The 558,142-nt window shown below is 29.5% G+C and overlaps 8 protein-coding genes, 2 long non-coding RNA genes and 1 pseudogene across 22 annotated transcripts; 8 read left to right on the top strand and 3 right to left on the bottom strand.

The window, feature by feature from the left end:
- Nucleotides 1–32,135: 32,135 nt before the first annotated feature.
- LOC129907526 (uncharacterized) lies at nucleotides 32,136–34,511 on the bottom strand. Its single transcript, XM_055983801.1, has 4 exons — nucleotides 33,097–34,511; nucleotides 32,760–32,989; nucleotides 32,494–32,652; nucleotides 32,136–32,270 (listed from the first exon to the last, which is right to left on the bottom strand). The coding sequence occupies exons 2-4, from the start codon at nucleotides 32,857–32,859 to the stop codon at nucleotides 32,140–32,142; spliced, it is 390 nt and encodes a 129-aa protein (XP_055839776.1). The 5' UTR covers nucleotides 32,860–32,989; nucleotides 33,097–34,511; the 3' UTR covers nucleotides 32,136–32,139.
- Nucleotides 34,512–53,443: 18,932 nt separating this feature from the next.
- LOC129907525 (probable serine/threonine-protein kinase DDB_G0267686) lies at nucleotides 53,444–175,010 on the top strand. The gene is made up of 6 exons (XM_055983800.1): nucleotides 53,444–54,920; nucleotides 63,863–65,874; nucleotides 149,573–149,757; nucleotides 160,236–160,458; nucleotides 160,758–160,850; nucleotides 174,129–175,010. The coding sequence occupies exons 1-6, from the start codon at nucleotides 54,201–54,203 to the stop codon at nucleotides 174,931–174,933; spliced, it is 4,038 nt and encodes a 1,345-aa protein (XP_055839775.1). The 5' UTR covers nucleotides 53,444–54,200; the 3' UTR covers nucleotides 174,934–175,010.
- A 5,948-nt stretch (nucleotides 175,011–180,958) lies between these two features.
- On the bottom strand, nucleotides 180,959–319,594 carry LOC129907382 (PDZ and LIM domain protein Zasp). 13 transcript variants are annotated; one of them, XM_055983543.1, is made up of 17 exons: nucleotides 319,410–319,592; nucleotides 310,166–310,415; nucleotides 274,161–274,278; nucleotides 218,367–218,518; nucleotides 218,127–218,295; nucleotides 217,668–217,801; nucleotides 213,122–213,216; nucleotides 211,697–212,096; nucleotides 211,235–211,429; nucleotides 208,087–208,198; nucleotides 202,610–203,284; nucleotides 202,286–202,468; nucleotides 201,821–202,058; nucleotides 184,285–188,686; nucleotides 182,266–182,449; nucleotides 181,874–182,113; nucleotides 180,959–181,481 (listed from the first exon to the last, which is right to left on the bottom strand). In XM_055983543.1, the coding sequence occupies exons 3-17, from the start codon at nucleotides 274,263–274,265 to the stop codon at nucleotides 181,404–181,406; spliced, it is 7,362 nt and encodes a 2,453-aa protein (XP_055839518.1). In that variant the 5' UTR covers nucleotides 274,266–274,278; nucleotides 310,166–310,415; nucleotides 319,410–319,592; the 3' UTR covers nucleotides 180,959–181,403. The 13 variants fall into 13 exon arrangements, with proteins under 13 accessions (XP_055839518.1, XP_055839529.1, XP_055839527.1 ...); XM_055983554.1 differs by lacking the exon at nucleotides 319,410–319,592 and adding an exon at nucleotides 197,820–197,897 and having other exon boundaries at nucleotides 184,285–184,423; XM_055983552.1 differs by lacking the exon at nucleotides 319,410–319,592 and adding an exon at nucleotides 197,820–197,897 and having other exon boundaries at nucleotides 184,285–184,606.
- Nucleotides 262,178–263,140, top strand: LOC129907384 (uncharacterized). Its single transcript, XR_008771012.1, has 3 exons — nucleotides 262,178–262,327; nucleotides 262,399–262,673; nucleotides 262,731–263,140. It is a non-coding gene; the product is annotated as an uncharacterized LOC129907384 (long non-coding RNA).
- Nucleotides 319,595–361,774: 42,180 nt separating the features above from the next.
- LOC129912598 (probable serine/threonine-protein kinase DDB_G0282963) lies at nucleotides 361,775–468,314 on the top strand. Its single transcript, XM_055990909.1, has 6 exons — nucleotides 361,775–364,176; nucleotides 372,022–373,267; nucleotides 415,184–416,356; nucleotides 462,335–463,041; nucleotides 467,285–467,442; nucleotides 467,521–468,314. The coding sequence occupies exons 2-6, from the start codon at nucleotides 372,479–372,481 to the stop codon at nucleotides 468,252–468,254; spliced, it is 3,561 nt and encodes a 1,186-aa protein (XP_055846884.1). The 5' UTR covers nucleotides 361,775–364,176; nucleotides 372,022–372,478; the 3' UTR covers nucleotides 468,255–468,314.
- A 16,046-nt stretch (nucleotides 468,315–484,360) lies between these two features.
- On the top strand, nucleotides 484,361–494,111 carry LOC129907161 (beta-galactoside alpha-2,6-sialyltransferase 1). Its single transcript, XM_055983248.1, has 6 exons — nucleotides 484,361–484,808; nucleotides 489,153–489,680; nucleotides 489,796–489,893; nucleotides 489,955–490,231; nucleotides 493,603–493,700; nucleotides 493,783–494,111. The coding sequence occupies exons 1-6, from the start codon at nucleotides 484,526–484,528 to the stop codon at nucleotides 493,945–493,947; spliced, it is 1,449 nt and encodes a 482-aa protein (XP_055839223.1). The 5' UTR covers nucleotides 484,361–484,525; the 3' UTR covers nucleotides 493,948–494,111.
- Nucleotides 494,112–497,534: 3,423 nt separating this feature from the next.
- On the top strand, nucleotides 497,535–500,965 carry LOC129912608 (stromelysin-2-like). Its single transcript, XM_055990914.1, has 5 exons — nucleotides 497,535–497,557; nucleotides 499,822–499,942; nucleotides 500,021–500,406; nucleotides 500,466–500,791; nucleotides 500,901–500,965. The coding sequence occupies exons 2-5, from the start codon at nucleotides 499,844–499,846 to the stop codon at nucleotides 500,963–500,965; spliced, it is 876 nt and encodes a 291-aa protein (XP_055846889.1). The 5' UTR covers nucleotides 497,535–497,557; nucleotides 499,822–499,843.
- A 122-nt stretch (nucleotides 500,966–501,087) lies between these two features.
- Nucleotides 501,088–503,542, top strand: LOC129906968 (uncharacterized). The gene is made up of 3 exons (XR_008770906.1): nucleotides 501,088–501,177; nucleotides 501,250–501,390; nucleotides 503,425–503,542. It is a non-coding gene; the product is annotated as an uncharacterized LOC129906968 (long non-coding RNA).
- A 4,006-nt stretch (nucleotides 503,543–507,548) lies between these two features.
- On the bottom strand, nucleotides 507,549–512,455 carry LOC129912614 (hatching enzyme-like). Its single transcript, XM_055990924.1, has 5 exons — nucleotides 512,312–512,455; nucleotides 511,713–512,104; nucleotides 511,308–511,654; nucleotides 510,134–510,226; nucleotides 507,549–507,586 (listed from the first exon to the last, which is right to left on the bottom strand). Exons 1-5 carry the CDS (start codon nucleotides 512,408–512,410, stop codon nucleotides 507,549–507,551), a joined length of 969 nt encoding a protein of 322 aa, XP_055846899.1. The 5' UTR covers nucleotides 512,411–512,455.
- A 4,774-nt stretch (nucleotides 512,456–517,229) lies between these two features.
- Nucleotides 517,230–522,008, top strand: LOC129912625 (matrilysin-like). Its single transcript, XM_055990934.1, has 6 exons — nucleotides 517,230–517,456; nucleotides 517,692–518,080; nucleotides 518,148–518,500; nucleotides 518,620–518,787; nucleotides 519,194–519,256; nucleotides 521,899–522,008. The coding sequence occupies exons 1-6, from the start codon at nucleotides 517,358–517,360 to the stop codon at nucleotides 522,006–522,008; spliced, it is 1,182 nt and encodes a 393-aa protein (XP_055846909.1). The 5' UTR covers nucleotides 517,230–517,357.
- Nucleotides 522,009–529,136: 7,128 nt separating this feature from the next.
- LOC129912628 (serine protease easter-like) lies at nucleotides 529,137–533,919 on the top strand (annotated as a pseudogene).
- Nucleotides 533,920–558,142: the final 24,223 nt, after the last annotated feature.

Below are 558,142 nucleotides of genomic sequence, written 5' to 3' on the forward strand. Positions count from 1 at the left end.
GGAACCATGAAGGTTTGCCCGGTGTTGTTGGCATCCGCTTGGCCATCCCTCCCATATGTTCGAAAACATATCCTTCGCTATCTTCCTTGGCCCATGTTGTGGAAGATAGCCCCTATATTGCTTACCAGCTAAAAAAAATATATCTTATGTCATGTTCTCGTTCTAGTCCATTCCTTTTAGGTGGTCTGACAAAGACCCTTCACACACCAAATGCTTCGAATTTTAGCAAATCATCCTGCTGTTAAAATCATTAAAATATAACCACCAAATTCTGGTAGCAATGAAAGATTTTCATTTGTTTGAAAGTTCAAAAATTTTTAATATTTGATGTTTCATCAGTATATTCATAAAAATCATAAAAATTCAATTTAAAGAAAAAAAAATTATCAAAATTTAATATAGTTATAGAAGCAAAAAATCTGCACTTAATAATAAGTATATATATATATGTAATTTTAGGTTGGATCTGGGGAATTCTTTGTCGTCCCAGACAAATATATATATATGTATATATATGTAAATCTTTGGTTTACTCACGTTTTTACACGTCCCTCGAAGTCCTGCCGGCAGCACGTATCAGGAACGTCGTTTTCAAATCACTGAATTTATTTTTTTTTTTGTTCTTACCGATACTAATACTTGTATTTCAAATGCAGATAAGCTTTTCACTCTTTTTCTTTTCTATATTTTTAAAATTACTTTTAAAATTACTTTACTAAAAAAATCTAATTTTACTTTAATTTTTGAACCTTTCTTTGATATTCTTTTTTTTTTTTTTTTTTTGTATTCAAATTTATATATATATCTTTAATTCACTTCTTTCTATTTTTTTTTGTTCTCTTTAGTTCTTTCTTTAGTCACTTATTTCTTTCTTTCTTCGTTTTATTTGTTTAAACTTTCGCAGCTTCTAGCTCCTTTTAGATCCTAATGTCCCCGTCTAGATTTAATAATCTATAAGATCCCTCGTTTGACATGGATTCCTGTACTGAATGGCTTCCTTTTCCTTTTGTCAGACAACCTTCATACAGGACATCTATGGTCTTGATAAAAAAGGGGGCAGAGGCACCTTTGTGTCCACCTTGAATTTCGTAGCCCCAGGACTACAAATGAGTACCTATACACGAATGTAAAAAAAATGTTCAAGATAAAGTCACCACAATCTATGCCTGGTGAAGCTACATACCTCTGCTTATTTTTTTTTTTTATCTTAAAAAGAAATCCTTTACTGCTTAATGGGGCTTTGCAGCTTTATTAACGAAATCTCACTTAATTCACTTTTCTTGTAATTTTAAGTTTATTTGTCTCTTAGAATTTTTTTTATTTTATTATTTGTTGTAATTTTTCACTTTTTCAGTCTTAACTTTGATTTTATTTTAAAAATAAAAAAAATCTAAATTGGTTTAAAACTTCGTGAAACTTTCTTCAACTGCTAATCAAAAATTCTGCGACAAGATTCACACTGATCTGACTGAGATTTCTTGGTCATATGACTACCCTTTGTCTAAACCCTTAAACAAAGACCCCCAATATACTTCTAAAATTCTTTGTTTTATGAGATACATAAGCTTTAACCGTAGGGTAGCTGGACATAGTTACTGGTATTAACATTCGTACTCTTCACTCTTTTGTACTTACAAGCCTAATATGGGTAACGTATTACCCTTATACATATAACAAGTATTCACTACTATTGTACTGTTTGTACTATATTTGGTTGCCTTATGACTAATATCACAGATTATAAGTATATTCCTATCTTATAAACTAGTATCACAGTATAAATATTGCATCTTATAATCCTAAAACATTCTAAAATACTATTTATTGCTTTTACTACTTCTTTCCCTGTTTTCAAAGTGTAACCGACACTAGAATTCGTATTTCCGGCTACGATCTTAACTTCCTATAAATAATTCTACTACATCCTTTGGTACTTTCCTTTCTTTTTGAATTCGCCGCAAAAAGAAATGGCCGACTTAAATTACATAATTTCTATCTGTACTCTTTTCTCTCCTTTAAGAAAGAGACAGATAGAGTGTTATTAAGAAATGTCAAACTATTTTATGTAAATTATGAAAACAAAACTAAACGTGGTGGCGAATGGATGGCATAATTGGTAAGTTTTATTTTTGGTATTTATTTCTTTTTTATTTTCTTTTTTAATGACCTTTTTTTTTTTCTTTTAGATTTACTATATTATATAAGAGAATGATAATGAATACATAAATGGAATAACGAAAGACTTAGTGCCCCAGATAGATGGAGATAAAAACAACAAAGGCAAATTTGCAAATTTGATTCGCCACTACCTGTTGTAGTGCGAACTATCCAGCACTGCTTTTCCACTATCTGGGGGATATATCTTGTATGCATTATGGGATGTACAAGATACACTCCAAAAAAATATTGTGGATGATATGCACCCACAAGTGGAAGATGGAATATGGATCCAAAAATATGAATCGAGGTTGAGGGGGTGGTGTATGATCACCTCCTCCCTCCCACTATGTATGAATGGTAGATAGATTGTAGTTTAGATTTTATTTTAAGATGATTTTATTAATTTTATTATTATTATTTATTATTATATTTTTATTAAAGTAGTGGTAGTTTGTTGATTGCATGTTAGGTTTAAAGTTAGGTTTAAGAATGAAATGCTTTTTTTTTTTTTTTTTCTCAACATACAACTGGCTCACGTTACAAGTTACTATTTCTTTCAATTTAAATGAATATCTTTGGTTTTTCTCTCCGGATTACCTTTAAAAACACTGCTGAATTTATAATTTTCCTTATCCGTTTGATTTCTTACGTCGGATAAAGGGATTAATACATCGGATAAAGTAAAAAGTTCTAATTGTTTTAATTTATTTTAACTTTCGTTATTGAAATTTACTGTAGTTGAAATTTGTAACAATAACCTTAAAGGGATAGACTTTTGCCAATTGAAATAAAAATTCTAAAAGTCCACAATATCCTGTTAACTACCAATCTCTTGGTAACCTATCCGTTCCTTGCTTTTTAGTTTAATTTATTTATTTTAGTTCAGTTTTTTCCCACAAAAATAAAATTATGTTCGCCAGATGTTCCCCTCTCTCAAATTAACAAATATCCCATGGATCAACAAATTAATTATCCACACATGATCCGCGGAAGTTCGCTGCTTCCACATTTAAGTTTGGCTCTCATCAATCCCGATTTGCATGGCAGAGGGCCTCATTGTCATAATAAAACAACTTTACTTCAGATGATTGTTTTTTTGAACTTAATATCATCGAATGAACATAATATACCAACTACGACGAGGATGACGACGACGATGAAGAGTGGTGATTAATGCACCCAAGTGACATTATCCTACTCTGTATGTGCCTGCGACTCATTGCAAATTCTCATTGCAATTCTACATCATCAGGAGGAACTTTGTAGAACGACAGAACCTCTGCCTGTACTCTGCGATGGGAGGTATAAATTGACGAATACTCAAGTTGGCGTTAAATTAGCATCTGCAAAAGTAAATGCAGTTCCACTCGAAGAATCATCACCAAACAATCTCATTATCTCTGCAGCTTCAGCATCAGCAGCATCCTTAAGACGAAATGTGTGGCATAGAAACAGAAAGATACGTGCACCGAGTTTCCTTATATAAAGTTGGCGCGGATAAACGCGTTGTGGTGCCCCACAAAAACGGAATCTTAGTGTATTCTAACTAATCGCTCCTTAAAGCTTACCGTAAAATGAGTGTAGAGATGGTAAGGAGACCTTGAAACTGTATATTTGATAAAGAACACAGTAATGCACCGCAACTTGGAAACTCTTTGATATTTTTTTTACTTTTTTTTACTTTTACAGATGTTTGACTACGAATGAGTTTTAATGAAGTCTCGGTTGATGGATTCTTTAGAAGAATTCCTCGCCTTTATTATCAACTTTTATACAGGCATCCAGACACCATACCAAACCGAATTAGAATCGGGAAGTTTTTTCAACGAAAAACCGCTTAAATTTGTTTTTTTTTTTTATTTGGTTTGTCTCTGTGTGTGAATAATGTTTGGGTGCTTTGCCTAACGAGTTGGAAAAAATATGTTCGTCGGGTATGAGACTAAGGTGTCATGTGGGTAATTTCGGGTTAATTTTCTTCCAGTAGAGTGAAATTATATATTTTGGAGAATGAGGAAGTGTATTGCTTACAAAGATTTTGATTGAAGGTCATATAAGCATTAAATATATGAGTAAATAAGAATGAAGAATTCTGTGGTAAGTAATAATTCAAAACAAATTAGCAAAAAATGCATGAATGAGTTACGTAAATGTGCTTATATACCTTGAAGTTAATTAAGTAATTCTATACTGAATAGAATTCTTATAGAAAAAAAACTTAATAGAAATTGTTGTGTATAAAAATAACTTTGGTGTTTTTATATAAAATTGTTATATCATTTGTTTTTATAACGAATTTTAACTTAGTAGGGGAACGTGGCCTAAAATGGCCCCCCTAAGGAAACGTCCCATATCTCGAAAAACATTAGCATTCAAACTTAAATGCTATATACTTTTCAAAGTTTAATATATTACTCTCACATTTTTTTCATTTGCGAGTTGAAAAAGTTCCAAAAAGTATTTAATTTTTTTAATTTTCAAGACGTCTACAAATTTCACTGATCAAATTTACCCGGGTAAAATGGCACACTGTCCAAACATACGTGATTTTAAATACAAAATTGAGTCAAAGGGCTCCTTTTCCTTTTTCTTGGAACAAGTGGTGTTTAATCCCCCAAGATTTTTCTACGAGTCATTCAAAACCCAGTTCATGTTGGTTGATCGCCTCGTTTTTGTAGTTTTTGCAACTTTGAATGTTTTGGATGCTTTTTTCCAGGTTTTTGACGGAACCAAGGGCTTTTCTCAGTCCAGGACTTCCTCTCTGTAGTCTGTACATCGTTCATAAATAGCAACTATTTTCTCTTAAAAAAAAATGAAAATGTGAAAAAAAATTTAAAATAACATGTGAAATAGGTATGCCATTTTACCCGAGCACTAAGTAGGCCATTTTGCCCATTTTGAGTTTTTTCAATTTAATTTTTACACCAAAAAATTTAAAATCGTTTCAAACCAATTTATTTCAGTAAATTAATAAGAAATACTTCATGCGTACATTTTGAGTGTACATTTTGAGGTGGGTAGAGACAGTTTGACATGTCAAATTTCAAATAATGGCTTGAAGTTGCTGAAATTTCGTATATGTTGGTTTTGCCAGATAAACTAAAGAATCGCGTTCATAAAACTTTCTAAAAATATTTTCGATTCTACGATTTCTAGCAAGGGGGCCATTTTACCTTGGGGTGCCATTTTAGGCCACTTTCCCTTACTTTTTATTATTTTTATAAAATAAATTTACAAATCGAAGGCTTTCTGCATAAGATTGTATTTCTATCACAATTTAAATAAAATTAAAGTGAGTTAATTAGAGTTTACAGTTTCAAAGTAAGATTTGTATGTTTTTAATTACAAAAATAAAAAAAAGATAAAATATTTTCATAAAGGAAAAAGTGCAATAACTGTTTTTTATTTTTTTTTTTTTGTTATTTCGTATGTTTTTAAGTTTTTGAAGTCACTCTTAAGACTTTCATTCAAACAATGAGAAAATTCAACAAGCAGTTGTCCTGTATTTTTGTTTTTTTTTTTTAAAGCCGTATAATTAAGTTAGTGTTTTTAAATCAAATCACTTTTTAAAGATCTCTTTTATTAATTCTCATGTTTTCCGTGGATTTGCTCTGAGCTCTATAAACTGTTCGGGTTCATTTTGCACATAAATCAGGGTTGAAAAATCGTCTTGAAGCATTGTATCGAAAGTGAAATAAAAAGTGTATCGAATTGTACTTTTTGAATCTTTCAAATTTTATTAAAGAACAATTCGAAAAATTTATTTTAAATAAACGAAAAACTTAAAGATAAACCAAAAACTAAATAAATTTTTTTTTTCAAAAAAATCGGAAAAACTTTTAAGGTAATTTTTGATTTTGTTCTTTGTTACTGTGATCCTATTTACAGTTTACAACTGCAAAACACTGATGTTTCATTACAACTCAAAACTTTGGTCTTTCGTGCAGAATTATTGCAGGTGTATTGAACTTCAAAATATAGGCTTTAATCTTATCGTCAATGGCTATGAAAATTGAGGTGAATTTTCGACCAAAAAATAAAAAAAAATTAAAAACCTAACCTGTGCTAATTTTTTCTTAATAAATCTCACATGTTAACAAAAAAGTAATGTCCTGAAAAGAAAATTTTATTTCTTTGAAGAAAATTAAATAAAGACTTTAAATTCACCCTTGACCGTTTAATGTTCTATTCAAATCAAACGTGTATTTGACTAATATCGCAGTTTTAACAATATCTTAGAAGAATTGAAAAGAAAAAATTAATCCAGAATACCTTTTACATTGATATTATTTGTGTACTTTAGCCAAGCCAAGTGTATCGAAAAAAGTACAATCGTATCGACTTTTGCAACCCAGACATATAAAATCTATTAAATTTTAAGGAAGTGGGGAAGGGGATAAAATCCTCTCAGAGAACGCTTTTAGGACAAAATTTTCTACTAATTTTTTGGATTCAAAAAGAAAGAACAGCACCATTTGAAAAAAAATTAAGAAATGAAAAATATGTGTAATGTTGTTTTCCTAACACTTTTTTAGAATTTTTTAAACAAATATTTATTGATTAAATTGCTAAACACTTTTTATTTTCATTCACAATGCAGAAGTTTTTTTTTTGTAAAAAAACGACACAGTTTGAGAGAAGGATAAAGTTGGAATTGGGTAAAAAAGTTGAAAAAAGAAAAAAAAATTTAGTTTTAGGCACTACCCAGACGGAGCTATTATAATGAGATTTTTTAATTATTATAAATAATTTTTCGACGTCAGAAGTACCCAAACAAATTTTTTTTTGTATCTGTTAATATTCAAGTTTATCGAAAAAGTAATGTGTCAGTGAAATTTTGACTTCGGATTCGGAATCAACACACTAAAATTCTTTAATTCTTTTTAAAAGTATTATTTGTATGAAGATCTATTTTCGTTGTTGACCAATGTACCTAATTGCTTCAAAATAACATATCAATATCAACTATATTTGTACTCTTTTTAAAAGTTTTTTAAAGTAAAGAGATTTGGATATTCCAAATCGAAAAGGCCAAACGGGTTTTTATCTATGAAATTTCATTCTTTTTGTCTCTAAATTATTCTTGGAATACAATTTTGTAAAATACTTATTTATTTTGATTAATTTAATACAGAAGTTGGCCTTATTTGCTACATGTTTAAGTTATCTAAAAGATGAGATTAAACTCGATTATTTTCATTTATTTCGAAGGTTGTCATATCCGAGATGGCTGAAAACTCCGAATTATGGATTTTGCCTTATAATTTTTGATTTATTTGCACCTAATAATTTTACCATGTCATTATTGTTATTGTTATGTTTTTTATTGGATATTAAGAAAATATCGACCAGTATAAAAATGATTTGGCCAACCACTACGCCACTGATACATATATTTACATTAGGGTGCTTCTTAAAAATCAATTTTCGAAATTTTAATGGGACACCCTTTCATTTTGTTCTTCCTGCCTTAAATATAAATTGGGTAAAATTTGGTCCAGTTTAAACACGTTCTAGGGGTCGCTACCACAATTCAAAGTTTTGAAAAATACACCAAATTTTTTTTTTTTTTTCTCAGAAAATTTTAAAATTTGTAATCAGAATTAAGTACTTTATATTTAATCTTTAACTGCTTTGAAAGAAATTTTGATAAAAATACAGCGGAATAAAAATGAAGTTTAATTTTGAATATTTTTGAATTTGACATTTTTTTTGTGTTATTGGGCAGGTTCAGAAACGTTAGGGACTAAATATTTAGGTAATTTCTCGTCCTCTGATTGGTCAACTGTCAAAAAAAATCTTTAAAATTTAGGTAATTTTATTGGAAAGCTGACTAGAAAGTTAGGCAAGAAAATTTTCCCTAAAAATTTAGGAAAGTTTTTTTTTGTCAACATGACAGCTGATTGTTTTTAAATGCAGAATTATTTTAGCAAAATTAAATCAATTTGTTTGAAAAACGAGTAAAAAGTGCATTATCGGTTATAATTAATATTATTTATTTATTAAAGTTAAGTGAAATTTGGTGTATCTGTAAAATTCTCAAATAATTTTTGAAATTTGACAATAATGAAAAATCCAAACTAATTTAGGCAATTTACTCAAATTTCCGTTCAGATAATGACGTTGCCTAAATATCTAGTCCCTAATATTTCCTGAACCTGCCCATTCTGTAGAATAGCTAACTGATTGATCTTTCTTAATTGAAAAATTCAATGATTTTATCTGATTGTTTATGAGCCTAATATTTTTATTCGACAGACAGTTAACTGACTATTTATTAGAAGATTGAAAAATCGGGTCTTAAGCGTACTTTGTATTGTTTGTTGAAATTGACATTTTTTTTCCTTAAATCTTTAGTGAATGGTAGCGACCCCTAAATTTTAATATTAAAATAGGAAAAAAATACCATATACTATGCTTATATGGTAGAACATAATGTAGGGGTGTCCCATTAAAAAATCGAAAAAAAGATTTTTTCGACCATATAAGAAGCACCCTAATGTACATTAGCGTGGACCAAAAAAAAATCATTTTTTCATTATTTTAATTTGCTCTACCGATAACATGTTTTCTCGACACAAAATAATGCTACCATAATTTTTTCAGAATTTTTCGATTAATTTATTAAAAAAAAATAAGCTCTTTTAGTTTTTAATTTTTTTAAAGCTTAAATAATTTTTTAATCGAAAAGCTGTTTGAGTAAAAAGTATTGAGTTTCAATAGGTCTACTTGCTTCAATTTTTCTTTTTTCAAAAAAAAATATTTTTGACTGATTCCCAGATGTTAGAAGTCGAAATTACTGATAAATGCTGGCAAAAAAGCCTTAAAACTATGTTTTACTGTTTTTTATAACGGTTAAAATTATTTTTATCGTATTCCTCATCAAATTTACTATAAAAACCGTGCTTTTATATTGCTCAATTCTTCTTAAATTGATAAAAGAAAAAAAAAATTTTAAAAAGATCGTACCAAAACACGTGAAGGAAAAATGGGGGAGGGTACTATATCTTGGGCGCCGAGATTTGATAACGGTAGTTTGTAGAGGAGTTAAATACGATCATTTTTTACTATGGGAGCGGTGGTCTATCTGGCTCCGTTTAGGCGGGAATGGCAATTTTCTAAAAAATGACTTTAAATTATAAAAAAAATATTTAAAAAAAAGGCAACACTTACAATTATGAATGATACCTTTTTCAAAAGCTAGAACTGTACACTTTATTCTAATTTTGAAGTGTAGTTATTTCAATCAATTGTTTTTGAAATAATCGATTTAAAAGTAAAAAATTGGGAAAAAAAGTTTAAAAAACACATTAAATACTATTTTTGTCAAGATTGTGGATTACAATACAAAAAAATGGCTGATAAAATAAAGTGTCAGAATTGATTCCTTATCAAATACTGAAGTCCATATGTTTTAATGCTTTCTAGTTTTAGAGAAAATTGAAAAAATAAAAAAATTCTTTTTTATCAGATTATAATTTTTATGGCTGTTTTCGATATTTTTGCCACCATCAAAAAACATATCCGATATTCAATATTATGAGGCGCTGCATCAACAACAACATCATTAAAAAATATGGATAGTTTACAAAATAAAATTTCGTGGAACCAGAAGTAAGATCTCGAGTTGGTCTGATAAAAAAGAATTTTTTTATTTTTTCAATAATTTTAACCGTTATAAAAAACAGTAAAACATAGTTTTAAGGCTTTTTTGCCAGCATTTATCATTAATTTCGACTTCTAACCCCTGGGAATCAGTCAAAAATATTTTTTTTTGAAAAAAGAAAAATTGAAGCAAGTAGACCTATTGAAACTCAATACTTTTTATCCAAACAGCTTTTCGATTAAAAAATTATTTAAGCTTTAAAAAAATTAAAAACTAAAAAAGCTTATTTTTTTTAATAAAGGGGTGCGCGCAACCCTTTAACATCATCGAAAAATTCTGAAAAAATTAGAGTAGTATTATTTTGTGTCGAGAAAACAAGTTATCGGTAGAGCAAATCAAAATAATGAAAAATAATTTTTTTGGTCCACCCTAATGTACATTCACTACTTTTTAAATTGTATGTACTTTACGTAAAATGTTTTCATTTAGGTAAATTTTCATTAACAATAAAACAAATGTTAGTGTAGGTTCTATGATTTTTACTATGAAAATACTGAAAATATTTACTATGTCTATTTTCAAATGAATAACTTGACACCTGTTTCAATATTGTTTCAGTTTATTTCCGCCATAAACAATAAAGCTGCAATGCTTATGATCTGGTCAATTATTATAATTGAGAAGGTATTTTTATGCATAAAATGTATCGATAATAATATTCTTTCATTAATTTATTGACTACAAGAGAAGTTGGTTGTTCATAATAATCCTTTTCACAATTCGACTTTACAATGGAGCTGTTCTCAGTAAGTAGATTAAGGATTTTTCAATTGATTTCTTTTTATTTATTGTTTTTTTTTTTTGTCTTCGAAAGAAAATTACTTTATCCTGGTCACTTATATTGACTTTACTCTTGATGTTCGCTGAATGTAAACCCCAATATTATCGCTATGGATCTGTATTTGGACGAAGATATGGATATGGAATGTATGGATACGGACGAAGGATGAATGGATTTTACTATGGATAAATACAAAAAAAAAATAAAAAACATACAAAAATAAGAGAAATATTCAGCATAAAAAACGAGTCAACGATGTAAGAGAATTTTTATTGATTTATACTTTTCTGTATTCTCGAGGGAATTATTTCCCTTTTTTACTTCAACCAATTAAAATATTTCAAGAAAAATACAAAAATTAAGAAAAAAACATAACCTTCCTGCAAAGGAACTAAGGTGCCCTTAAATTTCGTATTTCATAAGAAAAGTTACATATGTGATTAAGGAGCTTCTTATCATCATCCATCTTATATAAGAAATGTTATATCCTTCCAAAAACAAGGTCATTTCTATGTTATCCCACTTCTGAACTTCCACACGCGCCTATTCGCTAAGCACTTCTTCATATGAAATCAAATTAATCCCAATAGGATACCTTCTAGTCTACTACAATAAATCCTCTCTAATTAATAAGTATATCAACTCCTAAATGGCAGGATCTCCTCCAAAACTCTCGAAACCTAATTTCTTTGTAAATCCCTTAAATAACATATCACTTGAAAAACTTAAAGCAACCAACTCGCAGCGTCTCTGAGAATTCCTGTTTGTATTTTGTTTTCTTTTTTTATTTCTTATTTTGTTTTTTGTTTGGGAGAAACAACTCACCACTTAAAATAATGTAGGTATAGTATACACTATATGGACTGAAAGTCCCTGACACTCCCGCACAAGGATATACTAAAATCCTTAGACAATATTAAGGCGGTGGGTCACATGTTGTTTTCGGCATCAACAGTAATTGAAACTAATGACTCCCACTTTAGTGTGTATATTTGTACCATGGTGTGGGTGAGAATTTGAGTGTGTGTTATAAAAATCGTAAACAAATCTTGTTCAAGCGTAGAAAAGGTCTAAACGTATACCTTTTTCTAGCTGCGAGAGTTGGGCTAAGTGGGTGTAGTGAAAATTGTACTTTTGAGCTATTTTTAGAAAGAGTTCGTTTGAAAAGAGCCTCTAAGGCATACAAGAACAAGGTGACGAAGATGAACCTTCAAAAATATTGATGTTTTTTTTTTCGTTTTTGAAGTTCAAGGAATTCGATGCAGATCTGTACAACTATTAGTGGAATAAAGTAATAAATAACACTGTTAAATTGAAATTTGTTATCGAATTTAGAAAAAAAAAGTTGGTATGTAGCGTTATTTGGCGACTCTCCAGAGGGATTTTTGGAATTAATTTTTTTGGACCGAAAAAAAACGGTACTTGTCATATACCGATTTTGGTAAAGTTGAAATTTCTCAAAAACAGCTCCAATGATTTTGTAAAAAAAAAAAACAAATATAAGTTTTAAGACAAGGAATGAAAAAAACTTTTTTTGAAAATCATTATTAACGGCACCTACCAAAGAACCGTTCTTTTTAATCCGATTTTCTCCGAAACTACTGATTCGATTTCAACGAAACTTTTTGTAAAAAAAGCATTTATATACATAATTTAAATATAAACCAACTAATAAAATTTTGAAAAATTCGTTTTTGAATTTTGAAAAATTCGTTTTTGAATTTTTAAAAAAATTTTGAATTTTTTTTTTAAGAAAATCAAATTTTCGAAAACCGGACATTGAATTTTTTTGAAATTTTGGTTTGATTAGTAATTTCTACAAAATAGCATACCAATTTTATTTTAAAACTTTTTTTCCAAAAAATTATTTATAAACGGCTTAAATGCATCTTAATAAAACAAAGGAAATTGCATACCTACTTGTTTTGGAGGGCAATTTAATTTTAGATTTTGTTTTATTTCTTTGAAAAAACAATTTTTAAATTTGTTTTTTTTTTTTAATTTTTTTTTTATACATATACCTACCTACAATATATATATGGGCGAAAATACTTTTTGATGCCTAATTAGGGCAGTGAATTTTGAAAAAAAAAAAAAAATATTTAGATTTGTATCAATATATTTTTATATGTTTTAGTTGACATAGAACGGCTATACTTAAATCTATTATAAAATAACATTTGCACCGATGTTTTGAATGATATTTTTTACATTTATGACAGTTTAAACACAAAGTGATCAAAACCAACCAACTGCGTTACTTTACTGCAAATTTCAGTTTTATTTGTAAAATCATATAATTATTCATGATATTTCCTATTTGAAACTATAGAAACAACGTAAGTCTTTATTTCATTGTGTTACTAAAAATCAGTTTTAAAACTTTAAATACCACGTTACCAAGATAAACCACAATGTTACCATGATTTGTAAACAATTCAATCCAAATTTGAGTTACAAACTTGCAAATGTAAATAATCTTAATTTTGTAAATTCAATTATGTAGTTTTCTACTAATTTGTACTTTTTCTTCAAGAAAAATGAAATTCAACCAAAGGAACAACTTTTTAAGAACTAAATAGTCAGAGCCGGTTTTAGGGGGGGGGGGCAGCCTGGGCCGTCGCCCAGGGGCGCAAGAATTGAGGGGCGCCGCAGGCGCCCCGAACTTTTACAAAAGTTATATAAATAACGAAGTCTTTCCAATCGATGTTTTATTTTTTTTTACATTCACAAAGGCGCCCCAATTTTTTTCTATTTTACATTTTCAACGGCGCTCGTATTGTTTGTCCTAAACTTTTTGAAGAATGAAGGCGCCCCCCAATTTTGGGTTAATTTGGCTTCCGGAAGGCCAATGGTGTCGAAAATCTTCGTTCATCTTTGAAGAACAAGGCGCCCCAATTTCTTTTGAAAGGCTAAAGCAATCCTTATATTCCTCCTACCAATTTAATTTTTGCAAAGGTGCCCCTATAATAATGAATAAGGAAAGAGAAGGGATACGGACAGAATCCCGAAATTAAAAATCCAGAAAGCCCAAAATCCAGAAACCCCTAAATTCCGAAAACCCAAAACCACAAAATCCCGAAAACCCACAATCCCAAAATTCGAAAACCCAAAATCCAGAAATGCCAAAAACTGACAGCTTCTCCATTTCTCATAAAAACTACGTTTGTGTGTGAGAATAAAAAAATAGGTCTGTTCGTTGTTCCCTCCTCCAGGGCACTCTAAGTCTTTTCAATTAACTGTGAAAAAAATCAAAGTTTCTCGGGTTTTCATTTTACATCGAACACCTCAGAGCTTTAGTTTCATCAGCGAACATCGAACACAGAGGAAATTACTCTGGTTGAAAAAGGAGCTAAAAAAACGCTTGACAACGAATTCGGAGCGACCCAGAGTGCCCTAGAGCTCACAACGAACAAACCTAATACTTATAAAGGTATGTCGTTTTCGATTGGCCGTCCGGAAGCGTCCGGAATAGTATTTTTAAGCTCCACACAAAATTTCAGCCCAATCGGTTAAAAACTGTAGGAGTTAGTTGGTCGCCCGATGGGAGCACAGGATTTTACTATCATCCTGAACTACAATGCCATTTAAAAAATTTCACATCATTAAAAAATTTAACATTAGCCTATTCTGTTACCTATTAATATACTTAATTAAACTAAACAAACACCAAAAGAAAATAATATTTCTTCTTTGTTTTATACGTCGATGAAAATGACGCTCGATTTCGTGGTTTACAAGGTGTTATTACCCCTTAAGTTAACCTTTTTAAGTTAATACACTGCACATTTTTAATAAATGCATTAACAAGTATATGAGAGGTAAGACATAATCTGCTATTGCTTTTTTTCGTGATTTTAAAAAATTGTTTTTAGATGAATTTTTTTTTAGAGGCGCCACTTGCAATCTTGCCCAGGGGCGCCGGTAGTGCTCAAACCGGCACTGTAAATAGTATTTTAGCCCATATACCTACTAAATTTCTGTGTAAAAAGTTCTAAACACTCTATCAACTTTAACCCTAAGAGCAAGTTCGTGCGACCCAGTCGTGCATTTAATTTAATTTATGCATTTATGAGCAAACACCTTAGATTTTATGTTATAACCGTTGAAAATGCTCTTAATTTTTGACGTGATAACGTCTTATAAATCGATGAACCATAACAGCCACCACAAAAAAGTGACGCCATTTTCTAACGTTACACTCTCGCACTTTCGCAGTGCGGCAACAAATTTCAATTAAAAATTAAAAATAAACTATTAGAGATACAAAAATCTTCTATAGCTTATTTGAAAGATAATAACCTTAAGCTTAATCCAAATGATGGATTTTTAAAAATTCGATCATTTAATAGGGTAAACAGGGGTAAAACAGAAAGATGAAATTTGGGCTAAAATATAAACGCAAAGTCGTAGAGAATTATTTTTTTTTTTGCTATAGATAGATGAGATTAATTTAAAAATAACTGCATTTAAGAAAAAATTTTGAAACTAAGCTATAAAGTTTTGTTTGAATGTGTTGAGGCTATGACAAAATGATGATTTTGGGTAAAGGACATTTTTTTTGACAATTCTAAAGATGATAGGTGAAAGACGAGGAAAAAAAAAATTAGGCGTTTCATACGAATTTTTTTCTAACACTCTGCGTTTCGAAATATGAATTTTTGAAAAACACCTTGTTTTTTATGGGTATTTTTGGATAGTTTTTGATTTTTAGCTTTATTTTGAAGCGTTCAAAAACTCTCAAACTTATTACACATGTAGGTTTTGGCTTTATGCATGTGCAAGAATTTGGAATCGTTTAGTGAGTTTTGACTGAAGAAACAAGTTTCTAAAAAACACGTTTTTTGACCCTTTTTAATCGCTTTTCATCGTTTTTTATTTTTATCTTTTTTAGATACAGGAATAAAGTATATAGAGTAATGATAGACCATGACTACGAATATATGTGTGCGAAGTTTCAATAATTTTTGTAAACAAAATTTTGAGATAACGGTAAAATAAAATTTTAGAATTCAACAGGTTATAACTTTTGACGAAGAGCAGATAGAATTTTTATTAAACTTTATTGAGCATCCTGATACAATTACCTTTCATTTAATATATTGCACATAACGGTAGACTAACTACAAGCTACAGCATCTAACTGATGAGCCCACTGTCATACCTGGGCGAAACGCATATGGAGTTGAGGTCACTTTAACTTTTTAATAATAAAAAGTTATTAACTTTTTAATTGGACAAGCTACACAATGTTAAATCAAGAAACTTGCGAAAAACCTCAAAACACCAGTGGAGATCTGTTGTCCCCCGAACAGCCACCAGTGTGGGAAGTACCGTAATCTCAGTCTGGAAATTCGACATGGTTGACTTTAAAAAAATCTTACTTCTCTTGTAGGCATCTTTGAAATGAGATTGATACTTCACATGAAAGGTGAAATAATAAGCTTTCACATGGTATAAAATTTTTTATAGGTTGTCAAATAAAAAAATTGATTCCATAGCCTGAGAACATAATCATAAATGTTTTTTTTTTGCTTTTTTTAATGAAATTTGATCGAGTTCAAAAAATTCTACCTCTTTTTGTAGATGTCTCATAGAGACCTGATCGATATATATATTTTGAGCTAAGACAATAAGCTTTCAGATGGTGTAAAATTTTTTATAGGTTGTTAGGAAAAAAAATGGAATTAATGAGAAGATAAAAATTCATGTTTTTTTTGCTTTTTTTTGATGAAAATGATTGTTTTCAATAAATTATTGTTATACTTTTTGCGCATTGTAAAAATTTTAAAATGGTTTTATTCTTAAGAAGAAATACTTGCTTGGCTTTTAAATTGCATAATTTTTTTTGTAAGCTTTTAAAATAATGATTGTTTGAAAAAAGTAAACGCTTCAATTTACTCATTTGAAACAAAAGCACACAACCTGTTTTCTGACGACGTTATTACGTAAAATCATCGTCCCTAAACCGGCTTTACAGACAACCTCTTTTTATTTTGAAGAACATTGTCACGGAAATGATCGGTACATTTTAGTAAAAATTTGTACCATAGTGGTTTCAAGCATTAAAAAATAAACAAATTCAGGAGGTATCTAATCTAAACTTTTCTTCAAAAGTTCCTTTAAATCCTGAGATAGAGCTTCTCAAAGTTCTGTATAATTATAATGCACAAATTTCATTATTTTTGTGAAAATCTCACATATTTCATTTTCCTCAATGATCTTGATGTTCATATGGCCGTCAGGGTCCAACTCCATTTGTCATCAACGTGATAAAAATTTTCAGTCCAAATAAATTCCTAGTCTATCGTTTGAATGATAATTCGCAAAAATCTGTCACTAACTAACAGAAATGAAAATTCGTTATATTACACAACTGACGAACTCTGACAACTTTTCGCCTGGTGAAATTCTACTCAAACCATGAACAAAAAAAAAAAATAAACCGAACTTTTACCAAGGAAAAGCATGTTACAACTTTAAAATTAATAATGCCTTCTAATCATTCCTTAAAAAGGTTGTTCTCCTTTCATCAACCTGTTTCAACCAAAGTTCTAACATCAACTAAAAATTACTTTTCTATCATCTAACAAAATTGCTATTGAATACCATCCACATTTTGTTCCACACAACTTAAAACGCAGACTCACCACCCATCTGATGAGAAATCATTCAACACATCGTTTTTTTGTGTGTGGGCAAAAAAAGGTCCTGCAGTTTCAATATCATAAGTAATCTTCACTGCGATATCAAAAGTTTAGTTTCGCTCGAGTAAAGGATACGTGACGTTGTTCGTTGTTGAATTTTTTGTGTGCGCGCGGAAATATTGCAAAGTCCTATATAAAATAAATCGACACATAGAAAGTCCTTAAAGCCTGAAAATAAAAAAAAAATTGAAAAAAAACAAGAGTGTGACAGAGTGAAATCAATTTCAAATAATAAATCAAATCTAAACCAATTGAATTCGATTTCCTGCCAAATAATATAGATAAAAGGAGAGTGTCCTTCCTTCCTGTATAAAAAGGAGTATTATAGTGATACTAAAAAAATATATTGAGAGTGTTTTTGAATTGTGCCAATTTAGTTTTTGTGTTTGAAAATAAAAATATGATGAAAAGGATACGTACTATGCACTTTCACATCACCTGTGATTGAGCCTTACAACACACTCAATCAATCAAACACCAGAAACCGAGCGAGGTCGCCGAGTTATCATCGCAGCACCAAGGTATGCCAGTGCAAGGATGTGACATTCATGTCAAACACATCTCGACCCACAAAACTCTCGAGGGTGAAAAACAAAGTCGTCCTTGCTGTTGGCTGTGTTTTTCTTCTTCTTTATTTTTTTTTTGTATCCATCTTCTCCTCTGCTCTAGTATTTGCGTTGTGCATGGAAAATCATCATCATAAACAACATGTGATTTTGAATTGAAGCGAGTGTAAACGAAGACGACCAGAATGGTAGGGGAGGGAGGGGGTTGTTAGGCAGTAGGACTCAGTTTCAGTTCTCTCAGTTTTCGCAAGGACATGCTTTGGTTGTTTGGTCGTGTGTATCTTTTTGCTTATCCTTGAATTAGAATGTGAGATGTGAAATGTGATGAGTGAAGGAGGAAGAGCAGTGAAATGCAAATGATGAGTGGAGAGCAGTTGTAAAGAAATGGCAGCAGGAAGGACGTGTGGAGTGGTGGAGCTCTTAACGTCTGTATCCAGCGCCGTGTATATTTTGAATTGACAGGATACAATTTATAACCATGATGTGGCATAGTTATTATCAAGGATACACCTCTGTATACTACCGCAATTTGTTTGTGGTGTTTGAAGTGCAAAATTGATTTTTCTTCTTCCACCTCCCCCTCCTCCATCTGTCATAAAATATCTGTGGCAAGAGAATTCACTTTAAGTGTCCTTAAAGCAGACACGTGTACTCTTCGTGTTATACACATAACCTACCTACTTCCTCCATTGATTTTCTCGAACTTTATGTTGCTCCTAATTCGAATTCTCCTCTCGGTATGCGTTGGCAGTCCACTTAGCCTGAAGCGTTCTTCAAAAAAAAAAAAATAAGCAAGCAAAAATTGTATGCTTGTTCCGTTAGCTTTTTTGGTTGATAGCACAAATTGGTACTTTGAATTTTGTTCGTTCGTCTTGTGACTGTGTGCCTTGTGCCCTATTCGCCGTTTGTCCTTGTTACATACAAGTCCTTCGGTACCTAATAATTCGGGAAGGCTTTTCACTTGCCTTTGCCGGGGAAATATGGAGTAAGTTTGTTGGGCGGGCACGGGCACTGCCCCTAAGGATATAGACCTTCGATATAAGATCAAGAAAAAAAAAAGGAATGGACTTTTTCTATGTTCTTTTAGAGATTTGTTCCTGGGAGTTTATTTAAGATCCTTTTTTTTTTTGTGAATGCTTGCTTTGGTCATTTTTTTTTCCTTTCATTCATTCATTCAATAAAGGACAAATGTTTGCAAAAAGAAGAGAATTTTTGATGTTGCCCCAAATCCGGCGCACATTCTTTCTTCATTGACAAGGGTATGGTGGTTGAATAAACTTTGACCTTTTAATGGTTTGCAAATTTGTTTAGCCATAGGTTGGTGAACTTTTCTTAAACAAGAAAAAAAAAAAAACGAAATGCAGGTTTTTCTTCGTTCCGTTTAGGTGGTTATATGGGACGACGATATTTTAGTTTGTTTTTTTCACTATTTCTTTGGAGGTTTTTTTTGCTGATGCTGATGGTGAAAAATTCGAGAAAAAGTGATGAAGTTCAGGACGAAAATGAAAATTTTTAAGATGAAAGCAGTTTTTTGCCCAGAAGTTTGAATATTTTATGAGCAATTCAGCTTTCTCTTTCTTAGTAGGTTGGTAGGTACGAGTATTAGCAACGTAGTGATGATGTTGGTAGAGTTTAGTAGGTTCATATAATAATTATTTATCCTGTTCGTTGACTTAAAGGCATACTGAAGGATTTTGAGAGTAGATGAATATTTTGTTTCTTGTATTTTTTTTAAGTGAATACGAAATTATTGATGGAACCAGTGAAGAAATTTTAAAAAAGTTTTATGATAAAAGGATTTATGGAAGGGGAGGTAAAACGCAGAGTTTTCTTATTTTAAGGAAGGATAATCTTAACCATGCCATGACTAAGTTTCGAGAAGGATTAAATAATAATTAAATTTCTTAAGGCTTTTGAGATAAGATATAAAAACTTATAAATTTTAGAAAGAAAATAAGTTTTTTGTGTGAGAATGGAAAAATCTTTAAAAACACTATGAAATAAGATTTTGGAAAAGTTTTATTTTTAACAAAAATTTATAAGATGGTCTTATTAACATGCAAAACAAAAAAACTTAGGTATCGGAAGTGAAATTTTATAGATAGTTCGGAATTATTTGAATTGGTATTTATTATGAGAATATGGGTTAAGGTCTTACAAACAAGTGTGTATTTTATGTTTTGGGCTGTGAGAATTATATTAATACAGTTGAAAAAGAATTGAAACTAAAAGAATGGGTCATAAAAGAAGAGCCAAAAATATGGCTCAGTAGTTTGCGTCTTTTTACCGACTTCCAAAAAGGAGAACGTATTCAATATGTCTGTATTTTTTTTTTTTTTTGTATGTTTGTTACCGCATAACTTTGGACAGAGTGATTCAATTTTGATAATACTTTTTGAATTGGGAAGCTAGTTGCTGCAATGTGGTCCCATTTCAATTTCGTTCAGTGTAAGCGATAGGAACTATTAGAAAAACCTTAAAACCCCGTTTTGAATCATGGAAGTCGGTTTTGTTTTTTTGGTAAAAATGATTTATCAATAAATGTTAGGAATCAGCATAAAAATGTACATTTCTCTTCAAGAAATCAAATAAAAAGCAGGAAAAATTGTACTAGATAAAAAAATTCCTTATACCTAAAAAATTTTTTTTATTTAATACTTGCAGGAGTTGAGAGCTATAAAATTAATTTTTTTTTTGTGAGATAAAAATTACTTAATTACTTTTTACTTGCTCTATAGGGCAAGTATTGGTTTCGTGTCAAAAAAAAATTGTTGAGGTTTTAATCAAAACAAACATTAGGATGATGGAGAAGTCCAAAAAAGTGGTTTTCGTCATGACGTCCGTCGTTCGGTGCATCCATCTGTAAATGATGCTGCAGTCTAAAGGGATGACCGGTTTTTCTTGAAATTTGGTACAGATGCATACCTAATATGCATTTCGAAATTTCCAAAGTTGTTTTTTTTTGTACAATGTACATTATCTCTTTTAGAAAGTGTAGGTACCTCCAATACAAAATTTTTGAGTTGTTGCAATTTTCTCGAAAACGGCTCTAACGATTTCTATTAAAATTGGTTAGCTATTCTAACAAAACTGTATTTTTATTTTTTCTCAAAAAAATTCGTATAGTGGAAATATGGCGTTTCCACTTTTTGCAAAAACTTACATTTTTGTTATTTACGGATATTTCGTTTAATATTTAAAAAATTTTACTGATAGATATTTTTTTTATCATTTTTCATGATTTTGTGTATTAAAATTAAAAAAAAAAAATAAATTTGTTTTTAACATAATTTGTTTTAATTTATTTCTGATATCTAATTAAATCGATAAATTACATAGCGTTAGCTAATACCCAGTTGTGCATTTTATTTTTTTAACTGCAGTGACTCAATTCTTATGTTTAAGACAATACGCTAAATTTATTGACTTCAAACAAAATCTCAAAAGACACAGTTAACTTAAAAAAATCAGATTTAATTTAACAAATCTCAGATACAAAAGTGGAACCTGGACAAAAACTTACTTTTTTTCCCACCAAAAAATACAATAAACCGTTTATTTTAAAGGGTGAACTATGGATTAGACTATTCAAGTGTTACGGCAGTATCTAAGAACATGATGAAATAAATAAAATATAATAATACATGTAGGTAAACGAAAAGTAATACAATATACGAGGAACATTATTTATGTATAATTTTCGAAAGGACAACATGCTTAACAAAAAACTTTGTTTTAACAAAAACATTAGATTTAACGTCAGCAGAGTTGACCGATGCATGATTAAATATAAGATCTCTGGCCATGAAACAGACTTAGGTAAAACTAAACTGCTCCTGATTCATTTTCAGAAAACGCCATTAAGATAGTTTTACGTTCTTAAAATCCTGAATTTTTGTCTATAGTTTCCAGATTTTAGCCGCACCTTGTTGATTTGCTCTATGTCATATTCAATTTTGTAACTTAATTCAAATGGTTGCTCCCGCTTTACCAGTTTGTTATTAATGTTACCATGATCCCAGCGATGCCAACTGAGGCATAATTATGCCTTTTATGCATAATTTTATTAGCCAAGGCATTGAGGCTTATTTTTTGCCAAAAAAGGCATAATTTTTTTCTTTCTACTCTTGATTTATATTTTAAAACTTTCTTATAATTTTTTAAATATTTTGATAAAAAGACTAAAAACTTATATTTTCTATATCTTTTAAATAAAGGTTGTTCGAAATTTTATATACAGAATTTTTTTTTTACCATTTAACTCTTGGTAGTGTTTAATTTTTCGAAGAATTTTGTTCACACTACTCACTTTTACTAGAAAAGAATCTAATTTTGTTGCTGTAAAAAGGTCTAAAACGCTTGCAAATAGGCTAATATTTTTTATTGGTGAAAAAAATTGGCCGCTAATTTCTTCCAATTATATGAAGCAACGTCTTGAAATATTCCTTTCGAAGAAAAAAAGTTTCCGTTACGTGACAAATAAGTTGCCTTTTCAATCGTCAGTTAGTATTTCACCGATTTGAAAAATTTTGAAAAATAATATGAATTTTGTAAATTTTGCAAGAAAAATTTTCATTTTCAAAGGAATGTGCAAAAATATGCATTTACAATTAAAATAGGTAGGTATAGGACGTTCTGAATAATAGAAGTGTCCACTTCTCTATAATTTAAGGCCTTAAGTGTTTGTTTATTTTTCATATAGCATGGTAGAAATGTATTTCTTTAAATATGATAGTACCTAATGAGTTTTGGAAATTTTCCTTGAGGGGACATCGAAAGTTTATTTTTAAGACAAAAATTAGTTCATTTTCAACAGAAGCAATTACCAAATTGAAATCTTTTTGGATTATACCTTATACCCATTTTTTTTTTTTGTAATTATGTAACTCAAAAGCTAAGATTTTAAACTTATTTTATGTTAAAAAAAACTTAACTAACGATTTCCAAAAAAAAAAATTTTAAAATTGATTTAAGTTTTTTTAAATTTTTGTTATAAATTTATTACCTATTTTATATTTTTTTTATATTACAGTCAAATGTGTTTTTTTATTTATTTTTAGTAGGAATTAGTTTTTTTAAGTAGGAATGTTATATGAGATTCGTGAGTACCTAAATACTTTAATTCTTACAAAAAGTGGACTAAACATTTATATTTTATTAGTAATCCGCAGTCAAATAAGGGTTTAACCTCTGAATGAATGCTAATAGAAATTTTTTGCTCAATACCTTCATTTTGGCATATTCTTTAACATACCTCAAAAGTCTAGAAAAATCTAATGTCCGCAAGTCGTGATTTTCAAGGTGCGATCAAAAAAAAAAAAATTCTATTAGCATTCATTCCGAGGTGTACAACTTTTTCCACCTTATTTCACTGTATTATAGAGGTACTTTATGACCTATAATCTGTGATGGGTCTTTCGCTTGCCACTCATCCAAAACTTAAGTACCTAATTTGAAAATAATTTTTGGTTTGGAAAACATTATAAATGCTGAGAAATAATTTTCTGTAATTATAACCTGACCTGGTACTACCTACATAATTATCGCTTTGATATAATAAATCAAACGAAGAAAAAAAAAACAGAAAAAGTCTCATTCAATAACCACTTCTTTGAGCTAAAGGAAGTGGTTAATTGAATTTACTGTCGACTAGGTCGGCAAACCCAAAGCGATTTCACTTTCTGTGCAACTGAACTCTTATTGCAACTAAAACTGAATTACATTATACTTCTGTTTGCTGCCACATAACAAAAATTATTAATTTCATTTTTTTATTAGTTAAAAACTAAAATACTAGTTACTGCTGGCACTTGCTTTTGAGGTTTAAATAGACTTAGACTACATAAGACTAACGTCATTTATCCAAAGTTGAAAAAAAAGTGTGTCTTGTGAATATTAAAACAACAAAATGTCATATCATTTGCTACAGCTTCTGGTTTGTCGGTTTTAGGATCATCAAACTATCAATCTTTTCATATATGAAAATTTGCATCATATAAGAAAGAGTATAAGAGTGTTGTGGCTGATGAAAAATTATGTCTTTTAGGTTTGAAATTTGTCTGTTTCCTGGAATCCATATATAGTATATTGCAAAGCATGATGGTAAAATGTGGTCGTGGTAAAGTTATAAAGTAATTGATGATATGGTTCCTGGTTATTTATATGATGAATTATTAGATTACATGCATCTTGTGCAGAGACATTATTATAGGAGGTTAGGTAAACTCTATGAAACTAATTTGACAGATTTCCTTGTTTGATAGGATTGTGGATAGAATTACAATCCCAGGCAGGGATTTAAAGTTGCAGAAATTACATTAGGAGAAATATTGAATGACAGGTTGACAAAACAAATTGCCCATTGAACGAAAGAAAAAAAATTTTTGAAAAAGACTTTTGAAGTCTTGAAGATTTTGTGAAAAACATTTTCTTGATCAAACGTTAACAGAAAAGGGATGAAATTAGTGATAGGAATTATAGAATTAAACTATCAAACCAACGGCGGATCCAGGGGGGGGGGGGGGCACGGGGGCACGTGCCCCCCCCCCCCAGAACTTAAAGTTCATACTTAAAGGAAATCAAACTATAGAGTTTTAAAAATATATGAATAATAACAGAAAGAACTTGAGTGAAACTCTTGTCTATTTCTGGCTGAAAATGCGAATTTTATTGATTGTTGCATCCCTTTCCCAAGAAAAGCTCCACCTCACAAATAAATAAACGGCTATTTGTTGGGTACACACGAATTTTTTTTTTCGATTTAAAAAAAAGTGAATTTTCAAAGTGATTTTGGTGAAAAATTTTGATATGGACATCGAATGACATTGAATGATATTCTAAAAAAAAAATAATTGTATATGCAACTCTATTTTTTCATACAGAGGGGTTAAAAAATTTGCACTTTTTTCGTTGTTTTTTTTAACATTAGTGTTTTTAAAATAGCGGAACACGTCACAAAATTGCATAAACTATATATTATAGAACTGCTGGATATGTAGAACAAACTTGCATTTCAGAAGTTTGCCCAAGTTTGCACCCCGAAAATAAAGACCCCTTGAAAAAAAAACTCCTCAAAAGCGACCCTTACTTATAGATTTTTATAAATATTATTTTATTGAGAAAATTTTTCCAGGGATACCTTTAAAAATATGTAAAAAAAATAGTGTTCCAAATTTCAAAAGAATCGGTGCAGTAGTTTTGAAGTTATGAGGAGCACCGGCGTTGAAAACATTAGTTGTGGGGATAACGATTTAAAGTTTTGAACTCTGGACTAAAAAACTAAAACGTTCCTAAGGGAAGTATTAAAATACTCATAACTTGGTCAATTTGGCTCCAAGAGACCTACAATTTGAACACAATATTCTTGAGGTATAAAACAATTTAACCCCTTGTAGCCCCATGTGACATTTCTGTAACAAACCGAAAAAGATTGCATAAAAGCTCTACAAACTATTTTTTTTTTCTTTTGAAGCTTCTAATATAATCTTTAAGTATTGCTTTATCGAAATAGTACTTCAAATTTCTAATAAATAGCACCAATAGTTTTTAATTGACAGTTAATGTTGAAAGTTGGGCTTTTTTTGAAAATAAGCAAATTTGTGTAAAAACTACGAAATTCAGAAAAAAAATAGTTTTTGTTAGTAAACCCCACGGGGTTTTATTTTTGGATTTTAGGAAAGTGCCTAAAAATTAATATTAGATAGTTTTTTGATTGAATTTTTGCATTTTTATAAAAAAATAAATTATTTAAACTTTTTTTTACTATCAAAATATCGAAATAACTAAGTAAATAATGACTTTATTGAATTTTTCAGTTTTTTTTTTGTTATTCTTAGGAACTTTAATATTTATTAGAATGAAGTCTTTAGTATTTGACTAAAAACTACTAGGTCATTAACTAATGGTATAATTATCTCCATAATATTGCAAAATTTTATACAAAATCAATTAAAAAACGTAAACATTTTTTTTCAAAATTTCATCTTTAAAACTTAATTTCTCAAAAACTATTTGGTGAAACAACTTAAGTCAAAAAATAAAATAAAGAATAGATTACTAACTTTAATATAGCACAGGATTGTACGTGCATTTTCTGATTTTTCATATTTTTTTTCTTCCGGCTAATCCAGGGGTAAGAGGGTAAGCATTTAAATGGCTTTTACTGTAAGAAGAAAATGAAAATTTTCCCTTCCGAATAACTTTTTGGTCATTTAGTACCTATTTGATGTGGAAAATGTGCCTAATATTTTTGGCCAGGTTTTAGACCACTGTGGGTCGTTAAAATGTTCTGCTTGTTAGTCAGTTGTATGATATTTCACTTTATTTCTAACTGTTATTGGTGTTTATTTTGCCAATCCATCCCTTGTACCTCCCCCCCCCCCAGAAAAAAATCCTGGATCCGCTCCTGTATCAAACTATCGATGGTTATAAAATATTCATTCATTCGATAGTTTTAAATCATTCATTCTTTCATTTAGTTACTATTTTCATTCGAATAGTTTTTTCATTGGAATAGTTTTTTATTGAAATAGTCATTTTTATTCGATAGTTTTTTTTATTCCAATAGTTTTCTTAAACGATAGTTTTTTTTTTATTCGATAGTTTATTCGATAGTTTTTATTCGGTTGTTAATTCGATAGTTTTTGTTCGAATTAATAAATGAATGACCAATTCGATAGTTCCAAATCATTCGGTTACTAACTATCGATAGTTCCCCTCATTAGATGAAATAATAACGAGGAAAAATTTACTGAATGACAAGTATAAAACTTCAGGAATTTCCTTACAAATTTTTGCTCATTAAAAAAATATTATGATAAGTCATTCTGGTCATCCATATAAAAATAATTTGTTGTAAAATACATCCAAGACCATTATAACTACCCACTTGGTTAAGATCCTTTCAAAAAATTTAATAAAAGCAATTCAATTTTTTTTTCTAAGATAATTTACTATTTTTAGTCAACCATAGGTTCTTGAATCTATTCAAAACTCTAGAGTAGTTTGTTGTTTCATCAAAAAAAAATAAAAGAAAAGAAATCTATGCAACGAAAGAAGATGAAGAAAAAAAAAAGTAAAAAGAAAACTTATTCTCTCCAAAGAAACTTTGGAGAATTTTACCCTTTTTAGCAAATAACTTAAATTAAATAAATATTCATTCATTCACTCAAATAGAGTGGAAAAGTACCTACTTCAAATCCCTAATTCCAAAAAAAGCATCCTTCGTTTTGCAGAAAATTCCCTACCATTCCCTAAAAACTTACTTCCTACTCTTTTATCTTTTATTTTCGTTCCTCTTCAGTCAATCCTTAGACCTATACAACCATACTTCAACTATTAAAATATATATATAAAGTCCTTTTCTATTCACATATTATATAAGTATTGCTATAAGTAAGAACGAATAGTGTATAGGTAGATTGTCGAAAAGAAACGAATATAAGGAAGGTTATAGTCCAGTCAAGTTATACTTTTGCTGAGAAATAATTCGCAACTGCAATTCGTACCTAAAATATGAAAGTACACTAGTACAGGAACTAAACCCCCCATTTTCCGAACAAATGTCTGGACGACTTTGGCCGCCATTTTGTTTTGAACAGTTTTGCGACTATCGCTTGTAGTTCGGCTAGTTTTGGTGTTAGAGAAAAATGTTATGAGACAAACTTGTAGTAAATTTTATTTCCCACAAAATATATTTTATAACTTTTTACTCTAAAACCCACCATTTAGGAATTATAATGATTTTCGTAAAATGCTATGGTCACTTTTTTTTTATATGCACCATAACTTTTTATTTTAAACTTTTATCAAAAAATTGTTGTTATAAAAATTGAAGAACTATTAATTAACTATGTTTTTCTCATATAAGGTTTTTTTCTCCGACGTACCGTTTCCTCACTAGAACAAAAAATCAATAAAAAAATTAGAAAAAAACAGGGTGAGGGGAGAGCAGGATAACTATGGCGCTGAGATTTGATAACTGTATTTTGTAGAAGGGTTCAATACAAGTATTTTTTACTTTGGGAGGGGGGGTCTATCTAACCCCGTTTAGGCAGGAGGGGAAATTTTCTAAAAAACAACCTAATATTTAAAAAAAATATTAAAAAAACAACGGCAACACTAAGAGCTATGAGAGATATTTTTTTCAAAAGCCACAATTAAACGCTTTATTTTAATTTTTAAATAGTGTTTTTAAAATTAATAGTTTTTGAAATAATTGATCTCAAAGTTAAAATTAGCGAAACAAATAAAAAAAAAAAAACACATTCAATACTATTTTAGTCAGGACCATTAATTTCAATACAAATTAACAATTACAATAAAACTACCTTCGCTGATTTTCTATGCCTTCTTGTTTTTGAGAAAATTGAAAAATGAAAAAAAAAAAAAAAAAACAGATTAACAATTTTTTATTTTTTTTGCTCTTTTGATAACTTTGGTATTAACAATATCATAAACAAAAAAGATCTTATGTATTTATTACATATAGAGTTAGTTGAGAGATTTATGCGTTAAAAAAAAAACATTTTACGCTCACCACAGAGATGCTGAGAACCCGCAAAGCAGGGCAGGCAAGGTAATTTTAATTTAAAAAACTGTTGACACACTCAGAGAACAAATCGTTTGCCGCAAACGGAAAAATTGCCCAATCGACTTTTTCGTTTGCTGTAGATATTTTCGACTTCGTTTGCATCAAATTCTTATAATCTTTGGGTTAACAACCATTTCACGTTTGTTGCAATCGTATCTTTGCGATTGTGGCAAAGAAAAATAACATTCAAATGCAGTTCGTTTGATGCAAACAACCATTTCACGTTTGTTGCAATCGTATCTTTGCGATTGTGGCAAAGAAAAAGAGCATTAAAAAGCAGTTCGTTTGATGCAAGCAACCATTTCACGTTTGTTGCAATCGTATCTTTGCGATTGTGGCAAAGAAAAATAACATTTAAATGCAGTTCGTTTGATGCAAACAACCATTTCACGTTTGTTGCAATCGTATCTTTGCGATTGTGGCAAAGAAAAAGAGCATTAAAATTCAGTTCGTTTGATGCAAACGACCATTTCACGTTTGTTGCAATCGTATCTTTGCGATTGTGGCAAAGAAAAAGAGCATTAAAATGCAGTTCGTTTGATGCAAACAACCATTTCACGTTTGTTGCAATCGTATCTTTGCGATTGTGGCAAAGAAAAAGAGCATTAAAATTCAGTTCGTTTGATGCAAACGACCATTTCACGTTTGTTGCAATCGTATCTTTGCGATTGTGGCAAAGAAAAAGAGCATTAAAATGCAGTTCGTTTGATGCAAACAACCATTTCACGTTTGTTGCAATCGTATCTTTGCGATTGTGGCAAAGAAAAAGAGCATTAAAATGCAGTTCGTTTGATGCAAACAACCATTTCACGTTTGTTGCAATCGTATCTTTGCGATTGTAGCAAAGAACAATAGCATTTGGAGGGAACTACAATTCGTTTTCCTTATACTTACGTTTGTTGCAATCGTATCTTGCGATTGTGGCACAGGACAGGAGCAATTGAAGGGACCATATATTTCGTTTGATTCAAACAAATAACTCATTTGAATCAAATGATTTTGTTCGTTTGTGGGGTATACGTTTGTGGCACACTACCTTCGCGTTTGGGAACATCGATTCTGCTTTTTGGGGTAGACAAAATACACGTTTATAGAAAACGTATTGCGTAAAAAAATCCAAAACTAAAACAAATCAAAAACCAATTTTCTGAAATACAAATGTATTGATCGTTTGTTAAAGCAATAAATTAACTGTGGCAAATAAACTTATTGCTTTAACAAACGATTAATACATTTGTATTTCAGAAAATTGGTGTTTGATTTGTTTAGTTTTGGATTTTTTTACGCAATACGTTTTCTGTGAACGTGTATTTTGTCTACCCCAAAAAGCAGATTCGATGTTCCCAAACGCGATAATAGTGTGACACAAACGTACAACAGTTTCAAAATAACTCCAAAATTCTAATTCTCAGATTTACGCATTTTCCATTCAAAAATATAGATAAAATTTCATTTGTATCTCTTTTTTTATTTAAACAATAAATATATATGTATTAATTTACAAGCTTAACAAAATTTACTTAAAGTTAACAGTTCAAAACATAGACAAGCGAAATAATTAATTTATTGAATTTTAATATAGAATTTAAGTAGTGGGATTGGAATGTATTTTAATAAAAAAGAATATTTTTAAAGTATTTATGTCCGGGGGCCCAACTATGTAATTCGATTCTACAATAAGTGTTCAAATTTTTATTTTTATAATGTATTCGCAAGATTCAGATACATTATGAAGTTTGGATAAAAATTTAAATCGAAAGTAGCTTCTAAACAGATCCGAAAGTAGAACAGAGTTACATAGAAGGGCCCCTATATATTTTGTAAAATGAAAAATTCAGTTAGTTATTTCAATGTTTTTACCTGAGCATTGATTTTAGTTATAACGTATTCTTGCACGTCACTTATTCTTGAAGTATTATTTCTGAAGGATGTTTCTTCTTGAGGAGTTGTATTGTTACTGGAGGATGTTATATTTTTAGGAATTATTTGTATATTCTCGATGCCGGGTTCCTTAAGAGTCTTTAATTTTCTGCACTCGTATCACTGTCACGTATTAATAGGGAACTTCCTTGGGAACCTGACCATTTGAAAAAAAAAAAAAAGAAATTGATTTTAATTAATAATAAAAACAGAACAGATCAGATCAACAAAACTTATTGTCTGTTAATTACATGAATATAATAAAAGTTACAAATAAACAAATTGAAAACTTTTTATCTTACGAGTAATTGTTAGTTTTGAGTTCGCATTCTTATTATAATAAACTTGCCATATAGTACCTACTCATATTCGAAGAACTTTTTTTTTTTATTTATGAGCGACTTTATAAGAGTTTACTTTACTTTACTTTTTTTCACAAAATAAAAAAATAGAACATGAACTTGAAATGGTATTTTTTTTTATATAAAAAGCTTAAATTTTGTTTTGAAATATTGTTTTTCTTAAATTTCAAGTACCCCATGATTTTAATAAACTGTAATGCCAAGAGCGGCACTTTTAAATCCATAAAACTTGAATTATTTTGGAAAACCAATATTAAAAAAAAAATTATCGAAATTAGAGTTGCTCGGATAAATTCTGAATAATTTTCTTTAGTTACTACACAAAAAAAAATATAAAATACATTAGTTCATACGACTATTATCAGATATGTAAACCGCTACTTAAATTATAATGAATCAATTTAATCAACTTCAAAGGCTTTAAAAATTTTTAGATCGAAATGTTATCCTGGATATAAGGTTTTTTTTTTACTGAGACTGCACTTCTGCATTTGTCGTTTCCTTTCTGCTCCCTAATTAATTTGATTGGGCTTAGTTGTGCTTGAGATAATTATGTATAATTAATTTGACTTCTAAAATTTTAAAATTCTTGCAACAGCTCAATACACCATTTCAACAAGTTAGTAACAAACTATCATTTAATTTTAATATTTACACATTAAATATTTATTATATGTATGTTAAATGCACCTAAGTCAAAGTGATATTAGGTACTGTTTTAGTCACAAAAATAAGAGAGCGCAAAAAGGTAAAGATAAATGCAAAAGAATATATCGTTGGTTGACAACCAAAACTCGTTAACTGCATACAAATTACATTGCAGATAATGAGTTTTGGTTGTCAACCGACGATATGTAAAGTATAATTAAATTTAAATTTTGACTTGTATTTGGGATGTATTTTAATAAAAAATTAGACAGACTGAATTAAATTTATTACTGAACAGAATTTTAACTCTTTAAAAAACGTATGGCGGGATGTATTTTAATAAAAAGTATAATTTTAAAGAATTTAAGTAGTGGGACTGGAATGTATTTTAATAAAAAAGAATATTTTTAAAGTATTTATGTCCGGGGGCCCAACTATGTAATTCGATTCTACAATAAGTGTTCAAATTTGTAAAATGGTATCTCCGTGATTCCGTAGAAAACGAAAATTGAATAAATTTAGTGATGTAAAATTTTTTAATATTATCTATTCGCAAGATTCAGATACTTTATGTAGTCAGACAAAAAGTTAAATCGAAAGTAGATTCTTAGCAGATCCGAAAGTAGAACAGAGTTACATAGAAGGGCCCCTATATATTTTGTAAAATGAAAAATTCAGTTAGTTATTTCAATGTTTTTACCTGAGCATTGATTTTAGTTAAAACGTATTCTTGCACGTCACTTATTCTTGAAGTATTATTTCTGAAGGATGTTTCGGTGGTGGCGATGGTGTTACACTAATGTCACTTATAGAAGATGAATTTGCTACAGTAGTATCACTGTCACGTATTGATAGGGAACTTCCTTGGGAACCTGATCATTTGAAAAAAAAGAAATTGATTTTAATTCATAATAAAAACTGATTTAAATGGGTTGTTAAGATTTAAGTAGCCCATACACATCACACAAAAGCGCTCACCGGAGGTAGGTAATAAAATCAATCTTTTTTTTTCATGAGACCGGTGCGGGCACAAATGTGATGTGTATGAGCGACTTTAAAAAATACTAATTTCACATGAACTGGCTAAATGTTTACCTGGAATTTCAAGAACGCCATCGTCTAGCACTCCTAAGGTCCAGCTTGGAGAAGATTTAAACTGGATTGCATACTCAACTACGTCCTCATCACAAATAAAAACGTTAGCTTTTGCATCGTAAAATTTAATATTTCCGATGATTTTAAATTGATCTTTGACTATAATCATACGAAATTTATGTTTTTAGACAATAATTATGCTTATATTGATCATAAAAACACAAGTAATAACTATGCAAACTTTGAAAAAACAAATAGGTACTCACCAGCTTTGGCCAACTCTAAGTATGTTAATAAACTAGATTGTCCTTGGACTTTTATTATTGATGATAACCCTTTATATACAGCAGTAATGAAAAGAATCATTTTCTCAACAATCAAAATGTATCCAATACAAAGTTATTTGCTTTTGCTTCCTTAATTTATCCCAGAGCCAGCCTTTGGAATTAATATATATTTAATTTAATGTGGACTTCGATTTAAAATTGATCTTTGGCTGTAATCATAAAAAAATTATGTTTTTAGACAGTAATTATGCTTATATTGATCATAAAAACACAAATAATAACTATGCAAACTTTAAATAATAAAATAGGTACTCACCACCTTTATATCAAAATGTATCCAACACGAACTAACTTGCTTTTGCTTCCTTACTTTATCCAAGAACCAGCCAGACTGAAAACTCAACGCAACAATTTTACCGTTTTCGTTCGACACACACACCTACTGCGCATGTGCGATAGAATTGATGCGATGACCGATGAGTTTGAAAAAAAGTGTTGCCGTGTAGAAATTTTTAAAATGTAATGAAACTTTTCTTAAAATATACCTTTGGAATTAATATATGTATATTTATTTTAATGAAACTTATTAAAACTTAAAAAATGTGTTGAAAACCTTTCATTTTAAGTTTTAAAGCAATTTATGCACTTTTTGCACGCGAAAAAACGGTGGGTGGAGCTAGTAAGAGAAAAATATTTTTACTTTTGCACTTTTTGCAAAAAGTGGCCAATGAAGTTATATCTATAATTTAAAGTGGACTTCGAACAAACATTATACTTACGAACATGTTTTATCGAAATGAATTGTTTTTTTTTTTTTAAATACCGTTTACTTAGCAACATTTTGTCACTTAAACAATTACTTGGATTCAATAATTCATTATTTCCACGAATGTTAAGTTTCTGTTTGATTTTAACACTTTTTTCTTAACAGAGGTAACACTGATATAGCGAACATAAATGCAACGCAAAGCAACGCTTTCAATGTGATCAAATAAAACGCGGTTTTTTTGCATTACACCCCGTCTACACATGAAACAATTTTTCTCAGGATATTTATTATTACCCGCTGTCTTTTGGAGGTAGATTTTCTGTTTGAGTAGATATTCTGCTTTTACTGTGGGCTGAAATTTGTTGTTTGTTTAGTACTTAAACAGACCTAACATTATATATTCTCTTTTACACTAAATACTTAACGCGAGACTTTTTTCGATATTGTGAGTCGCACTGATTTTACCCGCGACTGACAAGGCCAATTTGTTTTTTCATCTTTTCGATATTTCTTATTCTTTTACTATTATGTAAATCGAAAAACGTCTCGCATGAAACGTCTAGGTATAAAAATGAGTCGCGGGTTAAATCTGTGAACCTCACAATATCGAAAAAATCTCGCGTTAAAATTCTTAAGTGTCTAGCCCTAAAGGCTTACCCACACCGACCTCAAAGCGACAAGACAAGAAAGCGTCATAAGAAAAACGCTTTCTTGTCGTGTTGAAAAACACCGTTGATTAAAAGGAAAATAACAATGGAGAGTGCAAAAATTCAATGTGAAAATTTTTGTAAAGAATGTTTGCGTTTTAATTAAATTTTTTATAACGAAAACGTACAAAAACTGAGACAATTCAAAGAAATGATAATTAGGGTAGGATGTAAGTCAGCGTTTACATTCAACGATGTTTCCAGTGACGATTTTTGTTTATTTTTGTTATTTTGAGAAAAGAAGAAGGAAAGAGTTTTGCAGTGGAACGAAATCTAAAGTGATTACAACAAAAAAAAATCGCCACTGGAAAAATCGTTGAATGTAAACGCTGACTTAGCGATTTTTCTCTGTAACTATATCTCGGGTGCAACGGGTAAAGGCTGTCCCACAACAAAAAACGCACGCGATATAATCGCACTTTGCCTATGCCGTTGAGGAAAAAAGTCTTCAACTTGTTGTTAGTTTTTTCCTGAGCGTCATTCGAAAAACGTGATTTTATCTTGTCGCGTTTTTTGTAAAAATTTGTATTTTGACAGCAAGAAGACATTTTAGTTCAAATCTAGCTACAAAGTGATATAAGACGTTTGTTAACTCTGTAAGAAGTTTTTATTACTCTGAGAGAATTTTCTTCATTTTTACTTATTTGATAGATTTTATTTTTTTTATCAAACATCTCCACTCTGCCAGGCAGCATTTTTGTTTCTCCTTTAAAAAAATAATTCCCCTTTGAGATTATGTGAGAGAAAGAGTCAGCATGCTGGGCACAAAGTGTTTTCCATTTTTGCGTATTTTTTGTGTTCTTTCATACATATAGGTAAGTTATAAAATTTTCACCAATGTTAAGAAAATTACTAATAGGAGGTATGGATCGAAATAGAAAAAAAAGAAATAAGACCCCACCACCGTAGTTCTACGTTTGGTAGAGATACTTTTATTTATTTATTTATAGTGTGCCTTTAATACAAAAAAAAAAGATATTGCAGATTCTTTGAATTGTTTCCTTTTATAAAAGAACATAATTCTAGTCAGTTATTTAGATAAAGAAACAAAAACAAATCATATTCAAATGGATTCTTAAAGAATTCACACAATATTGTCTTCCATTTATGAAAATATGAAAGCTAGCTAGTGCGAACTTACCTTTTTTGTTTAAGAAAATGTGAAATTCAACGCGATGCATCGCATCGCGCATGCGCAAGATAATACTGTCTGAAGCGCATCGCACATGCGCAAGATAATACTGTCTGGCGCTTAAATTTGTTCAGTGTTGCCCCCTGAACAAACAAATTAATTTATTTTTGCTATGTAAAATGGTAAAGTATTTACTAAAAATTATTTATCTTACAATCCCGAACTCATTTTCTACTCTTAAAGGTTGTTTAAAACAATTATACTAGGTATATGAATAATGTCATTTCTTAGCTATATGAATTTCATTTCGATTTAAAATGTTTCTCGACAAATTATTTCGACGCGAGAGTTGCAGAACATTATGCAATGTGTCTTCATAAAGCGATAATATATTCTTTCCAATAATTTTTTACCTAAACAAAAAGTATTTCTGTTACTAGGATAGATAATGAGTTTTTGTACACTTTCAAGGAAAACAAACAGTAAACCACTTTACGTGTTATGGATAATATTTAAACTTGAAAATATATTGGAATTAAATAAATAATACCAACAAGTTTGTTTTTCTATATAACCCAGTAAAGACCATATAACTGGCATAGTGATGAAGTTTCAAGTCCACCATTCTACACTCTTAACCAATTGGGGGCAACACTGAATTGATTCCCATGAATGCATCTCAACGCACTGAGCATTCCTGTTTGTTCGTGTTAAATTGGTAGTGTTACCTTACCATACTTTTTAACTGATCTGATTTTTGTATAAGTCAAAAGAAACCAAAATTATTATGAATTTATAGAAATTTCTTCCTCTTTATTTACATACTAAAGCCCGTTTTTCCTTCAACTCAGTATATACTATTTTTTTTTAATTTTTATTGCAAAAACAAATACGTGTGAAGTTTGTAACTAATGTGCTGTAGAAAAGACACGGCTTATATTATACAAATGTACATGAGAATTTTCTATGATTCTAAGACTACCTACCTTACAGTTCATATGTATGCACTTTACATCACAATCGTAGGCCTATTTTTGAATCTACATATAAACTTAAATATCAACTTGCATATTATTCTTTAAAACAAACGCAATTTATTACACTTTCTTGGAACAAAAATATTCGGGTCTAATTTTATAAAATCATAATACCTATACATAATACATTCCTCTTAAGGTGGGTAACCCTAATATTGAATTGGATAAAATGCTTCAATTCGAAAAGCAGGTTTTCCCTCCAAAAACAATTTCTTCAGTCAGCGCATCGCATCGCATATGCAATTTTTTTTTTGCTTTCGTTGTTTTCTCTGGTGGAGGTTTAACCGTAACGTACATATGTGTGTGAGTATGGCTACTTAGACGTCAGACAACAAACAATTGCTTTGAATTAGTTCTCGCTCATCTAAATATGTTTCATATACCTACCTTCATTATGTTAACTTTCTTAATTTTTATTATTGGAATAGGTTAATAACCAAGATTACAAAATTAGTAGAAAATTTGATTGATTTTTATTTAAGCAAATAAAAGTTATTCCAATGTTTGGCTGTTTGGTGTGGAGCTGCATAAGAAATATACGTTTGAGCAAAAATGTATCATATTTCATCAGTAAGCGCATGGCCTCGCATATGCAATTTTTTTTTGCTTTTGTTGTTTTCTCTGGTGGAGGTTTAACTGTAACGTACATATGTGTGTGAGTATGGCTTTGAATTAGTTCTCGCTCATCTAAATATGTTTCATATACCTACCTCCATTATGTTAACTTTCTTAATTTTTATCCAGGATTACAAAATAAGTAGAAAATTTAATTAATTTGTATTAAAACAAATAAAAGTTTATTACAATGTTTGGCTGTTTATATACATATATGCACAAATATTAAAGTGAAACAAGATAGACATGCGTAAAATTAAAATCCTTGTTTTCAATTGAAAAGTTAAGTTGGGCTTAAACAACTTCAGTTGAAAATAACAATAAATTATATTGCTGCTATCGAATTTCTTCTGTAGAAAACCAAAAAAGGGAGACATTTTTGTTCACAAACATGGAATGAATTATTAAATATTAAATAGAAGAAATGTTTCCCGCAACCATTCATTCGTTTGCATAAAAATAATTATTTCTTATTCCATGAAAATAACGATTAAGATTTTTATATTCATTTGTAGTAAATGAAATGTATATTGAAAGAAACAACATTCTGGAAATGTTGTTCGAAAAATATTCATTCGTTTGCTACAAACTGATGATTCGCTTGCGGAAAAATAATTTTCTTATTCCATAAAAAAAACGATCAAGATTTTTGTATTCGTTTGTAGTAAATGAATTGAATATTTACCCCAAATGGAAAGTTCTTTGAAACAAACAACATTCTGAAAATGTTCTTCGAAAAGTATTCATTCGTTTGCTACAAACTGATGATTCGCTTGCGGAAAAATAATTTTCTTATTTCTTGAAAAAAACGATCAAGATTTTTGTATTCGTTTGTAGTAAATGAATTGAATATTTACTCCAAATGGAAAGTTCTTTGAAACAAACAACATTCTGAAAATGTTCTTCGAAAAGTATTCATTCGTTTGCTACAAACTGATGATTCGCTTGCGGAAAAATAATTTTCTTATTTCTTGAAAAAAAACGTTCAAGATTTTTGTATTCGTTTGTAGTAAATGAATTGAATATTTACCCCAAATGGAAAGTTCTTTGAAACAAACAACATTCTGAAAATGTTCTTCGAAAAGTATTCATTCGTTTGCTACAAACTGATGATTCGCTTGCGGAAAAATAATTTTCTTATTTCTTGAAAAAAACGATCAAGATTTTTGTATTCGTTTGTAGTAAATGAATTGAATATTTACCCCAAATGGAAAGTTCTTTGAAACAAACAACATTCTGAAAATGTTCTTCGAAAAGTATTCATTCGTTTGCTACAAACTGATGATTCGCTTGCGGAAAAATAATTTTCTTATTTCTTGAAAAAAACGATCAAGATTTTTGTATTCGTTTGTAGTAAATGAATTGAATATTTACTCCAAATGGAAAGTTCTTTGAAACAAACAACATTCTGAAAATGTTCTTCGAAAAGTATTCATTCGTTTGCTACAAACTGATGATTCGCTTGCGGAAAAATAATTTTCTTATTTCTTGAAAAAAAACGTTCAAGATTTTTGTATTCGTTTGTAGTAAATGAATTGAATATTTACCCCAAATGGAAAGTTCTTTGAAACAAACAACATTCTGAAAATGTTCTTCGAAAAGTATTCATTCGTTTGCTACAAACTGATGATTCGCTTGCGGAAAAATAATTTTCTTATTCCATAAAAAAAACGATCAAGATTTTTGTATTCGTTTGTAGTAAATGAATTGAATATTTACCCCAGATGTAAAGTTCTTTGAAACAAACAACATTCTGAAAATGTTGTTCGAAAAGTATTCATTCGTTTGCTACAAACTGATGATTCGCTTGCGGAAAAATAATTTTCTTATTCCATAAAAAAAACGATCCAGATTTTTGTATTCGTTTGTAGTAAATGAATTGAATATTTACTCCAAATGTAAAGTTCTTTGAAACAAACAACATTCTGAAAATGTTCTTCGAAAAGTATTCATTCGTTTGCTACAAACTGATGATTCGCTTGCGGAAAAATAATTTTCTTATTCCATAAAAAAAACGATCAAGATTTTTGTATTCGTTTGTAGTAAATGAATTGAATATTTACTCCAAATGGAAAGTTCTTTGAAACAAACAACATTCTGAAAATGTTCTTCGAAAAGTATTCATTCGTTTGCTACAAACTGATGATTCGCTTGCGGAAAAATAATTTTCTTATTTCTTGAAAAAAAACGTTCAAGATTTTTGTATTCGTTTGTAGTAAATGAATTGAATATTTACCCCAAATGGAAAGTTCTTTGAAACAAACAACATTCTGAAAATGTTCTTCGAAAAGTATTCATTCGTTTGCTACAAACTGATGATTCGCTTGCGGAAAAATAATTTTCTTATTTCTTGAAAAAAAACGTTCAAGATTTTTGTATTCGTTTGTAGTAAATGAATTGAATATTTACCCCAAATGGAAAGTTCTTTGAAACAAACAACATTCTGAAAATGTTCTTCGAAAAGTATTCATTCGTTTGCTACAAACTGATGATTCGCTTGCGGAAAAATAATTTTCTTATTCCATAAAAAAAACGATCAAGATTTTTGTATTCGTTTGTAGTAAATGAATTGAATATTTACCCCAAATGGAAAGTTCTTTGAAACAAACAACATTCTGAAAATGTTCTTCGAAAAGTATTCATTCGTTTGCTACAAACTGATGATTCGCTTGCGGAAAAATAATTTTCTTATTTCTTGAAAAAAAACGTTCAAGATTTTTGTATTCGTTTGTAGTAAATGAATTGAATATTTACTCCAAATGTAAAGTTCTTTGAAACAAACAACATTCTAAAAATGTTCTTCGAAAAGTATTCATTCGTTTGCTACAAACTGATGATTCGCTTGCGGAAAAATAATTTTCTTATTCCATGAAACAAACGTTCAAGATTTTTGTATTCGTTTGTAGTAAATGAATTGAATATTTACCCCAAATGTAAAGTTCTTTGAAAGAAACAACATTCTGGAAATGTTGTTCGAAAAGTATTCATTCGTTTGCTACAAACTGATGATTCGCTTGCGGAAAAATAATTTTCTTATTCCATAAAAAAAACGATCAAGATTTTTGTATTCGTTTGTAGTAAATGAATTGAATATTTACTCCAAATGTAAAGTTCTTTGAAACAAACAACATTCTGAAAATGTTGTTCGAAAAGTATTCATATGTTTGCTACAAACTGATGATTCGCTTGCGGAAAAATAATTTTCTTATTCCATGAAACAAACGTTCAAGATTTTTGTATTCGTTTGTAGTAAATGAATTGAATATTTACCCCAAATGTAAAGTTCTTTGAAAGAAACAACATTCTGGAAATGTTGTTCGAAAAGTATTCATTCGTTTGCTACAAACTGATGATTCGCTTGCGGAAAAATAATTTTCTTATTCCATAAAAAAAACGATCCAGATTTTTGTATTCGTTTGTAGTAAATGAATTGAATATTTACTCCAAATGTAAAGTTCTTTGAAACAAACAACATTCTGAAAATGTTCTTCGAAAAGTATTCATTCGTTTGCTACAAACTGATGATTCGCTTGCGGGAAAATAATTTTCTTATTCCATAAAAAAAACGTTCAAGATTTTTGTATTCGTTTGTAGTAAATGAATTGAATATTTACTCCAAATGTAAAGTTCTTTGAAACAAACAACATTCTGAAAATGTTCTTCGAAAAGTATTCATTCGTTTGCTACAAACTGATGATTCGCTTGCGGAAAAATAATTTTCTTATTTCTTGAAAAAAACGATCAAGATTTTTGTATTCGTTTGTAGTAAATGAATTGAATATTTACTCCAAATGTAAAGTTCTTTGAAACAAACAACATTCTGAAAATGTTCTTCGAAAAGTATTCATTCGTTTGCTACAAACTGATGATTCGCTTGCGGAAAAATAATTTTCTTATTTCTTGAAAAAAAACGTTCAAGATTTTTGTATTCGTTTGTAGTAAATGAATTGAATATTTACTCCAAATGTAAAGTTCTTTGAAACAAACAACATTCTAAAAATGTTCTTCGAAAAGTATTCATTCGTTTGCTACAAACTGATGATTCGCTTGCGGGAAAATAATTTTCTTATTCCATAAAAAAAACGTTCAAGATTTTTGTATTCGTTTGTAGTAAATGAATTGAATATTTACTCCAAATGTAAAGTTCTTTGAAACAAACAACATTCTGAAAATGTTGTTCGAAAAGTATTCATTCGTTTGCTACAAACTGATGATTCGCTTGCGGAAAAATAATTTTCTTATTCCATAAAAAAAAACGATCAAGATTTTTGTATTCGTTTGTAGTAAATGAATTGAATATTTACTCCAAATGTAAAGTTCTTTGAAACAAACAACATTCTGAAAATGTTCTTCGAAAAGTATTCATTCGTTTGCTACAAACTGATGATTCGCTTGCGGAAAAATAATTTTCTTATTCCATAAAAAAAACGATCAAGATTTTTGTATTCGTTTGTAGTAAATGAATTGAATATTTACTCCAAATGTAAAGTTCTTTGAAACAAACAACATTCTGAAAATGTTCTTCGAAAAGTATTCATTCGTTTGCTACAAACTGATGATTCGCTTGCGGAAAAATAATTTTCTTATTTCTTGAAAAAAACGATCAAGATTTTTGTATTCGTTTGTAGTAAATGAATTGAATATTTACTCCAAATGTAAAGTTCTTTGAAACAAACAACATTCTGAAAATGTTCTTCGAAAAGTATTCATTCGTTTGCTACAAACTGATGATTCGCTTGCGGAAAAATAATTTTCTTATTTCTTGAAAAAAAACGTTCAAGATTTTTGTATTCGTTTGTAGTAAATGAATTGAATATTTACTCCAAATGTAAAGTTCTTTGAAACAAACAACATTCTAAAAATGTTCTTCGAAAAGTATTCATTCGTTTGCTACAAACTGATGATTCGCTTGCGGGAAAATAATTTTCTTATTCCATAAAAAAAACGTTCAAGAGTTTTGTATTCGTTTGTAGTAAATGAATTGAATATTTACTCCAAATGTAAAGTTCTTTGAAACAAACAACATTCTGAAAATGTTGTTCGAAAAGTATTCATTCGTTTGCTACAAACTGATGATTCGCTTGCGGAAAAATAATTTTCTTATTCCATAAAAAAAAACGATCAAGATTTTTGTATTCGTTTGTAGTAAATGAATTGAATATTTACCCCAAATGAAAAGTTCTTTGAAACAAACAACATTCTGAAAATGTTCTTCGAAAAGTATTCATTCGTTTGCTACAAACTGATAATTCGCTTGCGGAAAAATAATTTTCTTATTCCATGAAACAAACGATCAAGATTTTTTTATTCATTTGCAGTAAATGAATTCTATATTTACACCAAAAGTAAAGTTCTTTGAAACAAACAACATTCTAGAAAGGTGCTTCGCAAAGACTTCATTCGTTTGTTGCAAACATTAATATTTACTAGTAAACAACAAAGAGTTTAGATGTAGGACGTATTTTCGTTTCCCGCAATGAACACACGAAAATTGACCTCCAAACGAATGGGTTGTTTTGCATAACGTTTGCTGCTATGGAATTACTATTTGGGTCGAATGCAATACAATTGCTGTGAACTATTAACTATTGCGGCTATTGTATTAACATTGCAGCAAATGATTTTCTTTTGATGCAAAAGATATTCTTTAGCCGCAAACGGAAAAAAAAAATTTAATTCTCTGAGTGCAATGGCGACTACCTGACGACTTTTCGTATCCTAAGTGGAGCAGAAAATTGCCAACTTTTTTGTTGATGGCCAAAGTTATCAAAATAGCAAAAAAAAATAAGTGAACACCTGATAAAAAAGTATTTTTTTTTTAATTTTCTCAAAAACTAGAAATCATGAAATATACGGTTTTCAGTGTTTGACAGAAAATCAGCCAAGGTAGTTTTATTGTACCTAATAGTAAATTTTGTATTGAAATTAATGGTCATGACAAAAATAGTATTGAATGTGTTTTTTTTTTAATTTGTTTCGCTAATTTTAACTTTGAGATCAATTATTTCAAAAACTATTAATTTTAAAAACACTATTTAAAAATTAAAATAAAGCGTTTAATTGTGGCTTTTGAAAAAAATATCTCTCATAGCTCTTAGTGTTGCCGTTGTTTTTTTAATATTTTTTTTAAATATTAGGTTGTTTTTTAGAAAATTTCCCCTCCTGCCTAAACGGGGTTAGATAGACCCCCCCTCCCAAAGTAAAAAATACTTGTATTGAACCCTTCTACAAAATACAGTTATCAAATCTCAGCGCCATAGTTATCCTGCTCTCCCCTCACCCTGTTTTTTTCTAATTTTTTTATTGATTTTTTGTTCTAGTGAGGAAACGGTACGTCGGAGAAAAAAACCTTATATGAGAAAAACATAGTTAATTAATAGTTCTTCAATTTTTATAACAACAATTTTTTGATAAAAGTTTAAAATAAAAAGTTATGGTGCATATAAAAAAAAAGTGACCATAGCATTTTACGAAAATCATTATAATTCCTAAATGGTGGGTTTTAGAGTAAAAAGTTATAAAATATATTTTGTGGGAAATAAAATTTACTACAAGTTTGTCTCATAACATTTTTCTCTAACACCAAAACTAGCCGAACTACAAGCGATAGTCGCAAAACTGTTCAAAACAAAATGGCGGCCAAAGTCGTCCAGACATTTGTTCGGAAAATGGGGGGTTTAGTTCCTGTACTAGTGTACTTTCATATTTTAGGTACGAATTGCAGTTGCGAATTATTTCTCAGACCTCCATACAACCAAATATAATTTGACTGGGCTATTATGGCTCCTTTATTTTTTTCCGGCAGACAAGCAGACAGTCATTCAAACTAATTCAATTGAATTAATGAAAAGTTAACGAACTTACCTCCTCTACTCTTAGAGTAAACGTATACCTTCTTTTATACTAATAGTAGGTATATAGTGTTCTATAGAAAAAGTGAAAAACACACACTTGCATTATTAAAAAGTTTCATAGGTATTTTGTTTAAATAGATTAAGTATATACGTCCCAATCTTCTAGTCTTCTATTTTCTTCGTCTGTGATGATTTTTTATTTTTTTTTTTTTTATTTTTTTGAAGAAAATAAACAAATTTTCATTTTTTCCTGTTTCATAGGATATAAGCATTTTTAAAGTGCCCTCGTTTTGTATGGACTTGGTAGCTTTCTAGGATTAAATAAGATAGCATTCTAGTTTTTGCCAGGAGTGGAAAATGGAGGAGGGGATTTTTCAAAATTTATTTAAAAGTGTAAATTAAATATTTTTGTATTTAAAATAAAATAAAAAATATTCAAAATGGGAACTTTTTATAGAGTAAAATATCATCTTCCATGAATTCTTTTTTGCACAATTTTTCCTTCGTCAACTTGCATTCAAAATGAAAACTGTTTTTTAATAAAGACTCATCTTTCATGAAGACTTTTTGCACACTTTTGAAACTTAAAATACAAATTTGGTTATTTTGTAACCCATTATACATAAAAATAAAGGTTATTTTAAAACTTACTTTCAACTAAGGATTTATAATGGGTTAATTTAAAGCCATTAAACAAATTTCATTTAAATCTAGTTTCAATCTTAGGCCGTGTGTGAATTGCGTTAAATAGTTAAATTCGTGTTAAATTTTTGACACTATTGAGGTGAATAAAAAAATTTCAGCTGTTAAAAATTTATTGGGCTCTGTGACCTGGTTAAATTTGAGTTAAATTTTTTTGCAGATGGTTTTGTTTTGTTTTTTTTTTTTTTTAATTAAAGAGGAGTATCATGGCAGAAAAAATTTTAAACAATAATCCATACAGCTGAAATTTTTTTATTAACCTCAATAGTGTCAAAAATTTAACACGGATTTAACTATTTAACGCAATTCACACACGGCCTTAAGATCTAATTTGGTTAATTTCTAACCTAAATATAGCTTTTTGTGTAAAGAAAGGAGTTATTCAAATACTTACTTGAAACTTGGAATCAAAATTTGGTTATTTTGTAACCCATAAAATACAAATTAAGAGGTTATTCAAAAACTTATTCTAAACTTAGGATTTATAATAGGATAATTTAAAACCAATAAACACTTTTTATGAAAAAAGTGATTTATTTAAAATCTCGTTTCAATTCTAAGATCTAATGTGGTTAAATTCTAGCCTAAAAATAACTTTTTGTGTAAAAAAAGGAGTTTTTTAAAAACTTACTTGAAACTTGGAATCAAAACTTGGTTATTTTGTAGCCCTTTAACAACAAATACAGAAGTTATTTAAAAACTTATGTTAAACTTTAGTTGAAAAAAGTGTTATTAAAATACTTTCCTGAGACTTTTGAAAAAACTTGGTTATTTAAATACCAACTTCCAATTTTTGAATTCTTTTATTTCTACCATACGATCATTTTCTTCCCCTTTCAATATTTTGAAGAAAATTCTACATCCGGACCTGTCATGAAGCGCGAAAGTAGTTTGCATGCAAATATTTGTATTTAATTTCGGCATACATGAAGATACTTCTTCACCGTTTCAGCATTTTTATGGTGATGATGACAATAACATTATTCCGAGGCACCATTTCGTCGCTGTATTTGTTTAAATATTTTATTCAGCTCCCTTTAGATCCTAATGTAATTCAGCTACTTACTTTTTGTAGGTTAATTTTATTTCTTTTTGTCCCTGTTATCAAAAAAAAAAAAATAAAAAAAAAAAAAAAGAGAAACGTTCCCTCAGGGGAAATCAGCTGAATAGCTTACCTACATTTTACTTTGCTTTGGACGTTAATAAGCATTCAAAATACAAAAAATAAAAGAACCTCCTCTATGCCAAGGGTAAATTGAATTTACCGTAATGGGGTCTTTGTGGTTTTCAAGGCTACCGCAAAAGTAATAGCTAAATGGCATTAACCAGGATTAAACAGTGTAATTGTTAATAATGGCACATTTACCGCGCTCCCTTTCTAATTACTGAACAAAAGGAATCTTCTTTTTAACACACAAAACACCATACAATTTTTGATGATGCTGACGTTAAAGTCATTAGCAGGACGAAAAACTGTCCACGGTCAAACCCTAGGGAGTGCGACCGACACATATACCAAAAGACCGACAACAGCGCAGGGCAAAAGGTGTGGTTATATACCGACTACGACTGTCGTCCAACCGACACACATCCTGTAACGTGCTGCGAATGTAGGTCAAAACAATTGGGACTTATTTTGACAGAATGTGATTTCGGTTTTGATTTATTTGTTGGCCTGGGGTATCCCAGCAGATGCCACATCACGATTCGTCGTCATATTGTATCGCTTTTTCTGCCATATGAATGGAATATTGTGCGGCATGACATTGCGAAATGTTGTCCATCCGGTCGGTATCCGGATGTTAGAAACCGATTGCAGAGATGAAATTGTTTATCTTTTTATCTTTGGTATTTCCTGGCTTTTGTGTTATTGTGTCTTTCTTGCCCTTTTGTTTCTGTTTTTTTGTTTTTTCTTTTCGTTTTTGTATTTTGACATTCTCCTGACGTTGAAGTTTGAGTTTGTTTACCCAATGCGAATTTCTTGGTTGTTATATGTATTTCAATAGGTCATTGCTGGATTTTTAATGTTGGATATTACATGAAGTTTTGAGGTTGAAACAGACGACTGGCCACCGACCACCACGACCGACGGCAGATAAACATCCGTCTACAAAATAGACGGCTCCCCAAAGGGATAAAATGCTTTTCACAGGAAACTTTTTTCTCATTTTGCTGAGAGAATTCTCAAAAGGAACAAAACAAACTAGGTCAGGTTTTTCGTAGATATGGAGTTTGGGATGAGGTCAGCATTTTTCATCTTCTTTTTGCAATTTAGCTTGAAACTCATTTTTCATAAAAAAAATAAATTCATGGTTTGTTTGGTCTAAATCGTAAATAGGACTTATCTTAGGAGTGCTTATAATTTACAGAAGGACTTTGGAAGTCAGAACTAGGAATTTTTTTTTCATATCTGTAAATAAATTCGCAGAAGTAGTTGAGAGCTAGAGGAAGAAAAACAAATTAGTTCATATACTTTCATTAATTGTCTACGGACTAAAAAAAATTAAATTGAATATAGCCTTCTAAAAAATATTTATATTTATTTCTAAAAAATATTTATGGGGAAAATGGTAATTTTAAATTTGTACCATACTTAAAAACTAAAAAAACAACCAAAACAAATATATAAAACCATGTTGGTTTTGGATGCCTTTTTTTAATTTTCAAAATTTTAAAAAACTTAAGAAAAACTTTTCAAAAAAGAGAAAAAAAATGACATTTTCAATGTTTTTACTAAATAGTCTATTTTTATCCTTTGAGTTTTTATGATATTTAACATGTAACGAAAAAAAGAAAATACTTTTTCTTTCAACATTATGGTCACAAAAATTAAATACAGCTTAAATTGGATAAAATATGGACTTTCAAAATCAACAGTTTTTGATGTTTTTGAGCCATTTTTCTTAAATACACTTTACAAGTTTTAATTATGAGTATGTTTTTATCTTTATCACTTTATACCTATATTTTCTAAAAAAAACAATCTCATATGATATCGTTTGTTTTAGATCCCAAAACTATTTTCTAATTTTATAAAATGTTTCAAATAAAAATAAATTTACTATTTGTTTTAATATTTTCTAAATTTTTGCAAATATTTCTTGCATTAAGTGGTTTTATGGTTTTTGAACAGTTTTTCTTAATTTTTTTACAATGTTTTAATTTAAAAAATTTAATTATCTAGAAAAAATTACTTAATAAAAATTTTCAAATGCACATAAAAATATAAAACTATAAGGACTTGAAAGATTTATATTTTTTATTTCATTAAGAAATTTTTTTTGGCAAAAACTTAATCGATTTTTTTTTAATGTTTTGATACATTGCACAGTGTGTCGTCCCCTTATGATAAATCACTTTTTTTTTGTTAAAAATTAATATTTTTGCTATTAAAATATAATTTAGAAGTGTCAACTCATATGAAAACATATTTATCTTAGAAAATAACCCAGGTTATGTATTTAAAATAAGCTCCGAAACATGAGTACCTCGGAAATCGAAAATATTTTGAGGAATTTATGGGAATCTTTGAGAGTGTATATTTCACGTTTGTTAGTTGTTTGAAAAATTTTGTTAATGTTATTTTGTTTATTTGAGTGTTGTTGTAAAACGTATAACAAAAAAAAATTAAATTTATAAAACTATATATGAGTTATTAAAATTTCTTTGATAAATGGCAAAAAAAAAAAAAATTAATTTTTAAACTTAATTTAAAAAAATATATATAAAATCATATCGATAATTTTTTTATATTATTTTGCCTTAGGCCTATACTTAATATTGGCAAAGTTTGGTCTGCTTCTGTTTGCGATTACCAGAGATATTCACATTTATGTGCTACTAGTCAAGTACTCAAAATAATTCATTTTTTGAGAAACATCTTCAAGGGGATCACAAAAATGAAAAAATCGATGTTTTTAATAATTTTTAGCCATACACAAGTAACAAAAAGCAGTTTATGTAATTAAAAATATTTTAAATATTGTTTTCAACAAGAAAAAAATTATATTTTTCTACATACTAAATTTTTAATATAATTACTTGACCCGGCCACGCTCTACTGTGTATTATAGCGTATTTACCAACCTCGCCGATATAAGAATTTACGAAAATGCAAATAAAACGTTATTTCAAAATTTGAAAGCGATTGACAAAAAACTATTCGAGATTTGCTATGAAACGCAAATAAACATACGATTTTTTGTATAGAGAAGATAAACAAAACAAGTTGACTTCAACTTAAGATTTCTCAAAGTAGAAAAAAGATATTGAAAAGATTTAAACGGACTTTAAAAAAACATTTAGTTCTTTTAGAAACTGTCACAAATTTATTTAAAATAAATCACCACGTTCAAGAACATAACCTCAAAAACTGTTAAAAAACGACATTTCAGATTTTCTAATGGGAATATTTCAAAAACGTGATATGATAGAATTTTTCTGACTTCGGATTCGAGTTCAGCACACCAAAAACCTTACGAAAAGTATATTAATTTTGCTCACAAGTGGCTTCTTCAATAAATGTTAATTTCATAAATTATACTAAAAAAAAAAGTAATAGGTTGTTTAATTTGTTAATTTGTAATTTTTTTTCTATTCCTGCCATAAAAACACAAAAAAAGATATTAACACTCCAAAAACTTAGCTGCAAGTATTTATGATAAACTTTTGTATGGGCTCGACACACTGTGCATTGCACTAAAACATCTGGAGTGATCCAAAAAAGTTATTTCAGTGTTTGGTGCTTATTTGTTCAGCTTTCAGGTGCCAGTTTTCTGTTCGGATTGATCGTTTATTACCTTCTTAAGATATAGGCCGAATACAAATTATGTTAAAAAAAAAACGACAACAAATTATATCTCGAAAACCTATCCATAAACAGTTTTTTAGATATGATTTTCGAGTTTCCTGACATCCATACATATTTTTTTTTTTCTTTACGTTAAGAGAAAAAGTATGTTTATTATAATTTATAATATCTAAAATTTGACACAAAGTCACCCCAGTTCACAATACCTCAATATGAGTTATATGCAAAAAAAATAAAATGCACGACTGGGGCCGCACGTACTTGCTCTTGCAGTTCAAAGCACTTTTATGTTAGCTTACTTGTAGATTATAAGAGCTGCCTCTATATACATTTTTAAGAAATTTGGTTGATGTAAGGGAATTTGGCATGGAGGCCAAATGCTAGTTAAATAAATTTTTTTTTATTTGACTTTTTTGAGAAAAACCAAAAATGCACTTTTACTGCAATTACTTTGAATATTACGTATGCAAAATTTTATTAAAATCATTAGAGCCATTTTTGAGAAAATTGCAATAACTCCATAATGGAAGGAAGAGCCGACATCCACGATTTAAAAAAAATGTAAAGACCATATTTCCACTATCCGTATTTTTTGAGAAAAACTAAAAACGCAGTTATGTTAGAACTAAATACAGCATTACGTGTGTTAAATTTAATCAAAATCGTTAGAGCCGTTTTCGAGAAATTTGCAATAACTCGAAAATTTTGTATGAGAGGTATACGTTCTAAGCGAGATATAAAAAAACAAAAAAAAACCAACCTTGGAAATTGGAAAAAAATCATCTGTACCAAATTTCAAGAAAATCCGTCCGCCCGTTTAGCCTGTAGCTTCATGTACAGCTTTTTTTGACGACGCACCGACGCACCGACGCACAGACCGACGGACGTCTTGACGAAAACTACTTTTTCGGGCTTCTCCATCATCGTAATGTTAGTTTTGATTAAAACCTCGATTTTTTTTTTTGACACGAAACCAATACTTGCCCTATTGAGCAAGTAAAAATTACAAAAATAAGGCCCTTTTATGGCTGGCGCTAGAGACAAAAAATAACAAAAATCTTTGAAAAGTTAAAAAATTCTTAAATATGTAAACTCATCTGCCCAATTACTCAGGTAAATAACAATAAACAATAAAAAAAAAATTCTTAAAAAAAAGGTCCACTTACACCCCAGTGACCCTATCAAATCTTTTTAATTTTATTATTGACTTTCAAAATAAAAAGGGGGTGACTTGAAACTAACAATAACCGATGTGAAAAAATAATAAAACAAAATGGTGGACATTGACGGAACTTTATAACAAAAGCAATCTCGCTTTAAATGATTAAAATTAAAAAAATAAATTAATTAAGCTGGTAGCATAGAATAGTACCTACAAATATTTGTTCTATAAAAAATAAAAATACAACTAAATAAAGTCTTAAGTTTTTAGACAAAAAATTGGATAGGAGCAATACTTTGTGGGACCTAATCCAAAATTTATTTAAAAATTTAGAAAGGTTTAACTTTGTACATAAGCTATATTTTTCTTCTCAAAAAGCAAAAAGCGAACATTTTCAAATTCATTTTACAATAGTTTTTTGGACCGTAAATCTTAGAAAAATATTAAAGAAATTTATTTTTTTTTTTTAATTCAGTTATATTTATTTTTTGTATCTTAAATTTTCAAAATATTTTCGAAAAAATATTGTTTTCTTACTTCTTAAAGTATCTTTGTTTTAATATTAAAACAAATGTCTTGTGTTACATATTCAATTTAAGTGTTAAAAAAGGGAAGTTCCCTAATTCATTGAAAATTGCTGAAGTAATTCCACTTTTTAAAAAAGGTAACCGCAAGAATATAGGTGATTACAGGCCCATCTCGCTACTTCCTACGATCTCCAAACTTTTTGAAAAACTTGTAAAGGCACGCATGGTTTCTTTTATTGAAAATATAAAATTCTTCTCATAAGATCAATTCGGATTCCGTTCAGGTAGAAGTACTGTCTTGTGAACTATTTAAGTCTATTAATGATAGTCAGTCTACGATGGCATTGTTCATTGACATGACAAAGGCGTTTGACATGGTCGACCAAGAAATTCTTTTAACTAAACTGTATAATGCTGGTTTTAGAGGTCTTATTTATGAATGGTTACAGTCGTATCTTATTGGAAGGGAGCAAAGAGTTGTAGTTAATGGAATTTTTAGTAATGTGCTAATGTAGAAGAATGGTGTGCATCAAGGCTCTGTCTTAGGTCCTTTACTTTTTTTAGTTTACATTAACTCTTTTTTCTATCAAGATTTTTCTGGAAACCGTAGTGCTTTTGCAGATGACATAGCTCTTACCTACGCCGAATCTACATATTTTCAATGTATTGCCACCATAAATATGGATTTACAATTGCTGAGAGCCTGGTTTGCATATCATAAATTAATTATTAGTGATAAAACCAAAATAATGTGTTTTAAGCTGTCTGATGATGTCTGTCTGATCCTAAGGATTTTGAGTTGTTTTTCCATTCCCACGAATGTCAGAAGTTTGTCTTACCTATGCATCAGTGTGGTATGAACAACTTTCTAATTCGCAATCAGTGCTCTGTAAACTGTATTCAAATTGAGCGAGTAGATACTTTTAAGTACTTAGGAGTTCTTTTTGACTGCAACCTTAACTGGATAGTTCATGTGCAATCACTAAAAACTTACATGCATCTTGTTACACGTAAGATTTACTTGTTGAGACCATTTTGCTCTAAAAAAGTTTTAACTATGATCTACCACGGACTTGCTCAGTCAAAATTGCAATACGGTTTAGTCAGCTGGGGGGGCGCCTATATGAATACTTTTAGATCTCTTTTGATTGTCCAAAAGCATATAATTCGTATAATTTGTTTTAAAAATAAACGTACTTCTAGCTGGCCCCTTTTTTGCGAGCTGTGAATACTACCATTGCGCCATCTATATATTTTTAAAGTTTTAAAAGAGTTCTATAAACAAAGCGGTAATATTCCAAGCAGAAACTCATCAATATACAATCTACGAGTTAATAATTTAGCACTTGTCAACACTCCATTTCCACACAATACACGTTTTATGACTTTTTATTTAATGACCTCGCGAACAATTTTCAATAATCTTCCAATTTCAATTAGAACTACCAACAACTTTCATTCTTTTTTAAGAAAAATAAAGGATTGGCTTTTAACTATAAACCTAACCGATATTGAACTAATTTATAAAATAAGATCTTAAACTACAAAAAGATTCTTTTATCTTGTTTTGATATATTAGTTTGCATTATTGTTTTGTTTTTTTCTTTTAAAGTAATTTTAGCTTAAATTTTGTTTTTATTGGGTTAATGATAAATTTATGCTCAAAGAACAACTGTTAGTACCCCACGTCAGTTTTTCTTATAGCTCGAAAAAAATATTTTTTGCTGGTCATTCAACACTAACAATATAGTTGTTAAGGAATGGCCCATACTTTTATTCTATTTACTCTTAAATTTTCTACTTAAATTATTTAACATTGTAAAATTTAGCATTTAAGTGAAAATTGAATAAAATAAATTTTGAAAAAAAAAATGATTCCGCTCTACAATGACATGCATTTCACTCGCCAAATCATTATAGTACGCATTTTCACTAAAGAAAATCCCTATTTTAAGTTTACTGTTAAAAAAATTCCAAAGAGAAAGTAAATTTTCTTCCGAGTCAAAAAATCCATTTCCGAAGGTAGGTATTCCAATAAATTCAAACTCTTTTGTGTTTTTCATTAAAATGAATGACAAACAAGGATAATAAATGACTACAAAATGTCATAAGCACTTAACTACCAGTTACATTTCTTACCTCTTTGTTAGCAATTTCCCATCATCATCAGACTATACTCAGTTTGGTCTTGGCTCTTTGGTTCATATGTCATCATTCATTAATATATAAAATTCAACTTTCCCATCTACCATGCCAACACTTTGTTATACTCGCTTGCTTAAGTACCCTCTATAACACCATTATTAACATTTTCTCTGTTTGTTTACTTGCAGACTGCATATAAAAAAAAAACAACAAAGCCGAAGAAAAAAGAAACAACAAAGACGCAAAAAAAAAGAAAAATTAATTTTTCCCTCGCACGGACTCTCTTCTTGGTTTTCCTTTGTATCCGCGCACTCTTAAGTAGCCGTCCTCAACAAAACGGAAATAAATCGTCATGCGAAGATAATAATTTTCATATCACTCCGCCAGCCAATGTTGGATAATGCAATCAAACGGGCCCCATAATTAAATTTTTCGCATCAGCAGAGCATCATCATTGTCGTCGCCGTCGTCATCGTTATTGTCGCTGTTGTCGGGGTGAAAGTTTTTTACGCATATCACACAACTGCACAGCTCAGCGCAGCATATAGCTACAGATGTGCGAGGTCTTTTGTGGCGACACAAATCTTCGATAGTGCCATTAATAGCTACATTTCACTTTGGTTTCAACTGCTCCGCCACAAACTCCCGCCGCCGACTTTATCACTGAAACAAAATAAAAACACCGAACTGCTAAGAGTGTGCCCACCATATAGCCACCATCTCCCGCAGAGGAGCGCGATGAGATGATAGAACGATGATAATGAAGTTGACAGTGAATCATTTAGCCAAGACCATGACATCAACAGACTCGAGCATCTGTGTGCGTGGTCCCAACCAACATGCTGACAAGTGCCAGTGGGCATCAACCGCATCCATCGACAAACAGCAACCAACTTCAAGTCTCTGTCTCCATCATCTGACATCTGTGTGAAATGCATATCCGCCAATTGACAATTGATAATGATGGATCAACAGAGGGAGACACAAAACCAGCAGCAGCAGCAACAACAGCAACGCAGCAGCCACCATCGGCGCCCACCTGACGTTGAGGAGGCCCTCTCCTCAATGCTATGGACCCCATACGAACGGACCCCAACCGAAAGCTCCTCGGACGATGACGACGAACGCCTCAACCGGAAGTTGAGGAAATCCCAGAGTAGCCATGAGCAGTACTATCAATATGGCGGACTGACACTCGCTCCGCCAGCGGCCATTATGCCATATTTCGGGTCTAACGACCCCATCACACCTTTCGTGCCTTTATCTAATCATCATGATAGTGTTAGAAATAATAATAATATCAATAACAGTAGTTGTAGTATATTAAGCTATAGCAATGCCAGTATAAATAACAATGGCGGCGGTACCATTGGAGCGGATTACTTTCGCAAGACAGACCGGTGCGACAACTTTCGATTTAGCTATCCTTATTATGGACCGATTCCTAGTTTGAACAAATGTTTGAGTGTGGAGCCACCGTCTTATGATTCGTTGTACACAAAGTCCAAGGATGCTACAAGAGTGCTGAGTAATTTAGTTACTGTGTCAGCGACACCTGCGAGTGATGGTGTTTTGCAGGCGTCATATGTTGGAGGTAGCGCTGGTGAAGGTGATGTGATACAATCGAATGAGAGCTATGGCCGGATGGTGCACTCGTTTACAGACAATTTTGTGATAGAGGTGAGATTTATGTGATACTTTTTTTTTGTTTTAATAATGTAACAATAGGGAAATATTTTCTTTTTTTTTTTAATTGATTGATTAAAGGAAAAAAATGCGTTGGAGAAAAAATATTTCATGGGAAAATGTAGGCATTTTTATTTGAGATTCTAAGAGAGAATTACAGCTTTAATTACATAGAATGAATATTTTTTAACAATTTTTTTTCCATTTTGTTTTAATGTTCAGGTAAAATACTTTTTCGCTGCAAAACAAAAATGGAAGAAAATGTTTTTAATTTTTTTTTTCAATACCAACTTCCTACTCGAAGGTAGATAGAAAAATATTTACCACCTTAGGAGTTTTTCAAATTCAATGGTAAATTTTGGAAAGATTCAAAAATGTTACTGACGTGTTTCCAACAAAAGAAACAAACATTCCAACAAAACTGATTTTTTCAGTCTATTAATTTTAAAACTTTTGGTTGAAATAAAATTTTTATATATATTTTTTTGCAACTATACACTAGTGGAAAAAAGTAAGGATATAAATCAATTTCAATAATATTAAGTAAGTAATGCTAAAATTAAAAATAGAATCTGTGAACTCCAATATACTAATCTTCATTTCAGAAAAAAAAAAGAAAAAAAAAAATAGAAACCACCGCTACATACATGTATAATGCATACAAATATATAATTTAAAGAAATAGATGGCAACCAAAAAATTACAAATACATAGTTTATTTTATTTTCGATGCATTGACCAGGATTTTTTTTTCTATACAAATTCTGACTTTGAGGTCGTTTTAAAAACAAGAACAACACAATTTTCCACTATGAAAACTATATAAAAAAAATTTGTACAAATATGTTCTAGTCAGATTCTGTTCAGTAAACAAAAAATTCAAAAATCCAAAACACTTTTTAGTACAAGAAAGATAGACTTTTTCGTGGAACGAAATACAGGAAGGCTGGGGTCGAACTACGGCTTACGTACAATAACGTATTGACGCTGTAAGTCTCTATCACTTTCTTCTGATTAAATAGAGAGAGCAATAGTCAAAACGTTAACGAACGTACTCCGTAGTTCGACCCCTGACTTTTTCATATATGAAAGAAGGGTATTAGAAAAGCTTAAGTCCACCCCCCTGACGAAATCCGCCATTTTGAAAATATCTTTTCTTTTGAATTCACTGTTTTTCAGCGAGAATAACACTTTTGAGGTTATGTCGTTTTATTTTTGTATGAAAGTTTTCGTTGAGAAAAAATATTTAAAAATCCGACAACACAATAAAAAGAATTTTAATCAAGTTGAAATTAATGTGTAGGTTGAGGGCGTTCGTTATTTAGGTTTTTTTTTCGGGAATCAAGTTCCTAAGTGGAAAAATAATTTAAAAAAAATCCCCTATTTTTTCAGATTTTTATTTTGACGCTAGATGGCGCCCCAAGAGGGTTAAAGTTTTTTCTCATTTGAAGTAGGTAGGTATATGTGGACTTATTAGGCCATTTTTTAGATATAGCCTCAATGTAAAAATTTTTAATGAGGTTCTATTCTATATTAAACAATAAACACCCTTTTCAAAAAGGTATAAACCATTTTTCTAGGATATATGTCCAAAGTAATGACTTCAGCCATACTTAAAAAAAATGAAAGCAGTTCCGCATTTAGACATATCTATAGTCAAAACTTTGTGAAATATTAAAAAAAAAACACTAGTCGGCAAAAAACAAAATAAATTCGGGAGCAAGAACACTGTAAGGTGATTTTAATTAACTTGAGTGTGCTGAACTCAAAACTGTTTACAGATTTATTTCATCACTTCTAGTTTTTAAGCTCTGCTCATCACTATTTTTGCTATAAAATCTCAAAAACTTATTTGAGAAATATTTGCTTTTTTTATCCAAATCAGGAGTCAAAAAATGGAATTTACATCAAATCTGCTTCAAAAAAACCATAAGTTACGTTAACCACAAAGACTGTTAGATATCATAAATTTCTATTTAGAAAAAAAAAAATATATAGTGGAGTAACTAAAGCTCAAAAATTGGCAATATTAGGGAACCCGGCCGAACAGCTTAGATTTTGATGATCTTTTTTTTCAAACGTCGGTAATTAAAAATACTTTAAAGTCTATAGATTAAAAATTGCCGGTGTTGCCGTTTTGATTTTTTTAATTTAATTGAAGATTTTTGTGAACAAAAACATATTTTTTTCAAAAATTGTTCTTAAATTTCATAAATTAATTGATGCCAAAAGATTGTCTAGGAAATTCAAGGAAAAAAAATATATGGGAGTGAGGGACAATCTTCCATAGTTCAAGCGATAGATGCAATTTTCTTATTAATTGACTTCAAACACAAAAAAAAATATTTGAACACAACGGCAACACCTACAATATTCAAATATACATTTTTTAAAAGCTAGAAGCTTAGTCATATATGTTAAATTTAAATTAAGTTAATTGAATGAACGGCTTTTGAAAGAATGGTAATTGAACTCAGATTTTTGAAAAAAAAAAAATTATTGAAAAAATTTTAACATGTCGTTTTTTAAACTTGATCGTAATATAAAATGCATTTATTTTCAAATTTTTTTCGCCGCATTTATTATGATTTCAAATTATAAAAGGAAATGTCAATATGTATTACGGTTTATGAAAAAAATTAAAAAGTATTTCATTTTCGAAGAACTTTTTTTTTTTAAAGTTCAACATCTAAACATAAAATTATTTTTTATTCATTTAATAACCCTTACTGTTGAAAGTTAAATAGCAAGAATTTAAAGTTCCTATTTACCACAGTCTTTGAGAAAATTAATTATTTCAATGCAAAAATTCAGTTTTAATAAAAAAAAAAAACCATTGAAATTGAAGTAATTTTTCATTTTTTTTTTCAAAAGTGTGATATATTTTACCTTTTTTGCTTCGAAATTCAACTGATAATATTTATGGCCAAAAATTTTTTTTAAATAAATTCATATTTTATTAGAAAAAGTTTGGAAAAAAGTCATTTTAAATTTTTCTAATAACATTTTTTTTTTTAATTCTGAGTTTGAGGACCTTTTGTTCAAAAACTCTTGATTAAATTTAGTGGATTTAAATTTAAGAGATAAGAATGAGCTTCTGGCTTTTTAAAAATGTATTTTAAAATATTGTAGGTGTTGCCGTTGTTTTCAAAATATTTTTTTTGTGTTTGAGGTCAGAATGTTAGAAAATTGCATTTATCGCTTAAACGATGGAAGATTGTCCCTTACTGCCTTTCATATATTTTCCTTAAATTACCTAGAGAATCTTTTGCTATCATTTGTTTTATGAAATTTAAACAAAAAAAATGGTTTTGTTAAAAAAAATTAATTTTAATTTTTAAAAACAATACGGCAACACCGGAAAATTTTAATCTATAGACTTTAAAGTATTTTTAATTACCTACGTTTGAATCAGAGCTGTTCGGCCGGGTTCCCTAATAATTGACTTTAGTTTCTCTACTAATATAATTCAAAAGAATTGAAAAACTATTTCTATTACTTGTTTTAAAAATAAAATTGTCAAGGGTTGCAGAAAAAAATCATTTAAAAACAAAAATTTTCTGATAGATATCAACAAAAATTTTCATTTTAAACTCTAAAAATCGATTTCCCAAAATTTTGAAAACATTGAACAAGATAGCATCCAAGCGACGAATTTTGTGTTTTTTAAGTTACTGAAAATGAACCTGAAGAAGCTTTCCAATAAAACTTCTCACAACAAGCATAAGAAACTACCGCAAAAATGATACAATTTATTTTTTTTTTTCAATATTACAGTATTACTTGAAAATTTTTTTTTACAAAAATAGTTACAGTACAACCCGCTTAAGAGAAACTCCCTTATGAGAAAAACCTTAAAAGAAACACTTTTCTGATCCCTAAATATTTTTTTCAGTAACGGGGTTCGTTAAGGGACTATTACTACTAGGGTTATCTTCAAAAACGTACCTAATATAGTGATTACCTAATGAAACTGACATTTTTTTTCACGAACTTTAATTTTCCAAACGTACTTCCTATAGAGTAAATCAATTTTTCTTCTCCTTGGTAAACTCACACGACACAAAAAAATTTTCTTATCTTATAAATACTATTTAACAATTAAATTCCAATATTCTTTAAATTGTTTATGAAGATAGCAAGTACCAAACAATTTATTTTCAAAGGAAAACATTTTTTTTTTTTGTCTAGGGAACAAAATATTTCCTAGTCCTTGTCCCTAATTATTATTGTAATCTTTTTGTTTATCACAAAACATGACAAAAGAAAATAAGCCTTTGTGTAAGCAACACAACACAATATGTTCCCTATTATAACTTATTTAGGCAGCATATTCTTTCGAAAAACAAAAAATATTTTTAGGGATGATAAGAACAAATTAAGTTATCATCAGACAATTTGCTATTAGGCCTTATTAAACAAGGGAATTCTTTTTTTTGTCCCTTTGTGTTGTCCACAAGTCACAAAGCCAATGTGTAACAAATTGAAATGTAATCAACTCATTTTTAGACTCATGCCATAGCTACAACGGTATTATTGTAATAATCCATTATTTTTTGTGTCATTGTAAACAGACGCCAGTCGTCGAAGACGAACAATAACTAACAATAAAGACATCGATAACAAAAAAAAAAAAAAAAGAGTGCACTTCCAGAGGGCAATCAATTCACTCATAAAAGCCCTTCCTCGTTTTAAACAGTTCGAAGAAATGTCGGTGCATTTGTGTCAAGAACAATTACTCTTATCGCCCTCTTCGATGATATTAAAAACAAAAAACATTAAAGAACAGCTAATTACTACAATATTTCCCGTTATTTTTTTTTTCATTTTTTGTTTTTGTTTATCCTAATCTCTAACCCTCATTAAACTCAAAGCGTAACGCACATTACTCATGCCCTTAGGGTCTTTCGTGCCTTTAGACCATCATCATAATGATGACTCGAGAACCCCCTTGAGGCAATATACCCATCCACGTGTTTTGTTTTTCCATATGCTGTCATTATAAAATACTGAGTGGTGACGTAGCTAGATAATTAATGCAGGTAAAATAAAAAAAAAAAATTGATATAAGGGGGAGCCACTGTTGCTATAGAATCCTCGACCAACAAATCGCATTCACGCTTCAGAAATCGTTGAATTAAAAAAAAATTACAAAAAAATGTGTAACTATCTTGGACACGTGCTGGAAATTAATGTTTTGTAAAATTTTATATGCATCATGAGTATAATTTCGGTCAATGGACTTTTGTTAGAAGAGTTTGAGTCTAAAGTTGTTCAAAAGGTGTATGCAAATGATAGAAAGAAAAAAACACTCCAATTTAATTCTTTTTTCCGCGTAGAGATATACCCTACCTACATATACTAGAAAACCCATAATGTACATGCTCACGTTGCAAGAGTTATTGCTTTTTGAACAAAAAAAAAAAAAAAAAAAAACCTTGGCAACACAATACTCTCTCTAGGGACCCAAAGTTATTCTACGCTTGAGGGCAAATAAATAGCTTTTCACGTCATTATACATAATAATCGCTTCGAATAATGGGGGAACTTGAGATAATTTTTTTTTTCCTTTTGTTTTATTTGTTTGTTGAACTTTTTATATTTTTCTGCGGATAATTGGACAATAATTTTATTTTACTGTGGTTTGGTTTTATGGAGAAATAAAAGACATTATATACTCCCTCTTCTATTTCAAGACACTTTGGGTGGGTTTTCGTAGAATTAAAAAATTTTCGAAGAAAGAAAATTTAGTTCAAAAATTATTTCCAACATAGCTATTTTCCAAAAATATTGTCCAACAAAAATATCAAAACATATCTTTCTATATGTATTTTGAAGAACCCGACTTCCATGGATCAAAACTTTGCTTTATGGTTTTTCTCATAGTTTTTAGGTATAGCCAGAACTGATCGAAATTTAAATGGGACCACACTGGTGCCAGCTTTCCAATACAAAAAGAATTATCAAAATTAGTTTACAAAGTCCAAAGTTATGAGGTAACAACCATACAAAATACAGACGAATTGAAAAAGCGATGAGTCACGTTACACCTGAGCCTGTTAGCATCAGTGCGGTATAGATTGAAATTTTGTCTCAAAAGCTAAGTGAAATGAAGCCAAACCCTGGTTAAGACAAAATATACTATGTCTTTTTGTGAAAGGTTATATTCTAAGAAAGGGTTTTTAAAAATTCAATCATTAAATAGGGTAAATAGGGGTTGAATGACATGTTGAAAAAATATTTATTATCTAAACGGAAATTCGTAAATAGTTAAAATATTGTTTTAATTGATAAATTAATTGTAAGAAGAATGGCAAAAGTATTGATAGAATTCTAAAAAAAATCAATTACTGAGTTATAAACAGTTTTTAAAAAAACTATTCGGGGGTAGATCTATTACAAAGTGGTTATTATAGGAATGAAATTTTTTTTCAGAATTTAGTGTTATATGTAGGTATCTACCAATGGAAAGATAATAAACAAAAATTGGACGTCTAATTTCAAAGGCTCTGATTTTCAAAATATGATTTTTTGAAAAACAACTATATTTCAGGAGAATTTTTGAGCGTCTTTTTATTTTTGTTCTTATGAAATTTTAAAAAGCTCAAACTTATAGTTCTTATAGGTGAGATATATTTACGTACATGTGCGAAAATTTGGCTTTCTTAAATAATTTTTTATCGAATTACTGCAAAACTAATTTTTTTTAACCCCAAAGTTTTTTTTACCATTTTCAACCAATTTTTATTTATATCATTTTTATTTTAATATACATATAAGGCACGGGTCGTTTGAACGCAACACTACTCGAAGTGTCTTGCACTCCATATGTTTTGATGCAGAAATGTTCCTTGGGGTCTAAATAGTAAGAAAAAAGCTTTTTTTTTTTATGAGCTTAATAAGTTATGAAAAAACGTACTTTTACGTACTTTTTCACACGTTTTTGTTAATAACTCTGTTAATAATAATGGTAGAAACTTAAAGGAATGCAAAAATTTTTTGCGATTTGCCATGAAACCCCAAACGAACATAAGATTTTTTTTCATAGAGAATATTCACCAAACATGTTGAATTGATTTTAGGATTTCTCGGAGAAGAAAAGCGATATCGAAATGATTTAAACGGATTTAAAAAGAAGAAACTTAGTTCTTTAAGAAACCGCTACAAATGTAATTATAAAAAATCATCACGCAAGATGACATAACCTCAAAAACTGTTAAAAAAGGGTATTTTTGATTTTCTAACGGTAATATCTCAAAAACTTGATGTGATGGAATTTTTTTGACTTCGGATTCGAGTTCAGCATACGAAAAACTATTAGAAAAGTATACCCTGACTTCTATAAAAAAAAAACTTTTTGATAAGTGAAATCGAATTGGGCAGAAAAAATGAACGGACTTAGATTCGAATATCTGAAGATCTAAAAATGCCACTAATTTGATTGAAATGCCGTTAAAAAGAAGCATATTTCTTCTAAAAATAGAGTTATTATTTGAGTTTCTACCATTATTATTAACAGAGTTATTAACAAAAACGTGTGAAAAAGTACGTAAAAGTACGTTTTTTCATAACTCATAAGAAACGAATAGCTCGATAGAAAATTTTAAAAAAGCTTTTTTCTTACTATTTAGACCCATTTCTGCATATATTAGAACATTTCTGCATCAAAACATATGGAGTGCAAGACACTTCGAGTAGTGTCGCGTTCAAACGACCCGTGAAGGGCGTTCGTTATTATTATTTTTTTTTTTTTTCGAGAAACGAGTTCCTAAGTGGAAAAACTATTTCAAAATAATAAACTAATTCCCCTAATTTTTCAGATTCTTATTTTAACGCTAGATGGCGCCCCAAAAGGGTTAAAGTTTTTTCTCATTTCAAATAGGTATTATGTTGATTTATGAGGCCAGTTTTTTAGATATAGCCTTAAAGTAAAAATGTTTGATGAGGTTCTTGTCTTAAACAACAATAAACAACGTTTTCAAAATGTTAATGAAATTTATAGTCAATATAGATAATAGGGCGGAATATGTTTTTCAATTATTTTCATAGTTATGTTTCTGAGATAACGGTATATAGTCTTTTTTTAACACGCTATATCTTTTCACAAAGAACATTTACAAATTTGATTTAACTCAATTTCGAAAAGGAAATAATATAACTTTTTATTTCATGTACCTATCCAAATAATGTTAAATTTAAAAGTGCAAAATTTCAAAAAATACCGAAGTACAGAAATCTAGATTTTAAATTTCGAAATGGTCGGATTAAAAAAAAAATCCTTGTTGTGGGCTTCGTACCCCTAAATGATTGAAGTATATAATCAAAGTTGAAGTTATAAGGAAATATAAATTTTATTGTAGGTTGTCATACAAAAAATGGACAAGAAAGGTTAATGAAAGAAAAATACGTTTATTTTTTTTCTGGAGTTTTTCAAAACAAAATCTGATTGCATTCACAGACATACTTATTTGTGAAAAATATTATAAGCTGAAATTATAAACTTTCAAATAGTAAAAAATTGTAGTAGGTTGTCATGTAAAAACATTGTTAAAATGTTGACTGAACAAAAAAAAAATACATTTTTTTCCGTTTTGTTCATGCTATTTTTTGCAATGTATGAATTTATACATAGATTTGATAATAAGATCTCTAGACTATATATTTTTTTCTAAATTTTTATTTTAGAATACAAATGTTTCATACAAACAAGTTGACAACAAAAATTAAATGAAATAGAAAATCAATTTTAATCGCTTTTTCTAATGACATTTTCACATAAAATTATCGTCCATAAACGTGTTTACAGAAAAACAATTTTTTTTTTTTTTGAATAGCTAAATCAAATCAAACAATTTACTCAAACACAATTTTCATATTTTTCCAAAAATATTCTTCAACTTAAATATCAACAATTTCGTTTATTTTTTTTATTTCAGTGTAATTCATCATCGTCACCATCGGCCTCATCATCAACCTCATCGACAAATAGTGTAGCACAAAATCTTCAACATCTCCATCAGCAACATAACAACACACCACAAGTCCATCAACAGTACAACAAAGAAGTTGCCAGCAACATTGCTGCAACCAACAATAATAATAATTCTACAATACCGATCGATGACGTCAAATCGACGAATGACGACGATGAAAATGAAGAAATCGACCACAACAAACAGAACAAAGCAAACGAAGAACAAAAACAAACCGAGGTCAATCAACTTGCTGCTGCTGCTACTCCAGCAATACCACTGCACCACGACCAGCAACAGAAGTATCACAACCATTCACCATCAAAGATCACCATCATCAACATAAATAAACGGCAACATGATGAACAACAAGAAAAACAACCACAAAAGCAGCAATCCAAACCAGATTCAACAACAATGTTGCAACAACAACAAGAAAAACAACAACGAATGACGGATAATGAAAGAATCACAGAGAGATCGCATTTGGGTGAATCGAATGAAGTCAGTTCATTGAGTACTTTTGTCGCGAACGGTCTTGGAGTAATTGCTAACAGTCGGTCGCTAACAGTCACAACAACAAAACCAATAACAACCACTGCTGCAACAACAACAACTACAACTGTTTTATCATCGAAATCGTCTTTGAGAGGATTAAAAAAAATCGTCGGTAGTGGTGGTAAAAATCCAAAATCACGCCATGTGCAATTAGCCAATATCGATCCTTCTACGCAGGATAACGAAATTATTGTTCATGATCTTTGTCGTACTCGTCGTCATCGTCGTCATAGTCTTAGTAGTTCTAGTTCAAGTGGAAGTGCTGAAGACATCGTAGCTTTAGCAATGCGTCTTAATATTCCCGCTACCGGGACAGATGCACCAATCAGTGCATCGCCGCATAATGTTGCCACAAATGTAAATCGTGGTGTTCGAAATGTTTCAGTAACAACGAGTAGTGTTTTTCTATCCAATTCGATTAATTCAAAAGGCAATTATAACAACAACAACAATAGTGTTGCAATATTATCAAGTAATAGTTCGCCAAGTTTAACAATACAAGTTAATGATAGTTGCAGCAACATAAGAAATATCAGCAACAACACAAATAATACTGCCAATCACGGTGATTTCGTTGTAAATCAATCGATCGCGAATAACGGAATAAGTGTCGTCAATTGCACCTACGCGCCGAATAGTGTTGTTGGTGTGGGTGAAGGTAGTAGTAGTGTGGTTAATAGCAAAAGTAGCAGTAGTTCAGTGCCTAAAAGTAGTAAATTCCTTACTGTAAATAATAATAATCTCAATAATCTAACGGATATACAATGTTCAACATCGTCAACAACAAATGGATTACAACAACAAGCACAGCCGCAACACCCGTCACCAACTAGAACATTCACATCGACGGAATGTCAAACGGATGACATTCCGATTTTGATAAGAGACGATGTTAACGGTGGTTCTGGTGGTGGACCATCGCACACTATCATTTCGAATAATATAGGGGGCGTTGTTGATGGTAACAGTGCACTTGTACGTTCGCCAATGCATCCGGATGCTTTATTATCGCGTGAACAAAGGCGTCGCGAGCGTCGTGAACGTCGACAACAACGGCATGTCCAACAACAACAACAACAACAAATGCAACATCAACGTTTAAGTCGACATCATTCGCACTCACATCCGCCTTCACAACAGCCTCCTTTATTACAACATCCCGCGCATCATACAATGTCGGCGGCAGCCGCAGCTATGCTGCGGCCAATGCTGCCCGACATATTGCATAGTCATTTTCCACCACCCTATAGTGCGTTGCCCCTGTCACAGGGGGCACCGCCGCCACCTCAGCCGCCACCACAATTGCCACCACATGCAGCGTCTCTTATCACGCCGGTCATATCAACGGTTCCTATTGCAGCAACAGCAACAATGGTTGGTGATGGGAGATTCTCAATACCCCTGCCCATCATTAGAAGGTGAGTTTTGATATTCCTTTATATCTAAAAAATCTTAATTTATGGGTTTAGTAATGAGTTATTGAAGAAGGTACACAAATTTAAAAATGAGTTTTGACGAAATTGAAGGTGTTTTTTTTAATGTATTAGGTATTTTATTATTATGCCCAAAATTAATCCCAAAGCTGTGCGCGAATATATAAAAGATATACAAATGGCAGACACGATATAAATATAGATTTTAAAACTCTAAATTTGAAGTACAAAAAATCAGTGAGTTTTAATCTTCAACACTTTTCGAAGATAACAACTCGTCTTGAAGTTCTTATTTCTCAAAAACTTGACGTCATCGATTTCTTGACTCCAGATTCAAATTAAAAATATAAAAATTATATATAGAAAAGTATATTTTCAAAAAAAAAAAAAAAAAAAATAAGCATTCAGATTAAATGGTTTGTTGTGGCAATAATATAACCCCTATTTTTGTACCAAAATATAGAAAGATCCCAAAATTGTGCTTATTGACAAAAAAACAAGAAATATAATTAAAAGAGCCTAAAAGTGTATTGAGTCATTTAAGGTTTTTTTTACCAAATTTGGCAGGAAACTAGTTGGTACCTTTTAAGAAAATTGTTGTGATCCCTTTATGGGAAGATGTTCTTCTGACGTTCGGATTTGACTAGGGTTGTAACAAATAGTTTTTTTTTAAATTCATTTGTTTTACATAAAAAAAATATTTATAAAAAAACAAAATTTTTATTGCAGCTGAAAAAAAATTTGAAAAAAAATTTTTTTTGCAACTGAAAAATATTTGCATAAAAAAAATATTTATTGTAAAAAAAAAAAGTTGCATTAGAAATAAATTGATTGCAAATAAAAAACATCTTGCATTGAAAAAAAATTCGGTAATGTGGGCATTAAATATTTTTTTCTTCATATTCCTCGAATTTCTTAAAATTTTGGCTTATTGACCATAAATTAGGTTCAACATTATAGTTAAAAAGGCTTATGTATGGTTAAATAACCCAAATTGTAAAAAATTGTGCACACATTTTGCATTTTTTTAAAAATTTATTTTTAATGCAAATATTTTTTAGTTGGAATAACATTTTTTTTTAATACAAAAATTGTTTATTTGCAATAAATATTTTTTTAATTTCAAACGAATTTATTCAATTGATTCACTCGTGGTTCAGGGATCTTTATTTTTTCCCAATATTCGTTATTGTTGAAAAATAACCCAATTTAGCAAATTTTAATTAATTTACTGAACCCAATTTTTGTCAAATGACCTCAAAAAAAATTATAAAAATGGTCCTATTATGTACTTTAAATATCGCGGCCACGCTGTTGGCTATGTACGATTATCATTTATCACTTTCGAGCCCAGCGTTACTCCCATGTAACATATATTTAAAAATTCGTAAAAAAATATTCCATGTATTAATTTTTCAGGTTTCGATAGCTTAATTGAAAGATAATAATGTCTAGTTAGGTACTGAATTAGTAAAAAAAGTTAGTCAAGTATCATACTTTTGGGTTTCTTTTTATCAAAAAAGGGACTGAAATCCACATTTTTTTTTTTTTGCTAAAAGTTTCTTTTTTTATAGTCATAATTAAAAAAAATATTAAAAATGTAAATCCAGAAAGTGTTTTCATTTTTAGCAAAGAAGAAGAAGTAGTATAATGTATAAGGTATAACATTATTATTATATAATAAAAAAATATTTTCTCATTTGTCCAGCTTTTTTTAGTGGTCTCAGACAGTGTTTGTAACTTACATGTAACAACATGAGAGTAACACATAAGTTTTGCTATTTAATATTTTGCAAAATAACTCTTTGCTATTCAAATTATTTCTTAGACTCATTTGCTGAAACGAAACTTAAATATTTAAGCAGAACATAAAATCTTTTTCCCTACTTTTTCCTCTGCGTAAACTGTCACATAAGGTTTTATGTAGAACTTAAATCCTTTAGTTACGTTTCAGCAAACATATCTTAGTTGTAATGTTTGTGACACGCTAATACCGAAAAAAAATGTTATTATTGATTTTCATTGTTTGTGATCGAAAGGGTTAAATAGAATCTATAAAGATTCAAATTTTTTGGGTAAAAACCTCTTTTCTAGCAGAAAGTGTCGTGTATTAATTCTTCATTTATACTGACAATATTAAGAAATAGTGGCCATTCTGTCAGAAATGGGTGGGAGAATTTATCTACAGTTTTCTTTTTTGGAATCATTATTTTCTAAAGCAGAAATAAAATCAACTTTTGTTTCCATTTTTTCCGAACTTAAAAATTATTATCAGTTATCAAAAATTCACCCTACAAAGACAAAATGTCACATCCAACCTCCCAAAGTTGAAAGTCTTATATAATCAAATTTATGCATTTATTTATTTTAACTCTCACAAAAGAACTCTAAAACAAAAGATCAACTTCTCAAAACGGCTACCTAATAAATTTAAATACCCAACGAATCAGAATGACAAGACAAAATTAAAAAAAAAAAAAACTCACAGACAACAAAACATATTGTGTCCAAAAAATAACAAACAGTTCGTCATTATAATCATTATAACACTTAAATCACTTAATTTTGTTGTTTTGTATTTATTTGGAATAAACTATTAGATAACCAGTCTCAAGCTGCAACCAGAGAGATACAAATAGAAATCAAAAAAAAAAAAAAACATTTGTATTAGATAAAGATAAAAATAAAACAAAATAGTAAAAATTATGTAAGATTACTGTTGGCGGTTTGGAGAAAGTTTATAATAACTCGGTTTTAAAATACATATAAATAATAATTGGTTAACCAATTTTTTGTTTTGTTTTCATCTCGAATAAACAAAAAGGTGTTAAAATGTCTTAAGAATTTACAACTTTAGACAATTTTTTGTATTTCCGGGTATAAATTAGGTAGTCTTTTGTTTCCGAAAGTCCAAAAAGTTGTCCATTATTAGAGTGATTGACAAGATTTGTTTTGGTATCTCTCAGAAGAATGCCAAATATTAAGCAACAGTTGGTCGTGTTTATATCTACCTGACATAAGCTAACCCCAAAAAGAGATTTAAAGATTTAAATTTTTAAACAAAACAAAAATTTGCTTTCTTTTTGCTGGATCTCAGTAGGAGTAGGCGAGATGATGATGATGTAGGTGTTTGTAAGCCTTAAATCTGAGATGAAAGTGAAAGGAAAAAGTTAAGATTTTGTTTGTTATCTGTCCGCCAACATAACTGATATTGTTTCAACATAGAAAAAAAAGAACAATTTAGTTTGCTTTTTAAAGTTTAAAACCTTGTAGAAGACCTTTTCTTTAACTTTCCCCAAAGAAACTCTAAAATTAGGTATTTCATAAGTCCCTTTCCAACTTATATTTGGAGTTAATTAAGGAAATACAAAATTTCTAACCTCACTAATTGCTTTTTTTTTCTGTAGCTAATATCAAATTCTGAAATCTCTTATTCAGCTCAATTGACTTTGACTTTTGTCTTAATAAGTTTTTGTATTTAATGAGGGTGGGAATATCCGAAAAATCGATTTAACCTCAATTCAAACCCAAACCCTCTTATCCCACTCCAACAACCCCCTCATAAAAAAACAAGAAAAGGAAAATTTGCAAAAATGTTGGCACATTTAATTGGGTTGCCTTTGTCTCACCTCAGTTTATAATACTTATACTTTTTTTTTCTTTTTTTTTTATTTATTTTTGGTATTCATTCTATTTCATCCCGCATATCGACTGATTTGTATCAATTTATTCACCTTTTATCCAATGGTGGTTTGTTTTATAGATAGAAAGATAGATAGATACTACGAGTATTGAGAGAGATAGAGCTTAGAAGTACCTATACAACAAAGTATCATTTGGATTCGATGGGAAAATAATATGGCAAGGAAGTCGTCGTCGCGTTGGTCGGTCGATCAAAGTAAAGAGGAGGGTTGAGGGCATTTAATATGGTTTTCCCACGCAGACACAAGCAAACAAGTCTCTAAGGTCCCATGTAAATGTGTATATGTTTGATATGCACGAAATATCTTTGAGTGTATGTATCTAAACTGAATATATGTTTCTATACTCTTTGTGTGGTAATTTGCTTTTACTGACATTTTTACTGTTTTCTCACTTGGGAAATTTGTAATAAATCGACATAGTTTGATTAGATCTTATACAAAATAGAAAAAAGAGGTTTGATAGCCGTTACACACTATACTCTCTTCAGTATAGCTTAAGATAACCAGCAGTGAAGCTTTTTTTTTTATTTTTGGAGAGCTGTAGTCTGCAGATGAAATTGTTAAGATTTTAATCAAATAGACATAAAAGTTCGTGTTTGAATAATAAGAAAAATACGTCTCCTAACAAAAAAAAAACATGTGCGCAATTCACATGTGGTAGAAGTGAAACATTAAAAAATAATTTTTTTTCGAACAAAAAATCGAAAAAATCTTTCTTTTTCTTATTTCATCACCTTTAAATCTATTTTTTTATATCACAACCTATGATAAATTTTATATTATCTGAAAGCTTATTATTTCATATTTCATATGACACTTCAATCATATTTCTACCATGCTTACAAAAAAAGTAAAAATTTTTTAAAGCCAACCATGTCGAAAGTGAGATTACGGTACTTCCTATACTGGCGGATGTTCATATGCAAAGGATCTCCAAAGGTGTTTTGAGGTATTTTTCAAGTTTTTCAATTCAAGATTGTGTAACTTGTAGGTACCTACTGTTATGTGTGACAAACATATCAAAAATGATAGGTAATATTATCAGCATGCGCATTAAAGTAAAATAAAGTTTGTATGTGCTCTAAATCAAAATATATAACGTGTTTAGAAAATAACATTTTCACCGTTATCTCAGGATTTTGATTTTTTGAACAAAATTTTTGAAGTGAAAACATTTTTTAGTATCGTAGTGATTTGAAATACGATGAAAGGAAATAATCCAGTCAAATAAGGGTTCAACCTCGGAATGAATGTTAGTAGAAATTGTTTTTGCTCAATATCTTCCTTTTGCCATTTTATAACATATCTCAAAAGTCTAGAAAAATCTCATGTCCGCTTGTCGCGATTTCAAGGTCAAATCTCGAAATGGAGATTTTCAAAATTAGCAAAAATAGGCTATGGTATTATATACACATATGATACATGATTTCAAGGTATTTTTTAATGCTGATTCCAAAAAATCTAAAATCAAGACAATCTGACGTCTCTGGAAAAAGTTATACCTGTTTTTCATCTGTCAACTCATATTATTATAAGAGTTGCAAACTTACTGCCGAAAAACCCTTAAAAGTTATGGTAGATGAACCAAATTTTGCATGAAGATTTTAGAATCCATCATTATTAAAAATCAAAACAATCCATTACAAAAAATATATATACCTACGAAATAATGGTATTTTTTTTATGGAGGGGCAAATTGGATATTCCTTAACTACCCTCAAAAATCTACAAAAATCTCATGTCCGCAAAGTCCTAATTTTCTTGGTTTGAAGATAAGGTGCAGATTTGAAAAAATTGAAAAACTACTCTTCAGATATTTGTGTCAGATCAACATGAATAAGATACATTACTTTTCAGGGATGGTCATATTGATTTGTTTGTGGAATCAGCGTTAAAAAATACCTTGAAATGATATGGGTTAGGTTGGTATACATATAAGAATCTAAAGTTTTCTTATTATTTTTTTTTAAATCTGCACCTAACTTAGTTTAACCTGGAAAATTAGAACTTGCGGACATGAGATTTTTTTAGATTTTTGACATAAATTATAGAATATCCAAACAAACATAGAAACCAAAAAATTAGCCTATTAGCACTAATTCCAAGATTGTACCTGGATGTTTTTTAGTGCACATCCCAAAATTTCCCCTTTTCTCAAAAAATACCATTTTGTCATAGATATGAATGTTTTTTGCATTGCATTGTTTTGATTCTGAATGATAATGTATCTTGAAACCTTCATGCAAAATTTGGTTCCGCTACCATAACTTTTAAGGGTTTTTCGGTAGTAAGTTAGCAACTGTTATAATAATATGAGTTGACAGATGAAAAACAGGTATAACTTTTTTCAGAGACGTCAGATTGCCTTTATTTTAGATTTTTTGGAATCAGCATTAAAAAATACCTTGAAATCATGTATCATATGTGTATATAATATCATAGCCTATTTTTTCTAATATTGAAAATCTCCATTTCGCGATTTGACCTTGAAATCGCGACAAGCGGACATGAGATTTTTCTAGACTTTTGAGATATGTTATAAAATGGCAAAAGGAAGATATTGAGCAAGAAAAATTTCTACTAACATTCATTCCGAGGTTAAACCCTTATTTGACTGGATTATTTCCTTTCATCGTATTTCAAATCACTACGAACTAAAAAAGTTTTCACTTCAAAAATCTTGTTCCACAATGCAGTCAGCATGCTGCAGATATTTGTCCGATTGATATCTGTTTAGAATTGAGGGTATATTAACAGTCTTTATTCCAGAACTTAGAAGTTCTATTTTGTGACCGTATACTGTTTCGAAGCTGGTAAAACAATTAAGAGAAAAGGTTCAGCGAAGCGTTGAACAAAGCTTTGAGGTCAGAAAGTGGCCAATTTTATTCAATTGCTATAAAGTCTTCTTCAATAATAACTTCGGTATTCTGAAGATGATAGGCGTAGTCTTTTAAAAATCACATCTTAGGTGATTTTCTGCAAAACTTTGAGATAGTGAAAAAATCTAAACAAATCATAAGAAAGGCTTTTGCAAAATATACATTTAGATACTCAACACATTACTTGCAAAAGAACCATTCATAATTTCTCTAATTTAACAAACGCATACTATTCTTTGTAGAATTTTCACTTAGAAATCTCAAGATTGTTTTTCATTATTAGAAAAGTACCTTAAATGATCAAAGAAACTATTTTTTTTTTTTTGTGTTTGACTTATTGCTTATCTCCATTAAACAATTGCGACAAATTGCAATCCATCTTCTTTTCTTTTGATAGCAAGTCAAACATTTCTGCCTCTATCATCTGCATAAAGTTCATCGTTCAAGTTTTTTTTTCTCTATTTTTTTTTCTGTTTGTATTTATTTCTTTATGTTACACACATAAAGTGTGTGCAACACTCTACTAACAACAACTATAACAACAAATATACACAAAGTGAAAATGAAAAATGAAAAAAAAAAAACTATTACCATACAAAACTGACTGTGCTCGCCGCCCGTGGGATATTTCCCCATCAACGCCATATGATATATTAAAGTCGTAGCAATCTATCTAACGATGAAACTATATGTGTAATTTTGTGCGTCTTTCTCAGTTGCTCAGCTGTCATGTCATGTGTGATACAGTGGGGGCAATATTGGCACAAAGAATTTTGAACTCTCTTATAACTATATTATCCAAAATATCTTTAAATAAAAACTAAATATATGTAAATTTAGCTTCCATAAGACTTCTTATGACTATTAACAAAGTTCGAAAAGAAAGCTTCGACTCTTTATAGAAACATTCATTTCAAAGAAAAAAAAAAAAAAAATACACTCATAAAAAAAAAATGTTTTATACAAGAAAATGCTTGCTTCTTTCTGTAAGACTTCTGAAAAACTTCTATAACAATATTCTGCAAATTTCATAAATTATTTCTATTGAACTTGAATCACAGTATGTATAATATTTTTGATCGAAAAAAAAACTTAAGTACCTACCCTTAACGAATACAAGTTGAAATTTTTTCAAAATATTTTTGTGTTTTAAGGAAGTTCAATAGAAATAGTATAATATTTGGCTCTATTTTAGTTTCCATTTCTTCTCATTCATAAATTGCAAGAAATTTTTTCGTTGTACAGAAGCTAACTAGTGATGAGCCTTATGGAAGTTTTACCGAAAGGTTAACGATGCTTTAACTTTCTATAAACTGAAATAGAAGCATTACCGAAAATTTATGGAAGCTACAACTTCAGTCTGAAACTAGTAATGTTTGAGCCCTATTGAAATTCTTACCGAAAAGCTCATAGGAGCTTAAACTCCCTATGAATTCTTATAGAAGTCTTACCGAAAGTTTAAAGAAGCTATAATTTCTCATTCAATTTCTAAAGAAGCAGAAAGTGTATAACAAAGAAACACCTCGAAATCAGTAGTTATCGAATGTTTTTTAGTTCAATTTTACCCCACTGTTACTGGCTTTTTCTCTATAGCACTCTATTAAAGCTTCATAGAGGTTAGGTGAAGCGTCGTTGTTGTCGGCATATTATATGTTGAAGTTGAAGCGCTGCGATGCACTCATTCGTATCTATCATCGAAATAATTGTTTCCAAAGTGCAACAACAACAACAACAACACCTCTTGTGTGTGTTTTCTAGATTTTGTGTGCACTCTGTGCCTGGAAGTGTGCTGCTTATAGCAATCGTTCGCTATAAGCTAATACACAATTTTCGCGTTCATATGTCGGTTTGTTGTGCTGTGAAAATCGCATCTAACTACGCTACGAGAGTAGAGGTATCGTACATATAAATGTGCCACCAAGAGAAGAGTATGTAGTTTGTTGAAATCTCACCCGTGAAACCACCTGAGGTTGAAACGTAAATCCGATGAAAGCATCAGCACAGCACAGCACACAGACGGATGTGATGTGCTTGCAAGCGAAATGAGTGACAGAGCATAAATTTGTGTATAGAGCTCCGATTTTTCTATCCTATCCTTCCCCTCCGATATTTTGTGTATCATTGCTGTTTTCTTTTCCAAAGAAATAAACTTCCAACATTAAAAAAAAATACAGAAAATGTTATGTTTTCCTTCTGGGTTGTATATTCACCAATACACCACCATTTTTCAGACCACATCACTCTCTTTCACCACTCCACCGCAAAAAGTACCAGCGAAAACGTTAACGGCTTCGAGAACAATACTCTTCTCTTGGCTCTTGTTCATGGTTCATGGGAATGGTGCGATGGTGTAGAAGTAGAATGGCCTTACCTATAGCTAAAAGCTACAGACCTTACCTATACGCGCCTTACTACTACTTACCTTTTGTATTTTTATTTCAGCTTGAATAGTAATAAATATGTGGGGTGCCCAGGGTAAATGACCTTTTTCCATCTATCCGCTATGTGACACGAGATGAGGGACTTCGACTTAATGTTGCATATACAACGCACTAAGTCTTAAGAACCGTTCTTCTATATGCTCGCACAATACTTACTCTTGTATAGTTGTTATAGAAATAAGTCGCTAGGGGAAAATTGAGCCTCTTTTTGATAAGACTCTGTCCCATGTTTATGTCGAGATATAAATTGCAATCAGGGTGCTATCGGGCAGGATGTGACTGCTGCATACAACCTAACGACATACCACATGCATAATGCGATTACAAAGCCGCATAATTTTCCTTATCGAGAATTTCTAACAAAGGCGAAAAAAATGAAATCTTATGTCGGATTTTTTCCCATAAAAGATGTTAAGGCTAAGGGTGCGTGACGTTGTTAGAGATGACGATGAGTCTTCTCAGCAATTACGCCATATTCGACCTGTCTTGTAGATGTAAACACATTATTCCTCCCTTCTTTCGTAGTTATCGTCTTGAAAAAAGAGATATATCAGTGCGACCCTTTTTTTCAACCCTGATGATGCACACAACTCCCACAAGGGACGTTTGGTTGTAATTAAGGGATGAACTGTTGCGAGAATAATGTAATTGGATAGTCTTGCGTAAAAGGATGTTGAATAGGTAGGTTAGGTAGAAGTTGTGTGTTGATGAAAGAAATGGGTCGAAGAATAGATAGCTTCGGATGAAGGAGTGGGTTTTGTTGTATATTTTTCCTATTTTTCCTGCACGTGACTTCCTTTCGAATTATGCCATTACATTCCCTCAAATTTTCTTTTTTCTAAGCCTTTTCGCGAGGGAGATAAAACTCATCTAAGTCTTCAACGGCTCTAGTACGCACAGTGGCGGGGCAGACTATTTGTCTGCTAATACAAAAAAACACTTTTATGGTATTTTTCTCCCAGTTCAGGTATACACAGCAAAAGCCAGCAACCATGGTGGCAACAAACACATATTTCCGATTTAATTATGTGCTTAATTAATTGGGAATAAATTTTCTCTCTGTTTCGGAATTTATTTGTGTTTGTTTTGTGTTTTCTGATATTCGTGAGGGGAGTTTCGAAAATTGCTTTAGGGATCAGATAGGAGACCCAAGCTGAAGATAGAAGATTTGGCTTTAGCAAATTAAGGTATCTTATGTCAGTCTTTTGGTAGAAATAGGTGCCAGGAGGTCAAGAAATCAAGAAAGAAAGACTTTTCGGCCAGCTTTAATTTTGATTATTCTTACCCATTTAATTGTGTCTAATCCAATTAGGTTAGATAGGAGTCTAAGATTTTATTTAGATACTTTTACTTGAATTAAGGGTGATTGTTTATTTAAAGGTACGATCTATAGGTACTTTGGTATATGCTCCGTTAACTTTTTTAAATTCTTAGTGCTAAACCAGCAAGATACCTACGATACCTCAATTGTTCAATTGCATTTACAATGCGTAAAAGTTATAAAAAAATTTTACTGAACCCAATCAAATTTCATCAAAAAAAGCAAAAAAATCAATCTTTTTTCTCTTCTGTCACCATTAAATCAATTTTTTTATATAACATCTTATAATAAATTTTATATCATCTGAAAGCTTATTATTTGACCTTTTATATGACGCTTCATTCATATTTCTACAATGCCTACAAAAAAAAGTTAGAATTTTTAAAGCCCAACTATGTCGAAATTTCAAACTGAGATTACGGTATTTTGAATACGAAATTGATTAAAATTTTGCACAGATTTATACCTACTTATTGTCTACCTTAAGTAAAAATTTCATTCATTTATCTGTCGAAAAAAAAAGAAAAAATAAAAAACGGTTAGCCCCTTTTACGAACATGAGATAATCATACCAAAAGCCTTACCACAAAATCTACAAAACAAACAGAGGAATCAATTTTTGCGGTAGCTTTTTCTAATGTTTCGACAGATTTCTTGGTCTCTAAAATATATTTTTATTAAATAAATTAAATTTAAGCTTCCATATTGTCTGCACCATTTAAATTGCCAATGACCTCATGAATTTCTGACCAAAAATATTCTCTTAACATCAAAAATTCCCTAAAAACTGACTTCAAAATGATCAACACACAACTATCAAATTCCTGCAAACAAAAAATACAAAAGCCGCACATAGGAGTATTTGCAGTAAAAACCTGGTCATAAGTCGATTTTCTGAAAATCAAAATTGACACCAAAAAGTTTGGCAAAGTGGGTGCAAAATAAACCTGTGTCAATATGCTGCACTCATTTTTTTGTTTTTCGATCGTGTCTTGTTAAAAAATGAGTTCAAAGTTAACTGTTACATCTACCTCATTTTTATTTGAATTCGAAGTATTCTGGTAAGTGTTATTCTATATGCGATATCGAAGTGTTGTGATAGAAATCTAAAAAAAATTTAAATGGAGAATTCTTCTTCAGTTATTTATTAACGGTATTTATAAAGTTTTGAAAATGTTAGATGGTTTTTTCTATTTTAATTCGGGCTTAGAACTAGTATCTAAAAACTTGATATTTTTGATAAGTTATTATTTGAACTTAAATGATTTTGTTTTATTATACCCCGTTATTCTGCGATGAATTGAAACTTATGAGTTAGTTTATATATTCTTTAACACAATGCAACAAAAATTGGGTGCTCTTAGGTGCTCTTTAGAGAATCGAGGGTCAATTAGTTTTTCACTTTCTGATAGAAAATACTCCTTACTTTATGCAACGTTTTTTATTTTTAAATTAAATTTACTGATGTTGGGGAAGAGAGAAAAGAAACTGAGAATTGCGTATTAGAGATGAGGACTAAATTTTGAGAAAAATAATGTCGACAGCCGGAGTACAGGCCATTAATCATTTTTTTTTAGTTTTTGGTAAAAAAATAAAAATAACAAAAACTATGTTTATATTGTATTTTCTTGTAGGAATACTTTTTTTAAACAGAAATAATAACAAAAACCACGAAAAATAATTATGGCCAGGTTTTTGATGACAATACTCCTATGTGAGCCGATAGCCTCAGAGCCTAAGTCAAGCATGAAACACGGCTGCGTGCTGGACAGAATAAAAAAAAAAATAATAACCTTAACTCGTTAAGACAGATAGAAAGGTAAACTTTAAAGGTATATATGCGATATACCTACCTAACCTAACCATGCCACCGCCAATTTATTTTCAGCCGAATGAGTTTCCTGCTTCTCTTCTTTTTTATTATTTTTAATAATATTTTCTGTTTGTTGCTTTTGTGTTTGACGACGATAAAGTCCACGAGAGACGAAGAAAAGATTATAATGACGGTGATCATGATAATGATAGTGCGCAATGACCCATTGTCTTGGATTCTGTGTGATTTACTTGACCATTGTGTTTGGTTTTTTGTACTTTTTGTGAACTTCAAGGAACGTTGCTTGGTTGAAGTATTTCATGGTTAATTTGCACCAATGCTCCGGAAGGCCGGAAGGGATGAAGAAATGCGATGATGTTCTTGAAATCTTCTCTATTTTATTTTCCATACATGGTCTTTATTTTAATAGCTTTGAAGGTCTTAAAATCTGCTCACAGTTTGACCTTAATATGCCATTTTCTCACTATAGCCATGATGTATGTGAACAGCTTGTGGTAGTATATTACTTTTTTCTTTAAGTCAAGATAGTAACTTCATCATGTAGATCATGTGAACAGAGAGAAAAAAAAAACAAGACAAAAACACAAGTTTAAAAAAGATGTTTCCCAAACGAGCTGAATACTAATCAGTTTCAGTATCCCATCGCATACCTTTTGCACTTCACAAAACAATGCATTGAATTCTGTTTTTGAAAAAAAAGAACATCAAGCAAAACTCAACTCAAGACGGGAACTATGTCAAAGCATAGTATAATCGCTGTTTGAATGAGAAAGACTCTCCAATAGTCTCTGCAACAACAAGTAACTGTCTTGGTCATAGTTTGATGATGATGTTGATGGGTTCTGTTTTGAATTTATGGTCTAATTTTGTACCAAGGTTGAGCTATAAATTCGGAGAAAGTCCATAAAATTTAAGTGTAGGTGTTGTAAAGTAAAATAAAAAAAAAAAAATAAATAAAAGGAGAAAGAGAGAGTGGTAAAATAAATGATACCTACACATGATTAGAACAGCTAAGGATTTTACGAGCAATAAATTTTGAAAAGAGAACGTGTTTTTTTTTTTTTTTTCGTTGTTAAAATGTTCAAAGTGCTTATTGGGGGAATTGTGGAGGTTTTGGTGGAATAAAATAAAAATTGACGATAAAACCTAACAGGAGTTGAGTTTGAAATCAACTTTGAGAGGTTCATAAATATTGGTAGAAGTCGATTGACAAAAAAAAAAAAACAAATTTACTTCTTACTGCACATTTTAGTAACAGAAACAATAATTGAAAAACTGTGCCAAAAAATGTAAATTGAAAAAAAAGCGATAAAGCACAATGGTTTTATACAGATATTTTAAAATTCGAACAAATTATCTGTTAAAAAAAAAAAAGTTTACAATGAAAACTAGAAAATATGGAACTATTCTTACGAAATAGTAATTTAAACTTTTAACATTGTTTTGTTTACATTTTTTTGATGGACAACAAAATTTTTTTTTTTTTTAAATTTCCTTAAATCTTTAATGCAGAATTTACTTTTTTTTTATTTTACGTGGCCTTCATCAAAGAGATAAAGATAATTTTTAACACACAAAAAAAATTCATGTGTGCAATTCACACGTGGTAGAAGTGAAACCTTAAAAAAAAATTTCTTGCAAAAAAAAAGAAAAAATATACCTATTTTGTATTCTATCTCCTTTAAGTACATCGCACATGTAGTACAAAAGTGTCACAACTCAAAAATCTTCATTTTTCAATAGAGGCGATAAACCAATTTACCGAGAATAGAATGAGTATATTGATTAATTAGTTAATTTTTAGAAGAGGAAATATACTTTTAACCAAATTCAGACAACCAGCATCATTTAAATTATCTTAAACCTTGGAAATTCACGTTTTTAGAGTTGTGACGATTTTGGTGATCTTTGTACACAAAAAATAATGTATTATTTTGAGTTCAGCCACTTTAGACAATTTTTTTTTTGAGTTGTGACAGTTATGTTGTACTTGATTCTAAATAATTATCAAGTTTTTTCACCGCTTTCATATTTTGTTAAGAAAAAATTATTGAATATTATTTCAATACAATGTCGTTTATTCATCACACCTCTTTTGGAGCCTTTCATTCTCTTAAACTGAAAACTTTAACTTTATTTGGAATATGAAATTATTCAGAAATTCTCTTTGGTAGCACCGTTTATCTTGAGGTACTCATGGATCTCATTATAAACACGGTCGTAAAAAAAACATAGGTTTAAGAAAACTATAAGACCGAAGCACAAAATCACATTATATAAGAGATTTCGGTGAGATGAATCACAACAGGGATTTGAGATACTCACGTTAGGAAACCACAAACATTTTTTTTGAGACTAGCTTAATAACCTATTAGCCGTTAAAACATTTTATTCACCTAACTCATGTCAAAATATTGTTTAGAACACAACGAACGAAAAAATTTAATTTTGGATTTTTAGGCGAAGTGATAAAAAATTTCAGACTTAGGTATTTTAAGTCAGCATGTTTTTTGTAGCTAGAAGTTTATTCGTCTAAAGTGTCATAACTCGAAAAACATCCAAAAATTTATGAAAATAGGATTTGTTTTGAGTTAAAGTGTTTGTAAAATATCTGCCCTAGCTAGCTTAAGGTTTGATAAAAAATTGGAAGCATTTGGGATTTAATTGAGCTTTAAAAAGCAATATTTTTAAATAAACAACAAAACTGTATTAATTCTAAATTACAACTTTTCATTTATCTAAAGTGTTGTAACTTAAAATAATACAAAGGGGATACGGTAACCTCAATCGACTAAAATGTCACAATTAAAAATGAAACAAATGCTTTGCCCCAGAAAATTCAGCAAAAGTGTTTCAATTCAAAATGCAACACTCGATTTTCTTGAAAATAATACAACTAAAATGACACAATTCAAATTAAGACACTTTTGATACTAATGAAACAACTTTTTCCAACAAGAATCACGTCACAACTAAAAATACCTATGTCATTTTTGTCAAAGGACTTTTCATTTCAAATGAAACATCTAAAACGACATTTTACCTTCTGGAATAAAAACTATTCAAATTATATCAATGGCAACTAGATAGATTTGTCCGGGAAAATTTCAAATTTTGCCAAAAACTAAAAAAATGTGTTTTTTGAGTTGTGACACTTTTGTACTACATGTGCGACATGTTTTTTATATGACAACCTATATTAATTTATATCATCTGAAAGCTTATTGTTTTAGCTCATAATATTTATATCGTCCATGTCTATACAACATTTACAAAAAGAGCTTATTTTTTTTAAACCAAATCACTTTTCATCACTTTTCAGCAAAAAAATCAATCTTTTTTCTCTTTTAACACCATTAAATATATTTTTTAAAATGACAACCTATAGTAAATTTTATATCATCTGAAAGGTTATTTCACCGTTTTATATGATGTATGAACTATGAATCATATTTCTACCATGCCTAGAAAAAAAATAATTTTTTAAAGCCAACTATGTCGAAATTTCAAGCTGAGATTACGGTACTTCCTACACTGGTCATAGTCAACAGATCTCCACAGATGTTTTGAGGTATTTTTCAAGTTTTTCAATTTAAGATTGTGTAGCTTGTACAGCTCGTACAGTTAATTGTGATATATCAAATGAAAGGTTATGTTATCAGCATGCGTAATAAAGTTAAATCAAATTTGTATGTGCACTAGATCAAAAGATATAACGTGTGTAGAAAAAGAACATCTTTTTAGCGTTATCTCAGAATTTTGAATATATAATTAATTGAAATTTTGTATATTTATAGTTTATTTAACCCTCTGTTGGCACATGGGTGCGAATTTGGCAGGACAAAAATAAAAAAATTGCGATTTTCAAAAAAGTGGTCACAAAAAAGTCTCTTTATAAGGGTGAAAATATTTTTTTTCGGAATTGTGAATACAATTTTCGAATTCCTCGGAATATTCTACATCAATTTCATACTTGATTCTCTATAAAATATTGTGACCGAAAAAAGTTCTAGCGACATGAAAAAGTATAAACCAAATTCGCACCCGTGTGTCTATCACGTCACAAAAAAGAGGTGTTCCTACCGAGGGTTAATTACCTATCTACAGTACAAATTTCATTCATCTATCTATTAAAAGATAAAAGTTATAACAAGTTGAATGTTCGTGTCGCGTTTTCGTTTTATCTTGTTTCAAATCACTACGATACTAAAGAAGTTTTCACTTCAATAATTTAAAAATATTTTTTTCAAGCACATCAGTTGTGTTCAAAAATTTGTTTATCGCAACCTGGACAAAAATAGTAGGTTATTAATGAATTTTTTTTTTTTAATTTTTTTTATTGCCTATTTAAATTAAAATTAATTGTACAATTCTCCTTTTGAAAATTGTATCATTTATAACTTAAAGTGTTGCAGTTGTTTTTTAATAAATATTATTTTCGAATATTTTTTTTTTTAAACAGCATGTTGTTTTGAAAACATATATGTACATTAAATTGATGTCGAAGTTGGGTAAATGACAAAAAAATATCACTAAATGTTTTTTACATTATTGAAAAAGCCTAAATCTAAAATGGGTACAAACTTTTTTCAATGGTTGAAGGCCCAAAAAACCGATTTTGGCCCCTTACTCCAGATTTTGGGGGTATTACGGAGTGTAACACAGTGTGGCATGCATAATTTTAAACGATTAGTTAAGATTAGAAAACGATCGTTAGAACTCAGTTAGTTTTTTAGTGTTAGAATATTTATATTATCTGTTTAATGTATTTCAATATGAAAAAAAAGTTGCGCATACACCACAGTGACCCAAAAATTTTCATAGTGATACAAATTTTCGTACCAAATTTTTTGATCACCAAAGTGCTGCTGCTTTAAAAAAAGGAACATAATGAATTTGTATTTTAAATTAGTGCAAAAATCAGCTGAGTTTCCTTGTAGACAAATTATAAAATTGTTCCGGTTCTTTTTTTTTTTAAAGTGGCCAAGTTCAAATGAGAAAAGTCATTCTGGTTTTTTTGTAAATCCAATTTTTATAGAAGGAACATTTTCAATATAGGTTTAAATATGGGTTTAAAATAGAAAGAAGTTGAATATTATATTAAGATATCTTTTTCTTTAACTCAAATTATGAAGAGTTCGGAAAAAATCTGATTTTTTTGCCTATGATTTCTGATAAATTTGACTTCTCATCTTAAAAAAAGTTCAGCTAAAAAATGTATTATTGTTTTTATGATCGTTTCTCATGACACAGCAACAATAAACATACTCGCAAAGAAAAAACAATAAAATTAACAATTTTACACAAGAATGGTTTTATATTATTTATAATTTCATAAAATCTTTCCAAAAATCAGCAAAGTTCGGTGTACCATAATGCCATAAAGCTAAAGAAAAAAAAAAAAAAAAAATCATGTCCCAATTAACCTTCTTCACACTATAAAATTTCACAGGCACACGATAACACCAGCAAATAAAATAAACTTCTTGTGTTATCCATATCCATCTTCCTTTCTCAAGAGCATAATCTTGTGTGTTAACACTTTTTTTGAATAACTTGTTTTTTTGGCTGAACTTCTTGCTAATTAAAAATTTATCAAAAAAACTTACTGAATCCCAAAAAATTACAATAAAAGAACTAAAAAAAAAACAACATCAATGAGTCACAACTCTTTTTTTGTATGAATCCCTTTGTCACTTGTCACGTTGTGTCTTCGTTCGTCGTTTTTGTTCTTTAGCTTAGTTCGCATCCATCCTTTCTTTTAATGATATTTTTTCAGGAACATGAACAAAACCAAGGTGATGGCAATGAAAAGTGTTTTGCGTCTTTTTTTTCTGTCTTGTTTTTGTTTATGTCTTTTGTTGTTGCAAATGAAAGGAGTTACTCTTTGAAATGGAATTTAAAAAGATGCAAAAACGTGAAGACGCGACTTTGTGTTTTTTTTTGTTGTGTGTTGGTTGTGCAAAATCCCCACCAAAAACCCTAAACCCAGCCAACACAATTCATCTTCTCGGTTTACAGACAAAAAAAGACAAACCATAATAAAAGAAAACTTCTCAAGAACCGGCTACCCATCATCAACATCATCATCATACAGTCGACGGAGACGAAGACATTGTCGTGGTGGTGCATACAGTCTGATGAGATACAGCTGGAAGCAAGTCAAATAAGAGTTTGGAGCAATTTTATGTTACACAGAAATGAGTTTACTATAAAGTATGGTTGCCACTTTGAAAAATGTCTTTAACAATTTTAAATGGAAAATTTATACTTATTGAAGAGAGTTAAGTTTTTATTTTGAATATATAAACAATCTGATGATTTCTGGGAGAAAAAAAGAATAACAAATTGGGTCAGAAAAATAGTTAGTAACGCCAACGATTTTATTATTTTGTCTTCATTCCTTAAAATAATTTGAATAGCTTATAGCTTTTAAACCAGTTTTTAGTAATTTTATCGGTCCAATTTTTTTTAAAACGTTCATAAAAAACAAACAAGAGCTATATAGGAAAAATAAAACTTTTTAATACGAAAACAAAGTTGGCAACCATGTTTAATAAAATAAGACCATTTCTACAACACAAAAAACTACAACTAAACCGACCGACACTTGGCCAAAACGAAGAGACACACGAAGAGAGAAACCTGATTTCACCAGAGCATATTGCGGTCGCTTGACACACTTTATTGAGGAGAAGGTGACTCCACTTCTGCTTCTTCTGACTCCCGTCCTCGTCGCCAACTCCACCACAACTCCATCATGTACCTCTCCCATAAATGGTGGATAATAATACTTTTCCTCCTTCTGTGGTGCTTCTTGTTCATCATCAGGCATTTCTGTACCGGCCAGAAATGCTCTATGCTCGCTGGGTATTGTCATCAAAACAAGCTCTCTGGTGTGATGGTCGAATTCGACTCGGTACGTCTTCAGAAAACTGCGCGGGTTTTACCGCAGCTGAATGAATTGATGGCAATGGCAAGGCAAGGCAAAGGCAGGCAGTCTCAAGCGGTCTCGGGGACAGCAGCAACGCATGATTGCCTTTCTTTATTTATTCTGCAATCAACAAAAATTATGTTCTTGTTTAGTGGTTTGGTTGGTGGCTGTGTCTTGAGGAGTTGCGGTTGCTCAAAAAAATAAAAAAAAAAAGAAGTTTTCTTCACAAATTGAGTGCAGTCAATGGAGGGAAGAGGTAGGATCCAAGAAACTATGACGACCATCGACTCGATTCAACGACGAAGACAACGACAACAACAAGAGCCATCAGAAGAGAGAAATATTGGCGGGCTTGGCTGTTTGGTTGATGTTTGGGTTCGTTTCGTTCTTCGGTGGCACATGAAAGTGGGGGAGCTGCTTTACTTTGGCAGCCATGCTAACACTAAAAAGTCAAACAAAAGAGTCAAACCGCATTACAAAAAAAAGCAAAAAAAAAACAGTACAAACGAAAGAAAAACGTTTACTTATTTTTTTGTTTTACTTTTTCTTTAAGAGCCAAATCTGGAAAGTTGTTTAGACTGGTTTTGGAGGTTTTAAGAGTTCTTCCATAAGTTTTTTGTTATTGATGTTTTTCTTATAGGTCTGAGAGTCTACACTTGCTCGTATGAATTGTATTGGGTATAACAAAACTAAAGCTTTCATTTATTTGTGATAAATCATCCAGAAATTCAATCTTTTTGACACTTAGTTCAGAAATTGTTGGGACAATTTTTCTCAGAAATCCACCAACAATCAATGTGGCTGTGGCTGTTGGATTTCATAATTGAAAATTTAAAAAATAGTTTTAGAATAGATTTCACAGCTAACATTTTTAAGCTTCTATTAAATTAAAAAGAAGCTACACTTTATTTCGGTAAGACTTCGATAGTATTTCACTGCATGGAAAAAAGGAGAGCGGAATAAAAATTTCATTAATATTTCTTGGCTTTATCTTTACATATCGAATTAGTCCTTCAAAGCAACTGATTTACTTACGTCTATAAGTTTCTTCAAATACTTTCAGCAAGCTTTTAACGAAGTTCTAACTTCGATAAAAAAAATTGCTTTATTCTATTAAAGATTTATACATATGAGCTTTATATAACGCTGATTTCATAAGCTCAAGAAATATCTCAAAGAACGAAAGCTTCTTAATGACTGACAGTAAACGGCTTTCGTAGCCAATAGAACCACTGGTCATTTGGTAGTTTTCTTCGATGATGCAAGAAATTCGTATTCCCTTTTGATCTAGCCACTCTCAATAAAACAGAGAAGACAAAAAAAGTTGGTTCCAATATGATGAAAATACTCCTCAAAGTCAAAAAGTATCACAGGCAAGAAAAAATGAACAGCTTTAAAAATTAATATCTGCGCAGCCAAAAAGGATATTTCCATTTTTTAAAAGCGGTTACAAAGAATAACATTTTTCCTAAAAATTAACATCTTTACGAAGTTTCTATAGTTAGTATTCACAGAGATATTATCAATAACATGAGTAAAGACATATCAAAGTAAACGTTTTCTTATATCATCGCGTTACCGTAAAACAGTAAAAAATATTTTTGAACTGATTTATAGACAGTAAAATAATCTTTCATTTGATATCAATATGATTTTTTTTACGTTATACATTACGCAATCTACAATCAATTATTTGTAAAATAGATGAAATTTCGATTTTGAGATAGGCAACTTCAAACTCAAATATCTCGACTCTCGCATGAAAGATGAAAAATATTTCATGCACATAACAAGCTCAACATTACCTTTCATTTGATACCAAACTCATCTCTGTAAACGCGGGGCTAAAAATGGGGGTTTCAATTAAAAAAAACACCTTTCTTAATTTTAAAAACTTAACATTTTTGGTTGACAAAATTTTTTTTGTAAAAACGATTTATTGATTTTTTGAAGTGAAAACTTCTTTAGTATCGTAGTGATTTGAAACAAGATGAAACGAAAACGCGACACGACTTCAACTTGTTATAACTTTTTTGTTTTAATAGATATATGAATGAAATTTGTACTGTAGATAGGTAATTAAATAAATTATAATTGTACAATATTTCAATTAATTTCATATTTAATATTCGGAGATAACGGTAAAAAGATAATGAGATTTTCGAAGATTTTAAATGACTTTTTTTTTAAGGTAACCCATTGAAGACTCATTTAACACTTTAAACCTTCATTAGAAAAGATGGTCAGGTGATAAAAGTTAACAGTCCAAACTAAATTTAATGACAAAGCCATTTTCTACCATAATATTTAGCTTCAACCACAATGCCATACAGATGACATAACTAAATCAGAAATGACACCAGGCACGATAGGTCCATTGTTTTGCAGACTCGATTTAACATCAAATTTAGTCTTGCTGGTTGCTTTTGGTCACAATCAGTCACACCTAGAAAATATTTTCAATTTCGTTCCAAATAATTCAGATAGATATTTGGTTTGTCACTTCTTCCATCTTAATTTCTCAACTCTTTTTGATGATTTTAATGTTTTCATTATTCGGATAGTTAAGGACGAAAATGTTCAACCAATTTCAACCCTTTAAGCAATTTTACCCTAGATTATGTTATTTCAAAAACTTTTCTGTAGAATTAGTTTTCTCTTTTTAAAAAATATGTAGTATCTACATGTTGCAATGTAATTATCAAATTTCATTTTTGTTTTGTTTCCAAAAGTTATATGAAACATTTCCATCTGTTATGCATATTCTCTTCAACCTGCAGGGCATTTCCATCATTAAACAAAAAGAACCACAGCATGTTTTTCAAATATGCAACAATTTTCGAGTTTTGCATAAAAACAAATCACAACAAAAACAACAACAATCAACAAGAGTAATAAAAAAAAAAAAAAAACAAAAACAATCATCCTGAAGCACACTATAATTCGCTGCAGTCTGATCCTGATTAGCCCTCAACAACCAACAACGACAGGAGAGGAAAAAACTTCTCCTTGCAGTTTCAATTTATCTCATCTATATTCCTGCGCTTTATGAAGTTTATCCGACATCCAAGGTTGTTAGGATAAAATTCTCAACAATAACAGAATAACAACAACAACACTTACCATAGTCACCTTGGTAACGGCATTTAATGATGCTTAAATTGGAATCCTTATTAATCTTTTCGAGCCTTAAATACGAGTACCATCATAGTACTGTATAGTAGTTACTGTAGGTGGTTCACAGCGAAGCAACAAATCCCCTTCTAGAATAGGTTTAATGAGAAGAAAGAGAACAAAAAAAAAATATGGAAACAACAAAAATATCTCTAGGATACGGAACAATCTCAAATTACTAAATAAACTGTAGGTAGCTAGTAGGTTGGCAAGATTGATCATTAGAGAGCCACGTGCACTACCCTAAATATGCAAGTCTTGAAGATATCACGTTTTCATTCTGGTTTTGATGATTCTAGTTAAAAGGAGACCAGATTGTTTTCTAATGAGTTCGAAATCAGAAGTTGCTATGGCATCAATCATCCATCTTGTTTTTATCTACTATTTATTTCTCAGTATATTTGGACTTTGACGTCCTTAATCATCTACAGAAATCATAAGCAGCAAAGCACCGACCACGCACGCACTTTCTGATTCAATTTTCATAACTTCTAATAGTTGTTGATAACAATGACAACTGCTACGAGTTTGTGCTAGAAGTCTTATTCGACATGCGAAATGAAAAGGTATAAATTGAAAACATTCTTATTTTTCATAGAATTAGTACTGAGTAGTGCTCATAAAAAAAACTACGTTCCTGAATGAAAGGCTTGTTTGTAAGGCACAACATTGTTGTGAACAGTATTTACTGAACGAGTTCTGTAGAACAAGTGTTCCCACTTTACTTTATTATTCAATTGTTATTAAGTATACTGATGGCTGAGTTATGCCAAATGCCAAAGAAATGCTTTATATCTTAGATAGCTTAAGCTGTGGGGACCAGCACAAAAAGGCCTTTTTTCAGCTTTGAAGTTCTAAAATTATTCAGGAAAATTCTATCAAATTTCTGGTACTGGCCCGGATATAATAATAATAATACGCCTATATTTAACTTTGAAATCGATTATTTCAAAAACTATTGGTAATATTATATTGATTTAAAAATAAAAATCAAATGTACAATTTTTCCTTTCGGAAATGGTATCATTTATTACTGTAAGTGTTGCCGTTGTTTTTTAATAATTTTTTTTTATTTTGATAATTTTTTTTTTAGAAAACTGCCCCTCCCACCTAAACGGGGGGAGATAGACCCCCCTTCCAAAGAAAAAAAATGTTTGTATTGAGCTCCTCTACAAAAATCCGTTATCAAATCCTGGCGCCCAGGTTATCCTACTACGTGCCGAAACAACATTTTTGTTCTATACCTAAAAGTTCGAATTTCTGTATCTGGGTTGAAATCGAAAAAAATTTTTTTCTAAGCCAATTTTGAAGTGATTTTCATAAAAAAATACCTCGATTGATTGGGAAATAGATATTGTTAATGAATATATTTTTTAAATAGCATGTTGTTTTGAAAACATATACTTTAAATTGATGCCGAAGTTGGGCAAATGACGAAAAAAATGGAATTTTTAAACTTTGACAGCTTATAAATTCTAAGTGGTTTAACCGAGTTAAATGTTTTATACATTGTTGTAAAGGTATATTTATCTTCTATCAGAAACTGTAAAAAAATCGAAAATGGGTAAAAAATTGTCGAAGCTAGAATTTTTTCAATGGGTGAAGGTCCAAAAAACCGTTTTTTGCCCGTAACTTCAGATTTTGGGGGTGTTAGGGGATTTTCAAATACCGTTTTGTAATCAGTGCGATTAGCTCTACAAAACCTGATAGGTCTCCGCCCGCGTATATTTTGAAACCTCATTTTTGTAACACCGTGTAATGCTTAAAAAAACATTGGTTAAAAAATTTTGAAAAATCATAAAGTAACCAAAACATATCCATTCTATTTTTTGTAAAAATGATTACCAAGTCATCTACGTAAAAGTAAGTTATTGGTAGTATTGAATAATAGTACCATTATAATAGGGAACTTTGCGTAATAGCGAAATAATTACAATATACTTCTCTACTTCGAAAAATAATCTTCAGTAATCTGGACCGTCCAGGATCTCTAAAATCCATTTTCTTCATAAATAAAGCAAATTTTCTTTCTAGTTCAGAATTTATAAATTAAGAATTTATAATTTTGAACGAAATTTCTTTTATTTTGATAAGATAAAATGGATTTTTAAGTCATTCAAATATTTAATGGCTTGTGGTGATAAAAATGGAGACAATGGTTTTGAAGTTGTTACTTTAAAGATTGGAAATATCAAGGATAATATGTATAAGGTAACAAAGGGGTATAAAAATTGAAAACTATAATGAAGAAAAGAATCGAAATAGAATTTAAATTTTCTAGATTGTGAATTAAAAATAAAAAAAAAACTAAGACTATTAGCTTAAAACTAAGTTGCATTTTTTTTACTACTTATGATGTACCTAGTCTTTTTTACTTGCGATATCGGCAGGTACTATAGGTCAAGCTTGGGGTTCGGCAAAAAAAATCGAACTCGAGATAATAATTTTACCATCATTACGCTGATGAAGAATGCCAAAAAAGTGGGTCCGGCAATTCTGTCTGTCTGTCTGTCTGTAAAAACCTTGAGCTGCAGCCTAAACTAATGAAGCGATTTTCTTCAAACTTGGTAGTTAATAGTTTTGGGTGATTCCTTAGAGGAGAAGTTGAAATTTTTTTGAGGACCAAAACTAACGGTACCTGTCATAGGTATAACAAAAATAGAAAATCTAATTTTTATCGAAAACGGCTCTAACGATTTTGTTCAAATTTTTTGTGTATAGTATTAAACTTAAAATCCAACTTTCGAAATAAAAAAAAATATTGTTTGTACCGTTATTGATGATACCTGTCATAGAACGATTTTTTGGTTTCTAAATATCTCGTACAAGACTAACACGATTTCAATTAAAATATTTATACGAAAGCGTTTAAGTAAAAGTAATATTAAAATTTAAGACAATTTTCAAAGAACACAATTTTTGGTTCTTTAAAATATATTTAAAATTTTTTTTTCGAAAAATCAATTTAATCCAGTCAAATAAGGGTTTAACCTCGGAATGAATGCTAATAGAAATTTTTTTTGCTCAATACCCTCGTTTTGGCATTCTATAACATACCTCAAAAGTCTAGAAAAATCTCATGTCTGCAAGTCGCGATTTTCAAGGTCAAAGCGCAAAATGGAGATTTTCAAAATAAACAAAAGTAGACGATGGTATTATATACACATATGATACATGATTTCAAGGTATTTTTCAATGCTGATTCCAAAAAACTAAAATCAAGGCAATCTGACGTCACTATTATTGTTTTAATTCTTTGAAAACGGGTTGGTGAAAAATTTTGAAATTTCGTGTTTGTGTGTTAATTAATTATTTCTAGTGTCCGACCGAAGCTTCGGCTTCGGCCGGATTCGTCCTAAAAAACAACATTCGGTCAAACCTTCGGCTTCGGTTTTTCCCGAAGCCGAAGAATCTGTTTATCATATATGGAGCATCGTACTAGGCACCGGAAAAAATTTCAATTTTTGAAATTTTCTGAATACCGAAGAAAAAATTGCAATCTCTTCTTCGGTAGGTATTCAAAAATTTTAAAACACATGTGTGTCATCATAAATAAATAAATAAAAATAATATTTTTTTCCATTTGGTAAGGAGAATTCTTGACTTTTTTCAACCTTAGGCTTCGGCCGAAGATTTTCTTTCAGCCTAACAATTTGGCTTAGGCTTCGGCTGAAAATCGACCTTCGGTCGGACACTAATTTTTTCTTCAAAATGGGACAATAACTTTTTTTTTTTTGAAAAATGTTAGAAAATTTTTCTAGGTAGGTATATAAAAAACTATTTTTTTAAAAAAATGGCTCCAAAGATTTTCAACTTTTTTTTTTTTTCTAAAAATACCTTTTTATACAAGAAATAAAATTGCATACTTGGTTTTTTGTCAAAGATCTTTTAAAACAGTGTTTAATTAATTTATAAAAACAGATTTTATTTTTTTATAACTTCTTATGAAATTTCTTGAAAATTTTAAATTTTCCCTAATTTTTTTAAATAAAAAGCTCACATTAAAGTTACTTTTAGCATAAGAGCAAGTACTTGCGAGGTGGCACCACAGTCGTGCATTTTATTTTTATTGATTATGTGATTTTTGGTTTTAAGATAAGTGTTGGTCGTAGGTTGTCGTTATCGCAAGATCAGTTACTAGGTCATGCCATGCTATCTTTAAATGAATGTCTTTACATCTACAAGAGAAACTGTGTAAGTTAAAAAAATCAAATAAAGCGACTTGCGAATTAAATTTTTTTTTTTTAAATTTGCAATACTTTTAAATTGACAGTTTTTAAGAAAATTATTAGAAATCTCAAAATTGTGGTTCATTGCGTAAAATTAATTCGTAATTCTTTTTCAAATAATATTTTGATTCTAGGATTAGCAAAAGGGTTTATTCTAAATCAACAGGTGGTTTTTTTTTTTTGTAAATGAAATGAACTCCCTTTGAACGGAAATCTCCCATACAACGCAACATTTAGGAGATATTTTTAGTGATTTATAACAAAACAGCATTTTTGGATTTTCTCAACAAATTTGCATAACGGAAATTAGGCTTTGCCGTTTTTTGCGAAATATTTCAGTTTGTTACCAAACAAAAGCTTTGCATATTAAAGTGGCAACACTCTTTTTTTGTATAGCAAAAAAAATCAACTCGCACTTAGTCATCATTGTTGCCGTGATACACTTCATCAAAGATAAACCAGTTACATTTGGTATTAGCCTTGTGCCTGGGCAGAAATGGTTGGAACAAGGTATAATACAAAGAAGATACAGGATGTTTACCTCAGGTACAAGTTTTTCGACAGAGAATACCGTTTTCTGCAACCTAGTAGGTTGCTATATGAGAGTACCTATATTATTTTTTTTTTAAATCTTCTTTTTGTCTGCTTGCTTATTGCAGCTATATCATCAGACTATGCTTCAACACCAATATCTATATAGTGAACGTATAGTTAACGTTAACGCATACAGCTTCCCATTTTGGTAAAATCATCCGTAGAGGAGATTCCTCTTCCACTCGTATATTAACTTTACACACAGCTTAGGTAAGGTAGAGGTATATTGCTACTTGCTGGCTCTTCTTGATTGACTGACGGAGAAAGGTTTAGTTCAGAGTTGAATGACTGATGGTCGTGTGTTAGGTTTTTAGGTTTTAACTTAATAGCTAACTGTTTCTATTGTTAGAAAAAAGTACATCTTTTTTTTGACAGATAGATAGTTTATCTTAGTATTTCTATTTTTCGTCTTCTTCTTGTTTCTTTAAGTGAATTTGTACCTAACTTTACCAACCTACAATGTTTAACACCTTTGTTTTGAGTCTTCTTTTTTTTATATTTTTTTTGTTCAAAACCTCAAGTCGTACCAAAATTTATCGTGATCATAATTTGCAAGACTTTCACTTTTTAGTTTATTTTGTTTTTTTTGTTTCATTGTGGTGTTACCTCTGGATGAGGCTCACTCCAAAAACTTGTTTCCAGACACACAGAGAGCATTTTGGTGGACACGATGGACGTAAATTTTCCTTTGATTTCGATTCAACCATCCCATCAAATAAATAATCGTGGGCAGGCAACAGAGTAAGGAGGAGATTCGTGTCTGGTCGAATTTTAAATTGGGTATGGGTGGTTAACTTGGTTTGAATTGTATAGCTATAGCAAATTTATTGATTGTGGTTACGCTTACGTTCGGTTTGGTGCGAATGAGAGCCGATCCCATGAATGATTCAACAACAACGAAGACGGCGGAAATCGGACTGTAATTGGTTTTTGATGTTGTTGTTGGTGCAACGATTTGTTTATGTATTAAACCTGGTCCAAAGAGTTGATTTTGTGAATTGAGGAAATGCTCAGAAAAAAATATATTAAAAGAAACAAGTTGAGGTAAAAAAGGAGACAATGATTTTTAAAGTTGTTACTTAAAAGATTGAAAAGGTCAAGAATTATACAAGACTTGATAATAAAGAGTTATAAAAATTGAAATCGAAAAAAAAAAAGAAAAGAATCAAAAAATTTTAATCTTATAGATGGAGAATTTAAAAAAAAAACAAAAATGACGGACATACTTTTGTTAATTAATTTAATTTTTATAACTTGTTTTGGAAAAACTGGACCGACTGGAGAGTCTCCTCTAAGGAACACAGTGAGAACACAAGTAAAGCGGCTTCCTAAAGTCTTTGCCCTTGAGCCCTAATCTTTATGGCAAGTAGTACATTTCCTGGCTGTAAAAACCCCGATAGCTCAGGTCTTTCGATCCATTTTACCTCGATGAGGATTTGCAAATTACCATTAACAGTTTCCACAGCTCAGGTTAAACGCAACCGAATCCTCTAAATTATACATAATCAGATCCAGGTTGGAACAGATTTTAAAAGAGCTAAAGATTATCTGGGCACCCAACTTGTTCAAACCCTTAAAATCAGCTATGCCACACGACTTCATTACGGCTTTCCTTCAATAACCAATTATTTTAGGGTAACACTTTCACAAAAAAAAAATTATGTGTGCAATTCACACGTGGTAGAAGTGAAACCTTAAAAATAATTTTTCAAATTTCAAATTTTCCAAAAAAAGCGCAAAAAGTATAAAAATAATTTATTCAAAACATTCATATTTTATGAAAAAAATAAAATCCATTTTTTTAAATGACAACCTATAATAAATTTTATATCTTCTGAGAGCTTATTTTTTCACCTTTTATATGACACTTTAATCATTTTTCTACGATGCCTACAAAAAAAGTAATTATTAAGGTACTTCTTACTCTGGTGGCTGGTTATCGGCACCATATATCCAGGTGTTTTGAGGTATTTTTCAAGTTTTTTTTCAATTTAAGACTGTGTAACGTATTTTATACGTGTAATTAATTTAATGCTTATTAAAGTTAAATAAAATTTGTATGTGTTCTACACTCCTGCTCAAAATTATCGCACATCTCTGAACTTTTGTAGTTAAGCCCCTATAACTTAGCTTAAATGGATTAAAAATTCAAGTTTGTATTTTTTGGTGTTTGTTTGTTTATTGACAAGTAAAAAAAACGCTGCACTGCCACAGTAGCATCAACAAAAAAAAAGAAAAACAAAAACTTAACAATCAATGCTATAAAAACTGATATTAAAATTATTTTTCTTTTTAAGAATAAAAAGAAAGAAAGTGGTAAGCAAGTGTCAGTTCGATGCAAAAATTGTCTTCAATATTTGGTATTGCCTCCTCTTGCGCTTATGACAGCTTGCAGTCGTCTGCTCATTCCACGAATTAAGTTTTGTAGGTCCAATTGTGAAATATTCGCCCACTCTTCTTTTACTGCGGTTTCCAGCTGATCAAGATTGCTTGGAGGCGGATTTCGGTCACGAACGCGTCTCTTGAGCATGTCCCAGACATGTTCTATGGGATTCATGTCCGGACTTCTAGCTGGCCAGTCCAAAGTGGGTATACCAACGTCTTGAAGATATCCTGAAACCACTCTAGCACTATGAGGTCGTGCATTAGGCATTCAGCGCAGGTCTAGGAACACTCACCAACTCTGTACGTGCCGTGAAGCAGATTCCTCCCCAGAACATTACTGACCCTCCTCCAAAAGGTTCTCGGGTTGATAGACAAACTTCAGAAAATCTCTCCCCAACCCTCCTCCACACACGTTTCCTTCCATCTGGTGAATTTAAGCTCACTCTTGTCTCATCTGAGAAGAGAACTTGCTTCCAGTTATCTAATGTCCAATTGATATGCTCCCGAGCAAACCTGAGTCGAGCTACACGGTGCTGTACAGTAAGCCGTGGGCAATTAAATGGTCTTCTGCTTGTTAATATCGACTCTCTAAGACGTCGGCAGACTGTTTGCCTTGAAATGTTCACATTTCTTATCTCTCTCATTAGGCATTTCAGCTCTGTACTTGTTACAGTGCGTTTTCTTAAAGTTGTGATTTTTAAAAATCGATCATCTCTTGCACTTGTGGATCTTTTCCGACCTTGTCCTGGTCTTCTCTTGTCAGATCCAGTCTCAACGGATCAATACGGCCAAATACCTTGGAATGACTTTGGATGCAAAGCTAAAGTGGAAAGAGCACATCAAAAAGAAAAGAGAAGAACTAAACTTGAAATATAGAAAAATGTACTGGTTACTTGGTAACAACTCTGATTTATCAACCCAAAACAAAATAATGCTGTATAATCAAGTACTAAAGCCTGTTTGGACCTATGGTATCCAATTATGGGGCTGTACAAAGAAAACAAATACCGAAATCATCCAAAAATTCCAAAACAAAGTCCTTCGTGGAATAGTTAATGCACCTTGGTACATAAGAAATAGCGATCTACATCGTGACTTACAAATAGAAACGGTTACAGAAGTTGTTAAAAAATACGCTGTATCCCATAATCAGAGACTGCAATGTCATACCAATTCTGAAATGATGTCCGTCTTGAATACTAGAAACCATGTTCGGAGATTAAGAAGAACCAAGCCTCATGAGCTTATGGTCTAAAAAAACATGGGAAAGTATTAAAAGTTTAAACTTCCCCCAAAGTGATTTTACAAAGTTAAGAAAGAAAAATCTGATGTCGATCTCTCAAGATTGGTCCTGATAAAGAGGTGGTTTTAGTGGTTAAGAGTCCCACACTACTTGGTGTCGAATACTGCCAAGTGTCTTTTGAAGATTTCCTCCCGTCAAAAAAAAAAAAAAAAAAAAAAAAAAAAAGATCCAGTTTCAGAAAATCGCTTTAGGGCTCTTCCAACTGTAGTGCGGTGAACCCCCATCATTCTACCTACTTCACTTTGCGATTTTCCTGTTTCAATCAAAACTCTTGCTCTAACAGCTTCAACTTCTGTTAAAAAGTGACGGTTGGGCATAACTTTCTTCAAACTAACTTTTTTAACAAATTTTAAAGCGCTACTATTAAAGATAATTTCTCTAATGACTTCAAATATTGAAATCCAACGTCATTTTCAAAAAAAAAAAAATCAAATGCATTCTGCGCCTGTCGAAATTCATTAATTATTCAGTTCAGTGCATAATACCTTTACTTTTTACTTATTCAGTTTATGCTACTTTATTAAACAAATAGCAGATATAACAAAATGTTACCTTAACACTGAGGCATACAGTGATAAAGGGTTTTTTTTCTGGAAAATAATTAGTGTGCGATAATTCTGAGCAGGAGTGTAGATCAAAAGATATAACGTGTTTAGTAAAAGAACCTTTTTTCACCGTTACCTCAGGATTTTGTTTATGAAATTATTTGAATTTTTGTACAATTTATAGTTTATTCTTTTACCTATCTTCTGAATAAATTTCATTGATCTAAGTATCTATTAAAACAAAAAAAGCTATAATCCATTGATTTTAACTGTCGCTTTTTCGTTTCATTGTGTTTCAAATCACTGCGATACTAAAGAAGTTTTCGCTTAAAAATGAAATGGTATGTATTTTGGGCCTATACCGACATATTTATTTTTACCCGCTGATTCCGAATTTCAAGTTCGTTTGATCTGGTCATCCTCCACTTTTTAAAACCTCTTTCTTTTTAAGAAGAAAAAAAAAAATAGTAAACATCGCTATAAAAACAAGTTCAACCTACCTAAGTAAGAAGTATCTATGACAACTCAAAACATTCCTGAGATCAACTCTAATAACAAAAAAAAAGCTTAAAATCCATTGTTTCATTATAGACTTGCTTTTTCATCTGTTGAAAGGAATTATGTTAAGGAATTGTTGCGATATAAATTATCAGTCGGCATTTTAGGGCTAAACTCACTAACAAAAGAATGCTTATACCTACAACAACCATTTACCAAAAAGACTAAACCAAAGTGTATTATATATTTTTGATGTTCTTGACTGCTGTTTTAGCCAACGGCGTGATATCTTTGGCGAAGATACACAATAAAACTGAAAAGAAATTCTCAAACAAAAAAAAAAAAAACAGAAAAACCGTGCCGAGGGAAGTTAAACAAAAAAAGCACAACAATAATAACAAAAAAACCAAACTCATCGAAATTCGACCTCAGAGCTTAAGATACATTTATACCATCAACCAGTGATAACATCTCATTGGGGTGGGGACACAATAACAACAACAAAGTATTCTTTACAAAAATTATTGTAAAGAACTCTCTTCAAGTAGAGTTAAAAAAGTTAAAAATAAAAATCGTGCTTCAAGTCTCTTCTCCACCAGTCAAGACAGAAGAGTATGATTTGGCAGTCTATGCAGATTAAGATAAAAGCTATTCAAAAGGATAACAAAAAAAAAAAAACCAAAACCAAAATAAACCCGCGTCAGGCCTCAAAAAAAGATTTTGCGATTTTCGTTTGTTGTTGTTGTTGTATTGTTCTGAGAGCGAGTTTGCAATAAAATGGGTGGAAGGAAACTGGCAGCGCAGAATTATTATTTATGAATAATACTCCCAAGGGGATTCGTTTTTTGGATTTTTCATTATTTTTTGTTCATTTTTTTGTTGGTTTGTATTTTGATTGGATTAAGACCTGCGGTGGTCAAAGAAACTCACATTAAAGAGGGCTGGTTCCAGGGAATATTACTAATTTTATAGCCTTTCATTATTCATATCGATTTTTTTTGCTGCTGCCAATAAATATAAGAAATCTGGATCGGGATTTGCTGGCAGAGGCAGTATAAAAATATAATTGCAAGCTAAACACAAAATCTACAAAATAGATCAAATCCAAATCTTGGTTATAAATAATATTTTTTTTTTTTTTTTGTTTTATTGGCTTCGCCTACTTTTATTTATCTTAAGTCGATTCATTTGCTTCAAAAGAAAAAAAAAAATACCAAATCTCATAAAAATGAAATACAATATTTTTTTTAGTTAAAAACTTGTGATGTGGTGAATGTTGATCATTTAGAGAGATATCATCATTTTGATTTGATGACAGTTGCAAAAGCAGCGTCCCATCAGATACAATAACTTTCCCCACAGATACGTTTTCGTAGAGATTATGAGCTTCTTGTTGTTTCATTTAAATGTCTGGTAAAGACGTATGACAAAAAAAGGTGAAGTTAATGATGATTCATTGACTCACATTTGAATGTCAGGTGAAATTCCATCGTAACGCAGCGGAGTTATGTGATATTTGATGGATGGTGAAATGTTTTGGGGAAATGAAATCATGCTTTTGACGTTTATTTTGGTTTATGAAGGAAACGGAATTTACCTAATTCTTTATATTTTTTTAGTTATTTTTAAAAACAACGAAAGTTGAGATAACAATTTTGGTCCCAGAAGTTTGTCTGTCTGTCTGTATAAGGAGCTAGAGCCTAAGCAGATGGACCGATTGACTTAAAACTTGGCATTTTTGGGAGACGCTCCAGAATGGTTTTTGGAATTAATTTTCTTGGACCAAAAATAACGGTACCTGTCATATGAAAATTTCAGAAAAGTTTAATTTCTCGAAAACGGCTCCAACGATTTTGTTAGAAAGGCCTATTTAATGATGAAATTTGTTTTTGGGAAACCATTACTAACGGTACCTACCATAGAACTGTTTTTTCAAAATCTGATTTTCTACAAAACTACTAATTCAATTTCAACGAAATTTTTTTATAGGTAAATCAGAAATAAAATTTAGAAAAAAAATAATTTTTGGATTTAAAAAAAAAAATTGGACAATTATTTTTTGAAAAGTCAAATTTTCGAAAACGAAACATTGATTTTTTTTTTGAAATTTTGGTTTTAGATGTTGATTTGTGACTTCAACAAAATGGCATACCAATTTTATTTTAAATTTTTTTCCAAAAAACTATTTATAAAAAATTATTTTTTTTTTTAAACGGCTCTAACGATTTTGAAATTTTTGTTTCTAAAAATATGAGTCATATGCATAATAAGTTTGTGTTACAATTTGTTGATAATAACATCTGGTATTTAAGGCGGTTAAAGAGTCTTATACGCTTTGGACAAATGCCGAAAATAGCACTTTAATTTTAGTACACACAATTTTCTTCACTATTTCAAATCTACTTTGCTATTTTTACTTTGCATTACTTTGCCTTTTTTAATCATAATTTTATACTTTTTTTTCAACTTGAGAAAATTTATTTTCATTGTTCAATAAAAAATCAAATTCCTACAACATCGAGTGAATATACTTAAAATTAATTTTCAACACAATTTAAGAGTTTAAAAGTGAGTGTTCGAAGTTAAAAAAAAATGGCAAAAGTAGAAGGTTCAACAACCTTAGAGTTTAATTGCAAATAAAATATCTTACCCATAAAATATTCGCTTAGCCACTCAACGTTATCTTTCTCAAAACGGTAGAGCATTTTAAAATTATCATTTGCGGGCGTTCTGCGCTGTTTATAAATTTTTTCAGATCTTAACCCTCTACTGCATGAATTATGAACGAAGTGAAATAAAATTTTTTTTTACAATTTTTTAGCTTTATTAGGGGTTGAAAAAAGGTATTACATAAAAAATTTAATTTTTGTGTATATATATATACATTTTTAGAAACATATAAACCATATATGGGTTAGTATGCAGTAAGGCAATTTCCTGCAGAAAATTAATAACCCATATATGGTTTAGTATGCATTCAAGGTATGTTTTGTAAAGTATGTTTTTATTACAATGGACTCTTCTTATTCATGGAATTTATTCTTTTATCATTGTAGCAGAAGAACACATTCCACTTTTTTACACATTGTGTACGTCTTCATTCCGCAAATTTTACATATTGGCTTTTTTTGCCATTCAGTGATAGGTATGGTCGATTTTTCCAGTTCGCACTGAATTCAACGACTTTTGCCCTTGGTTGATGTTGTGAGTGAATTGAAGTTTCGGGATAAGATGGGGATGGACTTCCGTGACTTGTATAACAACCTCACCTTTGTTTTCTTTCATCTCTGCTTTGATCACCTGCCAAAGTTAAAAGGTCGTCCTTTTTTTCGTGACATTGTAGGCTTTACAGATTTGCAAAAGTGCTCGGATATGGCTTGTTTGATGTTAAAAAGGGCCAGAATCTGAACCTCGATCGTCATCAGTTCGAAAGCCATCACCAGTTATAGCATTTACACACTTATTTTTTCTATAGAAAGTTTTCGAATTCATTAAAAAAAAAAAAAAAAAAAAAATCCCACAAAAATCAGTAATGTAAGTCACCAACGCATGATAACCCATTTATGGTGTTTTGGAAAATCGTCAAAAAAGACAAAAATTATTATAAAAACAAAAAACGAACTTCGTAAATATATAAAAGTGTAATAAATACATACGAAACATATTTTTAATTGGATGCAACTAACTTCTTTATTACAAAAAAACACTTGAAAAGTACACTCTTTTATTCACTGATTTGCACTTTACACATGCTCTTAAAACAATGAGTTTATTTCGGAATCAGGACTCTCTTACTGATAATAAAAACCGGTTTATTATAAAAAAAATAGACATAGTTTTTTTATAGTTTTTTTCTTTTGGTGCAATATAACGGAAATAAATCGATATGAAATCGATAAACCATATATGGGTTAGTATGCTGTAGAGGGTTAAATTGAAAAAAGCTGCCATTTTTATATTCGAAATAAATCCTCTGCAAATCGATTGCTTTGAAAGCAAAGTCGCGACTGCTGATGTCGGCATTTAACATGAGAAAGTTTTTACTAGTAAATGTTCAAGTTGGTATTTAGAAACTTGAAAAATTAGCAGTAAATACTAGAAAGTAAAAGTTCGTACTAGTTTTTTATGCATACCAATACCCGTATTAACTATAAAAATTCATAGAAAACTAGTAAATACTATTCTTCTACTACCTTTCCAGTATTTACTATGTTTTTTATGCATATGGAAAGTAGTAAATACTATTAAAATTTACTAGTAAAAGCATATCCTACCTTTTATGCATACGGCTCTATATGTTAATATATCAAATGAAACTGTGTAGATACCTATACTTGTTTTGGAGGGAATTTCAGATTTGGTTTTATTTTTTTCAAAAACGAATTTTATGTTTTTTTTTTTATATAGGTACCGGTACCTACATTTCCGAAATTTCTATATAAAAAATCTTAATAATTTAAGTGACTTGATTTATGTGACTTGAACTCTAAAAGCAAGTTCGTAAATTTTATTTATATTTATAAAAGGATAAAAAGTTTTTGAAATAATATAATCTAAGAGAAAATTCTTTATTTCGTCCTTAGATTATCTACCTAAATAATGGAAACATTAAAGTCATCATGAAGATAAGAAGACAAAATATCTAGATTCGATAAATTAAAATGGAAGAAGTGACAAACCAATTATCTATCTACCTAAATTTGGTTTCGAAACAAGATGAAAATATTTATTGAGTGTGACTGATTGTGAACAAAAGACAACCAAAAAGACTCTTAATTGCTTGTTAAATCGAGTCAATAGAACTATGGACCCTTCCACAAGGAATGTGCCATTTGTGATTTTGTTACGTCATTTGTATAACATTGTGGTTTTAGGTGAATATGGTAGAGAATGGTATTGTCATTTATGTTAGTTCAGGTAGTTAATTTTTATCACCTGGCCATCTTTTCTATTTAAGGTGAAGGTGTAAAATTGTATTCTTCAATGGATTGAGGTTTAAAGGGAATATTTGAAGTTATATAATGCTTTTAGGTAACTGGAAGAAATAATCGGTAATATGAACACAATTTTGCAAAGTTGTTGTCAAAATAAAATGTTTTTAACTATACTTTTCTAATAAATTGTCTAAAACTTTATGAGGATAATACTTTTCCAAATAACTATAAACCAGAATCCATAAATCATTCAAATTGACCTCACTCCCCAAAAAAGGTGTAATCAACTCTTTTGTAAGCATCCCACAAATATAACATTGTAAAGAAGAATGTTTTCTCACATGTACGTGTGTAATTAGAAAATTTTATTTAAAACATAAATCCTTCAAAAGTCAAAACCCGACGACAACGTGTTTGTGCATCAATTTTTTCGTCAAAACTCACGTTTACCTTATTACTTACCAGCACAAAGCTCATAAAGATTTCAATTGATTGCTATTTGAATACAAATTGTAAATTATGTAACTGCTTATTTAAAATTTCTTGTTTAAACTAATGAAGGTTTGTTTCTTTTTTTTTGTATCTTTTCAGGTAAGAAGTCAAAAAAATTGTTCATCTACACGTGTGAGTAATCCGAAATCTTTATGCATTCATAAAGACACCCTTTTAAAGTCAACTTAGGTATAATTCTCTTTTATGGTGATCCGCGTTAAAGTTGGAATTTAGTTTGAAAAAATAATTATAAACATTTAAATGCGTATAAGCGTATGTGAAAATTCCCCTTGACCTTTGAAATGTTAACTCGAAAACTTTGTGTCCTACTACGATAATACCTTCCATTACAGCTTTACTTCACACAAAATAAATGAAAAGAAATAAATTAATAAAAAAAATACTTGGTGAACAATTATTCATGAAACCAATTTGTTTTTTTTTTGTTCTCAACACCACCATTAACCGGGACAAACGTTTTTTAATTCTTTTATTTTGATTTTTTTTTTAACTTAAAAGGAAATCATTAAAAAAGTTTAGAGCACCAACAAATTAAATGAAAACAAACAAAAAAAAATTAACGTCTAGGTCGCCAATTAGCCAATTAAAAATGTCTTAAATGGAAAAGGAAACCAAAAGTAAATTTATTATGACATGATATAAATTTTGTTTGTCCAGAAATAGGTTTTTTGTTCTGATGCCTTTTATTATTTTTTTAACTTACCGAACGATGACCAAAGCGAATGGTTTGTAATGTGTAATAACACATTTAAGGAGAAGGAGAATATTGTTTTTTGATTTTTTGGATAAATTGTGGTTTATGTTCTTAAAAATAACCTTCTTGAGATTTGTACCATTTTTGGGTATTAAAAAGTTACAATTTAGATTTTTCATCTGCGATACAGTAATATAATAGGCATTATTTATTTTTTTTTTTCAATAGCTTTTATCATAAAAAATATTAATTGCAAGAAATTAAGAATAACTAATTTTAACTAATTTTGCAGGAACTTGACAAAAGTCTTGGCATTTTTATTTAAATTGTGACAGACGAAACTAATTTATTTCAATAATTACTGGTCCAATTATTTTTAAACATAAAATAAAAACAAAAAAGAATACACAAATTTAATTGAAAAAAAAAAAAAAAAATATTTAAATCAGTGATTATTGAAATAATTAAGCTTCGTGCAATTGCGTCTCAGAGATGTACATTACTCATGTAATTATTATAATTATCATAAGATAACTTGTTTATATAACGAGGTAGACTAATTACAAAAAATTAGACTTAATTTGTATACATTATGATCTTAAAAAGATGGATAGTTCAAATCTATTTCTAGATAATATTTTGTGATTTTTTGTTTTCTTAAAATTTTTTAACTACCATCAAACTTTTTTAAATAATTTTAAATTATGAAAACGCGAAAAGAATTATAAAGAAGACACTTGATTTACGAAGTTAATTTTTTTGCCTTAGCTAGAAACTACATATACATATTCCATTTTTCGTAACCTTCGAATGTTTAAGTACTTACTTACTTATTACATCATTATCTTATACACCGGCATGTGTCTCCAACATTAACCCTCTGTTGGCACACGGGTGCGAATTTGGCAGGACAAAAATAAAAAAATTACGATTTTTCAAAAAAGTGGTCACAAAAAAGTCTGTTTATAAGGGTGAAAATATTTTTGTTCGGCATTATGAATACAATATTCGAATTCCTCGGAATATTCTACATCAATTTCATACTTGATTCTCTATAAAATATTGTGACCGAAAAAAGTTCTGGCGACATGAAAAAGTATAAACCAAATTCGCACCCGTGTGCCTATCACGTCACAAAAAAGAGGTGTGCCTACCGAGGGTTAACAAAAAAGCAAAAAAAAAAAACTGCAACATTTCAGCACATTTGCTGTATAAGTTTCTTTATCATTTAAAATTTAAGTAGAAGAATCATCAATAAAATAAATAATTACTACTATTTCTTACTAGAAGAATCATAAATGTGGTATTAGGTACAAATACGATCTTCTTCTTCCTTTTTCTCGGCGCTGTTATGATCTCGATGTCGAGGGGATCATAACTATCCCACGTAACTGCTTCACACTAGTGATCCGCCTGTGGGGTTCGCCGGGTTGACCTCAGAAATCGGCGGCAAGCCTCCCGGTTTTGTATTGTTCCGTTTCTGAGGCCAACTGTTTTTGCATTTGCTTGTACCAGGAGTTTTTAGGCCTACCTTTCTTTTTATTTCGTGTTGGAACGTTATATGATATTGCTTTTTTGACGGGGTTCTCAGGATCTCTCCTTTGAACATGGCAATACCAACTAAGTCGGTCGTGTTCAATTTTTTGGGAGATGGTATTTTTAACATGAAGGCTTCCTCGGATCTTTGTGCTTCTAATTCTATCAAGCTTTGTTACTCCTGGTGTCATGCGAAGCATCTTCATCTCAGCTGCCGTTAACTTATTCTCATACTTTTTGTACATTGTCCAACATTGTGAACCGTATGTGAGTGCTGGACGCACAACTGCGGTGTAGAGTCTTCCTTTCCTTCTTCCTTAGGTACAAATACGATAACTGAAAAAAATGGTAATTTTTAACTTAAGGCTTTCAAACGTTTGTTTAAATATTGTTACACTCCTTTTTAAAGTATTGAACTGAAATAATTCGACTACAATAACTAAATTAGGTGCTTTTTAACACATGATTATTTTATTATTTTAATTCCAACTGGTGCCAGATTTTCCTACTTTTTAGACAAAAGTCCTTTACATTAGATATCCATTGGAAAACACAAAAACCTTTAATTAAGTTAACAGTTAACAACTTTTCTTCATTTTTTCTAGTTTGGGTGATACAAGTCACGAACTTAAAATGTAGAAAAAAAAATGGGTTATTGAATTTTACAACTGGTAAATCTCAAAAACGCGAGTTAATAGAACAATTCTGATTACGGATTCAAGTTCAGCATACCCGAAACATTTTGAAAAATATTGTTTTGTTCCTGAAACAAAACCATTGTTTTTAATCCTCACAAAGTAGCAAAAAAATCGATTATTTAGATTTTGTAACGGGATTATCTATAAAATTTTCGACTTTGGTTTCGAGTTCAGCTCCCAAAAAAACCTTCGAAAAAGAACATCAAACCTAATAAAACAAAACCCTTGCTACCCCATTGTTGTTGTGTAAATTGAGTTTTGTAAGCATAGAGAAACTTTTTAAGAGAACTTTTTAAAATTTTCAATTATTATTCATGACGTGGAATTGATTGTCACCGACTCACCCACTGCTTCGATACTGACATTTGAATGGCTTATTTTTGAACGACTAAAGTGTGTTGAGCATTGTCAACGGATTAATTAATCTATTCACATTTGACAAATTTAAAACACTATTGCGACCATATTTTCCATGTACCTTTTGAACTGCTGCCGCAAAATTTTATAATTTTTGAAATATTATTCGATAATGAAGACACGTTGTTTTATCGTGCAATGCTTATTTTTTACTAAGCCTAAACTGTTAATTTTAGATTTTAATTTAAAAAAAGTTCCTTTTGTCCTTTTTTTTTCATTTCATTTTTCTTGAAGAAAAAGTACAAATTAGTAAAAAAAACTATATTGAGTTATAAAATTAACATTATTTACTTTTACAAGTTTAAAAACCAAATTTGGATCGAATTGCTTACAATCACGGTAACAATGTGCTTTTATTGGTAACGCAGTGGTATTTAACAGATTTTTGGTAAAAAACTATTGAGAATATTTAATTGAAATTAATTTTTCTGTTATTTAACTTCATAGGAGACTTACGTTGTTCCTATAGTTTCAAATACGAATATCAGAGAGCTTAATTATATGATTTAACAAATAAAACTGAAATTTGCAGTAAAGTAACGCATTTGTTTGGTTTTGATCACTTTCTGTTTAAATTGTCATAAATATAGAAATATCATTCCAAACATATCGTCGCAAATGTTATTTTATAAAAGATTAATATAACCATTCTATGTCAACTAAAATATATGTATATGAAAATATATTGATAAAAATTTCCATATTTTTTTTTTCAAAATTCACTGTCCAACTGACAGCTTTTTAGGCACTAAATAGTATTTTAACCCATATACCTAACTTAAGCCTTAAAAGAAATCAAAATTAATTTTGGGAGATAAAAGTAACCTATGAAGACACCTGCTCCTTTTTGTTTTATTTTCAAGAAAGATATTTTTTTTTTGTTTTTGTTAAATATTTATTAAAAGTTTTTCTTAAAAGCCTTAAAAAAGTCGTGATTTTGTTCGAATGCATCATAAAAGAATTTGCATTCAATTTTTTTCGTGCATCACAAATGTAACCTCAAAAATAAATAATATTTTGTAATCAAATCAATATAAAAGCATTCAAATGCGTTGCAGTTTATTTGACAACCTCAAAAAGGTTTCCAAATCAAGTGTGAACAATAGGTAACCAAAGTTAGTGCTTATGCGCTACTTTAACTAACTCACTGTCTCTACTATTCAAAGCTCCTTATTTTAAATGAATGACAAATTCAGTCACGCTCATTGATTGTGTGTTGTATATTGTATCTCAAACTTGTATCTAAAAATGAATTCATTCTCTGTGATATAACTCAATTTGCCGCAAGAACTTTCAGCGCACACAAAAAAAAACCGCACGTTCAATCAATCGTTGAACAAGAAACAAAAAAAAAAACTGCAAATTTAACAAAAAAAAAAAACAAAACATTACATGACTCACCAATATCTAGCAGCGTGTTACGTGCATTGCATAATCTTGCATAAGCAATTTTTTTTTAGTTGTTTGTTCATCCAATTATTTGTATAGCCTATATGTATCGCTATATCGCTATCGGTTACCCGCACTTTAACAACGGATTTGGTATATTATTCTTCTGCTCCTATTGGATTTATGAATTATTGGTTTGTTCATTCAAATTTTGTAACAACTCCTTCTTGTTCAATGCTATTTTGCTCTGCTCATGCAAAAGATACACGTATCCGTTTATTTCACGTTGAAAAGATACAAGTTTTTTTTATGTGGTGTTTGGGAAATCTCAGAGCAGAAAGATTATAGTTTGGTCAGAGTTGCGCGGTGTTCACACCATTTCCAACTGCAAAAATGGACAACGCAATCCGTAGGTGGTTTAACAAATATATTTCAATGAAAACTATTCATATAGATACTTTTTTTATTTGAAATTTACATTTTGTATCTAAGTTGTTTGTTCAATCAACTTAACCTTCAACAAAAGGGTTTTTTTCTTTCTTTTCATTTACCAAAGTGATAAGTCTTCATTCTCAGGATATCGTTTATGTTAATTAAATTTTTATAAAGTTCAAAACCCCTTTCTTGTAAGACGAGGGAAATCCCTCCTCGCTCTTTATATCCATTACACACTCTTAATCCAAAGAAATAATCAAAGCAAAAAAAAAAATTATATCCGACAACATAAACAAAAGCCCAGAGAAATGAAGGAGGTAATACAAAAAAAAAAAAAAAAACACTCAACAAAGCAAAGTGAAATCTTTTCCATTTCCATTCAAGGGTATAATAAAAGGCTTTATGCTTAATCCATTGGAAAACAGAGAAAGTACTTTCTTTCAGATGACCTCCTCCAGCATATTGTGTATATTTTTATATGAAGTTCCCTTGAGGGGGTGATAATACGACGAAGAGGGGGTGGCACTCTGAAGTGCGTCGCAGTACTGCAAAATGGTTTTTTTTTCCTTCATCTTCAACTACCAACTCTTGATTTTGTTTCTCAACATTTTCTTGTTGTAATTTACAAGGTTGCCATCTTGTTTTCTTTTAAAGAAAAAAAAATTAAATATAAGCCTTAAAATCTATGCTTTAGTGATGAATGTAGATGTTATAAGGATTTATTAGACCTATTCATAAAAAAAATTCAATACGAACCAAGGTCGTTGAAAAATCACTTATTCAATAAAGATTCAAAAAATTGAGAAGCTATTCGCATCATTGATGATAGAAAAAGATAATTAGAACATGGCAACCCTATTGAAGAGATGGAGTATTACATTTTCCTTGTATTCCCCAATGTTTTGTTGTTGTTTTTTTGTTTTTATTTTATTTTGTCTTTATTAATTACTTTCTATGAAAAGGTAAAATTTCCTCCGGTATATAAAATACAAAAGGTATATAATGTCAACCCGGTAGCTCTTTTGGTTTTATTTTTTTGGTGTTGTCTTTTTCACCCGAAAGCTATATAAATCTTGATATTTTTTAAGATAAGGCAATCTCAGTCCTATTAATTTGAATTTAATTTTGTGGAAAAAAGACGAATACCAATAAAATGTAAAAAAGACAACAATAGCAAGAGCAACACAAAAAAAAGCCAAAACAGAAAAAATAAAAACAATTAGAATGTAAATTAGTTAGGGATTTGAACTCAATGCGACTCTTTTGAGGATGCTTTTTACTTTGATTAAAAGGCTCCAATGAGTCAGGCAGTTTTTTTTTAATATATTATTGGGTCTGTACGTTTTAAGTGAAATCAAGAACAATTCACAATGTCTCTTAAAAGAAAATACAAAAAAATCTGTATCGTTTAATGACGAAATTAGTTTTTTTCTTATTTTATTTCAAGTGTGCTGGAGTTTAATTTTGTTTCATTTAATTTTTGTTTTTATTTGAAGCCCTATCATTGAGGATTTGTAATAATGGGAAGCTTTTAATTAAATTTAAATAAAAGAAATATCTTAAGTTTTGCGATTGTGAATGAAAATGGTTCACAAAGCACACTGAAAATAATAAATTTCGTAAAATTACGAAAATCGTTTCATACACTACATTTTCGTTGGCCCAACGAAACTTTCGTTGGCTCAACGAAAATATGAAAACGTTTCATAAAAAATCGTTGCCTTACAAAAAAAAAACGTAGACTTGGGTGCATTTCTGTTTTAATGATTAAAAATTGAATCTTGCTTTATATAGTTCACATTAGGTTTTTGTTTAAAAATCTATGTAAGCTGAGCTGAATATAAAAAATATTTGCGTATTGACAAGGTGTCTCACGATGAGTCGGACTCATCAGTTGACTTAAGTGAGCTCAACGTTGTCGAAACGCCAATTTTTGGTTTGGACTGTAAATTAATAATTTAACAAGTCCAATAAATAAATACTTTAATATACTAAAAAAAAAAAAATAACACAGGTCAACACGAAATTTGTGCTTGGGTTGTGACTATGAAATTATGATAGATATATTGATACTCATCTGGAAAACATTTTTCTTTTTATTTTTAATTTGCTTTTGATATCAGCAGAGCAATTTCCAGTATTCAAGAAAATCTGTCTTTTACAAAAATTGTCGGACGTAATTTTGGCAAAAACTCGAGAACGTCTTTACCGATTTGGCTGATTTTTGTTTTGTTTTCTTCATTTTAATGCTGTTTTCATATTCATATTCAGAAAAATTAAAAAAAGAAGAAAATTAAGAAGAAAAAAGAAAAATTATATCGAAATTTTCGTTTTGTTCGAATTTTTGTCAAATGGGAGCTTGAGGCATTATTTGATACCTTCTATTTTCAATATTTATGGTAAAAGTAAATCACTCTGATGGTATTTTTAATCTACAAAAATAACTGTATCCAAACTGTAGCCAAACTAATTCATATTGAAATTCTTTATTTATTGAAACATTAAATTAATTTGTTTGCATAGTATTTTTATTATTTTGTTGCATATACAGGGTGCCTAGAAAATAATGGATCAAATGAAACTTAATATCTCTCAGAATTTGGTAGCTTTTTCAGCCCAAATCCTTACGGTTTTCGATTAAATTTGCAGTTCTTGTGAAATTTCCCTACTTTGCAACAGTAATTTGCTTCCTCTGCCCATAATTGATTTTTGTTTTTTACAATTCTTTCAATAAAACATTGCTTAATAATAAGAAACAATTAATTAATAAAAATATTTTTTATTTCGTAAGCCATTTTTCTGCAAATTAATTAACAGTTTCAAGTTTCGTAAAAACTCAATTTCTTTTTTTTCAGAGCAACAAGACGAAAAAAATTTGTATTGTGTGACTCTGGTTTATTATTTTTAAAACTTATCCCGGTATTGCAGTTTTTAAAAAAGTATAAAAGTTTCCAAAGTTGAAGTTAGACCCAAAAATATTACAGTTTGAACTAAAAAAACAGGGTTTTTCAGAGCAAAAAACCCTTGTATTCATCATAACTTTTTTCCTATAATTTAAGTCGAATAAAAAGCTGTAGCAAAAATTTAGACCTTTCAATTATCTACATTTTATAGCTTAACAGTTTTTTTGTACAATGCACGGTTCTTGCACTATAGCTCATAAAACTCGAGTTAGACTCACAGGTTATGAAAATTGTATTTTTGCTCCCAACACTACAAAAGCAAATCTTAGGAGGGGAAAGGGTGATTATCTATTGTTTTGGTTTACCATGAACCCAAAAAGTGCAGATTAAACCCAAGCACAAAAAATATTTTTATTTTTGTCGACCTGTGTAATTAATACAACGAAAAGTTTCGTTAGCTAACGAATATTTTTTCGTAATTTGATTAAAATATTCATAAAATTTAAAAATTCGTTAGCTAACGAAAGTTCTTTCATAAATTAATCAAAAAATACATTGACTAACGAAAAATATCACCGTGGTTAATTAAATTTTACGTTAATCGATGAAAAATTTCGTAAAGTGATGTAAAAATTCATTAACTCTCGATCAAAAATTTTTATGAAAAATTTCATTAAAATACTACAATTTTCGTTGATTGATGAAGTTCTTCACTAACGTATGAAAGCCATTTCGTTGAGCCGATTAAATTTTTCATCGGCTGAAAATTAATTAAATTTTCCTCGGCTCAACGAATTTTTTCGTTGTATTTACCTACGTAAGGATTTGGTTCAGTGCAATGTTATTTGTTAAGCAAAAAAAAAAAAATGAAAGTTCCACATACGCCACAGAGAACGTTCAAATTTAAACTTTTCAAATCGATACCTACAAAATTAAGTTAATTCGTTATACATGCATAGTCAAGGCATAGGTAAACTGAAAAAAAAAACTAAGAAAGCTATTTAAAGTGAAGTTATAATATTCTTCTTTTTTTATTTTTTATTTCAAAAAATCGATTGCCTTAAAGTTTTACACTTCTAAAATATATTCACCAAATATGAGCTCTTTGCATAAATATTCTACTAAAAAAACATTATTTTATTTTTATAAATCGACTTTTTAGCAATTTTGTTTACATATTCCTGTAGGAAATTAAACGCTCTACAAAAAAGGCCTTTTTAAACTTTTTTTCGTTTATCTATGCGTTTAAAAGAAATTTGAGGTCCAAAAATCTTTAAAAAATAATTTTTTTTTTCTTAATTTTGTAAAAATTGAAAAATTATAATTATCAAACGGGCAAGACATATTCTTTTAAGACACAGATTGCTCCACAAAAAAGGTCGTTCGTACTTTTTTCATTAATTTAACTATTTGAAAGATATTCGAGGTCAAAGAATAAAAAATTATAAAATCAATTTTGTCTTTTCAAAATTGTCTAATTGTCTGAAAAGTCAATATTATAAAATGAATCAGATATATTCTTGTAGTTGTTCAAAAAGTCCTTGGCATGAAATTGATTGCTTAAGCCGTTTTAGAAGATATTCGTATCTTTGTTACAAAATTAAGAACAAAAAACGAAATTTTAAAGATTTTCTTGATATTTGCACCTCAAATATTTTTTAAACGGTTATATAAACGAAAAAAGTGTACAAAGCGTTCAATTTCCCACAAGTATATTTAAAGAAATTTACTAAAAAGTCGATTTATAAAAAAATAATTTTTTTAGTAGAAGATTAATGTAAAAATAGAAAATTGCGAAGCGGAGGACCTTCCCATTAATATAAAGAGCTCATATTTGGTGAGTATATTCTAGAGGTATCAAGAAATATCGGAGTATAAAACTGAAAAATAATTTTCGATTTTTTTAACCCACTGTACTGAACATGAAGTCTTGTCTATGTAAAGAATTGTTTCTTCAGTGAACATAATTGGAGAGAAATCCATGGAGTAAATTTCAATCTAGTACAAATTGAATATGTTTTAAGTCTTCGTTGGTTCGAAATACAGCGTCTTCCATGAGTCCATAAATGAACGATTTTTTAATTACTAAACCATCATCAGCATAGATACGAAATGCACAGTCTTCAACAATATTAGAAAGTTCATTGATGAAGAGTGAGAAAAGAAGTGGTCCAATAACAGAATCATGTGGTACTCCTGTTTTTACCATCTCTACCGATTGTATTCTATTTTTCAAGATGAGAGAGATGCATGCTGCAGCAGGACCTAAAATTAATTGAAAAGATCAAAAAAGCACTAAAAACAAAATAAAATATTAACAATGTCGGGATTCTGTGTGATGGGAACTCATTTGGTTTTGATCCCAAAAATGCTCAGAATTTTCTCAAAGTCTTTTTTAATCCCGAAAAAATGTAAAATATAGGCAAAAAGTTATCGTAAATTATCTCAAAGAATTCAGTGCATAAAACACGTTAAAATTTGCAGTCGTAAATCTATTATTTTACTAAAAAATAAATTTCAAACATTTCAAGTTGGTAATTGCGCTGCAATCGTGCATTAATTTTTGATTGAATATGAAGTATATCAACTTGTAGATACCCAAAGACAATTATTAACGTCGCATAACGGCACCAGTAAACAAAATATCTGCATACCCAAAACCCATTCAATAAACTGTCTAATAATTCTGGTGCACATAATAAATAAATATAAAATGGTTTGTCATATTTTTGTCAGTCATTCTTGTACTGTTCGTAAAGGAAAAGAAGTCTGACATGTTTTAGCGACAGCAAAATTGAAAGTATCTTTCCAGCTACCACCTTATAGCTTCTATGAATTTGTACAAAAGATACTTTTTTTTTTAACAAATTATTGTCAAGTTAGTTTATTTGTTGTTTTATTTTATTTTTCATTTTTTTTATATATGGATCGTTTGTCATGTTTCCTTATGCTGATTTCGTTTAATTAATTCGATTTTTGTTTCTCCTAATGGATCTCTCGTTCGTAGATATCGTTTTGCTTGCCTCTTTTATTGTTGTTGTTGTTGTTGTATTTCGTCTTGAAATCAATGGAAATTTGCATTCATATTTTTTAATGAGGAAATTCATTATTTTTTTATTTTTAGTTTTTTTGTTTAATGAATCTAATAAAGCATGGTTGGTGGTATGATAGTGGTGGTGTACGGTGATATCGAAATTCACGTTTTCACGTTCACTTTATTTGCAACAAACGCGCTATGTTGGGGATATTTTTTTTTTTTTTTCAATTCAATTAATTCTTTTTTTTTTTTGGTTTCATGTTTTGATTTTATTTTCCCTCTGTGTCATGCAAAAAGTAAAAGTAATCTTTTTTTGTTGAAGTCTTTTGTGTGTGGACGGAAGATTGGTGAGGTCCAATTTAGTATTTGATTATTATTTTTGAGTAACTTTCTGGGAGAAATAATTATGTCGGAATGAAAAAATAGGCGTTAATGATTATTATGGCATTTAAGAGTTTCTCTTTAGTTCAATAGAGGTTGATGTGTTGGTTGTTTGTTGTGTAATATTTTTTTTCTGACTAAATTTCTTTGGAAATTAATAATTCTGAAACAGAGAAACTCGCTATTGAATAATTTATCTGATTTTAAGAAAAAAAAAAAAAAATAAACAATGTTTATTCCAAATCTTTCAACAGATTATTTCTGATGAAGATTGATTAGTTGATGACTTGACAGCTGTCATTTTAAGTGGGAATTTTGTTTGGTATTTCGATACAATTTTTCTTACATTATTTTCCTTGATAGTAAAAAGGTGCAATTTATGCAAATAACCGTGGACTTTGACGGATATGGAAGTATTGTATTGCAAAAAGAAACATTTGTGAATTTTTAAGTTTTGCAACAGGTAATATTTTTATGAGAAAAAAGTGGTTGTCTGTAAAGTCAGTTTACGGACGAGGATTTTAAGTGATAATGTCTTAAGAAAACAGGTTGTGTGCTTTTGTTAAAATAAAATGATCTAAAATTTTTTTATTTGTCAATTTTCTTTAAGACCTCACATATTTATATCTGTTTGTTTTGTAAAAAAAACGGAATATCTATTTGAATCCAATCACAATTTATAAGAAAAAATGTCTTTTTTTCTTTTCTCTATATAAATTATTTTATATGAAAAGCTTACAAAAAAAAAATTACACCATTAAAAATTATAATATTTCATCTAAAGAATAAAGTTATACTTAAATTTTTACAGTGCTTAAAAGGTATAAAAATAATTTATTGAAAACAATAATTTTTCATTGCAAAATTGAAATAATCATATATTTTTTTTCTTCTCACCAGGTTAAATCCATTTATTCTATGACAAACTAAAATAAATTGTATATCATACAAAAGCTTATTGTTTTAGCTAAAAATATTTATATCAATCATGTCTATACGACATCTACAAAAAGCGCTAGAATTGTTTGAACTCGATCAATTTTCATTCAAAAAAACAAAACAAAACATACAGTTGTGTTCAAAATAATAGTAGTGCCTGCAACAAAATAACATTTCTTATATTTACGGTGCTTCTATGGTTAAAAATTTAATTTCTTTGATGTCAAAGTTTGTAACGGTCAATTACTAATAAATGTATCGTAATTTTAAAGTGAAATAGAAGGTGCCAAATAATTTTTAAATGATTTTTGGTTGTTCTTTCGAATTTGACCTGTTCAAAATAATAGTAGTTAAAGTTATTTTTTAAGAATTTAAAATCGGTTTATAACTTAGAATATTTATTTTTGGTTTAAAAGTAAGTACTCATATAATTTGAATAATTTTTCAACAAAAAACGATTTGTTTCGGTTTTAATCTATTTAAAGTTCGAAGAGCAAAACACTGCAGTTCGGATAACGGAAACTTATACGAAAGCTGCTTGAAGAAGGGAAAACCTACTTGGAAATTCAAGTTTATATTAGGATGGTCCCCTACGAATGTTAGACACTAATTTGTACGCTTGAAGTCCACGAAAAGTTCCGCTGTTAACAAAGAAATATTTTAAAATACTTAAATTTTCGACCCTCCATGTTTAACTGTTTCCGTCGTATACTTTGGAACATATTCCGTATTTGGTGGACGTCGGACGTATTGTGGAGATCCAGTACCACCAAAGGGGACAAATATGCTCTCATCAGTAAACAATATGTTACGCCATTACTTTGCTGGCCAGTTTATGTGGTCTTTTACAAACTGGATACGCTTTTTAACATGTTTCGCTGAACTTTTCGTGGACTTCAAGCGTACAAATTAGTGTCTAACATTCGCCTCCGAATGTTCACTGCACTGCAATGCAGGCTTAAAGCCTTCTGGATGTGAAACAACGATGCAGAAGGCTCAACTTTGCTCGTCTGGACAATACTCCTGTCATCTACGACGGTCTTTTTTCTTTTTCTACCGCGCGTTTCGGGTCTTTTGTTGAGTTTATTGCATTGGCTACCATTGTAGGGGACCATCCTAATATATCCTTGAATTTCCAAGTAGGTTTTCCCTTCTTCAAGCAGCTTTCGTATAAGTTTCCTTTATCCGAACTGCAGTGTTTTGCTCTTCGAACTTTAAATAGATTAAAACCGAAACAAATCGTTTTTTGTTGAAAAATTGTTCAAATTATATGAGTACTTACTTTTAAAGCAAAAATAAATATTCTAAGTTATAAACCGCTTTTAAATTCTTCAAAAATAACTTTAACTACTATTATTTTGAACAGGCCAAATTAGAAAGAACAACCAAAGGTCAATGAAAAATTATTTAGCACCTTCTTTTTCATTTTAAAACTACGATACATTTATTAGTAATTGACCGTTACAAACTTTGACATCAAAGAAATTAAATTTTTAACCGTAGAAGCACCGTAAATATAGAAAATGTTATTTTGTTGCAGGCACTACTATTATTTTGAACACAGCTGTATATTTATATCTTCTCCCACCATTTAATCAATTTTTTTCTATCACAACATATAATAAATTTTATACCATGTGAAAGCTTATTTTTTCACCTTTTATATGACGCTTCAATCATATTTCTACAATGCCTACAAAAAAGTAAGAATGTCAAAAAATTTTCTTCAAAAATTGTTGTAACTACTTCGAGTTGCAAGCAGATTTGCAATTTGATACAAGAATCGATTTTGTAAAGTTCTCGATTGACACATTGGAATTTGAAATCCCATTTAACTTAATCACCAATTTAAGCAAATTTCGTCCTTCAAGAAGTTATTAATGCCATAAATTCAAAACACTTCAACCAGATAGATCATAAATCCAATACTCATATCCTGTCTAAACATGCCTTTCTGTATCATTCAAATTGCATATTTTATGATAATTAATTTAACGCTATTAATTTCATAACAGAACAGCCCTTAAGATAGAGCTTTGAAATTTCTATTAGCAAAATAGGAAATACTTTTGGTACCTGTCCGGATTAAGTTTATAGGTACACACGAAACTGACAGAAATATATCTTGTGTCAGTATTTTCATATAAATATAAACCGGAAACGCCTTAAATATGTTATAGCCATTTGGTGGGCTGTCAAGACGTTAACGTTGAAGTAGTTCGTCTACCAGGTGAAACACAGCGCCATCATGCACATAATTTAACGTGAAATGTGATATGCTCATAAACATAATGTGTGCATTAGGAAATTGCATCAGAATCAATTTTGATTCCCAGGAGATATCCTGTTTCAGCCATCAAGGTATTAGAGAGATAGATGTGTAGCACTGCGATGGAAATGGCAGGTTTGTAATAAGTGTGGTTGTATGCTTTGGATATGTATACAACAAGTTTGTATAGGTAAACATTTTGCTACTGTCTAGTGCTGCTATATCGAACCTTCATAAAGCATTTGCCTCCCCCCTTTTATCAGACAGAAATAGACCCACAATATCTATGATGGTTTTGGGTAGGGCAAGAGTTTCGTTATATACGATTATTTGATTCTTAGAGTCCCAAGCGGGGAATTCAGAAACTTCTCTCAGAGACTTACGACTGAGACGACGAGGTTATATCTATACCTTTTCTCATGACGGAGCCGGAGCTATATTGTTCTAGACTTGTCAATATTGTGAATGCACTCTGTTCTGCTCTGTAACTTCATCTTGTATGCATGAACAGGAGTGTACTCAATTGTAACCACACATCGTCGTCATCGTCAGTACAGAGCATACTCGTATCTTTGTATAGCTAGCTACTCAAGAGTTAAGTAAAACACAAACAATGTATATGTATGCCTCAAGCTCAAGGTTAAATTTGCAAAGAACTTGGTTACGGCTGCTGTTGTTGTCATTGGCGGCGCCGCCATTGCTTGTCATGAGAATTATATTGGTCAAGCACCTCATTGACATAAACAAAAACAACAACAACAACAACAACAATGGCGACAGAGAGTCTTTTGTTAAGAAGGTTTTTATGGTTTAAGATGAGAAGAAGAGACATGTACAAAAAAACAGTGGGTACTTTGGTGGGAAACTGTGCATTAAATTATTTTGCTTTAATGTGAAATACGCAGAAGATATACTTTTTTTTTTATAAGTCACAACGAATCTTAATGTTTCCGTTCCTTTAGTGGCTTTTAATTTTTGAGATTGTAAGTGTGAAGGTATGAGTACGATAAATGTTGAGGGATCGTTAAATTCTGGAAGATAATAAATTTATATTTTTTTATTTCCAAGAAAGAACTCTATAAAGCTTGGTCATAATTAAAATCCATTAAAAAATTAAATTAAAACCGATTTTTTGATTTTCAAAGAAGAGTTAAGCAATTTTTTATTAACATTTTTGAGAATTAGTTGCTTTGAATAATATACCTACATAAATATTGCTACCGTTTTTGTTTAAATTATTGGACGATTTCAATTGGTTTTATTTTTTACTGCAGTTGTGGTGCGAAAGTTAGTAGGTACCGATTTCAAAGTTTAAATTTAAAAGTTCACTGTGGCGTATGTGTAACTTTTTTTTTATATTTGTTGATTTTGACAAGAATGTAACCTGAAGACCTTCCTGGGCCATTTTCGAACTATTTTTTATTATAATTATTCGACACTTCATTCTTTTTTTTGTTGGTTTTTTTTTCATACAATACTAAAAATTAGTTTGATGATCTTTAATGCAAGAACATTCAATTTTTACCATTTTAAAAAATAATAAAATGCACGACTGGTTCGCCCATACTTGCTCTTATGGTAAAAGTAGCTCTTAACTTAAAGCTTTCTATGACAAAAAAAAAATTAGGCAAAATTATAATTAAATTTAACAAAGGAATTTCACCTGTAATTTTAAAAATATAAATTCTGTTTTTTTAAATTTACGAAACACCATTTTAAATTATTATGATCACAAAATCTGATTTCTTGTATGAAAAGGAATTACACTTAAAACGGAAATTTCGGAATATTTTTCGGTTTTCAAAAAACTGATTTTTCAAAAAAAAAAAAAAAAATTTTGAAATTTTTTTAAAAGATCCCAAAATGTGTATTTTGAAAATTTTTTAAAACTTTATTATCATGGTAACTTAAACTCTTTTTTATGCAAATTTTCATTGAAATCGGCTATTCAAAAACTTAAAAGCGTACAAAACGGTACAAAAAATATTTTTTTTTTTTCAAAAGTTGACTCTTATGTAGGTATGTGTAATTACTGCACATAAAAATTTTAATCAGAATCTTCAATTTCTCCTCTAGAAAAGAATTACCCAAAACTGTTTATTAGCTTGAGGCACATACAGACAGAAAAACAGACAGAATTGCCGGATCAACCTTTTTCGGAATTCTCCATCATGTCAAGCATAGAGGAAGGAATACCTAGAGACGCGACTTCGGTTGGTTTTTCTCTTCCACCCTACAAGCTGCAATGAGAGGAAAAACTCCACAGTGCTTATATGTGGTAGTTTTCCCGTGCATTTTAAATGGCACCAACACATTCAACTGTGGAGTTGAGCTCAAAACAATTAAAAACAATTTAAGTGCTCAGTAGGAAATAAATTCATAAAAAAATAATATAATAAATTCAAAACACGAACCTTTTTTTTTTATTTCTGTACATATTTATTGAAAGGTGGGTGTCTGGAGTGAGCTATTTGAGCTATTCAAGTTCATGTACAAACCAAAATCATGTTTAAATTCAAAATTTGTGAGGACATCTACTGGTGAAAGGAAGGTATTAAACGAATTGTACTTTTCACACGTATTCACAAATAGGAAAACAAGAGAAAAATAAGAGAGATTATCTGAAATTAAATTTGCGGGTGTTTTAGGTAAGGGGGGTACGAGTCGGCTCTCTAGGTATTCCTTCCTCTATGATGTCAAGTCTGATTAATATTTTTTTGCCCTATAAAACCTTCATACTGCAAGTAAAAAAAAACAACTCACATTTGGTCTAAATTTTGTTCACGGCTGTACCAAATTTTGTCTTAATTTTCAAATTAAAAAGGAACACGGTGGTATATGAGTAACCTTTTGTATATTTTTATTGATTCAAAAATGGTTATCTTTTGTTAAGCAAATAATAAAACAAGTTAATCTGTGTGGATTTTTTAGAGTAGTTAAAATTTCACCTTGACGTCTTGTCCTTTTGTTAAGATTTTAAGTCTCAGTGCTTTGAAAATGTTGAATTTCTTTTGACTTAGACTGTTTTCAGAAGGCTTTCACACAAACTGGCTTAAGTTACTTTAATGTGGATAGAATCATGTTCCATATCGACTTATCTGCAACCGAATTTCACAAAGATGACGTAAGAAACTCATCACTGTCTTCCGGCCATTTGTATACTCAAGAACCAAAAAAAAGAACAAAAGATTAAGGAAATCATAATTTTTTCTTGGTGACATATGCAAAGTAAGATTTTCATCTCCACGACTCTCAAAAGCAACAAAAAAATCGATCCCATTTGAATTCATTGTGATTCGTTTTGAACGATCAAAAATAAGAAATTTAAATTTTAAATAAGAAAACAAAGTGAACAAAAAGTGCAAAAAATGAAAAACAAAAAAATGGAAACCGGAAATGGTGTTCGTGTTGTTTTTTTGTTTTTTCTGTGTTCTTAAGTCTTATCGGCGAAGGAATCGATTACATCCATACGCGACTTTCAAATCAAACCCAAACCAAAAACACTTTGTTTTTAAGAGAGTAGATTCCCCCCAACTCCATATCTCCATCATCTTCATCGTCTTGGAGTCTTGGAGACATTAAAAGCACCAAAAAGAAGAAGCAAAAAAAAATTACCCAGAATGAAATTTTCAATTATTTCGTTTTCCTCTTGATTTTCCTCCTCCTCGAATCTTATTTTTTTTTTTTTTTGTTCTTGGTAAAATTTAGTCGCGATGGCGATGGATGGATTTTGTAGAAGCAATTGAATGTCAAGCTTCTTTTGAAATCACTGTGTCCAAGGCAACAACTTTGTCAAGAGGAAATAGCTCACCCCTAGAACGGATATGAGATGAAACGAAAGGACGAAGTGGATACAAAAAAAACGACAATTTTTTTTATTTTTGTCCTTCTTTTCTTATTTTTTTTTGTTATTTATTTTTTTTATTTCTTGCTATTCATCTATCAATTTATTGAGAATTACCTATGATACTGCTAAAGGCTACAGGGCAACAGCACTACAGGGAGACATCATGTTGAAGGAAGTCATCAGCATGCCACCCACAGAATTCAGGCTGTTTTTCTTTTTTGCTTCTCTTCTCTTTACTCTTCCCGGTTGACATGAGTTAGCAAGGAGTTAGAAGACGAAGAAGAAGTGTTTTTTTCTGTATTTTGCTTTGCTAGGTATTCAGTCGTTCTTTTTAACTTTCTTAAAAAATAAAATAAAAAACAAGGAAAAAATAGGTGTAGGTACATAGGATAAAAAAAATCCTTCTCTTCCTTCTTCTTTTCAAGAAAAAAATAAATAAATAAAAAATTATGTATATAATTTTCCAAGTAAGATTTTGCTCCCTGTTTTTTTTTATTTGTTTTTTTTTATTTTTTTTTTGTGCACCTTTCGTCGCCAATGACGACCTTAGGTTCGCAAAGTAAGTGTCTTGCTTTAATAGCTGTGGAGGATATTTGTTTTTGTTCGCTTTTGTATGTGTATTATAGGAGTGCCAGACGGTTCATATAATTGAATGTTATTTTGAAAGGTACCTAACTGAATTGAGCTTGTTTTTTTCTTATTTATTTCTTTTATTTATTTTGGGCAATGGATTTTTTGTATCTTTACTTCATTTTATTTGAATTTTGTAAGCTTAAAAAAAAATTCTTAATTAAGTCTGCATACAAATTTCTTTGAATAAGTCTGAGAATGTCTGGAGAAATATTATAATTCATTTTATCTTATTTTTTTTTTTAAGTTTTAAGGATCATTAAATTTGAATTCAAAATTGTTTGAGCACAAACAAATTGCTTAAGAAAATAAATTATTATTTATTCCTTTTTTCAATAAAAATTTTAAAATAAAAAGAAAACCTAAATTCTAAGAAAAAAATACAAAAATTTGTGTATAGTAAAATTTTTGTCAGATAATTGACTCAATTAGTTTTACAATCCCATTTGTAGCACAAGTAAGAATAGGAACTCATTAAAAACTGCCGAATTTCAAAACTATATTTAAAACCAGTCATTTCAACTTGGATTTAAAAATAAATGATACAGTAAGTGATCATAAAGAAATTATTTTTGGGGTGCCACTAGGTTCAAAACTAGGACCAATTTTGTTCATCATTTTCTTAAATCGTTAAAAACCTCACTTGCATTTACAGATAGTGCCAACATGGTAGTAAATGACAGAATGTATTGAATTTTGTATTTTATAAAATAACCTTAGTGGCAGGCAGATTTGTAAAAAAAAATCAATTAAAATAAATGCTTTTGATATTAAAGAACAAAAAATTTATTGCAAATAAAAAAAAATCATTAGAAAAAAAAATATTTATTGCAACTAAAAATATTTTGCATTAAAATGTTACTTCAAAATCTTCAAAAATTATTTTCTAGATAAGATTGATCTCAAATTGCACCAATTTTTTAAAATAAAACGTTTTTTTTTTTATTAAATTGGACTGCATAAATCAAATAAAAAAAGTATTTACCTGCATACGAGTATTTGAAATGAAAATCTATAATTAGCATGCAGTCAATTTATTCAAAATGCTCTCAAACCAATTTAAAAATTTGCATCACTATCTAGTACATTTGGTTGCATAATAAATAAATGCACATTAATAAACTAATACCGCCTTACATATTCGGAAAATTATTCATCAAGAGCATTCATTCAATTCTCTGCTATTTTATAGCTACGATAAATTGAAAAGTATCTACAAACTACGATTCATTAGACACGCGTTTAAGTTATAAAATCCGACACCTCAATAATATCTAAGTTTCACCACTATCTCTGGCATGTCAGATACAGAAGATTTGAATCCCCAAAGAAAATAAAACTAAATTATAAATGCAGCAATAGGTAAATTATATTGCAGCATTATAATGATTGATCCTCCTCAAGGCCTAATTATTTCAAATTACTTTTTATACTGATGATTGCTTTACTTTCAAAAAAAAAAAAAAAAATCATAAAAACTTAAAAAAAAAAAAACTAAATGCCTTTGAGCTAACAAAAAAAAAACTTTAAACAGGTTTCGTTTTTTTTTGTTTAAATTATGGCCGGCGTCAATATGACGATGGTGTCTAGATATTTATCTTTTTTTTTCAAACACCAGATTGGCATCTTAACTTATTGCGTACAAGCCCATGAGTAAATTTTTATTTTTTTTTTGTTGGAAAGAGTAGTAGATTAACGAAGAAGCTTAAAAAAAAAAAATGAAGATCAAAAACCTTTAAGAAAAAGATATATACGAGTACCTACCCAAAACGACAACTTTTACTTTTCACCATTTAGTCCGAAAAATCCAAAATGAAAACTTCAAAGATGTAAGCTGATATGGACGCTTGAATAAATAGCACAGCCTCCAAATGTGTCATGGTTTGATAATACAGTCAACACAAAAAGAAAGGTTACAATAAAAGGTTTTCTAAGTTTGAGTAAAAATAAAGGCTCAAATTTTTCATACCTAGGGACTTTGTCAAATGTTTAAAATTACCCTTAATTATCGACGAAAAATAATTTCAAAATCCATTTTGAACAAAAATTTTGTAAGTTTTCTTCCAACTCCGACTGTACAATTTGCAAAAGATCAACGAAAGCGAAATTAAATTTCCATAAAGTCGTCGACGTATCGTAACCACTGATGCAGAATTTGTATATTTTTTCTGTTTTATTTTCTCGTTGATTTCATTTTATTCGCATGCATTTTTTTTTTCGTTTTATTGGCTTAAGTGTGTGTTTAAGCTAAAGTTTTATATAACTTTGCAACTTGGTTGAGGTTTGAAACAGGTTACCGGCATCGACAAGCTAAATCCACTTAAGCGTGGTGTTGGCGTGGATAAATCTTAACTTGTTCTTGTTTTTGCTAATTTCGATACAAAAAAAAAAAAAGACTTTTTCATGAACCGTTTCAAAACGAGTCTTGATGCAGTTTTGACATTTTAGAGGTGGTTCGTCGTCGTTCGTGATGCTTATGGCTTGAATTTACTTTTGGTGAATTGAATTTGATATTGCAACTTAAAGGTGGAGCTTGAAGATCTATTTTAACTGTGTTGTGGCGATATACACAGCAGGAAGTGGATCAAGAAAAGAAACATTGTTGATCTGTGAAATAATATGGTGGCATTTAAAATGGGTGTATCTTTTGGCTTTGTGGAAAGATAAAATATATTTTGTGAAACAATGCTTTTAATGGGAGTTGACTTTAGCCGATTGAATCAACATTTTTGAAATTCTTTCAAATTTCCCAGATGAATTTTTGACTTTTTTTTTTCCAAAATAACGGTACTTTTGCATAGAAAGATATTGTTTACTATAATATTATTAATGTTACTGAATAACATAATAACAATTTTTGTGTTGTTTTTCTTAAAGAACACATTCATTTCCCGCATTGAAAGAATATAATTCAAAGCGTTGGGCGCCATTTAACAAAAAGTGGTTTTATTCAATTATTGTCCATAAATTCAGTTTAACTTGTATATATTATTTAATTCTAAACAAGTGTTATTTAAGAGATTTATGTTTTCAAAACGCCTCTCTATTTCTGAGGGTTTCAATAAACCATGTACAGTAGGGTGGGTCAAAAAAATCGAAATTCGTTTTTTTGATTTGGTACCTCGAAAACTCGATTGCTAGACACCTCTAGAATATACTCACCAAATATGAGCTATTTATCTTAATGGGAAGGTTCTCCGCTTTTCAATTTTCCATTTTTAAATAAAGCTTTTACTAAAAAAAATATTTTTTTTATAAATTTAAATTTTAGACAATTTTTTTACATATTCTTGTAGAAAATTGAACGCACTTCTTTGAATTATCTAACCGTTTAGTAGGTATTTGAAGTAAAAAAATCAAGAAAATCTTTAAAAATTCGTTTTTTGTTCTTAATTTTGTAATAAATTGAAAAATTATAATAATCAAACGCGCATGACATATTCTTGTAGGAAACAGATTGCTCCACAAAAAAAAGTCTTATTAACTTTTTTTTATCAATCTAACCATTTGAAAGATATTCGAGGTCAAAGTTAAATAAAAATATAAAAACTTTTTTTACTTTTCAAAATTTTCTACTTCACTGAAAAGTCATTATTATTAAATTAGTAAAATGGATTATTGTAGTTGCTTAAATGTTCTACAAAAAAGTCCTTGGCCTCAAATTGGTTGCTTTTACCGTTTAGAAGATACCGTTTTCGAAGTACCAAATCAAAAAAACGAATTTCCATTTTTTTTGGCCCACCCTAATGTACAGTACATGTTTAGATAATGACATTAAAAAAAAAAACAAATAAAATGTGGTTAAAATTTCATATGTCACAGATAGACATTATAATACCGCTTACGTTGTTATTCACATTCCAAAAAAGGTTTTCATCTGATTATATTATTATTTAAAACATTTCACAGAATTACGTAGAAGAGAGCGTTATCTCTATAGGCATAGGCATAATAATATCATAATGTTTTCACTCACTGCTTTTATTTTATATACACAGTCATGCGGAAATTTTATCACAGTTTTATACTCTCACTAGGTAAAATGGAAAAAGATTTAATAAATTCATGCAGGTTTTTTTTTATTTTTGTTCTTCATATCAGATACTGACTGAAAAGCAAATATAGATATAATTTAAATAAATACCTCTATACTGCCGACGTAAACATGAGCTCTATAAATTTAAATTGGTTACAAAGTCGTGTATATAACTCCTGTTAACGTCAATTTCCATGCCAATGTTTTTGTTTTTTTTTTATTATTTTTTTTTTTTGTTTTACAATATAAAGCGGATTTAATGTAGAAAATTGAAATATAAATATATATTAAAAAAAGACTTTTATACTGAAATGAATGTTTATAAAATCAAAAAAAATTCTATTTTTAGAAATAATTTTTTTATTTACAAGATTTATTCCAAGTTAGTCGATTTTATTTCTGCACACAAATGTAATATACAAATTTTTAGTGCAGGTAAAATTTGCATTTAAAAAAATTGTTACCTCCAAGAAACTTGGCAAACTTGCTTTTGGGATAAGATTTAAGGATCAAAAGAGTCTAAAAAAAGGGTGTTTTTTTCTAATAAGTGATGAAATTCGGAATAAGTACCACAAAAGACAAAAATGTTACTCCAATGTAAATTGGTAAACAATTTTCATTTATAATAGGAACCAATTATCTGTAAGCAGCAGTTTTATGTGAAAGGCTGTTTTTTTTTTTTTTTGGGAAATAAAGAAAATCTGCGATAAGTCCGAAAGGTATAAAAGGTACCCTTAAGAAAATTTCATATAAAATAAGTCTATACATTTTTTTTCATGTGAAAGGGTGTTTTTTTTTTTTGCTGGTGTAGAAAAAATGTATGTATAGGTATTTTAAAAACTAAGTAATAATTTGAGATTAGAAACACCTTACCTTAAGTTTCTATATGAACATCATGGTTAAAAGGGTGTTTTTTTGAGTGAAAACAAATTTTATGGGCCACCCTAATGAAATTTGGCAAAATCCAGAATTTCGGTTTATTCAGAAAAATCACGGATTTCTTTTCTCAAGTAGCACACTTGTGCATAACCTGGTGTAAATTCATTAATTTTGGTGTATAATTGAAAAAACTTAAGATTTTGGTGTATTTGTCAAAAATATCGGTATAAAAAATACACCATTGTATTTTCTGTGCATTTTTTCAACATTTATTTTGAAATTTGGTGCAAAAAATTAACCGGTGCTCAGTTGTTTTTAAAATATACCATTAATGGTATATAAAATAAATCGTTTCTGCAACCAAAAAATATAGCATATTTTTTTCACTGTATATTGTAGATAAAATACACCATTTTTATTTGCCAAATATGTTTTGGTGAAGCTTTAACACCATATGGAAATAAAATGCACTTAAATACATAAAAATAAATAACAAAATGTAATTGAAATTATTCAGTCGCGATTAAATTCTTAAAGAGCACACAGCATTTTTTAATTCACAAAAATGAGTTCTTCGAAATTAAATTAATATAATGTTGTGTTGATATGTTGTACAAAATGTAATGTTGTTGCAAAATTTGATCGATCAGGAAATCATATGAGCTTTCCTAGATTTGATTCCAAGCTAAGCAATGTTATATCCCTATTTATCAAACGCAAACGTTGACCACAAATATTTTAGAGATTTATTGAAGACGAAGGAGGAAGTTGAGCCGAAAGTACCAAAAAGATAAAGTTAGATGCAAATTTGGACAAAAAGGATGGAGAAGAGGATCCGGAGGCACAAAAAGTCGATAAATATGAAGAAGATGTTGTTGCCGAGCCACAAGAACAGAATTAAAAAATGTAAAAAATGTATGAGTTTATAATAAATTTGTTTTTATTGTTTATAAAACTTTTTTTTTTTTTTGTCAAGGGTTTGCACATTTCTCATACCATAACAGCAAATAAAATATACCGAAAAAAATATTTTTTGACATATTTTTAACAATTGTGCATTTTTCTCATTGCTCCTTTAGTTTCCGTGCGTTTTTTGTATAATTTATCAATATAATATAAATCAGTGAATATTTTATACAGTTGTCAGCATAATAAATGCACTTAAAAGAGCATATTGCATATAACTTTTACAATTGTGTATTTTGTTTCTTTTTCTTTCAAATTGGCCCATTTTTTTCTCCAAATTCAGGAATTGGTGTATATTTTGGACAACGGCCATATTTTTTAAGGAATAATAGGAAAAATTGAAATTCATATAGCCGCCATATTTAAATAAAAACAATGATTAGTTATTTTAATATATATACTGTCTTAATTATGCCACGTTTTTTGTGTCTTTGACTTGTTTTTAACAAAAAGTCTTTAAAAAAGTCTTAAAACAACCAAAAACTATAATTTAAAAAAAAAAAAAATTTACGAATCGAATAAAAAATCTTTGAATTATTAAAATTTTCGAGGCGCTCGAATTTTAGACGGGGTAGGGCCAAAAATCTATCGACAGAATGTGCTTTGTTTTAAAATAAGGCACTCAGAATCGTATTTATTCATGATTTTATTACGTCTATAATTATTATGTAGGTGAATACTTAGATTCATATAATGAGTTAAAAATTCTTATAGACACTTTCTTTCATATAATAAGTAACGGTGTAAATTATAATTCATTAATTTATTTCGAATTGAAAAAATAAACTTCGGTTTAAATTTTAAATAGAAAAAATTTAAGTTTCGGATTTTAATACACCTATGGAGTATATTATATCCCAGTAACCAGAACAATTTGTATACCACTGGCACAACTTATATACCGAAAATCGGTACAAGTTTTATGCAAGCGGTGTTTATTATATACGAGAACATGGGTATTATTTACACTGAAACAGAATTAAATGTCTAAAAACTGCACTAAAAAGTAGTGTATTTTTTATATTCAAAATGCATATCACGAAAGTGTAAAATATACACTAAATATTTTGGTGTATTTTTGACTTTTGTGCTACTTGAGTTCTTTAAAATTGCGAAATGCCTCCGTATGCTATCGGATAGTCCTGGTAAGACTATGTATAGCTTTCTTCCTTCTTTAAAATTTATCACACGACTTCTTTGTCAAGTGGTTGTTGCTTGTTGAAGGGATGAAAGAGGATCTTCAGATGAACTTTTTCAGTAATATCTCCTCAAAAAAAAAAAATATCCCTTTTTGGGAACCAACTAGGTATCTGAAATCTTCTTCACTCACAGAGTTGTTCTTCAGCTCAAATAATAGAAAGTTTGATTGAAATTCAAAACAGAAAAATTAACATTTTTAGATTAAAAATATAGACGATGAAAATTGCAATTGTCTTATGTTATATTGTTTTCTTCCTTCAGCTTCAATTTCTTTTAAATTAACTTTTATTAATTTTTATAACCTGAAAATAAAATATATTTTTATGAAAAATATAATTTAAATACTCGGATACTGCTCTTACATACTTAAATAAACTTAACGTTGTATGGAATCAAATAAAAGTCCTCTGTCTAAATCCAACCACTTAAAGTACTGTTTTTATAGTAAAAGTTCTCATTCTCAAGCCAAAAACTCTTCCATTTTACACATCATCCTACAAGATAAAAAAAAACTTTGTATTTTCGTTTTCGCTTTCGAAACTCGCACAAAACGTCATTGTGACGACACAACATCTCGTTTTTCATTTTTTTGGTACTTATTTTTTTTTTCCACCAACCGACCAACAAATTCAACATTGAGGCCAAGCCAAGCATCATCGTGACTTCCCATTCTGAGCTCTCTGAGAGGATTGCATATCAGTTTTATGGAGCATCATTAATCGTTTTTAATAAAATAAAACAAAGGAAACAAAAAAAAAAAAAAAACGAGTCCGCTTGGACAAATTAAAATGAAATTTGGAACACTTCTGGGCAAAATTCCAACATAATTTTTTTTTTTTGTTTCTGACGTTATTTATATATTTTTTTTTAAGTCGTTGCATGCAGAAAGAAGGAATCATATCCAAAATCTGAAATCTGTGTCGTCGCCATTTGGTCGCGTGATGATGCATCATAATGTGGCATTTCCGGTGATGGATTTGGTCGAATTTGTAAAAGAGGGCTCCCACTTGTTATGGTTTTAAATACTATCATTTTTTTTAAGTCTTAAGAGTTTTCAAGAATGTTGCTGAAGCTTTTGAAACAAAGCGCAAAAAATTTTCATTTTTTGAATTAGGTACCTAATTATCTTGAAAAAGTTTTTAAATGTTCCCTAAAAAGTAATTTTTTTGTCTCAAAGTAATTTCACCCCTGACCGAAACCACTGCTGCTCATAAGGCGACACATGATGTTGAAATTTCAAAAATAAACTCTGCAATGAATTATTTTGATTAGCAACATCTCATTCCACCAAAAAATAAGAAAGAAGAACGCTCGCCCAGAGGCTAGAACATTTTTATACGAGTATTATTATTTATTGAACGACTCTACAGATTGTTTATGATGTTGAGTTATGAGTCTCTGTCCCCATACAAGCATAAGGCCATATTTTGGTGTTTTATTTTTATCCCATACACATGTTGCACGTCTGGTGCATTTTTGTTGAAAAGTCTTGCCCTACATTTCCGTCCGCATGAAACAAAGCCCCCAGAAGCATTTTCATTTTTTTTTTTTGTTGACTATATGCAAAGAGTATCTGTAGTATGTGAGGAAATAAATATCTCTGAAATATCATGCCCAAAAGTCACTTAATCCACATACAATTTACGAGATGATTTAAGAGGGAAAAAACTCGCCCAAAACAGATACTGAATGTGTGTACTTCAGTGGCACTTGTTGTAAAGCATGTGAAATTGATTACAAGTTGTGAGTTGATACTCTGGGCAGATAGACGAAGAGAGATATTCTTGAAATATGCCTGACAGAAATATATCTGATGAAATATATGAATGAACCGATTAATGATTGACTTATCGAAATTAATTGAGTTTTTCGGGGGTTCTTTTTCATGTTGCACAAGAAGAATAATATAAGAAAATTATGACTTCGATGAAGTATTTATAGGAAATTTTGAGTTGAAAAAGGCGGAGAACTTGGGGGAATAATGGGAATTTATTGGATATGAGATATTAAATTAATTTTATGTTAAAGATTTCTAATGGTAAAATTACGTAATAAGAAAAAAAAACAATGTGCTGAGAGAAACACACAAATTCATTTTAAGAACTGTTTTCAAATCGAACTTTCTCAGAGACTCAAAATTTGTAAGGCTTTGAATTAGCAACGTAAATTGTTTTTTTTTTTTTTTTTTCAAATGATTAAATGTATAGTTTTGATGGTCAGAAAGATCAACTGATCTCTTAATTTTCACAGTGACACAATTTTTATATAATTTTTTATATAATGTTAACTTTTTTGAAAGACCAAAATATTACGCATACGCCACAGTGACCATTTAAATAAAAACTGTGTTAAATTGTATTTCCATGACTAAATTATGAATCTTGTTCACAATTTGTTTCAGAATTGTTTGTTTGAATTTAAAATAAAATTTGATAAGATCTTAAAGCCTTGTGGACATTAATGCACATTCTAGAACCACTACAGTACGGATTTTGATAAACCTTATTTGTCTGCGTATTCTTGAAGCAGCTAAATCAAATTTACAAATATGTAGTACAGTAAAATTATGTTTTTAAATTGAGTTGGGGTCAAAATCCCGAATAAAGAAATCGCGAAAAACCGAAAATCCAAACCCTAAATCTCGAAAAACTATATGCCTACGTTTGTATGTAAAAAAACAAATTTGCGCAAATTTTTTATTTTAGTTTTCAAAACTGTGAGTTTTTGGGATTTTGAATTTTCGGGATTCTGATTTTTCGGAACTCTGGGCTTTGCGGGTTCTGGCTTTTCGGAATTTTTGGTTTTCTGGATTGAAACTCTCGGAATAGTGTACATCCCTTTTTGAAATCAAAATTTCAAAAATTATAGAAAACCAAAATCCGGTAATTTCAAAATTCCAAAAATCCAAAATATCGAAAACTCAGAATCCGAAAGTTCCAGAAAACCAAAACACAATACCCTAAACAGCTAAAACCCGAAAAATCTCGAAAACATAAATGCCAAAAACACAAAATCTTGAAATTTCAGAATCGAGAATTTCGGGATTCACGGTTTTTGGTATTTCAAATTTTCGGTTTGCAAGATTCTAATCGGTAATTTCTGTGATTTTAAAGAGAGACGGATACAATACCGAAAATCTTAATAACTACAGAAAATCCAGAATCAAAAAAATTCCGAAACTAGAAAACCAAAAAATTTTGGATTGCGCCTGTATCCCAAATTGTATTTTTGTTTGAATTTTAAAACATTGAAATGTAAATTTGGCTTGTTTTAATTATTGTAATAGACATTGGAAAAACTCCTTAAGTCTTGAATACTGAAATTTGGGTTTTTTTTGTAAGAAAAATACCTTTTATATTTTTATCCACTTCCAAAAAGGAGGAGGTATTCAATTCGTCTGTATTTTTTTATGTGTTTACCTCATAACTTTGGACTGAGTGAACCAATTTTGATAATTCTTTTTGTTTTGGAAAGCTGGTGCCATTTCAATTTTGTTCATAAAACCCAGTTTTGATCCATGGAAATCGGTTTTGCTTTTTTTGATAAAAATGATTATTACCTATTATTATTTATTTTTACTTGCTCTATAGGGCAAGTATTGGTTTCGTGTAGAAAAAAAAAAATCGAGGTTTTAATCAAAACCAACATTACGATGATGGAGAAGATCAAAAAAGTGGTTTTCGTCATGCCGTCCGTCGGTCTGTGCGTCTGTGCGTCCATCTGTACATCGAGCTAGGGCCTAAACGGATGAATGGATTTGCTTGAAACTTGGTACAGATGATTTTTACGTAATTCCCTAGACCAGTTTTATTTATTATTTTTTTAATATCTCCATTTTAACGCATACCTCCCATATAACGTTTTCGAGGTATTGCAAATTTCTCGAAAACGGCTCTAACTATTTTGATTAAATTTGGTGTGCGGAATACTCTTATTGATTCTAACAAAACTGCGTTTTTAGTTTTTCTCAAAAAATGCGGAGAACGGAAATATGGCGTTGCCGTTTTTCAAAAATTGACATATTTTTTAAATTCATATATTTCATCAAAGCATTAGTTATTTTATTTAAAATTTACAGAGATCATTAAGTAAAAAATGTTAAAAAAAAAAACATTTTTGAAAAAAGAAATTTTTAATTTAATTTTCAAACTTTTGATTTTTTTCTACAAAATCTTAAATTTCCAATAAATATTTAAGATAAAGATACTGTGAACTACAAGAGCAAGTACCTACGTGCGACCCAGTCGTGCATTTTATTTTTTATTAAAAAGAAGTTGTTTCCAAAAAACACCTATTAAACCATTTCTACATTTAAATACACTAAACTTGTTCTTTTATATATTTATCACAAATTTAAAGAATTACAAACCTCTCTTAGTCCAATGTAATGATTTTTATTTTTTGCAAGAAACTAACAATTATTTTCTTCAACCAACCCAGCCATTTTTTCATTAGCAAACGACTTGGTTGCTTAACCTACAAACTAGATTTTCTCATGTCATTCAGCTTTAAATTGGCTCAGGTAGTATTCGTAGTCGTAGCAATATCTAAGTTGAAGTAAAAAAAAAACCACTAAAACCAAGTAAAAGAAGAAGACGAAGACGATGAGGAAGAAGTAACGAACGCCTCTTTGACGATATGATGATGACTCCACTCTCATTGTTAGTACCTTACTTAGAAAAGACGGACTCGATGTTTGTAGTTTTTTAGTTTTTATGCTTTTTTGAAAGTGCTTATGGTGACTTCACTTCACTTCTTCACTTCTCTGGTAAGTGGCATAGCGGCGGTGACCTACAAAAAGCCACGAACCAAGTCATCAAGAGACGACAACCAAACAAACCAACAAACGATGACGTTCTTGGAGCTCTAATGTCGTTACAAGTCGTTGGATTCGCTTTCGTCGTTGGATGCTTTCAGTTCAGGCCAGACACTTCCACGGAATTAAACTATTGATTAAGATTTTTAATTTTCCCTGCGAGCTGGCACTGCTGCAGGGGTAATTATTAATTTTTTTTTTCTCCTCGTTTACTTTTTCTACAGTGAGGGAATATTTCTATCTGTCTGTCTATTATAGTGGTATTTTTGTAACCCTCTTTTTTTTGTGATTTTATCTTGATTTTAATCTAAGTCACAAGTTGGGCAGAACAAAAAAAAAAAAAAATATCCGGGACTCCGTGAAATGGGCTAACGCAATTGAGATTCTTTGTGGCTCCTCTCTATCTGTCTTTTATACAACAACTCAATGCATAATGGCGGCATCCGGGAAAAGATGTTGATGTTAGAATGTGGGTCGTGGTCGTTGATCGCGCTGTTGCATTATGATTAGATATTTTATCTTTAATCTGAGGTTGCAATCGAACGCGACGAGAGAGTTTCTTTCTTGTTTCGATTTGGATTGTTGGTTCAAGCCGAAGTTGAAGTTGAACCTGTGTGGTACTCGTTTATGAGTATAAATGATAGATGACTTTGCCGCGCAAAAAGTTGTTATAACTCTGAGCACATTGATATTTCTATAAATCGTGTCTAATTATTATTATTATTTTTATATTTTTATTTAATTCCAAAGATATTGTGAAGGCCACTTAAGCATAGCTATTGAAGGAGCTAGTTTATGGTCGGAGTAGAATTATTATTAAAACCAGTAATCGGGGCAATCGGTATGGAGGAACATTTTAGATGTATTTTATTTTGATTTAGAAATAGGAGGTCTCAAAATTAGGTAGTTGACAATAAGTTCATAATATAATTTGAAAATAGAATGACTCCATAATCCAGAATTTCGCTGATAACACTGGTCTGCAAGGAAATCCTCTTTTTAATAAAAAAAAAAAAAATATTTTTCTAAAAAACTTTTGTGTGCTGATTTCGAATCCGAAGTCAAATTTGGCCTAGCACGTCACGTTTTTTAGATATTCAAGACAGAAAATCTCGAAAACCCATTTTTTTGCTGTTTTCGAAGCAATATTTTAGGGTAATGTAAATTTTTTCAACTAAACTTGTCATGGTTTATAAAAGATGTTATTTTCTTTCAAATTCAGTTTCAATCTTCTCAATATCTGCTTTCTTATCGGAGATATCTAAATTTAAGAAACTGATCATTAAAAATTCAGATATTTTTCTCTCAAGAACAAAAGTAGGTAAACTTTTCTTATAGATTTTAGTACCTATGCTGATTTTCAATACGAATTCAAAAAATTTTGATCAGCTCCCATTTTTGAGATATATGTAGTATGTAAGCATATCAAAAATTGTAAGAAAAGTATACTTTTGTTCCGAAGAGAAACAAATTTAAAGCTTTAGAAGGCAGTGTATTGAATTGTATATCACAAACAAGATATTTCTAAAAAGAAAAATTGTATATAAAATTACAAAACACGTATAAATTGATTTAAATGTATTTTATTATAGTTTTCTTAACATATTTGACTTTTTAAATATGGGATTTACTTAAAACTGCAGGATTTCAATATTTTAGTTGTTTTTGTCAATTAGTAGGTATATCTTAAAAAGTGTGTTAACTTTAATTAATAAATACAAATTTGATGTCATATTATAGATCATGTTATGAGAAACAAGTCCTCCAAACTTGAGCTGAATACGAATAATAGTTTTATTTTTGTAGAAGGTCAACCGAATCTAAAAGGGTTATTTTCTACAAACTAGCTACTCATATTTTTTTTCTAAAATCATTTAAAAAAATGGTACGTGCTAGAATTTTTCTTGAACCAGATTTAAGAAAAAAAAAGGAGGTTGTCTGAAAAGCCGATTTACGGACGATGATTTTACGTGATAACGTCGTTAGAAAACAGGTTGTGTGCTTTTAAAATGAGTCAATTGAAGCGTTTATTTATTTAAAACAATCATAATTTACAAGAAAAAGCTAAACAAAATTACCTTTTTTCTTTTCTCATTATATTAATTTTTTTTATTTTAAAAGCTTACAAAAAAAAATTTATACCATTAAAAAGCCAAATATTTCTTCTAAATAATAAAACCGTTTTTAATATTTTACACTGCGCTAAAAGTATTAAAATAATTGATTAAAAACAATCATTTCTTATGAAAAAACTGAAAAAATCATTTCCATCACCCAAAAATTCATTTTTTTGATATAACAACCTATAATAATTTTATATCACCTGAAAGCTTATTGTTTCAGCTCAAAATATATATATATCGATCAGGTCTATGAGACATCTACAAAAAGAGATAGAATTTTTTGAACTCGATCAAATTTCATTAAAAAAGGCAAAAAAAAAAAACATTTATTTTTATGTTCTCAGGCTATGGAAGCAATTTTTTTGTTTAACAACCTATTAAGAATTTTATACCATGTGAAAGCTTATTAATTCACCTTTCATATGACGTATCAATCTCATTTCAAAGATTCCTACAAGAGAAGTTAGAATTTTTTAAAGTCAATTTCATGTCGAATTTCCAGACTGAGATTACGGTACTTCCCACACTGGTAGCTGTTCGGGGGGCAACAGATCTCCACTGGGGTTTTGAGGTTTTTCGCAAGTTTCTTGATTTAACATTGTGTAGCTTGTAGTAAGTCTACCATTATGTGTGATATACCAAATGAAAGGTAATTGTATCAGAATGCTCATAAAAGTATAGTAAAAATTCTATCTGCTCTTGGTCAAAAGTTATAACCTGTTGAATTCTAAAATTTTATTTTACTGTTATCTGAAAGTTGTGTTTACAAAAATGATTGAAACTTCGCACACATATAGTCGTAGTCATGGTCTATCATTACTCTATAAACTTTATTCCTGTATCTATTAAAGAAAAAAAGATAAAAATAAAAAACGATGAAAATCGGTTAAAAACGTTATTCTGTTATTCAGTCAAAACTCACTAAACGCACATGTATGCATAAGGCCAAAGCTAACATGTCCTATAAGTTTGAGATTTTTTAAACGCTCCAAGAAAAAGGCTAAAAATCAAACATTATCCAAAATTACCCCTAAAAAACAAGGTGTTTTTCAAAAATTCATATTTCGAAACGCAGAGTGTTGGAAAAAAAATCCGTATCAGATGCCTAATTTTTTTTTTCTCATCTTCCACCTGGCATCTTTAGAATAGTCAAAAAAAAAAAAATTCCTTTACCCAAAACCATCATTTTGTCATAGCCCCAACAAGTGTACAACGTGCAAACAAAACGTTATAGCTTAGTTTCAAAATTTTTTAGAATTTTTTCTTAAATGCAGTTATTCTTAAATTAGTCTCATCTATCTATAACAAAAAAATCAATTCTCTACGACTTCGCGTTTAGATTTTAGCCCAAATTTCATCTTTTCATTGTACCCCTGTATACCCTATTAAAATGACGGAATTTTTAATTTGGATTAAGCTTTAGGTTATTATCTTTCAAATAAGCTATAGAAGATTTTTGTATCTCTAATAGTTTATTTTAAATTTTGAATTGAAATTCTTTGCCGCACTGCAATAGTGCGAGAGTGTAACGTTAGAAAATGGCGTCACTTTTTTGTGGTGGCTGCCATTGTTCATCGATTTATAAGACGTTATCACGTCAAAAAAAATCATGTTATTCATTACGGATGGGACTCAATATAATTTTGTAACGGATTGTACCTCATGATGACCTGACAATGATGAGTTGTCTCATGATGATATATGTATGTATGATGTGATTTGTTGAGATGTTTCGGTTACCATCCTCTATTTTAGATATAAGGTATTTTAAAACTCAGAACTTCAAAACTTATGTTAATCGATATCTCCTTTCAAAATTAAATTTTCAGAAAACAGATAGGTAATATCTTTGACCAGTTAGCCTATTACTTAGTAAACTTATTTTTAAAACTCTCTTTTAGTCAAAATTTTGTTGAGCTTTTATTAAAAATGTTATATGATACAACCCAATTAACTTACTACAAAGTCACCTTTGGTAAACTCATAAATTTATGAAACATCATCACCATACCTTTTTTTTTATTTTCTTTCTCTCTTTCTTCAAAAACAACATAAGATTGTAAAAGCTTTTAGATGACAATCGAAAAAAGCAATTAAAGTGCGTCAAGCTGTCATTTGAGACTGAAAGGGAGCATGTTTCGTTTATATTATTTTATGCTTAATGACACTTAGGTGGCAATAACTTTAATGGAAAAAATATGTTTTAGTAGGCTCTGCTGCTGAGAGAGAAACTATTTAATGATGTTTATGACAGAATATTATATCGTTAAAGAGAGTTACTGAAGAATATTATAGAAAAAGTAGGTAGGCACATATAGTTTTTATAACAGTTTTTGATTGAGGCTGAAATTAGATTTTTTATTGGATATTTAGTTGGGATTTAATTTTATGTTTTCATGCGACAAAAATGACTATGAATATTATTGCCCCTTAAAAACGCCTTAAAGAAAAAATATTATTAGGAATTAATTCTATGAGGTGGATAATTTATTCATTTCAATTTATCGAATCGAATTATAAAACTAGAAATATTGAGATCGACTTTAAAAAAAGATAACAATCTAACTGATTTTTAAACTTTTCGTTCTTAATTTCCATATCATTTATAAAATCAAAACTTTTAATCGACTTTATATGTTTATATACCCTCTTTTAAGGAAAAAATCAAGTTTTCCAAGTTGTAAATGCCTGTTTACTTTCAACAAACACCGACAAGCCGACCAAAGTTCTAGATGAATGACAATATACTGACATCTGCTGCACCTTCCATTCATCTTAAACCATTTCGATGCATCTTTGTTTAATTATATCTTTTCATCTCGTCTACACAAGATACATCTTTCTATCTTCGTTTCAATCAACATCTGTGCGTCTTCTTAAAGACACCTCGAAGCAGGTGGCAATTTCTAGGCCTGATAAGCATATGGAGTCTATTTCTATGCAAACACACACAAACATTTCTGCAGTTTAAAGAAGAGCCCACATTTTTTAAACCGATAACATTAATTTTGTTTTCCTTCTTCTGTTCATTCAAATAACCTCAAACACCTGAACCAGATGTATTTTCCTTGTTTCGTCGGCGGTGGTTGTTGGTGTGATGCTGTATGAAGAAGGAGATAATGTGATATGGCAAAGGTGTTGGCACACGCCCTTGTTTCTTTTCTGCTAAGCAGGTAGTAGCGGGCATATAGAAGATGATGATCTAAAGAAGAAGATACCCCGCATTTTTCGTGTTGAATGATAATGTGATACCATTCCAGGTGTTTTTTTTAGAACTAGAAATTGTGTCCTTATGAAGGAAAACACAACACAACACAAAGAAAATTCAAATAAGAAAGAAAACCCCTATAACCAAACCATTATTATATTTCTGAGCTGGAGCGAATTCGTTTTTAAGAGACTTTTAAATGGCTCCTTTGCATCCGCTTTCTAAAATTTTCGTCCTTAATGTGAAATGTTGCGGAAATTCTTCTTCTTCAGCGGGTGGTCTTTCATTGTCTGTGATGTGAAAATTCATAAATCACCCAACTAAGGTAGAGGTATATACTGACTCGTAACAACATCTCAACAGAAAACCATAGGCATCACGCAGCATGAAAAATGACTAAACACAAAAACCATGCCCGTAAGGATGTGCTAGAGTCTGCTGCACAAATAATATCTAGGTGGCAAAACATCATTCATGGTTGAAGAAAATAAACGGAATTGTTTAGGGAATCCCATCTACCCATGGATGAATGAATGAATATAGCTGGCAATGGTTGTTTGTATGGCTTGGCTATGTCTCTGGCTACAACAACTATGTAGCATGCGGCAGCCAAGTAGAAATGGTAATGGTGTTTTTTGGTTATTTTGTATTTTTTTTTTCTTTTCCCAAATTTTGGTTGCGTTTATAAAGAGGATAATAAATTATCCTTTTTTACTATAACATTTGAAGCGATTCTAGAATAGTCAACGACTTCAAGCTGTGTTTTTCTTGGATTAAAAATTAAAAAAGGTGGTTACTTCAATCTTGGTAGGAAAATTTAAGGTTCTTTTGCTTTTTAAATTTTATCCAAGGTTTTTTTTTTTCAAAATCCACAATTTTTTAAATTTTTTTTTATTGTTTTAGAAAAATAGAGTGTCAAATTGGTTTTCGAATGATTTGAACCATCGATAATTAGTAATCGAAAGATTACATTCATTCATTTATTCATTCGAATAAAAACTATCGAATAAAATTATCGAATAAAAACTATCGAATAGAATATCGTATAAAAAACTATTTGAATGAAAAAACTATCGATTAACCCTTTCGAACCCAAGCTATGAAAATCAATATTAAAAAATGTTTTTTCGGTATTATCGGGTCAAATAAATCACAACTAAGAATTATGAATAGCAAAAAGTTATTTTCCAAAATAATAAATAGCAAAACTAATGTGTTTTTCTCATGTTACATGTAAGTAAAATGCACTGCCTATGACAACCAAAAAAAGTCGGAGAACTGAGAAAATAACTTTTTATGAAACTATAATAGGTATATGCTACTTCTTCTAAGCAAAAAAAACAAAACACTTTCTGCATTAATATTTTTTATATCTTTTTTTCAAAATTATGACCATATATAAAAAAAAATTTTTTTGCTAAAAAAAAAAAAAATTTGAATTTCAGTCCCTTTCTAAATAAAAAAAAAATTAAAAGTATGATATTTGACTAACTTTTTGTAATAATCCAGTAACTAAGCATTATTATCATTCAATTAAGCCATCGAAACCTAAAAAATTGTGTAATTTAATATTTTTTACGAATTTTTAAAAAAATGTTACATGAGAGTTACGCTGGGTCCGAAAGGGTTAAGAAAACTATTCGAATGAGAGAACTATCATATAAAAAACCTATTCGAATGAATAAACTATCGAATAAAAAAACTATTTGAATGAAAAAACTATTGAATAAAAAAACTATTTGAATGAAAAAACTATCGAATAAAAATAGTAACTAAATGAATGAATGAATGATTTAAAACTATCGAATGAATGAATATTTAACAACTATCGATAGTTTGATAGTTTTTATTCGATAGTTCCCATCACTAGCTTTTTGGACTTGACCAATACTGTGTCCGTTTTTGAATAAGACTTTTATTTTAATATATTTTGCTGACTAGAATTCATTTTTAACAACTTCTAAAAATGCCTATATGTACATTTATCTTTCAAATTGTGAAAATATAGGTCTTGTAAAATTACCCCGAAAAATACACAGGACATCACCAAATCTTTAATTTTAGCCAAAAATCATAAAGTGGTAAAATATTGTTTGGAAATCTTAAAGAATTTACTTCCTCATTGAAAAAAAAAGCATCCTTTCGTCCAACATTTTGTTATGAAGTCTTTTAACTCTTCTTTTCTAAACCAAATGGAAAGTTACTAAAAAATTTCCTTACGGTTCCCCATTATTTGTTTTTTGTATCTAATAAAAAAAACACCCTTTTAACCATGATAAAAATTCTTATAGAGAATTCAGATTCTTGGTTCCAATTTCAAATGTAACATAATTTCTGTATTTCAATGGGGTACCCGTACCATTTTTATTATTTAGTTTCTTGCAATAAACCCACTTTTTTCTAGACCTTAAAAAAAAATTTAGACTTAACGTAATTCCTATTCCTATGGCAGAAAAGAACTATTTAATAAAGTTTGTAAAGTTAACATTTATACCATTTTTGAGACTTATCGTGGATTTTTCCTTATTTCCCAAACAAACAAAACAAAAAACACCCTTTCACCTTTAAATATTTTGCTCGTAAACGACTGAGCGATTTTAATCAAAACATTAAAATAAACGTTACATAAAATTATTTAAAAAAATTACAAAAAACACATTTTTTGATTTTTACAAAATATGTAGGTATTTCAAATTTTTTTTTTGAAAAATCGATTTTTTTAAAACGGGTGGAAGAATTTTATCGAAATTTCGTTTTTATGTGTTGAATAATATTTTCTTAGAAATGGCATACCAAGTTTTTTTTTTAATGTTAGAAAATTTTTATGTATAGGATAAAAAATTATTTAAAAAAAAACTTCTCTAACGATAAGCATAAGAGCAAGTACGTGCGACCCCAGTCGTGCATTTTATTTATGTACTCAAAAACCATAATGTGTTAATACTTTAATACTTATTATAGAATTGACTCCCTTAAAAAAAAAATATTTGGTTACACACAAATGATTTTTTCAATAAAAAAAAAACACCCTGTTAACTATGATTATTATAATATCTTATTGTTTCTCTAAAACATTTTTTCTACATCTAAAAAAAAAACATTCCTTTACATGAAAAATGAATAGACTTCTTTTATTCGTAAATCCCATGGCAAAGACAACATTAAATTTTGCATAAATAAGGTTAAGGATTTAACCCATTGCTTTGTTAGGACAACACTAAAAAAAAAAAAAACACCCTTTGCATCTAAATCATTTTTGTAGACTGCTAGATTCTGATCTCTATCAATTTTCATAGGGTTATCATTTTATTCTTTTCTTTTCTACAGATTTTATTCTTTTCTTTGAAAAAAAAAAACTCTTTAGATTCTTAGTTCTAATAACAAACGGAACTTTTTGACTAAGTTTAAAAAAAAAAAACACAACAAAATATATGTCAGCCATTTTTAAAACTTTCTCACAAAAACTAAAAAAAAACACCATTATTTGAGAAACAGTATTTTTCTATGACCCTCATTTCAAATACCATCAAAGTACCTCAAATTTTTTGTAGTACTGATTCACAACTTACGCAACAATTTATGATTCTCCTTCTTATTAAACAGCTGCGCGACCAAATGGCGGGCGTGAGATAGTTTTAAAAATAAATTGAATTAGTTTCGCCTTGATTGTGTTGCTTTGCTCTTTCTGTAATATCTAATAAAATTGGCAAGAAACAGAAACTATTTCTCTGCAGCAAAGAAATTTTATTAATAGCCGCCACTCAAACATGCATTTTGCAGAAAATTATATAAAACAAAGAACGTGTTTATTCGATTCAATAAACAAAATACAAAAAAAAAAAAAAATCTGAAAAAACTTATAACAACTCAAGGATGTTTTTGACTTGCTCGTTTGCCTAATGTTTAGTTTTTTTTTCTCTATTTCTATTTAATTACCCTTTGTTAGCCGACTATTAAGTATCTTGTTAAAATATAAAATACCACAATCATCATACAAACAAAGGTCTAACAGAAAGCTTTCTATGATGGCTAGTATAGTAAATGTTTTTGGTTGTGGGCTTGAAGTGCAAATATAGACAAACTCAGAATGAAAAAAAAAAATTAAATATAAATAAACCTTGAACTAGTTTCAAGCATAAAATTACAACTTGAAACAATATTTAAATAAAATATAAGTGCTCGACTAAGCCAACACAGATGTCAGGAGGAGGGCCGCTCGCTATAGGCCGCATGATATTGAAGTCATTGTCAATGACACACGTTGTTTAAACGTGTGGGGGCTTTTCTGTTTACATTTAGATATAATGAGTATTTTTTTTATATTATTTGTAGTACTACTTTGAAGTGATAATTTAATATGATTGAACTGTGGGTACTTTAGTTAATATTAAATACCAGGATACGAGTTCAAAAATATAGGTAAACAATCTCATCAGCTATAGGGAATTGATTACTACCCGACTACGGCAAAGACTCCTTTTGCGTTTTAATAATTTTTTTTACTGGTATGTAAGTTCATATGTTCCATCATAATTCCCTTATTACTTATCGCAATTTGACAATTGAAGTTTCGTTTGAAGCGTCTTGGTCATCCAATGGTTAAGGGACATAGAAGGCAATCATTAAATTGCATATGACGCCCTCTAGAGACAAATGACAGAAACTAAAAAAAAATATTTTTCTATGCTCTTCAAATACTTTATCACGAAGTAGACCCAAGAACACTCTTTTTATTGTGAGATGTGATTTTAAAAATAATTTTATTTTTGAAGTGAAAACTACTTTTTTAGTATCGTAGTGATTTGAAACACGATGAAATGAAAAAGCGACAAGAAAAATCAATTGATTATAACTTTTTTGTTTTAACAGATAAATAAATGAAATTTAAACTGTAGATATGTAATTGTATAAACTATTGTGCAAAATTTTAATTAATTTCGTATTCAAAATCCTGAGATAACGGTGAAAATATGTTCTTTTCTATACACCTTATATCTTTTGATCTAGATCACATACAAATTTTATTTACGTGCTATTTATGTAATCTTAAATTGAAAAACTTTAAAAATACCTCAAAACACCTGTGTGGATCTGTTGCCGATTACCAGCCACCAGTGAAGGAAGTATCGTAATCTTAGTTTGAAATTTCAATATGGTTGGCTTTAAAAAATGTTTACTTTTTTTGTAGGAATGGTAGAAATATGTTTTAGGCGTCATATATAGAAAGTAAAATAATACGCTCTCAGATGACATAAAATTTATTTAAGGTTGTCATATACAAATAAAAGGTGATGGAATAAAAAAAATGTAGATTTTTTCGATTTTTTTTTTGCAAGAAAAATGTTTTTTTAAGGTTTCACTTCTACCATGTGTGAATTGTACATGCATATGATTTTTTTTATCAATTTCAGTTCTTTAGTCCATATTTAAGCAAAAAGAAACCCATTTATTTTTGAAAAATAAACGTCCTGTTTTTTATTTATATCAATCTTAGTCTCTTTGTCTCCTCAATAACCTGGACCGATATTTTACACAATTTCATTGATTCTTTTCAATCATATCTCCATCGTCATTGATTTTAGATTTTCTATCTACACAAAAAAAGAATGAACTCACCACAACAATAGAGAGAACAATATTGCTCCATTAAAAATGATGAAGTCCCCCGAAAAAGAAACACAATTTATAACAATCTTCTTTATAATAGCTCTTTTTGATGAAGACCCAAAGACCTATAGCTTTAATGGATTTCTTTCTTTTTCATTTTTATTTTCTCTAAAATATTATTATTTATTTTCATCTCAATTCAATTTGTTAACATATACAATCCGTAAAAAAAAAATGAGTTATTATCCAACAACCATCACACACACGAGTTATTGTTATTATTCGTTTCATTTTTTCATTCTTTTCATTTTATTTTTTTGTTCTTTTCATAACTCCATTTGGAGGATTAACACTTGAAGTTTTTATTATTTACAGGTTGTTTTGTGGGGAGGGGGTGGCAACATTAACATCACCAGCTTAAGGTAGATTCTCGCCATAAAACGACCAAAGTTTAAAAGTCAAAAAAAAAAATATTCTGACAAAAAATGTTATAAAACAAAGTAAAATGACTTTTATTGGATAACATCGACTTAAGAGTTTTTTTTTTTTTTGTTTAACTTAACGCTAAAAAAAATGTAAGAGAGAAGGGAAATGTCAAATTCACCAGAACAAGAATAATGCCTGGAGGTGTTAATGGAAATTGCTTGTTTAACGTTGAATTCAATTTTTTTACACAATAACAAACGAAAAAACTAGGTAACTCAGTTTCAATTTTTAAGTTTTAATATTTATTTTTGTGGAGATATAATAATAAAAAAATTGTATGAAAGGGATGATGCTTCATTTGGGGTCTGGTCTGGAATGACGTTTTTTTGAAAAAATGTGAATGAAATTTAAAAGTGATTTCAGAAAAAATGTGGACTCAGACAAAGGTCCAAATTTTGCTAAGAATTAGACTCTGAGATAGACTCTTACACAAATCTAGAATATACTATAGGTACATAAGGACGAGGAAGAAGGCAAAATTGTCAGCCGCGAAGCTCATTAGATAGTAGAATAGTCAAGGAGGTATCAGTGAAAATTAGAATTAGTTGAAGGGCAGTTAAGTTAGTTAAGTAAAGTCTCCTAAATGTCTCCTAAATGTCTCCTCATGTATTAATCACGGACGTTATAGGTTTGACGATTTTGCCATTTGTTTGTCTTTGTGCCTGTATAACAGTGTATATACACCTTGAACTCAACTAAACCACTGAAAAGATTTTCTTTAATCTTTGAAATAACAGTATTGGGTGCTTCCCAAGGGGGGGAATTGAACATTTTTAAAGAACAAAACTAACGCTACCTGTTAAAACAGCCTTAGAGATTTTGATTAAAGGTTTTGTCTATAATATTGCAGAAAATATTCAATTTTAATAATGATGCAAAAAAAAATAAAATGCACCTCCTGTTTTCGAAAATTTGATTTTTCAAAAAAAAAATTTTCAAAATTTTTTTAAAAATCCAAAAATTATTTTTTTGGAAATTTAATTCTTGGTTCATATTTAAATTATATAAATGCTTCTTCACAAAAAGTTTCGTTGAAATCGAATAAGCAGTTTCGGAGATAATCGGATTTGAAAAAAAAAACGGTTCTATGGCAGGTACCGTTAATAATGATTTTCAAACAAAAATTTTTTAATTTGAAGATAGACCTTCGCTTAAAACTACTACTTGAATTTTTTAAACAAAATCGTTGGAGCCGTTTTTGAGATATTTCAATTTTACTAAAATCGGTAAATGACAAGTACCGTTATTTTTGGTCCAAAAAAATTAATACCAAAAATCCCTCTGGAGAGTCGCCAAATAACGCTACATACCAAGTTTGACATTAATCGGTAAATCCGTTTAGGCTGTAGATCCTTGTACAGACAGACAGACAGACGGACTTCCGGGACCCACTTTTTTATCATTGTCTACCATCGTAATGTCATGGAAAAATGTTATCTCAACTTTTTTTTTTTGTACGAATGCATAACTTGATATATAGTACCTATATCGCAAGTAAAAAATACTTTTGGATTTCAGGTTTTCGAGATTCTGGTTTTCGGGATTCAGAAATTTTCAGAAATTCTTCAATTTTATCGAAATACCTACTAAATAATTTATCCTTCAGGAATATTAAAGTTTTCGATGTTTTATTTTTATAGGATCTCACCATAAAACAAAAACGTACAAAATTCAATCAGAAAACGAATTTTATATAGGAGTGCTTTTACATTTTTTTTCACATAATTTAACCTGTTTTGAAGGCTTAAAAAAATTGATTTTCTAAAATAAGTAGGTACTAAAAATTTTTAAAAACAAAAGTTAAAAAAAAAACATAAATAGTTTTTTGATTTTTTTTTACAAGGAAACTAATTTTATAAGAATTGTAAAAGAGAATACATTTTTTCAACAATGAAAATACCCTTTTGAATGATTTTAATCTTCAAACTGAGTAGGTATGTCGTATACCTAGTTTCTTTTATAACAAAGAATTTGTGGAATTTTTTTTTTTTTTAATAAAAACTAAAAAAAAAAAAAAATTGGTATGACTTATGAAGAAAATATTATTCAACACATTATCAACCCGTTTTCAAAAAATTGGGTTTAAAATTGAATTTTTTTTTTAAATCCAAACTTAAAAAAAAAAACTAGAAATTTTTATATTATGCTACTATATAAAAATTAAGAACGGCCTATGACCGCCCTTACAGCAAGAATCCATGGGTGGCGGGCTCCCCAGACATAGTATCTAAAATAAAAAATTATCAATTCAGAGTTAATCCAATACTGTGTCACTTTTTTGTATTCTCATTCAAGTCTGAATGTTAAAAAAAATAATAGATGAATGGTTTAAATGAATCGTTTATTTCAGAAACCACATAAGTCCATGAGCATAAACTTTTCAGGAGCAAAAAAAAACTTTTTTTTACTTAAAATTCCACAACACTTCAAATTTAGAGTATGCCGAGTTATAATCTGGCCTAAGATGCATTTAGAAACCTTTAAAATATAAACTTTTTTTTAGGTCTTTGCGGGTTTTTAAGCCTTTAAAGTCGGTGGACTTATGTCGTTTCTGAAATAAACGAAATGTTTGTGGTAAAACTTTTGTTTTTATTAAGCTATAGTTTTTGAACCCTACTTTCGATTTAAATAAATTAAATAGCAGTAGATAGAGTAATTCTTTACCTTTTTATAGATATATAACAAAAGGGGGTGCGTGTCAAGATTGCTGCCAAAATAATTTAAAACTGGTAAAAAGTCATGTATTTAACAGTCAAAAATGTTGTCACCGGGTGAAAATTTTCCATATATTTTGAACCCTTTTCTTTCAGTTTTCGTATTTTGGGGGGTCTGACATACCTAATTTTTTTTCAGAAGATGAATAACTATACATAATTTTTTGTTTTTAATATTTTTTTTTTCTAAATTAAGTACATTTTTTTTTAAACTGCCCCTCCTCGCTTAAACGAGAGGTAATAGGCCCTCCCTCCCGTACGATTTTTTTCTTGGCTCGACCAAACCTACACGCTCTAGCTTTTTGGCACATTCCTATCACCCTGTATGTCCATGCTCTCATTCATGAAGCTGAAGAAGTGTCGTCTCACTTAAGTTTATGTGTGCCCTTAATTATGAAAGTGGACTAAGTCACTCCTAAAAATGGCATCAAATCTAACCTAAAAATAATTATTATTTAAAGGGTAAAGTTTATTTGAAAGCTAAATTGCAGTAAATTAACTTCTTTATTGCTCCTCTAGTGATTGCATAAAAGAAATATAATTAAATCGTTATAAGAAAACTATTATGTAAGTTTTTCTTCAAACAATGCAAAAAGTGACTTAGTCCACTTTCGTAATCATGGGCACATGTATCTTTTTATTTGTTAAATATGTATATTTAACTAATTTTATACGATTTGTAAATCATTTAATCATATATTCATTATTATCATTATAAGTAGGTATTGTCATTTTGTCAACTAGGTTCTTTTTAGAACTTTCTAGCTCCTAACTTTTAACTACTTCCAAAAACTACACAATTCTACGTGATCTTGTAAATAATTAATTGTATTGGCGGAAAACTTAAATACGTAGATACTTATGGCAACCAGCAACATGCCACATGTCAATTTATTCAAAAAAAAAAAAAAAAAAAAACAGCAACAAAATTAGTATGCGAAAAACGTAAATTGCAACTTCAACGTGCCTAACACAATCTAAAAGCTATCTATAAATCGAAAGTAGTTCAAAGCCATATTGACAAAAGAGAAAAAAAAAAAAATACATAAATTAAAAAAAAGTAAAGAAATAAAACAAATAACTCATTCGTATTTTTAAGAATATTTAATATTGCGACTTATTTATGACTTAATATAGATTTTCTATCTATTTTTACTTACATATCACATTTTTAATAATTTTTAGATCACCTTCGGAAAGATCAGGGAAGGGATGCTGTGGCCAATGGTTTGCCGGACCGCCATTACGTGCATTAATTGCTGTTGTTGCATTGGGTGGTGTGGCGTGCGCTTTGGGTGGTGCTGCATTGGGGGCGACAGGATTGGCTGGCCCACCATCATCACATTTGACAGCAGCGTTGTTAATGATTGGTGAGTAATAATTTTTTTGTTTGCACCGAAATAAAGCTTAATGCCCGGTTTCACCAATAAGTGAAAATTTCATCAAACCATTTTATATTAATTAGCCAAATGATTATTCTAAATTAAAGTCTTGAGAAAATCACTTCAATTTAAAAGGTTTTTTTTTTACAAAACTAACTTCATCAAGTCCCATTGAAAAATCATTCTATTAAAAAAATATCTCTAAAAGCTTTTTTTGTCATTCCAAATGAAGTAGTTAGCGCAAATGCATTTAAAAGAGCTCCCTCCATGCAAACGAAGTCCATTGAAAAAAAACCTCTAACAAAATACACTTACCCACGGGCTCTTAACTCCATAGCAATTAATGAACTTGAAAATCTAAATTCAATAGCAAACATAAGAGTGAATGAATGAAAAAAAAGGAAATTCCATTTCCAGCGTTATTTCTAGTTCAATCCATTGTCCAAATATAAAAATGTACAAATTCACCCCCTGGCCACCCTTGGGAATGGTGAACATTATTTTTCCACCCCTCCTCGGCCTCGTGGTGCATATCTCTCTAGTCAAAATCAAAACAAACAGTGAGTTTGTTGGGAAAATAAAAAAAAAAACCGGAGTCAACAACATATTCGAAGGTTTTTAGAGAATTCGACTCTTCAACTAAATGGAAAAAAATCGTAAACATTTTTACCAAAAAATATGGTAACTTCGTCTCCCAAGTCCTGTGGAGAGGGAAAAAACAAAAAATAAACAAGATCCTAAACCATTCACCTTTTATGTAGACATCCAACGACTGCCATTGACCGATTTCAATTAAAAATCCTCGCCGCGCTGTTATAAAAAAAAGCGCGGGTCATTTTTCGTTTCATTTTTTTTTTTTAATTTTTTTTTAAGGTAAACGATTATGTATATCCACTCTGCCGGATGAAAGCTCAAAGTTAATTGAGCCATACCGGATAACCACATCGAAGTGGTGATTTTTTTTTTTTTCATTTCTGTAGGGTTTTTTTTTTATTTTATTAATTTATTCCTCGCGACCGTGATAAAAATTTGCATACCAAACTGAGTCTGCTGGCGAGTTGAGTGAGAGAGTATCGTTCACCCAGCACGTTGAATTATTGTTTATTTTGTTTTGAATTAAAAAAACAAAAAAAAAAAAAATAATATAAAACTGAAACGACACAAGACTTACACTCTCTCTGGCATAAAGTCCTTTAGAAGCAATATAACTCTCTGCAAACGTAATCAATGAAGCGGCAAATTTTCGAAATAGTAAAATAAATATTTTTTCTGTCTCGGAAATAATATTAATTGATAGCAATGGTCCGTCACATTAGTTTGCTGGCCAGCAGGACCGGATTAATGGAGCAAAGAGGTCCTAATAGGTTTTGCCTTTAATGTTCTTAATATGAAATAACATATTGATTTTGCTGCCGAATAGAATTGGGGTCCCAAGAAAACTAACGTTTATTTAAGGGAAAATATTTCATTTTTGCACAAAATTATTGTACACTAATTTCTTTGACATTATTTATAAGATTAATAGTTTTCCATTTAAGATCTTTTATCGCACTTAAGACCCCAGAAGTCTTTCCTTTTCAAAAAAAATTAATTGGATGAATATGAAGGTTCTGTTTTAAATTGAAAAAGATTTTTCTCTCAATTTTCTGGCAAATAAGCGTTGTCTTTTTAGGACCCTAAAAAACCTTTGTTTAGACCTCCTCTCTGGAAAGTTCCTTGGAAATAGACTTTTTTTGTGAATTTTTCATCAGAACCCTAATAGCCTATCTTAAAGGAAAGGAACTTTGTTTACACATTTTCTTTGACCCCCTGAGACATCAGCCCTTTCGACTTGAGTCCCATATGTCTTTCCTTTGAGTTCGTCTTGAAGAAGCTATTTGGACAAACATAAGAAGGTTCTGGTTTTGAATTTCAAAAAGATTTTTTCTGAATTCTTTGAATTATTGGGACATAAGGGTGGTTCAGTTAGGACCCCAAAAGTTAAGCTTCCCTTTTCAAAGAACATGGGCTATTCTTTTAAGTTGCCAAAGACAATAAATATGTTAACTTAGATTTACTCAAGCAGTTTGCCGTACATAGATTTTTGTTAAGGGTCTTAAACATTTTTTCTCTTGGTTCCATCAGATTTTCTATTTAAGACCACAAAAGTGTTTCCTTACTTAAGCTTTTCAAGGAGTTTTTCGTAAGCATATTTTCTTAGTGCTGCTTCGACATGAGCTTTTTGGCTTAAGACCCCAGTAGCGTTTTCTTAGAGTTGCTCTTAACGAAGACCCATGGGTGAACATATGTAATGTTTATGAGTTCCAAAGATTTTTACTGTAAGGTTCACCTCTAAAATTCGATTAAGGGTCAGGGTTTTTCATTTAGGACCCTAAATACCTTTCTAAAGAGTTATTTAAGTTAGTTAGGACCTCAAAAGTTTAGGATCCCATTTTAAAGAGTTCTGGATTATAGACTATTCTTGTTAGTTCCCAAGTCTTTTAAATTCTGCCTCTGTGATATCAAGTCTGTTTTCCCTAGGACCCGTAAGATATTTCTTTCAATTTTTAAGGAAGCGACTTCAGATTTTCAATTTAAGACCCAAAAGTGTTTCTATTTTTCATAACTTCAAGTTATTTTTGTACCTACATATATTTTTTTTTGTCTATAAAGCACATACATCCAAGTAGTAAATAGTCTGATGCACAGCATGTCACAATTCTCGTTCAACCAACAAATTTTATTAAGAAATGCACAGAAACATTTTCAGTCTCAAATTAGTCTTACATAAAATTCAATTAACAAAAATTAAAATCTTTACGCCACCTTACTAAAAAGACTAACATTCATTAAATTTACATAATTTCCTTTATAAAAGTGGCGCCCGGGACAAACAATCTTATAACTCAACGCCACTCAAAGTTAATTTACATGCAATTTGGCAGATATTCAAGTGTGACGCAAAAATTAAAAAAAAAATAGACAAAGCATACAAAAAAAACTCTTTTGCTTTGACCTCTATTGTGCGTAATAGAGTACATTTTTGTGTAACTGTAATTTGTCTGATTTGACGTTGATAAATGCCCCTGGCCTGGACGCTGCCGCTGCCGCCATTCGCGCGACAAAGAGAAAAACTGTCATTCAGCTCTTAAAGTATTTACAAAATTTATTACCACCTTTTGTCTTAAATTAGCGCTAAAATAAACTGATGGCACCATACACAACACAGAACAGAAAAGACAGGGAACCTTCAAAAAAACAAGAAACACACAAAACAACACCCCGTGTTTTTTTTTGTGTGCGATGAGAATAAAAGATGTGAAGTGCATCAGCACACTTCACGCTTGCCCGGATAACAAATTGGCGTGAAACAATAAAAGCTCATACACACACCGATTCCATCAATTTTCACTCTAAAGACTTGCGAGAGAAGGGAAAGGAGGGTGCCTCGGATAAGGTGAGGAGGTTGCCATCAGAGAGTTGATTGTTTTATTTTTTTTTAATTTATTTTAACTTTACATTGCAGAAATACTCTGCAAATTACAAAGAGAAATTTTGTGTTAGAACTAAGATAACTTCGAAGAGTAATTAACAAGAAAAAAAAATACTAGATATTGACTTTTGGGATTTTCCTTTGTTCTTTTACTTCATTCGCTCGCGACATGAAGACAATCATGAATGGCTATCCCTATATTACTACAAGTGAGCTTCCTTCCATATAAAAGATACAAAGTTTTAAGAGATACACCACGAAAGCAAACGATACGGATTGAAGTGAACAGCTCAATGGGTGTTAATGGTGCTAATTACTGTTTCACAATATTTACTGTCATGAAATCGCACCAAAGAGAGAAAGAATGGGAGGACACACACCGACACATACGACACGATAATGAGGGAACATTTGTTGAAATTACATTAAAAGTGTCAGCTTTTAGATTTTTGTTGACTCTCGTTTACAATCATCATTATCAAGTTGCGACATTGTCGTCGTCGCTTTTTCTTGTTTCAATGGAACACAATGTTCGAAATTTATACAATGGTTTTCAGCATGAACGGTAACGAATAATTGAATGAGTTATTGTCACGTATTTGAAATGTAAATTATTATTTTAAGATGTTGTTTAGAAAATCGACTTTGAGATTCAAGCTTGATTAAGTTTACTCAAAAAAGATATCCTCTATTAAAAAATTAAGTATGAAAAGAAGTAGAAAAATAATTTCCTAAATAGTGCCATTCGATGTAGCATATAAAAGGTTTTAAGTCCGGAAACAAGTTCTTTAATACTTCTTAAGATATCAAGAAATTGTTTTGCAGGCAATATACCTTAACCAAATTATTCAAGGCAACTTAGCCAATAAGTGTGTAAATTTTCATCCAATTCTATAGAGTAGTTTCCGAAAGTGCTGAAATATTGGCTTCTAACGGTATTAAAACCTTGTTTTCCAGGTATGTAATGTTAACAAATTTCTCAGGGTGTCTTTATTAGAAAATGTGAAAATTTTCATCAAATTCCCTTGAGCGGTTGCCAAAATTGCTGAAATGCTGGTTATTTAGTACGAAAATATTTTTTTTTTTAGGCTTCTAACGGTATTAAAAACCTGTTTACCAGAAATAGATTTCTATCATATTTTTCAAAGTGTCTTAGTAAGCATATGTGAGAAATTTGTTCAAATTCCTTTCAGCGGTTTCCGGAATTGCTGAAATATCGGTTGATTTGAAAGCTTTGCAAATGATGGCAGACGATATGGTAGTTTCTCCTTACGAGCTATGACCAGAATTTTCTCCAAACTGCTTGTTGGGTTAAGCATACGATGTGTTGCTTGATGCGACTGGAACACAGAAATGTTCATCAAATGTTTTTCCGTAAAATCCGACGTCACCCAAAAAAACTAAGCATGATTTCCGGGTTAATCTCCATTCAACGCTCAAGTGAACCTGCAGCGTTGCATAATCCAATTAGCGTGACGTTAAACTTCCAAAAACGATGATTTTTTGTAGAGAAAGCAGTGTTCATCGAACTTTTGGATGGATTTCTATCGGCCATTATGGTTCTTCCATCGCTTACCTAACTTGGACAAGAGCGCTAAAAATGCCGCACTTTTCTGGTAGTAAGGTTTGCAAGAAGCTCTTTGGACAAAGGATATTCTTGCTAGTTCCGACCCGAATTATTGAAAGGTTGCTTACTCTGCGAGATCGGATCCAGTGGCGTATTGAGGGGGGGGGGTTCAGGGGGCTCAAGCCCCCCCCAAGCCTCCAAAATCATGTTACTATTTAGCTGATTTCATCATAATCTACATGATTAACTGAAACTTCTTCGTAAATCGTAGAGATTAAGAGGCAGCTCAAATGATCGAGCCCCCTCCAAATTCTAAAATGGTTGTTTGTGTTTGTTTGAGTAAGTGCCTTAGTTGACGTTGAGGTTTGGGATTTTCAGGATTTTAGTCCAATTCAGAATTCTTCAAATATTCACGTACAATAATCACGTCGAATTTTATTGTCTTGAGTATATTACTTTTTTTCAAAAATAATATTTTTCTCAAAGATATTGGAATTGGAAAAACAAATTTTTTATATTTCAATATCTTAGTGGTCAACATAACTAATGGTTTATTTAAGCAAATTCCAGTTTGTGCTTCTGATTTGTATTAAAAAAGGAACATATTATTAAAAAATATATATTTCGGATTAAACAACAAAAGAATTTCATTGAAAATTACTTTTTGAGACTTTTACGTTCTGTATTTCACTTTATGAGCATTCACTTGCGTTGCCGATAGTGAAATTAGTTCTACATTTTTTCGCTCATTTCGAATTTCTGATCGAATTCAATTCACTTTGTTTCTGCTCGTGAACTTGGTATCTTTTTCCGGTGCCTATTGTTTCGCCTTTTTTACTTCGATTTCTGATATTTCGGTTTTGACACAATTTTTTTTTATTAGTTCGCCATCCTTTATTTGGGTTTTCGTTTACTTCGTATTTCGATCATTTCGCCCAACTATAACTTCGCCTTGTGTCTTCTTGATTTTTATTTATTTCGCATTTTCATTACAAGTCCAATGAGTTGTTTCGCCAAGGTTCATTTCGCTTTTAGTTTATTTGGCATCTGGTTATTCCGTCTTCAGTTTTGTGGATTGTTTTGGGTTTTGAAGACTTTTGGATTAAAATTAAGCAAATCCTTAGAATATTAGAGATCTGTTACCTTAAATTGTAACGAATTCGTTGTTTTTTTTTTTTCTTTTTTGGGCATTTTTAAAATTAACAGGCACTCAAAATGACGCGAATTATTCGCCACCATTTGTCTCCATTTTTTTGTGGATGTTAATAGCCTAAGGGCGTTAAAATTCGCGCGAATTTCTCGCAAAATGTGACTTCTTATTTTTTCTTTTAAATTCTGCTTTTTTCCAATAAAGTTGCCAATAAAATTGCATTCATGTTCAAAGTAGCAGTAATTTAACTTAAGAAACAAAATAAAAATGGATGATCCTTCAGTTTTGACAGTTCGAAGCATTTTCGAAGTTTTCGAAATCGATCGAAGATCAATTTCACGTGAAATTGAAAAGTGATGCCAGTTCACTTTCGGTCGAATTGCGGAAATATTAGCATTTATACCGAAAAAAGTGATGAGTTTAGTTCAAAAACTAGACGTGATAGGAATTAATCTGTAAACAGTTTTGAATTCAGCACATGAAAAAGTTCGAACGAAAAAGTGTTTTTTTGATTACTAAACACCTTGCTGTTTGTGTAAAATGTTTGGGATACAAGAACTTGGAAAAATAGCTACTTTGAATATGAAAGGAGACAGTAGGACGAAGTTGCCGGGAGCAGTAAAATGCTACTATACGACTTTCAGTACCGCAGCACAGGCCTTTTCTCTCGATTAAAGATGAATAAAAAAAGAGACAAATTTGTAGTACATTTACCTTATCAAAAATTTTTGAAAAATTTTTCAGCCCCCCCCCCCCCCAAATTTTTTTCTGGATACTCCACTGATCGGATCATCCAAGTTTTGTTGCTTCTTTGTTGAGAATTCTGGAAACCACTGAGCTGATCTGAGCTACAGTTGAGCTGCATCAAAATGACATCACAAAATAGTAGTTTCAAAGTGCCATGTTTAATTTTGAACTGTTTATATCTACTGAATGTATGTCGAAAAAAAAACTTTTTTAACTTCTCCATTATCGTAGTGTTGGTTTTGATTAAAACCTTGAAAATTTTGTTGGACACGAAAACAATTTCTTAAATACAAAATAGCTCATTTAATGGTGTAATTTATTCCAGTATTTAAAAGAACTACAAATTTATATTAAAAATAACTCAAATCAACCGTCGCGTCTCAGGAGGTTCTAACAAAACCCACACAATCAAAGTATACGTATATTAGTTTTTATAATAAGAAGATATTGTTGCGACCACAATATCCGAATCCAATTACTACTTCTATTCAGGAAATGAAGAAAAACGTGAATTATTGTACAAATTATAAGAACTTCTTTCGAGGAAATAACCAATAACTCTCCAAAGTTTCGTTGAACAATTTCAATAGAAAACCCTCCCAAACACAAAAAAAGTTGCTATATTTTTTCTTATTTCATTTAATTTGAACAACAAAAGTGAAAGTTTTTTCTATTTATGCTTAGAGTACAACGGAAAACTAATTTTCTTCCAACAATTAGATTAAGTACTGCCGAGACGTTGACCGGTTATCCACTATCCACTGTTCATCTGGTCGTTTTATTATTGTGGCAGTACACTAACCTTACGTTATACCTACAACAAAAAAATAAACCCGAACGTGATTACCATGACGATTTTCTATTCGACCACAAAAAACTTTGCCCATTTCACTTAATGTTGAGTGCAACAATAGCTAACAATCATAATAACTGATTCCCAAACCTGAATACTGCTCTGCTTCTGCTCGTTTCCAGCAGAGGGCTTCCTCAATTTCTTGAATAGTTGCAGATGCAGCAAGCAACACCATCCCCATCATCATCATACTCATACTCTTGAATGATTTTCCTTTTTAGTTCATTGAGTTCCGTTGGCTTCCTTTCCTGCAGCGTCTTTTTATTCAATGATAGACGATAGACGAGAGTCCTTATTAACGTTTGGCAAAAAAATGGAATACAAAAAAGTTCCTTCCACTTTCCAACAAAATGTATGGCAGCAGCATACTAAAGGACCACCACACCGCATCGCATCGCCACGATATGATGATGGTATGCGACAGCCCAACATGAAAAAAGATGGAAACTCTTCTTCTTCGAGTTTATAGACGACCGTAGACGATGAGGATGAAGATGACGAGGACGACGCGACGTCGGAAGTAGAAAACAGGAAGAACGTTGCCTATTTCTGCATCATGGTGCATCCAAATTATGGGATTCCTTGCCAATGCAGATGCAAAATTTTCTAGAGCAAATTCAAAGAGAGGGTGAAAGAGTGGGGGAGTGGGGAACTATGCTCATCGAAGCATCCTCAAATTAGTTTAGAGTTTTGGAAAATGTCCATTTTCATGGCAGTGCGCTTTAGGGAAATTAATTTTAATTTTTGGTTTTGCCTTTTTTATTGTCAAACCAGTGCACGTATAAGTTGCTAGTTTTTTTTGGTTCAGTTTTTCGAAAATTGTTATTTTTGAAAGTTACTCCTTCTACTCAATAATGGAAAGAGAAAGAGAGAAATTGAAATATTTTTATATTTATTATACGCTTAAGTAGTATTCAAGACTTGCAAGAATTTGATTGTTAAGTCATCATCATCATCATTGTGGGTAGCTTGAAATTGAGTTTTGTTGCATTTAATGATGGGAAAACGGATATAAATCTTTCAAAAGAAAATTATTTTCTTTAAGTAGTGGAAGATTAAGAGGATTTTCTTATTTAGCAAAGAAAATGTATAAAATTTTATTGTGTGAATAGTAAAAAAATTGGTTAAAATTAAGATCTTTTAATTAAAGTAGTTAACTTTAAGCTTTGCAAATGGGGTTTTTTTTGGTTGAAAAAGAAAAATCAGGATTAACCTTTTTGGCTAATATGATATTTATAAATTGTAGGTCTTAAAGCTAATGTAAATGTAAACAACACTTCTTTTGAATAAAATTGTCATAAACTCTTAAAAAACTTCAAATTCATATCATTTTCCAAATTTCAAATGAACCAATATTTCAGCAATTTCGGAAACCACTCAATGGAATTTGATGAAATTTTGCGCACTTATATAACAAGGTATTCTGAGCCATTTGATGAAAATTCGTTCCTGAAAAACAAGATTCAAGTACCGTAGGAGCCTTAAAGAGAATATTTTCAATAGTTCGGAAAACATTAGACCAAATTTGTTAAAAATATGCACAATTTTTAACAAAGATGGCTTGAATTTTTTGTAAATCAATCGTCTCGAAAATATTTTCGTTAAGAAAATGTTTTCGGACTTAAAATCTTTTGTATGGATTTTATCAAGTCAAGACTATATAAAATTTTTAAGTATACGTTACATCTCTTTGAATAAACTTTTTATAAAAAACTTCAAGTTCCTGCCACTTACCAACTAAAATTTCAGAAATTTTGGCAACCGCTCAATGAAGTTTGATGAAATTTTTCACGTTTGATAACAAAAACTAACTATACAAAATCACTCCTAGAAAACTTGTTTATCCGTAAGAAGTCTTGAATAGGATATTAACGAACTATAGAACCAATATCTCAACCATTTTGGCCCCGGCAAATAGCTTCTATTAGTTTGAAGAATGACGGTTTATTGTCTTATTTTTCCTTCATATACCTTTCGTGATTTTTTGTAGAAATACAAACTTGGCTTTCTCAAAACAATTTAGAAAAACAATACTTTAGCACCCAAACTTCGACTTAGACATGAAATTAAGCCACTTCCGTGACCATCCAATAATTAGAATCCTTTTTTTCAAGAACATGAATCAGTTAAGTGCATTTTCGAGGTGTGATTCCAACCTTTAATTACAACCCAAGCCATGTATCTACTTCTACATATTCAAATGGCAAAGTGAAATAAAGAAGTTAGTAATTTGGGCCTTGCATTGGTGTATTGTCCAATTATTTCTGTATCCAAACTAGCATGTGTGTCCTTTACTTGCACCCTTTTATTATACCTTGACGACGAAAACGTGTGCTATTGCATATGCAGTCTGAACAGCACACGCATCCTTTCGCGATGCCATAAAACACATCAAACTTAACTATACAAAGGTAATACACAGGACACATTCCCTGGTACCGCATGACCAATTTCGTTAAAAATGATTACTTCCTGTTACGACTCGCAACATTAAGTTCTGTTCCGCCGACATCGCCATATCGTTAAAATACAAGCACGTCTCGAGCCTCATGTAACCAATACAATAGACCAATTTTAACCCTTAATTATTATTATCGCTTCGTCCTAGAAAATTTTCAAACTTCACTATAACGTTCTTGTGTTTTATTATGTTTCTTTTTTTTTCGAATATTTTCAGGTGTAGGTGTAGTCCTTGTAACAGTTAGTGGTGCTGCATGGCGTCTGACAGCACCAGGTGGTCCGCCTTGCTTGGGATTAGGTTCCAGTGTTGACCTCGGACGTTGTGGTCGAAGGCCATGCAGTCGCGGTGGTGGTGCACCACATGGCCTTTTGTATCCAGAATTTCAACATAGGCCACCACCACCATCGTATCAAGCCAGTATGCAGGAATATCGGCTCAGGTTAGTTATAAATATTATACTTTTTTTTAGAGTTCAAAATGAATGGTATGGTTATGGTTACACGAAAAAGGCACATACCATAATGTTGCATGTGTGGCTTTTTCTACTTAAAAAAAAGGGTAAGAATTTGGTTTGTAAAGAAACATAAACATGCCACAAAAATATCCTTAAAAAACAGGTGAACTTATAAATTAATCAAAAAAACAAAATATAAACACCCACAACAAAGTAATTTAATATTTCCGTCTCATTGATAAAGTTTTGTTTCCTTTTTTTCTTTGGTTTTTTTTTTGTTGCAGACTTTTACTTCTGGACCGTGATAGACAGAATGGAGTTGTGAGAGGAAGTTCACCACCACCAACATATCGATCTCATACAGGAAGTCTCTTAAGGTAAGAATACAAACAATATTATTGAATTTTTTTTTAGAGAACTTTTGTGTACAGGCTCATTATTTTTCCATTAGGAGCAAAACTTTAGGTGGACCTTTTAGACTGATTGTCATTTATCATTACTTGTGAATGTTTTAGATTGCTTTTAAAGGGCGTTTATAGGAACCGTAAAAATTAAGTAAAGTTTGTAAACAGAATTGGTATTGTTTTTTTTTTTAGTGTAAAATGAGAGTTTTTGTAGGTTTATGGAAACAAATATTTTTCGAGAAGTGGTATTTATAATCTGAGATAGGCCGTAGGCTAGAACATTTACAAGGAAAATAACATAGGTAAGCCTTTTGTTTTTGACCTGTAGCTGAGTATTACAACCCAAAGTGGCAATTCGTTACCATTTTTGTGGTTCTAGGAAAGTTCATGCGAACTTTTGTTTTTGCCTTGAAATAAGATCAAGTGAAAAAGTGCTAATTTTAAAAAATTTGACCTTAGCTTTGCAAAAAACGAAGTAGATCCAAATAAAATGGCCAACCAAAGTAAAAAACAATTTTAAATAAAATTTGAGGTCAAAATTTGACAGAATGCAGTTTTAGGTGCTCCAAAAAACCAAACCAAATTACTACTTAGTATCCTTCATAAAAGTGGAAACCCTTTTTTGCATTTGGCACAAATCTCAACCTCTAGGTAACCTTATGATCTAAATTATACTATAAGATCACCCCTTAGACCCTTCACATAAAACGGTACAGATTCGCTAGTATTTCTAGACCGATCAGTTTATACAAACCTGGATTGGAGATTTGATATTTCTTTAGATTCTGATTTAGGGGCGTACACACCATTAGGGGAAGCAGGACGGTGCCCCCGGGCTCCCTGACACACCAGGGCCCCGACAGGAGACAATGCAGAGAAGGCAACTGGTTATAAAAGTAAGGAAAAAAAGATAAGATATTTGACATGACACATAAATCACTTCGGACACAAGAGAGACAAATTTTATTCTTCAGTGAATAATAATGAATTGGTAGCCAGCCTAATATTTCATCTCGAAAAAAAAAAAATTACCTCAGGGGTCCCAACAAAATTCATTGCTTTTTTGAAAGATAAATCACATTTTATCTTGGGGCCTTTAGCGACCAACAAATGATAGGTACATCAGGGGGAGGTGAAAATTTTGAATCCAGAAATCCCAGAACCCCGAAAATCCAAAATCCAGAAAACCCTGAATCCCTATAATCCAGGATCTCGAAAACCCAAAATCCCGAAAATCCAAGATCCAGAAAAGCCAAAACCCTGAAAATAAGATAGAAAAAGTAAAAAAGCTCCTCAAAATTGTCTGTTAACTGAAATTTTAAGTGAAACATAAAATAAATATCAATTAAATACAAATTAAAATATTAAAACCCAAAATTTTTTACTTGCGATATGGGTACTATAGTGCAAGTTTAGGATTCGTAAAAAAAATCGAACTCGAGATAACAATTTTACATGACATTACGATGATGGAGAATGCCAAAAAAGTGGGTCCGGCAATTCTGTCTGTCTGTCTGTCTGTCTGTCTGTCTCTATCTGGAGCTGCAGCCTAAACGAGTGAAGTGATTTTCTTCAAACTTGGTAGTTAGCAGTTTTTGGTGATTCCCTAGAGGGGAAATTGAAATTTTTTTTTTATGACCAAAACTAACGGTACTTGCCATATAACGGAAATAGAAAAGTTAATTTTTTTCAAAAACGGCTCTAACGACTTTGATTTAAATTTTTGTGTGTAGTACTACACATAAGAGAAAACTTTTAAAATAAAAAAAATATTTTTTGTACAGTTATTAATGGTACCTGTCATAGAACGGTTTTTTTCGTTTTTGAATATCTCGTACAACATTAACCCGATTCAAATGAAAATTTTTATACAAACGTGTGTAAGTAAAGATAATATTAAAAATTTAGAAAATTTTCAAAAAACCCATTTTTGGATTTTTAAAAAATATTTCAAATTTTTTTTTTGAAAAATCAATTTTTTGAAAACGGATCAATGAAAAATTTTGAAATTTAGTTTTTATGTGTAAATTAATTATTTCTTCAAAATGGCATACCAACTTTTTTTTTGAAAAATGTTAAAAAATTTTTATACATAAAAAATTATTTTTTTAAAAAACGGCTCCTACAATTTTCGAAATTTTTTTTCTAAAAATACCTTTTTATACAAGAAATAAAATGGCATATTTGTTTTTCTTTTTAAGATAATTTAAAACGGAGTTTAATTAATTATAAAAACAGATTTAATTTTTTTATAGTACTTATGAAATTTCTTCAAAATATCAAATTTTAAATTTCTTGAATAAAAAAGCTTTAACATTATAATTACTTTAAGCATAAGAGCAAGTACGTGCGACCACAGTCGTGCAATTTATTTGATTTTGGTTCAATAAATTTTTCCCCACTTAACAAAATTGCAACACAACACTGCTGAAAGCACAATAAGGTTTTGAAATCAAGTTCAAAGAAATATTAGTGAATTAAACAGTTATATTGTTTTTCAAATGTATTTACTTCATAACTTCATACTAAAGATTTTCTTTCAAAATTTTATATAATTTTTCGGGTTTTCGGGATTCTAGATTTTCGAGATTTTGTTTTTTCGGCATTTTGGGTATTTTGGGTTTTCGGGATTTCGGTTTTCCGGATTTTGACCCCAACCCTACATCAGAGGCCCCAAAAAAAGTAGGGAGTATACGAACTTTTTTATTTATTCTTATTTTCTATATCAAAGGGGGCTCCAAAATTTTTTCTTGCCCCAGGGCCCTGGCAGTTCAACGTACCTCCGGTCTGATTAGTATAAACTGTTTCTTCTAAGAAAAAAATCACAGGTACCCTCAACATTATTATCTTTGTTATAACGAACAATTAAATTGCTGAATTTGATTTTTATTAACTTTCGACTAATATTGAGTTTTTTGAATAAACTTTTTTTTTACGAGTCAGATGAACAAAAAGAGAACATCTCTTCCTAAAGGTTCTAAATTTCCTAATATCGATATGAAAATTATGAACAACTTGGTTCAACTCGAAGAGTTAATTAATATTGCTTTGCCATCAACCCCTTTTCTGTTGTTTTGAAAAAACATAACAAGTCGAAAGAGCTTCAATGTCCCGAAGGACCAAACCACATCGTGCTTCGGTCGTAACCTATCTCACCTATCCGGATTGTCATTTTAAAAGGACTAAGTTACAAAAATTCCAAACTTGCCCGCCATTGTTTGTTTCGCCTGATATCCAAGTATGTGTGTGTGTGTGTTAGTTTGAATGTGTCACCATAAATTCCATTCCGCAAAAGTTTCCTCTATAGCAATAGGGCATGTAATGAATTACCCTCAAGATGTATAGTGGTAGTGCAAATTGTGGTGTTTGCGAGACGAAATTTATTAGAAAAGTCAGCCGTGAAGTGAGAGATGATGGGAGTGGGTGGTGGTAAAGTGAAAAAGCATTCCCTTGTAAAAGAACATAAAGCCTTATAGTATCGGTAGCAGATCATTAAATTTTCTTCTCCTCTTTTCCTGTCCTTTTTGGCTTCCATATTCATCCCAGACCACACCGAACATCGCATTGACAAGACAACCTTTCACGACAATAGCCCAGATATAGCAACCCAATATGACTCCCCACGGGGCAAAATATCCAACTTTACTGCCAGTATTGCCACCTGTGGTGAGAGAGAGTAGAGTAGAGGAGAGGTCTTCCGGCAAAAATGCTATGTGTCCTGCAATTCCGCGTCCAAGTCAGATGGGAATCCTTATTTTTTTTTTTTTTGCTTTTAGCTTTTTTGTTCATTTTGATGGAGGTTGGCTTGTTTTTACAACTCCTGAGTGATGGTTGTGTCACAATTTTTTATTGGATTCTTCAATTTTTTTTGCTTAGATGTGTGTGTGTGTGTTTTTGTGCTTTCTCTGTCAAGGACGAAAGCAATGAGAAAAAAAAACACTCTCTCGAGATTAAATTTCACTGAGCTGTAAGTAAAGCTATTCAACCGAAAATGTATCTATTTTTTATTTGTTTGTTTGTGTGTAAGGTACTCTAGAGGACCTACTTCAAAGTCACTGCTAATAAACTCATCAAACAAATAACAAAGTTATGGAAGTCCATCAACATGACAACGAAGATGAGGAAGATGATGAAGATGATGACTACGCTACGGCGGGAACGATGTTACCAAGTAACGCACAAAGAGCAAACATTATCATATCTCTACGGCTTGCGCAAAAAACCCTCAATTATAATTGACCATTTAAAATTATTCCCGCCGTAAGGCCTTTGGTTGGTTTTATGTTTTATATTATTATCTCCTTGAGGACCATCGTCGTCGTATCCATCTATTCATTCTACATCTCTCTTATTCTAACAACATCTATCTTTTTTATGAATTTCCATCCTTGCGTAGGCTTAGTCTTGTGCTTTTATTTGTTTTAAATTGCCTCTTTGATCATATAATGACTTCTAATTAAGAAAAAGTTTATGTTTTTTTTTTCTCCCTTTTTTGGTTTTCTGTCGGGAAAATGGATATTTGCCTTTGATGTTTCAAGAGAGAGAAAGAGAGTATTTAAATTTTTGTTTTAAACAAAAACAAAGTTGTTTTGAATGGAAATTAAAGGATGTATTTCAAGGTTTTCAATCCTTTTTTTTTTCATATTTTATTTTTGAATCAGTATTCAGTTCAAGAGGTGAAAAAAAAGTAGATCACCTTTGCCGGGGTCTGATTTTATAACCTACTTTAGTTTTAATTACTTTTTGGTTGACTTTTTTTTTCTTTTTTTAATGGGTCTAGAGTGGATTTTGGGGTTGAATTTATTTTAGAATTTAAATATTTGCCATGATTTGTAGAAAGATTTTTTAAAATTTAGTAAAAATTTGAGATACAACGTACATTTTACAAATTTAATGTAAATAAGGGTCAAAGGAATAAAACAAAGTTTAAAGTATGCTAATGCTAATTTGAACAACCCAAATGTGTTACCCTCTAGCTATATTGAAATAAAACCTGTTCTGTCTGAAGAATTACACTGGTTTAAAAGGGTTTTGTTGCCGAAACAAAAATATACTTTTCTGATGGTTTTTGGTGTGTTAAACTCGAATCCGAAGACAGAAAAAACTAATCAGCTCCCGTTTTTGAAATATTACCGTTAAAAAAGGCAAAAAAACGGGTACTTAGTATGCCCAAACAATTTTCCGTATATAAAAAAATAAGGTCCCAAGTACTGCATTTATCGGATTCTAGTTCAGCACACCGAAAATCTTCAGAAAAGTATATTTTTGTTTCGGCAACAAAAAATAAATTGCACGACTGGGGTCGCACGTACTTGCTCTTATGCTTAAAGTAACTAATGTTAAAGCTTTTTATTCAAGAAATTTAAAATTTGATATTTTGAAGAAATTTCATAAGTAGTATAAAAAAAATTAAATCTGTTATTTATAATTAATTAAATTCCGTTTTAAATTATCTTAAAAAAAAAAATATGCCATTTTATTTCTTGTATAAAAAAATATTTTTAGAAAAATAATTTCGAAAATTGTAGGAGCCGTTTTTTAAAAAAATAATTTTTTATATATACAAATTTTTTAACATTTTTCAAAAAAAAAAGTTGGTATGCCATTTTGAAGAAATAATTGATTTACACATATAAACTAAATTTAAAAATTTTTCGTTGATCCGTTTTCAAAAAATAGATTTTCAACAAAAAAAATTTTGAAATATTTTTTAAAAATCCAAAAATGCGTTTTTTGAAAATTTTCTAAAATTTCAATATTGCCTTTACTTAAACACTTTTGTATAAAATTTTTTATTTAAATCGGGTTAATGTTGTACCAGATATTCAGAAACGAAAAAAAACGGTTCTATGGCAGGTACCGTTAATAACGCTACAAAAAATATTTTTTTTATTTTAAAAGTTGGTTCTTATGTGTAATACTACAAACAAAAATTTTAATCAAAATCGTTAGAGCCGTTTTTGAAAAAAATTAACTTTTGTATTTCCGTTATATGGCAGGTACCGTTAGTTTTGGTCATAAAAAAAAATTTCAATTTCCCCTCTAGGGAATCACAAAACTGCTAACTAACAGGTTTGAAGAAAATCACTTCACTTGTTTAGGCTGCAGCTCCAGATAGAGACAGACACACAGACAGACAGACAGACAGAATTGCTGGACCCACTACTTTGGCATTCTCCATCATCGTAATGTCATGTAAAATTGTTATCTCGAATTCGATTTTTTTAACGAATCCTAAACTTGCCCTATAGTACCTATATCGCAAGTAAAAAGTTAATTTTGTTAACCAGTGTTATTTTTCAGTCTTAAAGGTATAAAGTAAACTGTAATCATTGCAATAGAGCGAATTAGGCTCTTACAGACCTATGAAATAATATAAAGATCCTAGACTGTAATGAAAGAAGGTCACATTTGTTTGATTTTATAAATCCAACTTTACGTGATGATGACTATTTGGACCTAGTGCATGTTTAAACAAACTTAATTTAAACTCCAACAATTTTTTATATTTTAAAGAACACTGGAATTTGCGATTTTTTCTGGAAATAATTCATAAGGTATCAAAGTGTTTTTTGTAGTAGGTTATACAGGGTATCCTAAAAAAAAAAACGGATTTTTATGGAATTCTGAAGTTTTTTTTTTTTTTTTAATCTCGCTTAGAAAGTGTACCTCCCATACAAATTTTTCAATTTATACCAAATATCTCGAAAACGGCTCTAACCATTTTGTTTAAACTTGCAATAAAACTGCATTTTTATTTTTTCCAAAAAGATGTGATAACGTCTTATAAATCGCTGAACCATGGCAGCATCCACAAAAAAAGTGACGCCATTTTATCCCGTTCCACCTGAAATTTTAAGCAGTGCGGCATAGATTTCAATTAAACATTAAAAATAAACTATTGGAGATACAAAAATTTTTTATAACTTATTTGAAAAATAATAACCTAAAGGTAAATACTAATGAAGTTTTTTGAAAAATTCAATCATTAAATAGGGTTAATAGGGCTAAAACAAAACTGCAAAAAAGTGGTTATTTTCTAAACGCAACGTTGTTGGTTGTAGAAAGTTGAATTGTTTTTAATCGATAGATAAATTTATTGTAAGATTAATATACATAGGTATTGAAAAAATTCTAGAAAATTTCAAAACCAAGTTATAAATGGTATTTTAGAACTTAAACATGTGGCAGACCTTTTACAAAGTAGTGATTATAGGTAGGAGACATTTTTTTTCAACAATTTGAAAAATGCAATTCTGATACCTACAGATTTTTGTTAAGTGTCTGCCTTTCGAGATATTATATATATTTTTTAATAACACCTTTTTTTGGTTTTTTCACTTTTTTCATGAAAAATTACTTTTTTCGATAAGTTGTTTTTACAAAACATACATATATAAATCTGTAAGGTCTTAATCTTAAACTTAAGTACTTTACTATACAAATTATTATCTTATATATTTTTTTACAAGAAAGTACCTCATTTTCGTTGAATTACTTTAACTAATAAAAACAATTTTTTCGCATTTAAATAAATTTATTCAATTTTCTTTAAAACTTTGGCACGATATCCTTTCAAACTTTAACCTTTAACAATAATATAATTAAGAACAAACTAATTAATGAAAAAAACGTAATTGAACATTTAAATGTTTTAGCTTGATAAAAAAATTAGGTTTAAATCCTTGTCTATAAGAAACCTTCATGGAGATGAAATTGTTTTTTTAATTTTTAAAAACGATTAACATGTGAACTTTTTTCTTTTTAAATTCAACTAGAAATAAATCTGTCCAAACAATTTTGAAAGCACAGATTACATCCGAAAATTTTTACATCCAAAACATTTTATTATTTTTAATTATTTTCGTTTCTTTTTTACAAACATTTTAGATTTAATTTTATAAAAAGTTCTGTAAGAGCTGTAATTTTACCGGAAAAAGGTTAAAGTATTTTTTAGAACCGATAATGAAAATCGACGCTGTACGGCTCAATAAAATGCACGACTGGGTCACACGAACTTCCTCTTAGGGTTCAAGTTGTTAGAATTTCTAAATCAGTTTTCATTTGTTATATTAAGATGCATTAAAAAAAAAAAATTTCAAAATCGTTAAAGCCGTTTAATAAAACGGTTTTTTTTTTATAATATTTTATAAGAATTTTTTTTTGAAGAAAAGTTTTAAAATAAAATTGATAAGCCATTTTGTAGGAATCATCAATCAACATCCAAAACCAAAATTTAAAAAAAATTCGATTCCCGGTTTTCGAAAATTTGATTTTTCAAAAAAAAAAAATTTATTTTAAATCCAAAAATTTGTTTTGGAAATTTTTTTTATTGTTTATATAAATAAAATTATATAAATTTTTTTTGCAAAAAGTTTCGTTGAAATCGAATTAGTAGTTTCGGAGAAGATCGGATTAAAAAACAAAAAACCGTTAATAACGTCTTAAAACACGACACGTCTTAAAACTTACTTTTGAATTTTTTCAACAAAATCGTTGGAGCTTAACTAAAATCAGTATATGACAAGTACCGTTATTTTTGGTCCAAAAAATTAATTCCAAAAACACCTCTAGAGAGCCAAATAACGCAAAATGCAAGTTTGACATTAATCGGTTTATCCGTTAAGGCTGTAGCTTCGTATACAGATACAGACAGACAGAAAGACGGATTTTCGGGACCCATTTTTTTGGCATTTTCTATCATCGTATTGTCTGATTGTTATCTCAGCTTTTTTTTTGTACGAATGAATAACTTTTTTAAGAAGATCTTCTTTCTGTAGGAAAAACTTATTGTTTTTAATCAACCAACTGCAGTTAGGTACCCAACAAATTGATATTATAACGAAGCTAGTGCTACAGTATTACTACAAGAATAAGGTTGATGACCCCTTCTAGCCCCCATGGATGTTCCATAGATTTCGCCCTACAATTATTATATGTAAAACTAGATTTAGCAGCCCTCTATTTATTTATCAATCTTAAGTACTTACCTATGCTTAAATTACTAAACATCTCAACCCCAAATGAATTCTAGTTGCATGCACCTTTTCAACTTGTATTTCCTGGACTTTTCTATTCCAATTCACCCTAAGCGGGTCTATGTTTTTTAAATTTTCTCCTTTCTTCAATTACTTAAGAAGAAAATACAAAAAAAAGTAAAACATACATAAATTCTTGTAAGCTCCTTATAGACGATGTTAAAAAATCAAAAACCTTTTTTTTATGAAAAAAAAAAACCCCAAACAACACGACTTTTTAATTAAAGTCTTGCCTAAATCACACAAATGTCACGAACATAAATTTTCAAATATTCACCCAGTTATAACGTCGTCGTTGTCGGCATCTTTCTCTGTTATCGTATATAGTCGATTTTGTTGTTGTTTTTGTTATTTATGCCACCCACTGTGTGACAATGTCGACTTTCTATAGATATACCTTTACCCAAGTTACAACGATGACAAAAAAAACTTGCACACAAACAAATGATTTTATTCAATTTCCTTCGAAACAGCATAACAACCATCCCACATAAATCAAAAAATCTAAGACATTCTTGGGATTTTGTATATTCGGGGTCGTGTGCTTTTACCAATTTATTTTAAGGTCCTACCCCCTACGACTTTTTAGCTTGTTTTTGGCCTGTTACTATGCTTTCCATTGCTTTATAACATCGTCCTTTAAAAAAAAATGAAAAAAAAGATAAAAACAAGGCTAACAAGAGGAGACGGGGCGAGGACGACCGACGTGCTGGTGTCACAATCACGGCAGTGATGCAAAGAATAATCACCCCTTGAATAAATAATCAATCAAAATGTAAATTTATTCTTCCAGAATCTACTTCTCCTTTCTGCCACCAGATCCCCTGTTCCAGACTATCCACATGAAAGAATAATTCTCTTCTGTTTTTCTCTCTTCGTTTTGGTGGTAGTGGATGATGGTGGTGCGTTGTCGTCGTCCTCGTCCATAAATCTTCAAATTAACCCTATTTTACTATAAAACACCAAAGAGCTTCACAATAGCTCTTAGTCTAACATCAAAACGATGTTTGTTGAATTCCAAAATCTGAGTGAAAACCCCTTTGTCCGGACAAACACAATAAGTTACCCTTTCAAAAAATAATACAAACATCAAAAATTGTCGGATGTATAGAAGTCGTCTACCTGTTGTTGGTTTGTTGGAAGAAGAAAAACAAATTCTTTGGAATGAGGCAAAAGAGCTTACAAATATTCAACTAACCTACTCTCCCTCTCCTACCAAACAAATCTATCCTGATGCTGTCATATTTATGATTGTGATGAACACAGGGGAGGTAAAGCAATCAACAAGCATACACACAATGGTTGGATTCAATATTTCGTCCTGGATGCTCCAAGGTCTAAATCGTAGTTGTTTGCCATTATTCTAGATCTACCGTTCATTTAACGTTAAGACCATCCACACCACTACCAACCGAAACAGAGACAGACACAATTGAAGCAAAAGAGGGATTAGTATTTTGTGGCGCCCAACGTTGGACCTAGAGGGAAAATTTCTACTTCCCTTCTGGGTTGGACATATTATTCCAGTGGTTGCCTAATAGAATTAATAATAATTCTGTTGTGTGCAACTGGATAACAATTCTGACTTTTATTAAGAACAATATGATGACTTTAAGGAGAATTTCACCAGCACACTAGAAGTAAATTTCTTCTACATTGGAAAAAAAATTCTCAAGTTTGAACTTAGCAGTGTAATACTGTACATTCGTTTGAAAGCTTTATCACAAACTGTTTACGTTAAACTTCTCTACGGGTTGGACGGGAAACGGGTTGAAACCGTTTAAATTCTCTAAAATTAGCCAAATTAGGACTTGCAGGTTAATTTTAAATAGTTACCATATTTCTTTTAGAGCTCACTTATTGATAATGATGAAAATTGTTCGAAGCTGTTCCCGATTTGTTCCGGAAAGTTCCAATTTTTTTTTGAAAAATTTTCAAAAATTGGGTTTTAGAGACTAAAACCCGTTTTTGACCAAAGCCCCTTTTTTTCGAAAACTGAAATTTTAAAAGTTGTTTTGGGTTTAAAAAGTTGTTCCTAACAATGTTCCAAATTTTTGGACCTCAAAGTTCGATATTTCGAAAAAAAAATTCTAGCCTCCCTTTTTTCGATGTTTTAATTTTTATATTTTTTTTTTCAACTTCTAAAAAGTGTTCTAAACATTGTTCCCAAAAAATGAGGTCCTAAAATTTGTATTTTTAAAGATATCGCTTTCGACATTTTTTTCTGAAATCTAATATTTAACCATACATACATATTTTGAGTGCGTTTCAGCGTAAGAGTATCAACTCGAAAATGCACTTTCAAAATGAACCGTGATTTTTTAACATTTTCAAAAATTTCCATAGGATAACCTTTTTCGAAAAATAAAAAAACAAAAGTTGTTCCAAGTTGAACATTAATATTTTTTAAGCCAAACCAAAAATCGTTAAGAAAAACAAGGAAATAAAAAAAAAAACGATTTTAGTAAACTCTTGCCCCTATTTTGCCCCCCCTTCTGAAAATTTTAAAATCAAAAAATTAAAACCCCAAAATGTATAACAAAAACCCTTACCACCCCCCAAATTCGAAAACCGAAAATCCAAAAAAAATACACATATGTATTGTTATACAAACCAAAATGTTCCCAACTTTTATCAAAAACTAATGAAAAATATATAAACAATTTTTACGATATTGGAAAAAAAGTTCTTATTCAACCCCAAACATTTTCAAATTTTAAAATTTAAAAACAATATTGTGATGATACAGTCCCTTCAAATTAAGTCCACTTAAACATAAGAAAAAAATTGTATTAAAGCTCTTTTCGAAAACGTGCTCCCCTTGACCAAAACTGAGAATTTAAAATTGTATACTAATAAAAAAACACATACTATAAAAATATTATACGAGTTTCATGCTATAAAACTTAAAATTAGATACTTTAAAAAATAAAAAAAATATTTACGATATAACAAAAAAAAAAAAAATCTGGCCGCCTCGTTTCGAATTCCAAAAATCAAAAACTTGTTCCAGGTTGTTCTACGACTCTTCTAAAATGTTCCAGATTTTCGCTTCTTAATATTGATTTTTAGTACCTATGGAAAATTTAAAAAAAAAATTCTCCCTCGCTCTGAAGTCATCTATCTATTCCTCTGTGCCATGGCCACCTGCAAGTGCAAAATAAAAAAGGTATACCTAATGAAAAATGTATGAATATTGAAATTCACCTTTCTTCAGGAAATGACGAAAAAGAATGCTATAGAATATGTCATATCTCACAGTAGTTAGACAGACGGATGTTTTCTTCTCCCCCCACAAAAAAAAACTAGACTTGAATAGAAATTCGTCTTTATTATCACATCACGTCCTTTTCCTTATATTCCTTATTGTATGTTTTGAAACTAAACTTTTATATCAAGGTGATGGTGAATGTTTTGCATGTACAACAACTCTTTCCCTTTTGCCCAGAAAAGGATTATAATACACAGCAAACAAATACGGTTCCTGTTACTTTTGTTTCCAAAAATGTTTGCTCCTGGTATAGAAACTCCTATCCTATACCTACACACATAGTGTATTACTGTTAGAAAGACCGATATCCTTTCGTTAACAATGAAAAGTAACAATTCCAGTTTAGATATGCCTTTGAGCCTTTTGTTAAAACGTATATACATCAGGAATTGCCATTCAACAATATGTTTTGTATTTATTTTTGTGTCTTGTGTGTGTGTGTGGGTGTGTGAATGTCTCTGGTTGAGTGAAAAGAAAAAGGATGTTTATTGGATACGTGAACGGATATTTCATTATTTTCAATTTGTTTTCTTTTCTGCTTTTTTTTTTCTTTCTTCTTTTTGAAAATTGAAAGAATCAAAAGTGTGTTGTTCTTTTTTAGGGAACAATAACTGTTTTCCTGATGGATTTTATTTATTTTTTATTGAATACATCCTTTTGGGAACTAGGAAGTTACACAGGGAATGTAATACATTTTATACAAATCGAATAAACGTGAATTGAAAAAGAAAAAAAAATTGACAAAAAACACTTTAAACCATTTCTAACACATCAAGTTTGAGTTATTGTTTAACTTTTTGTCAACTTTTAGCATATTTATCAATATATTTACCCTATTTAATAATGATCCTTTATTTAAAAAGGACTTTTAATATCACAAAACCACTTCTTCGAAAGTCATTTCTCTTATTTATACCTTTTTTTGTTTTCTTTTTCTTTTAGAGCACCTTTAACCACAACAATTCGCGGTGGTCCTGGCTCTGAATACAGTCTACCACCTAGTTATCGTTCCCGAAATGCCACCCCTGCTATAATATCAAGTGAACGGAGCATTGAAACGGCACCATCTGGGCGTCTTCTAGCCAACGAGGATATTCCCGAATCATCTCTATGTACAATATCGTCAAACCTCGACTCTTCACTTCCAGCGTACAATGCAATTATAAGTGACAATTTGCATCAGCAGCTGCACCAGCAGCAACATCAGCCACAACAAAATTCATCCTTATCAAGGAATTCCCAACAGAATATTGCTCCAGACAGTGACAATCATTCGTTTCCGAAGGATAATACTGGCAACAGCAAGATGGTGCCTCAAAAACAAATTACACCGTCAACGCTCGGCGACGGCCATCAGTCATCGTCAACCTCCTCCAAAGAATATTCTTCATCTGGGGACCGCACTTCATTATCGCTCCTCCAGAATGACAGTGCACATCCACGAGAGCAGACACAGCTGCTGCATCTAAGTGAAAAACTCAATCCCAGAGTTTTAGCAAATAGCAATGGCAATAATGGTGTTAGTGGTGGTGCAAGTAACCGAACAATTGGGTTTCTAAACATTCATTCAGCAATGTCCTCAAAAACACCATCAGACTCCTCAATGACAACTGGCAAGACTAAGGATCTTGTCACAATTGTCACAATATCAGCCCAGGACAACACCTCAAATCAACAGCATAATAGCATGATGCAGCCTACTTCGCCAAGTTCTCAAGGTGAAATGGACATTTTGGCGCATCTGTAGCAAATGGTCAAGTTTGCATTTTAGTCCTTCGAGAGATTGAAGCATATCCTTCGTGTGTTTTGTTTTTATTATTTTTTTTTTTTAAATATCCGTTTTCGAGTTAATATTGTTTTGCTTGATTTTCGTTTAAAAATTTTAAACATTTGTAAATTTTTTATAATATCACGTACCTATTTTTATTTATACATAAATATATTATATAAAAGTGTTGAGTGTTCGTATATAGAAATCTTCACTGAATCACCCAAAGGTATTTAATATTTATATAATAATAATTTTATGATTGTTTTATTTTTTTTTAATTTAATATCATTTCGATTTAAACAAAAATAAGATATATATATTTTTAAAACTAATAACTTTGTATAAAAAAAAAAGAATTGTATAAACCTATTATTTTAAGTAAAAAGTAAAAAAATAAAATCTATACATCCTCGAGAAAATTTTAAAATTATAAAAAATATTCTACAAAAAAAAATTTGTGTATTCACATAAACTATAATGTAGAAATTAATTAATAATTATATTTAATTAAAAAAAAAAACAAAATACCATATATCAATATATTTTTCTTGATTAACGACTATGTAATTATATTACTTATCAAAAAAGTTGTTGTATATTATTATTTTTACCAAAAAAAAAAGAAAAGAAATTCAAAATAATTATAATAATAAATTTAAAAATGTATAAACTAAAAAAAAAAAAAGATTGATATATTATGTAAATATTAACGTAAATAATTAAACATGTTTATAGAATAGAATTCAAAATGAAATCTTATAAAAAAACAAAATATTCGATTTTCTCACTGAGTATCTAAAAGTATATAAATACAATGATTGAATGTTATTAATTATAAAAAAAAAAACTTTCGTGTTTTTTTTTTCTTATATAAGAAAAAGCGAAAATAAATTAAAATAAAATAAAATTTGTTTAAAAAATAAAAACTTAACTCTTTTTTTTATTCTTTGAAGTTGGAATTCTCAACAACAAAAAAGTGCTGAAATTACTTTCCAATTAAAAGAGTCCCAAAAATGCAAGTCAATTAATAGGAGTAACTTTTGAAAGAAACGTTCTAACTTGGAGTATACGTACATATGACGGGTTACTTAACACAAACTTTTATGAGGAACGAACATGCATAAATGTAAGCGGATTCCGCAAACGAAGTTAATAATATCAAGCGATTTGAAGTTTCATAATAAAGTTCTTGAAGATAATATTAATCCAGGGTTGCGAGTCATAAGCTACTCTTTAACTTATGAATTAAAAAATTTAATTTAATCCATATGCTTTTTTAGATTTGAGAATTGAATAATATTCAATTCATAAGCTTTTTTTGAATTTGGAATTCAAGAAGTGTTCAATTCAGAAGCCCTTAAGAATTCCCCAATTAAAAACAATCTAATTCAGAAGCTAGTTTTGAATTATGAATTGTAAAAATATTTAATTCATAACCTTTTTTGTCTTGTGAATTATAATAATTTTTAATTCACAAGTTCTTAGAAAATTGATTTGTGAATTAAACTTTGTTGAAATTCATAAGCTCTCTTTAAAAAAAAGTTTGGATGGAAGAACCCAGTTTAAGTGGGCTCATTCCTTACTTCTTCTCTTCAATTTTCAACTAAAATAGATGATAAATGAAATAATCATTTTCAAAAACAAAAAAAAAAATATTTTACATTCACAACTTTTCAATGAATGGAAACCAAAGCATTTTATAAATTTAAATTTAATAAAAAATATCATTTTTATTTCAAGTATCACAAAGATATATATAAAAAAAAAAAAAATTAATTAAAGTAAAATTGATTTTATAGAAAAACAAAAAAATAAAAAAAACGATTGAAAAATCGTTATAACTAGTGATTTCGAAGGGGTTTATTCCAAATTTTAGCTCGTATGCTGTTCTATCAAATAAGAGAACAGCATAAGAGCAAAATTTTGGAATAAACCCTATGAAATCCCTAGTTATAACGATTTTCCGAAAGGTGGCCAGAAACTGGAGACGGCCGAAAATAGGCAACTCTACCCTACAACAAAAAATATTTTCACTTAAAACTACAAAAATAAAATAATGAATATTCATGATTTTTAGTACCTATTCAAATGAATATTATTACAGAGTAATTCCATGTGAAAAGAATATACGAAAAATACCTATGTCATGAAATCTTTTTGTGTCATTTTTTACTGGTTCCTAAGCTCAAAATATGAACTTCTGTATATAAATAAACCCCCAAAAAAATTAGCAAGTGAGTAGTATGAATTATTTCCTTAACTCACTCAATTTTTGAGAGTAAAAAAAACTATGATCTTAAATTACTTTTTTGCATATTTCTTGCGACTTTAAACATAATTGAATGAATGTTTTTTTGCGTTTGTAGGGTGATATTTAGACCTTTCCAAAACCGTTATTAAACATGAAATTAGTCCATTTTAAGCTGATATATTACAAAAAAGGTGAAAAACACATTTTATTTTTTTCTAAAAAAACCATTTTTTAATTTTTTTTTTCAAAACTGTTTTTGAAGTAAAATTTTATGATCTTTTCAAAAAAAACTATCCCGTTATGATTTTTACACTTTTAAGCTATTTTTTCAACGTTTTTTGTTGTTGTTTTTCTAGGCATACTTAGTATTTGGGTTATATCTTGAGTAATAAATGACTAATCTGAACAAAAGAACCAGAACCTGAAAGCTGAATAAATAAGTAAGAAACACTAGAACAACTTTTCTGGGTAACTTTAGATGTTTAAGTGTATTAAAACATTTTAAAAAAATCGATATTTTAAAGGAAATTTTTGCAAAAAAAAACATTTTTTAGTACATTTTCTGGCAAAGATAAAAAGATAGTTTTCTTCAAAATCTATGGATAATTCATAAAGATATGACAATTTTTGTAACGATCAATATTTTTGACTTTTTCAGTTACTTTTTGAGTTTTTATCTATAACTTGAAAAGAAAGCCGAATTTGAAAATTTTTATTAAGTAATTTTTTGTAGATAATTAAATTTCCTATCGATATCTTATCGGTATCTTTTTAAAATAATTTAAAATTCAAATATTGCAAAAAACTTAAGAAAAACTATTCAAAAATGAGAAAAAACGACATTTTTAATTTTTCTACTAAATAATCCATTTTTATCCTTTGAGTATTTATAGATATTGAACATGTAACGGAGAAAAGAAGAAACTTTATTTTTCATTAAAATGGTCGTGTATTGTCAGAAATTGAGTACGGCTTAATTTGGATAAAATATGAACTTTCAAAATCTTTTTGAACCATTTTGGTTTAACACATTTTACAAGTGGTAATAAGGAGTTTTGTATATTTTTATCTTTACCAATTTACACCAGAAAATGTACTATATATGAAAAATTTAAAACTATGAGGATTCGATAGCTTTTGATTTTTTCTTTAAGTAATAAAGTTTTTTTTGCAAAAATTTCCTTTAAAATATCGATTTTTTTAAAATGTTTTAATACATTGCACTTAAACATCTAAAGTTACCCAGAAAAGTTGTTCTTGTGTTTCTTACTTATTTATTCAGCTTTCAGGTTCTGGTTCTTTTGTTCAGATTAGTCATTTATTACTCAAGATATAACTCAAATACTAAGTATGCCTAGAAAAACAACAACAAAAAAACGTTGAAAAAATAGCTTAAAAGTGTAAAAATCATAACGGGATGATTTTTTTTGAAAAGATCATAAAATTTTACTTCAAAAACAGTTTTGAAAAAAAAAATAAAAAAATGGGTTTTTTAGAAAAAAAAATAAAATGTGTTTTTCACCTTTTTTGTAATATATCAGCTTAAAATGGACTAATTTCATGTTTAATAACGGTTTTGGAAAGGTCTAAATATCACCCTACAAACGCAAAAAAACATTCATTCAACTATGTTTAAAGTCGCAAGAAATATGCAAAAAAGTAATTTAAGATCATAGTTTTTTTTACTCTCAAAAATTGAGTGACTTAAGGAAATAATTCATACCCCTCACTTTCTAATTTTTTTGGAGGTTTATTTATATACAGAAGTTCATATTTTGAGCTTAGGAACCAGTAAAAAATGACACAAAAAGATTTCATGACATAGGTATTTTTCGTATATTCTTTTCACATGGAATTACTCTACAAGTATTTTTTTTTAGCATTACCTTTGCACAAAACCCTCATTTCAAATTGCTCATTCCCTAATATATTATTTTGGCAAATCGAGAAGGGTCACATAGGAAAACAATATCTCCACTGTTGGTGACGACCTTAAAACGGTGTTATACTTTACGAACAAAGTTCTCACTGAGAAAAATGCTTGAAGATCCTCTAAGCTCGAGTATCTATACTGACGAAAAACTGAGCTTGTGGAATGAGTGAAGATATAACATTATTTCTTGTAACATCACCAAAGTCAAAAAAATCAACGCTGTTGTCCTAATCATCGTTTACAGAACGATCTGTTCTCGGACCTCTGGTAAGCCTCTGCGCTAGACTTTCAACTTTCTGATGTTTTTCCGGATCGAGGAGATTTATCCAAGCAAATTTTAAACTGAGAATTCTTCATCGCAGCAATTGCTGCACATTCACCTCTATCATTTATCTCGAAAAAGTCTTCGAATCGAGTTAATAAAGAATTTTTTAACTTTTCAACTACATGACCACTAAATTTAAGTCTTTCATGTTCTAGAAACAGTACCCTTTTTTTTACCGTCAAAATAGTTGGAAAGAGATACCAGTAGTGGCAGTTTTCCTTACCTTGTAGCTTAAGCCAAAAGGGCAGACCAAATAAGGTAGTCAGCTATGTAGTCAAAATCGCTATTTACAAACAACATCAATTTATTGGATATCGAAATGAGTCAGAAGCTCATAAATTTGATCAAGACTATCGACCAAAACTATTCCAGCGAGTACTGACGGGTTTTTTTTAAACTACACCCTAAGAACTTTTGCAGTTCCTCTCTACTTTTTGGTGATCCCATTTCCACAGAGCCTTACATTTTTTACCACGTTGAAATTTATCAGTTTTGTGGATGGACATTTGTTTAATAGCCTTGCTTGTGTCGGGGCTTGCTATTAAATTCAGGATGTGACTGGCACATCGCAAGTGGTATGAAAATTTGTAAGTGAAGAGATTCATTATTCATTTCATCCTTGTCGTCACAAACATCTTCAAGATCTTCTTCGATTTCGGTTTCCATAAAGTCGTTTTATTTTTTATTTTTATTTTTCTTCTTTGGTTATACGGTACGTAGCGTTAGTTTTGGTCCTAACAAAATATTTCGACTTTCCCTATAGAAGCACCAAAAATTGTTAACTACCAAGAACATTTAGGTAAATCGTTAACTATCTGGTTTAAAGACAGGCGGTTGTGGAATTTTTAATTTTTTTTTTGTCGTCAGTCGTCGCGTCGTTGAATAAAAATTAATAGTTGATTAAAAATTAAAAAAACGTAAATAAAAAAAAAATTAGGTAAATTAATTTTCCAAAAGGAACAAAAAAATTATTTTTTGTCATTTTTTATAGATAAGTATTTACGGTGTTTTTGTTTCTCTATTTGTAAAAAAGTTCTATCTCCAAAGTGTGCCTTACCTTTTTTTTTTGAATTTTCAAAACTATTCACAAATTAAAATTAAAATTGCTTTATTTCTCAAAAAAGTTTAACAATTTTCTTTAAAATCTTAATATATTACAATTCAAACAAATAAAATTTCCTTAAACAAAAAAAGAACCCAGAGTGTGTCCTTTTGTTTAAATTTAAGAAAAATACATTAAGACATACAATAATAATTATTAATTCATTTATAATCAGCTTTAAATCTAGCTCGGTTTTTTTATTTAATTTTTTTTTTTTACAAAGTTAAATTTAAAATATTTAAAAATTCGGATTTTTCTCTAAGCAAGCAAATAATAATCAATTTTTTTTTTTTCAAATAAATAATTTCAAACAGATATAATTAGAGTAGTAATAATATGAGGCATATGAAAATGGTACATGCTTTTAGGGCGTTTATATCGATGATTCTATATTTTTCATTGCATAGCACCAGGCTCAATTCAATATAATTTACACCTTCTTTAACTTCAATACAGTGGAGCAGGCAAAATATCTTACACTATCAAAATTACTACTCATACAATTTTTTTAAGCAAATCAATTATTTCTTTAGTTTTTTTTTACAAAAATATATAATTTAATATCCTCCCTTTCTCTCTCCATCATCGATTAAAATTGACTTTTTTTTTTGTTTATTTTTTTAATAGTTTATAGTAAAAACATACACATTTTTTGTTTATATTTAAAATTAATAAAATGATAAGCTCTAAGCAATAAAAGTAAAATATTTATGTTGTTTTAGTTTTTTCTTTAATTGTTGTTTTTTTTTTTTTTTAGTTTTTGTTCCAGTTTAAATATGCACATTCCCTGAAGTGGTTTTAAGACACAAAATATTTAACGATGGGGCAATTTTTCTTAACGCGCGTGATTCTTGCAGAATGGACGTCCTCCTTTGTTATAGAAGCTTTGTCCTTCAAGATTCTTTTTGCAATACTGAAATAAAAGATTTAAAATTGTTAGTTTAAAGTTTGATGATTTATAATGATGTAAAATGCTAAAAATGAGAAAAAATCAAGCATTTGCTTAAGTATTTACTCAATTTTAATATAGAGCAAGTTTAGGTACATAATTACTTTCGTGATTCCCCTAAATTATCTTAATTAAAGAAGATCACGAAAGTATTGGAAGATATTATTTTTTTTGAGCATGTGCTCAAAGTAGGTATTAACTTCCTAACGTCTGGATGGAGTTTTGAGCAATTACTCCATTTGATAAATTTTTTCCATCCATCCTAAGCTTGTGCTTGATTTTCTTGAAAACACTTAAACTTTTTCGAGTATAAACTAGATAGTTTTTACTTGTTTAATTTTTTTTTGTATACTTACAGTGCAATTGAAGCATTGACTGTGATAGTTGTTGCCCAAAGCTTCAACCCATCTGTCACCAGCTTCAACAGGGAATCCACATGCGAAGCATTTTGTTGTAAAGAGCTCATTCCAATCAGCTTCACAATAAGCCATACCTTCTTCAAGGAAGAATGGAGTGTTGCCAAAGAGCTTGCCACAGTGTGCACAAGTGAAACACTCAGGATGGAAATGCCTTCCAATAGCATTTAAGCAATCACCCTAAACAAAATTAAAAAAGAAATTTAGTAGGTTTGCAATCATTTAATGGACTTTGATAAGAGAAAAAAAATAACTTCTATAATGCGTTATATGTGCTTTTATAACTTCTGTAAAGCTTTATAGAAGCAAATTTCTATAAATGTTGTGCATACCTTAATTTTTCCACTGCATTTGCTGCAAGTTGGAGCCAAGTACTTCTCGAAGCAATACTCGCAGTACAAGTCACCCTTTTCCTCAACGAAGCCAACATCTTGCAATGGGCGACGGCAATTGGCATTGACGCACATGAAGTGATCGGGACACCAGATACGGCCCAAAGCAGTAATGAATGGTCCCCTGTTTAAAAAAAATGACAGAAAAAGTTAGAAATACATCAAAAAGGTTTATAGAGAATTTTCAAAGAAAAAGTCATGCAACACAAGATCGAGCTCAAACCTTAGCTTTTTTGGTACCTACCTGCTAATCTCCTTATCACACTGACAACATATAGGACGCTTACCGTCCTTGAGAAGCTGACTAACCACAGCTTTGGTCTCATCCATTCCTTGATCGTCATCAGCAGCATTTCCCCTTGTAGGTTTGACGGAAATTTCAAAAACAGGAGGATTATTGTCTAAAGAGGGTTCATCACGTTCGATGTATGATCGACGGTCATTGGCTTGAGTAGAGAGCTCTCCGCCTTTGTTGGGACGTTTGTTCTTATTACGGAAGATCACAGTTTCTAGGGGAATCAGTTCGTTTGATGGGGTTTGAGTTGCAGCTGGAGGTTGTGGCGGAGCTGCTGGTGTCTGTGGTTGAGCTTTTTGTTGAACCACTGAAAGTTGAGGTGGTGGTATTGGAACCGTTACCAAACCTACCTTAACTTCTTGGTTTGGAACCATCATATTTTTACCAGAATTTTGTAAATTTTTAGCATCACAGATATCAAGAAGATTCTTCATGTGATGATTTGGTTGTATCAAACCACCATCTCCAACCCCTGTCAAACCTATGTTAACACTATTCTGTTTGAGTGGTTGTTGTTGAACTTTCAATTGTTCCAATGGCATTACAACTTGTGTAGGCTTCAAATCAGCCGGTGCAGTTGGATCGACATTTTTAAAATCTTCCAACTCAAACCGTTTCCTTACAACCATTGGACTTCTTGTCAAAGTGTTAATATTACCAGTGCTACCACTTAGCGTTGTGAGATCATTAGTACTGTTATTTTTCGAATTATTAGCTAATCTAGATTCCAACATGTTGGATATGATTTTACCAGCTTCAGCCATAAAATTATTTTTATTGTTTATTGTGATTTTTCCAATGGAATCTGACAGCATACTTGTTGCATCAGATGTTTGACTAGAACCTGCAGTGATGACAGGTGAACCACCCACAGGAGGTTTGACGATAGTCGGTTTCATGCGGGGCAGTGTGGACGAGCTTATGGGGAATGTCTGTTTCGGGGTGGTGTTAGTATTAGGCTCTGAAAAAAGCAGAAATCGAAAAAAAACAAAAAAACACAAATCAACACAAAATCAAAAACAAAGAAAAACATGCAAACGTCAAAAATTTGTTATTTCTAGCAGAATTTATATCAGATTTATTAGCAGAATTTTTTGCAGAATTTCTAGCAGAAATTGTTGCAAAGCTTTTAGTAAAATTTCTAGTAGAATTTCTAGCAGAATTTTAAGCGAAAATTCTAGCAGAATTTATAGTAGAATTTCTAGAATTTCTAGCAGAAGTTCTGACAGAATATCTAGAAGAATTTATTGCAGATATCTATCAGAATTTCTAGTAAAATTTCTAGCAGAATTTTTAGCAGAATTTTTGGCAGAAATTCCAGCAGATTTTATAGCAGAATTTTTGTCAGAAATTGTTGCAAAATTTCTAGTAAAATTTCTAGCAGAATTTCTTGCAGAATTTGTAGCACTTTTTCAATCAGAATTTTTGGCAGAATTTGTAGCAGAATTTCTAGTAGAATTTCTAGTAGAATTTCTAGCAGAAATGTATCACTAGATCCCTAGTCTTTCAAGCTTGTTATTTTTAATAGCTAAGAATTGAAAATAAGAGTCAGGGACTGGGAAAATTTGTTGCTAAAAAAAAACACGTCAAAACATTAAAACACCTTCAAACTCAAACCAAAAAAACACACACAACATTCAACTCAAACCGATTTGCTCATTCACCTGATCTGCATGTTGCAACTGCTGCACAATGGTACACGTACACCGGACTCAACTGCCTTGTTCAAAATACCGCGACCACGTTTGGGGGCTGAAGTTGCTCCAAAAGCTTTACCTTTGCCGCCAATATTGCTGCTGGGACCTGAACCGGGAGCAGGTTGAGTAGACGGAGTTGGAGGAGGAGGAGCAAAAGAAGAAGTTGGTGAATTACTAACATTCACAGCTGGAATATTAGGCTTAAACAATGGCTGCTTTGGCTGTTGTTGCGATTGCATTTGCTGCGGCGGAGCTTGACTAGCTTGCGGTGGCTTAAAACCTGCCGGACCTGTGGAAGCGGTCGGCTTATATGTGTTATTATTGCTACTCGGCTGCGATTGCATTGATTGTGAACATGGTGCACGACATACATTGCTGCCAGCACCACTGCCAGCACCAGAGCAAACCTTGCCAGTTACCGGACACCGACCGGCAGCAGCACCAACACCACCAGCAGATGGCTGCTGGGGATGATGTGCATGATGAGTCGGTGCCGGGGGTGGCTTATAGGCTGGCACCGGGATGGCACTGGGCCGACTTTGTTGTTGTTGGTTAGTAGCAGAAGCATTTGTTAAGGTGCAGCTTGAGCTAACTGCTGCTAATGACGATGATGATTGCGCGCTATGTGTTTGTTGTTGTTGTTGTTTTTGGGAAACCGATGATTGTGTAGAAGAAGATAATTGTTGCTGTTTGAAGCCTGGCGGCGGACCAACCAGTTTGTTAGAAGAGGACGAAGAAACGACATATTTCTGCGGCTCAGGTTCATAGTGTGGAGAAAGAACAGTCTTAATGGGGAACTTAGAGACGGGCTCTGGCGAAGATAGCTGTGGAAATGTGGTTTCAGTGAGTGTAGCGGCCCGGGCACTGATTGCTTGAGACTGACTGGTCAAATTTGTGATTTCCTGTTCGAGGCCGGATAAACGACGGGCCTGATTGGCAACAAAACCGGTCTTTCCGTAAGAGCTGCGAACATCAGCACCGGTAATAGCACCACCGGTAGTGGAAGTTGTGGTGCTTGAGCTGCTTCCAGTACGGATTTCGATGGTTTTGGCCTTCTGGGTGTGTTCGTATTCTTCGACAACCTTGCGTCTACGTTCGATCTGGGTATTGCCAACTTGCGATGTTGTCTTGCTCTCTAACTGGGATTTCTTCTCTTCTGCAAGACGGGATTCTTTTTCCCGCTTTTGGATTGTAAGATCGCCAACTTGACGTTGCTGTACGACCTCCGGCTTTTCCACGTAGCTGTGGGAGCCTGACTGACTAGCCGTTTGATAGTGCGAGAGAACTTGTCCCTGTTGCTGTTGTTGTTGTTGCATCTGCTGAGCACCCAAGTATGATTGTCCAGTTGTAATCGAACCAACTTGAAGAGTTCTGGGAGATGCAGTTGGCAAGTCGCTGTCCCTTAGCCTTGGGGCACGAATGGCGCTAAGGGGATTTGGTGGTGGACCTGGAGCTGGGGACTTGGCGCGATCTGGACAAGGTGACACAGATCGGCGATCGAACACGTGGCCTGTTGTAGCCGGACACTCTTCAAAGCAAAGTTTCTCAGGGGTTTGATAGAACGGTATGATTGGAGCGGGCTTGTTGATCAGCGACGGGGTGTATGGCCTTGATGGCGGATACGATTCGTCATGAGGCTGATGTTCGTCTAAAGATTGGAAGGCCATAGTTACTGGACCGGAACGGTCTTCAACGATTATTGGAACTGTGGGAGTAGGCGTAAGATATTGTTGCTGCTGTTTTTGTTCGCTGACTCTCGTCATAGTCCTGGAGGCAGTTGAACTTGAACTAGCAGCAGTGTGTGAGGACTTGATAGAACTCTGCTGAATAGTGGACTGTTGTTGTTGTTGTTGTTGGTGTACCTGATGTTGTTGCTTTTGCTGTTGTTGAGCATTTAAGCATGTTCCCTTACAACATGTCGATGAAGACACAGCTTCCGGGTTTGGTGTTGGTGATCGTGAATGAACGAAAGCAAGCGGTACATTCTCTCTTAGCACAGCTGGTTCCGGTAAGACCTTACGATGTGACTGGTAAGTTGGTATTGAGTCTGGATGATGTAAGCCAGATGGGGATAAGCGCGCATGAGTTGGAGGAACTGCCGGCGTTGGTGATGCTGGTGTTTCTACGAAAGCAAGCGGAACATTCTCTCTAAGTTCGTGTGGTTCCGGGGTACGACAGGGTCTCTGTGTTGGCAAAACTGTCCAATTTCTCTGATATTGTGGTATTGTGTCGGGTTTGTGTAGGCCAGATGGGGATGCACGAGCTTTTAAATGACTCAATGGAGAAGGTGGCGGGAAGGGCACTCGAGTATCTTCAAACATCTCATCGATTTCATGAGCAATCACATTCAAATCAGCTTTAGAAATAGCAGAAGAGGTTGAGGTTGACAATAAAGACGTACTTTTAGTCTGTTGTTGTTGTTGGTATTGTTGTTGAACGGACTTGGAAGAAGAGGTAGCACAACAAGTGGAAGACGACATTTGCGAAACATTGCGCTGAGATGCACGACGCTGGGATTCGTATTCGGATTGTTGTTGAGGGGGGACAATTGAACTACGATGAGCACCAGGTGGGAGGGGATCGCGTGATGGTTGGAATGAAGAGGCGACATTAGTCATATTGGCAAAAGCTGATGTTTGACGTTGTTCAGTTTTAGTAGCTGAGAACTCGCAGGTGTCATCGTTGGAAAGGACTTGGAACTGATAAGGTTTCTTTTCTTCGGCTTTCTTTTGCTCTTCAATTATTAGAGTTGCCTTCTCTGGATTGAGAGGGGTGTAGGGGCGATCGGGGGCCGTGATCAAGGCATCGACCATTGAAAGCTTTTCAGTGGGAGTGGGGAGGTCGAGAAGCTGCGAGCAGACATCATGGCCGAAGGGATTATAAGGAGTATCGGGGGCCGTTGTGAGGGCTTTTAAGAATGGAGACTTTGGCCGTCTGTCTTCGCGTTCATAGGGAGTCATGTCGATTGGAGGAGGCAAGTAGGGTTCGGATTCTTCGGGTAAAGGTATCTCGTTGTTGGGATTCGGAGCGAATTGTAGTTTGAAGTCGGGTGCTGTGGTCATAGCATTTGTGATATTTGATCCTTTCGGGGGTGACTCACGCAAGAACACCGGCTCTGGTTCTGGTTCCGGAGCAGGCTTGGGTTCGGGCTTAATCGCAGCCAAACGTTCTGCCTCTTTCTTTCTCTGACAATCTTCTTGTTTTTCTTTTTCGATAGTCTCCGGGTTACATTGGCAGGTGAAGTCACAAGGCTTGGGGCATAGACATTCTACCATATGCACTGGAGTATCCGGGGCTGTAGTCAATGCACGAACCATCGGACTGATCCACTCTTTTGGACATGGGTTGGGAATATTTGTTGGTGGAATTGGTTTCACCGGTGGGATTTCGATTTTTATTTCCGGAGTCGGTTGGAATATTCGTTGACTTTGAAGAATCTCTGATCGATCTTCAACAACTAGTTTCTCTTCTTCAGACTTGGTCTCTTCGCCGCAAACTTTGTAGGTTTCTTTAACACAGATGGGTTCTTCTACTGACTTTTGTTGTGTTAATGGTTCCACAGTCTTCGGAGGTTTTTGTGGTTCTTCTTCTTTCTTTGGAGGAACCTCTTTTTTCGGTGGTTCTTTGGCCTTTCGGTCGGGTTCCATTTGTGGCTCATCGTTGAATTCAACATGTCTTGGGGCTTTTGGGGGAGGTATTGGACTTGGTGTGACTTCTCGGACCATATCAACTAAACGGAATGTACTCAGAGTTCCTGCCAAACTTTCAACACACTCTTGAGCACTTCTTCGTCCGGACAGACACTCCGAGGAGCTAAGGTAGCATTGTTCGTTTTGCTGTTGCATTGCGGCTACCTCCATGTCCATGTGGTAGTCTAACTCCGATCCAGATTGATCATAGCCTTGCATTTGATAGGCTTGTACCTGGGCATTGTACATTCTCTGATATTCTTCAGAAGTCGTAGTTGTGGTTGTACAAGTCGAGGTGTAGCTGTCCGAACTAGATTCAATTTCTGGAGCATTCATGCCTCCTCTCAAACCGGTCAGCTGTGGGGCTGAGCGACTTTGCCATTGCATTTGTTGCTGTTCCTCGTGTTCTTGTTGCAAACGAGTTTCTTCTTCATGTTGGCAAACTTGTTTCTGCTGAATTGGCTTCGGGACTACATGTTGAGTCTCCGGTGGAGCTATGTACAATGGAGCAGCAGTAGGTGTTGGTCGTGAGTCATCCCGAGGTGGCGGCCAAGCGAAGGAGTTTCGAGATTCCCGATTGGCTTCGATGATTTCGGTATCTTCTTCGAAATATGATGCAGCACGATGCTCTTCTACACGACGATGACCTTCACATTCGTAATATTGATGCTGTTCATATTCTATTACCCAGTTTTAGGAGTGTCATATTTTCGAGTTCGACACATTTTCGTATACAACAACCAATTTTCGCCGATGAAGAGAGAGGGGAAGGAATGATAGGATTGTGTTTTGGGTTTATGTAGGAGAGTAATGGTGATGGTAGATGTTTAGTTTAATGTTTTTTTTTTTTGTGATGGCAGAGAGAACCATAAAAAATGTATGAACAGAAATGCATTTTTGTGCAAATGGTTTTTTTCGCATTTTTTTTTTTTTTTATTTTTTCAAAAATCAAAAAAGAGAAAAGTAAAAAATTCAAACTGTTAAAGAAGCGATATTTACATGATGATGCTCAAAAGCAAAGCTATGTTTTATAAAAAAAAAGTTAAAACAGATAAATGAAACACAACAAATAAATTGGCACAAACATGAGGAACAAAAAGGAAAAACAGCTGCAAAAATTTTGGGCTAGGAAAAAATTGTGAGTATTTTGTGTGAAAATTTTGTAGTTTTTTTTTTTTTGATAGACTTGTCACTACCTAATGAAAATAAAGTCAAATACAAAAAAGGTGCAAAGATTTTTGTTCTAAATTCAATGCCAAAGATTTTGTTCAAAATTTCAAATTTTTTTGTTCAAGTTCTTAGGATTTTGGCTCGAAATTCCAAAGAATATTTTTCCAAAGTTTCAAAGATTTTGATTTGAAATTCCAAATGTTTTTGTTCGAAAATCCAAAGATTTTTGTTCAAAATTCCAAAAATTTTGGTTCAAAATTCCAAATGCTTTTGTTCAAAGTTCTAAAGATCTTTGTTTAAAAATTCATAGAATTTTGTTCAAAATTCCAGAGGTTTTGATTCAACATTATAGAGACTATTATTTCAAAATAACAAGATTTTTAAGATTTTATTCAAAGTTTCAAAGATTTTTGTTCGAATTTCAAACAGTTTTGTTCAAAATTCCAAAGATTTCGGCTAGAAATTCAAAAGAATTTTCTTCAAAATTTTAAAGATTTTCGTTCAAAACTTCAAAGATTATTGTTCAAAATTTCAAGAATTTTTGATCAAAATTCCTAAGATTTTTTTTTTCAAAATTCCAAAGATTTTGATTCAAAATTCTAAAGATTTTTGTTCAAAATTCCAAATGATTTGTTCAAAATTCCAAAGATTTTTATTCAATACAATGGAGATTATTGTTCAATATACCAAGATTTTTGTATAAAATACCAAAGATTTTTGTTCAAAATTCCTAAGATTTTTGTTCAAATTAAAAGATTTTTTTTTCAAAATTTCAAAGATTTTTATTCAAAATTCCAAAGATTTTCGTTCAAAATTCCAAATGTTTTTGTCCAAAGTTCTAAGGATTTTTTTTTCAAAATTTCAGAAATTTTTGTTCCAAATTCTTAGGATTTTGTTCAAAATTCCAAAGATTTTTATTCAAAATTACAAAGATTTTTGTTCAAAACTCGAAAGATGTTTATTCAAAATTTTCGTTCAATATTTCAAAGAACATCCAAAGAAATATTTCAAATTTCTGAACATATTTTGAAGAATTATTTCCAAAATTGAAAAAATTGTATTGAAACAAAATGTTTTCAAATGACAAGTCTAATTTTTGTTTGTGTTGGCCGGACCCCAATTTATCTTGATTGATTTTGATTGTGATGAATATTTTTAAGCAAAAGCCTTAGGATTTTCTCAAAAAAATAAAATTGCAACAGTAGATCTATGATTTGAATTTTCATAATAAAAAACGCTCTCAATAAATCTTTCAAATTTTTATTCGATTTTCAAAATGACATGTTAAACTTATTCACATTTGTTTTGCATCCATACATTCAATTGTTTTATTTAGGAGAAAAGTTTTATTCAAACAAAGAAGCAAAAAAGGATACAAATTCTATTTCGCGAATCGTTCTAAATTCAATATTCTTTCATTTCCATCCTCAATTTTCTTCTATTTTTGTTGTTTTTTTTTTTTTTTGTTTTTGAATAATAAACAATTTTTCAAAAAAAAAAAAAAAAAGGAACCCCTTTTTGAATTAACTTGTGCAGTTTGCTTCTAGTGTTATACATACATTTACCCTCTCACAAGATTGTACCTATTCTTATTTTTTTCCTATTTTTTTTTTGTTTTGTTGAAGAAAATTTAAAGCGATTGAACCTATAAAATACATGGAGACATATTCTGCAGATATTACCTTTTATCTTGCATGCATAGGTTTAGTAGAAAAAGGAGTAAGGTATAAAGGCATATGTTAAGGAAAATGTGTATCCTTAAAGTTGGTAGATATACATGTGTACTATACATTACCATATACCTTATGGTAGATAGAGAAGAAGAGGAAATTATATAATTTTGTTTTTGTCGTTTCGCGTGAATGCTTCGGTGAATTGCTTAGTAAAGTGGAAAGATGCATTTCTTCTTATCTCGTTCTTCTTTTAAAAATAAGGATGTTTTGTATATATTTTCTTCTGTTTCATCGCATTTGTCTGTCGTTTATGGGCTTCACTATAATATAAAACCTCAGACAATGACGAAAGGATATTTTCAGCAACATTTTCTGTGTTATTTTATTTACATGTCACAGAAAGGATCAAGTTGTTTGTTTACATTGAAAGCTTAATAGACCGAACAATTATTATTATTATCATTTCGGAAATTTGTTGTCTTGGTTACATATTTAGGTCGATAAACAAATTGATAATCAAAATTAGAATATTGAAACAAAAATGTAAAATAACGCTGTTAAAGGTAAATTTTCGGGTAAAGGGGAATATTGTTGATTTTATTTCCATTTCCTAACATTAAAAAATGTCAAAATAATATTTTTTTAAGAATCAGTGAATTTTCTTCGTAATATATTAAGACGGAAAAGCCAACAAAAATATTGTGCTATAAATATACTGGTATCCCAGAATCAAGTGGCAAACAAATAATATGACCTACATAAATTTGCTCATTAAGGTAAAAAATGTTACACATACGCCATAGTGAACGCTTTGGTTTAATTTTTTAATGTTGTTTATGAAACCATCAGTTGTAAATTTCTTCAATTTCAAATACTAAGATTGCTTGGTAAATTGTTATCATTAGTCATAAGAATAGATGTCAAATTTGTGCTAGCTTAAAAAATCCAAGAAATAGTCGTTAAAAAGTAAAAATATAATAGTGTGTTTAATAAATTGGAACTTTTTGGACTTTTTTTTTAGTTTTTGATGTTTTTTCATCAAACTAACACCTTTTGATTTGATAAATTTCTAGCATAAATTTTGTTTTGAAAAGAAAATCCTATTTAACGCTCTTATTATGTTTGCCATTTTTAAGTTGAAATAAAAAAAAAAGGTTTGCAGTTTTTTCGTATTTTTTATTCTAAAAGATATGTTTCAGTGTACCAAATTTCATGACCATTCTTCAAAAAAAAAAAAAAAAAAAAAAAAACAGGCAAATGATTTTTTAATGCAAAAAGCGCCAAAGTCACCACTGTCGCACGGTGAGTTGACAGATAATATTTTTGCGGACGTTAGAAAGTCAAAATTTATCTCAATACGTAGATTTTTCTGTAGGTTTTTATTCCTCACTATTCGAGAACAAAAAAGAAACTCGAGGACAGTTGCAACAAAATATAATTAGTACCCAGACATCGGTGATTTTGATTGTTTTCGGCGTCAAAAATTATTTTCCATTAAAATTTTTTGAATTAACTAATGAATTTTTTGCCTGTATAAGTTCTTCAGTGTGATGAATTCAAAAAGAATTTTACTCTTTTGTACAAGATTGAAAATGTAAATTGAACTTTATTTTTTAGGTCAATGTATGAGTTACGAATTTAAAAACTAGGTACGTACTTTTATGTCAAAAAAAGTTTTATGATGCTTAAAATGAAATTTTTAACAAATTGATACCTGATTGTAGAAATTTGACTTGACTTGAAATTTGAATCTAATCAATTTCGAAATATACCAATTTTTTTAGATTTTATCATCAATATTAACAACTTTCTTATATCAGACTTCATAGAAAGCTTGAATGTAATATTGTTGCCAAAAATTTCAATTAGCTGTGGTGATCAGCCGGAAAGTTGAAACATTGATTGATTCTGAAGCCTCCTTGAGTGTCAAGAAATTAAAAAAAAATTGAAAAGAAATTAAAACTTGGTCAAGAAAATTTATCTTAAAGAGCTAAAAAATATTTAAAAAAAGGTATTCGAAAATCTCGATAACCAAAGTTAATACCAGAAAAAAAAAATTTCAAATTCAACTTAACATAAGACAACAATAATGGCTGTAGTTATCTTAATGTAGTCGGAATTAAAACAAAACAAAAAAATTACTTCGGTAACATTAATTTTTGAATAATTAATTCGAATAATTATTTAACTATTTTTTTTTAATTCTTTAGAGATTAAGTGAAGATTAACTTTAAAATTGAACGTGCAATTAAAATTGTTATAAAATAAAGATCGAAAAATTTATTTAGAGAAGAAGATGTTTTCACAACAAAAAAGCACATTCATATTGTTTTTAAAAATTAATATAATATTAAAGTTAATTAAACTTTGACGTGTTAAACGTAGTTCCACATACATATCAATAGTTTTCATTATATATGTATTTGAATTTAGTATTTAGAAGAAGATTTAAAAAAAAAAAAAATTAAAAGCCAAAATTATTAGTCGGATTAGAAATTTTGTATAAATTCGAAACAAATTATAACATACCTGGGAATTTAACTTATATAAATAATAACTTATTTTTAAGAATTTTATATAAGGATTTAGAAAAAAATTGGTATGTTTTATTGCAGAAAATATTTATTTTTGGATTTTTTATTTAAGGATCAATTATTCATGGTCTTACAAAAATCAAAGTATTTTTTTCAAAAATTTAGATTTTTTTCATTTGAAAGAAATTAATCCTTTTCTCACACATCCACATGCATCTCAGTAATATTGGTATCCTCCTGATCAATTGGGAAACAAAAAACAAAAACAAGGAATAAATTACAATAAAGAAAAAAAACAGGATTGCAAAAATAGAAAGTTGTCAAGGATATCTAAGAAAATAATTATTGAATAATTGAGAACTTGATGAGTCGTATTTATGTGATATCATTGTTAACATTTAGAAAAAACCTACTCTACTTAATTCTTAATAATAAAAGGCTTTACGAAATTCATTGTATCATTTGCCGTTCTGTCGAGTCTAGAAGATATTATTCCACTCAAAGACAATTTGCGACATTAATTCCCAAATTTTTGTATCTTAATCATTGGCAATTGAAATTGTATTCTTCCGCTTGAACAACACACAAGAAGCACCCAATCACACATATATAAATAACAAATCCTTTATTTTCGACTCCAGACTCCTTAAATAGCAAACCATAATGATCAAACAATAACAATAAAGTCCGAATTCCGAGTACAAATTAGCTCTATTATTATGGCTATTCATTTATTTTGATAACTTTTTTTGCCAAAAGGATGAAATTTTCTTCATGTGTGTGTGTTTGCTAAGGACAAGGTATAAAATTCCCATTTAAGGAATATTATTATCTGTCCAATTTCGAGAGCTCATCATTCAATTGACCCGTATTATGTTGATGTAGAATAATATCATATCATTTTACTTTATTTTTTTTTTTGCACAAACTCGAACCTTTTTTTTTTTTGAGTTGGTATTGGTTGATGGCGCAAGCATGTCCTAAAGCTTTGCTCCAATTTTTTGTTTTTTTTTTTTTTCAATTTAATATATTAAAATCGAAAAAGGATGAAAATGAAAAATATAGAATATTATGACATAATATTCAGGAAACTGAATATAATAAAAAAAAAAATATTCCATGAAATGTCCTCATTTTAAAATATTTGGGTTGAAATGTGACCCATTAAAAGAAGAAAAGTTGGGACAGAAAAATAGTATATACCTCTGCTTGGGTTTATTTTATTTAGATTTTGGTTGGTATAGGTATGTGTATTTATATGATGACAGGACACTGTCATTTTGGTGTTATCGCCAGGCGCTCTTTTGTATCACATTTACGACGAAACGTGACCAGAAATGATGAATGAAGCAAAACTAGATATTGAAATTTTTTTTTGGAAAAAGCATTTTTAAGGATTTATAATAAATGTAGGTAGGGTCTTTTTTTCATGTTATAGTACATTTGTTGGCAAGGATTTTTTTATATATTTCATTTTTTTCTTTTTATTGAAATGTTTTGTGTGATTTAACACAGTTATGAGAGTATTTCAACCTTTCACTGATATTGGATTGAAAATAAATCAATAACTTATATTTTATTTAAAATTTTTTTTTTCAAAAGTAACTATGCTGCATGGTAGTCAGTTACTAGATACTGGTATCGATCGTTTCAGTTTACTAAGAAGCATTCATTAATCCGGTTCAAACTATTTTTCACGAAAATTTACGTTTTAAAGTGTTATTTTGTGAGCGATAGAACCTTGAAAGCAAACTCTCGAACCAAAGTGCGTTACTAATATACGAAAGTAACAAAACTAACCAAAATATCGTAAGTACCAAGCGTATATCGTAATATAACAATACCTACGTACAAAAAATACCGAAAATGCGGAAACATACGAGGGTAACGCGTTACGATATCATGGATGCAGGTATTACAACCAAAAGTAACGCATACATCCGGGTACTCATTTTGTCATTACTTTCACTGCCCTACTTTCAATCGAAGAAATTCGTTATCAGTCGATGATTTAGAATTAGTGGCTAGCCGGAAAAGAAAGAAGATCTGCGAACAACATTTGTGATGGTTACTTAATATGCAAAACCTTAACTTTGTAGTTTAGTACATTTCGATGTTCTGAAGAAGCTTTAAGTGCACAGAAAACTTAGTGAAGAAATTTGTTCATGCAACCTCGTCAACTGGGAGTTATCGGCTGGATATACAATGCGTTACGAAGACGACTGTTTACTTTGGTGCTGCGTTACATATAGGTTACATCTTTAAAAGTTTGTATCAGCTGAAAGTCTGAACATGCCACAGGTTTCTTGACTAGAATCTGACTTAAACATTCCACAAACAAGTCGTGTTTGAGTTTTAAAGCAATTTTTTGAAAAATATTAGTAAATTTTTGCCCAAATCAGATTATTATTAATGATGGATTGAACGAGGAGGGTTCCAAGATGCTTGTCGACATTTTCAAAAATTTTAAAATTTGATTCTGTTCAAAAAGACTTCATATTTAATAGCCGATGGTAACGCCCATTAGCTGTAACAATCAGTTCAAACTTATTAGGATTTTTTATAACAACAAATTTGAGAAAGTATAAGCTATTCAACATTGGCCTGATTTCTTTAACAAGTTTACAGATTTTTCAATATACAAACTTTTGAAGAAGGAGTAGAATTTGATGATAACAGTTTTGGTGGAGTAACGAGTAACGTTATGCATAGGACACCATTGGTCGATCAAAAACGACAAAAATATTGAGTTGTTTATTCCTGAAAAGTTATTGATTTTCTTATTTTAATTTATTCAAATTCGGTGATTGAAATGGCTAAAAAAAGCGATTTAATTATGAACATTAATTATTTTAAACTTTAAAAATTGGATTAAAAGTATAATCCTTTTTCTATATTTCAAACTAAAACAAAAAAAAAATTGAAATGGTAGTCCTTGAAGCCACTTTAACAATCAATCTGGCTTCTGGCTAGACTGAATGCTCTCACATGAAAAATAATTATAAATTTTAAGTACTTTGACCAAAATAATGAGCATTTTAATAAAAATAAAAAAATGATTTTGTATAAAAAAATATACATACATATACACGAAAAAAAGTTATTGTGTTCACAACATTAAATCGCTTGCAATTTTTATTCATATTTATTTTTTTTTTTTTTTGTATTTCCAACCAACTAATTAATCCTCTTAAAAATATTATCTCCACCAATTCTGATGTAATATTGTTGGAGAGTTTTTAATTTTTTGTGTTGCCTGAATGAATATAATATTAATGATAATTTTAAGTACCTACCAGATGGTGTTCATTTTTTGTGAGAATTTAAAAAATTAAAAAAGAGTATATACTACGCAATTTCTGTGTGTGTGTAAAAAAAAATAAAAACCAAAAAAAAAAAAGAAAGACTTGTATATTTATCTCATTTACCGCATCAATTGCTACTGCAAGTTTAATAACCAAACACAAACACATCACAAACACCGACCGGTAAAAAGTAAAAAAAAATAAATATGTTTTTACTCAAAAGGATACAGGACGTTGGAAAAAAAGGACCCTACTGATGTGCTCTTCCACGCATGCAAATCATTTTTGTTGCTTCAATTTTGGCACTCAGAAAGTATTTTTTTACATAAATATTTTATTTTTATCCATTTTAATTTCGTTAATTGTTAAGCCAATAAGGAAGGTTGTTAAAAAAATATAATTGCATACTTTTTTGCGTGTATTCTACCTTCATAGGGAGACTATGAAGAGCTTTATCATCATTTTTCCCAACTGAGAACAAAAAAAAAAGGAACTGTGATTTTTTTTGGACAAATTCAATAAATCATCAATATTGATGGATATGTGCCCTCGTGATAGCCACACCAAGAAGTCAATAAAAAAAAAAACAAACCAAAAATAAAAAAGTTCATAGAGGAGGTGCCTGAGGGGAGGTTAATTGATTTTTTTATTCTCCTTTCCATAAATATCATTAATTTTTGTTATATTTTTTTTTTTGTTTATTTAATTTGAAATTGGTATTCTCGACGAACGATGGTCGAAGGACGATATGGAGATGGCGGTGTGGTGGCTTCGAAAAAAAAATTACATGAATTAATGAATGGTCTAAAGCAATTAATGGAAGCGTCTGATAATAATTTATATGGCACTGTCACTACTGTTGCAATATTAAAAGTAGGTATACAAAATTATAGCAAAAATAAAAAAAAAGGACGAAATAAATATATTTTTTTATGATTGGTGTGGATTGCTAATATATTATCCTCGCACAGGACAAGCGAGTCGAGTCAAGCAAATAATATCAGATGCAATATTTGTATTGGGCAAACGTTGTGGAGGCTTCAGCAAGGAAAGCAAGTTTTTTTTTTATATTTTGTAAGGATTTTTACTGTGTGTATATTTGTAAAGGTTTTTTCGTTTTTTTTTTCATACCTCGGTAGAAGTTATTATTGGGTCCGGTGGTGGTAATGGGCTTTCTGTATTGTGTTGCATAGAAAGAGTGTGGGCGTCCTATGTACAATACACATACATAATACAGTAATATATACAATAGAACATAAATGACAGGTTTTGAAAGATGTTAAAATTTGTTTTTTTTTTTTTTTTGGTAAGTGTAAGTATTAAATTTTTAATTCTCTGTTAGATGGATGTGTGTGTTTTTTTTTTTAATTTATTGGCCACAGAGGAAACAGTTTTGTTTTTTTAATAAGGATTTAATTTTGTTTTTAAAATTATTTTTGTCAGTAACAATTTCAATTTCATTTTGCCAAATGTACAGTTTTTTTGTCGGAGAAGTGAATGAAATGTCAGACCTATAAAAATATTTTTAGATATTTATAAGGTATTTAAGTTTTTGGTTTGATAAATTCTTTTAGATCATTTTTTATATTTTTAAATACTCTTACCGGGCAAGCTTATCTATGAGATTATTGAGAATCATCAGTTAAAATTGACAAATTTACGTAATTATAAAAAAATACTGTGTGCAACTCGCACGTAGTAGAAGTGAAACCTTAAAAAATAATTTTTCTTGAAAAAAAAAATCGAAAAAATCTAGCTTTTTGTTTTCTTATAACAATATAAAGTAAATTATATATCATATTAAAGGTTATAAGGTATTTAAGCTTTAAATATTTTCTTTAATCATGTCTGTCCGACATCTACAAAAGAATTTTTTGAAGCAAGAAAATTAATCATTTTTTCTTCCATCACCTTAAAGTCGATTATTTTGTATGACAACCAATAATAAATTTTCTATCATCTGAAAGCCTATTATTTAAGCTTTAATTATGATGTTTCAATCATATTTGTACGACATCTCGAAAAAATGTTACAATTTTTTTAAAGGCTAGTCATCGGCAACAGGTGTTTTGATGTATTTTTCAAGTTTTTCAATTTAAGATTGTGTAACTTGTAAAGCACGTACCGTTATGTGTGATATATCAAATGAAAAGTTATATTATTAACATGCGTATTAAAGTTTAGTCGAATTTGTATGTGCTCTAGGTTAAAAGATATAACGTGTTTAGGAAAAGAACATCTTTTTACCGTTATCTCAGGATTGTGAATATAAAATTCATTGAAGTTTTTCCTTTTTTTCGTTTCATCTTGCTTCAAATCACTAGGATACTTAAGAAGGTTTCACTTCAAAAAAGAAAAAGAAGTGCCTTTTGTTGGTAATTGACAAGAATTTCAATATTTTACCGATGTTTCGATGGTGATTGCCATCTTCTTTAGGGGATGTTTCATTTACAAAATAAATTTAACGATTTGTATGTTCAAATGTTTATAATCTTTCAATTTATTTGTAGGTATTAAATCCTCTGGAAAAGATGGCAATCACCATCGAAACATCGGTAAAATATTGAAATTCTTGTCAATTACTAGCAAAAGGTCCTTTTTTCTCAAGTAAAAACCTAGAACTTTTTTGCGTCACTCCAGATTTTGAAGTGCAATATATCAAAACATTTAAAAAGGAAATTTTTTTTAAGGGAAATTTTTGCCAAAAAAAGTTTCTCACTGAAATAAAAAATCAAAATCTTTCGATTATCCATAGTTAAAAATTTTTTAGTGTGTATTAAACTTTCTGATAACAAGACCATTTTTCTTTAAAATCTATGGTTAAATTATAAAGATATGACCATTTTTGTAACGATCAATATTTTCAGACTCTTTTTGTTACTTTTTGAGTTTTTGTCTATAACTTGAAAAGCAAGCCGAATTTGAAAATTTTTATTTAGTATTTTTTTTAGATAATTAAATATCATATCGATATAATATTATATACTTTAAAAAATTTTAAAAATAAATTATTCTAAAAAAACTTAAGAAAAACTATTCAAAAACTAAAACTGGATAAAATATGGACAAAATCTACAGTTTTTGGTCTTTTTTAAGCCATTTTTCTTTAAATGTTTTGATACAATGCACTTACAAAAGTTGTTTTAGTGTTTCTTGTTTATTTGTTCAGCTTTCAGGTGCTGGTTTTTGTCTTCAGATTGATCGTTTATCACTCAAGATATAGCCCGAATACTAAGTATGCTGGGAAAAACCACGATAAAAAACTTGGAAAAATCATGTCTCGAAAACCTATCCATAAACATTTTTTTAGATAAGATTTTTGAATTTTCTGTTCTCAAATCTATACCTACAAAAAATATAAAGGCACTCCAAATTTTTTTTATTTTTTTTGTTAACTAGTGTTATCTATTAATTAACAAAAAAATACTAAAAAATGTTTGCATACAAAAGAAATATTTATTACAACTGAAATATTTATTACAACTAAAAAATAAAATGCACGACTGGGTCGCACGTACTTGCTCTTGTAGTTCACAGTATCTTTATCTTAAATATCTATTGGAAATTTAAGATTTTGTTTAGTGTCGAGAAAAAAGAAATCAAAAAAAAAAAAATCGAAAGTTTAAAAATAAAATTAAAATTTTTTTTTTTTTCAAAAATGTTGTTTTTAATATTTTTTTTTTAATATTTTATACTTCAAAATGATGTCTGTAAATTTTTAATAAAATTGACTTATGCTTTGATGAAATATATGAATTTAAAAAATATGTCAATTTTTGAAAAACGGCAACGCCATATTTCCGTTCTCCGCATTTTTTGAGAAAAACTGAAAACACAGTTTTGTTAAAATCAATAAGAGTATTGCGCACACCAAATTTAATCGAAATCGTTAGAGCCGTTTTCGAGAAATTTGCAATACCTCGAAAACGTTATATGGGAGATATGCATTAAAATGGAGATATTAAAAAAATAAAAATAGGGAATTATGTAAAAATCATCTGTACCAAGTTTCAAGCAAATCCATCCATCCGTTTAGGCCCTAGCTCGATGTACAGATGGACGTACAGACGCACAGACCGACGGAAGGCATGACGAAAACCACTTTTTTGATCTTCTCCATAATCGTAATGTTGGTTTTGATTAAAACCTCGATTTTTTTTTTCTACACGAAACCAATACTTGCCCTATAGAGCAAGTAAAAATCTTATTGCGGCTGAAAAATATTTGCATTAAAAATATGTATTTGTTTCAAATAAAAAAATTCAATGCATTAAATATTTTTTTTTTTTAATATTCGTCAAATTTCATAGAATTTTGACTATTTGGCCTTTTACATTCGGTTCAATTTTATAGTTGAAATAGCTTAAGGCCAAATAGTCAAAAATGTAAGAAATTCGACGAATATTTTTCAGTTTTTTTTAATGCAAAATTTGTTATTTGTAATAAATATTTTTTTTTAATGCAAATTTTTTTATTGCAACAAATATTTTTTTTCAATTTCAAATGTATTGTTATTCAATTGATATTCTTACAACTCTATTTTGTTATGATAGGTAGGATAGTACAAAGCCCTAAAATTTGTCCATTCTAATCCCAGGCATCTGGTACCTATATGCAAAACAAAAGAGCTGACGTAAATACATTAACAACAGAATAAAAATTTATCGACTTTCTCAAAATATCCAAGAGAAAATAATAAACTTTTAGTTAAGTTTCAATTTTAACTTTAAAATATTCCCATATCCGATTTTATCCGATATAAAGATTAACTTGATTCCATATAAAAAGGATTTATCAAACAAAAACTTTCTTGCAACATTGCAATACCAGGCTACACAAACAAAAGTACCATTTGATTTAGATTAAATTTCCAAAAATGCAATAGATATTAGAATGCAGGACCTATAAAAGCTCTAACTCATTTTGAGGTGTGAGGTCGTCCTTTTGGTCCCTAAAAGACCAACATAGAACTGGCATTTCATTCACTTTCCATAAATTTTAGTTCCCAATTTAACACAAAACCTATTTAATCCAATTCCAATTCAATATTGACACTCCCTCTGCCCTGTAGACTGCTTTTAGGAGCAAGCGAGGGAGTGCCAAGGGTTTGAGAAGAGGCTTGATATACATACCTTGGGGACCAGCATTGCTCCTTGGCAAAGTAGCATACATATTGCTAGCTGGCTGTTGCTGATGTTGTTGATGCTGAACTGGAATTTGCCTAGGTTGGTTCCAGTTGTTGTTGTTGTTGTTGTTGTTGCATCCAGCCTGATTGGCTACTTGTGGTGGTGGATATGAGGTTGGTGATTTGGGGGCAGCTGCCGGAGCTGGAGCTGGAGCACCATATGGACGAGCAAAGCCCTGATTTACCTGTTGGAGTAGAGAGAGTGTAAAAAATTTTAAAGCAATTCGACATTTTTAAAACCACAATTTGTTGGCTTTATAGTATCAGTGTGTGTGTGTGAGTCAGATTGTATTTATTTAAAATTTACATAAAACTTGTATGTGCCAGTGCAACACAACATTAAACAGAGTAAATATATAAAATGCGCAGCCAAGAAGTATGCAATAAATTTTGCTGTTTGCAGCTTACTTACCTTATAGTTGACTGAGACTCCCTTACCGGGTGGGATAACGCTGCGTATTACGTTACCCTGACACGTAACGTATTGGAATTGATCCCCTTCTTGGCCCTGCCCGGTGCGTGAGTTAATTGAATCATCAGCTCTGCCACCAGAGGGGGCTGATCCTTGTCCGCTGCCAATGTTAACGCCAACACCCTGCGGGAAGTTAAATAATTTAATCCCGTCTGAGGAGGTTTCAGAGTTGTCGTGGTCATTATTGTTGTTGTTATTTGTGTTTGTATTCGAGTTACTGTTTAATTTTTTATTTGAATACTCTTTCAAAAATTTACTATATACATTTGTTTGGATGCTGCTGCCCGGGTTGTTGCTGCCAGATGATGCATATCGATTGTTCGAGTTCATATCGTTTTCGTTTTGCTTGCCACTTTGATTAATTGTCATTGGATTCGGGTTCGGGTTTAGTTGTTGTTGTTGTTGTTGAAGTTGTTGTTGTATTTGATTGTATTGATGATGCTTTTGTTGTTGCTGTGATGATGGTAGTGGTGGGGGTGGTGGGGGCGGCAACTGAAAGTCTGTAGCAGTTATTATACCACTTCCAGTCGAGGACGATGTCGACTGTTGTCTCGAATGTCCTGGTGACGATGATGATGAAGATGCAAATCGGTCTAATGACAGAGTTGATGTTGAATTATAATTGTTATTGTTATTATTATTATTGGCAGGGTTGCCAATATGATTGTTTAAGGAATTTTCAATGATTGCATTGTTGTTGTTGATTGGACTGCAACTACTATTATTGTTGATTCCATTTGTTGACGAATATGGCGACAGAGACAAGGACGATGAGGAGGCTGTCGAAAGGCTACTATTTGTACGGGAATGATTGTTTAGGGTTGTGTTTGTTAATAAATTGTTTCCATTGCAAAAAGCATCTTGTATTTGGAATTGTTGAAGTTGTGTTGGTGATGGGGGCGGTGGCAGTGGTAGATCAGAAATGTTTGTGCTTTCAATCTGAATGTGCGGATTTTTTTTTGGTTTAGTAGGCAAATAGGCGGCACACAAATGTTATTTAGCAAAAAAATAAAACAAAAAATAAAAAACATTTAAATTGTTAGTTATTAAAAAAACTTTTATTTTTTTTATTTTGTTTGGTTTTGAGTGTTGTTTCAATTGAAAATGTGTTTCCTTTTTTTTAACCATAGAGACTATTGTTGATAAAGTGTTGATATTTCCTTATTTTCATTTAAAATTTTTCTTTGATATTTTCAAATTCAACACCTATTATACTATTTTTTTAAAACGACCAATCGTTATAATTTCATATACCTATACGAAGAAAATTTAAAACACTCCTGAGAAATAGTTCAGTCTACTGGAAAAAAAAAGAGATAATTTTATGAGGAAACAAGGAAGCAAATTCGAATGGTGCATTCTGTGAGTCTCGCCTGCTTCTTATGCATTATTGCGAATTGAATATACAATCAATGTGCTTTTCTTTGAAGTTTGGTTTAATATTTGAGCCAAACACAGATTTTCTCATAAAATCATATTTTTTGTTTTTCTCCAGCAGAATTAACATCTTCATTAGTTATTCTTGATATTTATTTTACAAATTTTGTAATAGGTACTTTATGGTTGCTCTTTGGTTTTATTTTTTTAAATTAAAATTAAAATTTTTGTTAACAAAAACTATTTTTTCAGGGATTGCCTTGGTTATTTAAGGTTAAAACCTCAAAGGAATGAGTGGTTTTCAAAAATTCAGAATTTTGAAAAAAAGGAACAAAAAATTTACTACCTGTCTTTTTTTTTAATTTTTCGTACCCGAGTAAAAATATAAATTGAATTTTTAAAGGAGAAAATTTTTTTTAAATTTTGACCGCTGCACCACAGCTGCACCACCGCTGTTTGGCGGAAAATTTCGGCGCACCACCGCAACACCACGACTGCACCACGTCCGTACCATTTCATATTGAAAAAATTCGCTGCACCATGATACATAATTTTGGATTATTGAAAAATAAAAAAAATATCGACGAGAAGAAGATTCGAACCCGAGTATCCAGAGCACTTTCAATTACAAGTCCAAAGCCTTAACCACTCGACCGCCAAGTCATGTTTGTACGAACTGGAAATTTGTTACTTAAGTCAAAATAATTTTGAAGACTGCTTAAACATTTGTATAAGTACGAGAATAGAATTTTTGATCATGGTGCAGACGTGCGGATGTGGTGCAGTTGTGGTGCAGCTGTGGTGCGGCGGAATTCCATTATTACTGGGGTAAGAGGTAGGTACCTACTTCTATTTAGAATTTCGTAAAAATCTTTATAGTCTTTCCATTTATTTTATTTTGTTGTAGCGGCTGAGAAATTTTTGATCATGGTTCGGACGTGGTGCAGCGGTGGTGCGGCGGAATTCCATTATTACTGGGGTAAGAGGTAGGTACCTACTTCTATTTAGAATTTCGTAAAAATCTTTATAGTCTTTCCATTTATTTTATTTTGTTTTCAATTTTTATCCCTATACTCACTAATATTTTCTTTTTTCTAATAGAAAACGATTTAAGAAAATATTCTTTTCTTGAAAATAAAAAAAAAACTAAACATCCCACTTTTTCAGTAAAATTGTTATTAAAATTAAATTTAAAAAAACACTTAAAATGGTAAAAATGATGTATGGATATGAATTCCAAGAAAACTGTTGGACGAAAATCAAGAAAGAAAACGAATAACAATTTTATTTGGAATAAAATAAAAATTGAGAAATTGGTTTTGGTGTGACAAAAATAGAACCAGTTAAAGTAAATGCTACACAAAAATATAAAAAAAAAAAAACAATGACTTTCACTCGAGTTTTGACTCTTTTAAATATGAAACAATTTCGTAAAAATTGCTCATAGACAAATATCCTTTTCACAAAAAAAGTGCAAACTGACGCAAAGTACAAAGTTCGAAAGAAACTGATCCATCATGATTCATGATCCATCCGGCTTCTTAAATAATAATAAACCGAAGCAACATTTTAAATTCATTAAGGAAAAGTGTTTTTTTTTTAGATGTCAAAATTTGAAAAAAATGTCATCACATTCGGAGTTGTACTATCTGAATCCCAAAATTATAGCTATTTTCGAGCTTGTGTTTTTTTTTAGTTTAGCTTAAAATCACATAGAAGCTTAAATTAGAAAACTACACCTTGATCAGATTTTTTTTGATAGTCTAAAATATGCTTGTTTTTGAAAGAAGAAGGTTTTATTTATAAATTTTGATTGTTAAAAATTTTTAACAGAAGTATAAGAATGAGGACATTTAACCACAAAAATCTTCATTATAAGCAATTTTTTTTTTTTATATAAACTGTGTATTTAAAATTATTTCAACAACTTTCCACCAATAAAAACTTTATAAAAAAATTTGTATTTAAAAAAATTTAAGGAATTAAAAACAACTCGAAAGTTATTTTTTTTTTGCATTTCCTGGTATAGAATTTCTTTCGTGAGAATGGTTTTAGATTTCGAATTATTTGCTTGAATTCATTTGAGGTTATTTACATTTTAGTTGGATTTCAATGAATAATGATAAAATGAATCACAAAATTATCACACTTTTAATTTGATATTTGAAAGGTCTTGAATGCAAAAGGAATGGTCAAGTTCGTGTATTAGGTCAAGGTCATTGACGTGTCCTTAAAATTAAAAAAAAAAATATCCTTCAATGTGTAAAGCACATGTAATTGATATCAATTAGATACAATAAATTAAATTGAAAAACAAAATGAATCACAATAACGCAGAAACCCATCAACAGAGACCAAAAATTGAAAATTCCTTTTAAAACTCTTTTGTTTCAGGGGAAAAAAATGAATTATTCGACAGTGATTATGTAACTGACTTTGTACTTTTTTTTACAATATTTTTTTATATATTCAATATTTCGTTCGTTACTACAACAAGCACTTTAATATAAACTCTTTTATATTCGTTGACAAAAAAAATATTATTATTTTTATTTATTATTCTAGTGTCCGGCTACACGGACACCATCCGTACGCGTTGAAATGTCGAACTAAAAAAATCGCTGATAAATTTCATTTGCATTCTGCGATCTATGAGAGTTCAAAATACAAAAAAAAAAGAAAAAAAATTATATTTTTGTGTCGCCACATAAAATTGTTCTTTTTTTAAAAAGGTGTTGGTGCAATTGCCAATCTATTTGTGCACAGATGCACACCTTTAATTTGCAGGAAGCGAAGTTGCATCTGATGCAGAGTATAGGTACATTGAGAGTCATTATACAAGAGTATGCCCCGATTAAATAGAAAAGACGAAAAGCTAAATTTAAATTCTAGTTTTTCATGCCAGAAAAATTTTCTTTTAATCTTTTCTTTTTTTATATATATTTTTAAGTTGTTGTGGTTCATTTAGATTTTTTTAGTTAAGTGATTTACAAGAAAAGTTAATGGATACTTTTGGTCGCACTTACTTGCCCTGGGTTTTTCAATTGATGTAGACTATTTTCTGTCGAAGCATTAATTACAGGGTGTCCGGGAATGAGATAAGACAATTTTAGGGAATGATTCTTGGGTACATATATTCTAAGAAAAAAATTGTTCTACAGTAAAAAAGCTTATACTCTTTAGCCTTTGCGATGATTTAAGAAAACGCTTACTTTGGTAGGTATGCCTTTACTCATGTTAATGTTAATTTCTCCGTTAATACTTTTGACAGAAAGTTCATTAATGTCTTGATTTTTAGAAGAAATGTTAGTCTTTGGAACTGCATTTAAAAAAATGTTGATATTTTTTTCATTGCACAGATATTATTTTTTAAAGTTATTCATTTTTTCTTACCCATGGTAATTTTTGATTTTGGAGCCAATTTTCTTCGATAAATGTATGTTAAATATAGTGTTTTATAAATTTATTCTTATGAAGAAAATAAAACTGAACAAAAAATCCTTTAACTAGTTTTCAAAAATATCCATAGATTTTATGATATTTAGGAAAACCTGCACCAGGTAAAATCTTTAAAAAATGTGTTTTTTTGCTGTAGTCAAAAATGGGTAAGAATTGAAAATGCATTTTTGTTGTTTAAGTTTATTTCTATTTAAGACCTAGTTACAACAATTATTTAAAGTGTGCCCCAAAATTTCCTTATCGCATTCCGGGACACCCTGTATTTGGAAACAAAAATTATAGGTTTAAAACCTCTCTCAATTGAAGGGTAAGCTTCAGGCACCTAAAGTATTTTCTTGAATGATCCAAGCCGAAAAGTCTGTATTGCAAATTACAAAAACTTTAAAAACATACAAAATAAGGCATTGGCAACCATGTTTTATGATTAGGGGGTTTAGCTGTAGCACATTTGAGTTTTTTTTTGTTTTGCTTCAAATAAACTAAAGACGAGTATTTTTTATTTCTATTTTTTAAAAGTACTTTCGATTGAAAACTACATTGTAACCTCATCGTAATAGATTTGTTTTTTATTCGGTCTTTTTTTATGTAAAATTCAGACAAAAAAAGTTAAAAATAAAACTAAAAAAAAAAAAAATTGAACACGAATGCAATAAAAATTTACAGATTGTGTTCTAAATTCTTCACACCTGCATTAAATGTTCAAAGTTAAAAAAAAAAAAACATATAAAAACAACAACAACAAACTTTCAAAGTACACGTGGTTTTATAAAAAAATAAAATAGTTTTAGTTCACAACACTCACAAACTCAAAAACATTTTTTGTATTTTTTTTTATATTTAATCAACTTTGTTAGACAATTACTGTGTAGAGTTTTTATTTTTTTATTTTTTGTTGTTCTACTTACATTGCTAGGTGGTGCAGAGTACAAAGGGGTAGAAGTTCCATTAGTTGGAGAACCATTGTAACCGATGTTATTTAGAGCCGCGGAAATTGTTGAGGCACTCAGTTTGGTGTTTCTGTAAAAAAAAAATAAGAAATAAAATAAAAATTAAATTAAAACTATGATTGTAGGTGTGATTGCTTAAAAAAAAAAAATTGTAATCAAAGGCTTAAAAGAGGACAGATACATATATATATCACTTTAAGTGGAACGAAAATAGATTTTCTGTGGTGATTTGGATTGTTTGGCGAAAAAATTTATTTTATATAAAGGTGAGGGAAGCAATTAAGAATATTCTACCGCAATTATTTTTGTCATTCTTCAATGTCATTGTTTACAATTTTCTTATTGATTGCTTTGGCATTTTTTTTTAACTTTGGTTTTATTTAACTCAAAAATAAAAACTAATTTTAAAGGGGAATACAATTGATTTAAACAAAGGGGCGCCAATGTCAAGAATATTGGCAGGGTCTTTGAAAAAAAATGTGACAAGTTTTTTTCATTTGTGTTTGTATTTGATGCTTTTGATCAATATTATAAAAAAAAATCAGAAAAAATTAATTCGGTAAAATATTTAATACGTAGTTTAAAATTTGTTTCTTAAAACAAAACTTTCACAGATGTCACTCGGGCGATAGTAAATTTGGTACACAAATTGAAAATAATATTTTGTTTCGATACGACTAATTTGTGGCACACGTAAGGACTTTACACAGGAATTTATCAGGTGCAAGTTGTGAATCGAACTGCCTTCTGGATCAGACCAAATTCATTAATCTTAATTCAAATGTATTTATTTATTTACACTTAAGGCTCAACAAAATAAATCAAATGGTAATACTATTTGGTTCAACCCCGACTTCAGACAATTTAGTGTTTTTTTGAGAAATTTCGTACGTTCGATTAAATACAATAGGGTAGAGTCGTTAAGTTTCTGCCGTCTCCAGTTTCCGGCCACCTTTCGGTAAATCGTTATAACTAGTGATTAACTAAAAAATACCATTTGTTTTTTATGGATATGAAAACCCTAATGCAATATTTGGTTCCTCTACCATAACTTTTAAGGGTTTTTCGGTAGTAAGTTATAGCAACTGTTATAATAATATGGGTTGATAGATAAAAAACAGATATAACAGATTGATTTAAGATTTTTTGGAATCAGCATTAAAAAATACCATGAAATTATGTATCATATGTGTATATAATAGCATCGTCTACTTTTGCTAATTTTGAAAATCTCCATTTCGCGCTTTAACCTTCAAAATCGCGACTTGCGGACATGAGATTTTTCTAGACTATTGAGGTACGTATAGAATGCCAAAACGAAGGTATTGAGCAAAAACAATTTTTATTTGCATTCATTCCGAGGTTAAACCTTTATTTGACTGGATTATTACTCTTTGCGCTATGTCGGGCTTTTAATCAAAACCAACACTAAGTAGATGAAGAAATAAAAACAAAGATTTTGCTCATGTTGTATGTCGATTTGCATGTGGTTAAGCCCTTGCATATTTCGACTGCTTTAGCAATTAATGGATTTTCCTTAAATTCGGTACAGAAATTTTGAGAATTCGGAAGGTTTATTTTGTATTTTTTAATTAAAATTATAATAGGTACCGCCCATAAAACATTATTGAAATATTTCACTTAAATAAAAATCAACTTTTTGTATTCTTCTTTTTTTGGTTTGGTAAAACGTACCAAACCACAAGATCGTTTTTTAAACTTTTCGGTACAATATAATATAAATAATTCAAAACAAAAGTTTAAATAAGTATTATTTTGAATTTAAAAAATATATTGAACAGTTTTTGGAAAAATTAATTTTCTCGAAAACGGAAGGTACCTAAATACATTTAATTTTATTTTTTGGTGTTAGGTGTTGTTAGAAATATCATTCAAAATGGAATAGAAATTTTTGAAGTGAAAACCTCTTTAATATCGTAGTGATTTGGAACACGATGAAACGAAAAAGCTACAGGAAAAATCAATTGATTATAACTTTTTTGTTTTAATAGATGAATGAAATTTATACTATAATTTTACAAAATTTCAATTAATTTCATATATTCAAAATCCTGAGATAGCTTTGAAAATATGTTCTTTTTCTAAATATGAAAAACTTGATAAATACCTCAAAACACCTGTGGAGATCTGTTGCCGATAACCAGCCACTAATGTAGGAAGTACCGTAATCTCAGTTTGAAATTTCGACATGGTTGGCTTTAAAAAAATTCTTAAATTTTTTTGCAGGCATGGTAGAAATATGATTGAAGCTTTATATAAAAGGTGAAATAATAAGCTTTCAGATAATATAAAATTTATTATAGGTTGTCATTAAAAAAAAAGATTTAATGGTGTTAGAAGAGAAAAAAGATTGAAACATCATATTAAAGTTTAAATAATAAGCCTTCAGGTGATATAAAATATATTTAATATAAAATAATCGACTTTAAAGTGATGGAACAAAAAAAAAATGATTTTCATGCTTTTTTGATTGGCTTCAAAAAATTCTAGCTCTTTTTGTAGATGTCGAACAGACATGATTGAAGAAAATATTTAAAGCTTAAATAATATGCTTTCATATACAATATAAAATTTATTATAGCTTAACATATAAAAAAATATTTAGGTAGGTTAAAAACGGCTACAAAATTTTTCTAAAAATGGTTTTTCGACCTCAAATTTTAAAAATCGTTTTTAATTTTTTCTTTGGAGGAGGAAGCGTAAATATGTTTTTTTTAAATTTTTTTAATTTAACATTAAGGGCATTCAGCGCTAAAACGACCTAACCCCAAAAAATTCGTTTTGAAAAAGGGTTTTAAGGAAAATCATATTTTAAGGGTTTCTTTTTAAAAAATATTATTTACTTTTCAGTAAAAAAAAAATAGCAAAATCAAAAATAAGTTCCTAAATTCAAGTTTTCTTTTGAAAGTTCAATCTTATAAATTCTCATAAAAAAGAAAACAAAACTTAAGAACAAGTTTTTATATTAAAATTAGTTCAAAATTAAATATAAAATATCTTTTAATATAAAAAAAAAACATTTTTTTAAGTGTATGAAGGAAACTAAGAAAATAATAAAAAAAAAAAAACAAACAAATATACTTACGGCTTAATTGGCACAGGAACATATCCTTCAGTTCCACTTGGTGGATTTTGTGAAGCAGCCAAGCGAGCATGGATATCACAATACAATTTGTTGTTGAAATTGTAGTATCCTTGATTTTTCAACGAAGTGCCACAGGTAGCGCACTTAAAGCATTCAACGTGAAGGTTCTTATCCTTGATGCGGACGAAAACACCACTGAATTGTGTTGTGTTTGTAGAAGTTGAACAAAAAAGGATAAAAAACAAAAGAAACAAAATAAAACATGAGAATTAAGAGAATTTCGCATAAAATTCAACATTTTTCAGGAATAAAAAAGGATTGGATGAGGAGAATAAATTTTAACACACAAGCCTTCAATTCGTATATAGAGACGACTCTGCAATATATTTTAAATTCCAAAAAAACAAAAAAAAAGAAAGAAAGAGAGAGAACACAATTTGCTACAAAAATTCGTATTCTTACACAATTCCTACACCACAAATGGCACACTGCGGCAAATTGGTCAGTGGCTTCTGTTCTCGAGGAGCTACTCCTGCTGCAATTGCAGCCGCTTCCAATTCGGCTTTGTATTCGGGTGATTGCAGTGCCGGACAAACCGGTGCAATTATCAACCTAGGATCAATGGTTGGAGTGGTGGTCGAAGGTGGCTTCTCCTCGGCGGCATCGCCTCTTCTCGACTCGGGATGGTGACTGGGCAGACTGGGTCGATGCGAAGCACTCGGCGCCAGGGTATTCTGTTGTAATGGAGTCCCAATTCGTTCATCGTGTGGTTTTGATGATGCTGGTGTCACAGGTCGCGATGGTCGTTGTCCTCCTATTGCATGGCTGTGTGTCCAGTAGAAGTTCGCCGGACTTCTGGGTTCTTTAAATTTTTTGTTTTTTAAGTTAGTTTTTCATTTTTTCCATTTTTAATTGCAACATGATAACGGTTCAATGTGACACAATAAAAATATATAACACTCATATACACGCAACAAGGAGTTATTTAAATTCAGTAAAAAACAACGAAAAAGGTTTGTGTGTTTTTTTGTGGTGATAGTGGGGATTTAAGGATCAAGGATTAAGTTCAATATAAAATGAGTTTTTTTTTTTTTTATTTTTGTTGGACTTACACAATGAGACGTTCACATTCTGTGCAAATGTTTTGTCCAGTTGGAAGTCCGCCAGTGCTTGGGGGCTTTGGACGATCGACTGGGGCTTTCACATGCCGAGTTACGTTTGACTGATTTTGGCTTGGTATGTGATTGTTGATTATTTGTGGTGGATTGTGGTGTTGAACTGGATTTTTATTATTAACAAAAAAAAAAAACACACAAAAAATAATTAAACAAAAAATTAGACACATGAAAGAGTGATTAATAGAAATAATATGAAGACACTTAAACATATAGGAAATATCACCTTTCTTGAAATGTAAATAAAAGAATTAAAAATAAATTAAAAATAAAAATAAACTTTCTCATTTTATATTTAGAGAAATAAATAATCCGTTTTAGTATTGAAATAGAAAAGAAAAAAAAAATGTATTTGTTGATCAAAATTATAATTTCAAGGTCTTATTGTGATCTTTTTAAAAAAAATTCTGGCAAAATTCCAAAAAAAAGTCACAAAATAATAAATAAGAAAGCACGTTTTAGATGCTCTCGTTCTTAAAGTGAAATTGATATACTTGGTATACAAAATAATAAATTCGTCTGTCTTTATAGATTTTTTTTAAGGATGCATGCGAAACATTAATTTTTTTAAGGATAACATAGATTTGACATATATTTTTTCTTTTTTTTCAATCTAATATTTGATCCAAAACAAAAAGATTACGATTTCCATTTAATGCATATAAAATACTTGCTAGTTCGTAGTAATGATCGCTTTTAAAATTCATATTACCTGGTTCATGTTCACCGGTTTCTTCTTCTTGCAAGAATTTCAATACTTCAGACTTATCGCCTGAGTATTGTTTTTCGTTTTTCTTGAAGTTGATTCTGTAATTTAAAGATATTGTGTTAAGTAATGATGTTTTTTGTATTTATCGAAAAAATTGCACCACAGAAGAAGAAATAAAAAAGCTATGCACTTTTGAGGTTTAAGAAAAATATAAACTACGGCTTTGACAGTTTTCATGTCTCAAATTGACTAACATTTTTTTTTTGTACGTATACATCTAACATGTCTAATTATACCAATGTCATGACCTTAAACACCAAAAAATATGTCAGTTAAGTTGAGAATTAAATTGGTGATAAAATTGTTTAACATTAACAACGCAAGTTTTTTGATACAAAAAAAAGGTTACCATACACCATAGTGACCAACTATAGAATCAAAATTTTTATGCAAAATAGTATCTTTTAGAAATTTGCTTCGTTTTCAAGATTTTTGTATAAAACGAGATGAAATATATCAGAATATCGCTGTTACCTGATTGAGTCCCTGTGACGTATGTGGAACTTTTTTTTCTTCAGAAAATTATTAGCTCTAAATAGAAAAGCTATAAACTGATGAATATCATATTTTATGATTCACTGCCGATATTTTATCTATTTTTTTAAAATTATCAAGTTTTTAGGAGGGATATAAAAAAGGTTGAAAAAAATGCAAAAAAAATGGGAGACATTTTAATTTTATATTAATTATGTGTCTATTTTAATAAGAAACATCTTTTAACAGGTCAAATTTATAGATTGGATTTTGGATTTCTTAAATAAAACTTAATTTAACGACTGGGTAGCTCTTGTTGCAAAAATTGTGTATAAAGTTTATGGTTAAAAAAATTTAAAATAAAAGTAATTGAAGAATAATTTCAAGTAAATTTTATAAAAAAAAGTTATAGAAAAATGTAAAACTAATGTACTACCTAAAATTTGTTTTTTTTTTCGAATAACTTAAACATTTTCTTAAATGATTTTTAGTTCCAAACGATTAATACCATTTAATTTTTTAATAACAAGGAAATTTTATATATTTCTTGCCTCAAAATAGTTTTTCTTAAAAAAAAAATTGCTAAATACTATTGAGAAAAATGTAAAGGGTTCTAATTTTTTGAGAAGTTGTATTCACAAGTGAAAAATTGAATCGTTTATTTCAAAAACAGCATAAGTCCATGAGCACTAACTTTTCAGGAGCAAAAAAAAACTGTTTTTTATGTTTAAACTCCACTTTAGAGTATTCCGAGTTATAATCTACATAGCTAAAGACGCAATTAAAAACCTTAAAAATAAAAACAGTTTTTCAAGTCTTAGCGGGTTTTTAAGCCTTTTAAAGTCGCTGGACTTATGTCGTTTCTTAAATAAAGGAATTTTTGTTGGTAAAACTTTTGTTTTCGTCTAGCTATAGCTTTTGAACCCTGCTTCTGATTTTAATAAATAATAATAGTAGTAGATAGAGTTAAAATTTTTATCTCTTTATTGATGTATGATTGCTGGCAAAATAATTTAAAACTGGTAAAAAGTCATGTATTTGTCAAAAATGTTGTCACAATTTTTCTTTTTCTTTTTTTTTAATTTTTGGTTCAAAAATTAAATAAAATAATCATTTTTATCAAAAATCAAAACCGACTGCCATGGATCAAAACTGTATTTTATGGTTTTTCTCATAGTTTCTATCGCCAGAACTGAGTGAATTGAAATGGAACCACACTGCAGCCACCAGCTTTCGAATACAAAAAGAATTATCAAAATTGGTTCAGTCCGTGAAAAGTTATATGAGTTAACAAACATAAAAAAAAAAATACAGACGAATATTGCTCAATCAAATGCATCCTCTCAAAAGTGACGAACAAAATTCGAAATTTTCTTACATTTTTTATAAATTCATCGCAACTAAAATTTTTGTTAAGTTCGAATTCGAATTTCTGTATGTATTTGGTTTTCTAAGCCAATTTTCTACTGATTTTGATACAAAAAATAATTCGTTTGGTTTTGAAATAAGTATTATTTTTAGAATATAGTTTTGACAGTTTTGTTTTAAAAACATAAAAGTACTTTAAATTGATGTTGAAGTTGGGTAAAATAACAAAAAAAAAAAAATGGAAATCTTGTAGTTTGTCTTTGTTTGTCTCTTACATTGCTGAAAAGGTCTAAACGTTTTCTGTCCAAAACTGTATAAAATAATTAAAAATGGGTAAAAATTTGACGAAAATAAATTTTTTTCAATGGGTGAAGCTCCAAAAAACCGGTTTTTGACTCTACACCAGATTTTGAGGGTGTTACGGTGTTTTTAAATACCGTTTCTTGATCAGAGCAACTAGCTCTAAAAAACTCGAAAGGTCTCCATCCGCACACAGTGTTATCAATAGAAACATGAAATCAAAATTTCAAAGAAAAAAATCTTACGAGTATGAGTTTGTCAAAAAAAATATAGCTTTACTTTAACTCGAAACCAGCTTTAAGATGGTACAACCGTTATATAATCTTGAAATGTGACTGTATAGAGGCACAGCGTAAAGTCTATAATCCATTTAAATTCTTTTTTTTAGTTTTGGCTGGCTGGCTTCACCCTAAAATATACAACGCAACGTATTCAAAATCACAAATTTAAAAAAAAAAATTGAAGAAATGATTTTTAATATTTAAAAAAATGACGTAAAAACACATATTAAGTGATGGAAGCCATAGAACATTAAAGGTTTTTAGATCTGCAACAGCTTAAACTTGCAAAAGTTTTTAAAGCTGCAATAATAATAACTTGCAAAACATAGAGTCTTGATGTTGACATTTTTTGAAATTTTTATTTTGTTGCATCCAAAACAGGATGTCGAAAATTTATAATTTTCATTTTGATTTAACTAAAATTTCAGAAAAGATCACAATAAACTTATAAACTCTTGTATTTATCTTAAACTAAACTAAAATAAAATGCACTGGGTCGCACGAACTTGCTCTTAGAGTTAAAGTTGCTTAAATTTTTAAGACTTTTTATATAGAAATTTGGGAAAAAAATTAAATTCGTTTTTTAAAAAAATAAAATAAAATCTGAAATCATATTGCCCTTCAAAACAAGTATGCAGTTTTGATTGATATATTAAGATGCATTTTTAGACGAAAAATTTTCAAAATCGTTAGAGCCGTTTTTTTAAAAACTAATTTTTTATAAATAATTTTTTTGAAAAAAAGTTTTAAAATATAATTGGTATGCCATTTTGTAGAAATCAGTAATCAACATCTAAAACCAATATTTCAAAAAAATTCAATTTCCGGTTTTTGAAAATTTGATTTTTCAAAAAAAATCCAAAAATTATTTTTTTCCATATTTTATTTTTGGCTTATACTTGAATCATATAAATGCTTCTTTACAAAAAGTTTCGTTGAAATCGAATAAGCACTTTCGGAGTTAATCAGATTTGAAAAAAAAAAACGGTTTTATGGCAGGTACCGTTAATACCTAGTGATTTTCAAAAAAATTTTTTTTATTAAAAGATAGACCTTGTCTTTAAACTTATATTTTTGAATTTTTTTAAACAAAATCGCTGGAGCCGTTTTTGAGAAATTTCAATTTTACTAAAATCGGTATATGACAAGTACCATTATTTTTGGTCCAAAAAAATTAATTCCAAAAACCCCTCTGTAGAGTCGCCAAATAATGCTATATACCAAGTTTGACATCAATCGGTCCATCCGTTTAGACTGTAGCTTCGTTTACAGACAGACAGACTGACAGACGGACTTCCGCGACCCACTTTTTTGGCATTCTCTACCATCGTAATGTCATGGAAAAATGCTATCTCAACTTTTTTTTTGTACGAATGCATAACTTGATATAATAGTACCTATATCGCAAGTAAAAATCATAACATAGCTTACAGATTAAATTTGAACTTTCCCTACACGAGTTAGAGTTGTTAAAAAATGCATTGATAAATTTCTATTGATATATATGTCAATATGCGTTACATCGATGGGACGCAACCCACAAACAAGAGTGTCCATTATTCTCAACTACTTAACGTTATCATTTTTATATATCTAGACGATTTAAGACAAAACTTTCATTAATCATAAAACTGAAAAAAAAAACCATTTATTGAATAATAATGGGGTAACTGTGGCGTATACTTGTTATTTTTCTTCATATTACGAGTATTTCTCTCTTTAAAAACTTCTATTATGGAAGTTACATTATTTTTTTTTCTTTTCACAATAATATCTCTATCAACTCTAACTGCCTCTCCTTAAAGGACCTATAAGCAACTCAATTCCCTTATTTTTTTTTTTTAACGTTTCCTATTAGAATATCCTGCTGATGGAAATAATATTACCGCTCTAAAAAAAAAGAATAAAAAATGATTTCCTTCCTCCCTTCATATAACCTGTGCCTTTCCAACCCACTATTTCACAATACTTTTCATTCTGTTTTCCTATGGAAAACATCAGTCTATTAATTTTCTTCTTCTTGTGCATATTTCTTCATTTTCTACTCCTCCTCCGATATAACCTACCCAAGAACACCACCAGCAAGAACTTCAGCTTGAGCTGAAAGAGTTTCCGCAATAGTTTCATCACTGTAAATGCCAACTGGGGTATTGTACTGCTTATTGACAATGCTCTTCACTTGACCATCGTTTCCATTAACCTAAATGCAATGAAAGAAGAAGAAGAAAAAAAAAATAAAATAATCGATTCTTGAGAAATAAATATAAGTTTCATCATTTTTCTTGTTTTTTTTTTCTACTCTCTCTTATCCACAAGGACCTGCTGGAGAACAATGAAGGATATTAACAGTAATGATGATGATAACGATGGCGGTGTAAGAAGTATTTTCCCCCCTCCTTTCACTATCATCATCGGACAAAACTTTCGCATAACATCCTCTTTCTATCTCCTCTTATTCTCTCAATCTCAATGATTGCGGTCCATTTCGGAAGAAAAAAAAAAAAAAAAAAAATCCACATCCTTACCGAGTTGAAAGGACGAGCAGAGTTATTGTATCCACTGCCAATATGATGAACCTCTTGTTGTTTGTGAGCTAGAGAAGTTTTCGTCACTGTTTGGCCATATGGTGAGTGTGGGTTTGGGGATGGCAACTGACCAGTTGGGGTAACGGATGGGCGCCATGTCATACCTCCCCTAAAACACAAATTAAAACAGGATATTTGAAAATATATTCATCCAATCAACTCATTGTACAAAACACCTACCTTTGGACTGTGACGATGAAATTGTTGCCAGACCTTACGACAAGATCCTGAGCATCTTTGTGTCGCAGATTGTAGACATCGACGTCGTTAATTTTAATGACAGCATCGCCTGGCAATAGACCAGCTTGTTCAGCTAAACTACCGCTATTTATCTGTGGAAGGAAAGAAAGGACATCAATTTGTTATTCGTTTTTTTTTTTTTTAATTTTATTTTTTTCTTCTTTGTATTTCACAATATTATAAAGCTGCAGTGAGTAATTAATTTTTTGTTTTTTTTTTTATTTTTTATAATATTTTCTCAACTTAATAAGGGACAGAGTTACTGCAATTAAAACTCCAATTAAGGATGCAAAAAGGATATTTAAATTTTCTTTTCATGTCACCACCGACCGTCGATATTGTGATGGGGTTTACTTTCATAGAAACCGACCGACCATGATGGTTATGGATACCCTAAAACAATAACAAGGGTCTTGTTCATTATAAAATGGAAGAAAGGCAAAACTTTCGTGTCATAAACTGCTTTATATAGAAAAAAAAAACTATCTTCTGGAGGAAAAATTTTCGTTTAATGACTTTTATTTTCTTGTTCAAAATAAAATTGTTTGGATAATTGAATTTGTACGATTTTGTTGGAAATATTGCAGGGATTTGTGAAAATAAATTTATATTCAGACAAAGGACATGACCGCTGCATGCAGTTTGTTGTTTAATCAACAGAAATCACTAAGAAAATTACACCAAAAAAAGGATTAAAATAATTCATTCATGACTAGGAACAATAATTTAAGATTCATTGATTTTGTTTTAAATTAATTTGTTTCAAATTTTTGACCCCATTGAAGAGACAATAATTTAATTTTATCCAAACAAGAGTTTCAAAAATGTCATACTTTTATTTTGCCGAATCACACCAGGCAATTTCTTAAAAGTATGCAACATAAACATTTTCATTCATATTGTCTGTTTCACACGAGCATATTGAAGACAAAATTTGTTGCATACATTTAGGAATTCGATGATCGACTATTACATTAAGGTGTTCCGAATTTGTTTTTCAAAGTTTAACACACACAGCGTGTTTTAGGAAAAATAAAAAGTTGTGTGTTCCATTATGGAAAACATTCAATTTAGGTGATGAAGTTATGGAATGTTTTCATATTGAAATTTGTAAAGGACATTTAAAGAAGTACCTATTAAATTAATAAAAAAATAAGAGATTCTGCTGGTCAAAATTAGCGGAACGCCAACATAAATTTAAATGATCGTATCATGACAAAAAAACAAGAAGCACGTAATAGCTACATTCTTCTAGTTTTAGGACTTTATAATTAAATATTTTATTTCTAATGGTAAAATAGCTAAATCGTTGGAATTGTTCAAAAGCGAAAATGTTACATTTTTTTTTTATTTTTACTTTTTTCTTTAAAAAGTGGGAAAGTTTTTTGTGATAAAATAAAATTATTATTTTTAAAAAGGCTATTTATTTGGCTTTAAGTTTTTTGAAGTGAAAACTTCTTTCGTATCGTAGTGATTTGAAACAAGATGAAACGAAAAAGCGACACGAAAAATTAATTGATTATAACTTTTTTCTTTTAATAGATAGATGAATGAAATTAATACTGTAGATAGTTAATACAATAGACTATAAATGGACAAAATTTCAATCAACTTCATATTCAAAATCTTGAGATAAGGGTGAAAATATAATATTTTATCAAACACGTTATATCTTTTGATCAAGAGCATATACAAATTTGATTTAAAGTTAATACGCATGCCGATAATATCACCTTTCATTTGATATATCACACATAACGGTACGTGCTCTACAAGTTAAACAATTGTTAATTGAAAAACTTGAGAAGTTTATCGAAACACCGGTGGAGATCTCAGATCTGTTGCCGATGACCAGTCACCAGTGTAGGAAGTACCGTAATCTCAGTTTGAAATTTCGACACGGTTGACTTTAAAAAATTCTTACTTTTTTTGTAAGCATCATAGAAATATGATTGAAGCCTCATTTAAAAGATGAAATAATAAAATTGATTATATAAAAATTAATATAGGCTGCAATTTAAAAAAATGGATTTAATGGTGTTAGAAGAGAAAAAAAGAATGAATTTTTTGCTTTTTTTGAGAAAACTGATCGGGTTCAAAAAATTCTAGCTCTTTTTGTAGATGTTGTACCTATAGAGAGACATGGTTGATATAAATATTTCGAGCTGAACAATAAGCTTTCGGATGATATAAAATTAATTGTAAGTTGTCATAAAAAATGAATTTAAAGGTGATAAAACAAAAAGAGTTGGATATTTTCGTTTTTTTTTTTTCAAGAAAAAATATTTTTTAAGGTTTCACTTCTACCGCGTGTGAATTGCACACATGTTTTTTTTTTTTTCAAACTTATACGATTTTTAGACTGCAATATCAGTCATCATAACCATACTTTTGAATTTGACTATCAATATCTCAATAACGGATCAATTTACAGAAAATTTAAGGAAACATTTAAAAACTTCATTAAATTCTCAACAAAGAAATTAAGCTTACTTTGTTAAAAAATATGTTTTCCTACATTTGAGATCAATTTAAAAAAGATATCAAAATAGACATTATTCTATGTTTTTTTTTTATAACAATGTTGATAAGATTTAACTGAGTCTCAATTATTGAAGCTTAATATACCTTAAATTAATCTGCAAGGTTTCAGATTTATTCATCAAACAGTTTTTCTGTTGTGAGGGTTTGAATTGTAAATGACTGTAAATGACTTAATTGTAATCACTTTTTTAAGAGCAAAATCAAATTCTTTTGAGTTTATTCGGACATTTTATTATTGAATACCGTTTAAATTTTAAATAAACCAAAGAAAAATCAAAAGTTAAAAAACAAACAAAAAAAAATCATACCATTTTTGGATACTTTCCATTTTTTTGAAAATTTTTGATTTTTCTTTGGTTTATTTAAAATTTAAACTGTATTTTGGATTTTGTTTAATTGCATTTATGAACTTTTTCTTCAAAATAGCATTCAAGTTTTTTTTTTTGAAAATGTTATTAAAAATTTGGTAAAGAAAAAAATTTTCAAGAAAAAACCGGCTCTCAATATTTTGAAATATTTTTTTTTTCTTAAAGCCTGTCTTAACAAAAGAAATCGAATAAAATACAACATTTGATTTAGTAAGAAGGTAAGTTTAAAAGTTTAGAGCTTCGTATATTATAACCCTAGGATATTGAATTTTCACACGACAATATTTCCACAGGAATGAAAAGTTCAATGGAAAAAATATCCAATTCAGATTTTTTACTAGGTACTTAAAATAATTTTACTAAGTTTCAATAGAAGATCCTGCTTGAATGGACAAAATGAGATTGAAATCATTCGTTTCCGTAAACAAATTTTAAATCAATTTTTCAAAAGGAGTGAAATATTGTTTATTTTTCATTTTTACCAAAAAATGAGTTGATATTAAAACGATGCTTACAAAGTACATAGTTCAAAAATAAATAATTGGCATTACCAAGTTAGTTTTGTTGTTTGTTAGCTCATGTAATTTCCTTTTTTAATTTTTTTTTTTTTGTTTTCGAGTATTTCCGATCCAGTTCTAGATTCATATTCATATGTAGTTCAAATGTACCTTCTTATGCATTCCGTTCTACTGTCTTAGGTTATTTACATTCATCATCAAGTAGGTACATTTAACTTAAGTCCTAAAGGCATCCGAAAATATTTCGGATATGAATTAAATTCCTGCAAACATCCTCCAGAGGAAGCTTTTGCGAAGAAATGAGGTCCTTATTTAATTCAAAAACAGCATATTTATTCTCAACACTAGATCCAATTAGTGTACCTCATTGCACTAATTCTCTTCTTCATCCAAGTAGGTTAGTAACCTATGTACGAACAAGAGCGTCGTCGTTGGTAGCAGAGTTAACATGAATGTATGTTATAGGGTACCTTAATTCTCTAATTGGGGTACGATATAAATATTTTATTTTATATAAATCCCCTTTACACATGTAAGCATGGCACCTTCATCGTTATATAGCACTGAATTAATTTCGTATCCTTATAAATGTATGTTTCCTAAAGGATATGTGTGTAAGGTACCTACACTTGAATGTGTGTGTGTATTAAGTTAATGGAGCAACTTTATCCAATTTAAATATTATTACCCTACCATTTCTCGAATAATAGACCATTTAATTGACGCAGGATTCATTAGAGTAAAATCCTTGCGACATATAAAATGAGATTAGGCATGCCTCAGTATCAGCCTTCTGCAGATGGAAAGATATTGTTTACACGTTTAATGAATAGAATTTGAAAATTCAACAAGAATTTCTCTAGGATGCGTCCTCTACCTCTTTTATATCTTATCATGTGAGTGTGTGCCTGCTGCGAATAAGGATGTCATCGTTTTTATTTTGATCGTGCGATGTAGCAAGTGTTTTGGATTGTCTTGAATAAAAATAAAAAAAAATACATGATAAGCTAAAATTCTTCATGATACAAGGACACCAATATCCTGCTCCTACACACATGCTCATCTATTATAGTCCTAAAAACAAGGACCAATTAATAAAGGGAGAGTGTCACATCTGGTATCATTTTATGGTGTTGAATATGTGATTAGTAGGGAAATGATGCAGGCATCAGGATGAGAGACAGCAGGACTCTCCATGGGAGAGCGAGAGACCGAAATGATACTGATAAAGTTTTCCTGACCTAAAACTGTAATAAATATTAGATTAAGACCGGGAACTGTTATATATAAAGATACACTAAGTCTATGTGATGTGGGTGGTTGTGGTGAAGGATAATAAATATAAATATTTAAAATGGTACCCCGTGTCGGTTCGTATACACACAATGATTGAGTGGCAAAACTTTTTGATTGTACAAGCAACACCACCACCCGAAGAGAGAAAGAGAGAGAGATACCTACTCTGATTAGATGGAAATGATAGGTATATTGTGTGTATGTCGTAATGTCGTTGTTTTATAAATTAGCATCCTTTGAAGGGGATTAGATATTAAAGGAAAGATTGTTTTGCCTTTTTTTTATGTTGTTGTTGTTGTTGTTATTTTGTGAAGGAGTAGGATATAAAGTGTAATGAATTGTCAATCTTTACGACAAACTTGATCCTTGGACAAATTTTTGAAAAGGATATACTTAGAGGGTAAGCTTAAATTAAATAAATTTTGACCGTTGTTTTAAGCTGTGTCAGAATAATGTTTATTTTAGAAGCCTATCAAACTTAATTTTGATTTATAAGGATAATAGCTTTAATTTAATTACTTGGTCCTCTTGAAAAAAAAAGGACAGAATGTGTGCATCAAAATTTATTAATTCATTTAAAATGTACAAATATTCCATTCTAGACTTTACACAACAAATTAAATACAAATACTTTTTATCTAGATGACAAAACAAAACAAAAATGATTATGAAAAAAATATACACTCTGAAGCACATCACACAAATATGCAAAAGCCAGAAATACACATCAGGGCAATAAAAATCAAACAACGCCAGAGACAGATATAACTAAGGGACAAAAAGGACCTCTTCTCCACTAGACACACAATCTAGCCAACCAACCAACAATAACAATAGCAAAAACACACCTGCTTGCAGGTACCAAAAATTTCTGACATGGCACAAAACCCCCCAAAAAAATACACACAATATAACAAGGAAAAAAAGAAGAACGATTTATGCCCAAACAGTAGAAAAATTGCATAAACAAAACAGCAAATAGGTTTAGCTAAAACAATATCAAAGGATTACACAAAAGGTGCAGCGTCCTGTAGGGAAATAAGCTACAGCAGAGTTTTGGGAGAGCAAAAAAATAACCAACTCTTTGTTAGCCATAGTAACACCACTTTGGTCTATCGTGGTTAGAGACACATCCTTTTTTACTCGTACAATGTTATCTTTTTTTTTTTGTATTTTTTTGAATTGTATGTATGTCCTTGTAGCCAGAAAATATATATATGAGTGGTTAAAAATATTGTATACATCAGTGTGTCTGTTTTAAATATTTTTACTATATACTTTTTTTATTTTATCATATTTTTTTGACATATCAGAGATATAAAGCTGTCCAAGGCTATATCATAAAGCTTTATGGTGCAGTTGTTGTGGAAGTGTCTGTCTATTTTGTAACACTCAATTATTACAATTCATTTGAAACAACATCATTTTTTTTTTCGATTTTATTTTAATTTTAAATAAAAACTGTTTCCAATAGAAAACATGAAAAATCAAATAAAAAAAAAAACAATGGGATTTGTTTAATGTTCATAGAATTGCAGTTTTTTTAGGAATATAACAAGCTTTTTGATTCAATTTAATTTTGTGAGAGGAAAATCAAAATAAAATAAATTGATTGAAATTGAGAGACTAGCTATATAGTTAGTAGCTAAAGCTAAATTTGGTTGATACAAGGTTGAAAAAAAAAATGATATCAGATAATCGGAACTGTCATAAAGATTTTATTATTTTTATTCTCCTCTTGTTTTTGGCCGATGATGCAGTTTTTATAGAGAAAAAAAAAAAACTGTTATAGAAAGTGTTGGTAGAAAACGTGTTGATGCATTTATTTATATAATGTTTCAATTGATTTTTCCTTTTGTTTTTGTGATTTTTTTTTATTTAATTTACAGTCAGAGTTTTTATTTTTGAACATAGACTTTATTTATGTTAAGTTTAATTGGATCCATTTACATAAATAGAGAAAAAACGATAATTTTGCGTGATAACGTCATAAGAAAACAGGTTGTGTGCTTTTGTTAAATAAAATTGATCTTAAAATTATTTAACTGTCAACTTTCTTGTAATAATTCTTATTATAGTAAACTACTAAAGCTAAAGATTAACAGCTTACATATTTATATCTGTATGTTTTGTAGAAAAACGGAATAACTTTTTGAATCCTATCATAATTTACAAGAAAAAGTTTTTCTTCTTTTCTTTTTAAATCAATTTTAAATAATTAATTAAATTTAATATTTCTTTTAAAGACTAAAGCCACATTTAAATTTTTAAAATGCGTAAAAGTATGAAAGTTTCATAAAAAAAGTGAAAAAATCAAATTTTTTTCTTCTTCTAACACAATTAAATCCATTTTGTTTACATCAAAACCTATAGTAAATTTTATACCATCTGAAAGCCTGTTGTTTTAGCTCAAAATATTCATATCAAAGAGCTAGAATTTTTTGAACCTAATCAATTTTCATCAAAAAAGCAAACAAATCAATATTTTTTATCAAAATATTCCTTCTTGCGTGACCTGTAGCCCACAAAAATAGAATTTAATATTTTTTATCTTTCAACAAAATTAAATCCATTTTTTTATATGACAACCTATAATAAATTTTATATCATCTGAAAGCTTTTTATATCACCTATTACATATCATATTTCTACAATGCCTACAAAAAAGGTTAGAATTTTTTAAAGCCAACCATGTCGCAATTTCAAACTGAGATTAAGGTGCTTCCCACACTGGTGGCTGGTCATGGGCAACAGATCTCCACAGGTGTTTTGAGGTATTTCTGAAGTTTTTAAATTTAAAATTGTGTAGCTTGTAGTAAATGCCTCGTTATGTGTGATCTATCAATTGAAAGGTTATATTATCAGCATGATCAGTAAAGTTAAATTTGTATGTGCTGTAAATCAAAAGAAAAAACGTGTTGAAAAATAGAACTTTATTTTGCCGTTATCTTAAAATTGTGAATACGAAATTGATTGAAATTTCGAAAATATAGTCCTGCCTTTAATCTATCTACAGTATAAATTTCATTAATTTATCTGTTATCTGAAGAAAAAAAAAATAATACCCCGAATAAAAATTGGTGTTTTTAAAAAAATTCATATTTCGAAACTCAGAGACTTAAAAAAAAATCTATATTAGATCACTAACTTTTTAAAAATTATTTTTCGAATGACGTTTTCAAATTGTCAAAAAAAAAAATGTCCGTTACTTATAATCTTTACTCAATGGTCTACCTCATGTTTTAGTCTTAAAAAAACCATTTATAACTTGATTTTGAAATTTTTTAGAATTTTTTCAATACTATTGTCAGCCTAAAAATAAATGTATCTATCGATTAAATTTTCTACAACGTTGCGTTTAGAAAACAGCCACTTTTTGTTTTACCCCTATTTACCCTATTAAATGACGAATTTTTAAAAATCCTTCAAATATATTCAACTTAAAGTTAATATCTTTCAAATAAGCTTTAGAATTTTTTTTTTATCTCTAATAGTTTATTTTTAATTTTGAATTGAAATTTTTGCCGCACTGCTAAAAATTTCAAGTTTAACGGCAGAAAATGGCGTCACTTTTTCGTGGATGCTACCCTAGTTCATCGATTTATAAGACGTTATCAAAAAATTATAAATAATCCCGATACGGTGCAAAATTAAAACATAATACCTTTTATAATAGGGTTTTCCTTATTTGAATCTTTTTGACATTTAAATGATTTTTTCAACCTCTTCTAGGATTCTTTTTCAGTAGATTTTCTATACAGGTACTAAAAAAAATGCATTTCTTCAAATTTTCTTTTACGCTACAAATCATAAATTTATAACCATTCTAACCAACTATTTATGACCTGAAGCTATTACAACAAATATCATCATCTAACTATGTTACAGAGAAGGTTCTTTATATTTTTCCTTGAGCAAGATATTTTGTGATAGGCACGCCCCAATTAACAACAACCATAATTTTCTCCCAGACACTATCGCAACACTTATTGACAATCAATATTAATTATTTTTTGTAGTAATTTACAATGGCATTTAGTCAAGACAAGGATCTCAAAACAACACTCATATCGAAGGTAAAAATAAAAATAAAACTGAATATGACTCTACACAAAAACAAAAAAGAGGACAGGTTCTTGCCTCCCCATGTAGTCAACCTCAACCAGAGTCAGAAAAGCTTTACCCTCAGGTGTGCCATAAACAAAAGGTATAAATGAATTTTCGGTCTCAATATCCTTGCACCACGCAATAACTCATAGACTCGTTGAGCGAGAGAGAGAAATATGATTTAGTATAGACCAACTTCAAGTTCCAACCAAGTGTAATATTGTGAATGTCGAGAAACAAAAGAAGAAGAAGAAGAAGACGAAGTGCGGTAGCAACAACGCGGTCGGTGGTCGGTGGTGGACGGAAACAACAACTATACACATCTGGACACGGAAAACCGATCACCCTGTTTTGGTTGTTTTAATGTAAAATTGTAAAATGGTAAAATTGGCCACCTGGGCCATGCGCCACAAACTTTATGATTTCAATCTGAGAATTTATGCGAATTTTATTTTCTGTGCCTTTGTTGTTTATTGGCACTAAGACAGCAATTTTAATTTCCAAACCATATATAAATGAGTTTTGACCCATATTTTTCATTCCACTGGTGTTTCTTTCATGCTGATTCAGTTTTTTTCTTCTGTTTTTGTTTGGATATCAAAATGCGTCAAGTTATTCGGTTGAACGGTGTGTGGGAAGTGGGGAGGAGGTTTTTGGATTTTCTTTAAGGAAATATAAAGCACATGCCGACACGTCCTTTGCACTATGTGCGCGCATGTTGATTAATCGGAGTAGTAATTGAGTTGTAATAAGAACAAATTAGGATTTCATAAATCACAGTCAATTAATATTGCTGGCAGCAAACAAATAAGCTATGGAGGAGATTTGAAATTATAGATGTTATGGACCACACAGAATTAGAAGGGAGAAACTGTGGGAGAAGGTAATTTGCCAAGTGAATAAGGACAGAATTTTTGTTTGTATACGTAGGTCAACGTCAAGAAATCTCATTATATTGGATAACTATTTGAATGACCTTTCATCATTGTTCTTATTATTACGTCCAATAAATAGACACCTATTTAAACTGTCAGAAATATCAGAACAAGACCAAAAACAACTGAAATTTATCATCTAGACCAATGTTGTTATTCACATTATTTACACGTTGTCCACATACACTGTGGCGTATACGTACTATTTTTATTTGATTGGCTTTTTTAATACCTAATCATTTTTATAAAAAAAAAAAGATTTTATGGTTTTTCTAATAGTTCCTATGATCAGAACTGAAATGGGACCACATTGCAGCCACCAGCTTTCTAATACAAAAAGAATTATCAAAATTGGGCCAAAGTTATGAGGTAACAAACAAAAAAAAAAAGTCGGAAGTCGGTAATAAAATTATAAATGAATGATTTTGTTTATAATAAAAATAGCAAATCAATAAAGTCTATTTTATTTTTTTTCATGCCAAATATAGTTTTTCAGGGAAATAAGGATTTGCAAGTAGTACCAAAACGACCTGTAAATAAAATGTAACGCCTGTGAAATTCAGTGAAAATATTCGAGTTGATTTGATAACAAAGAACAAAATTTTCATGGTAAAAGGGTGTATTTACGACTGTTATGAAAAGTTAAATTATATAATTTGGGGATTTTTTTCTAAAAATATAACCTTAAATCACCTCCTAAATTCCGGGACACCCTGTTTTTTTTTTCTTTTATTAATAGAGGTAGAAACTTGGTAAAGGTTTTAATATTTAAAAAAAAAATGTATACTTTGTAAATGTGCTTAAAAATTTTTGACGTGAACCATGGCAGCCACCACAAAAAAGTGACGCCATTTTCTAGCGTTACACTCTCGCACTTTCGCAGTGCGGCAAAAAATTTAAATTCAAAATTAAAAATAAACTATTAGAGATACAAAAATCTCCTAAAGCTCATTTGAAAGATAATAATCTAAAGCCTAATCCAAATGAAGGATTTTTAAAAATTCCGTCATTTAATAGGGGAAACAGGGGTAAAACGGAAAGATGAAATTTGGGCTAAAATCTAAACGCGTGGTCGTAGAGAGTTGATTCTTTTTGTTATAGATAGAGGAGATTGATTTAAGGATAACTGCATTTAAGAAAAAATTCTAAAAAATTCTGGAACTCTGCTATAACGTTTTGTTTGAACGTTGATCAGGTGTTGTGGGTATGACAAAATGTTGATTATGGGTAGGGGAATTTTTTTTGACAATTCTTAAAATGCCAAGTGAAAGATGAAGGAAACAAAATTAGACGTCTCATACCAATTTTTTTTTTCAAAACACTCTGCGTTTAGAAATATGAATTTTTGAAAAATACCTACTTTTTTAGGGGTATTTTCGGGTAGTTTTTGATTATTAGCTTTTTTTTGGAGAGTTCAAAAAATCTCAAATTATATGGGACATGTAGGGCTGCGCATACATGTGCAAAAAATTGGAATCGTTAAAAGAGTTTTGACTGAATACGGAGAAAAATAAGTTTTTAAAAAACAGGTTTTCTGGCCATTTTTAACCGATTTTCATCGTTTTTTATTTTTACCTTTTTTTATTTAATAGATAGAGGAATATTATATATGGAGTAATTATAGACCATGACTACGACTATATGTGTGCGAAATTTCAATAATTTTCGTAAACACAATTTTGAGATAACGGTAAAATAAAATTTTAGAATTCAACAGGTTATAACTTTTGACCAAGAGCAGATAGAAATTTTATTAAACTTTTATGAGCATCCTGATACAATTACCTTTCATTTGGTGTATCACACATAACGCTAGACTAACTACAAGCCACACAATGTTAAATCAAGAAACTTGCAAAAAACATCATACCACCAGTTTAGATCTGTTGCGCCATGAACAGCCACCAGTGTGGGAAGTACCGTAAACTCAGTCTGGAAATTCCACATGATTGACTTTAAAAAATTCTAACTTCTCTTGTAGTCATCTTTGAAATGAGATTGATACGTCATTTGAAAGGTGAAACAATAAGCTTTCACATGGTTTAACATTTTGTATAGGTTGTTAGGGAAAAAATTCATTTAATAGCATGAGAACATAAAAATAAATGTTTTTTTTGCTTTTTTTGATGAAATTTCAACGAGTTTAAAAAATTCTAGCTCTTTTTGTAGATGTCTCATAGACTTGGTCTATATATATATTTTTAGCTAAGACAATAAGCTTTCAGATGGTGTAAAAATTTTTATAGATTGTTATAAAAAAATGGATTTAATAGCGTGATAAGATAAATTTACATGTTTTCTTTGCTTTTTTTGATGAAAATGATTGTTTTAAATAAATTATTTTAATACTTTTTGCTCATTGTAAAAATTTAAAAATGGTTTTATTATTTTGAAGAAATATTTGGCTTTTTAGTGGTATAATTTTTTTTTTGTGAGCTTTTAAAATAAAAAAAATTAATGTAATGAGAAAAGAAAAAAGGTATTTTTTTTAGCTTTTTCTTGTAAATTATGATTGTTTGAAATAAATAAACCCTTCAAATGGCTCATTTTAAAAGCACACAACCTGTTTTCTTACGACGTTATCACGTAAAATCATCGTCCGTAAACCGACTTTACAGACAACCTCTTTTAATATCTTTTTTGATTGCTCAGATATAAATTAATTTATTAAATATAAAAATAAGAAAAAAAAATTGAAAAAGAAAAATTTGATAAAAAAAGTAGTTTTTTAATTTTTTAATTTTCTCAAAACCTAGAAGGCATAGAAAAATATTGTTTTCACTGTTGAATAAGTAATGAATTGAGGGAGTTTTCTAAAAATCAGTAAATTTTGTATTAAAATTCATAGTCTGGACAAAAATAGCATAAATGAGTTTTTTTTTTTTGCCTATATTGAATTTTGAAATCGATTATTTCAAAAACAGTTATTTGAAATATATTGATTTAAGAATTAGAATTAAATGTATAACTTGTGGAAAATGTAAATAAATCTGAAATGGGTGCAAATTTGAAGAAGCTAGATTTTTTCCAATAGGTGAAGGTCCAAAAAACAGTTTTTTGCCCCTTATTCCAGATTTTGGGGTTGTTATGGAGTTTTTAAACAATGTTTCGTAATCAGTGCAACTAGGTATATTTTTAAACCTTGTTTTTTTAACACAGTGTAATTTTTAAAGCTGTTCTTTTTTACTTTGATTCAAATTTTCTTCAAGAAGTGAATATTAAAAATACCATTCAGGATATTTTTTTCTACAAATAAATTCGTACGAGTGTAAATGTCTGAGTGGAGTTTAAATTAATTTCTCATATCTTTATGTCTAGTTTTTTATCCGCTCTATACCCTTAAGCTTTTGCTCGGATACTGCAATGGAAAATTGAATTAGTTATCTTTAATTATTTTCATTAGTATTCTACTGGTGAATTTTACTTGTGTGTGTTACTCTCTAGAAAAATCTGTTTTTTCCCTTTTTTTTTGTATGTTTCTTCCATCTTTTCATTTCTAATTCTTCGTTCTGAGATATTTTCAAAAAAACCCAGACCAAAGAATAGGAGAGAAAAAAAAAAAAGAACCAAAACCGTTGTGGTCCACGTGGCAAAAGCGGAATTCCCTTGCTTATTCCACAGGACTAGACCAAACCAGAACACACACCAACACCATATTTTGCCAAACACCCCGGACTCTGACTTCAGGCAAAAGAACGATTTCATACATTTTGGCGCGGAAGGTAAGTTTTTTTTTTCGTTGTGGTGTTTTTGTACCGCGCGCTGCTCTCTGGCAAATGAATGAACAAATTCCCAAACCATAACTTGAGAAGCGTTCCATAAATTTTCGGTCGTAAATTTTGTTGTTTACAACCGTAGTCGACTGCCATTTTCTATTCTATATAACGAAAGTCGTCGAGTTGTACGTGCAAAAAGCTTACAATTTCACACCATTTGTTTTTTGGATGGTGTGAGGAAGTGGATGGTTGGTGTTTGGACGTGGTCGTTCATTTGGCTGCCCTCATCCCCATAACCCAGCGAGATTGTTCCATTCTGCGAGAGGGGTTGATTTTCGCTATGCATCATATCTCTGGCGTATTGTTGTGGTTCAAAGATTGTGGGTTAGGGTTTTTGCCAGGAATTGCATTGGTAATTTCAATTTGACATCTCCTCTCTCGCATTCCCGACAAAGGGCATTGTCAAAACTTGTTTGTTTTTTGTGGGATGTGAGGACATAAAAAGTATTTCTGGTCGTTGTTCGCACATCTCTTTGAGGCCTGGAATGTTTTGAAAATGCAAATTTTCCCTCCAAAAAGCACGCAGAAACAAAAAGATGGACATAACTTATAACCTCCTCTAAGGCAAGGACCTTAAAACATAGTCAGAAATATGCATCTAGAGAGATAAAAAGTGCGCCATTTTATGTGCAACTTCCGGCTTTGTTTCTGAATGTGTCATCCTAACGTTCACACGTTGTGTCAACTGCAATGTGACACGTTCGCGTTTCCTAAGTGACCACTGTGTGCGCGATATCGCAACATGAGTGATGGCGTTTTTAACTTCCTTTTTTTACGTCCTGTCACAGTCACAATCACAAAAATCCATTTAGAAGGAAAAAAAATTATATAAAAATGAGACTATTTCCATTCCACTGGTTTTTTGGTTCGTTTTTTTTTTTTTCTTTCATCCGGAAATGGTGGTACTGAACTAAGGATAGCATTGTTACAGCGTCACCAAGGGGGAAAGTATGTAAAAAATGTGTTTTCTCCCTTTTATGATGATTAAAGATTTTAAAATCTGTTTACGACAGCAGAGAGCGAGCGGTGTTACATGCACGCACATTGCTTGCACGGTTGCGGAAGGTGAATTTTAACCTTCACTCCTCTGAGTTCTGAAGCTTGTGATGCATAAAAAAAGGGAAGATTAATCAAAAGTCATTTAATATTGCATATTTGCTGGCGTGTTGGTTGTTCAAAATGGATATTTTTCCTGAAAGCAACTGGCATTTATAATACATAAAATATTTCAGAAGGGGAAGGGGAGGGAAAATGTTGTTAAAAAACATTTGGTGCATTTGAGTTCTCGCATTTGGTAACAATTGTTTGAAATATGAATGAAATCAGCTGGATTCCGTGTTTGGCACGGAATTTATAAACGAAAATGTTTTTGACAGGATTAATTACAACATCAGCAGGTTGCTAGCTAGAGCTACAATATGTGCATCCAGTATTCGATTGGAAATGCTTTGAATAAATTGCTTTGTTGATTCAATAAATTGTTAAAAATTTTGAGAATTTTTTTTTGATTTTAAATATAAATAAATTTCTAGACAATGAAATATGAAATACTTAAATCGGAATGACTTTTTGTTTTATAGGGTCTTTTGTTGAAATAAAAAATATGTAAATATAAAAATCGATTTATTATTATGTTTTCAACAAACATATGTAATATCAAGGCTTAATATCACAGGTTGCTCCAATATCACGGTTTTTTCCGGTAAATATCACGAGTTGATGAAGAAGGTATCACAAAGCCGTATAGATAGATGTCTCCGCTAAGTATCACAGATTACTCAGAGTAGATGTGAGAATGAGTGTCTCAAATCTTACAATAAGTCTCACATTTTTCAAGCATATATCACAAATTTCTTTCGAACGTATTGCTAAGGGAAATTTTTCAGCCTCCGAATGTTTCGCTTATTATCATTAGTTGCCTAGAGTACATGATGAATTGTTTCAATACTAATTTGATTCAAGTATATCACAAAAATTTACTACTTATTGCAAATATTCAAATTTTCTATGATAAGTTAAATAAGGTATCATGGATTGTCCTTACGAGTGTCAATCGCACAATATCATGGAATAAGTCAGATATTAAAGGTTCGGTAAGAGTGATGCAATTATCCAGTATACATAGGTGTATCACAGGTAACCTCAATATCATGTCTGTACCACATATATGTCTAGTCAGTATTACAGACTGTTCCAATTTTTAATCACGGGTTGAACTTATGAGAAATATTTATTTTTTACTGTAGGCATCCTCAAAAAGGTTTCATAAGCTTATGATAAATTATTTCGATTAAATTTACAGATCGTTCTGGTAATATCACGGGTTTTCACATTTGATATCACGGGTTATTGAGCTTGAGGTTGCAGTTTTACTTCAGAAAAATTATGGATTGATAGTATTCATTGAAGGTGCATCCTATAATCATTAATATCACAGATTTTTCTGTTATTTATCACGGAATGATCTTCTTCGAAAAGCGGATTATCCACTTCATTTTGAAATGTTCCGATATTTATCACAGAAAAGTTTACTCTTACAGGGCAGTTATCTATCACCGGTCACAGATATCACAGATTGCTATAGAATATTTCCAAAGAAAAAATTTTTTTGAAAATAATAAGGTAACTAGGATAGGATATGATAAATTATTTTATATATCACAGTTACTACGTTAAGTATTACAGATACATATTCTGATCTGGCGGTGCAACTATGTTAATCATATGTTTTTTGGGTCGCCGAAATCGAATCCGAAGTCTATTTTGCGTCATCAGTTCAGGTTTTTGAGATAACCTCAAAAAATGTCACAATTACAAAAATAATTTTTTTTTTTTTGTTTGATCTGAGGGTGCGATTATGTTAAATATATGTTTTTCGGGTCGCTAAAACCAGATTCGAAGTCTATTTTGCCCTATCGCGTCATGTTTTTGAGATAACCTCAAAAAAGCTGTTTGAGTCAGGTTGTCTGTGAACTCTTTTTGAGTTTATCTAAAAAACCTGACATGATCGAGTTAAACGGACTTCGGATTCAGTTTTAGCAACAAAAAAAAAACATATTAAACATATCTTGATACATTTTTTATTATAAATTTTATTTACTCACTGCAACATATTTTGGCTACCAAATTACCTGAAACAAAAAGAAAGTTAACATTAGTTACAGATTAGATTTAATTTAAAAATATGTTTAATTTTTCTTCAAATATCTTTAAATGTAGGTATCCATATTTCTTAAGAATGATACGAAATACAAAATTTAGTACAAAACAAAAACAGAAACCTCTTTATAAGCCCAAGTGTAAAATAACAAAACCAACAAAATTTATATAAAAAAAAAAGAGATAAAATCCATAGAAGGAATCAAAAAGTTTTTTTTTTTCCTCTTCCCCCCTCACCATTATGGCAAAGCAATAAATTCAAAAACGAAAAGGAAGATATAAGTATAAAAAAGGTAGGTATAGGAGGTATTCCCCAAAGACTAACGAGTTCTGGTTCGGCTCATTTCTACCTCTTCAATTCATTCTGCTCAAGCACACCTCCGCTCAACCGTAGCGCATCCACACAACGCATTCCAAGGGCGCAGCTATCCTTCAACCTCAACCATACCATCACTATACCACAACACCATGCCACTGCTGCCGCCATCCACCGCCGCCAAAACAAACAACATGCAATTCTGCAAAAGAATTGCTGCTTCTTCTTGCTGCAAAACCAAAAAAAAAAAATATTATAAGAACACTAAAAAAAAAACCACGAAAATAAAACAGAATAGCAAAGAGACACGCGAATGGTTTTTTAAGCCCCTTCTCAATCCGCCCTGCAACGAACGAAAGAACGACGACGATGACGATGTCTTCTTGTTGCAAAGTACGAAAAATGCTGCATAACAATTGCACACCAAGCCAGGATCAAGAAGGGAACCAAACCAGCGACAACAGTTCTGATGCCAAATTCTTGGCAAAAATAACAAAAAAAAAAAAGAACAAGTTAAAATAAAAATAAGAAAAAAAAAACGCGACTATGAAAACACATCTCACCAGGACAGAAACCCTAAAGTAGGTTCCTATACTATACACTCCCGATGCTAACCGTGCCTTCGTACACCAGTAGTAAAGGATTCTTACAAGGAAATTTTTAAGTGCATCATAAATAAGATCGCATTAGCATCCGAAAATGTATTTTTGTATTTTATTATTTCAAAAAAAAAAATTTAAAAAAAACGAAAAAAAAAATAAGAAAATGAAGAAGAAAGTGAAATAAGGCTACAAACTTAGTATTCTTTGTACCAAGTGAGGGAAGGCATTTTTTATTTTTACACGGGATTTTAAGACATGTTTTGGAATTACTAAAAAAATTAAATAAAATAACACTTAGTTTCTTCATATTTTCTTCTTTTCTTAGCCTTTAGTTTTTTTTCTTTATTTTTTAGTTTTTTTTTTCTTTATTTCTTATTTCATTATTTCATTATCTCATTATTTCATTTCAATATTTTATTATTTCATTATTTCAGTATTTCAGTATTCATTATTTCATTATTTCATTATTTCAGTTTTTCATTATTTCATTATTCAGTATTTCATTATTTCAGTATTTCATTATTTCATTATTTCAGTATTTCATTATTTCATTAATTATTATTTCAGTATTTCATTATTTCAGTTTTTCATTATTTCATTATTCAGTATTTCATTATTTCATTATTTCAGTATTTCATTATTTCATTAATTATTATTTCAGTATTTCATTATTTCAGTTTTTCATTATTTCAGTATTTTATTCTTTCATTATTGCATTATTTTATTATTTAATTATTTCTTAGTTCTTACTTCTTATTTTTCATTTCTTATTTCTCATATCATTTTATTGTTTTCATTTAAAATTATTTTAATAAAATTTTACAATACACAGTTTTTTATAATATTTCAACCAATTGATCAACTCCATGCGACCCGTTATAGTTCTTAATAAAATTTTATTGCACGTAACTTGTTTCGCATTAATTTTTTTTTTTTTTTTTTTTGTAATTTTTCGCAGTACTTCATTGTCGTTCTCCTTGAACCTGATTGCAAGAATGGAATAAGAGTGTTCTCTTATGTCCGCTAACAACCATTTGGCGTAAACGGCTCAGTGAATACAAGAATTCAACACACAAGTGTGGCTTGAATGAATGAGAGACTAAGAGGATGTACTCGTATAATGAACGCATAAATGGCGTGGAAAGTGTGTGAAGATGTTTTTTTTTTTTTTGTGTCTTAAGTACGCATAAGGACCAGTAGTAAGAAGAACCCTTTAGGGTTTTTTTTTATTTTATTTTTTTTTTTGAAAACTTGAAAAGTGAAAAGGTGAAAGTTGTATATGAAGATAGGTACATAGTGAAACTTTAGATGAACAACTTTTTCTGCATTTCATTCATATTTTAAAATTAAAAAGAAAGTCAAGATTATTTTTAAAACTGCTGAAAGTTTTCCTACTTCTTGTTTTTTTTTTCTTTTTTTTTATGTTCAGTTTAAAAAAAAAGGTAAGGGTTACCTCCCAAACTTTTGAACTTAATGAATGTACAAATGGTATTCTGTATTTTTTTTGCTTCAAAACTAACATGGACTAATATAGGAGGGACCCAAGAGGGTCACTGTGGCGTATGCGCAACTTTTATTTGTAAATTTTTATTATTTATTTTTGAAATTTTTTATAATGCAAATTGATCTGTTTTGAGCTTAACTTTAGAGCGATCTAAGAAACAGGCTTTTTTGCAATTAAAAACTCGTCTTTCTTGATATAAAAGGAAGCTTAGAGGGTCACTGTGGCGTATGCGCAATTTTTATTTGTACATCTTTATTATTTTTTTTTCTGCAATTTTTTATAATGCAAGTTGATCTGTTTTGAGCTAAAATTTAGCACGATTTAAAAAACAGGCTTTTTTGCACTTAAAAACTCGACTTTCTTGATAGCTAAAATGAAATTGATTTTTTGATGTAAAAATCTGTGTAAAATAAATAAAAACTAATTTAAACTTTTTGAAAAGTTTTTAAAAAAAATTTGTTGTATAGATAAGCAATTTACATTAACCTTAACGGCTCAATTAGGTTCATTAAAAATCTTTAAAAACAACACAAAAAAGTTACCTAAAACAGACAAATTAAATGAGTTTAATTATTTCACATGCAATATCAATGTCTTTAACCTGAAATATTTCACCATATATCCTTTGAACTCTCTTTTTTATCGTCTGTACAACAGGAAGAATTTTTTTTTTTATTTTTTTCATTTTATAAATTCCATGTCGGTTGCTATGCAGTTTTGCATTCTGAATATATGCAAAGAAAAATTTGTTTTTACTGCACGATATGCGTGTTCAAACTCAATTTTATGGGATTAAGTCAAAAAAAGAAGCAAATAAACAAAAAATAAAGAACAACACAATACCATCATCACTTTATTCGTTACGAGAGAAAAAAATCAAAAAAAATATCATTCTGTTTCCTGAAAATCCTATAAAGCTGTTATACAAGAGTGAGCTACTCTCTGAAAGAACAAACAAAAATATCTAAGCTATACAAAGTGCTTTAAGCATATTGCTCGATTTCTTTTTTTTTAACCTGAACTAACATAGAACCAATATTTCTCAGTTAGCAAAATTTTTCTGTTTCGATCAAAATTTCAAATTCCAAACGCTTCCACCTGAGAAATTGTTCTGATAGTAGAACAAATAACAACAACAAAAAGGACAAGAATGTGAACCGAAAAAAAATTGCGTTAAAGATTTTAGGTTTTTTTTTTTTTTTTTTGCTGTTAATCCCATCACAAGGAAAATGGGTATTTTTTTTTTAAGAGAGTTCATATTGCCTGACAAAAAGCCCACCGGAGCAGCTGAACTCATCCAATTTGGATTAAAGTGATAAAAATAATGGAATCGGCTTTACCAGTCAAGGTAAAAAGGTTTTAGCTTACAATATATACCCAACAGCAGCTAGGACCTATAAGATTATGACTAAGACTTGTTCTATAAATATCACAAAAAAAAAAAAAATGAGAAGAAAAAATAAATATCGATTCGTCAAAGAAATCCTTAAAGACCCTTTCGATATTTTTTATACCCTTCAAAATTGACAGCATCAAGAAAAAAAATTATACTACATCAAAAGGAAGGTTAATAGATGGACATTAATGGTTAATGGACAGTATTGGTTTGGTTTTAAAAGGACTTTTTTTTTAAATTGAAGATGGATTAGGTAAAAGAAGAAAGATATCCCATGATCTAATTGATACCAAATATTTTATTTTGAGGAGGAGGAAGATTCAATGACAATTTTAATTAGTTGAATATTCCAGGTGGAATGAGCTTAAGGTTTCAAAAAGTTTCGAAGGGTTTATTTAGAAATAAAATCATTTTAATAATTTATTGGTTTAAACTTTTAAGTGAATACTATTTATAAACAGATGATTGCGGATTAGAGAGATTAATTATGCTGCTTTTAAGGTAATTTTTTTTAATTCCAAAAACTGAGTTTAAAAAAACAGTAAAAGCAATGAAGCTAATGAAAATAAAAAACGTTTAAATAATTTCAAATTGAAAATTCTCATCGATTTTGAGGAATTTGATTTATTATTTTAATGGCTGAAGTTTAAAAGGTTTTTCGTATTCAATCAAGAGCTCTGAACACCCAAGTAAAAATAAAAATTTAATTTTTGTAGAAAAAAATTAAAAAAAATCTTGAACTCGTTTTATTTAATTTATATACCAAATTTCAATCAAATCGGTCCACCCGTTCATTTTTTATAGGTTTTTTCCAAATACTGTGCGCCGCACCACAGCTGCACCACCGACCGCCGCGCCATCGCTGCGGAAGCAATGCGTAAGAAACAGCTTTTTTTAAATTTTAAATACTAACGAAGAAAAAAATAACAAAAATAATAATATATTGAATTAATTTTAAATACTTTACTTTAAGGAAATGCAAAGTTTTTATGCTAATTTTTGCTAACCTTTAATATTTTCAACGTGTGTAGGACAAGGGAAAATCTTAAAAAATTTACAAATTTATAAAAAAATGGTTTTCTTTTATGAAAAATCACGAATTGAAAATAAAAAAAACTGATTTTTGTCCAACATCTCCATTAGGTTGGGTCAAAAAAATCGAAATTCTTTTTTTTGATTTGGTACTCCGAAAAATCGATTGCTAGACCCCTCTAGAATATACACACCAAATATGAGCTCTTTATATTAATGGGAAGGGCCTCCGCTTTGCAGTTTTCCATTTTTACATCAAGCTTCTACTAAAAAAAATATTTTTTTATTAATTGACTTTTTAGCAAATTTCTTTTCAGATTCTTGTAGGAAATTGAACGCTCTACAAAAAAGGCCTTATACACTTTTTTCGTTTATCTAACCGTTGAATAGATATTTGAGGTAAAAAAATCGGAAAATCTTTAAAAATTCGTTTTTTGGTCTTAATTTTGTAACAAACTGAAAAATTATAATCATCAAACGCGCAAGACATATTCTTGTTGGAAATTGATTGCTCCACAAAAAAGGTCTTGTTAACTTTTTTCATTAATCTAACCATTCTAAAGATATTCGAGGTCAAAGTTAAAAAAAATTTTGAAAACATTTTATATTTTAAAAAATTTTCCAGTTCACTGAAAATTCATTATTTTCAATTTAGCAAGACGTATTCTTGTAGGGGCTTAAACGTTCTACAAAAAATTCCTTGGCATCAAATTGATTGCTTTAACCGTTTAGAAGATATTCGTATCCAAATCGCAATGCATACGGGTCATAAGAAAACTATTGAAATCAGTGAGCATTGGTTTGGATACGAATATCTTCTAAACGGTTAAAGCAATAAATTTGATTCCAAGGAATTTTTGGTAGAACGTTTAAGCCCCTACAAGAATATATCTTGTTAATTTGAAAATAATGAAGTTTCAGTGAATTGGAATTTTTTTACAAATATAAAAAGTTTTTATATTTTTTTTTAACTTTGACCTCGAATATCTTTACAATGGTTAGATTAATGAAAAAAGTTAAAGACCTTTTTTGTGGAGCAGTCAATTTCCAATAAGAATATGTCTTGCGAGTTTGATGATTATAATTTTTCAGTTTGTTACAAAATTAAGACCAAAAAACGAATTTTTAAAGATTTTCTCGATTTTTTTACCTCAAATATCTATTCAACGGTTAGATAAACGAAAAAAGTGTATAAGGCCTTTTTTGTAGAGCGTTCAATTTCCTACAAGAATCTGAAAAGAAATTTGCTAAAAAGTCAATTAATAAAAAAAATATTTTTTTTTAGTAGAAGCTTGATGTAAAAATGGAAAATTGCAAAGCGGAGGACCTTCCCATTAATATAAAGAGCTCATATTTGGTGTGTATATTCTAGAGGGGTCTAGAAATCGATTTTTTGGAGTACCAAATCAAAAAAAAGAATTTCGATTTTTTTGACCCACCCTAATCTCCATACAATCGAAGCACTGTTCGAAATAGAATTTTCGATCACGCGCAGGTGCGGCCGGGCGGTGGTGGTGCAACGAATTTTTCAATCAAAATGAAATGGTGCGACGGTGGTGCAGCGATTTTTTCATATTTTTTTCATTTTGTTTCAAAATGAAATGGTGCGGACGTGGTGCGGCGCAATAGAAATGTCCGATAGTGGTGCAAATGTGGTGCAGCGGTGGTGCGGCGGAATTTTATTTTTACTCGGGCAGTCAATATCGGACCAATAGCCAAGGCAAAAAAAGGAAGAGGTCATGAAAAAAAACTACCTTTATAGTTCAATTCTAAAAAAAAGTATAGGTTATAAATTCAAAGCAAATACAGAATAGGTCTCGGCTTCGAAAAGTTCTTCTAAAATCACTTCAACCAAATTTCACGGGTACAATATTACTGGCTCAACCTTTTCAGTTTACGTTTGAAGTAAGTTTCCGAAATTATCAATAAATCAATTCTTCAAAATGCATTCCGATCAATCCGGAAGTGTGCTTCAACGTCTGAACGTCTCCAAAGAAGGGGGAAAGCTGCCTTACCCTTTGCCAGGAAAGTTATTATTTCTTTATAGCAGAAAATTAAGGAAACACAAAAATTTTTGCAGTACATTTAACTAACGTTAAAAACTTTAACTACTCGAAAATTTTCTCAAAAACAATATCCTTATTACTTTGAGTCAATTTCTTCCAGTTCCTTAACCCTCAGTTACCTTACTTCTTGCATTCATTCAAATAGCTTAACAATTAAGCCCCAAACATTAAAATTGTTATTCTCAAGTAATTCGTTCTATGTCTCGAAATATCGCTGCCCAATTCTCAAAATCCTTTCCAATCTCAACTCTCGATGTAACACAAATTTTCCCTCTAATCCTGGCATTTCATTCGTTCGCCAACGTATAAAATTTGCTAAAAAGGAATTTCCGGAAAATCTAAAGCACACGATAGGAATTACAAAATGTGGGTCATCAGCATCACACTTCCTTTAGAGAGTAAAGCAAAGCTAAAAGCACGTTATGCCCTTTGCTAGTACCTACTCGTATTAGAAAAAAAAAAAAAATACAAAGTCCCCTTAACGGTCATGTAGTTGTGTATATCGCAGTGAGTATAGCTCCTTTGTAAATGGGTATCACAATTATTTTACCCTCTCAACTTAGGATTTTAGAGCCAAGTTCTTTTTGTCTCCCAGTTTTAAAGTGGTCCTTTCGACTATTTACTCCCTCTTTCTTTTTCCATATATCCTTTTTTTGCTAAAAAAAAAGAACACAAAAGTATACGGTAAGTTGGTGTTTCTTTCTCTATCAATGCCAAGTTTATTTCAACACGAACATACATCCTGGCTTAAGCGACCCTAAGTCACGGCAGAGAGGCAGATGTGTGTGAGAGAAGGAGTTCCGTTCATTGAGGATAATGGAAGTTCAGTCTCTCAGAGTCATTAATTTCAACTAATATTTAGGTTTTTTTTTCTTTTTTTTTTTTTTTTGAGTCCTTGGGTTTTCTTTGTCGACGATGACGATGACTGCCGGCAAAGACTATATACGATACGGCCTGAATGCACTTCAAGGACCTGCCATAACAATTGGATTTCTTTCCTTTTTTTTCGTGTTGTCTTGGTTTGGTATTATTGTTGTGCGACGTGCAAAACATGTTCTTTGTTCGAAAAGTTTGAATTACATTTTGCTTCTGGACAGGATTTCTTTTGTACCATCGATTTTCGACTTTATACCTACTCTGAAACTGAAACCCGTAGATATATTCACAACCAGGATAGAGTAAAAAAAAAGAGTCACTCGGAAGAAAAAGAAGAAAAGTATCTTGCCACGAGTTCTAGGCAACATATCACAAAAAAAAAAAGGTATCACAAAAAAAAAAAAAGGAATCACATTTGTTCCGGATCCAAGTTCTAGTTCTGTATGATTTAGGGTGGCATTCCACTTCCTCCATTCGGCTGCTGCTGCTGTTGGGTGGCTTATGGCATAATGGAACTAAACGTACCATAAAACACCAAGATAAGCCACCAACCATTGGGAAGTAAAAATAAAAGAAAGTAGACAAAAAAAAAAAAAAAAATTCGACTAAAGAAATATACAGCAGCATCCATTGCTTCTGCTCTCACTAAGGATTTGACAAAGTGCCACATCAATTTAGGCATTGCTTGCGGAGAGGATATCTTCTCTGGGATGGGCGAGAGGAGGAACACTCTGATGGAAGACACTATACCATCACCACCGCCAGCAGGAGAAAAGTGGTCAATGTTAAATCTGATATCGCTTTTTGGATTCATGTGAGTACAATTCTTTTCGGTGGATAAAACTTGTCTGATGTTTTTTTTTTTGTGTCGTTTCCTTTCCTCCTATGTCCTCCATTTATGTTGAGATGTGTGATATTTTTTTCTTTTATTTTTGGTTCAAATTTGGGATGACACAGGAAACAAAAAAAAAATACAAAAAAATTACAATCGCAATCGAAGGAATTAAGGTAATCCTTATATTGGAAGGCGGACCAGCAGTGAAAAATCGAACATTGGGAATTATAAATGGGAAATTTCGTTTTAATGTCAAGGGCTAACAAGGGTTTGTGGAAGTTTGAGAAAGACAAAAAATAAAAGAGATATTGTATGGAAACATTTTTGTATTAAAATTTAATTTGGCAAAGGTCATCAGTGATTCCATTTCTCGCGTCTGATGGGGAATAAATAAAAAGATTTATTTATTTAACATTTTTGGGTAGGTTCTGCAAATAAATCGGATTGAAGGTAGGAGAATACGATGCTTTAAAAGACGTTTATGTGAAATTTGGAAGACTTTTCTTTGGAATATAAAAGACCTGAGGTTTTAATATATAATAGAAAATGCTGGTCTTTCGGTAACTATATTAACACTATTTTTTGTTAATTCAGAATGTGAACTGTAAGACTCTAAGGAATAATCTTTCATATATTTCTGTGAAACTGATATTATTTTACAAAGAAAAGACTAGGATAGTTATACCAATGAAAAATTAGACTTGATTTACATCAAGCAGCATTAAATATAATGGGTTTCTCAGGTAATTAGTTGTAGATTCTCCAGTAAGTACCACGTGATGTTCAGGAAAGTATCTCAAACTGTATCACAGGTTTCCCTAAAAAAATATCACAGCTTGTCCTAGAAAGTTCACTGGTTGCTTTGCTATGTATCACAATTTGCCCTATTAAGTATCACGACACAATTCGAACCTATCATGGTTTTTTCCGGAAAGTATGTCAGGTTGGCTTTAAAGTATCACGAGTTGCCCGAATAAATTTTACACATTACCTCGTTAAATATCACAAATTATCACGCGTTGCGACATTAAGTATCACAAGGTACTAAGATGATAACTGGTAAACTCATTGTGTATTAGAACTTTAAAGTTTCTAAGGTTGGATCAGTTAGTATCAGGGGCTGTTCTTATAAGTATCGTGCATTGGAATGGTAAACATCATGGTGTGCTTGTCTAAATATCACAGGTTTCCGTGGCATGTAATACAAATTTCCGCAAAAGTATAAGTCACAAGTCGCCTGCAAAGTATGATATGTTGCCTTTTAAGATTCATATACTTCCCCAGCAAGTATAACAGACTACCATGGCAAGTACCACAGCTTGTCCTTGAAAAATAACTTTTGACTTGCTAACTATCACAGCTTGCTCTGAATCATAGTATTTCTCCATCACTAACACATGTTTCTCCAATAAGTATCACGAATTTTTTTGTAAAAATTTCAATTTTCTATAATAAGTATCACGGGCTGCATCCATTTATATCATGGGTTGATTCGGAAGGTATCACAAGTTCTACTAACCCAAAAATATTATCCACTGTCGTCCTAAGTATTACAAATTTCCGTGTCAATTATCACGGCTTTCCTGGGACAGTATCACAGGTTGCACTTCTAAGTTTCAAAAGTTACCACTGACGGTATCACAGGCTACCAAAAAAAAATCAAGTCTTGTCTCCATTTCTCCGTTCGTATCACGCGTTGTCTCAGTAGGAATAATAGGTTATAAAGCTTGGTATCACAAATTACCCTTACAATAATCATAGGCTTACCCATTAAGTATCACAGGATTTAAAAAGTAAATATCACAGGTTTCCTTGGCAAGTTTGAAGGGGTCCCCTGGAGGGTATCACTGGTTTCTTTTTAAGTATCATAAGCTGATACGGAAAGTATTATGGGTTGCCCACTTTAGTATAACAATATCACAAGAAAATATCACAGGTTTTCTTAGTAAAAATTACAAGCCCTGAAAGTGATCTTATAGGCTATGGAAAATACCGAAAATAATCTCAATAACTATCAAATAGCATCTACGAATAATGTCCAGAGTTTATAAGACGTCACAACAACTACTCCTGTTCCGGAACCATACAAAAACCTTGATAACTAACTTCTAGCAACTCTAATCCATCGAACTAGAAGTAATTCCATCAATGAAACTATAAAATAACTCTAAAATTCACCATCAAGTAAAGTTCAAAGGTATCACAAGAAAATATTCTTTAAAGAAGAAGTTTCAAAGGTCATTCAAACCTTAAGAAGAAAGATCCACCTGTCTAATAACTTAGAGCGATAGTTCATGGAATGCATTTCAAAACGAATGTATCCTTTTCTTTGAATATTCTATGCAAAATATTTACTGATTAGAAATTTCATCTCAAAACGAGAATTTCTGGAATCTTAGAAACTAATGGAATATGATTTCTTTTGTATCAGAAGAAATGAAGCAATTCCACAAATTCTTAAAAAGGCTAACATTCTTTTTTTTTTGGATCAAAAAAAGTATCAAGGAAGTATTTCATTTCATTTTGTCTATATTTTCTCATTCACCGATTAGGGAAAGAATCCTTGAAAAAAAAAAACTTTCCATCTTTTTTTTTTTTGCTTTAAAAACCTCATTCCATTAAAATCCTATGGATGTTCTTTTTCTTTTCTTATTTTATCTGATCTGTTCTAATAACACATAAAATAGAGAGTTCCCTCGAAGTAAAAACCCATATAAAAGGATATATTGCAAAAAATCGAAAAAAAAAAAGAAATCGCCGATGGGATAACAAAATGTGAACCACAAAAGGATACCCATAGCAATCGGATGCATTTGATGTAGTCTTTTTCCTCCCTATTTTTTTTTTTTTTTACTTTCTCTCTCTTTCTCTCATTCTTTTTGTAAATCGATTTATCTTGAAAAATTTACTATCTTCCTACTTTTTTTTTATCCCCGATATGGCTATATCCGTTGGTAAACTTGATGCAGTGTATTGTATCAAATATTGGTACTCTTCTACTTCCTTGTTATCCTTCTGTATTGTTTGTGTGAAAGCTTTAGGTACTCCATGGATATATGGAAGAAGTGAAAAAAAAAAACAGTATCGAACAAAAAAGACGTTCAAAGAGATTCGCTATTGCTGGAGTTTGGAGAGCTTGTGTTGTGTGGACGACGGAAGTTTATATTTGATGTTCGTATTTATTTTTCAACACTCAAGTATCCTGAGTTAAGTGCAGAAAATGAACTAACAGAGAGGTAACAGAGAGTAACACTTCCACTTCCAATACCAGCGAACCAGAAAAAAAAATATGTACTCCCTATTTTGAACAAATAAACACGAAAGGAATTATCGACTGTTTCAACAAACACATAGATATGGTACTGGTACCGAAATAAGAAAGATTTAAAAGGATAATCCAATTTGTTATTGATCAAGGATATTTTTATACCTGAAACAATGTATGTAGAAGTTCTTCTTGTGATGGGTATAGTTGACAGTTTGACTAATGTTGTTGTTGAAAAAGAAAAACATCATGACGTCGATTTTTCAAGACAAACCTTTTTTCTTTTTTTTTGGTTGATAAGTATCGGTTTATAGATTGAGTGTCATTTCGTTCAGGAATCTGGAATTTATCTTGTTATTTCTTTGTTGATGAGGAAAGTAATTTAATGGTTACCAATAAATTATATAGTAAATGTATTGTTTTAGCTATTTGTTGTACGTCTTTAAGGATTGCTTCGATTGTTCAACAAGATAGAAAATAATAATTACAGTAAATGTGATAAGAGTACTCTGTTAATAGTATTGGTACTACCTATAAGCTCAAAGGTGATTCATACGAAAGATTAAGAAAATTGAGACTACAAAGGTCAAATTTGATGGAAAGTATTGGTTGTTTTGGTGTTGATTTGCCGTAGTAATAATAAAACCACTTTTTCGAAAAAATCAAAACAAAACCGGAATGACTCCACGATACAATGAAAATCACAGAATAGTGAAATTCATGGCAACGAAAGTGTAGATGAACTAACTCACTAAGGAACTGTAGTACTTAGGACAAAGCCTTCAAGAGTTCCAATATTATGAAAAAGTGCATCTCTGCTTAGCCCTTCGGACTCGGTTGTAAATATTGAGTCAATGCCATTTTTGAAAACTATTTCTCGTTTCTCTCGTTTCTCACTTCATAATCTGCGGTTTCGAATAGGGACCAAAATTTAAGAGTGTAGAATGTCTTGGACAATTGATAAACTTTTCTGTTACTAAACACCGTTACGAGGGTAGACTAAGATCAGTGATGAGAGTTTTTGACTTACTTGGCCATTAGGGCGTTCCGTATTTAGGTTTTTTTTCTAGAATCAAGTTCCTAAGTGGAAAAACTGTTTCTAAATAATAATAAAAAAAATTGTCTAATTCTTTTAGATTATTATATTAACACTAGATGGCGCCCCAAGAGGGTTAAAACTTTTTCTCATTTGAAATGTTGGCTTATGAATCCATTTTTTTAGGTATAGCCTCAATATAAATTTTGTATGATTTCAATTTTGGATTAGGTTATTGTCTACATTAAACAACGTTTTCAAAAAGGTATAAACCATTTTTCTAGGACTAGGTGTTTAGTAAGGGCATGCATTTGTTTATACCTTTTTGAAAACGTTGTTCAATGTAGACAATAACCTCATACAAAAATTTGATTTGAGGCTATATCTAAAAAAATGGCCTCATAAGTCAACACATGCCTATTTCAAATGAGAAAAAACTATAACCCTCTTGGGGCGCCATCTAGTGTCAAAATAAAAATGCGTACAAATAAGAGGATTTTTTTTATTATTTAGAAACAGTTTTCACTTAGGAGCTTGATTTTTTAAATAAACAATAAAAGTCACGAGAGTTATAATATCAAAACGACGCAAATCAGGGCTTATTGATCTTTTCTGAGCGTTATCGTCTTCATCCTTTTCTGCCAATTGATATTCAAAATAAAAAAAGTTAACCAATGCTTGATTTAAAAAAAAAAACAACATTCCAAAGTAACGCAGAGGACATAATAGACTTATTGTTCAGTTGAAACTTGGTATAAATTGGTGAGCCTTATTGTATCATAAAGTTGTTGTCGAAGAAGTTTCACAAAAAAACTAATTCAAAGTAGTCAATTTATTCATAGACAAAGACGGTAACGGATAAGATGCGTTTAGTTTCTTGCGTTACCTTCTTTTTCTGTGAATAATTTGGCTACTTTTGAATAGTTTTTGGTGAAACTTCTAGGACATCAACTTTATGATAAGCCATAGTTTCAAAAAAAAAAAAAAAAAATAGATTAATTCTTCATAAAAAGTCGCTATTAATGTTATTTGCGTTACTTTTGAATGGTCTATTAATAGAAATATGGTACCGAAGAAGACATTAATTACAACCGATACTTACCAACTCCTGCAAGAAGAAATGTTTCTACTGAATTTAATTAGATATTAGTTTGGTAACGTTTGGTAACGCTTCTAGTTCATAAACGGCTATCAAGTTTGATACAGAAAAGTAATCATATCGTCCCAAAAGCTTGGAGAATGCCTGCTTCCTTAAAAAAATTGAATGACATTCTACGGAGATTTTAGGTAACGCTCTTAGGTAACGCAAAGATTACTCTCGTTCATAATCCAGGTTAAGAATTGAGCTTTAAATAGACCTAAATAGTTTTGAACTGTTATTATCTTCTGTTTACTGGCATGAACCCTTTCAATCTCGTTATAATTCATTTACATCTCAATCAACTAGCTAATGGGTCTATCCCCGTTTACCATAAACTTCAACTAATTGCCAAAAACCTTACTCTCGTTATCCCTCTAACAACTATACTCACACCGTTCACCCCCGCCGCTTTGTGTTAAACGACCAAAGTTAATTTCAAAAAGGCTCGCTCACTCGAGTCGACAAAATAACATTTTGCACGCAACTTCTATTCCTAATGATAAGTGTTGTGTTTTGGTATATTGGTAATATGAACGAAATCCTTTTCTAGTAATTGATATCCATTAGCTCGTGTATCATGACAACACATACTTGCGATCAAAACAACATCGCACCATTAACCCACAAATAACATCGCCCACAAATAAATCCATCGAACGGAAAATATACAACCATCTGCAAACCTTCTCACATTAGGGTGGGTCAAAAAAATCGAAATTCTTTTTTTTGAATTGGTACTCCGAAAAATCGATTGCTAGACCCCTCTAGAATATACACACCAAATATGAGCTCTTTATATTAATGGGAAGGTCCTCCGCTTTGCAATTTTCCATTTTTACATCAAGCTTCTACTAAAAAAAAATAATTTTTTTATTAATTGACTTTTCAGCAAATTTCTTTTCATATTCTGGTAGGAAATTGAACGCTCTACAAAAAAGGCCTTATACACTTTTTTCTTTTATCTAACCGTTGAATAGATATTTGAGGTCCAAATATCGAGAAAATCTTTAAAAATTCGTTTTTTGTTCTTAATTTTGTAACAAATTGAAAAATTATAATGATCAAAAGCGCAAGACATATTCTTGTTGGAAATTGATTGCTCCACAAAAAAGGTCTTGTTAACTTTTTTCATTAATCTAACCATTCTAAAGATATTCGAGGTCAAAGTTAAAAAAAAATATAAAAACATTTTATATTTTTAAAAAATTTCTAATTCACTGAAACTTTATTATTTTCAAATTAGCAAGATATATTCTTGTAGGGGCTTAAACGTTCTACAAAAAATTCCTTGGAATGAAATTGATTGCTTTAACCGTTTAGAAGATATTCATATCCGAATCGCAATGCATACGGGTCATAAGAAAACTATTGAAATCAGTGAGCATTGGTTTGGATACGAATATCTTCTAAACGGTTAAAGCAATCAATTTCATTCCAAGGAATTTTTTGTAGAACGTTTAAGCCCCTACAAGAATATATCTTGCTAATTTGAAAATAATAAAGTTTCAGTGAATTAGAAATTTTTTAAAAATATAAAATGTTTTTATATTTTTTTTTAACTTTGACCTCGAATATCTTTAGAATGGTTAGATTAATGAAAAAAGTTATTACGACCTTTTTTGTGGAGCAATCAATTTCCAACAAGAATATGTCTTGCGCGTTTGATCATTATAATTTTTCAGTTTGTTACAAAATTAAGAACAAAAAACGAATTTTTAAAGATTTTCTCGATATTTGGACCTCAAATATCTATTCAACGGTTAGATAAACGAAAAAAGTGTATAAGGCCTTTTTTGTAGAGCGTTCAATTTCCTACAAGAATATGAAAAGAAATTTGCTGAAAAGTCAATTAATAAAAAAATTATTTTTTTTTAGTAGAAGCTTGATGTAAAAATGGAAAATTGCAAAGCGGAGGACCTTCCCATTAATATAAAGAGCTCATATTTGGTGTGTATATTCTAGAGGGGTCTAGCAATCGATTTTTCGGAGTACCAATTCAAAAAAAAAAATTTCGATTTTTTTGACCCACCCTATTCTCACATCCTTTTCATGGCTCATTTAGCTTTTTTTTTTTCTCCTCGAAGGGAATTGTGTTGTGTTTTTCGGTGAGGTGTGGAAAATATTTATGTATTTTTTTGTGTTTTTCTAATAAAAATTTGTCATTGTGTCGAATATATATTTTGTTGTAAGATTGTAGCTATATCCTGTCAATATTCGTTTTCTAAGGACACACGCAAAACAATCGAAAACAGTGTTGCGTTATGAATTTCCAAAGAGGATGATAGCAATAATCAACAATCATTTACACTTGAATACAAAAGGACATTGTAATAACAAATCATACGACATACCTTCGAGGAGAGGAAAAAAAAGGACACAAAAACAAAACCGACAAAAATAAACCAGAAGGAAAAGAAATTGCTAAGCATTATCCTTACAAGGACTCTCTTGAGTGCTAACAAAATAATTTTTTTTTGTTTTTCTATTTTTTTTTGTGTGGGTATTGTTTTATCTGTAAAGCACAAGCGGAAAATAGGGAAAAATGCCTAAAGAACTCATCGAGGCAGATACGCACGCACACTTTGCCATAAATATGTGTTTTTTGGGGGGAAATTTTCCAAATAAATATCCGCTATGGAAACGACTCAGCACGTTCGACAGAGAGCTTAAATTATGTGGTTGTGTCCTCGTCCAAGGTCGGTTTGAAGGGATGAGGGGGCGGTGGGTGGATTTTGTGTGGGCGTGGGTGGAACTGCTGCTGTTGGTAAGCACTTTATTTTATGGTCATGTGCGTTAAATGTGTATATTTTGTGTTTCCAGTTCGTGTTAGTAGAAGTGAAGATACATAATTTTGAACCTAACCTGTACAAATTGAGAACCCTTTTTTGGTTAAAATTATATGTCCTGTTGTAGTGGATGATGATAAACTTTGACACAAATTTGTGTATATCCCCAAAATATACACTCTGCTGGCTAATCACAGTCCTGAATTCAGACAGGAAACACATTGGAATTAATGAAAGGACATTAACCCGATTGATGATGCTTATCGAAATCGAAACAGGATATCTCTACCACAAACTCTGCATGACAAAACATCATTAATTCTTGCGAAGGATTATTTGGATCATTTTCAATTTTCTCTCGACAAAAATTCCAATCCCTATCACAATGCGAAGGATGAATGAACTCTACATGATGATGGTGTGGTCTTTCTGACTGCGCGAATGAAAATGAATCATCTGCTGGTTATTTATGAGCTCAACAATCAAAAGATACATTTTTCTTCTTCTTCTTTATAAAAAAAATATATTCTCCTTAAAAGGCTATGGAATGCAACTCGTGATGGGTTTTTCTTTTTTTTTTTATTGGTGCGCCTCCGCAGGTAGGATACCTCCACTGTATAAGGAGAGTACCCATATTCTCGGGCATCAAACCATCAAGAATGATCTTCAAATTATTGTTCTTAGTCATTTCTATTTTTAGATGAAAAAAAAAAGAAGGAAGAAGAAGAAAAAAATACCGAAATTCTTTTGAAATATTTCAGGGCAATCCTAGGAAGTGAGTCATGCATGATGATGATGATGCGATCACACACCAAAACCAACTCTTAATTTTTATTTTAGATTTTGTTAATTTATTCTAATAATTTATACTATTAAAAATGTGGGAAAGAAGGATCATAATTTTTTTTTTTTCAATTTTACTTTTACCTGTTGGCGCGGGGATTTCCCTAATGGGTTTTAGACCTTTTTCTATTAGATTTTTTTTTTATTTTTATTTGTTTGCTACAACAACAAAACAGAAGCTATTAGACTTATTGGATTACAGTAAAAGGTTAGTATCTTTGTTTAACCTTTTTTTGATATTTTCTAGAAAATAAGGAAGATTTACAAGAAAGAAATTTTGTTACGCCTGGTAGTCGTGGTTGCGGTATGTGATTGATGTAGGTTTTTTTTTTTATTTAAGTAATTTTGTGTCCTTTTTTTTTTAAGTTGCTTAGCAAATGTGGCATACAAACATAGGCGTTACATAACATGCAATCAGGACACACAAAAATTGCTCTTCATTCAATAACATTACCAAACCTTGCGTTTTTTTTTTTTTAAGTCCAGGAACCTAACAGAATTTGACTTGGTTAATGTTACAAAATATTTAATATGCCTTGCCATTTTGCTACCGTCTCACAGGTATTTTGGTCTTAAACCTGGCCAAAAATATTTGGGCACATTATTCAAAGCAAATAGGTACCAAATGATTGAAAAGTTATTTGGAAGGAAATTTTTCATTTTCTTGGTACAGTAAAACTTAACTTAAGTGCTTACCTCCTGATCAGTGAACAAAATTATTAAAAATCAAAAAATTCCCGTACAGTCCTGTGCTAAAACTTTTTTTTAAGCTAGTGATTTATTTTTTATTTTGTTTTTTTGACTAAGGGCCAATTTTTCAACAGTCAGTTAAACAGTCAGTTAGTACTTATTCTCCTGATAGAGAAAAAATCATTTTTTCAACAGGCAGATATAGCTTATTCCTATGAATAAAACTATCTGCTTCTTTCAGAGACGAATAAAAATTATTCTGAGGAATAATATCAATAAAAATACTGTGTCAATTGTCAAAGCTGCTTTGAAATAATTTTGACAAAGAATACAGAGGAACACAAGAAAACAAAAACAATTATAAATAAAAAAGACGTTTAGTTTTGAATATTATTTAATTTGACAATTTTTTTTTTGTTATTCTGTAGAATAAATTATTTTTGATTGAAAAATTCAATGTTGTTATCCGATTGTTAATGAGCCTAATAAATTTATTCGTCGAACAGGTTACTAACTGTTTATTAGAAGATGGAAAAATCGGCTCTAAGTTGTTTCATTAAGGGCCAATTTTTCAATAGTCAGTTAAACAGTCAGTTAGTACTTATTCCTAAGGATAGAGAAAAAATCAATTTTTCAACAAGCAGATATAGCTTATTCCTATGAATAAAACTATCTGCTTCTTTCAGAGACGAATAAAAATTATTCTAAGGAATAATCTCAACAAAAATACTGTGTCAATTGTCAAAGCTGCTTTGAAATAATTTTGACAAAGAATACAGAGGAACACAAGAAAACAAAAACAATTATAAATAAAAAAGACGTTTAGTTTTGAATATTATTTAATTTGACAATTTTTTTTTTGTTATTCTGTAGAATAAATTATTTTTGATTGAAAAATTCAATGTTGTTATCCGATTGTTTATGAGCCTAATAAATTTATTCGTGGAACAGTTAACTAACTGTTTATTAGAAGATGGAAAAATCGGCTCTAAGTTGTTTCAATAAGTATTTTTTGAGAAATTAAGTTTTAAAGATAAAATTTAGAAACAATTTTTTTTTTCGTTTTTTAATTGATACTGTAGGTATAAAATTTTGCAATATTATGGATATTTTTTTTATGATCATTTAATTACCTGATATTTAAAGTCAAATACTAAAGAATTCATTCCAATAAATATCAAAGTTCCTAAGAAAATAAAAAAAAACTTAAACATACTTTTTTCCTGGAAAACACTGTTTTTTTTTTTTTTTTTTTGCATTTAAATTTTGTATTTGCCTTTTTTTTTTAACTTTTAACTGAATTTTTTTTTTAATTGATTGGAATGCAATATTGTTCTACATACAAATCTAGCAGTTTAATAGTATACAGGGTGTCCCACAGTCACCGCCCCAAATGAAAACCATGGATTCCTGAGGTCATTTTAAGTCGAAAAACTTAAGAGGTAATTTTCTCGCTTTCGTCCCGTTTTCGAGTTACCACGGTTTTTATGATTTTTTCTCTTTTGTCCTTTAACTGGCCTTATCTTTGCCAAACTACGTTTGATTTGAAAGATTTTTTTTGCAACCAATCAAGAATTTATTGCAGTTTAAGTTTGTCTCAAAACTTTTTTTTCTGCGGACAACCGTTTCTCCACAATTTTGCATCAAACACAACTTTCTTCGTTTTTTAAGTTGTTTTTTACACTTTCATATCATTTAAGTCAAAAAAATACGTTAATGAGTATTAATTTTTTGTGCTTTTTATTAAACCTCAGTTTATTTTCATAAAAAAAATAGGTTTTATTTCATAAAAAAGGCTACTGAAAGTAATTAAAAAAAAATAAACAAACTGAGTGAATTAAAAAAAAAATAATTTTTCAATACAAAATTAATTTAAATGAATTAAAACTTTTTCTGAGCTTTATCTATTTGTTCTCTTCTTAACCACAATTGCTCAGAAAAAGTTTTTAATTCATTTAAATTAATTTTTTATTGAAAAATTATTTTTTTTTAATTCACTCAGTTTGTTCATTTTTTTAATTACTTTCAGTAGCCTTTTTTATGGAATAAAACTTATTTTGTTTTTATGAAAATAAACTGGGCTTTAATAAAATGCACAAAAAATTTATACTCATTAACGTGTTTTTTTGACTTAAATGATATGAAAGTGTAAAAAACAACTTAAAAAACGAAAAAAGTTGTGTTTGATGCAAAATTGTGGAGAAACGGTTGTCCGCAGAAAAAAAAGTTTTGAGACAAACTTAAACTGCAATAAATTCTTGATTGGTTGCAAAAAAAATCTTTCAAATCAAACGTTTGGTTTGGCAAAGATAAGGCCAGTTAAAGGACAAAAGAGAAAAAATCATAAAAACCGTGGTAACTCGAAAACGGGACGAAAGCGAGAAAATTACCTCTTAAGTTTTTCGACTTAAAATGACCTCAGGAATCCATGGTTTTCATTTGGGGCGGTGACTGTGGGACACCCTGTATAGGTAAGGTACTTATAATTTTAAAAACACTAATTTAAAAAAAAGAAAGACAACAGTGCGATTTTTTTAAGTCTGTACCTACTTCAATCTCTCCGTATGAAAAAATAGAATTGCATACATAGTAAAATTTTTTTAGAATACGGCCATTGCATTTGCCTTTTTATAACATTTTCACGCTTATTATTCAGTGTATCTCATTGAAGAGGCAATCTTTTTTCTTGAAACTTGGTAGGTCTTAAGGGCTCATAATAACGTTGAAGTTATAGAAGTTTCAAGAAAAACTAATTCAATATAGCTGAATTCTTAACAGACAAAGACGGTAACGGAGAAGAATTGTAAGCGTCTTCTCCGTTACCGCTTCATCTGTGAATAATTTGGCAACGTTTATCATGAGCCCTTGAGAGCTATCAAGTTTCAAGAAAAAAGATTGCTTCTTCAACGAGATAAACTGGAAACAAGTTCAATATGTCTTCTCCGTTATTTTGGAATGGCCGAATACCTTGATTGTCAATATCCATATCAAATTTTCACCAAAATCTGTTTTATGTTAAAAAAAAACTCAAAAAGATCAGTTTAAAAAAAAAAATCGCAAAACAGTAAGTATACGCCCAAGTGAACACATATAATGATATCTATCTTAAACTCTTCACTTCTGTTTTGGTCTTATTTTTTTCAGGGTTTTTATATTACAAAAATCTTTTAATTTCTCTCATAAGTCACGGTACTGACTTTTAGCACATATTTCCTTCATTAAACACTTAAACTGGTTTTTTTTTTTTCCTATTTTTCTTGGAGTAGACTTTAGAGTGTTTTGTGTAATTTTTGATAACGATTTAGATTAATTTTTTTTCGGCGATGATCTGCCTTCTTCTTCTTCTTCCTTTTTCTCGGCGCTGTTATGATCTCGATGTCGAGGGGATCATAACTATCCCACGTAACTGCTTCACACTAGTGATCCGCCTGTGGGGTTCGCCGGGTTGACCTCAGAAATCGGCGGCAAGCCTCCCGGTTTTGTATTGTTCCATTTCTAAGGCCAACTGAATGCTGGTGGTTTTGCATTTGCTTGTACCAGGAGTTTTTAGGCCTACCTTTCTTTCTATTTCGATGATCTGCCTAATCGTCGAAAAAGAATCTAAATATGTATGTTCTTCTTTAAAATACCTTTAATTTGACACCAACATCTTGTCAAATGTCAATAAAAAAAAAAAAAAATAATTGCCACTAAAATAATTGTCATCGTTTGATGCACGTATATTGCTATTATTTGAGTATTTTTAAATTTGATCATCAACCATATTTTCCCAACAGTAAGAATGTCGATTTTAAATATGTTTGAATTTTTTTTTTCATTTTTAATGAAATTTTTTAATTATTTTCATTCATTTCAGTGACGTAACAAGTAGTATTTAAAAGCATTAGAATTTAAAGTTAACTTTAATATAAACCCTTGAAATTTATAAAAAAAAACGTCCCCTCAGGAAATCCTTTTTTTGAAAATTTTTGATTCACAAAACAAAAAAACAATAGAAACAAAATCAAATATTTTATGTGTCCTCTCTCATTTAAACAAATAATCCTAAATATTTGCTACTTGCATCGTTATTGCACCCCACTAATTGGAAATCTACATCGTTAGTGTCGAAACAAAAAGCTCTTACTTAAAATCGTTAAAATCATTTAAAAATCATTGGTGCCTGCTTGCCAGCCTGCCATACTGCAAATTCTGCAATGCAGCGCCATCCACAGAGTGCACACAGTAGACACCGCACTATAATATTCCTATTATGCAATTTTATATTTATTATTAAACAATACCTACAAAAAAAAAAAAAAAAAAAACAACTATAAAAAATCTGCACACACAAATTTTCAATTCACAACGTAAAACGTAACGAACCGAACACTAAATTGATTTGAATGCAATGTCACATTGAATAAACCCAAAAAGAGTGCGGACATAACAATTATTATTATGTTTCCTATGAGTATGAATATGTTTGTGTGTGTTTGGCAGACATAACAACATTTATGTTGCAATCAGGACTTTTGTGTGTGGAGTGCTGGGCTTATAGCACCCCCAACCACAAAAGTGGCTGCCTTATTTCGCATTGAAATTAGAAACTCTTGTTTTTGGTTTTTACATTTTTATATTTTATTTTTCTATTTTCTTGTTTTTCAGTTCGTACAAACATTTTAGTGAAATAAATTGGCCTAAATTTTCTTCAAACAAATATACACACACACACACAGATACAGAATTGCAATAGCAAACGAATGAATGTGTGCACGATAACAAATTAGCGGATTCACTTCCTGGGCTAGATGCAAATATTCAAAATAGGAAAACACAACCTCTATCTCCTCGCTCTAACTGTGAACATCGCATATATAGCACTGCAGAGTGTGCCCAATTCCATTGTTTTTCGTCGTTTTTGTTTTGTTTTTCGGGTATGCGGCCATTCATGCAGCATACTTTTAATTTAAAAGCAAATATGCGCGCGATCAAGAAACAAAAAAAAATTATAGTTCATTTTGTTTAAATCGAAAAATAATAGAAAAACTTTTGTATACACGTCAGGGATGTAGTTGATCGGAAAATATTTTTCAAGGGGGATGAGGGGGGGTGACATGATTAAAATTTCAATTTTAAATCCAAACAATCTAATTTTACACTTTTTTGAAAATTTCATAAAATCTAAAAAAAAATTTACAGTTCATTTGGAGAGCACTAATCCTTTTTTATGATAAACTCAACTTAAAATACAATTTTAACCTCCTCAGAGTAATTTTTAAAATTTCATAAATTCTAAAAAAAAATCTACATTCGTGAAGTGCGGTTAATTTGGAGCACTAATTATTTTTTATGATAAATTCAACTTAAAAAACAATTTAAAATATAATTTTAGACTCTTCAGAGTTTTTTTTTGAAAATTTCATAAAATTTAAAAAAAATCTACATTCGTGAAGTGCGGTTTATTTAGAGCACTAATCTTTTTGATAATAAACTCAACTTAAAATACATTTTTAACCTCCTCAGACCATTTTGAAAATTTCATACAAAAAAAAGTCTACATTAGTGAAGTGCGGTTTATTTGGAGTAGTGATGGGAACTATCTAATAAAAACTATCAAACTTTCGATAGTTGTAAAATATTTATTCATTCGATAGTTTTAAACTATTCATTCATCATTCATTTAGTTACTATTTTCATTAAAATAGTTTTTTCACTCGATAGTTTTTTCATTCAAATAGTTTTTTATTTGATAGTTTATTCGATAGTTTTTATCTCATAGTTTATTCGATAGTCTTTATTCAATAGTTTTATTCGATAGTTTCAAATGAATAAATGAATGAACTATTCGATAGTTACAAATTCAGTTACTAACTATCGATAGTTCAAATCATTCGATAGTTCCCATCACTAATTTGGAGCACTAATCCTTTTTTATGATTAATTCAACTTAAAATACAATTTAAGCCTCCTCAAAGTTTTTTTTTGAAAATTTCATAAATTCTATTTATTTGGAGCACTAATCCTTTTTCATTATAAAAATCATCTTAAAATACAATTTTAGTTTCCTTAGAGTACGGCCATGATTGCCATAAGGAAGTGAGTATAGATCAAGACACTAATCCCGGTCTAAAAAAAAATCCCATTACTTAAAAATGAAGCAAAAAAATAACTGAAAAATATTTAAAATGTGTAGAGTTTGTCATCATCAATTAGTGTTAAAATTGTTGTATACAAGTAAACTGGAGGCGCATTAAATTATTTCACATTAAGCAGTAGCTTAAGTCTTTCATTTCGGATGTGTTCTCATTTATTTTCACACGAAAAGTGAAAAATAAAGGAAAAAAGCTTTTACTTTCTTCGGGGGGTTTCTGCAGTGCGATGTTATGTGGACCGAGTTTTTCCCTAGACTCACATATCCAAACATTCACACATGTGTATGCGAAGCCAGCTTTATAATACCATATTATGTGTGTCTGGTGCTTAGGATATTGACAATATCATCGTTTTGTACATTTAAAAGAGAAAGAAGAGAACGAAATGTGTGTATAGTCACTAAAGTGTCGTTATCTATGGGAACGACAGGCGACGGCACTCAGGAGTCAATTTATGAAGTGCTAAGGGATGACATTAAATTTATGACATTGTTTTGAAGAAATTTTTTTCTTGCTTTTTTGGTTTTTGAACATGCTTCAGGGGCGGTAGGAAGGTATATGAAATAATATTTCAGAACACTAAGTATAATGTGCAAACAAGGATTATATAGGTATTTTTTTTGTTGGCTTTTTTCAGTTGACAAGTTTAAATGGTAGTCGTTTAGGCCTTAAGCTGTCAACTAGACGCACACATATTTTTATGTTGAGCTTAAATTATTTCAAATTGAGTTCGTTTACTTAACTGACATCCTTTTGAAGTTGAAAAATCCTCTTTGGTTTATTGGTAGGTAGGTACAATTTAAGGATTTAGAGATAAATCGAACTCTAAAAACTAAGTATTAACAATTTCTATTGGGGTTGGGGTCAAAATTCTGCCAGGGTCAAAATTCTTTTGTCAAAATTCTGCTTTCAAAATTCTGCTTTACAAAATTCTGCTTTCAAAATTCTGCTTTTCAAAATTCTGTTTTTCAAAATTCTGTTTTTCAAAATTCTGCTTTTCATTATTCTGCATTTCAAAATTCTGCAAAAAATTAAAAAAGGGTTTGGAAAATGTTAAAAAGCGCGCGCTTTTTAACATTTTCCAAACCCTTTTTTAATTTTTTGCAGAATTCTGTAAAATCATCTTTTTGAAAAATTATCTGCTTGTTTGATTACTTACCTACATAATTTGTCATTTTTTAAATGCGAATTAATTTTTGTTTTATAAATGAATAAATTTGAAAATATTAAGAAAAGGTTTTTAATATTAAACATTTCCGAAAATAACTAAAAATTTATTAATTTATCAAAAATTTGAATAAGAAAAGGAATATAATTCAATATAATATATATAATTTCGCTTTATAAATTTTTGGAGTTGAGGTCACTTGAACTTATATTGAATTATATTCAATCACTCCACTTAAAATAAAAATAATTTTAATAATTTTTATTATTTTTGTTATTTTTTTCTTCGTTGTTAAGAAAAGGAATATACAACATCGGTTCCAATTAGTATACATATTTTATTTGAAAGAAAGTCAGTATATGCATTTCAAAAAATATTTGCGACACTTAACACTTAAAGTACCAACGTTGAATTACATTAATGAGGTGTATTTTTCTTTAGCCAGCGCATATGCTATAAAAAAAAAAACAGAATTAGCAGAATTTTTTTGTTCAAATATAATGCTGGCAGAATTTTGAAAAGCAGAATTTTAAAAAGCAGAATTTTGAAAAACAGAATAGAAAAAAAGCAGAATTTTGAAAATCAGAATTTTCGCTGAAAAAGCAGAATTTTGAAAAGCAGAATTTTGAAGCCAGAATTTTGACCCGATCCCTTTCTATTGATTTCATGGACCAGAAATTACATTTTTTTCGTGATCAAAATTATAGATGACTGATTGTTACCTCGTATAAAAAAAAACGGGTTGGGGTCAAAATTCTTTTTTCAAAATTCTGCTTTCAAATTTCTGCTTTTCAAAATTCTGATTTTCATATTTCTGTTTTTCAAAACTCTGCAAAAAATTAAAAAAGGGTTTGGAAAATGTTAAAAAGCGCGCGCTCCAAACCCTTTTTTAATTTCTTGCAGAATTCTGTAAAATCATATTCTCGAAAAATTATCTGCTTATTTGATTACCTACATAATTTGTCATTCTTTGAAAGCATATTAATTTTTTGTTTTTTAAATGAATAAAAAAATTTCGAAAAATAATTAAAAATTTATTAGTTTATCAAATAAAGATTAATATTCAAAAATTGAATAATAAAAGCAATATTTATATTAAACAACATCGGTTCTAATAAGTGGGTTATTTGAAAGAAAGTCACTCTATGCATTTTAAAAAATATTTGCGACACTTAAACAAAAAAATTTAGGAAAGTATACATAGGTAAATGATTTTTTTTCTTTTATTTTTGTTCAAATATAATGCTGGCAGAATTTAAAAAAACAAAATTTCGAAAACCAGAATTTTGAAGTCAGAATTTTGAAAACCAGAATTTTGACCCGCACCAAAAAAAAAAAAAAAACTGATGTCTCTCGAAAATGGCTTTGTTACAAAAAAAAAAATAAGTTTGAACTAAAAGGATCACCGAATGCGAATCGCGCTCTTGCAGTCGAAATATATCAGCCCTCATCAAAATTAATACCTAAACAGCAGGGTTTTTCAGAGGAAAGAAAATAAAATACAATAGGTACCTAATAATAATAAAATGCTTTTTCAATCATACAAACCTTACATGTTTAAAAGATCGGTTTGCTTTAGAAATGGACTTACCTGAAAGAAAAGAGAAAAAATTGATTTAGTTAAAATTTATGTAAGTTGAAAAATAAACTTATTAACTTTGCCTGCCAAGAGAAAAGAAAGAGGAAGAGAAGAAATTTTTGTGACATTTTTGCTGATTTTTTGTGAAGAAGAAGAAAAAGAAGAGGAAGAAGAATAAAAAGAAGAAGAAGAAGAAGAAGAAGAAGAAGAAGAAGAAGAAGAAGAAGAAGAAGAAGAAGAAGAAGAAGAAGAAGAAGAAGAAGAAGAGGAAGATAGTATGATAGTCGATGTATAAATTAAAACAAAATAGTAAGTAATTCTCGGCTTTCCAGGTGAAGTCATGTGTGTAAGTATATCCTATATCCAGTGGCCAAGAAAAACGCTTCCAACGATACCTCTTTTCACTAACTACGATAAGTAGTCTAGAAGCTATGAAAGAACAGATGAACATATCTATACATTACCGGTTGAACATATAACCCTCTTTTTAGCTTTTCCTTAGTCAGGTTAAACAAAAAAAAAAACAAAAAACAGCTAAAACGAATCAAAGTTGAAAATGTTTATAGAAAAGTCCAACACTTAATGCGAGATATCATCGAAATCTTTATTATTTCTTTAACCTCGATTATGCAATTGCAGCCATGTGTGTCGAAGTTTAACAACTATTAAATACAACAGACAGCCGGTTTTTGAGGTGACACATTGTTGCACTTAATTTTAACAACGTCATTCGTATAAAATAACATACACATAAACAGAGTATAGAGTTTTTGCTGGTAATGTGTCTTAAAAACTGAAGTGAGTGATTAATTCATGTAAATTTATTAGATAATAGAAGCATAGTAGTGGTCCACCTACCATAAAAAGACGTCACAAGATCTGACACTAAATCTGACATCTAACACGCATCTTCAAGTTAAACTTAATGCTCACACTCAAGTGGTATAATGATTCACTGCCCACAGGCAATTCAGACAGTGACGCAGAATTGTAAAAGCTTAAGACACGCAAACGCAACCTAGTCAGTGTTAGTGCGAGTTAAAGAGTGAAATGATGTTCTTTTGTTTCACTTTCTTTAACCACAAAAAAATCTTGACGCAGTTCAGTAATCAAGAGATTTAATCTATTGACCAATTTATTTTATTACTTTTTTTTTTTTATTATTGTTTGTTAAGAAAATTAAGTGATTATATTCATTTTGTGGTTTAAACGTAATTTGACTGATTGTTATGGATTCAAGAGTGATCTGTTTCTCCTCCCGATTCATCAATTTGTTTTTGGCTTGAAGTTTCCCCATATTCAACTTAATTTTAAATATCAAAATTCCATCTTATTACAGTTTAATTTTAATTTTCTAAAAAAAGAAAACAACTACATTTTTTCATAGTGATGGGAACTATCGAATAAAAACTAATCGATAGTTGTAAAATATTCATTCATTCGATAGTTTTAAATCATTCGTTCATTGATTTAGTTAGGTACCTACTATTTTCATTCGAATTCAAATAGTTTTTTTATGCGATAGTTTTTTCATTCGATAGTTTTTATTCGATAGTTTATTCGATAGTTTATTCGATAGTTTATTCGATAGTTTATTCGATAGTTTATTCGATAGTTTTTATTTGAATGAATAAATAAATGAATGAATGAACTATTCGATAGCTCAAATCATTCAGTTACTAATTATCGATAGTTCAAATCGTTCGATAGTTCCCATCACTTACTTTTTGAACAAGAAATGGCAAGAAAATTGCAACGCAATATCTAGAATTATTAAAAATAGAAACCATCTATTATTGATTTATTATTTTGCCGTCAAAGTATGATTTCCCTTCGAGAATACTAAATCACTGATGAATATTTATTAAATGAAACTTCCTTCAACAAATTGATTAAAATCTGTAAAAAAGAAAAATCACTACAAACAAACTGTGGCGGCGGCAGTAAGTGAGTTTGTGTAAAATGTCGCTCTCATTGTAAATTCATGGTCATAATCTTGAAACACTAAACTTATTGCATAACAATGAGCCTTGTTTTTAATTGTTGTCCGACAATCCCATAATAATCATCATCATCAACATCGTCATCATCAAAACAAAAACAAACTTAAAACCACAACAAGATGTCTACATTTTGTCATTCGATCGATGCAGCCGTAACTAAAGTTGTCGTTGGTATTTGTGTGTGTAACTTGAAACTCGAGAGGACCTCTCTATTCAATTGAAATGATTTTGTGGTCAGTTGACTCTTGTTTCCAATTAATTGAAACTGATGTCAATTTTATTAAATTTTAGTATTTTTTTTTTTTGTAAAAAATGTAAAATCAATAAGTGAGAATAAATTTTATTATTTATTTCCTTTTTTTTTATTTTTTTTTTTTATTTAAACCACACTACATGAAGAGATTAATTTTGCAATTTTATTTTATTATTTTTTTTAATATTTCATTTAGGATTCATGTAAGTTATTAAAAATTTATGTAATTTTTTTTATGTAAAATCCCTAAAATCAATTGCATTTTATTCGATAATAATAATTTTTGTGTTGCTTCAACCGGAAATTCAATATATGACGAATACAAAAATTTATAAAATGGTCAATGAGTCTCTTGATGGTTTTATTGTGACGCATCATTTCCAATCCGACTATACTGATTAAATTGGCATCCGTTGACTGAGTGTTGTTTTTTTTTTTTTTTTTTTTTTTAATTTTTGTTAATTTATTTTCAGTAATAGAATTTATAGTTAAAAACCGGTAAAAACAAAGTTAATTACCATGCATTTTACACAATGACACACATTTACACCTGTTGACTCATTTTTTGTAAACTTGAGCTTTAAAATGTTTATTTAAAATATGTTAAATAGGTGCTACGGGAGTACCTAATAAAGTTGAAGCAAATAAAATTAAAAACAAATTAAAATTAAGATTTATTTAAAGGAGGAGTAAAATATTGGAATGTATTTAAAAATCAATTAAAATCGAAGGCTTAATATTGGAAAAGAAAGTCTTAATATACCTACTTATTTCGTTGCCAGATATCCATAAATCATCAGTTTTTTGTTTTTGCATTGAAAATTATATGTATTTTAACCGGAGTGCTTGAATATAATTAAATTTTAAGAGATCAATTGACATAAAGCTCTTAATTTTGAAGTCGGTTAAGTCCAAAGCAATTTTACTGTAGGGTTAGTAGCATACATATATCAATAACTATATCTACAATATGACCAAGAACCACCACAGTATAAATAAGGAGCATTTTCAAGTTATTTTAAAATTAAAGTGCAATAACAATACATTTTACTTTCCGTTTTCAAAATATTAATTTTTCAATAAAATTTTGAAATTTGTTTTTTAAATACCAAAACATTTTTTTTTTGAAAATTTTTCTTTATTTACCTACATATGTTTTTTTTTTTTAATTTTCGTTGCTGAGAAAATTTTCAGAAACTACATTTTTGGATTTCAAACAATTTTTTTTTTTTTTGAAAAATCTTTTCTTTCGAGAACGTAGCTTTGTATTGGGACACAATTAAAAAAGTGGCGTGTACAACGAACCAGGCCCACTGAAGGTTGATATTTCGATGCATTGAAACCGAATGTGAGGTCCGTTTGGCCCTCTCGGGTCTTTGTTTTGAGAAAAGTGCAAAAAACTACCAACAAAATTCAAAATTTAGAAAAGTTTCTATGTAAAAAAATTTTCAATATCTTATGACGATGATGTCTGCGACTGCCACGAATCAGTTACAAAAAAATCGTTTCAAAAAAGACATTTCATAACATTTTCCTTAAAAAAACACTTATTTATGGAAAGCAATGTAGAGATCAATCACTATGCTCTCCATAAAGTTACAACGTAATGCATAACAGACATCAAAATTTTAAACCAGAACGTTACACACGAATAATAATGTAAAATATTAGAGTAACAGAGTTATTAACTAAATAATAAAAACATCACCAGCATTTTTTTTTTAAGGACTGCCAGCTTCAAACAAAACAGTCTGCCTCCCGGTCTGTTTGCATTAACAAAACTCTCTAATGCATGCAGACTAAAAATAAATTTATGATCCTTTTAAGTAAAATTCAAGTTCAGCGACCGACAAAATGCGTGAGTTATAATTAAATTCAGCCTCCCCCCAAAACAAGGAAGAGGTTTCACAAAAAACGTTAGAATGAAAATTTAAGTTCAACACAACAACATTGGCGGGGTCTAACAAAATCAAAACAAAATTCAAAACAAACCCCAACTCCAGCTGGTTTAATTCACATCCCCAATTTCAATTTTTCGTTTTTTTTTTCAGTTTTTTCGTTCCTTTGCGTGCACAATGAATTAACCATCATTAATTATGCCATATTTGGGCAAGAAAAAAAAAAAAACACGAAGTTGAAACCCCTATTTGCTGTTGTACTTATGCCTTAAATATGAATTAATATCTACAATTTGGTATTCTGAAATTTAAGTCCACTTGTGTGTTTGTGTCTGTGTCAGTGCTTTGCAGATTATAATATTTTGCGAAAGGGGGCTCTTGCGTCGGTCTCGGTCGTTCGAAAACGGCTCTATGGGTTGTTGCTATGCATTTTTGTCTTCAAAAGTAGTTGAATCCTTTTTATGTTCACAATTTAAGCGGCAATGGCTTTTGCAAGGATTTTATCATCTTTTTTTTTGTTATTTTTTTGGAAACAAAAATAAAACTGCCAAAAGGAGAGAGAGAGAGTTAAAATGAAATCACACAGACTAAAAAACAAGTCCAATTTTTGTTAATTTTTTTTTAGTGCGCGAGTACGAAACGAACGAGGAAGGAAATTAAATCAGAATTTTGCCTTCCTGTTTTTTCCATATCCTTGTAGAGAATGAGTAGCTAGAGTAGAAGCGTGGTGGACTTCATTATAATAATAATTTTTTGGATGGTGGGTAATTTCATTAAATCTTTTTTATGAGATCAAATAAAACAGGAAAACTCTAGCCACCCGCAATGGAATAAATGATGAGTAAACGACGCGTTTCTGACATTTCCGATGATTACAATATTTTCACTGGGAAATGTTTTTTTATTCATTTTTTTGTTGCTCCGCTTTGTTCATTCGCTCAGTCTTTTTTTTATTATTTTTAAATTTATTCCAAATGCAGGTTGGGTAAGGTAATTGATGAAATTACCCCTGGGTAAGTTCATTATTTTTCAGTCAAAAGTTTTTCGGTTGTCTGAGCGCATTTTTGACAGGAACATCAATTTTTATTTTTTCAGTTCTTTTTACTTGCGATATAGGTACTATAGGGCAAGTTTAGGATTCGTAAAAAAAATCGAACTCGAGATAACAATGCCAAAAAAGTCATAGAACGGTTTTTTTCGTTTCTGAATATCTCGTACAACATTAACCCGATTTAAATGAAAATTTTTATACAAAAGTGTGTAAGTAAAGATAATATTAAAATTTTAGAAAATTTAAAAAAAACTCATTTTTGGCTTTTTAAAAAATATTTCACAATTTTTTTTTGAAAAATCAATTTTTTGAAAACGGATCAATGAAAAATTTTGAAATTTAGTTTTTATGTGTAAATAAATTATTTCTTCAAAATGGCATACCAACTTTTTTTTTGAAAAATGTTAAAAAATTTTTATATATAAAAAATTATTTTTAAAAAAAACGGTTCCTACAATTTTCGAAAAAAATTTTCTAAAAATACCTTTTTATAAAAGAAATAAAATGGCATATTTTTTTTTTTTTAAGATAATTTAAAACGGAGTTTAATTAATTATAAAAACAGATTTAATTTTTTTATACTATGAAATTTCTTCAAAATACCAAATTTTAAATTTCTTGAATAAAAAGCTTTAACATTATAGTTACTTTAAGCATAAGAGCAAGTACGTGCGACCCCAGTCGTGCAATTTATTTTTTATGTTGTTGCATTAATTATGCATTTAACTTGCGAAATGCTCACAGGTAAATAATTAATGATTTTTGATGAGTGCATTTTAATCCTTTGGTGAGTTTTCTGGGTAAAAAAGAACTGACATGCAAAAGATGGGAGTTTTTTTTTTGTAAATTATTTGAATGTCCATTGAGTCGAGAAAAATTCTTCTTTTTTTTCTGTTTTCAACTGTCATTTGCAGTGCCATCTTGAAATGATTACTATGCTTAATTTTAATGACTTAAATGCACAATTCAATGTGAAAGGCAAAAGAAGAGTGAACTGGAATCATTTTGACGTTAAAAAAATTCTTTTTTAAGAAAATTACATTTTTCATCCGCTGAGATGAAATTTATTTAATTCATTCAAATATTTGAAAACTTAATTTTTTCATGCTAATTTACATATTTTTCAAATTCACTGAAGAATTCACTGCAACGAGCACTTGATGTATGGGTGGATGTTCTAGAAGGTAATGGGTACCGCATAAGCGCGAGAAAGACAGAATACCTATGCTGCCCATTTTCTGATCCACACAGGCCTATTCCTGACATTTATTTGAATGGTGTAGTGCTTCCCAAGTGTGAAAAGTTTAAATATCTGGGGTCTATGATAAATAACGAAGGTACTTGTGATGACGATATCAATCATGGCGTAAGCGTAGGGTGGATGAAGTGGCGGGAAAATTCTGCCATTTTCTGTGATCGAAAAATGCCCCCTAAACTGAAAGGAAGACTCTACACCGCAGTTGTGCGTCCAGCACTCACATACGGTTCACAATGTTGGACAATATATGGCTGAGATGAAGATGCTTCGTATGACAGCAGGAGTAACAAAGCTTGATAGAATTAGAAGTACGAAGATCCGAGGAAGCCTTCATGTTAAAAACACCATCTCCCAAAAAATTGAACACGACCGACTCAGTTGGTATTGCCATGTTCAAAGGAGAGATCCTGAGAACCCCGTCAAAAAAGCAATATCATACAACGTTCCAACACGAAATAAAAAGAAAGGTAGGCCTAAAAACTCCTGGTACAAGCAAATGCAAAAACACCAGCATTCAGTTGGCCTTAGAAATGGAACAATACAAAACCGGGAGGCTTGCCGCCGATTTCTGAGGTCAACCCGGCGAACCCCACAAGCGGATCACTAGTGTGAAGCAGTAACGTGGGATAGTTATGATCCCCTCGACATCGAGATCATAACAGCGCCGAGAAAAAGGAAGAAGAAGACTGAAGATATTTAAAGGAACGTTTTTTTAACAAAATAACATTTTTTATGAAACCTTAAATCTTCTCTTGGGTTTGTTGGTTTTCTAAAACATTGCTGTCAAATATTCTCAAATTTTTTCAAAATCAAAATTTTTTTGTTTAATTTTTAATTATTTCCCAACTACAAAATGTGTTTGATACAAAAAATCACAAAAAATCTGTTGGCAAGATCATTAAGTGATAAAAAAAAACTAAAGTTGCGCATACACCACAGTGACCCGCAAGTCCCAGGTTTCCTTGATTTTATACCTTGTAAATAAAAATTAATATTTCGCCTCTTTTAAAATGTGCAAGCAAGTTCGTAAGACTACCTACCAAATTAACATGATAAGTAGTTGTAATAATAAGACTCGTGTTAGAACTAGGAAGCCCTGAATGGCATTTGGCATTTGTTTTTTTTTTTTTTTCTTATTAAAATAACACCTTATGAACATAAAAATATTACTATATTCTTTGTTATTGATCCAAATAATAATTGTCTAAGCTATTTATTGTTCTCGCATAGAAACTAACAAGACGCAAAATTTAATTGAGTTAGATTTGCTAGAATCACACATCATCTCGCGTCACAATAATGTTCGTTTTATTTTTTTCTGTTCAATGATTTCTCTATGAGAACAATAAATTTTCTTTTATTATTGTTTATTTTGAATAATGCTTGCAGCACACAAAGATTTATATCGAATGCTGCACATAGGTACTCTAGACTCAACTCAAATTCAAACAATGTCTATTCTGGATAGGTATCATATAAATTGATATCTTCTGTCAGTTGGAATATCTGCCACTGTCAATTTATTGAGTATGTATCGTGTTTTGTGGTGTTGTGGAACAATTAGCATAAATGACGACAAACAACACCGACAGCACCAAGACAGACAATTTTGATGGACAGATTGAATGATAAACATTCATACAAGCAAACATACACATGGTCTTGGTCCGGTCCGGAATATTTTGTTGACCGAAAGTCCATCAACATCATCAACATTCAAGCTTATAAGGCATTGTATCTGAGAGAGAGATGATATGGGCTTGGGCTTTTTCAAGAGATATGTTGGTATAGTTAAGATACATCAGCATCTTGAACTGACAACACGGAATTGATATGCATGCACAGACAAACAAACGCACACTTCAAATTCAAACTGACTGCTGACTGAGATGAGCCCCAGAAGAAAAAGATTGATTGCCATATTTTTCTAGACAAATATCTTTAACTTTTTGTCTATTTTTTGTTTGTTTGTTTTGTTGACTTAGGTGAAATGTTTATAAGCATTTAGCGACGACGACAACGACTCGGGGTTAAAATATTATTTAGGAGACAAAGAGTAGTTAGTGAAAGCCAAAATTATTTTTGGAGTAGATCCAACTATTTTTTTGAAGATTAAATATTTTTAGAAAGCTAGACCTTGGCCCTCTATTTTTATGTTTTTATATTTTTTTTATGAACGTCATCAAAAACTTTTATCACCAGGCAGTAAGTTAAGTTAAATCACAAAAATATATTAGATATTTTGGAACGTGTGCAAAAAATTTAAATGTTTTTTTTTTTTTTTTAATAAATAAAAAATATTTAAAAATGTCTATTTTGAGATGAACTAGAATTTATAGTGTAGGTGGCCATGAAGCTGTAAAATAGCTCCAGCTGTTTCAAGAAGGTCAAATAGTCAAAAAGAATCCATGAACATGGCTAAAATGTGATTTGAAGAACTTCACAAAGAAAAAAAAATTACATAACATTTTAAGAGAAACACCTTTGAAAACTCAAGTAGAGGGTTAAAAATTAAGGCTTTTAAGAGGAATTCCCTTTTTTTTGGAAAAATTCTTAGAAACTTGAAAACAATCACTACAAAAGCCCCAGGATATAATTCAATCTTCATGAACGCTTCTCTATGAGGAAATGTGACGAAAGATATCAAGATGAGAAAACAAAAAATTCCTAATCAAATGTGACACCTTTTTCGGAACTCCATCAACCGAAATATTCCATCACGCTAAGGTTTTCAATTTCATTTTTTTTTGTTTTTTTTTTTTCTTTTCGTTTTTTATCTACAAAAAAAAAAAAAAAAGACATCAATCTTATTCCTTGTGTGGTCTTTTGGGTGTTCTTTCCGTCATCACATTCAGCAGAATAGAAAGAAAAAAATATTCATATCAACCATTCGTTGAATTTTCACAAAGAGATAAAAAAAAAAACGGAACAAAGGTTTCTGAAACTTTCCGTTTCCATCATATCGCACGAAGTAGAGGTATCATAACATGGCGTTAGTTTATTCTAAGCCCAGTAGAATAAAAAAAAAACTGCATCACATACATTTTCCGTGATTGTTGACGACAAAGTTGATATTCATCCTCACTCACGCAAACCATCAGACAAACTAGACAATGCACACGATATATTGTTTAACAAAAAAAAAAAAAAAAAATGAAAAAAAGGACCCGTCAGGAAAAATACTTTGAACATTTATTCAAGAGACGAACACAAAAGGAGCGGACAGCCATTGTGTTGTTTTTTTTTTTAATATTCTCTTTTTGGCAATAAAGTTTGCTTGGGTGATTTTGAATGTTTTCTGATTTTTTTTTAACAATTGTCACAATTTTTTTTTAACTTTTTTTTAAACTTATTTTTCACGCTCGTGTGGTTTTGTAGTACGAAGTTTAAGTTAGCACAGAAATTGTTTAGAGAATCGCAGTTTAACGAGTAACTTTCAGTGTCTCGAGAAGGACTTGTGCACCGAGAACTATAAAGGAACTTTTCTATAGGAAATATTATAGTATTTTTTTCTTCCATATACAACATCATATTGTTTTATAATGTCACCGCAATTAATGTAGTTAATCCTACTTTAAAATTTCATCCAAATTTTGCTGATGTAACAACAACTTTCAGATTATCTTTATAATGACACCCAATTACATGTTATAATTCATGATGATACAAGATTGGAGGAATTAAAATTTAACTATTTTGAAAAAGCCTACCTTAGACCAACCTTTATATAAATAGATTTGAAATTAAGATATCAAGAAAAAAAAGGTATTTGAAAAAAATTAGTCCGAGTTTTTTTTTTTTATTTTGATTTTGAAAATAAATTTTTTAAAAACGAGTTTTTTAGCTTTACAAAAATGTATAGCACGTTATTGTAGGTGTAATTGTTGGTTTTTAATAATTTTTTTCCAAACTATCTAACCTCGGTTGCAAAATAACCGAAGTTGTAGTAAAACCGTGTTCATAAGGCGCTATAAACGGGTTATTAAAATTAATTTTGAGCTATAAAAAAACTAGTATTTTCGTAGGTTAGTTTTGGGTAAAAATTATACTCAAAATAAACTTTTTAGTCATAAATTGGTTTCAAAATTCCATTTTTAAACCAAGGTAATATTTTGGATATTTATTTACTTTTATTAAACCTAGGTTATATTCTGGTAGTTTTTAAACGCATTTTTATTGGTTATATAATAACTTTAATTGGAAGTTGGTATTTAAATAACCAAATTTTTTCAAAACTTTCAGAAAAGTATTTTTATAACTCTTTTATGACCCAAAGTTTCAAACATGTTTTTAAATAACTTCTGTATTTGTATTGCATTGACTTAAGTCAAATTTTTTTATCGTAAGCGAGTATCCTCAAAAAGACAAACAAAAAACGTTGCATTAATTAAAAAGTAGGTAACTCACAAGGGAGTTCTGATAAAAAAGTTAAACTAACCCGTGAATTTTTTTTCTTCATTCGTACCTATTTTTAAAGATGAAATCTAAAAAAAATTTTAAGAAAAAGTTAATTAAAAATAAATATCCCTTATAAATTTTGACCACATATCCCATCACGGTTCATGGTCACTTGTATACAATCATTAACACATATAAAATGAAAAGACTTAATTTCATTTTTACCCCCTTAAAAACAATCCTACAAAAAAAAAAAAAAAAAACAACTTAAAAATTCTTATCATTTTTCTGCACATTTGCCACATCCGTAGTTGACAAAAATAAAAAAAAAAATTGAAACAAAAGAAGAACAAAAAAAACATAATCTGACACCCACATCAGCGTCACTCTCCGGGTACTTGCAATTTCGCTTCAGCAAAACAAAGCCTCATTTTATAATGAACTTTTTTTTTTTTTTTTCTTACAGTGGCACTGTTCCATCTGAAGCACAAATAAAATACGCAAACGTAAAAGTATATTATAGTGTGTGTATCTGTGCACGGTTCCATATCACATCACGACGGAATTTGTTCATGGCCCTGATTTCGCACAGAAAAACATCGAGAGTATAAAAAAAAAAAAAAAAAAAACATAAAACTGCATGACCCACGGACCCAGATTTTTTCTTCTTTTTTTTTTTTGGAATTTTTAATCACTTTCTCAACTACACAACGTCGACGACGACGACGACGACGACGACGTTTTATAATTAAAACGTCACAAACATCCGTACTTTTAGTGCTGGCTCTATAGCACCTCATATGTGTGTGAGTGTGTGTGTGGAGAGAAGAATAAAGGCACCAGCACATAATAAATGCATATACGAATAGTAGAAGAAACAACAAAAACTATTAAAACTTACCTTCTGGACGACAAGTGGTGCAGCAAAATCCGTTCCACCTTGAAGACGGAATCCCCACGGTTGGGCGTCGAATCTTTGGAGTTGAATTTGCATAAGCTGGGCCATGGCTTTAATTTATCTGCAACAAAAGACAACAAAAAAAAAAAAAATAGAAAAGATATAAGAAAAATATATTTATAGTGTGTTGTCCTTCCCCTAGGGAAGAGGATATAGAGAAAGGTAGCTTAAAAAAGAGTCTTCCATTTGGAACCGATCGTATTACAAATGAGGTTAATTGGATGTGTGGCGAGGTAAACTGAGACAGAAGACAGACACTGCGAGATGCCTAAAGGTGGGCATTTTAGGCCCATATTGGTGTAACTCGTATCCAAGTGACATCCCATTCACCGTCTGTAGATTCATTTACAGGATTGTTTTAACTGTTTTGTAGGTATATATTTTTTTTTTTTTTCTTATCGCCAATGTATGGAGATACATTGTTCTGACAAAAGACAATTAAGAGATGTTGCACGAGAGAGTATAATTAGAAAATGTTCTGAAGTTTCTTCGCAATCCTAAAGGAAAAAAAGAAAAATGTATACGCTCCTCTATAATGGCTTAGAGTGGCAGTTCAATTATGCGCTTTTTAACGCATTCCGCCCATATAAGGCAGAATCTTATACGAGCATCTTAATGTACATACACACAAAGTTGTTGTGCACAACATACTCGTTGAATGGTTGAATACAATACAGAGGCTGTGTGAAAGAAGTTGGTACGCTAATGACTTCATTATTCGAGGATTCTCATAATATAGGAAACTTTTTAGAGACAAACTTCAATTAGTTTTTAAATGACAGTTAGTTTGAAGACTTTTTTTTTAAAAGAATATTATCGCAATATGAATATTATCGCAATATAAATTAGATCCTTCTAAGAACCTTTGTTTAATAGACAAATATTGTGAAATATTAAATTTAAGGCTCGATTTTAGGAAATTTTGGTAAAAATTGTTGTGGGTTGAAATTGGGGACAGTAAGCTTAAAGAAATGCTTGTCCCTGACGCACAGTAGGACGAATGTATGGAAAAATCGGCATTTCTAATATCATGTGTTTAAGTGACTGAAACTACGCAAAGTTGCATTGAGGCGTCTTTTTACAATTTAATCTATGAATTTAACATGAACACCAAATAAATGGAAACATTTTAGCAAGGAAATTAATTTTTATTTAATAAAATGAGTTGAGCAGCGAACTTTTTTTAGGATTTTCTTTTTATTATCATTTTTTCTCTTCTTTTAGTTAATTTTAATGTATGTAAAATAGAACTAACAATAGCAAAGATATTAAAACATTATAATTTAAATATTCAAACAAAAAAGAAAATAACTAAATAAAGAAACAAAACTTTTTATTCAGTGTCGATTTCGGGGGTATAACTTAAGTCGTCCGGGTTGAGTTCTAGGGGACAAACTAAGATAATAAATATTGGTATATACTCGTATCTGGATCCTTATTTGATTTATGTATGTGAACTTTTTGGCCGAAAATTTGACAACTGTTAAATATTTTCGCATTCATATAGACTTTAATCACATCATTTTTTATTAAACCGGTAAAATGTTATAAATAATATTGGTTTAAGGAGCATTTTTTTGTTTTAAACTGATGTTATCACTTACGCAATCAAGTATAGCTTTAGTTATAGTCAGAACCGATTGAGCTTTCTAGAAGACTGCTCCCAGTTCTACTTTACCTTGAGGCAATAAAATTGAGTACACTTAGCGAAAAAACAACTTAAAATTAAAGAAAACCATGTTGATTCAACTCTATTTTTCGGAATGATTTTCCGTTAAAGACGAAAATTTAAAAATCAAAATAGAACATCGTTAATTAAAAGTGGTTTGCCGTTATAAAACATTATTGAATCAAAGTTGTTTTAACTTTTAAAAAAATCATCAATTTAAAAAAAAAAAAAAATCATTAGCCACTGGGGATCTAACCTACAACTCTTGAGTCACTAGGCAAATGAATGCAACAAAAGCTAAGTCCGACAAATATAAAAAAAATTTGTTACATTGTTTCAATTTTAATTTAAAGATGTTCCATGTTAGTTTTTTCTACATTAAATCAACGTTGAAAATATTACATTTTACAGTGTAGGATCTTTTATTTGAGCTTACACCTCTTCTGTTGACTCCTCTAAGCCAAAAAGTTGTCGAATTTTCAAACACACGTTATCACATTTGCTTGTTCCCGCACTATCCAGCCAACTTTCTACAATTTGGCCATTTTTGATACAGAGATGGGGTTGAAACTAAAAAACGCGAATTTAAGTACTTTGCGCAAAATTGCCGCAAAATTTTGTTCTTGATTTACTTAGAGGACATATTACTGAGTGTAAAACCATAAAAACCCCAGAGAGCCTTTTTGGTGTAAAAAATAAAATCTTACCTCAAAATAAAAAAAAAAAAATTTTCTATCCACACACAACAAAAACAAAAACGTTTTTGTTATTAAATATTTAATGAAAATTACAACCTGATTTTTCAGCACGAAACAAAAATTAAACTTGACAATGTTTGGCGGTCTATAACTTTTGCACTAATTGGCCAATGCAAATAATTTTGATACAGCTAGAACGTAAACATATTTGGGATGACAGTAATATTCGATTTATTTATTTATTGCTATGGGTCGTCCCACTGTGATGACGTAGCCAACACAAAAGGCAAAAGAAGTTCCTGAGGAACAGAAATGTTGTTAAAAGTGTAGGTCACTAGGTCTTGGCCAACACCAAGAAACATTTTATCCTTTTACAGTGCACTTTTAAACTTTTACTTTGTACTTCACATTTCTATGAATCAATGTAGACACAACAATTTCGACAGTAGGTTACCTCGTTCTTCATTAATTACTGGCACTTATCGTGCTAAAAATCATTCAAGCATATTAAACCTTCAAATTGATTGCAAAAATGTCAACAGTCCAGTATAGTCGATATCCGGTTGGGCATTTAACTCAATTCTCAAATCAATCCGAATGTCATTCGTGCAAACAACTCAATTACGAGTACATTGATTGAATGCAAATAAAGTTTGATGACTAATTACAATTTTATCAAAAGATTTTCAACCAAAACTCACGTATACCTAAGCTATAAAAAAATAATTTTCGTACATTCGCTAATGCCACATTAGTGTGTGCCTCTTTCTGCAATTCTCTTTTATATTCACTTTTTATTTATATAAACATCCCATTAGTGCATTGCAATTGCAGTAATTCTTTTATGCAAGTGTTTAACGCTTTACAGTGTGCGGGGACCACTTGCTTGCGGTAATGCCCCTTGAGGGAAATCCTTACAACCATGTAAGTTGAACATGTAGGTACTCTTGCCGTATAACCATCAACCATCAAAAACACCCTATATGGAAGTCGTTAGATGAGAAGGTGTTAAACTGCTAATGAGCAGCAGGAGGCGCGAATAAATCGCTATCGTCATCGTGTCGCTGTCGGTCGTTCGTTACTGCAAACGTCCCTCATTTCTTTGAGGATAATTTTGTTTTTTTTTTTTTTAATTTTTCTTCTCAAGAACTCTCATTTCGAGGATCAAGTGTGTCGTTTAGGTGACTACTTATGTCAATTCGGAAAATGAGGCAGGAAGCTAAATGCAGCTGATGATGTTGATAATCATACATTCTACGTTGAGGATGATAGACTCAACTCAACTACTACCGCCACTCGCACTCTTCCCATGATGATGTCTTTCAACTCCGTCATCATCATCCCATCGTCAGAGAGAGCGTCAGCTTCTATCGCATCAAGCAAAAACCATCACTCGAAAACTTGCCGTTCGTGGGTTTTTCGAGTGACAGATGGAAAATTTTCTTGTAAAGTCTTTTTAACTCAGTTGTGTGTACAAATGTATGCACTTTGAAGTTTCACATGGAAATGTTTTTATACATCAAGTGGTGATGTTAAATATATATAAAAAAATAAATATCTTTTGCATATTTTTTTTAGCTCCTGTGGTGCGTTTGTCGATTTTATATTAACATTTCACCCAGCACCAAAGAAATGAAGGAAAGAGAGAAAAAGAGTGAGCTTTAAGTGGTAATGGGAATTTTTTATGAGTAAACATTTAATGATGGGAATGCCTTCAAGCTTTATACAAGTTAAAAGTGTTTGTAAGACTTTTTTGACAGCAAAGAAGAAGAGTTGGAGGTATGTAGTAATTGGGGGTTGAGTTTTTTTTGGGGGGCACCTATATGATGTTGTCAATTAAGGATTTCCTGGTTATATCATCAAGATGATCGGTGTAGGTATTTGTATTATTGTACTCAGAAGGGGTATGACTTTACTAGGTCAAAGTAACTTTGTTTTCTTTATTTTGTTCTTTGAACTATTATTTATTTATGAACTTTGAATTTTCTTAGAGAATTGGAATTTTACTAAAATAATATGACGAAATGCTTGATAAAACAGAAGAGTTTACTTTGATTTAGAAAAGATTCGAAAACATGTAGTTCTTCATCTAAAGATACAAAATATGAAAAAGTAAGGCTTATTTGCTGAAACGAAACTTTAATATTTGCGTTGAATTTTAGAGCTTATATTTTTTTTTCTGTGTGAAGTGCAGTTTCGTTCTTCAAACGGCTCAAAGACTTATATTCAAGATTTTTACTTGCTCTATAGGGCAAGTATTGGTTTCGTGTCAGAAAAAAATTCGAGGTTTTAATCAAAACTAACATTACGATGATGGAGAAGTCCAAAAAAGTGGGTTTCGTCATGACGTCCGTCGGTCTGTGCGTCGGTGCATATGTGCGTCCGTGCGTCCATCTGTACAAGTAGCTACAGCCTAAGCGGGTGGACGGATTTTGTTGAAAGTTGGTATGGATGTTTTTTTCGTAATTTCCAAGGTTGTTTTTTTTTTTGTAAATATATTTATATATATTTTTTTCTAAATATCTCGCTTATTGCAATTTTCTCGAAAACGGCTCTAACGATTTTCATTAAATTTAACAAACGTAATGCTGTACATAGTTCTAACATAACTGCGTTTTTAGTTTTTCTCAAAAATACGGATAGTGGAAATATGGTCTTTACCTTTTTTTTAAATCACGGATGTCGGCTCTTCCCGTACATCATTATGGAGTTATTTTAATTTTCTCAAAAATGGCTCTAATGATTTTAAAAAAATTTTGCATACGTAATATTCAAAATAATTGCAGTAAAACTGCATTTTTAGTTTTTCTCAAAAAAATCAAGTCAAATAAAATAAAATTGTATTTAATTAACATTTGGCCTCCATGCCGGCTCTTCAACTACATCAACCAAATGGGATCGGGTCAAAATTCTGGCTTCAAAATTCTGCTTTTCAAAATTCTGCTTTTTCAGCGAAAATTCTGTTTTTTTAAATTCTGCTTTTTTTCTATTCTGATTTTCAAAATTCTGCTTTTTAAAATTCTGCTTTTCAAAATTCTGCCAGCATCATATTTCATAGTGAAGTACGTAGGATTTTTAACGATTTAACGATTTTATGAGCTTTTTTTCACCGAATTTTGTTTTTGGAATAAAATAATTTTTTTCAAATTAATGCCATTTCTTTAAAAATCAATATTTCACGTACTTCACTAGAGAATAGTATTTTTAAGCTCTACACAAAATTTCAGCCTAATCGGTAAAAAATTGTAGGAGTTAGTTGGTCGCCCGATGGGAGCACAGGATTTTACTATCATCCTGAACTACGCCGCCATTTAAAAAATTTCACATCATTAAAAATTTTCGCATTAGTCTATTCTGTTACCTATTAATATACTTAAACAAACTAAACAAACTCCAAAAGAAAATAATGTTTCTCCTTTGTTTTATACACTGATGAAAATGACACTCGATTTCGTGCCTTACAAGGTGTTATTACCCCATGTAATTCAACATTGGTACTTTCCTAAATTTTTTTATTTAAGTGTCACAAATATACAAATAAAATATGTATACTAATTGGAACCGATGTTGTATATTCCTTTTCTTATTCAAATTTTTGAATATTCATCTTTATTTGATAAATTAATAAATTTTTAGTTATTTTCTTAAATGTTGATTATTAAAAACCTTTTCTTAATATTTTCAAATTTATTCATTTATAAAACATTTATTCATTTAAAAAGTGCACGCTTTTTAACATTTTCCAAACCCTTTTTTAATTTTTTGCAGAATTTTGAAAAGCAGAATTATGAAAAGCAGAATTTTGAAAAACAGAATTTTGAAAAGCAGAATTTTGAAAGCAGAATTTTGTAAAGCAGAATTTTGAAAGCAGAATTTTGACAAAAGAATTTTGATCCCGGCAGAATTTTGACCCCAACCCCAACCAAATTTCTAAAAAATGTATATAGAGAGGCAGCTCTTATAATCTACAAGTAAGCTAACATAAAAGTGCTTTGAACTGCAAGAGCAAGTACGTGCGGCCCCAGTCGTGCATTTTATTTACTGTACCTACATTTCATGTTATTCTAGTTCTTACTGGTAACGAACCTTTGCGTACAAAATATATAGATAAATTAAGGAAATAAGCAAATGCAAACATTAATGGTACCTGAATGTATTGACTCAACCGATTTCAACAAAATTTTTTTGTACAGACACATTAGTTAAATAATATTAAAATTTTTCTAATCTTAAACGTTAGCATATTTAAACTCCTGACAAAAATATAAAAAATAAAATACTTTTAAACTTTGTATATATGAAAAGTTATTTGTTGGGATCCATGCAATTTAAATGTTATAGAACTTATAAGGTTTTGCAAACTTATTGTATTTTCATCAATTTCACTGGTCTGCAAAATTTAACTTTTTTTTCTCCGTCAAATAATTTTTCGATATTAGGAAAGATTTGACTTTCCTGAATCTAAGGGCCAATTTATTCACGGGTTGGGGTCGAAATTCTGTATGTTGCAAAATTCTGTATTCAAAATACTGTATGCCAAAATACTGTATGTCAAAATTCTGTATGTGCAAAATGCTGTAGGAACAAAATTCTGAAAGTCAAAATTCTGTATAGCAAAATTCTGGTTGGTCAAAATACTGTATTTCAAAATTCTGTATATCAAAATTCTGTATTTTGTATTTTGCCATACAGAATTTTACAAAACAGAATTTTGCATGTCAGTATTTTGTTGATACAGTATTTTGACGTACAGAATTTTGTATTTACAGTATAATGACGTACAGAATTATGGTATTACAGTATTTTGACCCCACAGAATTTTGTCGTACAGAATTTTGACAAGCAGAATTATGACCCGCTCCCTTTATTCACACTATATCTAACTTAAAGTCTCCATTAAAAACGGGATATTTTAAAATTTGTATGAGATTTGACAGATTTTTAATGGGGACTTTAAATATAGTGGAGAGTGAATAAATTAGACCTAAATCAGTTTTCAGAAAAATTCTAGCACGTAACATTTTTTCAAAAATTATTTTTGAAAAATGTGAGTAATTTTTAGAAAATATCCCTTTCAGATTCGTTTCACCTTGTACAAAATTAAAACTATTAATTGTATTCAGCTAAAATTTGGAGGACTATATTACACCAAATATCCTTATTAATAAATGTTCGCTAGAAAATCTTTAAAGCAAGTTTTTTTTTTTTTAATCTTGAAAGAAAACTAGTAGGTATATCTCGAAAACGAGAGCTGTTAGAAAATTTTTAAATTCAGATTTGTAGTTTGTATATTAAAATGCATTAGAAAATAATACTTTTTTTCCTTGGACAAATAAATATAAATTTTTTTAAATAAGTTTATTAATGGTTCAATATGCCAAACCTACTTAATATACTTAAATTTAAGTTATCTCTGAGAAGAAAAAAAAGTATTGAAAAGATTAAAACTGAATTTGAAAGGAAAAACCAAGTTCTTTTATAAACTACCTTACTATGAAATATTGGAAAACAGTACAAAAAAATGAGATTTTGCGATTTTCTAACGGGAATATCTAAAAAAATTGACATGCTAGAGCTATTATGACTTTGGATTCGGAACCAGCATACCTTTTGAAAAGTATAATTTTATTATTTCTTTGCAGACTAGTGATTTTTGAAATCATTTTTATTAGAAGTTAAGTTATCAGTTTTTTTTTAATTTTTTCTTAAACCCAATTTTTTAAAACAAGCCGATTAAGGTTTTTTTATTTTTTTTTTTATTTTTGAAAAAAAAAATAAAAATACCTACAAGCATTAATATTTTTTAAACGATTTAAGCAATTTTAAGCTTATGCAAGTACGTGTGAAGCAGTCGTGCACTTTATTTCATGATGGAATTTGAAAAATTGGTCTACAAATATCTTACTTTCTATTATAGTTTGTCTTTTGCTCAAGTAAATTTTTTCCAAGACATATCTACATATATTTTCAACTTTAAACTTAACTTGAAAACGATAGAATCAAAAATAGAGTCCTTGGGTTAATCATTATCATTACATTTTAGCCTTTTACAATATTGCTTCTTAAAATTCTGAAATTTTTCTTTTTACAATGTTTTATAATTTTTGTAATATTTATTCAAATTACGAATGTAGAAAATTTGACCTCTTTTTGGGCCAACAAGAGGTAAACATTTTGTCAAAACTGAATAATTGGATGAGGAAGATGGTACTCAAAGTATACTTTTAATTCTGTAAGTATTTTAATGAACTTTAAACTGTATTATATAATTAAAAAAATAATTAAAAATTTAAAGAAGTCGTACAAAAGCTATGGTTGTTTTTCAATTAAGTGTATCTTATTTTTAACAAACTGATTGGCATTACTCAAAGTGAATTTCCTCAAACTAAAAAAAACCTCAAGATAATGAACTAATTCTAATTAAGAACCAATCCTATTAAACACCTTCCATTTTGTATACAATTTCTTTAATATGTTTCCCATAATTGCAGTTCAATGACCATTTAATGAACTAAACCAACCTGAAAAATTCTTTTACGAGTTTATATGTTCGGTATGATTGAATGACGTTTTTTTTTTTACTCCAGTATAATTGTCTGTGTGTGTGTTTGTGTGGTACTCCCTGCTGTCTGGCAATGAATTCTTTTTTTTTCCTCAACATTCTTGTTAATTATATACACAAAAAAAAAAAAAAAAAAAAACCAGAACAAAACATTCTTGGGTGTAAACATGCGGTAAATTCAGTTAATTACAACAATTGCGTGTAAATTATTCTCACACCCATAATAAATGAGAAAAATAAAAAAGATAGAACTACCAACAACAAAAAACTGGTGGTGTTTTTATTGTTTTTTTTTTTTTTTATATAATCGCATTTAAAATCACAAAACTGGTTATAAATCTGATTTATAGTAAAACGGAAATGAAAAAAAAACTACTACAAAACAGAAAGCAAAAGAGACACTTTATAACTACTAAAAATGGCAATGGTGGAATGAAAATCCTGTCACAAGGGAATAATAAAATATGTACAAGTTCATACCTACAACAGACAGACATTAATGCAACTTGAATTTGCACCTCACACACCCACTCACTACTCACTTTACATTCAGTCTTTAAGTCGCGTATTTCCTGGAATCGATAAAATATGACCAAGACCAGACAAAAGAGGCTTTTCGTCTCAAAACAAGAAAATAAAAACTTAAAAACAAAATAACCGTCACAATGCCTTAAGGTTTCACCTTTTAGAACGCCTTCAGTTTGGAAATAAAAAAAGTTATAAAAAAAAAAAAACAAGATAACAAAATGCAACCGGCTTTGCTTTAACAATGAAAAACCTGGCGGTGTTTTAAGTTCATTACCGCATCCGACCCTGAGGAGAACCACTGCAAAATAACATACAAAAATGCAACAATTCGATGAGGGGGAATGTATGTTGCGAGCAGATAAGATACTAAAAACAGAAGAAATAAAAACAAGAAACATCGCACACTTAGAGAAATCAACTTGCTGATATTAAATTTAGAAAAGTGGTTGATTTAAAGTGACAAAAATGTTTGAATTAACCTCGGAATCAACAAGATAACAATTTACTGTTTTAAAGCAGAACACCCGACTTACAAAAATTCTCTATAAAAACTATGCTGTCACACGGAGAAATGAAAACGCAAAGGATAACTTTCCTTTTGGTATATTTAACCATAATATATAGTTAAATTAACCAGAAATATAGTTAAATTTACCAGAAATATAGATAAATTTACTAGAAATATAGTTAAATCTACCAGAAGAATATACCTGCCAATCAGATTTGCATTGTTTGCCTAAAATCTAAATTTTTCTTATATTCTTCAAATATTTTTCCTGAGTGTGATAAATTGCAGGCAAAGCACTTTTAATTCAGTGCAGTGGGTTGCAACTTTTCTCCTTCAAATTTCAATCCAATTCTAGCGCAATTATAAATAGCTACAAAGTCGAAAACCTCAATTTAAAGTTGGCGTTTTGAGAGATTATGCAGAAATTCAAAATAAAATAAAAACAAAAATAAAAAAACAAATCCATTTAAGGTCTGAGCCACATGCAAAGTAAGCATTTGGAGCTAGCTCTCTCTGTCTTCCAAAACTTAATCATGCAATTGGAAACCACAAAAAAAAAACTGATACCATTATTTATTGTATTTTTTAATATCAGATAGCAAACATTGTTTCATAAGGTGAGTCTTCGATAGGTATCTTTTAGTCAGCCGGTCAATCAGTGATTTGCTGAAAACATCACGCTCAAGGCGCGTATCACAATATGATGACATCAGCTCTTATAAAGACGAATCAATGATGATTAAACGGCTGCTTGAACAACATATCGGCACGTCAAAGTTGTGTTCCAACATTTTTTTTTTTTCTTTTTTTGCAATCTTCATTTTTTTATTTATTTGTTTCCTTGAGTAGTTTTTTTTTTATCGAGAAGAAATTGATTAAGTACCCGTCTCGTCGTCATTCCAGCGGTCGTCATTCCGAAGGTATATGCTCTCTCACTCAATTGATTTGATTGTTTAGCCATCAATAAAGATTAAGTGGAGAAATTTGCGCAGAGCGGTTTTATTTGGATTGAAACAAATTTGTTTGGAATGTTTGTGAGAAAAATATAAGAAATAGGTATTTTTGTTTTTTTTTTTTTTGTTATTTTATCTTGCTGATGATGTTGATGAAAGTTATTTTAAGTTGCAATCTTGAATTGAATTGAATCTTTTGAATTGGCCTGAAATTGTTTGAGAGTTATGAAGAAGGTTAAGACTATTTTTTTATTTTTTTAATATCTTCATTTTTTAAGAACTTGATAGAATCATAATAGAAAAAGTATATTTATCTATTCTTAATTTCCCATGTTTATATGACCGAAGTCAAAAAAAGTCTCCAAAAAAATGCATCTGTTGCAGCCGATTTTATGGTCAAATCATAGAGCAACAAATTCAAGATTAGAGCAACTAATTAGCAACAAATTAGCAACAAATTATTGCATAGTTATTTTTTTTAATTTTTAGGGTTTTCTTGGTGTGGGTGCTATCTTGACGTTTTGATATGTTCCACAAGTTCCACAATGCATTTTGGACATGAAGGAGATGGATTTAAAAGTTGAATGAGACCTTTTTGAAAAGGTGTTGAGAGGCCCTTTAATTTGATATCATTTTTGTGGCTGTGCGTTAAATTTTGAGGAATTTAGCTTTTTTGGGAAAACTGTTGAAGTGCATTTCAAGGTCAAATCTTGGAGCAACAAATTCAAGATTGGAGCAACTAATTAGCAACAAATTACTGCGTACTCAGATTTTGGAAATTTGGTGGTGTGGGTGCTATCTTGACGGACCTGAAATTTTTGTATATTTTTTTCTTATAATTGTTTAAAAAAAAAAATCAAAAAATTGTTTTTTTTTTTTCAAAAAAATCAAAAAGTGCAAGTGTTTTATTAAACAGATTACTTTGAACTACAAAAGCAAATGCATGCGGCAAAATTGTTCATTTCAAATTAAACTTGGGAGCCACGTCTTATCTCTGAACCATTATTTTTATCAAAAAGACAATTTTCAATAAAATCCTTTCCATCATAATATGAACAAACAAAACTCACAAGCGTCTCTTTTTCGCGGCATTATCAATAGTCCTTGCAATATTTAACCAAAAAAGTTTATTACCTACAATTTTACAGCATTTTGAACTTTAATGCTTTGAAATTTTGCACTCTGACTCTGATATTGTTACATCTACCGATGAGTCAGTCAGAATTGAAAGTCATTTATCATAAAACAGTTTACAATACAAAAGAGTAAAAAAAAGAATCAATTTTCCGTGCCTTTTTATTGCGTTGCTTTGCAAAAAAATACCAAACATATAACCCAAAGTAATTTTATCGCAAAACAACAATTTAATGACTTTTTTTTAGCAACAACTGATATGAAAATAAATAATGATGCTTTCAGTAAATAACGCGGCATTTGGCAAAGCCTCGTTGCTGAATAGGAATACACTTTTCATTTCTTAAACTAAAAACGATTAATTTGTCAAGACATTTAGTTATGTGGAACGTGGCTTGAATAAAAGTGCGTAGGTCGTTGGAAACATAAAAATCGAAATGTTATTTCAAGTAGATGAAATTTATTTCAATTTGAAAATTTATTTTTCTATGTTTTCATTTATAATTTGATTGATTAATGAATGGATGATTGAAAATTGTGATAATCTAATTTTTAAAAGACATTTTTCTTAACAAGCATAAGCGTAAAATGTTATAGTTTGTCCTTCGGTGAACTACAAAATGTATTATTTTTAATTGACAATCTTTTAAAAAATTTGGCAACATCAACGTGATAATTTTCTATTCGAAAACAAACGTGGTTTTGAAATATATATTTTATCTATGGGATTAAAAAAAACTAAAATATTTTCAAATTTATTATCATTTTTAGTTTAAAATAAAATTTAACAAAAAAAAAAAATGCAAAAATCTTAAAAAACTTGGCAAAAATCCAAAATCTATGTCATAACAAACGGCAAACAACAAAAAACGACATTCTTAAGACCCAAATTAGATTTTTCTTATATATTTTCATTTCGCAACATGCAAATATTCAATTATATCACTGTCTGCTAATTTCGAATCAAAAAAATATACCCCACAAATCACAACAACATGTTTGTACACAATAAATCATATTTATTATTTTGTTTTGCAACTTTGAAAATCTTTCAAATACATTTTTGTATAAGGAAATCTTCAAAGCACAGCAATATTAATAAAAATTAATAAAATGATTAATAATAAAATTTGTTTTTATTGAAAGGATTATTGTGACAACATTAAACGACAAGCATTTTGGGAGGATGCTGGGGTGCTTGGGTTGTGTTGGTGTTGACCCATTTTGAACATTCAATGTTCATTTAAACAAACAGATTTATATTTGATTTTACTTGCAAATACAAACAAAAAAACACATAATGTATTCAATTTGTCTGGGGTTTAATTTTGCGTGTTGTTTTTCTTCTTTTTTTTGTTGTGTTATTTGCATTGGACATAACAGATATCAAATCAGAAAATTAATTAAATCGTTTCATAATACAGAGACAGAATGAGAGAGCGATTTTATTACAATACTCATAAATCAGAAAAATTGTTAAAAATAATAAATTTTCAAAATTAAATATTTTATCATGATGATGATGATGATAATAATAATGTGCGGGTATAAAAACAAGTTTGTCATAAATATTTGCACAATAATTTCTGGTATTTATATTTGTAATTAATGATGGCAGTTTAAACTGTAGGTACTCGTTTGTTTTGGTTCATTTTTTTTATTTCATCTTTTAATTTAAATTGAAATGAAAGTGAAACACATCATCAATTTTGTAAAGCATAATTGTATGTTGTTTTCTATTATTATTAAAAAATTAGGTATAACAGACTTAAGTTTCGTGCAAATATTTTTGTTCAAGTTCAAAAACTATAATCAAATATTTAGGGCCAATTTTTCAATAGTCAGATAAACCTCAGATAGAGCTTATTCCTAGGAATAAAAGTTTTTTTTATATTGACATTTATTCTTCTGATAGTCTAACTGACGATTGAAAAATCAGGGCTTAATGAACTAAAAACAAATCAAAAGCAATTTTTGAATAAATAATAAAAATAATAAATAGTAAAAATAACTATGTAAACATATCTCTAGTTAATAAAAGTAAATTCACAGCAGGTCTGAAAAATACGACTTCCATTAACTAAGCCAAATATTGTCTGTTAGAAAATGTATTAGAACTTTTAACTTCTTGCTACCACCCCTAGAAATATTTTTATTTTTTATTAAAAAAATTGTATTACAAATTATTTAAAAATTACTTTTCTGAAGAACACAATTATATAAAATACCACTCTTTGAAATTTGTTTATCATTTGTCGATTATTGAAACATGACCATTTTGAAAAACATGACCCACAGCTGTTTAAAGAAGATTGTATGTCGCCAAAATACTATCAAAATACATAACTATTTTTATCTCAGATCCCTGTGTTTTATTTTTTGTCATGCTTAAGATTAAAAATACTCTCAAATACATTTTCACTCCATTCAATTTAAACAAAGGATCTAAAAACAAGTTTCCAAAACTTGTAGTTAACTTGTAGTTTGTGGCTAAAATTGACTACTATTCCACATGAACATAAAATTAAATAATACAAAGCCCTAAATTCAATAATTGGTACTTGTAAATGTTTTCTGTATTAACTGTTTTTAATTCTTACTTAATAACCATTTTTAATTAAATCTCTTCTAAAAATTAAAAAATATAAACCGTCCTTGTTTCATAACAAGAGTCACATAACTTTTATTTTATTTTTAAATGAATAAATACAGCAAACTGCAATAAAAAAAACTTGACTAAGCGATTTGTTCACTCGCCTTATTTTTATGACTAAAAGTAGAGAATATAAATAAAGTCAAAGCGCCCTTTATTGTGGTTCATTTTGTGACCGCAACCACACCACACTGCCACTGTAAGTTGTGTGGATAGTGTAGTAATAATTGTTAAATGCAATTTGGGAAATTCAAAACGAAACTGCAATCTGTGTGACCCGACTGACGAGGAATTAAAAAATAATGTTCAATGCTAAATTCTTTCCGAATTGCAATGTTGTGATGTATTTTTTTTGTCGCATATTTTTACCTTTAATTTTTTTTTGCAAGATACAATAAACCAAGGTGTGATATGATTGCACAAAACTACAAATTTAATTGTGTAATGAGCAGCTGAGTTGAAGTGTGTATCTGTTACTGTGCAAATATTAAAATTGTTTGTATTTACACAGATGGAGGATGAATAATTTCAGTCGATTTCTTGTGTTAAATTAACAAAAAAAAAAAAATGAAATCGCAAATAAGTTAAATTACTCACCGAAAATACTATATTTATCTACTTAAATTTTATTTTTTTTTTTAGTCTGTTCAAGACACAAAGAAATTCTTTAAATAATTTTTTTTTTGTTAAAAATTTGGCTAAAGCAGATGTTTACTTGGTTAAAATAAATAAAATATACAAGAATGATTAATTCTGAATCACCCTTAATCCAAATTTGGTGTTAATTTAATTTTCTGCAATAACTTTGGTTGCCCAATAAGCCAAAGCAATATAAATGAGTTCAAAAGTTATTATTGCTCACCAAATTGTATTTGTTTCTTCTCAAATAAAAAATATAATTTCGTTTGAAAATCATTTAAATATTCTGTACAACTTTAGAAATGCATTTTTTTATTTTCAAAAAAAAAATTAAATTCTTTTTTATGACAAACGAAACAAAAACTAATAGAAAAACTAAATTGATTTGTTTCTGCATCATAAACAACAGCTAAATGAATCGTTTAGAAATTTTTTTCAACTCAAACGAATTGTATTGCCGTTTTTGACCTAAAATTTAGATTTTACGATCTTAAAGTATTTATGTTGCATTTTTATGGTTTTTCCACAAAAATCTTCCATCTGTCTTCTTTTTAATTGCTTTGGTACTTTCTTGTTTATTTTAAAAGCAAATTAATTTTTCAAAAAAGAAAAAAAAAAACTCAATAACAACCATTTTGAGTGAAATATCGTGTTTCTCTATTAAAACACTTTTCTACTCGTAAAGATACTCACTGTATTACGTAAGCAAAAACATACAAAATTAATCTATCAAGCTTTTACATTTTTTTTTCTTTTTGAAGAAATGTTTTGAAAACTTAAAAACTCAAAACATTCAAATGTGTTTTGTAGATATTTATTTTTATCTATTTTTGTTGAAAACAAAGTAGAAAAAAAAATAAAAACAATTTGAGAAACTTCGATATTCATTGAATTTCAAAAATGTAAACATAAAAATGAAAATTATTTCAAATAAATTGTTTTCAATTTTGGGTGTACACTATTTGCATGCATATCTTTATGATATTCAGATAAGATAATGGTTTAAATGATTACAATATATTGTTTTAGAATTTATGTAAGCTAATAAATATTTTTATGTTAAAACAATTTGTCTATATCTTGGGTGAATGTACGGGGAAGAGTTGTATCAGAGTATTTACACACAAAAACTCTATTCAATTTATAAATAGAATAAATATTTTCATTGGAAAATTCACACATTTATAATGCGTTTTAAGTGGGATTATTTTATTTTTCTGTCTATTATGATGGAAGATTTAAATTTTGAAGGCATAGAATTTTAAATAAACCAAACGTAAGCTGTTTATTTATAACAGCAAGGATTTTTTGTTAAATTAAATGGTATTTATATGAATGTTAAGGTTATTAACAGGTAATATTTCAAATTAAGCAACGTGTAAGGTGAAAATTTATCATTGAAAAAAAAATAAATGTTCAAGATCAAAATATCTTAAAAAAAAAAAAAAATGGTTTCGCTTTTTTTATCTATTGAAACTTGGCGCTCACGATTCTTACAAATTTTCGTGGTTAATATAGAACACTCGTACTATCATAATTTGATGATTTCATGTTGATAAATTAGTTTTTAGTGGTCGTTCAAGATTTTTGAAATTTATATAAAAAAACAAATAAATAAAAGAATATTTTCTTATACTATCATATTTAGCAAACGTTTTTGAGAATTTTTCACATCTTCAGGTTTAATGCAAATTTAAAAATATTATTTTAAATTTAAATTTACACAAAAATCAATTTATACAAATTTCTTAAATTTAAAAAATTAAAGTAATTTTTAAAAAAATATCAAATAAATATATTTATTAATTTTGGTTTAGATTGGTTTTAATAAAGATCGTTCAAGTAATTTGTTTTTATTCATATTATACGATGAATATTCCTTCATTAAAACAAAATTAAACCAAAATTCATACATATTTATTTGATTTTTTTTTTAAAATACTTTAATTTTTTTAATTTAAGAAATTTGTATGAATTGATTTTTGTGTAAATTTAAATCTAAAATAATATTTTTTAAATTTGCTTTAAGCCTGAAGATGAGAAGAATTCTCGAAAACGTTTGTTAAATAAATAAAGAAAATATTCTTTATCTAAGGAACTCATATAGTCTCTAAGAAAGTAATTTAGGCTAGGCGCACACATGCGATTTTCAGTCGTTGCTACTAAAAAATCGCAGTCGCAACATAAAATTACCGTGTACACACTTGCGACTAAAAAATCGCGCGACTATTTTTTATTGCAAGAAAAAACATTATGTTTGGTCGAAAAAAAGTTGACCGTTTTTCGATAAAAAAAATGCATCATCTCAAGATCAAAAGACCCAGGAGATACTCACTGTTCAAATCTAATGGTCAAATGACCGCAAAGAAAACAATCACGAATCCGTTCGTAATGGAAAATTTCATACAAATGGTATCTACGATCGGATTTTATGATAAGGTGAATTCATGAAACGGTGTAAGCTCTGGCAAAAGTGGTAAAGTGATAAATGTCTCAAAATCGTTTATAAAAAAGGAGCCACTATACAACACTTTCTAGTAATATCTATTATTGTACTTAAAATAATTGTTCCAAGTGTCGCACGTGCGGGCAGGTGCATTATATTCTGTATAATATATCCTTATGTGCAGCAAAAAAAATCGCGAAAAATAGAACCGGATCCATTTGTTTAAACTTTGCGATTTTAAAATCGCAAGTCTGCGCGCTCGCATTGAAAATAATGTGTTTCATTTCTTGCGTCTAAAAAATCGAGTGGTTGAAAATCGCATGTGTGCGCATGAGTTGGCCTCTTTGCGACTGCTACTTTTTAGTCGCTTTGGGTTTAGTCGCAAGTGTGTGCATGACTATGCTGGTCTATTTGTTCCATTTTAATTTGCGACAATCGCGTCGCCAAAAAAATGGGACAATTTTCAATTTTTAAATCGCGGCTATTTTTTAGAAGCATGTGTGTTCACCGGCATTGAAATCCGTGTGATCCATTTTTGCGACTAAATAATCGCGCGACTGAAATCGCATGTGTGCGCCTAGCCTTATTACTAATTAAAATTGTATATAAAAACAATCTAAAATTTTGTAAACTATCAAAAATCGTAATCGTTTTCCTCTTAGATTTTTTTTTAATTTTTGGTGAGTTTTCTCAAAATAAACTTAAAAAAAAAACAACTACATATTGTTTTAGTCTAAATAAATCACCAACCAATATCTGTAAAGAATTTAAAGTTCAATAATTTAAAAAAATCTTCATGAATATACCTAAGTTACCGTTTTGTTGCGGTAGTGAAACAGTAAAAAAAATATTTTAGAAATATTATCGCTGACAAGTTTTTAATTGTTTTTTTTTTTATGAATTTTAATTTTGTATATTATTCAATCTGTAAAAAGTATTAATCATTTTAAGATGATCCGGGATAAGAATCTAAAATTCTAAGATATTATGTTCGCCCGAGGAGAATTTAGCAAATATTTATCAAGTTCATGTTAAATGAGATAACAAACACCACAAAATAGGATTGATTAATGATTAATAAACCTAAAAATAATATCAACAAAAACAATAAATAATATTGATCCATAACTTACGAGTATTTTCTTCCTAAAAAAAAAAAACAAAGTTAGCCTCCAGCATATGGAATGTGTTGAGGTTTATCTAAATATCTTTGTTTTGTTTTCTTTTTTTCTTTGCCAAAAAAGTGTAGGTTTAGGTGAATAATAAAAAAATATTGAAAACAAAAGTTATCTGCCAAACATCAGGTAGTGGCAAAAACATATCACGTATGACGCATTTCTAACAAGCTTTCTATTATTTGAAGTCTTAAAGACTTTCATTTTCTTCTTAAAAGATGTAATTTCTTTCTATTTTTTATCATCAACATTTTTAACAATTTCGCAAACCTAAAAATGTTATTATTCAAGAATTGCACAACCATAAAAATAGAAATTACGTTTTGCACATTATTTAGTTTAAAGCCTTTTTTTATTTGCATTTTGAAAGTTATACCAAGAAAATAGCAACCATCAAAGTACATGATGTTCATTTAAATTACAAAGCCTTAGGTTCCTACTTGAAAATCGTATACAATCGTCGTCATTTTCTTCATGAATCCAATTAAAATTTTTACGTTCTTTTATGATCTGTCGTTAATATAAAAACATTAAAAATTCTGATTTGCGTTAAATTTTGTCTAAATTGGCTTAATAGCGAATGTTGTTGGTGCAGAGAATTTATTGTGTGATTTTTATGACTCAATTATTTGATTACGAAGACAAGAGTTATTTTTATATTTTTTGGTTTTTAATGTCAATGGCACACTTAAAATTGAAATAAGACAGATAAGGACTTCAGCAGTTTTGCTGACTTTTTTCTATTAAAATTATATAAATTAGAAGTCTACATTTTGTCTGGTGTAAATATTTCGTCATTTTGAATTGAAAAGATTATGTAGTTGAGTTTTGATTGTCTTTGAAATACTTATTTGTGAATCTTATTTATTTCTATTTGGGTAACAAGTATCTGATGTCTTGATCATAAAATAAGAAAATTTTCAAGGATGGGATGAAATTGATTTGAAGAAACATTGCCTTGGTTTGCATGTGCAATGAGGCTTTTGAAACATTTTGTAAAACAAATGAAAACAAAATAGTCCGGGGAATAGAGTTTTTTTTTTATTTAATTTAAAAAACTTTTTATAATAAAACTTTCAGTCGATCAGTTCAGTTTAAATTGTTAATTTGTTTAAAAACTCTCTTTTTAAAATATGAACTGAAAACCCGATGTAAAGAACACAGTGAAATCGCAAAATTCAATCGCGAATTTCAACCAAATTTTAATTATATCGCTCTGCCGTGAAACGATTTTCAACTAATCTGCAATCATTTTGAAACTCATTGGAAATTGATTTAAAACTAGTTTTCAACCAATTTGAAACCTAATAGTTGTATCCGTTTATTCTTGCGATTTTCAATAATTTCTTGCAACTCTTCACTTGACTGATACCTACTGATATCATTTGGTATGAAAAAAGTTAAATCATTTGCAACTCAACCCCACTAAACTATAAATCTCCCCTGAGTGCATAAAATCAGCAATCGTCACAATTCGTATAGAAGTAGCTTGGAACATATTGCCCACTGCATAATCGGCGCCAGATCAATCTATCTTCTTATTATTTTTTTGTTTTTGTATCTGAACTATGAATATTTATTTTGCCTCATGAATCGTTAAAGATAAACAAAGAAGCATCGTGTCGTTTGTTTCGGTCGTCCGTCCGTTCGTTGTAGACTTATGTGTAAATTATGAAAATCATAATGGACAAATGCGAATAGGAAATCGTCTCGCCTTTATCGACTCCCCATATAGTCCCCCCCTCGACTGTATTTATGTACATTTATTGCAGTCAGTCAAAGTCAGTCAAGAGATAAAAACAGAAAATTCTCGCTATGTGTACAACATGCAACAGAGAGATGATGATTTCAAGAGAACCCGTAAAGGAAATTCATTGCATTTGAACATGTTCCATTGCTCAAGTGCCTGAACGTGGACAAGAAGAAGCTATATTTTTTTATATTTCTTCCCGTTCTATGTTAATCGGTCATGGATTATTAATATGCATATGCATAATTTATTTCATGCAATTTCATTGTAAGCACAAGCTGGAAAGAAGAACTTCTATTGATAGTGTTGTTATCGGGTAAAAGATGGGGCACGCAAAGAGGAACAATGGGGGAACTGGGGGAAATAGAGAATGCATTTTCTCATGAAATGTGTTTCGAAAAGCTGAACATAGAAAGATTTTTAATATACAATGGTCGGAAAAAGTATTTTGACAAAATGAACATTTTTCTAACTGATGAGAATAATCTGTAGGTAACGGTTAAACATAAAATGAGGAAGTTGACGGTTATTTATTAAGTATATTATGGTGAATCTCACGATGGTCAATGTCAGTTATATAGTTGGTATTATGCTTCGAGGCTGCATTTTTTGTATAAAAAGTATTAATTTTTGAGGGAAAAAAGTATTTTGACAAACGTTCTTTTTCAACGTTGGTAAGGTAAGGTAATGCATTATACGTGTTTCAAGCACGTATACAACTGACAGACTTGTTAAGGCCCCTATTTGTAAAAAATTGGGCAAAACGGCGGAACCTAACATTGAAATTAGTGCATCTTCTGTTGCAAGTCATAACTTCTGTGTGTCTGTTAAAAAATCTGTGGAGAACTGAATTTATCGCGGGAAACTAAAAATTATCAAATATACAAACACAAAATATAATTATACTATTAAAAATTTACCACAAATGGACAAAAAACGAAAAAAATGCACTTAAAAAAATTGAAGCATTTTGAAGAATTCACTTTATCGCAGATTGACTCCAAAAAGTCTGAATTTGGAAATGCCATTCTTTCATCAAAAACCTTGTAAGCAAAGGAACCCTTTGCATTGAGCTCGAAGAAGACAATTTTACCATGTTTATGGGAAGATAATACAGTATTTATCTCATAAAACAAAAATTGAAAAAAACTGAATTCTCAAAGGAACATATTGGTATGCTTCTTTCATTCAAAAACAAACTTTTATGGACCACATTCTCACAAATTTCTATATCAATGATCCGGGAAACGAAAAGGAACTGTTGAAGCTCCGTGAAAATTTGGTCAAGTTTGTTCCAGAAGCGAAAAGCACAACAACATGTCCCTTTGAGAATTAAATTTTTTTTCAATTTTTGTTTTATGAGATAAATACTGTATTATCTTCCCATAAACATGGTAAAATTGTCTTCTTTGAACTCAATGCAAAGGGTACTTTTGCTAACAAAGTTTTTGATGAAAGAATGGCATTTCCAAATTCAGACTTTTTGGAGTCAATCCGCGATAAAGTGAATTCTTCAAAATGCTTCAATTTTTTTAGTGCATTTTTTTCATTTTTTGTCCATTTGTGGTAATTTTTGAATGGTATAATTATATTTTGTGTTTGTATATTTGATAATTTTTAGTTTCCCGCGATAAATTCAGTTCTCCACAGATTTTTTAACAGACACACAGAAGTTATGACTTGCAACAGAAGATGCACTAATTTCAATGTTAGGTTCCGCCGTTTTGCCCAATTTTTTACAAATAGGGGCCTTAACAAGTCTGTCAGTTGTATACGTGCTTGAAACACGTATAATGCATTACCTTACCTTACCAACGTTGAAAAAGAACGTTTGTCAAAATACTTTTTTCCCTCAAAAATTAATACTTTTTATACAAAAAATGCAGCCTCGAAGCATAATACCAACTATATAACTGACATTGACCATCGTGAGATTCACCATAATATACTTAATAAATAACCGTCAACTTCCTTATTTTATGTTTAACCGTTACAGATTATTCTCATCAGTTAGAAAAATGTTCATTTTGTCAAAATACTTTTTCCGACTGTTGTATGTAGTTTGTTTTGAATTTTTCTTTAGAAGGAGTAAAAGATGCTAAATGAAAATATCTAGTAAATTTTTACAATTTTAGGCATTGAAAGCTCGTATTTGAAAAAAAAACTAACACTCGTATTATATTATCAGTAATATATTGTCCGTAATAAAATAAAGAAAATATTTTTTTATATATAACTTTTAACCTTTTTTCTTATTCTTCGTTTGTGAATCAGATAAATTTCAAAAGTGTTAATTTATAAATGCTTTTTTGAGCTTTTATAATTCAAATTATTTTCCTAGGAATTTTCAGAAACAATTGGTTGAAGGTGCTTAAGAAATATTTATTTGCAAACAATAAAAATTCATTCAGAAGTGCCAAAATTTTGAAAAGGATCTTAAATTATTTTTCAAAATGAATATGTCAACTACCAAAGGATTCTTCATTCAAAATTGAAAAACCTTCTTTTTGACTTATTAAAATTGCTTTTGAAAGTTATGTTATAAAATCGTGGTTGAACATTTAATGAAAAATCTTTAACTAGTGCTTCATTTTGAAAACTTAAAAAAGTAATTTTCAAAAATTAAAGCAAATTTTAGAAATTTACTTTATTAAGTTTTCAAAAATTTTGTAAGTATTTTGAGCAGCAGAGAAGCAAATTTTTTGGTAACTACCTGAGCAAAAACCATGAACTTGACAATAAATTAATTCTATCTAAAACTCGCAAAATGTTTCCAATTAACATTTATTATAAATATTTTGTTTGAAAAATTATTTTTTTATTTTTTTCTACGAATTTTGTCTTTCCTAACAACGCGTTTAAATTTTGTAAAAATACGAATATAGAGTAAATAAAAGAGTTATAAGCCACATGGTTTGTAGATGACATTCAAAAATTTAACGTAGGTACAAATAATGATTTTCTTTACTCGCTCAATTAGTACTTAATTAGCACTAACGTTTTTTTAAACGCAATAAATATTTAACACGTTTTTTCTATTTTTCTTGTAAAAAATTTAATTAGCACGTCTTGGTTATCTGAACTTTGATTAAATTTATCTAAACTTAGAAAGAAGTGATAAATTACCCTCATATTCCATACAATCGAGCTAAATAGTTTACCTCATAGTCTGATCAACCCACACAGAGAATAAACGTAAATACCGTTTTAGATTAGGTATGTGTGAAGTTGTAAAACTATTTTTCCCCGTCATTCGATTTATCATTGTTAGTAAACAAATATTAATGTTTACTAAATTGATAAGCAACCGACCGGGTTCGTGTTAAAACCACATCTGACTCACAAATTATCGATATTTTGTTTGTTTGAATTCGAATCGAGGTGTTTATATTTTAATAAATTAACCAATAGACAACGTCATATTAGTTGAAAAAAAAATAAAATACAGAGAATATACCATAAGAGTGCTTACATCATTTCTAAGATATCAATAGTTTTTTTTTTTTATTTGTTAAAACTACCACATTTTTCTATGTGTTCTTATCTTTTTTTGTTGTTTTTAATAAAAGCTCTCCATTTAGTGCCTTTAGGGCAAAGACACTTAACGACAAAAATTCTTTAAGAAATAATCATAATTTTGTATAATATTATCTGATTTAATGTTTACTTGGTATTTCTTTGTTTCGAGATTGGAATAAAGAACTTCTTGTAAGTACTTGATAACAACTTCAACAGAAGCCAGGAACTAAAAATATTTATCAATAATTCTGAGAATGCAATTTCGGTTCACTAAAGTTAGTTAGAAAACTTCAACTTCATTAGTTCAGGGTGTTGTTTTCAATAAACTAATTGAAATCTGCATTTCAATAGTTAAAATTTCAATTTTGTACCAAAATTCTTCATTTTTTCCAAATTTGTATTTCTTAATTATTTTGCACATAAATTTCTACACACTATTTCATTTCATTGAAATATCTCTATATTCTTGTCTCCAAAAAAAAAAAAAAAAAAGAGTGTGTGTACACATGTACACTCGACTGAAGTTATACTTCTCATTCAGTATATATACATATATAAATGAATTTCATTTGATATTTTTAATTTCTATTATTAAATTAATTAATGCACACTTCGTTATTTACATTTTTATCAAGTGAACAATAAATTAATTCTTTCATCCTCCTTGCGTCCATGTAGTTTTCAATTTAATCTGTGAACTTTACTCATGTTGTGCGGTTCAGAACGTACTATATATGGTTAACGAAAGTAAATGATTGCGCATAAAATGTGCGATATGGTAATTTTATGAGAATTGTGTGTGCTTCAGCACTAGTAGTAGCAATATGGAACATGCAGGGTTGCTGCAAAGCTCAAAAGTGAGCTGAGCTCAGCTCGCAGCTCAGCTCAAATTTTGAGCTAGCTCACTTTTGAGATATGTACCATAGCTCAGCTCATTTGAGCTGAGCTGAAAGTGAGCTGAGCTGATGGTTGAGCTGAGCTGTTGGGTCAGCTAAGGTAAAGTGAGCTGAGCTGAGCTGTGATGGGTGAGAGGATACATTGATTTTTATTTGGAAAGTATAATGAAATATGAAGATATTTTAAACTTTTATATAACACCATAGCTTAAGATGTTTGGTTCTAGTTATTAATGGAATTATTTTAACACATAGATATTTTTATAAATAAGACAGATAATTTTTCGTGATCTTTTCTCTTGGTGTTTTTGATAGTAAATATATTTCTATTTTTTTTAGTAAAATATTTCTTTTTTTATCATAAAAAAAAAATTCCGGTACAATCCGGTTTTTCGACTTTTTTCAAAATTCCGAGAAAATCGCGTTTGAAAGTTGGGGTAAATTTTTTTTTCGAAAAATCCCCGAATCTTTAAACGCTCCTGGAAGCTAAACCACTTTAGAGCAATTTTTGGGAGTGATGCCATTATCAGATTTTTAAAAAATCGCCTTCCATGTTAAACCACCACATCGTGCCTTTTTTTTCAGAATCGCGCCTATTTTTTTTTTACTTTTAAGTTCTCCCGGTTTGAGAACGCGTGGACCTACAGGAATGGGAGTTGTACCCAAATGTAGGTTAGAGTCCCCGCTATCTTTTGGCATCAAAAATTTTATTTTCATTTTCTTCAAAATTCCGCGATATAGGCGTTGGAACGCTTTGATCTAGAGACAGGGGAGTGGTGCCATATGAAAGCTTATATTCTCAGCTAGCCGATAGTGGTATAATCCGGTTTTTCGTTTTTTTTCAAAATTCCGAGAAAATCGCGTTTGAAAGTTGGGTTAAAATTTTTTTTCGAAAAATCCCCGGATCTTTGAATGCTCCTGGAAGCTAAACCGCTTGAGAGCAATTTTTGGGAGTGATACCCAATGATAGCTTGTGTCATGGGCCTACGCTTTGCACATTCTCAGATTTTTAAAAAATCATCTTCCATGTTAAACCGCCACATCATACCTATTTTTTCAGAATCGGGCTTAACTTTTTTTTTACCTTTAAGTTCACCCGGTTTGAGAACGCGTGCACCTACAGGGATGGGAGTTGTACCCAAATGTAGGTTAGAGTCCTCGCTACCTTTTGGCATCAAAAAATTTTTTTTAATTTTTTTCAAAATTCCGAGATATAGGCGTTGGAAGTTGGGGCGCTCACTTTCAGCTCAGCTCACTTTCAGCTCAGCTCAAATGAGCTAAGCTATGGTACCTAGCTAAAATTTGAGCTGAGCTGTGAGCTGAGCTGAAATGTGAGCTTTTTGCAACCCTGGCAACTTGCCACATGGAAATTACCACATGCAACTTGCCACACGCAACTTGCCACATGCAACTTGCCACACGCAACTTGCCACATACAACTTGCCACATGCAACTTGAAACATACGACTTGCCACATGCAACTTGCCACATGAAACATGTAACTTGCAACGTGTTGTGTGTTTTATGTTTGCCGTACTGCGGCGTACTGCATTTTTAAATACTAAAGTACTGCCTACTCTAAAGGTGAACTGACAGCCCGCTACCCAGGGTGATCGCGTCATAATCCCTTTGACATTCTTGTCAAAAAGTAAATTTTCATACCCACCCTCCCATAAGAAGTATAACTTCAAAAAAATTAGGGGTCTAATACGGATTTTTTTCATAGACCCTGTATTTTGAAATAAAAATTTTTGAAAAACAACTAATTTTTAGGGACATTTTTGAGTAGTCTTTTATTTTTTTGGAATTTTTAAAAGTCTGCGAAAAATCTCAAACTTATAGGAAATATAGGTTTTAATCATGCGAATGAATGAGTATTAAATTTGCCATAGGCCACTTTTGCTAAAAGTTTAAAAGTGAATATTTTTAAGCTGATTTTACACAGAGAAAAATATGACCCGCTAAAAACTAACAGATTGCCATATTGTTTTACCGTCCATACATTTCATAAGGAAATCTTATTAAAATCAACGATTAATAAGGTTTTTTTAAGGAGATTTCTTATTATTTGTATAGAGAAAATCTTATTAAAATTTGACTGAAAAGTTGATTTTTTTTTGCAACTTAGTACTAGAACAAAAATCGCGATCAATATTTTCATGGCAGGTTGGTTCAGGTGGTAAGGTGGGCGACTAATGATTTGAAGTCTCCAGTTCGATTCCCAGCCTGGTCATCGTTTTTTTTATTTTTTTGCAGATTTTAAAACAATAAGGAAAACCCGATTGTTTTAATAAGGTTTCCTTCTTGGATGATAACCATAGAGAAATCTTATTGTTTTTGTTCTATTTTATGTGGTCTATTTTTCTCTGTGTATGATATTTTTAAGTTTTGATCCTCTTTACCTTTTATTTGAAAATTACAGAGTCGAACATTAGAAATAAATACAAAAAATGGCGGAACAAAGTCCGCCGGATCAGCTAGTTAATATTATAAACTGACATAACAAAAATTTATTACCGAAAAAATATAAATGCATATTGTTCTCTTTCCTTTCTCTCCCCCTTCACCATTTTTCAAAGAGATAAATGCACAAACATTATTTCCCTTATTGAATTTTCAAATGAAAAATTACTCCATATACCGTCCGAGGCACAACCCACTTGTTTTTTGATGTTTATTTATTTATTTATTTTTTTATTTAACTTATATTGACTCAGATAATTTGTTAACAGAAACAAAATCAATCTTCTTGGTTTGTCAGTTGTTTTTGTATGGAAAATAACATTTATCAGTGAGGAAATAGAGTAAGGGGTTTGTTCTTATAGTAGCTTCCGGTTGGGTTTTTTTATTCTTTTTTATTAATTCACAAAATATAAATAAAACGTTGACTTATATAAATGACATCAATTTGCAATGTTTGTATATTGCTTTTTTTTGCTTGAAAATCTTAAGGAAGAAACAATTTACCTTCTTAATTGAAATAATTAGCTTGAAAACAAATTCAGAGGGATTTTCCTTCTGTGTAGTACTGCAAGATGGAAAAGGTTTTTCTTTCTATTTGTACAAAATTAATTTGTACCTTTGAGCGAGGGAATGGGTCTTATGAAATCAAGTCATTTATTTTGATTTCTGTGTTATTTTTTTTTTTTCTTTTTAGTAATACATGGACAAGAAAATGGAAAAGAATTTGAGGTATATTTTAAAGATACTAAAAATCCTTAATTTCAGAAATTTTAAAAATTCGAAATAGTAATAACGTCCTTGGTACAATTTGTTCAAGGATATGTAAGGACTTCATCGTATCCAAAAGCAACGGTTTCTATAGAAAAATCTTATAATTGATATCGACAAAATGTCCTACAAATTGAAAACTTAAAAAAAACTTTGACCAATTTACAAGTTTTTTTTTTTTTTCATCCTAACTTCCTTGAAAAATACAAAAAGAAACAAATCATTCATGTGTAAGAGAGGATTCTTCTTGCCAGACAGGCAGTCAGCAGAGGTACAAAATATATACGAATCAACACTTCTGTTGCGATTTTCAATTTCCTGTTTCATGAGAACATTAAACAAGTCAAGCAAATAGCACATCCTGGAGAACGTTTTCTTCCAAACCAGTAGACTCTAACGAATCTATTTCTTATTAAATGATATGACTGTCACTGCGATACGACAACGACATCTCTCCCAGACAGGACCTGGCATTTTTTTAATACATCTTTTTCTATAGAAAGCTTTCGTCTCGATTATTATACCCGTCGTAGATCTTAAAAATGTCTTTTGAATTGGAAACATTATTTTTTTTTTACATTTTTTCTTCTCGTAACAAGAAAACGTGAAAATTACTTTTTTTTTCCAACAATGAAAATCAAACAGATACAATTTTCATTTTCATCAAATATGATAATTTTTTTTTTGTGTCCTTTTTCATTCTTCTGTTTGATTTTTGAAATCAATTTCACACCGAAAAAAATAAAATATGAAACTGCGTGGGTTTATTTGTGTCTACTTTAAAATTAATTAAATAAAAATGAAGTCATAAAAATGGTCCATTAGTATGAAAGAAGTTTTACGATTTTGTAATTAAAGTAATGGTGGTAATCATTTTATTTTGTAATTTAAATAATACATACAGACATATTTTGCTGTGATAAAATTCATTTTTTGTGAAACGACATTATTTTCTGGAGAAAAAATGTGTTGCATTGTAATTAGTACTAGCCGACCCAGCCCTAGAAATTCGAGTGCCAATTTCTTTATTTTTTGTTTTATTTGCAACAATTTTAAACACAATTATACTAAAATAGTTTCTTTATTTTTTTATAGTATTTGTTGTTGTTTTCTTGAGATTAACTAAACATTTTGAAGACTAAATACATAAGTAGGTATATAATATACCTACCTAATTTTTGATATATTTTAAACCTGATTTAGATATTGTTGAACTACGTTTTAACTACGCTCAACTAAGTAAAAAAAGTATCGAATAAGAAAATGCAAAGTGTAATCGACTTAAATACATTGTGTTTGCACCTTGCATTTTGCGATTCAATTCAACCTGTTTCATGTTCCATTCGTTCAAATTACATCATTCAAACATTCAACCTCCACCAACTTCACTCAAATTTGTCACTCACACCATGGTATATATATTTCTAGGTTCTCGTCTTAGCTTGTAGAAGTTTAAATTTCCGGAAGGGAGAGAGCGTTATTTATCGCACTTCCAGTTGGAATGATATTTGTGGTATGGGGAACTTCCAGCAAATGTCATTTCTGGGCTGGAGAAGATGTAAAGAAACGTTTTTTGTACTGAAAAATAGCTTTTTTTGTTGTAATTACCATTGGAAAAAATGTTTGTTTACCTCATCACCAGTGGAGGTTGACCAATGAGAAAGAAGTTCTTCTAGTTCTTTTCCACTTGGAAAAGCCCCATTCAGTTTTCCAGGAAAATTTTAATGAATGCGTTCAGACATTTATTAGAGATTAAAGATAGGTTCACATTTTATTAAAGGTGCGTTCAGGTGTTGATCTTCGATGTATATCTAGTAAAAAGGTTGTACCCAAATGTAGGTTAGAGTCCCCGCTATCTTTTGGCATCAAAAATTTTATTTTCATTTTCTTCAAAATTCCGCGATATAGGCGTTGGAACGCTTTGATCTAGAGACAGGGGAGTGGTGCCATATGAAAGCTTATATTCTCAGCTAGCCGATAGTGGTATAATCCGGTTTTTCGTTTTTTTTCAAAATTCCGAGAAAATCGCGTTTGAAAGTTGGGTTAAAATTTTTTTTCGAAAAATCCCCGGATCTTTGAATGCTCCTGGAAGCTAAACCGCTTGAGAGCAATTTTTGGGAGTGATACCCAATGATAGCTTGTGTCATGGGCCTACGCTTTGCACATTCTCAGATTTTTAAAAAATCATCTTCCATGTTAAACCGCCACATCATACCTATTTTTTCAGAATCGGGCTTAACTTTTTTTTTACCTTTAAGTTCACCCGGTTTGAGAACGCGTGCACCTACAGGGATGGGAGTTGTACCCAAATGTAGGTTAGAGTCCTCGCTACCTTTTGGCATCAAAAAATTTTTTTTAATTTTTTTCAAAATTCCGAGATATAGGCGTTGGAAGTTGGGGCGCTCACTTTCAGCTCAGCTCACTTTCAGCTCAGCTCAAATGAGCTAAGCTATGGTACCTAGCTAAAATTTGAGCTGAGCTGTGAGCTGAGCTGAAATGTGAGCTTTTTGCAACCCTGGCAACTTGCCACATGGAAATTACCACATGCAACTTGCCACACGCAACTTGCCACATGCAACTTGCCACACGCAACTTGCCACATACAACTTGCCACATGCAACTTGAAACATACGACTTGCCACATGCAACTTGCCACATGAAACATGTAACTTGCAACGTGTTGTGTGTTTTATGTTTGCCGTACTGCGGCGTACTGCATTTTTAAATACTAAAGTACTGCCTACTCTAAAGGTGAACTGACAGCCCGCTACCCAGGGTGATCGCGTCATAATCCCTTTGACATTCTTGTCAAAAAGTAAATTTTCATACCCACCCTCCCATAAGAAGTATAACTTCAAAAATAACCAGGTCAATTGCAGTCAATCAAATTATTTACGCTTCGATTAGTAATTCCAAGGCAATATCAATAATTTCTGACGTTAGAAGAATCGAAAAAAAAGAGAAAAAATCAAATCAAGACATTCTTTTCTGAGATCTTCTGCTAAAAATAAAACTTTTTTGTTTTTATATAAAAAAAATTAATATCTAACTTGTACTTTTTTTTTGACTCGTGACCAAGTTCACAAAAAGAGAAGAAAAAAAAAAAAACAGAAGACCAATAACTTATACTTGTTCCTTCTTTCATTGTGGTGCTGGCTGGTGTTCCTTGGCAAAGTTTATTATTTAGGTACCTACACTGGATTGGGACTAGTTGGGAGCAGGGAACTGAAACATGGGACATGCATGGCAGAGAGGTATACGACATCAGAGATCTTTAAAGGGCCTAAATATAGAATTTTCCTCTTCTTTTTTTCCTTTGAGCCTTTATTTTTTTTTTCTTTTTTGTTTTTGTTTACTTTTTTGAATCTTCTTTAAGAGAGGCCAAACGAGTTTTAGGGAGCATAAAATAATAAAAAAAAAATTAAGTTAAGTTAAGAAAAAAAAAAAAAAAACAACACCAACAACAAGTATATTTTCAATTTTTTGACATGAAAACAAATTGAAATGTGTCCAAAGTTATAAATGTGCTATTAAATTGCTTTAAATCATTCGTCGTTCAATATTATATAGCCAAGTCAGTGGCATAAACTTCTTCTTGTATATATCGATGGGTTGTGTTTGGCATATTCAATGGCGGCTGAATTGCATATAAACCGCTAAAGATGGAAAAAATATTTGTTTGTATTTTTTTGAGATGAAAATTTGTTTCCTCATGTTTAAGTTTAAGATAAATATATAGCTGCTCAAGATTGGTACAAGGAATGAATGAATAACTTTGTGACAATTGAATAGAAGCTGTTTTCTTTGAAAAATGATTGTTGTTATGTCGATTTATGTGAATGAAATCAAATACAAATTTATTTTGTTTAATGTTGATGCTGATGATAGATGAAAAACGAATTGGATCTGTTTTGGATGAAGTAGTTTTTTGATGCTTGTGCTTCAAAGTATTCTTTATCGTTAGCAAGTTCGAAAAAAATAGGTATTTGAAAATTTTAGCTTCCTTTAGTTCCTCGTGAAGCTTAGAATTTCTAGAGTTTGTTTTTGTTTAAACATTGCAGCCATTCTTAAATTTTTTTAATGACTTACATATGGGCTATGAAGTTTCTCAATAAAAGGAAAAAAAAATAACTTTCAAAGTTTTAAGTTCCTAATCATTATATTTACCTGGGGGGTCATTCTGTAATTTTGAAAACGATAATCGAATCGATGATAATCGTTTTACAGTTTGAAAATCTTTAAAGCTATTTTAAGTCAATTCTGATTCAATATTTCCTAAATAGTTTATATAAATAAAAGCTTTCGTTTCCTTAGAAGTCGTATTAGTCTAGGTGATTTAGTAGTTGCCTCTTACTCGGGTATCCGAGGTTCGATTCCGGAAATTGAAATTGTTTTTTTTTTTTTTTATTTTCTCAATAATCGTCAATAAATATACGATAGCTAAATAGGTCTCGTTTTTAGAGAATTTATTCGTTTTTGGATGCAATATTTGATTTTTTTAAAGTGTTTATTAATTTATTTCAATCAACGATTAATTTGCAAACTCCACAAACAAAAAAAAATATTAATGATTAATTTCTACGAATACCCATAATGTCAAAGTAAATTATTTTAATATGTGTAACAAAACATTTTACGCATTTTCCAAAATTATATTCAATGTACGAAGTTTTGACTTTTGGGTCATTAAAAAAACTCATATTGATCCAGCTATTGCAAAATTTTTCGACGTTTACACGCATTAATTTTGGAAAATGAAAATTTATAAAAATTATAAAGGTACGATACGATTAAGAAGGCAACTTAGAGACAAATCAAATCTTTTGTCTCTTCCAACGCTTATGTAAGTGTACATGACCATTTTGATAATAATTCTCACAGATTTTTTCAAAACTTTCGCCTATCCAAAAAAGCGTTCGTTTTAGTATTAGAAACCATTAATTTAAACAACGGCCGCCGTTCAACATACATTCCGCCTAAATCTTGTATTAAAAAACGAATAGTTTTTCGATACACATATTAAAATGATTTACTCTAACATTATGGTAATTTGTAGAAATTAATCATTAATATTTTGTTTGTTTGTGGAGTTTGCAAATTAATCGTTGATTGGAATAAATTAATAAGCACTTTAAAAAAATCAAATATTGCATCCAAAAACGAATAAATTCTCTAAAAACGAGACCTATTTAGCTATCGTATATTTATTGACGATTATTGAGAAAATAAAAAAAAAAAAAACAATTTCAATTTCCGGAATCGAACCTCGGATACCCGAGTAAGAGGCAACTACTAAATCACCTAGACTAATACGACTTCTAAGGATACGAAAACTTTTATTTGTATAAACTATTTAGGAAATATTGAATCAGAATTGACTTAAAATAGCTTTAAAGATTCTCAAACTGTAAAACGCTTATCATCGATTCGATTAATGTTTTCAAAATTACGGAATGACCCCCCTGTATTGACTTAATACTTAATGTTTTCATACAAAATATCAATAAATTATGCTAAGTTTGGGAGCATTTTATTTAAAAAAATCAGTAAATGTTCATAGGTAATATTCACAATAATTGGCAAAAATCTTCAGGACTAAAAGCAGCAAATGAAATAAAATATTCAGCCAGTAAAAAATAACTTCAAATATCATGAAAACAACAAAATTTGGAGTTGTTTCTAATTTCGTAAACAGTGTTTAAAAACTTATTAATAATTTTCGTGCACTCCTTTTAGGAGTGCAAAATTTCTATAAAACCAACCAAAAACTTTTTGCTTTCAAAATAAATTGTTATAAAAAATGAAAAAAAAAATGCATTTAAAATAGATTTGCAAATAAAAATATTTTGAGCATTAAACCCACACTTTTTGCATTAGGTATTTGTTTATTTCACGCAGAAAATTTTGTATTTGCAATAATTAAACAAAAAAAAATTGATTAAAAAAAAAATAATAATTAAAACAACCCTGGTTGGTAACACCACACAGTTAAAGTACCTACATAAAAATATTACAAAATTGTAATGTTTCTAATGTTAAAGTGTATTTTTTGTTAACACATTTCAGTGTGTAGGTACCTGCCCAATAACATACTGAAGAAGTTTTTTCTTTCCACCTTTCTTTGAATATAAAAAAACATGCTAAGTAAACACAATTATTTCCAGCACCTAAGGTGGCAAAAAACCCTTAAAAATGTTCTTCTGAAACATGCGATCCTGTAATTATTATAAAAGTCCTTAAAACAAAATATTTAAACAAAAAATTAGTAAAAAAATTTAATATTTCATCTAAGATTATTTTAGCGAAAGATTATATAACAATTTTGCATTGAGTTCTAAGGTCTTTGAATAATTGTTTATTACAAACAATAATCTTTTCAATTTCCTCCCTAACCTCCATTAATATCAAATCAATGAATTTTATTTAGAAATTGTGACGCAAAAATGTGCAAATGATGTCAGAACACCACCAAATGCGTCATTACTATTTGTAATAATGAAAAACTAACAAAAACTCAACACAAATTTCAATTATTTGCAATAAGAGTAATTTTAAGCATCCAAGCATCAATATTACTCGATAGTGTAAAATTAAAATTACACTAAATTCTTTGAATGAACAATCAGAAAAAAACTCAAAAGAAACAATTAAAATCCTCAGGTTTCACGCATCAGCCAAATTAAATTCTATAATGTCTGAGGCGTGCATTTCTACAAAACATACACATTTTTATAAAAGAGCAAACCAATTCTTTATTTCATTTCATTTAAATTACATCATGAATTCACGATAAAATATATACTTAAAAGAAAATGGAAAGCAAAAAAAAAAGAATTTTCGCGATCTGCGCGCCACCACCAGACAACCAATGAATATTTTTTTTTTTGTTTAGTTGTTGTTTGTTCTTAATTTTCCTCAATTTTATTTTACTTTTATTTTATGTTTCTATTTTGCTGAAAATAGATCAAGCATAACTGATGTATCTATGTGAATAGTGATTTTTTTTGTATCTTTTTTTTTTGATACACCAACAAAAAACTAGATATCTATCTTTCTCTCTTGTGACAAAAAAGAAAAAAAAAATCCACCTCTTTAAGTGAAAACTGATTTATGAATGCGACCTTTAAAATATTAATTCCCCTTAACATTTCCCATGAATGAGTTTCGAAATAAATATTGGCCTTTACTTCAAAATCACAAAAAAAAAAAAAATATATACATACAAGTATTTTTGAAACAACAACAAAAAAAAACTACAAAATTCAAATTTAGATCGGATTTTGAGATACATACCTAGTCTTGATGTATGCCAAATAAAATTCTACAATCCATCCGAACCGTTTTTTTTGTTTTTTTTTTCAGTTTCTATGAAAATCTATCTATTTGTTCAATATTCTAGATTTTTAAGATTTGCGAATTTAGAGACTACACAAATCAGAAGATAGAATGTGAGATGAGACAAGATCGTCAGATCTCATTTGTCTATCGTTGGAAAGAAAGAGATACAAACAATTTGTCACCCATTTACCAAGCGCACAAGTGAAAGAAGACTCATCAGCTATTTCGAAATGCTTAAAATAAACTCACCTTGAAAAAGTTTTCGATTTTTTGGTTCGGCTACTTCGAAAATCTGTTGCGGCTGCAATAGAATTTTTTTTTATTCTTTATGATGTTTTAGAAAAATTATTATTTTTCTTTGAAAATTCGTTTTTTTTTTTTTAAATATTTATGTTTTAAATTCGTTTCACTTTTTTTTGTTAACTATCACTTTTTAGTGATTTTATAATTCACAGTTTATCCAATTAATTTAAAAAATAAATTAAAATTCGTTTCGATTCTGTAAGAGAAAAATAAAAAATAAAATTAAAATTATTACTCAACACTTTTAAAAAAAAAAATCACAATATCACACTTCTGACACTTTTTGAAATATTTTTTATTTCAAAAAATTCGTTTTGCTTTGGTTTTGAAATATTAGAAAAATCCTTGAATTTTTTTTTTCACTTTCCTTAGTTGCAGATATTTTTTAAAAAAACAAAAAGAAAAATTAAATAATTCGAATAAAAAAAATTGATGATAAATTAAAAAAATATAAATCTATATAAAGTTTGTTTGAATGATTAAATAGATTTCACGTTAGCTTAGCGACGATTTTCTCTCAACTAAAGAAAATTCAAAAAATCCATCCCGTGAAAATTCAAATTTTCTTCTACACCAAAGCACTAGCACACACCATACTCGCACAGATTCACATATAGATATTTTATGTTAGTATGAATGTGAGACATCAGCTAGCCATTAATTCTGTACTACTAGCAGCTAACTGTTTAAAAAAAAAAATGTCTGTTCTAACGGAAAAGCATTCGTAATAGTGCGAGTGTATTTTTTTTTTCTATTTTTTTTCTCTGTTCGTATTCTATTTTCTATGTTCTTGTTGATGTATCTATGTTTTTTTTTCTGTCGGTGTTGTGTTAGCTTTTTGGTTTATAAGCGAATATCTGTGAGATAAGATTGACGTTTTAAATAATGGAAAGGATTTTTTGTTGAAACGGATGGAGGATGGACGATGCAGAATTAAAGAGCGATAGGCGAAGAAGAAGATTGTGCGGTACGCGATTAGTGTGATCGGTTCTTGTAATTTGTATTTACAGCATTAAATTGATGAAGACAAGCAAGCTCTTAAAGTGTATAGATATATAACCTCATCACAGTCAGGTTGTTTTTGTACGAGGAGATATTCTGAAGAGTCATTATTGTATGATCACGATCATGCGAATAGAATGAATGTAGGTTGTATAGGAACTTATTTCACTGGACTGAGGCGATCAAAATTAATTGCTAGTTTTTTTTTTTTTAAGTTCGAAATTGGATCAATTTGAGTATAATTTTTAAGGAATGTGAATCGGTGAAAAGAAATTAAGGCATTTGTTGGGTGAAAATTCAACCAACTTATCAATATTATCAATATTATTGGAACAGTTTAAGACAGTGTAAATTTACTGGATATGTATAACCTTATAACAAAATAAGTTTTTGTATAATATTTTAGTTTAATTATTGTTGAACTGTTTTTTTTTTTATCGTTTAATTTATAATAATTGCGTTCAGTCAAGTTCTCTACCAACTTTGGTCTTACACCTTTTTTTTCATTGAATCACTTCAGAAAAACTGTTCAAAATAAATTGTTATACAAAAAAGTTTTTCTTCTTTAAAAATTAATATATTTAAATTTTGAGAAAAAGAAATGCTAAGCAATTAGAAAATCAATTGGTCCTTAATTATAGAAAAAATGCTGCTGAAGTACTACAAAGGAAAATTAAAAAAAAAAAATAATATAAGCCTCTTATGAAGAATTATAAAAAAAACGGAAAAATTGCATCATACGTTTTTCGACCTACCCCAGGAACCCTATGGTAGCGACTGTGGGGGAGTTTGTATAATTGTAATAAGACTTTTGTTATCTTAATATCTATTATGTATATCATATTCCAACTTTTTATCGTTCTCCAATTCCGACATATTTTCTGTGAGAGCTTTAACAAAAATTGAACACAATTGAATCCGATAAACCATAACCGATAAAGTAGGAAACTACAAATAAAGATGTATGGAAGATTGCTTCTGATAGTTAAAAACATTTTGAACAACTCAAAAAATGGACTTTTAATGCTACACAAAAGTCAACTCGTCTTTTAGATTAATTAAAAAGTAGAAAAAAAAAAATAGCTTTTAGATAAATTTTCATTCAAAAAGTTACGTATACGCCACAGTGAACCTCGGTTATTTGGGGACTTTTAAGGTTATTTCGTACCAAAGAAGGTATGTTTTCGCGGATTTAGTGAAAAGAAACTGTTAAAATCTAAACTAATGAGACATTTAATTATGAAGAATAGTATGTAGAATTTTCTAGTAACAAGATCTTAACTATATTTTAGTTTTGTCAAGGTAGTTCATTTGTTATGCATAATAGACTAAGTGCCGGTTTGTTCACACTTAATTATCTTTTAATCAAGGATTTTTCTATGGAATAATCCTTGATTAAAAGATAATCGACTGAGAACAAACTGGCCCTAAATTTAAGATTTATTAGGGTCAACTAATTTTTGAAAATTAGGTACATATTATAATTGGAGTGCTAAGAGCTGAAGTGAACCAAGTCACAAAAAGTGAATTCGGAGATATAACGAGTTGAAGTAAAAACGTTTACATTGAATCATATGTTGAAATTTTTTTTCGAACAAATGACATTTTGAATCGAAACACTTTTGGATCAAATTAATGAAAGACGTTTGTAGAGTCAAACCTTGCTCAGCTTTTGGCACTAGATTTGTATTTTTTTCTTGGTTTGTTTCAGCTGTGAAACCTCCTATTATTAAACTGTGTATGTAGGTGTAATAAAATACTCGTTACAAAATTGAAGTTGAATTAACGATACATTTTGTTGATTTTTTTTATTTTGAAAATTTTGAAGCGTTTTTTTTTTATTTTGACCTTTCAACATTTAACCAATAAAAAATAATAAAAATCATTTTTATTTTAAGAGGAGAGCAGGAAAAATAATTTAATTTAACAAGTTCGATACAAAAAAAAAAAATAATAATTTAAAAAACCCAAAAATAATTTTTGAAAAGTCTACATAGTTATAAGATTAGCTTAAATGCTTCTACAAAAAAAAAAATTTAGTTCCATTAGGTTAGCTAGCTTACGAGATAAAATCAAGAAAACAGTGCGGTGAAGTTTTTTATGTTAAAGCGCGATCTTATTTGTGACAGTACACACATATTTTTTTCAAAATCATTGAAACCGATTTTGAGATAAATTTTGACTAGGTATATGACACTGATTAAAATCTGTATAAAATTGTTTACAGATTTATTTTATCACGTCTAGTTTTTGAGCTCTGCTCATCTCTTTTTTCGCTATAAAGCCCAAAAACTAATTTTGAATGAAATGTTTTGTGACGGTTAATCCAAAATATATAGGTATGTATTTTTCCGTAATATTTTACTTTTTTTCATCCAAATTAGGAGTTGAAAATTGGAATTTACTTAAATCTGCTTCAAAAAAAAAACATAAGACTACCAAAATTTTGGGATATCATACATTTCTATATTAAATATCTTTAAGTAAAAAATAATTTTGAAAAAAATATGTATAAAAATATTTAAGACGATAAAATATTGCTTTCGGATATTGTGTAAGTAGTTTTGCAAAAACAGTTTAACGGTGATGAAATTCAATGTCAAAAATTAATATAATTAACAAAAACGTGACGTGCCAGTTAAATTTTGATTTCTGATTCGAAATCATAGCACAGAGAAATCCTTTAAAAAAGAATGGTTTAATTGAAGCTCTATTTTCGTTGCCGACCAATGTTATCTGACAGAGCACCTTTATTTTTGATCATGCTTCATTTTAATCATATCACATATAAATTCCAAGTAAAAATGTGTGACAATTATTTTTGTCTATATTGGACTTCAAAATTAAGGAGTTGATGAAGTTATTAATTTAATCAACATGGCTTTTTTTTTCAAATTACACAAATTATCTGTAATAATAGCCAGAGTGCATGTGAACCGATCGTTCAATTTTGCTGTGCCAAGTTGTTCTGCCTGAAATCAACGAACAAATAATATTGTAATTATTTTTTAACAATGTTGTGATTTCCAAAGTAAAGATAAACAAGTAGAGAAATGTATGAGTAAGTACGTAATTGGTGTGAACGATAGACAACATTTGTTGTTTTCAGTGTAGAAATGATTTTTGCATGTTAGCAAACCTATGTATATTAAATGAGAAAATTAAAATTTCCATATTTCTATTTATTTGCATTAAAATTATATTTTTAACTCTTTTAGGTCCAGTTGTACAAACGTGGTTCAGCCTCGGATCAGGAATTTAACTCGCCGATTTCGGCGGATTAGCTGCGGGTCAACTTCGGTTCAAGCAGGGATTTGGCTATTTTTACATGTATGGACCTTGAACCAGTACTACACCTCAGCTTTATTACCGATTTCAGAAGAAAGAAGTTGCTGATCCGCTGATCAAATATTTGTACAACTGACCCTTAAGATTTCCTTAAAAAAGAAAATTATATTTTTAACTCTCTTAAAAATTCCCTTGAAAAAAGAAACTAAATATCAAAAATTTGAAAAGAATAAAAAAAATAAAAAAAAAAGTTTTGATTTTTAAAACTTTTTTTTTCAAAAAAAAAAAGAAAACTTTCAAAGAAAAAAAAAGTTGATGACTTTTGCCAAAATATCTTTATTTAGAACAAATTTCGCAGAAAATCTTTTTTGACACAACACACATGTGCTTGTACACTCGCATAGTAAAAAACAATTATCACCACCATGATGATCATGGTATAATGATATTGAGTTGAGGTACAGAAGAAGAATAAGAATATGAAGAAAATACTTTCGATTATTTCCGATTTTCTTGACGCGTGCTCTGAAGAAAATCCAATGACGCAAGCGCAGAAAATCTGAAAAAAAAAATGTAATTCTACTTTAAGAAAGAGGCTATAGAGAGAAAGAAAAAACTAATAAAATAGACAAAAAAGATCAAAGAGTTAAAGAAAATGACAAGAATAAAAAAAAAATTAAATTTTCCCGCCTTTTACTCACGTAATGATGGGAAATTTGATCAGTTTTTGCGGCTTTTGGATTAAACGAATGAGGAGGATTTTTTACTGGATGAGTGAGTACTCAGGGGGGATTGGGCGAGTTAGACGAGGGAGGCTTGTCTATGATGTCACAACAAAGAAGAGACAATATAAATGGCGTCCCACCAGTTTTTAAAGCGCTGCAACATGTTGAACTAAATTTTAATGTATTTTTTGTTTGTTTGTGATTTTGAAATTTTAAACGTGTGTGGAGATGTAGACAGAGAATATAATGTAGATACCAATAGAAAATAGAAAAATTAGACATGAAGAAAGAGAGATAGAGAGCAAGAAATTGCATATACTAGCAAATGTGGCAAAATCTGTCTGGGCCTTGGGATTTTTATTTTTTTTATCTCGTTTGTTTTGATTTTTTTTTTTGTTGATCAGGTAAACAAAAGAAAGATAAAAGGAAGTTGGTGGAATTTTGTTTAATTTTATGTAAAACAAGAAACGTGAATTTACTGAAGTTAAAATTATTACTTTGAATTTTGAAGGATTTTGACAAAATTGTTTGTAGGAGCCTACAAAAATAGAATATATAAATATGAAAAAATTTAGGTTCCTACTTAAAAAAACTGCGTGCTTTTATAGATTTTATCGGAGATAAAGAAAAGTAGTTTAAATATTATATTTTTTTCTTATAATTCGTCGAATTTCTTAAAATTCGAACTATTTGACCATACAAAAGCTTCATGCTTTAATTAAAATTGTAGTTGAAATAGCTTATGCATTCAATCTATTATATATATTAAAGTTTGGTTTTGTGTACGTTCGCTAACCGGCCACACCGGCTGACTTATTTACTTATTTTTTTTTTAAATCCAAGAGGTATAAGAGGAGAAGGTTTAAGGCAAAAAAAATTTTAAAATTTTATAGGGTAAACAGGGGTAACACGACATTGAAAAAAGAGGCTATTTTCTAAACGGTAAGTCGTAAAGAGTTGACTTTTTTTTAAATGATAGACAAATTTATTCAATAGTTAAAAAAGGTATTGAAAAAATTCAAAAAAATTTCAAAACCAAGTTGTGAAGGTTTTTTTGCAGTCATAGACCTTCGACAAAAGGCTAATTAGAGGTACGCAAAATTTTGCACAGAAATTTGAGTTACACCATGAGAAAGATATTAAAAAAAAAATTAGGGATCTAAATCGGATTTTTTTCATAGGCCCTGTATTTTGAAATAAAATTTAAAAAAAAAAACAACCTAATTTTTAGGGACATTTTTGAGTAGGTATTCTTTTATTTTTTTGGAATTTTTTAAAGTCTGCAAAAAATCTCAAACTTATAGAAAATATAGGTTTCAATCATGCGCATGCATGTACAATATGCTGAATTTTTATAATGATTTTTGACCGAATAACGGGAAAAACAATTTTTTTTTGTCCCAAGTTTTTTGTCGTTTTTAATATAGGCCATATTTTACATAGGCTAAAAGTTTAAAAGTGAATATTTTTAAACTCATTTTACGAACTTTTCAAGTTTTGATCCAATTTTTCATTTAAAATGTTAACTAATTATAGAGTTGAAAATTAAAAATAAATACAAAAAATGGCGGAACGAAGTCCGCCGGGTCAGCTAGTATAATTGTAAAAAATTCATTTTCAATAAAAATTTTATTTTTAATGCAATTTTCTTATCTGCAATCATTTTTTTTTGACAAATTACACTCAGGAAAAAAATAGTTATTTTGTTACTATTTGCATAATTACTTTTTAAAAATCAATGAAATTTTGCAAATAACAATAACAATGAACAGAAAATATTAAAAATTACTATTATAATAGTCACATGCCAAAACAAAATAGTTAGAAGTAATACATACACTGAGGGAAAAGCCAACATAAAACCACGTAAAATCAATGAAAACCACATTGATTTAACTATTAATCGGAATGATTTTGCGTTGAAGATGAACATTTTAAAATCAACATGGAAAAAATGTTAATTTTTGATGGTTTCGTATCTGAAAGTCACATAAATCAAAGTAGTTCATCTTTGAATCAACGATGTTTCAACTTCAATTTATTTTTTCCCTCAGTGTAGCAGTGTTGCCAGAATATTTTCGAGGCAAGGAGCCGATTTTCAAAAATCTAGGAGCAAAAAATAGCCACTTTCAAAAATGGTCCAAAAAACGCAAAACATTTTTGTGGCATGAGATTAAATTTTTTTTTTTAAGTTACAAACAACTTTATCTTTTCAGACTTCAAGTGTAATTATTTTTTTCATTTTGATGATATATTCTGGTTTTCAATGTCATTTACGGGCAAATCAAATCAAATCAATGTTAGAAATTATTATTATAATTAATTAGTATTATTAATTGTTCAAAACTATTAACTAATTTTTCAGTTAACAAAAATCAATTAACAGGGAGATCAAGCTACCAAATTACGCGAACCATTATTTTGGCCTATCAGCATATTCCGTCGTTTAAACCATTATACTTTTGGAAAACTGTTTGAAAAAACGCTTCTAAATAAAAACAAGCTTTTCACTTATTTGTTCATTTTTCTTTTTTATTTAAGAGAGAGATATATCACCCCCCTTACCTTGTAAAAAAAAATTGTGTATAGTCCCAAATTCACTCCCTCTATCTGACTATTTAAATAATCAGAAATAACTATTTTAATAGTTAAAAATTGACAATTTAATATTTAATTTGGAAAATACTTTGATTGACTATTAAAATAGTTACAAATGACTATTTTTAACTATTTAAAATACCTAGTTACAATTTTTTTTTCTCTGAGTGCAACATTTCGATTTTTTTGTTTCACTAATTTTAAAGCTGGCATTATTTTGCATACTCCTCGAGCAATGACAAAAACATTGGAATTGTCATTTTAGCAATTCACAGTAAGCAATCGATTCAAATTGTGTATACAAATATATGAAGTTTTAATAAAAATATTAAAAACAAAATAAGTACACAAATAACGTTAGGTAGCTAGTTTTAATATACAAAATTCAAAAAACTGCTCCAACGATTTTGTTAAAATTAATCAATTTTGAGTTTTTAGGTAGGTATGTATAATAGGTCTATCTTTTTTTTTTTTTTTTTTGAAAATCATTAGGTATTAACGGTTCCTGCCTAGGAACCTTTTTTTCAAATCTGATTTTCTGCTAAACTACGAATTCAATCCCAAAGAAACCATCATACTAAAGCATTTATATAATTTTAATATAAATCAACAAATTTTCAAACAATTTTAGAAAACAAGATATTGAATTTTTTTGAAATTATTTTGGTTTTATATGTTGATGAGTTAGTTCTACAAAACGCCACCTTTATTTTATTTTTAATTTTTTTATCCAAAATATTATTTATATTTTGTTTTTATAATTTAAAAATTATTTTTTTAAACAATTTTTCAAAAGTTCTGTACCTATAAAAGGGAACGACTGTTAAAAAATAAACCAGAAGAAATCAAATAGTGTGTAGGTATTTTTTTCAACTCGAAAACATCTGAGTTGATTTTGGTCAGCGATGCCTCATAACTCGCGATTGGCCTTTTTGCAAAGTTGATCGTTGGGCAATAAAAACTGTGCTGCAGTGGTATTTTTGATTTTTTTTTCTGTCGTTGTTCAGGCTACATAAGGGTGCTAGATCATTTTTAACAGAAGTTAAATATTCGCACGAGAGTAAATTGAAACAAAGATTTTTAGCACTTAGTTCCTACTTCTAAAAAAAAAACTAAATGAATAAGAATAGATTTAACTAAGTAATTCAGGTAAGTAAATTTCGTCAATTTTTGCTTTTGTTTTATTTTATTAATTTTATTGCGATTTTAACGAGTAAAAAGTCAAAAACTAGGTATAAACACTTTTGTTCCTTTTATTTTGCAAAATTCCTTGAACGTTAGTAAACTTTGCAAAATAATTTTTGGAAGTCTTCTTTCTTATGCTTTGTCGCCATCCACGAACCAAAAAACCGGCTTTCACAACACACAAACAAAAGTACGCAAAACCTTTTTTTTTATAACCTGCATAAAAACTAACCAAAACACAAAAAAAAAAAAAAACACTTAACTTGTAAGGTTTAAAGTGTATCAAAGGAAAAGGTAATTTATTTCATAACCAAAGCAAAACGATCATTAAAACAATTAAAGTTACATTTAATTACTAACCCACTTTTTTATTTTTGTTTTTTTTTTTATACCTATTTGAAGGAAAATTTTGGAAAATCCGTCAACAAACAAAAACAAAACAAGAAATCTTTCCAAAAGAAGAGATTAATAAAACACCGAGAAGAATAAATAAATTTTATCTTCCTTTTCGCGCAGTTTTTTTTAGCTCTCGCCCGTATTATAACAAACCGTATTCACAGTTTACAAACGATTGAGCGAACAGACAAGTCGTTGCGATCGTCAAAGCAGAAACGACAACGATGGCTATGAAACGAACCCATGAAATATGGAACAAAACAAAAAAAAAAATAAGAAAAAGAAAACCTGGAAGAAGCAAAAAACAAAAACAAAAAACTATAATAAAACGGCGAAATCAAACTGTAAAGAGAATCACCCGCACAAAAGCGGCAATGTTTTATTTCCAACAGGTTTTTTCATTTCTTTCTTTAATTTTACTTCAACAGGTAAGAGCTAATAAAGGTGTTTGGGAATTGGGATTTTGAACTTGAGAAAACACTCAACATTTAAAGAGAAATTTCATTTTTAAACGATCAACGATCACTCTTTTGAGTGTTTTTCAATTCGCCTCATTTTTTTTTTTAACTCGAGAAAACTACCAAACCAATATGATCACGACGCACTTTAAGTCAAGAAGTATTTACAATGAAAGTTAAAGTAACTTAGGAATTGGATATTGGAACCTTATTTCTTTCGATTTGTTATTCTTTGTTTTTGTTCAGTTTTTAGACAATGAACTGCTTGAGTCTAAGCTAAGCCGGTTCGCAACCGGCTCTTCCAGTTCCGCGATAATCTAGGTGACTATTTTTATGCATTCAGCGAACCTTTTTTTAAGTGCCGAACGCAAAAAGGTTGTTTGCTCTTACAATTTGGTTCAGTTAAGGAGGAACGTCTTGAGGAAGGTATGCTGGCTCTGTCTCCATCATGGTTAACACTCTCGGTGAATTAATTTCTGTTTTTTAAAGTGGAAACTTCTTAAGTATCGTAGTGATGATTTGAAACACAAAGAAACGAAAAAGCGATGAAAAGGACAAATCAATTGATTAGGTATAACTTTTTTCTTTTAATAGATAGATTAATAAAATTTATACTGTAGATAGGTAATAGAATAAACCATAACTGTACAAAATGTAATTTAATTTTATATTCAAAACCCTGGGACAACGGTGAACAGATGCTCCTTTTTCTAAACACGTTATATCTTTTGATCTAGAGCATATACAAATTTGATTTAACATTATTACGACTGCAAAATCTTAAATTGAAAAACTTAAAAAATACCTCAAGTACCGTAGTCTCAGTTTAAAATTTCGACATGGTTGGCTTTACAAAATTCTTAATTTTTTTGTAGGCATCGTAGAAATATGATTAAAGCGTCATATAAAATGTGAAATGATAAGCTTTCAGATGATATAAAATTTATTATACGTTGTCATTTGAAAAAATGGATTTAATGGTGTTAGAAAAGAAAAAAGGTTGATTTTTGTTTTTATTTTTTTGATAAAAACTGATTGGGTTCAAAAAATTCTAGGTCTTTTTGTAGATGTTGTATAGACATGGTCGATACAAATATTTTGAAGTGAAATAATAAGCTTTCAGATGATATTAAATGTATTATAAGTTGTCATAAAAAAACATGTGTGCTATTCAAAAGTGGTAGAAATTAAACCTTAAAATATCATTTTTCTTGAAAAAAAAAAAAAAACGAAAAAATCTACATAACCTGTAAATTCATTTTTTTTTATATGAAAACTGATTTTTTCAGGTTTCACTTCTACCACGTGTGAATTGCACACATGATTTTTTTTATTTTTGTTTAAACTTCATATTTAACATCAAGTGAATATCGGAAACAGATGTGAAGTTAATCTGGATTAGGTCACAGTATTTGATATTTTGAAAAATTATGCAAAATTAAGTAAGAAAATTAATAAAACGTTCAAAAATCATGCAATCTATATAAGTTTAGAAGAGAATGATAGTTGTTTTGACAGCTCTAAAATATTGCCCATTTCATTTACCACCTTAAAAAAAATATTTTACATTTCTATCGATAAATATGCTCCCTAATGAAATTTTTGTTCACACATTCTATCTCTTTTTAGAATGAGAAATAGGTGCATAGATATTTATTAAGTGATTGCACATGAGTCTATAATTTCTTTTATTTACAAAAAAAAAATTACCACTATTGGCAACCATGAATTGGCATAACGAGTGAAGACACAATTGCATTTCAATTCGCGATCGAAGATCAATAATGATCTCTTTTTTTTTTCCTTAAAAATTCACTGCGAGTAAGTTGCTTGGATAATTCCTAAGAAGAAATAGAAACTAAAAGTGATTTTGTGTGTTATTGGAACGTGATTAGTTTCACTGATTTTTATAAGAAGTTTTGATTTGCATTTTGAAGTCTGTCCAATTGTAAATTTCTTTTCGTTTAATTCTCTGGTTTTAATCTGTGTGAGGGCTAGAAAATAAAAACAGCACTTGGTTCAGAACGATCCAAAAAATCGTTCATCTGTACAAAGAAAAGAGTGACTTCAATTACATTTAGACTAGACACAATGTAAGACTATTATTCAATTAAAAGTGAAAACTCTTCAACTAAAATTGCTACATTGTTTTTCCATTTGAAGTTTCCATAACTCCATGAAAAACGTTTGTTTTAAAAAATAAATTATTAAGATTTAAATTCAAAAACATGAAATACCTTCTTGAAGAACTTCTTAAATTAAAACATATTTCAATTCTATTTATGATAATTAATTAATAATGATAAACATAAATAATTCAAAACCAATTTATTGAAGAATAAATGAATAAATACATACTTCAAAAATTTCAATTTCCAAAGAAACTTTTTTTTTTCAAAACATCGTTTTATTTTTTTCTGTCAACATAAAAGATTAACACAAAATTTGATTGAATTTGGTTGAGTTGTTCCAGGGAAAAAAATCGTGTAGTTATTCGAGGCAAAAATATATAAAATAGATGCAAAAAGGACTTTATTGATTATATTAGGCTTAAAATAGTTTTTGTGAAAAGCTTTAGTTTTACTTAAAATAATCCACGTAATGTTAAACTGTTTTTGAAAATAAACGGCTCTGGTTTTGAAATTTAACGGGTATTAATTTTGATAACTTTCAGAAAAAGCTTTTTATTTTAAGTTTATTCTCCAAACAATTTTGTAAGCTGTATCATTCTGTTTCGGAGTAAAAGGGTTTACGTATTTGATAAGTAGCAGTTTGATGTCAACTGATAAATTATACAGTGACTCTCAAAGTGTTGTGGTGAATTTGAACTAGAATTTTATCTTATGAAGTAGGTACAAAATTGAACTTATTTTTTCGTGTTTGTTGTTAAGAACATGCGAATATCTATTTTGTTTCTTTGGTACCTTAGAATATTTAAATACATATGTATAAATGTGTCATACAAAACCCATATTTTGGTTTCATTTGAATACATTCCGAAAATATTTATTTTTAGAAAAAATTTTAAATGATTTACACCTGAAATGTGGAAATAAAGTTTTGAAAAAATCCCTTGTATTAATATATTTTTTGGGTTGGGGTCGAAATGTTGTATGTTGCAAGATTCGGTATTCAAAATACTGTATGTGCAAAATGCTATGCGAGCAAAATTCTGGTTTTATTATGACTTTCTAAAAGATCAACTAAATAAAGAGGTAGGCTTCTAAAGATGATTAATATAGGTATCTTATTGTTATTAGGGGCTACGAGAAAAGAAGATAGAAAACAAAACTCTACACTTAGGTATTTAATTCTTTTTCGTTTACTTAGGCCGTGTGTGAATTGCATTGTGTGAATTGCGAGATTTTTTAAGATTTTTGACATATGTTAAAGAATATCCAAACAAAGATAGAAACCAAAAAAATGGCCTATTAGCACCAATTCCCAAGGCTGTATGAGGATGTTTTTAGGGGATCGGGTCAAAATTCTGGCTTCAAAATTCTGCTTTTTCAGCGAAAATTCTGTTTTTCAAAATTCTGCATTTTTTCTATTCTGTTTTTCAAAATTCTGCTTTTCAAAATTCTGCCAGCATTATATTTGAACAAAAAATTCTGATAATTCTGTTTTTTTTTTTTTTATAGCATATGCGCTGGCTGATGTCACACACCATGAAGATCGTTGAGCGAGTCTTGGGTAGCCGACTGCGAAAAATAATAAGGCTATCTGATGACCAGTGCGGGTTTGTTGCGGGTAAATCAACCACAGATGCAATCCAGAGTATCAGAATCATTATGGAAAAACATCGAGATTCCTTGGAGGATTTGCATGTGGTATTGGTTGATTTTGAAAAAGCATTCGATCGACAACCACGAGATCTGATATGGGTGGCCCTCAGACAACGAGGAGTTCCGGAAACCTATGTGCGGATAATTATGGACATGTCTGATGGAGCAGTAACTAAAGTAAGATGTGCAGCTGGAGTCACCGAAGAATTCGAAATCACAGTAGGTGTACACCAGGGAAGCGTCTTGAGTCCTCTGCTCTTTATTACCGTTCTTGATTACCTGCTCGAAGGCAAAGTGACGGACCTAAAAGTGCATCAGTTATTCTTTGCTGACGATGGAGCCATCATAAGTGAAGACCCGATATCCCTGCAACGAGCACTTGATGTATGGGTGGATGTTCTAGAAGGTAGTGGGTACCGCATAAGCGCGAAAAAGACAGAATACCTATGCTGCCCATTTTCTGATCCACACAGGCCTATTCCTGACATTTATTTGAATGGTGTAGTGCTTCCCAAGTGTGAAAAGTTTAAATATCTGGGGTCTATGATAAATAACGAAGGTACTTGTAACTTGTGATGACGATATCAATCATCGCGTAAGCGTAGGGTGGATGAAGTGGCGGGAAAATTCTGCTATCTTCTGTGATCGAAAAATGCCCCCTAAGCTGAAAGGAAGGCTCTACACCGCAGTTGTGCGTCCAGCACTCACATACGGTTCACAATGTTGGACAATGTACAAAAAGTATGAGAGTAAGTTAACGGCAGCTGAGATGAAGATGCTTCGTATGACAGCAGGAGTAACAAAGCTTGATAGAATTAGAAGTACGAAGATCCGAGGAAGCCTTCATGTTAAAAACACCATCTCCCAAAAAATTGAACACGACCGACTCAGTTGGTATTGCCATGTTCAAAGGAGAGATCCTGAGAACCCCGTCAAAAAAGCAATATCATATAACGTTCCAACACGAAATAAAAAGGGGAGCGGGTCATAATTCTGCTTGTCAAAATTCTGTACGACAAAATTCTGTGGGGTCAAAATACTGTAATACCATAATTCTGTACGTCATTATACTGTAAATACAAAATTCTGTACGTCAAAATACTGTATCAACAAAATACTGACATGCAAAATTCTGTTTTGATTTACAGAATTTTGATGTACAGAATTTTGAAATACAGTATTTTGACCAACCAGAATTTTGCTATACAGAATTTTGACTTTCAGAATTTTGTTCCTACAGCATTTTGCACATACAGAATTTTGACATACAGTATTTTGGCATACAGTATTTTGAATACAGAATTTTGCAACATACAGAATTTCGACCCCAACCCAATAAAAAGAAAGGTAGGCCTTCATGTTAAAAACACCATCTCCCAAAAAATTGAACACGACCGACTCAGTTGGTATTGCCATGTTCAAAGGAGAGATCCTGAGAACCCCGTCAAAAAAGCAATATCATATAACGTTCCAACACGAAATAAAAAGGGGAGCGGGTCATAATTCTGCTTGTCAAAATTCTGTACGACAAAATTCTGTGGGGTCAAAATACTGTAATACCATAATTCTGTACGTCATTATACTGTAAATACAAAATTCTGTACGTCAAAATACTGTATCAACAAAATACTGACATGCAAAATTTTGTTTTGATTTACAGAATTTTGATGTACAGAATTTTGAAATACAGTATTTTGACCAACCAGAATTTTGCTATACAGAATTTTGACTTTCAGAATTTTGTTCCTACAGCATTTTGCACATACAGAATTTTGACATACAGTATTTTGGCATACAGTATTTTGAATACAGAATTTTGCAACATACAGAATTTCGACCCCAACCCAATAAAAAGAAAGGTAGGCCTAAAAACTCCTGGTACAAGCAAATGCAAAAACACCAGCATTCAGTTGGCCTCAGAAACGGAACAATACAAAACCGGGAGGCTTGCCGCCGATTTCTGAGGTCAACTCGGCGAACCCCACATCACCCCTCGACATCGAGATCATAACAGCGCCGAGAAAAAGGAAGAAGAAGAAGCATATGCGCTGGCTAAAGAAAAATACACCTCATTAATGTAATTCAACATTGGTACTTTTCTAAATTTTTGTATTTAAGTGTCGCAAATATTTTTTGAAATGCATATACTGACTTTCTTTCAAATAAAATATGTATACTAATTGGAACCGATGTTGTATATTCCTTTTCTTATTCAAATTTTTGAATATTCATCTTTATTTGATAAATTAATAAATTTTTAGTTATTTTCGGAAATGTTTAATATTAAAAACCTTTTCTTAATATTTTCAAATTTATTCATTTATAAAACAAAAATTAATTCGCATTAAAAAAATGACAAATTATGTAGGTAAGTAATCAAATAAGCAGATAATTTTTCAAAAAGATGATTTTACAGAATTCTGCAAAAAATTAAAAAAGGGTTTGGAAAATGTTAAAAAGCGCGCGCTTTTTAACATTTTCCAAACCCTTTTTTATTTTTAGCAGAATTTTGAAAAGCAGAATTTTGAAAAACAGAATTTTGAAAAACAGAATTTTGAAAAGCAGAATTTTGAAAGCAGAATTTTGTAAAGCAGAGTTTTGAAAGCAGAATTTTGACCCCGGCTGAATTTTGACCCCAACCCTGTTTTTGGTGCATATTCTAAAATTTTACTCTTTCTCAAAAAATACCATTTTTTCATAGATATATATATGTTTTTTCATTCCATTGTTTCGATTCTTAATGATAATTGGTATGAAAACCTCCATGCAAAATTTGGTTTCTCAACCATAAATTTTAAGGGTTTTTTCAGTAGAAATTTGCAACTGTTATAATAATATGGGTTGTCAGATGAAAAACAGGTATTACTTTTTTGAGAGACGTCAGATTGCCTTGGTTTTGGATTTTTTGGAATCAGCATTAAAAAATACCTTGAAATCATGTATCATATGTGTATATAATACCATTGTCCATTATTGCTAATTTGAAAATCTCCATTTTGCGCTTTGACCTTGAAAATCACGACTTGCGGACATGAGATTTTTCTAGACTTTTGAGGTAAGTTATAGAATACCAAAACGAAGGTATTGAGCAAAAGAAATTTCTATTAGCATTCATTCCGAGGTTTACCTTTTATTTCACCTTATTTGACTGTATTATTGGTAAATTACAATTTTTATACATGTATGATAGTGATTTTTTGTTTACTCTTTCCTACTTTCTTTTTTTTTAATTTATGTTCCTCTCTTTTATGAAAACACAATTTGATTTCACACTTACACCCACCGCCAAAAGTTTGGAAACACATTCAAAAAAATTTTTGATGCAAATCGATTTATTTAATTTATTTCTTAGTTAAGTTTTTGATTCTATCTCTATAAGAATATATAAGAAAATAATATAAAAAACTTAAATAAAACAGTTAATTGGATCAGAAAACAAAGAAAATTTTCATTTTGTAACTCAAAGGGGTTAACATGTAGAATCATCTAGTGGTCATAATTCTATGCACAACAACAACGGTGTACCTTAGGTTTTTGACTGATCTGCTGTGATGCAGATCAGAAAAAAATTGATAGGGGTCTGATCAAAAGTCTGACATAAAAAATGAAGTAGGTAACTTTAACATAAAAGTTTAACCGTTATGTCGGATCTACTTTTTTCTTGTGCGATTTTATTAAGAGGTGTTTTTTATAAAGTGGATTTTCTGTGTTTTTTTTATTTTCATGATTTTTTTGCCTTTAAAAACATAAATATTTAAAACATATTTTATTTTTCAATTAAGCAAGTTTCTTTTTTAATTAAAAAAACAAAAAAGTGATATAGTAGCCATTGGGCACGTTCAAAGAGCTAACATAAAGCTATCGGATAGCTTTTTGTTGTTGTAAACAATGTTAAAAATTAGCAAGGAAACGAACCATTTTCTGTCAAAAAAAAATCTGAAGGTATCCAAGAATTTCTGGTATACCTCAGGTATCCGAGTGATCAGCTGATAAACGTTTGGCCTTTTTTTATTTTGATTACTTTTCGGGCGATTATTCAGCTTGAAAATAAAAAATAAATTGCGAGAATAAAGTTAAAGCGATTGTGCAGGTACTATTCAACAATAAAAAAAAATGTAATTTGCTCAAAAGCAACAGTTTCCTCTTCTCAATATTTACAAATTTTTTTAGTAGCTGCTTTGGCAAGCTATCTAGATAGCTTTTCGTTCAAAGAGATATTCCAGATACGGGTATCCCAGATAGCCTATCCGATAGGTGTTTGAACTTGCCCATTGGTACCTAAAACATTGTATCTACTGCAATATTTTCGCAGTATTTTTTCCTATCAGATAAGAAACAATAAAGTTCTGCCATTTTGTTTTATGATTTGTTTTTTTTTTTTTGCGTGGGCTAGTGGTCAAAAAATACTTAACCCATTTTCGCTTAATGGCTCCGAAATCTTAGCATCCCATTATGTAAAATTTTGAAGTTTATTGAATAGTCAAAAACAAAGGTGAACTGGTGTAATTGTTAAGTCAGCTATAAAAATTTTGCTTTAATTATTTTGTTTGCGTCCTAACTGCGGGTCACTGTGACGTATGCGTAACTTTTTTTATATTGTAAAATCTTATTGGTTAATACAAATTGTAAAAATTTACACCTATGTGCGATGCTTGGGAGGAGGTATATTGAAGGAACAAAATAATATATGCCGTTTTACAATACCTATTTAATTTTCTAATTTAATATCACATCATAAAAGCGAATTTTTGTAGTTAAGGTACGAGGATAACAGCAACGGCCACTTTTTGCAAAAAGTGAACATTTTCAAACTTATTTTGCTCATTTTGTGAAAGTTTTTTCCACCACAAAATTTAAAACCATTAGACTGATTCAAAAAAAAATATTTTTTTTTGTTCATAGTAATACCGAAAATTTTTAGGAAATGACGAAAAAAAATCTGTAAAAGTTTCTATTTCCTAGGATTGTGTTTTTGAGTTTTGGAATTTTATAAATTTTTAATGGTTCATCAAAAGGGCTAAATTTAATCATTTTCTTGTATAAAATTGAACGCTCTACAAAACTGCTTTTATAAAATTTAAAAAAAAAAAACGACGCGAAAAATTGATGACAATAATTTTTAGTTGAAAAAATGAATAATTCTAATTTATTGAAAAATTCTAACATGATAGTATTAGGAGTTTGAGAGTTAAATAAAAAGATCTGTGAAACCAAAAACCAACATAGATTACAAGTATAGGAAAAGTTTGCCAAATTTTTTGGAAACCCTAATAGTTTCGTCTGAAAATTGGCAAAAAGTGAAGAAAAAATTACATTTAACATTTTAAAGTTGAATAACTTCGAAACGGGCGGTTCATCAAAAAAAAAATTGCTTTTTTGTTGCGTTCAATTTTATACAAGAAAATGAACCATTTAAAAGTTATTAAATTCCAAACTCAAAAACACAATCTTTCCCAAGTAAATCATATGGGAAATAGAAATTTGCGATGCGGCACACAGTGGGGAAAAGGCGGAAAAAACCCAACTTTCGGAAGTACGATTTATTTTGATACTGCACGTGTTTCTAACAGTAAATTAGGTGAAGAATCAGAAAATAAAAACTGGGGGGTCATTCCGTAATTTTGAAAACGATAATCGAATCGATGATAATCGTTTTACAGTTTGGGAATCTTTAAAGCTATTTTAAGTCATTTCTGATTCAATATTTCCTAAATAGTTTATATAAATAAAAGTTTTCGTATCCTTAGAAGTCGTATTAGTCTAGGTGATTTAGTAGTTGCCTCTTACTCGGGTGTCATAGGTTCGATTCCAGAAATTGAAATTGTTTTTTTTTTTTTTTATTTTCTCAATAATCGTCAATAAATAAACGATAGCTAAATAGAGGTCCGTCAAGATAGCACCCACACCCCCAAATTTCCAAAATCTGAGTATGCAATAATTTGTTGCTAATTTGTTGCTAATTAGTTGCTCTAATCCCGAATTTGTTGCTCCACCCCTTCCCCCTCAAAATTGATGGAAAAGGTGTGGGTGCTATCTTGACGTCAAGATAGCACCCACACCCATTAAAATCTCAACATTTAAAAAAACTGAGTACGCAATAATTTGTTGCTAATTTGTTGCTAATTAGTTGCTCTAATCCCGAATTTGTTGCTCCAAGATTTGACCTTGAAATGCACTTCAACAGTTTTCTCAAAAAAGCTAAATTCCCTAAAAATGAACGCACAGCGACAAAAAAGGTGTCAAATTAAAGGGCTTCTCAACACCTTTTCAAAAAGGTCTCATTCAACTTTTAAACCCATCTCCTTCATGTCCAAAATGCATTGTGGAACTTGTGGAACATATCAAAACGTCAAGATAGCACCCACACCAAGAAAAACTTACAAATTTAAAAAAATAAGTATGCAATAATTTGTTGCTAATTTGTTGCTAATTAGTTGCTCTAATCTCGAATTTGTTGCTCCACCCCTTCCCCCTTAAAATTGATAGAAAGGGTGTGGGTGCTATCTTGACGTCAAGATAGCACCCACACCCCCTAATTTCAAAAATCTGAGTATGCAGAATCTTAGGGATAATTTGTTTCTAATTAGTTGCTCTAATCTTGAATTTGTTGCTCCATGATTTGACCATCAAATCGACTGCAACAGATGCAGTTTTGTGGAGACTTTTTATCTATAATTTTTTTCAAAAAACTAAAAATGCCAAATTAAAAACATGATTTCATGCACTGCAAAAAGTAACTTTAAAATTTTCCATCGCTTTTCATTCCAGCCTTAAAGTCCAAAAACTAGTCAACTCTCACCCTTAAAAGCGGTGTGGGTGCTATCTTGACGTCAAGATAGCACCCACACCCCCAAATTTCCAAAATCTGAGTATGCAGAATTTTAGTGTTAATTTGTTGCTAATTAGTTGCTCTAATCTTGAATTTGTTGCTCCATGATTTGACCATAAAATCGGCTGCAACAGATGCAGTTTTGTGGAGACTTTTTATCTATGATCTTTTTTAAAAAACTAAAGATGCCAAATAATAAACATGATGTGATACTCTGCAAAAAGTTACATTAAAACTTTAAATCGCAATCCATTCCGGTATTATAGGCCAAAAACTAGTTTTTGATGACGTCACTTCGACAAAAAAAAAGTAGCACCTTAACGAATTAAATCCAAAAATCTGAAAAATCAGAAATTTGATTCTCCTGTGATGTTTAGATCTAATTTAGATACTAAATTTTTCCATTACGTACCTATATAGGTAGGTCCTACCTAACTAACAAAAATATATCACATCCATAATATGTATAAATTTCAAAAATCTGAGTAGATATTACTTGCTACAACCAATAACCACTTAAGGCGAAAAAGAAAACAAAAATTAGGTCTAACTATAATGCTCCGCATTTTTAAATGTGCCGCAAAAACAGCTCAATCTTTTCTTAATTCGATGTAGATGGTTTTAATTTATCATAGTTAAAAAATTAGGAAGACGAGACTTTTAATTGGAAAGCATCATTAGCGCACTCAAAAATTTTTGGCTTTACTCACTAAGTTCCTAAAGGCCTCAATCCCACATTTGACCCCTCTTATATTGCCCAATGTTTTCAAAATTGAAATTGAATTTTAAAAATTAAGCACTCAGTTGTTTCAAACAAAGGAATATGATAACAATAAGCATTATTGTTACAATTTCTTGAATTTTTAAAAACTTGTACAAATTGTGAATAGTGTGGGTATTTGTATCCTAAAATTTTTATGCATTTTTCCGTCGGCTAATTTTATCTATATAAAGCCTTAATTTTGGAGAGATGCATTTCACATTCATTTAATTTCATTTACTACCCCTATTACATTTCTAAAACCCTCAACGCTCTTCATCCAATCAGATCCCTACCTATTTTTTTTAAACAAACAAAATAAAACTTATCTACCTATACTAAATAAAAAAAATCACACATTGATTTTCTTAAGAATAATCGCATGTGTATAGTCAAAAATATTATGACTAAGGTATATACATACATATACACATAGATATAGCTCGTAGGGTCTTTCTTAATTTCATGTGGATTTTAAATGTTGATATTAGTATGAAAGTTTTTTTTTTCCTTTACTTTACGATAAAAATCGTTGCATACCTTAAGGGAAACAGTAAGAAAGTAAGTATTTTAAGCCCTGATTTTTAAATCGTTAGTTAGACTATGAGAAAAATAAATTTCATTATAAAAAGATGGGTGGCATAACAGCTAACATAAATTTTCTTTATTTTTTAAACTTGGTTTTGTTTTGTTTGATATTATAAGAACTATGAAATTATACAGTCTATCTAAAAAATTATCTTGAGTGAAAGGGTGATTTTTTTTAAATGGTAGGTATCCTAACTAATTCATTTTCTCATGGAAATTCCGAATAAAGTAAGTCTATACATTTTTTTTCATGTGATAGGGTGTTTTTTTAGGTCTAGAGAAAATGTGGGTTTATTTGAAAAAATGAGTAATAATAGTGGTATTCTATTGAAATTCAGCAATTATGGTACTTTTCAGATTGGAAACAATAAACTATAGTTCCTATAATAATAGGTAAAAAGGGTGTTTTTTTTTTTTTGTTTGTAGTGAAAACAAAATTGATGGGCTACCCTAATGAAATTTGGTAAAAACCTTGTATTAGCTATAGAACGCCATAACCACTCGGCCACCTCGTTAAGTTGTGGAAAGCCGGCAGATTGTAGTTAAAGTCAAATCAAATTCAAAAATGATTAAAACATTTGTTTGTAAGTTAATTTTGGGGGTAACTCAGTATTAAGCTTCACAATATTTATATAGAAAAAGTGTTAAGTGCAAAAATGCATTTCATCCGTTGGTAAAGAACATGAATATTTTTACCTTCATAGAGGTTGGAAACCGACTTAAAAAAAAATCATTTCACAGTTGTAGATTTAGATGTAATTACTGTTACTGGTAGGTACCTTTTATTTTCATAAAAGCAGAGGATTACTCTCGAAGCGACTTTGATTTTTTTTTTTTATTTCGAATAGGTAGTTAAAAATTTATTTTGTTTGTTAAAAAAAAGTAAATCACGACCTGATTGAATGAAAAGCCTTGAGGTCATAAGCTGTAAGAAAGGCAGTAACTGAAAAGGACTGTGAAGTTTAAATGAGCCTGCGAAAAAAAACATCAACATGTAAACAAATGTAAGCAATTTGTACGAGATTTTAAAGGTTTTGTAACCACAAATGCTTATTGTTGTCATATTAGGTACATAGGTACTAGGTATGCCAATGAACCGTGTATAACGTAAATGAATCATTGGCACATTTTATTATCTCTTCGAAAAAACTCCCTTTGACCAAATTTTTTTTTATAAAAACACTATATTTTGTACTCAGTTTTTTTTTTTCAAACATACCTAGTACCTATGTACCTAATATGACAACAATAAGCATTTGTGGTTACAAAACCTTTAAAATCTCGTACAAATTGCTTACATTTGTTTACATGTTGATGTTTTTTTTCGCAGGCTCATTTAAACTTCACAGTCCTTTTCAGTTACTGCCTTTCTTACAGCTTATGACCTCAAGGCTTTTCATTCAATCAGGTCGTGATTTACTTTTTTTTAACAAACAAAATAAATTTTTAACTACCTATTCGAAATAAAAAAAAAAATCAAAGTCGCTTCGAGAGTAATCCTCTGCTTTTATGAAAATAAAAGGTACCTACCAGTAACAGTAATTACATCTAAATCTACAACTGTGAAATGATTTTTTTTTAAGTCGGTTTCCAACCTCTATGAAGGTAAAAATATTCATGTTCTTTACCAACGGATGAAATGCATTTTTGCACTTAACACTTTTTCTATATAAATATTGTGAAGCTTAATACTGAGTTACCCCCAAAATTAACTTACAAACAAATGTTTTAATCATTTTTGAATTTGATTTGACTTTAACTACAATCTGCCGGCTTTCCACAACTTAACGAGGTGGCCGAGTGGTTATGGCGTTCTATAGCTAATACAAGGTTTTTACCAAATTTCATTAGGGTAGCCCATCAATTTTGTTTTCACTACAAACAAAAAAAAAAAAACACCCTTTTTACCTATTATTATAGGAACTATAGTTTATTGTTTCCAATCTGAAAAGTACCATAATTGCTGAATTTCAATAGAATACCACTATTATTACTCATTTTTTCAAATAAACCCACATTTTCTCTAGACCTAAAAAAACACCCTATCACATGAAAAAAAATGTATAGACTTACTTTATTCGGAATTTCCATGAGAAAATGAATTAGTTAGGATACCTACCATTTAAAAAAAATCACCCTTTCACTCAAGATAATTTTTTAGATAGACTGTATAATTTCATAGTTCTTATAATATCAAACAAAACAAAACCAAGTTTAAAAAATAAAGAAAATTTATGTTAGCTGTTATGCCACCCATCTTTTTATAATGAAATTTATTTTTCTCATAGTCTAACTAACGATTTAAAAATCAGGGCTTAAAATACTTACTTTCTTACTGTTTCCCTTAAGGTATGCAACGATTTTTATCGTAAAGTAAAGAAAAAAAAAACTTTCATACTAATATCAACATTTAAAATCCACATGAAATTAAGAAAGACCCTACGAGCTATATCTATGTGTATATGTATGTATATACCTTAGTCATAATATTTTTGACTATACACATGCGATTATTCTTAAGAAAATCAATGTGTGATTTTTTTTATTTAGTATAGGTAGATAAAGTTTTATTTTGTTTGTTTAAAAAAAATAGGTAGGGATCTGATTGGATGAAGAGCGTTGAGGGTTTTAGAAATGTAATAGGGGTAGTAAATGAAATTAAATGAATGTGAAATGCATCTCTCCAAAATTAAGGCTTTATATAGATAAAATTAGCCGACGGAAAAATGCATAAAAATTTTAGGATACAAATACCCACACTATTCACAATTTGTACAAGTTTTTAAAAATTCAAGAAATTGTAACAATAATGCTTATTGTTATCATATTCCTTTGTTTGAAACAACTGAGTGCTTAATTTTTAAAATTCAATTTCAATTTTGAAAACATTGGGCAATATAAGAGGGGTCAAATGTGGGATTGAGGCCTTTAGGAACTTAGTGAGTAAAGCCAAAAATTTTTGAGTGCGCTAATGATGCTTTCCAATTAAAAGTCTCGTCTTCCTAATTTTTTAACTATGATAAATTAAAACCATCTACATCGAATTAAGAAAAGATTGAGCTGTTTTTGCGGCACATTTAAAAATGCGGAGCATTATAGTTAGACCTAATTTTTGTTTTCTTTTTCGCCTTAAGTGGTTATTGGTTGTAGCAAGTAATATCTACTCAGATTTTTGAAATTTATACATATTATGGATGTGATATATTTTTGTTAGTTAGGTAGGACCTACCTATATAGGTACGTAATGGAAAAATTTAGTATCTAAATTAGATCTAAACATCACAGGAGAATCAAATTTCTGATTTTTCAGATTTTTGGATTTAATTCGTTAAGGTGCTACTTTTTTTTTGTCGAAGTGACGTCATCAAAAACTAGTTTTTGGCCTATAATACCGGAATGGATTGCGATTTAAAGTTTTAATGTAACTTTTTGCAGAGTATCACATCATGTTTATTATTTGGCATCTTTAGTTTTTTAAAAAAGATCATAGATAAAAAGTCTCCACAAAACTGCATCTGTTGCAGCCGATTTTATGGTCAAATCATGGAGCAACAAATTCAAGATTAGAGCAACTAATTAGCAACAAATTAACACTAAAATTCTGCATACTCAGATTTTGGAAATTTGGGGGTGTGGGTGCTATCTTGACGTCAAGATAGCACCCACACCGCTTTTAAGGGTGAGAGTTGACTAGTTTTTGGACTTTAAGGCTGGAATGAAAAGCGATGGAAAATTTTAAAGTTACTTTTTGCAGTGCATGAAATCATGTTTTTAATTTGGCATTTTTAGTTTTTTGAAAAAAATTATAGATAAAAAGTCTCCACAAAACTGCATCTGTTGCAGTCGATTTGATGGTCAAATCATGGAGCAACAAATTCAAGATTAGAGCAACTAATTAGAAACAAATTATCCCTAAGATTCTGCATACTCAGATTTTTGAAATTAGGGGGTGTGGGTGCTATCTTGACGTCAAGATAGCACCCACACCCTTTCTATCAATTTTAAGGGGGAAGGGGTGGAGCAACAAATTCGAGATTAGAGCAACTAATTAGCAACAAATTAGCAACAAATTATTGCATACTTATTTTTTTAAATTTGTAAGTTTTTCTTGGTGTGGGTGCTATCTTGACGTTTTGATATGTTCCACAAGTTCCACAATGCATTTTGGACATGAAGGAGATGGGTTTAAAAGTTGAATGAGACCTTTTTGAAAAGGTGTTGAGAAGCCCTTTAATTTGACACCTTTTTTGTCGCTGTGCGTTCATTTTTAGGGAATTTAGCTTTTTTGAGAAAACTGTTGAAGTGCATTTCAAGGTCAAATCTTGGAGCAACAAATTCGGGATTAGAGCAACTAATTAGCAACAAATTAGCAACAAATTATTGCGTACTCAGTTTTTTTAAATGTTGAGATTTTAATGGGTGTGGGTGCTATCTTGATGTCAAGATAGCACCCACACCTTTTAAATCAATTTTGAGGGGGAAGGGGTGGAGCAACAAATTCGGGATTAGAGCAACTAATTAGCAACAAATTAGCAACAAATTATTGCATACTCAGATTTTGGAAATTTGGGGGTGTGGGTGCTATCTTGACGGACCTGCTAAATAGGTCTCGTTTTTGGAGAATTTATTCGTTTTTGGATGCAATATTTGATTTTTTTTAAATGTGTTTATTAATTTATTCCAATCACCGATTAATTTGCAAACTCCACAAACAAAAAAAATATTAATGGTTAATTTCTACAAATAACCATAATGTTATAATAAATTACTTTAATATGTGTATCCAAAAACTATTCGTTTTTTATTACAAGATATAGGCGGAATGTATGTTGAACGGCGGCGGTTGTTTAAATTAATAGTTTCCAATACGAAAACGAACGCTTCTTTGGATAGGCGAAAGTTTTGAAAAAATCTGTGAGAATTATTATCAAAATGGTCATGTACACTTACATATGCGTTGGAAGAGGCAAAGGATTTGATTTGTCTCTAGTATCGTACCTATATAATTTTTTAAAATTTTCATTTTCCGAAATTAATGCGTTTAAACGTCGAAAAATGTTGCTATAGCTGGATCAATATGAATTTTTTAATGACCCAAAAATCAAAACTTACATAGGTACATTTAATATAAATTTAGAAAATGCGTAAAGTGTTTGGTTACAAAAAAAAAAAAAATAATTTACCTAACATTATGGTTATTCGTAGAAATTAATCATTAATATTTTTTTGTTGGTGGAGTTTGCAAATTAATCGGTGATTGGAATAAATTAATAAACACTTTTAAAAAAATCAAATATTGCATCCAAAAAAGAATAAATTCTCCAAAAACGAGACCTATTTAGCTATCGTTTATTTATTGACGATTATTGAGAAAATAAAAAAAAAAAAAAACAATTTCAATTTCTGGAATCGAACCTATGACACCCGAGTAAGAGGCAACTACTAAATCACCTAGACTAATACGACTTCTAAGGATACGAAAACTTTTATTTATATAAACTATTTAGGAAATATTGAATCAGAAATGACTTAAAATAGCTTTAAAGATTCCCAAACTGTAAAACGATTATCATCGATTCGATTATCGTTTTCAAAATTACGGAATGACCCCCCTGTTTTTCAAAAAAAAAATTGTTGTCCTGGAGATTATCGCTCAAAGTTGAAAAACAGTGAAAACTGATAAAAATACAAGTAGTTTCAAAATGATCTATTTTCCTTAAAATTTAAAGGTTTGAACCAATTTTTTTTGTAAATAGGCTTAAAATAAACTGACAAACAATATGGTACATTAGTTTAGCGAAAAAGAATTGAATACAATTTTTTGACAAAAAAACATTAAATTTTAGTGACTTTTTAGGTTCAAATTAGGTTTTACCTACTGCCTCCGTCTGCCTCTGTTGGCGGATAGGTTTTCCTAGATAGTATTGAATCTGAGCAATACCTAGTTTTAAAAAAATCTCACCCGAAGACGTCCGTATTCGGTATTATAGCAATTTCAATCTGAAAAAATTCATTCAAAAAACCAAAAAAAAAAAAAATAAGGCAAAAAAGAAATATGCAGCTATTTTCGCCAGACAAATCTTTCTAAATGTATTTTGGTGTGCTGAATCTGAATGTGAAGTCCGTTTTGCTAAACAACCCAAAATTTTTGATAAGATTGCAAAAAAAAATTTTAAACCCACAATTTTAAAGTTTTTCCCAATTTAGTCGCTGTTGCGATCAGGAGTTTGTGTTAATGAAACCTGCATTGCACATTTACCTATTAAAACAAATGTTTTTTTCACTAAGCTACTTTTTTGACTTTATTTATAACTATCGGAATCGGAATACAGTAAAACTGGTTATTTGAAGATTCTCTTATCTTTAGTTCCACTTGTTTCCAAAAAAAGGATGGAATGATTTGATGGAATGTTCCGCTAATTGAAGGAAAAGTTTAGGCTTGGTAACCGTTTAAATTTTAGAACTAACCAAGGAAAAAAAAGTTTCCAAGAAAGTTAAATTTTGAAAAAAAATGCCATACCTCCCGTTTTTGGATATTTTTCCTTTTTTGAAAATTTTTGATTTTTTTTTTTGATTTATTTAAAATTTAAACGGTATTTATTAATAAAATGTTCAAATAAACTCAAAAAAATTTGATTTTTCTAAAAAAGCGATTGGAAGTAAGTCATTTACAGCTGCAAAAACTTGATTTCTGATTTTTTAATATAATTTTTTTCTGAGTGGGCGTGGCAATGGGTGGTCATTGGTGTAGATTTGTCTTGCTATTAGCTACCTTCCCAGCAAATTTCATGAAAATTGGTTCAGTAGTTTAGTTTTAATTGAGTTTTTTTCCGGTCTCCCATACAAGTTGCCCCACAGTGCGGCAGTGCTTAATGTTAATATTAAGGGCTGAAACTTTCACAGATTTTTTGTTTTCGTCATTTCGTACAATATTTTCGGTATTACTTTGAACAAAAATTTTTATTTTAATCAGTCTTAAAACCATCATGCAGAAAACATAGTTTTTGGTTTCAAAACTAATTTTCGATTTTTTTTTAAATAAATGGCTAAAAAAAAATGTTTGCTTTCGTAATTTTCCCTACTTTTTGTGAAAAGGGTCATTGTAGTTATATACAATGACAATAATTTTTACACAAAATAAAAATAAAAAAAATATTCTGATCAATAATTTTTGATCAATAATTATAGTGGAGTAACTAAAGCTCAAAAATTGGCAATATTAGGGAACCCGGCCGAACAGCTTAGATTTTGATGATCTTTTTTTTCAAACATCGGTAATTAAAAATACTTTAAAGTCTATAGATTAAAAATTGCAGGTGTTGCCGTTTTGATTTTTTAAATATAATTGAAGATTTTTATGAACAAAAACAAATTTTTTTCAAAAATTTTTCTTAAATTTCATGAATTAATTGATGCCAAAAGATTGTCTAGGAAATTCAAGGAAAAAAAATATATGGGAGTGAGGGACAATTTTTCATAGTTCAAGCGATAGATGCAATTTTCTTATTAATTTACTTCAAACACAAAAAAAAATATTTGAACACAACGGCAACACCTACAATATTCAAATTTACATTTTTTTAAAGCTAGAAGCTTAGTCATATATGTTAAATTAAAATTAAGATAATTGAATGAACGGCTTTTGAAAGAATGTCAATTGAACTCAGATTTTTGAAAAAAAAAATTATTGAAAAAATTTTAACATGTCGTTTTTTAAACTTGGTCGTAATATAAAATGCATTTATTTTCAAATTTTTTTGGCCGCATTTATTATGATTTCAAATTATAAAAGGAAATGTCAATATGTATTACGGTTTATGAAAAAAATTAAAAAGTATTTAATTTTCGAAGAACATTTTTTGGTAAAAGTTTTGAAAAAAAATGTAACTTATTTTTTTTTTTTAAGTTCAACATTTAAATATAAAGTTATTTTTTATTTATTCAATAGCCCTTACTGTTGAAAGTTAAATAGCAAAAATTTAAAGTTCCTATTTACCACAGTCTTTGAGAAAATTAATTATTTCAATGCAAAAATTCAGTTTTAATAAAAAAAAACCATTGAAATTGAAGTAATTTTTCATTTTTTTTTCAAAAGTGTGATATATTTTACCTTTTTTTTGCTTCGAAATTCAACTAATAATATTTATGGCCAAAAATTTTTTCTAAATAAATTCATATTTTATTAGAAAAAGTTTGGAAAAAAGTCATTTTAAATTTTTCTAATAACATTTTTTTTTTAATTCTGGGTTTGAGGACCATTTTTTCAAAAAGTCTTGATTAAATTTAGTGAATTTAAATTTAAGAGATAAGAATGAGCTTCTGGCTTTTTAAAAATGTATTTTAAAATATTGTAGGTGTTGCCGTTGTTTTCAAAATATTTTTTTTGTGTTTGAGGTCAGAATATTAGAAAATTGCATTTATCACTTAAACGATGGAAGATTGTCCCTTACAGCCTTTTATAGATTAGATTAGATTAGATTCTTCCTTTATTCATTAGATAAATTACAATTTTTTTTTTTTCTATTGGAAATACGGACATGACAATGCTGCCGTCTGCCGGAAATGACATTTCAGTATAATAAATAAAATTATATAAAGAGAAGATGTATCAAAAAGATTTACAATAAATTTGAAATACTAAATTACATAAATAACTGTTACACAAAATATTAGACAAAAGTTTATATTAACATAGATATGAGGAGTAAATTTGTATATAATTTTAAATTTTAAGTATTAAATATTAATTTTTTAATTTTAAAATTTTAAATTTTTTAAATTTTCAATTATTTTAAATTTTTAATATTTTTTAAAATTTTTTAAGTTTTTTTTTTTTTTTTTTTTTTTTTTTTTAATTAAATTATATTATGGGAGAGCGAGAAACGTTTGAGCAATTTTAATGATTTGCAACATAAAAACTAGTAATTTTAATGATTTAAAACATAAAAAGAATATCAATTTTAATGATTTGAAACATAAAGATTTGATTAAAAGCAATAATTTGCAGCCCTTAAATTGAATAGAGACTTGTTGTGAGAACTAATTTAACAAAAAACTATTACGATAAGTCATAGCATGATTGCAATATTTGTACAAGGTGAGCCAACCACGGGCGCCATTTAATATTTCGTAAAGACTATTTACGGACAGAAAACTTTCTTGGAAATGTAATCTTCGGATTTCTTGTAGAATTGGGCATACAGCAATGAAGTGGTAAATATTTTCAGACTCTCTCCTGTTACATAGATCACAAGTTTGCTGAAGATCGACTCTATGTGGCATGAAATTCAAATTTAATAATTCAACTCTAGCTCTGAATATGGTGCTTATAACTTTTGACGAAAATTTTGTGTTGAAATAGCATTCAATGGTTAACATTTGGTGGTTAAGGTTGCGGTAAATAAATCTGGAAGGTGATGAGGACGCTCTTGTTAAAAACTGGTCGTATATTTTGTCATCTTCTTTAGCTATGACCCTTGCGAACATATTTTGCCAGTCGTTAACGTTATTTTCCGATAAAGATAAATCGATATCATGAGATAACGCCAGCTGTTGCCAATTTCTGAAAGGATAAGCATTTGTTTGCAATAGCCTAGTTAACACTGCCCTATGTAAACTATTTTCACTTCTCTTCATTACTTTTATCAAAAATACAGAATGAGCTTTCAGATTTTGCAAATAAATGGGTGGCAAACCTGATTCCACATGAATTGCGTAGGTAGGAGTAGCGTTTGGTAGACGGAATAAACGCTTGAAAAAGTACCTCTGTACAGTTTCGAAATCTTCAAAGGGGTCTACTCCAAATGCCTGCACCCCATAGCACATACAAGTGTTGACTGTGGCATTGAATACATTATACTTTGAGGACAGATCAATGTTTTGGTTTGCGAAGAATTTTGGCCACATTATGTTGAGTGCCAGCTTTGCTTCTCTACTTTTTTCTTTCACATGATTTCGAAAGTTTAAGTTGCTAGACAACAGTACGCCAAGGTACTTGAACTCAGGAACTACTTCTATCGACTGGTTATTGAGTCTCCAAGTCTCCACTCTTCTACTCCTTCGGTTCTCGAAAACCATAACTTTTGTTTTCAAGACGTTGATATGTAGATCCCATGTCTCACAGAAAGCCTGAAGTTTGTTTATTTGCAGTTGCAGAGTTGAAGGATTCTCAGCCAGCAACACCAAGTCATCAGCATAAAGGAGAACCTTTATTAGCTGACCAGCGAAGCTAACGCCACCCGGAAGAATTTCAGAAATGGAGTCAATGTATAGTGCGAAGAGTATAGGGCTTAAAATGCAACCCTGAGGAACACCTGCAGAAGTTGGGAACCATTCAGACAGCTTGGATCCATCCCACACGGTTGCACTAGAGGAAGATAATAATTTCGCATATACTACCAAGAACTTTCTGGATATTCCAAGCGACGCCAGTTTGTAGATCAAAGCTTGCCTGTTGACTGTGTCAAAGGCTGCTTTGAAGTCTACAAAACAAACATATAACTTTTTATTAATTTCAATATATTTTCTGGCTATGCTAGTTAGTGCGAAAATGTGGTCAATTGTTGAAAACCCGGAGCGAAACCCTGCTTGAAAAATGCTGAGACGATTAAAATTTTCTATCCACGTAGAAAGCCTAACATAAAGAGTTGTGGCAAAGATCTTTCTGAGAGAATTTAGAATGGAGATTCCCCTATAATTTTCTGCTTGGGAAGCATCGCCTTTTTTAAATATTGCAAAAATAAGCGATTTGTTAAAACCAGAAGGAACGCAAGCATTATTATATATCTTGTTGAAATAATCCACAATATAATTTTTCAGTTGTACTGTTCCGTTTTTAAAGAATTCGACTGGAATGCCATCACAACCCGGGGCCTTATTGTTTTTCATAACCAGCAGAACTGAATCAAGCTCTTCACAAGAAATCGGACAGTCTAGTTCAGATACAACTTCATTTTGTAGCGCAAAGCTAAAAGTATGAAGATTCTCCTTCGCTAACAATAGAGTTTTAAAATGAGCAGCTAGAGTCTCAGCTTCGAGAGAAATCTTCATACTTCTACTTTGCCCACCTAACTCTCTTACATTATTCCAAAATTCTTTGGAATTTTTGGAGTGCTGCAAGTTCATTGCAAGATTTTTAAGATAAAGCCTTTTTTTCTCGTGACATAATTGTTTGAATTCTTTGTTTGAGTGTAAGTACATATTTTTAAACGCAACCGAGTTAGTTCTTCTAAAAAGTTTCAAGTACTTGAATGAGAGCTTACGAAGTTTAACACAGTCTTTATCAAACCATTTATTTTTAAAATTGAGCGTAGAGCTAGTGCTTGTAGATACAGCTGAAGCGTAAATTACTCTAGTAATGCTTTCCTCAATTTGTTCAACATTGCTCTCATCTTGAAGAGGGAGAAGATTGCAATGCTGATTCAAAAGAGATTTGTACCGAGAAGCTTTATTTTCAAACCATCTGAGTTTACGAGGGATATCTACGTTCGTCTGCTGTATGTTCTCGTGGAAGCGTATTTTGACAAATAGTGGCAAGTGAGCTGAAAAACTAGACAAGTGCACCTGGAAGTCTTCAACTGAGTTACATCACTCTCCAGATATTGCACAATAGTCGATTACTGATTGCCCTTGACCGCTGATAAAAGTAAGTTCGCCATATTTGTCACCGCTTGTTACCCCATTTAATACAAACAACCCAAAATCTTCTAGCAATTCCGTTAAAAGTCTACCATTTCTGTTAAGGGTTTCATCCTTTGAATTTCTCACCTCATCGAAAATCATCAAATCATGTAATATATGAGCAGGAGAGTTCTGAAATTCACCAATTCGCGCGTTAAGATCAGCGACAATCATTACATTTTCCAACGAAGAATTGTTTAAGAAATTGCGTAAATTTTCAAAATCATTCAACCAGCTATTGCAATTAAGGTACACCGGCAAAATATTGAATTGACGTTGGTTGGTAGAAATTTTAACAACAAGCCTATTTTCAACAAGTTTACAATGAACGAAATGATTAATTTTAGTTTTGATGCCACATAACATGCCTCCGCTAGCTCTCCCATGCACATTGGATCTAACTGCTGGAATAAAAGTTAATTTATAATCTTTAAAATATTTATGAAATTCATTTTCATTTTTTTCCTCTAAAAAGGTTTCAATAAGAAAGATAATATCAAATTCTAAAATGTAATTAAAAAAATCTGGTTGCAAAAGTTTGCTTTTGAGACCTGTTATATTATATGAGAGAATTTTTAAATAAGTAAAATTAATTATATTTTGGCAGACGGCATTGATTTCCTATTGTTTTCTATTATTATTAGGGTTCGTTAATTCACGCCTTGGTGGCGCTGTCATCGGTTGAGAGATAAGTGGTGTTTGTCGTTCATCAACCGGGTCTATCTTCACTCCATCGCTGCAGTCAAAATATTCTTGTGAACTGTCACCAAACATGTTGTTCATATATGTCATCTCAGCTGCAGTTTTGACAATAAGGCCACGCGCAAATTTGTAAATAAAAGTGTGGTTGTTGATTTGCATTTTGTCACCTTTGATAATAATTTTTGCCTGAGCGTTTAATTGTGATAATTTGTTCTTAATTTCAAATAGAGCTCGTCTTTTTTGTCGATACATTTGAGTTTGTTCGCGAAATATACTTATGCCAGTTCCTTTTAGTTGGCTAAGCCTTTTATATATTTTCCTTAAATTACCTAGAGAATCTTTTGCTATAGTTTGTTTTATGAAATTTAAGCAAAAAAAATGGTTTTGTTAAAAAAAATTTAATTTTAATTTTAAAAAACAATACGGCAACACCGGCAATTTTTAATCTATAGACTTTAAAGTATTTTTAATTACCAACGTTTGAAAAAAAAAATCGTCAAAATCAGAGCTGTTCGGCCGGGTTCCCTAATAATTTGCTTTAGTTACTCTACTATTATGAACCATTCGATTTTATGCTGATATTCAATTTACGAGAGAGATTTTAGTCACCTAGAGTCATCAAAAAGACTTGGTGCAGATTGAAAGAAGCAAGCGAAGTGTTTTCATATTGGGGATGTCAAACTTACAAACCCGCCTCCGTTCCCTTGGACTAAAAACCCCAAGACAAACATTTAAAAAGAACAAGAATAAGACAGAAATTTAGCAACAATTAAAAGAGAGTTTAAGAAACTCAGCACAATTAATTGTAAAAATTGACTCAAAAGTAAAACCGTTCATGATAAATAAATAATATTAGAGGACGAATTTAAAGCAGATTAACTTTTTACTCTAGGGTAAAAGTTTTTGTTTTTTTTATTTTCAAGCTTATGAAAAGGTTACATAATCTCTTTGTAGGATTTTTTTTGGAGAAACTCTTTATGAAAATTAAATATGAAATCAATCGTTTCTTAATTTTTTTCTAAAAATGTAGGTAAAACGATATGAAATTATTTTCATTCCCTTAAACCAATTTTTTTCTTCTAAATTCTTGGCTTTACAAATATAGAAACCACATTGAAAAGCCTTTTTTTTAACATTTTGTATCCCTATTATAGCTGCATGAAATCGCTGAGGTAAAAAGAAACCACAGGCTTTTTTTTTTTATTCGCCCAAACAGCAAACAAGGAGAGAAAAAAAAAATCTTTTAGATACCAAACAACCGATGAAACACAACCTAATTAATAAACATCGAATTTCTCGTGAAAATAATTCGTAATCCTTGTGACGACGACCGACGACGACGACGACGACGGGAAGAGACCCATCGTCGTCGTCGTCTTTGCCTTCGATCTCACGACCCTGCAAAGGATTAGGTTAACAGACATCGGATTTGCGTACAATTTACATGTTCATTAAGGACTTCACGGTGAAAAGGCATCACAATAACGGTGAATGATGTAATATAAATATTTTTTTTTTTTATTTTCATTTTTTTTTAAGAAGATTGCCATTATTTTGATTATTTTTGTGCGTGCATAGAGTGAGAAATCTTAAATATTTTATGGAAAAAAAAAAATAGGTATTTGGTTTGAATTCTCGAGGTCTGTTGGATGCTGTTGGTTGAGAGGTTACAATGTCAGGGTGTCGTGATGTTGGTATTTTCAATGTCGAATGTCGAAACCTCAAAACACCTTGAGTCTTGACTATAATAGTGGATTATTTTTTTTATTGATATTTGTTTTTATTATTACTTTTGGAAGGATAATATGTATGCGGGGGCGTTGTGTTGGTAAAACATCATCAATAACGAAAATGAACAAGAAACACACAACAAAAAATACACTTGAAAAGTATAACGTATAGAAAGGATCTGGACTTAAACGAAGAAGAAGTAAGTAGAAGAAGAAGAAGAAAACACATATAGAAGAAAATATTGTTTCGTCCACAAAACGACAAAACCCCCTTTTTTACCCCTCATTCTGCCTGCCCACCATCAACAACAAAATACCAACAAAACAAACACACACACACACTCGATAGAATATTGAGAATATTTTGAAGGCTACCCGTAATCTGTGATTGATTGGAAGCCATAATTTATGATTAAACTTTCAGTGCAGAGTATATCTGAAATACATAATATTCTTGACTTCTTGAATATACTAGTATTTTTTTTTTTTCAAAGAAAAATATTAAAACGAAACGAATACCTATGCGATTTTTGTTGTTAGGTGCTCTATATTCGTTATGTAAGCTATACAGACGTTATCTTAAGGACAGACGTCAAACTTTTGAAGCTCTTTCGACTTCTTGCTGTGAATTATAATAAATAAATAATTAATGTAGCTGTGTTGCTTATTGAATAATAGTAATAATTAATATTATTGTTAAGAGTTAAGGCATTTAGGCTCATTTTTTTTTTTTTTTTTTCAAGACGGTACTAAAGTTAACTCCGATATTGAATTTCTTCGTCATCATTATGGTGGATTTTAAAATCAGTTACACTTTATTAGAAACTCAAAATAAAAAAAAAAGAGTGTGTGTACACATGTACACGCGACTGAAGTTATACTTCTCATTCAGTATATGTAAATGAATTTTATTTGATATTTTTAATTTCTATTATTAAATTAATTTATCCACACTTCGTTTTTTTACATTTTTATCAAGTGAACAATAAATTAATTCTTTCATCCTCCTTGCGTCCATGTAGTTTTCAATTTATTCTGTGAAATTTACACATGCTGTGCGGTTCAGAACGTACGGTATACGCTTAACGAAACTAAATGAATTGCGCATAAAATGTGCGATATGGTAATTTTATGAGAATTGTGTGTGCTTCAGCACTAGTAGTAGCAATATGGAACTTGCAGGGTTGCTACAAAGCTCAAAAGTGAACTGAGCTCAGCTCACAGCTCAGCTCAAATTTTGAGCTAGCTGACTTTTGAGCTATGCACCATAGCTCAGCTCATTTGAGCTGAGCTGAAAGTGAGCTGAGCTGATGGTTGAGCTGAGCTGTTGGGTGAGCTAAAGTAAAGTGAGCTGAGCTGAGCTGTTGGGTGAGCTAAGGTAAAGTGAGCTGAGCTGAGCTGTGATGGGTGAGAGGATACATTGATTTTTATTTGGAAAGTATAATGAAATATGAAGATATTTTAAACTTTTATAAAACACCATAGCTCAAGATGTTTGGTTCTAGTTATTAATGGAATTATTTTAACACATGGATATTTTTATAAATAAAACAGATAATTTTTCGTGATCTTTCTCTTGGTTTTTTAACCCTAGAAAGATAATCATAATATACGTCTCAGAGACGTATGATTCTAAAAAAGATTTTTGGTCTTATGTTAATAGTCTAAGAGCCGGCAGCATATTTTGGCAGTTTTGATATAACCGAAATTCGAGTGTGCACATATCTAGATATGCACCACAGTATATCAACGGAACAAGTCTGGCAGTGATCTTTTTCAGCTTTCCCTTGCAAGACGCATCCAAAGTGCAGCAAAAAATCAATTTTTGGCGTTTTGGTATAACCGAATAAATGATACACCAAAAAATCATAAAAAATCCCCTGATTTCGAATCTGTGGGTACCGCAAGTTTCTTTTTCAGCTTTCCCCCCGCCAGACCGCTTTAAAGCATTTTTAAGTGCACTTTTCTAATAAAAAACCTAATTACTTATTTTCTGTTAGGTATAACCGTATGATGGTAAAAAATTAATATTCTATGTCTATTCCAGGTCTAGAAAATATAATTTTTAGCCAGCTATTTTTCAGCCTTCCCTCTGCCAGACGCATCCAAAATGCAGTCAAAAATCAACTTTTGGCGTTTTCCTAGGTATTAACTGAATAAATGATACACCAAAAAATCATAAAAAATCCCCTGATTTCAAAAATGTGGGTACCAGAAGTTTTGTTTCAGCTTTCGGCCCGCCAGACCGCTTTGAAGCATTTTGAAATGCATTTTTCTAATAAAAAATTTAGTAGCATATTTTCTTTTGGGTACAACCGTATGATGGTAACAAATTAAAATTCTATGTCTATTCCTGGTTTAGAAAATATAAGTTTAAGCCAGATATTTTTCAGCCTTCCCTCTGCCAGACGCCCTTAAAAGTTTCCCAAACAGATTTTTTCATAGAAAAAACACCTAGTTTCTGTTTTTTTCTTATAAAATTGAAATAATATTTTTTGTTTAGAGTAACCATATGATGGCCAAATATTAACTTTCTCTGCCTTTTCCTAATTTAGAAAATGTAAGTTTAAGCCAGTTTTGTTTCAGCCTACCCTCTGCCAGACGCCCTAAAAGGTATCTCAATAGTACGGGAAAGTTAGATTTTGCTATATGGGGCATGGGGGTCTGGGAAAAAATCCGAAATGCATTTTGTCTTCAAAGATCGAAAGAGTCTAAAACCACATTTTGTACAACCGCACCAAGAATCATTTTGTTTGTCCCTATACAAAGAATTGCAATTTTTTGAAGTTTTTTGCCTACAGATCGAAAACGGTCTGTCAAATCGAAAAACCAATATTGTAACAAATGATTCTTGGTGCGGTTGTACAAAATGTGGTTTTAGACTCTTTCGATCTTTGAAGACAAAATGCATTTCGGATTTTTTCCCAGACCCCCATGCCCCATATAGCAAAATCTAACTTTCCCGTACTATTGAGATACCTTTTAGGGCGTCTGGCAGAGGGTAGGCTGAAACAAAACTGGCTTAAACTTACATTTTCTAAATTAGGAAAAGGCAGAGAAAGTTAATATTTGGCCATCATATGGTTACTCTAAACAAAAAATATTATTTCAATTTTATAAGAAAAAAACAGAAACTAGGTGTTTTTTCTATGGAAAAACCTGTTTGGGAAACTTTTAAGAGCGTCTGGCAGAGGGAAGGCTGAAAAATATCTGGCTTAAACTTATATTTTCTAAACCAGGAATAGACATAGAATTTTAATTTGTTACCATCATACGGTTGTACCCAAAAGAAAATAAGCTACTAAGTTTTTTATTAGAAAAATGCATTTCAAAATGCTTCAAAGCGGTCTGGCGGGCCGAAAGCTGAAACAAAACTTCTGGTACCCACATTTTTGAAATCAGGGGATTTTTTATGATTTTTTGGTGTATCATTTATTCAGTTAATACCTAGGAAAACGCCAAAAGTTGATTTTTGACTGCATTTTGGATGCGTCTGGCAGAGGGAAGGCTGAAAAATAGCTCGCTAAAAATTATATTTTCTAGACCTGGAATAGACATAGAATATTAATTTTTTACCATCATACGGTTATACCTAACAGAAAATAAGTAATTAGGTTTTTTATTAGAAAAGTGCACTTAAAAATGCTTTAAAGCGGTCTGGCGGGGGGAAAGCTGAAAAAGAAACTTGCGGTACCCACAGATTCGAAATCAGGGGATTTTTTATGATTTTTTGGTGTATCATTTATTCGGTTATACCAAAACGCCAAAAATTGATTTTTTGCTGCACTTTGGATGCGTCTGGCAAGGCAAAGCTGAAAAAGATCAGTGCCAGACTTGTTCCGTTGATATACTGTGGTGCATATCTAGATATGTGCACACTCGAATTTCGGTTATATCAAAACTGCAAAAATATGCTGCCGGCTCTCGGTCTATAACACTTTTTGTCATATTTATATTTATTTAACTCATTACTTAGATTATTTTAAAGAAGTGATATAATAAATCAAATCAATTTAACAAAAACCCAGAAATTTTAATTGAATTAGATAAAACAGTTCTTTACACGCCATACGTCTTACAGACGTAGATTATCTTTCTAGGGTTAATAGTAAATAGGGTAGAGTTGCCTATTTTCGGCCGTCTCCAGTTTCCGGCCACCTTTCGGAAAATCGTAATAACTAGGGATTTCGTAGGGTTTATTCCAAAATATTGCCTTTATGCTGTTCTCTTATATAATAGAACAGCACACGAGTGAAAATTTGGAATAAACCCCTTTGAAATCACTAGTTATAACGATTTTCCGAAAGGTGGCCGGTAACTGGAGACGGCCGCAAATAGGCAACTCTACCCTATATTTCTATTTTTTTTTTTCTTTTTTTATCATAAAAAAAAATCAGGTACAATCCGGTTTTACGACTTTTTTCAAAATTCCGAGAAAATCGCGTTTGAAAGTTGGGGTAAATTTTTTTTTCGAAAAATCCCCGAATCTTTGAACGCTCCTGGAAGCTAAACCACTTGAGAGCAATTTTTGGGAGTGGTGCCAAATGATAGCTTGTGTCATGGGCCTACGCTTTGCACATTATCAGATTTTTAAAAAATCGCCTTCCATGTTAAACCGCCACATCATGCATTTTTTTTCAGAATCGTGTCTATTTTTTTTTTTTACTTTTAAGTTCTCCCAGTTTGAGAACGCGTGGACCTACAGGGATGGGAGTTGTACCCAAATGTAGGTTAGAGTCCCCGCTACCTTTTGGCATTAAAAATTTTATTTCCATTTTCTTCAAAATTCCGCGATATAGGCGTTGGAACGCTTTGATCTAGAGACAGGGGAGTGGTGCCATATGAAAGCTTATATTCTCAGCTACCCGAAAGTGGTATAATCCGGTTTTTCGATTTTTTTCAAAATTCCGAGAAAATCGTGTTTGAAAGTTGGGGTAAATTTTTTTTTCGAAAAATCCCCGAATCTTTGAACGCTCCTGGAAGCTAAGCCGCTTGAGAGCAATTTTTGGGAGTGATGCCAAATGATAGCTTGTGTCATGGGCCTACGCTTTGCACATTGTCAGATTTTTAAAAAATCGGCTTGCATGTTAAACCGCCACATCATGCCTATTTTTTCAGAATCGGGCTTAACTTTTTTTTTACCTTTAAGTTCTCCTGGTTTGAGAACGCGTGTACCTACAGGGATGGAAGTTGTACCCAAATGTAGGTTAGAGTCCCCGCGTGTACCTACAGGGATGGAAGTTGTACCCAAATGTAGGTTAGAGTCCCCGCTTTTTGGCATCAACAAATTTTTTTTCATTTTTTTTTCAAAATTCCGAGATATAGGCGTTGGAAGTTGGGGCGCTCACTTTCAGCTCAGCTCAAATGAGCTAAGCTATGGTACCTAGCTCAAATTTGAGCTGAGCTGTGAGCTGAGCTGAAATGTTAGCTTTTTGCAACCCTGGCAACTTGCCACATGTAACTTGCCACATGCAACTTGCCACACGCAACTTGCCACATGCAACTTGCCACACGAAACTTGCCACATACAACTTGCCACATGCAACTTGCCACATGCAACTTGCCACATACAACTTGCCACATGCAACTTGCCACATGAAACATGTAACTTGCTAAGTGTTGTGTGTTTTATGTTTGCCGTACTGCGGCGTACTGCATTTTTAAATACTAAAGTACTGCGTACTCTAAAGGTGAAACGACAGCCCTGCTGCCCAGGGTGATCGCGTCATAATCCCTTTGACATTCTTGTCAAAAAGTAAATTTTCATACCCACCCTCCCATAAGAAGTATAACTTCAAAAACTTCTAGAAAACAATTTTGAATAGGTTAACTTATTAATACAAGTTTAAAAAATTTTTTTATTTTTTTTTTTGCATTTTTGTCAAATCTTCGAGCTAGTTACAAATTCAATCATTAAATAGGGCAAATAGGAATAAAATGAAATAGTAAGGTCGAAGAAAGTTTTTAATTGATAGATAAAATTGTTGGAAGAACGATGGTGTTGAAAAAAATACTAAAAAAAAAAAATTAATACTGAGTTATGAACGGGTTAATAATAAAATGCACGACCGGGTCCAACGTACTTGCTGTATATAAACAAAAATTGGTAAATGTATACGAAAATGAAAGGAAAATTAAGAAAAACACAAAATTCATTCTTCAAATAAAAAAAAAAAACAGCTCTTTAAATGATATTGAGCTCAAACAAAAATATGCAGTTTAATTTTTTTTATAAAAATACATTTTTGGAAAAAAAATTTGAGCAATTTTTTCAAAAAATAATTTTTTTTTTTTAATACATTTTTGACAAATATGTACATAGGTATATGGCATTTTGTGGCAATTATTATTCAACATCTATAACCCACATTTCAAAAAAAAAAAATTCAATGTCCCTTTTTCGAAAATCAACTTAAAAAAAAAAAATTTCAAAGTTTTTTTAAAAGTCCAGAAACTATTTTTTTTTTTTTCAAAATTTTAGTTTTGATTTATATATTTGGGCAATCTAAATGTTTTTGCCAAAAAAAAAATAGTTCAAATTGAACCACTAATTTGGGTGATAGTCAGAAATTTAAAAAAAACAAGTACCGTTAGTAACGATTAGGTATCAAAAAAAAAACTTTTTTCATTAAACGAAAGAATTTGTCTCTAAATTAATATCTAATCGTAGGAACCATTTTTGAGAAAATTTTATTTTTCAAAAATTGGCTTTATGACAGGTACCGTTATTTTTGTTCCAAAAAAAAATTAATTCCAAAAACCACTTTGTACGGGATCCAAAAATTGCTACTTATCAAATTTGAAGCCGTATAGGCTGTAGACTGTAGACGGACTTTCGAGGACGAAACTTGGTCTCTTAATATATCTTTTTTAATACAAAAATAGATTTATGCACCTTGATACACTCAAAACTAGATGGCACTCAAAAAAGTGTTGTTTTAAAAAACACTGTGAATTTAATGGCTCACGCCACTATTGTTGTCATAGCCTCATATAGGGTGTCACAAAAGTAATGATTCAAATGAAATATGACATGAGAAAATTGAAAAATAAAAACAAAAAATATTTTGAAAAAAGAAAAATCTGATAAAATAATTTTTCAATTTTCTCAAAAACTAGAAGACATAGAAACATACACTTTTCATTGTTCGATAAGGAATTAATTGAGGCAGTTTTCTGTCTAAGTAATTTATTTACCAAAATTCACAGTCTGGACAAAAATAGTATAAAATGAGTTTTAAAAAAAATTTTTCCCCTATTTTTAACTTTGAAATCGATTATTTCAAAAACTATTGGTAATATTATATTGATTTAAAAATAAGAATTAAATACACAATTTTGCCTTTTGGAAATGGTATCATTTATTACTGTAAGTGTTGCCGTTGTTTTTTAATAATTTTTTTTTATTTTGATAATTTTTTTTAGAAAAATGCCCCTCCCACCTAAACGGGGGGAGATAGACCACCCTCCCAAAGAAAAAAAATGTTTGTATTGAGCTCCTCCACAAAAACTTTTCATCAAATCCTGGCGCCCAACTTATCCTACTACGTGCCGAAACAACATTTTTGTTCTATACCTAAAAGTTCGAATTTCTGTATCTGGGTTGAAATCGAAATTTTTTTTTTCTAAGCCAATTTTGAAGTGATTTTCATAAAAAATACCTCGATCAATTGGGAAATAGATATAGTTTTAGAATATATTTTTTAAATAGCATGTTGTTTTGAAAACATATACTTTAAATTGATGCCGAAGTTGGGCAAATGACAAAAAAAATTTAATTTTTGAACTTTGACATCTTATAAAATCTAAGTGGTTTAACCGAGTTACATGTTTTATACATTGTTAAAAAGGTATATTTATCTTCTATCAGAAATTGTAAAAAAATCGAAAATGGGTAAAAAATTGTCGAAGCTAGAATTTTTTCAATGGGTGAAGGTCCAAAAAACCGTTTTTTGCCCGTAACTCCAGATTTTGGGGGTGTTATTGGATTTTCAAATACCGTTTCGTATTCAGTGCGACTAGCTCTACAAAACCTGATAGGTCTCCGCCCGCGTATATTTTAAAATCTCATTTTTGTAACACCGTGTAATTGTTGTTTTTACAATTCTTTCATTTAAACATTGTTTAATAAATTACGAACAATAAATTATTCAAAACATATTTTTTTTTATTTCGTTCGCTATTTCGCTGCAAATTAGTCATAAGTTCGAAGTTTTAACTAAACCCTTTGCAACACTTTGAAAATAATTTGTATATGGTTTGACACTTGTTTATTATATTAAAACTTGCCCAGTTATAACAGTTTTTAAGGAAGAATAATATTTTCAAAAGTTTTAGTTAAAATGAAATATAATTACAATTTGAAGTCAACAAAACAGGCTTTTTGAGAGAGAGAAAAAAAAATCAACACATTACCTCGAACTGTTGTTTGTTAACCCTCTACCGCATACCAACCCATATATGGTTTATCGATTTCATATCGATTTATTTCCGTTATATTGCACCAAATGTCAAAAAGAAAAAAACTATAATAAAACTAGGTCTATTTTTTTATAATAAATCGGTTTTTATTATCAGTAAGAGAGTCGTGATTCTGAAATAAACTCATTGTTTCAAGAGCATGTGTAAAGTGCAAATCAGTGAATAAAAGTGTGTACTTTTCCGGTGTTTTTTCATAATAAACAAGTAAGTAGCATCCAATTAAAAATAAGTTTCGTATGTATTTATTATACTTTTATATGTTTACGAAGTTTGTTTTTTGGTTTTATAAAAATTTTTTGTCTTTTTTTGGCATTTTTTTCAAAACACCATATATGGGTTATCATGCGTTGCCGACATACATTCCTGATTTTTGTACGATTTTTATTTTTTTTGTAAAATTAATTCGAAGACTTTCTATAGAAAAAATAAGTGTGTAAATGCTATAACTTGTGATGGCTTTCGAAGTGATGATGATCTACCTTCAGATTCTGGCTCTTTTTAACATCTCCGAGCACTTATATGCAAATCTTTAAAACCTACAATGTCACGAAAAAGATTATCAAAGCAGAGATGGAACAAAACAAACGGGAGGGGGTTATACAAGTAACGGAAGTCCATTCCCATCTTATCCCGTAATTTCAATTCACTCACAAAAACCAAGGGCAAAAGTCGTTGAATTCAGTGCGAACTGAAAACATCGACCATATCCCTGAATGCCAAAAAAAAACGCCAATATGTCAAATTTGCGGACTGAAGACGTACACAATGTGTAGAAAATGGAATGTGTTCTTCTGCTACAATGATAAAAGAAAGAGTTTGAATAAATTCCATGAATAAGAAAAGTCCATTGTAATAAAAACATACTTTACAAAACATATTTTTAATGCATACTAAACCATATATGGGTTATTATTTTTTTGCTGGAAATCACCTTGCTTCATACTAACCCATATATGGTTTATGTTTCCAAAAATTTATATATATGTAAAAGAATAAAAATTTCTATGTAATACCTTTTTTCAACCCCTAATAAAGCTAAAAAATTGTAAAAAAAAAATTTTATATCACTTCGATCATAATTCATGCAGTAGAGGGATAATTTCTTTTTATACAAAAGATATAATTTTGTTTATAAACATGTCATAAAAAAAAACTGACAAAATAATAAAATAAAAAAGGTATTTTTTTAGCTCGTTAAATATAATTGCATTCAAAAACTGATTCCTTTGATTTTTTTTTTTAATTTTGATTTTAGTCGTTTTTCTTTGTTTCTTTATAATAGCAAACTTTTTTTGTGTGAAAAAAGTTCTCACATTTTCTATACATAGAAAAAATTTTTTTTTTTTAATATACTAAGGTACTGTAAAATTTTATTTAAAAAAAATTTATTTGATATAAAAAAAACAAATACTCATATCATAGGTAGGTACCTTGTTTGCAATTGAGAACTATTTTGAAAGACAAATTTTATATATTTTTCTTGCTCTATAGGACAAGAATTGGTTTCGTGTCGAAAAAAAAATTTTTGAGTTTTTAATCAAAACCAACACTACGATGGAAAATTCCAAAAAAGTGGGTCGTCCATCCGTACACATTTCCACAGCCTAAGCGAGTGGACGGATTTTCTTCAAATTTCGTACAGATTATTTTTATGGAATTCTGAAAGTTGTTTTTTTTTATATTTCGCTTAGAAAGTGTACCTGCCATACACATTTTTCAATTTATACCATATAACTCGAAAACGGCTCTAACGATTTTGATTAAACTTTGCAGACGTAATATTCAAAGCTATTGCAATAAAAATGCATTTTTAATTTTTCCAAAAAAGTCAGGTAAAACATTTTTTTTTTTTTTTTTCATTTAACAAAATGTTTCCCCAACATCAACGAAGTTTCTGAAAAATTTATATATAAGCATCTCTTAAAATCCACAAGTAAACTAACATATTAGTGTTTTAAACTAGAAGAGAAAGTACGTGCGATCCAGTTGTGCATTTAATTTTTCATACCTTAATCTTATGAAATTCCGTTAAAAATAAATGTCGGCTTTAACAAAAACATTCTTCTTACTATTCTCTCTTTGCCATGAAAAATACATTTTCGAAATTAATAGAAACATTTTACACTATTAATAACGAAAACCTATTCTATTCAACAACATTAACCAAAATTACAATATTGATACATACTTTTTTATTAATTTAAGCTAACAAGCCTGTGTTACTTAATTTTTTTTTTTTTTCAAATAGTTAATATATGTGCCATGGTTAAGCCTGCGTTAATACAAACATACGTGGTGGTTTAACCTATATACTTGGCGAGATAAAAAGCACATGATTCTCTTAAAACTTTAATGTTTGTAAGTATGCATAGCTACCTATATTTTTTCGCATTAAAATTCCAAATTCTGCAGTGAATTGAAAAAAAAAAAATAAAAATAAAAAAAAATATGTAGAAATAACCAACTAAAAGCTTTCACCAAAAAATTCCTCAAATCAAAAATGAACTTTCTCTTTTTAAAGCTTTTTGTTTTTGGTTAAGGTAGTGATGTAGCAAATAGTTGTGGGAGAGCTTCACGCACTCACCCGATGTTTGGGTCAGCGGCCCATATTTATTTTCCAATAAAAAGAGGACAAAGTTGCCCTTCCTTTCGCAATTTCGTTACAACTAGAGTTTCATTCACAAAAAAATACGTTGTAACCACAGACTTGAAAACCTCAATGCGCAAGTTCATTTGTTGGTTCACAAACTTACCACTTGGTAGCGCTACATACATCTTGTTGGTTATTCTTCATGTGGCTTGTTAGCTTTTTTTTTTTTGAGTATTTGAGCCTTGTTTCGTCCTTTATTTTGTCAACCCCCCTGGAAACGTGTGCCTGCCTGTGCAGCATACGTCGAGAAGCTGCTGCTGGTGATAGTTGTCGCTTATCGGAGCTTTAGTCTGTGCGTGACAGAAAGGCACCACTGTTTTGTTTGAATTAAATAAAAAAAAAAAAAATGTTGTCAGGGTGGCAAACTGTAAATGACAATGGCTGGTTAGGAAGGATTTTTTTTTTCTGTATTTTCTGTGTGTGTTTTTTTTTTCTCCTAACGTTCAACAAAAGCATTTGCACACACTTCTATCCCGCGCCTTGAGAAGGCCGGGTGTGTGTCAGTATGACAAGTACGATTCCAAGGAGCATGTGTCAGAATTATTGATTATTTTGTATGCGCATAGATTTTTTGTTATTTTATAAATTTATTTTTTTGTTTGAATGCGGCTTAATAGTGGGGATTTACTGAGAGCGAGGGAGGATTTAAGCTTTTTGTATTCTTTAGAAAAATTCCAATTTACCTACTTGTTTCGGATAAACTTTGTTGCCAAAATTATAATGATCGAACACACGAATCAAGGATAGCCTCTTTTTTTTTTTGTTGTTGGTAGGTTAGGTATATAGCTATAATATGGCTTCCAGGTTTTTGATTCAAGGGTTTTTTTTTTTTTGTTGTATATATTCAACCACAATACAGGAAATTCCTTTCTCTATTAATTTTTTTTTTGTCTACCCCTACTCTATAGATTCAATTGATGTTTGTTTTTCTTAAGAGCATATTCTATTTCTATTTAAATTAAAACTATTTATATTGTTTATTCATGGTTTTTTTTTTACAGAATTGTAATTTGGGAATATTTTGTTAGTTTTCTGGAAAATAAATAAAATATGAATCAATAAAAATAATGGCCTAATGCTTTTTACTGATTTTGTATAACTTAACTTTGTAAATAAATTTTCAGTAGATTGATAACGAATTTGAATGGTTTAAAATATACCTAAATTAAGTGGTTTAAACTATTTAAACTCGTTAAAAAAGTGTATTCAAAACGAAAAATAAAATAAGTTTTTACATAATTCAAAGATTTTTCTAAAATGCATCAAAGAATTTAAAATAAATGTTTGGAAAGTTGCTTATAACATTCAATTTAAATATTTAAGAAGTTTACAGGGAAGAATGTATGTTTTAACCGATTTTTATGTAAATAGTCATGTAAATATGGTTTTTGAGTGATTGAGTTGGGAGGACGAGAATGGTATTTGAATTTAACCCTTTATATTTCAAGCATTATATGGTGACGGGAAATGCTCCACAATTTTTAAATGGGTCACTGTGGTGTATGCGTAACATTTTTTTTTTTTTTTGTTAAAAAACTACAACGGATTGATGACTCAATTGCAGTTTTAAAAATACGGATATTTTCAAAAAATGGGACTCTATATTAAAAGGCTCAAAGATTTAGCAGCTTTATTACTTTGTTTTAAGTAAAACAAAAAATTGTCGATGCTAAAGTTCCTTTAAATATAATTTGAGCCAAAGTTAGGTAATTTAATTGCAGTTTTATTAGGCGGACAATTTTCAATGAAAAGTTATCAAACAAAAAATTGTCTAAAGAATTAATTTAACTGGCCTGTTTTTTTAAAGAATTTTGGTTGCAGAGTTGGCTCATATTCGCTGTTTTTTTTCCTAAAAATTTCTTTTTATACATTTTATAAAATAGGTTTCCCGATTTGTGGTGGAATCATTTAAAAGTTTAATTTAAGTTATCATAAAAATGTTAATTTTTAAATTTCTTACAGAATCAATTAAATATTTCATACATTTTTTCATAAAAACCTTAAGCATTCAAGCTACCTTTACAATAGGAGCAAGTATGTGCGACATAGTCGCGAATTATTTTGTACATTCTGAGTTAAAATACATAATATGTATATTAGGGTGCTTCTTAAAAATCTATTTTCGAAATTTTAATGGGACACCCTTTCATTTTGTTCTTTCTGCCTTAAATATAAATTTGGTAAGATTTGGTCCAGTTTAAACACGTTGTAGGGGTCACTACCACAATTCAAAGTTTTGAAAAAAAAAAATACACCAAATTTTGATTTTTTTTCTCAGAAAATTTTTAAATTTGTAACCAGAATTAAGCCTCTAACTGTTTTGAAAGAAATTTTGATAAAAATACAGGGGAATAAAAATAAAGTTTAATTTTGAGCATTTTTGAATTTGACATTTTTTTTTGTGTTATTCTATAGAATAGCTAACTGAGTGATCTTTCTTAATTGAAAAATTCAATGATTTTATCTGATTGTTTATGAGCCTTATATCTTTATTCGACAGACAGTTAACTGACTGTTTATTAGAAGATTGAAAAATCGGGTCTTAAGCGTACTTTGTACTGTAACAAAAAAATTTTTGTTGAAATTGATCTTTTTTTTTTTACTTAAATCTTTAGTGAATGGTAGCGACCCCTAAATTTTAATATTAAAATCGGAAAAAAATACCATATTACTATGATTATATGGTAGAACATAATGCAGGGGTGTCCCATTAAAAAATCGAAAAAAAAGATTTTTTCGACCATATAAGAAGCACCCTAATGTATATAAGTTTTACTTTAAATTAGTTAAAATATATTTTTTTATTATTTTTTTTTTTTGTTTGATCAAAAGAGCAAGTACTTACTTATTTAGTGTCAAAGATATCAGTTTTTAATAATTTTATATACATGTACATGTACATCTTAATTCTTGTTAAACAAAATTATTCCTTTTCAAAATTAGGTACTCATTCAATATTTTCGCATCATCAAAACCTTGTTCTTCCAAATAATCTCAAAAACCTACCAGACAACAAGTACTTGCCCTTTGAATCTTTTGTATTACACATTAAAGCTTAATTTTCATTGTTTCATTTTCTATTGCATCATGGATTACCTAAACTGCATCTCTCAAATTTTCACATAGGTAATTAATTTTTCATAAAAGAAGGTTGACCAAACTATTAATAGCAAGAGCAACATGTTTCAAGTACATAAACAATAGGATCAATTTTGTATGTTAACATAGTCTTGTGTGATGTATAAAGGTGTACCTTTTATAAATTCACTTGCCTTTCAAAACAACTTGATTTTGAGAAAAATTAAAGAGTTATTGGTTTGATTTGAGAATACTTCTTAAGGAACGAAACCAAACTTCCATTTTAATTAGAGAACTACAAAACATCTTCAATTTCTAAGCAATTCAGCAATTATTTATAGCACCTTTTTCCATGTATTAAAATCATCTATAACCTTAGAAATGGCAGTAGTTAGTTTTGCTGAGTTTTTTTAATTTATTTTTGCCTTTAAAACAACAAAAACTTTAATCCTAATCACTAAACATAAAAATTTATACGAATTTTGATATATTTCCATTTTTTCGAAAACCTAAGTTTTTTTTTCAATACTCCCACTGCCTTGATAAAAAAAAAACTTGATATACACAAAGGTTTGCTAACAAAAAACAAAAACTCAACCTAAACACAGAAAAAATAAAAATCAAATTATTTATTACTCATTGCTTCATTTAACATTTTCGTCAGATTTAATTCTGTTTATAACCTAGGGCAACACCAAAAATAAATCAACGTGGCATTATCAAGGCTTCCCAAAATTAATGAATGACAGCACCAGCACCAATTCCAGCATACAGTTGGTAGGTACACTTGCAAACTCGCTGTACGCGTATCATTTTATTAGTAGGTAACTTACCTACTTTGTAAACCAAGAAGCCTGCCTATATCCTTAAAAAGTATACCCTAGCTCTAAGTACTCGTGCACCTAAGAATATATCCGAAAACCAAAACAAAAAGCTCCTTCTTCGTTCAACTCAATAGCTTTTTCCCATTATATAACCTGCAGCATACATACATATAAAAACAACACACATAGGGTACATACATTAACCTATTCTTCTTCTCTCAAAAACATTTTCGAATTAACTGGGAAATTTGGCTTAATTTTTTTTTTTTTTTTTTTGTATAGACGAAGCAGTCCAAACTCCATACCATCATTTTTGGTAGAAAAGAAAAAATTAACTTTTGTTGAGCAGAGCTAGAGTAGAGCAGAGCTATTAACATCTGTGCGAAAAAAGCTTTGAACTCTTACATAAAACTTCCTTATCTATCAAAGTCAGGAGGATACCAGGTTTTTTGTGTGTTTTAGGGGTCGAATTTCAAGGGAAAACTTTCACAATTTTCATTCTCTTCTCTCATAATTTTCTCTCTCGATTTCTCTCAATCCACTCTCTCTCTCTCTCTCACAGTGTAAAAGCGGGGGAGTAAGAACAATTTTGCCATTGTAACATTCCATTAGTTTCTTATTTTTCCATGCACCGTTACTCTCTATTCCAACCCGGCTCCATAATTCTCTCAAAATCCTTCCAGATTCTCTCTCAAAAACTTAAAAATTTTTTTTTGTGGATAACATTTCCCCAAGCTCACTCTGAATGGTCTCTACCTCTGGCAACTATCCCTTTTTCCAGTCAAGCGCCATCTACACCAACTAAACTCAGTGCCATTTGGGGCCATCAGACAAGAAGCAGGATACAACGGTATATCCTGCAACGCGCAAACGTTTTGGTAGTTAAAAAGTACACAATTTTCTAATTACTTGGTGCCCCAAAAAGAGCTAACAAAAAACTAAACGCAAAAAAATTGTTTAAAAATTCTCTGTGTCTGCAAACAAACAAAAAATGTAGAATTTTCAATTAATATTGTGTGAATACAGTGGGGCTAATCAATTTACACAAAATAAAAGACCAAAAAGGACATTCTCTATATAACGAGAGAAAAAAAAAAACGAAAAAAAAAGAATACGAAGAAATATTGGAAAAGATTCGCCTATACTTTTCTTTCTTCCTTAATTTTTCTTTTTTCTTTCTTCTTCTGTTATTTCAAAATCTCTATCCACGACGATGGTTTTTCGATGTATAACTTTTTGATAAAAAATTATCATTTTTGAACAAAAAAAAGTGCTGCATACTTGGAGGCTCGAAATCGAAATTTTTTTCCTACTTTTTTTCTGAACAAAAAACAAAAAAAAGTCGTGTGTGTATGTGTGTCAAGTGGAATTAATTTATTCCTCTAATGTCCTTTTTTCTGTATTTTTTTTTCATCTCTATCTTCTCCCAACAAAATAACGGATTAAGTTTTTGAAATCAAAAAAAGAAAAAAAAAAAAAGAATGAAAATGTGTTATGAAACAATTCCGTCATTCATTTTTTAAGTTCAAGTTGAATGTAAATTTTTCCTTTTATATTGTGTGTGGTGAATCTTCCTCGGTTTTTTTTTTTGCTTCATTTCAAAAGATTCAAAGAAAGAAACAAAGAAAAAAAGTCGTGTAACTAAAACCGTCCCGGGAATCCTTTTGTTAAGCAGTGAAAAAAAAAAAAAAAACAAATACAAAAAAATAACCAAAAAAAAAAGGGAGAGAAATTTTCTTCTTCCTTGGAAGAAAATTATATCTACATGCATGGTTACAAGCAAGGAGCCCATCAAAGAGAGAGCGAGCGAGCTAGCAAGAAACACACATCGATGATGGTAAAGAAGGAAAAACGTTTTCAATTTTCCTTTCTTTATATTCTGTTTGCGTGTACTATACCATCACCATCACTACTTTAACCACTTAGGTATTGAAAATTCGCTTTCGGGAGGATCTCTGCTGCTGCTTTAGGGTACCACACTCTCTACCACACGAAAAACGAACGAACGAGAAATTCCTATAAACTGGAAAACGGAACAATATACCTATTTCTGTTATACAAACATGTACATACATTTTTTGAATTCGCGACACATAGAAGAACACAAAATAAAAAAAAAATAAAAATATGAAAATATCCTTCGCATCCTTTTTGCGTTTAATAAGAATTTGTTAAATTGTAATTTTATAAAACAACGATCGAATTTGTATGTGGTTTTTTGCTTAAAAGTTAATAATTTTCAAAAAAAAAAAATTTAAAAAATATATAAACAAAAATATAACGAATAACGGTGGTGGTGTTATGTCAAAAATTTTCATTTCCCAAATGTGTTATACCTACAACTACCCTCAAACCTACAAAAAAAAAAATTATAATATGAAACTTAGATTCTCTGGTGTTATATAAATGATGATGATTTTTCTGTTTTAAAAAAAGGTTTTTTTTATCGAAATTGACGAGATCGCTGGTTATAGTGTATTTAATGAATAATTTTATATAAAAAAATAATTTTCTTTAAATAAAAAAATCATATAAAAAATTAGCTCGATAAGTAATTCGAAAAAAAAAAGAAAATTGAAAAAAAAAAATGAAAAATTCAAGGTGAAACGAGAGTGGATTACAATTTTTCTCAATTTTCCAAATCGGAACGAATGAGAGTGTGAAACTAAAAGTCTTCGACAACAAAAAAAGAATACAAAAAAAAAAAAAGAAAATCTATGTGTTTGTATTGGAAAAAAGTTTTCTATGTGTTTGTGTTTCGGGTAGGACAAGATACGGAAAAAGTTCCCTGTACTAAATATTTCTTATCTTGTATAACAGTTTAGTTTTTCGAATTTTTTTTTTTTTGTGTTTTTCATAGAGAAGATTTTTTTGGTCAAATAAAAAATGGAAACAAAATAATGAAATTGAAAAAAAAGTGTTCTAATTAATTTAGAAAAAAAATTTATAAAAATATAACAAAAATTGTGAATTAATTTATTATACATAAAAAGAATTGAAACAAACAAAAAAAAAAAAAACACACACACACATATACACGTTTTATGGATATATTATTGGATTAATTTTTAACTCAACTATACGCCTTCAATTTTCTTTGGATTTTTTCCCTGTCGATTGTGGATACGATAAATCAGCAAGTGTATACACTAAAGAGATCCTTTTTTTTGTATTTTGCAAATTCATTCATTTCTCGAAGGTAATTATAATAATTTTTTTTTTCAATTTTTTCCTTTTTACTTGTTAAACGGAATAAAAAAAAAAAAAACAATTTGATTTTTCATCTTTATATCTCTATCTGACACAGAGAACAAGTTGTAATAAAATTTATATTCAGATTATGCAAATTACGAAAAATACATAAATCTCAAAATGTCTCATTGGCATATTATACAGACTGTTACAGGCGTATTTTCAATTTTCAAACAAAAAATAAAAAAGTTTTTAAAAGTTTTCGTTTTTAGATTGAAAACATAAATTTTTTGGTCAAGAGCAATAATGTGATTTATTTGCATTTTTTTTTGTATGTTAACTTTTAATAGGTTGTGTTTAATTTGTGAATAATTTTTTTTTTCAACGAGAAAATGACAAATTGCTAGAAAGAGGCGGAACAGGTGCTAAGAACAAGTTCAATGCTTATTTGACATAGTTTCAAAACTATATACGATTATATTCAAAAGAATCATTCAAGCTAGATGTAATGTTGGCTAGATAGAATGCCTTAGCACTACATTAATAGGTACAAAATCAAGAATAGTTTATTTGTCCTTGAAATGCTTTTTTTGAATGTTTTTTTTTAGGAGTTTACATACAAATTTGTTTGAGTCTGATTTTATAATAACTTTTTATTAAATAACTTGGATGCTAGATTCTTTAAGTACCTACACTATTATAATAAAGGTATTATAGAAGCACTCCAAACAGGTAGTTCAGGTTTTGTTTTAAAATTATCAACTTACCAGCTTAAAGACAAGCTTTTGATAGAATAGGTACCAAATTATGAAAACTAATGAAAGTTTGTATTTGGGATTCTGGTCTGCGGAATTATTGTTCAAAAAAATTACCACAAGAAAAAAAAATTAAATTTTCAATGGCTTTTCTTCTTCCATTTTATTCCTTCTTAAAATTTGATCTTTCTCATAAAAATCTAAACATTTTACTTTTTACATTCAACTTTCAATCGATTAGGCAGAAGAAATATTGGAGACAAATTTCCAAAATTGTATCTGTCATATTTAAAAACAATTTTAAAACACAGCAATATACTCTAAATTCAATCATTTTGAAGATATTAACAAAAATGATTTCACTTTTTGTGAATTAAAATGCTGAAAGTGAAAAAAGGAGTTTTTCATTTCATTCATTTTTCATTTTCATATCGAACTCAATGAACTTTATTTCTGCTTTGCAAAATTAATATGCCATTTTTGGGCAAAATATCAACAAAACTTATTTTTGTTATTATTTTCTGTTATGTTTTTTGAAAATTAATTTATTAAAAAAATAAAATCACTTTTTTTTTTGGGAACAGTTTTTGCCGGTACATAGACTGAAATATATTTCACTATCTTACGCCTAAAACATTAATGGAATAACATTTGCTGTGCCTCAATATTATTTCGTTAGCACTTTTCATTATTCATTTAAAATTTTGCAATAATTTTGAATTACTTGTATTCACAAACAGAAGTAATTTTACTTTGCAGAAACACTTCAAATAGATATCAGTTTTGGGATTTCGAAGCAATTTCATAATTTTTGAAATTGTTACACATAACAAGACATTTATCATTTCGATTAAATTGGAATATCAATTTCAATCTACTTTAAAATGAATAGCATACATGGGCGGACAAGTGCTCTATATTTTTTAATTCTTTGTTTTTATTTATTTTTCTAAGAAGAACCCATATACCTAAACAAAACAATGGTATTTGTGAACTTTTATCTTTTAATTAATAACAAACACAGGATATTTTCTTATTCTCATTTCTCTTGCAAAATTCGTTTTATTTAGAAATTCTACTAATCGCATTTTTTAAAGGACAACATTTTTAAAAAGAAAAATTAAATTCCAGTTGCACTCACTTTCTCTTGTGTTAAAAGAAGATCTATAAAGCTTACAATGTAGGGAACACTTGAAAATTGACTATCAATCGTTTAACTTCCCAATATTCCAAAACGGTTAACTTAACCAGCCCAAATAAAATGAAAACAGAAGCTCTGAATACCGGTTAAACTGAGAATAGTAAACAAATCACACTTTTCCTTTTAGTTTTTTTTTTTTTTTCGACTTTCTTAGAAATGATAAAGTGTTTTCCTCTTTTAAAAAGTCACTCCTAAATTATTATAATTTCATTTTTAAGGATTTTTTTTTAATGTTAAACAATGTTTAAAAATTTTTTGAATTATTACTCAAATAGAATTTTAAAGGATTTTGACCATTCAACCAATTAATATTCTTGTACAACAAAGAATTTTTGGAAAAACAAAAAATTTAAAATCGCTAAAGACGTAGTTAAAACAAAATATACATATTTCGATTAGTATTTTTATAAATTCTTGATCTTAAATTTTTCACACAAAAAAAAATTGATAGGTAGGTATAGGTACCTACATATCGTCGCTGTTTAAGAAAACCGGCATAACTCAAAAATCCTGTTTTTTGAGTTATTAATGCCATTAGGTATACTGGAAACAATACCTACATTCTTCATTTTTGTAAACTCACTATAAATTAAAAGGATTTGCATCCTATCACACAGTTGAATCTTTTTCTTCAATTTATTAAAATAGTATGGAAAATTGACAAAACTGGAAATTTAAAACAGCTTTTCTGGAAGAATAAAGATTTTTGAGTTGAGTTATGTTTTTTAAAACAGCGATGATAGGTATGCACTTTTTAATAAAATATATTAACAAAGCCTTAAAACGAAATTTCAATTTTTGTTCTTAATGTAAAATGAGTTTTTGGAAAATGTTGTCTCTTAAAGGAAAAAATCAGAAATAAAAAACTGCTATTGTAGTTCCGTTAATAACGTTTCAAAAAATAGGCTTTCAATCATATAGATAATGCAAGTGTCAAAATATTGTATTATGTGTGTGTACAATTTCTAGATGACCAACATTATGTTTTAATAATAATATATTTTATTGTATTTGAAAATCCTGTGTACCTTACATTAAAATTATGCAAATTTTAAATATTCTGATCTGTTTACATATTCGACGGTTAAACTTCATAACCTCGTAAGTCGTTTTTGCAAGTTTTTCAGAAATCAAAAAACAATATGTTGTGTTTCTTGTTTTTGTATGGGATCTATCAATACGAGCTTTTGAATTTCGTCATTCCTGAAAAATGTTCAAAACAACATTGTTGAACTGAATACTTATACCAAAAGATAGCTTATATTATTATATTTTTTGTTTGTTTTTTTTTTTTTATTTTTATATAGGAGATTGATTCTACAATTGTTTGTATTGTATTTGTGTTTTTTATAAAGTATTTTGAGACACGGATCAACGAGAAATGTTATTTTACGTTAATGGAGAAAAAAAAGAATTTTGAAATTTAAAAAAAAAAAAATGTGTGAAAAATGTGGTCTCGGTTTTATTGTCAAGAAATGTAGAGCTTTGTGCGCATGTCTAATACTATTCACCCCAACGCTTATATTGTTTTTGTTTACTTGGTTTTGTTTGACATATTAAAGAATAGTAATTTTGAATAAAATTTCAAAACAAACGAAATTTTTGATTTTGTGAAAATAATTTAAGAAAAGATGAGAATAAGGGCCCTTTGACTTTTGTCAGTTATTGTTATCAGTTATTCTAACGATAAATTTGAACAATTTTTATTAACTGGTATTATATTTTGCTAGTATGTATCATCATATGATATTTCTTCATTTCACTTTATAATAAATGTGTATTTTTTGTTATTCAAATAAATGGAATAAAGGTTCAGATAACTGCACGGAAAAACGCTTAAAGTAAAGAAATCTTTCTTTCCTCCTCTACTATTATGTTTTAAATGTTATACCTTTTTTTTTTATTAAAAACAGTAGTTATTAAAAACAGCAGTTCATGCATAAACCTTAAGGTTAAAAATATAAATTATAGCGTTTCGTGTGATTCATATCCTGACAAGCATGAATCTGAAAATTAAATTCTGATTGAGCTAAAAAGCTAAGAAAATAAAAAGCACGAGTGGGTTCCCTACATGTTCTTATAGTAATAGTTGCTCAGAATGTTAAAGCTTTTTATAATGGACTAAAGAATAATTTTATTTTTACCATTAATTTTATAAGAAATGTAAAAAAATATTCAAATTCAAAAAATTGTTTTTTTTTTTTTTTTTGTATACAAATTTCATTATTCTGAAAAAGTTAAGCAACATTTTTAGAAAATTCATTTATCTGTTTTGAAAAAAAATTAATTTTTCAAAAAAAAATTTGATCAAAAATCTGTAATTGATACTTTTAAATATCTTCTTTATTTTAAAACAAAATTAGGTAATTGTAACATTGAACTCCGTTAACCAGAAAGTCAGATATCAAGTTAATTGTTCTAGGGGATGTACCTTTAATAGAGGTTTAAAAAAAATTATTTTTCTTTAAAAAGTAGGTAAATATGACCTTCTTTTCGCAATTTTCTTATTTGTTATAAAATTTCATTTTAAAACCAGAAACATACAACTCTTTATTGGTAGTTGATAAAAATTAAATTAAGATATCTTATTATTTAATTAATAGACCAGGGTCGATAATTTTTGAAACCAAAAAAAATCATAGTAGAATGAAACCCATTGGAAAAGGAGGTGAATATAATGAAAATTAAAGGAAAAATAAATTACGGGCGAGCCGAGTTCGGGAAGTGGGTGGGTTGAGTTTTTAATGGTTAAAAATGGTATATCTCGATTTCCGGCAAAACTACAAATCCTATAGAAAAAAGCTGTATGGCAAAGTTGTAGGTAATAAAAAGATCTACAACTTTTGTATGAACAATTTTTTCACATAACCTCAAAATTTATGTGAAAAATTCAAAAAACCGAGTTTTTGGTTTTTTATTTTTATCTTTTTCAAAAACAAAAATTTTTCTACGATATTTGGTGAAAACTTACCTTATTATGTCCCAAATACACTGTAATTTATTTGATTTAAAATATTAATTTGTTCACCTTATTTTGACTTAATACCAAAAAAAACACCCTAATTTTCAATCGAAAATTCACGTGTCAAAATATCAGCTTTTTTCAAAAAGTCGGTGGGAATTTCGTTCGTTAAAATGTCTATTTTCTGATGGTGTAAAAAAAATTGTATATTAGTATACTATAGAACATGTTCTAGTAAAATTCAAAAAATGAAAAAAGCTTGAATTCGAAAAAAAATTTTATCATTGTTTACAATTTTGGCCTATTTATTCAAATTTACAATTTAATTACTCAAAAAACGTAAGATTTCATGTAACATTGATTAATCTTACGTTTTTTGAGTAATTAAAGTGTAAATTTGAATAAATAGGCCAAAATTGTAAACAATGATAAAAATTTTTTTCGAATTCAAGCTTTTTTCATTTTTTGAAATTTACTAGAACATGTTCTATAGTATACTAATGTAAATTTTTTTTACACCATCAGAAAATAGACATTTTAACGAACGAAATTCCCACCGACTTTTTGAAAAAAGCTGATATTTTGACACGTGAATTTTCGATTGAAAATTAGGGTGTTTTTTTGGTATTAAGTCAAAATAAGGTGAACAAATTAATATTTTAAATCAAATAAATTACAGTGTATTTGGGACATAATAAGGTAAGTTTTCACCAAATTTCGTAGAAAAATTTTTGTTTTTGAAAAAGATAAAAATAAAAAACCAAAAACTCGGTTTTTTGAATTTTTCACATAAATTTTGAGGTTATGTGAAAAAATTGTTCATACAAAAGTTGTAGATCTTTTTATTACCTACAACTTTGCCATACAACTTTTTTCTATAGGATTTGTAGTTTTGCCGGAAATCGAGATATACCATTTTTTACCATTAAAAACTCAACCCACCCACTTCCCGAACTCGGCTCGCCCGTAATTTATTTTTCCTTTAATTTTCATCATATTCCCCTCCTTTTCCAATGGGTTTCATCCTACTATGATTTTTTTGTACTTTTTAATGTTTTTGAAGGCATCGGCACTGGTCTATAACAAAAGTTTTGAAAACAGAAAATTATGCCAACGTTCTTCGCCTTAAATATAAAAAAAAAACTAGTTGAAAATCCAGGGGTTTAACTTCTTCATGTTCTCCGAATTTCAGACGATTTTAAATTTCATTTAATTTATTATATGGGGATAAAGTCGAAATCGAGCGCAAAAGTGGTGTTTTTGACCATTTTAAAAAATAGTACTCAAAATGAATAAAAATATATTAAAAAAAAGTGGGAGCACTTACTATAAAGTTTTTTACCTTTTTCAAAAGCTAGACACACCACCTTTAATTCAGTATTAAAATAAAGTTATTTCTATTAATAGTTTTCGAAAAAAAAATGATTTTTAAATCAAAAAATGTAAAAAAGTAAAATCAAAATATTTGGTACTAATTTGTTTTTTACTTTTTGTGAAATAAAGCTCTAAAATGACTTTTTTAAGCCACTGCACTATTAATTAATCAAACACTGAAAATCAAATAGTTTTATCTCTTCTATTTTTTAAGAAAATCGTAAATTACCAAAACTTGATTTTTTCGATACGATTTTGTATGCTGAGTATTTACGCTGATTTTTCTTGAAGTTAACGAAAGGGGAATATATTAAGTTTGATTAAGTGACACCGAGGTCTCTTCTATTTTGTTCAATTATTCAATCTGTGAAAATAGATCTAATCCTAATACTTACATTGATAAAATCAATGGTATTTGGTTTGGTTATAGTGCCCGTATCAATAATATCGTTACTCGTTAGTTTCGTATGTTTCGTATTTCTAGTTTTTTTTCGAGCGTTTAGTTTTGGTATGGTACGATGCGATTACGTTTGGTAGGTACTTAACTTTATTTAGTTATTTTTGCGTAGTTTACATACGTTTGATCACTGTTAGGCAATGTTGAAATCGGGCCCAAAGTCCATACAAAAGTCCCCATGGTCCTTTAATTTGCAAATCAAATTCAGCGTATTGTTAGTGAATTAAGCTTTAAAATGAATTCTTCTAATTTAAATTTCAATTATTATTTTACTTGAGTTGAATACTTACATAGTCTAAAAATTTACATTCATGTACCTAAATAGAAGAGGCAAAGAATTAATTTGTATTTTGAGTCCAATGCTTAGACACGTTAAGGCAATAATATAGGTCAATGCTTTTTACCGACTTCCAAAAAGGAGAAGGTATTCAATTCGTCTGTATTTTTTTTTTTTGTTTGTTACCTCATAACTATGGACTGGGTGAACCAATTTTGATAATTCTTTTTGTAATGGAAAGCTGCCATATGGTCCCATTTTAATTTCATTCAGTTTTAGCCATGGGAACTATCAGAAAAACCATAAAACCCTGTTTTAATCCATGGAAGTCGGTTTAGTTTATTGATAAAAATGATTATTAAATTTGGATAAGATAAATATTTGGCCAATTTTTTTTTTTTTTTTTTTGTGTTTCAATTGTGCCCTTAATTATGAAAGTGGACTAAGTCACTCCTAAAAATGGCCTTAAATCTAGCCTTAAAATAATTATTATTTAAGGGGTAAAGTTTATTTGAAAGCGAAATTGCAGTAAATAAAATTCTTTATTGCTCCTCTAGTGATTTCATAAACGAAATATAATTAAATCGTTATAAGAAAATTATTATGTAAGTTTTTCTTTAAACAATGCAAAAAGTGACTTAGTCCACTTTCATAATCAAGGGCACAATTATAACCGAACTCATAACATGCTAATAATAAATATTTATGATTATTTTCTTAGACAGTAGAGATATTAAAATCTTTTTTCTTTAAATACATAAACATATCGTACAAATATAATGTTTTTGCAACCTGTATATAATAAAAAATATTGTTCTAATTTCAGGACTTTGGTAAAATCCACTCGACAAATTTGTTTCCAAAAAACTTGCAACTTAAAGAAAAAAAAAAAATCAAACTTAGAAGAAATGAAGAAACGTAAGGATGAACTAAATCGAAAATTAATTGACTATTGTGCCATCGTCTAAGGCAAAAAAAAAAGAAAATAAAGTTTTGAAAATCGCGCGCGAAAGTAAAACAAAACAAAACAAAACCAGAAAAAAACTGATAAAATTTATTTAAGAATAAAAGTTTGTTATTTTTTGAAAATACATCGGACGAAAAACGAAGAAGAAATAAAAATTGCGATAGACAAAAACTGTGAGAACAGTGCTGCAAAATACCACAAACTAATTCAAATGATGATGGGGCCATGAGCCCATCATATCCACTAATCAATTGGAGTCGCAAGCGCGTCTCAAGCGGGCCTGCACCATGCTAGCACCGCCGAACCCGAGGTCAATATGCGGCCAGGACCCGGGCTGGTCGTGATGGCGCTTGCGTTTATTTCGGGGGCTCGGCGTGGCAGCACCAGCACCAGTCAACAAAAACTCTCATCGCTAACATCTTCGTTGTCGTCATCGTCACTGTCGTCCTCATCGTCATTGTCTTCTTCGTCGTCGTCGTTCTCGTCGCCGCCGAAGTCATCCTTGTTGTTGTCCCCGACGAGCGAATATCATTACTATCAGCAAGAGCAGCATTTGCCGCCTGAGCAGCGAACTCGTTCAAATCGTTATCCACCCTATTCCTCCTCATCATCGTCATCTTCGTCCTCATCTTCATCTTCATCTTCAAAATCATCCTCATCCTCGTCGTATTCATTGTTTCATTCCTTGGGATCATCTGGCACATCATCCGACGCATCGCAGCATCCTTCGTCTTCGTTATCGTCCGACTATCGAAATACGTTTACGATTTACAATTACGATCGCAATAACGACGAAATCGAACAGAAATATCGCTTCGATAATTTCAAGTTAGACAAATTAAGTTACGTTAACGTTGAGGATTACGGTGAGAACACAGAAGAAATTGGTTTAATCGGACGTAGTGGTGGTGGTGGAAGTGGTGGTAGTAGTAGTTGGAGTGACGACGCAGCCGAGTACGACGATCGGGAACAGGATAGTGAGTTCTTCCCCGGAAGCGTACCCAGTCACAGTCACATATTCGAAAGCACCAGTTCTTTGTCACGTGTAAATCCTTGGTTATCAGCTTGCGATCTGGCGCAACCAAGTTCAGCACCAGATCTTCAGGTAAGTCAATACGTTATAAAATTTCAAATTAATTTATGTCAAAAAAATAAGTTCATTTTTCCTCCTCCTTTTCAAAATCAAGAAACTAGATCTATCTGTTCTCCATAATGAGTTTAGAAAATGTCTCAATTGAATTGATCAGAACTATTGAAGCTACAACCAAATTTCTGATATAAAATATTTAATTACAGACCCTAATTAAATATTTTATATCAGATTGATTTGGGCTTCAAGATTTTAAGGCATAAAATAACTTCACACCAGTAAAATCATACTTAAAATGATTTGTTCTTTAAGGTCCATTTGCTGAAATTAAACTGAAATAATTTATATTTAACATAAAATGTCTCTATATTTAATCTTTCCAGATAAAGTGATATTTCGATGTAGGAAACGGATAAAAAAAACCGTACAAAATTTATTTTTTTCAAAATTGTAACACATTTTTGAGAAAAAAAATCAGGAAGGTAGTGTTAAACAGAAATGTTGCAAATGGGCTGCCTACAGCATTGTTAAAAATTCTGTCGTAGTTTTCAAGAACTTTTTCAAAAAAAAAAAAAAAAACAAATTAATACTCCGATTCTATTACATAGCTTTTAATCATTTGTTAGTTTGAAATAGTTTTGAAATTTGGAATAATAAAAAAAGACTTTAAATGTAGTTTAAAGTATTTAAATACAAGAATTTTTCATAAAAAAAAACTAGTTCCAAATCACCTTAACTATAATTTTATCTTCGTAAGAATTGAAATTTAGTAGTTGTCTTCTATTTTGAATACAAACATATGTATTAAATATGTATAAGGCCCATTTGCTGAAACGGAACTTAAATCTTTATGTGAAACATAAACCCATAAGTTCTACATAATCGTTTGCACGAACTTCAATTTGTGTCATAAATTCGTCTAAGTTTAACATAACTTAGGGGCAAGAAATAGTAGAACTTAAGGTTCTACATAAGAAATTTTTATTGATCAAAAAGCCATAATATCCCTTAAAAATGATTTTATGTATAAAATTAACATCAGTTATTAATTTAAGAATGGTAAACTCACTTTTATAAATGTTAACCATGGTACAATTGGTCGCATAAATGTTTATAGAAGTATTTGTCAATTTTCTGTCACTTAATTGTGACACACAAACACATTTGTAAAAAAAACAATATCACATGAATATTTTTTTTTTTTAAATCAAACACACATTTTTTGCCACTTTCACTGTAGGTTTTAGGTATTTAACTAATTTTTGCAATACAAGACCACAAAATAACAAAATTGTTGAAAAATTTCAGCTTAATTTCTCAAAATAAATTTAAATTAACTGACGTTTGTATCGATTTGACATACAAATTTGAAGTTCTCAGCGATTTCTCGCATGAAAGTAAAACATTGCTAGGTTGAACATAAATATTTTTTAACAACTTAGAATAAACAAAGTAAAACATAAAGACTATGTTCGATCTAGCTATGATTCAAATTTATGATAAATTCATAAATTCTCATCTTAGCTAGGTCGAACATAGCTCTTGTGTTTTACTTAGTTTATTCTAAGTTGCTAAAAAATATTTATGTTTAACCTAGCAATGATTTACTTTCATGATATAAATCGCTGAGAACTTCAAATTCAAAAGTCAAATCAATAGAAACGTCAAATAATTTAAATAGATTTTGAGCAATTTAGCAATTAATATACAACAATATCGTTAAATTTTCAAGTTTGTGTCTTTATCTTGCGGAATAAAAGTGTAAAAAAGTATATTTGAGCCAAAAATAAGTGTTAATTGGTTAAACAAAAATTATTCGTGTGTGTGTGTAAATGTGCTGGTGTGTCAAAATTAGTCAATGAAATATGACAGCAAAATAGTGCCTCTTACAAAAAACTGTGGTGTAAATTGTACCATCTGTGGATGGTTTGAGTTAATGAATGTAAGTTTATTTTTATTAAATTGATAATAATTCATGTCCTTTGTACTACCGACATCAATTTTTGAGCGACATTCTTGCTTTTTTTATAAAATAAAAGTGCCTAGGTAGAACATAACAGCTTAAGTTCTACTATTTCTTCCCCCTAAGTTATGTTAAACTTAGAGGAATTTATGACACAGTTTGAAGTTTGTGCAAACCGTAATGTAGAACTTAAAAGTTTATGTTTCACATAAATATTTAAGACTCGTTTCAGCAAATGGGCCTAAAAGCGTAAACGACAAGAAGCAATTTTAAAATACTAGTTAAATTTCTTGGGTATGGTTTCAGAATTAACGTTAACTGAAAAAGTACATAGAAAACAATTTTGTTCCAAAAAATTGCCTTTGACAACCTTTTTTCGAAAAAAAAAAATTAATGAACTAAACTTAAAACTAACATTTGTACTAGATTTAATACAAAAATATTGAATTTCAATAAATTCAAGTATTCATGAAAAAAAAAATATTATTTTTGAGAAAATTAAATATAAAAACGATATAACTAACACTATTCTCCTAGCCAAGTCGATTTAATCTTAAAATAGTAAATTATGTGGGAGTAAAACGTTGAAAGAAAATTTTCGTTAATTTTTTTTTTGGAAAATAGTACAGGAAAGTTAGTAAAGAAAAAGGGATTTTGTTGAACGAAATACGGCTGAACGGCTGATTTTTAGAAAAGCTTAAGGGGTTATATCTATGTAGTTGTAAGTACGAAAAACGTTCTTTTTGTGGATTTTTTGTGGACAGGCATTTAATTATATAAACATACAGAATACATTTGTGCATATAGCTAATTTAATGTATTAAAAGAATTCGCTGTGTTAAAAAAAAAAATATAGGTTCCGTTATTTTTGTAGCAGATCTTCTAGACGACCTCCAAAAAAAGGTGTCTGGCGGTGAGCAAGATATCTCTGATCCAAATCACCTAAAATTAAAAAAAAAAACAAAAGATTAATTAATTTAATTTCCAGGATAGACGAATGCAGGTAATGAACGAAGGAATAGTCAAAATTTTGATTTAGACAAAATGGCGGCTTCCCAAAGAAAAAATTCAATTTTTTTTTTTCGACAAAAATGTATACTTTAAAGTGGCTTAAAAAATCAACTAAAAGTAAAAAATCTTAATCCTTCGTTCATCACCTGACAAAAGTATCTAGGAAAATTGTGTAAAAATTTCAACCCGATCACTGCAACACAATTTCGAGAAAAACGCGTTTAAAAGTTTTGGGAACCATGTAAACTTAGTTAACAAGTCTTCACAAATACGTATTTTCTCGTAAACTAATTGCTGTATCAATGTGAAATTTTCGGACAACATTTTTACTTTCTCTATAGGGCAAGTATTGGTTTCGTGTAGAAAAAAAAATTTCGAGGTTTTAATCAAAACCAACATTACGATGATGAAGAATATCAAAAAAGTGGTTTTTGTCATGCCGTCCGTCGCACAGTGGTAAAAATGATCCATCTAGGTGGACATTTGGTTGAAATTTTAATGCAATTAAGAGACAAACTGGACTTTTCACAGTTATAAGGAATGATTGACAACTATGAAACCACCCAATTTATTTCATTTGAGAAAATTTCTCCAGCTTAACAGAGCAGTCTTTTCAAAGCAAAAGATGATTCCAGGACTTTGCACATAATGCAATTTTTTTAAGATTACGTGTTTTAGCTCTGTTTGTTTTCAACCGAGTTTATTTTTTTTGAGAATTGTCAACAGTTGTCAGCACTATATGTGTATATGCAACACTTAAAGAATTTTTTGTTAACAATACCCAATAAACACTGGAGAACCATTTGATAGAATTAAGAGTCTATACAATTTTTGAAGTTCTGTAACTTTTTTTGCCCACCTTTGCCCACCTTCCGGGTTTCGTTGTCCGGACGGGTAATTCATATAGATTACACAACGGTAATATTTGAAGCCATACACAACCATAAGCGTGCTATATTGGAAATTTTCTTTGAAAATTTAATTTTTACGGAATGATTTAATTAAAATCTGGAGAGAACAAACCGCTCAAGAAAAGGATTTTGATGTTCGCAACTATGTGAATGAACAGATTATTTTTAAAAGTTTTGATAATGAGAACTTTTCAGTTTTTTGAGAAATGGGTTATATGACTTTTAAGCCCAAAGAAGAAAAAAAAAAAAATCAGACCAGTTTTATGCTGTGGTTCCCCATGAGTGTATTTAAATTTTAGTGCCACAAGTAACGGCGCATGAGCTCAAATGGATTTAGGTTATTCAAAAATATGTAGTTGTGATCATAATTATTAAGACGAATTAGAAATACATAACTTTTGGTATATAACCTAATTTTCTCAAATCAATATTGCTTTCAAGCATTCAAAATGATTTCAAAAAGCACGATTTTGACTTTACTTCGACATTGAAAATAAAACTACAGATTCGTCAATTTTTAACCAATTTAATATTTTTTTTATCTATTAAGAAATATAGGTACCTATATATATTTTATGGTTAATGATAAAAATCGAAAGCCAGTTGAAGTTGGATTGTGTGCACAATAGGTGTCAGAAATCAATTAAAATTAAATGAAAAAAGAAAATCCGATTAAAATAGATTTTTCGAACAATTTTGTTAATTTTTTATCGAAAACTATTCGAAACTATTTCAGCTGATATCGAAGCAGAAGTAAAGTAAAGAGTTTACTGGCAGCAATAGTTTTTTTTTATTAGTTATAACAGGGCCGGTTTTAGGGGGGGGGGCAGCCTGGGCCGTCGCCCAGAGGCGCAAGCACTGAGGGGCGCCGCAGGCGCCCCGAACTTTTACAAAAGTTTTATAAATAACGAAGTCTATCCAATCGATGTTTTATTTATTTTTACTTTCACAAAGGCGCCCCAATTTTTTTCTATTCCAATCGAAAACGACATTAATGTACCTAGTTGAAAAAGTTTTTGAAAAAATATTGTTCAAATAAAACCAACTGTACCTACTCCTTAAATGTGTTTAAACAAAAAAGTCAGAAAAAAAGGTAAACTTTTCAATTGAGCCTAAATGACATGAATATTTAATTTTTTTTAAAGTTAACCTTATGTACTTTAATAAACTGCACATTGTCAATAAATGCATTAACAAGTATATGAGAGGTAATCTGCTATTGCTTTTTTCGTGATTTTAAAAATTGTTTTAAAATTATTTTTTTTTTTGAGAGGCGCCACTTGCAATCTTGCCCAGGGGCGCCGGTAGTGCTTAAACCGGCACTGAGTTATAACTTCGAAAATAAATAAAATCAATAAGATAATTCACATGTTTCAATTCTATTTCGAGTAAATGTGAAATGTAGAAACTAGCTAATAATTATTAAAATCTGCAGAAAATAATCCTCTACAGTTAATAAACATATAGGTACTCAGTATTTGTAGTAGATAATTTACAATTTTAATGCAGTTTATGAGTAATGTCCACCTAAAAAGTCCCTTTTTACCAGTGTGCGTCGGTCTGTGCGTCCATTTGTACATCGAGCTAGGGCCTAAACGGATGGATGGATTTGCTTGAAACTTGGTACAGATAATTTTTACGTAATTCCCTAGACCCGTTTTTTTTTATTTATTTAATATCTCCATTTTAACGCATACCTCCCATATAACGTTTTCGAGGTATTGCAAATTTCTCGAAAACGGCTCTAACGATTTCGATCAAATTTGGTGTGCGGAATACTCTTATTGATTCTAACAAAACTGCGTTTTTAGTTTTTTTTTTTAAAATGCGGAGAACGGAAATATGGCGTTGCCGTTTTTCAAAAATTGACATATTTTTTAAGTTCATATATTTCATCAAAGCATTAGTTATTTTATTTAAAATTTACAGAGATCATTAAGTATAAAATGTTAAAAAAAAATATTTTTAAAAACATTTAAAACAAAATTTTTTTTAAATTTAATTTTTAAACTTTTGCTTTTTTTTCGATTTTTTTTCTACAAAATCTTAAATTTCCAATAGATATTTAAGATAAAGATACTGTGAACTACAAGAGCAAGTACGTGCGACCCAGTCGTCCATTTTATATTATTTCGTTTCATCATAAACCCGTTTTAAGATTCTTACTATAAAAGAACATAATAAATCTGTCGAAAATGACATTTCCATTCACCGAAAAATCTTCTTAAAATTACAAATGAACTGGTTTTAAGTAATTTTTGAGTTTTTTTCTTTTGGTTTAAGTACCTTCGATGGCGTTTCGATAGCGTAACATACGCGTAATAAACTTTATCAAAAAATTAAAAAAAAAAAACAGTGACCGTTTTTAGATAAAAAATTGAAAATACATATTTATAAATTAATGTGACTTAACTTTGACATATAAACGATTATTAAAAACGGTTTTTTTTTAAGTTTTTATTTAAAAAAAAAACATTGGTTGTCTGTAAAGTCCGACCACGGGCTATACTATGTTACGTGATAAATTGAAAAACAAAAATGTTATTTTCCTTAGGTACAAAAAAAAATATTTAGAAATAAAGCATAAGCAAAAAAAAAAAATGGTAAAAATAGTATTGGGATTCGAACCTATGCTCTCTGGGGCAAAAGAGTTTAATTTCAAAAAATAGAAATAAGCAGATAGGGTAAAAGCGGGTGAGATGGCATACCTTTTTTGTTTTTGTCATATTTTACAAAGTAAACCACATTTCATATTTCTAACAATGCAAAAATGTTCTATATTCAATATTCAACGTATTATTTGGTTTACAGAATTTTATATTTTAAATTTATATTTTTAAATTAATATAGAAAAAAAGTTTGAAAAAAACTGGCGCATGAGTTTGTTTAAGGGCGCATGAGTTTGTTTAAGGTTTCTATTGCCAAATTCATTGCACAAATGGTTGAACGATGTGAAGGAGTCAAGCACCAATGCATGCCATGTAATAGATTGCAACTAGTCGTCTTTTTTATAAAATTTGAGCTTGGCTGAATTACTTAAAAAAAATATTTTGAGGGTGATATGGCACATGCTAAAACTATACTCAATTGAAAAATTCTTGTACGGAATGCTCCATTTCACCCGCAAAAAACTGCGCCATCTCACCTTTTTTCGCATAATTCCTATTCGTAAGCACTCATAAAAAGCAGATAGAACTAGAGCTCAGATTTCACGCGCAATCCATAACTTATACTCTCTTGTTTGTATTGGTGTATCAAGTGCATCTAAGATCCCAACGACTCACAAAATATCGGAACAACAAAAAAGAGCGAAAAAAAAATTCGAAAAAAATCATCTCATGATTTGCTTTGAAATTTTTTTTATTTTTTGTATCAAAGACAAAGAAACGAATACTGGCTAATTCGATTTAAAATATTTAAAGAAAGCTAAAAATATTTTTCATACATTTTTAGAGCAATAAATGTAAAAGATATTTAAAGTGCGCCATCTCCCCCGCCGCGCCATCTCACCCGCTTTTACCCTAAATTATACGAAGTGCCATGATTACTTATATTTTGACAAAAAGTCTAGTAAAGATGGTTAAAGTTGAGCATCTCAAGATCTTTCAAACCACAATTTTATGTAAAATGTAGATCCGAGGCTGACGGGACATACGAATAGTAACCGTTTTTGTCGAAATATGTAGGTAGCTAACCTATTCATTTAAAATCGGGCTTAAGAAATTGATCGGTCCAAACAGTATTGTATCCTATTTATAAACCATATCAAATTCCAAACATACATTTTATGACTGTTTTTCAAACAAATATCTAATTTTTGCATAAAATCTCAAATAGTTTGCATTTTATTTAAAGTCTTTATCAGAAAACTCGATATAATGCTTTATTTATAATAAAAGACTTGTTTTTTTTTTTTTTAATATTTCTCAAAAAGGTTTCTGTAATCATAATTTCATAATCACATTTATCAAAGAAATAAAAGACATTTCCTGAACCTAATTCCTTACTATAAAATATTTTCAACATATCAACCAAACTAATTCTTTAAAGGAATTACTCAAAAAAAAGGATGTTTACCTTCTAGTGGGAATCCATCCATCTATATCACATAAAATATACAAAAACAAAAACCAGCATATTATGAAGCTCATAAATAAAACACATGAACACACAGTTTGCATAAGCTTCCGATCCTTGGCAATATTCCCAGATCTAATCAGTGATGTTATCCAACCAGAGTGTACATAAAAATATATATTTATTCACTTTTATGTTGTCTCCAAAACAGCATACAAACCTACATACACACTCAAACATTTATTCAAGAACAAGACATTTTCTCCAAATCATTCCCCATTTTTCTTCTTCATCATTTTTTTTTTTTTCACTTTTTTGTTTTCTTCATGCAAAAGGATATGTTTTCGTGTTCTTCCTGAAACCACTGACATTGAGAAAATGTATTTTAAAGGAGCAATTCACAAGTTGAAATATAAATTGTTTCTTCTATAGAAACATGCCTTCAGGCTATATTTGAAACTCCAACTAGGCAAAAAAAAAAAAAAAGAATATTGATGGTCGTGTCTTTCGTTGTGTCCATTTTTAAGTTAACATCTGGTACATTTGGTCTGATGGCTATTTGAAGTCTAGAAGACACTACCTATTTCAAGAGTGAATTAAAAAAAAATATAATAATTTAAAATGTGCGTACATCAAAGTAAACATGAGAGAGTATCGAATGTAAAATAAATTTACAACAAGCCATTTGAGATGAGAGTGCTTTTGTGCTAAGAGAATAAATCGGATTTACACATATTTTGAAATAGAATAAATCATAAAGGTAAATGCATTAGAATTTTAATATACCTACTTTTGAGTTCTGGTGTTGAAACTGAAACTTAATCAGTTATAAAATATTCATGGAAAGTTTTCACACCAAGAATTTAAGGCTTGACAAAAAAGGGAATTTGAATTTTTATTCTTTGAACATTTGGGGGTTTCTGTGAAAAAAAAACTTCCTCAACGTAGAATTCAAAATTTATAACATTACAGAATATTGAATTGGATGTAGGAGACATTGTAGCTCTAGATTTACTTCATACAATAAAGAATGCACCACCAGGTCACAAGCAAAGTCTTAATTTAAAACAAATTATGGATGAATATTTCCTATACATTTATTTCAAAAGTCAAAGTTAAGTTGGAATTTCCCACATTTTGTAAATATTATGGAATCTTATAGAAATTCAATATTTGAGTACAGCTTTCTTTTATAACAAAGTTTTAGTTACTAGATCAATGCTATCCACATAGTAATCAATTCTCCACTTATGTAATCTTTTCTATAGCTGATTTTGATGATATACAAATATTATGTTGACGTTTATCCATGGAAAGACTTATTTTGCTTTTGTTCTTTTGTACCTACACTAAATTACAGTTTCACTTTAAAAGTTCACTGTGGCGTATGTGTAATATTTTTTAAAACTTTTTTTTATAATTGCTGCATGTTTTGGTTGTTTGGTATAAAAACCCTTTTGAGGATATTGAAAGTTCTCAACTATGCTACGCCTAAAAGTTTGAATCCGTTTTCATTAAACCGGTACCAAAAGAGTAAATATATGGTGTCCCATAGTTACCGCTACCACATCTTCAACAGCTTTTATCTTTTCATTAAATTACTTTCTCGGAGCTAAAAAACAGGATTTTAATCGGTTTTAATTTTTAACATTTGATGAAGGAAAATGCGTTATCCAATAGCATATTATTACTTCTAATTATATGTAAGATAAATTTATTCTCTTGAAATAGCTCTCTTTATAAATAGGAATATTTCCCAAATACAATCCAACTTTTGGATTTTTTTTTTTTTTTTGAAGAATTATTTCTTAATAATCATTTTTGACAGGTTAACGTTTATCGGTACCATTTTCTAGGGCATGAATTTATTTAGCTAAAGGATAAATCTAATTAAAAAGGTTTGAGTTTATGGGAAAAACCTGTAAAACCGATTTAATAAATTAATTTAATTGAATTTTTTTGTTGCAAATGATTGTTCGAGGTAGTGTTTAAAGAAACAGTTTAAACATGTGTTGCCTGCAGACGCGTCTTGTCAAGGCACAGGGTTGTCACGCTTTTTTTTAGTTTTTTTTTTCGACAACGGGTCCCTGCTTATATGGCTAGTGTTAGAGATGTTAAAAAAAATATTATGTCAGAGAAAAGTAAATTTAAAAATAAGAAATTTCAAATATTAGTTGGGTAAACTGTGAATTTAGAAAGTCAAAAAGCTATTTCCTTTACAAAAAGTGGTAGAAAGAAAAATTTTAAAAAATCTGCAACTCGAAATATAGACGTTTAAAGTCAAAACCGTGAAATTCTCGATGTTTGAGAAATAATTCACCAAAAATCAGACCGAAAGATATTTGAAATAATGTTTATATTATAAGAGAGAAAAAAGAAAATAACTTGACACGTATCTGCCAAGTTTTTAATTTAACTTAGTTTTTGGTTCCTGTGTATTTTAGAAGAATTAAAGATTATATATTATATTTTCAAGACACTGTTTAACGAAAAAAAAAACGAAATTTAAAAATATTTTTCTGGTGATTTTGTAGGGCATATTGAATATATTAAAACTGCATACCTAATTTATTTTTCAAAATATCTCCAAAATCTGGATTTAAGAAAAAAAAAAAATGCACGACTGGATCGCACGAACTTGCTTAAATTTTTAAGACTTTTTATATAGAAATTTGGAAAAAAAAATAAAATTCGTTTAAAAAAAAAAAAAAATAAAATAAAATCTGAAATCGAATTGCCCTCCAAAACAAGTATGCAGTTTTGATTGATATATCAAGATGTATTTTTAGAAACAAAATTTTCAAAATCGTAAGAGCCGTTTTAAAAATAAAACTAATTTTTTATAAATAATTTTTTTGGAAAAAAAGTTTTAAAATAAAATTGGTATGCCATTTTGTAGAAATCACTAATCAACATCCAAAAACAATGTTTATTCAATGTCCCGTTTTCGAAAATTTTTTTAAAAATCCAAAAATTATTTTTTGGAAATTTTATTTTTGGTTTATATTTAAATTATATAAGTGCTTCTTCACAAAAAGTTTCGTTGAAATCGAATAAGCAGTTTCGGAGAGAATCGTATTAAAAAAAAAAAAAAAAAAAAAAACGGTTCTATGGCAGGTACCGTTAATAATGATTTTCAGAAAAAAAATTTTTCTCTCGACCTCTAGAGAGTCGCCAAATACCAACATAGTTCAAGAGACAAGGTACCGTTGGATTCATCTTTCTTGTTGGCTCAATGTAAGCTATTTAGCATTTAATTTCATATGAAGCCTTTTTGAGTCATGAACTTTTTTTTTTATTTTGTACAGAGCCTATGAAAATACTTTTTTCACCACATTATAACCCCAAAATAATACTAGATCCCGACTCGATGACTATTTAGTTTTTTTTTTTTTTTTAATATTCCAAAATTGCTTCGAAGAAGTAGGTAGTGCACATTTTTTTTTTTGTATTTATCTAAAGATATTATTTACTTCTGCTCCAGCTCCATGTTATGTATAATTTCCAAGAATTAAAAATTATACCTGTAAGCAAGCATGCAACAAGGAAGAGGTAATAGCACAAGTCTTACATAAAGTCTTACATTATGTTTGTGCACATCCTTAGAAGCATGTTACGAAAAAAATCATTATCATTTTATAGATACCAAGAAAAAACTTTCAACTAACAGAAAAAATATAAAAAACCATTTTATTGGTATAAACTTTCAATACAACTTGTCACTTTGTCAGAGTTTGACAAACCAGAAGCACAGCAGCATTACAACTTCGATGATCCTTTCTGGCATCAATAAGTAGTTTATAATAAAACTGACCGTCATATATAGTCAAACTCATGCCACACTTCATTTTACTTCATTCAGTTTGTATTACGTGATTCAAAAGAAGAAAAAAAAAATAATAATGTCAAAAAATACAAGCAACAAAAAAAAAAAAAAAAAAAACAGACAAGTAATCTCAGGAAAAGGTACTTTCCATTCCAAATGATGTAATCACGCTGTTGTTGGTTACAAATAATTGATTTTATTGTATCCTTGACATAAATATCCAGTACACTGAGTCCTGGGGCTATGTTGGCGATATGCGATGGTGATATGGCGATGGTGAATTGTCATTTCGGTTAAACTTTCTCTCTCTCTCTCTTTCTCTCTCTACTGCACATGTGTGTCTGAATGTCTGAGGTTGTATGAGTCTGGATTCGAAGGATGTGGGTGGGGTGGAGATATGGTGGAATTTTTTTTCCTCCACTTCTATTGTCCTCTATGTGTCACGAGGCAATTTCGAAGAATACCACCCTTAACTCCCTCCTCACCGTTAGATTCAGAGAGTTGGATTCACATTGAGCATTTTCTAAGAAAGAAGAATGCTTAGTCCTTTAGCTCATCATCCAAACACACTACACAGCGAGGTTTGAGTGTTAAACATTGCTGTGAGAGGATGATAAAGGTTGCAAAAGTACCACACACATACAATCATTTTAAATCTTCCTGCCTTCAGCAGCGTCTTTTTGTTGCACTTGCAAACAGTTTAGGAGCATATGACAAGGCTGGATGGTATTTTTGTTGTTTTGCATTTTGCCGCAGGGATATTTTTGAGATTTCCTTGTTGTTGTTAATGGCAGGCGAGGCGCTCCAGTGGCAGCCCCGTAAGTGTAAAGTTCTTTTTGCGAAATGCTTTTGGCCACAAAATTGAATGAAGCAATTCTTGAGTTGTTGTTAATGTATAAAGGCATAGTTGAGAGTTTGAGAGGGGTTGGGGTTGTGGGAGGGTCGATTCTTGAAATGAGTGGTGTAGTGTGGTGAGTATGTATTCTGGCGTTTGGCAATTTAATTATGTTTCATTATGAAATAATGTGGGTGGCTTTTAACTTCCTTTGTTGTCTTAGTGATTTTTTTTTTATTATTGTTTTCTTTGTTTTATCACTGTCTGTTTTGAGTATAAGGTGTTTAAAGGATGTTCACATGAAAGTGATAAGAAGACAAAACCACATTAATTCTGAGAAATATTAAGAATTTGTTAAAGAAATTCCAGGATATCATTCGATTTTCTTCAAAATAATTGATTCCACATAAAAACCATTCCACTTGATGGAAGAAATCATTAAATCACTATTAAATCGATTTATCCTTCTTGCACATCTCATTTAAAAAAAAAATAAAAGCAAATGCCCGGAAGTTATATTTCAAAAACTTATTATTGCCATCAATTTTTTCAAAAGTTTGCCTTCATTTGGGAAATAAGTATATTTCCATTCGCCAATTTGCAATTTTTTTTTCCCTTCTCTCTTCTTTGAATCACGTTATAAGTCTATAACAAATCTTATTTAAAGTGCACTTTTATATTTGAATAGAAATAAATATCATTTTGTATTTTGGCAATGTTCCCAAAATATCAACGGAAGAAAAGAAAAAAAAAATATTAAAAAAATAATAAAAAAAAAAAAACATCTTGAAATCCTTTCAGCCTAGTGATGTTGTAATAATTTCTTCTTTATTCTTTTTCTCTGTATAACAAACGAAGAACGAACTAGAGTCGAGTATACTTTTTATTCAAGAGAGAGCCTTCCATCATTCCAATTTCATATTCCCCCCCGTTACTCACTTCGTTTTTGAGCCACAATAAAAATGATAATTGTCCTCCTGGCATAACGGATAAAATAGGACACTTAAGAATCATTTTGTACTTTTTAACGATGAAAGTTAAGTTTTTTCTTTTCTTTTTTCTTTTTTTTTTTTATTATTTATTATTTTTGTAAGAATTTTTTTTTTTTTCAAAGCCCTGAAGAATGACTGTTAAGGAATATTTTTTGTGTGAGTTTGTTATTGTGAGTGGGGAAAAGTTTATTTTCATTTTACATTTTTTTTTATTATTATTTTAAGTTTGTGACACTTTTCAAATCAACATCATTCATTGTTCTGATGGTTTTGAAGAATAAATAAAAATAATAAGACAATCAACAGAAAGTATTTATGGATATTATTTTGTAAGTTAATGTTTTTTTTTCGAATAAACGGTTTTAAAAATAAAGAAATAAATAATAAATCATTTTAAATTACCTCTTAAAAAATTAAGTATCATATTTTTATATTTCTTCGAAAAACTATTTTTTTAATGAGTTTATTGAAAAATATATCAAGTGTTACCTTAACTTAGCTTAGGTAGGTACTTGAAGAAAAACAAATTAGTTGAAATTATTTAACCGTTTTTGTATAGAATTCAATTTTTAATGAAACGCACATAAATAAGTTGAGTTATTCACATTTTCTCGAAAACGGCTCTAATCATGACTTTAAATCTCCCACATTTTCGAACTAGGAAAAAAATATCAACCGGTTGATTTTGAGTTAGCTCAACAATATTATTCGTGATGTAAAATTAAAACGAAAAATTATAATAAAATCTATAGAAAAATATTATTTTTGGACTTTTTTTGTTTCAATTTTAAGGTTAAAACGAAGACTAAGGTTATTTCGTGGAAGTAGAACTTTTTTAAAACTGATGACTTAAAAGTTACTGAATTTTATTTAGTTAATTTTGAATAAAGATATTTTATAAAAACTTAAAATTGATGTTAAAGTTTTTTAGGAGTCAACTAATTTTTATTAATTTATTTATCTAACAGTATAGTGATCTTAAAAACCTTAAGATCACTATACTGTTAAATAAATAAATAAACAAGATTTTGACACAATTTTTAATTTTAATAATAATATATACAATTGAAAACTTCAGGAGTAGAAATGGTTAAGTTTATTCTAAGTGAAAAGGTAGTGCTTTTCGGATGGACTTTTTTGTGCGATTTTTTTAATGGTGTTTTTTATGAGGTGGATTTCCATTTTTTTGTTTTGTTTTTTTTTTGGTTTTAAATAAAGAGGTATTAACTTCATTTAAAAGAATATTTTTTTTTTCAACCAAGCAAGTTTCTTTTTTAAATTTTGATCATTTAACTTTTAACGTAAGAGTTCAAAGTGTTTTTTCACTAAAGCTGAAAAAGAAAAATTAACAAAAAAGTAATATAGTAGCCCTTGGTACCTTAAAACTTAATACTACATAAATTTCGAAGTATTCTCTTCCTTTCAGGTAAGAAAATAAAAAGTTCCTCCAATTTCCGCCATTTTGTTTTATGATTTGTTTTCTGCGTGGGTAAAAAATACTTTAGTAATTTTCGCTTGGGATATTTAATGGCTTTGAAATCTTAGTGTGCTTCTACACGAAGACCCAAGACGCAGAAATTATCTTCGAATTTCCTTTTGATTTTCCCTTCGGTGCATCGCGCGCTTCTACATGTAGTATTTTTTATAAGACACAAATTTGACAGCTATTTTTTTTTTATTTTATTTTGTTCTCGTTTTCATATGAATTTTTATTCTAAAATAAGCAACAATATACCCATACAAAAAACAACTCGAGTGAGCTCTTTGTAAAACGAACGCATTTGAAAGAATTAAAAAAAGTTTCAATACATGTAAATAATACACAACCGACGAAGCGGACTCTGCGACCGACGAAATCAAATAAAGCAAAACAGCAAAAATAAAATTCACGGCTGTTGTCGCACGTACTTGCTCTTATGCTAAAAATAACTCTTATGTTAAGGGGGGAAATCCCTCTGGAATTTTTTATTTTTGCATTATTTTTTTTTTGCGTAATAAATTTATTTATCAACCGAAGAAACTATTTTCAGTGGCCTTAGCCTTAAATGAAGCCTCAAAATTGCCTAGATAGTCCCGAAACCAATGCGCTCCGAACCTACCTAGTACGAAAACGAAAACTTTAAACGCATTTTTTTCGAAACTAGTTTTTTTCCGCGCCGTGCAATGTAACTCAAAAACTAATGAAGCTATCGACTTGCAATTTGAAGCAAATTACTCCTTAACTTATTGGCCACAACATGAACCTAAAAGTTGAATACAATTTGTACAGTAAATATTTTTTTTAACTACTTCTTTGTAAAAAAAACATGTTTTTTTTCGTTTTTTTTAATTCTAATTTTTATTTTTCATTTAAAAAAAATAAATTTAGGTTCATGCAATGCGTACTAATATCATCTAACGGAAAAAAATTTCTTTTTTGATTTAAGATGATTTCCTGGACCTGTGCATTGCACGGCGTAAACTAGAGGCGTCAACTTTGAAAGGCTCCAGAGCCGCCATTTTGTTATTTTTTCATTTCAAAAAAAATTTTTTCAATACTTAATAATGTCAGTAATATCTTGTCTTTTTCCAAATTTCAATAAGTGCTTTCAGTTTTTCATAAAAAAATATTGAAAAAGGTGTCGTCCAGAGGGATTTCCCCCCTTAAAGCTTTTTATTCAAGACAATTATTAAAATTTGATATTTTTAAGAAATTTCATATGTTTTACAAAAAACCAAGTATGCCATTTTATTACTTATACAAAGAGGTATTTTTAGAAAAAAATTTTCGAAAATCGTTAGAGCGGTTTTTAAAAAAAAATAATTTTTTATATATAAAAAATTTCTAACATTTTTCAAAAAAAATTGGAGAAATAATTAATTTACACATATATATATATAATTATATATAATTTTTTATATATAAAAAATTTCTAACATTTTTCAAAAAAAATTGGAGAAATAATTAATTTACACATAAAAACAAAATTTCAAAATTTTTCATTCACACTTTTTCAAAAAATTGATTTTTCAATAAAAAATTTTGAAATATTTTTTAAAAATCCAAAAATGTTTTTTTTTTTTGAAAATTTTCTAAAATTTTAATATTACCTTTACTTAAACGCTTTTCGTTGAAATCGGGATAATCTTGTACGAGATATTAAAAAACCAAAAAAAACCGTTTTATGGCAGGTACCGTTAATAACGGCACAAAAAAAATTATTTTTATATCAAAAGTTGGCTCTTATGAGAAATACTACACACAAAAATTTAGTTAAAATCGTTAGAGCCATTTTTGAACAATATTAACTTTTCTATTTCCGTTATATGGCAGGTACCGTTATTTTTCTTCTTAAAAAAAAATTCCAATTTCCTCTCTAGGGAATCACCAAAAACTGCTAACTACCAAGTTTGAAGAAAATCACTTCACTCGTTTAGGCTGCAGCTTGAGGTATATACAGACAGATTGTTATCTCGAGTTCGATTTTTTTTTACGAATCCTAAACTTGCCCTATAGTACCTTTATCGCAAGTAAAAAGAACAAGATCAAAGAGAAACGTCAAAATGAGTCTCAAAACCGGAGACTCACAGGGTAGAAAATCTTCCATCCCTTTTTTCGAACTTTCTTTCTACCTTGCTCTTATGTGCATCTTGAACTTTTCGTCTTCGTGTAGAAGCACACTTAGAATTCCATATGAAAAATGTTGACACTTATTCAATGGTAAACAACTGGTGGATTTTTTAGTCAGCTATAAATTTGGTTTTAACTATTTTGTTTGCATCCTAACTGCGGGTCACTGTGGTGTATGTGTAACTTTTTTATATTGAAAAATCCTATTGGTAAATACAAATTACAAAAATTGTAAAATATGTTAAATAATTTTTATAATTATTATAATTACACTTTTTAAGAACCTTTTTCATTTGAATACACGAACAAAAATTTGGATTAAAATTTCCATGTTAATTCAACTTGAAATTTGTATTGAATCTACATGATCCACTACAAAAATTCACAATGCGCTTCTCTGTCGAATTGATAAGTCGGCTTTTTGTGAAATTGATCAAATTCATCATAAAATAGTTACTATTATTAAAGGATGATTTCTTTTTTAAATTCATTCTTTCATCGATGTAACTAAGAGATTCATGTTATCAATCTCATCAGCATTTTAATTTGATAATACTAGAATGCATAATTGTTTGTAGGGAGGAAATAGTTTTTTTCTAAACATTCGTTCTCAATTTATCTTGAAGAGTATAAAGAGTATTATGTCCTCATAAACACGAATACGAAGTAATACTACTTATACTAATACGTTTACGTGCAAAAAGAAGTAATGCTTAAAAAAAAAATATGATTTAGATATCGTTGGTTCAAAGGAAAAACTCACAAACTGCTATTCTACCCATAATCTCGTAAAGGCCCCTTACTACATTTTGCATAGTTCTGAGTTATAGAGGGAAACACTAAATCCAATACCGCAATTTGCAAATAAAAATGAAAAAAAAAAAAAATTAAAAAAATATTTCGAATTTTCGGACTTTTTTAAAGTCCTAGGCTTAAAACTTGAAAATTTTATATCTAAAGCCTTTACGAGATTATGGGCAGTATTGAAATTCTTTGAAGCTAGTGAGTTTTTCCTTTAAACCAACGATATATGGAGCTAACACTTAGCCCTTTCGTACGGCTTTTACCTACTAGGAAATCCTTGTCACAACTTAACTCTTTAAGTCAACAATATTCTTTTATAATACATTAAGCAATTTATGAGCCTAATTTGTAGGCAATCCTTTCTGACCACAATTATTAGAATGTTAATCCCCCTTAATTTGTTTTTATTGAAGACCAAATAATTGTCTCACAAAATATCTATGTAATACTACAAATGTACAAACTACATAATTGGAACAGGAACACAAATTTAACAAAATTAAAATGTTTCATTCATTTCTATATAACCTACACTAGCTTACATCATACACTCTTATACAACAAACTCAGGTTTTAAACATTGCCTGTTGTAACTTTTACTGCATTATACTTGATTATGTCGCTGGCGAAACAAGTTTCCTCTGTTAAAATGTTACAAGGCTTCTCTGTAGCACTGTCACACACTATAATGAAATGAAGTGCCTTGCCATGTCACACAAACGGAGATGTCTTCAACTCAAAATGTCACCCAAAACACCGGCGGAATGATAAAAATATATCACCGTCATCGTACCTACCATCACAGTGTACCTATACACATCATCAGAAGGTAATTTAAAATGTCGCAAAATAAAACAAACCATCGCTAGTTGCTTATACGAGTACACAAATATGGCTGGCTATAGTACAGATTGTCTCTCACCTGCAACACTGTTTTAAATTGATGTAAAACTAAGAGGGTGGTGGTTAGGGTGAATGGAAGTAGGGTAGGATGACAAATTCATCCTCCCTTCTCAAGTTTCACCCTGTACAACAATTTTTTTTTTTTTTTTTTGTTATTTTATTTGCTTATGTTGTTGGTGATTGAATTCTTCAAAAACTCATCTTTGTCACAAGCGACTCGAGTGTATTTACAAGTAGGCACCTATAATATCTGTTAACCTTAATGATAAGGAAAGTGAGAGTAAAACAAAAAAAAATAAAAATACTAAATGAAGGACGCTCATTAGAGACTGAGACTCTCTATACTTTGTGCTAAACGGGGATAAAAGTGGGTGTAAAGGAATAAATATTACCCTCTTAATGACTTCTTTTGTTTTCTTTCTTTTACAGAAGTACCTCGTTCTTTCACAAATACCTCTCGAAAGTTTGAATGGTTTCCTTGAATGTGCATAGGTTTATTCAAACTCATATATAAATAAGGTATAGAAGGGGGCTTGACGGTGGACGATGACGACGACGTTTTGAAGGTTTTGATGTGTATATAAAAACTATGACTTACTTTGTTATAGATATCTCGACATATATATTTTTTCATTCTTAGATTGAGATTTTCACATCAACACACACAAAAACATGCGCTGCGAAGAATACCCACTCAACCTGAAAAGCATTCACGTTTTCATTCAGATTTTTAACCGCGAAGCCAAGAACTTATAAGTTGGCAATTTTATTTAAAAAACCAAAAAAAAAAAACTAGGTTATGCACTTTTTATTGTTTTCATAATTTTTTAACGATTTTCTTTTATTTAGAACAGAATTACATTTAATTTATAGTTGATATTGGATTTTTATTGTTAATACAAAGTGGGAAACGAGTTAACTGTAAAATAAAAAGTGATTCAGTTTTCTATCTATCAGAGACTAAAAACTTACTTAAAAACATTTTTTTTTGTTAGTTTTTTATTCAAGAAATTAACAAAACTTAAATACCAAACTGAGCTATTGTAAAAAGTCAAAAATTTCCAACTCACATTATTTGTTTAACTAGTCAATAACATTATGTTACGAAATGACTAAAAATAAAATGCACGACTGGGGTCGCACGTACTTGCTCTTAGACTTAAAGTTGCTTAAATTTTTAAGACTTTTTATATAGAAATTTGGAAAAAAAAAATAAAATTCGTTTTAAAAAAAAAATAAAATAAAATCTGAAATTAAATTGCCCTAGAAAACAAGTATGCAGTTTTGATTGATATATTAACATGCATTTTTAGAAAAAAAATTTTCAAAATCGTTAGAGCCGTTTTTTTTAAAACTAATTTTTTATAAATAATTTTTTGGAAAAAAAGTTTAAAAATAAAATTGGTATGCCATTTTGTAGAAATCACTAATCAACATCTAAAAACAAGATTTCAAAAAAATTCAATGTCCCGTTTTCGAAAATTTGATTTTTCAAAAAAAAAATTTTCAAATTTTTTTTAAAAATCCAAAAATTATTTTTTTGGAAATTTTATTTTTGGTTTATATTAAAATTATAAAAATGCTTCTTCACAAAAAGTTTCGTTGAAATCGAATAAGCAGTTTCGGAGATAATAGGTTTTGAAAAAAACGGTTCTATGGCAGGTACCGTTAATAATGATTTTCAAAAAAATTTTTTTCATCGAAAGATAGACCTTAGCTTAAAACTATCATTTGAATTTTTTAAACAAAATCGTTGGAGCCGTTTTTGAGATATTTCAATCTTACTAAAATCGCTATATGACAAGTACCGTTATTTTTGGTCCAAAAAAATTAATTCCAAAAATCCCTCTGGAGAGTCGTTAAATAACGCTACATACCAAATTTGACATTATTCGGTCCATCCGTTTAGGCTGTAGTTCCTTATACAGACAGACAGACAGACAGACAGACAGACGGACTTCCGGGACCCACTTTTTTGGCATTGTCTACCATCGTAATGTCATGGAAAAATGTTATCTCAACTTTTTTTTTTGTACGAATGCATAACTTGATATATAGTACCTATATCGCAAGTAAAAATGTATGAAAACAAAAAAGTACGTATACGCCTTGGTGACCAATTTGGTAGTTTTTCTAAACATAAATTTTCACAATCTTTTAGAACACAATTAACAGCCAGACGAATAAAAAATAATAAACAAGCTAAAATTTTTGAGACACACTGTCATGAGAATGGAATTCGAAATTGTTTGTTTGGAATTCTCAAGCGTGGTTTCCATTTAATTGTTTTCGATCAAGAAGCAGGGGTGACAACTTATTTGGCTTAGAGAAAACTTGGCTTAACATCAAATTTTCCAAATGTTTGAACCAATAACCTCATAAGACCTCTACTCAAATAGGGAATATTTTTTAAGGAACTATAACATCTCAAATTTGGGTAATTTTCTTTTAACCAATGCCGTCTTTACCATAAGGGCACACGGGGCCCGTGCCCAGGGTCCCCGTTCTCAGGGGGGCCCCGAAGGAACGAAAATTTCTCTCACACATTTATTCTCAAAACATTTTTGTCAGGCAGACCATCTACCAAAAAATTTTAGTTATTATATGGCAACCAAATAAAGTTTTTTATACACCTATACGGAAAATACAATATGTTTTCAAAATGAAAACAAATTATGTGGTCTTGTATGCGGACAAAAATTTAAATCCAAACTACCAAACCCAAATTAAATTTTCCAAAAAATAAGACAATAATATTTTCAAAAAACAAGAAAAATAACTTTTTTTCCACTGCAGGTAAGATTATTTATTATTAATAAAAACAACGAATTCTCTTCCATTATCTTTTTCCTTAAATAATAATTTCGTTGGAAGTTCGCAAAACTGTCAAATTTGTAGTGCAAGTTAAAATCAGTGTAAAAATATGTGTAGATTCGTATTAAAAGAATCAATTCGTTGGCAAAAAAATATCAATACTTTTTCCGTTGGAAAGCGTTTAAGAAAAAACTATTGCCGGCTCATCGATGGTACATCAATGTTTTGATAATTTATTTTTTAAGTTTTCTTAATTTTATTATTTGTATAAACCTTTTTATGTCAAAATATTCATTAAAATCGGTTGTGTCGTTTACATTAAGAAATCGGTTCTATTTTTTTTTTTTTTTTTTTATAATAAGCGCGCACTAAAGGGATTAATGTACCCTTAATATGGTGAACACAGTACGAGCATTAGGAAAATAGGGAGGGGTTTGAAAGGAGATACCGATGAGCATTAGTTTTGAAGTTCTGAGTTTTGAAATGGGATGGGAAAACAGAGGCGGGTAACGCGTTCCACATTCGTGTAGTGCGGCTGAAGAAAGAATCTCTGTATTATGGCAAGTAGGTACCGTTAATAACGGTCCAAACAAATATTTTTCTTATTTCAAAAGTGCGTCCTTATTTGCAGCATTACATGTTTTTTTTTTTCAAAGCAAAATCCTCATCCGTTTTTCGAAAACTTTATATTGGAGACATCCGTTAAAAAGGAGGCATTAAAATAACATAAAATAAAATAAAATAAAATAAAATAAAATAAAATAAAATAAAATAAAATAAAATAAAATAAAATAAAATAAAATAAAATAAAATAAAATAAAATAAAATAAAATAAAATTAAATAAAATAAAATAAAATAAAATAAAATAAAATAAAATTAAATAAAATAAAATAAAATAAAATAAAATAAAATAAAATTAAATAAAATAAAATAAAATAAAATTAAATAAAATAAAATAAAATAAAATAAAATAAAATAAAATAAAATAAAATAAAATAAAATAAAATAAAATAAAATAAAATAAAATAAAATAAAATAAAATAAAATAAAATAAAATAAAATAAAATAAAATAAAATAAAATAAAATAAAATAAAATAAAATAAAATAAAATAAAATAAAATAAAATAAAATAAAATAAAATAAAATAAAATTAAATTAAATTAAATTAAATTAAATTAAATTAAATTAAATAAAATTAAATAAAATAAAATAAAATAAAATAAAATAAAATAAAATAAAATTAAATTAAATTAAATTAAATTAAATAAAATTAAATAAAATAAAATAAAATAAAATAAAATAAAATAAAATAAAATAAAATAAAATAAAATAAAATAAAAGAAAAGAAAAGAAAAGAAAATAAAATAAAATAAAATAAAATAAAATAAAATAAAATAAAATAAAATAAAATAAAATAAAATAAAAGAAAAGAAAAGAAAAGAAAAGAAAATAAAATAAAATAAAATAAAATAAAATAAAATAAAATAAAATAAAATAAAATAAAATAAAATAAAATAAAATAAAATAAAATAAAATAAAATAAAATAAAATAAAATAAAATAAAATAAAATAAAATAAAATAAAATAAAATAAAATAAAATAAAATAAAATAAAATAAAATAAAATAAAATAAAATAAAATAAAATAAAATAAAATAAAATAAAATAAAATAAAATAAAATAAAATAAAATAAAATAAAATAAAATAAAATAAAATAAAATAACATAAAATAAAATAAAATAAAATAAAATAAAATAAAATAAAATAAAATAAAATAAAATAAAATAAAATAAAATAAAATAAAATAAAATAAAATAAAATAAAATAAAATAAAATAAAATAAAATAAAATAAAATAAAATAAAATAAAATAAAATAAAATAAAATAAAATAAAATAAAATAGGTAAAATAAAATAAAATAAAATAAAATAAAATAAAATAAAATAAAATAAAATAAAATAAAATAAATAAATCCGTTTGAGCTCTTTTTTCCAATTCTTCAAACAGAAACTTATAACCGGTACAGGGAAATTATTGGCAGTATAAAATGTACAATTATTTACAGTGGCAACGTTTGGCAGCCCTATTTAACCAACCATTGCTTTTTAGCCAACCATTTTACTTATTTTACTTTCCAAAAGGGCCCCAAATTCTTGTGTGCCCAAGGGCCCCAAGATAGTTAAATACGGCCCTGCTTTTAACGCTTGATGTAGTTTTGATATTTCCTATAAATAATTTGTAACTTTACCCTCTTAACCCAACCAGACATAATTTTTGGTGTGGCTGTGTTATTCAGGTTTAAAAAAAACCTATGCAAAAAAATTCTTTTAGTCTAGAGGATTGAAAATTTTACGTAGTTACTGTAATAGTGTCCATCAGAATATTTCTGTGTCTGGTAAGATGAACATTTCATTATTCTATCAATATCTACTTGAAAGCACATCAATATGCAAAAGCAAATCAATTGAGTAGTGAATCAGTTAGGGTTTACTTAAAACTCTTCATATGCTGTAACAATTTTCTTTATATTTTCTTGCAAGTTAGATTCAGATTTTAAACTAGTGATTCCTCCTCCCAAAGGATTTTAATATCCTTCCGAATTAATGTTCAGCCTGTCAGATTCACCTTATTTTTAAACCATCAAAGATATCGAATATGCACCACAAAAAATGGTAGAAGAACTCTCAGGTGTTTAATTTTCAACTTCAAGTTAATTTTTTGTCTAAGCCCCGCCAATAGGTCCCTAATATATTCTAATAGTAAAACTTCCAATATTAGTCAAATATCGAAACTTAATTATGATGGTTTCTTTATAAAATACACCACTAAAACGAGCTAACGTGAAAACTTCCATCAATTTTTCATTTCCGAAAAACTGTATGTAACGTGTCATGTTTATGAGCTCTAACAAAAGGAAGAAGCTCTCTAACTTATACACACTATAATTGTAGAGACAACATCCTGAAATAAATAATCCTTTTTCCTAATATCGATTAAAAACATTATACACAAAAACAAAGAGCCAAAAAGAAAAAGAACAAATACCTGTTAAGTCCATCCGGTATGGTAATTCCTGATGGATTGTTTTTTTCCATTGTTTGCATTGATAGCGCAGTAACAGTAGCATCAACAAGTTAAACAACAGGCAACACTTAAGGACGTATCCTTTCACAACGGCAATATAAATATAGATTCCATACATGCAGCTTATAATAGTTTTGCCAGTGAAATGTTACGCTTCTAATCAACCAAAAAGTATACTCATTACATTTGCTTGCTTGCTGAATAGAGACAGTTAAGAGGAACAAAAATGACAAAATAGTGGAAGCATTTGGTGTGTAGCGACGCGACGTTGTTGCCGGTCACCGGTAGTGGTGGCGACAATAATTGCATAAGACAGTAAATATTTGACTAAACGAATATAGATATGCGAATGCCTATGAATATATTGATAGATTGTTTGTTCACAAATCGTTCGCTTAACCGCAAAAGTGTGAGTTGGTTTTATGCTTCCAGGCGAACATTAAAATATGGAGAATGTTAAAATGTACCCCAACACAAAAAAGGTGTGCTGTCTCAAAGTACTATCAACTACTATTCTGGTGAATATATGCTTTTACTATTACCTTGAAAACAATAAGTAGAGTGACCAGAATACACGATTTTTTGTACAACTATTTTTAAGCAATTTGAAAAAAAAAATGGCATTATTAAAGCGAATATTTGAGGGGACGACTTACTCAAGCCTAAATTCAGCCTTTGGGTCTCGCAACTCGCAACTAATTAAAACTATTACTCTTAAAAGGTTTTTTTTTTTCATTTTCTCGAAAACGTTGTTACCTAGGCTTAGATATTTTATTCTAAAAGGTCGGTCATGAAGGATTTGGTTCTTCTTCTGCAGGTATTTCTAGCTTGTTTGAATCTTTTCCGGTTTTTTTTTCATTAGCTTTTTGGTTTTTGTTTACATGAATTTGAATTTTAGATTATTTTTGTACCAATTTTTACTGACCTTAGATTGTTACGAGGCCAACAGAAATAAATTGCACGACTGGGGTCGCACGTACTTGCTCTTATGCTTAAAGTAACTATAATGTTAAAGCTTTTTATTCAAGAAATTTAAAATTCGATATTTTGAAGAAATTTCATAAGTAGTATAAAAAATTAAATCTGTTTTTATAATTAATAAAACTCCGTTTTAAAATATCTTAAAAAAAAAAACAAATATGCCATTTTATTTCTCGTATAAAAAGGTATTTTTAGAAAAAAAATTTTGAAAATTGTAGGAGCCGTTTTTTAAAAAAATAATTTTTTATATATAAAATTTTTTTAACATTTTTCAAAAAAAAAGTTGGTATGCCATTTTGAAGAAATAATTAATTTACACATAAAAACTAAATTTCAAAATTTTTCATTGATCCGTTTTCAAAAAATTGATTTTTCAAAAAAAAATTTTGAAATATTTTTTAAAAAACCAAAAATGCGTTTTTTGAAAATTTTCTAAAATTTTAATATTATCTTTACTTACACACTTTTGTATAAAAATTTTCATTTAAATCGGGTTAATTTTGTACGAGATATTCAGAAACGAAAAAAACCGTTCTATGACAGGTACCGTTAATAACGGTACAAAAAATATTTTTTTTATTTAAAAAGTTGGCTCTTATGTGTAGTATTACACACAAAAATTTTAATCAAAATCGTTAGAGCCGTTTTTGAAAAAAATTAACTTTTCTATTTCCGTTATATGGCAGGTACCGTTAGTTTTGGTCATAAAAAAAAAATTTCAATTTCCCCTCTAGGGAATCACCAAAAACTGCTAACTACCAAGTTTGAAGAAAATCACTTCACTCGTTTAGACTGCAGCTCCAGATAGAGACAGACGGACAGACAGACAGACAGACAGACAGACAGACAGACAGAATTGCCGGACCCACTTTTTTGGCATTCTCCATCATCGTAATGTCATGTAAAATTGTTATCTCGAGTTCGATTTTTTTTACGAATCCTAAACTTGCCCTATAGTACCTATATCGCAAGTAAAAAATTATTTTTTTTTTGCTAAATACATCCCGATATCGTCTGTTCCACATTAGAGTTTAGTCAGTTCATGCATATACCTTTTCAGTGTTATTAGAACAAACTAAAAAAGCACGAAAATAAAACAAAAACCAAAAAAGCATGCATGTTCTGTGTTCTGACTGAGTCTATAGTCTTAGCTTTTAGAAAAATGGTTTATACCTTTTTGAAAACGGTATTTAATAGAGACAATAAATTTATCAAGCTCTTTTTTGAAGTGAAAACTTAGTATCGTAGTGATTTAAAACACGATGAAACGAAAAAGCGACATGAAAAATCAATTGATTATAACTTTTTTGTTTAATTAAATAGATAAATGAAATTTATACTATAGATAGTTAATAGAATAGACTATAACTGAATCGTTTATTTCAGAAACGACATAAGTCCATGAGCATAAACTTTTCAGGAGCAACAAAAAACTGTTTTTTACTTAAAATTCCACAACACTTCAAATTTAGAGTATGCCGAGTTATAATCTAGCCTAAGATGCATTTATAAATCTTTAAAATATAAACTTTTTTTAGGTCTTTGCGGGTTTTTAATTCTTAAAAGTCGGTGGACTTATGTCGTTTCTGAAATAAACGAAATTTTTGTGGTAAAACTTTTGTTTTTATTTAGCTATAGTTTTTGAACCCTACTTTCGATTTTAATAAATAAATAGCAGTAGATAGAGTAAATCTTTACCTTTTTATAGACGTATAACTTAAAGGCTTGCGTGTCATGATGTTTGCCAAAAATATTTAAAACTGGTAAAATGTCATATTATTCAAGAGTTAAAAATGCTGCCACCACCAGAAATCTGGCTATAACTTTTGAATCCTGAGTACAATTTTAATGAATTTAATAGATATAGATAGAGTTATTCTTTACCTTTTTATAGATATATAACAAAAGGGGGTGCGTGTCAAGATTGCTGCCAAAATAATTTAAAACTGGTAAAAAGTCATGTATTTAACAGTCAAAAATGTTGTCACCGGGTGAAAATTTTCCATATATTTTGAACCCTTTTCTTTCAGTTTTCGTATTTTGGGGGGTCTGACATACTAAATTTTTTTTCAGAAGATGAATAACTATACATAAATGAGAAATTTCCAAAAAAAAAATTTTGGAAAAAGTGGACTTATGCTGTTTCTGAAATAAACGATTCAACTGTGCAAAATGTCAATTAATTTTATATTCAAAATCCTGAGATAACGGTGAAAAAATGTTCTTTTTCTAAACACATTATATCTTTTGATCTAGAGCACATACAAATTTTATGTAACTTTATAACTTTATATATGTAACAAACACACATAACGTTACATTAACTACAAGAAATACCTCAAAACACCTGTGGAGATATGTTGCCGATGAATAGCCACCAGTGTAGGGAGTAACATAATCTCAGTTTAAAATTTCGACATGGTTGGCTTTAAAAAATTCTTACTTTTTTTGTAGGCATGGTAGAAATATGATTGAAGCATCATAGAAAAGGTGAAATAATAAGCTTTCAGATGATATTAAATTTATTATAGAAAGTCATATAAAAAAATGGATTTATAGGTGATGGAATAAAAAAAGGTAGATATTTTCGCGAGAAAAATGATTCTACCACATGTGAATTGCACATATGATTTTTTTTATTGTTATATTCCACTTTTAAATGAAACTTACATTTCCTTAATTTTGTCTTTAAATAATCAGATCTAAAATTTAACTTTGAATATTTATCTGAGTCAACGACTAGATGATATTCAAATAAAAAAAAAAAGTACTCATACGCCACACACATTTTTTAAGTTAAAGTATCACTTAATGACTTATGTCTCAATGTGAAGTATTCTTGGATTTAAAATTGATTTTCTAATAGAAGAAGTCCATTTTTTTTTTTAATTTGAAATGGTCACACTAATAAACAAAGTTTAACGCATTCAAATCGAATGAATTTGGTTTAACCGCATCGAGGACTATCCACTGCCCACTACCACTATTATAACCCACTACTTTTAGCCTCCACACCACACCACAACCCACAGAAACCACATTGTTCCTGCTGTGGCCAAGTTGTGAAGGGATTGATTTTGTTAAAAATGGCGTCGTCAACCATAGGTGCCTAAGTGAATGGTGAGTTATTATGCAGCCAAACCCAAATCTCCTCTCTCTCTTTATGCTGGTGCTCCATATCGGATTTTAGTCGAGGGATCGGATATTTGTTTTAGACGGGATAATTAGGTTACGTACTCTTTGTCTTTTTTCTCTTTCTCTCTACCTCTCTTTTCGCTTTCTCACTCTCAAATAGCTTGTCGTTATCTTAATGAATTTTTTATTGAGTGGATTCAAGCACGAATGAGCTCAAATTGTGTAATAGTACAAACGAATATACACAAAACTTGGTTAGTATAAATGTGTGATGGAGTATGTATAAAAAAAACATACATACATACATACAACTATAGCAAGTCATTCCTTTAGGAGGTGTCCTAGATCATTTATTTCACAACGCAATGCATAACTCATTGTCAGAATGTGGTTTATATTGTAATTTGAACCGGAATAATAGAAAACGACATGTTTTTTTTTTTTTTTTATTCTGTCTTCATTTTTGTTTGTTCACTCTTTTGCCTCTATTTGATTATTTTGCGACATGGCGACTTGATAGAACGGAAAGGGAAATTTGCAGAGAATTTATGAAACCTTTTTTTTATTTTTTCTCAAAACTGTATTTTAATGAGAAAATTTTGTCAAATTTAAGAAGTTTAAGAAAAAGGCTAAACTGGGCTTATTAATGAATTCTACAAAATTAGGTGTTATATCATTGAGACTCTATTTCATGGAGCCTTCTGATTATACTATTAGGTTTCATCGGTTTGAGTACACTTATTTGTTCGTAGGTAAAAAGCTGCACTTTATAAAAAAAATAACATAAAATACATGACTGGTGACTGGGTACCACGTTCTTTCTCTTAAATGGGTTTGATCTCCATAATGTATGCCATTTGATTGCTTGATAGAAAGTCCATTTCTCTCGATCCCATAATTTTTCTCTAAATAACCTTCTAAATAAAATGAGTCCTTTTTTTTAGCTTATGTCAAAAACCTGATGTGATGAGTCGAAAATAATTGTTTTCAGCGATCGAAAAAAACATATAGATAAAATTAAGAAAGTTTCACCCACAGGTCTCAACTTTTTTCTTGTGTATTTGTGTAGTTTTTGTTAATGATTTAAACCGCAACAATAACCTTTTCTTGATTTCTGACTTTATTGAAAACCACTTAATCAATTTTAACGAAATTTTTCTGAGAAAATTTTTGTTCAAAAATTTTCGAAAATATCAACTTTAAATTTTTTTTAAAGTTTCAATTATTTTTTAAACGGATTTATGATTTTTTTTGGAATTTTGTTTGAATATAACAAAAAATTATTTCTTTTAAACTGATAATAATTTGTTTTATTTTAACAATATTTATTTAGCTATAAAAAATTATTTTATTGTTGTTCCGGTCTGGTTGTCACTGTGGTGATGTTCTGGTATAGTTTAGTCAGTTCTGAAAACTTTGCAAGCCAACGAAATGATCCTTTTCTTTCTATCCCAACTGAATCAGTTTGCTATTCTCCAATAGACCTCTTTAAAGATGCTAATTTATGAAGGAAAAAAGTCTTCATGATGAATTAGGACTTCGAGAACCAAATAGTATGACCTTAAGACCTCTTTTTTGATGCTAATTTGTGAAAAAAAAAAGTCTTCATAATGAATTAGGACTTCAAGAACCAAATAGTATGACCTTAAGACCTCTTTAAATATGCGAATTTATGAAAAATTAAAGTCTTCATGATGAAATAGGACAAGAAGCAAATAGTATGACCTTAAGACCTCTTTAAAGATGCTAATTTGTGAAAGAAAAAAAGTCTTCATAATGAATTAGGACTTCAAGAACCAACTAGTATGACCTAAAGACCTCTTTAAAGATGCGTATTTATGAAAGAAAAAAGTCTTCATGATGAAATAGGACTTTGAGAGCCAAATAGTATGACCTTTAGACCTCTTAGAATGGAGAGAAAAAAGTCTTCATAACGAATTAGAACTTAAAGAACCAAATAGTATGACCTTAAGACCTCTTTAAAGATGCTTATTTATGAAAGAAAAAAGTATTCATGATGAAATAGGACTTTGAGAGCCAAATAGTATGACCTTTAGACCTCTTTAAATATGCAAATTTATGAAAGAAAAAAGTCTTCGTTATGAAATAGGACTTCGAAAACAAAAAAATATGACCTAAAGACCTCTCTAAAGTTGCGTATTTATGGAAGAAATAAGTCTTCATGATGAATTAGGACTTCAAGAACCAAATAGTATGGTCTTAAGACCTCTTTAAAGATACGAATTTATGAAAGAAAAAAGTCTTCATAATGAATTAGGACTTCAAGAACCAAATAGTATGACCTTAAGACCTCTTTAAAGATGCTAATTTGTGAAAGAAAAAAAGTCTTCATAATGAATTAGGATTCAAGAACCAACTAGTATGACCTAAAGACCTCTTTAAACATGCGTATTTATGAAAGAAAAAAGTCTTCATGATGAATTAATACTTCAAGAACCAAATAGTATGACCTTAAGACCTCTTTAAAGATGCTAATTTGTGAAAGAAAAAAAGTCTTCATAATGAATTAGGATTCAAGAACCAACTAGTATGACCTAAAGACCTCTTTAAACATGCGTATTTATGAAAGAAAAAAGTCTTCATGATGAATTAGGACTTCAAGAACCAAATAGTATGACCTTAAGACCTCTTTAAAGATGCTAATTTGTGAAAGAAAAAAAGTCTTCATAATGAATTAGGATTCAAGAACCAACTAGTATGACCTAAAGACCTCTTTAAACATGCGTATTTATGAAAGAAAAAAGTCTTCATGATGAATTAGGACTTCAAGAACCAAATAGTATGACCTTAAGATCTCTTTAAATATGCGAATTTATGAAAGAAAAAAGACTTCAAGAACCAAATAGTATGACCTTAAGATCTCTTTAAACATGCGTATTTATGAAAGAAAAAAGTCTTCATGATGAATTAGGACTTCAAGAACCAAATAGTATGACCTTAAGACCTCTTTAAAGATGCTAATTTGTGAAAGAAAAAAAGTCTTCATAATGAATTAGGATTCAAGAACCAACTAGTATGACCTAAAGACCTCTTTAAACATGCGTATTTATGAAAGAAAAAAGTCTTCATGATGAATTAATACTTCAAGAACCAAATAGTATGACCTTAAGATCTCTTTAAATATGCGAATTTATGAAAGAAAAAAGACTTCAAGAACCAAATAGTATGACCTTAAGATCTCTTTAAACATGCGTATTTATGAAAGAAAAAAGTCTTCATGATGAATTAGGACTTCAAGAACCAAATAGTATGACCTTAAGATCTCTTTAAATATGCGAATTTATGAAAGAAAAAAGACTTCAAGAACCAAATAGTATGACCTTAAGATCTCTTTAAACATGCGTATTTATGAAAGAAAAAAGTCTTCATGATGAATTAGGACTTCAAGAACCAAATAGTATGACCTTAAGACCTCTTTAAAGATGCTAATTTGTGAAAGAAAAAAAGTCTTCATAATGAATTAGGATTCAAGAACCAACTAGTATGACCTAAAGACCTCTTTAAACATGCGTATTTATGAAAGAAAAAAGTCTTCATGATGAATTAGGACTTCAAGAACCAAATAGTATGACCTTAAGATCTCTTTAAATATGCGAATTTATGAAAGAAAAAAGACTTCAAGAACCAAATAGTATGACCTTAAGATCTCTTTAAACATGCGTATTTATGAAAGAAAAAAGTCTTCATGATGAATTAGGACTTCAAGAACCAAATAGTATGACCTTAAGACCTCTTTAAAGATGCTAATTTGTGAAAGAAAAAAAGTCTTCATAATGAATTAGGATTCAAGAACCAACTAGTATGACCTAAAGACCTCTTTAAACATGCGTATTTATGAAAGAAAAAAGTCTTCATGATGAATTAGGACTTCAAGAACCAAATAGTATGACCTTAAGATCTCTTTAAATATGCGAATTTATGAAAGAAAAAAGACTTCAAGAACCAAATAGTATGACCTTAAGATCTCTTTAAACATGCGTATTTATGAAAGAAAAAAGTCTTCATGATGAATTAGGACTTCAAGAACCAAATAGTATGACCTTAAGACCTCTTTAAAGATGCTAATTTGTGAAAGAAAAAAAGTCTTCATAATGAATTAGGATTCAAGAACCAACTAGTATGACCTAAAGACCTCTTTAAACATGCGTATTTATGAAAGAAAAAAGTCTTCATGATGAATTAATACTTCAAGAACCAAATAGTATGACCTTAAGATCTCTTTAAATATGCGAATTTATGAAAGAAAAAAGACTTCAAGAACCAAATAGTATGACCTTAAGATCTCTTTAAACATGCGTATTTATGAAAGAAAAAAGTCTTCATGATGAATTAGGACTTCAAGAACCAAATAGTATGACCTTAAGATCTCTTTAAATATGCGAATTTATGAAAGAAAAAAGACTTCAAGAACCAAATAGTATGACCTTAAGATCTCTTTAAACATGCGTATTTATGAAAGAAAAAAGTCTTCATGATGAATTAGGACTTCAAGAACCAAATAGTATGACCTTAAGACCTCTTTAAAGATGCTAATTTGTGAAAGAAAAAAAGTCTTCATAATGAATTAGGATTCAAGAACCAACTAGTATGACCTAAAGACCTCTTTAAACATGCGTATTTATGAAAGAAAAAAGTCTTCATGATGAATTAGGACTTCAAGAACCAAATAGTATGACCTTAAGATCTCTTTAAATATGCGAATTTATGAAAGAAAAAAGACTTCAAGAACCAAATAGTATGACCTTAAGATCTCTTTAAACATGCGTATTTATGAAAGAAAAAAGTCTTCATGATGAATTAGGACTTCAAGAACCAAATAGTATGACCTTAAGACCTCTTTAAAGATGCTAATTTGTGAAAGAAAAAAAGTCTTCATGATGAATTAGGATTCAAGAACCAACTAGTATGACCTAAAGACCTCTTTAAACATGCGTATTTATGAAAGAAAAAAGTCTTCATGATGAATTAGGACTTCAAGAACCAAATAGTATGACCTTAAGACCTCTTTAAAGATGCTAATTTGTGAAAGAAAAAAAGTCTTCATAATGAATTAGGATTCAAGAACCAACTAGTATGACCTAAAGACCTCTTTAAACATGCGTATTTATGAAAGAAAAAAGTCTTCATGATGAATTAGGACTTCAAGAACCAAATAGTATGACCTTAAGATCTCTTTAAATATGCGAATTTATGAAAGAAAAAAGACTTCAAGAACCAAATAGTATGACCTTAAGATCTCTTTAAACATGCGTATTTATGAAAGAAAAAAGTCTTCATGATGAATTAGGACTTCAAGAACCAAATAGTATGACCTTAAGACCTCTTTAAAGATGCTAATTTGTGAAAGAAAAAAAGTCTTCATAATGAATTAGGATTCAAGAACCAACTAGTATGACCTAAAGACCTCTTTAAACATGCGTATTTATGAAAGAAAAAAGTCTTCATGATGAATTAAGACTTCAAGAACAAAATAGTATGACCTTAAGACCTCTTTAAAGATGCTAATTTGTGAAAGAAAAAAGTCTTCACGATGAATTAGGACTTCAAGAGCCAAATAGTATGACCTTAAGACCTCTTTAAATATACGAATTTATGAAAGAAAAAAGTTTAGAATGGAGCGCAAAAATCAGTTTAATTTTTGAAATTCCATTGTACTTCGAATAATACACTCCAAAACATTTTCCATTCTTTTACAGTTCTAATTTCAAATCACCCAGAATACAGATTTAAATCTAAAAGCCACATAAGACTTATACACAAATTGCAAGACTTAACCTTTTCTACACTTTGTGAGAAATGCTTGAAAAATTGTTTTTCTTTGAAACATGACTGACTCACAGAGCAAAAAAAATTACACACACACACAAACACAGAGACATATTTAAATACTTTTTGCTGCTGTCTTTTATTATACAAAAAAAAAAATACCCCTGCACAATGTGTGTTTATCACAAGAATACTTGTTGACAACACCCCGGGGCAAATTAAGAAAACTGTGCACACATAAGAAAAATATAAACAAAAAAAATAAAAAAAAAATGAGAACAAAAATTACCACTCAAAATGCATACAAATGGAGCCTACTCTAGCGGCGTCAAAAAGACGAATCTCAAGCCAATGGAACATTTTTTAAGTGTTATACAGACACAACACCCCTGAGTGAGGGGACAAACATTATGTATGTCAATATTTTGTTTCGTGTTTTTTTTTATGTTAGGAGTCTTCCATATAATACAATTAAATGTAGATTTTGTTTTTTTATTCTACACAAAGTGATGCTAATTTGTTCAACTGGAAACAAAAAAAAACTTTCAAAAATGTTTTTGAGAATTTTTTACATGTTAACAAAATATTTCTTTGGTCTGGTCTGAACGTAACATCACAAAATTTTAGATTTTTTTTTCTCTGCTTTAAAATATAATTCCAATTTGACTATCAATTCAAGTTAAAAATTTTCTTTGACACCGAGAATAAAAATTCTTTCTTTTTTCCAAAGGATTTAACATCCTTTATTTATTTGGTACCCCACAGTACTGTTTTAATTTTTTTTCTTGTTGGAAGTCAAAAAGTAGATTGTTTTAAAATGACCACTGACCCACCACCATCCTCAACAGCTCCTTTTCCATTCCAATCATCACATTAGGTGAATAGCCTGAAGTCCAGTTGTTGCTAAAGACGTATTTTTTGTACGTTAGTGTGTATAAATTTGAATGTGTATGTATGTAAATGTAAATAGAACAATTGAAAGTAGGTATGTATTTTCTTTTTGGTTTTGATTTTATATTTTCTTTCGTTGTTGTTGTTGGTTGGTTTGTTACACAATGTATTTTTAATTAATGTTTTATATTTTTTCTTGACCTTTTAATTCTTATTTAAATTATTTATTTTTTTTATTTTCATTTCGAAAGGATCGCAATAAAAGGTCATTTATAAACCACATAAGCAGCAAACGTTTCTCATTAACTGTGGTTATTTTTTTCTTTTTTTCTTCTTACTTCTTTGTTTTAAAACTTTGTTTGGTTTTTGAAGGTTGGTAATCTGTTGTTGGTGTAAATTGATGAAAGTGCAAAATTGAAGAAAAAAAAATGTGCTACCTATCTATGATGGGTTTTTAATCATTCATTAATGAGGATATTGTTGGTTATTACCAGGGTCAAAATTTGGTTTTATGATAAGTTAATATACCTACTCTGTTGTTTTTAACCATTCGAATGGTCATCTTTCATCTATGTTTAAATGATTATTAGGTTGGTATTTTTTTTTTAAATTAGCAACTTAACCACAATTTTTGATAGGTTTAGAGCTTAACAATAATTTAAGAAATTTCATAAACTAACTTGGATGGATTAACTTTGGTTTAACAAACTTAATTTCCAGGCTACCTTAATATCGATATTACCAGAAACTTTCTCATTTAAAAATAGACCTTTTTTCAAAAAAAACCTACAAATCGTTGGAGCCGTTTTTTGCGGAATTTAATTTTATAAACTTGGTAGATGTAACAGGGAACGTGATTTTTGGTAGGAAAAAATATTCCGAAAACCTCTCTGTAGGGCCTTCAAAAACCTTTACATACCAAGTTTTAAGTGGATCGACCCATCCGTTTTTGTTGTTGTTCCTTATTCACACAGACAGGCTGAGTGACAAATCATCAAATTCAAGGTTTATCAATTTCAAAACAACCTTTTTTACATACAAAACTTATTTGAATGGTAATAACCTAAAGGTGAATACTAATGAAGAATTTTTAAAAATTCAATCATTAATAAATAAATTGATAAAGAGTTTTCACAAAAAAAAAAAAAAAAAATAGGTCAAAGGGTGTTTTTTTTTCGAAGAGACAGTAAAATCTGTAATTGATAAAAAAACGCCAATGATTCGTGTAGAACGTCTAAGAACTTAAGTATAAACATTTAATTTGTCATCAAAACCAAAAATAAAATGAATCATTGGCTTTTTGGGACGAATTACAGATTTTACTGTCTCTTCGAAATAAACACCCTTTCACCTAGATTTTTTGTATGAAAACTCTTTATTCTTGCTTTCTATCCCAAATTCAATGTTTTTACCAAATTTCATTAGGTTGACCCATCATTTTTGTTTTCACTAAAAAAAAAACACCCTTTTAACCATGATATTTTTAAAGACACTTTAGATTCTTGTTTTTTATCTCCAAAGTAACATAATTCCTGAATTTCAACAGGGTACCACTAGTATTGCTCTAGTATTGCACACTTTTCCAAATATACCCATATTCTCTCTACACCTAAAAAAAACACCCTTTCACATGAAAAAAATTTATAGTTTTACTTTATTAGTAATTCAAATGAGAAACACAACATTTTTAACAAATTTTGTAAGGGTAACTTTTATACCCATCGATTATTTCCCCAAATAAACACCCTTTAACCTAAAATATTTTTAAAGACTACTTAGATTCTTGGTTTCTGTTATAAATCTAACATTTGTACCAATTTTCAGTGGTGCAACAATTTTTTCCCAGTTTTTGTGGTATTAATTCCAAATTTCATCATATCTTTAAAAAAAACACCCTTTCACTCAAGATAAAACAAACAAAACTTTTTCACCAAGTTTTAAAAATTAATAAAATATAAGTCAGCTGTTACACCGAAAAAAAAAACAATATCAATTTAACATTTTTTAAATATCAAATTAACATTTTTTAAATATCACCCAAAAATGCTCTATAAAATGTGTTTTATGATATTTAAAATGTTAAAACAACATTTTTATTATCAGGATGATTTTTAAATGTCACATTTTGGAATTTTTTTTTGATATTTTATTATCATTTTTTCATATCAATTTCTCATTCCAAATTATTGAAAAATATTAAATAAAAAATTCTTAATGTGTACTAATTTAAAGGCGCTTTGTGTTTTTTCGAAGTAAAATGTATGATTTACTGAGAAAATTTGATCGGCACTTAGATTTTACTTCACATAGTTTGGGAGAAAATAACAAAACAATTATATCACCTACATATAATAGAAAAAATAATATCACCACTATTTTGTAAAGAATATTTCCTTTCAGTAATGTTTTGAAAAAAAAAAAGAAAATTAGAAAAATAATAAAAAAGAAAAGGAAAGAAAAAGGTTTCATTATAATGAACTAAAACGTAAAATCTAGTCAACATTGGTATTTTAATTGTCAAAGTGAAATTTCACTATCCACTTAAACTTAAAAAATGTCAAAATGATATTATAATTGTCAAAGTGAAATTTTCACTATCCCACCTGAAATTAAAAAATGTCAAAATGATATGATCAAATATCAAAATTGATATTTTAATTGTTGGACGACTTTTGTCACTGAAAAATGTTAATTTGATAGCTGTTGCTATCAAATTTTTTTTTCGGTGTATGATACCTTTCTCACACACAACTCAACCCACCAAAAAAACACCCTTTCACGAAAAATTTTTTTAAAAACCTTATGAATCCTTTGTCCCTGCTTTATCTAAAACCTTCATCCCGAATTTTGTCAGTGTAGCATGTTTTTTAAATAGGTTTCTGTTATATTTTACCGTTTGAAGTCAAAAAACAAGCACCCTTGTTTTTAATCGGCAATAACTTTTCTTAAATCAATCGTATTGACTTTATTTTTATGTCATTAGATTCAGCATCAAAAAATACTTTGAAAACATGTGTCATATGATGATATTCAACAAACAATTTTTTTCAGTGTATTTTTGACCTTCAGCTCCTCCCTCTTGTCCGCGAACAAACACCCTTCCACCCAACTTTTTTTTATAGACTTTTTTTGTCCTTGGTTCTTATCCCAAAAGCAAACTTTTTTCCAAGTTTCATGAGTGTAACAATTTTTTTTTTATTTCTTGATTTTATGTACTATTTTACCTGTACTATACGGTTTATAGGGGTAGAACAAAATTGCCAAAAAAATTGCTTTTTTCTAAGCGGGAAACTTGATTTTTTTAATCCATATATATGTACATTAGGGTGTCCGTTATTTCCCAAAGTGATGTTTTCGGAGGAGACACCCCCCAGATCGAAAGTTTAGGACCTAAATAAGGGGAATTTAGCAAAAAAAAATTTTTTGGAGGTCATTAACCCGTTCCTCTAGGTTCATACTTTCCCCGTACAAATTTGTATGGGAAATTTTTAACTCATACATAAATTTTTTTTTCTCTCGAGTTAAACCATCTATTTTTAAAATAAAACGTAAAAGCAAAAACCACGAAAACAGCTAATAATTTCAAAAACCAAAATAAAATATAAAAAAATTTTTTAACTGGAAATTTTGAATGTGATCTTTTAAAGTAACTGTTTTCTAACCAGAATTATCAAACATTTTAAAAAAACATGATTTAACTCGAGAGAAAAAAAATTTTATGTATGAGTTAAAAATTTCATATACAAATTTGTACGGGGAAAGTATGAACCTAGAGGCACGGGTTAATGCCCTCCAAAAAATTTTGTTTTGCTAAATTCCCCTTATTTAGGTCCTAAACTTTCGATCTGGGGGGTGTCTCCTCCGAAAACATCACTTTGGGAAATAACGGACACCCTAATGTACATTTATTGTTAGGCTAACAAAGGTATTGACAAAATTCTAGAAAATTTCAAAACCAAGTTATGAAAGGTTTTTTAAAACTAAAGCACGAGGTAGACCTTTGACGAAGTAGTGATTACACTGGTCAACAAAATTTAACTTTTTTTTTGCCACAAGAACCAAAATATACTTTTCTAGTATTTTTTGGGGTGCTGAATCCGAATCAGAAGTCAGAAAAAATTGATTGGCCTCCGTTTTTGAAATATTACCGTTATAAAATGCTAAAAAACGTCATTTTGGCTGTTTTCTAGGTTCTGTTTTTATGTGAGGTAATTCACTATAAACATATTTGTAAGGGTTATTATAATAACAAATATTCTCCTTTCAAAAATTGTTTAAATTTTCCCAAAATATCTTTTATTGCTCGCTATATCTTAATTTTCAGTTAATAAGCCAAAGAGAAACTAAGCTTAATCTAAAGTTTAAGTCATTGGTCACAGAATTTTTGCCACAAGAACCAAAATATACTTTTCTGAAGGTTTTTGGGCTGCTGAACTCGAATCCGCAGTCAGAAAAATTCTATTAGCCTCCGTTCTTAAAATATAACCGTTATAAAAAAAAACCTTTTTTTTTTTCATTTTATAACGGTAATATTTCAAGAACGAAGGCTTATAGAATTTTTCTGATTGCGGATTCGAGTTCAGCATCCCGAAAAGTATATTTTGGTTCTTGTGGCAAAAAAAGTTTAATTTGGTTGGCCAGTGTTGCTTCTGATTCAAAGACCGCTTCTTAAATTTTCAATATCTCGGGCAGTAAATGAGATATTGGAAATATTTAAACATTATTTTAAAGAATAAAACCAGTACTTATAGGCACCGCGTTCAAATTTATTCATAATGATTTACCTCACATAAAAACATAACCTCGAAAACGGCCAAAATGACGTTTTTTGACATTTTCTAACGATAATATTTCAAAAACGGAGGCCAATAACAATTTTCTGACTTCAGATTCGAGTTCAGCACATCAAAAACTACTAGAAAAGTATATTTTGGTTCTTGTGGCAAAAACTTTGTTGACCAGTGTTATAGGTAGAAGAATTTTTTTTTTTGATAATTTGAAAAATTCTATTCAAAAGGTAATAAAAAAATTTGGGGTCTAGAACGGATTTTTTCTAAGTCTGCGTTTTGAAATATGAATTTAAAAAAACACCTACTTTTTTAATTGTTTTTTATGTGTTTTTTTTTTATTTTTATCAATTTTTTGGAGCTTTCAAAAACCTATAGGACATATAGGTATTTGTCATGCGCATGTATGTGCTAGAAACTGGAATTTTGAAATGATTTTTGACTGAAAAGCAAGTTTTTTTACCGTTTTTTATTTTTTTCCTTAACAGATAAATAAATGAAATTTAAACTGTAGATAGATACAGTAAGCAAGACTATATTTATATACAATTTTAAATCAATTTCGTATTCACAATTTTGAGATAACGGTAAAATAGAGTTAATTTTTTTAGCATTATTTGAAAAAATTCTAATTCCATATTCCAATTATTTATACCTTAGTTTTGAAAAAAGTGTCTACCTATCATGATATCTACATATTTCTTTTTTTAGTGTCCATATATTAATTTTAATTTGTAAACAAAGGGAGCTTGTATAAAAATACAGAACTTCTAATTACAAAAAATAATTTTTAGATAAAAAAAGGATAGTTGAATCCTTTAAATGTTGAACGTGCAGATATAACCATTTATAGTTCGATAGAAATTTTATATTCACTGTAAAAGTTTTTTTGAAAAAAGGTTACGTATACACCACAGTGACCTTATTTTTATAAAAATGCAGTTTAAATTAATTTTAGTTTTTAAACAGATTTTGTGTATTCTTTATAATTTCCAGACTAATTTTTAATGATTCTACAAAAATATGAACTTATTAGGTACTTAATAACATACAAAAAATTGTTTCAGTAAAATAAATTTAACACAAAACAATTTATTTTTTATTTAGGTAAATCGAATAGTTTTGGGTTTTTGGCCTACAGAGGCATGAAAAAAAATACTAAAAGTTTATCGACTTTTTTGCTACTTTTGTATCTAAGGAAAGTTAGTTGAACCATCAAAGGAAAACAAAATTCTGTCAAAAAGTGTTCTCCATCTGTGCTCACTGGGTCAGGAGCCATCTCAAAATCCATCAGAAACATAATTAATACAGGTGACTGTAACTCAGTTGAAATCTCAAGAATGATGTGCAGGATGTTAGGTAATACGGTTAATTTCTCTTGAGAGTTGTTGTTCGCTATTTGTCTGCTCTTCTTTTTAATGTACTTTCCATACTTATAATGACACTAAGTCCTAACTTTTTAAATTATTTTGATAACTATAAATACTAACACTCTTTTTTTTTATTTTTTACTTTCAGGGTCAGTGTACGGCTGGCTCGCTGCCCGTGGCATGGGTAGATGAAGGTCCTGGTCCGCCAACGTGTCCAATGTCTTGCGAACAATTAAATTTAGAAAATAAAAATAATTATAATAGTAACACTAATACTAACTCTTATAATAGTCATAATAATAATAATAATAACAATTATATTAACAAATTACATAATTATGATAATAATTATTTAATAAATTTGAATAATAACAATAATTTTAATCCAGTTCATAATATTATGTCGAAAGTGCGAAGAGAAACTGGTGGTAGTGGTGGTGGTGGTGGTGGTGGAACATCAGGATCAGCAGCAGCAGTGGCGGCGGCGAGACCTGTTAAAATTGCAACGATAGCACCGCATAATGGGGCAGCAGCAGGTTCCGCCAAGAGGATATCCTCCTCCTCATCCTCACAATTAACGACGATAAAACCGCCTGGAGTAGTAGAACGGACAACTACTACCGTATCAACAGCCTCAATAAATGCAAACAAAATGGTAGCTGACAAAACTGTGGAAACAAAATATAAATACCATCAGCATCAGCATCAGCAGCATCAACATCAGCATAGAGATCGAGATAGAGATCGAGATAGAAATCGAGATCGAGATCAATATCAGGATCAAGATCAGGATATTATGCAAAATGATGCGCAAGCAAACGCACAGTCGTCAATGACGACACAAGATCATCATTATAACTATAATAATTTAGATAATTATAATAATATTGTTAAAAATAATTTAAATAATAATAATAATAGAAAAAATGTTAATAATTTAAATTCTAATAATAATATAATAATAAACGATAACAGCAACCAATACAACCAAAACCAACAACAACAACAGTGCCTTGATTATTTGGGCGATAATGATGACTCTAGTCCTACACAATTATGTAAAAATTCTCGAAGTGATTTAGATAAAAAACTACGCCATCTACGTTTGAAGCATTGTTGTGAGCGTACCGTCTTAAGTGCCCTGCATACGATCGCCCTTAATGTAACACTGGGCGGTGGCCCTCAATGTGTTCGAATTTTAACCGATATTTTGGATTTGGACTCATTGGCCACGCGTATCACATGCGAGTTAGCTGAAATTTTATTTCGCTACGATTGTCGGCAAATCTATTCGCTGATACATCAATGCAAGGACTGTAAGGTGAGTGTTTTTTTTTTTTGTTTAATTTTTTATTGATATCGATTTTATTAGATTTGAAATTCAATTTTATACAATTTATTTATGTATATGGGGGAAATTAGCTAATTGGGAGGTCATTTGGTTATATTGATATATATTCTCTGTCATTGTGTTTATTGCAACATTTTTCATTATTTATTCCGTTTTACACCTATTGTCTGTTAATGGTTTTATTGAATTAAAAAATATATTAACGAGTGTTTAATTAAAATTTGATTAAATGAATTTATCGACTCTATCATTTTGGTGTAATTTGATTAGGATATAAAATGTGAAATGGTTTTTAAATTTTTAATTGAAATTTACTGTGATACCATTATCTTTAATATAGAATTACATTAATAATTGCCGAATGGAAAACTAATTTGCTTCCCGCTTTAAACGTCAACGCTGATTACACTGGTCGGCAACGAAAATAGAGCTTGAAACCAATCCTTACTTTTTGAAAGGATTTTTGTGTGCTGAGTCCGAATCCGAAGTCAAAATTTCACTGGCACATCACGTTTTCGAAATACTTGAATATTAAAAGGTCAAAAACCCTTTTTTTTGGGTAAATTTGACGTCAAATTACATCAACGTTAAGTAACTTTTTTGCAAAACAACTTGTGTACTCTCGAAACGCCATGTTAAAACGTCCTAAGGTACTTATTTTTTTCAAGATTATTTTTTTCTCGAAGACATAGAAAAAAACAAGTTATGATAAATACCTCAAAATCTTGCTTGTTTTTTTTTTTTTGCAAAGTAATAAATAGTTTTTTTTTTTAACTTAATTCCAGTTTGCATCTTCTGATTTGGACTTGAAAAAAGCAACATATTACAGAAAAATATATATTTTTGACTAAACATCAAAAAGAACTAAATTGAAAATTAGTTTTTGAAAGTTTATAGCGAAAATAGTGATGAGTATAGCTCAAAAACTAGACGTGATAGACTACGAGTAGAGTACATTTGGAAACAGTTTTGAATTCAGCAAACTAAAGTCAATTATAATCACCTTCCAAAGTTCTTACTTCCGATTTTTTTTTTTTTTTTGCCGACTAGTGTTATTTAATAATATATCTTAGGCTGTTATTAACGGTACCTGCATAGAACCATTTTCATAATGTCTGACTTTCTCGTAACCAGCGCCAGCGTGACCAATATGTCTACGTACATCGTACAAGAATGTACGTAACCTTGATTTTTTTAAAGATTTAAATAAAACTAAAACATGTGGTAGACCTTTGACAAAATAGTGATTATTGGTAGGGGAATTTTTTTTTTTTTTTAAATTTGAAAAATGCCATTCTGAAGATAACGAAAAACAAAGTTAGGGGTCTAAAACGGATTTTTTATAGGTGTCTACGTTTCTAAATGAATCTTTGAAAAACACCTACTTTTTTAGGGGTATTTTTGGGTGGTTTTTTATTTGTAGCAATTTTTTGTAGCTCTTAAAAATATCTCAAACTTATTAGGCGCATAGTTTATAGCCATGAGCATGCATGTGCAAATTGGTGTTCTAAAATAATTTTTTTATTTTTTTTTTCGTAATTACGTAATTTTTTAACATATATTCAAAAATTACTATTCTTAAGCTTTAAAATGTCGTTTCAAACAAAAAGATATCTTTAGTAGACGCAATGCTATTATAACATAAAAATGACCTTCTGAAAAAGCTCGAATGCGGGAAGCGGGGAAACCACTCAACTTAAAATTAAATCATCATGGATTTGCTTCCCTACAGTCCTAGAGAACATCCCTACAAAGTTTGAGCAAAATTTTAAATGATACAGCAATTCCGATTGAACGCTTGCATACGGAATGACAGTAAACGGTCCTTAAAAATTGTTGTAATCGAGAGCAGTGAAATTTTTTTTTTTAACTTTCTTATTTGACCTTTAAGTAATGCAGCCTTATACTCATTAAAGAGATGCATCGACTTTCCCTGGATTCCGAGATTTTACAAATTGTATGTTTAATTTGACTCGACTAACTATATTTTTGCAGAATTTGAATCAATTTCATATTCACAATTTTGAGATAACGGTAAAATAATATTCTATTTTTCAAGACGTTCTATCTTTTGATCTAGAGCACATACAAATTTGATTTAACTTTATTGAGCATGGCTGATAATATAACCTTTCATTTAATATATCACACATAACGGTACATTCACTAAAAACTGCACAATGATAAATTAAAAACTTCAGAAATACCTCGAAACACCTGTGGATGTGGAGATATGTTGCCCATGACCAGTCACCAGTGTGGGAAGTACTGTTATCTCAGCCATGGTTGGCTTCAAAAAATTCTAACTTTTTTTTGTAGGCATTGTAGAAATATGTTTGAAGCGTCATATGAAAGGTAAAATAATAAGCTTTTAGATGAAATAAAATTTATTATAGATTGCCATATAAAAAAATGGATTAAATGGTGTTAGAATATAAAAAATATTGTTTTTTTTTTGCTTTTGACAAATAAATCATTTTTAGATCACTTATTTTTTAACAAAAGCACAAAACCTGTTTTCTTATGGCGTTACAACGTAAAATCATCGTCCGTAAACTTAATTTACAGACAACCACTTTTTTATACAAATACAAATTCACATAATCGGTGATTTTAAAAACGATAGAATTTTAAACATCTGAATTCTGAAATGCTGAAAATTAATTTGTTCAATTCACCACCGGTAACTTCTTCAAATGTATAGATAAATTGGTTAAAAATAGGAAAAAAAAATCACTTTTCAAGTTTTATTTTTGCACTAAACTACAGATGTGAACTTACTACCTATTGATTATTATTTTTAAGCTCAACAATTCAAGTCCCAAACAGTTTAAATTTAAAGCAATTAGGTACAGTGACAATATTCTTCATTTTTGTTTATTCACAATTTCATCTAACAAAAAAAAAACTATACAATTTCATTCAAGGACATGTTCACAAAGTAGGTACTCTTTAGATAAACAATAGGCGAGACGATATCATTTTCAACTTAAGCCCACGATATATCCTTTTGTCATTATAATACACATAGAAGCTTGCAATTTTCTTTTTAACTTTTCGTTTTGCAGAAATAACATTTTTTCAAACTAACTAAAAAAAAACCCTCAACATAAAAATTATAGCGCAGAATATAAAAATAAAAAAAAAAAAAAAAACAGTTTGACACAAAAGTCTAATCTTAATCCTTTGATTTCTTTTTGTCTATGTCCCTAAAGGAATTTCACCAAAGAAAAAAAAAGTATACCTCTACAAATATCTGTTTATGTAGAAAAACCAAAAAAGAAATAATTTTCAAGCCATTGAAAGCGAAAAAAAAAAATATAATCAAGAGCGGCTGATAGGAGATATAGTTGCGCATGCATAACTATGTATAGGTTAACTTCTTTCTTTTTTTTTTTTTTTTATTTTCATTTTTGCTTGTATGTGTATAATCAGTTGTGTGGTAGTATTGATGTGCCTGTTCAAATTAACAAGAATTAGGGCGAATCAATATCTTCCCTTGGAAGCTTTTCAAAATTGCTAGCGGTGTTTATTATCTGTGTGTATAAATATGTACATACAAGAGTATCAGTATGTATGTAAGTATATATTCTTTTTTTTTATATTTTTATTTGTTCTATGAAATTTCTATGGCCCATTATCTGTTTTAAGTTTTTGCTTTTATTATTACTTTTCTATGTTGTAACCATACAAACACACTAACACACACTTAGCCACCCATCATTACAGACAAAAACACATGCATGCAATAATGCATGTGATTTGTGCAAGAGCTTAGCACTGAATGAATGCACAATGATGGAGGAATTAAGGACACGATATTGACTTGAAGTTTTTATATTACAAAACTGTTATATGAAAATATAGCAATGGGGATTTACTAGACTAGCTATGTATATTATTTAAGCAAAAACTATGTTTGTTTTTAAATTTTTTAGCAAATTTTTTGTTAAATCTTTTCTTGTAAAGAATTTAAAATTTAAATATTTATATAATTAGTTAGAAAAACAAAGTTAATAAATTAGATATAAATACTCGTTAATAGCCTACCTCAATGTTGAGGTGAATTCTCCTGATTCATAGTTCATAGCAGATATTGCTCTCTACTCTTTGGTGAAAAGTTTTAGGTACTACACAGTGCTGTCGTTTTATGAATCTTTTGACAACCTTGTTAATAAAATGGTTTCGTAGATACAGGAACATTTCAAATATTTAAAGAGTGTAGGTAGCTTCAAATTATGCATATGAATTTGGCGGTTTTCAAACCTTAGAGGTCCTAGGTCGAAGTTAATTTTGATTTTTGAAAATTATTTTAGATTTATACTTGATAAATGAGTTGTAAAATTTAGAATGTTTTTAAAATAGTCATTAAGAGCACAGTCAAATTTGGTTATTGACCAAAAACCTTATAATTGATTACTTTTTTTAAATTACACCGAAAAAAAAACAATATCAATTTAACATTTTTTAAATATCAGCAAAAAATGCTCTATAAAATGTGTTTTATGATAATAAAAATGTTAAAACAATATTTTTTATTATCAGGATGATATTTGAATATCACATTTTTGAAATTTTTTTTGATATTTTATTATCAATTTTTCATAAAAAACTCTTAATGTGTACTAATTTAAAGGCGCTTTGTGTTTTTTTCGAAGTAAAATGTATGATTTACTTATAAAGTTTGGTCGGCAATAAGATTTTACTTCACATAGTTTGGGAGAAATTAACAAAACAATTATATCACCTATAACAGAAAAAATAATATCCCCACTATTTTATAAAGAATATTCACTTTCAGTAATGTTTTTTTTGATTTTAAAGAAAAAAGAAATAAAATACTTAAAATAATAAAAATAATAAAAAAGAAAAAGAAAGAAATATCCTGAAACTGAAACGTAAAATCTGGTCAACATTGATATTTTAATTGTCAAAGTGAAATTTTCACTGGGCAGGTTCAGAAACGTTAGGGACTAAATATTTAGGTAATTTCTAGGTATCTGATTGGTCAGCTGTCAAAAAAAATCCTTCCAATTTAGGTAATTTTATTGGAAAGCTGACTGGAAAGTTAGGCAAGAAAATTTTCCCTAAAAATTTAGGAAAGTTTTTTTTGTCAATATGACAGCAGATTGTTTTTATTTAAAGAATTAACTTATCAAAATTAAATTTATTTGTGTGAAAAACAACTAAAAAGTGCATTATCGGTTGTACCTAATTAATTTTATTTATTCATTACGGTTAAGTGAAATTTGGTGTCTTACCCATGCGACCGGTAAAATTCTTAAATAAATTTCGAAATTTGACAATAGCATCACATCCAAACTAATTTAGTGAATTTACTCAAATTTCCGTTCAGAAAATGACGTTGCCTAAATATCTAGTCCCTAATATTTCCTGAACGTGCCCACTATCCACCCAAAATTAAAAAAATGTCAAAATGATATTTTAATTTTCACTATCCACCTAATATTTTAAAAAATGTCAAAATGATATGATAATCATATCAAAATTGATATTTTAATTGTTGGATGACTTTTGTCACTCAAAAATGTTAATTTGATAGCTGTTATTATCAAATTTTTTTTCGGTGACATACAATCTGTGGGGCTTGGGCAATAGCTTGAGAATTTTAAAGAAAGAGATAAGATGACAGACACCTAAAAACAAATAAAAATATTGGAAATCGCTAAGGAAGATGTTGGTATGCTTCTATCCTTCGGGAAGAAAGTTTATCAAATTTTTACAGAGCGATAAGAGTTTTTTGTGTCATACGAGTCACCGAGAAAATTTTTTGTTCGAACGCGGCCCATAAAATTTTGATACAGAAGGAAAGAGGCATAGGTATTAATAGGTTCTCTTGAAAATTTCAATTATTTTCAATTTGCTTTTATGAGATAAATACGGTATCATCTTACAATAAAGAACACAAAATTGTCTTTCCGAGTTTCGTACGAATTTTTCAGGCTTTTAGGGACCAATGCGGTATTTCAAATGAAATGCTTCAAAATTTTTTTTAGGAATTTCAGTAGTTTAATGGAAGAAAATGTTAAATAAGTTTTAAATGATTTTTTTCCACGAAATGAAGTTAAAAATTTATAAGAAATACAAAAAAAACTTTAAAATCTTATCAATACTTTTATTTTTAATAGTATTAAATTAATAATAACTTTATATTGTTTTGAAATATTACATTTTTAATCAGAGTCTCAAGAGTGTAAACATTGAGGTAGCTGTTTTTCACTCTAATCCAACGATATCTTTTGGTGAATTTTTTTTTTTTTTTTTTCAAAAATCAACGATATTATTTATTTATTTGTGACTTTTTCCAGACTTATTTATAAATTTTAATGCATTTATTTTACGAAACGCAAGCAAAAATACGACTCTTAGATTTTGAAAAAGTTTGTTCTTAAAAATGGATCTTTGCCCTGATTTTTCAATCGTCAGTTAGACTATCAGAAGAATAAATATCAATATAAAAAAAAAATGTATTCCTAGGAATAAGCTCTGACTGAGATTTATCTGATTATTGAAAAATTGGACTATAATAAAATAAATTAATAAAAAAATGTGGAGCTCAAATACGAGTATATTTAATTAATTTTTCTTTTATTTTTTAAATTTTATCTAAGAAACTAAGGAACTTCAACTCTGAAAACAAGTACAATCATTGGGATAGGTATTTTAACCAAATGAATATTCCTAAATCCGATTAGAAAAATCTGTAATGGTTATAAATTAACGGGAACATTGATGGGTTTGAAGTAGAGCTGTAGCAAATCGTATGTATTCGTTACTAAAATGCGGGTATTCACTTCGGTAACGAGTAACGAAACGTTACTTTCTAAACAGTATCGTTACTCGTATGTTTCGTTACTGGGTACTAAAGTAACGAAACATACGAAACGTACGAGATACGAAACATACGAGTAACGACGCGATTCCAGTTTCAATACTAAATCCGATGTAAGAGATACGAAATGAAGTGATACACTCAATTTGTCGCATCGGTATCGTAACCATAGTCAGAATGCTAACTGCAGATAATTAGGGCTGTAAAAGTAACGACAAAATGAGTACCCGCATGTATACGTTACTTTTGATACTAGTACCCGCATTAATAATATCGTTACTCGTTACTTTCGTATGCTTCGTATTTTTCGTATATTTCGCATGTTTCGTATGTTTCGTTACTTTCGTTACTTTTGCATGCTTCGTACGTTTCGTACTTTTCATATATTTCATGTATTTGATACGTTTCGTATATTTGGTATTTTAAGTATGTTTCGTACGTTGGTATAGGTAAGGGTGAACAAATTTTTTTTTGAAAAAAACCAAAAACAATTTGTATAATCTAGGCTACATTTTAAAGCCATAAACATTAATTTAAGTTGCGGCGTTCTCATGTTATAAGAGTTTGAAGGTAGCTATACTGATTTTTTATTAAATTTTTTTAATCAAACGTTGAAACTTTTTTTTATTTTTTTCTATTTTTTCGACAAAACTTTGGTAATTTTTTGTTTATATCCGTTCAGTTATCTTATCACAATTCTTTAGAGACCTTTATTTCAAAAGTGCAACGCGCAGCTCTCGAACTATTAACACTTCAATACAACCATGCCGAACAATTTTTCATTTATTTTGTCTATTGAGAGTGATTTTCAAACCTCGTTTTCTTTGCTTTTTTTTTGTGTTGAAAATTTTGCACCGAAAATAAACTAATTTTTTGAAAAACCAAAAAACTTTTGTACATTCTTAAGCTAAATATCAATACCATTAACACGAAGGCCATAAACAGATTGGTTGCGTCGTGGATATACATATATTTCGGCCAAATAGAGAAAATACAAAAACGTCTCTTTTGATATTTCTGTATAAATTATCGATAACACAATGATTATTAAACCTTTGCACTACTGTTTTAATCGAGACAGAAGTAAGCTCCAGATAATTATCTGCAGTTAGCATTCTGACTATGGTAACGATACCGACACGAGATGCGAAATGCGAAAAATTGAGTGTATCACTTCATTTCGTATCTCTTACATCGGATTTAGTATTGAAACTGGAATCGCGTCGTTACTCGTATGTTTCGTATCTCGTACGTTTCGTACGAGTAACGATACTGTTTAGAAAGTAACGTTTCGTTACTCGTTACTGAAGTGAATACCCGCATTTTAGTAACGAATACATACGATTTGCTACAGCTCTACAGATAATTATCTGGAGTTTACTTTTGTCTCGATTAAAACAGTAGTGCCAAGGTTCAATAATCATTGTGTTATCGATAATTTATACAGAAATATCAAAAGAGACGTTTTTGTATTTTCTCTATTTGGCCGAAATATGTATATTCCCGACGCAACCAATCTGTTTATGGCCTTGGTGTTAATGGTATTGATATTTAGCTTTTAGTTTTGCCTAAAAATTTGAAAGTTTCCACGTTTGATTAAAAAAAAACTAAAAAAATTCAATATAGCTACCTTTAAACTCTTATTACATGATAATGCCGCAACTAATTTTAATGTTTATGACCTTAAAATGTAGCTTAGATTATAGAAATTGTTTTTGGTTTTTTTTTTCAAAAAAAAATTTTACACCCTTATACCAATGTACGAAACATACTTAAAATACCAAACATATGAAACGTATCAAATACATGAAATATACGAAATGTACGAAACACACGAAGCATGCGAAAGTAACTAAACATGCGAAACACACGAAACATACGAAATATGCGAATAATGCGAAACATACGAAAGTAACGAATAACGATATTATTGATGCGGGTACTAGTATCAAAAGTAACGTATACATGCGGGTACTCATTTTGTCGTTACTTTTACAGCCCTCCTTTGAAGGGGTTAAGTGACATATTTTGAGTTATGAGTAATCGTCTTTTAAAGTTTTTGGTTTATGGCTTTTTGTGTGAATTTATTTATTTTTATTATTTTGTATTTATTTATATTTTTTTCTATTTAAAAAATTTTTTTTTTTGTTTATAACTTATTTCTGAAATTCATATGAAATACTGTGCAGTCAAAAAGAATTATGTTCTTATTGTACAGAAAATGAATACCAAATAAGATACAAATACAAAAATGAAAGAGATTTAGAAAAATGAGCTAAGGCTTCCTTTTAAACAATTGCACCAAAATTTAAATTTTCGAATATGTCACTTAACCCCTTCTCATTCTCAACGCTTCATAGTATATTATGATGAATCTCATAATGGTTAAAGAATTTTTTTTAATTGCATTATAAGTGCTTGTTTCTGAGTGAAAAATAGTATTTTGACAAACGTTCTTTTTCAATAAGGTAAGAAAGTAAGTACATTTCACCTAAATATTTTGATTTTTGTTTGTATGTCTTTTAAGAAAATCAAAGGATAATTGAATTAATCGCTGCAAATTATACATTAATCAGTAAGAAAATCAAAAAAAAGAAAAAAAAAATGAACATAAAACGAAAAACTGCACAAACATAAAACGAAAACATAAAACGAAAAACCATTAAACTACTGAAATTCCTAAAAAAAAACAATTCTGATGTTTAAGTTTTCCCCTTATTTTTTTTTTTTTTTTCATTAAAATAGTAATCATTAGAGCTACGTTTACCACAAGAGGAAGTAAATACTTTTGAAAATCCTTAATTACAAAAATTTTGCCTTATCATACTGAAATTGTAAGGAAAATCAAATAATTAAATACTATTTCCTTGAAAATAATTTTTTTTTTCTCCTGAAATTTGTTTTTGCAAAATTTATTTCTAAAGATTATTAAGCGTTTAAAATGATCTGTATAAACTTTTCAGGAATGAATTCTTTCTCGTATTTGAAAGAAGCGAAACAATTCCTAGGATATTCACGATAACCTCCATATTCTCAAGTATATGATAAATCTCTACTTCTTTTAAATGTTGAGAGACACCATTTTCAGGATATTGATTAAAGTTTTGTTCACATGATCAATCTTTGTTGTTAAAACAATTATTTTTAATAGCTTTAATACGATCCAAAAGTTTTGCTGTTCTTTAAAAATGTTTAACCATTTTCATTGGTGTGTATTTATTTGTCTATTTCTGAAGACATGTATATAATTTTGTCTACTACTTTCTAATTCTAATACTCAATTCATATTTTTCTAATCTTGTCAGAAGAAGGACACAATATAAAATGAAAATGAAAAATGTCCGTAAACCAACTTCTTTAACACCAACAAAAAATTCAAAATGTTACTATTTTATAGAACTTTCGACAGCAGCACTGTGTGAAGTACTGAATGGAAAAGCTTTCTCTCGTGAAATACATATTTCCATCCTAAAAACAAACAAGTAAAACACATACAAACTTACGAGTATAGATGTTACTCCGACGAGAGTAAGCTTAATGCTGTCACACTGCCACATATGACTTTTGCTATATTTTTCTTTGATGGTTCTCCTTACTTCTGACATTCGTTACAATAAAACTCTCTTTCATATTTTTTTTTTCATCATATTTTTCGTATTATTCGTAGTAGACCAACATTATGCTGCACACAATATCCCGGACACTATAGTAGATTGTGAGAGTAGAAAAAAAAAATTATGTGTACTTACTTGTTTTTTACTAAGCAGCAGGCAGATGACTCTCTGCTCAAGACTCATCAAGCCAGGATAAGAATAGAAATATGAAACTAAAAAAAAAAAGTTACAAAAAAAAAAACATAAAAATTAATAGCAAAGGATGTGTAACTAACTAGAGAACAAAAAAATTAAAAAAAAAAAAAGGAAACTAAGCTGAAGCGTTATTGTGACCCCCTTTATTATTCACAGGAACACTAAACACTTAGTCAGGGTTACAAGTACAAGTTTCAAGTTGCGGAGAGAATAATAGCTACACTCTTTCTCTCTCACGCTCATTCCTCTCTCTTTCTCTCTCTGGTTCCGGATCCCCTCTCTCCTACAACCAAGAAGGACCATCTTGTTGTAATACACACACACATACAAACAAACATACACATAGATTTATCTCGTAAAAAGATATATATGTATAAACATTGGTTCGTTTTTTCCGCTTTCTTTATTATCTGTACCAACTATTTAAAATGATATATGCACAACATTTACTCAGTGATTAAAGTAAATGTTGAAGGATTTATTCTATGCCATGATCCCAAGAAGTAGAAATGCCATCCAAGCGATGGAAAATTGCAGAAAGGATATACCATAGACTTACAATTCTCTCTCCTACATAAAAATATAGTATAGAAATAGATATGTATATTTGTATCTTTTTAGTTCTATAAAGTAGGTATGTATGTATATCTATGAAATTGCGTAACATTTTCATTTTAATAGAAATTAATTGCATAAGGATGTTATAGGGATGTTGAAGTCTTGTTTATATTATATTTTAATTGGGGAAGAGTGGCCATTGTCCATTGTGCGGGTAAAGTGTTTATGTCAACGCTAATTATTTAAATTAAAAGTTTATTTTAAACAATAATCTTCAAAATATATCTGAATAGACTGATGAATTCAAGTAGTTTGGGACAATATTTATATTATAAATGGAGCACCATGTGAGTTGATTTTAAGTTGTTGATACTGCAACTTAGGTACTCGAGATGTGAAGAGTGTGAAGTCAGACTTTTTAATCAGTTGTCATATTGAGATTTCATGCTTTCTGTGTATTGAGAAGTATTTAGGCCGTTTATGAATTGCGTTAAAAAAATATAACCACTGTTAAATTTTTGACACTATTGAGTTGAATAACAAATTTTCAGCTGTTAAAAATTTAATGGGCTCAGGGACCCGGTTAAATTTAGGTTAAATTTTGTTTCCAGATGGTTTTGTTTTGTTTTTTTTATTAAAAAGGAGTAAAGCTATGATTACACGGTCAACGAAATCGCTCAACGTGTTGACTCAAGAAATAAATCCATATTCTCTCTATCATCTCACCGTCAACGTTCACCTTGTCAATGCATAAAACATTGGCTCTCACACGATTGACACTATTGCGTCAATGTTGTCCTAAATTAGTCAAGGTGACGTTTATTTAGCAGTGTCAACGCGTTGACTAGCAAAACTTTGTTGATCACACTGTTTGACACAAAGCAAAAATTTAAATTTTCCAAAGATATTTGTAAAAAAAATCGGAGAAAATGAGATTTGAAAATGAGATTACAAAAGCTCTCATCGAAAAATTAAAGGGAAATATGTTTGACATTGTTGCATTGAAATGTAAATATTTCGAGATATACGCAATGCACTTTTAAGATAAAAGTCTTAAATGAATTCTGATAAGATTGTTGAACGAATACAAATTTAAAATTACTAAATTTGTGTCGAAAAATTAGAAAAAAAAAATAAAAATGTTTCGACATTTGATTTTAAAAAAATCGAAAAAAACATGGCCACCTTCAAACTCTTATAGCATAGGAACGGTGTGCTGAACTCGAATCCGTTGTCAGAAAAAATTAATCAGCTCCCGTTTTTGAAATATTACCATTAGAAAATGCAGTACTTCGGGCCTTATTTTTTTATATATGGTAAATTGTTTGTGCATATTTAGTAACGGTTTTTATAAGAACTATTCTCCACCTTTTTAAATCTGTTTAAATCTTTTCGATATCTTTTTTACTTCCCGAGATATAATCAGTTGTTTGCATATTTCATAAATTTTATAACGTTATTATCTCCTTTATGATATATGAAGCCAAAGCCACTATCTTCATTTTAAGATATCTCGGACAATAACAAAGATATCTTGAAAGAAGGAAAATAGTTTTTATAGAAACCGTTACTAAATATCTCCTAACAATTTTCCTTATATTAAAGAATAAGGTCCGAAGTAGTCAAAAAAACGTTTTTTTGCATTTTCTAACGGATATATTTCAAAAATGGGAGCTGATATTTTTGTTTCGGCAACAGAACCCTTGTTAACCAGTGTTATCAGTAGGTACCACCACTCGTGACAATGGAAAAAAAGTTGTCTATTCTTAAAAATTATTAAGTTGTCATATTTTTGCACCGCTTAATTAATTGTTATCAAATTGAACTTCTGATATTTTAAAATGCAAACCAAAAATTCAATAACAAGAAAGTGTTGCTCCCGTGACTTTGACAAGCCCCATAAGCGTAAACCTTTGCGGTGTGGGTACACTAAGAAAATTTATGCACTGTTATTTCAATCTTAACAAAAATCAAGAAAATCTATAAACCTTAACCGAGCAGGTTGTTTTTTATGGATATACCTATATATTGTATGTAGATGTATTCAGGACTTGCATCGAAACAGCCTGTTAATAAAACTTTTTTTAACCGATTTCTAGAAAGGAAAAGTTGTTCAATTAAACTGTATTTTTTTTTTATGTTTGTAACCTAAAAACTTTCAACTGGGTGAATCGATTTTGATGACTTTTTTGTTTATTTGAAAGCTAGTGCTTTCACATTTTAATCCAGTTTTGACAATATTGTATGAGAAAGAAGTTAGTTTTTGAATTTTGTTAAAAATATATTATTTTTGATAGATCACCCAAATGTCATCTACAACAACAACATGAAAACAAGTTTTTTATTTCTACATAAATTGGTACACACAACACTTTTTTATGAAAATATTGTATTCCAAACCAGTTTTCGTCCATAAACACCATATCCATATAAAGATATAGGTATGTACCTACATCCATGTCTCTGCCTAACATCCGCAAATCCGCAATGTTATTGAAAACAAAAATAACCTATCACTTGTCGCATTCTACATTTTCTATAGTCATACTTCTTTTTTTGTATCTTCTTACTTCCAACTTGTTTATGTTCCAACTTCCAACAAAAAAGGGTTATCTTCGAAAAAACAACCCTGGTGGTAAATCGATGAACTAAAATCAGCCGTTAACAGAAAGTAACGACTTTTTAATAAAAAAATAGAGTTTTATTAATTGTGTTATTTTGCAATAATAAGTAGCTTTTTGATTAATTTTTTTTTGTTGGATCAGTTAAAAGAAGGTATTTTATCATTTGGGGAAAATTATATTGCTTTTTTCATACAACTACACATTTATAAATGTATGAGAAAATGAACAATTTTGATGTTTTTCATGAAATGATTATTCAAAAATAGGGTCAAAAATAAAAAATCCGCTCAGACCATGTTCTAATTTTATTCATTACCTTTAAATTGACATATATATCATATGTGTTTTCCACTTCAGTTTCTCATAAACTATGCAAGAAAAAAGTTGTTTTCGGCTATTTTGCAAAAACTGTTACTGAAATATTAATATAAGGTATGAACAAAATTTAAAAAGTAAAAATGTGGCTAGACCATGTTTTAGATTAAATGTCAATCTTTCATTAGCAAATTAGTTTTTTGCAATAAGTGTTCTGTGGACCTCACAAACTGTGCAGAAAATTTCCGAATTTCTCGTTTTTCTCAAAATTTTGTCCGGAGGCCTCTTAAGTGTTTGCCTGAATAATCTTAAAATTCTTGGAAGCTTTTTTCAATATATTAAAAGCTTGTTCTCAAAATTTTCCTTTAAACTCAAAGTGCATCATAGCATGCATAATTGTAAAATTTTGCACTATGTATTCTGGTGTATTCAATTATACAGGGTGTCCCTAAATTAATGGATCAAACAAAATATGCTGATAGGCCAGCTTAAGGGCTCTCAGAATTTGGTAACTTGTTCCTCCAAAATCCTTATACGGTTTTCGATAAAATGCATTTTTTTTTTTGAAATTTCGAAAAATCGCTCAAACATTGTCCTATATTATTAAAAACAATTAATTAATAAAAATATTTTTATAACGTACACAATTTGGGTACAAATTAAATTAATTAACAGTTCCAAGTTTTATAAAAACTTAATTTCTTACTTTTATTTTCAAATAAAACAACACTCCGAAAAAAATTTCTATGGTGTGACAGTGGTTTATTATTTTAAAAACTTGTCGTGTTTTGCAGTTTTCAAAAAAATATAAAAATTTTCAAAGTCGAAGTTACAACGAATAATAGGTATTACAATTTGAATGTAAAATTGCATAATTTTTGTTCGAACTCTGACTTATAGCTGTACTGTCAGCAAAGCAATTAAAAAAATGTAATTTCAGCAGCATTGTGAATTTTAGTACCCAAAATTCCACTACAGTTTTGTTTGAACATACTGACGCAGTTTATTTCATCTTATATCTCGATACTAGTACCTACATTAAAAAAAAAAGTTATTGCTAAGCTTTTGGTTTAAGATCGAAACCAAAGGCCAACAATGAATAGTGCAGTGAGTCCTCTAGTTAGCTAATTTTCACTAATTCACTAATATTACATTTTTTGAGGAATAGTGATTTTGAAAACAAAGATCATAGTACCTACTGACTTTTTTTCACAAACCCTCCACATAATACCATTTTTATATACAGATTTTTTCGACTAGGGTTTGTCACTATGGTCAGAATTCAAACTGTAAGACTATAAACACAGATCAGTACCAATAAGGAATATCGTAGACTTAAAGTTGTCTACTGTTAAAGTGTTTCTTTGCATAGCTAAATTTTAAGAAACAATGCTGTTATTAAAAGCTATTATACTATACTCCCTAAAATCACAGCTAAGACATTGAAAAGATGCACCAAGATTGCGTTAAGATTTTAAAATTACCTTAAATACGGTATCAACTATGGGATACCTCCAACAAAACTCACAAAAAAAAGTCCAATTAGCTGGTGTTAGAATGAATACCTTTCCAAACAAAAAATTAACCTTAATACAATAGAATTTGTACTCCCACATTTTTTCAAGCACATCTCAGCCCTTTCAAAAATAATATTTTTTAAAAAGAAAAGAAAAAAAAAAACACTCATCTCTTGTTATTATTTTTTTTTTTTCCTAAAAATAATTTTCTATCACATTAAGCAGATTGTCTCAAACATTTATTCGTTATTTTTTTTTTTTTTGGTACATATTTACTTAAAAGCCGTCAAATAAACAACTTCTGAGCATTTATATTTTATTTATAATCCTCTTTACCTACGTAAGCCTGGCTGACGTCATACGCCGTTGTTAGAGTCGTGCGTCGGTCGTCGTCGTCTGCACTTAAAGAGTAGGTAGGTGGGTTTGGTATCTCTATCTACATTACACATCTTTTGATTTAACCAAATATACATTATGTTTGTGTTATTATCAATGAAATCTATCCGTGGCATGTGCACCAATACACAAATACATACACACACACAAACAAATACAGTCATAATCAGAGTCTTTTCTAAGGCACAAGCAAAAATATATGCGTAGGTGTCACACGAAGAAAAAAAGCAAACAAAAAAAGCTGTCGAATGACGTCCACACAACGACTTTCTCTACTTTAATTTATGAAAGGACTCAAACAGGAAAAAAAAGAGAAAACCAAATCAAGAAAAAAACATAAACCGTGGAATCGTCGTGGTTGATGAAATAAAAAATATTCCTTGACTACTGTTGCCTTTCGAACGTTTTAACTTAAGATTTTTTTTATATTCTTCGTCATTTTATGGGCTCTGTCAGTCATTTTGTTTCTTTTTTGCTTTCCCTTAGACCGGCCAACAACAAACGGCGTATTCACCTTCTTCCTTTTGATTTTCTCCCAAAAAATCACATAGGACACCCACGTTTATCTTAAGTTCGCGTGTGCTAAGATTCGTTTGTCTTTTTCTCAGAGAAAGGAAATGCTGATAAAATGTATTTATCAGTATTTACTCCATCATGCCCGCCATAACTATACGCACACAAAAAGCCTAGCACAAAAATACACATGAAACCCAGCAAAATAAAAAAGGGGAGCGCACCTACTCTAAGGACATACGCACGGAAAAAAGTAAATGCGGCACCCAAAAAAATTGTACACGAAAGAAAAGTAACACACCCGGAAATTAGGCTTAAAGGTTTTGAGTATGTTTTTATTTTCTTATACTTTCTTAGCTTTATTTTATTATTTTTTTTATCTTTTGTCAAAAAAAAAAAAAAATACCAAAGCTTATCAAGTTTCAAGTATTTTATGCGGAGGTGGGCCTGTGGATTAGGATATTTGGCCGATAAGAAACACGAACAAGAGTCAAAAACTGTTATACTCTTTGCTCTGCTGGCGCTCTGATAAAGGACAGCACAAAAGGCAAAAAGAGCGACGAGAAAATCGAACATTCATCGAAGAAACTTTAAAAAGCAAATAGAATAATGTTAGTCCGGATAAGACTAGAGAAAACCAATGTTAGAAGAATCCAACAACAAAAGCAACAAAAACAACAAAAATGAAAAAAAAAAAGAAAACTCTGCTGAGGAGCTTTTCGTTTTTCGGGTTCGTATTTTTATTCCATCCAATACATTTACACACCGCGCACAAGAAGAACTTTTGCGGGTGAATTTTCTTTGGAGTTTTTGTCAATTAGGTGAGCGTTTGTGTGTATTAGTTTGATATGACAATTGACAATGACAAGTACAAAAAATTACAAACACTCATGTGTATACACAAAAAAAAAAAAAAGCCGAACCTACTTCAAGTCAAAAACAGTGTTGAGACAAATGACATTTAAGAAAAATGAATTTCCTTGTGATTTTTTTTTTTTTTTGTTTTTTTGTTTTGAGGACTTTTTTCTGTTCTTTGTGGGGGGAAGATTTGGAGGAGGAAAAAAAATGTCCAGTTTCTTGTTTGAGTTTTTTTTATTTTAAGTTTAGTCACATGCTCACGTAGGTAGTAGGTATGTTTTTTTTTTTTTTTTTTTTGATAAATTGTATTTAGATATCACATCAAACCATGATCCACCTTGTTGTTATGCAACTTCTTTCAGTTGAATAACTAAAATCTTAACTAAATCATTCTGGTGGAAACAAAATATTAACTAGTCTTTGGGTATTTTATGAATAAAATTCAAAAGGAAAAAGATGTTCCAGTACCTTTGACTATTTTCCAACTGTTAAAAATAATAAGAAACAATCATTAAACTAAGAACTTACATATTCAAAGTTTAAATAATGCATTGAATTATAACATTGCACACGCTTAACCCAGTTAGGGATTTTATTTTTTTAGCTGTTGACCATTATAACTAGAATTATAAGAAAAAAAAAAAAAAAAAAACACGTATACACCATGGTGTACCAGATTCATTTGAATTGTTGATTAAGATTTGCATTAAGGAAGACAAAAGTAGACCATGAATGAAGATGTGTTTGAAAATGAAGTTGAAAAATGGGACAAGCATAAGCATGACTCAGTTCTTAGAAATGCAAGAGACATTTTTATAATAATGGTAGGTATATTGAATGAACACACAAATTTAGTAATAATGATATAATCCAGTCAAATAAGGGTTTAACCTCGGAATGAATGTTAGTAGAAATTTTTTTTGCTCAATATCTTCCTTTTGCCATTTTATAACATATCTCAAAAGTCTAGAAAAATCTCATGTCCGCTTGTCGCAATTTCAAAGTCAAATCGCGAAATGGAGATTTTCAAAATTAGCAAAAATAGGCTATGGTATTATATACACATATGATACATGATTTCAAGGTATTTTTTAATGTTGATTCCAAAAAATCTAAAATCAAGGCAATCTGACGTCTCTGAAAAAAGTTATACCTGTTTTTCATCTGTCAACCCATATTATAACTTACTACCGAAAAACCCTTAAAAGTTATGGTAGCGGAACCAAATTTTGCATGAAGGTTTTAAGATACATTATCATTCAGAATCAAAACAATGCAATGCAAAAAACATTCATATCTATGACAAAATGGTATTTTTTGAGAAAAGGGGAAATTTTGGGATGTGCACTAAAAAACATCGAGGTCTTGGAATTAGTGCTAATAGGCTAATTTTTTGGTTTCTATGTTTCTTTGGATATTCTATAATTTATGTCAAAAATCTAAAAAAATCTCATGTCCGCAAGTTCTAATTTTCCAGGTTAAACTAAGTTTGGTGCAGATTTAAAAAAAAATAATAAGAAAACTTTAGATTCTTATATGTATACCAACATAACCCATATCATTTCAAGGTATTTTTTAACGCTGATTCCAACAAAACCCACAAACAAATCAATATGACCATCCCTGAAAAGTAATGTACCTTATTCATGTTGATCTGACACAAATATCTGAAGAGTAGTTTTTCAATTTTTTCAAATCTGCACCTTATCTTCAAACCCAGAAAATTAGGACTTGCGGACATGAGATTTTTTTTAGATTTTTGAGGGTAGTTATAGAATATCCAAACACATATTAAAATGAAAAAATTAGCCTATTAGCACTTATTCCTAAGATGAACAAGAATCTTCTTTAGTGCATATCCGAAAATTTGCCCCTCCACAAAAAATACCATTATTTCGTAGGTATATATATTTTTTGTAATGGATTGTTTTGATTTTTAATAATGATGGATTCTAAAATCTTCATGCAAAATTTGGTTCACCTACCATAACTTTTAAGGGTTTTTCGGCAGTAAGTTTGCAACTGTTATAATAATATGGGTTGACAGATGAAAAACAGGTATAACTTTTTTCAGAGACGTCAGATTGCCTTGATTTTAGATTTTTTGGAATCAGCATTAAAAAATACCTTGAAATCATGTATCATATGTGTATATAATACCATAGCCTATTTTTGCTAATTTTGAAAATCTCCATTTCGCGATTTGACCTTGAAATCGCGACAAGCGGACATGAGATTTTTCTAGACTTTTGAGATATGTTATAGAATGGCAAAAGGAAGATATTGAGCAAAAAAAATTTCTACTAACATTCATTCCGAGATTTACCCCTTTTTTCTCCTTATTTGACTGTATTAATATTAATTTCAAATATCCAAAGAGTAATACATCAATTTAATATTAGATATTTTTTTTTTTTTAATAATTTATTCATTATGCAATAATTTTCTTAAAAATTCAATCTTGCGCTACATTCCTACAAATGTTTTGGATTATTTTTCAAAAAACTGATTTTGTTTAGGTATGCACCAAAAGTATTTGAGCTATATTTCTATTTCTATTGCAAATAGATTTTAAAATGCATATAGTTTTTTCTTGCAAATATACGACATGCATACAAGCCTATGGTTGAGAGTTGTAAGGCACTCAGCCTTGAATATATTACTTAATTATGTACCTTGACATAATATAACTTTCATTTAAGGTTTTATTAAATACGGCTATTAGAAATTAAGTTTATTTCGTGATATCAATTTTAAAAATACAATGGAAAACATATAATTTCCAATTCAAACAAACATGTTAGTAGATTCTGTAGTGTCATAGATTGTCACGCCAGAGGTTCTGTGTTCAAATCCTACTTCCATATTTTCACGGGTACTGCCATTCGAAAATAATCTCACTCTATTCTAACACGATTGCAAGATCTTTTAATATTAGCCAATTTTTTCCCAAATTTTCAACAATTTTCTATCAACCTTGTAAAAGTCCAATTTTATCTGTCAAAAGTGACAAACAAAAAATTGGCAACCAGTCTTTTGTCAAATTTCTACCATTGGCCAACTTCTTGCAATTGTATGAACTCGTCTAAACACACAATTTTTCTTATTTTCAATTAACTAATTGTCGTTGGATGATGTTCTTATTAAAAACATTGTCCAATTTTTAATGTTGAGATAATTTTGTATTCTTTAGGTAATGAAAAATAATTTGAAAAGTAGTTTTTTTTTTTTTAATTTCTTGAAAACGACAAAAAACATATTCGTATCGGGTTTTTTATTTTTGAATAAAAACTAATGAGAGAATTATTAGTCTAAGAGCCCACAGCAGGTTTTGGGAGTGGAGGTATAATCGAAAATGGGTCAAATGTATGTGTAGGTAATAGCGTCCTGATAAAGAATTCGAAAGTCTGGCAGGTTTATTTCATGGCATTCTATGGTTTATGGGGAGTTGAAAAATGCATTTTTTCCGATTTTTGTGTCGAGTATAAAAGTCAGAATATTATTTTTTGCAAGATGTATAACCGTCTGGTGGTAACCCTTAAAAAATCACCACTACCCACTGATAGAAAATAAATTAGTCCCAGACGTTTTTACCACTGCATTACCCCCACCAGACATCAATGGGTAGTGGTGATTTTTTAAGAGTTACCACCAAACGGTTATACATCTTGCAAAAAATAATATTCTGACTTTTGTGTGAAAATCGCTATTTCGGGACTCTTCAAGGACGTCTGGTGGGGGTAAAGCCGTGGTTAAAACATTTGGCACTAATTTATTTTCTACGCAAGGGTACCTAGTTATAATTTTTTAAAAGGTAACACCAGATGGTTATATTTAAGGGGAAAGAAAATTTAACTCTTTTCTGAAAATGCATTTCAGAATTTCAATGACGTCTGGTAGGGTGAAAAGTGTGGGACCTAGATTTTTGAAATCGTGGTATTTTTCCTGATTTTTATATCATACTTGTGGTTATACCTCCGACATCAAAAACTCTCTTTATTGAAAAAAACGTTCATACTGAATTACATAAAATTAATTGGATGAAAAAAAATAGCGGCAGATGTCACCTGATTTTCTCCTAATGATTTGTCTAATTTTTTGATAAAATTATCCAACTGTATGAACAGACAATTTTCACTTCTTAGAAAATTGACAATTGGCAGATCATTGGCTGGGGTCGGGGTCAAAATCCCGAAAAACCGAAATCCCGATAACCCAAAATACCGAAAATCCAAAATCCCGAAAAACCAAAATCCCGAAAATTAAAAATCCCAAAAGGGATCAAGAAAACCCGAAATATAAAAAATGAATGATTATATAAAATGAAAAATTTGCGCAAATTTTACGTTTCATATAATTTTTGGGGATAACGATTTTGAAAGAAAATCTTAGTATGAATTTATGAAGTAAGCACATTTAAAAAACGATTTAAATCACTAATATCTCTTTGAAGTTGATTTCAAATTCTTATTGTGCTTTAAGCAGTTTTGTGTTGTAATTGAGTTAAGTGGGGAAAATTAATTGAACCAAAATCAAAAAAATTGTGAGTTTTATTTAATATTTAAGTTATATTTGTTTTTAAATTTTTATTTAATTGGTGTTTTATTTTGTGTTTCACTTAAAATTTCAGTTAACAGACAATTTTGTAGAGATTTTTACTTTTTCTGTTTTAATTTCGGGATTTTGGATTTTCGGCATTCTGGGTTTTCTGGATTTTAGATTTTCGGGATTCTGGGTTTTCTGGATTCAATATTTCGGGATTATGTGCGTTTCCCCATTGGTTGCTATAGGATGGCTTTTGACAGTTCGGCCAATATTGGAAGATCTTCCAATCGTTTTTTGCGCTTTCTGATTCAGACAGTTAATTAGTTCGGATAGATCACATCATAATAAAACATAATTTGTTTTGATAATCGAGGCAAACAAACTTTGGCTCAATTTTCATTCGATTTCATCCCCTATTTTGTAAAAGCAGCATTTTTATTAAATAAAAATAATCTCATTTCTGCAAGAAATGTGCTGAAAAAAACCTATTGACTTTTCAATTTCATCAATATATCTCAAATATAATTTTTACCTTTTATACAGATTAAAGTTAATATAAAACAATTAATTTTCTCATTAAATAATATCATTTACAAAGATCAACTCTTATTGTATGCAACTCAATTCAAACTAGGTCACTATGGCGTATACGTACTATTTTTTTTTTTTTTTTTTTTTTTAATTTATTTCTTCAACTCCTTTTTTTTCACAATCAAACGTATAATTCCATTATTTTATTTGCATATCAATTTCTTAAAATATTATTACTCTCTTCATGCACATGTTGAGTAGCGAAAATAGCTATTAAGTAAGTGGGTTTTACGGTATTTTACACATCCTGTGTTATAGTTTACATTCTCTTCGAACATATAGCATATTTGCTTTTCTTTATAGTTGTTATTGTTGTTGTTGTTTTTATTGTTTGGAACTGTGTTGTGGCATTGTTATTACTTTTTGCTATTTTCCATTTCCTATTATCATTTCCGTTCTTATGTAGTATTATTATTTCAATTTTGTTCCTTTATTCGATTCTATACATACATACAAATATATCCTATTTCTATACCTCTCTTCTTTAGTCACATGTTTTTGTCCTTCATATAATTGTATATCACCCTCATCGCACCCATCTGCAAAGATGGAGGGGGAAAGGGTGTAACATGGCGAGAAGGTTTACGTTTAACTGTATAATGAACCGTTATCTGTTAGAAAATACAGCGAATCGGCAAAAAGTTCATTCCTTTTTTTTTTTTGTTCATATGTTTGTAAGTCTTTATATGGTGAATGTGTGTGAAGATGAGATAAGAGTGTGTATGTGCGCTGATGTCGCATAGGATACACAAACTTCTCACTTTAAAATTTCGATGATGAAGAAGAAGAAGTGGCAAATTAAATAAGCAGCAGCATCACAGAGCTTAACAGCGAGTGAGTTGAGTGAATGGCAAGGAATGGAAAACATAATTACTTAATATTAAACGAATGTGTCACACTCTCCTTAGTAACTTTTATGTTTAAGGTGTGTGTGTGTTTGGGTTGAAAACGTAATTAATGGTATGTATGTTGTCAAGTATGATTCTAAACCAGAAAATAATGTTCCTTGGACTCTGAAGAAAAAGTTAATTCATTGCTTTTGAGGTAACTGTCTAAAGTAGCACAAAAGTCTAAAATACACCAAAATATTTGGAGTGTTATACATTTTGAATGAAAAAATCTACCGTTATCTTGTATATAAGAAATCACGGTTGTTAAAAAATTATAAAAAATGATCTGATTTCTGGTGAAAAAATATTTCTTTGAAATTGAAAAATATAAACAATAAATTTCTATTGATAAAATACACTATTAAAATTATTCTTTATTTATTATTATTTATTTTTTCAACCTCAAACAGTTTGATGAATTAAAATTTACACTTTTTCTTATGAAATAAATTTATTCACTTTCATAATATTGCCATAAAAATTAGGCATAAATATGAATTTTGGTGCCTAATTTAATAACGAAGCACATTCTGTCTACTGATTTTAGATCCTGCCCCGTCTAAAAATCGAACGCCTCGAAAATTTCAATGAATTAATTATTTTTTTTTCGATTATTGAAAATCAGTTTTTCAAAAATTTTAATTTTTCTTGTTGTTTTTACATTTTTTTTATAGTCTATTTAATAGACCAGAGCTTCAGATCCAAAATAGAACAAATTCGTTTAAGAGTTTTTATTCCTTGGCATAAAAGTCAAAATGCTACTTAATCCATTGCTGCATTTCTGAGAAAATGGCAACACTGGTCAATTTTCAGTTTTTTTGATTTCACTCGAAAACCAAGCCTAACTTTGAAATGGTTCAAAGCCACTTTTCATAGAAAATTTAATTTTCTATCAAGTTAAGGTGGTTAAAAAACTTATAAAATTAGTTTTGACTAAAATTCTAACCTAAAATCAATGAAAATAAAATGCACGACTGGGTCGCATGTTTCTTTTGTAGTTCAAAGTATCTTTTTCTTAAATATCTATTGGAAATTTAAGATTTGGTTTAGTGTCGCGAACAAAAAAATCAAAAAAAATCGAAAGTTAAAAAAATTACCCAAAATTTAAAAATTTTTTTTTTTTTTTTTTTTATTTCTGTTTTTAAAATTTTACAATTATTGATGTCTGTAAATTTTGATCAAATTGACTTATGCTTTGATGAAATATTTATATGAACTGAAGAAATATGACAATTTTTGAAAAAAAATTTAATCAAAATCGTTGGAGCCGTTTTCGAGAAAATTGCAATACCTCGAAAACTTTATATGGGAGATATGCGTTAAAAAGGAGATATTAAAAAATATAAAAACAAAACGGGTCTAGTTTACTACGTAAGAAAAATTTGTGTCAAGTTTCAAGCAAATTCATCAATCCATTTAGGCCCTAGCTCGATGTACAGATGGACGTACAGACGCACAGACCAACGCGACGGAAGGCATGACGAAAACAACTTTTTTGATCTTGTCCATCATCCTAATTTTGGTTTTGATAAAGACCTCGAATTTTTGCCCTATACAGCAAGTATAAATAATGAAAATTATTCTTTGTTTACATTTTTCTTTCTTCATTAGCGGTTTACTATAAAAACAACTGAAAATCGGTGTAATTTTTGCACGCAATCTTTAAAAACTTGTTGAAATTTTGTACAAAAAAGACAATGGTATAATTTTTATACCTACCACCTTTTTTGACAAAAACACAATTTTTACTTGAGATATACATAGGTACTATAGGGAAAGTTTAGGATTCGTAAAAAAAATCGAACTCGAGATAACAATTTTACGTGACATTACGATGATGCCAAAAAAGTGGGTCCGGCAATTCTGTCTCTCTGTGTGTCTGTCTCTATCTGGAGCTGGAGGCTAAACGAGTGAAGTGATTTTTTTCAAACTTGATATTTAGCAGTTTTGGGTGATTCCCTAGAGGGGAAATTGAAATTTTATTCTTATGACCAAAACTAACGGTATACCTGCCATATAACGGAAATACAAAAGTTAATTTTTTTCAAAAACGGCTCTAACGATATTGATTAAAATTTTTGTGTGTAGTATTACACATAAAAGCCAACTTTTGAAATAAAAAAAAAAATTGTTTGTACCGTTATAAACGGTACCTGCCATAGAACGTTTTTTTTTTTTGGTTTCTAAATATCTCGTACAAAACTCACCCGATTTCAACGAAATTTTGTATGCAAAAGCGTTTAAGTAGAAATAATATTAAAATTAAAGAAATTTTCCAAAAAACACATTTTTGGATTTTTAAAAAGTATTTTAAAATTTTTTTTCGAAAAATCAATTTTTTGAAATTTCGTTTTTTTGTGTAAATTAATTATTTCTTCAAAATGGCATACCAACTTTTTTTGTTGAAAAATGTTAGAAAATTCTTATATATAAAAAATTATTTTTTTAAAAAACGACTCCAACGATTTTCGAAATTTTTTTTTTCTAAAAATACTTTTTTTATACAAGAAATAAAATGGCATACTTCGTTTTTTGTATAAGATTATTTAAAACGGTGTTTTATTAATTATACAAACAGATTTTATTTTTTTACACTACTTATGAAATTTCTTCAAAATATCAAATTTTAAATTTCTTGAATAAAACGCTTGAACATTAGAGTTACTTTAAGCATAAGAGCAAGTACGTGCGACAAACGAATTTGTTCGTGCAATTTTTTTTTTTTTTTTTTTTTCAATTTTCTCAATTTTCTCAATTTTACAGCAAAACCAATTTATACACCAGAGAGTTACTTGAGGTACTACCAAAGGATTCAGAGATTCCTTCTTATCCCTTTGGCAAACAATAGAAATACTTTCTAATAGCATTTGTATTCTTTATCTCATTGACATTCACACTTTCTGAACATTTAACATGGAAAAAAATTAAGAAAAGGATATATGAAGCCTTTCATAAACATGTTGTCTTTTCCATTTAGACGGAAACAATTTTATCAGAAGAAATTTCTTGTCTTTTTTTCTCTGATTTCCTCATCTTCTACTGCGTTTTCAGCATTAAAACAATTTCGCTCATGTTTCCTTTAAGTAAAAACCAAATTCAGTTTGAAGGATCAATAGAAGAACTGCAAATAGAAAAATTGAGAAGAAGAAAAAAACCAACAACAACAACAACAACAACGATAACAATAGAAAACATAACGCCTGCCTTTGGAGTTTGACAGTTGGTGGTTTGATGAGAACGTAATTATTTGCCTTTTCCTTTTGCCTTTACCCCCATCATCATCATCATCATCATGTTTGTTCGTATATATGTGTTTCTGTTTATACAAAAACATAATGTACATGTATATCCTTGCTCATATATAGTCAAGTTGTAGTCGGTATAGTCGTCGTCATGCACTCTTCTTATGTCTAACCTTGTTAAATCTTCTGTCTAATTACTTTTCAATTATCCTTGATTTGGTGGGAGTAGTGTATTCTCGTCTCGTATAGTCATGTATATGAATGTATGTGTGGAATAATAGAGAAGGAAGTAAGAAATTGTTCTATTCTCTATTTTTGTTGGGTTCTTTTTTTTTCATGTTCTCATATCGTGTGCTTTTCTATTCGAAAGGAAGGAAAAGAAAATGTTGAAAGGTAGATTCGACTATATACTACAGTAACAAAAAAAAAAAAAGGACGACAACTTTCAATTTGGGGTTAAAGTTGGTAGTGTACTTTTCATGCCGAGCACAAGACTTAATTTAATTTGAAACCGAAGATGGAATGTTTTATGTCTACATTGTCTTGTGGTGCGGTGATGATTCGGATGGGAATAAGGGAGTAGATGGGAATGAGAATGAGAATTGGGGGGTTGGGTTGATGGGGGAATAACGGTGATGGTAGCACAAAGTATATATAGATACTGTTAGTGGTCAATCGTCAAAGCAGCCCTCTTAATTGGTTGAAGCAAAATGTGATAAAACAATCAAGTGCAAGTGAATTTCAAATAAATCAATGGTAATATTTTATTAATACTCTCTCTCTCTCTGTTATGGTAATTGTGGAAAATTGAATTGAATGGAAATTTGGTAGGACACTATATATTGACATTGTTCATTTAAGGTTGATTGGGTTTTTAAGTAAAATATTTATTTGTAATTTATTTAATAATATTAAATAATGAAGAGTAAAGATTTCCTTTAATACAATAATTTAGGTTCTGGAAATCTTATCTATCTCAACTATAAAGCAATCTATAATGCTGGATAAAATATCTCATATTTACTGATGAAACATTAAACGATATTACTTAGGCCTTCTCACTGCAAATTTTGATAAAACCATTTCTGCGCTGGTATTAGAACTTATTTTAAGTATTATAATTATTATTTTCAAGCGGGGACATTGAGGGGCAAATGTCCTTCCTTAAATTTAAAATACCCTACCTTAAAAATGCTTTAACTTCAAAAATGCCCATCATTCAAAAATACCCTGTTTATAAAAATACCGTACCTTCAAAAATGTTCCAACGTTAAAAATTCCTGCCTTAAAAATGCTTTAAAAATGCCAAACTTATAGAGATACCGTATTTTTAAAATTGCAACTCCCTGCCTAAAAAATGCACTTCCTTCAAAAATACCGTATTTATGAAAATGTTCGACCTTAAAAAATGCTCTACTTATGAAAATGCCCTTCTTTAAAAAATGTCCTACTTATTAAAAAAGGCGTTATATTTCTCCTATATACGTATGGTATTATAATACGCCAAACAACTGGAGATATCTCAGACAATAAAAAAAAATCGGAAAGATTTAAACAGTGTTTGACTGTAGATAAAGTTTTTTAAAGAAACCGGTACATTAAAGCATATAACCTAAAAAACAGTGTTTCCGTTGCACGAGTTTCCAAATATTTCATGAGTTTCCAAAACTTTGAAGCCGTTTTTTTTCTCAAAACTACAATTTTGCAGATTTGTAGTTTGGCTTTGTGCCCACGATATATATATTATATGTTCAAATTAAAGTACACCATCATTCTCTTATATCGGAAAAAGGGAAAATTTTCATTTGATTTTTAGAGTCTAACAATGCCAACAAGAAAAAACTCTAAATAGGTACCTACTATGGTCAAAAATTACACTGGTCGGCAACGGATATAAAGCAAGAACCAAACCCTACTTTTCGAGAGAAATTTTGTGTGCTGAGTCCGAATCTGAAGTCAAAATTTCACTGGCACGTCACGTGTTGGAAATAATTGAATATTAATAGGTCAAAAACGCGTGTTTTTGGGTACATTTGACATCGAATTACATCACCGTTAATTTTTTTTTGTAAAACTACTTATGCAATCTCAAAACGCCATATCAACGTCCTAAAGGTATTTATATTTTTTTCAAAATTATTTTCTTTCTCAAAGATAATGAAAAATGAAATTTATGATAGATATCTCAAAATCTTGATTATTTTTTTCAAAGTGATGAATGGTTTTTTGAATCAAATTCCATCTTGCGTCTTCTGATTTGGACTTATAAAGAGCAACATATTACGGAAAATATATATTTTTGACTAAACATAAAAAAAAACTCAATTAAAAATTAGTTTTTGAAGCTTTATAGCGAAAATAGTGATGAGTATAGCTCAAAAACTAGACGTGATATAAAAAAATCTGTAAACAGTTTTGAATTCAGCACACTAAAGTCAATCAAAATCACCTTATAAAGTTCTTACTCCCGACTTTTTTTAGTTTTTTGCCGACCAGTGTTATTTGAGTAGACTCGAAGATAAAACCGAAAACCAAGTGCAGATTTCTTATAACAAAAAAATTTTAAATTGGTTCTATATATTCATCTATTCGAATTTCAAGGAAAAAAACATGAAATAAATTACATTTCACTATTTCTCAATTATTACGCTGTGTGACAAAAACTAACATTTAAGGATTACTTTAGTCACGGCTTATTACGTTTTGTCAAACATAGTAATATTATACTTTCTTTCTTCAATATACCCCCAAAATCTGGATTTTGGGCAAAAAAACATTTTTTTTTTCGAACTTCGTTCAGCAATTGCAAAATTGGTTGTCAATTTTCAACTGACTTCAGTGTAGAAAAAGATATTTAGCCCATTTCAGTTACATGTGGTTTTGATAAAAACAAAATTTAGACCTTGTAAGATCAAGAATTTTAAGAAAACTGTTTTTAACTTCATTTCTTCCACTTTGTTATCGTTTAAAGTTATGCACTATTAAAAAAATTTAATTTTTAATATTTATACTAAATAATAAATACATGATAGGTATAATTATTTACAAATTCAACGAGAACTGTCTGAGAAAAAAAAAATGTAAGCGATTACCAATGCCCTACCTGATAAGACCGTTGCCCTACCTCAAATTCAACAATAGCTACGGGCCTGGGTGAAGTCTTGTTTTTATCTTTGATTCATCTGGACAATTCTGAGATATTTCAAGAATTGTGGACCTTCACTTCCTTCACTTCACCCAGGTTGGAAGGAATTAAATGATGTGCAATATGCCTATAAGTGGAGTTGGTTTGGTCATCAAGATTGTAGAGATTACAGAAGTGATTTCTCTAAATTCTCAACAACGTTTGCTTCTCTACTACGATGTTTCCTTTCTCGTCTTTGCAGACTTCAGTTATAGGTTTATTACCTTGGGTATTTTTTTTTTACCGTCTGGTTATTAAAAATTAATATTTTAAAGTAATTAATTTTCCTCTTTTAAACACTCAAAATCTATACTTTTTAAGTATTTAAAAATTAACCGCAAGGACTTGCGATATATAAAATATAAATCAAAGAAAATTGCAGAACCTACGTTCTCTTCTCCTCAATCTTTACCTCATAATGTCATGTTAAATTTCTATGTATCTTGAGTTTCTGAACTCTAACTTGTCCCAACACCTACAACCAAAGTTAAAAGAACAACAATTGCTCGAAGCTTTAATGTTTGCCTTATTTCTATAGTATTTCTGTTCCTTTAATAGTTTACACAACAAAAAAAAAAAAAGAAAAAAATCTTCTAAAAATCGATTTAATATTTTCCAAGAGAGCCTCTTTGTGTAAGTACTTTGATTTGAGTTTTTCTTCAAACTATTGCTGAATTGCTGAATTGTGTTCTGTCATAGTAGTAAGCATATTAAATGGAAAATAAAACGAAGAAAAAAACTATATAATAAATATTGCACTGACTCAGAGATCTGTGTGAGTCCTCCTCACTCTTCTCCTTGGAGAATGTATAAAACCACAATCAATGATTCTTTGTATTTTGAAACTTCTCTGGACTCTTTTGCTTCTCTATTTGACTTTTCATATTTTCTTCAATCCTATGATTTTTTGCATTTTTTAAGTTTAATTTTTTTTTTTTTTTAAACAACCACACTATCCTATCAATTGGAGCTTGGCGAACCAAACTTCGAGTGGAAAATCAATAAAAGTAATTATTTTCTTTTCAAGAAGTTTTATCCTTTAGCTAAGGTCTTTTCTGTGATGTAAAAGTTTTTCCTTTTTAGAGCTCGCTCTAAAAGCCAAAAGAAAGTGCCGTGGAGAAAATATTAAAAGATTTTGAAATGCATAAGGAATAGAATAGGGAAAAAGGGAATATTTTTTTTTTTTGTGTCTGGATGTCGGATATTTAAGATTAAAGCTTTATGCAAACAGATGAAAGTTTACTTCTTACACAAACTCTGATTGCTCATAATTTATAATTGTCATTGGGTTTCTTCGTTTAAATGACATTAGTGCAATAATATTTTCAGAAATTGAAGAAAATTCATAAAAAGGATCGTATAATTAAATTTAAGGGTCTACAAACTTTGTTTGCGGATTACAACTTAATCATTTTTATGACAATTTCCTAAATTATTACCTTCATTCTAATAAATAACCTTTAAAACTGTCCTCACCATTTTCAAACAAAAGTTTAATGCATATCCTAAAACATCCACTTTTTAGTCCTTTCACCTAATGGCTCTACCCTAATTTCATCATTGTGATTGTTAAATGAATACATTCTTCTTATATGACAAACATTATTTCGTATCCTTTCATCGTGTCATTCAAATATGAAAAGAAAGGAAGAAAAAAAAAAGGCCGTTTTCCATAAGCTCAACAAATAATTTGCAAGGATAACAATTCAAATTCTATGCAAAAGTGCATCTCCGTGAAACTTTGGTTTCATATAGCGCCAAGGTCCTGCATGTGTTTTATACATATATGAATTGTATGAGGTGGGGGGACATACATAAACATATTCCTCTCTTTCATACAAATCATCATGACCTTGGTGTTTGTTTTTTTTTTTTTTTTGTTTCTTTTTTGAATTTTTATTATGTACTCGAGCCGTGTGACATGACGACTTTTCCTTTATTCCTGTTGTGTGCTCTATATCGCTACTCTATACTACACCAGAGAGAGCTTTGCATCTCAAAAAGTTTAGTTTTTTTTTTCATATTGTATGACTTTAGAACCACCATAGAGCGTTTAACTGACAATTTAGCGAGCATAAATATTTATGTGTGCAACATTGCGCCCTAAGGTTACATCGTTTACTTGAACCTAAACAAACAGACTTTTGTCTGTAGGTACCTTGCTGCTGCCTCGCTAGTCGCTATACATCATCATGGAGGATATAACAGTGTTTTAGTTGGATATGATGTAGTATAAAGTCGAGGCTGGAAAATGACAGCCAGGCAATCTTTCTGGATTGGTGGCAAGGGAATTAAGTAACCAAGTCAGATGGAAGATGATGATGATGATGATGAGGGTTGTTACTTGTTTGTCATCTTGAATTTTTGAAATTCATGTGTTTTTTTTTTTTAAGTATAAGGTACATAAATGCATATAATATTTAATTTTTAAAACTAACATTATAAGGTAGTGATTTTTTGTTTTTAGTTTTGGTTACAGAAATAATTCCTTTTTAAGGATAACCGCGTGATACATAATTTTAGTGCTTAAATTGGTGTTTGTCTTAAGGGACATTATACAAAAGTATTTTAAGGTAGGTTAAATTTGTTAAAGCTATAATGAAATTAACAATAAAACGAAATATTATGACGAAATGGACAATAAACGGGGTTCTCTTTTTGTTAGTCCGCCTTTCTTATCAATTTTTCTTGTGGTCCGGCCAAAGCTGAAAATTGGTACAGAGATTGAAACTAGTGTTGGGAACTATCGATTAAAAACTATCAAATTATCGATTGTTGTAAAATATTCATTCATAGTTTTAAATCATTCATTCATTTATTTAGTTACTATTTTCATTCGAATAGTTTTTTCATTCGATAGTTTTTTATTCGATAGTTTTTTCATTCGGAGAGTTGTTTTTATTCAAATAATTTATTTAAATTTATGTTTAATTTAAATAGTTTTTTATACGATAGTTTTTTCATTCGAATAGTTTTTTTTATCCGATAGAGTATTCGATAGTTTATTCGATAGCTTATTCGATAGTTTATTCGATAGTTTTTATTTGATAGTTTTTATTCGAATGAATGAATGAATGAACAATTCCATAGTTCAAATCATTCAGTTACTAACTATCGATAGTTAAAATCATTCGATAGTTTACATCACTAATTGAAACATCGATTAAAGTAAAATGTCAAAAGTCCCCAAAAATTCCATGTTTCCATAAAAAATTATTAAATGATATATGTCAAATATGCTGGTTTTCATGTAGGTATAACTTTGAAACAGGGGAAGCTATTAAAAAAAAAATGGCATATGGAAGACTTGTAGATTTTCTAATTGGCTAAAAAAAAGTTTAAATACTTTTTTCTACGAGCAATCGTTTCTTTAGAAGACATCGCAATTTTAAAATGTGTCAAACAGTTTTTTTGCATACTATTCTTAAACAGTGAGTCTTATTGAAAACTTGTAGATTATGTGCACGTCTTAATAGAAACATTTTTTTTTTTTAGGTATTTGGTAAAAAATTGGGGATCGGGTCAAAATTCTGGCTTCAAAATTCTGATTTTCAAAATTCTGCTTTTTCAGCGAAAATTCTGTTTTTCAAAACTCTGCTTTTTTCTATTCTGTTTTTCAAAATTCTGCTTTTTAAAATTCTGCTTTTCAAAATTCTGCCAGTATTATATTTGAACAAAAAAAATTCTGCTAATTCTGTTTTTTTTTTATAGCATATGCGCTGGCTAAGGAAAAATACACCTCATTAATGTAATTCAACATTGGTACTTTCCTAAATTTTTTTATTTAAGTGTCGCAAATATTTTTTGAAATGCATATACTGACTTAGTTTCAAATAAAATATGTATACTAATTGGAACCGATGTTGTATATTCCTTTTCTTATTCAAATTTTTGAATATTAATCTTTATTTGATAAATTAATAAATTTTTAGTTATTTTCGGAAATGTTTAGTATTAAAAACCTTTTCTTAATATTTTCAAATTTATTCATTTATAAAACAAAAATTAATTCGCATTTAAAAAATGACAAATTATGTAGGTAAGTAATTAAATAAGCAGATAATTTATCAAAAAGATGATTTTACAGAATTCTGCAAAAAATTAAAAAAGGGTTTGGAAAATGTTTAAAAGCGCGCGCTTTTTAACATTTTCCAAACCCTTTATTATTTTTTGCAGAATTTTGAAAATCAGAATTATGAAAAGCAGAATTTTGAAATACAGAATTTTGAAAAACAGAATTTTTTAAAAGCAGAATTTTGAAAGCAGAATTTTGTAAAGCAGAATTTTGAAAGCAGAATTTTGACAAAAGAATTTTGACCCCGGCAGAATTTTGACCCCAACCCAAAAAATTGCTATTTCTTGTACCTACTTAGATCCAAAAATATGAGTTTTATTTATGCTTTACTAACACTTATCATTTGGAAGATAGTGCTTAAAAGCGAAAATAATCGAAAGTATTGTTTCTTGCCTATCTTCCTCAAATTTTCAACCTTGTCGAAAAAAAAAACTTTAAAAAGATTGTGTAGATTATGTGTTCCACTACATAATAAATAATTCATTTTTTACTTCTCACTTCTAAAAAATATTTGGACAAAAATAAAAAAAATAACGGTTTTTCAGACTTAACTCTTCTAAAACGCGTTTTATTTAAATATTTTATAGACAATGGTTACAAAGAAAAAAGTAAGATGTGCTTTTTCGTACTTGCCATCGTTTAAGAAGATATTATTATTGAAAAACTACATCGGTAGCGGAAGAAAGATGGACTTTATTAGGTATACGGTTGCGCCATATCATTTTTTTAAACCTTCCTTAGAAATTCCTTTTTTTAATTCATTTAGTTCACAAACTTGATCGGGTGGCTACTTCTATTTGTAATTATTCAATGGTATTAGGTATCAAAATAATATTCGAAAAAAATCGTGTATTTTGTCTGTGTTTTAATATGCTACAGATACTTATAGCTTTACTTTTTGAAATTATATAATATACAAAAAAAATATATTTTCGACATTTTTGGAGTTGAATAAGTTATGACGGTGTCACGATCCGCTTATGGAAATACTAAATACTCGTTTTGGCACTAAATACTCAAATTCCAAGGATAAACTATACTTTTCGAAAGGTTTTCGCTGTACTAAACTCGAATCCGAAAACAGACATTTTCGATCAGCTCCCGTTTTTTAAATATTACCGTTATAAATGCAAAAAATATGTTATTTTCCTTCTTTTCTTCTTTCATGGCCAGTTTCAATCCTTGCAATATCTTTTTTGTTGACCAAAATTCACCTCCAGCAAATTTTGACCAGTTGAAAACTGCATTCAACGAAGAGTTGGAGAATAATTTACAACAAGATCTTCAAAACTTAGTTCGTGGAATATTGTACATGTTTTCTATTAATTATTGTATCGGTTTTCTTCCAGATTTGCTTAATTTGATGTACCCATTTGTACCATATAATGAATCACACTTTCTCTATACAAAGCCAAACAATTTTTGTATGAATATTAAACTTTTCAATTAAAAAAAAAAAAGGTTACTCATACACCATAGTGAACCAACACTTTAATAAGACTTTGAAAACTTTTCACCTCGTAAAAACAACGCAACACCATTCTTATCCAGAAATAATTATCTTCAATGGCTTAAAAATTTAAACTTTCTCCAACCAAAAGCAAACTTTGTTTAAGAATCATGTCCAATAAAAAAGTGAACATATTCAAACTCAATGAAAAGAAAAGCAAATGTCTTTCGTGTAGTCACATTTCCAAGAGAAAGAGATTAATAAATTCATAAGTAAAATTTTTCTCAAAAAACGTAAACTCCTCCATTCAAGTTTCATATTAAGTATATCCACTCAACCAAAAAGTACCTTTGCATTGTCATTTTACAAACCACACAAACACATATGATATAATATTTTCTTCAATAACAATATTAATCTCACCAAAATGTATATGGATTGTTTTTGTCCCGTGTCTCGCCCATTCTCTTATAGCAAAACAAAAACAGACAACTAAATTGCCGAGAAAACTAAATAAAAAGCACTTTGAAATAAAGTATAGTAGATCAACCCAATCATAAAAACAGTTTTTCTCTCTCTTTCTCTTTTTTTTTATAATCTTCCTTTTTTCATTGAATTTATATTTTATTTAGTTTTCTTTTTTTTATATAATATTCCTCCCAATTTACCACGCCCCTTAACACACTAGCAAAAACCTAGCACCCTTAAAAGCCTTAAGCTAAGTTATTTTTCACATTTTCCACAGACTTCTTCGATACAAAGTGGCGGCATTACTTTTATCTTTTCTCATCAAAAACAACCTGCAAAAAAAATATACATTTCGTATTATTTATGTATCTATATTACGAGTTTATTAAGTTAATAATTTTGATAGTGTACAAGATAGATAGATAGATACACTTATGGATAGATTTTTCCAACTACGAGTAAGTTTAAAGGACACGTATGGGATTGGTTGAAAATCATCGAAATTTGTATCAAAAACAATACAGGGTGTCCCGGAATGAGATAAAGGCATTTTGGGGAATGATTCTTGGATATATTCTAAATAAAAAAAAAACGCGCTCTCTATCAAAAATAAATATGTAAGAATAAATATATAAAACACTATGTTTTTTAACACATTTATCAGCCCCAAAGTCAAAAATTTTCATGGGTAAGAAAAAATGAATACATTAAAAAATTAATATCTGAGCAATTAAAAAAGATATTAACATTTTTTAAAAATGCAGTTACAAAGAATAACATCTCTTCTAAAAAACAAGACACTAATGAAGTTTCTATAATAATTATTAACGAAGAAATTAACATTAACATGAGTAAAAATATACCAAAGTAAGCGTTTTCTTAAATCATCGCTAAAAGTTATCAACTTTGCAGATAGAAAGTTACTCTAGAACAATTTATTTCTTAGAATATAGGTACCTAAGAATTATCCCCAAATAGTCTTGATCACATTCCGGGACACCCTGTATAGTAAAGACCTTGATAAGATTAAGCGATAAGAACTGGGTTAGTGTCCCTTTAAAAAAGGATATTTTTAAGACTAAGCGAAGAATTTTTGAAGTGAAAACTTCTCTAGAATCGTAGTGATTTGAAACACGATTAAACGAAAAAGCGACAGGAAAAATCAATTGAATATAACTTTTTTGTTTTAATAGATAGATAAATGAAATTTATTCTGTAATTGTACAAAACTTCGACATGGTTAGCTTTAAAAATGTTTTGCTTTTCTTGTTAGCATCGTAGAAATATAATTGAAACGTCATATGAAAGGTGAAATAATAAGCTTTCAGATGATATAAAATTTATTATAGGTTGTCATTTAAAAAAATTAATTTAATGGTGTTAGAAGAGAAAAAAGATTGTTTTTTTTTTTCCTTTTTTGGATGAAAATTTGCTGATTTTTTTTTTCAAAAAAAAATGATTTTTTATGGTTTCACCTCTACCAAGTGTGAATTTGCACACATGATTTTTTTTATAATAGCTATTTTGATATTTGGTATTTTTAAAGAAAAGTCCTTTTTTCATTTATTTTCATTTCTTGCACCATGTGAACAGGAGCATACAACTGAACAGAGAATTTAACTTGTTTTTGTGAAAAAGTGGACAAGAAGTGTATCTTGTCAGATGTTGGGTTTTTTTTGGGGCAGTCATACAAACGATGACTTTCATCATCAGCCCCACATTATTAAATATGTCTTCGAATATCCTAAAAGGGTCAAGGAATACCTCCATAAATGAGGATGAAAAAAAAATCTATGTATAGGAGTTTTCTTGAGTTTTTACTTTTTTTTTTAAATAAAAAATAACAACAGTAACATGAAATTGGAGTAAGGGTTTATAAAATGGAAGTAAGAGGTCCTTTAACTTTTATGAGCCGCAATATACAGGCAAAAAGGTTTTTTTTCTTCTCTCCTTATTTTCCTTTTTTTTTTCCTTTCATTCCTTGAGTATCGGGAAAATATCAAGAAAGGAGGTAAACATTCCTTTGATTCTTTTATTTATGACTGAGGCACACATGTATAGAGAAGAAAAGTAAATAAGTTTTTTTTGTAAAAAAAAATGAGTTCAGCACATTTTTCAATTCTAACTCAGTCCATTCATTGAACCCTCACATATTATATCCACTCTCTACCTACACTATGTCATTTTATTTTTGTTTTTTTTTTTTTTCACTTTCAAGAATACAAGCGCACCTATCCGCATGTCCTGAGGAATTGAAATATATATTTTCTTATTTCCTCTCATGTTGACTAGACAGAGAATGATTCGATTTTCTAAAGTAAATAACTAAATAGCAGCAAAAGTAATTATTTCTCAATACCAAAGCAAGTTTGATGGAGAAAACTTATTTTTTTTTTCAAAAACTCCATCTATACAAAAAAATATGTATGATTGAAAACAGGAGAGAACACAGATGTCACATCACTATACTAAATAGTTTACTGATGATATAGGAAAAGTTGCCATAAACGTTGTGTGTTGTATTTCGAGGAGAACGAACAACTCGTGGATAATAGAGAAGAAAGTTGTGTGTGAAGCACGTGTCGGTGTCAGTGGGTGCGCTGCAAAATTTCTTATTTCGTTTCTATTCTAGGATTTCATATCGTCGTCCTCGGATTGCGAGGCTATACTGTTGGTGTATATTGTGAACGATGGCAATGTCACGTGGCCACATTTACCATGGAAACGATATAGGAGACATATATAATAAGAGAAAGAAAGAACAGAAAAAACTTTATATCTGGAAAATGAATCTGGAGGAAACGATTAAAACTGTTTAAACACGAGGCTTTTCATAAAATAAAAATATTTATTAATCTAGATAAATAAACTATTTAATTTTTTGTTTTGTTTGTTTGCTTATGAATGAATAGGTCAACTTTTAAATTTACTCATTGTTTCGTATTTATCTTATGTTAAGAATGAATCAGAAATTGAGAGTTTAAATTGGGTATATTGTTAAACTTTTGACTTTTTATGTTTTTGGTTTTTTTTATTAATTCAATGTGGGTTTTTAACTACCATCTAAACTTTTTTAGTATAAAATCATAGAATATATGTAATTAGTGTTTAAATTATGTTCAACAAAGTTCCTTTTTAATTTTATCAATTTGTCAATTTTATTTTGAGATGACAACAACAATAACCAAGCTTAATTAAGTAAGAAGCAGAAAAATCCTACGAGAACACTCTTTTTTAAGAAGAATTTTTCGTTCATAAAAGGTTCAAGTGCGGGCAGTATATAGTTTGTGATTCCCGATGAGCAATTTCACTTAAACGCTTTCGAGATGAATGGTACACAGAGAAAAATAACGCAGGGATAACTTTACTTCTGGTATACATAACTTTAAATATACTAGATGGGCAATTCCATGATAACTCACGTTACATTTACAAAAATTTCCAACACAAATAGATTTTTGTTTGTCATTTTTTATATAAATTGATACGAAAATACTGCCCACGAGTGTAGCATAACTATTACTTTCATACATATAATTAATTAAAACATTTTTCTTTATGTTTAGCATTAGCTTGGGAAAAATAAAAATCTGTTGGTAACTTATGTTACAATAAATCGGAAACTAGTTTTATGAAGTTTTTCTGTGAAATTAAGAATCTTTATTTGTTTTTAATGAAGATTTCATACATACAAAATTACAAGCATTTAAAATTAGTGACAAAACCAAACATTTGTTCAATATTTCGAGGAAAAATTTGAAAAAAATTGGCTAACTCATGTTACACAATTTTGGTAACTCATGTTACCTGCGATTTGTGGTTGCAAAAGTAAAGAATAGATGCATTTTCACAAAAGTAATTTAAAAATCGAATATCATTGTAACGAAGCTTGCTCAAATGTTGGTATTAACAGCATAACTCTAAGTAAACTAGTTTCAAAGATATTCAATATTCCTAACCACACTTAACTCCTTTTTGGTTAAAACAGCACAACTCACTTTCTTTGCTTTTTTATCAATGACTAAAATGACAGGAAAATATTTTAATCGTTTGATGTGTTAAAAAAAAACATAAGTAAATCGCTGTAAGATCAAAAAATTTAAATTCTTGAAAAAAACTAATTCCAATATTGGCACTAAGAATACAACTCGAAATAATCTTGTTCTTGAACGAAAAACATGTAAATATGCTTAAAAATTAAAATTTTTTACTTTATTTTTGAGTAGCTACATAAATATTATTAAAAAAAAAATTGCATCCCAACATAACTGGATTTGGAGGAATTTTTCTAACTTTAAAATGCATTTATCTCAAAACAACGATTTTTACTTATGTTGTTAATACTAAACTTCGTAGATTTATGTAAGAAATTGCAAGGCGATATTGTCATCGTCACTATAAGATTCATCTTGTTTTCTGTAGGCAGGCTTGTTTTTCCGTCACGTTCATGTGTAATTTTTCTGTAGTTTGCAAGCTTATGCTGCAAAAATGCTTTTACATTATACAATATACATACTAGGGTGGGTCAAAAAAATCAACATTTTTTTTTTGATTTTGTACTCCGAAAAATCGATAGCTAGATACCTTTAGAATATACACACCAAGTATGAGCTCTTTATATTAATGGGAAGGTCCTCCGCTTCGCAATTTTCCATTTTTACATCAAGATTCTACTAAAAAAAAATCATTTTTTTATTAATTCACTTTTTAGCAAATATTTTTTCATATTCTTGTAGGAAATTAAACGCTCTACAAAAAAGGCCTTTTTAAACTTTTTTCGTTTATCTAACCGTTTAATAGATATTTAAGGTCCAAAAATCGAGAAAATCTTTAAAAAATCGTTTTTTGTTCCTAATTTTGTAACAAATTAAAAAATTCTTGTAGGAAGTAGATTGCTTCACAAAAAAGGTCTTATTAACTTTTTTCATTAATCTAACCATTCTAAAGACGTTCGAGGTCAAAGTTAAAAAGAATTATAAAAACATTTTTTACTTTTAAAAATTTTCTAATTCACTGAAAATTTATTATTTTTAAATTAGCAAGATATGTTCTTGTAGGGGCTTAAACGGTCTACAAATAATTCTTTGGCATCATATTGATTGTTTTAACCGTTTAGAAGATATTCGTATCCAAACTAATGCCTACTGATCTCAATAGTTTTCTTATGAGTCGTATGCATTGCGATTTGGATACGAATATCTTCTATATGCTTAAATCAATCAATTTTATGCCAAGGAATTATATATAATATATATTTCATACATTATACTCAGTCTGAATTTAATTTCTAGTCCTAAGGGAATATAACAAAAAATCTTTTCTCTCTCAAATTTGGTACATGATTTATACTCCTTAAATACCGAGTGTTTAACTAATTCAAATAATACAAAATTCTGTCAAGTATCTTCATTACCTAAACTGCGCTGCGCATCGAAAGGGTTAAATGAAAAACCATGATTTCGTTTTTGAACTAAAATTACAAAGAAAATAAAAGGTCTGGTTTTGAAAAAAAAATAAACTAAAATTCCCTAGAAGGATTTGCCAATTTTTTGTTTTAATAAATTTAAAAAAATAAACAAACAAAACATTCTTTAAGTCTTATGTAACAGTTTACACAGAGGAAACAGTAGAGAATATAAGACTTTATATTCCACTTCAATATTTTCATTATAATCTTTTAATTTTCAACGAATGGCCTTTAATGTCCCTTAACCACTAATTTTGAATGTGCCTTTACATTTTAATATTTGTTTTATATTGAATTTTAGAAAAATATAAGGGATAGCATAATTCGCAATTGCAATAATGCTCTTAAAAGGTGACTATATTGCATTGTTTTTCACAATTTTATTGGAAAATGGGTTTAAAATTATGAGACAACTTTAATATTCAAGAAATAAAATGGAAAGTTTTCATAAAAACTTAATAGGAAAGTCCATTTAAAAAAAAATTAGTTTTAAATTTGAATTTGCATTAGAACCTACTGACCCTATATCGAAAGTATTGTTTTATTGGGAAAAGAACATTATTTTAGTTTTGTCTTTCAAATTCGAAGTTGTGTAATGTGTAATGTTTCGATTCTTTTTTTTTTCTATTAAAAAGCGATCCAGAAAAATTACCATGCTTAGATATCCCCTAGAAGGAAAAGCTTGAAAAATATTTGGATACCCTCCTGGGTTGCAAAAGTCGATACGATTGTACTTTATTCGATACAGTTGGCTTGGCTTAAGTACACTAATACACTTTTACTAAATTCGATACAGTTTTTTCAATTCTTCTAAAATATTTTAAAAACTGCAATATTTAGTCAACTACAGTTTTGATTTGAACAGAACATTCAACGATCAAGGGTGAATTTTAATTAATTTTCTTCGAAGAAATAAAATTTGTTCTTAAGGACATTACTTTTTTGTAAACATATCAGATTTATTAAAAATAATTGCCACAGGTTAGGTTTTTTTTTTGAAAATTTACCTCAATTTTTATAGCTATATTGACGATAAGATTTAAGTCTATATTTTGAAGTTTAATACATTTGCAATAAATCTGCATATTTAATCACAAAAGGTTTTTTTTTATAAGACCAAAGTTTTGAGTTGTAATAAAACATCAGTGTTTTGCAGTTGTAAACGACCCATTAATTATCACAGTAACAAAGAACAAAATCAAAAATGCACAAATGTTTTTTCAGAATTTTTTGAAAAAAAAAAAAAAAATTAATTTAGTTTTTGGTTTATCTTAAATAGTCCAGTAATTTCTGGTTTTATCTGCGGAATTATGCCTACGCTTGAAATCACTCTATTCCGAAAACGGTCTATTTTACAAAAAAATGCATAAGGCAATACTTGTAGATAATTTAATGACGAACAATTTTTCTACGGAACTTTATTGGCTTACAAGCAACAGATCGCGAGATATATGTGAAAAACTGATTTTCGTGACCTTTGACCTCTAAAACTTGTATCGCCCCGGCGCGATTTTTCACATCTTCATAACAACGCCGTAACGAAGGTCTATACCAAAATCGAGCCCAGTAGGAATTTTTCCGCAGATTGGGGTTAAAAATGCCTAAAATTACTGGGCTAAAAGTTATTCTTTCATTAAAAATAAATTTTTCGAATTGTTCTTTAAAAAAAAATTGAAAGATTCAAAAAGTACAATTCAATACACTTTTTATTTCACTTTCGATACAATGCTCAAAGACGATTTTTTATCCCTGATTCCCTCCATCCCTATTGACCGAAATCAAATTCATCTCTATTTTATGACTAATTTATACCTGCAACAGATACAAAAATTCAACAATTTATCATAATTTCTATTCTTTTTTTTAATTTAAAATAAAGACTCCTTTTCTATACTCCAAATAGACAAAAAATTAACTTTTAACAACTTAATGACACTAAATCAAAACATCAACGAATAATTCAAAAAGGAAAAAGAAAAACCAAACACAAAAACCAAAGTCCTTCCCACATCTTCATAATATCTCCAAACAATACGTCGTTGTCATCGTCATCGACTTATACACAAGAAAGACATAATCACTCTGTCCTGTCCAAGGAAAAAATCATAAAAATCCAAGCTATAGTGTACTTTGAAAATGTTATAAAGAAAAGAAAAAAAAAAAAAACTGAACAAGAGAAAGAAATACGAAGAACGAACAAAAAAAAAAACATAAACAATGCCCAATAAATGACAACAAGGACACCATAAAACACTTAATCTCCCAAAGTACCTATGCAAATCATTAAAACGATGATCTCCTTTCTTCCACCTTCACCCGCAGGCTCGCACCACATGCTACTACCCACCTTTGATCCGCTCCCCGCCCGCCGCACCCCAAATAGCTCTATGATGTCCCATTTTGCTCTTGGCTCTCACTCAACAATCTCGAAATTCCATGAGGTGAAAGCAAAACAAAATGACAACCCTATGCACGCTCAGTCATCATCATCATCATCATCATCTTCTCGCTGCTCTATGTATATACTCTCGTGCCTCATCAGCTTCAGCGTGAGCGAACACCATCAGTATCAGTAGAACAGGTAAAGCAGCAGCATCAGCAGGATGATGATGAAGAAAATTGACCCACCACCACCCCCCACATTACCACCACCATTTACCACTTTGCAGCAGTGCCAATACAATATACAATGGGGGAATTGAGTACCCTTAAAAATATCTCCCGATCCCGACGCGACGGAGGGGGGGGGAGAGATGAATACGAAGAGATGAAGAAAAAAAAATTTTTAAGTTGCTACAAATCTCATGAAAATAATGACGCTTTTATCGCTTGCAGTATTCATCAATCCCCACTGGGTCTGAATGGGGTCAGAGAGTTGAGGTGTATGCGATGGAGCAGGTGGGCCGTCACGCTGGTGGTGGCGCGGTGTAGAAGTATAGAAATGGAGGTGGTGGGACTTCTCGGGGGCATTAAAGGTATTGACATCACGATTAGATAATTGGCAATCCTAGTGGAGCGCCATATTCTTTAGGTTTTCTTATTTTTTTTTTTTTTTTGTTCTGCTATTCCAACCGAATTGAAAAGCACTCTCGAGCGAGACGAGAAGAATAGTTGAACGGCTGTTGAGTATTTTTGAGTGAATGGGTAAAAGGGCAGATGTGCGGGGGGGGGGGGGAGAGAGGTTTGGCTATAGATTAATTGTGGATTTGCATAGTGTGATGGATATGGTGAATCAATTTTCAATGAATGCTGGCTATAATAGAAAAGTTTTCCATAATATAGCCCTTAAATATACCTTTGGCTTATGAGATGAGTTTGAAGAATATTTACCGATTTTTTTTTTTGTTTTTGTTGGAAACTAAATTCATATTAAAGAATTTAATTGTAGCAGTTTTGGACCAGGAGGGAATTCTGATAAGACATTTTGAAAGTGAAAATGGCAAAACTTAATTAAAAAGTGGTTGTCTGTAAAAAAAAAAACACAACCTGTGTGCTTTTGGTTAAAAAAAAAAAAAAAAAGATCTGAAAATAAATTATTTGTCAGCTTTCTTATAAAAAAATTTATTAGATAATAATTCTTATAGTGAAATTATTAAGCTTACCATTAAGACCTTACATATTTATATCTGTATGTTTTGTAGAAAAACTGAATAACTTTTTTGAATCCAATCATAATTTACTAGAAAAAGCTTAAAAAAATACATTTATTTTCTTTTCAATTATCAATTTATCAATTTTTATATGAAAAGGTTAGAATAAAGTTACACAATTACAATTTTTACAATCCGCAAAAAGTATAAAAATTATTTATTGAAAACAATCATTTTTGATGAAAAAAGCAAAGAATCATATATTTTGTACTTCAAACCCATTAAATTAATTATTTTCTATAGCAATTTATAGTAAATTTTATATCATCTGAAAGCTTATTGTTTTAGCTCAAAATATTTATATCAATCATGTCTATACGACATCTACAAAAAGAGCTAGACATTTTTTAACTCAATCTATTTTCATAAAAAAAAGCAAAAACAAAACATATATTTTTATCTTCTGACACTTTTAAATCAATTTTTTTCAATGACAATCTATAGTAAATTTTATAGCATGTGAAAGCTTATTAATTCACCTTTCATATGACAGTTCAATCATATTTCTACGATGCCTACAAAAAAAACAGTAAGAATTTTTTGTCGAAACTGAGATTACGGTATATCTCAGACTGTGATAACCACTTTTTTGCAATTTTTTTTACCCCTATTTACCCTATTAAATGATGGCATTTTTAAAAATCCTTCATTAGTATTCAACTTAAAGTTATTATCTTTCAGATAAGCTTGAAAATTTGTGTATCTTCAATACTTTATTTTTAATTTTGAATTGAAATTTTTGCCGCACTGCTAAAAATTTCAATTGGAAAGGGAGAAAATGGCGCCACTTTTTCGTAGATGCTGATATGGTTCAACGATTTATAAGACGTTATCACGTCAACAAAAAAAAATTAGATTATAGTCATTTATCCTTTTTTTTAAACATTTCAGGACCCTTTTTCTTAGATTTCTTATTAATTTATTTTTTTCTTATTTTTTTCAGGAGGCTTATCGTCGCTGGGTGTGCAGTACACTAATACCATACTTCGCTGAACAGAGTTCAACTTCCAGCAAAGATTCAACAACAACAACCACCACAACAAAAACAACAAAACCAACAGCAACATCGAAATCAACAAATAACAATACAAACATGAAGCAACAACAAGAAGAAGAGCAAGAAAAACATCAGCAGGATCAACAACAACAACAACAGCAGCAGGAGCAAGATCAGCAACCACAATTACAACAACAGCCCGAAGATCAGGATAGATATGGTTTAAATGATAACGATGAGAATTTCGAGCGAGATCGATTTCAACAAGATAGTTTAAGTTTTTATGACGATGATGATGATGAGGAAGATATTGATGAAAATGAATTCATTGAATCTTCACATATATCAAAATTATCATCACCATCATCATCAGCGTTATCAAGATCATCATTGGCATCAGAAGTGATAGGACAACAGCATCAGCAACAACAACAACAACAACATTCACAACAACATCTTTTAACAAAAAGAGCTGAACAAACAACAAACACAAATTGCAAACGAACGAAATCGAATACAAAAACTATGAATAATATAATTGACGAGCGAGAAACGAGTGATGGCTCTCGTCAATCAAATGAAGATTCCATATCGACTGCCAATAACAAGGATCCATGCGTAGAGGGTCCAGTGATATCAAGGCTTTTAACAAGGTAATTGAGTTTTGAGTTTTTTTTTTTAGATAGTTTTTGTAAAAATATTATTCAGAGGTTTTTTCAAACTTATTTCAAAAACTGTAGCTCAAAGCAGATCAAAGTAACCAAAATATTTTTAAAAATCATTTCATTTTAATTAGAAAACTGAATCTGTTTTTGATATCCTTCGTTACTGTTCCACCAATGTCGATAGTTACAAAAATAAGCAACGAATTGTCAACAGTAGAGTGTTATTTGCAAAAACCATGTTTAAGTTTGGCTTCGAAGTATCGTTTATTTTTTTTTTTTCAATTCTCAACTAATCTTCATAAAAAATTGATCGTTGAATTTGAAAATAAAAAGCACGTTTGTGATGCTAAATTTTGGGAGCATGTTCAAAAAAAATATTTCTAAAAGTTTCGCACAATTCTGCTTCGATACGCATTTTTTCCTATAATGTTCAAAATGACGCAAAAAAACGCATTTTGGAATATCCATAACGAAAATTAAATCATTTAGTTTTTATTTATTTTTATGTACATAAATCTGCTGCACTTTAGTGCGATTTTTGACATTTGACATAAGCAAAACTGAAAAATATTGAAGTTTCAAAAGAACTTAAAAAAAAAAAACAAATACCTAAATCTTTCAAATGAAATCTCCAGCCTTAGTCGGTTTTTTACATCGAGTTTTTACAGGATGTTTTACATTTAAAAAACTCGGTGTAAAAATTTCAAAGTAACATGTAAAAAACTCGTTGATGTAAGAAATGTTAAAAAAATGAAATTTCTTTAGAAAGCCAAAACAAAATGTGATTTGATTTAATTCTTTTATGTTTTTTTTTTTCAACAATTTGGAGAAACAGCAAAACACTATATTAAATTTATTAAAATAAATGTGAATTAATTTCGTCGACCATTCAAATGGTAATTGAATTAGGCCAAATTTAAATTATAGGCAGTTTGGGTTGATGAAACGGGCAAATTTAATAACCTTATTTAAAACGTGGTCCAAAAAACATCACATTTTTCAATTTGTTCACTTTTTTACTTGCGATATAGGTACTATATATCAAGTTATGCATTCGTACAAAAAAAAAAAGTTGAGATAACATTTTTCCATGACATTACGATGGTAGACAATGCCAAAAAAGTGGGTCCCGGAAGTCCGTCTGTCAGTCTGTCTGTCAGTCTGTCTGTCTGTCTGTCTGTATAAGAACCTACAGCCTAAACGGATGGACCGATTAATGTCAAACTTGGTATGTAGCGTTATTTAGCGACTCTTCAGAGGGATTTTTGGAATTAATTTTTTTGGACCAAAAATAACGGTACTTGTCATATACCGATTTTAGTAAAATTGAAATATCTCGAAAACGGCTCCAACGATTTTGTTTAAAAAATTCAAATGTTAGTTTTGAGCTAAGGTCTATATTTCAATAAAAAAATTGTTTTTCGAAAATCATTATTAACGGTACCTGCCATAGAACCGTTTTTTTCAAATTCGAATATCTCCGAAACTTCTTATTCGATTTCAACGAAACTTTTTGTGAAAAAGCATTTATATAATTTAAATATAAACCAAAAATAAAATTTTCAAAAAAATAATTTTTGGATTTTTAAAAAAAATTTGAAAATTTTTTTTTGAAAAATCAATTTTTCGAAAACGGGACATTGAATTTTTTTGAAATTTTGTTTTTAGATGTTGATTAGTGATTTCTACAAAATGGCATACCAATTTTACTTTCAAACTTTTTTTCCCAAAAATTATTTATAAAAAATTGTTTTTTTAAAAGACGGCTCTAACGATTTTGAAAATTTTTTTTCTAAAAATGCACGTTAATATATCAATCAAAACTGCATACTTGTTTTGGAGGGCAATTTAATTTCAGGTTTTATTTCATTTTTTTTTTTAAACGAATTTTATTTTTTTTTTCTAAATTTCTATATAAAACAGTCTTAAAAATTTAAGCAACTTTAACTCCAAGAGCAAGTTCGTGCGACCCAGTCGTGCATTTTATTTTCTTAAAATTATGACATTCTTCAATGTTCTCTCCTGACAAATTTCTTAGCAGAAAGTTATAGTCATTTGGTAATTTGACAGAATTTTGCTGTACAGAATGGATTCAAATAATATAAAGAAAGAGCATAAGTCAACTCTTTGAAATTTATTGTTTGTGAAACTGGAATTTTAAAGCCTGTTTTCACTGTAGCCCAAATGAGATAATTTTACAAATAAGTTAGTTTTGAATGTCAATTCGTAAAGGATTTTTTTTTCAAATTTGCGAAATCAGCTCATTTGGGCTTTAGAAAAAATAGACCATTACTCAAGTAGCACACTGGTGTATAAATTGGTGTAAATTCAATAATTTTGGTGTAAAGTTGAGTAAATTGAAAAAATATGGTGTATTTGTCAAATTAAGTGGTATAAAAATTATACCACTGTCTTTTTTGTACAAAATTTCAACATTTTTTTAAGATTCTGTGCAAAAAATACACCGATACTCAGTTGTTTTTATAATATACCATAAATGGTGAATAAAATTATTCGATTCTGAAATCAACCAAAACGGTATATTTTGTACACTATCTTTGGTGTAGGAAGTAAACCCTGTGGACATAAAATTCACCAGACTGCATAAGTGAGGGGCGCCATATTTTTCAATGGCAGCCATTCAAAAAATGAAGACAGCGATTAATTATTTTACTATAATAGTAAATATATCGACCTAACTTCCCCGCATTCTTAGTTTTTCCGATTCGTTTAAAAACACTTAAACAAAATGTAAAAAAAAAAACAAAAAAAAATTAAATTTTTGAAAATCTGATTTTTAAAATCGAAAAAAAAGTCATTAATTCATTGAATTTCTTGAGGCGCTCGATTTTTAGACGGGGTAGTATCTAAAATCAGTAGACGGAATGTGTTTCGTTCTGAAATTAGGCACTTAAATTCATATTTAATCATTAGTTTCTTATTATTGTGATACTGAATAAAAATTCATTTTCATTTCAAACTGTCTTAGGTAAAAAAAATAAACTTTGGTTAAAATTCTAAATCAGAATAATTTAAATGGTGTATTTTATTCATAGATTTATTGTATATTTTTTAATTTCAAAAGAATAATTTTTCACCAATCAGATCATTTTTTATACCACTAGCGCTATTTATATACCGAAAATCGGTATAATTTTTTAACCAGTGGAGTTTATTATACACGAGAAAACGGTATATTTTTTATATTCAAAATGAATATCACGAAAGTGCAAAAAATACTCCAAATATTTTGGTGTATTTTAGACTTTTGTGCTACTTGAGTAATGACTTTGGAAATATTTTTTCATTAATTATTATGATTTATAAACGTTTATTAGAATTAAATGCGGCAAAATGAAGTATTCTATACAAAATATTATGTAATTCGACTGGCAACCTTTCAAAATGAATGCGTTTTTTAAGTTTTTTTTTAGCGTTTTTTCCATTTATTCACATTTTAAACTCTACATATTTACCATTTTTTACGGTTATTTTACACGCAAAATGTAAAAAACAGTTTTTTACGTCATCAGTTGATATCTCTTGAGATTATTAGACAAAATTTTCTCTAAGATATAGTTTATCAAAAATGCTAAATAAAAAATCTGAATAAAACAGCAACAGTTTTTATGCGAATTAAAGTTTGAAGACTTTTCCGATATTTTACTGTTGTGATTGTGTGAAAATAAAACCCATGTGTTTGCTTTGCAACAATTAAATAAAGCGTATCCTATTACTCAATAAACAGTTCACTGTGGTGTATACGTATTTTTTTTATTCTAAGAAAATAAAAAATAATAATAATAATAATAATAATAAATTTTCTATAATAACAACCATTTTCCCCAGCTGGTGCCGGGTAGTAAAGATCTTAAGATAAAGTCAACTTTATTTTGTAAATTGGAATTGTTTGTTCTTGTTAATTCTCTCTCTTTTAAGGGAGGCTGTTGATGAAATTCTCTATATCTTTCAATTTAACTAGTTATATATTTCTTTTCAATTTCATATTTTAAAAAGAAAATCTATGTTATATCGAAATCCACTTGCAACGACGTAATCCGTCAACTGATCTTATCGTTTTTTCTTATTAAACAAAGTTTGGGATCTAAAAAAAAAAAAAACGTTTTGTATAAAATTTGTCTCAAATTTGTTTTAGTTTTTATATTTTAAATATTTTAAATATTTATCATGTTTTATAAAATATATTTAAACTAAAATTTAACATTTTTAGAACGAAAAGAAAAATAGAATTTCGAAAACGAAGAAGAATACGACCATGTCGTAGTGTGTGTGAGACGGTAGAACAAAAATGTCCATATTTGCTTCCGGGTGATCGTGCACCAGCCTATCCAACACAGTATGCAGGAGAGCCGACATTTCTTTGTCTGGGTAAGATTTTTAATTGTTTTCTTTAATTATTTTTAATTATTCGTTATGTTTTTTTTGTTGTTATTATATAATTCACAGATCAAAATATTCCTGAAACGGGTGAACAATTATTAAAATCTAATCATGGCCCACCAGAATGCTGTTACCGTTACTGTGATCCGCCTACGCATGGCATCTGTATATACTGTGATGACTTCGATGATGGCTCGGGGAGAAGAAATTCAAATACAACAGCTGCCAATAATAATATTAACAACAACAACAAAAATAACAACCTGCGAGATACCAATGCGACCTTAGAAGAACGACTTGCCCCTTCTACGTCACAAAACGAAGACAATGATCCTTCGAGTTCGAGTAAAAAGTCTTCGAACAACAATACAACAAATACAACAACAACAACAAAAACTAGAAGTAATGCAACTTCAGTAGCTAGTATCGCTGAACTTGAAAAGCTGCCGTATTATGCTTACTCGGGCCTTGTATACTATTATGATGACATCGTTGACCTGCCAAGTGTTCCGGTTGTTGAATGTCAACCGGTTGCATCTGTAACAAGCCGCTGTACAATGCCATATTATGCATCATCGGCGACCAGTTACATGAAATCAAACAACAGATTAGAATTGAAGCAGCAGCGTTTCGTGTTAATATGGTCATCAATTATTTGTTTTTTAGTTCAAAACAATATCCTAGTAACTGTACATATTCCGAATGATAGTAACTATCGTTTCTATTATTACTGTTGCTATAATTTAAATGACTGGTGGAGACGGTTAATTGGGCTTATAATGATTATTATAAGTTTATAGTTGTAAAATAAATAAATTAGGAAATTATAAATTATTATTATTAAAAAAATGAAATGAAAATAAATTTAATGAAATAAAATGAAACGAAAAAATAAAAGGAAAACGGAAAGGGAAATTATAATGCAGGACGATTAATATTATATTGCTGAAATCTATTACAATTTTACTGTTTTTCTTTATTTTTAAATACTTTCAATAGACTCGTAAATTTACTTTTAATCTACCCCAAAAAATATCAATAATAATTTAAAAAAAATATTGAAAAAGTAATTCATATCTTCAAAAACCCATTTCTGACCTTTTTTTTTCAAAAAATCAAAATTTCAAAAGTTCCAAGTTTTTTAAGTTAAATATTTAAAAACGAAAAAGGTGTTGGCCAACACAGAAAAATTAACTCTGTTTCAGTGTCTGATTTCTTAGCAATTCATTGTCCTTTCTATTTAAAAAAAAAGAACATGCTTTCTTTCGCTTCTAATTTGTTTTTTTTTTTTCTGGATCCTTGAAGCTTTTAAATTTTAAACAAAAACATATTATTATTTATTTCCTCTCATTTCTTCAATATGTTTGTTTTGGAGTTAAAGGTTCTAGAAATATGTTCATTCGTTTGGTTACAAGAATATTAATTTTTTCAGCTCCCAAAACTGCAAGTTATTCTCAAAAAAATGTTTCTAATAACTTTTTTGTTTATCTAAAATTGTCAATTTCAAATCATTTATCTGTGGAAATAAGAAAATAACATGATATATTTTCATTTCCTTTAATTTTGTTTCCTAAATTAACGTTTGTCACATCTCTTAAGGTGATTGGTTTGTAGAATGTGTCGTATAGCATAGCTAAATAAACTTTATACTGCCAACAACTTAGTTTTAAAGTAAATTAAAACAAAAAACCCGGTAATTAAAAAAAAAAAAAACATTAATATAACAAAAAAAAAAATAATAAAAACTTATAAATAATTTCAGAAAAAAATAAAACAAAATATTGCAGAACAAAAAAATTAAAAAAAAATATATGTTACAAAAAATATTAATAAAAACAATTCTCTCAATTTTACGAAAACCAAAAATATAAAATATAACTTTTGAATTCCAAAAACAAAAAAAAACAAAATTAATTATTATTTATTTATTTATTATTAGAACAAAAATAATATTGAAAAAAAAAAAATACATTTTCTAAATTTTCAAAATAGTCATATCAGCACAAAAGTTATAAATGTCTTTTAATTTTTAAAACTTAAAAAAATATAACAAAATTATTATCATTTTAACCTCGAAAACAAATTGTTACGCTGCTGGCAGCCTTTTTGTTTTCTTGTGTGTGAAATTAGTATATTTTAATTTTTTATTCATTTTAAAACGAATTAAATTTTAACAATTTTTTTTTAGGTACTTAATTTTGCTTTTATTTTTTTTTTACAAAATTAAACAGAACAAAAATACCCAAACAATTAATAAACTATTTTTATTTGTACAGAAAATTGTATGTATTTTATTTTTTAAGAACGAAAGAATTATAAAAAAATATAATTAGTAACTATCTCCACATAAAACTAAAAGAAAACAGATAAAAACTTGAAATATAACATAAAATCGTTCAACGGGAGAATTGAAATTTAAATTTATTTTTAAGTAGCACATTATAAGAAATTATAAAATAAGCTAATTTTTTTTTTTAGGAAAAAAAATCAAATATATATTAATATTCACATAATTTAAACAAAACAAAAAAATTATAAAATAACTAAAGATAATTAATCTAATAAGAGTTACGTTAATAATAAATAAATACAAAAAAAAAATAACAAAAAAAAAATACATATTAATATTTTTTAGAATTATTAATATTTAAGTGAATTTCATGACGGAGAATTAATAAAACAAAACAAAAACACACACAAAATTTAAGATATTATTCTTGAATCAAAAGAAGAACAAAAAAAACAAAAACAACAACAAGGAAATAGCCTGATGTTATTTTATTTAAGTTTCTATAATGTTGTTTAAAACAACACTTTACTATCTTTTAATTTTTTTATTTCATTTAGATAAATATTATATAAATTAAAATAACTAAATAAAAAAAAGATTGTTATAAATTGCAAAACAAAAAAAAAATGGACGAAGAGAAGTATTTTTAATAAAAAAAAAAACAAAATTATAAATGTAAGACATTGTAGATAATTTAAAAATAAATACAAAAAAAAAACAAAGGTAATGCATAAAACAAACAAATAGCTGACAAATAAAAACACAAAAACAAAAAAAAATAAAAAAAAATTGTGAAGGAAATTTTGGAAATTAATGATTATCTATTAAAACAACAGATTTATGAATTTCATCGTAACAGTATATAAAAATTATTAATGAATGGTGTCATGTAATATAAATTAATTTTTTATTTTTCTGTTTTTTAGTTATTGAATTTTTCCAAAATATAATAACTAAACTTTTTTTATTTTTTTTATGACAAAAAAAAAATGATTTGGAAAGTACTAGATTAGTATTGCGAATAATGTAAATGATATTTAATCTTTCTATTTATTTTGTGTTGTGTTTTTTTTTTTTTTTTAATTTTGAGAGGCCCATTGATTTTAATCGAGTAGTTTACTGAAGATATTTTTTCTATAATATAACCATTTATGAGTCCTGACTACAGTTAAAAAGAGAAATAAGAGTATTTTTTTTTTTTAAAGGGAAAGAAGTCACATTGTGTTTATAATAATGCATGTTGGCAGAAAATAAATATGGATAGTGTTTTTTTTTTACAGTGCAGTGCAATTACAATCCTTGTTTTCAACTGCTTCCGAAATGAAAATCTTACCAGGTCTTATAGTCCACATTTAAAGGTTTATTTAATATATAATTGACGAGGAAATTGTTTTTTTTTTTACTAATTGTAAAACAATCGTTAAATAAGTAAACAACAACTAACTTAAATGTTTTTGTGTTGCTTATAGGTATTTCCATTCCGAAATACCATCAAAAAGACTCAAGTTCGTTAAAGGATCACCAAACAAATAAGAAGTCTTACAACCTCTAGTTTGGCAGGAAGCTACAAATTTGTTAATTTTGTAACAATTGAAGCCTGACTACCTAATATGTTGAGTTTTCCAATTTCTTCTTAATAAGCCTATTAAGAAGAAATTGCTTAAGACAAAAGAAAATCCTTGGAAAAACGGTTTGATAAATGAATAAATTGACAAAAAGTACAGTTTTCAAGTTTGATACACTGAGGGAAAAGCCACCATAAAACAACGTGAAATCAATGAAAACCACATTGATTTAATTATTATTCGTAATGATTTTGCGTTGAAGATAAACATTTTAAAATCAACGTGGAAAAAAGGTTGATTTTTGATGGTTTCGTTTCTTAAAGTCACATAAATCAAAGTAGTTCATCTTTGAAACAACGATGTTTCAACTTCAATTTATTTTACATGGGATACATGCCTAGGCTTGAAATAAAAAAAAAGTAAAGTAAAAGCCATTTTCAAAAAATTTTGAATTGTAATTGAGTACAGTTTTAGGAAATGGATTTTAAATCAACATTTTGAGCATTCCGGTTTTCCATCTACTTGCTTAAAAACATATAGATCAATAAAGAATCTTTTCTTCATCAAGTGATGCACTATTACATAATTTCAAAAGATCTGATTAAAAATAACAGTCCTAAAGCGTGAACATTTTTGCTGGTAAAAAAAATTTCAGTTAAGAACCTGAAATCAAATTTCTAGAAAAATAAAATGCACGACTGGTTCGCACGAACTTGCTCTTGGAATTCAAGTTGCTTAAATTTTTAAAATTTTTTATAGAAAAAAAATTTCAAAATCCCTAGAGCCGTTTTTTTTAAAACTAATTTTTTATTTGAAACAAATTTATTCATCAGAAGATAGACCTTGTTTAAAAACTAGCATTTGCTTTTTTTTTCAACAAAATCGTTGCAGCCGTTTTCGAGAAAATTAAAATTTTTTCTCAAATGATTATGTGACAGTTACCGTTATTTTTGATTCAAAAAATATAATTCCAAAAATCCCTCTGGAGAGTCTCCAAACAATGCTGCATACATAGTTTGAAGTCAATCGGTACATCCGTTTAGGCTGTAGCTTCGTATACAGACTGACTTCTAAGACCCTAATTTTTGGCATTCTTTAGCATCGTTATGTCATGGAAAATTGTTAGCTCAACTTTTTTCTGTACGAATACATAACTTTTTAAAGTAAAAATCTACATCATATTAATATTAATTGTTCTAAGTGTTTAGAGAACAATTTCGTTTACAGAATTTTTCGATTAGAAAGAATGAAAAAAAGACAAAAAAAATAGCAAATTTGAATCAGAAACAAATAAAGTTAATTTAATTGCGTTGATGTAATTACGTGTAACTTCCAAATCCACTTGCCAGAAAAAAAAAAGTTCCAATTTAATTTATCTGAAAAATGATATTGGTTTCAAATTCAAAAGCTTTTTGTTCGCATTTGTTGCTACAGTTATTTAGTTCTGACATTTAAGCAAAATCTTAAAAATTAATTGTTTCAAATTCTTTTTAATCATCACTGGGTCAAAATTATTATATTTAATAAAACATTTCGCAGTAATTTTTTTTTATTCAATCACACAATTCTTTCAAAATATTTTATTTGTTTTTGCATGCCATCTTGCATAACACTTTTATTACTTGGCCTTAATCGCAATAATATTGATCAACATTTTTAAAGTAGAATTAAAAAAAAAAAATTGTAGCGAAAAAAACAGTTATTTTGTAAACTAGCGTTAAAAAAAAATGAAAGTGTATCATATAACGATTAGTCGATAAAATTATTAAAATAGTTAACATGAATAGTTGCCTATATAAAGTATTTAAGAAAAAAAGAAATATTTAATTGTATAATTCAATTCAATTTTTATTTTTATTTATTTAAAATATTATTTAATTTTCTAGTAATTTTGTTTGTTTTTTTTTTACTTTTTTTTATTGAATTAAAAAAAAAAAATAATCGTGCAACCTAAAGTAATTGATCTTATGCAAATAATGTTAAGTTGTTAATAATTATTATAATAATAAAAAACATTTTTTTTTATTATTATTTATTAGTAATTTGATCAAAATCAGTACGCGTACGCTTGTCTGATTGATCAAACGTATATTAATATCATATTACATACATTTTATGAAACCAAAGAGAATATTAAAAATAAAAACAAAAAACACTATAAAACCACCAAATAATATAGCAAACAAAAAAAAAATATACTACAAAATATGTAAGGATTTATTTATTATATAGAATTGTTGTTGATTGTATTATGTAATTGTAACGGATAATAATTAATAAAAATAAAAATTATTAAAAAACAAAACAAACAAAAAAAACAAAAGTGTTTTCATAATTTTTTACTGACATGTTTCTTTTTTTTAACAAAAAAAAAAGAAAAAAAAATATACAAATTTATTATTTCTTTTATACAAAATAAAAATAAATAAATTTAAAAGTAAACCTAAAAAAAAAGTGGAAAATCAATGTTATTTTATACGTATTTACATACATGTAGGCTATTAAATGTGTAGACTGGGGATTATTATTTGTAAATGTTAAATATAAAATTATATTTTTATTATTATTATAAATTTAGTGGAACATAAAAGTATATAATTATATACTTTTATGTTCCACTAAATTTGCGTGTATCTTCTCAACAAAAAATAACTTAAATATATCACATAAGAATGACGATGTATGTTGTATATATAAATAAATTATTTAAAAATTAAATGTTTATATATAATTAAACTTAAACGACTATATAAATTCTTTTTTTTTTTATTTTTAAGTTTTTCTTTTAACTTAAATTTCTCCTCTTGCAGGTATGTATATTTAAAAAACTGGAAAACACCAAAGCATACAAGAAAAAAAAATGTTTCTCTCTTAAAGTTTAAATTTAAGTATAAAATAAAACAAGCGAATGAATCTAACGAAATTTCCATGCACAAATTTTTATACCTTAAGTAAAAATATAAAAAATAAATTTAAATAAAATGAAAGAAAATAAAAATATATAAATACAAAACAACAATAAATAAAAAAAAAGGTGTCCTTTTCATAAATGTCTGTTGTTTTAATAAAGAATCATTATTTTCTGTTCAAAACTTCAGCCGCGAGAGTTAATTAATGAATGATAAAATGGAGTCAGCGTATAACGCACATAGGTATTCTATTATTTTATAAAAAAAAAAAAAACAAAAAATAATATAAAGTGTTAAACGTATATCTAATAAAAAAAAATCTTTGTATTAAAACAAAGACTCGTTAGTAGTTTTAATATAGATCATGAAAGCTAGATATTAATTTTAAAGGCAACACCATCAACCTTGGACGCCATAAATAATAAAATAAATTACAAAAAAAAAGATAAAAAAAATAAATCAAAAAAAAAAACAAAAAATAAAAATAAATTTATTCAAAGTGTATATACAAACAAAAAACTTCCCTAGACATTGAAAATAAATTTAAAAAATAAATTAAAAAAAAAAAAATAGTCTTAGACCATCTGTGTAGGTAAAACTTCAAATATCGTGTACTATTGACTAAAAAATTCAAATAATAGTTTATTAACAAAAACAAAAAAAAAAAAAAAAAACAAAAAAAAAATAAAACATATTGTACCTTTAGATAAATTATAAACAACTTCAAAAAATTAAAATCAATAAAAAAAAACTGTCAATAGCGTATAAATCTTAATATGTAAACATTTGGCAAGCTAACTTGTAAATTATAATAATTATAAACAAAAAACAAACTTCGCACTAAAATTAAAAAAAGAAAAAACACATCTGAGTTTTTAATTTTTATTATTTATTTATAATTTAATATATTTTTTTTTTTTGAATAAAATTCATAGAAGTTCTGATTTTTCCGAACAACAAAAAAAAGACCCACCCTCCTTCTCTTAGTGCACACGTTACATATTTTACACTCGAATTCTGAAGAAAATAAAAAATGACACACTTAATATTCTTTTTTAATACAAACAACAACAACAAAAACAAAAGTGGTCTAGAAGATTAATATATATTATGAGTAAATGATAAACTGCCCAACATGTTTAAACAAAAAAAAAATAAATATTGTAATAAAGAGTAATTTTTTAATTTTAAAAATAAAAAAAAATAAATTTTTATACAAAACAATGAAAAAAAATAATTAAAAAGAAAAAAAAATCAACAAAAAAAATGACAAGGAAATTTTATAAAATTGAAAATATATGTTACAAAAAAATGTTTTTCTTATAACAAAAAATAAAATAAAAAAAAATAAATAAAATAAATTTTTAAAGCATCAAAATACACATTAACAAAACTGAATTAATTTAATAGAGACAAATTTCAATACCGTCAGATATAAAAAATTTAAAATACAAATAAAAAAAATTATCAACAAAAAAAAAATTAATAGCAAAAGTGTGCCTGTGTTATTGTGTGGATGCTATTTCTTAAAAAAATACATAAATATATAAAAATAAAAAAAAAAAAACTGATAAATCGTCTTTATTTTTTGAGTAAAGTGTGATTGTGTGAAGGGTACTTTTGACAAAGAAGAAAAAAAAATATAAATAAAATTAACACGCATATTTAACATTGAAAGAATATTATAACAAAAAAAAAAAAAAACAAGCATGAAACACTTAGTATATATATTTGAAAAGAAATTCATTTCATTCAGATTACTAAACAATTGGATTATTAATAAATTTAAAAACAAAAACAAAAAAATATTAATAAAACAAACGATTATTAAGTTTAAATAATAAAGAATAAAACAAAAAAAAAAAAAAAACACAAAAATAGATGAAACAGAAAATATATTGATATAATTTTAAGATAAATATAAAAATGAAAAAAAATAACTTTATTGAAATACATATAATAAATGAAATGATAAGAACAAATAAAATAAAAAAATTATTTAATGATGGAAATTATGGTATAGAAAAGATACTATAATAAAATTATACCTTATAAGAAAATAAAACAAAAAAAAAAAAATAAAAAAACAAAAAAATGTACGTGTTGGTTCGATTTCAAGAGCATTAAAATGTTAGAAAAAAATTAAAAAAATAAAATTGTGTTTTGATTTATTTAAATTTCAGAATCTATTTACAGAAATTAATGCAACAAGAAGTTTATTTAGTTACTAGGTATCTATCTTTATAACTGAATTTGGTACAGATTTATATCAAAGGCAATGTATCCTTTTTTAAAGAAAACACTATAATTTTTTAACTCTGTTTTGGGTTGTAAAAATTCATTTTATTTTTGATGCACTTCCTTTCCATTATAAACTAAAAAAAATAGGTATTTATTGCAATAAAAAACTGAATTAAAAATTCAATGCAAAATGTGTATTTTACATATAACATTACAATTTTGACCATAAATAAACTTCAATATTATAGTTGAAATAGCAAATGTACATATGCTCAAAAACTGTTAAAAATTCAACGAATATTAAAAAAAAAAAAATCATGCGTGTAATTCACACGTGAATAAATTCATAGGTACATAAATTTTTGCAATGCGCAAAAAGTATAAAAATAATTTATTCAAAACAATGATTTTTCATGAAAAAAGCAAAACAAAATCTTTTTTTTTCTATTAGCACCATTAAGTTCATTTTATTAAATGACAATCTCTAATAGATTTTATATCATCAGAAAGCTTATTATTTCACCTTTTATATGACGCTTCAATCATATTTCTACGATGCCTATAAAAAAAGTAAGAATATTTTAAAGCCAACGATGTCGAAATTTCAAACTGAGATTACGATACTTCCTACACTGTTGGCTTTAGATCAAAAGATATAACATGTTTAGCAAAATAACATCTTTCCCCCGTTATCTCAGGATTTTAAATATGAAATTAATTGAAATTTTTTACATTTATAGTTTATTCTATTATCTATCTACAGTATAAATTTCATTCATCTATTTATTAAAACAAAAAAGTTATAATTAATTGATTTTTCCTGTCGCTTTTTCGTTTTATCGTGTTTCAAATCACTACGATACTAAAGAAGTTTTCACTTAAAAAAAAAATATTTAATACACACATTTTGCATTCGGGTTGGGGTCAAAATTCTGCCGGGGTCAAAATTCTTTTATCAAAATTCTGCTTTCAAAATTGTGCTTTATAAAATTCTGCTTTCAAAATTTTGCTTTTCAAAGTTCTATTTTTCAAAATTCTGCAAAAAATTCAAAAAGTGTTTGGAAAATGTTAAAAAGTGCGCGCTTTTTACCATTTTCCAAACTCTTTTTTAATTTTTTGCAGAATTCTGTAAAATCATCTTTTTGAAAATTTGTCATTTTTTAAATGCGTATTAGGTAATTTTCGTTTTATGAATGAATAAATTTGAAAATTTTAAGAAAAGGTTTATTATAAAACATTTCCAAAAATTATTAAAAATTTATTAATTTATCAAATAAAGATGAATGTTCAAAAATTTGAATAAGAAAAGGAATGTTTTGTATCAAACAACATCGGTTCCAATTAGTTTACATATTTTATTTGAAAGAAAGTCAGTATATGGAATTCAAAAAATATTTGCTACACTTAAATAAAAAAAATTAGGAAAGTACCAAAGTTGAATTACATTAATGAGGTGTATTTTTCTTTAGCCAGTGCATATGCTATAAAAAAAAAAACAGAATTGGCAGAATTGTTTTGTTCAAATATAATGCTGGCAGAATTTTGAAAAGCAGAATTTTCGCTAAAAAGGCAGAATTTTGAAAAACAGAATTTTGAAGCCAGAATTTTGACCCGATCCCTTTGCATTCTATTTTTTTTTTTTTTCAGTGCAGAAAATTTGTGTTTTCAATATAATTTTTGGTTGCAACAAAAATTTTTTTTTATTTGCAATAAATTTTTTTTTTTCAATTGCATTGATATTTTTATAACATTGGTTGGAAGTAGTGCTAAATTTAAAGTTATTCTGGAGAAAGAAGGCATTTTCACTAGTATGTATTTTACTGGAAGAAAAAAGAAGAAGTAACTACCAGTAAGTTTTTGTTGATCAACACTGTGTTATACATCTTCATACTAACAGGACTTCAAAATCTGACGGAAATACAGATACAATTTATAAACAATATAGTAACCGTAAGCGGTTTACATTGTTCGCTTAGTTGTTGATCGTATCTTGAGTTTTAACGGTCTTGAGTTTTAATCCTTCAGAGTAAAACAGAGAGGTAAGTAAGCAGCTGCACAGGATCAAGTATTCTTTACGGAAATGTAATTCCACCTAAGTACGGTTATGTTTTTTTAAGTTCAATCATATGTATAAGAATTCAACATCGGAATTAATTCTTTTAGGGTATAAGTATCCTCTATTGGACATACTTTAACTTAACGCAAAAATTATATAAAATCTATTTTTGAAGCCGATATTTCGAAGGCTTAAAGTGCAGGTTAATAATATTGAAGAAAATTAGTTTAGTGTGTTTTTGACATGACGTGATCCAAAGATGATTTTTTTTTACAAAAGTTTAGTAAAGATTTATTAGGAATACAATTTTTAGAAATTTTAAATAAACACCTAAAATAAAAATTCAATATCCTATTGATTTTTTAAAATATTCAAATATTAAAAATACTTTAAAATAACACCGACAAAAAAAAAAGGGTCATGTAGGCAACAGGAAACAGACCTATATTTCTATATGTTTTTGTACCCACTGAATCCGACTTAACTTAAAAAAAAAACCAAAAAAGTCATAAAAATTCAAACAAAATGCAGTCACAGCTCAAAACAGGATTGTGGCAGGTCCAAACGCACTTGAAATTCGGATTAAGCGGGTCCAAAAACATTATAATAAGATAAGTTTGGTTTCTGGTACATGACACTTATTACTTGCGATATAGGTACTATATATCAAGTTATGCATTCGTACAAAAAAAAAAAGTTGAGATAACATTTTTCCAAAATGTCAAAAAAGTGGGTCCCGGAAGTCCGTCTGTCTGTCTGTAAAGGAAGCTACAGCCTAAACGGATGGACCGATTGATGTCAAACTTGGTATGTAGCGTTATTTGGCGACTCTCCGGAAGGATTTTTGGAATTAATTTTTTTGGACCAAAAATAACGGTACTTCTCATATACCGATTTTAGTAAAATTGAAATATCTCAAAAACGGCTCCAAAGATTTTGTTTAAAAAATTCAAATGTTAGTTTTAAGCTAAGGTCTATCTTTTATTAAACATTTTTTTTTGAAAATCATTATTAACGGTACCTGCCATAGAACTGTTTTTTTTTTTTAAATCCGATTATCTCCGAAAGTGCTTCTACGATTTCAACAAAATTTTTTGTGAAGAAGAATTTATATAATTTAAATATAAACCAAAAATAAAATTTCCAAAAAAATAATTTTTGAATTTTTTTTTTTTTTGAAAAATTAAAATTTCGAAAACGGGACATTGAATTTTTTTGAAATTTTGGTTTTAGATGTTAATTAGTGATTTCTACAAAATGGCATACCAAATTTATTTTAAAACCTTTTTTCCAAAAAATTATTTATAAAAAAATTAGTTTTTTTTTTAAAACGGCTCCAACGATTTTGAAAATTTTTTGTCCAAAAATGCATCTTAATATATCAATCAAAACTGCATAGGTACTTGTTTTGGAGGGCAATTTGATTTCAGATTTTATTTTATTTTTTTAAAAAACGATTTTTATTTTTTTTTTCCAAATTTCTTTATAAAAAGTCTTAAAAATTTAAGCAACTTTAACTCTATGAGCAAGTTCGTGCGACCCAGTCGTGCATTTTATTTTTTTGTGTGCCGGTGTAGTCAAAAATTATTTAAAAAAAAATTGATTTTGAATTATGTGTGCATATTAAGGCAATAAATGCTTTTGTTATTCGTTAAAATTGAACCGTTATTTGAGAAGTAAATTTTAAGGACGATTCTACCCGTTAATAATGATATTTTAATTACATTGTCTTGCCCTTGAACTTTTGAATCAAAATCGTAATAACTTAATTTTTAGTCCAAGAGCACCTTACATTTTTTATAAGCGTTAACAATGAAAAATCTAATTCTTTGTTATTTTGGTCCTTATTGCGAGTGTCGTTCAAATTCCCATGCGATAATAGTCAATCGAATCGATAAATATCTGCTTTGGTATTGTTTAACTCTTTCGACAAAAATATTTGCTATTTTGATCTATGTACTTGATTTGAGTCTATGGCAAAATTGTAAACAAAAAAAATTAGTTCACAATAGAATTTCACACCACCAACATTAATTTTCGATGATCGATTTTCGACAAAAGTCGTCTATCGAAAGACAAACGACACTCGCAATAAGGGCCTTTAATTTATCATCGCACAACTCTGAATGATTAACAAGTACCTATAAGGAAAAAGGCTTATCGTTTCAAAAAATAATTTACCAACGAATCTAGTGACGTAAAAACAAAAAGGGTTTTCTAAGAAAATAATAGATAATATAAGTATTATTATGACTTATTCGCAGAAAGCTGTTCATTAAAAGAATAAGAGTCCATGACTTTTTGATGACATTGTATTCAATCTGATTAGTCACATAGCAACTAATAAATAAAGAAGGACGCTTTCAATGATATCCGACCTTTCAAACTGCAATTAGTAGTTAAGAAGTTAATATAGACCATAATTGCACATATCACACAAGGGTTGATAACCATCTTTAATGTTTAAATAAGTCGAATAAAAATGGTACACTGAGGGAAAAACAACTTAAAATCAACGAAAACCAAGTTGATTCAACTATTTTTCGGAATGATTTTGCGTTGAAGACGAAAATTTTAAAATCAAAGTAGAACATCGTTAGTTTAAAGTGGTTTACCGTTATAAAACATCTTTAAATCAAAGTTGTTTCAACTTTAAAAAAGCATCAATTTATTAAAAAAAAAAAGAAAAATCAATGTTTAAATAAATATCTCAATTTGAGTTCAACCAAAGGTCTTTGAACTATTTATTATACCTTGGGGTGTCATATATCGTCGAGACAACGCTAAAACAGCAAATCTGCATTTTTGGACATTTTGACTTTAATGTGTCATTTTACTCTATTCACTGCGTCAATCCAAATCCTCCAGTTGTTGCCTAGTAGCCTAAAATATCATTTTTTGTTGCACGAGTTTCCATAGGATTGCATGTGTTTCCAAAACTTTTAATCCATTTTTCTCAAAACTACAATTTTGCAGATTCGTGGTTTTGGCTTTGTGCCCACTATATATTCTAAAAAATGTATTTTGCCTTCACTTTTAATACAATTTAGCTTTCATACCATTTTTTGGGGAACCAAGTATAATCCAGTGGTGATAATTTATGCCTAATACGCTGGAATAAATTATCCAAACGTTTTCAGTGCTCAAGTGGATCATTTTGGGGAAGTCGACATTCCCTCTCTTAAAACTTGAGTTGGGCTGTACTCTTATTTAAATAAATTTATACTAATTTCTAAACTAATATTTCTTCTGAATTTTATTTTCTTCCTGAAAAAAGAAGGATTTACATGAAAATATTTAGAGTAAGTTCTGGTAATGTGGTATAATAGGTTGGTAATGTGGTACACATTGTTTTCTAAGAAACTAAAGATAATAGAAGGGCGTCTTTTGAAGCAATAGGTGACAACATTTGTTTAACGAAAAATGCGTACTCAAAAACACGAAAATATTCCATACCTTTCCAAAAATTGATAAATCTTTATAAACGGTTAAGTGGAGTTTTTTTTGAGAGCCTTACAAAATGCATTCCCAAGCCTTTAAAAAACAATATTTACAAAAATGTATTTTTTAAGTAGAACAGTTTGCTATTGATTCACGTGATTTCGATGTGAGTTTGGCTCAAATCTAACTGTTAATATATTTTTTTAATGTTTTGTACAATTTCACAGTTTCCGCTAATGTGGTATACTTACAATACTCTAATGTGGTATAGTAAACTCCTTAAGATTATGCCAACGATGAAATTAAAATTTTACTTTAAATTCAACAAAACACATGTTATTTTTAATCTTCTGTTGTTTTTTCTTTCATTCTTAATAAAAACAAATAAAAACATCTTTCTTGGTTATTATGAAGACACTCATAAAATATATAATATTGTATTGGAAAAGAGTATACCACATTAGCAGACGTATGTGTACCACATTACCCTCCACTTTCTAGATGTGGCATTTTCGAGGTCATTGCACATTTTAATATAAAACTTTTTTTTCTGAAACGAAAAACCACTGCAAAACATTCATTACATGAAAATAATATACCATTGCACATCTTCACAAAATTTTCGATTAGTTTGATTCAATATTTTCCGAAATATATTCCAAAAAGAAACACGTATACCACAATACCCGACTTTACTCTAACATAAATGAGACTAATAACTCTTCAAGATAATACTTTAAAACATACCTACATAAAACATAAAAAAAAGTGCTGACTGCTGATGTTTGAAAATGTTCACTACCTTTTTGAAAACACCAAAATAGGATATTTAAATTTTTGTTTTATCATATTTACTTCCCAATACAGCAAAAATTGAAAATTTCACTTTATCAAAGATAAATAAATATGTAAATTCCTACTATTTAAGCCCATATTCCACACAAACACATATCCTATATCTGCCATATTCAGGCCATCAGAGATATAACTGCCTTTCTGGCAAAAAAACACTCCCTGCGAGTGTTATCAGCAATTTAACTAAACTACCCTATAACATCAATGTTTACACACTTAACTGCAGTATGAAAGCATAACACATTTCAATTTATCAAAATATATACCTACATGCGCTATTATTGTTGCTACACGCGGCACAACACATTATCATGTTTATAATTTGCACCACAGGCCACACTCGATAATTTCCATATTTGGAGCGATATAATTTTTAATAAAGAGACCTGGCTGACAAAAAATAACCTCCACCGATAAATCCATTCTGATAGGGTTATAAATCCAATAAGTACACGAAAAAAGCCTCTAAAATGCCTATTGTACCACCTGCCATCATCATCAACCTTTCCAAAAAAAAAATATTGCCTAAATAATTCAATCCGATAAGGTACTTTTGATATTTTGTTAATAGCCGGGAGTGACGCGAAATAAAATCCTACTTAATTTTGTTCCAAAAAAAAAAACCTGATTATAATCAAGCAATCATCAAAATTTGAACAAGAAAAAAAAAAACACAATAACAAGAATAATTTAGCTTCCACCTCACTACAATCCGCAGTAATTATTCACAAATAATTAATCCACCACACAAACTCGCTCGCATTTCATTTGCCAGCATTTGCCATTCCCAATGCCCAGCTCAGCTCATTCTTCAATTGGCAAAATCCCTAAAGGAGCATGGGGCAATGCCTGAATGTCTGTGGCAGTTAAAAATACCCTACGAGCACGTAAAGTGTGCTTAAAGTTATTATTTATTCACTTGCCGTTACTCTCAGTGCGGGCATAATTGGGTACTACAACAAGACCAAAAAAAAAAACACAAACTACTCAAACTACAACAAAACAGTTTTGCCGAGAAGAGGTCGTCGTATAGCAACATAATGAGGATATTGTTATCCAAGACAAGGGAGGTAATTTTCAATTACGCCCTGCCAAAGTACTTCAGATGCCGCATGTATCTACGTCAAGTATAAAGTAAGCGCATAAAGTCAAAAGCAACGGCTCTCCTCGGTCTCTGTACACATTTGGCAGGCCTCTCTGATGCTGGTTGATTGAAACATAACAACTTGTAGTCCTGCATCCCTTAATTACCACCACCCACCTTCAACCCCCGAACCCACCAAGGGGCAAATAGTTTCATCAGCATCATCGCCATCATAATTGCTATCAGTGAAACAAGACGAAGAAGACGACCAAGACCACCCCAACTCAACCCCATTGCCAACCCACCCCCATCAATCATCCCTACATCAACATCATAAAAAACTTTTCCTTTCATTTGAAAGCTTTAAATCGACAACTTCTGAGTCGAGTGTCGGAGCTTTTCATCCCCTGTCAGGTGTCGTTGTATGGATGCAAAGGAAATTCTTTTTCAGAAGCGAGTCAACCGTCGAAAGGGAAAGTGCGCGTCCGCTAGTTTAAATTTTGTCGAAAATAAACCATATACAAATCCATCCCCCTTACCCCGGACGGAAACGGTGCGCAGGGGGACGCATAATATGCGCCACGTGCGTGCTCACAAATTAGTTTTAAGTCGAGAGTGGTGCTCTTAAGGATGCCTTTTAATGGTTGTTCCCGGTGGAGTTTCGTGTTTGTGTTCGTTGTCGTAGCGTTTCAAGTGGTCGTCGTTGTTGTGACAAAATCAAGTCTACCTCCTTCGTTGTTAGTAGATGATTCTGCTGTTATTGTGGATGAGCTAGTTCAAAAATCGTTAGTAGCCAACTCGCCTAAACGATATGCAACAACATCGAATTCAACACATTCGGAGCATTCGGTGTTTGAACCATCACCTCGAGGTGTGGTGGATTTAATGCCAGCGGATGACGACATTCGGAATGGTTTGTAGCTAAGCTTTTTGAATATTTGAATAGTGTTGAAAACTATCATTATTCCAGTATTTTATAATATTGAAATAAATAAATAAAGTTAAATTTGTAATATTGTTAAGGACATTAAATAACGATGCTAGAGAATGGGAATAGAGTTCTTCCTGTCTCACTGTCTTTGTGTGACGATTTCTTGATTTCTCCAAAACGACTTTTGAAACGAATTTTAAGAAGCGAAATATTTTAAAATTTTGTAAAATTAAAAAAAATAAAATTAGCTATTTTTTGTAATTTCAAAACTAGTCAATGAATTTTCTTGCAATTTTTTTTTGTCACTAATATAATTTTACTAGAATGGTACACCTTTTTTTTAATGTCTAAAAATAAAAAAAAATGTTTACTAATAAAAGGCTCTAACGATTTTAATTTTTTTTTTTTTTAATTCTTTGATATACAAGAAATTTAAAAATTAAAAAAAAGAGATCTTTTCGTAATTTTTAAAGCAAATCTTATGTCTTCATTATTATATTTTTGAGATTAATACCTGATAAATTAAAATTATCACTGTGAATTTGTTGACTGTTTTTCCCTATTTCAGATCCGAGAATTCGATTGGCATCATTTGTTTCCAATTTATCGGTACGACTTCAAAAATAATTTTTTTTCTGAAGTTTTTTTTCAATAATGTTGAGCATTTTCCACGGTTTCAAGTCATTTCTCACCCAAAAACAATATTTTTATCGGTATTAATTCTACTCAAACGATATTTATTATCAGTGTAAAGACAATAGGTACAAACAATTTCGAGGAATTTATTTGACTTTTTTTTTAAATCAAGAAATTTCGAAAAAAAAATTTTACAAACAAAATTTTTTAATTTCATAAATTAAATGATATAAGAATTTTGCCAAGATTTTAGATTAGTTAAAGAAATTAGTTATATGGGAGTTAGGGGCGAGTTTTCATCGTTTAAGCGATAGAAGCAATTTTCTCACAAAAAGACAGTTTAAAATTATAACACAATGGCAACACATACAATATTAAGATATACATTTTTGCAAAGCCAGAAGTTTATTCCTATCTGTACAATTAAATAGTCCTCAAACTCTGAATTAAAAAAAAATTTTACTTGTGGACTTGAACAGTGTTTTGATTAGAATTAAATTACTCTACATTTATTTTCCAAGAATATTTACATAAAAAGTTTTAACATTTAAGGCAATTTTAACCTAAAAAAAAGTACGTGATAATAGTGAGAAGGTTAAAGTATATGTCGGCCATTCCAATGTAACGTAGAAGACATACTAACTTTGTTTCCAGTTTATCTCGTTGAAGAAGGAATCTTTTTTGTTTTGAAACTTTGTAGGTCTTTAGTTTTTCTTGAAACTTCTAGAACTTCAACTTTATCATGAGCCCTTAAGACCTACCATAAGTTTCAAGAAAAAATATTGCTTCTTCAACGAGATAAACTGGATAATAACGGACGATGTTCTGCCAAAAAAAAAAAATTATTTTTCATTGAAAAATCATATTCTGAATTTCAAAACCCACAGACGCAAATTTTTTTCACCATTGTTAGCCCATTCTATTATTACAATTTTTATTTTTTTCAAATTACCAAATTAAAATTGTTTTTTTTTTTTTTTTTTATTTTTTTCTCGATTAACCATGGTAATTCCGATACATTTAAATCAATGTTTGCCCTTCTTAAATCCATTAAATGCAAAAAAAAAAGTTATTATTGTCTGTTTTACATTTAACTTTAATTTGTCATCGAATTTTGGGGTAACACTATTATTACTCAGTTTTTCCAATATACCCACATTTTCTATACCCCCCAAAAAAAAAAACAACCTTTCACATGAAAAAAAAGGATAGACTCATTTTATTCGTAATTTTCATGGCAAAGACCATTTCGCGGATTTTCCTTATTTCCCATAAAAACACCCTTTCACCAAAATTTGTTTTAAAAAGGTGCTTAGTTTACTGGTTTCTGTTATAAATTAAATATTCTTACCAATTTTCATTTACAATTTTTCTCCTACTTGGTACTGGTGGTTTTCTTAATTTCATCATTTCTTTAAAAAAAAAAACCCTTTCACTCAAATTAATTTAGAATAGTCTTTAAATTTTTAGTTCTTACCTACCTATAAAAAAAGAATTTTTTCATCAAGTTTAAAAAATTTACAAAAGTTTTGTTAGCTTTAATAATACCTTTGACACACATAACTAACCCCTCAACAAAACCCCCCTTTTACCAAAAATATTTTTAGATACTTTATGGGTCCTTTGTCTCTACTTTATATAAAAGCTTTCAGTGTAGCATGTTTGTCACATGGGTTTCGGTTATTTTTTTTCTGCTGAAGTAAAAAACAATCACTCTTGCGTTTAATTGGCAATAATTTTTCTTAGAGCAATCGTATTGCCTTTATTTTCAAAAAAATAACCTAAAAACACGTGTCATTATGATTATGTTCCACAAAAAATGTTGTTCACTGTTTTGTTTACCTTCACCTTGACCTTTCACTCAATATTTTTATAGACGTTTTTGATAAATTGGACTAGTATACATATTTTTTGAATGATTTTATAAGCCTAAGATTAAGTTTCTTTAAAGATAAAGTCGGAAAATAAAAATCCTATTGTCGCTTTACTTAACTGAAATATTCTTTTTTTCATAAACTGTAAGCTATTGGTTAAGGGCTGCACTTTTCAAAACCGTCATCTTGTCTAAGAAATTTCTCCAAATAGAACTTACATTGAGATTTGTTTGTAAGAAAAATTGCACATACACCACAGTAAACCACTTAATGTATCTATTTAATGTTCATGCTTACCTACAAAAATAATCGGTTGCAATATGTAGGTATTAACCTACCGATAGTTAAAAAAAAGTGCAAAGTAAACTTTGTTTCCATATTATGTTATATTTTCTAAAACCCAATAGAACTGAATTTTTGTAGAAAATGTCTACGAACACAAAGTTTGAAGAAATGTAATTGATTTATTTATTTATGTCCATAATGTATTTATTCCGTTTTTGTCATTCACGATTCAATTTTTCAATTTTCACCTAAAAAGTAACAGCTGCATTGTAATATTATGAAATAAATATTTTGAAACAGGAATTGACTAGGGAATAAATAGTTTTAGTTTGCTGTCATATAGATAAATGATGCGAACGTATGAAGTCCGACACTTTTTATACAGGGTGTCCCAAAAGTAATGGATCAAACGAAATATGCTGATAGGCCAACTTTAGGGCTCTAAGAATTTGGTAACTTGTTCATCCCAAATACGGTTTTCGATTTAATGCAGTTTTTGCGAAATTTCAAGAAATCCCGACTTTGCAACAGTATTTTGCTTCTTCCGCTCATAATTGATATTTGTTTTTCACAATTCTTTCACTAAAACATTGCCTAGGAATAAGAAATAATTAATTAATCAAAATATTTTTTTTTCATACCTACGCCATTTTTCTGAAAATTAATTAACAGTTCCATGTTTTATAAAAACTCAATTTCTTTCATTTATTTCAGAGCAACATCCTGGAAAAAATTTGTATGGTGTGGCACTGGTTTATTATTTTGAAAACTTGTCATGTTATTGCAGTTTTCAAAAATGTATAAAGTTACCAAAGTTAAAATTAGAACTGAAGATATTACAATTTAAAAACAACAAAACAGGGCTTTTCAGAGAAAAATAACAAAGAAAAATAAACACATTTTCTCGACTGTTGTTTGTTTATTTCTTTTTGAACAAAAGCCTCGATTTTTGTTTGTTATTTTGCTCTGAAAACGTCTGTTTTTTCGCATTCAAATTGTGATATCTTTCGTTCTAATTTCAACTTTGGAAATTTTTATACATTTTTGAAAACTGCAATAACACGACAAGTTTTCAAAATAATAAACCAGTGCCACACCATACAAATTTTTTTCAGGATGTTGCTCTGAAATAAAAGAAAGAAATTGAGTTTTTATAAAACATGGAACTGTTAATTAATTTGCAGCGAAATCGCGTATGAAATAAAAAATATTTTGATTAATTAATTATTTCTTATTATTAGGCAATGTTTTAGTGAAAAAATTGTAAAAAACAAAAATCAATTATGAGCGGAGGAAGAAAAATACTGTTGCAAAGTCGGGATTTTTTGGAATTTCACAAAAACTGCATTAAATCGAAAACCGTAAGGATTTGGGATGAACAAGTTACCAAATTCTGAGAGCCTTAAAGTTGGCCTATCAGCATATTTCGTTTGATCCATTACTTTTAGGACACCCTGTATTTTATCTCTGAACCAATATAATACATTATCATTATCATTATCACATTTTATTTTTATTTTTTTTTTTACAGTCACATCATTGCGTAAACGTCGCAGTGTCTTCCATGTGCGTTGGAATCCAAACGAAAAATTCATTGTCGAAAGTAAAGAGAAGCCAGCAGTTAATCGAACCAAGCTATCGCCGCATCCTCGTTTCGCTTTATCCAAGAACACAAAACTAACACTCGATCCGAAATTGTATATGTGTCATGACAAATACTTAGAACGTTGTTATAACAAAACTTTAGCTTTTCGAACAAGGATCGTCCGGACGTTGGAGAAATCAATGAGTGAATCTTTGAATGAGACAAACTATTACAATGTCGATTACAAACCAATGTTTGGCAGCAGTTTCGAAGAACAATACTATCCATCGAGTTGTTTAGTTTTGGAAGCTGGTGTTAGGGTCTTGAGACGTAGAGATCCACCGTTTAATAGGTTGGAGTTTGGAAAACTTTTTCCGAAGAAAAAAATCTTTCGAGATGTAAAGAATATCAAGACTTGTGCAATTGTATCGAGTTCAGGTTCAATGGCTGGATCGAAGTTGGGAAGGTTCATAGGTAACAACATTAAAACAACAATTAAAGTAGTCATTTGAGAAAATACAAAATCTATCAAAAATGTGTGTTGAACTAATTGATGTTCTATATCAATTTATTATTTTCTATTCTTCAGACAGTCATGACATCGTAATGAGATTCAACCATGCTCCAACGCGAGGATATGAAGTCGATGTTGGCAGCAAGACAACTATTCGCGTTGTAAATTCTCAAGTATGTTCTACAGACCGTTTTTTTAACTCATTTTCGTAAAATACTTTCAATACTTATGTAGGTTGTCACAAAAGCTGAATTTAATTTTACTAAATCGAGAATATTTCAAAACGTTACCATTGCTGCTTGGGATCCTGGAAAATACAATGGAACTTTGGGTGACTGGCTGACAAATTCCGATTATGATATTTTTACTAATTACGAAATATATCGTCGACGATATCCAAAATCAAGAGCATATCTAATCGATCCGCATTCGATATGGCGCTTATGGCAGGGACTACAAACATTTTCAGGGAAACCGATTCGTAAAAATCCACCAAGTTCAGGATTTATTGGTAAGTTCTACAAAAAAAAAAAAAGAAATTCGTTCAAGGATTTTTCTAAAGTCACCAGATGCACGAAAGTGTGTTCAAGGGCTTAAATTATTTTTAAAAAAGTCAAAAAAAAAACATGCAAATTAATATGTGGAAGCGTAAATTATTCCTAATAACTTTAATTAGGAATAATTCATTTAGCTTTTAATTCAAATAAAATAGGTATAATGTTAATTCAAAAAGAAAAATGTAGTGAGTACATCGAAGTTGAAAATGCGAATGAATCACTTTATATATTATAAACTGCAATGATCATCTGTATGCTAAGTTTTTGATACAGCTTTGCCAGATGAATGTTCGCTTCAAATACTTAACTTTGGTAGGCCTTGAAATAGACATTTTAACGGCTTATATTAAGACTATATGACTTATTTAAGGAAAATTTAAGGTTCATGTGTCAGCAATAAATATTATTCAAATTATTTCGCTAGAAGAAAATATTACGTATACGCCATAGTGAAACATATTTTAGAAGAGTCAAAGTGGTTTTATTGACCGACCAACATGGAGACCAAAGTGGAGATTGGAGATCAACGTTGGCTTCAAAATCTGTTTTAAAATGTTTACTTTTGAGTCGCACTTGGATAAACTAGATTCACTTGTAGAATGTAGATGTAATTCATTTTGTTGGAAAAAGTTTTTACAAACCTCTTGAATTTCATTAGTTATCCCTCTACTGCACGAATTATGAACGAAGTGATATAAAAATTTTTTTTTACAATTTTTTAGTTTTATTAGGGGTTGAAAAAATTTATTACATAGAATTTTTTATTTTTTTACATATAGATACATTTTTAGAAACATAAACCATATATGGGTTAGTATGCAGTAAGGCGATTTCCTGCAGAAAATTAATAACCCATATATGGTTTAGTACGCATTCAAGGTATGTTTTGTAAAGTATGTTTTTATTACAATGGACTTTTCTTATTCATGGCATTTATTCAAACTCTTTGTTTTATCATTGTAGCAGAAGAACACATTCCATTTTCTACACATTGGGTACGTCTTCATTCCGTAAATTTTATAAATTTTGGCTTTTTTTTTGCCATTCAGAGATATGGTAGATTTTTCCAGTTCGCACTGAATTCAACAACTTTTGCCCTTGGTTGATGTTGTGAGTGAATTGAAGTTTCGGGATAAGATGGGGATGGACTTCCGTGACTTGTATAACTCCCTCACCTTTGTTCAGTTCCATCTCTGCTTTGATCACCTGCCAAAGTTGAAGGTCGTCCTTTTTTTTTCGGGACGTTGCGTTGTAGTCTTTAAAGATTTGCATAAGTGCTCGGAGATGGCTTGTTTTATGTTAAAAAGAGCCAGAATCTGAAGCTAGATCGTCATCACTTCGAAAGCCATCACAAGTTATAGCATTTAGACACTTATTTTTTCTATAGAAAGCCTTCGAAGTCATTTTACAAAAATAAATAAAAATCTCACAAAAATCAGTAATGTACACCAACGCATGATAACCCATATATGGTGTTTTGGAAAAAACGTCAAAAAAAGACAAAAATTATTATAAAAACAAAAAACAAACTTCGTAAACATATCAAAGTATAATAATTACATACGAAACATATTTTTAATAAGATGCAACTAACTTCTTTATTACAAAAAAACAACACTTGAAAAGTACACACTTTTATTCACTGATTTGCACTTTACACATTCTCTTGAAACAATGAGTTTATTTCAGAATCAGGACTCTCTAATAAAAACCGGTTACTTATACAAAAATAGACATAGTTTTATTATAGTTTTTTTCTTTTTGACATTTTGTGCAATATAACGGATATAAATCGATATGAAATCGATAAACCATATATGGGTTAGTATGCGGTAGAGGGTTAAGGGAGTTTTATTGTACCAAACGCTTTGTTTACCTTAAATTGGTTTTTAAATACATTAAAATATTTATTATCTCCATTCTAACAATTTGATGCAAAGCTTCTCCTGGGAGAAAAAATCAAGAAACGTCCCGTACTTTAGAGGAAGCTTTGTGGCGGAATCAAATTCTAGGTAATTTAATGTTTTTTTTTTTTTTTTTTCAGAAAACTCAGATGAAACGCTAAAACCTCGATTTTGTAGTTTGAATAGTTTATTTTTTGCCATTCAAGATTCCGTTCAAAATTTAAAAAAAAAGTTGAATTTAAAAGTTTGTTTCATTTCTAGAAATTATAGCTTTTCAAAACAAAATTTTTGATACAAGCCCCAATTCAATTTGGAATAGCTACAATTATGTATTGACAAAAAAATCAAAACTGAATTTTTTGAACTTATTCAATACTGAAGCGAGCTACAAAATTAATTTTTGCTCAACAAATTAGTATTTGATTAGCTACAATTACTGAGTTTAATTTTTATCCCGCCACAAAGTATCCGCCAAAGAAAGGGACACAATCTGAAATAGTTAGAAGATTCTGATATCGAGCTTGACCCTCAAACCATAGTCCAAAATCTAGTAAATTAAACTTCAATCCCAGATATTTTGTAAGATCTAATGGGCAACTCCATTATAACTCACTTTTTGACTTCGATCTTTGTGTGTAGGAGTTTTTGGAGACTCTCCAGAGGGGTTTTTGGAATTAATTTTGTTTGGAAAAATAACGGTATACATGTCATATAAAAATTTTGGAAAAGTCTATTTTCTCGAAAACAGCTCCAAGGATTTTGTTAAAAAAAATTCAAATGTTAGTTTTTAAACAAGGTCTATCTCTTCCACCAAAAATATTATTTTCTTTGAATATCCTTATTAAAAGTAGGTACCTGCCATAAAACCGCTTTTTTTCAAATCTTATTTTCTGCCAAACTGCTAATTGTACATATTTCAGAAAAAAATTAAACAAAAGCATTTATATAATTTTAATATAAATTAGAAACAAAATAAAAAAAAAATTATTTTTGGATTTAAAAAAACAATTTGAAATATTTTTTTTTTTTTTTTTGAAAGTTCAAATTTTCGAAAAATTGAGATTGAATTTTTTTTAAATTTTGGTTTTAAATGTTGATTAGTGATTTCTACAAAATTTCATAACAATTTTATTTTAAAACTTTTTTTCCAAAAAAATTATTTATAAAAAAGTAATTTGTTCACACTTTGTGGAATCACCCTAAAAAAGATTTTAAAAGATTTGGCATTCTTACCAGAAGATTTAATAACAACCTTTTGTGTAAGCACTGGGCTTAAACTTGGTGTGTTAAAAAAAAACTGTTTTTTTCCTATTAATAAAAAGACAACAATTTTACTAAATTACTAAAAAAAACTATTCTCATTGTTGAATAAATAGATCTTCAAAGACCTCCTAAGGCTTTAATTTGTTTAAATCTTTCAGGTCTTTCACTATTGTTACCGCACTGCCCTTACATTGACTTTATCGAATACATACCGTCAACAAGGTTAAATGGTCGTTGTCATTACTACAGTAAAGAGGTAAATTTCAATTAATTATTTTTTTTTATTTTTCTAAACTTTAAATAAATAATTTTTATTTATAATTATAATTCCTTTTAAGATGAACTCAGCTTGTACATTCGGAGCATGGCATCCATTAGCTGCTGAAAAACTAATGGCACTAGACATGAATATTGCTGATGATTTGTCTGTTTTTCAATTCGGTATACTTCGCATACGACGTCCGGATAAACTCCTTTGTGGCTTCAATTTCCTCGGGTTTTAAACTATATAAATTAAACAAAAACAAAACAAAAAAATATGAAAAATAAAAAAAACATTTTGTTAATATTTCGGAAACAATAACAATATTAAATACAATCACTTACAAAGTTTTGACATTAAAATAAAATAAATCGAAAAATATCTAACGGATTTAGAAAAAAAATATATACTTTACCTTCATACTATTTTTGATGGATACATTTTATTTTATTTTATTTAGGACTCATATTTTTGGAAGGTAAAAATATCTATAATGGATTTGGTACCAAGAACACATTTTTTTTTTCCAAATGACAGATGAAGGCACCTTTATTTTAATGGAAAGACATCACTCCTCTTTATTTTGATGATTGATAGCATACAAAGTTAAAATAATTTCAAAAGTAGGTACATTCTTATATTGTTTTGTAATGTATCAAAGATGAGGTGTAATTCTATTTATGGTTTCCTCTTAGTGACAAAAGTGGAAAAGTGAAAATATTGATAATTTTTTCTGATATTCATTATTTCTTGGTTATTTTTTATAACTTCCATCTTTATCTCTATAAATGGACAGTCCAGTCCAGATTACACTTTTTTTTCCTGGAATAGGTAATTTCTTAACTCAAAGGTGGGTAATTCCTTCGCCATTATTTGCTTTTATATGTGACACATTTAAATAAAATTAATTTATTTTATTTTTCTATCAATTCTAACTGATTTAGATAAGAATCTAAAGTCTTCAGAATTCCATTCCATTCTCTGAAGTTTTTGACTCTGAATAAATTTTTGTCCAGTGCAAAAAAATAAACAAAGCAAATTAATGCATTTTGTTTTGTTTCCAAAAAACCTAAACATAAATCAACTTTTTTTGATATTTTGATTCCAGAATTTCAGCCTTTAACCTTTCGTCGAAAATCATTATCTCTTTTGACTATAAAAGTACGTCAATTTCTTCCCATATGCTCAGTATTCTGTCTGCGGTGCTATCAAGTGAAACAAACTTCCAGTGTATCATCAGAATTAAGACTGGTAAAAAACTTTGAGTATTCAAAATATTCGTCAATATTGTGTTTGGGTTGTAAAAAGTGAAACTTTTTGTAAGGTAAAACAGTGAATTTGATTCAAAATATATAAAATAGGTATAATAAATATAAAATAGAAAACCAAATTTTTTCGTGATTGGAACTTTTGAATTCGAATAATGGTGACAAACTGGAAAATTTGACTCATTTACCCTTTTACTCGGTACGGTTATGATGTCGGTGTCGAGAAGATCATAACTTTCAAACGTATCTTCTGCACACTATAATGATCCACTTGTGGCAGAGATTATAAATCGAAAAGCGTGCCTGAAGTGTAATATTGAAAAAAAAAAAAAAAATATGATGGGTATTTCAACTTTTTGAAGTCAAGACCTCAAGACCTTTAATTTGAGATTAATTTCATTGTTTTTATTAGAGATTATTCCTATCAGACGGAAAAAAATTGTGATTTGATTAGTGTTTTTTACGTATCGCATTTTAAAAACATCTGAGATACATACTCTGAGTATTCGAATTTATGTTCAGTGTTCAGTCGGATGGTCGGCTTCCCAAAAAATCTGTATCGAAAAAAAAAAAATCCAGATCACAGTAGCCAGGTACAAATTAAAATACTAAGGAACTTAAAATTCATTCTTAAATCGCTATTTGAGTGATGACTTATTTTGGCAGAGTTGGTTTATTTTTATTGACTTCCAAAATTTTGATCATTTTTTTTTTTGTATTGGAAAGCTGGTGGCTGCAGTGTGGTGAAAGGCTTTCTAAAATTTGTGAATCAGTGATAACAAAAAGTATGTACAACTATAATAGTAAAATTTGGGCGTAGAAAACTATAAACATACAAGACTGTGACTAATATGAAAAAATATGTGTTTACGCAAAATAACAAAAATATTTGTGATTGAGAGCAGATTATAATTAGTATTATTTTCAGTCTGAAAGGCCTTGACTCCTAAAAATGAGACTTTAAATGCCAGATGTTTAGAATATTGAAATATAAAAAGTAATCAAAAAATAAACTATTCCATGGGTTACTCAGTGTTACCGAAAATTTAATCCTTATTTTCAATCTTTATGAGTCAAGACATCCATATTAAGTTTAATTTCCGTAGGTGACCGAAGATTAATTTGTTATCAGCATTCTTTTTAACTTAGCTTTGAGATACTTATTCGGGATCACTTAAAATTAAGGTCATTGACATCTTTATCAACTGGGAAGAAAAATCTTTCGTTTACATTTACATGAATATTACTCCGAAGATTACCTATCGGACTAAAAGCACTGAAAAATGAGACCATTGGCTGAAACGGCGATGAGCACGGACATAAGTCCCTGGGACACAAGTCCCGAATCTTTCTTCGGGACTTATGTCCCACTTTATCAAATTCGGGAATTATGACCAACCCTACTGACACAGAGGTCCTGAATTTTTTAGTTGAAAATGGGACATAATCCCGAATAAAATAAAATCTGTTTTATGCACATATTTTTACTTTAAATGTTCATATAGGAACTAAGTAATCCTGAAGATTATTTTTTGGTGTCAGGAAATAAGCCCAAGTGAAACAAGACGCACTTTCAAAAATTTGACTTATTTTTATTTTCAAAAGAGAATTAAAAGCCAATTTTTTAATATTTGGTTTTATTTCTCTTTACGAAAAGAAATAAAGCCAATTGTATCTCATCTAGCTTTATTAGAGCGAAATAAGACCAAGTTGATGTTTATATCACTCCAACTTTACATTGGAGATGGTACTGCGGAGCAAAAAATCAAAGGAACAATGCCGGTTGTATTAATTCGTCAGCTGCCACTTTAAATAGTTTCAATAAATACATTTATGCAAAAACAAAATATCCGCGGGACAAAAGTCCCGACATATTTTTTCGGAACTAATCTTTCAGGAGGGTGATACATAATTTCCGAATTCGGGACTTATGACCCGGCAGCGTAGGACATTAGTCCCGAAAGAAAAAATCGGAAAATATGTCCCTGCACCGGCTGATACAACACAAGACAAAATAAAAACTCATTTTTAACGAAATTCTAAATAACTTGAATAAATTCCTACAAAAAATAATCTTTAAATGCTTCTCTACTATTTACTTTTTTCAAATTATAAGAACCATTCAAATTCAATATAATGAAGTTTTTGACAAATTTAATAAAAATAATACACTCTTGCATACTTACTTTTATTGCATAAAAGTAAATTTATAAAATATTCATTTTTCATACAAATGTTCGTTCTTGTTGATTCTCATGAATTAGTATCACCAAAATAAACTATCAACTTATTTTAACATGACATGACGGAGAAGCAAAAAGGAACGTTTTGTGTTTGAACGTTGTATTTATATGTATTTATGTATATTAAGGTGGTCCTTTCAAAGTTTTTCTACGAAATTCCACTGTGGATGGACATTAATTAGTTCTAAATAGCGAACAAAAATTCTCTTAATTTAGCGAATATTTATATCCATTGCTTCGTCTTAAAAAATATATGTAGCAATAAAACAAAACTTTCACATACAATCTATATTGTACCTTGAAGAGGTTAATATTGAGGACACTACACTGAACCAAAAAGGTACATAAAATTAATGAATTTGTACATTAAATTAATGTAAAAATTCATGGCAAATGAGCCAATGTAAAAATTCATTAAATTTAAGAATCTTTTTAAGAACAAATTCATAAGGGAATGAATATTTCATAAAAATTAAGAATAAGTTCTTAAATTTTTTTGAATTCTGTTCATACACGAATTCGAAAATTTTTGAAAATGTTTAAGAAAAGTTTCTTAGATTTTAAGAAAAATTCATACAATTTAAGAATTATTTCTTATAATTTAAGAACAAAGTTTAAGAAGAGTTTCTTACATTTTAAGATTATTTCTTAAATTTTATGATTTTTTTCATAAACTCCGTAAAAATTTGAATTAAATGTTGCTTAAATTTTATGAAAAAAATCATAAAAACTATGAATTTTTTTTAAAGTTTTATGATTGTTTTCATAAAATGTAATACACTTTTCATTAAAATGTATGCATTTATTTATATAGATGCATATAATATACATTACCATTCCAAGCATTTAAAAACAGCAAAAGAAAACAAGCCAAAATCTAAAACAAAGAAATGAAACTGTTTTTAAAAATAAAAGAAATTATTGAGTTTAAACGTTATAAAAATGTTTTATTGGTCACTTTCACTATAAATATCACTATACATTTATTTTTTAATTTAATTTTTCTTTTTTAATTGATGCATCATCTGGAAAGATAAAAAAAGTTTGTATTAGTAAAATGACTATGTACTATTTGGTTCAAAAAATCGAAATAGAAGGTAGAATTATCTTTTACCTTATTGTAATCGGAAGCATTAGGTTCTGCAGCTGAAAGAAAAAAAAAACAATACAAAATTGAATAAGTTGGGGAAAAATCACAATATAAAAAATTTAGGTAGATACAGCATTATATAGAATAATATGAGGAATGTTGATAATATTACGTTAAAACAAAATTTAAATATTTAAAGCAATTAAATAACATGCAACACTTATTAAATTCTATGTTTTCCAAACATGATGTGTTTGCTTTATTTTGCAATGACAACTTCGGGTGTACTGGATCTTTTGCAAATAGAATTTAAGATGGTTGTTATAGTGCAGTATTAAACGCCCTTTTGCCGGTTCTATTATATTTCGCTTTTTTGCGAAAACAACATTGTCTAAAATTGAAGATTACTCACGTGCCTACTCGTTTCACAAAAGTATCTAAATTATGTACCTATAACAAAAAAATGTTAAATATATTTAATATATAAAAGAAAGAAATGTTTAACAAATTATGTTTTTATACTTATCTGAGTATATGGGAAACAGGCAACGGGAACCAACAATAATTTACACTGTTGAAATGTCTTATACTCTTCAAAATTGTTTACGTGGTTTAAAATGCTTAACACTGTTTATAATAAATATTGTTTTTTATTCACAAACTTGTCTTGACCGTCCACTTTGAATATCATATACATGAATATATAATCTGCAGAGAAAACCTTCTAAGGCATAGATTCAAAACAACAGTTATTATTTTCTAGATTGATGAAAAAATACATAGAACTTAAGAAAATATACTTAAACACTCAAAACGTAAGAATGTTTTCATAAATTATATGCATACTTTCATAATATTTAATGAATTAATTCTTAACTTTTAAAAAATATGAATTTCGAACATAAAAAGTATAAACAGATTCTTAAATTTTAAGAATAAGTTCTTAAAACTGAATACAGGATAACGGTTAAATATTCGTTATTTTTCGATTAATGAAAAAATACATTCATTTTAAGAAAAAATACATTCATTTTTAAGAAAAAAATACTTTAAATGTATGAATTTCTTACAAATGTAATTTTGAAAATAGATTTTTCAATTTTAAAAGGGAAAAAAAGTCAATTATAAAAATTATTTTAACTCATAATACAAATGAATGCAAAATAATAGTGAATTTCGTTTATAAAGGTATGTACAGATTCTAAGATTCAGCAAAAAATTCTTTTCAATTGGATCTAGAAGTTTATGTATTTATTCATAAACTTTCGTATTCGTTCTTAAAAAAAATTCATAAAAATATTTTCCATAGGAAAATTTTTATGAAAACTGATTCTTAAATTTTATGAATCTTTCTTAAAACTAAATACCTACTAAACTTTTTTTTAAGAATTTGTGCTTAAATTTAATGAATTTTTCTTAAAAATATATGAATTTTGGTTTATGAACGAGATTCATAGTTTTTAAGAATAATACTTTTTTCAGTGTATAAAAAAATGTTTAAATAACCTTTACAGATAAATTCAAGTGAAATTCAAAATGTCCTGCCGAAATGTGTTCATTATTTTGACTACGTTGCTTTTATCAACAGTTGTTTTAATACACTCTGCACCAGTTCAATCATCATCTCAAGCTCAGGTAAGATTTTTTATTTTTATTTACTGTATAAGCAAGTTGAGTTCGAAACATTTTTAATATCATCGTTCTTTATTCTAGATGTACCTTTCAAAATTCGGATATCTTCCCGAAACAAGCTCAGGAAATTTACAAATGATACATGAAAACACTATGATTCAAGCTATTCAGAATTTTCAAGAATTCGCCGGATTGGATGTGACCGGTCAGTTGGATAGTAAGACATTGGAATTAATGTCCCTGCCAAGATGTGGTGTTAAAGATAAACGCGCTAATAGCCGATCAGAACGATCTTTTGGTACTGCTTGGAGAAAAAAGGATTTAACCTACAGAATCTCAAGATATACCAGACGAATGGATCGCAATAATGTTGATGCAGAAATTGCTAGAGCTTTTAGTGTTTGGAGTGAACATACTGATCTCAGTTTTACAGCCAAGAGAAATGGACCAGTTGATATTGATATTACGTAGGTTTAGTTAAATTTTTTTAATTTCCATTTTTTAATCGTTATCTTTTTCTGCATAGGTTTCTGGAAGGTGAACATGGTGATGGAAATCCATTTGATGGTACTGGTGGTACATTGGCTCATGCATATTCCCCCGAATATGGTGATGCTCATTTTGATGATGCTGAACATTGGTCAATTAATTCTCCTCGCGGTACAAATTTGTTCCAAGTGGCAGCTCATGAATTTGGTCATTCTCTTGGACTGGATCATTCTTCGGTACAAGAAGCTTTAATGGCTCCATACTATCGTCGATATGAACCATATTTTCGACTACATTCGAGTGATATAACGGAAATTCAAGAACTTTATGGAAGGAAATCTATTCAAGAAGACTCAAACAATGGTAATTGTGAAGATCTGTTATTGTTTATTTAATGTTGTTTCAGGAATTTTTAAGAATTTTAAGGCTTTCGGTAAAAAGGATTGCGAAATAATTTATTTTTTACTTTCAGGTCGTTCTGAAGAGCCTACTTCACACCATCACCATCATAACGACGATGAAGGTAAAAGTTTTTGATCTTGACTTACTCATTCGAACTTTTCAGTTAAAGTCAAAAATCTTTTGTTTGCACTCTTACCTAAAATTCCGTTCATAAATTTTTTTTTTAAATATTCAATTTTGTTTCCAAAAGGTCTTAGAGTTAAACTTATTATTAATTTCAGATCGATCAAATGAGAATACAACACACTACCATTATCATCATCAGAATCATACTCCAAACCAAGAAGGTGAGTAAACAAATACAATACTTTTCTTTTTGAAGATAATAATTTTCTTTTTACTTTTCAATTGAAATTTAGGAGAACTTACCTCAGAGATGTTAAAAACCTTGATGGACAGATTAAAAGAAGCTGCAAATAAAAGCGGATTCACAATCAGGATAAATCAAAAAGAAACCAATATACCTATAACCACAAGACAAAATGATGTCTCTATTAATGGTATGCGAAAACTTGTTTTTATGTAGTATGTATAATTATTTGATTTTAAACCCCGCCAACGAATTTGTTTATTCTTCTTTGTTTAAATGGGTTATCGAAAATTAGACCAGGGTCGATAATTTTTGAAACCAAAAAAAATCATAGTAGAATGAAACCCATTGGAAAAGGAGGTGAATATGATGAAAATTAAAGGAAAAATAAATTACGGGCGAGCCGAGTTCGGGAAGTGGGTGGGTTGAGTTTTTAATGGTAAAAAATGGTATATCTCGATTTCCGGCAAAACTACAAATCCTATAGAAAAAAGTTGTATGGCAAAGTTGTAGGTAATAAAAAGATCTACAACTTTTGTATAAACAATTTTTCACATAACCTCAAAATTTATGTGAAAATTTCAAAAAACCGAGTTTTTGGTTTTTTATTTTTATCTTTTTCAAAAACAAACATTTTTCTACGAAATTTGGTGAAAACTTATTTTATTATGTCCCAAATACACTGTAATTTATTTGATTTAAAATATTAATTTGTTCACCTTATTTTGACTTAATACCAAAAAAACACCCTAATTTTCAATCGAAAATTCACGTGTCAAAATATCAGCTTTTTTCAAAAAGTCGGTGGGCATTTCGTTCGTTAAAATGTTTTTTTTCTGATGGTGTAAAAAAAATTTTACATTAGTATACTATAGAACATGTTCGAGTAAAATTCAAAAAATGAAAAAAGCTTGAATTCGAAAAAAAATTTTTATCATTGTTTACAATTTTGGCCTATTTATTCAAATTTACACTTTAATTACTCAAAAAACGTAAGATTTCATGTAACATTGATTAATCTTACGTTTTGTGAGTAATTAAAGTGTAAATTTGAATAAATAGGCCAAAATTGTAAACAATGATAAAAATTTTTTTTCGAATTCAAGCTTTTTTCATTTTTTGAATTTTACTAGAACATGTTCTATAGTATACTAATGTACAATTTTTTTTACACCATCAGAAAATAGACACTTTAACGAACGAAATGCCCACCGACTTTTTGAAAAAAGCTGATATTTTGACACGTGAATTTTCGATTGAAAATTAGGGTGTTTTTTTGGTATTAAGTCAAAATAAGGTGAACAAATTAATATTTTAAATCAAATAAATTACAGTGTATTTGAGACATAATAAGGTAAGTTTTCACCAAATTTCGTAGAAAAATTTTTGTTTCTGAAAAAGATAAAAATAAAAAACCAAAAACTCGGTTTTTTGAATTTTTCACATAAATTTTGAGGTTATGTGAAAAAATTGTTGATACAAAAGTTGTAGACCTTTTTATTACCTACAACTTTGCCATACAACTTTTTTCTATAGGATTTGTAGTTTTGCCGGAAATCGAGATATACCATTTTTTACCATTAAAAACTCAACCCACCCACTTCCCGAACTCGGCTCGCCCGTAATTTATTTTTCCTTTCATTCTTATCATATTCTCCTCCTTTTCCAATGGGTTTCATCCTACTATGATTTTTTTGTACTTTTTAATGTTTTTGAAGGCATCGGCACTGGTCTAAATATGACGTCTTGTGCTTTTCATTTAACACTCGCTATGTTTTTTGTTTTGTAGCTATACTATGCATTGTACTGTGGTACAGTAATAATTTTTTATTTAAACTACTACAAATTTACAAATAAACGTTTGTTCTTGTTGATTCTCATAAATTAGTATGACCAAAATGACTATTTTTTACAATTAACAATATTAAGGTTTAGTTGTTTTTCAAGGAAAACAAATATTAATTTTTCGTTGTGAGTGCATGCTTAAAAAAAGATTTGAAGTAGAATACATTAAAAAAAAAAAATGATTCTTAGATGTTTCCAAAATTAAGTAAAAAAAAATTTAAACTGATGATTCTATATCAAATGTTAGCTCCTTGCAAATCGTTCAGAAGTTAAATTTTGTCTACAGCTATTATAAGTTTAAAAAAAATTAAATTTTAATTTAATTTTAAATAATTCAATTTTTATATATAATATACTTATATATTTCTTTTTTACTAAGGTGGCCATGGATATGTTGTGAAAATTAACTCAAGAAACTCAGAGACTAGTGGAAACAATGGCGGATATATTTACAGGAGCAGATATTAATTTCTCAAAAAAACTAAAAATTTGAATCAAAATTAAAATTATTCTTAATTGATAGAAAATAACTCGCTTTTAAGTTTTTTTAACGTCATTTTCTTTATAGAACAAATTAACACTATTGTCATTAATTTAAAATATTATGTACAATTGTAGATACCTACTTATGTAGGTATATCTAAATAATTTTGTTTTTCTCATTTTATATTTATATTTTATTTGATTTATGTTATTTTATTTAATTATAATTCATCTTTATAATTTCAGTGATAAAATGTAGAAATATCTATTGTAATGATTCAAAAGCTTTAATTTATTGTACATAGCTCTAAATAAAATAAACTTTTTTTCCAAACTAAAAAATGGATTTAAATTTTCAGATCTTTTATAACTTTTTGAACTCGACCAATTTCCATCAAAAAAGCAAAAAAACACGTATTTTTATCTTCTCACGCTATTTAATCCATTTTCTTCCCTAACAACCTATTACACCATCTAAAAGTTTATTGTCTTAGCTCAAAATATACATATCGATCAAGTCTATGAAACATCTACAAAAAGAGCTAGAATTTTTTAAACTCGTTGAAATTTCATCAAAAAAAGCAAAAAAAAAAATTTATTTTTATGTTCTCATGCTATTAAATCAATTTTTTAGTTTGACAACCTAACACCTTACACCATGTGAAAGCTTTTTGTTTCACCTTTCATATGACGTTTTAATATCATTTCAAAGATGCCTACAAGAGAAGTTAGAATTTTTTAATTTCAACCATGGTGGCTGGTCATCGGCAACAGATCTCCACAGGTGTTTTGAGGTATTTTTCAATTTTTTTTAATTAAAGATTGTGTAACTTGAAGAGCACGTACCGTTATGTGTGATATATCAAATAAAAGGTTATATTATCATCATGTGTATTCAAGTTAAATCAAATTTATATGTGCACTAGATCAAAAGATATAACGTGTGTAGGAAAAGAACATCTTTTTACCAATATATCAGAATTTTGAATATGAAATTATAATTTATTTAATTACCTTTCTACAATACAAATTTCATTCGTCTATATCTATTAAAACAAAAAAGTTATAACAAGTTGAATGTTCGTGTCGCGTTTTCGTTTCATCTTGTTTCAAATCACTACGATACTAAAGAAGTTTTCACTTCAAAAGTATTTTCAAGATTTGTGATGTTCAGGAGAAACATTATGCGTACCTCCAAAAATGTATTTTTATTAAATTCAAGGCACTCTTAAAAACAATTGAGTTATCATGTTTCTACCGTACACTGCGAATAAGAATTTTAAAAATCATTAAACTTAGATTTTGTTAAAGTTTTTATTTGGAGAGACGGACACAAGAAACAAAGTTCATATTTTTTCTCTTAACTTAACTAAAACGAAAAAAACAAAACAAGTTTCTATTTGTTTGTGAAAATTTTCTACAAGAGTCAAGAGGTATGTATTTTTGATACATGTTTGTAAAAACCGTATTTAGACCGATTAAAGTGTTTAAAATTGCCCTACGCCAAAGGCCATTATTATTATTTTTAGAAAAGCTATGTTATTATTATTCAGGGTTGTAAAAATGCATTTGAAATTAAAAAAAAAAATCATTTATTGCAATTAAAAAAATTTCATAATGAAAAAAAATTTGCTTAAAAAAATTTTTATTGCAACTGAAAAATATTTGCATTAAAAAAAAATATTTATTGCAAATAAAAAAATTTGCAAAAAATTTTATTGCAACTGAAAAATATTTGCATTGAAAATAATATTTTTATTGCAAATAAATGTATTTTGCATTAAAAAAAAAATAAAAAAATTTCTACATTAAAAAAAATCGATGCAAAATGTGTGTATTAAATATTTTTTTTTTTTTAATATTCGTCGAATCCCTTACAGTTTTGATTTTCTTGCCTTAGATAAGGTTCAATAGTATAGGTAGTTGAAATAACTAATGTTGTTATGTCAGATACCCAAAATTGTAAGAAATTCGATGAATACTAAGAAAAAATATTTAATGCACCGACATTTCACATTTTGCCTTGATTTTTTTTTATTGAGAAAATTTTTTATTTTCGATAAAATTTGTTTTTAGTATTATTAATTAATAATTAATATTTAATTAATTTGCAATAAAATTTTCAGTTGCAAATACATTTTTTTAATGCAAAATATTTTTTTTTTTTGCAATAAATATTTTTCTAAACCAACTATTTTTGAGTTGCAATATTTTTTTTTTAAATGCAAGTTTTTTTTTAGTTGCAATTAATATTTTTTTAATGTATTTTTTTTTATTTGTAATAAATATTTTTTTTTTAATTTGTAATGGAAAACAAATGTTTTAAGAATTGGTATAGCATTTGTGTTTCAAATCGAATGAAAAACATTACAAAATATCTGTTTACAAAATTTTCCTGATCGCTATATAACCTGCCTCTTAAGTATGTAAAAATTCGTTCTCTTTTGATCAAAGAGGCTTTTTTTTATTTCTCATTATTGTGGTTCTTCATTCTTTAAATTATTTTATTAATTTTCCTCACTCTTTACAATTTTAATTACAAAATCCATGGATGTCATTATAAAATAATAAATATAAAAATAATCCAGCAATACAAAAATAATAATATACAGTAGCGAGCAAAATAAATGCAAACAATAAAAACATTTGCATTTTTTTGCTCATCTAAAAACGCATATTTAGGTAGACTTCTGACCAAATAATGCTTTTGGATTAAAATATTCCACAAATTGACTCTGTTTAATGAAAAATTTGGTAACATAGTTCTTGTTCAAAATCCTTTAAACCTCTTTTGTTTGCAATTTTTTTGCTCGCTACTGTATATTTACAATTTTGTTTGGCATTTAAAAAATTTTCTTATTTGATCAAACTATTAAGAAAGACAGTATAAGTTATTTGACAATTTCCCGTTTAAAATATGGTTGCCAAAAAAGAGCTCAAGTTTTAAAAATGCCAATCCTATTTTTTCATATTCAATATCAACTTAGTTTTCATTTGAAACCAATTTTAACCTCTGTCGTTATGAGTTAAGTAACTCAACAGTCACCGCTAAGACTATAACAAGCTTTACAAGTTTGTGAGATAAACTTGATGTTTACAAGAAAAAAATATATTTGGTAAAACGGTAGTTCTAAAAACTTGTGGTTTTCAAAATTTAGTTGTAATTTTTTTTTCGATAATCACAAATTTGTGAATTACTTATTTGTACTGTGTGAAACAGAATTCCATTGTACAAATTTGTACTTGTGATCTACAAGTTACAAATTTGTACTTGTAACTTGTAGTTGGTGAAATAGGGCCCTGACCTGCTGTTAATATATAAAATGTACGACTGGGTCGCACTTTCTTGGACTAATGTTGCTTAAAATATTAATATTAAAATATTTGTATGTACAAGTACACGTACAAATTCAAAAAATGATAATTTTTAAAGAAATGTAAACAAAATTAATTTATTTTAAAATTGCTATAATATCTTTCTTTCTTCAATCGTTTAGGAATGAATTATTAACCTATTAATAATAATATTGGAGTGAATTTAAGTTTATAGTTTCTTAAGATGATCCTGATCCGAGGGAGCAAACGTTGTGACTTGCCGCTTCTTTCAATTTGTCTGTTTAAAGTCGAAACATCTCTGATGGCCTTTGATTTAATTTAATAGGTGTAATATGACTTCCCATACCTTTAAATTAAACAAAAGAAATTGAATTAATTAAAAAATCTGTTAACTAAAAGTCAATTTTGTTTTCGATTTAGTGTAAATTGTAATCATTTGTTCTACCCATTATAATTATAGTTATTATTTCGTCTTGGAGTTGCGTTGGTTCTTGTCCACAGGAATCCGTTTCTTCTTGCTACATCACTCAATGCGCCCACAGCTTGTCTTATAAACTGGTAAAATGGAGGAATATTACTCCCATTGCCTCCTAGATGTCAAATAAAAAAACAAAAAAAAAAAAAATATTTTTATATTTTTTTTAACTTCGTTTTTAATCATATTGAATAAATAGTAATTGAGGTTTAATAATACTCACTTGTGCTTGGACAATTTGAACGATCTGAAAGTAAAAATAAAGTTATTTTGTGACTTTTAGAAACAATTGTAGAAACTACAAATTTCGATTATCTCCTACTAAATATTCACTACCGCTTATATACTAACCCAAAAAATTAACAGAACAAAAAAATGTGATATGTCAGCAGTATCTTAGTGAAATATGATAAAATTTACAAAGAAAAATTAAAAAATTAATGTTTTTTTTAATTTTAACATTTTTTTTTTATTATATTCTCTAAAATTTAAGTAATGTTTATTAATAAAATGCTCGAATAAACTTTAAAAAAAAATTATTTTGCTCATGTAATAGTTAATAGATAGAACTACGTCTTTAACAACTGCAAAAAAGTAAAGAAGTTTCTTATTTGATCTCAAAAGTTCAATTTCTTAAAACAAAAAACGATCAAAAAATCTGTAATATTATTTCAGAAATATTCAGCTAAGAAAATAGAAATTTTAAATGAATCATTGAATTTCCAGTTCGTTGTTAGCATATCGGAATCCCGATTTTCAATATACCGTTTTCTGATATCCCGAAATTTTTTTTTTAAATACCGTTTCTAAAGTACTGGTTTTTTAAAATTCCTGCTTATAATAATCATGTTTTAGCAATATCCCGTGTCTGGAAAGCCCGCTTTTTAAAACCTCGTTTCATAACTACTACTCATTTTGGTACACTTAAATTACCTAGCAGTTCCTCAATGTGAGATAAAATGCACGACTAGGGTCGCACGTACATACTGTAAATTTTGTGTAAAATTGAATTATGCTTTCATGAAAGATATGAACATAAAAAATATGTCGATTTTCAAAAAACGGCAACGCCATATTTCTGTTCTCCGCATTTTTTGATAAAAACTAAAAACGCAGTTTTGTTAGAATCAATAAGACTATTACGTACACCAAATTTAATCAAAATCGTTAGAGCCGTTTTCGAGAAAATTGCATTACCTCGAAAACGTTATATGGGAGACATGCGTTAGAAAGGAGATATTAAAAAAATAAAAAAAAAAGGACCTAGGGAACTACGTAAAAATCATCTGTACCAAGTTTCAAGCGAATCCATCCATCCGTTTAGGCAGACGCACAGACGCACGGACCAACGGACGGCATGACGAAAACCACTTTTTTGATCTTCTCCATTATCGTAATGTTGGTTTTGATTAAAACCTCAAATTTTTTTTTCTACACGAAACCAATACTTGCCCTATAGATACGGTGACCATATTTCTTGAAGCGAAACCCGGGACAGATATAAAATGTTCAAAAAAAAATTTAAATTTTTATGAGTTTTCATGATTTTTCCTTATTTTGATATCAAGATGTCCTATACGATTTTATGGAAGCGTTTTTGTTGAAATCATTTAAGTCGTTTACGAAATCAGAAATCCAGAAAATGGTTTTATAATAATGTCTGTTAATAACTTCTAAAAAAATATTTTTTTAATCAAAATCGGGAGAGCTGTTTTTTAACATTTTAATTTTATTTTAAATGATTTTGAAATTGTATGATCTTTAACACAACATGTCCTTAAAAGTTTTGAAACTTATCTGGGTTCTTTACTCTTCCATTTATGTTGTTCTTTATTCGAAAACATTTTACCTGGTGTAGCAACGAACATTTAAAAAAGATCTAAAGCCTAGTCTAGAGGCGAAACGAAAATTTTTATACAAAACCAGCACAATGAAATCGTAAACGCAAATTTTGCTTTTCTTTGCACAATACGCAGCTAAGGTAACAAAATTCTTACTTCTGCTAGAATATATGGAGAGCTTTCAATAGTTTTTCACTAATGTTTATTTATCCAGGCAATTTCTCTTGCAGCAACAGATTTTTGACTTTGGAGCAACGTACAAGGCTTAATGCTTTAGCCGAAAAATTAGAAAAATTTAATTTTCAACCACTGTTTTCTTGTTTTCCGGACAAAGTGTTTAAAATATTGAATACAAAAATCAGAGAATGTGCAAATACGGGACAATCACGGGACAAATTACAAAATACGGGACAATTATACGTCCCGGGTTTCTTAAATAAAAACCCGGGACAAGCCGTAGAAATACGGGACAATCCCGGGTAAACCGGGACGGATGGTCACCGTACCTATAGAGCAAGTAAAAATGAAAAAAAAAAAATGCATTGAAAATAAAATTTGTAGCAAATAAAAAAAAATTGCAAAATCGCTGCGATTTTTAAAATAAAACACCTTGTGTTGATTCCAAAAGCGGGGTTATAAAAATAAACGGGATGGTTAAAAAACGGGATTTTAAAAACGGATTTTTAAAAATAAAGTTTTAAAAAACATTTAATACGGGAATTCAAAAAATCTGATTCTTTGGTAGTAGGTATAATTGATATTGATACCCAACTTTCATTTTTATATAATCTCTATGCAATGTTATACATATTTTATATTCTATTAATCAGTATTTAAATGCATTTTAAGGAAAATAGTAGTTCATAACTTGATGCACAGTTTATAATTCGTTAATAAATTTCGCTGTTAAAATTCAAGGTAGTTATATAAGAAGGTAAAGATTTAGTACTTACCATCTCCTTCTCCTTCTCTGTCTTGCCCGTCTCCTTCTCTGCCTTGCCCTTCTCCTTCTCCATCTTGTCCCTCTTCTTCTTCACGATCACGACCTGAAAGTATAAATAGAATTTATTATAGCTTCAAACTTTTTTTCTTACAAAAATTAAAATTCATATAAAAGCTACCGGGTATAGAACGAGTAAGAAAATATGCTTATTAAAATATGATTGCACAAATGTTCGGAAAAAATATTTATGAATTTTTAAAGTCTGTTTCGACGCATTCTATAGTAATAATACATACAATTTTATAATACAGTAAAATAAGGAGAAAAAAGGGGTAAATCTCGGAATGAATGTTAGTAGAAATTTTTTTTGCTCAATATCTTCCTTTTGCCATTCTATAACATATCTCAAAAGTCTAGAAAAATCTCATGTCCGCTTGTCGCGATTTCAAGGTCAAATCGCGAAATGGAGATTTTCAATATTAGCAAAAATAGGCTATGGTATTATATACACATATGATACATGATTTCAAGGTATTTTTTAATGCTGATTCCAAAAAATCTAAAATTAAGACAATCTGACGTCTCTGGAAAAAGTTATACCTGTTTTTCATCTGTCAACTCATATTATTATAACAGTTGCAAACTTACTGCCGAAAAACCCTTAAAAGTTATTGTAGATGAACCAAATTTTGCATGAAGATTTTAGAATCCATCATTATTAAAAATCAAAACAATCCCTTACAAAAAATATATATACCTACGATATAATGGTATTTTTTTTTATGGAGGGGCAAATTTTAGGATATGCACTAAAGAAGATTCTTGTTCATCTTAGGAATAAGTGCAAATAGGCTAATTTTTTCATTTTAATCTTTGTTTGGATATTCTTTAACTACCCTCAAAAATCTAAAAAAATCTCATGTCCGCAAGTCCTAATTTTCTTGGTTTGAAAATAAGGTGCAGATTTTAAGACGTCTTGAAAAAAGGAAGATATTGAGCAAAAAAAATTTCTACTAACATTCATTCCGAGATTAAACCCTTATTTAACTGGATTAAGGATCGTTTCGAAAATTTCATCTTAATTTTATAGGTAATTTGCATTTGCCCATGAACTAAACTATAAATCGAGCAATATCACCTATAATAATATCAAATAATAAAAACAAATAAATTCATACAATTACCTTTATTTGAATTGTCTTCATTTTCTCCATCATCTGCTTGCTTTGTTTTTCTTCCATAAAGTTCTTGTATACTCCTTATATCATCAGAATGTAGTCGAAAATTTGGCGTAAATCCAGAATAGAATGCGGCCATTAAAGCTGCTGGTTGCCTAGAATGATCAAGTCCAAGAGAATGACCGAATTCATGAGCTGCCACTTGGAATAGATTTGTCCCATCAGAAGTATTGATTGTCCAACGCTCTGCATCATCAAAATGAGCATCTCCATTTTCAGGGTGATATGCATGAGCCAATGTACCACCACGACCATCAAACGAACCACACTCACCATGATTTCCTGTCACAAACCTAACAAAACAAAAGCAATTGGAACATTCTGGAATTCTAAACCTTGTATTATTCTTACCTTATATCAATATCAACTGGTCCATTACTCTTAGGTGAGAATGTGAGATCAGTGTATTTGGTCCAAACATTAAAGGCTCTAGCGATTTCTGCATCAACATCAGGTCGATCCATTCTTCTGGTATATTGTGAGATTCTGTATGTTAAATGCTTTTTTCCCCAAGCTCTTCGCCATCCATAAGATCGTTTTGAGCGGCTATAAGTGCGTTTATCTTTAACACCACATCTTGGTAGTGACATTAATTGCAATGTGTCACTATCCAATTGTCCGGTCACATACAATCCGGCGAATTCTTGAAAATCCTGAATAGCTTGGGTCACTGTGTCTTCATCTAGCATTGCCAAGTTACCAGAGCTTGCTTCTGGAAGATATCCAAATTGTGAAAGATACATCTGGAGAAACCAATGAGAAAGGAATATTTGTCAAATAGGCGGTTTTCATAAAACTATCAAGGTTTTTAGATCTATTTGATTAAACAAAACTTTATGATGAATAAGCTTACAGGCTTGCGAAAGCTTTTAAAGGACTTTTTAGAAGACTTTATTCTGTACTTGCAGTCTACTTGATTGTAAGGAAGTACTTTTATAATAAAAACTTACCTGAGCATCTATATTTGTTTCAACTGGTGCAGTGTTTATTACAACAACTGTTGATAGTAGCAATATAGCCAAAGTTAAAAACACATTTTGGCAGGACATTTTGACTGTAGCTTGAGTCCTTTGCTGAGTTAGTAAAATGAAAATAAAATGACCGTCTTCCTCCTCTGCCAGTATAATCCAACTCTGATGGCTGATAAATCAGTTTCTAACTGACTTTCTGGGTTCTGCGTTTACTTTGTTTAAATTTCCTATCCACCGAGATCGATTCGATCGCTTTGCTTGCTATGTAAAAACTAAGCATATCAAAGAGAAATTCTAAATTTTTATACTCAAATTGAGAATTGTTATCTCATTTCTTCCCCGAAGGTCAAAAAAAGATTTTGCACATTAAATTAGGAATTTTTGTTTATATTATAACAAACAAAAAAAAAATATTCGTTTTTGTTTTGTTTAGGACGATCTGATCTTACATTATCATAAAAGAATTATAAAGCTAGAGCTTAATGACCTTTATTGCTTAAAATATATTTTAAATTTATAACACTTTTTAAGATGTTCTTATCACATTGTCTTGGTTTTAGTTTCATGAGATTCAGCTGGCATAATCTTGGGTTTTTTTTTTTTCAAATGACATTTTTTGCAGATAAAGATAGATTGGATTCGTCTTTGATTTGGATTTAAATAAGATGTGAAATTCTTGCAGACACTATTGCTGTAATTTCATTTGACCCATGCACCACAGCAACACAGCCGCAACTTGACTGGGACATTTAGCCATGGAATATGCACAGATATATCTGAGTTTTACAGATATTTCATCGCATTCTATATGAACAGATTTGAAGCCTAGGTAGTAAAATTTGTACTTCGACCTTTATAGATAAAGAACTATCACATTTCATTAAAATAAAAAATAAAAAAAAATAGATATTTCCTCTCGCCAGTCAAGGGGAACTTTAGTGTCATTTTCGACCGCAATTCGTAATTATTTTTCAAAGATGACAGAGATTTCAAACTTGTTATACCTAAGCTAATTAAAAACAAGCTACTTGGAATGAGTTGTTTCTGAGATAAAGTTTTCAAATATCACAAAAACCTTAACTGACCGATTGACTCACTGATAAAATTACAGTTAAATTTACTACTAAAAACCTTATTCCTGTGATAACATTTATATGCATTCATGCATATTTCCATTTCGTTGGTCATGAGAACAATGTTCAAAAATTAATATTGACAAAAATAAAACCAGAACAAATGTTGTAAAAAGGCGATGCTGTTAATAAATGCTTAATAAGTACTAAGTAAAAGCTGAGAACTAAGAACATAAATCTTCAAGCTACCAAAAATTACAACCCCAATATTAGTAATCCATTTTATGCCATATCTCTTTAGATCATAATCATAAACAAAAATGATTGTCTATTTTTGTTTTTGTATTTTAATTAAAACTTAATTCATGTAAATTCAAAATAAACAACCAGGCAACATAATCAATTTTTTGACCTTCAAGGTTTGCCCTAAGATAGTAATTTTCATTTTGAGTATCAAAGTCTTAGAATTTCTTTTCAATGTCTTCAGTTTTGAGTATTGGTGGCTTTGCAGCCGATAGTAATTGAATCGAACTCCAGCTGAAAAAAATTAAAAAAAAAAGGAAAATCAAAACTCAAAATATAATACTAGACGCCATAAAGCCAAAGGCCCTGTTTTGGTACTGCCAGAATTGGTTTACGTAAGGGAGACATTTAGATCCACTAAAGAAATAAACAATTCAAATTAATTGATAGTGCAATTCTGTCAATGTGCATCTTAATTGAAGAACTATAACATATTTTTTACTTCCCTTATATGAGTACATATACATACATATTCTGGCAAGTAGGTAGGTACTGAATTTGCGAAAACTAAAAATTTTGTTTTTTGTGATCAACCAACCTTGCGTGTGTGAGTCGAGTTAACAATCATACCACAAATGACATAACGATGATTGAAACTTGAAAGTTCGAAAAAGGTTGATATCAAAATCCTGTTTGTCTCTCAGTATACACACACACAGTTGCAGTCTAAACGGAATTCCCCCAAACTTTTGGAACAAACACATACACTTAATTGCGATTATAATTTTTGAATCCAATTTTAAAGGCGATATGGCCGAAAAAATCATGACTTTTCAATAATTGAGATTAATTCCCACCAGTAGTAATTTAAAAGAAAGCTACCGGAAAGTCTATGTTGAACAAAAGACAGTGGCGTAGCTACCACTGTATCAGCTGTATCCATGTAACAGGGCCCCCAAGATATAAGGGCCCCCCAAAAAATTGAGTATTAAACATTTTCTGATTACCATTTTTTGTGCATGTGTCTTTAGGAATTTAAATGTAAGTAACGATTATTGTGTTTGAAATTATAAATCCTGTTTCCAAAGTCTTTCAGCATGACTTTGAGAAAGAAAATATTTTTTTTTTGGGAAGTGAGACATGTTTTCAAAATTAAAAACATAACGAAGCGCTTTTTTGATGAGTTGGCAGAAGTAATTAATAAGTAAGAATTTCAAATTCGGAATCGTACCTCAAAGTCAACGTTTACAATTGCCACCTGGGATATTTCGATGGGTTAAACTCAACATGGCTTTTAGAGTCTTCGTGCTTCATGGTCTGAACCAGATAAACTATATCAATTTTCAAATGATGTAGTAAGACAACGATCAACAAAACTGGTAGAAAACTAGAATAAAGAATCTCCGGTTGGTTTCTACGAAGAACTAGTTGCTTTAAAAATGTGCTTAAATCGAAAATCCATAAAATAATTCCTTAAAAGAACTCGCTAAATTATTACGTCCTTTACTTTGGCGGAATCAAAGAAAAACTAATCTCAGATAATGTAGCTAGTTAAATGCTAATTTCTTGTCCAAAAATCAATTTTGTAGATTCTATGGGTAGTTTCATATTTCAATTTTAAATTTAAAAAATACACTTCCGGTTTGCTCGGACATTGGAAATTTTTTTTTAAATACATGTGGCCCGTTCTTTTATTAAAATAAAGTTATCTAACTTTGGTTGTTGTGCCAAAAAATTGTTGTTGTTTTTTTTTTTTTGTTAGAAAATTTCAACTTTTATTTAGGAACGACTAATTCATTGTGTTGATATGTAAAAAAAAAACTAAACTATAATTGTTTCCATCAAACAGCTGACTGAGAAACATTGAATTTAGGAATGATGCTGTGACGTCACAGTTTTACATTTCACTACTTTTTTCTCATTATGGAACGATGAAAGTTAACTATTGTTCACAATAGTTAACATCAGCGAATAAAAGAACGCACTTCTGGTGTTTTTAATTTTTTTTTTGTAGGTAAGAAGGCTTTTACGGTGCAAACCACAATTTTGTAATTCACTTATTTTTGAAATATTTAAGGTTTTGCTTTTAAAATACGAAAATACGCAAAATTCTAAATTTTTATGCAGATTTTGAAGTAACCTAGACCGAAATGAATCGCATACATTCCCGATTTTGTAGAAAACTAATCGAGTTACAAAATCGAGGTTTAAGCATTTCATTTGGATATGGGTAGCTTCAAATTTCTGCAAACAGCCCGGAAAACTATACAAAAATGCGTTTGAAAATTTTGACTTTTTGAGCCAATGTTGTTGAGGCTTAAGGCTGTGTCAAAGTGTAGGAGATGGAGGGGGCCCCCAAAGGGCTAGCTGCGCCACTGACAAAAGATCTGATAACCTTTAAACTTCTAATAAATTCATGTTTTGAATATTGAAAACATTATACTGTGTTTTTTTTTTTTTTGGTATTTTAATAAAAATTAAACTCGTGTACAAAAATTACAAAAATTAAATGCACGACTGGGGTCGCACGTACTTGCTCTTATGCTAAAGTAACTCTTATGTTAAAGCTTTTTATTCCAGAAAATTAGGAAAATTTTATTATTTGATATTTTCAAAAAATTTCATAAGTACGAGTAGTGTAAAAAAATAAAATCTGTTTTTATAATTAATTAAACACCGTTTTAAATGATGCTTTACAAAAAACCAAGTATGCCATTTTATTACTTGTATAAAAAGGTATTTTTAGAAAAAAAAATCGTTTTTTTTTTTTTTAAATAATTTTTTATATCTAAAACATTTCTAACATTTTTCAAAAAAAAGTTGGTATGCCATTTTGAAGCAATAATTAATTTACATAATTAAAAGAAAATTTTAAAATTTTTTACTACCCTTTTTTCAAAAAAATTGATTTTTCAAAAAAAACATTGAAACATTTTTTAAAAATCCAAAAAATATTTTTTTAAAAATTTTCTAAAATTTTAATATTACCTTTGCTTCTGTATAAAAATTTTCGTTGAAATCGGATTAATCTTGTACGAGATATTCAAAAACCAAAAAAAAAAAACGTTATATGGCAGGTACCGTTAATAACGGTACAAAAAATATTTTTTTTATTTCAAAAGTTGGCTCTTATGTTAAATACAACACACAAAAATTTTAATCAAAATCGTTGGAGCCGTTTTTGAACAAAATTAACTTTTCTATTTCCGTTATATGGCAAGTTCCGTTAGTTTTAGTCATAAAAAAAAAAATCAATTTTCCTCTAGGGAATCCTCAAAAACTACCAAGTTTGAAGAAAATCACATCAATGGTTTAGGCTGTAGCTCGAGGTATATACAGACAGACAGACAGAATTGCCGGACCCACTTTTTTGGCATTCTCCATCATCGTAATGTCATGTAAAATTGTTATCTCGAGTTCGATATTTTTTACGAATCCTAAACTTGGCCTTTAGTACCTATATCGCAAGTTAAAATAGTTTAATCGTTTATTGACCTTCGGGGTGGACCTAAGATAGTAATTCGCATTTTGAGTATAAAAGTCTCAGAACTTCTTTAAGAATCGTTTATTCTCGAGTTCAACTCAGCGAAATTTCAGAATATAATAGGTACTAGCCAGCACCAAATTCAATCTAAAATCGAAGTACAAAAAAGGATCTGTACAAAATTAATAACACAAAGAAGGATTTTAGAGTCTAGACGCAGTTAAAATGTTCTGCCCAAATGTTTTGATAAGTTTCGCTACATTGCTATTATTGACCGTTGTTGGAATACACTCTGCACCAGTTCAAACACAATCAGAAGCTCAGGTAAGTCCTTACGAAATTAACATTCATTAGTTTGTTTTTCATTTTTAAAGGCAAGTTTGGGTTTCTTTTTTATGAAACTATTTTAATAACTTATTAATCCTCAAAAACATTGAGCTTCAGGAAACCTTAATGCATTTTTAACTGAAAGCATTGTACTGAGCTGTCAAACTTATAAATGATTAAATTTCGGTATATATCAGATACACCAATTTTCTGCTTTTATTGCTTTCTCCAGAAGTATCTTTCAAAATTTGGTTATCTACAAGAAAATGCTGAATCTTTGCAAATGATAGATGAAAACACAGTGATCCAAGCTATTCAGGATTTTCAAGAATTCTTCGGATTAGATCTGACCGGCCTGTTGGATAGTAATACATTGGAATTTATGTCACTAACAAGATGTGGTAATAAAGACAAACGCGGAAATAGCGGTTCAATACGATCTTATGGGTTTGGAACTCCTTGGAGCAAAAAAGATTTGACCTACAAAATCACACAATATACCAGAAAAATGGATCGACCTGATGTTGATGCAGAAATTGCCAGAGCTTTTAATGTTTGGAGTCAACAAACTGATCTCAGATTCACACCAAAATCCAATGGACCAGTTGATATTGAAATTAAGTATGAGCTTTTTTACCTATTTCGCAATCGTTGATTGTTTAATTATATTGTTATTGTTTTTCAATAGGTTTGTGCAAGGAAATCATGGTGATAGAAATTCATTTGATGGTCCTAATGGTGTATTGGCTCATGCATACTCACCTGAAGATGGTGATGCTCATTTCGATGATACTGAGCAATGGACAATCAATACTCCTTACGGTAAAAATCTATTCCAAGTGGCAGCTCATGAATTTGGTCATTCTCTTGGACTTGATCATTCTTCGGTGCAGGAATCTTTAATGTATCCAACCTATAAAAGATATGATCCATATTTTCGACTACATTCAAATGATATAACGAGAATACAAGAACTTTATGGAAGAAAAACAGAGCAAGAAAATGATGCAGAAAAAGAGGATAACTCAAACAACGGTTATGGTAATTATGAAAATTATTTCAGAGTTTGAGATGGCAACAATTTGGTCGCCAATAGTTTTTAGGCCTACTTCAACTATGACAAAGGAAATAATTTGGAATAATTTGATTATTATTTTCAGGTTTCCGTAGACCTACTTCACGTCGTAACGGTCAAAATCCAACTGTGCCTACTACACGCCACAACGATGAAAATCCTGGTTGGCCTACTTCGCGGCGCAACGATGAAAATCCTTATTGGCCTACTACACGCCGCCGTAACGATGAAAATACAGAAGAAAATGAAGAAGGTGTGTACTAAATATCAAATTCCACACTGATACTGATTATTATTATCTATGACAATGATATTCTTGGGTCGTTTTTGGCTTTGCAAACCGAAAGTGTTGGAAATTTTGGGTTTTTGTTCCTTTTACTGCTCTTTTATAGCGAGTAGTTTTCATAATACATAATTTTCAACTCGCGATAAAATCTGTTATGATCTATTTAAGACAATTTATGAGGCAAAGGTCACTACTTGTGTGAAGCTATGATCCTCTCGAGCAAAACCTTCCTAAATTTTTAAATCAAAATCCAGTTTTTTCTATCAAATAACTTTTTTAACTTTTTTATTCCTACGAATAAACGTTTTTTATATTAACTTTATTCATTGACGATAGAAAACGATAAAAAAAATTATTTAATTTTTATTTTCAGATTCCAAGGTTGACACTACCAGAGGCAAAAACAATAATAACTGCGAAGAAGACAACGATGAATGTGAGTACCTACTAAGTTTTTTTATATCTCATATAGGGGAGACCGGAATTACAATACTCAAATTTTACCTATGTTAAAAAAAAAAAAATCATGTGTGCAATTCACACGTGGTAGAAGTGAAACCTTAAAAAATCATTTTTTTTGCAAAAAAAAAAAAAAAAAGAAAAAATCTACCTATTTTTATTCTATCATATATAATATTTTATATCATCTGAAAGCTTATTGTCTAAGCTCAAAATTTATATATCGATCAGTTCTATGAGACATCTACAAAAAGAGCTAGAATTTTTTGAACTCGATCAATTTCCATCAAGAAAAGCGAAAAAACACGTATTTTTATCTTCTCACGCTATTAAATCCATTTTCTTCCCTAACAACCTATAACAACCTTCACCATCTGAAAGCTTATTGTCTTAGCTCAAAATATATATATCGATCAAGTCTATGAGACATCAACAAAAAGAGCTAGAATTTTTAAACTCGATGAAATTTCATCAAAAAAAGCAAAAAAAAAAAAACATTTATTTTTATGTTCTCATGCTATTAATTCAATTTTTTGTTTGACACCCTATAAAAAATTTTTTACCATGTGAAAGCTTATTGTTTCACCTTGTATAATGATGTATAAATCTTATTTCAAAGATGTCTACAAGAGAAGTTAGAATTTTTTATTTTTTTTCCTACACTGGTAGCTGGTCATCGCCAACAGATCTCCACAGGTGTTTTGAGGTATGTTTCAATTTTTTCAGTTTAAGATTGTGTAACTTGTAGAGCACGTACCGTTATGTGTGATATATCAAATAAAAGGTTATATTATCAGCATGCGTATTAAAGTTTAATCAAATTTGTATGTGCACTAGATCAAAAGATATAACGTGTGTTGAAAAAGAACATCTTTTTACCGTTATCTCCGAATTTTGAATATGAAATAAATTGAAATTTTGTACAATTATAATTTATTTAATTACCTATTTACAGTACAAATTTCATTCATCTATCTATTAAAACAAAAAAGTTATAACAAGTTGAATTCGTGTCGCGTTTTCGTTTCATCTTGTTTCAAATCACTACGATACTAAAGAAGTTTTCACTTCAAAAAAACTATGATCAATTTTGATCAAACTTTTGTTTCAGTATTCAGAAATCAAATTAACATAAAACAACCAGGTGTTATAAATACAAACACTCTATTTCCTAAAAAAAAATTAATGTTAATTTTAATACCCTTGTGAATAGATTTTTTATTTGTTACAGTCCTTTTGTATGAGATGAAAAAAACGATTTTTTCCTTTCGATACATTTGTTTCAAAATGGCAGTTTAAAATCCAGATTTTATTTTACTTAAGTAAAATACGGTATGTAGATCACGATTGACCAAAAAAACAACTACATTTGGTTAAGTCAACTTAAGCGGTTATTGATTGTTGCCACAGAATAATATATGTATTACGTAGGGGAAGGTGGCCTTAAATGGCCCCCCTAAGGAAAATGTCCCATATCTCGAAAAAAAGTAACATTCAAACTTAAATGCTTTATACATTTGAAGGTTTAATATATTACTCTCACATTTTTGTGCTTTGCGAGTTAAAAAAATTCCAAAAAGTATTTAATTTTTTTAATTTTCAAGACGTCTACAAATTTCATTGATCAAATTTACCCATGTAAAATGGCACACTGTCCAAATATACGTGATTTTAAATGAAAAATCGAGAATCAAAGGGCTCCTTTTACATTTTCTTGGAACAGGTGGTGCTTCTCTGTGAGTCATTCAAAACCCTGTTCCTGTTGGTTTCTCATCTCCTTACTGTAGTTTTTGGAACTTCGAGTAATTTGGATGCTTTTTTCCAGATTTTGGACGGAATCAAGGACTTTCCTCAGTCCAGGACTTCCTCTCTGTAGATCGTTTATGTTAAGCAACCATTTTCACTATTAAAAAATGAAAATGTGAAAGTCAGTATAAAATGTCATGTGAAAGTAAGTATGCCATTTTACCCGAGTACTAGGTACTAGTAGGCCATTTTGCCCATTTTGGGTTTTTTGAATTTAAGTTTTATACCGAAAAATCTAAAATCGTTCTAATCCAACGTATTACATTAAATTATTAAGAAATACTTCATACATAGGTACGTATATTAACTTCTTTTTCCAAAATACAATGTTTTTTATACTTTATTTTTGCAAACAAAAATTCATAAAATTATAACGAGTGTACTTTTTGAGGTGATTAGAGACAGTTTGACCTGTCGAATTTTAAATAATCGCTTGAAGTTGCTTAAACTTAGTATATGTCGGTTTTGCCAGATTAACATAAGAATCGCGTTCATAAAACTTTCTAATTATGTTCGATTCTACGATTTCTAGCAAGGGGCCCAATTTACCTTGGGGTGCCATTTTACCTTGGGGTGCCATTTAGGCCTACCAGCCAACTTTATGCATTCTTCAGAAGACATTGCCTAAAAAATCGTTTTTTTTTTTCCTTGACATAATATGTAAACACAAATAGTCAATTAAATACGTTTTATTAATTTGAGTTTACATACAAAATGTACGTAATATAAAAAAAATTGGACTTTGAAGTGCAAGTTTGTTTTTTTTTTTTTCTTAAAATACCTATACCTACCTTAAAGTCAAATTTTGTTTAGATTTACTTGCAGGTGGCAGCAGATCACCTAATTCATGCTTTTACCGAACAAATCGCCTACCTACAAGAACAAGAGGCAAGAACATGTGGAAGACAGGTAGTAAAGTTTAACTAGGTATCAATTCAATATTAAAAGTATGTATATTGTATAAGTATTTACCTCAGTATGCAAGTCTATTTCTGCATACCGATGTTATTCATGAAAAGGATTAGAAAAATCGAGCTTTGAAAAAAGCATATTAATTTATTAATACACATGATTTCAATTATTTATTCAGAAAATAAAAAAAAATTGTTTTTCTTTAGCTCCTCAATACTAATTTAATATTTTTTGTATTTATTTTTTTTATTAAGGCGAATGGATGGTATCTACTAATTAATTGAAAAAAAAATATGGCAAGACAAACAAGTAAAAAGCCGCAGATGATGGTGGAAATAATAACGGAAACTTTATCAGGATCATAAATTTACCTTAAATTTTCATCCCGGTTAAATTAAATTCATAGAAATTTAATTTGTTTATTTATTCCTAAAGCTCGATTCAATAATAATGCACTTATTAGTTTTCTTAAATTTTTATAGTAAATAAAATAAAAATTATATTGTAAAAACTAAGAATAAAATTAATTTTAATTTATTTCATTGACTTTTTATTGTAATTAAAGTGACAATACGTTAAAAGAAGTTCATTATGACGCGACGTCCGAAATTTTTAATTTGCTAATAATTTAAGGTTTGTACCTAAATGAATTTTTTTGAAATTTTATTTAATGTGTTGATTAATAATTTCTATAAAATGGCATACTAATTTTATTTTAGCAATGTGTTTTCTAAAAATGCGTCTAAATAAAAGAAATTAAATTAAGATGTTCTTTTTTTCCTTTGTAAATTGAATTTTTTTTTCTCGTACCAAAATTTGCATAGAAAGTCTTAAAAATTTAAGCGCCTTTAACTCTAAGAGCAAGTTCTTGTGATCAAATCGTGTAGTATACATTTTTTATTCAGTTCTTTAAAGTGTTAAAAAAAAGTTTCGTATGCATATTTATTTCACTGAAGATGCAACTTAATAGAATAACTATAACATATATTTTACTTCTCTTCTACAAGTATTAGGGCAAGTACTGATTTTGTGTAAACTAAAAATTTTGTTTTTTTTGTGGTCAACCAACCTTCAGTGTGTGACTCGAGATAACAATCATACCACAAATGACATAACAATGATTGAAAGTTCGAAAAAGGTTGATATCACAATTTTGTTTGTCTCTCAGTATACACACACACAGCTGCAGTCTGAACGGAATTCCCCAAAACTTTTGGAACAAAACACATAGACTTAATTGCTATTATAATTTTTGAATCCAATTTTAAAGGCGATATGGCCGAAATAATCATGGGTTTTTTCGTTTTTATGAGACAAGACATTTCAATTGAGATTAATTCCCACCAGCAGGGGTAATTTAAAAGAAAGCTGCCGGAAAGTCTATGTTTAACAAAAGATCTGATAACCTTTAACTTCTAATAAATTCATGTTTTGAATATTAAAAACATTATAATGTTTTATTTTTAATTGCGATATACATAGGTACTGTACAGTACATATATCAAGTTATGCATTCGTACAAAAAAAAAAATTGAGATAACATTTTTCGATGATATTACGATGGTAGACAATGCCAAAAAAGTGGGTTAGTCCGTCCGTCTGTCTGTATGTATAAGGACTTACAGCCTTAACGTATGGACGGATTGACTTCAAACGAAAACATTATATGGGAGATATATTTTAAAAAGGAGAAATTAAAAATATAAAAAAAAAATTGGTCGTGAAAATAACGCAAAAATCATCTGTACCAAGTTTCAAGCAAATCCATCCTTTCGCTTAGGGCCTTATTGCGATTGTGTTTCTCTATCGATAGACGACTTTTTTTTGAAAATTGTTTTTTTTTTTTTTAAATAGTTTTTACTAAAAAGGTACCTATATGTACCTAAAAATTAAAAAAAAATTGATATTCTTGCCTAAAGAAATTATTATTTAACACATAAAAACAAAATTTCAAAAAAATTTATCAACCCGTTTTCAAAAAAAATGATTTTAAAAAAATAAATTTTCAAACTTTTTTAAAAATCTAAAAAAAAATTGTTTCAAAATTTTTCTAAATTTAAACAATAATACTTTAAAAACTTTTTTTTAAATTTTCATTGCAATCGGTTAAGTATTTTATGAGAAAGTCAGAAATCAAGAAAATGGTTCTATGCATAATTTTAGAATATTTTTTTTTTTTTTTTCAAAATTAGAGTGTTTTTAGCCAAAGTACTAAGATTCGTTATAGCCGCAGCTCAGATAAGAAACGAACCAAGCACACACTCCCACGCAGACAGAATTGCGAAACCCAATTTTTCGCATTCCCTATCATCGTAATGTCATGTTTAATTTTTATCTCGATTTCTATTTTCTTTACGAATCCTTAACTTTCTTTATAGCACAGTAATTCAATTATTACACTGGTATACTCTCTCAAACCTAAATTCTAGGCACCCTTTTAGCATCTTGTACCCTCCGCATCCAACTTATATTCCTGCTAATAACAGGTCAAATCCATCTACACTAGATTTATTTTTGAGTAACGTGCCAAATCTATTTGATCAATCTATGGTAATAAATGAACTAAGTTCGGACCACTTACCGGTCATGATAAGATCTTTAATATCACCTATACAAAAGAAAAATGAGATTCTTGACATTAAAATTGCAAACTGGGCACGATACAAAAAAGAAATTCGAACCAGAATGACTAACATTAACATTCAAGTATTTTCAACAGATTCAGTAAGAAATGACGAAATTGATGCTGGTATTTCTTACTTTACGAATGCTGTAAAAGAAATCATACAGGAGTCAGTTCCAAAAAATACTATGAGACGTGATTGTGGGAATATATTACCATCTAATATCCTTGAACTAATAAAAATACGAAACAGCAACCGAAGAAAATGGATAAGAACTCGAAATCCGTTCTATAAATCTGAAGTAGAAATGCTAAATGTGTTAATCAAAGATTCAATCTTAACCCATAGAAATCAATCTTGGAATCGAAAACTAAATAGTTTAGATAAAGGTAGCAAGCCCTTTTGGAACTTAGCCAAAATAATTAAAAAGAAAAAATACTTACATTCCAGCTCTTAAAGAAGGGAACAATTTGTTAATCTCTAACGCTCAGAAAGCAACCGCTTTAGCAGAAACCTTCTATGAAAATCATTTGGCAACGAGTTCTATTGCTTGTAATACTTTCATTGAATCAGTAGTGCTTGACTCTATTAACTTCCTAAATTCAAGCCCTCTGGATGAAATCCAAAATGTTTCTTTCACTGAAGTCAAAGATGTGCTTTTAGGTCTTAGAACAAGAAAATCCGTGGGATTTGATGGGGTAAAAAATATATACCTAAAAAAATTGCCAAAAATTGGTATACAACTTCTTTTTAATTGTTGCTTGAAATTGAACTATTTTCCAAATTCATGGAAAGAAGCTAAGGTAATACCTATTGCCAAACCTGGTAAAAGTGCAAATGTTCCAAGTAGCTACAGACCAATAAGTTTATTGAGCTCTCTTCGCAAATGCTTTGAACAAATAATAAAGAAAAGAGTATTGTTCCATTGTACAAGAAACAACATTTTACCTCTCGAACAATTTGGTTTTAGGCCTGGCCATAGTGCAGTACATCAAGTTCATCGAATTTCAAACCATATTAAAACAAATTTTAGAGCTGGAAAAAGTACAGGGATGGTGTTACTTGATGTCGAGAAGGCTTTTGATACGGTCTGGCATAATGCTATACTGCATAAACTATTAAGAATATATTTTCCAATATATTTAATTAAAATCATTCAATCATTTTTGCTCTTGAAAGAAAGTTCAAAGTCTCGATTAATAATTGGTTTTCTGATACTTATGTTGTTTTGGCAGGTGTCCCCCAAGGATCGGTATTGGGCCCAATTTTGTATACCATTTTTACTTATGATTTCCCATGCTTAACAAATTGTGAAAAAGCTATATTTGCAGATGATACCTGTATATATTCATCAGATTCAATTGGTTTCAATATTGAAACCAATTGAATCTGAATATTAAAAAGGTTCGCATATGCGTCAGTATTCTTTACACTTTTATAAATCGCAAATCAAAACTCTCAAACGAAAATAAGCTACTGATTTTTAAAGTAATCTTTCAAGCAATCATGTTTTACGGCTCACCAGTATGGGGGAAATGTGCATTTAGTCATATTCGCAAACTTCAAATTGCCCAAAATAAGGTTCTGAAAATGATTCTAAATCTTCCATGGTTTTTCTCAATTTTTTTTGGTTTTTATTTATTTATTTATTTATTTATTTATTTATTTATTTATTTATTTATTTATTTATTTATTTATTTATTTATTTATTTATTTATTTATTTATTTATTTATTTATTTATTTATTTATTTATTTATTTATTTATTTATTTATTTATTTATTTATTTATTTATTTATTTATTTATTTATTTATTTATTTATTTATTTATTTATTTATTTATTTATTTATTTATTTATTTATTTATTTATTTATTTATTTATTTATTTATTTATTTATTTATTTATTTATTTATTTATTTATTTATTTATTTATTTATTTATTTATTTATTTATTTATTTATTTATTTATTTATTTATTTATTTATTTATTTATTTATTTATTTATTTATTTATTTATTTATTTATTTATTTATTTATTTATTTATTTATTTATTTATTTATTTATTTATTTATTTATTTATTTATTTATTTATTTATTTATTTATTTATTTATTTATTTATTTATTTATTTATTTATTTATTTATTTATTTATTTATTTATTTATTTATTTATTTATTTGCTTTGTTCCTTGTCGTTTTTTTTAGTTCCTTCATGTTAATTTATTAAAAAAAAAAAAAATTTCTATTCTATTCTTTTTGTTTGTTTATTATATGTACATATTTAAATCCATTTTTCAAATGTTGTATTTCATTGTTAGCTCAGGGAAATTAGTCAAAATATGGGCATGAAATCGCATTTTTCGCGGGACAAAATTTTTTTCATGGAATGTGTTCGGGTGGTTGTCCTTATCATAAAAGTCAATTTGTTGGGATAATTGGAGGTTGGGAACAGCCGCCATCTTGGAAAAGGGATTGGTATCGTTTCTATTGAATAGCTCCATTGTTATTCATTTTAACAAAAAATGACAAAGGTAAGACTTATTAAAAATAAAATTATCTAAGAAATGATATACAAAACAATTCCGTGAGTTGATTAAATAAAATTTTATAGTTGGTCAAAGTGCGGGTTTGTATCGCAAGGTTGGGACAAAATGACATTTTTTCATATATCTGACGAACTTTTGATTTGTTTGGATAATTCTTCAAGAATGAATTGTAGTACTTATAATTACCTATAAAATGAGCCCACAATCGTTATTGTCACCATCGTATTGTAGAAGTAATCTAACTCCGAAACTCTCCATGTACTAGTCAAAAGTAAGAAAAAAGCTGTTTTTTTGCTAGTAGGCCGAGAAAATTTTGGGAGTAGAGGTATAACCAAAATATAAGTACGCAGTTTTGCAGCCATACGCGTGTTTATGTCGATTTCGAAGGTCTGACAACTCTAATTTTGTGCTTTATACGGTTTTTGGGGGGTTAAATAACGTAAGTTTTCCAGTTAATGTGAATGGGTTAAATTTATACTATTTGAAATTATAAATATACAAGCTGATGCTCTATTATTTTTCCTAAATCTGGACACCTCAATCTCGGCTATGGGGTTAATAGAACTCACGATATAAGCTTTTTTATCTAACCATATCAGGCTTTTCAATTCAAATAAACAAACAAAAATCTAAACAAAAAAAGCTTCTAGAACAAAATCGTATAAACGGCTTATATATAGTTCTATTGGTCACATCCTCAAGATTGGGGTGTTCAGATTTAGTTAAGTCTTACCTTTGTCATTTTTTGTTAAAATGAATAACAATGGAGCTATTCAATAGAAACGATACCAATCTCTTTTCCAAGATGGCGGCTGTTCCCAACCTCCAATTATCCCAACAAATTGACTTTTATGATAAGGACAACCACCCGAACACATTCCATGAAAAAAATTTTGTCCCGCGAAAAATGCGATTTAAATTACTAATTTCCCTGGGCTATGTGTTTATATCTTAAAACAACATATAAAATTCATATAAATGTAAAACTTAAAGCTTGGTTTGAAAATTACGCTTATCCACCTTCCCTTTTCCTATCTGATAGGTACTTAATTTCCATTTTTTTATGAAGGTTTTTAAGTAGCTTTTCCTTCAAGTCATTTATTTATTTTATTCTACTTGTTTTGCTATAAAAATAAAAATTATTTTCAGTAGTAAGGTAGATTTATACCAAAACTCTGTAAATTATGCAATATAGTTTAAGAAAAGATAAATGTAAAAATATTCCGCTACAATAAAAAAATACAATACAATACTTATTAGGTTATTAAATATTTAAAAATCTCTTAAATCGGACTTTCAAAAAAGTCCAATTGCTTCAAAATTATTATAGAACAAAAAAACAAGACTTAAATAATAGTGATTAGAACTTTTTTCTTATTCGATGATGCCATTGCCAAACTTATCATACCTGGGTTTTTCCCAGTAGATAATAATTTAAATTAAAAGAGGACTTCCTGTAATTTCATGTTTAATCAAAGAAATGATAACCCACATATTTTAATCATTTCATGTCATATCTTTTTAATATTAAAAAAAAAAATTAATGTCTGTTTCTATGACGTATGTATGTATTTTAATAAAAAAGAACTAAATTCAAAAACCGTTTAGTGACCTTCGTGGTGGACCTAAGATAGTAATTCGCATTTTAAGTTGTATATAAGTTTTAAAACATTTCTTTCCGATTTATTTAGTCTTTGCTACCAATCACGATTGAATCGAGCTCCAATTCAAACTAAAATCGTTGTAGATTGAAGACCTGATTTTGAGTTAGTTTACTGAAACAGAAAAAAGACATCCTTATTCAAAATAAAATCAATTCAAATTGATTCCTTGAATTGCAAATAAACGACTTTTTAAAATTATAAATCAGTGAAAAATAAAGTTGTGCTCTGTTTTCAGTTAACATTTGTGTGTAAAAAAACATAAAACAAAAAAAAATACATATGTACATCGAAGAAGGACTCTAGAAATCATTATAATGTCCTTCTCAAATATTTTGATAAGTTTTGCTGCATTACTATTATCAACAATTGATGGAATACACACTGCACCAGTTCAAACTATTTCAGACGCCCAGGTAAGTCTTTTCGAGATATCTCGACCCACAGCCTAAACGAGTGAAGTGATAGTCTTCAAACTTGGTAGTTAACAGTTTTGGGTAATTTCCTAGAGGGGAAATTAAAATTTTTTTATGGCTAAAACTAACGTTTACTAATTTTTTTCAAAAACGGGTCAAACGATTTTGATTAAAATTTTTGTGTGTAGCATTACACATAAAAGACAACTTTTGAAATAGAAAAAAATATTTTTTATCTGAATATCTATCTCTTACAAGATTTCAACGAAAATTTTTTTACAAAAGTGTTTAGAAAATTAAAAAAAAAAAACACATTTTTGGATTTTTAAAAAATTTTTCAAATTTTTTTTTTTGAAAAATCAATTTTTGAAAACGGATTTGTAAAAAATTTTGAAATTTCGTTTTTAAGTGTATAAATTAATTATTTCTTCAAAATGGCTTACCAACTTTTTTTTGAAAACTGTTACAAAATTTTAATAGGTAGGTAGATATATAAAAAATATTTTTTTTTTTAAAACAGCTCTAACTATTTTCGACATTTTTTTTTTTTATAAGAAACCAAATGGCATACTTGGTTTTGTGTAAAAGATCTTTTAAAACGGTGTTTAGTCAATTTTAAAAACAGATTTTATTTTTTTTTTTTGCACTACCTACTTATGAAATTCCTTAAAAATATCAAATTTTCCCTAATTTTGTTCAATAAAAAGCTTTAACATTAGAGTAACTTTCACCATAAGAGCAATTACGTGCGGCCACAGACAGTAGTGCATTTTATTTATTCAAGGAGATATACCCTAACTTAAAAATATATACTTATTTCATTTAGCTTCAGGAAACTTCAGTCCTTTTCCAACTTACAACACTGAACTGAGCTGTGGTTAATGATTATAAACACTTTTTATTGTTTTCTCTAGATGTACCTTACAAAATTCGGATATCTACCAGAAAATTCTGGATTATTGCGAATCACAAGTGAAAACACAATGATCCAAGCTATTCAGGATTTTCAAGAATTCGCCGGATTAGAAGTAAACGGACAGTTGGATGGAAGAACATTGGAATATATGTCTATGTCTAGATGCGGTGTTAAAGATAAAAACCCAAATAGCCGATTGAAACGGTCTAATGGATGGGGCATTCCTTGGAATAAAAAAGATTTAACCTACAAAATCACACAATTTCCCAGAACAATGCATCCTACTAATGTTTATGCAGAAATTGCTAAAGCCTTTAATGTCTGGACCGAATATACTGATCTCACCTTCCAACTCAAAATGAATGGACCAGTTGATATTGAAATAAAGTAAGCTAATTATGTACCAATAAAATCGCTTATTGTTCAAATGTTATTTTTATTTGTAAAGGTTTGTGCAAGGCAATCATGGTGATGGTGAAGAAACTTCATTTGATGGTCCAAGTGGTACATTGGCTCATGCATTTCACCCTCCAATTGGTGATGCTCATTTCGATGATGCTGAGTATTGGACACTCAATACTTTTGAGGGGACAAATCTCTTCCAAGTAGCAGCTCATGAATTCGGTCATGCTCTTGGACTTCATCATTCTTCAACAAAAGAAGCTTTAATGTTCGCAATCTATCAAGGATTTGAACCATATTTTCGACTACATTCAGATGATATTACGAGAATTCAACAACTTTATGGGAGAAAAACAACGCAACAAGGAGAAGGTAAGTGTGAGAATTATATGTATGTGTGTTCATTTTAATTTTGGCATTTATAATGTTAAAAAAAATTAGTTAAGTATGCAGTCTTTATAGTTTTGGGACGCTCTTGCGTTTGGCGCAAACCATTTTGTTCGCTTTTAGTTTTCAATCTTGCTTCAGCCTACTCGCTCTATAGCTTTTTGGTACATTCCTCCCGTATATCGTTCCTCTTAATCGTTGTCAATCGTTGGTTTTTCATAACTTTGGTTTTTCATAACTTCTGTCGTTCATAACTTTGCCACTCATAACTCTGCTATTCATAACTTCGTCGGTTTCTGCCTAAGGGAAGATAGAACCTAGTATAATGTATTGTAAAAGAATTGTGAAATAAAACTTATAAATATTTTTTGCTCAATATTTTTCTATGCTGCATGAATATTTATCAAAAAAGGATCTTCTCATCCGCCCGATCAATCCGATGTTGTTTTTACCTATGGACAATGCATGACGCCAAATTCCGAGCTTGGTGTGTGCATACAATTGGAACAATGCACATATCTTTATAATTTGCTGCAAAAAAAATCATTATTAGATGCTGATAGAAATTTTCTTCAACGTAGCCAATGTGGTCCAAGTAATGGAAAAGTTTCAGTAAGAACACGTACAAGTCTAAAAATATAAACTTAAAATAACAAAATGTTATTTTTTTAGGTCTGTTGTCGCCGAGGATAATTTCTACCTCAACCAGGGAAGGAAAATGACATTTTTTAATTTTGAAAATAACTATGAAAATTTCATTTGTTTTGTACTGAAATATATTTTTCACACGAGATATTAATATAAATAAAATTTAATCAAAATGTTTTATTTGCAAAAATTCTTCAATTTTCAATATACATTTCATTATTTTTTGCGTAAAAGAGTAATTTTATTTAATTTCGGTATAAAATATTGCATATTCACAAAAGTATTAAAATAAAATTGAAAAAAAAAAATGCAAAAATCTTCGGAACCCAAAAATAAGAGTGAAACTTTGGTTTTAAGATAATGGCTCAATTTTGAACATAAAATTAGTTCTACAAACTTGAATATTCGATGATTACCAAAACTCTATTAAAAGATATAGTATTTATAAGCAAAATCAAATTTTTTTGAGTTTAATTGAAAATTTTATTAATAAATACCTTTTGTTTAAATAAACCAAAGAAAAATAAAAAATTTTTAAAAAAAGGAAAAATATCTAAAAATTTTATGAAAAGTTTTTTTTTCATAATTTAACTTTTTTTGAGAACTTTTATGTTTTCTTGGTTTATCTAAAATTTAAACGATATTTATTAATAAAAAAGAATGATTTTTCTTATAAAAAAGTGATCGGAAGTAAGTCATTTAGAGCTGCAGAATTATTGTGTTTTATTTGATCTAAAAAGTTCAAACCCTCATAACAGAAAAACTGTTTGATGAATAAAGCTTTAACTTTGCAGATTAATTTCAAGTTTCTTATACTCTAATAAAATTAAGCCTCAATTTAATCTTATCACCCATAGGTATAATATAAAGGTACAATGAAATTTTTAAATGAATTTTCTGTAAAAAGATCCGTTGTTGAGAAATTGATAGTCAAAGTCAAAAGTATGGTCTGATATTGCAGTGAAAAAACAATCGTAGAAGTTTAAAACAAAAAGAATCTTAAAGTCAAATAAAAAACCTTTCTAAAAACACTACTCATTTTATCAGAAAAAATGTTCACACTTTTTTAAGAGAAAAGTAAAAACAAAAAAAAATTTGGGAAATTTTTGTTTGTTAACAGTTTTAACGATTTAGCTATTTTACCATTTGAAATAAAATATTTAGTTATACTAGAAGAATGTAACTTTCTCATGCTTTATGCATTGTCATGATAAGATCATTTTTTACTGAGATACAGCCTATTCAAAATCACTTAAAAAAAATTACGATTTTTTTGTTCCTTTAATTTTTTGGGCTAGTATATTTTCAATAAACAAGTTACTACACTTAAATTTATTTTCAAATTGTATCGTCTTTTTCATGCCTGACCTCAACCATCACCAGCTCCAGATAATAACAAACCAAGATTGCCAACAAATCTTCCCGAACCCGGTCAGTGTGGTAACGTCATTTTAAATCGAATTTATAGCGGTAACGTTACACAAACCTACGAATACCCTTGGACGGCATTGATTGAGTATAATAAAGGTAACAATTTTTGTTTTTTTTTTTTTTTTTTCTAGCCTTCGACTTTATTTTTATTTTATACTTAAAGGTGGAAATTCAAACGGACACCATTGTAGTGGAAGTTTGATCAACAACCGATATGTTTTGACAGCAGCGCATTGCATAAGCGCCATACCTGAAACATGGAAACCAACTCGAGTTCGCTTAGGTGATTGGGACACAACAACAAATCCTGACTGTGAAGTAGACACTCGTGGCTTCGAGGATTGTGCAGATCCTCATGTTGATGTTACAATTGAGAAAGTAATTCTTCACGAAAAATATGTAGCTTCATCAAAAAGTCAACCCTACGATATTGCCTTAATACGTTTATCACGTAACGAGACTATACCGATTTCATTCGACCAATTTGTTTGCCACTTAAAGACATCCTCAAACGATCAACATTTGATGGAAGCATAATGTATGTTTCCGGTTGGGGAAAAACAGAACACGAAACATCGAGTTATGTTAAACTTAAGGCTGAAGTTCGAGTTGTACCGCTGAATGAATGCCAACGTGTTTATAGCCAACGCAGTGTTGATTTAGGAACCTCACAAATGTGTGCTTATGGCCAACAAGGTATTGACACTTGCATTGGTGAATCAGGTGGACCACTTATTGGATTGGATTCGTCCAATAAACAGCAAGTTTATTATTTCATCGCTGGAGTAAGTTCATTCTGGCCGACTCCCTGTGCATTCCAAGGCTGGCCAAGTGTTTATACAAAAGTCAGTGATTATACTGATTGGATTCAGCAAAATATTGAACCTTAAATTTTGTTTAAATTAACAAATAGACGAGTTATATTTGTTTAAGACAAAATAAAGTACCTATCTTATCTAATAGAATATTTTGAAGGCTTTTAATTTTGATTTCGAAAACATAACGGCATAGCCAACGCAACGGTTTATAATTCCAAATTAACACCTAAAAGATATGCTTTTATAAAATATCATGATTTCGGAGACGTTGTATAGAAATTAGAGCTGTCAGAACCAGATATTGAATTTTGTCAAAATCTGAAAATTAACTTTGCATATTTTGAGGAGCCTCATAATATTGTGACTAATTCACAATATTAAATTCGATTTCAATAAATAATAACAAATAGAAATAAACACCCAGCTTCTTTTTCTGAGAAAAAGTTGAAATTTTCTTTTTAAATACAAATTTGTGAACTTTGACCCCTTATAATGGGCCTAGCGGACGGAGGAAACTTCAGAACTTTTCACATATTGCAAACTACCCCGATACCAAACTTTATACTAAAAATTAGCCTGTTAGAAAATGTTTCCTTCAAAAACTCATTTGAACTTGTTTTAAAAGGTTTTTTTCGAATATTGGTATACTTTATAAGGTTTGTATTAAAAAAGTAGATATTGCTGCACTGAAGTTGCAACTTAATTGAAAACTATTTAAGTACCTAATAAGCACTTGATTTTGTTAAACAAAAATTGTGAGTTTATAATAATTCAATACAATTTTAAAATTCTGACGAAGTCCAAAAAAGTTTTTTTTTTTTGTCGTACCTGGGCCCCTGCTCTGTAACTTTATCACTGGCGATAAGCGTTTTTCAACGTCTCTAAAATACATTTTCTACCATATATAAAGCAAAATTTCTTTCAAATTCAGAGTTTTTGAATTAAGAAATTACGATTTTGAAATGCATTTTTTAAATTGATATTTTTACAACCCTGATTTTGTCTTTCTTTTTGTTTAATCGTTAATCGTAAATTTTAAAAAATTATTACATAAATATCCATTAAACAAGTGGAGTTCCACAAAATAAGGTCTTTTTAACGAACAAAAACTAGAACACAACAGATCAGAACAGCACAAATGCGTGAAAACTGTCAGAACAAAAAAGATCAAAAAAGTACATCTTTATATTCAAAAGGTTTGAATGTTGTCTATCAGTTTCGAAACTTAAAATAAAAAAAATTTGTTTGCTATGATTTTTCATTCAAATAAATAACACTGGTCTGCAAAATTTAACTTTTTTTTCTCCTTCAAATAATTTTTTGATACATATTATGAAAGATTAGACTTTTCTGAATCTAAATCTGGTTTCAGAAAAATTCTATCAGGTAGGTACCGTTTTTTGTAAAAATGATTTTTGAAAAATGTGAGTAGTTTCTGTAAAAATCACCCTTTTAGATTCATTTGAACTTGTATAAAATTAAAACTATTTTTCGCATTGAGCTCAAATTTAGAGGACTTTTTCTTAATAATATGACCCATATTGACACCAAATATGTTCTTTTACATTCATGTTTACTCATTTTTTAAAATACTGATTGACAAAAAAAGCAGACATTTCGAAATCCTTTACTTTTTAGTAAATCCTACATGAACAAAAGCACCTTAATTAAGGAAAATGTAAAATATCAATGCCCATTATATTTAAAAAGTCAAATATGTAAAGAAAACTAAAATAAAATACATTAAACAAAATTTTTACGTGTTTTGTAATTTTATATACTATTTTTCTATTTAGAAATATTCTATTTGTAATAAGCCATTCGATAAACTGCCTTGTAAAGCTTCAGATTTGTTTCTCCCAGAAACAATAGTACACTTTTCTTATAGTTTTTGATGTGCTGAGTTAGAATCCGAAGTCAAAAAAATTCTATCACGTCAGGATTTTAAGATATTCGTATTTAGAAAATCTCAAAAAAAACTACTATATCTCAAAAACCAGAGCTGACCGAAATTTTTTTCCATTAGAAAAGTATACTTTTGTTCTAGGGAGAAAGATATATTAGTTTTTAGAGATCAGTTTCTTTATGGTAAGATATGCCAAACCTATTAAACTTACTTAAATTAAGATATCTCGGAGAAGAAAAGAGATATTGAGAAGATTGAAATTGAATTTGAAAGAAAAAAATAAGTTCTTTTATAAACCGCATCAATTTTAATTGAAAAAGATTACATTATGCCAAAATATTTCTTCGAAAATAGCAAAAAAATGTTGAAGTTTTCTAGGTCAATTCTGACTTCAGATTCGGAATCAGCATACAAAAATCCTTTAGAAAAGTATAGTTTTATTTAAAGGAGGATTTCGTTGCAGACCAGTGTAATTATTTATTAGCACATTTGTTCACATTTTTAATTTTTCCTTGATATTTATAAGATTGTAAAGAAATTCCCATTTTGTTTTATTAATTTTTTCATATTTTTGTACAAATAAAATAAAACAGCTGATACTTGACACTTCTCACTCGTCTGCTCTACCTCAAAAGCAGGTGCAGAAAAACTTGAACTAAACTGTACTGGACACAACTAAACTGTTGGAACACAAAATGTCAGATTGTTGAACAGTTTGGGGGCAAAGTTTTCCTTCATGGAACACACAAACCTGTAGGTACTTTTCGGATCTCTTCTCTTCTTTTTTGTGCGGATCAGATTTATTGAACAGACCTATTAATAAATTCATTTTAGTCATTTAAAGATCAATAAAAAAAATAAATAAAGAATTTTAAGGATGCAAGCAATTTTAAATAAAGATTATGCAAATTTTCAAAAAACTTTTCTAAAGCCTATTTTCAAATTACTCATACTCAGTTGATTAACTTTTTTTTTGCGATGGAAAAACACTTAGTAGAAATTAGAACTTTGGTCTACAATTATTTTGTATTATCCTGAGAATCCGTCCAACTCACCAATGTGTAATAAATTAATATTCATGAAATGTTACATTTTGTTTGTATCTTTTTCACTTGTAAATAAATAAAATTTATACGCACAAAATCTCATATAACAAAACAAAAATTTAATATAATAAATATAAAAGAAAAAGCCATAAAACAGAAAATTACGCCATCATGTAAAGGATCAACGTTTAAGTCGGACTTTAGAGCAACAACCTTTTGCCAAAGGAATGAGGAAGTTTTGTCCAAGAATTTTAATGCCAATCAAATAATGTTTACAAACAGCAAACAAAATTTCATATTCCAATCACATCTTGTTGCCAAAAATACTCAAAGTCTGTGCATCTGAATGGATAGTCATTTTCGAATTGTTGTTATTTTATTTTTATTTTTAAGAAATGCATCTGAATTTGGATTGAGAAATAAAAACAAACACAACAAAAATTTTGTTGTTTTCTTTCTAATAAAATTGAATCACTGGTAAATTTGTTTGTAACTGAAAGTTTTTGATTCCTTTGAATAGTCTGCAATTAATTGTTTTGAAAATAAAAGAAAGAAACAGTTTTTGAATCATCAAAGAAAATTTTATCAAAACCGTTTAAACCGCAGAAATATGTGCGAGTTGGATTTTTAAAAATTTTCATCACGTACACGTTTGTGGTTTGAAAAATGATACTGATTAGCTGTAAATTGTTTCGTTTCCATTCTCTGAATCACATAAATATGGTTTAATATCAATCTTTTTAGACATCGATGTTTTTTTCTTTGAAATCGACCGAATGAAATTATTGGTTTGCTTGATTTTTAGAAAAAGAAAGACTATAAGCTCAGATTTTCTTTGTTTACTATCTGCCTTCTCCTAATGTCGTTAAGTATTAAGTTTAAAAAAAATGGACTTGAATTTTTTAAAGAGGTAGGTACATTTTACAGTTCAACATGAAAACATGAATCAATTTCATGCGAAAAATAGATGGCTTTAATGTTCTTGCTAGTGAATGTTTTAAACGTCTCAAAAAATTAAACACGCTATACCTACATAATAAGGAAGATATTTAAATATCAAGTGTTTGAATTTTTTTATGTTTTAATATCAATTTATCATATCAATTTTCTCATCAATTTTGTCATTCCAAATTGTTGAAAAAAAACTCTTAATTTATACTTATTTAAAGGCGCTTTGTAATTTTTCAAAGTAAAATATAATGAATTAGGGTAAATAAGGGCATTATGACATACCTAAGCACAAACTCAAATAACTTTGCTACGGACAACAATTTTTATTTCAATCATTTTTTGTTATTAAATTTCATAAAAACGTAACGTAAATAAATTATTTTACTTTTTAACAAAAAATAAATTAAATTAAAAATAGTCAAAAAAAAACCATATTGCCATATGTACGGGCAATATGGCGAACCCCATTTACTTCGGAGCCCTTTACTTTTTTTACGTATATTCGGCATTTCTGAAATATGATTGTAAATAACTTTCATAAAATTAACGTTAAATTGAGGTTAATTTCAAATTTAAAAAAATGCAGAGACATTATGTAAGTTACTTTTGAAATTAGTTTTACATAAGGGCATTATGGAGCAGTCGGGTATAATGTAGCGCCATAATGCCCTTATTGCATCTGCGCCATATTGCAAAATATACACATATTCACAAAACACCAAAAACCAAACACAATTCTAACTTCATTTAAAATATTACAAGTTATATTACCAAACTAAAACTGTACTCTGCATTTCACTCTTCACAACAAACACGTGCACTGTATAGTTACCGAGATACACACAAACAAAAACAAAGCGATATTATATTGGGACCCAGAACCGGTATATTTTTTTTTTGTTTTCTTTTTTGTTTGGCACAAAAATAATAGCACTTACCTGCGATTTTCACAAGGCTATTGTTCGATGAAGACCAAAGTTTCTGCATTGGTTTTATTTAAATGCGAGTATTGGAAGTATGGTAGTTGAGAGGTGCGCCATAATGCCCGGTGCGCCATAATGCCCGAAGTTACTCTACTGAGAAAATTTGATCGGCAATAAGATTTTACTTCACATAGCTTAGGAGAACATAATAAAACAATTATATCACGTATATAATAGCAAAAATAATATCACCATTATTATATTTATAAATAATAAGTAGGTATTCACTTCCAGAAATGTTTTGTTTCATTTTAAAGAAAAAAGAAAGTAAATACTTAAATTAATAAAAAACAAAGAAATATCGATAACTTAAACGTAAAATCTAGTCAATATTAATATTTAAATTGTCAAAGTGAAATTTTCATTATCAACCTAAAATTTAAAAATCATATCAAAAACAGTGGTTGGAAAATAAAACTTTTTCTAATTTTTCGAATAAAAGCATTAGTTTTTAAATATTTTTCGTCAATTATTTGGTTCCAGTTGGTGTTTGTCAGGTTGAAAAGCTACACCAGAAAAACTTTTTAGGAAATATTCAAAGTTGAAATAAATATTACAAAATTTCAAAATCAAAAATAAAATTAAAATGTTAAAAAACAGCTCTGATCATTTGTATTAAAAAAAAAAAAACAAAAACATTTTCTTGATTCCTAAATTTCTTTGAAACGACTTAAATGATTTTAACGAAAATGTTCCAATAAAATCGTTTAAGATATAAATGAGAAAACGCATTTTATAATTTTTTTTTTTTTTACCGCAAAGTTTTCAAAACGATCCAACGAATTTTGTATTGGTCCCGGGTTTTGCTCCTACAAATATGGTCACCGTATCTATAGAGCAAGTATTGGTTTCATGTCAAAAAAAAATTGAGGTTTTAATCAAAACCAACATTACGAAAAGTCCGAAAAAGTGGGTCTTACAATTCCGTCCTGCGTCTGTGCGTCCATCTGTAAGCATTTTTACAGCCTAAACGGGTGGACGGATTTTCTTCAAAGTTGGTACAGATGATTTTTATGGAATTCTGATTTTTTTGTTTGTTTGTTTTTTTTTTTTATATTTCGCTTAGAAGGTGTACCTCCCATAAAAATTTTGCAAATTATAGCAAATTACTCAAAAACGGTTTTAACGATTTTTATTAAACTTTGCATACGTAGTATTCAAAACAATTGCAATAAAACTGCTTTTTTAGTTTTTCTGAAAAAAAATCAAATAACAAAAAAAAATTTAACTCAACAAAATTTTTCCCTAAATGTGGGCTTTTTCCCCAATGTCAAAAATATCTTTAAAAATCTTAAAATCTACAAGTAAACTAACATGAAAGTGTTTTGAACTGGAAGAGCAAGTACGTGTGCGACCCAGTCGTGCATTTTATTTTTGTCTTTTTCGGTCCTATTTCAGAAATGGTTAACAACAATCGCATGTCTTCAAGACATCGAAAAGGCATCTGATACCGTTTGGTTAAAATGATTTATATTCAAATTATAGGAGTTCTGGCTTCCAAACAAACTGGTAAGAATTATCAAAAATTTTCTAACCCATGGATTTTTTATGTACGTGAAAACGAGTCAACAAGGAAAACAATCTACCCCGGAGTACCGCAGGAGTCTAAATAAGGACCAATTATTATTTGGAATGAGGATCTGACAATGTTACTTACATAACCAAAACCTGAAGAAGTTCTTTGTTTTCATTCCATAAAGTCGGAGAAGTGATCCGCCAAAGCATTTTTACTGCTTCCATTATTACCATACGATACCTACTTCAAACTGCATTCAATACACAATACCTGGCACTCTTGAAAGTCGACAAACAGTCGCACTCGTTGACACTTCGTGTTAACTTCATTGCTGGCTATCCGTGATGCCACGACACAATGTAAACATGAAAACAATAATTTTGTAGGTACTCATCATAATTCTAGGATCTGCCTTCAACTTGCACTTGTGCGAATTTGTAAAGAGTGTTGACCTCCAATAGTATATTGTAACGCCTCCGCCGTCGATCGTCCCAGCTATTATATGATGGCAACGGCAAAAGCAAAGCAAGCAGTTGTTGTATTGTGCGCGATGTGAGGCAGCACTCCATGAAAGTGAAGGCAATTGCAATTCAATTCACGCATTCGAATGTTGTTGCACGAAATTGATTGTTCCGAATTTTGTGACGCAGGAGGTGTGAGTGGGTGCGGGTGGGGTGTGAACGTATAAACCGAGAGTATCTATATTTTTCCATCAAGTAGGTACTAAGCCAACTAAGGATTTTTTAACTGCGCTCAAGATGGGCCTTTTTTTAATTTTTTTTTTTTACCGATTCGTGCATAAAATTCACGTTAAGTACATAAAAACTGTTATTTTTGTTAAGCACCTCGCTCCTCGATGCACAAAAGAGGATCGAGTCAAATAATATTGTTGTAGGCACAATTTTGCATGCAACTTGGTATTCCCGTTGTTATAATGTCAAACGAAATGTCATCAAATATCACACACACGCAAGTAATTGTAAGTTTTTTTTACGGCTTGTTCGCGGAAAGTAGCTGAAAAAAATGACAAAAAAATGAAACAAAACGATAAACGATTTCTGGTGTGTGACTGATCGGATGCCCTTCTGGGAATGTTTAACGAGCAAATAAAAAAAAAAGTACATCACTTTTGACTCTGAGCAATGTGAACTTGAATAGGTACAATCAATACAACTTAATTTTGTTGTAGTTATTTGTTTGAGTATATAACAATGCTCAGTTATCTTCTATTTGTTTGATAAATTGCTAAAATTATTGATATTTTTGAATAATGGAAAATCCACTGATAAAAGGTGAATAAACGCAAGGAGTGGTCTCTTAAAGTTATCTTTAAATTGAAAAGCTCTACAAAAGTCATAGATACTTACATTGACTCAATTAGAAATATTAGGTATATTATATTGCTTCTAGAAAAACAACAAAATTATTTACATACATATTTATTGTGCGTTAAGACTTTAGACTTTAAAAGATCAGATCTTTTTGAGAAAAAATAAATTGACAAAACTGGAAGAAGTTTAATACATTGCAAATGCTCTTTCTTCGTCAATTTTCAACCGATTTTCATAAAAAATAATAATAGGTGAAAAAAGGTGTAAATCTTGGAATGAATGTTAATAGAAATATTTTTTGCTCAATATCTTCGTTTTGGCATTCTATAACATACCTCAAAAGTCTAGAAAAATCGAATGTCCGCGAGTCACGATTTTCAAGGTCAAAGCGCGAAAGGAGATTTTCAAAATTAGCAATAATAGACAATGGTATTATTTACACATATGATACACATGTCTTCGAGGTATTTTTTAATGCTGATGCCAAAAAATCTAAAATCAAGACAATCTGACGTCTCTGAAAAAAGTTATACCAGTTTTTCATCTGTCAACCCATATTATTATAACAGTTGCAAACTTACTACCGAAAAACCCTTAAAAGTTATGGTAGAGGAACCAAGTTTTGCATATCCATTATTATAAGGAATCAAAAAAAATGCAATGAAAAAAACATTCATATCTATGAAAAATTGGTATTTTTTAAAAAAAAGGGGACATTTTGGGATATGCACTAAAAAAACATCCTGGTACAATCTTGGAATTAGTGCTAAAAGGCTAATTTTTTTGTTTCTATCTTTGTTTGGATATTCTATATCTTATGTCAAAAATCTAAAAAAATCTCATGTCTCACAACTAGGTATGCAATCTTAAGTTTTCGAAGTTGCTCTTTTCAAATCTGATGCTATCCGTTTTTATTGTTTTGACAAAAACAAGAAATTTTGGCATTTACGTTTAATTTTTCATGCAATGTAAGAAAATGAGAATTGTTTTGACGTACGTTATGTTTTTTTTTGTTTTGACGTACGTGTATGTGAATAAAAGAAACTTCTGATTTTCATGGCGTATACGGCAAACTCATTTTGGACAAAAATTTAAATACTTTGAAAACTAAACAAATTGCAGATGTCCAATAACATGTATATAAAAGACACATTTTATTTATATATCATACTAGAATATCAAAAAATACCAGCGGTTAGTTCTTCCGAACATTTAAATGCCATTTCCCAAAAATATAAAAATGGCGTATACGTACGGTGACCATCCGTCCCGTTTTACCCGGGACTGTCCCGTATTTCTACAGCTTGTCCCGGGTTTTTATTTAAGAAACTCGGGACGTATAAGTGTCCCGTATTTTGCAATTTGTCCCGTGATTGTCCCGTATTTGCACATTCTCTGATTTTTGTATACAATATTTTAAAAACTTTGTACGGAAAACAAGAAAACAGTGGTTTGAAATTAAAATTTTTCTAGTACGCTGCTGAAGCAAAACGAAAAATTTTTTAAGTCTCCAAAGTAAAAAAAAAAACGATTAAAAACTATCCATATATTCTAGCACAGGTAAGAATTTCGTTGCCTAAGCTGCGTACTGTGCAACGAAAAGCAAAATTTTCGTTTACGATTTCGTTGTGCTGGTTTTGTATGAAAATTTTCGTTTTGCCTCTAGACTAGGCTTTAGTTTTTTTTAAATGTTCGTCAATTATTTAGTTCCAGCTTCTGTTTGTCAGGTTGGTACACCAGGAAAAATGTTTTCGAATAAAGAACAACATAATGGATGAGTAAAGAAGCCATTAAAGTTTCAAAACTTTTAAGGACATGTTAAAAGTTGTCTTAAGGTACATTTTCAAAACCATTTTTTAAATAAAAATGTTAAAAAACAGCTCTCCCGATTTTGATTAAAAAATATTTTTTTAGAAGTTATTAACAGACATTATTAAAAAACCACTTTCTTGATTTCTGATTTCGTAAACGACTTAAATGATTTCAACAAAAACGCTCCCATAAAATCGTTTAGGAAATCTTAATATCAAAAAAAGGAGAAACTATGAAAACTCATTTAAAAATATTTTAAATTTTTTTTTGAAAAATCAATATTTTCAAAACGATCCAACGAATTTTTTATCCGTCCCGGGTTTGGCTTTCAGAAATATGGTCACCGTACGTATACGGCACTTCAAATCTAGGGCGACGATATATTGGTTGAAATATCTTCTTTTAAAAACAGCTTCGAAAATTAAAAACAGTTTAAAATTGACCAAGCTAGATTGTTTGCAATGTCTGATGGTCTAAATAACCGTTTTTTGTCCCTAAATCCAGATTTTGAAGGTATTTTGAAAATTAAAGTATGCAGTTTTAATATATTAAATATGTCTTACAAAACGTAATAGGTCACCAGAAAAATATTTTAAAATTTCGTTTTCTTCCTTAAACAGTGTATTGAAATGTAAAAGTCTGTAATTCTTCTAAAATACACAGGAGCCAAAAACTAAGTTAAATCAAAAATTTGGCAGAAATGTGTCAAGTTATTTTATTTTTTCTCTCTAATATACATTTGAAATACCTTTCGAGCTAATTTTTGGCAAATTATTTATCAAACATCAAATTTCCGGTTTTGACATTTAAACGTTCATATCTCGAGTTGTAGACTTTTTACACTTTTTATTTGTATGTGTGACTTTTATGTATTAACAATATCTATCGATTGCAGTATCAATATTTTTTCTACCACTTTTTCTTAAGGAAATAGCTTTTTGACTTTTTTCTAAATTCACATCAAAATCCTAAATATTCACATTTTTAAATTCAGTTTTCTCTAACATCAAATTTTTTTACACAAGCATTACCTTATAATCAGGGTGGCTATGTCGAAATAATTCAAAAAATAAAACTTTAAAGCGTGGTAACCCTATGCCTTGACAGGATGTCACCAGGCAACCCATATGTGCAAATTGTTTCTTTAGATACTACCTTTAAGAAAATATAACTCTCAATTGGTATAACGATGAGGGTAGTTCGTCCTAGGCGGGATCTTCTGCTATAAAGTTTATTATATCTTTGTAATCTTATGTTCAATTTTTAAACCGTATTTAAAGTTGTAGGTATATGGGCTTGAAGTTCTCCTCACCTGCTTATTCTTACTATAAAGCAAAAGAAACTTCATTACTTTTTGTTGTGTTTTTGTTTTGAAGATCAAATATTAAAATGAGTAATTAAAGAGCATACAACAAAAAGGCTTTGTTTCATTTAAATCTTATCGAACGCAAAAAAAAAATACTCCATATTTGCAAGCTGAAAAAAAAGCATAACACCATAATAATCTTCTGGAATGTGAGGAACTTAATCAAAATGACAGATGAAAACTTGTGTGACTGATTGCGATGCGATGTCTTTTTAATGTATCTTTTGATTGACAGTTAACAACTTAACAAGGATTCTTCTTCTTTTATCCAAGTTTCGATGTAAATTATATTAACTTGCTTCGAAAGACGATCGAAAGGTGTGGTTATGAACCGATTTATCATTATTCACAACATTTTAATGTAATGACGCATATTATTATAGGCTGTCAATTTGTTTGTAAGTCAGCGCAGTTCTAGAAAATTACTCATATAGTGAAGTACAATGCAAAGAAATAATGAAAGAAGGTATGCTTTTTACTTTTTTTTTTTTTTTGTTAATTTATCTCCCACGTATATAAACATAAAAATTAGTTTTATATTTGTTAGAACAAAAAGTCCCCAAATGAATGTATTGTATATACAATTTGTGCCTACGTACATATATCACATTAATGTCGTTAAAATACTGGTGATTTTTAAACATATTTTTGGAACTCTACGAAATGTACATACATTGGAATTTAGTGGGGCAAAACCCCTAATTGTTTGACTTCATGGGAGCTGATTTATCTAAATCTATCATTAAACAAATTGCTTAAGCTCTTAATTTTAAAATGAGAAAAGTCTCCTCAAAAGACTAAGATTAAATCAAGGGTTCTGAATTTAAAGGCATTATAATTTAAATGAAACAAAATGAAGAACAAGGTTTTTGTGTCGAGATTTTTTCTAAGAACAAAAATTTACGAAAATAAAAGTGTGTTCGTTTTTGTACACTACGGTTCATTAAATTAGGGTCATGTAAAATTTGTGTTTACCTACATAGTTGGGCAATAAAGTGAAATTTGCTTTAAAACTGATGCAGCTCAGGTAAAATATTTGAATGCACTTTTAAGGAGGGTTATTCAAGGTTCCGTATCAAAAGAAAAAAATGGAGAAAACTTAAGATTTGTAGTCACGGCACATGAAAGACCGTGACCATTTTTTCGATTTTTTTTCGAATGCCCATAACTCCCAAAATATATGGCTGATAACAGTCACCACCTAACCTATCTACTGTTTTCGTTTCGATTTTGACTTTTTTGACACCCTGTATATTATATTTATAATCAATTCCAAAAAATTAACCTCTCACTTCTGTTATTTTTCTTTCGCAAAAGTGTAAGTGAAAAACATAAATCAATTACAAATTTTTTTTTTTTTCATTTCATAAAACCTTAAAAAAATTATTCACAAAGGGGAAAATTACACAATATATGTAAAACTGCATTTCTTTTACATTCATTTTTAGGGTTATAAAACCATCATTGAACTAGTTACGATAGCAAATACCAAGCAACTGTTTGTAATTTGCTTTAAAACAAGTAAGCTTAATTGTTGTAAACAAAGATCGCGATGGGGGAACATAGCACAATTAAGGAATTATTGAAATACTTTAAAAAAAAAATAGTGTGAGAATGTGGGCAAAATGGATTTTTAGCTTACACGTTTGTTTAAAAAAAAAAAAAAAATAGGAGAAATCAAAAGGCATCTTAGAAGATAGGGTTTTGTTAATTTAAAAAGTGTCTCCACCTCATTATTACAATTAATGCAATCGGTCGAAAAAATTCTGATTTTTCGCAATTGAGAAATTCACCTTTTGGTCGTAATCTTGAATTTTGTTTTAGTTTTTCGGTTTCAATTGCTTGTAGATAGAAAAAAAAAAACCTTTAACAGTAAAAATGTATCGTCAATATTAAGAATGTTGAAAACTATTAATTTTTCAAGTAGTTTGAAAACGAATGAATTTTAACCATCTGTAGGCACACCTCTTTTTTGTGACGTGATAGGCACTCGGGTGCGAATTTGGTTTATACTTTTTGATGCCGCTAGAACTTTTTTCCATCACAATATTTTATAGAGAATCAAGTATGAAATTGATCTAGAATATTCCGAGGAATTCGAATATTGTATTCACAATTCCGAAAAAAAATATTTTCACCCTTATAAAGAGACTTTTTTGTGACCACTTTTTTGAAAAATCGTAATTTTTTTTTATTTTTGCCCTGCCAAATTCGCACCCGTGTGCCGACAGAGGGTTAATGAAGATATCCCATAACAACTGCTGCTTTGAAGGAACGATAAAAAGGACATCAGATTCTAAATTAACCCGATATCAGCGTTCTGGGGAACATAGTATAAATAAAAATAGAAATATAGATCTGATGTTTTTGAAAAAGACTTTTTTTTCATTTCAAGTAATTCCAACAACCAAATGTTAAAGAAAAAAAAATTGTCGAAAAACTATAAATAAAATTGAAAGTTAGACAAAAATCAAGCTTCCGGTGGAAAATGTTGGTGTTTTATTTTACAGTCGTTACCTTCTCATAACTTTTAAGTGCTTGAACTCTTTCTGCATTAATCACATTTCAGAATAGTTTAATGCACTTCTGATACCGCAATTTAACAAAAAGCAACCTATTTGCATAATATCATATTTCCATAACAATTTAATCCATCATCAATTTTTCAATTTTTATTTAAAAAAATTAATAAGAAGTCATCATTCATCAATTTTTTTTTTAATCCACAAAGGTAGCTGAACCTGAAATGCAACAAAACATCAACTTTAAACTTATTCATAACGCTCTCCATAAGGATGATTGACATGGCAGATCACTTTCATCAGGAACATTATTATAATCTTGCATCCAAGGTCTCTCACATGTTCATGTTGATATTAATCACAATCAACCAGCGACAATGGCGTCGCGGCAGCAGTAAATACAATTAGAAACGTCAAATAAAGAATCAATCATTGCCTTACCAGCGAAAAATTGAAAATAATATCCTTTTGTGTGCGATCTGTCAGGTAGCATCACATTAAACCGACACAGGTTCAGATTGTTGACGAAATATTTCATTACTTAAAACGAAAAAAAAAAGTTAAAATGATAAACATTTTTCGGCGCCCACCCGGTCAGATCATTAAGTTCAGGCTGAAATTTCTTTTCCGCCTTTTTCAGCAGCGTGCCTGAAATTTTAAAACAATCTAAAAAAAAAAACAACAGTCATTTGTAATTGAATGATTGCGTTCACTTTCGTGATCTAAAGTGCCGTTTTCTGTAAGCGCATCAGGGCTATGAAGTTGGTGTCATTAATGAGCCACCAAGTGACAGATTGTCTGCTTTTATTGTTCATGCAAGTGATGTGATGATAACAAAGATATTCGATCTGGTATTGGTTGTGAGTTTCTTACTCAGTGTAAATAAAATATTTAATTTTATTGGCAGTTATCTGCTGCAACAGGTGCAGCCTTTAACTACTTAACTACTTGCAAAAAAATTAAATTTGTGGTTTTTCCAAGATCTCATAAAAGAGAAAAACTTTTCGTTTAAATTTTAACAGAGTCATTGTTTAGTAAGTAAAATATTTAACGGTCTTGCATCAAACACAAGTTGTTTCATTATTTGAAATAAACTCTTCTACAGAATTCTATACTACCTATAAAAGCGAGGAAGATGCGGGAGCAATGAACTTATTAGATAAGTTGATTTTCTAACAACTGCAAATTAGACATTAGAAACTTGCATCACTCCTTCGATAGAAGAAAGCTGTTTGTGTTAATGACGACTTTTGGTGTTGCACAAATTGTACTTAAAATTGTGCAAGATATCTCGATTTCTGTTTCCTTCTCTACGATGACTATATCAATTAAATTCAATTTGATATAATTTCACATCCTTAACGATTTTGGCAATTTATTAATCTAAATACTTTAAACTATTTAAATCACTCATCTAGTGATTCTAAAATTATAACTAATTTGTTTGCCATTTTTTTCAGCCTGTCTCTGATAGCAACTTTGTACCTGATAGGAACTATTTCACCTACATGAATAACTGTAACCAAACATCATTGGTTTCAATTAACATTAATGTTGAAGACGTGATACAAAAGATAAATAAACTCAAAGATGATTTTTCATCGGGCATAGATAAAGGGCTGCGCAATTGTCGCAAATTAAAATGAAACAAATGGACCAGCATAGTTATGCACACACTTGCGACTAAACCGAAAACGACTAAAAAGTAGCAGTCGCAAAGAGGCCAAATCATGCGCACACATGCGATTTTCAACCATTCGATTTTTTAGACGCAAGAAATGAAACACAGTATTTTAAATGAGAGCGCACAGACTTGAGATTTTAAAATCGCAAAGTTTAAAAAAATGGATCCGGTTCTATTTTTCGCGATTTTCTTTTGCTGCACATAAGGATATATTATATTTTTTTTATAGCCATTGTTCAACGGTTATAACTTTTTTTCAATAGCTATGTGTAAGAAGAATTATTGTAAAATATGACTGATTAAAAAAACTGATGGAATCCATGCATTTGTGGCAGCAATGTGAAAAATTTAAGATTTTACAGTTAAAATAATTTATTAAATTAATAGGCTTTTTTTGCACTTTGGTACCAATAACTTCCTAGTAACTATAGATTTGATAAAACTTTTACCATTCTGCAATCCCCTTTGGATGCGCATATTTTTAAAAAAGTTGGCCACCTACGTTCCTATGGATTTTTTTATACCACAGGTGTTTGAAAATTTTCATAAAAATTTTTTTTTCACATTTTGCACCGAAAAACAAATTTCAAAATTTTTTTAAAGAAAAGATGCAACAGTTTTAAAAACTTTTAACTTCTTATGTAGTGAGCCAATTATTGTAGAAAATTATAAAAATAAGAAATTTATAAAATTCATTCATTCGTGGTTGTGGTTAAAGAAAACGTAAGATGATGAAATTTAAAGTACACTGAACGAAAAAAAGCTAATATTTTCTAAACTGGTTGCGATAAAAAACTTTTTCTATTCGGTTTCAGAACAGTCAAAAGTGCACCTATCAGCCATTTCAGGATTATCCATTTTCTACCGGACACTATGTATGTGTGTGAGATAAGTAAACGACTTTCCATGAATCAAAATTTGTGTATTGGTTAAAATAAATCACCTAATACCACTCGACTTGCACATGTTTGAACATCCAGCAATAACATTTGCATTTGCACCAAAAAATGATCTCAATATTTTTGTATGAAATATGAGTGATTCAAACACCAGATATGAATGACCAATTTATTATTTCAATAAATAAAAATATTTAAAAGATCTCTATATTTTATTATTTCTCCAAAAATTAATGAATCACTAATTTGAATTGCAAGATACTTTTTATTTGTATATTCAAAAATCACTCAACAAGTTATTCGAGCAGCGCACACACAAAATGTCTAGCATGATGGTCTCATGGTTATGCTTAAATCACAGACAATCGGAATATCCGTTTTATGAATATTAGATTAATTCTCGTATTTTTTTTTTCCGACACTTAAACTTGATAGTATATTATTTCAATATAGTTTGGCGTGTGGACGTTTGTCTTGACATTTGCCATGAAATTAGACATGACACTTGGCTTGGTTATTGTTTTTTATTTGTTTTCAAAATTAATATAATTATTTTTTTTTATTTGTAAGTTAGAGTTTTATTTTTGGCAAGAACTCATAAGGTTTTGAATTAATTTGTATTCCAAGAGCTAAGAACATGTTTAGTGTAATTGAATTGTTAGTTGCCCCTAATTTGGGTGCAAATTTCTCACTTATATTGTAACGTTTTATTGACAGGGACAGATGAATTGAATGATGAGGTTTGAGGAAGTATTTATAGGTAAATTAAAATTTAATAAAATTAATTACAATACAACAATGTTTTAGAAAAATTTATGATTACACGTGGCTTTAATTTATGTATGATTGATTTTTTTAGGATATTTTATTTATGCCTAGTTCTTAGGTATGACGTCTTTTTTATATAATCTAAACAGCTGCATGATTAGGTTCAAATTTGTTTTTGTATTTAGACATGCTTACGTTGCTTTTGCCTCATAATTTTTTATCTGACGAAGTGACTGAATTTTTCGTTCAATTTAGGTATAAAAAGCAGCATTTTTATAATACAATTCCCAAAAATATGTAAATATGTATTTTATATTTTCAATCATGTGTCAAATCAGGAAGAAATTTAAAGAATAATTTGCGCCATTAACTGCTATTTAATGAGTGATTAAATAGCAGCTATTTTAAACTGCTCTTTTTATAAATCTGCTCACTGCTGTCACTGCTTTTTAAAAATCGCTCTTTAGCACACCCCTAAAAATTAGGATCGGAAGTTACTTTCATAACAACTTTGTTAACATCACTTTCTTAAGGGCTTTTAAAATGAAAAAAATATGTGACCTTGAATAAAACGTGTTCACTGACATTTTCACATGTTTGAATCAAATAGACATTATCTCTAATCAAAATAATCTTCTTTAACTTTTCTTTTGTAATAAAATATGTAAATATTTTTGCAATGTAAATAGTAACAAATTTAAATTTTAAACAAAAACGAATGCATTCTCTTCATTAGCCAAATATTTTTCAATGATTTATATTTTTGTGTCTGGATAAAAACCATGACTAACTCGTTTTATTCCTCATCAAGAACAATATACATTTCTTTCTTCAGAAATATCAAAAGATCACTCATCCACTTATCCAGGCCAAATCGTATCTCTGTTCCCTTTTCCAAAATGCTATTCATGCGCTTCGACCTATTTAAAAATTATTCATTTTTCATTTGTACTTTCCAAAATTTCTTAGTGAATCATTTTTTGCATGAAAATCAATGCGGTTCTTCATAATTTTAACTATAATTTGCTGAGTAGTGCATTTTATTCCCTATTGAACTTCATATTCGATCAATTATTTGTGATTAATTTGGGATAATTAATATGCACGCTTGGTTACAACTCATTGGTTTTAAGGGGCTTTTTGATAACAATGACGGTGCAGAAAAATTTACTATTCATCATTTTATACAAGAAATAAAATTCCAAATTTGGATTTTGAACATTAGGTACCTAGATCAAAAAAAGAGAAAATTTCTTATTTTTTTTTTCTTGTCATATTTTTATTTGTTTTTCTTGTAATTGTTGTATACATTATTATCTTAAAGTAGATGACGCATGCCAAGCAGACATTTTGCCACACTTTTTAAATCTGAGTCATTGAATTAGATGCCGCCGGCTTTTGTTTGGCGCATTACTGAATATATTTTTTCTATTTACCGCAATGTGCAATAATTTTGAGGTTTTAACAAGTTCATTGGCATCTTCCGGTAAACAAATTTTCAAGGGTAATGGCAATTTGTTAACTTCAAAGATCGTTTTGATTTCTTGAGATTACAATTTTTTAACGTGATAACGTCTTATAAATCGATGAACCATGGCAGCATCCATGAAAAAGTGACGCCATTTTCTCCCGTTCCATCTGAAATTTTTAGCAGTGCGGCAATTTAATTCAAAATTAAAAATAAATTTATTGGAGATAAAAAAATATTCTATAGCTTTGAAAATTAATAACCTAAAGGTGAATACTGAAGAAGAATTTTGAAAAATTCAATGATTAAATAGGGTAAATAGGGGTAAAACAAAATTTAAAAAAGTGGCTATTTTCTAAACGAGACATTGTAGAAAATTGAATTTTTTTTATCGTTAGGTAAATTTATTGTAAGGGTAACAAAGGTATTGACAAAATTCTAGAAAATTTCAAAATCAAGGTAGCTGAATTTTTTTTTGAAAATTTGAAAAATGCCATTCAAAAGATAATGAAAAAAAGTAAGCAGTCTAATACGTATTTTTTTTAAGTCTGTACGTTTCGAAATATGAATTTTTGGAAATCACCTCCTTTTTTGACATAGTTGACTTAAAAAATTCTTACTTTTTTTGTAGGCATCGTAGAAAAATGATTGAAGTGTCATATAAAAGGTAAAATAATCAGCTTTCAGATAATATAAAATTTATTATAGGTTGTCATATAAAAAAATGGATTTAATGGTGTTATAGGTAAAAAAGATTAATTTTTTTTTGCTTTTTTGGTGAAAATCGATTGGGTTCAAAAAATTGTAGCTCTTCTTTAGGTGTCGTGCAGACATGGTTTAAATATATAATTTTATTTAGCTTTTTCTTGTAAATTACCTATTTATTGAACCACGAATTGTTTCTTCATTTATCTCCCTCATTTTCCATAAAATGGACAACAAATACCAAATAATTCGCCCATCCTATGGCAATATTAAAAGAGCATAAGACGAAACAGTAAAATTTAAAAGACCATAAGCTTCAAAATCTTTGGAGCAGTTGGTAGTCATATAAATTGGTTCCGTTGAGCGAGAACGAACTTGTAAATTTACTTTAAATTTATATTATTAATACAATTTTGGTCAAAATTAATCCAAATGACGTCAAAATTGGCTTAAGTTGACGAACCACCCTTTTAAAAATAACAAGGGTATGTTTCTTATTAAAAAAAAAAAAATGAAAATGCCCCCAAAAAGCAAAACCTAGCCTAAAATTAACCACAGAAAAGGTGAACCACATTTTTCTCATTATTTTTGTACAACCGATCGATATGCGTCTAAAGTAACGACAATAAAAGCCAGGTAAAGGTATGTCAAGTCAAATATAAGAATTACCACCCCATAATAAGCTTGTAACGGTGCATTGCATATATATGTTTGGGGGGTTGACATTCAGGTGAGAAAACAAATACCACCCTTAGACATGGATTTCATTCCACCAACCCAGCTGACCAACAATTTGCGAACAAAGTTCATTTCAGTCTCTTTTTACTTTCTTAGCCGGGCGGGCGTGCGGTGAGTTTTTTTTGTTGGAACTGCTGAAAGCGGTAGCAGCAGCAAGTTGTGTGTGTTGGCCCTTGGCTTAGTCATCTTTATTTAGTCTGCCGTCATTTTAACTTATTCTCAGTGAACATGGAATAAAAAATGTTAAGAAAGGTTAGGAATCACACTTTTTTTATGCTAAAGTGATTGTTGACAAATAACAAAGAATCAACTTTGGAATAAAGATTAATCTTTACAAAACAGAAGCGTGTGTATCTTTTGAAGTAAAAAAGTGTTTACTTTTCTCACTTTAGCTTGTGGTCAATAAATAGGCGTAAATGTCGACACACCGACATGGTCGTATTGCCTACAAACGGTCTCAGAAGTGTGTTTTTCCCTTGTCTTGCCTAACGCTTGAAAATTGTATTGCTACCCCGGTTAGTCTGTTGCGTGGCAATGACTTTTGTAGCTAAAGGTTTTGCATCGATTAATATTGTGTACATTGTGAGTGAATGAGTCTATGGAACATATGTTGATGAGTTTTAATTAATTAGTCTTTGTGGTATATGTTGAGGGGGTGCTAGTATCTTAAAAGAAATTGTTAATTAATATCAACCCCGGTGTTCTGAATAGACGAGGCCTTATACTATTTTCAATGGTATTTATTATTTCATTCTTAAAAATGATGAATACAAAGGCAAATGTGCATTTACAGCCTACACTTTTGTTGAATTTGAATAAACAATTCCAGAATATGAGTGAGTTTCTCAAGACTAGAAATATATTATTCTTCTCCATTTCCGAGTGTTATTTCTAAATTAGAAACGTGCCGCATTGTCTAACATAAATGATTGTTTTTATTTTTCATTTCTTTATGGTTCGGAGTCGTCTCTATTTATTATCATTGGAAGTTCGATTGAATTCAAAGCATTTTTGTTGATTATATTTGCATTTCCGTTTATTGGTAAATTGTTCTCTTTGTTATTCGTTTTGCAGTACAATTTCATTGCATAAATTAATAAAATTAATAATATTTATAGTCCATATTAAATGTATCAAAGATTCATAAATATTTAAAAATTAGGAAGTGTAAGTTCTGAACTGATAAATTTTCTACATTTGCGAACATTGTCATACTGCTGATTTTAAAAAATGATTTAGTTCACATTTTTTAAATTGATAATTTTTATATCGGAAATACTGAGAGGTAATCGATAGTTTATAAATTATCGATTTGACTATATAAAAAATTGTCAATTTTGATTTCCTATCAACTATCGCGATAGCCGATTCCTTTCCTTGAGCCCGAGAGAGCAGTGTTCCATATTTTGAAGACCTTCAAATTAGAAATAAATCCTCTCAACAATTTAAGTTTTTGACGGTCACTTATTAAAATTTTTTCATCATCACCCACGTTGGGCGCCAGAGATGAAAATTTATATTTTTTATTTTTTGAGCGGGGATAAGTTTATGGAAATTAAAGTACCACTGCAGGCAGAGTAGTACTGGTACTTTTTACAAATTCTTTGGTCAAAATTAAAAAATTAACTATGCGATCGAAGAGGAATGAAATTTTGTATTCTAAAGGACTTCAATGGTCTTAATTTTAGACAATACTGTTTTACAGTTATGAGCACACGATTGTGCTACTTGCTACAGGGCTGCCACTTTACTCCTTTAGCAGTACATCTACTGAGTTTTAGCCCAAATGAAAATCTACTGCGCAGCAAAACGAATCTAGTCCCCTTTTAATAATTTTAATAGTACCTAACCAAAGTTTGATTATTGTCAATACAGTATGTATTCACGGAAATGCTCGAATTCAGCCCTACCGTGAGTTTAACGTGAACAAAATTCCAACTGGAAAATGGTATTTCACTTGTCACTTGTGAGTTCCGGGTGAAAAGTTGTTCATGTTCGGGAAACTTGCCGTATTTTTACCTCTTTTTCAGGTTATTTGAGAAGTTATCGTCAGCTCTTTGCTCAGTTTTATTTTGGCTACTGGTGAAAGGTGAAACTCGCAATACCTGTTAATATTCCGGACGAAGAAAATTATGTGAAATGACGTGAAACCGAAGATAGAGCTGTTTTGTTTTTTTTTTTTTACTGTTGAGTTAATTTTTTAATTTGTGCTGTTTTTATTCATAAGTGAAATATATTTCTGTGACTTGAATGTGGTTTGAATATTTAAAAACCAACGGTGGTATATTGCAAAGTACTGCGCTTTTTTTTAAATATACTTTGCTATATACTCAACTATATTAGCTCTACGTGAGAAACCAAAGGAACTTTTTAAAAAAATAATAAGGTATGAAAAAATAAACACTTAATTTAGAAAACTCTAAAACATCCAATTTGTAGAAAATTAGACTTGACGCGCTATTATTTTGAACACATCGCACAATAAAAATGAAAAAAAAAACTTACTTTTGTCAAAAACGGCTATAGCGATTTGGCTTAAAATTTTTGTGTGCAATATTCTTATACAATTAACAATTACTAAGGGAACATTTTCTGCATTACTGAATAAATCGAAAAAGATTCAACCGATTTCAAAGAAAATCTGTATACAAAAGCGTTTTTGTAACCGTTAATTTTTTGTTAGACAAGAAGGACATACATACCTCGATTAAAGATCAAAACTAACTAACTAGATGTTTTTGTTATTTCAAATACAAATTTTTTTACATTAAAAGCAGTTTCTACCATAAATAAAATACGTGAGTGCATTTTATTTTATAATTTTTGTGGACTATCAATTCACCTTTAAGTTTAAACGACGCATCTAAAATGTATGCCCTATTAGTTTTCGATTCTTAACTTAAAGGTTAAGTTAAAAAATGAGCCCAATTCACATTATGACATTAAATTTGCTTTACCCTATCGTCGTTGAGGCCACGGAATTATTATTTTAATTCCTTAGAAATAATATTAGACTTTTGGTTGTTGATAAGAACGTCCTTAAAAAAGAAAAATAATGTTTACGAGAAATTAACACAAAGAGTTTTGAGATTTGATAGGAAATAATTTGATTTAATTATTTGGCAATCAATAGAAAACCACTTATCAATTGTGTTTTAATTATTCTTATACGGTCACTGTAGTGTATGTGAAACATTATTTTAAAAAAAATTAGTTTGTACAAACACTAAATCAGTAGATCTTTGTAGTTAGATCGTTTACATTTCTTTGAAATAATATAGTAGGTTCTTCAAAATTATTTTACCAATAGGATGGTGATAATATGTATACCCAAATAAAAATTTGGCCGTTTTTTAAATTTATTTTTTTATGACTCATATAAAAATTATTTAAAATGTACCTAAATACTTTTAAATTTTAACAAAATTATTATTAACATTATCAAAAGCTTGCGTTAAGTTAAAAAAAATAATAACATAATAAATTTCTTAGTAGATATTTATGTAGGTACTATTCTCTTAGTTGTCTCTAAAAAAATCTTTTTAATGTTATTTTACAAAATTTCCAACAAGTAAAAGTTCTTTCCCTCCATTATTTTCTATTCACCTAACTTTCAAACTAGAGTTTTCTCGATACATTTTTGCACAAACTTCTAATTTTAAGGGTTAAATGCCAAATTTTATACTTTTTATAAGTAAATATCCACTCCCCCTCAATATTATCTATGCAAATACCATATACACATAGATAATCTACTCATATCATCAAAGCCATACCCAGTTTAGTGATAGTTATCATCATGATAGCTGAATAACATTCGGCTTCGTTTTCAATATTGTTACAATGTTGACATATTTGGATAAGTTCCAATTCAACTTGACATTGAAAAAAAAAAAACTTTTCTGTTTGGTTTTGTTTTATTTTTTTTCAAATTGTCCTTTCTCAAACAAATAACTGAAAGGTGAATGAAGAAAATAAATTCTTTTTTTTTTTTGTATTCTTTTGGAACAAATAGATTCCGGTCTATAAGTTTTGTCACAATTTACAACAAAAGTCATAAATTGTCTTCGTTTTTTTTTTTTTATTTTTGAATTAAAACCACCAACTAATTAGTATTCATTAAGTGTGATTTTTTTCAAAAAAAAAACACAATTAACCCGCATCCCCGTTTTCTTCATCATATATCCTGAGCCTGACACAATAAAATTGCACTCTTCTATTCTATGTTACAACAAAAAAAAATTGTATTTCCAACAAAGTAAGAATCATCTTTTCACCTTCGAATTAGATACTCATTCTTAGAGTATAAAAGTATTTGAATTTCTTTCCGATATGTTCAGTCTGTGTCATTATCAAACCAATCGCGATCGCTGCGCGATTTAATTTTAAGAAGAAATAAAAGATAAAATATCTTACAAGTTTATTATACAAATCAAAATATTAAGAGTAATTAGTTTTGCATTACTTAAGAGCAAAGATTAAAAAAGCTCTTTCGAGTGAATTAGAACTACTAGCTAAACCTTACTACCCTCGAAGAATTCTATCCCAGAATTGAATAAAAAAAGCTCAAGGCACCATCGTTAAACAAAAAAGTGTTGGT

This window comes from Episyrphus balteatus, chromosome 1 (genome assembly GCF_945859705.1).
Source record: "Episyrphus balteatus chromosome 1, idEpiBalt1.1, whole genome shotgun sequence".
NCBI lineage: Eukaryota > Metazoa > Arthropoda > Insecta > Diptera > Syrphidae > Episyrphus > Episyrphus balteatus.

What these genes read in the sequence shown, in the direction of transcription:
- LOC129907526 (XM_055983801.1), bottom strand. Translation starts at nt 32,859, where the DNA reads ATGATTCTTTTCATTACTGCTGTATATAAAGGGTTATCATCAATAATA. An exon ending in CTTAGAGTTGGCCAAAGCTG is followed by an intron (nt 32,653 to 32,759) that starts GTGAGTACCTAT and finishes GTATGATTATAG; the next exon opens with TCAAAGATCAATTTAAAATC. An exon ending in TGGCGTTCTTGAAATTCCAG is followed by an intron (nt 32,271 to 32,493) that starts GTAAACATTTAG and finishes TCAAATGATCAG; the next exon opens with GTTCCCAAGGAAGTTCCCTA.
- LOC129907525 (XM_055983800.1), top strand. Translation starts at nt 54,201, where the DNA reads ATGATGGATCAACAGAGGGAGACACAAAACCAGCAGCAGCAGCAACAA. An exon ending in CAGACAATTTTGTGATAGAG is followed by an intron (nt 54,921 to 63,862) that starts GTGAGATTTATG and finishes TTTTTATTTCAG; the next exon opens with TGTAATTCATCATCGTCACC. An exon ending in CATACAGGAAGTCTCTTAAG is followed by an intron (nt 160,851 to 174,128) that starts GTAAGAATACAA and finishes TTTTTCTTTTAG; the next exon opens with AGCACCTTTAACCACAACAA.
- LOC129907382 (XM_055983543.1), bottom strand. Translation starts at nt 274,265, where the DNA reads ATGGCCCAGCTTATGCAAATTCAACTCCAAAGATTCGACGCCCAACCG. An exon ending in GTTCCTGTGCCAATTAAGCC is followed by an intron (nt 208,199 to 211,234) that starts GTAAGTATATTT and finishes TTTTTTTTACAG; the next exon opens with AAACACCAAACTGAGTGCCT. An exon ending in GAGTCTCAGTCAACTATAAG is followed by an intron (nt 202,059 to 202,285) that starts GTAAGTAAGCTG and finishes CTACTCCAACAG; the next exon opens with GTAAATCAGGGCTTTGCTCG.
- LOC129912598 (XM_055990909.1), top strand. Translation starts at nt 372,479, where the DNA reads ATGCGGCCAGGACCCGGGCTGGTCGTGATGGCGCTTGCGTTTATTTCG. An exon ending in ATATCAAGGCTTTTAACAAG is followed by an intron (nt 463,042 to 467,284) that starts GTAATTGAGTTT and finishes TAACATTTTTAG; the next exon opens with AACGAAAAGAAAAATAGAAT. An exon ending in GCCGACATTTCTTTGTCTGG is followed by an intron (nt 467,443 to 467,520) that starts GTAAGATTTTTA and finishes TATAATTCACAG; the next exon opens with ATCAAAATATTCCTGAAACG.
- LOC129907161 (XM_055983248.1), top strand. Translation starts at nt 484,526, where the DNA reads ATGCCTTTTAATGGTTGTTCCCGGTGGAGTTTCGTGTTTGTGTTCGTT. An exon ending in GAAGTTGGGAAGGTTCATAG is followed by an intron (nt 489,681 to 489,795) that starts GTAACAACATTA and finishes TCTATTCTTCAG; the next exon opens with ACAGTCATGACATCGTAATG. An exon ending in TTCGCGTTGTAAATTCTCAA is followed by an intron (nt 489,894 to 489,954) that starts GTATGTTCTACA and finishes ATACTTATGTAG; the next exon opens with GTTGTCACAAAAGCTGAATT.
- LOC129912608 (XM_055990914.1), top strand. Translation starts at nt 499,844, where the DNA reads ATGTCCTGCCGAAATGTGTTCATTATTTTGACTACGTTGCTTTTATCA. An exon ending in AATCATCATCTCAAGCTCAG is followed by an intron (nt 499,943 to 500,020) that starts GTAAGATTTTTT and finishes TCTTTATTCTAG; the next exon opens with ATGTACCTTTCAAAATTCGG. An exon ending in CCAGTTGATATTGATATTAC is followed by an intron (nt 500,407 to 500,465) that starts GTAGGTTTAGTT and finishes TTTTCTGCATAG; the next exon opens with GTTTCTGGAAGGTGAACATG.
- LOC129912614 (XM_055990924.1), bottom strand. Translation starts at nt 512,410, where the DNA reads ATGTCCTGCCAAAATGTGTTTTTAACTTTGGCTATATTGCTACTATCA. An exon ending in CCAGTTGATATTGATATAAG is followed by an intron (nt 511,655 to 511,712) that starts GTAAGAATAATA and finishes TTGTTTTGTTAG; the next exon opens with GTTTGTGACAGGAAATCATG. An exon ending in TGAAGACAATTCAAATAAAG is followed by an intron (nt 510,227 to 511,307) that starts GTAATTGTATGA and finishes TTATACTTTCAG; the next exon opens with GTCGTGATCGTGAAGAAGAA.
- LOC129912625 (XM_055990934.1), top strand. Translation starts at nt 517,358, where the DNA reads ATGTTCTGCCCAAATGTTTTGATAAGTTTCGCTACATTGCTATTATTG. An exon ending in TAACTCAAACAACGGTTATG is followed by an intron (nt 518,501 to 518,619) that starts GTAATTATGAAA and finishes TATTATTTTCAG; the next exon opens with GTTTCCGTAGACCTACTTCA. An exon ending in TACAGAAGAAAATGAAGAAG is followed by an intron (nt 518,788 to 519,193) that starts GTGTGTACTAAA and finishes TTTTATTTTCAG; the next exon opens with ATTCCAAGGTTGACACTACC.